This window comes from Crotalus tigris, unplaced genomic scaffold (assembly GCF_016545835.1).
Source record: "Crotalus tigris isolate CLP2741 ecotype Arizona unplaced genomic scaffold, ASM1654583v1 scf7180000022411.5474196:2289641, whole genome shotgun sequence".
NCBI classification, from domain to species: Eukaryota; Metazoa; Chordata; class Lepidosauria; order Squamata; family Viperidae; genus Crotalus; species Crotalus tigris.
In genome coordinates, this window is record NW_024099112.1 from 645241 (window position 1) to 1074022 (window position 428782).

The following is a 428782-nucleotide window of genomic DNA, read 5'->3' on the forward strand; positions in this document are numbered from 1 at the left end:
AATGGAAAAAAAAGAAGTGTACCTTCTTATCTATACATAGATTTCATTTGATTCTTTTACTTCACTGTTGTTTTCCTCAATTATCTTTTCATACTAATCTTGTCTGTCTTTGCATTAGAGAATTTGTATTTAGGAATCTAGTTTCACCAACTTGCTAATGTAACTTCTGCAATGTTGGGCCAAAATAATTCTTCAAAATACTTCTGCATAATTACAAAAGTGTATTTTTCTTTAAAGCTTGCATAACAAGCAAAAGATCAGTGGAAGAATATTTCTAGGTACGATGAAAAAAGTTGAATTTCTTTAATGAGCGAAATGTTCTATCCAGATACAACCTTATATAAAGTAAATCATGACGTTTGCAGATGTTTTCTCTGTTCCAATTATTTGCTAATACCATGCTTAATAAAATGAAGTTTTTTGTTTCCTCTAAGCAATTTATCTTTACAATGGAAGTGTCATCTTGATTAGTTTAAACTATAGAGATGGAGTACTTTATTTCTATTTATTACTCCTTTTCAGAGATAATCATCTTAAATTCAAGTACCTTTCCTTTTTGATAAATATGGTTCAGTCCAGTGCAGATTTAAGTAGAAGCAAATTGTATTGAATTCTACTTTACCCACTTTAGACTGTAATCTACTTTTGTACAGTAGACTGTAATCTAAATTAAAAGAAGAAATGAAAAACCTATTTTTAAAAAATTAATACCTTTTTAAGCAGACATCTAAACATTTTCTAGAAAGTAATATAATTTTCAGTTATAATTCAATTATAATTTGAATTTGAATTTATTTTAATAAAAAATCCTAAACACATTTTCTTGCAGTATAAATCTGTTACTCCAGGATGCTTCTTTTTTTAATAACCCACAATTTTGAGAAGCCACCAAAGCAGGGCTGATGGTGATATGTCTGTCCCATGACTGCCTCTTCATATGGAGCTTCTGCATGGCTGTGTACCACTGATAACATTAATTTGATCAGGTATTTAATTGCTTGGAATATTTCTACTCTACATTGGATACAGGATTTGAGTTTACAACTGCACTGCAATATTTAGGAGAATTTTAGTTTATGTTTAGTTTTCAGAAAAACACATTGGCTGAGTTGCATTAATATGTAAACCAACTAATTCCTCATTTGTCATGGCATAAAGCAATTCACTGTTCTTTTCCCATTAGATTTCATTGTTTAACTTTTCTCAGAGTACAGTTTGAAGCTGTTACTATTACTCTTTTCTTACATTATCCTTTATATTTACATTTGTATGTTTATTCAGGAAAGAGAAATAAAGTATATATAGGCAGGACTCACATGACAATATTAATTTTATTTTTAAAAGTAAGGAAATACAAAAGCATTCTTCTAAGAAATGTGTTCTTGTGGCTACTCTTTCTATTATGGCTGGAAATAATAGGAAATGTAATACAAAATAGCTGGATATCACAGAATTGGAAAAGACTGACAAACATAAACAATAGAACTGTAAAAACAAATAAATGGTGTACTATTCTGTATCTTATTTTCTAAATAAAAAAGTAATTAAGCTTGAAGTTATTTAATGCAGTGTTTTGAAGATTTATTATAACCAGACTGATTTATGCAATTAACTGTTTTTTTAAGACAGGGGATTCTAGTTCTTGTAGTTGTCTTTGAAGTACAAAGCTACATGCATATTGTGACATTTCTCAAATAGCCAACAATAGCAGCTGCCTCTCAATCTTCTCTGCCAGACTGAAGAATTTGATGAAAAGTAGGAGGGAAGAGAAAAAAAGAAAACTCCCATTTTTATTCTCTGCTGATTTCAGAATCCAGATGTTCCTTTGTTAAAAACAGGCAGGAACCTTTATACCCCAAGAATTCATTAAGCAATTTTGGCTAAAAAGGATAAAACCAAAGTCACTAAGGTATCAATTAGTACCTGTTTGTTGCTGAACTCAGGGCTAATATAGAGAAAGCAAACTTGTCTTGTTCACCTTCTGATTAGGTTCCAAAAGGAGACCCTTAGACTGAAAGATAAAACTGAAATTAGGTTTCTCACCTTGAATTAGATCAGATATATCAAACACAAGGCCTGCGAGCCAGATCCAGCCTGCGAAAGGCCCAGATTTGGCTCTCATGGCTGTCCCAGAAATGGCAAGGGACCAGCCCCCACGGCCTCAGCCCTGGCGCACCCAGTCCGGCTGGGCACACCCCCAGCGCATGCATAGGAAACGGCGAGCGCTTGGGGGCTGGTGGTGCGCAGCAGCAGCTGCAGTTCATTTGCCTCACCCTGCCCCTCCCCTCCCAGCCTCACTCCATCACGCCCTGCTTTGCCAGGTCTCTCCTCCCAGCCATGCCTCACCACGCCTGGCCCCACTTTGCAGGGCCTCACCTCTCCTCGCTTGGGCTGTGGAGTTCTGTAAGCTTAGCATCCCAGGGCATGCCCAGCCTGTGGGACAAAAGGCAGGGAGATGGGAGCACGCAGTGGCACAAGCCGAACTTCGGCCGGCTCCTGATCGCCCTCTCTGCCACATAGTAGGGCCGGAGTGTTTGCCACATTCCCCTCTCCAGCCCTACCACATGGTGGAGAGGGTGCCCCTGGAGCCAGCCGACTAGAAGACCTCTAAGGCCTCTTCCCACTCTGTTATTCTTTGAGAGAAGCGATGCCAACCTTTCCCCCTCCCCTCGTCCCTTCCTGGGCACAGAGAGAGGGAGGGAGGGAAACAGGAAGAAAGGGAAGGAAAGAAAGATGGGAATGAAAAGGACAGAGGCAGGGAAGCAAGAAGGGGAAGGAGGGAGGAAGGAAGGAAGGAAGGAAGGAAGGAAGGAAGGAAGGAAGGAAGGAAGGAGATTTGAATGAGAGGGAGAGAGGGTCTGAAGAAAGTCCTGCCTTAGCACTTGGCCAGCAGCAGCCCTGTTGCCCTTTCATCATCCCCTGGTGGTCTCCTATCCTATTGCTGAAGATGCTTTGTTTACAAAGCCAGGTCTCCTCGCATGGAGAGGGAGTGGGGTTCCCTCTGACCCGTGCACTTTGCCCTCCTGCACCCACCATGAGCAACCTGGCCAAGGAGAGCAAGCACAGCAGCAGTAGCCTCAAGGAGGAGGTAAACGCAGCTGGGTGCCTCCTTGGGGAAGTGGGGCTGGGCTAGGCTGGGCTGCAGGGTCCCAGTGCCATGGGAGCTTGAGGGCCAGGCTGGGCTTTTGACTTCCGCTGCCCAGGACTCCCCCTGCATGGCCTGAGAGGGATGATAAGGCTCCTCCAGTGGACCGTACCCAGCGCTCATCCTGGTCCCACCCCCCCTGCTGCAGACCTTCGGATCTGCCGCAGTCCTGCCCAGGCCCCCACAAGTGCCCCTGATGTGAGTGACGTCAAGCTGGCCACGCCTACCCAGTAGGCAATGGCCACACCAGCCACACCCGCCACACTCATCCAGTAGGCTGCACCCACCCCAGTCACACTCACCTGGCCCCCTAAGGGCAACCGCAATGCTGATGTGGCCCTCAATGAAATTGAGTTTGATATCCCTGAATTAGATGGAGCCTCTTTTAGAGATTAGGATGAAAAAACAGAATCAAATGCATGCATAGATACAGAATTTTCAGATTATTTTTAGGCAAACCAGCAATATTATTTAGAGTAATGAAAGGGCAATAAAGCCACTATGGCCAGCAATATGTGTGACATCAGTAAAGGCACAGAGTCACTTAGAAGAAGAATATAGAGTTAGGGTATTTTGCTATTGAATTAAATAAGAATTTGTGCCAGGGCTTTTTTTGTTAATATTTTTTAACTGGAACATAAAAGAAGGATGTAATGGGATGGGCTGAGTACACATAGCTGGAAAGTGGAAGATTGGTCCCTCTGACTCTCACCAAGGGTGTCTGAATTCTCCACCCCCAATCTCTACTGCATTCTTCCCGCCACTCCTGGGAAGAACCTATTTGGTAAAGATGTCACTACTTGTATCCAAAGAAATATTCTCTGAGGCTGGAGAAGCTAGAGTGAGTGCCTTTTCATCTGATTTCCTTCTTTAGCTTAACCAAGAAGGAAGAGTCTTAAATTTGTTTCTGAATGAGAGTCACCAATACATAAGAATTCAAGACTTTATTAAATAAAGAATTAGGAGGAGCTGTATAAACAAAACAAAACAAGTGAAAGAAAAAGACAAATTTCAGTCATCTTCTGTCCCACACATATATCTGCACCCACCTAACAAAATCTGAACAGCTCAGATCAATCTAAGATATAAGAACTAAACAAAATCTATATCCCATCTAGCTCCATTGGCTCATAACTTTTCCAACTCAAATTTCAAGGGTACAGATTTCTTTTTATATCCGGCATTTAGCCAGTCCCAAGAAGAAATGCTTTTATTGCTTCTGAAAAAGCAAAATGAAATTAGCCTTCTGTTCTTTTAAGGATCATTTTTGATTTTGATCGATTTTTCTGGGCTTTGGATATCTTTATCCATTTACCTGATTGATAATTCAGATTTGATTGACAGTTCCAGTATAAATTTCTTTTAACTCTTTTGTGCACAAACTCCTCGGGATAGGCTTACTTGCTAATCACAGGATACTTATAAGGCAGACTTCTTAAAAATTGTGCTTTTTATCCCTGAACTATTTCCAAGTAAAATAGTTATTTGCTGTGCTGACTGCATCATTTAGGGCAGCGGTTCTCAACCTATGGGTCGCAACCCCATTTGGGGTTGATCGACCATTTCACAGGGGTCACCAAGCAAGGCTGTCCGCCATTTTTTTTCCCCTTTTCCGGCGGGTGCCTTACCTCCCTTGGGCTGGGCCAGCTGGTGGCCCAGCCGGTGGTCGGCCTGCTCCATCTCTGCCGCTTGCCAGCTACGCCTCGGCTGGCACAGGGGGCGGCACCACACATGCGCAGCGCTCCCGGGCAGGGAAAGTCCTCGACTTACGACCGGTTGGGTAGTCCTTGACTTACAACCTGTTTAGTCCTCGACTTACGACCGGTTAGGGGTCGCGGCATTAAAAAGGTTGAGAACCACTGATTTAGGGAAACCTCTTTTTTTCTGAATAAACCTGTACTTCTAGCTGCAATATTTTAATTTATATCCTTAAGTGTAGATAAAAAAAAATCCCACTTATTTTGTATCAATTTAAATGTTAACCTTCAAAAATGTGAATTTTGTTCCAGACTAATTTGCTCTCTTCATGCCTGAACTTCACCAACATATTATGTGGAAAAGACATTACAATTGTAGTTCAGTTGCCCAAGGATACTTGTCCAAGACTAGTGAACAGAGACCATTATTTAGAGTAGATTAGCAAGGCTGTGATTTAATGAATATAAATCCTAGATTAGTTCCATATTTCAGGCATGCTAACAAGGCACCAATGTACAGCTATTACTCCAGACAGGTGTGCAATAAGTGTACATCTGCACAATGTTGAGAATGATGCTAACACTGGATTTTCTTATGTCATATTTCTTTCTAAATAAAGAAGTTCAGCCTGTGTTTCTTCCTATTCCTAGCTTGCGAGTGCCAAAAATGAAAGATGATAATAGACTGTGCTAATTGTATGGAAGTTGAAGACCAATACTTCTGGGCAGTGCTTTTTTTCTAAAAAAAAAAAAAAGATGCCAGAACTCACACACGTCATACAACCCAGCTTGCCTACCCTACAAGGTTCCATCCAAAAAAGGTGCCGGAACTCCGTTCTGGGCGTTCTATAAGAAAAAAAGCCCTGCTTCTGGGGGGTACTAACAAGCCATGAAAAGTGGCTTTGGCTTTTACAAAACAAACTGTTCAGTGTATTTATTATTGTAATAATTGGACTTCCTCCTGATGAAAAGCAAGAACAGAAACTGAGGAATTATTAATTAAATAATCTAGAAGTACAGAGTTGAAGCCTTCACAGGTTGATGCATTACAACTCTTATTACTTTGGGCTATTGGCCATTTTGCTTAAGTCTAATGAACATTGCAGACCTGCAACCTTTGAAGGACCATAGGTTCCTTAGTAACAGATCCTTGAAACTGATCCTATCTGAGATGCAATACTGAATCTCAGCACAGTTAAATATTAGAAAACAGGTCTAAATCATGTATGTTCTAATATAACACATTGGGATATGGCTTGTTGTCATTCAGAAATATGTTTCTGATAGGATGACTGCACATTTTGACGCTCTTCTTCTTCCAGTAGAGATTGTTTAAAACAGTGTTTCTGAATCTCAGGAATTTTAAGATGTGGACTTCAACTCCCAGAATTCCCCGGTCAGAGTTATGTTGAAGTCCATACATCCCCAAGTTGCTGAACTTGAGAAACAGTGGTCTAAGAGATTTCAGCAAGTTTTCTGAGTGTGTAATAAGGCAAATTGCCTAAAAAGTAAGCCTATTTAGTTATAAGGGAATCTATGGTCTAGATTTGTATGAAGTATTATTTCAGTTTTCCAAAACATCTGATATAACATTTCTGATAATAACATTGATGTTCTGATTCAAACTGAAAGCTGATTTATCTGAGAATATCTGGAATGTATACCAGCCACAAGGTGTTGGTTGTGATACAGACATGATTTCATTGTTGATGGGAAAAAAAAAATACCTGGCAGTGAAACTGATTGAAGATGCTTGGAGCTGAATACGAGAAGCAGGTGCTGGAACAAGGAGACCTACTGTTCTGTCATTTACATTTAATTGGCTGCCTAGATGCTGTATCAACCTGGTGATGAGCCTGATTGGATAAACTACCATACTGGTTTCAACCAGCAGGTGTTGAAGCAAAAACTTTCCTGATGGCCACCTGGATTATAAATTGTTTGCTGAACATAGTGTATCATAAAATGTTGAGGTTTTAAAAAACTGCTTTCAAAGATACAGGCTTTATAGGAAGTGTTTCATTTCTATATTAGAATTTGTTGTAATTTATTGAGGTTGCTTTTTTCTTATTAGAGAAAGGCAAAAGAGAGGAAAAACATTTGTTGATGGATATTCTGAGATACTTGAAAAGATTAATTAAAAATGAATGTGTATTAGGGTTAGTATTATACTTATATCAACTTTGAACATTAACTTATTTATTTTTCCATTTTTCATTAAACCAACATACAAATCTCAGTGAGATGAAATAAAAATGTGAGATTTCTGAGCAACAGCTGAATTGGGCCAACTTTAAACAAATTCTAAAGTTCAACTTTATTGAATGCTGCATATAAATACTGTATTTTCCCACAGTATTCTAATTACACAGTGAGACAATGTAAGTACATTTTCTAAACTTTAAATAGCAGCCAACACTGCTAATCAGAGAATCGGTAGGGCCACTATTGCTGTGAAAACAATTGGAAGGAGCCTCTATTGGAATGGGAAAGGGTCCATTTTATCACTATGGCTACAACCTCTTCAGGCTTTGAATTAGTCCTGATTGAATACAGAGAAAGAATGGGTTGGATTCCAGAATCCATAAATGAAGAAAAACAGCTACTAGTAAAGTTCTGTACATGTAAAACAGCATACGGTATATCCTGCACTTCTTGTGCTTCTGTTTCCTCTTGTACTAATCTAATGAGAGACTATTTTTAAACTGAATTTTATCTTTCATGTCCAATGGCCTAATGTATATTGTATATAGATATAATCTTTCTGAAAGAAAAACCTTTCATATTCAGGAGGAAACTTTTGGATCCAATGCACAGATTTTAAAATATACTGCATATTCTTTTAAATCAAGAAACCAAATTTCATTAAAAAGCTACAACCTATCAGAAAGTACAGTTGTTTGGAACAGGGGACAAGTAGGAGTAAAATCTACCGGGAATGTAATGGTCATCTCCTCAAAGTCTTTTCATGTTGCCATCAAATGATGAAAATAAATGGCGTTTATTCAGGCTTCTCTGAGGAGAGGTTTCGGTAGACATGGTGCCATGACAATGGAGTTTTCTCTTAGTATTTATTACGACCATGTGGCATTTTATATTGGAACAGATTATGTCTTTCAATTGTTATACAGATCCTAGGCTGGCTTGCCCAATAATCATGGAGGGTATCAAATCAATGGCAGACTGATTTTTTTCATGGGTCATTGCAGTCCTATCTTTTCTTTTTCTTTTTACCATTCTTCGATTGCAGTTTGCTAGTAATACTGTATGCACACATACCAAAGGGGGGGAAACATTGTATTTATCAATTATTAAATGTGAGCCCCATCTTTTCTATAATGAGATCATCTGCTCATTTTAGCCTCACAACAAAATTGAGGGTTGAAGTAAAAGAAAGTGACCAGCCAAAGTCACTCCAAGAAATCAAGGGTCAAATGGGGTTTTACATTAAATCTGAATCATTTTCACTATAATTATCACCCCCAAATGGCAATCTTACCCTCAGGGTTTGATCCCTATAATTTGTGAAATTTAAAAGTCTAACATTTCTTTTAACAGCATGTGATTTCTGAATCTTAAGAATAGTTAGTTGACAAAGCAAGTTTCTTTTTCTCTTTCATTTTCTCAAAAACTTATTCACAAAAACCGTGGTGCTATCTACTGGCAATGCTCAATACTGCATTAAGTAGAGATTTTGCACTCTGATTATGGTGTTGCCACCAGTATTGTCTCTCAGTACACTAAGAAAGATATGCAGTACATCAGGACACTTCCACCTAATGTAAAAAAATATTAATTGGCAAAGTCATATTATGATGCATCTTTCAGACTGACTGCGTTTGAGAAGACATTTCCAGCTCTATCAGATGCAAATCTTCCTTCATGTTTCACCACAATGCATTTGTAGTGACTGAAAGACCCACTGATTTCCTCTGAAGGAAGAGAAAGATGATGGGAATCACATTTCTTCCTGAATATTTTGGGGCAACCAAGTCAGTTTTAATAGTCCAAGAGATCCAAATCTGAAAACTTTATTTTAGCCCCTCTTCTCTATCGTATCTGTGAAGGTTTTTCTTTTCTTTCTTTTTTCTTTCTTTTCTTTTTATCTAGAATTAGCAGTCCAGGAAATGGGAATGTCCAGAGAACTCCTAAACTGAGGTAATTATATTTTTAATGTATTAATTTAATTGAAAAACATTGATCCATCTAATCTGATTATTTTAAGATATCTATCTATCTGGGAAGGGGAAAATGCTTTTTAAACCCCCCCCCCCACATGACAGGACCTTGATTTGCTAAAATGGTACCATCAGATAAGAATACAGAAGCATAAACATTAAGTTGCCTAAGACTCCTTAAATATAACTCAAGTCTACTGGGAAACTCAAAGGAATGCCCAGCCTCTTATATCTGCATATAAGAGAATAAGAGATGTTAGGCATTGTGATGCGCTATTTCATCATACTATTTATAGAAGCAGTCATCACTAGCATACACATGTTGATTCATTGGAGCTCCAGCTATTTCAGCATATCTGCCTCCAGGATGTGCTTATTTATTTCTTTTACTTTGCTTCTGCACCCAGCTTACCTGATTAAATCAAGAATAATTCTTACTAAGTAAACATCTGACACATGGACTTGTGCAGGTAACATTGTCATTTTGTCCCAATCTTCTCTTTTTGACAACTTCTCCAAAGCAGAGCTTTGGTGCTTAGGTGCTTTAGTGACAGCTTAGAGGAAACAGCACTTTGTGTCCTGGAGATAAGATCTTTCCTTCTGGATTTCAGCAAGTTTATCATTTTGTTTTTCTAAACAATTGCAAGATCCAATGTTTGTATCAGAGCTCAGAAAATGCAGTCATTCATTTTAGACAGATCCATTCAAAGTAATATAAATTCCCTTCTTCCTTGGTTTAAGCACGTTCTTTTTGTTTTGGACTGGAACTGTCCAAATTAGGATACCGTAAAAAGATATTGCTGCAAGGATCATGACTAGATTTTTTTTCTCAAAAATAGTATTGTGGCACTGCAACATTCTTTTGTTAAGTACTATTTTATTAATGTGTTAACCTTTTTTGCAAAATAATTGCCAGAATAATATTTTAAGGGGTTATTAAAAGTGCAGTGAAAAGAGATTTAAAAAATTGCTTTGAAAAGATTAGAACTGCTGAATGCTGACCTGGGACAGACCCATTTATCCTGCCAATATGTTATTGCTTCATCAAAATCATACTTAAAAAAATAGAACTAATTGCATATGCAGTATACCTCTGGAGGTATTCTTCTGTACTTCAAACAAAAATATACACTTCTCAGAAAAGTTTGCAGAAAAAAGAAGAGAGACACCAACTTTGGGTTACAAACAATGATGAGGTCTGAGGGATCAAGTCACTCGGGAATTCACACTTATTTATCAGTGTTGAACCAGTTTTAGACTGAAAAAGCTACATATTAATAATGTGATTCTTCATAACTTCATTGATATATCTGTGTGGCTTTCTTGGCAACAATATATGTAAAAGTGACTTTCTTTTTTTTAATTTTTATTTATTCTTTTTTCACTATACAACAAAAAGAATGAAAAAAATACATTTTTTCCTTTAACAAAACTGTGTTATACATCTCATATATATTATTTACAATTTATTTATATCCGTAATCGTATCTTTTTCTTTCTCTGTTCTAGCCAATTATAACATTTGTTCCATATTTCATAAAATTCTGTGACTTTCTATTGCTTTCTTCATGTTGCTGGGCCAACTACCAGTTTAACCTTTCATTCTGATATTCTATGTAACTTCCTAAGACCTAACTTGCTGAGCATCTAGCTCTCTTGGTGTAGCCGCCTATGCTAGGTTCGTTTGTTATATTCAGACAGGTGCTGCATACTAGAAGAAAGTACTGTAATAATTGTCTTCATTCTTACACTGGGACAAAGAGACAGTCTTTGCAGGGGGAAAAAAAAAAGAGATGTGCTTCCCAGTCCCCTAATCCTAGGCAACAACTCTAGGAATGAATCAGAGTCTCAGCTGCTACTACTTTCAAAGATGAACAAGAGCAGCAAGGAATGTCCCATGGTTCTGCTCACTGAAATCCTCATGTATACGTTGGTTCATGTATGTGTTGGTTCATTGTGCTGTATTGTTTTTGTATAACTATATTTTGATTGAATTAATGTTATAGCAACTTAGTATAACAACTGAAGATGCACTACAATGTATGCAAGTATTTTGAAGAAACCAAGAAAGCCATCAAAAACCCTCACCATCTTTTGAGGTAGCAAAAGTATTAATTGCAATTTTAGAGGAAGACCTTTCCATTCTTTACAACACAACAGACTGTTAGAAAGGAATTTTGTAAAGCTACTCAGGATGGACTGTCTGTCAGCAAGATAACTCTTTCCAAATTAGCAGAAGAAGACCAATGAGTAAAGCATCTCTTGAAGGAGAAACGTGGTTTACAAAAATGAAATACAAATAAATAAAATAAATGAATTAGCTGCTATTTGAAGAAGCAGTGGCTTTCTGCTGACTGTTGCATTTTTAAACCCCCACCCCCATGGTCCTGTGATCCAGGCCAAAGCTGCTATTAAGGTGCTGGGAGTAAAAATCCAGCAGCCCTGAGTGTTTTCAGAAATTTGCTGCCACTCAGTTCCAATTGCTCTATTAATGGTATTTGGAAGAAAGGGGAAAATACTTGCTAAACATTATATAATACATAATATTGCAAGCTCTAGCATTTTCTTTTTTTCCCAGTATTCTTCTTTTTATATATTTGTATCACATGGCTGGCAAATTGAGTGTAGTTGAGTACCAGACCATCTTATTTGTCTCTTGAGAAACCTATATGTGGGTCAAGAAGCAACAGTGAGAACTGGACACGGAACCACTGATTGGTTCAAAATTGGGAAAGGAGTCCGGCAAGGCTGCATACTGTTGCCCTGCCTATTTAACTTATATGCAGAGCACATCATGAGAAAGGCAGGGCTAGATGAAACAAAAGTTGGAATTAAGATTGCCGGGAGAAATATCAACAACCTATGGTATGCAGATGATACCACTCTAATAGCAGAAAGTGAAGAGGAACTAAAGAGCCTCTTGATGCGGGTGAAGAAGGAGAGTGCAAAAGTTGGCTTGAAATTCAACATTAAGAAAACCAAAATCATGGCATACGGCTCTCTCAATTCCTGGCAAATAGATGGGGAAGAAATGGAGGTAGTGACAGATTTTATTTTTCTGAGCTCCAAGAACATCTCAGATGGGGACTGCAGCCAAGAAATTAAAAGACGCTTGCTCCTGGGGAGGAAAGCTATGGCAAATCTAGACAGCATACTAAAAAGAAGAGACATCACCCTGCCAACAAAAGTGCGTATAGTCCAGGCCATGGTTTTCCCAGTTGCAATGTATGGATGTGAAAGTTGGACCATAAGAAAGGCTGAGCGACAAAGAATTGAGGCCTTTGAACTATGGTGCTGGAGAAGACTCCTGCGAGTCCCTTCGACTGCAAAGTGTTCAAACCGGTCAGTCCTAGAAGAAGTCAACCCTGACTGCTCTTTAGAAGGCCAGATCCTGAAGTTGAAACTCAAATACTTTGGCCACCTAATGAGAAGGAAGGACTCACTGGAGAAGAGCCTAATGCTGGGAAAGATTGAGGGTAATAGAAGAAGGGGACCACAGAGAATGAGGTGGCTGGATGGAGTCACTGAAGCAGTAGGCGTGAACTTAAATGGACTCCAGAAGATGGTGGAGGACAGGAAGGCCTGGAGGAACGTTGTCTATGGGGTCGCAATGGGTCGGACACAACTTCGCAATTAACAACAACAACATCACATGGCGAGGTTTTGGAGAGGAAGTGCTTTAAATACCCATAATATCATTTTTCAGGTGGGATAGTCAGAACTTGTTTTTCTATACTATAGATGTGTAGAAAAGCATCTGGATAACGTCCATTTTATATTCACTTGTTTTTCTTATTATTCCTAATTTTAAATCAATGAAAAGAACTTCAACATTCATCTAGGGCAAACCTTGCAAGCTTTTTATACCTGGAGTCTGAATGTAACAATCCCCTGGGGAAATGAGAGACGAGATTGTGAAGACAGTGATGGAAAGGGATGCAAAAAAAAAAAAAAATTATTTTTCTGAGATTTTGGCTTTTCCTATCTTAAAAACAAGAAAGAAAAAAAATCAGTGGAAAAAAAAACAAATGGTGGCCCCTTCTTGATCTGCTGAGACAACCCCCCCTCACTATTTTATTGCTAATTGGTGATCATTCAACCTCTATTTCATAATAAAAGGGCCATCATTTTCTAAAGCAGTCTTTCCCACTGTTAAACAGTTTCTGCTTTCTGAAACCTGTCATTTCTGCAGCAGAAAATAAATGTTTTCTTCTGTGTTTGTGGCAGTTTTTCTAATATTTAAAAATGACAACATGGCAATGTGTTTACAATTTGACTTATTTTCTTATATCTGTGGGGGGGGGAGTGCATATTTATATCCACCCTGTTTGATTGGTTTTTCTTATCCTTTGGTTTTCTTTTTTTCTTTATGCATGTTATAACCAATAAAACTATCATTAAAAAAGGAATGGTTATATTTCAATCAAAATATACAGCAGTAAGGAAAGCTTAATGATATAGGAGAGGTTTCTAAATATAATTTCCTTGTCAAGGAAAACTGGGTTAAAATGAACAAGCTGTGAATGACTGAATTGGTATTATTTATATGGCATAATTGGACTACTACTTAATTATAAGGAATTAAATTACTGAGCAGGAACAAGTCCAGCTATTAAATATGGATTGAAGACATGGATAAAATTATTCTCACAGCAAACTAAATAGCTAACACCACGCAAATAAGTGGCTTTGTTAAGGGATGTTTTGTAATACAATTAGATCATTAATGATTGGCTGAAAGACCACCCATTCAAATAGTTTTAACAGAGTGCTTTGAGAACAAAGAAAGTATTTCATGTATGAATGGATATTTTTTTAGAAAATAAACCTTGCTGGTCAAATGTCACTAGGCAAATATAGCCTCCTTTTATATTATACCATATCATTTTAATTCAGCTGAAGTGTGAGTTCTAATCCACATTTTTTGTTCACCTTTTTCTTCTGCCCTTCCTTTCATGATGCTCAGGGCAAAGGGTAATTTTGGGATGAAAAACTCAAGTTGTAAATCTGAAGCCCATTGAGAGGAAGGTAGACAGGCATGAATTAGCATCTGGCCTGCTTAGGCATTTGCTGACATATTAAGTAGCTGCCTCTGCAAGTCTCTGTTTCAGTTCTTGTCTAACTCCAGGATTGGAATTTCAGGGACTTATGGGAAATTAAAATGGCAGCTCCAGCCACAACTGGTATGTTCCTGCTATTTAAAGGATACAGTCAACCAGCCACCTCAGCATCCTCATCTCCAGTCAGTTTAGCAGAAATCCAAATCACCCAGTTGTAATTAGCAGAAAATATGTTTGCCTAAATTTCACTAGCGAAGCTGTCAAGCCTTTATTTCACATGGTTTTCTTTCCTTTCTCACTGGGCATCATCTCTTGGTGAGTGAAACAAATAGCAGTTGCTCTCCTTAATATGTGATGTGGAAGGTAAGGTGAGTGTGCTTGGAAAAGAAAATATGTTTACCCAGGCAGGAATATCTATGGGGAAAGGTACAAAAAAAAATGAACAAGGCAAAAATAATTGAACTTTCTTACTGGCCTGCTCACAGGCTGCTGCAATCTGCATGAATTGCAGATTCTGAACGGTCTTCAAAGGCTTCATTGTAGTACTCCTGTCTAGTAGTGATGAGGTTATGTTTTAACATTGCCAGGGTCTCCTGCTTCAGGTAGAGGACCAAATCATATTATGAGCAGGGAAAGTTTATTGTTCTTTTTGTCCAGAGTCATGATAAATTAGGGCAGTCTATAATGTAATTAATATATTAATATATAAATAAATAGCATTATCTTTTTCAGAGGAGATTGATTAAAAATTATAAAACTATCCCTGATTATCAAAATTATTTAAGCATACTAAAGAGAAAAAGGAAATGTGATACAAAGTGTGCATCTGACTTCAAAACATCTAAAACAGTGGTTCTCAACCTGTGGGTCGGGACCCTATTTGGGGTCGAACGGCCATTTCACGGGGGTCGCCAAACAAGGCTGTCCGCCATTTTTCCCCCTTTTGTTTGGCCACGCCCCTGGCATCCGGTGATGTATAAGTGGTTGGGGGTCACCACAACATGGGGAACTGTATTATGGGGTCGCGGCATTAGAAAGGTTGAGAACCACTGATCTAAAAGTACGAGGAGAACCATGAATGTAGCATCAGCTAATATGAGTATGAACCTGTCCATCAATTAATATTAGCACCCTGCCATGAAAGATTCATACTTAATTAAAATTTTGGATTTCTTCCTCCCTGCACATCTTTGTGTCTGTTTGCAAGATATTGTTCTTTGAAATTCACCAATAAGAGTTACATATCTTCTGAAACCTGCAAAGCACTGCTTTAGTCTAGAAATACTGTATCTTCCATATGGAAGATGAGACCATAGATAGTTTTCTTGGAACAAGAAACTAGTTTTCTTGGAACAATTTCAGTTCTTAGTTGATCTAAAGAAGTGGTGATGTTCAGAGAGGGTAGGGGATGGCAGAATGAGCATTTCAGATTGAAAGCAGTCCCATATGCAAGCAGCTTCTTGATAGGAAGAGCTTATAGATTGTGATGCAGGTTTTTTCTCCAAAGGTTTGTCTAATCCAGAATGATCAGCTGGCAAAATTGAACACTGCATTTTAAATAGTGATGGTTTCAGTGGGAAGGGTACTGATGCAGAACAGATATTGGTGTGTCAACAAGTAGATGGACTCTGATTGAGGTGTCTCTTATTTAAGATATCTTTGTCTTTTGAATGGTGTTCCCAATCCCTGTTACTAAAAAGACTGAGATCACAAAAATAATAATAAAGCAACAAGTAACAGCTATAACAAGAAGATTAGCAGATGCAAGGCACATATTATACATTATAGGCAGAACATTCAAGTTCAGTTGAATCAGCAGCAGAGAGCAAATGCTACTTCTGCAAAAAAGCTGAAGAGACAGTAGACCACCTTGTGGTTACTGCACAGTGGTGGGATTCAAATATGCGAACAACCGGTTCTCTGTGTGGATGCCGCTTCCAGAAGTCTGTTCTGGGCCTGGGCAACAAAAAATTAGCTACCGGTTCTGCTGAACTGGTGCGAACTGGCTGAAACCCACCACTGTTACTGCAACAAATTCACACAGAATGACACAAATAATGATGTGACAAAGTAGCATATATGATGCATTGGAATACCTGCAAGAAGTTCCATTTGCCTGAAAACAAGAACTGGTGGGACCACAAAAGAGAGAAAGTCAGAGAAAATGAAGAAATTGAAATGCTCTGGGACTTTTAAATTCAAACAGGCAAACATCAGGTTCACAGCACACCAGACTTCATGTTTGTAAATAAGAAAAACAAAAAAAGTTTAGATAGTGGATATTGCAGTACCTGGAGACAGAAGTAAAGAGTAGGAACCTTGGGTCCCTATCACTATTGGTGATAGTGCTCCATTTGGACCTTTGGAGCACTATTTGAACATCATCAGCATTAACAAAATTATCATCAGCATTAACAAATTTACCATCAGTTAATTGCAAAAGGCAGCTTTATTTGGGACAGTTTATACCATGTGATGATACTTTTAACACTATTAAACAACAACATCTGCCTATCCCAAGGTCCTTTGAAATGGCTCAATAGTGGATAAAAATGCCAGAGCCAGTCTAAAAATCTGGCTGATTGTTATGATGAACCTAATAATATAATTTGCCAAAACCAAAAATTAGGTTAAATCAGTAAGAATTATAATCAAAACAAAGAAGCACAAAGGGGAAGAGGAATATATACACAGAAAGAAATGCAATCAAATTGTATCTAGGCTATGTTAACAGCCCTTCTAAAAAGCCAACTGTAGGTCTTATCAATAAAAAGCTTTTATTAGATAATAATTCATGGTTATGAAAATACAGATATATAATATAAATAATATAATATAATATAATATAATATATATAATATAATATAAAATATATATAAATATATATACAAAAATACATGATTTTTGCTGCAGGTTGAGAACAGATTCATGTAGTTAGAGTTAACTGTTCTTTCTTCCAAATATTTATGAAAAAGACCTAAACCCATGTGTTGTGTTCTCCGTTCGCATACGAATGATGAAGACACATGGTGACAACTAACAATGCTTTATTCTCCTTCTCCAAGCAAAAAGCAAAAGGCACGCAGGCCTTTTTATAGGGCTTGAACCCCGGACAGAGTGAACCAATAAGAGTTCTTCTTCGTTCGCGCCTTGCGCATGTGCACAAGGCTGGCGCCACTTTGTCTGGTCCCGGGCAGCTTTTAGAAAAACCAGGACCATTTGCAACAATTCTGGGTCTGCTGAGTTTCCTCATCAGGCCCAGGACACAATACCTCTCCCCCCTGGATAGAACACACACAATTCCAATTTCTTTACAATCATAATAAAATAAATTAAAAGAAAATAATAGTCTGCTCATATGCAGATACCCTTCTTCTACTAACAGAGTTAGCCAACCAACCCACTCTCTAATGTGGACCGTGTGTCTATCTTCTACCCCACAAAGGTCCCATCTCCTCAATCTAGACCTGTAAAGTCCCTTGTACTGACAAGAACCTCACATATTCGCTTAGATGCTTAGGAAGGGCCTTAGCCCATTGTGACCTACGCAAGATTAGGGAGGGTGCCTGGCCTGTCAGCTCACCTGCCCAGCTAGGCAGACCAGGACTTGTTCTTAAAGGCGCCTTGCCTACCGGCCCATCTGTTGGGCTCGCTAGACCAGGACTTTCATGCACAAGTTTTGCAGGTGACCCTGGTAGAATTGCCAGAGCTCTCCCCAGGCTCCGTGAGAGCAGCTGAAATTCCCCAACCCTCTGAATTGGCTGAGGATTCCCCAACTACCCTGGATGGCTCCAGGGAACTTAGTCCCTCGAGCCCGCGACCAGTCTCGGACGTGACCTGCATTGCAGATGTGCCCCAATACTCCCAGTCCCCTGTGGCCAAGATGCTAGAGTCAGGAGCCGCCTCAATGGCAAACCCCGCCTGAGGTGAATTCCTGTTTGGAGCTCTTGCAGATACGCATGACTCCCTGTTCGGCGCAATAGATGAGCTCTGAGGATGTCCTTGCACCTCCCCTGGGAAATCCTTAGCGACCTGCGGTATGTCCCAGGAACAGTGAGATTGTGTCTCATAAGGTTGACCTGAAGTGTGAGATTGTGTCTCAGGAGGTTGACCTGAAGTGCGACTTAATTCCTGGGCCCCCTTCCCCCCAAGAGCGGAGGCAGGGGCAGAATCCACAGAGGACAACCGCCAACGCAGTTGATCAATGTGATGCTGCAGGACGTGGCCATCTCCCAAGGTCACTTCATATGATAGAGGTCCAGAGATCTTACAGATGACAGCAGGAACTCACAGATGACCAGGAGCATAGTTCCTAGCCAAGATTGGATCACCCAACTGTAGTCTCCGTGGTGCCCGTGGATGCAACACCTGTGAAGCTACCCGGTCTGGGTGCAACCTGTCCAATTTAGTAATTATTCTGCGACCCTAGCAGAGTTCAGCTGGGCTCTTCCCTGTGGTTGTGCAAGGTGTGGTGCAGTGTGCAAGAAGAAAGTCAGCTAACCTGTGATGCCAGTTACCATAAGTCAGTTTCTTGAGGGCATCTTTGGTGGTGCGCACCATTCCCTCTGCCAGTCCATTGGAAGATGGGTGGAAGGGAGCTGATGCTGCATGCCGGATCAGGTTGGCCTGAAGAAAAGCCTGGAACTCAGAAGACGTTAATTGAGGGCCATTATCAGAAACCAGTATATCTGGAAGACCGTGTGATGCAAAAATTCCTCTCAACACCTGGATGGTCCTGGCAGTAGTAGTGGAGGAAACAGGAACAACCTCTAGCCACTTAGAATGGCTATCAACGTCAACCAGGAAGAATTGCCCCTGAAAGAGCCCAGCATAATCTATATGCACCCTAGACCATGGGGTTTGAGTTTCCTCCCACCTATGAACTGGGGCCTGAGACATTTCAGGCCGAGACTGTTGGCACACTTGGCACCCGTGCACCTGGGCCTCGATGGCTTTATCGAGCCCAGGCCACCAAAGATGGCTGCACGCAACCGCTTTCATCCTGACTATCCCAGGATGTCCCTCATGCAGAGAGATCAAGATTCTAGACCTCAATGAGGCTGGGATGACTACCCTTCTACCCCATAAAAGGCACCCATTAAAGGTAGACAGTGCATGTCTCCTTTGCCAAAAACTTTGAAATGTTGCATCTGGACACGAGTCAGGCCATCCTGACAACACCCATGTCAGCACGTGTGTAAGCGTGTGATCAGTGGCAGTTTCAGCAGTCATGTCCCTAGCATTGAGGGAAGATTCAGGCAACTCCTGAATGGAAAGAATATTTATGGCAGGAGCAGGGTCTGCTTCTACCTGAGTTAAAGGCAATCTGCTTAGGCCATCTGCATGGCCCATTTCTTTTCCAGGTTTGTGAACTAGAGTGTAGTCATATGCTGACAGGAAAATAGACCATCTCAGCATACGAGGAGAAATGATATGTGGTGTCTGTTGTTAGTAGTAAACAACCCTAACAGAGGCTTATGGTCTGTATAGACCGTGAAATGGTGGCCATATAAGAAATCATGAAATTTCTTTATGCCAGCCACTATGGCCAAGGTTTCTCTGTCAATCTGAGCATAATTCCGCTCTACAGATGACAGAGTCCTTGAATAATAGGCCACAGGGATTTGTGTCCCATCAGCCTTCAGATGGCTAAGTACTGCTCCCACCCCATAAGGAGATGCATCACATGCGATGCAAACAGGCAGTTGCTCATTGAAATGCACTAAAACAGCATTAGAAGTGAGCAAGGACTTAACCTCATTGAAACTCTTGTCATGGACTTTAGTCCACTGCCAAGGAGCCTGCTTGTCTAAGAGCCTATGTAACGGCTCTGCCACTGCAGCTTTGTGTGGGAGAAATGCATGGTAAAAATTTAAGAGCCCCAAGAAGGCTTGCAGCTCACTCTTGGACTTGGGGCTTGGGGGCCTGTTGAATAGCTTGTAGTTTAGCTTCAGCAGGGTGAATGCCTTGGGCATCAATCCTGAAACCTAAGAAGTCAGTGGAAGTGACTCCTATCTTGCATTTATCCTGCTTTAGCTTAAGGCTTGCTTTTCGAAAACGAAGCAAGACAGCCCTTAATCTTTCTGCTAAATTTTGAGATGACTCCCCAGCAATGAGGACGTCATCGAAGTAGGGACAGATCCCAGGAATACCTCGAAGTGTGCTCTCCATGACACTTTGGAATATGCCAGGGGCTTCATTGACCCCAAATTGCAGTCTCTTGACCTTGAAGGCCCCCGTGTGAGTTACAATAGTCTGGGCCTCTGCAGCTGCCTCATCAATAGGTAGCTGTTGATAGGCCTGTGCCAGGTCAAGTTTCACAAAAATGCGCCCCCCTCTTGAGGGAGGCCAGGATGTGGCTTACAACAGGGACTGGATAAGTGTGCTGTTGCAATGTCTTATTCGATGTACACTTGTAGTCTGCACATATACATATTTCCCCATTAGCCTTTAGAGGCATTACTATGGGAGTTTCCCATGGACTAGAATCCACAGGTTCTAAAATGCCCTGCTGGAGCAATTTGTCCAGGTCAGCATCTATCTTACCTTTGAGGGCAAAAGGTACCCTTCTAGGCATAACCCTGATGAGCGTGATGGTTGGGTCTAATCATAGCGAAATGGGAGACCCCTTGTAGGATCCTAGCTCTGAACTAAACATATCTGCAAAATTTTTGCAAACCTCTGCAAGTCCCAGCGTTTGCAAGCTGTGCAGCCCAGTTACCTGGATTCCCACAGCCTCGAACCAATTGTGTCCAATAAGACTTGTACGATCACTCCCAACAACCACCACATCTAGGGAACCTTCAAAATCCTTATACTGTACTCTAAGGGTGGCCTCCCCCTTAACACACACCATAGAATTTTGAAAGTCAGTGAGTATTAGATTCGATGGCCTGAGTTTAACTCGAAGGCCACTACTGCTGCAAATCCTTTTAAAGGTATTAATTGAAATAATGGAAAGAGCAGACCCTGTGTCCTACTCCATTAGTAAGGGAACCCCTTGCAACCTTATGTTAAGGGAAAGTTTCTTCTTAAGGGGCTTGTGTGTCCCTGTTTTTAGAATGCTCCTGTGTGATGCGCAGAAACCCACCCTGTTTTGGCTGGGGACCCTGGTACCTTTCTGAAGCAATTCTTCCCGAGGTTAAACTTCTGGCGACCCAAACAGATGGATGCAATGTGGCCCTGCCTGCCACACACCCTGCAGATGGTGGAGCGAAACCTGCAGTCAGCTCGCTTGTGGCGTCCTCCACACCCAAAGTATTGAAGAGATGCTGGGGCCTTGACCGGACATCTCTTCTGCCTCCTCTCAGCTGGCTGGTGAAGTCTGTCAACCTCCTCTTCAGGATCCACTTCTGATCCTTCTCGAGCGTCCTCTTGATGGACGGTAGCTGTTTCTGGAGGATTCCTGGCGAGGCGCAAGGCCTTCACAGCCCTGCCTGCTGCTTCCTCAGCTGCCACCTCTCGCAACGCATCTTGGAAGGAGACATCTTCTTTTGCAAAAATCTTTTTTTGTAAGTCTCTGCTCCTTAAGCTGCAGACAAAGCGATCTCGCAGCCTCTCTTCCATATCCTTGAACTCACAAGGTCTGGCTGCTTGCCTTAAGGCCGTAATAAAGTCTGCAGCAGATTCACCCGGCCTCTGGTCTCTCTGCTCGAATGTGTGCCTCCAAGCAATGACGGATAACTTCGGCTGGAAGTGTTCCTTCAACATTTTCTTCAAGTCAGCATATGTTACTGACTCCAGAGGTGCAGGGGCCACCAGATTTTCTGCGATGTCAAAAGCTTCTTGTCCACAGGCATACAAAAGAGTTGCTGCCTTCAGGCCATCTTCTCTAATCTGATTTACTCTGAAGTAATTCTCCACCTGTGCTACGTAGGAATTCCATCTCTCTGGGTGGGAGACATCGAAATCAGTCAAGCGGCCAATCTTCGACATCGTAACTTTACGACCTTCACCACTCACTTTCTCTACAAGCTGCTGTTTGGGGAAAGGGTCCTTTAGCCGAGCTCACCCTTCAGCGACGCTATACTGGCAGGCTGGGACGCTGATTAAGACGCCATCTTCCCCTCTTCAGGACTTCCTGGGTAAGTCCTTAAATCTTTTTCTTCAGCTTGCAAAGGATCCCACCTTCATCGCCAGTATTGTGTTCTCCATTCGCATGCGAATTATGAAAACACATGGTGACAACTAACAATGCTTTATTCTCCTACTCCAACTCCAAGCAAAAGGCATGCAGGCCTTTTTATAGGGCTTGAACCCTGGACAGAGTGAACCAATAAGAGTTCTTCTTCCTTCGCGCCTTGCGCATGTGCACAAGGCTGGCGCTGCTCTGTCTGGTCCCGGGCAGCTTTTAGAATGCCCGGGACCATTTGCAACAATTCTAGGCCTACTGAGTTTCCTCATCACGCCCAGGACACAACACCATGTATCTTCAGCAAACTGTGCTGTCAAAATAAACAAAAACAGATAAATGCAGAGCAAACAGAATAATAGAAAGGGTAAATACAATTTTTCTGTGCCATGACAAATGTATTAATTACTTTATCTTTCATGTTAGCGATGTATCCAGCTGAGTTATATATTTTCAGTTTTGTAAAGCAAGTTAATTAGGATTAATCATCATTTATTAATAAATAAACAAGATTTTCAAAAGCCCGTTTTTCAAAAGAAAGAAAGATGTTTAACGGGAACATACACTAATAAAAACCATATTTAAAGCTATCATAATATTTCTTTATTTGCACAGAAAAAAAATAACATAATAAAAGATAATTAGCAGCATGTGCACCAGCTCTACTACTCAACTTCCTAAGCTTAGATAATTAATTATTGTAGTGAAATGCATCATTATAGCTAATTTTAGAATATCCAACAGCTGCGAGGTCATAGTGGTAACAATCTGAATGTATAATTGGAAAAAAACATGAAAGCCAGTCATATAATTTTTATTAGATAATAATATTGAATCAGGCTCACATATATAGTAAGCACTTTAGATAAAATTAACTGCATGATTTAAAAATATTACCAAATAAATGTCAGCCATGAAAATTAAGTTTCTTTTCTGTGGTACTCTTGGCAATGGATCTAGGAAGCATTGTACTACCCTTACCTAAACATTGTGGGAATTTAGAACTATTCATAGGGGTGGTATATGAGACAAATGCAATATCGTAAAAAGTAGTACTGTTTCCAATAGAAGAAATCAGTGGTCATCATTTCATATTGTTCCCAAGAAAATTCCATGGTAATCCATGTTATTAAGATTTGAACTTGACTCAGAGAATACTTTATTTAAACTTTTATAAATGTTTTAAATAGTAAATGCATAGGGCAATACTTGGCTATTTAAAAATGCACTTTGTTCCTTCTGTATTCCCCCCCCCTATTTTCCCCCCTGAGATAACTGGATGCTTCCTAACTTAATTGACATATTCCTTTTATGATTCTTGCGGTAGACACGGAATTGCAAACTTTTCTTCCAGTGATGGAAGGATAAGAAGTTATTACTTTATACTGTACCCTGATGCTGAGACTCATGGATACAGGCAAAGATACAAACAAGTTCTGTCTATTAAACTTAAAGATAATGAGTGTAGGCAAAATCTCTAGGGTTATAAATAGAATTATACCAACATGAATCAGATCAAAATCCATTATATATATATATTTTCTAAAATTGTGCACTTACATGCTTCTATTGCTTTTTTACACAATAGGTAGTCTGAGCTATGTTTGCCTCCAAATGTTATTGATTTACTTCATTATAATTGTTGATAAAACAAATTTCCATGAAGATATTTTTTAAAAGAAAGGAACTGTTATTCCTGTTGATAAATTTAACAGATTGCTTTGAAAACCACTAAGAAAGGATAAACCTTGTTAATATTAGAGTTCTAATATCCTTATCATTACAGAACAGTCGATGGATATTTTCTTGCAGAATTGGCCATGTGGAAGACATTTGTTTATCTGCCATTTATGAATGCCATTTTCTAGACAACCTGATATCCTTTTTCCTAGTCATTGTTTAGATAGCCAAAATAAAATAAAAACACGTTTCATTTTGCATTTGCTCCAAGGAAAAACATTTTTCTAATCCATTTGTCAATCTGCTGTCATCCAAAGGTGTTGGACTTCAGGTCCTATAAACATCCAATTAATACGCTAACAGCTGACAGGAGATTGTGGAAGTTCAGTTTATTCCATTTGTTTCAAGTCATCCAAATGATTTGTTTCTCCATTATCATAAAAATATTTGTTTCTTAGATACCCCCACTTTTTAGCCCATTTTACACATTTGGTTTTACAGCATTTATTTGTATAGAAATATGCTTGGTTTATGAACTTAATATAAATATTTACCCGGCACAAAATTTATCTCTGATGCTGACTACACAAACTATCTTATATAACAGAGTTTATTATATATCACATGATGTACAACATTTTACCCAGAAATATGTTGGAATAGATTTATTTTGGGAAAAGGTTTATATCCCATTTTTTTCCTTTTTGGGAGTAGTACAATTACTTATAGATCTATATAATGTTTGGACTATGGTTGCTCTTGGGTTAACACAGTCTGAAAAAGCACAGATAAAAGTTGGGTCTAAGAATCTCTACTATCAGTTGTAACTGGTGTATTAAATGCAGCATCAGGATCTAATTTCAGTTATCCATGCTTTCACTTTTTTCATACTACATTATTTTGATATATGATAAGTGGTTCTGTCCTAAAGATGATTCATAAAGTTCCATTCATCCAAAATGTATTAATTTTATTTTTATGCTCAGTTACATTAATTAAAACATTTGTAACTAAATAGCAAGCTATTAATTTTCTGGGATATTGAAAGGGAATATTTTTTTAGTAAAATAAATATATATATGGGCAAAAATATTGACACTACAAGAGATTGCAGATTGAAAGAATTTCCTACTGAACAATATAGAATCTTCATAGATCTACTGGAACCTATATTATTGGAGATTTACATCAATAATTTAGCCTTTCTATATGTCTTTTATCCTTCTATTAAGTTCATATTAAAGTAATATTAAGGCCTCAGAAAGATCCTACAAGTTATGCAAACTATAGAGTTAGAATTAGGGCTGGGTTTGTGTACTGAATATGCACACTAAAATATTAATGGCACTACACTACACTAAATGTTAACACTAAGACACTACAGGAAGTTATACCATCTAAAATACACCCATCTCAGTCTGGGTTTATTAAAAATGACAAGAGTTTGAAAATATTTGCTTGTTGATTAATATTATGGCTATGGCTGCAATTAAACTGGAATCAGCCATTCTAATTTCATCAGGTGTTGGAAAGGCTTCCAATTCAAACTGAATTTATGAAGTGGATTTTTAAAAGATACCAGTTTCTGTTATCTTTGTTTACTGGATTACAATTTGATTATCTTCACCCCATGGCTAGAATGATCACCAGTAGATTTGTCTTTCAAACTACTGTATTAACTTACATTATGGCACTTGACAAGGAAGTCCCTAGTTCCCCCTAATCTTCAATATATTCTTTGAACTATTGCCTTTTTCTTTTAGCTAGTCTCAGAATATTAAAGATATACTGATACTCAATACTGAATACTGAATATATATTCATACAGTAGTTCTTATATGCCCTGATATTCTATTTATTGGAATAAATATAATGTGTTGCCTTCAGGATATACAATATCTACCTTTATTTTTTTAAAACAATTCTCTTTTCTATTGGTTATTTGGAATAATGACCAATAGCAATGATGTCAATATTAATGTTAGAGCTTTAGTTTTTTAGTTTTTCTTAAGATATAATTTGATGTACTAGTTCTATATATTTAATTAATACATTATTAAATTTTAAATGTTATGATACTTGTAAATCCTTTGTGTATTAATATTTTACACTTCATTCACTATATCTTTTTTCAGATTTTTCTCTGAAAAATTGTTCTTTAAATGTTTTTAAACACATTTTAATATGATTTTATTAAATTTCAAAACATGAAAAAGTAAACAAGCAAGAAAAAATAAAGTAGAGAAGAAAGAAAGTTATTACGTGAACACACTTGGCCTGGATGCTTTAGTTCCCTTTGTGTTATCTGCAATTCCAGCCTTTGTCTAAGATATTGTATATTAGATTTAAAGAGAAACTATCCATTGAATTTTATAAAGTATTAAAATACGAATTGCAAGTTAGTCTCAATTATACATTTGACATGTAGAAGCAAAAATTGAAAAAGCAATAGATCTAGGTGTTTAAAAATGTGAAATATATTTTGTATCATTTAAAAATTAAATTAAATAAACAGAAATTGTTAAATTGGATCTATTGAACCCCTCAAAGAATATTTTGAAAGGAATGACCATAAATTTCCTTGTGGCGATGTAATATTTTTGATGGTTCTTTAACTCACATGATTTGCTCTTGTTCTGTTATAGCTTTGTTTTGGTTTTCAATCAATACTTAAGTTAATTTAATTTTGGGAAAGAGAAATTATCATTATGGATCTCAACATAATGTTGAACTATATTTCTAAAACATGGAATTTGTTGTTAACGAAAAGCTTTGGCTATATTGAGCTTGGGGCATGGGAAAGAAGATAATTCTATGTAACTGGACAGAAAGTCATTATCCAGATTTTAAGAAATGAATCCAAGATATGAGTTTGTTGTTTAATTTTTAAAAGCCTCTCTGTTATAAACATGAGATGACATAAAATTGTCTAGATTTAATTAATAATCTAACAGTTAAATTAAGCTTACATTGCTATGCATAGTTACTATCTGGATCTTGATTTTTGATAATTGAGGTGAAGGTACAGTTTAGTTATGTTTAGTTCATTTTAATTACCATATTTAGAATTTTTTTTCTTAGTATAGCCATTATTTAACATAGACTTTTCTTTTATATTTCACCATTTTAGCAAGCAAAGCTAATTTTAAAAAATGGCAGTGATCAATAGAATATACCACCAAATTCCACTGATGCAAATGTCCTGTACATGTTGCTAATCTAAGGCTGAACATCTGCCTAATTTCTTCTTTCATTTCCTTGATATACATTTGAGTAACAAAAGATCCTCCTATACTGGGCTTTTGTCAGCTAGATTTTGATGAGGCTAATCGGACAGGGCTGAGCAACGCCTTCAGAAGAAATGCTTGGAAACGAGCAGTTCAGACAAAGCATCTCTTTTCAAATAATCAAACTAGTGGCAGATTTTTCCAGGTTGTGTGGCAGCTCTGGATACTCCTCCTGGCAGTCCCCACATATCTCAGCACAGCTGTTCTGTGGTGAAGAATGTAGAGTCAGCCAGGAGCAGAGCCGCATGAGCCTGGGAAAAGATGCAGCTGTCTTGGGGATCTGAAAAGTGATCTTTCATATGGGTACTCTGAAGCCATTTTTAAAGGACATGCACAGTAAATGGTGTAGTCTACATTTACAGTAACTATTGGTATGTTTGCTTGGATAGAAAGGCTGAGTCAGTAATCCATGTACTGTTATACTGTACCATTCATGGTATCCGATAAACCTGATTGTCAGGATTGTGAGGTCTCTCTGATCAAGAGAGTATTACCTTCTTTCTGCAACAACTAACTTTGTTAACCACTATAAAAATTGCCAAGTTTGTAGCAATAACCATGACCAGGCAGTTAATACCTTCTTCTCATTATTAATGATTTCAGCTTTGGTTTTTCTGTATGTTAAATTCTGAACCTGTGTTTTATTGTGGTCTGGAACTGTAAATAAATGATTTGATTTAATTTAATTTGATTGATTTGATTTACTGAGCAGGGCTTCAGTCACATTCTTGTGGCTACTTTCATGGCTTTTTTTTTTACACTCCCCCCCCCCCTACAGATGTCTTTCTTAATGTCCTTAGTTCATGCCAATTTATTCTAACCTTCACTTAATAAAGTGAATCAATTCAGTGATTAATTTGAGTGTATTTTATTTTAGCTTGTGTAAATCACATTTAATAAGCCTAAATTTGATTATGGGGGTCCTCATCACAATGGGAGCATGTTGTATTATGCTATAACAAAATGGATGTTCAATGACAGCATAAATGTAGAAAACACATGGAATTCCTATACTCTAAGATATGATGTAGGGAAGCTTGGTACAAATAATCCTCATTTAGCAACTGCCTCATTTAGTAACTTTACAACAAATCCTTGAATTTATGACCTTCAGAGGTTTGTAAAGCAAAGCAAAGCTGAAGTAAAATCTTATAAGCACAGTTGCAATTCCACTTAGGGACTGCTTTGCATAACAGTCCTTTCTCAGGTGTGCTGCATTAAGTGGGAATGAAAAGTACTTGAGATTAAAAGAGGGCAGTCATTCAGAATGATACCATCTGCTTTATCATGCAGTTATATGTTTATTGCTTTATAAAAAATTAATCCACAGAAAAAAATAAAATCCCAAAGCAGGTTCTTTCTTACATTATCAGTTCTATTTGTTCATAGTTTCATACTGGGCACCTTTCATCCTTTTAGGAAAAGAACAGCCCATTGTGCAGTACATCCATTACTAATAAATGCATAAATACATTTATCTCATGATAGGATGCCATTTAGAGGATTTGTCAAAAAATATTATTTCTTCTTTCTTAGGCACATACACCTGCCCCCTGGAGGGCTCATCTTACATTAGTCATGCTGACTTTGATTTCTAAGAACTATATTTCTGATCCATAAAACAGTTTGTTCTATTTTGTATTAGTCTTGATATGCAAATATACAAATATCAAAGAGCAACTTTAATCTACTGGTTAAGGCACCAGACTAGAAAGAGGAGACAATGAGTTCAAGTCCATCTTAGCCACAAAGGGCTACTGGGCCAGGCACTCTCTCTCAACTCAACCCACCTCACAGGGTTTTGTTATAAAGAAAATAGGGGAAAAGAGTATTAGGTATGTTCACTGCCTTGAATTATTTGTAAAATATAAAAATAATAAAGGCGTGATACAAATAAATAAATAAAATATATGAATTAAATGGAATATTAAAACTTCTCTCCACAGTTATTAAAATCCTTCCTATCAAATGGTATCTAAAAAGCCAGTTCTAATTCTAACAATTTCAAATTGTGGAAACTTTAATACTCTCTGAGCTTGGTCGGTTGTTTGCAGATGTTTCATTACCTGACATCATCAATGCTAGTTAGTGTTTCTTCCTGTTTATATAGGGCTTGCCCTGTCAGTGTTGGGGGGGATGTGGTTTTCCCTTTGGTTGTTCCCTCAGTAGGACATTATGTTATGCCTGCTTGTTTATCTGATATTAATCCCTCCTTATCTGAGGGTTAGTTACTGAAGAGGATGTTTTCTGGTCTTTTTGTTTCTTTTTTAGTTTTTTATTGTCTCTTTTGAATAACGTATAAATGTGGTTTATCTCTATGTGTCTATGGATGGCTAACTTGTCTGAACGCCAAGTTTCCAGGATATAGCTTGGTCTAGGTTGCTGACAGTTGAAACTATGGTGGAGTCTGTCCATGTGTGGCTGTCATCCTGTCTTCTGATTAGTTGGTGTTCATGGATGGGCTTTTCTAGTCTTTTACCTGTCTGTCCTACATAGTGGATATTATAGTCCTTATACCGTATGTTATTGATTGTTCTTGTTTTTTCCTCTTGTGCTGTGGAGTCTTTTACTTCTAAAATTCTGTTTCAAAATAATTGCCTAATATTTTTTTATCAGCTATTAATACATTCTTGCAAAATAGAAATGGAGTTTTTTAAAACCTTCACCTGATATTTCAACCTGGCTAGGAAATATTGTAACAGGAAGACTGCTCTGGTTCCAAACAGCGCCAAAGCCTCATGCCTGACTCCATTAGATAAGCCTTCAAGGCAAAAGTCTTGCCATTCCAATCCTGTTTCCATTCAACAAGAAATAATGCAGACCATAATGTTGAGGGTAGTCTCTTTTTTAAAGACTAAATCAACAACTCAGCTGGAAAAAAAAGGATTTCCTTCTAAAGTATCATCAGTATTTTTAAAAAACAGAACAGCAACACAAACACAAACAAGCAGGAGAAGTTCAGAGATCTTTTTATCTGATTAAGGTTGCTAAGCGACAGCTTTCTCGGGTCTCTATGTGTTCCTGTCACATGATTTCTATTGCCATGGAAACGACTCCCTTGATATCCATGTGCTCAGCATGTGTATTCTACTTTGCCGCTGGCTCTCTGAGAAAAAAAGGCAGTGATGCGGCATGCAATGAACGCAAAAACAAAAAAAAAAACAAAAAAAAAATAAATCAGGAGAACAGGAACAGAATCATTTCTTTAAAAACTGGCTATCTTCATATTTAAATTAGCTCTACATAGAAAAGAAATTGTTGGTGACTGATTCTGGTTTCTGCACACTTGAACCATGATGATGTAGGATCCAGAAAAAAGGTTGTAATGTTTTTAAAATGAAAACTGCTGGTTCTTCTTTCTCCCACCCCTGATTCAGTTACCAGACCAGGAAAAGGGAAAGAAAGAATAAATGACCTCAAAAATAACTTATATATCTAGATTAATGCTCAAACTGTTTCAAGATTGTGAACCAAATGAACATTTCTGTCATGAAATGTATACTTTTGCAGATAGATTCAACTTAGTTAACTAAGAGAGCTTCCATTAAACCTTCTACATGTGATGACATTAGAGGACCTTCAAATTCTGTAATGTAGTATGCTTAGCCAAAGTGATGTTCCCTTCCAATAATTAATTCTACCTACCAGTAACCCATCAGTAAAGAGAAGCCAAACATTAAAAGTGATATATTTCTTTCTTTCATGGCAGAAGAGAGTCTTATTGAACAAAGGCCATTATGCACAAGGATATTTTAGAACATTTTCATTAATTACATTCTAAGAGAAATCTGATGCCACAGGCTGGAAAGTAGTTCTTGACTTTTTAACAATTCTAAAGATGAGATTTGATGGTTGTGAAGACATAATAACACTGAGAATTAGTTCAGAAGCTCATTTTACAGTTAAGCTATTTTTCTGATAAACATAGATGTTCCTTCTGCTCTATCAAGTTACACATATGTTTCCCCTTGCAGCAAAAGGAGAAAGGCTAGCAATGGCTAAATGATGATTTTATATTTACTAGTATCAAATTTAGAAACCTCAAATTACATGTATTTTTTTTAGTACAATCTATATTTGTGGTATTATAGAATATTTGCGGGATATAAATTGATCAGCTGGAAAATTCATAGAGAGTTTTATTTTCAACATTTTGGCAGATTATCTGAAACCGTTAGTAAATTATCATGTCACTTTTACAAATATGCAGTAATTAAATTCTGCAAGGCTTTTACTGATGGCATTGGCTTGCCTTACACTATGATCAGATGTTTATTCCAGACACAACTAAGAATACCACAGCTGCCCCAAACCGACCTAATTCCATGGGGACAAACAACTTATGTGAAGGGGATTAGATGCCAAACTACAAAAGCAAGCCATTTGAGCCCTCTATGAACTAAATTTCTATTATGGAAAGCAAGCAGCCTTCGGTTCCTAAAGACACATAGGGAATTGGTAGAACTCCAACTCTTGGCACTTAGATTAATGTTACTTTGTGCATCACTGGATACAAGCAAAGGAAAAAATGGGAGTTGGCTACATGGAAGTATTTCTCCCCCTTTGATTTGTCAAGACAAACTGTGTGCTTCCTACAGCACTGCAGAGATCTCTTCTCAGTGTCTTTCTCTGTGCAAATTAATTTGGGAAAAAATGGCTCCATACAAAAAAGTTTGTCCCTGGTGATCCTTTCATGTGCTATTAACTAATCTGATTTCTAAACATTCCTAGAATTTAATTGTGTGTGCCTCTTACACAGCAGAATAACTATTTAAATCATCTGCAGTTGGAATGGTAGTCAGAAAGAGATAAATATTACCTATAGCCACTGGTAGTCAGGATACTGCAGAGCTGCACATTACATGATTTGCAACATGAGATGCAAGCCAAACTGGGTTAAATCCATGGTCGAGAAGAAACTAAAGTAGACTCCTGTCTCAAAAGAAGCTAACATTGCATTTGCACTCAACAGAGCGTTAGTGAGAAAAAAAAGCATCCTTTCTCAAGTGAAGCAGGACAGACAAATCTGCAAAAGATTTAAATAAAAAAAAAAGTCAGTTAAAGTAATCTTATGGAATGTTTGGTTTCTGACATAATAATGTAAGGGAGATTGAATAAAACCCGGTAGCAAGGAGATATTCTGCTTTGCTACAGAATCATAATCTGTGTAAAAAATCCTAGTATAAAGTGCATTACATATAGCTTAATTGAAAAAAATATAGTATATATGACAAAAGGATTGAAGGAAGCATTCATACCCTGCAAGTACTATAGTCTGTTATCAATATTTAATAGCTATATGTAAAGCTTCTAGCTTTGGGGACAAAAAGGAGTACTAAAAATTGGAGATTCACAGAGCAGAGCTCTTTTCTTTGATTGCTTGTTCTTGCCTTCAAAATTCATGATTTCAAGTTAGTCCACGTGCAGTATGAACTATATAATGGCTCAGAAACAAAGGAAGGAACATGACAGCCATCTGCCACACCAGCAGACGCAAGATATACCTAGTAGCTAAAGCCTACCTCCTGCTTGTAGCTTTTCTGGTAATGAGTTGGTAAATGGTTATGGTTGAGTTAATTAAACATTAACTGTTGAGTCTGGCTGAGATGATGTCAAGTTGCTTTCTAACAATGAACATAAATAATTTAGAAGAGTGGGAGATCAGTAGCTAAGGTTTGCATATTAGAGCTTTGTACAATGTCTGGAATCAGCCACACAACTACACAACATTAAAAAAGCAGCTGTAAAAAGTACACTTAGAAGGTTGGATTTATCTTCTATTAGATGGGTATGCACAGTAACTTCCAACAGGCTTGAGTCAGACTGAGAAAGAAATCCAAGGCATGGGTCATGCAGATATATGGACCATATAGGTAGCAGCAGTTTTAATTTCAGTGCTTTCTATTAAGATATAGAGAATAAAGCAAGCAGATTGAATCCTAGACCTCTGGATCCTCCTAGAACAGGGTTGTTAAACTCAATTTCATTGAGGGCAGCATCAGCATTATGATTGCCCTCAAAGAGCCAGTTGCTGTTCCCTTTTCTCCCATAGGCTTGCTCCACTGACAACTCTCATCTCCTCCCTATTGCTTTCTCTCCCCCCCCCACACTCCTCCTCCTTCCTGCCAAAACCTCTCCTTTTTTATCCTCTCCTCTCCTCCCCCATACTTCCACTCACTACCCAGCTGGCCTTTTCACACAGCACTTATCAGCTGGAGCTGTGTGCTGATTCTGGGGTCCCCGCCAATCCCTGGCAGCCCCACAGCTTCAGCTCTGCATGTGGTTGCCAACCACCTCCCGAGGCCGCCAGAAGCCCCGATCAGCTGGAGCCCTATGCGCCAATCCCAGAGCCTCAGCAGAGCACAGCAACATCACAGCTCCAGCTGACTCTCCCCCAGACCTCTCTGGCATTGCCACTGCTTCAGCTCACCTCTCCCCACTACATACTTAATCACCTCCTCCTACTAGTCTGCTTGCAGGCCATGTCTGTCCTAGAGGGATAGGTGTACCCTATGTCTCAGTGGGAAAGATATAATGCCTATGTTGAGCTGGTTTGCTAATTGTGTCCTTTTCTGGAATGTGTGGCCTTGCAGTATTTATCCATGCCTTCCTCACATCACAGACTGACTACTGTAGTTTATTTTTTGCAAGCCTGCCTTTGAAGACTATATTTAAAGATTATCTGAAAGAAGCAGTACCGAATCCAGCCTGCTTATTAGTGGGCAAGTGTCATATAACACTATTATTGCTAGTTCCAAAGTGCAATTGCAAAATGTTGCTTTTAACCTAATAAAAAGTCCTTTCTACCTTAGAGCCTAGGTTACCTGCTTCAAGAAGAATCAACCCACCCAGAAAATTCCCTCCTGCAAGAAGATCAAAGGGAAATTTCGAGCAATTGATTGTTTGGTTGTACCTTATCTCCTCTCTGCTTTGCTTTTGGAGTTCAGATGGCTCTCCCTCCCCTTTATAGTGTTTTAAAGAATAACCAAGACAGAGTTCTTCCATGGAGCATTATTAATTAATTTAATTAAATTATACAATTTTTGTCCTGCTGCAATCTGTTTCACAGATTTCAGCCTCTTCAAATTTATGATTACTCTAGTCCAGGGGTGTCAAACTGCCGGCCATGGGCCAGTTGAATCATACAGAGGCCATGTCCACCCCAGCTCCAGCAATGCAAAAAAAGTCACAATATGTCGCAACACATCACGTGACGCAGGGAGTTTGACACCTATGCTCTAGTCTGTAGATTGCACGATTCATCATATATTTCTGTAAAAATTTTGAAAGCACATTGTTATATTTTTTATTTTTATTTTATATTTTTATTTATTATTTATTAAATCTATATTTAATTATTTATTAAACCACAAACTAGAGTGGGCAAAAGATGGAATAAAAATCAATGGCACTTATTTAAATCACTTAAGATTTGCAGATGATGTTTTCTTCCCACAAGACCCAGAAAAGCTACAAAGATACATACAAGAGCTGCACGAAGCAGGAGAATCATTTGGCTTAAAAAAACAAATTGAAAAAGACTCAGGTTATGTTTAATAAAAAAAGAATTTTTTTTATATCTGGAGAAGAAGTAGACATAGTAGACCATTACATATACCTTGCCCAACAGATCTCAATGGAAGGTGATACAATAAAGGAAATTGAACGGCGGGCTAAATGTGGTTGACAGGCATTCGGCAAGCTAAGCATAATTTTCAAGAAAATGTCTGAAGAAAAAACTTTTTGATCAGTCTATGGTACCTGCTCTAACATATGCCAGTGAAACATGGACACTAACCTCACAATCGATACAAAAGCTACTAGTGGCGCAAAGAGCCATGGAAAGATACATGCTTGGCATTACAAGACAAGACAGAAAGACCTGCACAAGGATTAGAGAACAAACAAAGTATACGATATAATCAAGAAAATAAAAGAATTGCAATGGAAATGGGCTAGTCACATAGCAAGAACTGTTGGCAGGTGGACCATGGCAATCATAGAATGGATTCCACTTGACAAAAAGCGTCAACGAAAGAGACCTAAAACAAGATGGATAGATGACAACAGCAAATATTGTGAGCCCAACTGGCAAAAGACAGGTCAGTACCATGTGGGTTGGAAATATGCGGAAGAGGCCTCCATCCTGCAGTGGATAGACAATGACTAAAATGATGGTGAAATCTATATGCCACCTATCTCACTGTATTATCACTAGCATACGTTCTTGAAAATAATATTTTCTTTAAAAGATATTGCAATAAGAAAACTGAATTTTTCAGTTCAAAATGCACCTTAGATAACTTGATTTAAATAGGGACTGAAACATGAGGAAAGCATGTCTGGGCTTCAGACCATGGTATAATGTGGAGAGAATGTTGATTGCAGTTGTCAAATGACTTGTAGCAGAGTCAGAATAGGGGTGGCACATTCATCCTTACATTCCTTGATTTCTTTCAGTTCTGCCAACAAGTTTCCTTCTGGGGGTTGGGGGTGGGAGGCACTATGCTGCAGTGATTCAATTCCTCAGTGCTCAATTCCAGGCTGTGTTGATGGGAGAGATTATGCTCAAGGCTGCACACTTGTGGGGTGCCCCAGGGTTTAACATATAGATGAAACCACTGGGTGAAGTTCATGATTCAGTACCAACAGCATGCTGATAATACCCAGATTGATATCTGTGCCAGCTTTGCAAGGAAAGCTGTTGAGCTAATGACCCAGTGTTTGGAGGTCTGGATACGGAGGAACAAACTTTAACCTGAGTGGCTGTTGTGACCATAGCCTGAGAGATCTCCATCATTGGTCTTGAACAGAGTTGTACTTCCCCCATTTGAGAAGAGCAGATAGCAGCTGTGGCCAGGAGGGCCTTTGCACAAGTATATCGTATATGTTAGTTTGGTCCCAGGCCTGGAGTTACTTTGATGGGAGAGAAGGTTGTAGTGCTTTTTAATGTTTTTGTCTGGGGTGTTTTGTTTTAAATTTTTAATTGTTTTAATTTAGTATTATAGAGTGGATGGCTGTATTAAATGTAACAGCACTTAACACATCTTGGCTTACATGTACAGGTCCTTGCTGAATGACCAGGGGTTTTATTTGAAGTTACAACAGCCATGGAAAGGGTATTTTATGGCCTGTAAAATAACCTTTGGCTGCCATAAATGGTTGCACTGACTCCTGACTCAGCTTTACAACCACTTGTGACATTCTGCTGTTATGTAACCACAATGTGTTTTGCTAGTTTCTGGAATTTTTTGGTGGTTTCATTTAAATAAATGGGTTTGCTTAACTATCACGGCATTCACTTAATGGCCCCAGCATTTGCTTAACAATTGCTTCAAAAAAGACTGAAAATGTACTTTTATTCACATGGTCATAATTATGACCATAATTCCAGGCTCTATTATAAGTTGAGGACTACCTAAAAACCTCCTTGGACAAGAAAGATGCTTGAAATCCAGAAGGAATCAAATTTAAGACTGCAACACTGAGCTTTTAGACTGCTGTTACCTGTAATGTCTTAAAGCACCACCATTCTACACCATTTCTATGGGAAAGATAATTTTTCCCCATGGGAAAAAGAGCACATAAACTAAAGACTGCCAGTTGAATACATAAGAATATCTTTAAAATTTATTTGACTAATTGTGTTACATTCAGTATCTGATGTGTTTCTTCTGGACAAGGAGTTGGCATAAATACAAACAAGCCTTTGTGCCTTCTCTAAACAAGAGATAAAATACTAGAGACAGAGGAGCACAGCTTCACATCTTTGTATTTACAGTCTACCTTTACAACTTAGTGCTAGGATTATTTACAGAAAATACAGCAAGAACAAAAAATCATGTCTTGGCAACATATAGAACTTTATACATAATTGTACATGATTTTAAGCATATGGTATCTAGGCCATCTCTTTCAAAGCACTTTGTCAAAGATACCCTCTTATGATTGTGAACTCACAGTTATTTTTGTTCCCTGTTCATCTTAAGTTGTAGTCCTATAATCCTCCTGTGCCAAATATTCAGCTGCATGACAATTGTATGCTTCCTGACTGGGAAGCCATTTCACATATTGGACAGTCCAATTCTCAAGACATTCCTATCTGTTCACGACCCATTGAAGCAAATAAGGTTCTGAGGATTGGAAACAAGCTTTCTTTCCTACAGATGTGTCCCAGCTGCTCTGCATATAGATTAGCTACTTAGTTCAAACATGATTCCCTTCAGTTCCCTCCTTATGCTGTACATTAATAAACACTTGAAAATCTGCTGAAGAAAAGAGCTTTATATTTCTTTAAGTGAAAACTTTTTGTTGAAGGTAGTAAAACAGACAGCTTTTATATGGAAGTGCTATGAAGATTGCATTTTTTTTTCTTGCTCAACTTATACCAATAATAATGTATCGAAAGGATGGTAAGCACAACATTTTACGACAGAAGTAGACAGGATAAATATGTGTAGCCCTAATATTGTATCTCATAAAGAGACTGGAATGAAAGTATACAAAATGAAATGATAATAGGAAACAAGCAGCGGTAATGGTAGGAAAGCCATCTGCTTTATAAACTTACATTCTTTTTAATTACCTAGTGTAATGGTATTCAAAATAAAATTTTGAAATGTAATGGCTACCCTGAATGTATTTATATTAAACAACTTTCTTCAAATTAATGCCCTCCAGAAGTGTCGGGATTCCCAGAATGGGATGTCCAGCAATATCTGGAAGTACCTTCTATCAGCTTGAAGAAGGTTAATGTAGGATGTCTGAAATCTCAATTGATCCCAAAATTAAATTTTCAAATGCAACTATTTTTGAGAGGTCTAGACAAAACATTTTATTGCAATCAACAGCTCTGCACAGAAAATAGAAAGTTACCAGTGCATTTGGAAGCCTTCTCAACTATACATGGAAAACAGACAACCAGCATCTGTACAAGAGGACCACATCATATGCATTATCTGAGAGAATGCAGTGAAAGTAAGCCCTTATACATTTCTTTTAAATACTCAGTGCTGTTTGATGAGATTTCCGTTGCATATTCTGCCTTACCATTTTTATCAGCAGTATCACACATAGGCCTTAACACCAAGACCTTTTGTATATGATAACAGATTTAAATAAGATTTATGCATGTAGATTCAGGGCAGTTTGCCTACTTGAGAGCTTTCTGAAGTCTAAGTCAAATCAAGCCAGGGGATAAATTCAGACATGCAGAAGAAAAAGAAACTTGGGGGGGGGGGGGAGGAACCCCTTTATAAGCAAAATGTTTCTTGTGGTTTCATAGACGAGTCTAACAGACTAACATTTATTTTACTGAGCTATAGATCTTTAAATCTGAATGAATAGTTTAAGGCAACTTATTTTAAATCACACCCTGTTTCTAATTAGTTTAAAAGTCATTGTAGATTTCTTTTACCTGTTTAATTCAAGATGATTTAACAGGTCATTAGTAATCATATTAACTAATCGGTTTGTCCAGAATACACATATGATTCAAGCAATTATAGCTATGTCAGCAATTGATGTGTATATGCAGACATTCAATTGTTCAACGCTTGTTATAGGTTTTGTGGTAGCCATGCATTGGTCATGCCATTTAATCTAGGAAATAAATGTGACTGGTCAATTTATAGAGATAAACAGTATCTAAGCAAGTCTACAATTAAGTTTAGTGCTCATGCACTGCATTAATATTGGCAAGTCTTCAGTATCAAATATGCTATATAAAAGCCTATATATTTCAGGATCCTCACTAGCCTTGCTATTTGCTGTTCTAGTCCTGCCTTAGAACCACAAAACTTGCCAAAATTTGCAATTCATTTTATTGAATGTCCTTATTTTCCAATAGATGCTCCTGGACCTACCAAACAAAAAATAATCACCCTGTTAATTCAATGCAGCCATCTTGTCCATTACTCAATCTTGTTCAAAAACTATTATTTAGGATTACTTTTCTCTTCAAAAATGCCACAATTTGTAACATTAAAGGACAAATTATCCCTCTTAAAAGAATATTGAAAAGTGAACAATTCTCATTACCAAGTTTGTATACCAGCTGCAAAGTAGGTATTACGCACACAAATACACAGTCATCATAGCTAGAAACTTTTTCATATTCTCTTTTTGCAAATTGGTCCACTCTTGGATGTTATTCATTCTTTGGCATAACCTTACTATAAAGAAAATAAAAGAAGAAATAAAAGACTCCCACTATTATTTTTGTCCCAAAATGCTTTTCCTTGGAAATTTAGTAGTTAAAAAAATAACTTTTGCAGGCAAACTGGACGAGTACAGCTTTGCTGCACACCTCCTCCTCCAGAAAGTATCTCTTTACATATCAATATTTAGAATGATATGGATCAAAAAAGGAATCTTCATATGTAACTTCATTATACACATGTTTCCTTTTAAGTCTATGCCATGCACCCTGGTATAACTGGATATAAAAAAAGGAAAGGCACAACTTATGAAGTGTTTTGCAAGAGGTTTAGCTGTTGCCAGCAAGAGTAAGAAAATCAATATTCATATTTTGTTTACTTTGTTGTAGGAAAGGAATTTACCATAATTAATTTTAGAATGGAAAGTGTCTAATGATATAACACATAAAGATTCACTTCCTAGAGATGATTACTGGCCATTTGTTCATCAAAGTAAATCAGCAGACTATTATGTTTAAAACCAAAATATTGCATGAGCTCCACATTAAGTTTCCAAGGCATATTACGGTTCTTTATTTAGATTTATTCTCTAAATCAAATTTGTTCAATACAGAGAAAGAGTTACTAGACTGTTAATCACCTTTATATATAAGTGACTAGTCCTAAATATTCTGGGATAATTATGAAGTTAATCCAGTGACTTTGTGGCAAAGTGTTTAATTTTCAGCTTCTGGTTCTATATAATTAACCACAAATATTCTGATTTATACTCTATTATGATGGTTGAAAAAAAAAGGAACAAAACAAAAAGCTCAAAGCACCAAATTATTTTGGAAAATCAGGAAGCGAATTCTTGCTGGCCTAAATATCTCCTGATATATTTATTAAGAGTTACATTCTATTGAACCAATCGAAAATATTTTTAAATCCAAGTTCATAGAATCTTTTTGATTGCTTACCCATACTCCCAAAAAGATTTGTCCCTGAAGTATTCTGGATATTCTCTGGGGAAAAATATTTCTATTTACAACATGTGTAGGCTAATTTTTAGATATGTCAACAAAAGTTATGTAAAAGCATTTCTATTCTACCCTATGTCTACTTCAGTCATTTATCATCGTCAGAATTATGCAAAGATTTTCAAGGCTTATAGACATTATAAGAAATTCATTCTGATATCCACCAAAAATTGTAGGTCCTGTTAACATCTAGAGTAGTATCAACACAACAGTCAATGCAAGTGAAGGAAAATAATCTTTCAACCATCATGCAAATGTATTCTGTACAAATAGGTGTTATGAGGTTACTAGGCCGGGGTAGGAGAATATGTTAGCATGAATGCTCAGTTTCTGACAGAATCATCTCTTCTAATGTCAATTTTTTTAAAGAGTTGTAACTCTTCTGAAATACGTAGATAGCCTAATTATTTCAACAATTTTATGACTTCATATTAAACATGTTTTTTATTTCTGTTGTCATTAGATAGGGAATGCCTGCCAAGTCCTGAATTCAATTGAAATGAGTGAAAGCATAATTGTAAAATTTTTAATTTAGGTTTCAAGTACCAGCTTGTTTTCGTGTGAGTGTATGTATGTTTACACACATAACATACATCCAACTGTACCAAATTCTATAACAAGGGTTTTACTTGTGTCTCAAACATTGTAGTGGATAGCTCAGATGTCACCAACACATACACCAAGGCATATATTTCAAAACCAACCACTGAGCAAAATGTGCCATTTTACTCCAAAGAGTATTTTTGCTTCTCCCCTCTCTTAAACCAAAAGTTTAAGGGTTTTTTTTTCTGGACAGATCAGCAGAAGACATAGACATTAACAATTTACAAAGATAAAACATTTAGCAACCAGTCCATGGCTCTGAAAGTAGAGGTCAAGATCCAAATATAATTTTCTGGTTAGATGCTCATAAAGGAAAAGCAAACCGAGCAGACAAATGCACAAATAGTTTATCTGAAATAATTTGCCCATACGTCTAATCTGCTAGAGAAACCAATATGAAACCATGTGTTAATTCTATGCTCAGAATCCGGCTTTTTTTTTTTTCCCAAACATGGGAAATCATGAGAAGTGTAGTTAACCTTCTATTTGCTATATATCCATTATATTGTCTATTAATAAATAATACTTCATTATCAAAGGTTCTCCCACTGTAGCATCTGAAGGTGTGGCGATGTGCTCAGAAGGACTGCAGGACTGGAGCCAAAAGCAAGTCCTCTTTATTTTCTTGCAGTAGAAGCAGAAGTCATGCTGAGAATGTGGTTTGTTTACACAAGAAGTCCACAAGTGGGAAGATTTTATTTCATTGTTGCAGATACCAAGCTGCAATTTAATTGTTCAAAAAGGGTCCTGGTTTAAGGATTACAGTTTTTTAGTACAACCTCTTGAAAAAGAGAGGTATAAAACTCTGGTTCCAGCTGTTTGTTCCTGTATTTATTGACAATATCAGCTATTTTCTGTTTTCGACGGACATGAGGGGGATTGTATGAGTCACTTTCCAACCTTTTTCTTCGACAAATATTTATTACTGTCTGTCTCACTAAAAATCCTTAAATAAAAAAGGAACAAAGTTAATATTTCACTCAGGAAATATATATATTCTTCCATTTTTATTCTAACAATTTGAATGTCTAGCCAAAACATCAACAATAAATAACAGACATCATTTTGTTTGCTAGAAACAATGATACGTGTAGGAGGCTTAAGATGCAGTATGTAACTGTTTCTTTCCATTACAAAATTAACAATTTCAATGTCTAATTATTTCATTCTCAATACAGATTTATCTTAGTTTAAAGGGGCTGAAAATAAGGAACCTGTTGCCCTCTTAATATTGCTGACCATCAATATCCAGCAATCATGGCTACCATGACAAGAGGTAAAATCCAGCCCTGGATTCTGTTTCCATATCATCCAATTCTGCCACAGTAGGTTGTATTATTATGATTTAATATTTATTTATTAAACCCATATATTGATGGGATTATGCTCCCATACTTGGCTAATTTTTTTCCAAGATTAGGAATCTCCAATACTGCAAAAACCTAAGGAGTAATGAGGATTAAGAGGACCAGGATGGGAAGGATGAAAGATCTGAATCCTCACTGCTCCCAATTCTGTTTACATTTAGATTGCCTTGCACATCTGACTTGAGGTTGTACTTTGGACAGAAAGTTGAGTTTATTGGAATACTCCAGTAGATATCTTACTATCAGAAGATCTTATCACCTTTTTTAGGAACATTATTAGTATATATACCTGTAAGCAATAGATCTGAAAAGTATTAGTACAAGTCCAACTTGATTGTCTTTTATCACTTTACTCCACATCCCCTTGGTAAATATTTCCCAAATACTAGGAGAAAGGATATCCAACGTGATATGAAAGTATACCCCCAATATGTTGTTCTTCCAACTAATCCCCCATAAACAATGAAAACCTGGCTTTGTTGCTGGAATATTGCCTAAAAAAGAGGCTTGAACACAAGAAGGAAGAATTGATTTTTTTTCAAATCAGGTAGCCTAATGCTAATGTAACAGGAAGCTTTAGTAATAATGCTGCATTCAAAGCTAGTAAATTAATAGTCAAATATTAATAGAAGACGTACCTAGAGCTCTTCTGCTAACTATCATGCCATCCACTAGAGGGATAACCATATTGAATTTTCCAGTAGCTCCTTGTACTTTTACCCTGAATAATCCAGTGTTGAGGGGATGGATGAAAATCACTGGCACTTCTTTTTCAGGAATAGCAGACCTTAAAAATCACATAAGTAGCTAAAACCAATGAACATTTAAATGTATAAACAAAGCAATTGTGTGTTGATGCCAAATTTTGAAGGATTCAATTTTTAAATAATAAAAAAATAAAACATTTAACAAAGATGTCAGATGTCTTTTATTTCTCTAAGCTCAGCTGGAGACCAAATGTAGACAGTATTCTAAAACGATGCCAGCTATACAGCAAATGGATTGGCTGGCTTAATATACACAAATATCAACAGGAAAGTTGGAGTCAACAGAAGCAAGCTGCAAATCTAAGAACCAGAACTCATGTGTGGCCAAGGCACAAAATTATTAGGAAGAGGTGTTAACTACAACAACTTTAAATGTCATTAGGGAATAGTATTTTGCTCACACCATGAAAAATATAGTTGGAAATGAAGTAAACATGCTTCCTTCCATACAGGCTTGACTTATGCCTGTTTATCACAATTTATTTATTTATTTATTTATGAGGCTTATATACCGCTTTAAGTGCAAGCACTCTCTGAGCGGTGTACACCAGTAAGCAGTGTGTGTGTGTGTGTGTGTGTGTGTGTGTGTGTGTGTATATATATATATATATATATTTACATTGCCCCCAACAATCTGGGTCCTCATTTTACCTACCCCAGAAGGATGGAAGGCTGAGTCAACTTTGAGCCGGTAAGATTTGAACCGCTGACCTGCTGAACACAGTCAGCTAAAGTGGCCTGCAGTACTGCACTCTAACTGCTGCGCCACCTCGGCTCATTGGTTGGGACTTATTGGTTGGGACTTAGATGTGGTAATGCCTAGCTCACAAGTTGCATATGAACAGATGTGAACTATGTCCACATAGAAACAGTGTCACCAAAAAGGTAGAGAAATTAAGTCATACCTCAGCGAAGTGCTGCTATTTGTTGTAGTTTCTACTCCAGTGCTAGTCTCTGAAACAAAGTCAGAGAGAGGGAAATTCTCTGCAAGACAAGGATAATCGAAGGTTAAATAACAACAATAAATACATTTTAAAATTCATAAAAAGTTTCAAGAGAACACAAAAATAATAACTGGAAACTACATCAAATTTGTAATTGCAAATAATGGTAGCTAGTTAATTCTAATTTCAGAAAAAATTAAGAGGACTGGACCTGATGAGAATTTGGATGGGAAATTACCAGAAAAGCGGAAGGAAGGAAGGAAGGAAGGAAGGAAGGAAAGAAGGAAGGAAGGAAGGAAGGAAGGAAGGAAGGAAGGAAGGAAGGAAGGAAGGAAGGAAGTTCTCCTTCCATATTTGTAATAAAATTCTGAGATTCACATACCTATGTCATCATAGCGTTCAACCCAAACCACATACACCTTGGTTTCAGGTCCCATTGGGGGAATAGCCCGACCTTGTGGAAATTTCTTTGATCTGGAAGTTGGACTGAGCTATTGCATGTATAAAAACAAAAACAAATGTTTGCCTATTAATTAAAATTAGCAGCATGTATTCAGCTCTAAGACTCTGAGGGAAATTAACACATTTCAGCAACATATAACTTATTATGAATCAATTTACTAGCAATAAACATCTCTGTGAAACTAAGTTCTTCCCAAGACTAATTTATGTTATATCCAATTGGCTACAAAATATTGCACAAGATATTTTCTTATGATAAATAAAGTGTTTGGAAGAAGATAAAACCTTGGTGCCATTATTATGATAAAATTACAGTGGAAACTTGTATCTATTAAATTCTGTGGGAGACTGTGGGGGTCTGGATGGAGAACCACAAACTTCAGTTGACCCCTGGCAAGACTGAGTGGCTTTAGTTTGGAGGCTTTCTGGTTCTAGGACATTATTATCTTTTGGGTTGCAAACAGATCCTGTGCACAATCTGGGGAACTTCCTGGACTCGTGACTCTTTCCTAAGGAGCAGATGACAGTTGGAGGGCCTTTGCATAACTGCACATCATGTACCAGTAGTGCCAGTTCCTGGATCAAGGGAACTTACTCACAGTCAATCATGCCCTGGGTCATCTCCCAGTGGGGGGGAGAGGGGATGGTTTTACACAAGCAGGGGGCACAAATGGAACGTGCACACACTCACACGCTGCTTTCACAAGTGCACGTGCATGCGCTCATACACCACTTCCATGACCAGGTTCCAAACATGGCTGGGTAGTAGGCCATGGTTTGGGAACCCGTCTCACCAGATCCAACAGAATGGGTGTAATATTGGTTCTATCATCAAGGGAGCTACACTTGGCAGGCCCTAAGTGGTGGGCCCTTTTTGCTGTGGCACTTCATTGTGGTATCTTCTCCCCAACAGAAATGAACAGTCTCATTACTCCTGACCTTCTGAAGGTCCCTCAAGTCCTGGATATGCCAGCAAGCTTGGGTGCCCCAGGTGATAGATGAATTTGTGAGTTGGCTCTAATATTATTTAACATCCCTCCATCTATTATTTTCTTTTCTTATTTTATAGTTTTTAAGATTCTTTTAATAATTATTATACAATAGTTTGAAGTAATGGTTGTTTCATTTATTACTGTTTTATTGGATTTTTGTATGCCACCCAAAGACACTTCTCCAGGCTAGAAACCAGGAGATGGTTAATTCTACTACTGCCTTAGATATAAAAACCTTGGGCCAGGCACTCTTTCTCACCCAGAACATCAGGCTTTGGCAAAAAGCTGGTCAGTCAATTCCTAAAACAACCAACTGATCATCATTTGATTGATATGGGGAGAAAAACAGACCTTGCACCTGCAAGAAAAAATGCTAGGAAAAAGAAATATATAAAAGCTATAACATATTTAAAGTTCACAGAATAAACTTGCCCTTTGTGAAGTACTGAGATTGTCTGTATGATTGGGAAAGAGCTCAAGTGTCAGTGCTTGCTGCTTTAGTATCCCAGGAAGGAGATCCATGTTAGAATCACTTTCTTGGTCTGAGGCATTGCTTTCCAATGAATCTGCTGAAATCCAAAAGAAAGAAGTTTCTTAAAACAAGAAGGTCATTAACTCCAAATCCATTCTGAATGTTAACAGTGGTTTTCCAGGTAGCTCATTCATTCAAGTGCAGAAAGAATCCACAATTTTGGAGCTCTACAATTTCCCTAGTCTCCAACCAATAGCGATTTCTGATTCAGTTATAATTGTGCAAATAAAATGTGAATAGAAGAGAATGAGAAACTTTTAATGATCCAGTTCAGTTGTCTCAATTTTGACTGGAAACAACTTGACAGAATTTTAGGTAGAAGACGTTCCTGTAACTATCTGGAAACATTTCTGCATATATGCTAACTCTATGTGTTCCCTAAAAGAGACTTTGTATATTACTGACATGCCACAGAACTTTAAAATAAAGTAGCCTAAACATTTCTATTCCATATTTGAATATTTTATGAATTCCCTTAAAATATATTTAATATTTCACACGAGAAGTGGGTACATATTAAAATCATATGAGATAATGACAAAAGGTGGCAAAAGAAATGGATGTTGAACACAGGAAAATGTATCAGTATGCTAAAAGCACTATGGCTTTCTGCAGCAGGGAGGAAAATAAATTAATTCTGTTCCAGTTTAAGAGTGACAAAGTAAAATGAATTTATCACATATTTTTCATATGTGTCAAGTTCTTCTGCAGTGCAGTAGGCAGTTCTAATCAAATGCTGAAATATTTCTCAATCACTTATAAGAACACAGACATAAGTAGTATACTTACTTAAGGACTCCACAGGCGAAGGAACAACAAAAGCTATTTCTGTAAGAGCATCTGCGTAATACAACACTTTTCTTTGCCCATTGAAAATATTTGCTCCCATGTCTTCTGAACAGATTACTTCATCTGAGAAGAGGAAAAAAATTAAAATCAAGACCTGTTCTGTGCTTTATTAAAAGAACTATGTCCTCTTAATATTTTGAAGATTAACTTGTTTTTTGAGTAACTAAAAATAATTTATATGCTGTATATGCTGCACGTAAAGTTCTATGGACGATGTACCTATCTCAACATAAGCACGAGAAGAGCAATTGTCTCAGGACACTCCAACTGCTTAAATCCATGTGCGAGGAAATGGAGTAATTCTGAGCTTCCCAGGTCACTGCAAAATGATTACTTTTGCCCTCCACAAAGAATTCTCTGCTAAGATTATTCAGTCCACCTAGACCTTGCTAAAATGGAGATGATGGGGGAAGGAAAATTGATCTATTTCAGTAAGTCACTCTGTCCTGGTCCTAAGAAAACACCTCACCTTGCTCTGATCCCTCCTCATCGCAGAAGCTATTAATGGACCAGCTAGTTGAAACATGTCCTGTCCATCCAGGGTGCTTGCCCACATCAACAGACCATCCAAGAGATAGCAAGAACTCTAGGAAGTGTGGTTGAACATTTCTGGAAGACTCTACGTTCTTCAAAATCTGGGGAAGAAAAGACCAGTATAGCAGAAAAAACCCCAAAAGATATAGAGGCAATTTCTTACTAACACTATTGTGGAAATCAGCACTTTCTTTTGCATTTTTAAGATATCCAGGATAACTGCCTTGAAGAATCAAGCAATGTGGCTGGTACAATAAATAAGACAATTAAGACTAGCTGTATATGTGTACTTTGTATCATCCAGAGATATAGACTGGAATGATTTATGCCATCTATTGAAACTACAAAATGTCTAGAGCAGATATAATTATGCCCATGGAAGCCCCTTCATATGCCCAGTCTCAGCACTCATATCAGTTAATTAAACCATATTTCTCATATCCTGGTTTGATATGATTTCCAAAGGTTTGATGTTTCTCAGGACCCTGAAAGAAATATTGGTTTAATGAAACCACTGAAGCTAGAAATATTATGGGAATGCAGAGACCCAAGGCTTGTTTTGGCCTAATAAATCACAACTTGTTCAACTATTATAATATTGATAATATTATACAGAATTTAGCTTCCTGAAAACAGTTTTGCTTTTTAAAGGAGTTTCTGTATCTTACAGTAGTTAAGAATTGTCAAAGAAGTTCTAAAACACCATTTCCAATGTCCCACATAACCTCTTTCCCTGAATAAGTAAAATTAGGGTAGGTTAAGAAAGAAAGTTTAAAAATTGTGGAAATAAAATAAGGGTTATGTATAATTTTTACAGTCTGTAAAATAAACTTAAATTATTGTGGAATAAAATCTTGAATGATTTCATTTCCAACTGAATTCCAATTATTGTTGAACTCTTCAGCACATTCTTATACTTTGTAGCTGGTGACAAGCTATAAGAAATCAGCCTATTACTTACTTCTTGGCTTGTTTTTTGGCCTGCTTTCATGTAGAAAATGAAAACAGTATCAAAAGGACGACAGGGCAGCAAGTCCAGGTAACCAACATCATCAAAAAACCCGGGCAGAGAAGAATCAAGTGCAATCAAGTGAGGAGGTAGTCTGCTATTAGCAGGTTCCTAAGCAAAAAAGTACAGATGTTAATGCTAAATAACCCCTCCAAATACTTATGAAGTAAGATAAACTATTTTAGCTTGTTAATGAATAACTGCTTTGATAGTATATGAAAACAAAATCCAAAATTGTACAATGTCCATCAACCAAAACGGCACAAAAAGTTTACTGTGTGGTGGCACAGTGGTTAGAATGCAGTACTGCAGGCTATTTCTGCTGACTGCCGGCTGCAAGCAGTTCAGCAGTTCGATTCTCACCGGCTCAAGATTGATCCAGCCTTCCATCCTTCGGTAAAATGAGGTTGGTAAAATGAGGACCAAGATCGTTGGGGGGCAATGTGTTGACTCTGTAAATCACTTAGAGAGGGCTGTAAAGCCCTATAAAGTGGTATATAAGTCTAAATGCTATTGCTATTACTATTAAGTTCTTCAGAATTTTTTATTAGCAATATTTTACAAAACAAGCAGGGAAATGGGAGGAAAAAAAATGCAGATCAACCTACATCAATCAAGAGACTCTTTGCTTCTGTTCTGGAATTCCCAGAGACACCTACTGTAAAATTCTGCTAATCACTAATTTCACCAGTATGTTGTTTTTTTTTTTTTTTTTTGGAAAAATAAATCCTAAAAAAGTGTTTTAAACTTAGAACAGGCTTAACATATTATTTTGCTTAATCTATCAACTCCCTCCAAAGAACAAAACTTCACAGTTCTTCCCATCTGCTCATCACATTACTGTCAGGATCTTTCCAACTTGTAAAGTTCAACATTTTTTAATGTCTGGCTGCTCAATTCAATTGGAGTAATAAAAATCAATTGCATTAACATAATAGGTAGCAATATCTCCCACACAGACAATATAGAGCAAGACCTTAATATACATTATGAAATATGACATACGTTTCTACTCAATAGTACAGTTTTCAAGGTAGGAGTCTTACACTTATAGATTTTTTTTTTCAATAATACACATGAAACAGTTAAAAAAAATTACTATTCTATTCCACTTTATAAAGTTCTACCTATTTTATTTTATGCCTTATTTTAAAGCACAAATCATTAAAATCAATGGCTTTATTCTAATGATTGTGCTTGAAGCAAACTAGATAATAATCAAGTTTTCAGTCACCTTCAATGCTTCTAGAGATAGAAATCCAAAGTGAGAAAGGAAGAGGCGGGCTGTTTGAAACTCCTGTGCAGGAGGTGATGGTTTACACTCTGTGACTGGATCAGGGAAGTTTTTCTTCCTCCATTCTTCTTCCATTTTCTGATCTATAGATTTCTCATAAAGCACTTGCTGATCCATTCCACTTCTCAGCTTCTCATGACGTTCTTCCAGCTGAAACATATTTAGCAACTTCATCAGACCTCCAAAATTGCCAAAAGTAGGATCAAGGTGTAGTGCAGAGTTTCTCATGATTTAAAGAGCAGGTGGCTAAAAAAGCTGCTGCAATTTGCTATAGCTTTCTATTCTATCTAATAAAATTCTGATTACTGATGCTCATCAGTTGCCGCATTACAAAAATTCACCTGCTACTCAGCCCCTGCATGCCGTTAAAGAATAATTACAACCAATGTTAACAGAAACAACATCTGTCCTGACTTCATATTTTCACAGGATACGGAAAGAATAAGGACAACAGGATATTCCATTCCAATGGCTTCCTGAAAAATGATGACTGACTTACTTTATATGTCTAGTAAGCAGAGAAAGTTCTAATAGATGCAAAGATGTACAAATACATTATTTTGTCCCAGAAAGACTGATATGAATACACGCAAGAGAGTAAAAAGTAACTGCGAAGAATTTAAAAAGTTTTTTTGTGCAACATGAAATAAATCAGAAATTATAAATTTCATACTTCCTCAGTAACTATCTCATGCAAGTCTGGAATGCTCAGGTCTGCTTTCACGAAAGGAATTTTGTCCACTTCCTCAGGAAATGGGCGATGTTTCACACTATATTTTAATCCAACATCATTTTTAGGTGCAGGTCGGGGTTCTGGAACAAATAGCTGTTGAAAAGAGAACAATCAATCTTAACATTTACTTTAAAAGGTTTAATATTTTGTTATTGTAAAAGCACTGAAACAGATTGAAATAAATTTGGGACTGGCAGCACTCATAATTCATTAGAAAAGTAACATTTAAATAATTATTTATTATGCCTTCCCAACTATTTTTTACTTGAAATGAGAGAGATCGCTTTAATTTAGTAGTCTACTGAATTTAGCTGTAATCTAAACAAGGTGAAACGTTACAGTCTGATAGTCAGTTTTGCTTTTAACTTTTTTGTGTATGTTATCAATGGTCATGCTGGAAGTTAACTGCATTTATATAATTGTGTTAACATGTTTTCTTAGATTACATTGGGTACACAGGTAGATGTTATAATCTAAGCAGTTATATGACAGAATAAAACCTCAGATAACAAAGTTGTGGTTAGTGAAAACCTGAATCTTCAGAGAATTAGGTTCAGAAGAGAACTGAAGAAAACTGAAAAATCATTCTCTGGTGTGTGTTTGCAATTTTCACTATGGAGGAAACAACATGCTAAAAAACTGTGACCACGTTACGTTAAACTTAGACTCTTAGAATCAGGAGAACTTGGAAATTCATATTGATGTGGATGTAGTAAAATGATTGTTGAGTAAAAACTGTGTGCCAAAAATCAGAGTTTTGCAAAACTGTTTACTACAAATATGAGCAAGACTGGAGACAGTAAGATTTATCTGTATCTTTGGATATGGACATACGTTCATATGGATGTAAATATTATTTCTAAATAATATAATGATAATTTAAACAATAATCTGTCAGCTATTATTTCTGGTACATAATTTTGATTTGTGATAATTGAGAATATCTATAGTTCGGGTGTAGGATGAGGGTGGAGGTTCGCTCTCCACCCTCATAATTTTGATTTATTAGAATATGATTAGTTCAGAGAAAAAACAAAGTACCAGAACAAATACTGAATCTTCTGGAATGATGAACACGGATACCATAGTTATTTTAGTATTAGTAAATAAATAACTTTGTGATATCTTTAAATGGAATTTTTAATATTAATTGATATATCACTAAAGAAAACAGTATTTGTGCTAAAAAGATTCTAAGACGTATTTATAACTACCGCTAGATTAGTAAAGGACAGACCATAACTATTGCCCTATTATAAAATGTTGCAATTGTTAAATGGAAGATATGAACCACACATACTATATATATGGATGAACATGATTCATTATCTCTTCATTTCCCAAATTTGGATGGTAATAGAAATAGTCTCTAAGTCAATAATCAGTTATTTTAATTTTTAAAAATGTAATCCTTGATAGATCTCTACAATAAATAGGAGAGGAAATAATCCATGGTTAGTTTGGAAGTGAAACTGAAAGGGGCATTAAAATCAGTAATTCATTGCACTAAGGGGTAGTGTAACATTAGCACGGTTTACTGAACATTTTTCAGTGCTCCTTGGTTTTTATAAGAAAGCAAATTAGTTCTACCCAGAACTCTGACAAAAACCTTTTGATTTGATTTGGCTCCTTTTGGCAAAAGACAAAGTTGTTGTGCCCACGCATGTCTTCCAGACATCCCACGGATTAGAATGGTGAGTGAAGGAAAAAAGTCATCTGGGGAAGAGAAAGACTAGCATGAATAACCTCTTAAAATAATAATGCTGAAAAAGATTACATTGGGCATATGTAAACAAATTAAGGAACGAAAAATTTCAGTAACACAATTGGCAGAGCTAGAAATTCAATAGACAGATTTGAAGATAGAAGCATAAGCTTGCTCCACGTGCAGGAGCTACATACAATTACTGGAAATAAACTAATTGCCTCCCCCATTATGTCTGTAAATAAACTTGGACAATCTTAATTTACCAGAGGAATGAAAGCAAGAGGAAAGAATAAAATCAAATGGGTTATAGCATACCCATTACTGAGTGACTCAAAACAAAAAATATTCCTCTGAAGTGCTATATTTTTATAGATAATCTGCAAGACTTATTAAAATAGAAACAGACTTAATTTGTATTTAACTGGCTTCTGTTTGAATTCCTATACTACAACTCAGTTTTATCATGTGTTCTGGAGGCTCCAAGATCACAAAAAATGAGCCTTAAGAATCCAGTTGAAATGTCCTAATAATGTAACAGCCTGCTGGATTAGACCAAGGATTCTGGATTCTGTACCTGAATGGTACTTGAATGTCTATAGAAAACCTATAAATCAAACATAAATGGCACAATGTTTTCTACACATTCCCCAGTAATTAGTATTAAAAGATTACTTTAATAATAAATGTTCTATGATGATTACAGCTTTATTTTCATTTTTATAACGTAATTCAGTTTGCAAACTTCTTCATAATATGTCCCTTTGAAATACCTTTTTATAAGGGTATGGTACCTAAAAGCCAATCTAAAAAGAAAATTTCAATTTTTTTACAACTTATTCTAATAAAATCTTGCTCCAAAAATAAGCTAGTAAATGAAGAATACAACAAATAAAACAGGCAAAGTCCTAGTCATCAGTTTTGAAACAAACCAGGATGAATCATCTTGAAACTGAATTATCATCTCCTTAAGTTGAGCTGCATATCACATATACTTCCCAAATTTAATATGGCACAATTTTACAATATTCTACAGTTCAGCACAATACTCTATAATGCAGGAGACCAGTTTAATTAACTGCAAACACATATACACATACATACACGAAAAGATACACAATATATTTACTCACTTTGTTCATTCCCCAAGGGCTGCTCTAACATTGCAAGGATGACACTGTTATCCAGGACAAAATAGCGGAAGCTGTATTTGTTTATAGAAGGCAGCCGAGCATATTTAATTAAGGTGATCTCATTTACTAAGCTACAAGGAGAAGCAGGACCACTGGGTGAAGGAAAAGCTCCAAGAACTTGCATGATGCTGTAAACCAAAAAAATGATTTAGTCAAGACATATTTAGTAGAAATGCTGGAAGAATGCTGTAGAATGCTGGAAGCAGCATAAATTGTATCTATGACATTTTTTCTAGTGTCTTGCTGTCAAAAAGCATCAAACAGCCTACAATTTTAAGTAACATAATCAAGCATATTTTAGAGGAAAATGCTGACACTGAAAATGTATTTTTTAATTAAATACTGTATGTATTTCTAAGATTCTTCATTTTTAAGCAAAACACTGTTTTGAGCAAATTCTCTGTGGAAACATTAATCAAGCTAAGAAAAATATACTGTGATTAACAGGATTACTTTCAATAATCTTTCATACCATGTGAGGGTAGCTTCAGCTGCATCCTTCACTCTCATGGAAGCAGGATTTGGCTCCTTATCTCCTTTGTACTTAACTTCTTGTTCACTACTTCTGGATTTACTTCCTGAGATTCCCAGTTCCACAATCTCCAATACTTCTTTTAAACAATCCTAAAAAAGGAATGCTGTACCATTCAGCTATTTAACAAAAAAACACTTTAATAAAGAATTAAAATAACTAAGTTAATTAAGACCTTAAACTACTCTATAAATATTTAGAAAAATATGAGGATGAATGTAGAATAAAAATGAATAAATGGAACAAAACAACAATAAGATAATGAGATTTTCAATAGAACAAGGAACCAAAAGAAGAATTCTCCATCTTTGGATTGGTCCAAAACAATTCAAAGGATTAAGCAGAAGCTATATTTACACTTGTGGTATGTACTGTGCAGGGCTCCTGTCACATTCCTGTAAACTCTGAAAGAGTCTCAGAGGGATTCTGAATAAGTAGATAACCCATATGTGTGAATCACAGAAATTTTAATGAAAACCTTTTACAGTGTTTCAACTTGCTACAGATTACGTTTTTACTAATTAGCTTCTTACATACTTTGCACTATTAGTTTATTAGGGCAGTCACTGTATAGTTAAAAGATCACTTTCCTGGCATTGGTTTCATTTGGATAGTTTCAAGAAAGTTTGTAATTTAACAGATCTTTTAGGAGCTAGGAGTCCAAAACAACCTACTACTATGAAATCTATAATGATAAAAACTCTAAGATGCTTTTTGCTTGCTGTTTTTAAAACTCAGCAGTACTGGATTTAAAATGATATATAGTCATTTTGATAACTAGATTTTGGAGGGGGAGGATATATGATGCATATATGTGCATCATATCTTTTGTGATTATATTAAAAACATTCAAGAAAGAACATGCAAGCTCCTTTTACTTTACCCTATCTCCTGTAGTTTAACTGAGGCAAATGTCATCATTTGTTGTGGACTGTATATTTTGAAAACAAACTACAGGATAATTCCTGGGGCAATTGTTAAAGGGTGGAATGTGATTTTCCATTGAAAACTTTACACTCCTATTTGTACTGCTTTTACAAACAAAACATGCAGACACAGTTTAGATATATAAGTAGTCCTCAACTTATGACCATAATTATGCTCAAAATTTCTGTTGCTAAGCAAGACATTTGTTAAGTGAATTTTGCCCATTTTAGGACATTTCTTGCTACAATTATTAAGTGAATCACCACAGCTGTTAAGTTAGTAACATGGGTGTTAAGTGAATCTAGCTTCCCCATTGACTTTGCTTGTGAGAAGGTCACAAAAGGTGGTCACATGACCCCGGGATACTGCAACAGTCATAAACATGAACCAGTTGCCAAGCATCTGAAATTTGATCATGTGACCCACAGGGCTGCTGCAATAGTTATACTGTATATGTGAAAAATGGTCATAAATCACTTTTTTCAATGCTGTTGCAACTTCAAATGTTCAATAAAGGAATGGTTGTAAGTTGAGGACTACTTGTAGTTGTTATCACAAATAATTATGCTTATATAGAGTGGCATTTTCACTCACCTTTTCATCAAGGATGTCTGGATGTTCGGTGAGCCAGACACAGAGACACTGAAATGCTGCGACTATCATGGAATGGAGATCTCTAGAATGGAAAGGAGCTGGACGACTACACTGATACACAATGTAACAGCACACAGAGCTAATTGCTCTCTTCCTATCAGAAGAGTCAACGCCAACCTTCACCTGATATGAGAAATACAAAAAGTTGCTTAGCTTTAGGAAATCACATTAAGTTAAAACCCCATAAAAAGACAAGTGAACTTAATATACCCAACTATAGAATGTAATGCAAAAGCCCCATGGATAGTGGAGTTTTATACTTACCTTTTTGACTTACTTTGTTTTTAATTAGTTTTATTTCATGTAATTGCTATTCAGTTCAGCTTTTTTGTAGCATTTTTTTCCAAGTGGAAAAAAATATTAGATCCTAGTATAGAACAAGTTACATTGCCGGCTCTGCCATTGCCAGGAAAGAGATTTTGGTAAAGAAGTAAAGGAAGATGAGTACAAATCCTCCAGCCTAACAGAAACAATTCTCAGAAGACTCCCTAAAGCTCACCTTTGCCAAACCAGAGAGAAGCTCTAATGCAGCTAGCGAGATGCTCATTTCCTGTCTCCACTGTGTGTTGAGCCTCTGTGTTACCAAATGAATGCTGCGGATCAGGAGTCCAGCTGCAGTATCTGTATGAAGAGCTAGGATATAAACCCCAATACCACACACCACAGGGAGGGAAAACAACTAAGCATTAGTGACAATCAGCAAAGCAGTCCATCAGACAGAAGCTAAAGCAGCCACAATACACTCAGGAAACAAAGTACACACTCCTCTGGGGAAGTAAAACATTCAACAGGAAGTAACTTAGTCTCTTAATGTTAATTAAGGTAGCTAGGTACTGATCTAAAACATTGGTTGATGCTGCTAATGAAATCTTGGTAAATTTGGCTAACTTAAATTTTCTCTGTGTTTCCAACCTTTTCCATTATATTTTTGTGATAAATTTTGAAATGCCTCTTTTTAGCAGGAAATAAAACTTGAACAAAATATACAAATTGCTGTTAACAAAAAAGGATATGTTACGTGTGTATATGTGTAATGTTTGGTGTGCTTTGTTTTGTTTTGTTGGTCTAAAAAAAAGAGAGAGAGAAAAAAAACTTGAACAAAATAAATATAACATTATTACAGTAGTGGCCAAAATTGTGGAAACCTTTTGGGAAAAGTGTACAGGAGAAATGCCACCTTTGGTTAAGTTTCCACCAATTTTTCCTAATTTCTTTATAACTGTAGCCTTGTTCACTTAATAATATTATTTTACATCGCTTTCTGGGCAACCAGTCAGCTCTTTGCACCATTACTTTAATTTTATTATGTTTTACAAGCTCACTAAATGAAAGGAAAAAAAAACTCCAACCAACTTGATAGCGATCACATATCACACTGACAAATGTCCTCCTCTCAGCTTCAATACATGACATCAATAACTGAATCCTACTGTGTTCTGATTGGCTTGTTGCCAAAACAAGATGACACTTGATTGGCTCTCTAAACACTCATGCTCATTGGCTACAATCAGAAGAAGGAAATTTATCTAATAACAACCTAAGCAAGTTGTGCTTCCTTTTTCTGGTTATTTGGCTATAACTTTTCATAGACTACAGTACAGATAATTGAACAAATTATGTTGCATTACATTCTTGATTAAATTATCTTTCCATTGATATATAATTTTATGGTATTATTAGCCATCAAACCTCAAAAATACACTTTTCCCAAAAGGTTTTCACAATTTTTGGCCACTACTGTATGTAGCTAACAATATCCTATTTTTAGTATTCTATACCTAAATATTATCCTTTTCCAGAAATGGAAAATTTTCTGCATTTGAGAAATGAATAGTTCAGGATGACAAGTTAAAAAACTCACCTTTCCCCAACCAACCTTCTCTGTTGCAAAATCTGGTTTTTAGTTGGCAACATTATTGTTCTGATAAAAACAGAAAACTTTTCCATGCCTGAGGCTTACTACTTTCACAATTCAATATTTTCGAAGTCTATTACCTTACTGCAGTGTTTCCCAAACTTGACAATTTTAAGGCATGAGTTGAAGTCCACATGCCTTACAATTGTCAAGTTTGGGAAACACTGCCTTACTGAAAGCATAAACTATTTCTAAAGCACAAAGTAAAATATAATCTGGAAGTAGATGTCTTTTCAAAAAATATAACTGATTTATCCAGGTTTACCATGAATGAGAATTTTGGAATGCTGAATAATAATTTTTATTCCAATTGGAAGAAAGTCTTAAGACTGGAAAATCACAGTGTGGCCTATCCTAGTTATTAATTTATGTATATTAAAGTAGAGGTTCCCAACCTTTTGGACACTAGGGACCAGTTACACAGAGAGAGATTTTTCCATGGACCAAAGGGGGTGCGGTTTTGTGTGCTGCCTGCATCCTGCAGATGGGCCTTTGCTTGTTTATGCGGCCTGGTTGCTGGCATGCCACGGCCTGATACCAGTTCACAGACTGGGGGTTGGGGATCCCTGTATAAAGGGATAAGGCTAAGTAATCGATTACACAACACCTCCTGGATCTAGAATTGAAGTTTAGTCCTCTGCTCCACTTTGATGGGAGAATCACTGCATCTTATCTTTCTACACTGGTCTATCCTACGTATAATTGGGCTTTTCAATGCCCTTCCCTCTGCGTTCCTGGAAGGGGAATACTACAATATTTCTTTATGTTGCCCAGTTGGCCTTTGTGGTATGGAGAAACTATCACATGTACACTATTACAGTGCCATTTGGGAGGGGGGTTTACATTAAAAAATGATGATTTCTTTTCTAACAATGGCTCCAGGGGAGGCAGATGATTACTTAGCTTTTGTACCAGCTGCCAAAAATGTCCAGGTCATTTATAATGCCGCTAAATTTTGCCACTTAGCTTCAAGAAGCTTCCTAGAGCTCAACTTCCACTCACATAAATCTGGCTTGTTCTTTGTATTTTTTTCTATACATTTCTTTGTTAAGGTTAGTCATAACAGAGTTCTGCTGATTAAGCTGGGAAGTAAAATTCTGCAACCTCCTATCCAATCAATAACATCCATTATGTAGTCTTGTTTAAGTACATTACATAAGCCCCCACTCACAAATCACTAATTAAACAAGACTGGTTAATGTTATAATAAGCTGAAAAGTTAATTTCACTTAACTTAGCTACCCTGAGGCTATGAAATGCGCTCCTTACTATGCAAGTATATCATGACTACTAATTTCAGGAAGGGAAAGCAAGAGACAGGAGGCAGAGTCCACAGGGAAGACTTCTCAATGATTGTTCTGTACATGTTGTATTATTAAGGCTTTATGCTACTTTTTATTATTATTCTCAAAATAGTTTTTAGTCACTGGTGTGAGCCATCTTAAACAAGATAAAAGTTGCTCCAAGCATGACAACAGCACTACATATGTATGAAGAAAATTAAGAATTTTAAGTTTCACAATCTTTTAGGTATTACAAGTCTTGCTATCATATGATTTTTGTAAAAAAAAAAATCTTTCACTTTGATCTCTGGGCAGTAATCTGTATCACATTTCTCTACAGAATGAAATGTTCTAATAAAAAAAACTACTACTGGCATAGTTAACATTACGTGACTCCTCTGATATCTTGGGAGGGATCTGGTTTCACTTTTCCTAACAGTTCCATTGTATTAGCTTCATCATAGAGCACAAAGCATATTTAAAAGCAACTGAGACCAAAATATAATTTAAAACTTATGCTCATAAAATATTTATATTTTGAGATAATTCCAGATCAAAAATATTTGTTTTGGTCATTGGAAAAATCATTTTATTTTAAACTACTGAGTTGTTGAAAGAAGGGTTGCCTAAAATTGCTAAATGCAGCACATTTAATTAAAACATATTTAACACCAATAGCATCATTGCTAGGTGAACCAGGTGGTTGTCAAGTGAATTCAGCATATCCAATAGGTGTTTTTGCCATTTTCTGCCTAAAAACAACATAAAATGTTGTAAATCAGTCACATGACCACAGGACGCTGCAACTAGTCGTAAATGTGAGCCTGTTACCAAGGGCCTAAAATATAACTATGGGATGGAGGGCGGGGCAGGATAACTTCAAGGGTAGGTCATAAGTAGCTTTTTAAGTATCTTTTGTAACTTCAGAGTTGTTAAGCTCTGAGAACTATCTGTAATGGAAAGAATATTATTTCATATACTTTTTATAATGATTTTTTATATAATTTTTTATTATCCTTTTTCTTTTTAGTTATTTTCCTCCTCCTCATTCATACATTAAAGTAATGGAAAAATCACTTTAAAAAGTATACACGACTTCAAAGTTTAATCTGATAACATCCTGCATTTCTCCATAAAAACATGGAACACTAGTCTACCTCTGTGAAATAATTAACTGTCTTTCATAAGTCATGTAGTAAGAGTAACTTATCTGATGCTTTACTTAAAAGTGATGGTTTTATGCTGTCATTAATGGTAGAAAGGGATTCAGATGGCTAATTAGATATACAAATAGTTGCCTGCCTGGTGAATTTATTTGGAAATTCATTACAAGTGCCTTCTGGGTCCTTAGGAAGGATGACTGGGATTTCTAATTTTATCAAAGAAGCTGATCTTCAACTGGTATTGGTTTATCAGATTCAGAAATCTGTAACCTCAGATAACAATTGCTTCTTAATGCCTATGAAAACAAGCTTTTCTAGTCAAAAGAGTCATTCCGGCTTTCAGTTGCCACAGAAAAGTATGACAGAATGTTCTAAATGAGACAAATATGTACTATTCTGACGGGTCCTGAAGTGAATTCTACAAGGAAAAGAGTTAGGTAGAACGATGATTTTTAAATGTAATGGACACATACATAATAACACACATATTTGCGCACATATAATATTTTATATACATCTGATTAATATTGATTAATGAATCTTGGGTTTCTCTGACTTGTTTAAGAACACAGTATACATTTAGTGTGATAAATACAAACAGAGGGAGTCAAAAAGCTGAAATCAAAGCAACATCTAGTGAAGTTATTTACATTTTCTCCCCCAATTTCAACGACATCAGATCATTCTGACACAATATATAAGGCCACAAAAATTTCTCCATTCTGAAAATCAGACTCAATATTATATATACATTTAGTAGCATTTGGAAGGCTGTAATTAATAATTAGAATAAAAAAAGTAGCAATAGTGAAAAGATGGGGAGGGGAGAAGCTACAACAAGGGAACAGATAGAAAAACTATTATAAAACAAAAAAGCTCCCAAATCACCTCACAGGTGGTTTATTATATAGTTTATAACACAGATTTATATACTGCACAAAGACACCAATTGTTACCCAATATCTTTTCCCCTCTGTCTCTTTATCATAACAACATTTATTAGCTTCATGTATATCTATATCTACCCTCTTCCAAGACTCAAGTTATTTACAGAGTCATAAACTAAAAACATATATTAAAAAGTTATCTGTATAATCACAAAACAAAATAAAGTAAAACAGATCTGCTGAAAAGCAATCATTACCTCTTTCATCACCCAAACGCTTGCTGGAATACACACACACACACACACACACACACACACACACACACACACACAGAGTGCTTTTTTTCTAAAAAAAAAAAAAAAAAGGTGCCAGAACTCACACACGTCACACAACCCACCTTGCCTATCCTACAAGGTTCCATCCAAAAAACGTGCCGGAACTCTGTTCTGGGCATTCTATGAGAAAAAAAGCCCTACACACACACACACACACACACACACACACACACACACACACACATCTTTTTTTCCAATTAAAAAGTGTAAATTATTCAAAAACTTTCAGATGCCACTTTAAATAAAATGGGATTTGCAGACTAGGTTTTTTTTTTTTTGCAAGTATTAAGGTAGACAATCATACCATAATCTCTCAGCAGAGCTTGTGCAGGTCTCTCACTGTCAGGAGTTGTTGGTTCTGTGCTTCCTCCACTTGCCGTGCTAATGCCACTATTAGTGCGACTGTGACTTTTCAGGACAATATTCTCACCATCATTCTATTAATTCAGAAATCTTTGATGAGAAGAGGAAGGCTATTTTCAGAAAACTTTTGTGCTTATACGATAATCTGCTTTGACTCACCAAAGCATCTCTTCTTAAAAATGAGAGAATCTTACCGTTTCCATCTGGCAACCAATGGCCTCTAGAAGTGCTGAATCTTGCACAATGTTCAGCATCGCAGCTGTAGAAGAAGATTTAAGATATGACAACATTTTTTCAGTTAAAGTCTCTGTCTGTGTGACATTATATCTAATAATGTTTTTTGCACTGGAAGGCATTGCTCCCAATTTTTGAAAATTAGAAATTTCTTTTCAGATCCACATTTACCAATTTCAGGTCAATTCTACTACATTCATACTTTTTTTTGGGGGGGGGGAATTATCCATCATTATTTTTCCTTTGAAAAAGGAACTAGAACTATAGATAGTTTAATGGGAGTTAAACATCTGGAGAGCATAATTTGTCCATCCAGAATCGCACCAACATATGCAATGGAGAATTTTTTGCACTTTAGAGTTTCAAGCATATTTTGGACATGTGAATATATAAAGTCAACGCAGATATTAATTTTTAAATTATGAAAACAAAAATAAAATAAATTTTATCAATGTCAAAGCTTTGCAATGTCTTTGTACTGCCTTAAATTCCTTCGACAAAGGAATTTCTAAAGCACACTAGCCTTTCCCATGGTAAATTTTTTTTATACTGCTACTTGAAAGATTCTCCCCCCTTTTTTTGTGTTTTCAGAGACTGCCCTTTATTTCCTACTAAGTATATGGTAAAAAAAAAGAAAAAAATGTATTTTGGGGGAGGGGATCGTTTAAACAAATAAATAAAAAGATGTGTTATAAAACAACTGAATATATACATCTGTCAAAAAAAATTGTAACAGTTTTGGAAAAAAATAGTTTTTTCTGTATGCTATCAGAGGAAAGTATATTTTGAGTTGTTTGTCCAGAAATTATACCCTCTTCCAATGAGCCCCCCCAATATTATTCATCTGTAAGTGCAAATAAAGTATAGAACAGCCTGTGGTTTTTGCTTACCATCACAGTAATATGTATCAATCACTTAGAAAGTCATTTTTCTTTCTACTTGAACATCATTTCATTTTTAATTTCCTTAATTAATAAGATCAAATTGAAGTCATCAGAACAATACAAATATTATAAAAACACATTCACAAATTTTGAAGAACAGTTATTTATCACTCTGGCTCCTAATACCAGATACCAAGGAAACAAAAAAGTTAACTGTTCATAATCTCCAGTAACTGGAATCTGATCTTATGATAACTCAGGTAACATGCACAAAACTTTTTTTCAAAAGCAAACATCTCATGGATCAAGTAGAAAAGCAACCTAGTATCATCTGTGTATTGTTAGGGTCTGTTTCTGTCTGCAGGGCTCCAATCAATATGTTCACAAGTCTCAGTTTCAAAGAAAGAAAGGTTACTGGTTTATCATAGGATGAACTTTCATCATTGCTGAATTTTCCTTCCAGAACAATCTGAAAAACAAATTTGAATATAATCTTTATTCTCTTTCATGCGTTTAGCACGTATCTAATCAAAAAGGATGTTATCTTACTTTCCCAATATGTTATACTCCTACTCTGAACTAAAGAATGCAACACAAAAATATTGCTCAATAGAGCTATTAAATGAACTATAAAGCTGTAAATGATACGAATTAGCAAAACTTTAAAAAATTCAGTCTATGCAGATTGAGGAAATATAATTGAAGTTTCAGTTATATGCAGAAACTTGTATTTATAGAACTATGAATCATTAAGTATGAAACTCCAAAGGAATGGAGTGGTAAGAATACCAAGGAGATGTCAAGAATCTGTCTGTATAGTAAAGGCCAGGACTGACATTCACTTAACAATCACATTGTATTACCAGCTCAAGATGCAAAATATGTATATGATCCTGTCTATTTGAAATTACAGTGTGGTATATGAATGTCAAAAGTCTTAAAATATTTTATCTTAATGAAGTATTAATTGATACAAGAATATTTATAATAAATTCATGCATTCTTATTCATTTTCTGAATTTATTTCTTTTTTATGTAATAATAACATTTTTTGCAACTTGGAAGTATCCTATACTAATTGCTATTTGGTTATGTTTAGACTATTTTTTTTTTTAAAAAAAAATCACTGAAAACCCCTAAAATCCATTACCTCTGATTTGATTGTTCCAAAGTGATGAGGAAGAGGCAACAAGGACAGTAAAATATTGATAGAGGCCCTTCTTAGTTCTGTGGGATTCACATATGTTTTAAATTTTGAGAGTTCCCTGGATAAAAAACAACAACAAAATAAGGTTTTTTTTAAATCTACAACTTCTATTTCAAAGCAAAAATATCCTATTTAAGTGTGCAAGTGTAGCATTAAATGTTTGCTCAAGATTCACCAAAATGTCATGGTTTGACGGTAGAAGACCCCAATGGAAAAATTGTAGGGAGAAAATATTGGAATTCTTATTCAGCTTGAATACAGGTGATTTCATGTCCTTTATACCTGAAGCTAAGGGCAGGATGTTCAACTCTGTTGAAATACTCAGTGTTCTACCTCTGAGTATTTTAGATGGGTGGCTGCACAAGATCTTTTGGAGAACTTAGCATCTTAGTCAAATATAAGTTAGTACATTGTTAAGCAGAAGGTCCTGGTTTCAATCTCTAGCATCTCTAAGTAGGACAGGAAAAATCCCTATCTGATACTTGCCACAAGTTAGTGTTCACAGAACTGAGATAGATGAACCAACACTTATTGCTATGCTTCTGTATATGATGTAAAAATAATTTGACTCTCAAAACAATCAGATTTATTTTTTAAACTTTAAAACATGAATAAAGAAGCCATATACATAAGACAATCCTTTCTTTAATAAGTCTGCTTTAAAATCAGTGCAACTCTGTTTGCCGGATGTAGCTAATAATGAAAGCTACTTTCTCAAAAATTAGTTATTTACGCGGTCTCTCTATCAATAGTAAAAATCAATAATAATTAAAACAGAAAAATATTATCTAGTATTCCCAACTCTATCAATTTCCCTTATCCATTTTTAATGGGATCAAAAGGCATAACACAGAAGAGCATATATTTTTGTAAACATTCATATAGTATTATATATGTATGCTACAAGTCATTCAGAACATAACAAACCACATCAATAATCTTTCCCTTCCATTTTGCCCTTTGATCTGTTTTCTGGGTTAATACAGGTAGTCCTCAAATTATGTCCATAACTAAGCCCAAAATTTTTGTTGCTAAGCGAAACATTAAGTCAATTTTGACCCATTTTACAACCTTTTCTTAACATAATTGTTAAGTGAATCACTGCAGTTGTTAAGTTAGTAACACGGTTATTAAGTGAATCTGACTTTTCCATTGACTTTGCTTGCCAGGACACAAAAGGCAATAACATGACCCTGGGACACTGCAACCATAATAAATATGAGTCAGTTGCTAAGCATTCAACTTTGATTCATGTGGTGGTGGGAATGCTGCAAAGGTTGTAAATGTGAAAAACGGTCATAAATTATTTTTTTTCAGTGCCATTGTAATTTTGAACGGTCATTAAATGAACTGTTGTACCTGTATTCTTTAAAATACAGAAAAACCTTACTCAACCAGATACTTTTCATATTTGCAGTTTGTAGAATTCTTTGACAACACGGTAATTCCATTTATGAAGTTTTGAAAATATTCAGCAGTTTAAAAAGTAGTATGAATGTTATCAATTTACCTGTCAGGTAAGATAGTTTCAAGTGCTGAAATGAAGTAAGGAACCAAGACATCAATCCCCTTCAGGTCACAGCAGAACAAGGCAGGGGAGTTTAAGATGACACTAGCCAGAACTGGGTGGCAAACAGAATCAGATATCTGCAGTCCCTGAATTAAAAGCATGTAAAACCTGGCAGAAAAAGAAAAATATAAACAGTTATAGCGGGGGTCCCCAACCCCTGGTCTGTGGACCAGTACTGGGACATAGCATGCCAGCAACCAGTCCGCACATACAAGCAAAGCCCCGTCCGCGAGATGCAGGCAGCACACAAAACCACGGACCCTCTGGTCTGCGGAAAAACCTCTCTCCACAGAACCAATCCCTGGTGCCCAAAAGATTGGGGACCTCTGAGTTATAGGAAAGAAGCATTAGCAAACCAAGATTATTTTAGATGGTCAACAGCAAAGAGAAATTTGGCATTTATGGTGAGGCCTCATGAGCATCTAAAGCATCTGCTACATTTTTCTGTTTCAAATTAGCAGTTGAAAATTATCATGCTGTTCAGTCTCGCAGATGTTTTAATTAGTTATGCTGAATTAAAATATCAGTTATTTATTGCATTTATTTATTTTTCTTTCCATTCAATCGTGTGCAATTCTCAGTGACTTCCCTGCAGTTTTCTTGGCAAGATTTTTCAGAATTGGTTTGCCATTCCCTCCTTCCTAGGGCTGCAAGAAAATGACTTGCCCAACGTTGTCTGGCCGGCTTTGTGCCTAAGACAGGGCAAGAACTCATGGTCTCCAGGTTTCTAGCCTGGGGCCTTAACAACTACACTGAACTGCTTCTTATATTTATATACCACTTTTATTTATATCCCACATTTATTCTGAGACCTCAAGACAGTTTACATCTTCCTAACAACTATGAGATGTTGGGCTGAAAGAGAATGATTAACCAAATCATCCAGGATGACCAAATCATTCTTCTCCTAGCTAAAAATGTAACCACCAGGGCTTACTATGCTGAGATGGCATGGAAATCTTTTAAATACAATGAGTAAATGACAATTTATTTATTTATTTATTTATTTATGAGACTTATATACCGCTTTAAGTGCAAGCACTCTCTAAGCGGTGTACACCAGTAAGCAATCTGGGTCCTCATTTTACCTACCCCAGAAGGATGGAAGGCTGAGTCAACCTTGAGCCGGTGAGATTTGAACCGCTGACCTGCTGAACACAGTCAGCTAAAGTGGCCTGCAGTACTGCACTCTAACTGCTGTGCCACCTCGGCTCATATTTAAACCCAAAGGAATATGTCTTATTTAGCACATCATGACCTACTTTTAGAATACTAAAACTAAAATATAAGTGTAGGTTCATCTGATCTGAAGTCGTTTACTAATCAGCAACATGAAGGAGTAATTTAAAGTATAATATTTTCTTCACACAAAAAGACTATTTGATTTAGGGACTGACTTCTTATACTTCTGTCCTCCCTGTAAAATAAGACTCTCCACATTAAGCTATGTGCAGAATTACATATCACAATTAAAGCAAAAGCACCATTACAATTGGAACCCTGTGAATGAGAGCTTTTCATCTCTCCTAGTAGTTACATATATTGTGTTATCTGTTTCTCACCTATTATAATCAATGATGCCAATTGCATAAACATGTCAGTAATCACAATATGCCACCATGTATTACAAAAGGACAATGGGAAAAAATGAGTATTCATTTGCTTTTCATAGACACAACCATGACATCTGAAATATGCAGTCTGGATTAACAGTTTCACAATTCAAATAAACATTTTTTCTTATAAATGATATTAGAAGAGTTTCTGCCAAACAACTGAAGAATTGCTACTTGCCTTGAAGCATTCTTAAGTAATGGCAAAAAGTTATTTGCAAATTTGTATGGCAGGATTAAAAAAAAAACAAGAATTAAATATAAATTGTTGCAAGATGCTAAAGAAAGAGGTGGGCTAGGATTATCTGACTTAAATCTGTATCTTGCCTATTGTATGGATGAAAGACTGGATGACTTTGAGAAGTGGAAGGTTATTGGAGTTGGAACAAAATGATTTGACATTTGGGCAGCACAGCTATTTCTGTTATGACAAGTTAAGGTCAATATAGATTTTAAAAATCATTTTATTAGATGAGCCATATAAGGGTTTGGAAGAAGTATAAAACAAGATTGTCTCCCAAAATCCACACCAAGAAGTTTTTTTTTAGAAGAGAAATGATAGTTACACCTAATAGACCTATGCTGGTCAATTTAACTTTTCTTGAAGGAAAACCTAAATTAAAAACAAGAGAAAGATTGGAAACAGGTCACCCTTGTCAATGGTTTGCTTATGCTCAATTGACAGAAAGATTTAAACTGGGCAAGAATTACGATTTTATAAATGAGTAAACTGATTTTGAATTGGTTTGTGTTCTAATGATGAGCATGTTATTGATAAGATGTATAAACCTTTATTGAAATTGAATATGGAAGATGTTAAAGACTGTATGATTAAATGGGCAATTTTTTTGGATACGATATAATGCTTATGCAATGGTAGAGTATGAGGATTAAAGGATTGAAATTTACACTGAATTATAATTTGAAAGAGAATTTTTATAAGATGACGTACTTTTGGTATTTAATACCTGATAAATTGTAAAATATGTATAAGGTAGTGTCAAATATACGTTGGAAATGTAATCAATGTGAAGATACTTTTTATTATCCTTGGTAGACATATAAGAAAACTAAGAAATATTGAGATCAGATACATAGTTTAATTCAGAGAATTCTTAAAATGAATTACAATTATAACCAGAGGTTTTTTTTTAGGCCCTGATGGATAAACAAATTGAAAAATATCTCGTTTTCATATATCACAACAGGTAAGGAGATTTCTCTATGCAAAGGTGGAAGGACTTACAAATTCCTACAATGTAAGAATGAAGAGTAAACTTAATGGCAAATGGTTGAGATGGCAAAATTGATCCAACAAAAGTCTTCTCTAGCATTGTTTCTACTTGGAAACCACTTGTGGACTTTTTGTTGAAACTGAATTAAATGAAACTTTAATTTTGGAATTTGACAATTAGAATTGCTTATGATTAAATAAATAGTATGGTTAATTTCAGAGTAAGAGGTTAATATATTTTACATTTGTATCTGTATCAAAGAAAATTGGAAGTCATTCTTTTTCTAATTCTTTTTTCTTTTCTGCACTTCTGTTTTGTTCTCAATCTTTCCTTTTTCCAATCCTTTCTTTTCCATTTCCTTACATTGCATATTTTGTTGAAGCCTAATAAGGTTTATGGGAAAAAGAGAAAAGAAAAAATTTGCTACTTTCCTTATTGTTATCATTATTACACCCTCTTCCTATTAACATTTTCCTAAAGTGGTGTGGGAAGCATATAATGAAGAAAACTGTATTTTATTTGCTTAAAAAATGGAATCCAGAATATTGTGTTTTTACATACCCAAATGTCAAAGATATTATTCTTGAAATCTCAATTGATAGAATGTGTATTAATTTAAAATTATTTAATTTAAAATCCAATATCTGAAGTGGCCAAACATTAAGAAGTTGGAAAAAACCCTTCATGGGTAACAAAGGTATATAACAATATATTTGAACAATTCAAAATGTAAATCAGTACCGAGATAAGTAGGCTGGCAGTATATCTTCTCCAGTTTTCTTGCTACAAAATATTCTACAGAGTGTTCCACATGCCTCTGCTCTGCCAGATTCATAGTTGTCAGAAAACTCCCCTGCATCAAACATAGGATTGGAAGCCACCGTCTCTGCAGACATTTGTGAACCTTTCCTGCGAAACTCCATATTTGCTTGTGTTGCTATAGCTAAAACAAAAACAAGAAGTACAGAGTTTCATTACATTTGCAAGCATATCCAACAGGCTCATGGGATCCTGGACACAAAGATCATGTCAAATTTAGTAATCATAAAAAAACATTAGTTTGCTGTATTTACGTTAATGCCTCTGTTTATAAAGCATTTAGGGACTATGACTTTTATAAGAAAATTATTTTCCTTTCACCTTCACACACAAGTAAATCATCTCCTCCTTCAACAATCCATGCTACCCAAGCACAGAAGACTCTGCTCCATTCACATTCTCAGCCAGATGCATCAACAAAATCCCCTGAAACTTGTTTTACAGCGATGTCATTAATTTTCCTTATCCGCTATATAACTCTTTTACGTCCTCAAAAACTTGACTTGGCCTTTTAACTATCCAGCAAGCTCTTGGGTTCCCAATTACTTCTCCTTTACCTTTTGCCACTATTGTGAACCTACACTGGAACTAGAAATAAGGGTGCAGGCAGATGGCAAATTCCAAATCATGTCTATGGAAAATTTTGCTTCAAAAAAGCGAAGAGATATATTTCTATAGCACCAGAGAAAATGCTCAGAAGGAAATGCCTTCCATACACTTCTCAATTTTTTTCTTCTACTGTTGTTTCATCTTCATCAAGCCTGCTTTCCAGAACTATGAGTCGCTTTTATGAGATACACAAGGGATGGTATGGCAAAGGTGGCCTGAGTGCTGAGATGGAAATTCGTGCATGCCTATAAAACTTTTGGTGGCATGGATCAAGGGGGAAAAAAATCAATATAGTTTAAAGTGCATCAGGAAGCTACAAGGAGTTCACTCTTCTCTTCCTGTGGCTATATTTTTCCCAACAGGCATCAAGCATATTTTATTCACAAATTTCTACGGTCATTAATGCTCTATGGAAACATGTAACTGTTCAGTTTTTTCTAGCTCTCAATCAGATGTTCCCTACCCAATTCCTTTTTTCCAGATATGTTAGATGGATTCTAGCAAATATGAACAGTTTAAAATCATGCAAATGGATGCTCACAAAAAAGAATAATTCCAGTTCTAAAAAAGCAACTGTTAGTCCAACTCTACCTTATTAGGGAAATGGAGAAAGATATTTTACAGCATAATCCTATGCAGGCTTCCTCAAAAGTCTCACTGAATTCAAAATTCAGAGTTACTTCAAAGAAAGCTACGTAGGATGCAGCCTATGTCAACTACAGTCTTACAAACAGAAGCTCTGCCCATGCACTGAATGTTTATTACTAATAGATTGGTAATTTAGAAGAAACAGGTTAAGATAAATTTTATTGTTTTTTTTTTTTAAAAAAAACAATTTCTTCACTAATTTTATTTTGGTAACTAAATCCAAATCTTTATGCGTCTTCCCATGAGCCATTTTTTATCCTGAATAAGCTAGCCAGCAAAATGTTATATTGGGGCGGGGGGGGGAGGAGGAGGGAGGAAAAAACTACATGCAGAATGCATACAAATCAAAACACTAGATCTGTGTAAAAGAAGCTTTATGGGAAAAAAACATGGTTAGTGCAAAGTCCTATAATTCATGACATGAACACAGACTAGAGTACGGAAAATGATGGGACTGATTTCAGGCAGATTTGCTTTTGCCAACAATCTTCCCCACTTAAAAAAGCACACACAGCTACTTGTCTTTCCCATGTAAAGAGCAAAAGCTACATGACAATGATACAAATTTTAAAAAATGGGATTATGAAAAAAAAAAGAAAAAGAAAAAAAACATGACTGCAATTAAAGAGAAGCTACTAGTTCCTACTTACAAGATTTATAAGAAAGAAGAATTTGGATAAAAGATGCTGCAAGATAATAGAAATAAAATGGAAATAAATCAAAGGACAGCAATAGTTATAAAATACTTTAAAATGATGAAACTGTAATAACAAGTTAAATAGTGTTTAGGGTTTTGAAACATATATTAAAAACTTATGATCTAAGCAGGCTGGTTAAACACATAGGAAATTAGCATTACGGTTCAAAATTATGATTTCATGCAGAATTTTGAAAGATTTAAAATACTGTCATGGGTTTCATATATTGTACATTTAGTTTTACAGTATTATTCAGAAAGCAATTTGCTTTTATTCATATATCAGCAAATGAAGATCTACACTATAAGGAAATCATAAAGAGACGGAAAGAAAGAAAATTTATTATCTGTTTATCTCACATCAGATCAGTTTATTTGCAGTTTCCATAGGGATGGCAAAACATTTTAGTGATCACTCAAACCCTTTCTTCAAAAAAAAAAAAAAAAAAAAAAGCAACAGAAGAAACTTTAATTCAAGGTTACCTGCACTTGGTGGAAAAGTGGAAGGGGAAAGAATTACAAATCATCTGGGAAAAAAACAGACCAGGAAGGGGTTCATAAGAAATCCCTTTTAATGTAAATGGTAGTTAAGAATCTTATTTCACTCTGAGGATCACACTGGAATTAATTAATTTTGTAACTATGAAGATTTGTGTGGGAATAGTAATGTATTGTTTAAATTAAAGCTGAAACAAATCCAATCATTACTTATGTGCTGTGAAGGTATATTTGCATAAAGTAGTGCCTGCATAAATCAAAGCAGAATTAATTATGCCATCATATCCACTGATAAAACAAAAATGTCTCCAACCTTAGAAAGCCATTTCCCATATGGCTTATTACTACCACAGCAATCTCTCATTTTAGATAAAATGTGAGGCAACACATCTAATTTCTCTGCATTGTACTGAGGGCTGCTTGAAGCCCTGAGTAATGACTTAATAAAGAAGAACTGAGGCAAGAAAAGAAAACTGTTCAAGCTTTCTCTTCAAGGGTTCTGCAATCTGTAGCTGCTATCAACAAGCATGCCTTCTGCACATTTGTTCTCTTACTTCCAGGGCATTTTTAAAGTAACCCTTTATCCATGTTCACGTTGGCATTTTTTGCAACAGCTATATATATGTTCAGATTCAAGACTATATAAAAATAAGAATTTCCAGCAACCTATTTGCTTTTCTAATATAGAAAAGTTTTAAATGACAAAAGACTTGAAGCAAAGAATGTTCCTTCCACAAAGTACATGTTTATGCAAAGGACTACTTTCAGCAATGCTTCAAAGTAAAGAAATACTGTACTGTAATTCCAATATTGGCTATGCAAATTATCCAGAGTAACTACAACATAGAAACAATCTTTCACCAAGTCAAAAGATTAAAATAACATAATGTTTCTATTTTAAGAGAAACAGGAATAGTAAAACATAACACACAACCAAATGTAGCAAGCAAGGCTAGGAAAAAAAAAGAATAGAACAGGGGAAAATGGTTCTAAATCAGACTCAAAAATTTATTTGAATCTTTATTAGTTTATACTGCATAACATGTAGTTAAGCCTACACAAACAGGCACATGACACTTGAACGTTGAGAAATTACAAAAAGGACAGACACGCCTTCATTTCTTTACAGTACCTCCTTGAGTGGCCAGCAATTCCTCTTGTTCAACTACAATTAATTATTCACTCAGTTAGTGCAACTCTTCTGAGTTTGTCTATCACTTCATAAAACAAACAAATTACACTATCCACTGATCCAGTTTTGTGTATTTGAATTTAGCAGCAGCTCTGTAGAGCTTTAAACAAAGTTCTTTCTCATTCATCTGAAATACACAGATTGCCCACTCCCACGCCTTGAAGGGCTTTAAAGATTAAAAGCAGCACCTTGAAGTAGACCCAGAAGCAAACTGGCAACCAATGCAGCTCACAGAACAGAGGTGTAACATGCACTGCTGTAGGAGCACATGTAACTGCCTGCACCACTGCGTTCTGTACCAACTGAAGTTTCTGGATATTCTTCAAGGGCAGCCCCACGTAGAGCACATTGCAGTAGTCGAATCTGGACTTGATTAGGGCATGAGTGATTATAAGCATGACCTGCCTCCTCATCATCAGGAGCAAGAAGATAGTGGAGAAAGTCAACTGGGGTGGTGGAGTGCAGGGAGGCAGGAATCTTGGGAGTGCAGGGTAGCAAGGGACTGGGATGGCTGTGGCTCCTTGGGGAGTGGCAAGCAGCCCCAAAGTCGTCCAGTTCTGTGCCGTTTGCCATTCCACAAAGGCCACGCAAGGTGAAGAGTGGCCAAAAGAGCAGAGATGGGGGCAAGATAGGGAGATGGGGAATTTGGAGGCAATTTCTTACTATGGCTCAGGGCAGGGATAGACCAAGCTGGGAATGGCTTGGCTTGGGATGGATACTCAGCCAACAACCATTACATTCACTTAAGGACAGTATTGCTGGGATTGCAGTGGCTAATCAATTGGTCCCCAATGGAAGAGAATATATGTAGCTCAGGGCTGAACTGTGAAGTCCTGGGTGCTCTCTAAGCTTTGTTGCTTACTAGGTAATATCTTCAGTGCTATAAGGGAACAGGGTTTGCTTTCTGTTTATATACAGTAGTTTGCTGTATCAGCCCTCCCAGAGAAACCAGACAGGAGATACAATTAGATGACCTAATGTTATTTTATTGTAAATAATAGAATCTTGCAAGTCTGAAAGTAGAAACTTTCTGCCACTTTTAACTGCTTGATTCATTAGGGTGGGTCCTTCCTAAATTTCTTTCTCTGACTGTTAAGCCACTGGGAGCTCCTGCCTCTCTTGTCTGATTATTTCCTAGACAGCATCTCTACACCCTGTCAGTGGGAATACTGTTTTCTTTTGGGTACTTTCTGGATTATGCTATTGTTTATTGCTTGTTTACTGCTAAAAGGAAGCAAAAATACCAGAAGACTTCTTTGCCAGCAGTCAACAGCCAGATAAGCAAGGATATATACTAAAATTAACACCAAACAATTAAGCACTAAACAATACTCTAATCAAGGAGCTATTACCCAAGACAAACAATCATATGTATATGTATATTTTGTGGCTAAGATAGGAATAGAAATAATGGTCTCTTGGTTTTTAGCGGGGAGGGAGGGAAGGAAGGAAGGAAGGAAGGAAGGAAGGGAGTGAAGGAAGGAAGGAAGGAAGGAAGGAAGGAAGGAAGGAAGGAAGGAAGGAAGGAAGGAAGGAAGGAAGGAAGGAAGGAAGGATACTACAGGTAGGAAGACTAAAATAAGTAAAATGAAGGCCTTGGGATAAAATGATACAGAGCAGCAATATGAGGTGCTGAATGCAAGCTTTAAAAAAGTATTAAAAGAAAAATGAAGAAATAAATTTGCATTCAAACTCTGTATGATACAGTTGCATCCAAAAATGAAAGGCAGCTACAGAATCTCAATGGTTGCTCTATAAGAAGTGAAATTATATGAGAATTGATAAGGCATACATGGAAACAACTTAGTTCAAAAAGACAAGTAGGAAAATCTTAGCTTAAAACAGGAAAGAAAGATGGCAAGATATGAACACAATAATTGGGGTGATCAGTGAGTGCTTGAACCATTGGAAATTTTGAGAAAAGTCCCAATAATTTTGAGAGAATTGATAATGAAATTCTGATCAAACACCTAAACCTGAAAAATGAAGGGTTCTAATGACAGTGTGCCAAGTATTATAAAACCTATACTCCAAAAGACATGAGGGAGAGGGCAGACACAAAACAAAGGTATCAGGAGGAATTAATGTTGCCCTTTTTGAAGGGTAATTTACTTCAAGACAATATATTTCCTAAAAAAAATCTAGATAAATAAAAATATGTCTGAGATTGTCTTATTGATAGGACAAATTGGTAGCTATAGGTAGTTCTCAAATTTTGCATGTTGCAGGGCAGAAGCCCTTCACGTATAGATGTTATATAGCACATTTTAAAATTTTTAGTGGTCCCTAAATTCTTGTTCCTGTTGCCTATATCAGAATACAGAAAAATTTCCTCCCATTTGAGCTCCTATTGATTTACACTAACATATACATGGAATTTTATTGTCCTGATATAGAAATTATTTGTTATTGCCTTTTTCTAAAACACTTTTTTCAACCTCCCAGTCTAGCCTATAGCCCTGGACGTCTTAGATAGCTTTCCCATGCAAGTACTTACCAGTTTTGCTTTCTAGATCAGCCAAAGTCAGCTAAATATTGCACAATGCAAATTAGACTAAGTGCTAGGATACCAGCAATATGAAACATATGAAAAAACAAACCTTTTTCACTTACAAATTCTTAGCATCTTAGTATTATATGTTTAAATATCAATAAATGCTATGTTTAAAGATCAATAAATACTAATTAAATTTACTACTACTAGTAAGGGCTTGAGAATTTTACAGTGAGGGTGGAGTCAGTGGCTATATTTTTCACAGAATACATAATAACAAGCTACTACAAAATATTATGCAATGTGATTCTGAGTTATATCAACATGATGTATTCTTACTGAGCTAGGAAAAAACAATGAGCCAAAAGTTTCATTCTATTACTGTCTGGAACATTATTATACATTATTTCTCTTATGTCCAATTTTATATGTAAATTTAAAAAATGAGGAAGTCAGATAAAAAATTTGAAGATTAAAGATTGAAAACTACAGCTTTACAGAACCCTTGAAGCTAAAGAATTTAACTAATCATTGAAATAGCAATTCTGGGGAAAAAAACAAACAATAATGAAATAATGCAGGCACATCCTATTATAGGGCTTGCAGCCCATCCTAATTAACTGCTTGAAATAATTCAGTTAGGAAATTTAGTTTTGAAGTAATGCTACAAAACTTTCTCTTAGCCAATATGTTGCAGAAGACATCTTTATTAGTGTCAGTGAAAATAAGTGACCTAGTTACAAAATTTTACTTTTAACTGTTACAGTCCCTTAAGTTGCCAATAAAATCAAGATGTTATTTATAATAAATTAATATAATATTTCACACTGACGTAAGTTAATATTATTTTTCAGATTTTAATTTTGGTTAGCCAAACCTGTTAATGGCAACAAAGAGGATGAAGTGTACAAAAAGGGTGAAAATATTTACCAGTCATACTGCTGTCCCTGTTTATTCCATTATGAAGCTTACAATGAACAAAGGCTGCATCAAACAGCCATGATCCAAAGAGGTTCAAGATACTATTAACTTTTGGCCTGTGAGGAGCAGGTAGTGGTCGAGGCTCACAACTAGTCTGGTTTGGGCTAGACAGCGGAGAAGTAGAAGATGGCTGGTGTTTGGAAGCATGAGCAGTGTTAGCCTATTTGAATGAAAGAAAAAGAAAAGCAATTATCATCTGCATTATAAGAAATATCAACACAACATAGCTGTTGCTAAGGGTAAAGACTTACTGTGCTGTTTTTCATTGTTGGCTTATTCACAGTTACAGCACGATGTCTTCGATTATGAGGTGGGGTTGTATTAACAGCTGCAGTTTGGGGCATGCTCAATCTATTTACTGGTGTAGGTGGAGCACTATCAGCCCGGGGTCTTGAAATACCTAAAAAATATAACATCAATTTCAACCTGAAGTTCTTCCTAAAATCAATGGTAATTTTTTAGAAATTAGTTTTTTTTACTAAGACTAGAAAGAAGTGAAAGTTTTAAAATTATATATTATTGCTTCTTAAAACATAACCAGAGCTGAATGTATACCATGAAAACAGAAATAGAAGAAAAAAGAAAGTTATTTTTTACCAAATTGGTTAATAGTCATCTTCAAAATTTTAAGAGAACTATTAATCTCTAACATAAGTAATAAAGTTAAATGCACAGCTTTCTTATATCTAGTTGAACATTCTTCAGAGTGATAAGCTAGAGAAAATCAGTGGGGGTGAACTGATTAGTTCCGTACATGACAAGAGGCTCAATGAAACAAATCTACATAAGCGTTTGCAGTGATATGATGCTCTACTTTTGAAAAGTGTGTAGCATGCTTTTGCAAACATTTCACTTATGTTTGTATTATGATATTAAGAGGCATTTCCCCCCCCCCTCAAATAATTAACTGTAACTTGAGAGAGTCAATTTTACAATACTGGTCAGAACAGAAAAAGCTGTAATAGTTTAGAAGCATTTATAAAGGGCATTTCATTATAGGCCAACCAAGCACCCTTTTTGATGCATTAAATCAATGATGTGTTCTGATAGGCTGAAAAGGTGCACCAGTTGCTTCAAAGGGTTTTCTTAGTATCTTGAACAGGTAGCATTTCCACTGGAACTACCAGCAGAGTTGAGACTATGGTTGGTTTAAATGCTTCAGTGAGTGTTTTGACCCCTTTGAATACTTTGGACAGCCCTAGAAGTTGTTAAAAATAAAGACATGTACAAGAGATCAGTGATGAGTTGTCAGGACACCACTAACAATTAGTCATTATTGAAGAAATAATGAGTAGCTTTCTATTAGGTTTTTTCCCCTATCCTGCTCTTTTTCTTCCTTCTCTTTTACATGCAGTTACCCCTTTGTTGTATTCCATTTCCCTGCTTGTTTTGCTATTTCTATAAGAAATAATTAACATAACAGAGCTCCCTATTTTACAAAAAAATAAATTTCAACTGTAGCTATTAATACAACTAATAAGATGTTTTTGTCTTACTCTGCGTACATTTGGGATTGTGGCTTTGTGGAGGTATATAAACAGATGTACACATACCCACATATATATACTAGTGTGCCACAGGCACACGATTACTGGGAAATAAAAACTTCTCTAATAAAGGTTTCAGCCGGAGTTGGCAGCTGAAGCTCAAATGTAGCTTCCAATGACACTACTGAAAAGAAAGGTCAAAATTTCATGTTGTTTTCCTACTTGTGGGAATACAACTTTCTGTTAAGGGATGGGTTTAGGAATCAGAATAAAAGCATTTTATCTCATGCAGATATTACTGTCTCATTCCTCCTCCACAACACTGCCCTTACACTACAAAATTAATTAGTTAGTTAATTAATTAAAAAATAGCCCTTCGAAAATCATCTTGTTGCGGAACTTTGGCAGTTGGATTTCAAGATATCCTGGGGAGCACAAATGGTATGCCAGGAGCTGCAGGCAGCCATTTGCCCCACTTGCCCACTCTAAATATACAGCTTACAAAATATCAATCTAACTTAAGGCTTGAAAATGCAATGTTTAAATTTATTTTTAAAATACCACAGAATTCAACTTTATTGTAGCAAATATTAAAAATTATTAACATTGGAGCCAAAGTTTCACTCTTCCCATTTTAGAAACAATATGTTGTTTGTTTTGTAGCAAAGGTCTCTTGTATCAAAATATAAATTGCTCATGAACATTTGCCAAACTATTTTAAGGGAATCTCATTTTATATTCATAATCTTCAGAAATCAATCTTGCCACAATTTAGAATAGAATAGAGCTGGAAGGTACCTTGGAGGTCTTCTAGTCCAGCCCCCTGCTCAAGCAGAAAAATCTATATCATCTCAGACAGGTAATTGTCCAGTCCCTTCTTAAAAATTTCCAGTGATGGAGCGCCCACGATTTCTGGGGGTAAGCTATTCCACTGGTTGATTGTCCTCACTGTCAAGAAGTTTCTCCTTAATTCCAGATTCCTTTTCTCTTTGATCAGTTTCCAACCATTGTTTCTCATCCTTCCCTCTGGTGCTCTGGTGAACAACCTGAGCCCCTCTGCCTTGTGGCAGCCCCTCAGACACTGGAATATTGCTATCATGTCTCCCCTATTTCTTCTTTTCTTTAGAGTAGCCAAACTCAAGTTCCACAGCCATTTTTTCTGTTTTGTCTCCACACCTTTGATCATCTTAGTTGCTCTTCTCTGAATTTTTTCCAAATTCTCAACATCTTTTTTGTGTTATGGTGACCAAAATGGGCTGCAGTATTCGAGGTGTGGCCTTACTAGGGCTTTATAAAGCGATACTAATACTTCACGTGATCTTGATTCTATGCCTCTGTTTATATAACCCAGGATTGTATTAGCTTTTAAAGAATAAGGATAGGAAAGCTCCTCAGCTTTTCTCATAAAATTATGTCCTTGTTTTTTTCTGTTTTAGCTATGGTGTTGGAGGATTTAAAAAATGAAGAAGAAAAGAGGCCCTCAATAATTTTCTGAACCTTTGATAAAACTCTTGATGGCTGAGGAATATGGTTGCCTCAAAGTGATATATGAGCAGTCAAATTACATGGAAGTCTAATCTATAAGTATAGAACAGCTGCTTCCAACAAAACTAAACTCCATGTTTCTCTAGATCAGAGGTCCCCAACCTTTTGAGCACCAGGGACCAGATCTGTGGAGAGAGATTTTTTCACAGACTGGAGGGTGCATGGTTTTCTGTGCTGCCTACATCTCATGGAAGGGGCTTTGCTTGTTTGTGCATGCCATGGCCCTGTACTGGTCCATGGACTGGGGGCTGGGGACCCATGCTCTAGATCTAGGGTATAGTACAGATGTTCCCAAGCTTTGTCAGTTCATGGCACCCTAAATAGCTCTGTAATTTTTTCATGTTGGACCTAAGCCAAAACTGTGAACTTTTTTGATCTGGTAGTTCACAATATCATAGCATCTCTGTAAGTTCGTTGTGGCAGCCCAGGGAAACCAAGAGTATAATGTATTTTTTCTGTATCAATGTGATCGTGACTACTACATTTCTGGAGCTTACTATTTTGGTGTCATTTTCAAATCTCAAATGCAGGACAGAATTCTTCATTTACAATTAAGGGAAGACTTTAATCCACAGATAAAAGCATAAACAATTTGCAAGTGAGTGATTGACAGCTCTCTTCCACATGCCTTGGTACCACAATCAGCACAATTGAAACAGATCTGTTTGTCGTAGTTTAACAAAGAGAAAGAAGCAGTATTCTGTTATTAAACAGCTTTTTATGAGTTAAATTAACAAATAATTCTAAGATTGATTTTAATGCAAATTCTGCATTTGACTCATGATTAAGTGTAGCTCTCTCACGCTGCAATAAATTTTAAATAAAATAGCATTCTGCAAAAAAAGTCCACATAATTTAATTATATTCTTTCGTAGTCTATTTTAATTTATTGAAAGATGTGACAGTGAAGTAATTCATTAAAAGATAAATACTAAAATGGAATGACTATAGTTGATCTGCTTATTTTCAAACTGTGTTATGTTACCTATTAGTACACATCATGTTTTTTTCCACTAATAGGCATAACAGACTTGCTGGGTTAGCTAGACTAGGAATCTATATGCACAGCAGCCAAGCAGATGCCAACAGGAAACCCATAAATTAGACATGAGTACAATATCATCATCCGGCTTGTACTCCCTATCAGCTCCTATTCAACAGTATTGAATATTTATCTATTCAACCTCTAACATTGCAGTTATGATACATAGCCATCATAACCAATTATTTGAATGCCTTAGACTCTGTGTATTTATCTTCTTTTAAATATAACTAAGATTTATATTTGGCATATTCTGTAGCGGCAAATTCCAGAGCTCATTGCAAAGTAATCTAATTTTATTTGTCCTGAAATTCCCATTCTTCTTTTTCATTCAATGAGTACTTCCCAGATTTTTATAATTTATAAGCCATCAATAATTTTATCAAAGAGTACAGATCCCATCATGATGGAAAACCACTTCTTAAAAATATATTTGAAGTTATTCTGTTATAATATTTATAATTTTGGGTAAGTTTTAAGTTTTCACTCTATACTTAACCTCACTAGTCCTATGCATCAACAGCTGAAAATTATTGCAATAGATGATTTCATATGCTGGTATTATCACAATATTTTTATCTCCAAGAATAACTTGATATACCTCCATTACACCTGTTTTTGAAGCTACAGATATCTTTTTCTCAAGAAAACTGGGATTAGGCAAACCATCTTTTCTATATTTTTTGTTACACAGTATCATAGTGCAAACACTAGAGGTATACATCATACAAAGTTAGCAGCAGCTTTAAACTACTTCAAAGTATTTTACTAGTAGTAAACTTTATAGTTATCCTAACATGGGAGCTGCATTCTCTGGGTTTTTTTTTACAGCAGACACACATTGAATTCATATCATAACCTTATGACTTTCACATTCAGTTCCCATTACCTCAATGGCTATCAGCAAATATCTGAAGTTAGGGATTTTGCCTAATATGAATCATTCTATATTTATCTGTTTTGAACTTCAGTTGGTATTTTAATATTAATTTCTGCCACCAATCTCAAGTTTGGCAACATACACTGCACTTTTGAAATTATTAAAGCATTCTATTTAATGCCCCATAGAAAGAATCCTTCCCCTTTATTCAAGCAATCCCTTCATGAATTTTTCAAAAAAATTAATTTATGAGATATTTTCCCTATTTCTCAATAATTAGAAATTTTAAACATGTCTTAATATATTCCAGCATGTATGTAAATGTTATTTGAATAAATTAGGACTATAGAAAAATTATACAAAGAACTAAATACACATCTGTGGAATTGTTAACAGTACAGCTGGGTTTTAATAGCAGGGGCAGACCAATGTCATAAACAACAAGACCTAATTAAGATTCCATTTAACTTTTTCATTTATAAAATGGTTAAAATTATACAATTTTGGGACATCACATTAATTTTGTTGCAGAGTGAGAGAGAAACTTAATAACATGACCGAAAGATCTTAAGGAATGGTAGTTGTGTATATGTCTGTGTGTGTGTGTGTGTGTGTGTGTGTGTGTGTGTCTGTGTCTGTGTATACACATAGACACAATTTCTGGAAATACACAATCCACAGCAATGAAGAAAAGCCCAATTTTATAGCAAAAAGGAAATCTATGTAACAATTTTAAAAATTAAGCACAATACTATATTTTAAGTATTTTATTACAATGTTAATATATCAATTTATACTAAGAAACCATCATAACAGAATACTGCAGCTTTCTAAAATTTGATTCAAATCCCAACTACTGTTAAATCACCACCCATCGGCTGAGATTCTTGTCACCCAACAGAGTGCAACAAGTTTTAATACCATATCTGGGTAATCTTTCGCACACACTGGTTGTAAATGCAGCAACTCCTAAAGAAGAGAGAGAGTATATTTCTGATACATTATGTGCCATAATGGAAACATTTCCAAAAAGCAGTTCCTGAGAAAAATGACATATTGTATTCAATTTTTACTGAAAGTTATGGTTTCATACAAAAACAGACAATTGTTTTAGCTAACAGCAAAACCAAAATCCTAAAAATTCTTGAAATTATTCAAGTAGAAACCAAGAAATATTTCAAGCATTTTGCTAAATATGTTAATAATCTATTTTTCAGTACCTATTAGCAAGACTACAAAAATCTGAACAGAAAAAGACTTGACTGGTTTCCTGAAAGACATTATGATCACCCAAGGTTTTGCAATGTACCTTCTAACTTTATATTTTAGAAATAGTTTGTCTACCTTAAATTTTGTCTTTAGAAAATGTACGTAGGAGAGGCATATCGGAATCAGAGGTGGAAGATGAAGCTCATAAGACTAACAATTGCCAATTATTTGAAATAAAATATATTTCAAATGTGCTGATAATATCATCGACACATGTGCAATTATAGTCCTGCAGCACATAACTGTAGTGTTAAATAAATGAATATAAAATGTTGATGAATGTTAACTATAGCACAAAAAGAGGAAAGCAACATCTTATCAGTTAAAATACTTTACCTAGAAATGCATCCACTAAGCAACTAATCCCACGCATAGCACGAAAGAATATTTGAGGCAGATGTTTAAGGCAGGGATACTGATTCAATTCCTGAGCCATTCCACTCACATTTAGGAACTGTTCCTGAAATTTGGGGGTAGAACTTATTATCGCTGGATTACTCAAATCCACAGGATTGCTACAAAGAAAAAGAATATTATTTAATCAGAATAAACTGACCTGATGAAGAAAAAACCCTAGAATACACTGAGTATTTTTATTCTTTAAAAAAGATTATTTTAAAGAAATTAAAAGATTCCATCATTCTTGAAAGTCTGGAAACATACATCATTCCTTAAGTTTCTAATACCAGTGGACAAATGTATCACAAAGCTTGTCATCTATAAAGTGCTGCATGAAGAACTGATTTCTGTTTAAATATGTTGTGAAGATGAAATGTTTAAAACTTAATAGACCAAGAAGTAACAAACAACTCATCCAATACTTAGCTAATAAAGATGACAAGGAGTTTGGGGATTTAGGTTTAAAAGAATATTAATTATGATCATCTAGGGGCACATAACCTTTGTATGCTGACGTAAATGCAACAGTGTTATAAGAAAATGGTACAGCTATATGAATGTTTGGTATAAATGCATTAAAATCGTAGAGGAAGTGGAGGATTATTAGTTTAGTATGTAGGGCAGTGTTTCTCAGCCTCAGCTGCTTGAAGAGGTGTAGACCTTAACTCTCAGAATTCCTCAGCTATGTGAAAGGAATACAATTAGCAAAACACTGAAAAGGTAGGAAGAATTTCAGAAAAACTTTTTTCTACAGCAGCTAGAAAAAGTTTTGAGTCAGAACTGTACAAAAGCTGTTCTGAGGACAACTCCAAAATACCAAATGCTCAGATTAAGTCAGATGTTTCCACAGGTTAATTTATTTCCTGAATGAAATATATCCATTCAGTAAGTAAACAGGATTGGGTTTTTATTTTATTTAATTACTAGGTTTGAATATCTGGATTCTAAACTATTACAAAGCCACTTCACAACAAGGCCAACATATTTCAATAAACTTTGACTCAAAAAGACTCATACATAACAGATCCAAGTAAACTCGCTAGTAACATGACATGATTTCTCTTCTGTACAATACCTCAGCATATGTAAAAAGCGAAACCAAGTTTGGGCAACACATTCGTTATCCATTTCAGGAGGTATCAAGTTTGCATCTTCATCAGGAATTTTAAAAGGTGGAAATGAAGGTCCATATGTAAAACGCAACAATCTAGGAACAAAAATAGGCTTTTTAATGGTTTCAGAGTTCTGATTGATTTCAGTACATATATTAGTATCCATATTTCAATGGAGGCATTTGCTGAACAAAATCCTTATAAATATCATGTAAACATCCAAACTCTAATCAACGTAATTATATTTTAACACTTAAACATTTCATGAAGTACTTCTTTTAGACCAAGCAAAATTACAGTTAACAGTTGATTTGTACTCCAATGAAAAGGAAATTTAAACAAAGAATTAACTGATTATATAGTGACATGAAACATCCTTGCTCAAATGGTAATACTCATACAGTGCAGAGTTATTTTTTTTATTGAAAAGTTTTACAAAAAATTATAAAATATACCCCAAACCCACCCACCCTACCCCCCTACCCCACTTCCCAGAGCTGAATACAGGGTAATAAATATAATAATCATAATCTAACTAACATTAACCAACTATATAGGTAAACAAATATAATGCGCTTTAACTCTCTTTTAACACAAAGTAAACAATTTAAGAATAAACTTAATCATATAAACAAATTAAATTCCTAATTTCTAAACAACACAATATTATAAAATTTCCACTATACTAAACTATTAATAATAATAACAATAATAATATTCTAAAATTTATTCATAAAATAAATGGAACTTTTTAGTCCCATATTTATTCTGAATATAATCTATCCATTTTCTCCAAACCGAAATGTATCTTTCTTGTGAATAATCCTTCAAATAGGCAGAAATCTTAGCCATTTCTGCTAAATTTGACACTTTAAGTGTCCATTCTTCTATAGTAGGCAAACAATTCTTCTTCCAATATTGCCCTACCAGCAGCCTTGCTGCTGTTATTAAATTCAACATCAAATTAATTTCCTTAGCATCAAAATCTACTATAATACCCAACAAAAATAGTTGAGGAGTAAACTTTATCTTTCTTTTAAAAATATTCTGAATGTTCCACTAAATTTTAATCCAAAAAGCTTTTACATTTCTACAAGTCCACCAAATATGAAAATAAGTTGCATCCAAACTACCACATCTGCAACATTTGTGCTGTAAGTTAGGATACATACAAGACAACTTTTGGGGATCCAAATGCCACCTGTAAAACATTTTATAAAAATTTTCTCTCAAACTTTGAGCTTGAGTAAATTTTACATTTCTAACCCAAATTATCTCCCATGTGTCCAATAGAATCGGCTCTTGAATATTTTGTGCCCATTTTACCATACAATCTTTAACTAATTCCGTTTCAGAATCCAATTCTATTAAGACATTATAAATTCTCTTTATATGAGCTCGAGTTTGATCTTTAATCTGTTTTATCAAATTCGCATCCTCTAAAGTAATACCAACCTTTTGATCTAAACTCCACCTAACTAACAATTGATTATATTGAAACCAAGAGGGTACAATATTTTCTTGCTTCAACTCAGCTAAAGATTTTAGTTGCCAGTCCTTCCCTTCCAAACTAAGTAATTCCTTATAAGAAATCCTATCCAAATTCACTCCTCTAGATACCCCCTCTATCACGTGTCCAGGAATCCCCCAAATTGGAATTTTATAATTTGACCTATAATAATACTTCTTCCAGACACGTAATAAAGCATTTCTTAAAATATGAGATTTAAAAACCTGATCTACTTTTTTATTATAAATTAAATATGCATGCCATCCATATAATAAATCCCATCCCTCAAGAAGAAGTATATTTTTATTTGTTAATTTAAGCCAATCACTAATCAGAGTTAAAGCCACCGCATCATAATACAATTTTAAATTAGGCGCCTTTCCCGTGCATCTTGTATAATCTTAAACTTAACTCTTAGTTTTTTCCCTGCCCAAATAAACTTATTAATACCCTTCTGCCATTCCTCCAAGTTGGCATCTTTTTTCAAAATAGGTATCATTTGGAACAAAAAAAGAAACTTTGGAAGAACATTCATTTTAACCGCTGAAATTCTCCCCAACGAAGATAATTGTAATTTTTTTCCAATCATTTAAATCCTTTTGCACTTTTACCCATAATGTCTCATAATTATTTTTGTATAATTTAACATCAGAAGCTGTAATATATACTCCCAGATATTTAACCTTTTTCACTATTTCAAAACCTGTTAATTTAGCTAACATATCCTTTTCCTTCATAGACATATTTTTCGGTAATATTTTAGTCTTATTGTTATTAACCTTAAAACGTGAAACTTTCCCATATTGGGTTATAATTTCCGTTAAATCCCTTACCGAATCTGTCAGTTGAGATAATGTCACAACCAGATCATCAGCAAAAGCTCTCAACCTGTAATCATTGTTTTATTTTTATTCCCTTTATTGTAGTTGATTCACGAATTTTAATTAATAAGATCTCCATTGTTAAAACAAATAACAATGGGGATAATGGACATCCTTGTCTAGTATCCTTTTCAATTTTAAATGCTTCTGTTAATCCTCCATTAATTATAATTTGTGCCGATTGCTGTTGGTATATAGCCTTAAGAGCATCCAAAATTTATCCCCAAAATTCATTTTCTCTACAACTTTCAATAAGAATCGCCAATTTAACTGATCAAAAGCAGAATTATTCTTAATATTGCAGTGATTATGAAAAACAAAGAAGATCTTACAATAATAACATATACAGCCTCTCCATACACATAAAAAGTCTTTAAGATCTATCCATATATTTTTTGCAAAGTTTTTGTGGTATGATAGTTGACAAAGGCAGAAGAATATGCCTAGCACCCATTCAGAATCCTAGCAATAGGTTTCTTTTTAGAATAATAACAATAAAAATGCTGCATTACCTAATTATTTTGCATGACTCTTCATGACAGGACAATTTTCTATTTCAAAAAAAATATATACAAAATAACAAATAATGGGAGTTCTGATCTGCATTCTGCTTTGTGACCACCCAGAACCCAGTTTACTCAGAGAAATTAAATTTAAGAACAAATTCAAAAGTTTACATATACTAATAATTCAGATGTAATAATTCAGATGTGGTAAAAGTCAATTTGAATAGAAAGAGCAATGCCCAAGGGAATCTCCTGAAATATTAATATCAACTGCATCATTTAGTAATGTCAAACTGAATAATGAAAAAAGAGGTAGCCTACCTAGCAGTAAGTGCACAGATGACTTTACTCCACTGCTCTACCACTGCAGAATGGTGCCTCCAATTTGCTACCATCTCTTTGGCAGTTTTCCAATAAGGTGGTGTAGGAAAACATCGAGAACAGGCTAGCAACCAGACTTCAAACAATACACCAATCAGTTTTTCAGCTAGATTTTCAGCAATACCACCTAACAAAGCAAAAGCTATTTTAAAAATCTTTCTTGGAAGGAATCCTCTACTATTTTTAATTTAAGAGATAATTGTGATCCATCTAGGTACTAATTATTCGCATTGTATACTGCCCTATGACATAGTCTTATGATCATATACTAGAATAGTCAGCTTTATTTAGAACTATATGCAAACTTCATGTATATATTAAATACTTGAATAGGTTATTTCCAACAATACTAATATGGAAATAAAAATACTGAAACTTTTAGTATAGATTGATTTGGATGTTAATGGATATATTAAAATGTTATTAAATTTGTAGGATATAATTAATACTATTAAAATGAATACATTCCCTCTTCTGAATAATGTCTTGAGAGGTATCCCATTGTTAATTCCAGATAAATATATTTGTAAAAATGATATGTTATTCAAAAAACAGATATCCATGAATCTCATTAGCTAAATTGAGATTAACATTTATGGATGACTGTTTTAATTTACCGGACTTTCAAAAATATAATTGGGCTAATATTTCATCAGCCATAAATATGCACAATAAAAAATACTCCAGTGTACATGAAATACATTTATGGGCCTTACTGGAAAGTTATTATTTGTCTCCATTAAGGTTAGGACAAGTTCTTGGAATTAACACATACAAAAAACAATGTTTTATTTCCAGGATTGTGGATATGAGAAATCTTTGGGTCTACTGCAATGTAAATTAGATTTTGATCTGAGACTCAGGCATAACATCGTGAGTCCTTCAAAACATTATATTGATATCAACAAATTAGTGATAAATATTAATTCATCAAAAAAATACTTTCAGTTTTCTGAATATTAGACAAGTCTAATATTTCAACATCATTTTAGGATAATGATGCTTTAAAATATTAAAATAGTAAGAAAAACAGGATGATGTTCTTAATTATATAATCTCTAGCTAAAAAATTATTTGGAAGTAATAAATAAGAAAAGCTGTGTCTAACCTTGTACTGTTGGAGGTGCCAGTAGAGTATCATTAATCTGCAGTAGAAACAATAATAAAACTTCCCATGTTTCTCTAGCCATAATGGTTGATTCATGAGCCAATTTCTGGACAGCTTTCAAAACTTGCAAACACAATTTAATCTGACTGGAACCTTGATCCTGCCTATAAGGAAGAAAACATACCTTAACAACACAAACTGCAAATAGTATCTGCAAAGACTGAAGTTGGGAAACAAGAGGGAGTATTTCAACAGCAAATTGATATTACAATATTGGGGAAAGGATACATAAAACTTCAGATTTGTATTTGAGGAAAAACAGATTCACTTAACAAATTATTTCTTAAATGAGACTGGGAGTTCTGTTGAATTGATTTCTAAACTTGCATTTCCAAAATTCTCTATTCTAATATCTTATTTCTTGACATTAAACCTGATTAATGAAACTCCATATGAGTCTTGTTCCCTAGTTGTAATATACTGTCAAGGGTCTGCCAGCAGGATTAAGAGAGGTTACTCATAAAAACGGTTTTCAAAGTATCTAAAGCAGCGGTTCTCAACCTATGGGTCGCGACCCCATTTGGGGTCGATCGACCATTTTTCGGGGGTCGCCAAAGAAGGCGATCTGCCATTTTCTCCGCCGCATGGGGGCGCGGCGCCGCGCATGGGGCAGCGCCGCGCATGGGGGCGCAGCGCCACGCATGCACAGAACGTTTGTGTGACAGGGGTCGCCGTCACACAAACATTGAGAACCGCTGATCTAAAGTCAGCAGTCAATAGAGTAATTTGAAATCTCTAAGCCACCTAGTTGAATTCAAAATACCTGTTAGTTCTTCTAAAAATATACCATTTTCTGAGATGCTGATTATGGAAGAAGAGCTTGAAACACATAGGGCATTATATTTTTACCTTAAATATTTTACTTCAACTGCTGGCAAATTTGTTGCAGAGTTTAAGATATTGCAAACAAATGTTAAAGAATAATTTTTTTATTGACTCAAAAACATAAATACTAATTAAAACACTTTTCTAAAACAGACGTTACCAAGATTTTTCTACAATTAATGAGTAATCTAAAACAGGGATTAGCTATAGTTTTAAGATAAATGATGGCTGATTGTATGGACTATTATATTGTATTGATTAATAATTATAGAGGCATAAAATTATGTGGTCTACATTACTTACCTAGGTACAAAGAGGTTCTGTAGATGTTTGAGAATGCTCTGAACATAAAGATTTGGTTCTTTAATAACAGGTGGAGGAATTGTATCTTTCGGTATAACCAGAGCCATAATCCAATCTGTATATACATCAACACAGTATTTCACTGTCTCACCATCCAAAGGGAGAGTCAGCCCATAGCAAACCACCTCCATTGTCCATTTTACCTAAGGAAATAAAAATACAGCAGTATTAATATTAGCAGTAGCAAAAATATACGTAATCAAGTCTGAAAAACAAAATCCAGTTCTTTTTCAGCTATATTCAAAATACGTGGGTCTAGAAATATTATGTATAGCAGTGGACTACAAACTATATTGTTTGTATGTTTCAGTGAATAGAACTTAATATGCCTGTACATGGTACAAAGTTAAACATGACATGGTTTTGCAGATTTAAATATATACTTATTATTTACATCCATGTATTTACAGATTCAAAATAGTGGTGATATGTGATGTGCAGAACTTTGAAAAGGCTTCTAGTTGATTTAGTACTTTTTTGTTCTTTTACTTCTATTTCACTGTAAAGTTATTAATAGAGACCAAAAGGTGATTGATTCACTAGGTCTACAATTAATCAGGTGAATAAAAAACTATTGTTACTTTAACTCTTGAGTTCTGATTGTTGCTATGTTTTCAACAATCACGAGCTTTTCTAGGAAGCTGTCTGAATATTTGAAAGACAATAATTCATTGTTTTAAAGGAGTGTAAGACTATAAAAATATCTCTAAATATTTCCATCTAGTTAATTTCAGGTATCAGAAATATTGTAAATGAAACAGAATTACATGGAATAGTTGAAGGGAAGTTCTGGAAGACCAAGAAAAATCTCTACTAGGACAGTTCAAAAATGGGACAGAACTGTGAAACAGAACCCACGGAACTCTGCAAAAGATCTCCTGTATAGTTTTGTGCAGTTTTCCACAAATCCTCATACAAAATTTGTTTACACAAAGATACGCAAGGGAGAGTTGTCAGAGAGAAATATTTTCTGAACTCATTACAAAAATCAATTGTTTCAAGTATATAAAAGAAAACTTTGATGAACCTCTTTTTTTTGGAAGAAAGTGCTCCGGACTGATGAAACAAAAACTGAACTTTACAGACACAACAACACAAGATGTTGATGAAGATTCTCAGTTGTTCCGGTACAGTTGTCTGGAAGTTCAGTCATGGAAATTGGACTCTTTGTTGATTTGAAACATTTTGCTATTTATCAAAGTAGCTTCCTCAATCTGAGGAAACTGGCTAGGGGGACCCTATATATGTCCCCCCATGTCTGAATGGGCTCTTTAGGTGAGTAGTGTGTAAGTATACCCATCAATTTCACAATGTAATTCCTTTAGACATATGGCTTTTGAATAGAGGAAAGGGGAATGGAAAAAAAGGGGGGAATTCTCCAAAACTGAACAAATTCCATCTCACTGTTAGTTAACTATAATTTAAGCTGAAATTATCAATAATCATATCAATTGCTGCATGACATGTGAGGTATATGATTTGAACACAGAGCACTAATATGAACACAGTAATCATGTTCTAATGGCAAACTATAGTTAGAATTCACTAAAATTGTTTGAACCTCACCAGTGTGGTTTGCCCACTTAGCAGTTTGAAAGCATGCAAATGCAAGTAGATTAATGGGTACCATTTCAGTAGGAAGATAACAGTGTTCTGTGTGCCTTTAGCATATAGCTATGCTGGCCACATGACCATGAAAAATATATTTGGACAACTCTGGCTCACTGAGCCAAGAAATGGAAATGAGCACTCTGCCCTAGAATCGGACAGAGAAACCTTTACCTTTTTTTAGTGTGGCTTGTACACTATAGTATATGGCTTTAGATATGAACCAGACCAGTAAGCTTCTTCATTAAAGCTAAATTAAATATGGCTTGGCAAATATGTAAATTTAACCAGGTGCACTTGCGGGAGCAAAAATGATGGAAGTCAGCTGAGAGTAGTAGAACACAAGGCTGTGAAGGACAGGGGGTCAAAAAGGCAGGGATGATGGCAGATAGGCATGTGGGCAGAGCTGAAGAATCCCTGCAGTCATACGCCATAGTGGACTGCTGGGTGGACCAATTTTGATTATGAGGGGCATTGCAACATCCTTACATTCAGGGACTTGGTAGTAAGAACTATTTGTTCAGCACTGTTGTAACTTCAGATGACCGCTGAACAAATGTTCATAATTTGAGGACTGCCTGTAATATGTTATTGGGCACAGATCCCGTCAAGATAATAGAACAAGAGATTTAGTTACAAATCTACATCACATTAGGGACAATATCTATTTCACTGTCTCACCATCCAAATGATACTTTGCTGCTGCTATAGATTCATTGTGGAATACATTCTGTCAGAATGCATAACAATGTCTGTTTCTCAGCACTGTTATTTTTGAATTCGAGAAACAACGTTACTGACATACACAGAAAGTGGAATTGAAACTTGGGCAGATGGATACTTACTTCTTTGTCAGTTTTTAGTAAGCTTTCATTTCCAGACAAATTCAAGATTTGGCCAAGAGGACGGACAACAGCATTTGCCACCTCCCTTCCCACATTTTCAGGATAACTGTGAAGTACGCTGGTGTGACCTTTATCATTTTGAATTACAAGATGTAGAGACCTCCACTCTGAGTACATAATGCCTTTATACTGCAGAGTATACTGTACCTAAAATGAAAGAAAACAGAATTAATATTATTTATTATTGTATACGATTGTGAATAAAAAGGATTGGTGCAACCCATAAAATTACTCAAAAAGGAATTAGAACCAATATTAATAAAATAGCATGGACTATTCAGTTGATATTTTTTTATCCATTCCTCCTATTTATTTTATTATTGAAACAACAGCAAACTTTTGAGACTAAAGAACATTCTTTTAGATCAGAGGTGTCAAACTGGCGGCCTGCGAGCTGGATGCATCATGCGCAGGTCACGCCCACCCTGGCTCCACAAAGGCAAAAAACACCATAAAATATTCGGCACAGCTCTAATGTTCTTTGCTCTTCTTTTTTGTTAAAAACCCACAATGGCCCTGGAGAATAAATTCTTCAATCTACCAACTAGAAATGTTGTGAAAAACTTAATCAATACCAATATTGGCCCATAGCTTTTGTAAAGACTTTAGGTACTAAAGCTTCTTCCCAAATCCTGACATCTTATAGGATAGAATTCATCATCTTTTGTAGAAGTTGTAAAAGTTCATGCTCAAAACATTTATAATAAAGACACAATAAAATCCATCTGGTCCAGGCACTTTTCCTGGTTTAATCTTTCTTTTATAGCTTCAGAGATTTCCCTTATAGTTATAGGTCCATTCATAATTTGTCTTTGTTTGTAATCCTTTTTTAGATATTCATTCATTTTTTCTACATAAATGTCATGTCCTTTATACAAATTAGGGTAATACTGATAAAATCCTTTTTGCATAGCCATTATCCATCTTCTATTGAGATTTCAATATCATTTTTTTTAGTTTATATGACAACCATTTGCCTGGTTTATTTGGAATTTCAAGGTTTATTTGCTTTACATAATATTATCATTTCTCTTACAGTTAACATATTTTTCAAATTTTTAAAGCACACAGACAGCTCTTTTAGCTTGTTTATGCCCACACATATTACTTTATTACTCTTGAGACAAACAATTACAAAATGAAGGGGAAAGATGCACAGACACATCCTGTGATTTTCAACTCTAAGTGGATACAGTGGGTGGAGGATTTATAAAAATTATTCAAATACAGTATTGAGATCTGCAGAGCATATATTACAGGAATATCAATCCCAAAAGAGCACTTTTATTCAAAAGCTGGTGCAGGTAGAGCAAAACTTAGAATAAGGTTTATGCTATGATCAGCATAAATAAGTAAGTTTATTACAGCAGGAATAATGCCTGCATTTTATTATTCAGGATTCAGATGAAAATATCCACTGAAGACATGTAATCCATTTACAACTATATTTAAGTATTTATGCAAATACAGTAGAACTTACGCAGTTCTGATGGCTGAAGAGCATCTCTCTCTATGTATGTATGTATGTATGTATGTATGTATGTATGTATATACACATACACACACACACACACACACACACACACACAGAGTTCTCCCTTAGCAACTGCTCTTTCAGCAACCATTCAAAGCTATAATGTTGCCAAAACTAACTTTATGACAAATGCCTGCATTTAAAACTTTTGCAGTGTCCTTCAGTCACGTTATAACCATTATAGTCAATGGAATGGATACTCATGATAAAAAGAATCTGTGGCCTAGTTTATTCAGTGAGTTAAAACACTGCAAAGCTACCCCGTGTGATTTATTCAATAAACTATGTTTAAGCATGCTGTGTAAACCAAGTTTATACCTTACCTTCCATGTCTTACATTTCTATGAATCACTCTCACAGATGACAATTCCCCATATTCAAGAAACATCAAGAAAAACATACTTCGGGATATATTGTAAATTAAGCATAGTTATGTTTAATATATATCAGGATTATAACTATATTTCCAATTTAAATATGAAAATGCAACTAATATATTACACAAATAATATAGTTTATGGATGTGCCTTCTTTGGTAAATTCTAAGACTTGCATATGGAAAAAATGTAAGTGTAGAATTTCATCAAAATATTTGAAAAAGGGAAGCATGAAGCTAAACATATTATTTTTAAAAATCTTATGTATTATGAAGTCCAATCTCCTGTGTAATGCTTTTGTTTTTTTAAAAAAAACAGAGCACTGAACACAAACAAATAAAGATATAAATATAGAGATAGACATAGATATACATATAAGCATTTTAATTCAAGAAAAATTTCTTCTGTTCAGTATGAATACGTAGCTTACTAGACATGGTCAAACAGCCTATAATAGAGATCATTAAGCTTATTCATTCAAATTTTTCCTCTGGAATATATTTATATAAGAGAATGTCTAGCTCAGCACAAAAGGAAAAGTTGCAAAGAACAATTGCAATAAGATTATGTAAGTGATATGCAAATGAAGGAAAGTCACACTAAACAGGAAACTGATATATTCAAAAGGATTTCCTTCTCTCCTATTAACTTCCTAAAGAGTCAATTTTTATTTCCTGGAGAAGAAAATGGAATAAAATTTCTGCCACTGCTTAAAAGATCAAGAAGCAATTACACATCTGTAGTATGTGAACCCATCCCAGCTATGTTTCTGACACCTTAATCTTCATGAATCAACATTTTTTCCTTGGTAATTCAAATCCAGATCACGGGGACTAACAAAGATACCTTTTGTTGGTGCAGTCCTTGGTCACATTATAAAACATCTGTGCTTTTAAGACAGAATTGTATATACATCATTATCATCATAAGATCCATTTGCATTTCTCATTCCTGGCTCTGCAGAGCTTGAGCCAATGAGAAATAGTTATAATTATAATCTCAAGTCAGCAGTTTTGGAGTTTTAAAATCATTGCATCCATTTTAACTCACTTTCTAGAACTAGTTTATCTCTCCCATCCAAGATTTGGTTTAGCTTTCTCTTCCTCATACAATTCCATTTATACAACTTCATTCTGCCTGTCACACTTTAAAACTTTGCAAAAGAATTCAAGATTTCAAATCTTTTTTTTTAAAAGACTGTATGCTATATCTTTCTGCATCCTACTTAACATTACTATATAGTAGTATATCAAATTAAATCAGGTACTTTAAGGAAAAAACCCCAAAGTTTTCATATTTATAAGATATATTTTTTGATATGGTATATGATATACGTTACGTGTACAGCATTTAGTTGAAGGAATGTCTTTGGTAATTTGGTATTTGATATTGTGATTTGGTTCATACAATGGTAAGTTATAATATATTGTACTTCCATGTTTCAGTATTTTGTGGAAACCAAACCACTACAATATTTTTCCTCAACTAGATTTTATCTGGGTTAACACTGTTCCTAACACAGACCAGTGATTCATAAAGAATATTCAGATGTGAATTTAAACCAAGTGGCTGCTAATTGAAGCTAAGGTTCAGCACCAGACAATAGAGAATGCTATGGCAGTTGATCAACAATTTGCCTGATTTGTGCCACTTCTGCACTGTTTGCCAATCATTCCTTGTTTGTTTTTAAACACACTGCACTGAGTTGCACACTGTGGTGTAGTTTGTTGAGTTTTAGTTTAGCATAATATGTGATCACCTAAACTGCTGCAGTTTCTTTCAGCAAAACATGGTTTATAGCTTAATGACCATAATGGTGATTTATTTATTATTATTCAGCAAGCTATAGCTTTGTCTATTGCATAAATTTAGTAACTTGGTCTTCTGAAAGATAAAGAAAAGATATTTTATATTCTACCACAAAGTGCACCTCACTCATTATCCTCACACCTCTATCCAGTTTCTACCACAATCCTGCTCCATCTTACTGAAACTAAAATGATCAAGGCTTGGAACTGGAGTGGCAATTCAGTTGGAGGAAGCAGGAGCAGCGGCTGATTGTTCATGTAGCTTTCAGAAGCAATAGAACTGACCCTAGTCAGCCAATGTCTTTTGGAAAGATTCCAGGCACCTGCTGCCTCCTGATTTCTGTGTGAATGGAGAGAGGGAATGGCCAGCAACGTAAAAGTAAAGAGGCTGCTGCCCACTACACACCAGAAAGCACAACCCAGAGTTTGGGGAGTTTATAGTTAGAGTACTCTTTACCTATCTGAAGAGTGCTTCTAAATTTTGGTTTATTCCATACAGCAAATACTGGTTTAAATACCAGGAACTTAAACTCTCCACAAATACTAGATAATCTCACTGTTTATCTTTTTGTATCATAACTGAAGTAGCAAGGAGTTGTACCTGCTAACACAAACACTGAAAACTTGGGATTTCATACCATAAATACTGGATTAAAAAACAAACCTGCCTGGGTATGCTCTTTTGCAAAGATGTGTTATTGGTAATCACAAAATAGGCCATTTATTATATAATCTGTCCAATAAACAGAGTTCCCTAGGCCATATACTGCACTCCAAAAATTAAAAACGCAATGCACAATCATTATTGGTTTAAAAAAAATACCCAAGGAACAAAAATGAAATGAAGAAAAATGAGCCCCAAAGAAATTAAAGAAATAAAAGTGCTAAATGGTCTTTAAACTTGAGAGAATTAATATAATAATAATAATAGTAGTAGTAGTAAAGTTGGAAGGGACCTTGGAGGTCATCTAATCCAACCCCCTGCTCAGGCAGGAAACCCTACACCATGTCGGAAAAATGGCTGTCCAGTCTCTTCTTAAAAACTTCCAGTATGATTTCACTTCATGTCAAAAAGATAATACCACTGCAACACAGAAGAATCTATGTATAGATATTTAGTTTTTGTTATTTAGTTTACAAAAAGTCAGTTTCTAAATATAATATTAAACTTTGGCCACATAACATTGATCAAGTTTTCAATTACATAGATAAAGGTCCAGTTAATAAGTAGAAAGTAAATATATATCATCCATGTAAGGTTTTAAACCTTTGAACTATGGTGCTAGAGAAGACTCCTGCAAGTCCCTTGGACTGCAAGGCGTTCAAACCAGTCAGTCTTAGAAGAGATCAACCCTGACTGCTCTTTAGAAGGCCAGATCCTGAAGTTGAAACTCAAATACTTTGGCCACCTAATGAGAAGGAAGGACTCACTGGAGAAGAGCCTGATGCTGGGAAAGATTGAGGGCAATAGAAGAAGGGGACGACAGAGAATGAGGTAGCTGGATGGAGTCACTGAAGCAGTAGGCGTGAACTTATATGGACTCTAGAAGATGGTAGAGGACAGGAAGACCTGGAGGAACGTTGTCCATGGGGTCGCGATGGGTCGGACATGACTTTGCAATTAACAACAACAACAAAGGTTTTAAACGGGGATGGCACTGTCTTTCCATTTTAAAAGAGTAATTTAAAAACTCATGCTCATAGTTCTTCACATGATAAATTCCAAATGTTTGGTATATAATACAAAATCACATTGTCTTTAATCATGTTACTGTTCCTAATTCAGTTTTTTTCTTCCATTTAATCATGTCCAATTCTCAAAGACTAACTGAACAAGTTACTGAAGTTTTCTTGGCAAGGTTTTTCAAAAGTGTTTGCCATAACACCCTTCCTATGGCTGAAAGAAAGTGACTCGCCCAAGGTCACCCAGCTGGCTTTGTACCTAAGGTAAGACAAGAACCCCCAGTTTCCCAGTTTCTAGCCTGATGCCTTAACCACTCTCTAAATAAATAACAAACCTTCAATAATCAAATTAACAAACATATAAATACTAAACCAAAACAGAATAGGGCAAGACTATATTATATAAATGCCTCCCTCCATAATTTTATGCTTCCACACAATAAATTTGAGATCACATTTTTAAAAAACTGTGAAGTATTAATAAGCATTAAAAACTTAATTGAAACAGCCAGATCATAATAGTCCTTAAGTTTCTAAATAACTCATCTGTAATTGCGGGTTAAATGTACTATTTATTTTAATGTCCTTGCACATAGCAAATGTGCATCTTTGGTTGCCTATAAAGTATATATTACACACTTTAAAATGACATTTTAATGCCAATAATATTGTAATGCACAACTTTCAGTGGCTGCTAAAGCAACTGGGGCACACCATTAAATCAATAGTTTGTTTATAAGATTTATAGTATATAGCCCATCTCACAAATGGTGGCCTACAATAAAACCAATTAAAATAATTAAAACAAACCCAAATATAAATAATACAACAGGAGCATACATTAGCATCCTGCATATAGTGTAATCATCTTATAGACTTCCATTTCCCTGGGATCTCCAAAGCTTTTGAAAAAAAAGAAACCAATATTTTTAGGTATTTCTTAAATGCCATTAGGATTAGGGCTAATCTCACCTCAGGGGGAAATAGTGATCCAGAGGGTTGGTACTTTGATAGAAAAGGCCTGGGTCATATCAGATGGAACCCTTTAGCACAGTGGTTCTCAACCTTTTTAATGCCGCGACCCCCCAACCGGTCATAAGTCGAGGACAACCGGTCGTAAGTCGAGGACTAGTCAACTGGTGCAGCACCGTTTGCAGAATGGAACTTTTGGTGGGCTCAGCAGGGCAGAGACAGCCTGGACAATTCCTATTGGCTTTTGAAAGCCAATAGAATTAGACTCTATTCAAGAGAGTCTATTCTATTGGCTTTCAAAAGCCAATAGAATAAAAGGGAGTAGCACAGCTAAGGAAAAGGGAAAAAAATGGCGGCCTCCGTTGTTCGGCGACCCTCGTGAAATGGTTGTTTGACCCCAAATGGAGTCCCGACCCACAGGTTGAGAACCACTGCTTTAGCAGATAGGACCCATGACATTCCCTTTCTTCAAGATCTGATGAGATGTGTAAATATTATCAGGGAAAAGCAGTAATTCAAATAACTGGGCCTCATGCCATGTAGGGCTTTAAAGGTCAGAACCAGAGCCTTGAATTGCACCCAAAAGCAAAGTGGCAATGAATGTAGCTCACATAACCCTCCATGCCACTGCATTTTGTACCAGTTGAAGTTTCTGATGCTTTTCAAAGGCAGCTCCATGTAGAGCATATTAAAATAGTCTATTCAGGAAGTAAGCATAACATGAGTAATGATGAACAGAGCCTCACAATACAGGACTGGCCCAACTGATGCACCACACAAAGATATGCAAAGGGCATACTCTGGTTTCTCTTCAGATCGTATAAATATTTTGTCTTTTACTAAAGATGTGCAAAGGCCCTCCTAGTCATAACTGCCACTTATTTCTGAGCAGGAGTTGTGAGTCCAGAAGGACCCCCAGATTGCACATTGGGTCTCCTTCGGCAGTACAATCCCGTCCATTACCAAAGATAATAAAGTCTGGGATTCAGAAGGCTCCAAAACCTCAAACCACTCAATGTTGCTAGGATTTAGTTAAAGCCTACTGTTCCCCATTCAAAATGCACAGACTCCAGGTACCAAGACAGGATATCATTAGCCTTGTTTACTTTGCCAGACTGATGACACTTCACCCCATAGTGATGGATTATCTTACCCACCAGCTTCATGCAAATATTAAACAGAAGCAGAGAGAGTATGACCCCTGCAGCAGCCTCATAAGAGAGGCCAAGGGTGGAATGTCTCATTACCAATCAACTCCAATTTGCATCTGCCCCACAGAAAGGAAAAATAGCAGTAGCAGCACAATACAGTGTCACATGCGCCTACTCTATGGAGTTGATCCAGAAAGTTACCATGGTCAATAGCATTGAAGACCTCCAAGAGGTCTAGTACAGCCAAGATGGATGCACTACCCCCATCCCACCCCTGCCAGAAGTCATCCAAAAGTGCAACTAAATGTTTATTTAATTGTATATTTTGACATTTTAGTGTTATACAAGGACCTTATAGAAAACAAAACCAACTGGCTTACAAAACCAAAATATCGTACATTATAACAATAATTAATATCATTACCTTCTTTCTTCTTACTTATCCTTTCAAGTGCATCTAATGATTATAAAGTTGTAAATAAAGCAGGCAGTTTCACAGGTAATAGGTTTAATTATTTAAATTAGCTTTATAGGTTTTAGGAGCTCTGTGTCTACAATTTTATGTTGTTGTTGTTGTTGTTAATTGCGAAGTCGTGTCCGACCCATCGTGACCCCATGGACAACATTCCTCCAGGTCTTCCTGTCCTCTACCATCTTCTGGAGTCCATTTAAGTTCACACCTACTGCTTCAGTGACTCCATCCAGCCATCTCATTCTCTGTCGTCCCATTCTTCTATTGCCCTCAATCTTTCCAAGCATTAGGCCCTTCTCCAGTGAGTCCTTCCTTCTCATTAGGTGGCCAAAGTATTTGAGTTTCAACTTCAGGATCTGGCCTTCTAAAGAGCAGTCGGGGTTGATCTCTTCTAGGACTGACCGGTTTGAACGCCTTGCAGTCCAAGGGACTCACAGGAGTCTTCTCCAGCACCATAGTTCAAAGGCCTCAATTCTTTTGCGCTCAGCCTTTCTTATGGTCAAACTTTCACAGCCATACATTGCAACTGGGAAAACCATGGCCTGGACTATACGCACTTTTGTTGGCAGGGTGATGTCTCTTCTTTTTAGTATGCTGTCTAGATTTGCCATAGCTTTCCTCCCCAGGAGCAAGCGTCTTTTAATTTCTTGGCTGCAGTCCCCATCTGAGGTGTTCTTGGAGCCCAGAAAAATAAAATCTGTCACTACCTCCATTTCTTCCCCATCTATTTGCCAGGAATTGAGAGGGCCGGATGCCATGATTTTGGTTTTCTTAATGTTGAGTTTAAAGCCAACTTTTGCACTCTCCTTCTTCACCCACATCAAGAGGCTCTTTAGTTCCTCTTCACTTTCTGCCATTAGAGTGGTATCATCTGCATATCTTAGGTTGTTGATATTTCTCCCGGCAATCTTAATTCCAACTTTTGATTCATCTAGCCCTGCCTTTCTCATGATGTGCTCTGCATATAAGTTAAATAGGCAGGGTGACAGTATACAGCCTTGCGGGACTCCTTTTCCAATTTTGAACCAATCAGTGGTTCCGTGTTCGGTTCTCACTGTTGCTTCTTGACCCGCATATAGGTTTCTCAGGAGACAAATGAGATGGTCTGGTACTCCCATCTCTTTAAGAACTTGCCACAATTTGTTGTGATCCACACAATCAAAGGCTTTTGCATAGTCAATGAAGCAGAAGTAGATGTTTTTATGGAACTCCCTAGCTTTCTCCATGATCCAGCGTATGTTGGCAATTTGATCTCTAGTTCCTCTGCCTCTTCGAAATCCTGCCTGTACTTCTGGTAGTTCTCGATCCACATACTGCTGGAGTCTAGCTTGTAGGATTTTAAACACAACTTTACTAGCATGTGAAATGAGTGCAATGGTGCGATAGTTTGAACATTCTTTGACATTGCCTTTCTTTGGAATTGGAATGTAAACTGACCTTTTCCAATCCTGTGGCCACTGTTGAGTTTTCCAAATTTGCTGGCAAATTGAGTGTAGCACTTTTACTGCATCGTCTTTTAAGATGTTGAATAGCTCAGCTGGAATACTGTCACCTCCACTAGCTTTGTTGTTGCTCAGATTTTCTAAGGCCCATTTCACTTCACATTCTAGGATGTCTGGTTCAAGGTCAGTGACCATCTCATTGTGGTTATCTGGGACGTTAAGCTCATTCTTGTTTTTATGTTATGTTATGTTACATTTATTCACTTAATTCACTTGCCTAAATGCATACAGCTTAGAGTAAGGTTATAAACATATGGATATATATTACCTTTTACCCATCTTTACTTTCTTTACTAGTTATCATAATCAGGTTTCATTTATTCATTCATTCACTAATACCAACATTTTCCAAGTATAATTTGCAGCTTTCAGTGATGAAAAATAAAATTGAAATTTGACTAAAAAAGAATTACATCTTGAAAAGATATCAGAGGAATCACATAAAAACTTCCAAATTGTGCACAGAGTGGTTTTTCAACTTGATCTCTTGGATGCCATTGAAATAGAGGTCAAAATATATGCTCAATGTTAAAACTAAAAAATAGGAAATGTAAAGTCCCATTTGAGTTTATATGATAGATCTAGTTTGGATAAAGAAAATCTAGGGGTTTGTGCTTCCCGTAAAAACTTTAATAACTTATCAATCTTCTTAAAAAGCCTTAGGTAGTAACATGGGAATCTCTATATATATCAGTCTTGAAGTGATATTTTCCCTATAAACTGACTAGAATTTTAACTACTGTATTTATTTAAATCAATATGAGATAAGAATTTAGATATATTTATGTTTGCAAACCAAATTATTTGAGATAATTATTCCAAGGTATTTAAATGAATCGAAACATCAAGTAAAATAGTATTTGTAAATTTCCATTGATATATCTGAGCTTGCAGGATAAATGAGACTTCCTCTAGTTAATTCGGTAATCTGATGATGTAAGCAAACCAACCATTAATATATTATTAATGTATTTGGATATATAATTTTCATAATTAAAAAAGTTTGCTCTCGACTCCAACCACTTTTATGCCCAATATAGCTTATCAGTACCTAATTATACAAGAAGATAATTGTCATTCTTGAAGATTCAAAGAAGTATCTTGATGAGGAAATAATTCCTTTTGTACTGACCCTGACCAAATAATTAAAATATCACATTTTAATCCAATTAATAAGGAAGAAAAACCATGTTTGGCCAAGATATAATCCAAAAATTTTCACTGAAATATGTACAAGGCTTTGTTTACATCCAACAAGACCTGATTATTTCAATTTTCTATAAAGAAAAACTAGTGCCAATATATCAAAGGTTTGTTGCTCTTTTTCAAAACCAGGCTGTTTAGAATCAACAATGAAATGTAATGGTGTCTGTAATCTATGTGACAAGATTCACTGCCAAATTTTGGCATTAATATTTAAAAAGGAAATTGGACAATAGTTTGCCTGGACAGCAGAATGTTTGTGGCCTTCAAAATTACAGCTATATAAGCTTCATAAAAGGAAATTTTTAAAAAAGCTAATGCAACTCAGAGAGGTTAGGCAGCTGGTGGAATTACAGAAGGATATGAAGATTAAGGATAAGACATGGTTACTGAAAAAATACAAGTGTATCTGGAGTCTAGAGACTGCTGGACAAAGGCTCATAGCACTGGCTATCAGGCTAAGGAGATATATTAAAGAAGCAGAGGTCAAGAAGATAAATGCTCTGTTCTCCAAAGAACCATCCAAGATGTACTCCCAACTGCAGTGCAAAAACACAGTAGCCACAGAGGTACCAACAGCAGAATAGTACTGGAAGAACATATGGGAGAAAGAGAAGACACATAACACCAGTATAAAGTGGCTGTAGGACTTCAGAGCAGAGCACAGTAATTTTCCAGAACAGAAACCAATCACCATCACAGTAACAGACTTCTAACAGCAGATCAAGAACATGAAGAGCTAGATAGCACCTGGTGTGATGGACTGTGCACCTGGAGGAGCAGTGAAGAGTTTTGGTAGACAGAGCTTTCCCAGGGAGTACATTCCATCAGGGAGAAGTCAAATCAAGAGACTGCACAATCTCAAGCTAGATGGGGGAGGGGAAAGAGTTCAGGGTGCCACCCCCCACATTCTCCTAGGATATATCTACTAGGTTAGGTTATATATTTAACCATGAAAAGATTCTACCCATTAGGTAGAAGAAAATAAAGATAGGACTCGACTGGATTTTATCGTGTCACCTTTTTTCTTTTAAAATGTGATTAGCCCATACTGTACACAATGCACAGTTTTATGCAAGGGAATAAGTACTTATGGTCATCCAAATATTGCTGCACCGCTAGCATCCTTCATCACTCAGTAATATTTGGTGACCCACAGATCTTAACTCCTGCTATATATTTACCAAAAACCAATCATCTCCCCAAGATAAAAGGGAGCATGCATAGTCACAACCCAAGAGGGTATCTGGGGATATATACATAATTCAGTGGGGGGGACAGATCATTTCACAGATTATGTGCTATCAAGTTTTTGACTCCTAGCGATCATATAATTTTTCTCCTTCTCCATCTCATAAATGGAAGACCAATATAGCAATAGCACTTAGACTTATATCAGGGGTCCCCAACCCCCGTCCATGGACCAGTACCGGACCGCAGGATGCCAGCAATCGGTCCACACAAACAAGCAAAGCTTCATCCATGGGATGCAAGCAGCACACAAAACTACACATTCTTCGGTCCGTGGAAAAACCTTTCTCCATAGAACCGGTCCCTGGTGCCCAAAAGGTTGGGGACCTCTGACTTATATACTGCTTCACAGTGTTTTGTAAGCTGCTTACAGAATCAGCATATTGCCCCCAACAATTTGAGTCCTCATTTTACCAACCTCAGAAGAATGGAAGGCTGAGTCAACCTTGAATGGTTCAGAATTGAACTCCTGGAGTGAGCAGTGAGTTAGTCTGCAGTACTGCATTCTAACCACTGTGCCACCACGACTCTTCCACATATACACCTTGCTTCTTACTGCTTTTTATTCTAATGATAGTGAACAAAATTTCAGTACTGCCAAATCCAGAAACTGCACAGATGCTTTTATCAATAGAGAAATATTTTCAAGTATTAAATCTCTAGGCTCAAAAGAAAATATTGCAGGTTGAACTACAACAAACAATGCTTCTATGTACTATAAGAATCCAGTTTTAATGTTAGATTAGTTCCGGAAAAAACAATATCCAATCTCTATTTAGTACTATGAGCCATGGCACAGTCAACCCTCAGCCCAAATTTTCATCAAAACCTTGTTGCAAAACCAATAGGGAAACAGAAAAAATTTGCAAATCACTTTGAAATCTTAAAAGATTAAATATATATTTAAAAATTTAAAAAAGAAACATACATCAACTTATCCAAGGATTATTAAGTTCTGGATAAAAAAATTCAGATGGCGTTAAGTTTATAACTACACTGTTTGACCCATACATGCAAAAAAGCCTCTTTTATCACCATTCATTCGGGATTCGCATATTTTTTTTCTCTGCAAGTTGGTCCATGAAATGAAATAGTATGATGTTCAATTATATATTCTTATATGGCAAATTTTTATATAATCTTCAATAAGCTTATTTTTGGGTTAATTCATATATGTATCAGAAATCCATATAATTACATTGCTTTAACACAGAAATACAGTTGTATATTCTTAAACTATAGTTGCCTACAAGTTTTCAGCAAAATAGGCTGCACTTCAGAAAATACTAAATTATAGCTAGAAAGCCAGTAAACAAATCTAGCTACAAAGATTTAAGAATCAGTATAAGAGGAACATGACATCAGTGACTGTGTAAGACAGGCATGTCAAACTCACGATGTCACGTGATGTCGCGCAACGTATCGGAACTTTTTCCCTATTGCTGGCAATGGGGCGGGCGTGGTTTTGGCGTGACACATCCGGCCCACGGGCAGACAGTTTGACATGTCTGGTTTAAGATGTTCATCATATAATTCTAGGGCCTTTTGTGTTAAGTATAAAATATCAGTCAGTACTATGGTAGAGATGCTGAGAAGACACACTCTCTAAATAATAGATGCAGCAAATAGAAGCCCCAAGATTCTAAATCAGGAAATAGTGATAAATACTTCTGAAAGTTTTTAAAAAGATATAAGGAATACGTTAGACATCATCCTTTTGAATTAATGGAATTTGGAGACTTTACAGAGTACAAATATCAGATCAATACCTGAATAGAATACATGATGTTCACAGAGGACAAGAATGGAGCACTCTCACTGAAACAGTTCAAACCAACTTATAGGGAAAATCAGGAATTCAGTGAATTCATGCCTGCTTACCCTTAGACAGGATATAAAATAAGAAACAGCAACAAAAAGAGACTTCCTCGGGTTAAGTTTGACTTGTGATGCTATGGGAATATGTTCATGTGGCTTTCTTTACAACAGAATAAAAGGGGATTTCCATTATCATCTTTAAGGATGATTTTTTTTAAATTCCCTAGTCTACTCTATAGCCCTGGAGTTTCCTAGTGGTCTCTTATCCAAGTACTAATCAAGTCCAATTGGTTTTTTTGAGATCAGCTAAGATCAGCTAGGTGCTGCCACCTGCTGTGGGCAAAACATAGAAGCCTTTTCATATAAGTTCTATGGTTAACTTCAGAATGACTTAAATTTTTACAAGATTTGGAGGAAAGTAACACAAGTAGATCTAATGATAAACTAAAGCTGTTCCAGTAAGCTAAGTACGGTAGTGCACTAGGGAAGGATATGTTTTCCCCCATACTTATCATTTCCTCTTATCATTTACAGTGTTTTGCAGAACTTCTTGCACCCTGTATTTAATATAATCCTAAACTAAAACTGTATATTTTTTTTATAAACTTTGGAAAAATATTAAAATAGCAACTAATATATTCAGGGCAGAGAGTAAATAAGAACATCATTCTTAATGCTATTTCAATTAGCCAATACATTGTGTTGTGTTGGAAATATCCTTAAAAAAATACATTAGCAACAGCCCCACCTATAAACGAGGGAAAGCGAAAGACATGCCTGATTAAAAACCGCTTACCCCAAATGCAGGAACCTGGTTCCTCCGGATAGTTTGAACAACTCCCACAATCCTTTGCTATTCGCTAGGCTAAGCGGGACTGATGGGAGGTGAAGTCCAAACCATCTGGAGGGCATTTGATTATCTTTCTCATCTTACGTATGCTTGGGCTGAGTACCGAGCCCATAGTTCGCTCCTCGTCGCTCAGCCTGCTCTACAGGTTGCTTGCTCCGAGTAGCTGCAACCAACCCGAGTGCAATCGTTTACTGAAATCGCTGAGGTGGGAATGATTCGGAATGGAAAGTGCTCGGCTCAGACACGGCCTAGCTCCAGCTTCCCGCGCCCTAAGTTCATGAGAAGACTGGCTCATTTCCCGCAGGGAGCACTTTTCCCGAGTAGCGGCCCCACCCGTGCACGCCAGGAGTCGCCGCTTCCCCATCTCAAGCACATCCCGGAGCCTCAGCGCCATGAAGCGGCAGCCCCGGGGAAGTGAAGGGACGCCCAGGCCAGGAGTCTTTCGCCAGGATTCATCTTCCAGAAAAGGCATTCGACCTCAAGGCCTCCAATCCCAGAAGAAAAGAAAAGGCCAGAATGCGGCGCAGAGGTCAGAGCCCGGCGATGCAGGGCCCGACAAAGCAAAGACGGCCCACGGCTTCTGGGGTGTAGTCAGCGGGCAGAGGACCCCTCGGCGCTTACCTGCATCGAGATGACCGGCTGACATGTCTGGGGTAAAGGCAGCCGCTCCGCCCTCAAGCGCCCGGTTCCATAGCGCTCGCCGGGAGTGAGGGGAGAGAGAAATCGAACGCTCCGCTCAAGTCTCTCTGGACACTTCCGGCCGTGTTAAAAAACTCACGCCCGAAAACCCGACATTCATCCCATCCAACACGCACGCGCCTTGACAACATTCCCCGCTGCCGTGCTAAAGAAGTTCTTTCTACCCTCGACGCTCGCTCTCAACCGGAAGTACGTATGAGCGTGACATTTCCTTTGGAAGGCGGGGGGGAGGGGAGGGGACGGAGGGAGGGAGGGATTTTGAAAGTTTTGCGCTGTTCGCGTTACGCCGCTCGCTTTGCTCGGCCCTCTTCCTTATCCTCAGGATGTCGCATTTAAAGGAGCTGGATTTATTTTGATGACTCGGGATGCCTACGGCTGCCGCTCCTAACTCTTCCCGCAGTCATGGACCTTAAATTCCCAACCATGGAACCGTGTCATCCCGAGCAGGTTCCAGTGCTGACTATGGATAATGTAGACTTGCTGCCCTAAACAACTGGAGAGGGATAGGTTGGGGGGGGGGGAAACGGACTGCATTACAACCGACGGTGTAACTCCATTGTCACTCTTGTCATAGTTTACTGCAGTGTTGTTCAATCCCAGCAACGTTACGATATGTGGGCTTCAATTCCCAGAATTCCCTAACCTGCCATGGGAAATGACTCCTACTTACACAGAGAGGATTTTTATTGGAGGAAGAGAATGAGGTGATTGTCCAAGCTTCCTCATGTCAATAAGAGGTTATGTTATCTGCTTTATTAAGGCAGGAAGTAACATGAGCTTGTTTCTCTACTCGTGAGGAACTGCAAGATGGCACCTCAAGCAGTTGATTTAAAATATTTTAAAAGAATAGCCAACACGAGTTGTTTTCATTCCCATGGATCTTTTTTCTAGAACTAGCCCTGCCTTTGAGTTAATACATATATACTAACAGCTATTGAGATTATTTCAGATGGACACCTGGACAACAGTTTAAAACAGTAAGACTTATTTAGATCTGCACCCTTGTTATTTACAAATTTCTTAAAGAGGAAATTGCCATCAGAGTGCATCAAGGATTAATTTCAGTAGCATCTGCCAATAAAGCTAGCTAGCATTGACTCTGATCTCCACGTGCTTAGGCAAAAATGTTAACAAAGAGTGATTCTTCCAGTTTAGGCCAGAAACCAAGAGATTGTGAATTCCAATCTTGTCTTGGATGAAAGCCAGCTGGATGTCTTTGGGCCAATCACTCTCTTTCAGCCCATGATGTCAGGCTCAGGCAACAAGCCAGTCAATTCCTGTTACAACCAAATGGATCAACAATGGATTGAACCTAAAAAAATGGATTTGCATGAAAATGCTAGGAAGAAAAAAGTTCTTCAAGATGCTCAAAATATTTGGAGTATTGAAACTATTTTTTGAAATCAGTAAATCAGTTTTCAAACTCATATATCAGATGGAAATGAAGACATTAAATTTTAGCAATAGCTTGGCTGCTTTCATTGAGTACTCTTTTCCACTAGGACAGTGTTTCTCAGCCTCAGTAAGTTTAAGATATGTGGACTTTTAACTCCCAGATTAAATTTTCCCAAGCTGGCAGGGCAATTCTGGAAGTCTGCACATTTTAAAGTTGTTGAGGTTGAGAAACGCTGGATTAGTGATTACAAAGTGAAATATTAGGCTGGATAATATTCTGGGGCTACACTAATGAGTTGGATTTCCTTGGGGAAATGTAAAAAAATTGACACAAAATCCTATAAAATGTTTTTTACTATTTATTCTTCTAGCATGGTGCTTTTTCATTGTGCAGAAATTTAACTTTATGTGTAAAAAATGGAAATATATTGAGGTACCCAAAATAAAAGACAATAAGTATTTTTGTGGAATATCGAATACTTTATGGACATTTTGCTGAAAATGGAAAGAGCTAAGATAATGGTTTTTAAACTGGGCAATTGGAAAAGTATTGAATAAGAAGATGAATTGATTATTGTTATGTTTAAGAGAGAGGAGGGACAATAATTTTGAAGGTAACTGCTGTAATGAAATCAGAAGTCACTCCTTTAATTATCTTTGTTTCTTTTCCTTTATTGTTTCCTGCACTACTTCTTTCTTTCTTTTTATATTTCTTATTTTTCTCTTATTCAAGTAAAAATTCACAATGCAACAATTGAAAACCTCCTTGCAGCCAGGATCCAATGGCACTGGAGGAACAATCTCTGAAGGTACTTTCCATCCACCCACCAGTTCTGAGCATATGGTAGAGCTCAGATGATCTGCCCTTTGGATTGCATTATCCTTATGTGTTATAGCATCATGACATAATGGAAACTGATCCTGGCACATGAAAGCAGACTTCAAAGACCACTGTCAAAAAAGCATGAATAGAATAGAATAGAATAGAATAGAATAGAATAGAATAGGAAGGGACCTTGGAGGTCTTCTAATCCAGCCTCCTGCTTAAGAAGGAGGACCTATACCAGTGATGGAGAACCTTTTAGAGACCGAGTGCCCAAACTGCAACCCAAAACTCACTTATGTATCATCAGGTGACGGGTGGGCATGGCCCATTGGGTGGGCGTGGCCCATTGGGTGAGCATGGCCCATTGGGTGGGCAAGGCTGCAGTGGTAGCGGCAGACTTGGTGGGACTAAAAATTTCAATCAATTCCAACTTTGCGAGATTTTTTTTCCGTGAGAAGTTGAAATTGATTGATAGAACCTTTTTTTTTTGCACATAGCGGCAGAGGCCTAAAGAGAAAAAGTTTTATAAAACCCAGCTGAAGGCCTAGGACTGGGGCGATGACGCACATGCCCACAGAGAGGAGTCTGTGTGCCACCTGTGGCACGCATGCCATAGGTTCGCCACCATGGACCTATACCATCTCAGACAAGTGACTGTCTAGCCTCTTCTTAAAAATCTCCAGTGATGGAGCACCCACAATTTCTGGAGGCAAGCTATTCCACTGGTTAATTGTCCTCACTATCAGGAAGTTTCTCCTTAATTCCAGGTTGCTTCTCTCTGATCAGTTTCCAACCATTGTTTTTTGTCTTGCCCTCTGGTGCTTTGGTGAATAATGTGATCCCCTCTTCTTTGTGGTATCCTCTCAAATACTGGAATACTGCTATCATTTCTCCCCTATTTCTTCTTTTCTTTAAACTAGCCAAATCCAAGTCCTGCAATCGTTCTTCGTATGTTTTAGTCTCCAGGCCTTTAATCAGTGGTGGAATTCAGCCGATTCGCACCAGTTTGGCAGAACCGGTAGCTAATTTTTTGTTGCCCAGCCCCAGAATGGACTTCTGGAAATGGCATCTATACAGAGAACCAGCTGTTCACATATTTGAATTCCACCACTGCTTTTAATCATCTTAGTTGCTCTTCTCTGAATTTTTTTCAAACTCTCAACATCTTTTTTGTAGTATGGTGACCAAAATTGGTTGCAGTATTCCAGGTGTGGTCTTATTAGGGTTTTATAAAGTGGTACTAATACTTCACATGATCTTGATTCTATGCCTCTGTTTTTTTTTTGTTTTAAACAAATTTTATTGTTTTTTTAAATTCTTAAAGCAACATATTCAGGACACACCGTGGTGTTGGGGTAATCAAACATCTTGAAAAAAGACATATTTACATAATATAATCAATACGTCAAATATTCCCTCTCTTTTTCCCTCAAATAGCATAATATATTTAAAATATCCAATTCTAGCTTAAATTTATTCAACCTGAACCTGTTTTTAAGCTTCATCAATTTCTACCATAATCAAATTAACTTTAAATAAAAACATTTTCAATTCAAATATCCCTTCCACATATGTTCTACTTTCTTAATTTTATCAAAATCTTATTTGTTTCTTCTTCCATTACTCTCCCTTATTTAGAGTAAAATATTAATCTATCCTGTACTTATCAGATCTATCAATTGATCTATCTCTTCAAGCTAAAAAATATACCTTAAATCATGTCATTTTATTAAACAAAATTAAAATCTCCAATTAATTATCATGACTAATGTCCATATCATCAGAAAATCACATCATCTTATTAAATTTCAGTTAACTATTAATTCACTTCAAATCTGAAACATCTCTTCAATTTTCATCATTCCATTACATCATAATTTTCATAGAAATAAACCTAACATTCTAAAAGGAACATTCCTAGTATTCTAAATTGTCTTTAATCCCTTATATAGAAAGATATCTCGTTTTTAAACAAAAATATTAATCTATCCTAGACACATCAAAATGTATGTATTTATCAAACTATTCTATAGATATCTAATCCTTCACTTAATCAATCTCTTTGAATTAAATTAATATCAAACCTTAAATCATTTCAATCCTTTAAGTAAAGATTAAATTTTACATGTTATAGGACAAACAAGTCATCTTATTTAATTAACATTCAATTAATTATTGATTCACTCCAACTCTAAGACATCTTTTTACTTCAAACTCAAAATCTCAGTCCTTACATCAGTCCATAGTTCTAGGTTGCCTTTAATCCAATTTAAGAAATTTTAAATTTTATTTTTCAATCTTATTCTAGCTTTCCTCTTTTGCCAGGTAGGTTTCCATAACAGGGCTTCCCTTCCAGATAATAGGTCTCTTTTTGTTGCTTGTAGTGTCACTTGATTCAATACCGACCGTCTTGATCTCTGATTTAATCCTCTGTTTCTCTTGTCCATAAAGCCTCGTTGCTTCAGAAGTCCGAAGTTCAGTCTTTGCTTTTCCTGGTCTTGCTTGTAAGGCAAAATAAGATTACCCTTATCCTCAGTTAAAACCTCTTCTTGTATAATCTGTTTTGCAGAGTAGTCAAGTGTAGTCTGGGAGTCAGTTTTATGTTTTAAAGCAGAGATTCTAGCTCTTAGTTCTGTAGTAGCCTCTTTTATTGTAGTACATATTTCTTCTTTAGCCTTATAGATCTTTTCCAATGTAAGTTTACAGTTTAAGTGTGATTGAGGCTTCTCCATTTTAGCAATAGTTGGAGAAGAGTCCTTTTCCTTTTTAGTGAAGGTTACAGTTGAACATTATCCACCCCCACAGATCACACAGCTAGCTCAAATTATCTTTTTTCTTGAAAAACAGTTTGAAGGCCAAAGCTCTCTCATCTCCAAATAACCAACAATCCAATATTAACTTTTGACCAGTAGGTGTCCTCAGTGAGCTAAATAAAACTTCTTCAAACGCCAGTTTTTTTTTCCTTTTATCTATCTTTTAAAGGGAGGATAGAAAAAAAATACTTTGCCGATATAATACCGCTCCAAAAAACACAAAAAACAGGATTTTCTACAGCACAATGTAAGTAAGAATAGAGTATAGTCTTTAAATGAATATTTATTTGTTTTTTTCTTTTCTTTTTGTAAAACACGCTTGTTCCCACGATTACTAAAGCCACTTTCTCCAGACGGGGAAATGATAGCACAAACAGCTTCTACAGGCAAAAACAGCAGGGGTATGGAGAGGAACAAAAGGGATCTCACCCGGATCATCCGCGGTGGGTCGTTACCGCTTAGATGACGATGTGACTTTCAGCTGGTGCAGCAGGGTGATCGGCCATCTTACAGGCCGATCTTTGCTCCGTCGGCTCTAAGGAGAAGCTGGAGATTCGGGGGAAGCTGCCGCCCTCACCTATCTACCAGCTGGCCTCCTCCTCAGTGGTCGCCCCTATAGGGCGACTTTTGACCCCCTAGGGGGTCTACCGGCGAAGGAAACTCCAGACGTCCTGGAAAGAAGTTTCCAGGAGTGACCGGCATTGCCGCGTTCCGGAACCGGAAATCAATTCTATGCCTCTGTTTATACAACCCAAAATTGTATTAGCTTTTTTGGCTGCTGGTGCACACTGCTGGCTCATAGTCAAGTGATTGTCCACCAGGACTCCAAGATCCTTCTCACAGTTACTGTTTTTAAACCAGGCCTCGCCCAATCTGTACTTGTATCTTTGATTTTTCCTCCCTCAATCTAAGACTTTGCTTTTCTCCACATTGAAACTCATTTTGTTGGATAGGGCCCATTGTTCAAGTTCAAGTTTGTCAAGATCTTTTTGGATCCTGAGTTTGTTTTCTGATGTCGGCTACTCCTGCCAGTTAGGTATCATCTGCAAATTTGATGAGTTCCCCTTCAATTCCCTCATTTAAGTCATTAATGAAGATATTGAAGAGTACTGGGCCTAAGACGGAACCTTATGGTACCCCACTGCTTACTTCTCTCCATGTAGATGTTGTGCCATTGAGGACTACTTGTTGAGTGTGGTTTGCCAGCCAGCTACAGATCTTGTTTGTTGTCTAGTCCATCTTTTTCTAGCTTACCAAGGAGTAGGTTGTGGTCTACTTTATCAAATGCCTTACTGAAATCTAATATACTCCTCCACAGCATTTCGTTGATCTACTAGTTTAGTCACTTTATCAAAAAATGAAATAAGATTGGTTTGGCACAATCTGTTTTTAATAAGCCTATGCTGGCTACTAGTTATAATTTTGTTTGCTTCTAGTTGTTCGCAGATCTGTTTTTTAATTATCTTTTCTAGGATCTTCCCAGGTATTGATATTAAACTGATTGGTCTGTAGTTTCCTGGGTCTGTTTTTTTCCCTTTCTTGAAGATGGAAACCACATCAGCCCTTTTCCAATCCTCAGGTACTTCCCTGGTGCTCCAGGATTTATGAAAGATGTGGTACAATGGTTCTGAGATAACATCTGCCAGCTCCTTCAGAACCTTGGGATGTAATCTGTCGGGTCCCAGTGATTTATATTCGTCAAGGTCGGATAGGTGTTCTCTTACCATTTTCTTGCTTATTTTAATTTTTGTTTCTAGTTTGTCTTTTGCAGTGTTTTTTTTTGGGAATGTTGGGGTATAGTTTCTTTTTGTGTGAAGACTGATGCAAAGTATGAGTTAAGCAGCTCTGCTTTCTCCCTGTTGTCTGTTATTTCCTTGCCATCTTCTCTCTTTAGTGGACCTACAGTTTCCTTGACTTTTTTCTTGTTAATATGTTGGAAGAAACTTTTTTTATTATCCTTGATTTCTATTACAAGTTTTTGTTCGTTCTGAGCCATGCTTGTGCTACAGTTTTGCTGAGCCATGTGAGACTGATGGCCATCCAGTGTTGTCCTATGTCCTGTGGTAAGATGGGCAGCTAACAAATGTAATAAATAAAAAATGATAAACATCCTAGGAAAGCCCCATAAAAATGGGACCTCTCTAGGAAGCTATCATGCAGTCTCCTTCTGCATGATAGCTTCAGCACCCATGGCTACATAGGTTAAGGGGCAAAAGATAAGATAAAATAAGATAAGATAAGATAAGATAACCTTTATTGTCATTTTTATACTGTGGTCACAATGGCACACATCAAAAATTAAATTTAGTTTCTCAAAGTGAAACACATCCATGACACACACCTAAACAAACTATGAACAACATATGTATAGACCCACATCCCTACATATACGTAGCAATAAATATTAAATATTAAATTAATAATTAGAAAGATGAGCCACCAGCATTTAACCATGCTTATTGAAATTACCAATAATTCATTCAATCAGTTATGGTTTCTTTGAATCTCATCAGCACTAACTAACTGGAAAGTTGTGTTTCAAAGAAGTATCCCTTTTTACACTCTATGATTTTTTCTAGATTTCTGAATGATTGTCTTAACTTCAAATATTAAAAGTAAACTCTGCATGCCTGAGTATATGTGAATGTAACACTGATTCTACCAATTAGAGAGGGATATATTAGTCTTGTAAGACTTCCCCTTAATTCCTGGTTCATACGGTTTTATTCTCAAGGATTAATGGTAAGCCTTTGCTGTCTTATTTTCCAATAAGCCCTTGATGAGCTCTCTCCTTTCATATATCTAAGATTATAAATCAATAGTATTTTTATTTGTAACAAATAAGTATGCATCAGATCTTCATAAGCAAGTACTTTACTTCCCATTTTTCTTGATCATTTCTTGGATATAGTTTTTAATTCTGCAGTGAATTTTCCCTTTCATTTTTGTATTAATCAGTTTAGAATTTTTTGACAGGAAATTACAAATCTGGGTCAGTTTAAAACACTGTCAGTCTAGAAATTTCAAATCTCTGCCAGCTAAACCAAGCAAAGTTGGTTTAGTTTCATAAATCTTAAGCTAATTGTTACCTATTACTAAGGTGACCAACTTTTTTACAATGAAAAGGAGGACACAAATAAATTGAAGAAAAAAATATCGTAAATAAAAGAAACATTTTATTCCCTGCAACAATAATACAGACAACTTGCATGTGCAAAGTTTGCCAGCCGGGTATTTTGGCACGCTCAGCAGCAATTCCTATTAGCTTTCAAAAGCCAATAGCAGGAGTAGCACAGCACATGCAAAAGCTGAAAAAAAAAACATCCAAAAAAGGTGCCGGAATGCCATTCTAAGTGTTCTATGAGAAAAAAAAGCCCTGCAGATTAGTCTTCAAATATCAAAAAGGAGGACATGTAGGAGGACACTTTTCAAGGGAGGACAGAACTTACAAAAGAAGGACTGTCCTCCCTAAAGGAGGGCGGTTGGTCACCTTACTATTACAGCAATGTTTTAATATAAAATCATAAATCTTTTATGAACTAAAGTATAATTTATAAAAAGCACTTATCTATCAGTGTTTGTAGCATAAAATTTGAAGATTGGGATACTTTAATAGCTAAGTAATGAGCTTGCAGAGGCTCATTACTTAGAATTATGAGCCTCTGCAAGATTTTAACCAATGTTTGTTGTGCAAAATCAGAAGCCAGTATTTGTAGTATGAAAGCAAAAAATCGCTTTGACCTAAACCCGTGTTTGCAGTATTAAATTCATTAGTACAAATTATATGACTTTTCTCTCTCCCCCTTTCCAGCAAAGATACAAATCAGTCATTCAAACCAGTGGTGTCATTTTCTGGCCATTTTCAGTAGGCAGAAAGGGCAAGGAAGCATTGTTCCCAGAGCCTAACTTTATAAAGCACTGCCCATTTCTCCAAATTTGAACCATTGCCAAACCTTGGTGCTACTTAAACCCATTTAATTTTAAAAAAATTATACACATTTTTAAGAATATAATAAGCTATATATTGTGGCCTGTCTACTATGAAAGTCAACCAAAGTGGTGAAGTCAGCATTGCCTAATTTGATTCCTTCCAGATATGTTGGGATGGCAGTTTCAAGAATTCCAGGCTTTGTGACTGTTCAAAGCATTTGGGGGAAGCTAAGCTAGAAAAGCTGTATTAGCTAAAAGAAAACATCTTAAGATACCGGGGAAACATGAGTATATTGGTATACTCCTGTGAGTCAAGCTCAGCTCTTGGTGACACATTCCTTCCTGTGGTAACAGTATGGAATTTGTTTACTGTTGCTTTCTTCTGATATGTTGCAGGTAGTGAATAATTCCTAATTAGAAAGATGGGGTGTTAAACTAATTTAGATACCCATATTAAGGCCTCTGAAAACCAACATGAAAAAAAATGATCAATTTTCTGTTCATAAATGTTATACAGGTAGTCCTCAACTTACAACTGTTCATTTAGTGACCATTCAAAGTTACAATGAGAAAAATGACTTATGACTGTTTTTCAGACTTAAGATTGTTGAAGCATCCCCACAGTCATGTGATCAAAACTTAGACACTTGGCAACTGACTCATATTTATGATGGTTGCAATGTCCCAGGGACATGTGATCACCGGTTGTGATCTTCTGACAAAGTCAATAGGGAAGCCAGATTCACTTAACAACTATGTTAACTAACTTAACAACAGCAGTGATTCATTTAACAACCATGGCAAGAAAGGTCATAACATGGGGTAAAATTCACTTAACAAATGTTTTGCTTAGCAACAGAAATTTTGGACTCAGTTGTGGTCAAGGACTACCTGAATAACAAAAGTGCACCTGTGTTTTATAACTGTGAAACTTGATTATGCCTAGTAACCTCTGATGTACACTAAGATACAACTTTCACCTCACCCAGTATCTTCCTTATGCTGTGATTTTATAATTTGCATCTTACTATTTAATTCAGAAGTAGACAATTTAATAATTAAGGATACTGAAGGCTGAAAAAATAGAAGTGGTGTTTTTGACTTCTAGCAATCACATAGACTTTCTTCATGAAAAAAAACCTCTGTAGAATCCTATACAATCTAAAATCTCTATAAAACTTTGATGGAAAAATACCATATTCAATTTGGGTAGGTTACAGCTGTATATTAGAACAATTACCAGGCACTAGATGGCACTGAGTACTTGATCACAGAATAATGCTAGACTCCAAGTTTAAAAAAAAATCCTGGGAAAAAGTGATAAATTTAAACAAGATCATAAAAGGATAAGGATATTTCTGTGACAAAAATGCTCAGAATATCTAAGCAATAGCCTTTTAAGCAATAATGTTTGAAAATATTGAGAATAATAGAAGGAAGGGAAACCCTTTCAAATTTAGAGACAGATACCAAGAATACCATGGATTAGAAAAAGAATAATTTGTTTGGAGGAAATTAAAATTGACTGCTTATTTGATGTGAACAGTAAGCAGACATTTGGATATATAATCAAAGAAGATAAGTCTAGAAAGTAGTAATAGTATTTACATATTTGGTCAATAACTAGCAAAACATTGGCCTAGAAAAAGATTGGCAAATTTGAAAGAAGTAAATGAACAGGTGAAACACAGGAAAGGTCAGAGAGATTACTAGATTATCCTTTAAAGAACTGAAGATTTTCCTGGGAAACTGGTTGATGAAAGCATTTATCTGACAGAGATTGGTCTAACTTGATGGCTGCATGGATATTTGCTTAAAACATAAATGTAGAACAATATAGAAGTGCTGAATTTATAATAAATGTATAATGATAATTTTGCAAAAGAAAAATTATGGCATTGCTTGTCAAATTACCACCCTCTCCATGCTTTCTCAAGTGCTAGACTATTTTAGATTTTTCCTGAATCAGTATATTTTTGAAGGAATTTATACTGAAATTCACTTTCCCCCACATAGCATTCATTTATCTACAAATCTATAGATTATGTGTGAGAAAACAAGCAAGCACTTAGCACTGCTAATCTCTCTAAGACCATTAATTTCCAAAACAGGAGCTTGCTGAAATCTAATCTGTCATCATAGCCACAATAAAACCACACAAACTGTTTATTTCCAGCTGACATGTAATTGGTAATGATTTCAGTCATCAAAAACCTTTGAAGCATAGTACGTGGGCAGGATTTTTCAAACTTTTTCAGGTCATTCAAATCAAAAGTGCCTTAAAACTTATTTTGTTGAAATATGACAAATGTCAGATTTGTTATGTGTAGATTGAATAACAAGTACAGTCATGCTTCCAAAGTTATAGACTGCCAGCAGATGGAAATAGTGATGCATTAAAAAAACTGGTGTGTTCCTTAGCATCTTTCTGTCACTTTAGTTGGGAATAAACTATTGTAGAAAAAGATTGCATTATTTGTAAAATGGAAGCCTGCAGTAAATTTTGAGCAATGTGCTTTAAGCATTGTGCCATGATTGAATTTTGATTGTCGAAAGAGTCCCTCCAATTGAAATTTGCTGCTGAATCATGTTGTTTCTCTAATTACTACTTTGATGTTAAGAACTGTGTACTCCTTGGTCAAAAAATGGAAAGATGGTGGACCTGGAAGAGCTTGTTGTGTGATCAAGAATGAAGTGAACAACCTGTGACAGTAACTGACAAGTTTCATGTCAGAAAGGTTGATGAACAGATTAAGTGACAGATAACTTCAAGAGAAACTGCTGTCAAGCTTGGCATTTCACTGGAAGATAGGAGTTACATTACTGATATTCAATATTGAAAAATTTATGCAAAATACGTTCTTTGCATGCCAGCACCAGATGTAGCAAATGGTATTAATTACGTAAAGAAGAAAATTCAGATAACAAAAGAAATCATTTCAAGAATTATTGTCTTTTTAAAAATTTATTATAATATCATTTAAACTAAAGTTATAGAGATAGAGGATTATTTTTAATTGAACCCTAATAAATTTGACCCTGTTTAGCATTTTGGAATCATCCAAGGTGCGTCTGATGCAATACTGTAAATAATTTTAAAGTAATTTATCCACATAGATTTGTACATATTTACATAGATTTAAAGAACACCCAATTCTGGACTTTTTACATAAAGTCAGAAAAATAAAAGACCAGACTATATGGACCTTTGGGGGATATTATTTCAGGGTGTAGGAACTATGTCCAAGAAGAAGCTACACTAAATATGTTGATTAAAAAAAAGCACGATCGATGCCAGCTCAGTACTGTGTCCTGGCTTGAAACCCAACAAGAATAGATCCAGATCATCTATTTCCTTCAGGATACTCTGGAACTGTTACATCACAAATTTTTCAACAATCATCCCTAAAAAGAAAGATTGGAAACTGGACAACAAGTGTTCAGAATGATGGCTTCTTAAGGAGGGAACATGCTATTATGTCCTTCAGAGTCACAGGAACCACCCCATTTCTCAAAGAAGCTAATGGATTCAACCACGTCACCTCCCTAGTAGTTTTAACCACCCAGGAAGGGCCTAGCTTTAACAGTTTCCCAGCTTGCAATCTGAAAGACCTGTCCAGTTAATCAGCATAAAAATTAAAAAGAGCAGCAAGCATAAATATTCCTTATTCTACTTAAAATAAATTATATACCTCTTTCAACTGATATTTTATTAGTTTTACCAGTTTTAGTAGTAATCCATAACATACATAATATAGTTTTTATAATTGTTTCCCATTACCTATATGTTATCTTTCTCTTTTCCAATGGCAATTAGATTAATTATGTTGGATTAGTAAACTGGGTTAAAGTAATGTAGATAACAGAAGTACTCTGCACTTTGGCCATATTTGAGAAAGTTTGTTTTCAGGAAGACTGAAATTGATATTAAAAAATTCATAGTTGTTTAAATTTAGTTTAACCGTACAGAAAAAAAAAAACAATTATAAAACTTGTACAAAATTAATTCAGTTCTAATCTTATTTTCTTTATAAGCATCTTTATAAGATGCTAAGACAAAGACTGTAGAGAAATATGTCTGACCTGGGGACTTGATGGCACAGGGGCTTAATGATGCTGAAATTGCCTGCTAGAAATGATCTGCACTCCAGCAGTTCGAGCCTAGCTCCAGAGACAGCGGGAGCTCCTGTCACTCATTCCCTAGCTCCTACCCACCCAGCAGTTTCAAAGCAAGCAATACCGCAAATAGATAAATGGGTACCGCTTTGGTGGGGAAAATCTTGCTGCGTTCATGCGTGTGCAGAGAGGCGAAGCTGGTGCTGGGCTTGGCCAAACACAAGGTAACATAACACATGAGGTGAGGTGAGACTGGTGGAGGAGCCAGCAAGCTGAGCTCTGTTAGTCAGCTGGTGTAAGCTAGTTTGCTCCCTTTGGTGCATCAAGGATAGGCATGCAAGTGCTGAACAGAATAAACTAGCAATTAAGGTTGTCAGGACTGCATTGTGTCTAGCATTTATAGATTTCCCTGACATTGTATACCATACAATAAATAAATAAATGTCTGACCTTTCTGCTATTACTTTGCAGACATGAAGCATCCTACAATTTAACATACCTCCAGCTCTCTGATTGTGTATTTAGAATGCATTTAAATAAACTGCCGCACAAGAGTTAATTACTAGTTAGCAGTCAGGCAGATCTATTATGATTGTAAAAAAAGTAAATTACAACTGAAAACGACCTGTACTATCTAAGAGTGGTCTCCTTTAAATTAAATTACTGTTTCTTAAGTCTACAGATCTACAGATTCCCATATTATCATTTAAAAATAAATTTATAATTTCAGAAGTCAATTTTAAACATTTGTTAAAATGTACAGTGTACATAATGCTCTTAATGAGAGTAGTACAATGCATTTCTTACCAAGTTACAATTTATTAGTCAACTGAATTCACAACTGGCTTCAAAACCATAATATTTACTCAGTGTATATATTTATCTTCTAGGGCTATTTGACTTTTTAGTGGGCTTTCCCATCCTTGTCAATTATTGCAAGCAAATGTGGTCAGAAGCTTCAATTTGCTCAGCATGTGGACAGGTTAATATGGTATTTGGCTATGAATTAAATGAAGACTCTCTTAAGTTTCACTGTAGTTAATTTATTAGGTTAATTTAATAGAAAGTATTTGGATCTGGGAGGGGCCAGTTTGTTTCGTTACTATTAGAACAGCATAAAATGAAAACAAAAGCCTCTTCCTGTCCTTTTCCGAGGACCAATTCTCCTTCCTCCCAAGCCTGCCCTTTCTTCTATAGTCTTAAAGACTGACCAAGGCCTGCGGTTGCGCGTCAACAGGGAGACGCGCAGTGGGGCGCAGGGCGCTTGCGCAGTTCTCTTCCTCCCCCCCCCCACACACATGCTGTTGCTGCTGGTGGAGGCTGAACTTCATCTGCGTGGTGTCTCCCTGAACCACGTTCCGGGTTGCGTCGTAAGAGTCGCTGTGAGGTGGGAGCTCTTGTTCCCTTTCTTCGGGCTGACCTGTCCGTCCTTCCTCGCCCTGCGTGGCTTGTGTTTGAACTCCTTCGGGGAAGACGAGAGGTAAAAACATCTTCTCGCCATGGAGGACTTCCGCGCGAGTGCTGGGAATATTCCAGTATACTAGCTCTCCCCAATAGAGCCCTTAATCCGTAATAATCAGGGCGGCCATCTGGAAGACACCTCGATTGGGGAGGCTACTGCCGCCCCTTCGCGTGGCCTGGATGTTTCCGCCTCTCCCCCCTTTCCTCCTGTTAGGTACTTCCAGGCCCCCTCGGAGGGAAATACTTAATACCTTGCAGGTATATGCTTCTCTGGAATCCTTGGGGCACTCTGAGCTTGGTTGTTTACCGATGTTTTATTACCCGACCAGATAAAGATAGTCTGTTCTAGCGGTACAGGCTTCTCTGCCCTTCGGTGGGATGGAGAAGGGGGTGGGGATTCAATGCAGAAGGAAAGGAGACAGGACACCTAACGATTGTCGTTATCTGGCCATTGAATGAAGCACAGGGCAAATGCCGCCGTAGCCAACGCTCTCTTTGTAAAAGATTTGGAAAGAAGGAGTACAGGCTACCCTCTTCTGCCGCTTTACCTTGTGCATACAAAGGGAGTCCGACTGAAGACTGTTTTGGAAAAAAGCGGGATTTTAACATTGAGAGAAAAATGGTTGAACTCGCATCAAAACGTTTCAGACAATCGCAGAAGGTCTCAGTAAACTATAGGTTTTAACGCGTTACAGTTCTTAATTGATATATTTGTAATCTCTCACAACCTACCTGCATCCTGTCTTCCTTTGCCTAGCCACTCCACATCTGATGAAGTGTGCTGCAGTTTACAAAAGCTTGTGCCTTTTAATCAAATGCGTTAATGGGGAAAGCTTCTGTTGTTTTTTGCCACCGTAGACTAACGCTGCTCTCCTTTTGCAGTGGAGGCCATGACTGAGGGTAGTAAATCTTTTCAAGGCTGTAAAGTCCTAAAACTGGTGGGATATCTGTGTAAATATGTATTAAAAGAGATTTCAAATTCTTCTAGCATGACATTCTTGTAACAAAACATTGCGCTATAAAGATCTTCCACTCTTCATCTTTTCTAATGTTTAATGTTTCATGCCTTTGCTGAGAAAGAAATGTAGGTAAAGCTACTAATAAAAATAAGAATTATTGTGTTTGCAGGCACTGGATGGAGAGTTAATGAATAGCCACATTAGGTTTTTCTCTTGGGAGTCAGCTCTTAGTCTCAAGTGTTTTACAGCTCAAATATAGTTGCATCTCCTATTTGACTTGGATTTACCTGGTTTGTTTCAAAAACAATTCTTGTGATCATTTGTTTGTGATTGGAAGCTCTGTTTCCAGTTACTATTTTACAGTGGGGTTGTCATCTGAATCATCCCTCCTTGCCCCTCCCCCCAAATGTTAGTGGGATTTGCCTTCTTTGCTTTTTATGTTAGCCTCTTTTTTTCTTATGTGTTTTAATAAAGGGACAAATATTCTGTTCTTTTTCTAAAATGTGGAAGGGGATTCTTGTCAGTGTTTATAGAAGGCCTATTACTTTTCCTCATAATCTGTTGACCAGCAACATTGAATGTAGTATGTTTTCATAGTATAGCCAATATTTTTGAAATTGTTTACTGAGGACTTTTTTATACAACAGAAGAAATTGCTGGAAGGTTAAAATTAAATGCACAGTTTGTTTATGATATTGCACCAATTAACACTCTTATAAGGTAGTTTGGTAAATTAATATTCAGATCACAGAAGATTAAAAGTCTTTACCCTGTGCTGATTAGGCCACTTTTGGAGGGCTGTGTCTAATAATGGATGTAACATTGTAGATACCCTTGTACTATGTCATTCATTGTGGATGACATACTGGAGCACATCCAGATGAAAGTAATCATGATTAAGAGTTTTGAGAAGTAACTCATATAAGAGTCTGTTGAAAGAGTATGTGTTTAGTTTGATAACGATCAAATGAAAAAATGTCTCTACATGTGAAATTATGATGCAGAAATGGCCTGACATTTGTTATATGGGGTATTAAATGGTAGGATTAGAGGCAGTCCACTGAAGCATCCAGATTTCAGCTAAATATTAGAAAATTCTGAAGGAGGTTTTGGAAGAGATGCAGACAACCCTCCCGACTTTTAAGATCATGACTGCAGTCAAAGAGTATTTATTAAATTTGCTTGCTGCCCATCTCACTGCAAGGCGACTCTGGATAAAAAGTGTCCTGAATCTACAACCCAGGATAATTTTCCTCCATCCAACCTAATTCTAGACAAGTGGTATAGAAATCACCTGAAACACATGACATCCATATCACTGATTGGTCAATTTAAATTTTGTTTCTTGTAAACTACTTCTACCTCCCAAGGAAACTCTGAATTGGATTATAGCAGGGGTGTCAAACTGCCGGCCCATGGGCCGGTTTCATCATGCTGAAGCCACGCCCACCCCATTGCCAGCATTGCAAAAAGAGTTGCAATATGTTGTGACACATCACATGATGTGGCAAGTTTGACACTCATGGATTAGGGTATCTTCAGGAGGCTAGCACAGAGTGAAAGCTAAATGTAGTCCTAGGGCAGGACTTTTCAACCAGTGGTACGGGTACCAACTGTGGTACATTGGCACCTGACAGGTGGTACGCGACCCACCCTAGAAAAGTAGCGGGGGAGGGGAATGAGCCAAACCGGCGCAGCACCGCACAAGCCTGAGTGAGAGACGGCTGGAGCTGCAGGGCTGTCAGGGCTCAGTGGAAGCGCCAGGATCAGAGCCAGGCTCCAGCTGGTGATCGGCGCTGAGCCCAGAAGAAGCACCGATCAGCTGGAATGTTGCAGCCTCTCCAGGGTCTTGTGATTTACATTCAGATGCTTGACAACCGATTCATATTTATGACGGTCACAGTGTACCAGTGTCATGTGAAGTGACCAAAACCTGCTGTAACCACCCACCAGACGGGGGGGGGGGAATAAAAACCAAACACCCCCCCACCTCACCCCCGCTGCCAATCCTCAACAGAAATGCTCACAACAATGGAGACCTCGGGCAGGAGGAAGAGCGCCACTGGGTGGGCAGGCAAGCATCTTGCTCGGCTGTGGCTTGGGGGACACTTTTTTCAGTGCCATTGTAACTTTGAACAGTCACTAAGTGAACTGTTGTAAGTCAAGGACTACCTGTACTTCATCACTTTTTTCTTTTTCTTTTTTTGTCATCAAGTTTTTGACCCCTTGCTAGGCGACTCGTGGTCCTCGGATATTGCCATACCCTAAAAGTGGTACAATGGGTGAAAAGGTTGAAAAGCTCTGTCCTAGGGTATTCTCAAATGTCAAGATTCCTAATAAGTAAATCAGTATTAATTAGTAAAGTTTTATTTTAAATGATAGCTGAACATTTTGGACCTTTTTCTTCTGGAATTTTTAATGTTCTATAATTGGCATTGAAGCTAATTTCACTATTCTGTATACGTGTGTGTGTGCGCGCGCTTAACCTTTGGAGGTGAAGTTGCTTGCATTCCCCCTCCTTCCAGGTTTTTACAGCTAGATTGTTTTGGAAGATGATTGCTTCCATTTCAGCAGAGATTTGAATAATTGGGGAGGTTGCCCTATGCGTTGCAGATTTTTCAATTGAGGAATGGGTTGGAATAGACGATCTCCAATATATGTTTTGTTTTATGATTTTATTTTGTTTTATGTTTTATTTATTGTTAACATATGTATTACAAATACTATAATTGACTATAATTGACCTAAACAAATATGCTTGTGCTGTTTTATTATGCTATCATGAGGCTGTAATCTGAGGCATAGGTACAATATAAATCCCACTGTAATGTACTATAATATTTTTCATAAATAGGATTTCAGATTGGATCACAGCCATATATTAATAAACATCGCTCATTAGTTTGATATTTGCAAAAACATGGATATTTGTGAGAGACTATTGGACATGTTCCTAAAATGTTTAGTGGCATACATGGATGGGGAAAAGCTTCCTTACCTACTGAAATGTAAAGATATGATTACTAGAGCCTACAGTCTGATATGGAAAAGAAGAATGAAATATGTATATTTATAAAATGTCATTTTCTGGCATGACATAGGTGCACCTTTATTTCTGAGTAGTTCGTAGGCTGAAATAATTTAATTTTTAGACAAAGGGAATCGTCTCTTTTTTGAGTTAAAATAGCTTAATTCCACCATGACAATTGCAATGTGGTCTTCATGGAGCTGCCCATAATGAGTGTCTTGAATTTCAATCCAAAAATCAGCGGGCAACCTTCTACATAGTGCACACTGCCAGGTGATATTAAAAGTCTTGCACAGATAGCAAGTTATTTTCTGGGCATAATTTAAGGGATTGTTTTTACTGCAAAACCTTAAATAGCTTGAAGTCTTGACTCTCTGAGGTATATTTTGCTATGAATGTGCTCGGTCATTAAAGACCATCCTCAAGTTGCCTCCAGTTTTTAAGTTTTTTTCTGTGATACATGGGAGGGGGGATGGCTTTTTCTGTGTTATTCCACCTCTTTGCAGTTGTACTCAGCTCCCGTATTTTTTACTTTTAGGAAAGAAATGCCAACTTTTCTCTTTATCAGCCTTTTTAATATTTAACTGATATTTATCAGTTTTTTCTTTGTTATTGTTAGTTATTTTGAGTGGGGCTATCATAGGCCTCAGATTTCATATAGGAAGTTCCAGTTCAAAGCACTGTCTTTGGATTTGTGTCAATACCTAGAGCAGGCATGTCAAACTCGCAATGTCAAGTGACATTGTGTGACATACCACGACTTTTTCCCCATTGCCGGCAATGGGTTGGGCGCGGTTTTATTGTGGTGCATCCGGCCCATGGGCCGGCAGTTATGCCCGACCTAGAAAATTCATCAAAGTAATCCACATTCCTTGTGGAATGCTCTGGGTCCCAATGTGTCAACTTTTATGTTTGCTTATATGTTCTGCTTATCTTATCAGAATTCTCTCTGTGGAGAAAGCAGTGAGAGGCTTCAACTGAGTGGCGTGGTTAAAAAAACAGGGCTACTTAAGGTAATGTATCTCAGGATTCTATCCCTCAAACTTCAAGGATCTGTAAGAGCTTCTCTAGAATCCAGGAAGCCAATCCTCGTGAAGCTGACAAGATTATATGAATTAATGATCATGACTGTAGCCTTAATACAGTCAACCATTTCCACTTCAAATGGCTCCAGGGGCTTCTTCAGTCAGTCTGGAATACTGTACCTTCCAGATATTTTGAATTACAACTCCAACAAATGCTTATCATTGGCCAATTCTACTAAGGAAGAACATTATCTTAAGTAGTCCTGTAATCTTCCCAATAGGCTTATCTGATTACAACTAGTATTGTATTAGGTAATTTCTTATTTATGTGTAATGGCCTATATTATGCCATTATGTCTACAAGCCAACTTTTTAAAAAAATATATTTTATTGATTTTTTTAACATAAACACCTTGATATTTGGTAAACATTGTGTTGTCTGGGTTTATGTTTACAAAGTAATCACTAACAGTTTATGTAAACAAAGTAATCACTAAGAGTCAGTTTCTGTATTCCAAAATCCACATAATAGCTTTGCTTGATTTTCTCTTCTTCCAATAATATTCTCTTTGCAACCTTAAATTAATACAATTCTTATTAATTTGATAGGTAACAAATACAAAGATTTTTCTAAAATTTCTACCAATAATAATCACATCAATATCATGCTTCTTTTCTATCTGGTCATCTTGGTTGCTTCGTCATGAATCCTCTTTACAATTCTTATTTAAATTTATTTTCCCTACAATGTTCAAAACATTCTTACTGGTTAAAATTTTCCCAGAGTTAATTACCTTAAAGTATTTAAATCTATTTTTGTGTCTTAAAAAGTAGGTAAGTAAAAGACACAAAAGAAAAACAGAAAAAGAAAAGACAAAAGAGAGAAAAAGAAAAAAAGGGGAGAGAAAAATAAGAAAATAATATACTACTTAGAATACATATCCCTCTTGAACTAGTATACACTTATTTCCAATTTCTTCTGTTCTTTTTACCTATAATTAAACATGTTTAATCTTTAAATGTTCCATTTAATAAATCCAATCATCTAATCAAGACATGTCAAACTCGCGATGTCACGTGACGTCATGCAATATATCGGAGCTTTTTCCCCATTGCCGGCAATGGGGTGGGCGCAATTTCCTCATGACGTGCCCGGCCCACGGGCCGGCTGTTTGACACCCCTGATCTAATCTTTTAACTCTATTCAAAACATTTTTTTCCTTTTTAGTTATCCATTGGAATTTTCTTAAAATCAATTACATTTAAATATGTAAAACATTTCCTTTATATTAATCATCCCAAACATTTTTGTATTTCTCATATCAAAAAACAAAATAAAAAAGAGAAAAGAAAAAATACTATCTTACTTGGAGGGTTCATCCCTCTTAATCTAAAATCTTTCTTTTCTTCAACCATATTGAAACAAGTGTTTAATTTTTAAATATTCCCTCTGATACACCCCATCATCTAATTCCTCAATTCTCACTTTAGCCCTCTTCTTTTGCCAAGCATCTTTCCCAATCAATATATTCCGTTGAATCAAAGAGTCTTTCCATAATCTTGTAAATGTTATAGATAATAGTAGGCAAATCAAACATCATGTCTTTGTAAAAAGATTTTGCCCCTTCATATTCATTGAAGATTTCTCTCATCATCCCTTGTCTCCCGATTTCTTGTGGTACTCCCAACAGCTCAGCAATCCATTTTGTCAAATCTTTTCCCTTATCCTCAAATTTACTTTCTGGTCTTAGAGTACAAGTTATCTTTTCCATGTTCAATATTTCTTGTAAGTCCTTCTCCACCTGAGTCTCCACTAGTTTATATTCAGTTGTCTGCTTTACATGATCTCTCTTTTTTTGTTTTCTATTCTATTCTATTCTATTCTATTCTATTCTATTCTATTCTATTCTATTCTATTCTATTCTATTCTATTCTATTCTATTATATTCTATTCTGTATTTAATCTTTTTTATAGAAATATATTCACATAATCATGAAATTCACATTGTCTTTCTACAAAACCCACCACTATTTCTAAAGATCATTTTGTTATTATTTCATTACTCTTTCCTCTGGAAGCTCAAGAAAGCATACCAGTGTTGTCCCTTATTTTATCTTTAGAGTTATTAGTCTTAGGCATGTTAAGGGTGAGACAGCAGTGATTGATCTAAAACTATGTTTTTCAAACTTGGCAACTTTAATTGTGTGGACAATTTCCTTCTCCTTATTTTTTCAGTTTAATATCTGACTGCATCAATTAACCAGTGGAACAGCTTGCCATCGGAAGTTGTGGGTGCTTCATCACTGGAAGTCTTTAAGAAGAGATTGGACAGCCACTTGTCTGAAATAATATAAGGTCTCCTGCTTAAGCAGGCAGTTTGACTAGAAGACCTTTAAGGTCCCTTCCAGCTGTATTCAAAAGTTTAAGTATTTATTGAGGAGAGAATGTAAGCATTTATTGAGGAAAGAACAGTCCATCCAATTGATGTTTGGTTATGAACATTCAGACAGAATAAACTACTGGACAAAAGTCATTTTTAAACTCTGCTCACATGTCACTTCCTATCAATCTCTTCCAAACTAGCCCTCCAGGACAATTTTATTTATGTATGTGGGAAGTGGTAGAATCAATTAAAAATCCACTCTGCTAATGAACAACATCTGGTGGCAGGCTTATGTTATTGAATTCAAATCTTAGGTAATCAAAATTGAATTAAACATCTTTTTTCATTTTTAATTTGTGGCTGATTAAGTATGCATAAATATATTTCCCCATTTCAACATTGAGCTTCCTTCCCATTTGAAATACATAATTTTAATTTAAAAATTCTTTGTATAAATATAACTTAGATTTTTGAAAGCCATTAAACTCCCTTTTTATGATCCTCTAATCCCTTAATTTGGGATAGAGTCAGGGCAACTGGATAGAGCTGAGCGTTTACTGGCCAGATGCCAAAAGTCATTCAATTTCATTTATGGATTTTCTCCAACTATTCCTAGGGTTAGGAAAAAGAACAATATGCTGAGAGTTCCCAACATGCTATTCTCCAGCACTGGAGACGTAAAATCCACCAATGGGTTAACTCTGCCTTTCTGCCCATTAGACCAGGTCAGCCAATTTGTCACGCCCATCCTGGGGTAGCTCCTCCCCATTCTTGACTCGGTCTTCAGCCCAGGTGGGCGTGATAGATTGACTCCCGGTCTAAGGAAGGTAATAGAATTAAATATTGGTGGATTCTTGTCTCACTCCACAACTATTCCAGCAGAGCTGAGTCCAGCATAGCTCTGTGAGAGTCAGTCTGTGGACAGGCCTGGAGAAGGGGGTTTCTTCCCTCCCCAGTCCTGGGTGTTCAGCTGGTTAATGACTTTTAGGGAAATCCTCGGACGTTCAGCATTGGGACCAACGCTGAGTTCCACTCCAAGCTAAACTCCCTCCAAAGGGAAAATCCAGATAGCTGCTCAGCGTTACGCACAACGCTGCAGCCGGATTCCCCCATGTTCCGGAGGGGTGGGGATTCCCCGTTGGCTCTCATAAGGAGAGTCAGCTGAATGGCGGCCGCGTTTTTTTCCGGGAACCGAATTCAAACTACAGCCGGATTTCCCCATGCTCCGGAAGGGGGTGGGGATTCCCCGTCAGCTCCCTTCACAGGAAAGCCAGCTGAGTTACATGGTTGAAGTTAGAATATAACACATCTGAAGAAATATGAGTTATGAAGAACTGAAGTTGGTTGAATTTCTGTTTTAAAAAGTCAAATCAAAAAAGGTAGAAACCTTGAAACCACAGGTTTATAGAAAATATTTAATGTGATCTTATAAATATTGACTGAAAGAGATATATTCATCTTAGGTTTTTTTTATATAATGTATTTGACAGCGTACACTACTTTAGGCTGTTTGGGTGCCAGGCAGAGACACAGATCCAGATTTAAAAAAAAATTAAAAAAATTCTTCTAAAATACCGCTATCCTTATATAAAGTGGAGGGAAAACTATCTGAGTTCATAGCTTATTTGGCAACTGAAGAAATAAGGCAATGAATTGAAAAAAATAAGGTCATGCTTGCTCAAATATCTTATTTGTTACATGCCCAAATTATATTTGTGACAAATCTTTTTTAATAGCAGCCAACAGGGACAGATCCCCTACATTTGTTCTATATGTATATTGGAATGTGTGGATGACTTTGTGGATGAGGCAAAAAGATAACCAGGAAATAATCAGACAAAAGAGGCAGGAACCCTAATGGATTAACAGTGGTGGCAAACCTGTGGCACGAGTGCCAGTGACGGCACTCAGAACCCTCTCTGTGGGCACACGCACCATCACCCCAGCCCCGCCTCCCCCTGGAACCCCCTCCCCAGCAGCCTCCCTGGAGAGTTGACCCCCAGCGCAGCCAAGCACATGGCAGCCGGCAGCAGGGACAAGATTCCGCCCTTGCGTCCCATTGCGTGCAGATGATGCTGTTGGGCATGGGTGGAGGGCATGGCCGCCATGACGCTGCAGGGCTGCCTGGGTGATCTGCGGCAGGCTGTGGAGGTGGTGGGTGGCCCTGCGGGTGGGCGGAGTGGTAGCAGAAGGGGCAGAGAGGGGCAGGGTGGTTTTTGGGCACTCAGTCTCTAAAAAGTTCGCCATCACTGACTTAGCTGTTTAGTTCAAGTATATTGATAAATGGAATTTCACATCAACTACGTTCTGTTCCCTTGTGAGAATCCTAGTGTCTATATAATGATTTTGTATAACAATAAGTAAAAGTGTATTTATGGCTAAACATTCCATGTAATGTCTGTGTGATGTAAATGAGAGAAATTCTTCCCATGAATTGTATGGTGTAGTACTTAATAGTTATAATAATGAATGCTCCATTTTAAATACCTGACTAAATCAACGTGATCATTATTTTTAAATGAGCCCCTGCTAGAATTTTATAAGTTGGCAGAAGCAAGCTTCTAAATTTGTATCTAAATTTTGATGTAATACCTTATTTATTTCTGTACTTCCCTTTTATTTGAAAAAAGGGTGCCTTGCAAGCATGTGAAAAAAATCAAAATTTCTACACAAAATTAATTTAAACTTCTTGCTATTTTAAAATATGTATTTAATAACCTAAACATTTTCTGAATAATGCCCCTTTTGGATATCAGGCATAAAACTTAATTTTTCTGAAATTGGAAAATAATTCAAATATAAAATAAATAAAAGACCTGCAGATTTAAAGAAGGAAAAGCTTACCAAAAAATCCAAACTTTTCACCACAATTCAGTGTATTTTTTTTTTTTGCTATCTAAAGTTCTATCATTCCTGAGTTACAAAAATTTAATTCTTATATTTCCCTTCAATACAGTATTTCAATTCAAATCAAATACTTTAATACAATGATTCATATTGCATTTTAGGTAAGCAGTTAATTCCGATTTACCAATTCTTGGGGCTATTTTATTTTTTACTTAAACTTTCAATTTTTAAAACTGCCTGAAGACTCTAGTGTCAAAATAATGCATTCAATATTTTTAAATAAATGTGATCAAAGTTTTCTTTTTCAGAATTTGCAGTATCTAATTGATCAGGTATGTCAAACTCACGACATCATGTGATGTCGTACGAAGTATCACGACTTTTTCCCCCCATTGCTGGCAATGGAGTGGGCGTGGTTTTGTTGTGATGCATCTGGCCCGTGGGCCAGCAGTTTGAGATGCCTGTAATAGATTGATTAATGAGTAAGTGGAGTTCTTGTTCCTCTCTGGTCTAGGTTGTTTGTTTGTGACATGATGTTGCCCAGTTAGGTAATATTCTTGCACTATTTGGAAAACAAAACAATTGCAGGCAAGCAACCAAACTCAGGAGCATCGAGAACTCCACAGTTCAACCCTGAGCAACAGACATTCCCTTCTATTGAAATAAATGAGTTACATGTCTATTTCACTTTTATTATACTTTAAATAAGCTTTTATTTTAACTAATAAAAGCATATTACAGGTAAATATGGCCAATTACTATGATGGAAAGATTTAAGAAAATTCTTTAAACATGCAATTTTATTTTTCATAAAGGAAAGAGCTGTTTAATTTCTTCTAGAAGTAGTTTTCTCATATGACTAACTTGTCATTTGGTTCTATTTTTTATTCAGTTCCAACTGTTTACTCTTTTTGTAGACCTCATAATCTTAACCTCGGAACCCTGTTTGGGTTCAATTTTCTTATGTAGTCTGTGCTGAATTGTGAATATGTTTCCATCTTCCTGATTAAAGGTTTAAAATGCTACATTGTTTTTAGTCTCATTTTTTTGTCCTATATTTCTTTATCCAAAAACTTAAGTGATGAGGCCCTCAGTCTAGTTTAGTACCAGTTTGGTTGGGAGAGAGAATAAAGTTCTTAATTCATATTGTTAGAAGTAAAGTCTACATCCTGGTTCATCCAAGCCGGGAATAAATAAGCAAACATGGTGACTGCTTTGGGAAGAAGGTTACAGTTTATTGCAGAAAGATGGTTCTTCAGGAAAGTGCAGAGGAGAGAAGAAGGAGAGGGGGATTGAGCACATGGGCAGTAGGTTTTATACCCCCCCCCCTAGCCTTTTGTTTGGAATAGTTTCCTGTTCCTGTGGCATGAACCTTGAGGCTGTTTCTGAGTGTTTGTCTAGGCCTTGATATCTGTGGTTTAATTCTATTATCATATCCTGCTTCCCAGGTGATGGGGCTGATTCCTAGAGTTTGGGTGGGGTATGCAGATCTTCTCTTTTGTCTTCTTGATTGCTCTGGCTTCAACTTTCTGATGGTTTTACATCTGCATTTGTATAGGGCTAAAGTCTTGCTTGGGGCAGAGAGATAGATTTGGGGCCAGGTTTGGTTTTAAAAAGTCCTTTTGAGGAAAAATATATTTTTCTGCCCTTTCTAATATTTCTTTCTCTGGGCTAACTTCTATCAATATCATTAAAGGTAGATCAAATTATTACTTCTGCATCCTTAAATTCATGTTTATTGGTTTTTTAAAAAATGCCAGACTACATTTTCTTAAAAATATGAAATGGAAAACAGAAATAAATCTACTAATAATGTGGTATTAACCTTTCCAAAATTTCAGTTCTTATTTACATGGGAGATGACTGAGAGTGTCAGTTGTGACACCATGAATATATAATGTTTTGAATATGTTAGATTCAAGCTATACTAGTCTTAATTGCTACGTATGTGCTATAATGCTATTTCACAGAAAAGGATGACAATTCTAGTTCTTAGTTACCTATATTTTAAATACAAAACCTTCAGGCTACAACTTTAAAGTTTTGTTCAGTGATTTCATTAGCATATAGTGTAAAACCTCTTTTTAGCAAAAATAAGAATATTGATCATTATGTTTTACTTACAGCAACAGAAACTATGAATCATGGACATTACATAACTTTGCAAAGGTGTACCCAAGAGCACCGTTCTGATGCAATCAAAGCTTTCTATCCTATCTAGCCCTAATTTTGTTCATTTAACCCCTGCTCATCTTGCTTCATAAGAATTAGTGACTGGCAGTTCCAGAAATGGTGAACCTTAGCATCAGGGTGGTGCTGCAGCCTTGAAGGAAGTTGGCCCACCAGCTCCTGAAAAAAACCTCTTGAATCCAGAGGATTTTATCAACTATTATCTAATTACAAACTTTCCTTTTATGCATGAAGTGTTTGAAAGGGTGGCAGCTCTGCAGCTGCAAACATTAATGGAAAGCACTGATTATCTTGTCCCTTTCAGTATGAGTTCAGACCTGATTTGAGGATAGAATCAGCCATAGCCAAATTGATCTCTTGCAGGAGTGAGACAGAAGCAATGTGATTATCAGTCCTGTTTGATCTCTCAGCAGACAATCTCAAAGAATAGTACTATTGATTCTGAACTCTGGCAGCTATTCTGTGAGATACCATAATGCATTAATTTATGTCCAGTGGTATTTAACATCTGTAGAAAATTGCCAGAGACATCACCAGGACTTTTGAAGCTGGGTGTCATCAATGTATACATGACACTTGGCTCTGCTTCTCCATAACAACTTAATCAGATAAGCTGTATATGTTCTGAACCAGAATACTGCCTACCACAATAGGTAGATGAAGGCCAGTACCGTGAAGTAAGACTAAATTTCAGCAAAACATTGTGGGTGAGTTCCCAGGTTTGAGAACTAGAGAATCAGTGGATAAGAGTTTTGGCAACACAGAGTTTCCTAGAGAGAGGCCCAGATTAAGAGACTGAGCAGTCCTAAACTGGAGAGGAGAGTGAATTCAGGGTAGCCACACTGTAGAATCTCTCAGGATATATCTAGTAGGTTAGAATAGCTTTAGTTTAAGATTTTATCCACTAGATATAAGCAAATAAATGCTTAGACTCAATTGGATTTTGCTGTGTCATCTTTGGATTGGGCCTGACAACAGTAGTCCATTTGCTGGTAACTTCATATGGAGATTATGCAGTATATTCTGTTTGTGACTATTCTTGAAAATGCAAGGTGGTACAGAATGTAGAAACCAGGTTATTGAGTGAGCTACTCAGTCATGTTACCCATTTGTTGAAGGAACTGCACTGGATATCAATTTGTTATGAAGCCAGATTCAGAATTTTGGCTATAAAGCTCTAAATGTCTGAAAACCAGGATAACTGTCTTTGTATTATTGACCTGATTACTTATTGAAATATCAACTTAGGTGCTACAATATGTACTGAATGCTGCTGAATCCTGGTGGCTGTTTGCAGGTGGCTTTTCCCTCTGGCAGCATCCATATTTTGGAATGTGTTCCCCTGTACTTTGAGAAAGACCTACTTTTAGGTGCCTGTTGAAAACTTGCTTCTTTACCCTTCCCAGCATGGAAGAATTAATTAAATATAATGATTGATTGAAAAAGCTGGCATGCTGCAAAACAATGCCTTTCATTGTTAAAAACACCTCTAGGCTATATACAGGCCCATTGGCATTCCAAGAGGATAAAATGGTTAGTGCTGTGACCTACTATATCCATCTGTTAAGCAAAAAGGGCAGGCAAATAAAACTTCTATGTCTGAGTTGCAAAACCCAGATGCTCATTAGATAGCAGCAACAGGCTAAAGTTTATTGAATCTCTTTGCAACTATTTAGTGTCATCTTGACCTTAGGAGCCAAGGCATGGTAACCTTTTAGAAAGCAATATGGGTAGAATGCAATAGCTTCACCAATTCACCTCCTGAAAATGTTTTTTTTTTAATAGCTCATTTTGGCAACCATTTTATGAATAAGTAAACTCCCCACATGGTGAAGTAACCATTTTCTGAGAACGCCTACAACTCTATGTCATATTTCAGATAAATTCACCAGCTCAGGAAAAAATATTATGATCCAGACTTACTGGGCTAGATGGGTAAAATATAACTTGAAAGCCCCACACTAAAGACTTCCTCCAGTCTCATTCTATTTTTAATACTTTTTATTTGCCTGCTCAGTGTTGGAGATTTAAGATGCCAAATATCAGTCCTAGAAAAAGGAATAGTTGGGCAAGAGACCTTGTCAGTCAGCCTGATGCTGGACTTCTCCTGCATTTGCAAAGTTGCTTTGGAAACAACAGTCAACTATATTTACCAGTTATGGTGAACAAAACCTGAAGCTCTCTGGATACTGCTCTTTTTAGCATCATATGGTAACTTACTTCTTGAATTATCCCAGCTGTTAGCTTTGTGATATTAAAATCATAAAGAAATGAGTTAGAGACAAGGGAATCTAATTAACACAAACATTTAAAAATAGGATGGGGAGGGGAAAAGTATATACAGAAGGGTTCATTTCCGAAATAGGGCTCTCCTGGGCATTTATTACCAAGAGATAGAGCTGTAAAAAGTGCCCTCACAAAAAATAGTGATAGATAATACTTTAGATAAATCAGGCAATAGTGAGTTTTAATGAGTAAAGCTGGATACTGCCCCAATTCCTGCTGTGCTGTTTCATTGTGGTGGGGGGAGCAGTGTTCCTGGGAGGGATAAGCAAAGAAGTCAAATGTATACATTTCCAGCCAGATCACTCAAGGCATGGAGGTCAAACCAGCTGCCCAGCTAAAGCAAGCAAGCAAACACCTACATGGGACAGCAGAGATAGGAAACATACTTTAGAAAAAATTCCTTTTTTACCAAAATCTCTAGCACTAGAAGATGAAATTAGATCAGCACTCCAGTCATTACTTGGAAGTCTACAGGAACTGATGGAATACCCCCCCAAGATGTGGCAAGTAACAGAAGAATCAATAAAGGTTCTAACCAAGCTGTGCCAGGAAATCTAGAGAACATCACAGTGGCCAACAGATTTGAAAGTCTGCATTCTAATTTCAAAAAATAAGAGTATGCAAACTACTGTACAATATCTTTAATTTCACCTGCTAGCAAAATCATGATTACAATCATCCAACACAGATTAGAGCCTTATATGAAAAAAGAGATATCAGACATTCTTTTTTCAATAAATTTATTAAGAATTATATTAAACAGATAAAATGAATACAAAAACCTAATACAAAATATATTTTAAAGAAGGGAAAATAATTATTAAAAGGTGTAGAAATAAATCCCCTGCAAAAAAAAAAGGGAACTTGTAAGCAAAACTTCCCCCTTCCCTATTTCCCCCTTCAACCCAACAAGTATATTCCAACATTAACAACTTATCACTGCCTCTTAAAATACAAACAAATACATCTTCATCCCATACCTCACCGGATTTTCTATCCTCTCTAAATGTTTATCTCTCCTTATTAATCAGCAAAAGTTCAGTAAAAACTAACAAAAATCCCATAAACACCGCTGAAGAAGTTACCTAGCCTGGTAACAAAATGTTCGGAAACTAACCCACAAGCTCAAGAGAACGAACCTTCACCCTTACTAACAAAAATACCTAACAATGTAAGTGTATAATCTCCCTTTCCATTTAATCTAAATCTGCTTCATTCCTCTTTTTAATAATCAAAATTAATCCCATTAACAAACATTATAAAAATATAAACATTATCAGAAATAATAGCCCCTTATTTACATGTCAAAAATAGCCCCTTATTTACATGTCAAATATTGCAGACTAAAATAGCCTGTTTGGTATAATGGATTAAGACACCAAGCTAAAAACTTAGGAACTCTTGAGTTTTAGTCACCATGAAAAACCAGGTGAGTGACCTTGGGCCAGTCACTCGCTCAGTCCAACCCACCTCACAAGATTGTTGTTATGGGGAAAATAGGAGGAAGATGTGTTATGTTATTTGTAAAAATAATAAAGGTGGACAAAAATAATAGATAAATAAAAATCCATTAACCCAGCTCATTTCCGCAACAAAAATATTTATCCTGCCAAAATAACCATTAAGCACCATCAGAAATACCAACTTATTTAACCATAATAAAATATGTGTTGTTTTTTTTCTTCAGAGGGACTTGTTCCCCTCTCATAATAACTTTTGGTTCCAAAATGCTCAAGCATTTCTTGAATCACAGATTAGTTTTCTTTAAAGTAGCCATCGGGTCTCTTCTTAATGATCAACCTTCACCCTCTGCTCTTGCGCCAGCGCTAGCCAAGTTGTGAGCCTCTTGCCAGTACTAGCCGAGCTGTCAGCCTCTTGCCCGTGCTAGATGAACTGTGAGCCTCTCGCCGGCGCTAGCCAAGCCGCAAGCCTCTCACCGGTGCTAGCCAAGCCATGAAGCTCTCACTGGTGCTAGGTGAGCCGCAAACCTCTTGCCAGCACTAGGCATGCTGCGAGCCTCTTGCAGCGCTAGCAGCCCCATATGCAGAGCGTGCATGCTCACGGCCCCTTTCACATGCACACAGCCACATTTGTATGTGGGTGCATGCGCACATAAAGGTGCTTGTCCTTCCCTTTCCCACTGGACTGCCAACTCAGAAAGGTTGGTTACCCCTGATCTAGAGTACATAAGAGTAATCTCAAAATCTTTGTTCTACATAGAATTTTGGCAAAAACCAAGAAGAAAAAGCATTAAATATAAGTTATTGCAAGATGCTAAGGAAAGAGGAGGTTTGGGTTTACCAGATTTAAAATTGTATTTTGATGCATGTTGCCTGGCCTGGTTAAAAGAGTGGATGAACCTCCAGAATAAAAGGCTACTTGATTTGGAAGTTCATGAATTAAGGTTTGGATAGCATGTTTATTTTTGGTATGATAATGTTGATTCTAATAATCACTTTGTTAGACATGCCATACTAAAAAGTATGGAATAAATATAAAACAAGATTCTCCACAAAGTTGCCTCTTAGGGTGTCCCCACAGGAAGCTTTTTTTTTTTAAAGAAAAGAAATTGTTGCAAAGCCGGACTAGTGGACTAATGCTAAAATACCGTAAATGCCGGCGTATAAGACGACTTCCGCGAGCGCTGAAATCGGCGCCAAAGACGGGGGTCGTCTTATACGCCGAGTCGTCTTATACACCGGAAATACTGGTAGTTTCCGGCATATAAGACGACGTTCTAGGAATGCGGCCCGGCTATAAAGACGGGGGGTCGTCTTATACGCCGGGTCGCCTAATACGCCGGCATATACGGTAATACTCTTCAACTCGGGTGACTCTACTCTTAAATCAAGGAAAGATTTAGAATCAGAGGGTTATGCCTGTCATTGGTTTACATATCAACAACTGAAAGAAATATTCAAACTAGATAAAAAGTTATAGGTTTGATTTTGTTAAAAATGAATTTGAAACATTATTTGTGGTAATGATGAACATATTGCTAAGGCTTATAAAATGCTATTGAAATTGAATTTGGAAAATGAACATGTAAAACATTGTATGATACAATGGGCATGGAACTTGTATATAATGTGATGCTGGAACAATGGGAGAATATGTGGATGAAAAGCTTAAAAATTATACTGAGTTACAATTTAAAAGAAAACTTTTATTAGATAATGTATCACTGGTATTTAACATCAGACAAGCTACCTAGAATGTTGCCTATTTCTAATTTAAAACTTTCTAAAAGAATCAACAACATATTTGTGTCTAGCAAAAATTGATTTACTAATTTTACTACTGTAGTTTTAAAACTGAATAATAATTTTAAAAATGTGAATTTAATTTGTCAATAATAAATTAACTTTATTAAAATATATTGAAGATGTTTTGGGGGCTTTTATTTTATGTTCCTGCTGTAATCCTAAATTTATATAAATTAGACCTAGTTCAAAGGATGAAATCCAGTAGAGGAAAAACTAACAATGCAAAATTTTTAATATCTCAGCTTTGTTGGCCTTAAATCAATTTGTAAACATTTTCACAGCAATAAAATAAGTGAATGCATATATAATTATTCTTTTTATCTCCCTTAGCTGTTACTAAATACATAATATTTAACCTTGAATAATAAGAAAGTTAAATTGCATTACACTACTGCTATTTTTGTATAATGCTGTCTTACAGAAAATATGAGGCATGGAATATCTTAAGTATTTGTCTGATTTAAATGTTTAGCATCTTCTTCCAGAAATATCATTTGATGTTTATGATTCAGCCAGACATACATTCATCTTTGTGAAAAGAAGAAAAGGTTACTATTTCTAGAGGCTTCAACATAGCCTCTAACTATTTGAGAATCCATAGTCTATAGTTTATAATATTTTTTTTTGATCTTGGATGATTTCCTGCATTGTAAACCTTTTGTTTGTTTTGCTTTTAGGAGGAGTACTTTGCTATTCAACAGTGAATCTCATTGATTTCAGTAAACATGGATGAATTGCAAGATGTGCAGTTAACAGAAATTAAACCTCTCTTAAATAATAAGGTAAAGAAAGTTGTGTTTGAGCATGAGAAAAATTAACAATTTTGTATTATATGCTAACTTTGTGTAGGAGGAATATATATTACAGTTTCCTCCTGTTGGATGTAGAATTTAATTCACTGAAAAGGTCCATTTAAAAGTCTTGAAAGTTTCAATATTTAATGCAGAAAGACAGTTCTTCTCCCAACCCTTTCTCTTTTGCTCCCCTGAAACAAATTCTAGGTTTCGGGTTTCATGGAGCAAGCTCTTAATCTTTGCTGTTGCTCATTGAAGTGCCATATATATTGATTTCAAATAGTCTTGTGGCATTTCAAAGCAAACAGATCTATTATGGTTAAGCTTTTGTTGATTGAAGTCTACTTGAAACATCAAAGGCATAATAATTGTTATAAAAATATTTATAAATGTTCGGGCATATTTTTAGTGAAATCTTCAAAGCTAAAGGGAAAAACTCAAGTGGACAGGAGGCTGCAGGGCTTTATTGCCCAAATAATTATCTTTTTAAATGTATTTGTATCCCACCATTATTTCACAAATATCTCAAGACAGTGAACATATGCAACACATCTTCCTCCTGTTTTCCCCACAAAAGCAACCCTGTGTGGTGGGTTGGAGTGAGAGAGAATGACTGTCTCAAAGTCATCCAGATGATTTTTCATGCCTAGAGGGGCTCCCGCATTCTAGTCCAGTGTCTTAACCACTTGATTAACTGGCTCTCATGACCTTCCAGTTGGTAAGGTTAAACAGAGTATATTGTGCAATAATCTTGGAATATATTTATACAAAATGTTGATTTCTACTTTACATTATGCAGAATTACAGATACATAGATACCCCAAAACAAAGGCCTTTATTTTCTTTTGTTTTTAAGCTGTTGATTAAATTAACTGTTCTCTATAGACAGCATAGAAGGAATGTTTCTAAGTAAACAAATTAGAAGGCTAAATTAACTTCAACAGTACTGTTTTATCTTTAACTTCGATGAAGTTTTTTTAGCTAAAAATTTAAAATTAGTACACCTTCAAGGGGTATGTCCATGTATATTAAGTTTTGTGTTTGTGAATAATTGATTTTTTTTAAAAAAAAAAATCTGGAGTGAAATGTAGTGTATCTGCCAAAAGGGAGGAGATGGTTTCGCATGCACAACCTAATCCCACACACGCTCATCTGCCATTTGCGTGGCCCGTTCCCAATGGGCCACAGATCAGTACTGGTTTGGGGGGGGGGCTGCCTTATATCATTGGAATGTGGCCCATTCCAATGATAATTCTTGGAAACATTTTGCATGCAAAGCAGCCATCATTCAGCAGTAGTTCCATTGTTGTAGTGTATGCATACTTTTAGCCTATATAATTTTGATGAGTCTTTCAAAATACAATAGAAAATAAAAACTTGAATTTATAGCCAAGAGATTATCTTAAAATTTGGAAGCATTTGTTCCTTGAGAATCTGCATTTTGATGTTAGAAATCCTGGCATTTCCATCATGATATGGAATAGATTGATTTCTAGGATAGAAGGCTGGTGGGGTAGGGGTGGGGGAATTGTTATTATTCTGCATTTTTTATTGCAATTTAATACAGGAAGCTTCAGCTCTGTACGTAACTGAGGTGTTGGAATAAGCTTTTCAAACAGGTGAAAAGCAAAGTTTATGGTTTGTTGATCAATGGCCATTCTTATATTGACAGAATTCAGCTCGAAACTTCCAGGACTTTGACTGTCAAGTAAGTACTCAGACTGGAATGTTTCTGCTTTGTCAGTCTTTTTTATTTTTAAGATAAATTTTTGAGAAGGAATTGAGAAAGCTGTAGGCCATTGCTTCCCATATATTCATTTTTAGTTATCTGCATGTTGAAAAAAAAAATGTATCTGGCTACCACTAAGCTACAAGGGTCTGGTTTGGAGATGATTGTTTCCCATCAACCCATGAACCAAAATGGTTACATTGCTACAGTTGTATAAAGTCTTTCTCAGATGCAAATATACATTTCTATTAAGGCTGTGTTTTCCCTCAGTATGGCCATATCACATTTTGGACTTTTTTCCTATCTAACTCCTAATCTTTGAAATCAAATTCCCCCTCAGATCACATTTGGAGTCTGATTTTATTAGTTTTAAAAAGCTTGAAAACTGCCTTTTATAAAAGTGGAAGAACCATTCTTTTTAATTATAATACCTGTTACCAGTTTGGATAGTGCTATGATTTAGGAAAGAAGAAAGGACACTTATTTATGCCACAAGTAGTCATCGACTTACAATTGGGACCAGAATTTCTGTTGCTATGGTTTTTAAATGAGTTGTATCCAATGTTATGACCGTTTTGCAGTGGTCATGTGACTCTCCAGTTGACTTAGCTTTTAGAAACCCCCTAGGAAGGTTTTATTTAACACCTTTATGGATTTTGGAGAAAAGTAAATTCAACAAATAAATATTGTTGATTTGGATCTTAAAGAATTGTGTTTTGTGATGTTTCTGTTATGATTATTTTAAAGTGTGTTTTCAGTTACTTTTTGGATAACACTTTTTGATATTCTTTTTCTCTATTTTATACAACTGCTTACCTCAAAAGATAATGATATGAAGGGCGTGTCCATAGGTAGTTTTTGACAAAGGTATACAGAATAAAGAAATGTATTTCCTTGCACGATGTCAAACTTTACTAAAGAGTGAATCTTCATAATTACATGGTAAACAAGGCACACTGAAATGTATATGACTATAATGCATAAATTTGTTCAGGCTTGATGACCTAATTAAGAAATATAAAATAGTTTACAGTAGTTGGGAACAATCACCTCTTCACCTTATTTTGTAATCCTAGTATTACTAGTTGTTGTTTTGGAATCTGAGGGGCTTGTCCTGCTTTTGACATCTTTTCTGCTAATACACTTAGTAGTTTTTTTGAAGCTATAGAATAGAGATTGTCCTATGGGTCTTGTCAAGATGAATGAGCATTACGATATTCTGCCCTTCTTCAGTCAGAAAGAAAAATCTTTATTCACAAAGACCAGTGAATAATAAAACTCAGTGGTGTAAAACAGATATAAATATAAAAAGAGAATGATAAAATTAACAGGGCTTATCATTTAGTTGGCTATGACGAAGGTATGTCGATTGTCAAGAAGGTACATGGGGATTCACAAGTGTATGTAAGGAAAGATCTCTATTACATAAGAAAATCATGACCTAATAGTCATGGGTTGTCCAGTAATCCATCTAAAAATGGATGTAAAAAATATGGAGCCTAAGCAAAGTCATTCTGTTGGTTGAACAACATTCTGTATTCACATGCTAGAATAAGTTCAGACAAAAATCCTGATTGGATTCTGCTCTTTGGCACATCTTGAGTTGTTGGAGTCATTGTGTACATAATTGGCTTACATTTCACAAAGTAATCACTCTAGATTTACACTTTCATCTATTTATATAGAATACCATAGAAACCAGCATTGCCTGCATAGACTCTCTTGCTGTCCTATTAATAGTTTTGTTCTGTGTGAGTTTGAATAATTTAATTTACTGTGCTGGTTTATATTTGAGCAATTAGCTTACCATGATTTTTACTTCACAACATAGTTTTGCATTTGGACTATTTATTCAGAATCTAAGGAAAATGTACATCTATAAAAGACTAAAGCCACATTTAGATTTCTTGTGATTGTAGCATATAGGCTAGATCTAAGTTGGACAAAACAGAGTTAATGAGATTCAGTATAATCAATTTGTCTGGCATAATCTATTTTTTATAATACAAGCACAAACTCTTTGTGAAGATTCTTTAGCATGTTAGAGTTGTAATATACTCTAGAGAACATCAAACATGCCCATTACAGTAATATTTTCTCTCTCCTTTTTTTAACAGCTTAATGTTTAAAGTGAGCTCTACAACATTTGAAAGCATTTTGAATTTCAGTTGTTTTCAGTTTTTCAGATTCAGATTCAACCTAAAAACTTCAATGTATAGCCGTTTCCTCCCCCCCAAATATAACTCCTATAAGAAAGCCCAAACTGAAAACCTATATATTTTCATGTAAGATGTGTTAGTATCTTCTTCTTCTCAATCAATAAATGGATCCCATGAAAGAACTAAATCTATAGAAAAAATGTGTGAATCCTGCTGGGTATATGTATTACACTTGAATACATTAGGAAAGAGCATATGCACTATTCTTGTCACATTTCTTTAATGAAAACTGAAAGAATACAAAAATGAACCTTTCCTGTTTTAACATCTTCTATATAAAATTCCTTTCTCTGAGCAGTTCTTAAAATGTAAAATTCACAATTTGATGAGAACTTTGTAAAAAGATGATTTCTAGGATCATTGTTTTCTGATTAGGAGGCTTTTCCTGCAGATTAATAATATCCTTTTTATTCCCAGGTGTTTTCAGTTTTTGAGTTATTTACTGGGGACTATGTCATGTTTTCTCTGTAGAGGTTATTCCTCTTTAATCTCAAAATTGACATTTTGTTCTGTAGGAGCATGATATAGAGACAGCTTATGGAGTTGTCCATGTCACTATGCGGGGCACTTCAAAAGGCAATCGTCCTGTCATCCTAACGTATCATGATATTGGCCTCAACCGTGAGTCCTTTTTTTCATGGTATTTTCATCTGCTGACTCACTGACTGTATTGTATTCATATTTTCAGAATAGAAGTGTTCGATGCAGAAACTGTTCTTTTAATTTACCATAACTAGAAAACAAACATGAACCTTACCATTTAACTTGTAGTTACTTTTTATCGAACCAGGAACTGGAGTGGTGCTTTTCATGGTCATTTTGTGGGTTTGTCCTACAGATAAGTCCTGCTTCAACACTTTCTTCAATTTTGAAGACATGCAGGAAATCACACAACACTTTGCTGTATGCCATGTTGATGCACCTGGACAACAAGAGGGGGCTCCTCCTTTCCCTTCTGGGTAAGTATAATATTCCTTTAATCCAGAATGTTTAAAATTGAAATAGATGGGGGAATAGCCAGATTTCCAGTATTGGCTTAATGCAGTGATGGCGAGCCTTTTAGAGACCAAGTGCCCAAACTGCAACCCAAAACTCACTTATGCATCCTTGGATGCCGGGTGGGTGTTGTCAGAATATCCGATGTCGTCCGTAGCGCGAAGGCAAAGAAGACCGGCACACACTGACACCCAACAAGCACTTTATTATGCAAGTGAGACAAAGTCAGCACTGGTGTTAGTTACCTCCCACCGCCATATATCGGCGTGCTCCACCCTGTGGGTCCGCCCCCGGTTCCAAACCACCATCCGTTCCAAATGAATAAATGCCCCACCCTTTCCCTGTACTTTCCCTTTCCCCGACGGAACTCCGCCCCCACCCCCCGTTGTCCGTGCGCCCGAACCGCGCGCCAGTTGCCCGCCGCCAAACTTGCCCTGCCTACCGTCCTGGTTGCTAAAGGATAACCCCCCACCCCCCTTTGCTGGGTCCGGCCGCCGGAGTGCAGTCCTCTCGGCCCTAGATGGCCCGCCTTCCGCAAACTGCAGCTGGCATTCGTGGTCCTCCGACCCTGCCGGTAACGGGCCTCCCTTGGGTTTCGCTGGCGTCTGTGGCGTAGCCCACGGAGATGTCTGTTCAGTTGAGGTTCGGCGGGTGCAGCCATGGGGCGTGGCGGGGCAGTGCTCAGCTGTTTCCCGGGCTGGTAGGTCGTTATCCACGCTCCCCCGTCCCCGTTCGTATGGCAAGCCTTTAGGGGCTTGACATGCGGCCCCCTTTACCACGTGTCCCCCTGGAAAAGAAAGGGAAGGGGTTGAATATACCACGTTGCATCTGTCTCGCCCTGGCTTCCCCGGGCACTTACGGTGAAACGTTCGGATTAGGTTAGGTGCGTTTATATCCTCCTCTCCCACCCAGGTTGCGTCCGACAACGGGTATCCTTTCCATCGAAGGAGGTATTGGGTCTTACCATAGCGCCTACGTGAGTCTAAGACTTCCTGCACTTCATAATGAGACCCCGAGACCGGCCCGGGTGCCCCGTCAGCGTAGGGACTTTTATGTGCAGGTTTGAGCAGGCTACTATGGAACACGGGATGAACTTTGCCTAGAGAGGCGGGTAGCCGTAATTGAACCGTCACCGGGTTGACCACTTTGAGGATCTGGAAGGGGCCCACATATTTCGGGCCCAGTTTTTTGCATGGCACCTGCAAGCGTAAATACTTGGTGGCTAAATATACCCAGTCTCCCACCTGGAACGGTTTGTGCTCTGCTCGTCTTTTGTCGGCTTGGAGTTTGGCAGCAGCCTCGGCCTTCCTCCGTGCTTCCTTCACCCGGTCCCACAACCCTGTGATCTGGGAGTACCATGTTTGAGGGGTCTGGCCGCTAGCTACCTCTGGTGACAGATCGGGAATGGGGTTAAACTCCATCCCATACACTATCTTAAACGGGGTATACCCCGTACTGTTGTGGACAGTGTTATTATATGCCACTTCAGCAAACGGCAAGAGGTCCACCCAGTCCGTTTGCTGAAATGACACATAACTCCGGAGGTATCTTTCCACCATGGCATTTGCCCTTTCTGCCGCCCCGTTGGTGCTCGGGTGATACGCTGAACTCAACGCCTACGAGGACCCTAGTGTACGAACGAACTCCCTCCAGAACTTCGCGGTGAATTGCACCCCTCTATCCGATACAATTCTTCTGGGTATGCCATGGAGTCGGTAAACGTGTTGAATAAACAACCGTGACAACCCCCGCGCTGATGGCAGGCCCTTGCTTGGAATAAAATGCGCCTGTTTGGAGAAGAGATCTATCACGGTCCATATTACGTTGTATCCCCGGTTGTCAGGCAGTTCCACAATAAAATCCATGGCGATCTCTTCCCACGGCCGGGATGGATCAGCCACTGGTTGTAACAACCCTATGGGCTTCCCTACTCGGGGTTTGGCACTGGCGCATACGTGGCATCCTCTGACATACCGTTCCACATCTACCTTCAGTTTGGGCCACCAGAATTGTCGTCGTAATAGATGTAGGGTCTTTACAAACCCAAAATGGCCCGCTTGTTTTGCGTCATGGCACTGTTGGAGCACGGCTAGGCGTAGGCTCTCGGGCACATATATCCTACCGCCTTTCCATGCCACACCGTCCCGAGTAGTTAAGCACCCTGAATGTTCATTCGCCCATGTATCCGTCAGCAGGGCAGCTCTAATAGCCTCTAGGTCACTTACCTGAGACCTGTGACTTACAGTCTTAGCGGTATCATGCCGCGGAGGCGGCATTAGTGCCTGTATGACCTCCTCCCGTTTGCTATGGTACTGCGGCATCCGCGACAATGCGTCGGCCAGAAAGTTTTTCCCTCCCGGCACATACCTCAGAGTGAACCGAAACCGGTTGAAATATTGGGCCCACCGGACATGTTTGGGGGCTAAGCGCCTCGGGGTCTGTAGCGCCTCCAAATTCTTATGGTCTGTCCACACCTCAAACGGCTGCTTGGCCCCTTCTAACAAATGCCTCCATGTTGCTAGAGCCCAGCGGATCGCGAAGGCCTCCTTCTCCCAGACGGTCCAGCTACGCTCGGCCGTCGTGAACTTCCGCGAGGTATAGGCACATGGCTGCAACGCTCCCCCACTGTTCTTCTGCAACAGCACCGCCCCCACTGCCACATCACTTGCGTCCACCTGTACCACGAATGGGGCACTCTGGTCTGGGTGGCGCAATACGGGCTCTTTGGCAAATAACGTTTTCAGTGTCTCAAATGCCTTTTGGCAACTCATATCCACTCTATTCGGTGGCTCGGGCGAGGTCTCGCCGCCAGGTGTCTTGTCCGCAGCAGTTCCGTGAGGGGATGCACCACGTTGGGAAATAACAGAATGAACTGGCGATAAAAATTCGCGAATCCGAGAAAACTTTGCAGTTGGCGTCTCGTCTGGGGCGCTTGCCATTCCTGTACTGCTTGCACCTTGCTCGGGTCCATTTCCACCCCGCTCCCCGATATACGGTAGCCCAGGTAATCTAGTCGCTCCCGGTGGAACTCGCACTTAGACAACTTTACATAAAGTTGTGCCTCCAATAACTTCCGCAGCACCTGCCTCACCAGACTGACATGCTCCTCCCTTGTTGCGGTGTATATTAGAATATCATCGAGGTACACGAGTACCCCGCGGTATAGGTGTTCATGCAATACCTGATTGATCAACTGCATGAACACTGCCGGGGCCCCCCGTAACCCGAACGGCATGACGCGAAACTGGAAGCTACCCAACGGACAGTTAAATGCCGTTTTCCACTCGTCGCCAGCCTTGATTCGTACTTTATAGTAAGCCTCCCGTAGGTCCAATTTGGTAAATATACGTCCCGTTCCCAGATGCGCTAACAAGTCCTTCATTAGGGGGAGGGGGTATACATGCTCAACACATACTGCGTTTAACCCTCGGAAATCAACACATAAGCGTAACGACCCATCCTTCTTTTCCTTGAAAAGTACGGGAGCCGCTATCCGTGACCTAGCAGGCTGAATGAACCCCCGCGCCAAATTCTGGTCAATGTATCTACGGAGTTCCTGCACCTCTGGTGATGTCATGGCGTACATCCGTGGTTTCGGGAGTTTAACCCCCGGCAATAACTCTATGGCGCAATCCGTTGACCAGTGAGGGGGTAGGTGATTACACTCCTCCTCGCTGAAGACCATTGCTAAATCTCTGTATTCCTCAGGGTACGTCGCTTCCCCCCCCCTCCTCCTGGAGTCGCGCCGTCACCTCCGGGGCCTCAGGAACCTGGTCTCCATTATTGCCAGTCTCTGGCATCGGGCCCTTTCCCAAACGCACCTTACGGTACCCTCCCTCCCACCAAATGGTTGGGGTCCATTTGTCCAGCCAGGACAACCCTAATATGACAGTCTCAGTCAACGTGGGCACCACAATGAACCGCAACACCTCCCAATGATCTCCTAGGTCCATGCGTACCTGTTCCGTTACGTGGGTTGCGGGGACTCCTCCCAACAGGGACCCATCCACTTGTTCGAACCGTATTGGTTGCGGCAATGGATATATCCGGAACCCACTATCCACCGCCACCTTCCTGCTCATCAGACACCGCGTGCACCCCGTATCGATCAAGGCCTGACACGCCTTCTGTACCCCTGTTACCGGACTCGTGAGAACTATAGGGAGGATAAACGGATTAATAGGGTCACTCACCATTGGATCGCCCAATACGTCGTCAGGGTTGTCCTCCTCGTCTCCCAGCTGGTACCGTGCCATAGCTGTAGACTCCGCCATGACCGGAGACCCCTTGTTCGGCCCTGGGGTTGGCTGTTGAATAGTCGCCCTCGAACTCTCCGTCGGTTTCTTTACGGGCATGGCTCTACCACTTGTTGCGCCCTTACGGGGGCTGGGTGCTGGGCAGTCGGCTGCTCGATGGCCCGGTTGGTCGCAGCGGAAACATCGGAAACCGGCTTCTTTTGACGCCCCGGGTGGTTTTGGCGGTATCCGCTGTTGGTCCTGGCTTCCCTCACGAGGCTTCTCTCCGAGACGCCGCGGCCGCGGAACGTCCCCGATCCCTCGATATACAGCCTTAAGGCCTGCCTCGAGTTCGACCACCACCCTAAACCAGTCTCTCAATCTGTTGGGCACACCCCGGTACACGCAGGCTTGCCGTAGGTCATAGTCTAGGCCTGCTCTGAATTGGTGTACCAACATCCGCTCCGGCCATGAAGACTGCAACCGGCCGGCTAACTTCCGGAACTCCCGCACGTATTCGACGACTGGGCGGTTCCCCTGGTGAAGCGCCAGCAGGTCTGCCTCGGCCCTCTGCGCCCGGGTGGGATCCTCAAACCTCCCATGCAGAGCATCCAAGAACAGCCCCGCATTCCCCAACTCTCGGGCATGGTCGCTGTACAGGTCGGCTGCCCATGCAGCCGCCTCCCCGCATAAGGCGGCGGTAATGGCGCCGACCATAGCCCACTGGGAGACGTACAGCTGTGCAAACTGGTCCAGGTGGCTTATGGCCTGGCCTAAGAACATTGCCAGGTGGTCGGGGTTCCCATCAAAGGTGACCGGGATAGGAGGCACCCCCCATGGATAGGCCGGCCCCCACGGTCCCTGGGGTTGGCCTGGCCCAAGGTTCGGATACCCAGCCGTGAAGCCCTGCTGCTCCACACCCCCTGGCCTCGCTGAACCTTTTGCCACATCCGTGGGGCCGCCCGGCTGAGCTGAGTGTGCCTGACCCGGTGGCCTGCTCGAAAGGAGGCCCAGGGTTCCCAACCCACCCGTGGGATTAGGCAACCGCAGCCGCGGACTACTCAGGCGGAACCTAGATGAGGGGGTGCGGCCCGCAGCTTCCCCTTCCGATTGCCACGTATCGGCGGCGTCCCTATAGCTTGCTTCGCCAAACCGATGGCGCAATATATCCATGGTCTCCTGCCCCGGGGCCGTAGAGTAGCTCCAGTCTTCATCATCCTCCATGGTGGCACGTCTCTCCCTCCACCCCGAAAGACTGGGCTTCGGCTTCGGTGTTTTTAGCTGTTCGGGTTGCAATCCCGTTACCGCCGGGCTTTGCCACCACTCCTCCTGTGGCTTAGCGGCCTCTACCTCCCCCACGTCGAGTGCTGGGACCGTAGACAGTAGCAGTTTCGGCCACACCACCGGCTGGGCTGGCGCCGCCTCCGCCGCCGGGACCGCGTCCGCAGCCCCGTCGGTCGCCACCTCTCCCTCAGCCAGGGCGGGGCCCTGCGTTCCCTCCGCCATACCTGAGCCTTCCACCGCACGTGGGAGCGGGCGGCTGGAGAAACGTTAGAGGTGTGAGTGCTGACTTTATGTCAGAATATCCGATGTCGTCCGTAGCGCGAAGGCAAAGAAGACCGGCACACACTGACACCCAACAAGCACTTTATTATGCAAGTGAGACAAAGTCAGCACTGGTGTTAGTTATCTCCCACCGCCATATATCGGCGTGCTCCACCCTGTGGGTCCGCCCCCGGTTCCAAACCACCATCCGTTCCAAATGAATAAATGCCCCACCCTTTCCCTGTTACTTTCCCTTTCCCCGACGGAACTCCGCCCCCACCCCCCGTTGTCCGTGCGCCCGAACCGCGCGCCAGTTGCCCGCCGCCAAACTTGCCCTGCCTACCGTCCTGGTTGCTAAAGGATAACCCCCCACCCCCCTTTGCTGGGTCCGGCCGCCGGAGTGCAGTCCTCTCGGCCCTAGATGGCCCGCCTTCCGCAAACTGCAGCTGGCATTCGTGGTCCTCCGACCCTGCCGGTAACGGGCCTCCCTTGGGTTTCGCTGGCGTCTGTGGCGTAGCCCACGGAGATGTCTGTTCAGTTGAGGTTCGGCGGGTGCAGCCATGGGGCGTGGCGGGGCAGTGCTCAGCTGTTTCCCGGGCTGGTAGGTCGTTATCCACGCTCCCCCGTCCCCGTTCGTATGGCAAGCCTTTAGGGGCTTGACAGGTGTTGCCCATTGGCTGGGTGTGGCCAATTGGGTGGGTGTGACCCATTGAGTGGTCATGGCTGCGATGGTAACGGTAGACTGGGTAGGACTAAAAAGTTCAATCAATCAATTCTAGCTTTGCAAAATCTTTTTTTTTCCCACAAAAAGTTAAAATTGACTGATTGATTGAACCTTTTTTTTTTTTTGCACATGGCGGCGGATGCCTAAAGCAAAAAGGTTTTATAAAACTCAGCTGAGAGCCTAGGACTGGGGCAACGGCACACATACCCACAGAGAGGGCTCTGAGTGCCGCCTCTGGCACCCATGCCATAGGTTCGCCACCACTGGTTTAATGTATGTAAAGAGATACAGTACTGATTTGGAAGATATAGAAATACAATTAGGAATGATGCCGTGGGTAATGTATGTAGATATATTACCTGGAAGGACAAGCCTTTTGTGACTCCCTTAGGCCCCTGTGTTGAAAGTGTTTTGATCACTACAAATCCGTGCTCTGATTAAGCATGTCCTAGACTCTGTTACTATGGAATTGTTGGATCTCCTTGCAAAATGGCATATATTGATGAGCTAGCCTTGGAATAAAGTCCTTTTATGTCAACTTCATCTTTTCTGATTTCAGATACCAGTATCCTAGTACTGATGAACTCGCTGAAATGCTTCCCGCTGTTCTTATGCACCTGAGGCAAGTATGCAGAATAACCCAATCACAGATGCTAAATAGCCTTTCTTTGATGTTTGTCCAGAGGAGAAATAACAGCTGTTATCATATTGCAATAAAGACAATGGTTGTAAAGTTTATTCAGATGCCATTTGTAGAATCTTATTTCTTAACATAAATCATATAAAGGAAAATGGTATAAGTAGTATGATATTAAGGTTCCATAAATTGGAGGGTCCTGCTAATAAAAAGTATACTAAGGGATTCTCTTCATTTTCAACTTTTTTTCAGCCTAAAAAGTGTAATTGGAATAGGAGTTGGAGCTGGTGCCTATATTCTCAGCAAGTTTGCGGTAAATAGCATTTGTTTGTGCTCATTTCTTTGTTTCAGCTAATTAAGTCTATTTAGGCTCTAGATGTCCATGTAGAATTCAAACATAGGAGTGATACATGTAGTAGTGAGCAGAACGTTTTGCCAATAGTGGCAAAAACAGACTCATTCTTTAGAGGTATAAATGCCCTAAAATGATGACTAAATTTGAGGCAGTTTATTCAAGATTATGGTTATCATGCTATTGTAAAAAACAATTAGTGCATCATCATCTTCTCATAAAAAAGAGTACATTTACTTTTGAAAACTACTATAAATTTGCCAGCACTTCCTTGTGTTCTAAGTTATATTCCCTAACACTATGGCCACCTTAAAATTATGTTTTAGTCATTCCTTCTTATTCATAATTTATACTTCATTATTAGATTATTTTGTACAACTCAAGGTGGCAAACATAATGATTGCCACAATAAACTGTTTATTTCCTATGTTTATATATTCATTTGATATATTTATTATACTGTCATAATAAAAATAAACCAGAATGCAGCATAAATAATCAGAAAAATAAAACTTTAATATTTTCCATTCTGTTTTTAGTTGAATCATCCAGACTTGGTAGAAGGCTTATTGCTAATTAATATTGATCCATGCGCAAAAGGTTGGATAGATTGGGCAGCATCCAAGGTAGGATGGAACTCTCTGTTTTGTGACCAAGGTGATAATATTGTCCTGCAAGACTAGAAATTCAAAAAATAACTGAATAAGTATTTGTTATGGACTATCACTTTTTTTCTTTTTCAAACCCAAAGAAAGATGAAAGAATAGAGAAGTAGCTTTATTTATTTAACATACTGAAATGTATTTTGATACATTTTATGTAGCTGTATTCTAGAGTTTCTCTCAGCCATAAACCTGGCCTTGGGTCAAATAATGCATGATTTAGAGAGAATATCTGCATGTATTTCTAATACTAGAATTACAGATGGGTGAAACAAGCATGTGAAAAGGCAGGATGTGTTAATATAGAACTGAGCAGTGCCAATATGTAATTTTGTTTTGGTTTGTTTATTTTTTTAGCTTTCTGGATGGACAACTAACCTTGTGGATATTGTTTTAGCTCACCATTTTGGCCATGTAAGTTAATTACAAATTTTAATATTGAAAATGCCAGTATATATAAAATCAGCCTTACATATACTAATAAACTGTTCTTGTTCCTAGCTCAGGAATTGTTTATAAAAATGCTTATGGTTTCATAACTTTAAGTTTTATTCCTGAGATAGGTGTGACAGAAGACTGATAGATAGTAAGTATAAACTGGAACTCAGGACTTCTGCTGTTATATAGTTTTTACCTGCTTGTAGTCTGCAGCGTACATTACCTTCTTAGTTTTTACAAGATGACTGAAGTGTGCTTACTTTTTTATAGTACAATTAACCAGGCAAATAATTATAATATTTGTCATTCCTCAGGAAGAACTGCAGGCTAATCTGGAGCTAATTCAGACATACAGACTTCACATTGCACAAGATATCAATCAGGAAAACCTTCAGCTCTTTGTTACCTCCTATAACAGGTAATGTGTCTATTTTGGATCCACACTGAAAAAAACTGTTTCATTTTTTCCAGTCTAGTTTTGAAAGTATAAATAATGCTTTAAGCAGTAGATAAAGAACATTCTCAAATCAGTATATTTAAAGTGTTCCATAATATTTAGCTTTAATTTCAATTGTAGAGAGCCTGCAAGATAGTTTAGGGCAGGGGCTCCCAAACTTTTCTATACCCCACAACCCTAGAGCGCTTCTGATATATTCTTGCACCTCTTACAAAAGTTCGAAATAACAGCAACAAATTATGCATATACACTATAATTTTGAAAACCCAAGTTTTTGCACCCCTGAAATATCATCTCACACCCCCAAGAAGTGCGAGCACCCCTGGTTGGGAAACCCTGGTTTAGGGGAAGAAATCTTACTCTTTTTTTTTTTTGTCTTAGTTTTTCATTTTTATTATCATTATAGTCAGTAATGTTGTAGATTTTTTTTCCCACAACAAAACCTCTTCTAATTATTTCTTCATAATTTTCTACTTTTTTGTTTAAGAAAGAAGCAGTACATGAATATCGCTTTAGAAACAGGATATTTAGAAAGGGCCCCCTCATCAAGCTAAACATGTGTTCCAAATCAGATGCAATGCGAGAGATGCATGTTCTGTTCTCTCAATAGTTTCTCTTTATTTCAAAAGTGTGTGTGTGTATTTGAAATATCTGTTATTTTAACATACGTGGTCCAGTGGTTTTTAAGAACTAGCTTAAAAAAAATTAGAAATTATTGGGACATCTGATTCTGTGTCGCCCACGTTATATATTATTTAACAAGGGTAATAAGCATATATCAATCCATTCTTAGAACATTCATAGCCATAGTTTGAGACTAGATCCATTTAACTAACCAGTTCTGACAAAACTAATACTGAGATTAGATGGTTTTAGCCCCATATTTTTATTACCAAGGTTCAGTACTTCAGTAGTTTCATATTTTTGCCCATGATAAGTAGTCATAATCTAATGACACAAGATCTCTGTCTTATCCAGTACTTCCCAGACTACAAATGCTTACTTGCTTATTTATTTATTTATAAAGCTTCTGTATCACTTCAATCACAATAGACTAAACAAGTCTGTCTTTACCTTCAAGTCGCAGAGATCTGGATATTGAAAGACCAATCTTGGGTATGAATGAAGAAGCAGCAAAAACACTCAAGTAAGATGTTTTGGCTGTCTTTCAAGCATATTGCTTGAAACTGAGTGGATTTTCTTTTCTTTTTTCTTTTTCTTTTTCTTTTTTTTTTTTGCCCTGTATTTCCTTTGGTTGGAAAAGTTATCTCCCTTCCCTCACTTTTTCTAGTGCTTCTGATAGATGTAGTAGCAAGCTTTTATGTATATTTTATATATTGCATATAAAATTATTTATATTACATATGCACGTATGTGTGCACTATAGACACATGCAAAATATTTCAACACTCCTTTTTGCGGGCTGAGTTTTTAGCTTTCATAAGCCTTCAGCTGAATGGTGTATTGTAGGGTTAATCTTTGCCCTGAAGCAATGTCTGTATAAATTCATCATGCTGAGTATATTCCTGCAGCATGGCAGAGACTCTTGTAACAGAGAGGTGGGAAACGGACTAGAAAGTAACAGAAACATTGAGCTCTCCAAGAACCTACTGAAGTTTATTATTCCTAGTCCCTTGAACATTCAGAGAAAAGGACTGAAAACAAAACAGACTCTTTGGGGCCTCAGCAGTCCAAATTTAGAAATCAGAGTAATGCTCAAAACACGGTATCTAACCAGGAAAGTAAATGGATCTGGTGGCAGCAGCGGTTTGAAGCTTGTTCTGCTTTCACACCAGTAGTCTAAGTAAGTGTTCCAGCTTCGTCTGTGAGCCTGTAGACTTGAATAGGGCCCCATCCTTTACTCTTAAGTAAGACTTTCCAGCATGAGGAACCTGCTCTTTTCTGTGTCAGGGTAATGAGCTGAATCCCAGCCAGGCAGCATGGGGGGGGGGGGCAGTTTGTTTTCCTGATGAGGTAATCCAGCAGGTGTTTTCTCTGTAGACTTCTCTTTGTTGTCTTTGTTATCATCCAACTCACACACCTGCCTTTTATTCAGAGCAGCCTTTATGTTTAGCAGGCACCGAGCTGTCAGGCATTCAGACTGTGGTACACTGGTTTACTTATAGGAAAGCTTGTATTTTCCTTTCATTATACCCAGTGCTGCTACCCCTCAAACATTCTGACAGCTAGAAGTGGTATTCTGATATATGGCAAAGTATTTAAGGACTTTATGCCCAATATATATTAATTTATGTATTGTAATCAAATGCTGAGTAAGATTGGAAAACTTGTTACACAAAGCTCTGTCCCCATTGAAATGGAGTTTGAACATGTTCTGATGCCCTATATGTTCTACTTTAATGTTGCATTATTAAAACATGATCCAGATATGAGCATGATCAAAAAATTAAAAAGCAGGATTTTGACAACAGAAGATGGTATTAATACAGGTATATCCATGGGGAACATCACAGAGCAGCAAGTGATGAAAGCATTGCAGCACATCCCCACACATTTTGTACATAATCATTTTGCACACACATAAGGGATGGGATTTGCATTATGATAGCACACAATTTCAGCATTTTGACAAAGCTTTGGAACCTGCAGAAAACTCATCTGATGATTGTATAGATTATAATGCTAAACTGTGGCTTCTTTACAGGTGCCCTGTCTTATTGGTAGTTGGAGACAGCTCTCCTGCAGTTGAGGCTGTGGTAAGTAACCTAATCATTAGTTATTTCCTCAATGCGATCTTGCTGTAATTTCATTTATGTTTTTTCAAATTTTCCTTTACTGGAGGAAGTAGAATTTTCTACATTTGGAATTTGCTTTATTTGAAGCATGTACAATGAGGGAAGAATTTATTTGATCCCCTGCTGATTTTGTATATTTGTCCACTGACAAAAAAATGATCAGTCTATAATTTTAATGATAGGTTTATTTTAACAGTGAGAGATAGAATAAACAAAAATTTTCAAAAAAATTATAAGTTGATTGCATTTTAATGAGTGAAAGAAGTATTTGATCCCCTATCAATCAGCAAGATTTCTGGCTCCAAGATGTCTTTTATACAGGTAACGAGCTGAGATTAGGAGCACTCTCTTAAAGGGAGTGCTCCCAATCTTAGCTTGTTACCTGTATAAAAGACATCTGTCCACAGAAGCAATCAATCAGATTCCAAAGTCTCCACCATGGCCAAGACCAAAGAGCTGTCCAAGGATGACATGGACAAGATTGTAGACCTACACAAGGCTGGAATGGGCTACAAGACTATCACCAAGCAGCTTGGTGAGAAGGTGACAACAGTTGGTGCGATTATTCGCAAATGGAAGAAACACAAAATAACTGTCATTTTCCCTTGGTCTGGGGCTCCATGCAAGATCTCAACTCGTAGAGTTTCAGTGATCATGAGAATAGTGAGGAATCAGCCCAGAACTACACAGGAGGATCTTGTCAATGATTTCAAGGCAGCTAAGATCATAGTCACCAAGAAAACAATTGGTAATACACTATGCCATGAAGGACTGAAATCCTACACAGCCTGCAAGGTCCCCCTGCCCAGAGCACATGTACAGACCCGTCTGAAATTTGCCAATGAACATCTGAATGATTCAGAGGAGAACTGGGCAAAAGTGTTGTGGTCAGATGAGACCAAAATCAAGCTCTTTGGCATCAATTCAACTCACCATGTTTGGAGGAGGAGGAATGCTGAGAACACCATCCCCACCGTCAAACATGAAGATGGAAACATTATGCTTTGGGGATGTTTTTCTGTTGAGGAGACAGGACAACTTCATTGCATCAAAGGGACAATGGACAGGGCGATGTACTATCAAATCTTGGGTGAGAACCTCCTTCCCTCAGCCAGGGCATTGAAAATGGGTTGTGGATGGGTATTCCAGCAACCAATGACCCAAAACACATAGCCAAAGCAACAAAGTAGTGGCACAAGAAGAAGCACATTAAGGTCCTGGAGTGGCCTAGCCAGTCTCCAGACCTTAATCCCATAGAAAATCTGTGGGGGGAGCTGAAAGTTCGAGCTGCCAAACATCAGCCTCGAAACTTTAATGACTTGGAAATGATTTGGAAAGAGGAGTGGGACAAAATCCCTCCTGAGATGTGTGCAAACCTGGTCGCCGACTACAAGAAATGTCTGACTTCTGTGATTGCCAGCAAGGGTTTTACCACCAAGTACTAAGTCGCGTTTTGCAAAGGGGCAAAATATTTCTTTCACTCATTAAAATCAATTTATAACTTTTTTGAAATGCGTTTTTCTGGATTTTTTTGTTATTCTGTCTCTCACTGTTAAAATAAACCTACCATTAAAATTATAGACTGATCATTTCTTTGTCAGTGGGCAAACATACAAATCAGCAGGGGATCAAATAATTTTTCCCTTCACTGTAAATAATTTATCTGCATTTTAATAATATATTATTATTTTTAATATAGGCAGTTTTCTGATTTTAAGATATAAGATACAAGCAAAGATTCCTAAGTGGGGGATCTCAACAGTCGTTAATATAAGTAACTAAAGAAGTTTGAATTTTCCTTTCAAAATGGAATATTTGTATATTCAGAACTACATAGCACTTTGTGATTTCAATGGAGACGATCTAAATTGCATGATTTCCTGTATTCCTCTGAGTTGGTTTAGTCTGCAGATTGTATACAGACAAAGCAAACGCCAAAAGCATCTCTGAAGGAGTTGGTTATATGAATTGGATTTGTCACTTCCTAAAAGTTTAGGATTCTTAATCCCATCCACATTTGACTCTTTATATTGCAGACTACATGGGATTTTCCTTTTTTTCTTGATAACAATCTTGATAATTTTGTAAAAATTAGTTTGTGAAACAGAGACATGCCCAGTGAATTTTTTGACTGGGTGGTTATTGAACATACATCTGAGTCCAACATGCTATTCGCTACTACAGCTGTTGATGTTGAAGCCTTCTTGAAAGCTGACAGAGTGGTGATGTGATCAGGTTTGTTCTAGCAGTCAGATGCTGAAATGCAACAGTTATTACAGGAAATATAGGATTATTGTCTTTAAAATTAGTGACTGTAACTATAGTATTTTAGTTTTAAGTCTTTTGCTTCTAATATATAGATACTGTTGTTGCTGAGGCATTGGCTTCCTAGGGAGGGCTTTGAATTACACATACATACACACATTATTTTATGTTTCATAGGTTGAATGCAATTCACGCCTAGATCCAATTAATACCACACTCCTGAAGGTAACCAAAAATTAAAGATTTCTGTAATGAAAGGTGATCCCCTACTGTGGGCTTTCTATGAAACTTGTAGTAGGGGATTGTGGGAAGAATGATTTCTTAACAACAATTCATTCAGCAACTGTCTAAAATTACGCTAGAAGTTATGATAGCACTGAACGAAACAACTTATCACCCATGCCCACCCAAAGTTATAGCCATTGCAGTACCCCCAGGGTCACGAGATAAAAATTAGGGTGCTTGGCAGTCTGCTCTTACTTACTTACAACCACAGGGGTGCTACAACTGTCCCACTCACCTATTTCCCTCCACATCTGTGCCCTTTTGGTCCTCTGCAACCCCGCGCTGTACTGGCCTGACTGCTGAACCATATGAGCTGGCTTTGCATGATGGAAAGGGGGGGGGGGAGACACAAAGTAGCCTCTTCCAGAGGAAGAATATGCCAAAATACTACTTTTTACCACACTCTTGGACTGTTTGAGGGTGGTTTTGCATTGTGAAAAAGGAACAAAGGGCTAGGAGCAAGAAAATGGCAGTGTGAAGGTGAGCTTGGGTGGCAGAGCGCATGGCAGCAGGGATCTCAGTGTGCAGTTTAGCAAGGGCGATTAGGACTGGACTGGGATGCTTGCAGCTTTCTGGAGCATGGCGGATCTGGGACTACTTGCTGCCCAGCAAGGCAGAGTGCTGGGCAATTGAAAGGGTAGAGATAGTGCAAGAGATGGGGAGGGGGCATTAGAAACCTCACTAAAGTTTGGAGCTGGGTGGTATCAAGCCCAGAATGGCTTGGATTGTGATGGGTTCTCAGCTAACAACTGGTGAAATACACATAACAGTGGCAATAGGGATTGCCAGGCTGGTGGTTGCTAAGGACTATAATCACATGATGGCTCACTTTACAACTATATTGCTTAGCGAAATTCAAGTCCCAATTGTTGTAAGGCAAGAACTTCCTGTAGAGATATTTAGGGATTTATATATGTTTATAGCCCCCCAGTATTAATTTTACAAATCTCCAACCGACATGGTTCACGAATCTCTTCCAGTTTAAAAGAACAAGTCCTGATGTGTTATTTATTCCATCCTAGTAGCTAGGTGAGAGTGCATTTATTACATGTTTTATATATCTATTTTGTCTTTTCCTGTTTTGCCAATGTTATGTTTTATTGTCTCCCTTTTGCAGTATATCAGGGACTTGTATTTACCTAGAAAAAAGTTCAGTTTTAAAATGTGTTTTGCCTCTCTACGTATAGTACTCTGATGGAATCACTTAATAGATTTATAGCTTTTTTTTTTTTTTTTGACCATCCATTTTTCTCTTCCAGATGGCAGATTGTGGGGGATTGCCCCAAGTTGTTCAGGTATACTTTTATTCTAGGAATTGTGATACTTACTGCATCTAAAGGATATCCATCTAATCATTTATTGCAGTTTTTTAAAAAATACCAAAAGAATTTGTAACATCTAACAAATTAATTAATTAATTATGAAATAACAAAAGGAACAACAAAAGGAAAAACTAAAAAATTAGACTGGAAAATATCCTGAAAATCAACAAATATATATATATATAAACCACCCAAATATAATTATTTAAATATGTAATAATGCCTCAAATTGTATATAGCAATACTTGCATCTACTTCTTGATTATTATTTTTCTCTTGCAGCCTGGGAAGCTAACTGAAGCTTTCAAATACTTTGTTCAAGGAATGGGTTACAGTAAGTGATAATATATTGCCTTTGCATTAATTTCCATTTGGAACCTACTAAGTGACTGAGATTATTTATTTCTCAATCATAGATCCTATTCTGTACTTTGGCCATCGTAAATTCATACACATTATTGTACTGGAAGATAGTTTTGTCTACCACAGTAGGACATTTGTAAAGCAGCATTAATCATCAGTCCTTGAATTACAATTCTGCCTTTTAATGATTTGTTGTCCAGTTTCCAAAAGGCTGTTTTAGAGAGACAAATATCTAACCTGTGCTTAAAAGATTACATCATTACAGTTTTCCCTACCAATAACTTTATTGGCAAAAGTGATGCATAGGCTATTCTTAAAATGTTTATCTGTAAAGGAAATACGCATGAGCGTTTTTCCAATGTGGAAATTAATATCAGATTCAGTAAAAGCCAAAACAACTGAAACCATGTTGTAAATTGCCCAAAATATTCTTTATTGTTTTACTAAACAATTCATAAAGTTTATAGAATTCAAAATAGGGAAACGCTTATGGTCAGGCAAGGCTTACATTGTCTCAAGTTTGTTATAACTACCCTAACTTTGTTTCCCATTCCCTCTCTTATCTCTGCTTCCAGTCCCTTACATGCAACTCAGTCACCTGAACACTGAGTCAGGTATCTACAAGTATATGTCTGGTTTGGCCGAGTTCCATTTTTCTTATGCATTATGCCGCTTACAGCATGGCCTGGTGATCTTTGGCACTCCAAGCCATCTCATTGTATACTTTTTGTGCTACAATCTTTTTTAGTGGTTTAATTTGCATTGGTTTGACTATTGCATGGTTTGCAGCTAGATATGGTGCAGGAATCAAATAAACGAATTCCAGCTTTCTGAGAAAGCTTCATGGGCTATCCATGTGTATAGAGGGGAGAGGACATGACTGCTTTGCACAGAATGTTGCTGATTGACTGTATCAGGGTGTTCCCTGATCAAAGGCTTGTACAACCATTTCACTTCTTAGAGTGAAATGTTATGTAGGAGAAACATTATTCCTAACTCTTCTTCAGCAAAATATATAGGTAGTTGGAGGGTATTTTAAAGAAGCAGTTACAAGTAAAAGTACAAAGTGAAAATTAAGCTCAACTGGGAGGGAGAAGTGAAAAGGAATTTTATTTGCAAGCAAGATCTGAAGATGAGAAAGGATTTAAGCTGTTCCTGCATTTTACTCCAGCAAGTACAGATTAATGAACTGTGAACAGAGTGATGCCCGATTTGCTTTTCAGCAGCAGCTCTCCTTTTCTTTCTGCCTTCTCCATTATAAGACCTCTGAGGCAGTTAAAAAAACATTTGTTATTTCTGGCATTCACTGCCTCTCTCCTTACAGTGCCATCTGCAAGTATGACCAGATTGATCCGTTCCCGGACCCAGTCATCTTCAAGTGTAGGTTCTGGAGAAAGCACTCAATCACGGTTTCAAGCTAACCACCTAAGGGAGGTGAACATGGGAATACCTGAAACTACTGAAGTCCACGGCAATCCTCAGACTATGGAAGTATCCTGCTAAGCAAGCATGAGAATCCAGACCATTCCTTTTCTCTCTTCTGCACCCATCCAACAAATGGCATTAAAAAATTTTCCCCCTCATTATGCCTGCTAGCTTTTCACCTGTCTCTTTGGTGTTATATTTAGTTATCTTTGTACAGAAACTTTAGCTGCCTACAGATGTACTGAACAATAGCTGCTGGAGGTACAGGAGTGATTTTTGAGCTCTGATACTTTTTTGCAGGCTCTAGATCAAAAGCTGGGTCTCTCTTTTTGCCTTTTTCCCCTCCCTCCAGGGAAACTGCACATTTTGTTTTAATTCCTTCCACCTCTCCATCACACCTTCATATTTATCTGCTTGAAATACTTGGTGCTCTTTAAAAGATGTTCCCTGGTGTGGTGGTGGTGGTTTTGATTTCTTGAAAATGGCTGTTTGGTTCAGCCAGTTGATTCTATGTGCAGAACCTTGCTTTGTAACATGCAAGGGAAAGAAATACTTTCATGGATGATGCAAGGGCTTGCTAATTAACGCTGTATAAATCCAAATCTAGCTTGTTCTCAGTTAAATATGACAAAATAATGTGTGTGTCATAAATGTGGTAAATGCGCTTCCACAGTGGGCTTGCCACTGAAATTGTATACATCTGTATGCGTCCATTAACTACTAACTTCCATTGGTGCTAGGCAAGATGAAGATGTCTTCATTTCCCCTGGCCTCCTATGCTATCCGATCATTTGAAAACAGTGAGTCTCTCCTGTCTTCTTGAAATCCAGATGATCATTTTTGTGGTTTTTTGACTTGGAATTGCTTTCTAGTGTGCTTCTGCTAAAAGGCGTTAAAGCTTTTGACTGTGGTCCTAACAATATCTTTGGAGTTCTGATTGGAGAGGACATCTTTGATTCAGAACTCCAACAGTGGATCTATTTATGGTCTAACTCTTGAGATCATAACATAATATATGAGTTGTACAAGAGTTCTATATTTCCTAACTGAGCAGGAGAAAGTAAGCTGTTTCCTGTTGGTTATTCAGAAGCACTTCTCACTAGAACAATTAGGTTACAAGAAGAATGAGATATTTAGCCCAGTTTAATTTCCAACAAAGAGGGCATATTATTCAACTGTGTGTATAAAATAGGCAAAGTTACATTATAGTAGATTTAGAAATAGAACCAGATGATATTTAGTATAATTCCCAACATCCTATACAATGAGTTTCTGAAGCTGAAAACAAACAAAAAAAATCCAAAGTTGAAAAAAGATACTAAACCAAATATCTTAATTTTCACAAGTGATTAGAAACTTTGATAATAAATTATGCACCCTTAATTTCTAAAGGGAATTAAATGTATTAATTCAGAGATATATTTATAATTATTGAAATAAGATAAATTATATTAAATTGAACAACATAATTCTAAATTCTGCTTTTGAATAGTTGAGTAAGAAGACAATGCTATTCATATTGACCCTAAAAATAAATCTCATTGAATTTAATGGGTTTCCTTCCCATCTAAGTGTATGTGGGGACTGGACTAAGCTTGAATGAATGAATGAATATATATATATATATATATATATATATATATATATATATATATATATATATATATATATATATATATATATATATATATATGGAAATTATTCATTCTGTATTTGAAAGACTAGTTCAGCATTTATTATAATGCTAATTCTGTATCTGTGAAAGAACATTTGGTTCTTTATGTAGATTTTCCCTCCACTATTTTCATTAAAACAAATATTTTATTATGGACTATTACTGAAAAAAAAAATTCTCTTAACTTAGAAGGAAAATATGTACACACACACAAACACGTACATAAATATATATAATTTATATTCTGATGGAAATAGATTAAAATTAATGATTAAGTGCACTAAGAATCAGGCAGTTTGGGAAATAAAATATCTGCTTCACTGGGATTTCAGAATATAATTCTAAACAGACTGTAGAATTGAACTAACTCAGGATTTCTGAACTCATAGCTAGTTTTGTAGCGTTTCTCCCAAGCAGATGCATTACTAAAAATACAAAAGGGAAATATCTAAACTGAAATATTTGTTCTTCTTGGGTTATATAAAACTATTATTTCATTTAAATACTAGTTAAAGGAATGCTTTGATGTACTTTATATTGTAAAAGTATGCTCTGCTTATGGCCTGTATATTATATATGTGTTTATAAAGGCTATCTATAGTGTGTGTGCGCGCACATGTGCATGTGCGCACACACACACATTCATTCCATGTAGTGCTATTAAATTTAATTCTCTGCTCCTGGTAGATATTTTTACCATGAGAATTAGAAAGTTCCTAAATCATATTATTTTCTTGAATTCAAAATAATTTTGTGTTTTCTGATTTTAGCTGGGAGAGAGAAAATATAAATCATCTTTAGACAGTGAGATTGCTGCTATTGGGAAGAGAAATGAAGCAGCATTTTTCATGAAACTATGGCAAAATATCAACTTTTTACTGTTGTGTATTGTTTATAAGGCCAAGATCTTCAGGAAATGTCAGATTCAATTCTGTTTCAGGTAGAGGAAAGGGACTGGAAGATTTTGCCAGGGGGGAAATTTAAAGCAGTTAAATAAAGTATAATCAATTTTAATTGTTAAGGTGATTGTCTCTGTGTCCTTTGTTCCTCCCTTTTGGCTTGATATATAATCACTTGAATTCCAAAATGATCAAATTAGTTTCCCCAAGCTTAGAGATAGTACAAAAATTTAGAAGCTTTCCTCCTTTTTCTGATGACCTAATTGCCAATCAAATAGAAATGTTGGACAGGAAGCAAGAAGGAGAGAAAGCAAGATGGCTGCCTGGGAGCTCAGCCACCACAGTTCTTGTGAAAAAGAAGCTGAATAAATAGAACAAAGTCTGGAAATCAAATAAAGAAGCATTTTTTTTAAATAAACATGAAAAATAGACGTGATGAGAGGCAATAGGAAAGGAAGCAGCAAATGAGAAAACTGAGAGGACAGAGACATTTATTTCCTCCCTTCAGAAAAACGTTTTTCTTCCCTCAGATGGAATGCAAATTTAGAAGCTGAGAAGACTGAAGAAGGCCAGTCAAGAACAAACAGAAAATTAGAAATGTACATTTTTCTTTCATCCTAGGAAGTAAACATTTTTTTAACAAAAACAAAAGCACTTTTTAAATAAAAAAACTCCTAATTTAATAAAACCTTCAAGAGAGATAATACATGCGATAGTAGGATCTAAGAAATTAGAGACAGTCTTCTTTCTGGTATCTTTTTTTTTAATCACGTGTGAATCAACTTCTAATTTTGTATTAATATCCAGTGTACATAGATTTCTCCCCCTGCCTATTCTCACATAGCCTTTCATTGTGCCAGATTAAAAAGCCAAGATTGTTCAAATGTGACTTGTGAGTTCTCCTTTGCATAAACTCTAGATATGTTTAATTATGCTGTCAAAAAGCTCCACTTCACCCTGGTGGAATTTTTGTTTACTCTTTAAAGCTCTGGTGTTAGTACTCTGAGGCACTATAACTGATTTTTCAGTTTTTCAGAGTACTTCATTTGGAATCCCATATGCTCTAAAAAGTTTGCTTGCAGCATGTATGTTCAAAGAGTTTGGTTTGGTATTTTGGTAAAAATTATTAAGCTATTTTTTTGGGGAACAGCAATGCAGAGTAAATGACCTATCTGAAAATAATTAGGCAAGATACTATTACTCCACAAGCTTAACTGGCTTTAGATGTTCGAAAAATGTACAAAATACAAGAAAACTGACCGAGCAAGAACACAAATATGTTAATGTCACTGATCTCTGGCTCCACCTTTTTTTCCAACCATTGTTGCTCTGGTTTTATCAGAAGCTTGGTTATGTAGTTTGTATTTGTGCACACAGAAATGTGCAGGGTTATAGTTTAGCTAGATATGATAATTTATGCTACTTTTAGCCTACTGGAACAGATAAGATTTCATAAATTACCAGCAGGGAATAAATAATCCCAAAGCTTCCAGCTGCCAGTCAGAAGGTGGCATGATGGTGACAGATATTTAAACTTGACTATGCTTCATGTGCAAAGAGTTCAAGTCCACTTTAAGAATAAATTAAGTCTAAGGTAAGCATGTATAGCCTTCAAGAGAACTTCCATTTTCTCCTGTGTAAGAATATTTTATTCACTAATATGCACTAATCCACACTTTTTGGAATCTGAAGACACTTTTGAAATTATTGAGAGTAAACAGCCAAATGGTTGCCATGGTAAACAAGCTGCAAATCATCCTTTTACCACAGTTTTTATCCCTGTAAAATTGTTATCCCTTCCACCTTTTATGTTCTGAGGGGAAGATTTGCAAAACAACATCGACCAAGAAGTTGTTTTTATAACTGGGTGGTTATGTCCTAACAACCTTAGAATTAAAGATTATTTTGGAGATATACTTTGCAATGCTCATTTTATCATTTAATTTCTTTAAAAAATAAAATAAAAACAGGACAAAGATGACTATTGTATAAAGTGCACTTTCTACCCTTGTGCACTATTTTGAGAGTGCTGAACACTTATAGCAATATCTTTGGGAACTAATTTATCACACAGTGGTTTTCTGTGGAGAAAAATGAAACAGTCATCAACCACCTTTCCATTACGTCAAAGGAAACTGAGCTATTTGTGAGTTCTTAGAATTTAACACTTCTTAATAACATGCACTCAAACTATAAAAGTTATACCAGTGTGCTGTGTATCATGCATGGGCGCACTTGGCATTAAGAAGGATCAAGATAGCATTATTGCTTTGATATTATTTGCACCTCTATACTGCATGACAACAGTTGCCTGAAAGACAGCAGCAAAAGATCCAAACCTATAGAAAAATAGTTTGCAGGCAACTCATGACATTTGTATTCCAAGAAACTTCCACTAAAGAAAAAGTCTTTCTTTGGAGCACCCATATGAATTGTGCTCTAGTTAGAATTGGATGTTGTCATCAGTTTCCAGAGCTCCTACAACCTACATTGAAAGAAAAATTCCCTACATTGAAAGAAAAAAGATCATCTATCTGAAGACCTGGCTATTGTATAATGAAAGGTGAGTACAAACTATTTTGAGTTAAAAGAAAAATATGAGATACTATACTCTAGCTAAAATGCTTTTAAAATGGGGGAAGTTAAGAACAACTTCATGAGCCATCAACTGATACAATTTTAGCTTATTATTGTGTAGCAAAATATAAAAGATGATTGCTAGGAATAGTGCAATGGAAGCCAGAGAAGTAGGATAAAGAAGAAGAGCATGGAACTCCATACTTTTTTCAGGAAAGAGCCATTAACTTTTAACAAATTGCAATAGGACACTTATTAGAATTTATTCATAGTGATGTAAGACTGGCTTCCTGAGCAATATTCATCCATCCATGCTCTCCCCTGCTTTCAGAGGGTGTTCCTTCTTTGTGGTATGCTTTAATACTTTCTCGTTCAACACTAATAAAACATCCATCTTAGAAGAAACTAGCAGTTGATTAATTGTAACAGTTGGTTTGTTTTGTATTTTCCTAACAGTCTTCAAGGACAATAATGTGACTTTTTATGTTTCTTTTCTGCCTTTTGTTGATAGGCCTCTCTGAGTGGTATACTAGAAGATTGCTGTTAGCAACAAATTGTGATGGGAAGCTTGCCCAGTAAGAGGAAACAGATTGCTAACCAGACAAGCCCACAACTGAACACATGGTACAGCCAGAGCAATAGCGTAAACCTGCCAGGTAGGGCTGTGCTACCATCAGTCTGAGTCTTAAAACAACAACACATACATACATACATACATATTTTGCCTGTATGCCTATGCCTGTGCCAGACTAAATTCATAATCTCTCAATTTCTAGTCTAGTGACTTAAGCACCACACCAAAGTAGCTCTCTATAACAGCAAAAGAGGGATTTAATCGTATATCTCCTTAGTCTATGCTTCGCGATATTGATTTTGGGGGAAAGAGAAAGAAAACACCTCCAAGCAGAAAAACAGGGGAAAACATTTATAGGCTTCTGGACATCTCATTTTTGTATGCAATGATTTATTTTCATGCATAACAAAACAAGTCATGTGATTTATTACTCGAAAGGTTACAGTCACATGATATACATACATATGAAGTATTGTTTGTGAAATTTATGTCATGTACTGTGATCTGGTTCTGTGTGCCAGTGGAAATGGAAGTCTTTAGCACTTCCATGCTAGTTATCTAGCAGCTTTTATTAATTTTGGTTGAGAAATTCTAAATCCTTGATTGAACATGAAGCTAATTAACATAGCAGCTATAACTATTTAATCTGCCTCACAATGCGGCGGTGAGGAACAATGTGGGACAGATGGTTCCACTGCCAGATGGATTTTCAGTTGGCCAATTTGGAATCCTTGATGGGTCTATATCCACATGGAGGAAGTTATCTCAGGCTTCTATCCTGGCCCTAGGAAAAACTAGATGCACAGGTATGAGACAGATGATACCAGCCTTAGAAGTAGGAACTGTGAGAAGAATCTGGTAGATCATAGACTAAACATGAACCCCTAAAAGAGACTGCAGGTTTCGGCTTCATCACAGAGGTATAGTGTCAAGTTCACAGGAAGTAATAGTACTGATCTATGCTGTATTGGTCAGACTAGAATGTTGTGTGCATTTCTAGTTGCCATAATACTGTATAAAAAGGATGCTAAGGAACTAGAAATAGCTCAGAGAAAAGGAACAATGATGGTAAAGAGTTTGAAAATTAAAATCTACAAACAGCAGTTAAAGGAATTTGGTATTATTAAAGGTATTATTAGCCTAAAGAAGAGGCTAAGGGGAGATATGACAGCTGACTTCCAATATATGAAGGAATGTCTTAAGGTAGAGGCTATGGATTTATTTTCCATAGCACCCAAAGATAAAAGGAGAACCAATGGGGGAGGGGGTTATCTTAACACTAAGAAATAACAGATTTGAAATAAGGAAGTACAGTATTTGCTGATTGTGAGAGCTATTGAGCAGCAGAAAAGCCTGCCTTCTGAATTTGTGGATGTTCCATCGTAATTTTTTTTTTTTTGACAACCCTTTGTCTAGGATAGTATGGTGATCCTGCATCGGGCAAAGATTGGACTAGATTCTACAAAGATCAATTGGTTCTCTGATTTTTTTTTTTTTTACCTTCCTTGGAATAAGGAATGTTGCAAGGGTAAAAATAATCCTGTTCCTAATACCCAGTAAATAATGACCTGATCAAGAGATGGTGTTTTGATAGCTTCCCCTGAATTTGTGAGGGTTGAATAAGAATGAGAATTGAATAAAAGACCTTGTAACACTTTGAGTTTACAGATAGTTTTCTTCACATCTCTAGAATTCCATCAACCCCTCCTGAACTGGGAAATGTGTGAGAAAGGCAGATTAGAGTTCTCCTTAGTTCAATGCTCTTTCTTTACTACCTTACATTTAATCTTCCCCTCATTTTTTAATTTATTGACTGATCTCTAACAGTTTCTAATTAATCTTTGTACTTTACAAGAGAGACTCAGTTTGGTTTAGTAGAAGAAAATCCTGGACTAGGTCGTACATAGAGAAGCCAGCTGGGTGACTCTGGGTCATTTTCTGTGACTCTAGATTGGACAATCGGAAAACATCCTGGAAGAATGTAGTTATACCAGCATTGAAAACTGCATGGATCTGTCCATATAGTTACCAGAAGACTGACTTGAAGAACCATAATCATAAAATTTTAAAATAATGTTTTATTCAGTAGCATTGGTAGTGACCACTTTTAAAAACAAAAGAGCCAGTTTTAGTATCATTCTTAGAGAATTAAATAATAAAATAAGTTGCAAAAATATTAATTACTGTAATTATAGCTATTAGGATAAGTATTCATCATTAGTTGTGGTAAAATAGATGCAAAAAAACAGGTAATTAGTTTTAAAATGTTTTAACTAACAAGTAAACAGCCGAAACTGAAAGGTTGAAGTAGACAAGGTGAAGTGCCCTAGCAAGGGAATTCCACTGGTGGTGTCTGGGTATAGAGAGTACTATCTGGCATTCTCAGTTGAGTGCTTCAGCCTGGGGGGAGGGCAGTAAGGGAAAAACCTTTCTGAGTACATTTGTATAAAAAAGGTGGCTGTATATAATCCTGGATTTGAATTATGTAGTGCTATGATGAAATGTTTTGTCTTGACCACAAATGAATGGGAAACAATTTGTTGTTGTAATAAAGTTATTCAATATTGTTGGGAACTAGCTTCTATCAACACATCATTCACACTTCTACATTCTCATCTAGAGGAAGCTGTGAGATAATCTTCGAATGAGACATACAGTATGTAAAGCACTTTGCAAGAATTCTTCAAATATTGAGAGGTTAAAATCACACATTGACCTGGTCAGTGTTTATTTTTTCTTTTAATCTGCAGTTGTCAATTCGCCCATAGTTGTTGCAGTCAGTGATTTTCCTTCTAGAGACACAGAGCCAGTACTAAGGATGGGGGAACAGCTGAGTTTGGTATCTGAGTGAGTATTAACAGACAAGATAATGGACAAAACACATGAAGTATTTGCATCAAGCAGTGCAGTTAACATGATGGTAGTCATCAAGAGGGATATGTCCTGGAGAGGCTAGGGAGATCCTCATTGCAGGATAATTCCATATCTTCAAAACATCCATGGTGAGACCTTATTTGTTTTTCATATCTACTTTGTATTAGCTGTCCAAATTAGTTTATTAGTTGCCGATTTTCCATTTTTCCTCTTTACATTTTACAGTATTGTATTTATGTTTAATGTTATTGATATTTAAAATTAAAAATGGCACAGTACAAGATAAAAACACTCCAGCCTCAACTTTTTGTTTTTACACATTAATATATAACTAGCCACTTCTATAGTGACAAATCTATCTAATCGACAAAACCAAAATCAAAGTTTCATTATTTGAGATGTCCTCTGAACAGTTAGAAGGGCTAGTTCAGGCTTTCTCAACTTGATGTTCTTCATTTGCATTAATACAATTCCCAAAATTTCCAGTTGCCCTTGTGGCTGGTCAGTCTGGGGACTGTAGACTCAACACATCAAGATTAAATTAACCCTCCATCCTTCATGCTTAAAGTCTGGATACTTTGGGCGTTAGTGTAGTCCCAAGAAAGGGATAATTGTAGAGCATTTTTCTGAGAACAAAGCCTGCTCCTTGACTAGAATTTTAGAAAAAAAGGAAATTTCTTCAAGAAGTACAACAGCAGAATTTTACTTGAGGTCATGGCTTTAAGTTACATTTCTTCTCCTACAGAGAGGGTGAATGGTGTCAAGTCAAGTCAGTAGCAACTGGACAAGAATGCTGTGTACCTAGCAACAGCATAGTTAAAATTTCACACAGGTAAACATTGTGATTTTTCTCTATCAGAAGTAACATCACAGAACATTAGGGGGGGGGGATGTTTCTCTATATTCCAAGAGATCCTCAATCCTATAAGGAAAGTAGTTTCCCCCTTAACTTTCACACAATCTTTTTCATAGGCAACTGACCCTTGCAGTGTTCTTGTCTTCAGGTGGCTCTATGATGGCATTGATCGAGCCAAAGCTGAGGAGTTGTTACTGTTGCCTGCAAACCAGGAAGGTTCTTTCATCATAAGAAAGAGACAAGCGAAGAAAGGTATGGATTCTACATAATATCCAAAGGAATCTTCCAATTCTGTAAGTGGGAGAAAATATAAGGTACACCAAGTCTGTGAGCTTGGCATAGCCTACCAAGGATTAAATGTGATAATATATAATTAAGCTTTGGAATTAATAGTTAAGTTTTCTTCCTCAATTAAGACATAATGCAAGTTTTAAAGACAGTAGCACAACTCTAAACATCAGAGAAAAGATCTCATTGCTTTCAAGAGAATTTAATGAAACATAAACATTTCACAAATCTCTCTGAGCAGTAGGATTGAGTGGACCTTTTTCCTGTCTAAATATGTTACAGATTGTTTTATTCTGATAAACAGGTTGCTACTCTTTATCAATCAGATGCACAAATCATGAATCTTGGAATTGTGTAAAACACTACCGCATTAACTGTTTGGAGAACAGCTGGCTTTATATCTCCCCGAGCCTTACCTTCCCAAGCTTGCACGAACTGGTAGACTATTATTCTGGTAATTATTTTTTAAAATTAATTAAAGGAAATTATGCATTCTTTTCAGTTTCTGATTGTGTCAATCTTTCTCTCTCTCTGTATATGTGCGTGTTAAAAAAAAAAAAGAGACAGAATTGCTTTACAGCATGTTGGCCACTAGGCAAAAACTTCACCCCTCTGGAAATGGCCAAAGATCTGTATTACAAAGATCACACATTCCCGTTGGTGACCAACATTTGGGAAAATCTGTTATGTCCTGTTACAATACCAACTTTTCAGAAACCTACTGTCAGAGGAAATTTTGAAGTTCATGGAGGAAGGTTGTTTTTCAGCTCTTCCCATGTGATCTCTTATTAATTTGACCTTTGCTTGTCAATAGGTTATTCAGTTCTACCATTTGTTGTGTTATGTGTGCCCAGCCTGAGCCTCAGAATGTGTTAAGGGCCGTTTCTTGGCTATATTGTTCATTGGTTAACTCACTTGGCTGTATTTTTTGGATGTTTTAAATGTTTTTATAGTTTTAGAATTTTAAGCCACCCAGAGTCACTTGTCTGAGATAGTTATAGAAATTTAATAAATAACTAAGATTTGTAAGAGTGTAGTGAAAAGTCTTGGTCTGGATTCTGTTCTGTGATCATGCTGTAAGATTTTTTTTTAAAGTTGGGTATTTTCATCAAGAAAATAAAGTGCATTTTTACCCAAAAGCTGGAGAAACAACATAGTGACTGTTGCACTTGGATTTCTTTCACTATAATAATAGTAACAATAATAGAGTTGGAAGGGACTTTGGAGGTCATCTAGTCCAACCCCCTGCTCAGGCAGGAAACCCTATACCATTTCAGACAAATGGCTATCCAGACTCTTCTTAAAAACTTCCAGTGTTGGAGCATTCACTACTTCTGGAGGCAGGTTGTTCCACTGATTAATTGTTCTAATTGTCAGGAAATTTCTCCTTAGTTGTAGGTTGCTTCTCTCTTTGGTTAGTTTCCATCCATTACTTCTTGTCTTGCCTTTGGGTGCTTTGGAGAATAGCTTGACTCCCTCTTCTTTGTGGCAACCCGAGATATTGGAACACTGCTATCATGTCACCCCTCGTCCTTCTCTTCATTAAACTAGACATACCCAATTCGAGTAACTGTTCTTTATGTTTTAACCTCCAGTCCCCTAATCATCTTTGTTCCTCTTCTCTGTACTTTCTAGAGGCTCAACATCTTTTTTACATCATGGTGACCAAAACTGGATGCAGTATTCCAAGTGTGGCCTTACCACACTTACCTTACACTGCTGGCTCATATTAAGTGATTGTCCACTAGGATTCTGAGATCCCTCTCACACTTACTACTATTGAACAAGGTACCACCTATACTATACTACTGAGCAAGGTACCATCTATACTACACCTGTATATTTGGTTTTTCTTGCCTAAATGTAGAACCTTTTCACCATTGGATTTAGTTTTGTTAGATAGTGCTCAATATTCAAGTCTGTCAAGATCCTCCTGTATCTTAAGCCTATCTTCTGGAGTGTTGGCTACTCCTGCCAGCTTGGTGTCGTCTGCAAATTTGATGAGTTCCCCATCTATCCTCTCATCCAAATTATTGATGAAGATGGTGAAGAGCCCTGGGCCTAGAACAGAGCCCTGGAGCACCCCACTACACACTTCCCTCCATGTAGATGCAGTTCCATTGAGGACCACACGTGGAGTACGGCCAGTCAGCCACTACGAATCCATCTGGTGGTGATGCTGTCTAACCCACATTTTTCTGTCTTACCAAATGCCCTTACTTAAGTCCAAATTATATCCATAGCATTCCTCTGATCCACTAATTTTGTCACCTGGTCAAAGAATGCAGTAAAATTTGTCTAGCATGATCTGTTTTTTGACAAACCCATGTTGGCTTTTGGTTATGACTTTGTTTGCCTCTAGGTGTCCGCTGATTTGTTGCTTGATTATCTTTTCCAGAATCTTCCCAGGTATTGATAGGTCTGTAGTTTCCTGGATCCATTTTTCCCCTTTTTGAAGATACAATACAGTAGAAAATCTTATATATGAAAACCTATCATGTTTATTTTCTTTAATAGAAACTAGTGATGGCTTATGTTGCTGCTTGAAGAAACCGTGCTTCATCCAAGGAACTAATTCCAGCTTGTTTCATCATCTTTCCAAACCTGTGGCAGTAAAAAAATCTGTTCTCAACTGGCAACAGATCAAGAGGTTATTTTATTTTTTATATTCAACTTATACTCAACCTTTATCAACAACTCAAATAATATGGCTGGCTGGATTGTTCAAATTATGCTAAAAAAAAGTGTTTTGCAAAACCATGTTTGCACAATTTAGGGATATTTGTTTTATTAGGCTAATATGCTCCTCCAATTGTGCCTGATTCTGAGCAGTTTAAATAGTAATCGTATTAAAAACTAAATACAATTTGAAAATATGAGCAACCAAATAATTTCCTAAATGCTGAATAGCAACCTTAGTATATGTATCTCATTATTTTATACATGAGACAAAACAATTCCTCAGTCCCCCTAAAGCCCATGGAAGTAAACAATCAATAGTTTTATAAAAAATTGACAGGTATTATATAGGTAAAGAAAATGAAACTCAAAACTGCTTGTTCTGGACCAGTTACAGCTTCCAATAGTCTTCAAAGGCAATCTCATGTTGTATGCATTGCAATAATCCATACAAGTACTAAGGCATGAGTGATTACAGGTAGTCCTTGGGAAACAATAGGCCATTTAGAAAAGTGACACCAACCCCCAAGTAATATACGCCCATTTCAAAGTTGTGACAGCTGCAGTGCCATTAAAGTCATTCACCCTTATGACAAACCATGGGAATGCTATAGTGCCTCCCCTTTCCCGCATCCCGCCCCAGTGGGACCCGGAATGCTCAGGACTGCTTTCCATGCAGCCTGGAAGCCGCAGCCATTTTCAAGTCTCTTGCTGAAATGATAGCTGCTTTCAGAGCTTTCTGTGCCAATCAGCTATCTGCTTATTGGATAGCCATCAAGAGGCTCTTCTATCTCTCTAGGTTTTGGGAAGACAATTCTTGCATAATAAAAGGTAGCTTCAGGACAAGCTTTCCAAGTTTTCTTTTGCTTAACCCCTCCCTCCCTTGCCTCTCCCCCCAAAAGCCACATTGCTTCAATTAAAAAAACAAAAAAACCTGAGGGACAGATTTGTTGATAAACCCCTCATCCCCATTAAGTTTATAGAAACGTTGATAGAGGTCAGACAAATTGTGTAATTTGGATTCACACTGGAACTTCCCAAGATGACCAGGACAGGGTTAAAGAGGTGCTTTCAAAAAGAAAAATGTTTTCCCCTCTATAGTGAGCTGGAGCTGTAGTTTGATGGTCCTGCAGCAGTAAATATATGGAACACAATTGGACTAAGTACTATATACTATTCTGAAGAAATTGTATTCAGCAGGATGTGAGATTTTTGAAGATGGGATCAAATTACTTCACCATGGCTGAATTCTCATCACTTTCTCAAATGAAAAATTTATATCTCAAGCAGAGATATTTTTTTTAAAAAAAAATGTATGACTTGTCAGTTTTAACATTTCACATTGCCAACAAAAGCAAATAAGGATAGAATATCCCCAACAATCTCCAAACTATTTCAAATGCCTTGATTCTGGAAATACAGTCTGATAATTTTATGATACTAAATCATTGTTACTGATAAAATATATAAAGCTATTTTTTTAGCTTTTAAGAGCCATGGTGGCAAAGTGATTGGAATGCAGTACTGCAGGCTAACTCACTGCTAACTCCAGGAGTTCGATTCTCACCGGCTCAAGGTTGACTCAGCCTTCCATCTTTCCGAGGTCAATAAAATGAGGACTCAGATTGTTGGGGACCATATGCTGACTCTGTAACCCACTTACAGAGGGCTGTAAAGCACTATGAAGCAGTATATAAATTTAAGTGCTATTGCTATCTTGCTTTCTAATATACTGAATCTTTCATTTAGACCAGTGGTTCTCAACCTTTTTAATGCCGCGACCTCCAACCGGTCGTAAGTCGAGGACTACTCAACTGGTCGTAAGTCGAGGACTACTCAACTGGTGCAGCACCGTTTGCAGAATAGGACTTTTGGCGGGCTCAGCAGGACAGAGACAGCCTGGACAATTCCTATTGGCTTTTGAAAGCAATAGAATTAGACTCTATTCAAGAAAGTCTATTCTATTGGCTTTTAAAAAGCCAATAGAATAAAAGGGAGTAGTAGCACAGCTAAGAAAAAGGGGAAAAAATGGCGGACTGCGTTGTTTGGCGACCCCCGTGAAATGGTCATTCGACCCCAAATGGGGTCCTGACCCACAGGTTGAGAACCACTGATTTAGCCCTTAACTCAGCAGATGCAAGTTTTATGTTTTAGCACTCCTTCAATTATTGCCTGGCACTGGCAAACTGAGAGACTATGATTGACTCAATCTCTCAAGGAGCTTTTGCAGCTGAAGGTGGCTTGAAGTCAAATCTCCTGGGTTCTATGTGTTCTATCTAATTCTACAATTTACCAGTACTCCACACTGGTTCTATACTGTTTTAAAAATAATCCATGAGACAAATTGTTTCTTTGCAACTCCAGAATCCTCAGCTGTAACAAGCATAAACCACTGCAGCAAGGAATATTGCCTCTGTTGCTACAAGGAAGAATCCATGCCATTAGCAAAATCCAGTACATTAGCCATGTACTGAAGCAGAATATGCTGATAGTATTTGCGTGTTCTTATGACAAGCATCATACATTATTATTTGAAACAAAATAAAAACAAAGCCATTATTATTTTAGCAATGTTGTTCAGAAATGTTTTCTTCTATCTAGCTCAGACTTGTTGTCAGAAGAACCACTAACAGAAGACTCACCCATCAGTCTTGGCTTGCGAGAAGCAGTTACTACTTACCTGTTTATGACTGATGACGTGTCATTACAGGGCTCACCAAACAGAAAAGGAAAGCAAACCAAAGATGTATAAAGCTAATATTGGAAGTATTTCTGGAATATTAAACTTGAACACAAGATCTGTATTTTTATCAGTTTGATTCAAGGTGGTTATCCTTAAAACAGTGTTATCATAGTTAACTTTTCATCTTTTTCAAGAAGCTTGGCTCATTCAAATGTGTGTGTGTGTGTGTGTGTGTGTGTGTGTGTGTGTGTGTGTGTGTAGTATATTTATATATATTTTCCCTACAGGTTTTGCACTTGGTAATTCATAATTGCTTAGTAATGCAAAAGCTGAATAAACCAAATAGTTGTTTCACCAGGCTGCAATGGATATTAATGTCAACAGTTCAAGAAACAAAGGAAAGCAAGGAAAAATGTTTTCTCTGATCTGAGAGAAAGAATCGTAGGAATGGAGCTACCAAAAGTAGAATGGAAATGCAAGTGTGCTATATACAGTATCCACAAATGGCATATAAAAGGCACATACAAACCTATGGCAGTTTCTGGCCGCATGCATAAACTGCATGGTTTGCTTAATGAAGCCACAATACATTGATTTTATGTTAAAACTAAACAAGCCAAACATGTTCACCATCTTGAGTTATTTCTAAAAATAATAAAGGAGGAATACAAGTAAAATTTAAAAAATAAATTATAATGGAGCCAGCTTGGTTGTTTGCAAATGTTTCATTACCTGATTAGTACTGACCTTAGTTGGGTAATGAAATGTCTACAAGCAAACAACAGAGAGCACCAAGAAATATATGAGTTACATATATTCTTTTATATTGTAAGTCATTATAGCCTGAACAATCAGGAAATCAGTCCAAAGCCCACAAGAGTAAAGTAGTTACTCTTAGTATTGAACTTGTCTAGCTCCTAGTTTCCTACACAGATTTCAGGAATATGCAACCTCTGATCTTCCAGATGTTAAATGATAAACTTTTCAGTATCTCTAAGCACTGGCCATGCTAATTAGATTTTTTATCAGTTACAATTTGTAAGACTTTGAAAGTTACGTATGTCTAACCCCTGCCCTATAGCTTTAGGATTATCTTCAACATTAAAGGGATATAGCTAGAAATATATTATTCAAGTCTTAACAAATTGCACTTGTTTACAGTTAAAAGATAGAGAAATATTTTTTTCAGGGGTATCTTATTATTTAGAAAACTCCCCATAATGTTATTGTGAGACAATTGGATGTCATTTAACAATCACAAACTTTATTCCAATTTATTACAGCAAAATAATTTTTATCTGCTGTACAGTTGCTATACTTATAAACTATAAGAGCTAAATAATTGGAGACAAATTATTCCCTGAAATTAGTCTTGGCATAAAGTCTCTGTCAGAATGCAAAATAGTGGACTGTTTTTAAATGAGATAAGCTGGTCAGAAAACTGTTATTTCTATGACAAACATTAGATAACTGAAATCTACATAATTCTGAAGCATATAAACATTACGGATTTTATTCATAATTACCAATTTGTACACTAAACAGGTCTTCAACTCACAAATGTGCTTTAATTTAAACTTTGGTGGTGTCAAAAACAACTCCAATATCAAGGTAGGAAAAGTCCAACATTCAGAACACCCAATGCAAAAATACCCTATTCTGTCCACCTCAAAGTAATCTCTTGTCCCAGATGTTATCTAACAAAAAGGAAGTAGTGATGGAAATATGATATTCTTAAACATATAAAAGTTACAACACACCAATGTTCAAAAAACTACTATATAACGTAGCTTCGATGTAAGCAGCATTTCTTCACTTTGATCTCACAAATAATGCTAGTAAGGAAACTAAAAATAAAAGTACAAAAAGGGGTTTCAAAAACATTGTTTAACATAATGTCCCATTGCCTTTGGGAACAGTACCTCATGCATAGACCTTGACGCTTTGTTATACACAAATATAAAATTAACTGATTCCCAAAACCACACTTTACAAGTATCTACAATGAAACATTTATAATATTGAAAAGATTATGTTTCAAACTATAACCGGAATGGCAATTATTAACAGTAGGGAAGAAAACAATACCATGACCATGACTGGCCGTGGTTAGATCTGAATCTACAGCACGCCCTTTCTTGTGTAGACACTTTTATACCCTGCACTCAGGATATGTCATCAGTACTAGGTCATGGGAGGCACAGCATGGCCAGATTTAGAAATTCAAGAATGCACAGAAGCTCAACATAAATGGGTGTCCCAGTACCATGAGAATCATGGTACAATGACATGATAAATATGGAAAATGATAATTTACTAAGAAAAGAAGTGCAACCAAAGTGGGACCTTCTACTACATCTATTTAAAATAGTAGATTAGTTTCAGGTCATATATGCAAACCTCTTGTAACAGTTTACTATAAAAGTAGACATTCATACTTGCTAGGCTTGAAAATAGTATCTTCTATTGATTAAATACTGTAGTTATGCATAAACTATTAGGATAAAGTATGAGTTTCTGACACATTAAGTCACTTAAATAAACTAGGTAGAATGTTAACTACAGCCTTGGATTGCTAATTATTTTTTGGCTCTTAAAACTTTGTTCTCCAGTGGCACAATTTTGTCAGTATATATATGCAAAGAACATCAATGGTTATTTCAACTTGATACAAGGAATGAAAAAAATCCTTTGCCAACTTGCTCCTACCTTTTGAAGACAAGAATAAATCCCTTTCCATAATGTTAAAAAATGCCTAGCAAAGACCAACTGAACAAAAGATATGGGCAATCTCTTTACTTTTATGAAGAGTAACCCTTGCCCCTAAATAATTCCCTGAAGTCAGTTTTGTGTCCCATGCAACAAGCATGCTATTCCATTAAAATAGAGAGAGCTCAACATACAACAGGCTCCAGCCATCCAGCAGAAATTTCATATCATGTTGAACAGCAAAGTGCTATTTGTTGTACTTTGCCCAAGTCTGTGAGAAGTTGTTTTATACAATGCTTCAGTTGAGGAAGTCTTGCTAACGGTTCGGGTGGCTCCAGCTCCCCAGTATAATCCAACCAACTCTCTAAAACTGTAAAAGAGAAGATACATAACAATTACAAAGGCCTAAGGTACTGATGGCTAAATTTAAGTAGATCTGTATTAGCTATAAAGAATTTCAGTAGGATAGTGTAATCTTTCCTTTAAAGGAATCAATTTTTCAAATGCTTTTTAATAAAATATATGAACTATCAAGCAATTCAAAATAGCAAGAAGTTCCTCCCTTAAAGGTTTGCTTCTTGATTTTCTAGCTATAACTAGGTAAACAAAGGCATATAGTTGAAAGAAGACAGATGTGGTTTAACAGTTATTACTTATTTTGTTGTTTTTCATTTCAAGTATTCAGTGGCATATAGTTTTCAAGCTATACTTGGAACTACATCAATTTACTTTAACTGTATTTTCAGATACACCAAGCCTCTGTTTAGCAGAAATACCATAATCAATCAGTCTATCAATCAATCAGAGAAACCAACTGAGAAATCACAAGAAAAGTACTGCCAGTAAAGGATATGAAATCAAAGATATCCCACATTGTTAATAATAATAAGGTTGGAAGGGACCTTGGAGGTCATCCATCAAAAGCTACTATAAAATCCAAATCATGTCATTGCCACGTATCTTTGGTATGCATTGAGACACTGTAGTGCTTTAAGATAGCAATCTTGAAATCAGGGAATTGAGAGAATGAAGCTATCTGGGTGGCTTTGGGCCAATTACTTTATTTCAGACCTAGTGATGTTATGACTGACGATAAAGCACATAAGCATCAGTTACAGGTAGTCCTCTATCTATGACCAGATTAGCTCAAAAATTCTGTTGTTAAATGAGGCAGTTGTTAAGTGCATTTTGCCCCATTTTATGGCCTTTCATGCAACAGTTAAGTGAATCCATGCAGTTGTTAAGTTTAATAACATGGCTATTAAGTGAATCTGATTTCCCCACTGACTTTCCTTGTCCGAAAGTCACAAAGGGTGATTGTATGATGATCCCAGGACACTGCAACCGTCATACATATGAGTCAGTTGCCAAACGTCTGAATTTTGATCACATGACCACGGGGATACTGCAATGGGGGTACCTGTGAAAAATGATCATGTCATTTTTTTCAGTGCTGTTGTAACTTTGAACAGTCACTAAGTGAAAGGTTGTAAGTTGAGGACTACCTGTAATGATCACAGCAGTTCTACAATCTGTGAATAGTTCCTATTAAACTTAAGGCTTAAATTTTCTTTGAAGCACTACAAATTCAATTCACATCCTCATGTAAAGCAGACAGCTGTATTTCAGAGAGGTTTAGTTGCTATTCAATATAAGTAACTTTCTTCAATACCTATCATCAATTTTATTTGGCAGCTCATAGTCAATGTGTCTTTTCTGCTGTACCCCCACTTCCTGGAACATCCTCCCTCCCCCACACAGAGGCTGGCCTTCTCTGTTTTAGCTTTCTGGAAGTCCTTCAAGACCTGTTTCTTAGCAAGCTTCAGAACTGGCAAAATAGTGGGATGGCTCCTGAGTAATTAACAACTCCTTTTTGCCTTATTTCTTTTTATTCTGGGTTGCTTTTTATATTAACAATATTAATTCACTTGATTGTTAGATGGCCAGCTATATAAATATGATGAATATGAATGAGAATGCCTCTTTTAGTTACAAAAGCTAGAGAGCTATTTCAGTATGAAAAACTGCAGTTAAATTTAAGGGAATATTATATATGATAGAAGTCTACCTGGAATCAGCTCCATTTTAAAAGATTTAACCTGATGTACTTTAGAGGACTTGCAGCAGCCTGCATACTAATAGTTTCGTCCAACCTACTGTAATATTTGAAAAGCATCCTATGATGACCAATGAGGAACTTTTTTTAAAATTTTAAGCAATTTTGAATACACAAAAGACTAGATAATGAACTCTGGATAGATCACCAGAAAGACATAAGAGAAAACACTGGCCCTTTCAGGAAGATTCTAAACTCAGTTTGCCAACCAATATAATTATGAACCTATATTAAACAGATTTAATGTAAGAAATAGAACACAAGAAAAAAATAATTGAACAGACCTTACAAACTCTTAACATTTGTAGCAGAAAAAAACCATTACCATCTAGTTCCTTTTCAATTAAATCCATCCTGTGAGTAACTTCATCTTGCAGGGACTCAACGTGGGTTAAAAGGTTAAACTGCCACTGCAGCTGGGAATTCATAATTCCATCTTTGTCTTTTTCAAGCAATTTTACTTCAGTATCTTCTTCTGATGTAATTTTTTCTCTTACCTAGAAAAATGCACATGTTAACATTTCTTATAAACACTGAATAATTTTAAAGAAAAACTGTTCAAGAGATTATATATGAGGAGCTGTGGTGGCGCAGTGGTTAGAAGGCAGTATTGCAGGCAGCCAGGATCTTCCATCCTTCCAAGGTCGATAAAATAAGGACCCAGATTGTTGGGGACAATATGCTGACATTGTAAACTGCTCAGAGGGCTATAAAGCAATGTGAAGCGGTATATAAGTCTAAGTGATATCGATATATATGCTTAATGCCTAATATTTTTGGTTCAAAAGATTAAATGATAATGCCTGCCTGTGAATGAAGTACAAATTAGTAAGTCTAATATATTATAGTTAAGTTATAAATATACACTTGCATGTACTATACACATGCAAACATAGTTATACTAGACACATGCATCACAGACATTCTCTGAAAGTCAGCAAGTAAGTTGCAAAGAATAGCTAGTTATAATGCCTTGGTAAGGCCACACTTGGAATACTGCATCCAGTTTTGGTCACCATGATGTAAAAGAGATGTTGAGACTCTAGAAAGAGTACTGAGAAGAGCAGCAAAGATGATTAGGGGACTGGGGGATAAAACATACAAGGAACGGTTGCTGGAATTGGGTATCTAGTTTAATGCAGAGAAGGACTAGAGTGACATGATAGCAGTGTTCCAATATCTCAGGGGTTGCCACAAAGAAGGAGTCAAGCTATTCTCCAAAGCAACTGAAGGCAGGACAAGAAGCAACGGATGGAAACTAATCAAGGAGAGAAGCAACCTAGAACTAAGGAGAAATTTCCTGACAGAACAATTAATCAGTGGAACAACCTGCCTCCAGAAGCTGTGAATGCTCCAACACTGGAAGTTTTTAAGAAGAGACTGGACAGACATTTGTCTGAAATGGTATAAGGTTTCTTGCCTGAGCAGGGGGTTGGATTAGATGACCTCCAAAGTCCCTTCCAACATCATCATCATTATTATTATGGATCATCACACAGTCGGCCAGATATTCAGACTGGATTTGGCATTTTGTCTACCTATCGATTCCTTACCCAGGACCTGGGATAGGCAGATGTGGATGTTTGATGGTATTACAGGTATCGTCGCAGGATGGAAGCAGTTCCTAGTAAGGCCGCCTTTTGCAACTGACTAATAGCGAATATGTCAATGCCAATGGTGTTCAAGTGGTGCTCCAGTTGTTTTGGGATTGCACCCAAGGAGCCTATTACTATTGGTACTACCCTTGCTTGCTTTTGCCACAGTCTTTCTATTTCTATTTGTAGGTCTTTGTATTTTGTTATCTTCTCCAATTCTTTCTCGTCTATTCTGCTGTCTCCAGGCACTGCCACGTCCACTATCCAGACTTTTTTGTCTTTCTTATCAACAATTGTTAAGTCTGGGGTGTTATGTTGTTGTTGTTACTACTACTACTACTACTACTACTACTACTACTACTACTACTACTACTACTACTACTACTACTACTACTACTACTACTGTGTTTTCCCGAAAATAAGTCCGGGTCTTATTTTTTGCTTCCAAGAGGCACCAGATCTTATTTTCGGGGTGGTGGTAATCTTTTATATTCACCTCCAACAACGACAGCCCTGCCCAGCTGGTCCACTTCTTCTGGCCGAAGGAGCAGCTTCGTTCTGTAGCTGCATTCTGCCCTGCATTTTGCAGTCAGGCCTTTCGGAAAGACCTCTGCAGCCAATCCATAGCTCGGTTCTCGGCTGCAGGGGCCTTCTGGAAAGGCCTGTGACTGAGAAATGCAAACTTGGCTACAGAAGAAGTGGGCCCGTGAAGAGAAGCCTAGCTGCCAGGTAAGTGGTTGTGGGGCATGTGGGGCAGCTCCATACCTCCACTACTGCCCTAGCTTGATTTTTAGGTGTGTACCCTGCCCCAAAACTAGGGCTTATTTTCGGCCTACCCCCAAAAAAATAAAGCTAGGGGCTTACTTTCGGGGTAGGCCTTACTTTCGGGAAAACAAGGTATGGGATGTTTTGTTTTTGTATTTATGATTGACATTGTTTTTGTGTGCTGCCTGGAGTCACATATTCAGATGTGGGGTCATACAAATTGAATAAATGAATGAATAAACATAATATGTGTGTTTTGCTAATTCTTCAGCTTAACTTAATACAAAGGATTTTTTCTTGCATCTTATTATTTGACTTGCTAGGGTTGATTAGCAATGTATTTTTCATTTTTTTTCTCTCTGTGTCTCTCTCTCTCTCCTCAACTTTCCTTAGCTACATAAACCCAACTAATGTAATCATCATCACAACAGCATAGGAATTCTAACTTTCCATCTGTAGTGTAAAAAACTAGAAAGGGTCCAGTAAAACATACCTTAGAGTAGTTATGTTTTGATTCATTTTCCAACTTGCATATTTCTCTATCCAGTTCCCATCCTAATCTCTCCACTACGGCATCATCTCCATTTTCTCTTATCCTATTAACACCATCATCAATGTCCGAATTTCTGGTTTCTACAACAAGTCTCTGTTCTATAGCAGGATAGTAAGCTCGAGGTTTTTGGTAACAATGCTCACTAGTGATATAAGATTCCTCTACAAAAGGAATGGTTGGAGGTTTCTCAACTGTTCCATTAAAAGTTCTATAACTTGTGGTCTCCTCTTTGCAACTGTTTTCTTCAATGTGAATGAGTCTAGTGGTATGAGATTTTTCTTCTATTTTGAGATGCTTCCAAGGCTGACACCAAAGTTTCAAGTCAGGATGTTCCTTGCTTCTGTTAAAAAGATAAATACATGGAAGTTACACTGAAAACTTTTATTAGAATTCAGCTTATAACTTTTATCTTCTAAACTCATCTGAAATAGCTGGAAATGAGCCAACATGAACTTTCTATCAGATTTCAGAAAAGTCAGGATATGTGCATATTACAAATGTCTTACTATTTATCAGCTTAAACTTAACTTAACCAGAATAAGTAAAACAAGTAAAGACATCATCTGACATAAATGAGCCTATCTGAATTTAATGTCAACCCTTAACATAGTTCTTCAGTGATTCCATTGATACGTTCAATAAAAGCAGATTCTTAAAAATCATACAGTAAGTGTTTAGAACACTGTAAAATGGAAGACAAATCTTCGTACTGGCTTCAAAGAAAAGATGTACAAGTTCAAGCATGTGTTGCAGTTATTTCCAAATTAAGTGCCGTAGAACATTCCTCAAAGGGTCCCTATACATGGTAAGAAGAAAAGCTACCCTATGAATTTCGAGACAGTACCAAATTATTTTAAACATCCCTTCAATGATTAGTGACTCCTACTTCAGTTATTTCACATAAATACAGCCATTTTCAAATGTTGCAAATGAAGTTTCATTCGGCAGTGGTAAAGAGGAGGAGCAGATGGGGTGAGCAGACATTTTAAAATGTAGGGAACTGTACTAGCTTGCTATTTCTTATCAGTATTACTTGATATAACAACAAATCATTATCCATTATCCATCTAAAGTTTGGTTAATCAGAACTATTGCTGATTCTACTTATGGCCTTGTTCCAACTATTTGGGTTTGGGTATAGATGGTATATTTTTCTACTGATATGCTAAATGAAAACAAAAGGTATTCAAGATCAAGTTGGACCACAAGAGGGGAAGTGCTGTAAAAATGGTTTAATATTATCCTGAACCAACTTAATAAGCATACCAATATGTTAAGGTATACAATAGCTTTATGAAATTCAATTATATTTAATTCTTTGAACTGTATCACTATAACTTAAGCAAATACATCCAAATATAGCTTACTGCAAGATGCTCATCTTCAACTGAAGTCCATGTAGCACTTCTATCACTTTTTGTACATCGCCAAGAAGCTGGTGCGTAGCTACTATTTTCTTAGCATTTTGATGGGAATAGTTTTCGCCCAAAAATGCTAAACCATGCATGTGGCCTTTGCATAACCATTCCTTTTCATACCAATACTTCAAACTGGATCGCTTGCCTAAAGCAACAACGGGGAAGTAAATTAAAAATAATAAAAGCAAGTAAATGCTCATTATTAGCCAAATACTAATCTGCCATTATTTTCACTTTTAAAATAAACAGCAAAAATTTGGCATATTGATTTGGCATAGAAATTCAACCTTCAAATCTGAAAAAACTTTCAATAATAATAAAAGCTACAACAAACTACATTTTAATAATAATCTTTTGAGTAAATTAGTAAAAAAAATAGTAAAATTATGAGTTTAAAATTTCAATTAAAAAAAGCACAATAACATAAATACTATTATTCCTTCTCTCCCAGACCATGATTCCTAATTCTGTCATCTCTAACTTAGAGAACTGAAGATACTTTTAATCAAGTTTCAGGCACAAACAGGAAATAATACACAAATCCTTTAAAATAGAGTTTCTTTTTATACTACTATACAGTGGTGTGTAAAAATTTGTGAAGACTTTTGAATTTTCAATATTTTTGCATAAATATTGATCTGTTCTTCATACAAATCCAAAACTAGTTAAAGAGAATCTTACATCAATGAGTCAAAAAACTATATTGAATTATTGAAGAAAATGTATGGAGAACAGATCACATTTTAGATCACTTTTATGCAGAAATATTAAAAATTCAACAAGGATGAGCCCATAGTAGCAGTTTCCTCTTTGCCAGGACCATAATAGGGGACTTGGCAGCTATCTAAATTCAATTTTTACTAATTAAACAAGAAAATTCACTTTTTCGACTTAAAGAAAAATATTAATGCTATGTAGACTCAAAATCAGTAAATTTCATAAATTATTTAATATATTAGCAGTTTAGCATATTCACTATAATGGTCATTACAGTAAATTAAACAACTTGCTATCAAATACTTGAAAAATTAAGGTATGCTGACAAAGTATAATACAATACAATAATACATACAATAATACATAAAATAATATAATTATTACATACTATTAGAAGATTCTGCAACTTTAGAAATCTTTGTACCTGGAGGATCTTGACAAACATAACATGTATATTTCTCAGGTACATTTTCTTCTAATAATCCCATACAAACTCCATGCTGCCAACAGAGACATTCTTCACACTGTTAAATATTAGACAGAATTAGATTCAACAGATAAGCACAACTATCTGGCTGTTTCATAAGCTAAGCAAGAGATTTAAACTCTCTCTATAACATTGGGGCAAATCAAGGTATGGTCATTTTGGGTATATCTGCAACATGTTCCATCCTATTGTTACCATCTCTGAAGCAAAACAAACAGGTACATTTAGGTTGTAGACAGTAAAGGGCTTGACTGCTTCTTCAACGTGGGAAAATCTGAGTTGGAAAACAAATTTAAATCTTGTAAATCATTACTGTTTTAAAATTGTGATAATTTTGATTATTTCTTCAGCTTGCTGGGTGACCAGTTCCCTTCTTTTTTTGTAGGAAAGTAGTACAGTCATTATTCATAAATAGAAACATAAGAAACTAGCAGAATCTTCCAAGTCTGAATGTGTTTCCCCCTTCTTTCCCTTTATAGTCCTGAGAACCCTGGGAGGAACATTTTCTCAGGTTACAGTTCCAACTCAAACCATTGCTTTAATACAGGTAATCCTCAATTTACAACATCTGACCATGTAAAGTTACAACGGCACTGGAAAAAAATGACTTATGACCATTTTTCACACGACTGTTGCAGCTTCCCCATGGTCCCGTGATCAAAATTCAGACACTTGGCAACTCACTCATAGTTATGAGACGGTTGCAGTGTCCCGGGGTCATGTGATCACCTTTTGCCACCTTCTGACAAGCAAAGTCAATGAGCAAGCCAGATTCAAATAATAATGTTGTTACTAACTTAACTACTGTTACGTGAATCACTGCAGTGATTCACGTAACAACTGGGCAAGAAAGTTCATAAAATTCATTTAACAACTGTCTCGCTTAGCAAAAAAATTGGGCTCAATTGTGGTCATAAGTCAAGGGCTACCTGTAACAGCTTTTCCTCTTGTCTCTCAACTTCATTCTGTCTAGCCATTACAAAACTGTACTTATTGAGAAGTCTTCCCAATTAGTTATCCAGGATGAAGTTGCAGTAATCCTATGATTCCTATTTCTTTGGGGACTGGCAATTTCTTTTATTATACTCTCCATCTTCTACAATGTACCTGAATCATAAAGTCATTTTCTTCCTCTACTTCACAAATGCAGCGAACGATTTCAAAGTCATTGTCATCATCTTCAAGATCTTCATCAGGATTGGTTGTTACATCAATATCTCTACTGCAGTCATCATCACTCCAAAACAAACTTTCTGCAGATGATTCACTCAGCGTATCATCTTCTGTGTGCAAACATTGAATTTGAATTAATCCAACAGATTGTGGATGGTTTATAAATTATTGCCTGCTACTCAATAGGTATTAGCAATATTTTCATACATTTTGATTTGTATACATGTGGAGAGCTGATGAATTGATAATTAACGACAGAAAGACATTGGTGCAACACAATCACAGATAAAGAACCATTCATTTCAGCAAAGGAATCCAATATAAACATATATAGACAATATAAACAGGGGCCCAAGCTCGGGCACACAACCACATTTGGGGCCTTAGTAAGGCCAACAGCGACACTATCAATCTAATTGCAGGGAGCATTATATTCCATGATAGAAAAGGGTCCCCTGGACCTGCCAGTCAACAACTGAAGAGTACCTAAATAATTTGGCCTTAACCCATAAAGGACTTTAAAAGTGGCCAGCTGCAGCTTGAATTAATAATAGTAATAGAATTTAGACTTATATATCACTCCATAGTGCTTTACAGCACTCTATGAGCAGTTTACAAATGTCAGCATTTTGAGTCCTTATTTTACCAACCTCGGAAGGATGAATCAACCTTGAACACATCAGGATCGAACTCCTGGCTGTGGAAGAGTTAGCCTGCAAAATTGCATTGTAATCACTGCACTATCACGGCTGCTTGAATCCAGAAGCACACTGGGAGCCGATGCATTCTGCAATGCAGTGGTGTCACAAGTCCCTAAAAATAGACACCACTAGCTGCCTGCAATTTTGCACCAGCTGCAGTTTCCAAATTATCTTCATGGACAGCCCCAGGCAATGTGCAGCAATCCAATCTAGAGGTCACATAGTCATGTTTGGTAGAGAGGAGTAACAGTTGGAAGGAGGAGGAAGAACCCTACTTCTACTGAGTAGTCTTACATAAGAGCGTAAACTACTTCGCAATGTGGTTTTGTTACATTAGATATTTTACCATTTTAAAAAGCTGTTACATTAGGTAAAACATGAACAGTTATCTGCTAACATTATCTTGGTACATTTTAATCGGAGTCCCATTAATTCCCATGCACTGCAGTAGATTTAGGGATTTTATGCAGATCTTAGCCCATGTATTTCATTAATAGAAATTAAAATTCATAACTAGATTGGAATACAAAGATAGCATGGGAGAGCATAATTTTCAGCTTATTTCATAGTGCTTTTTGGTATAAAATGAGTTTGGCTAAAACACAGTACAATGTTCTCAGTACAATGAACTCCTAGCTCTCAAGGATTACCAGTTCCTTTGAAAACAAAGTAGCTGAGTCAACATGCTTAAAATCAGTAAAGTATATAGGATGTGATAAGTTTCAACCCATTTCAATGATACATTCCTTGCTCTAGGCACATATGTGAGATTTGGAGGATCATATTATTTCAAAGATGAAGAGTGTACTCTTGTAGGAAGATTCAACACTCAGATGGTAAATTCCCATTCTTTTATAGTAGTATTTCTTTTAGGGAGCATACAAGGGTTTTGGCTGCAGGTTATTGACTCACTGGCATTATAAGAGGTGACAAGAAATGAAAAGAAAAACTAAAGGAGAAGGATGGAGGCTGTTTAATGAATATGAATGAGTTGAGCGTTTTTCCAAAAATACTTCAATCAAATTCTCTTCCTCATTCCAAACAATATATACAAAAACAGAGGAAGAATTACTTGATGATTCAAATGCACTGACTTGGAAAGTTACTTGGCAAAGGCAGAAAGCTAAAAAGTAAGACTGAAGAAAACAGAGGTTTTGACCTATTAGATGGAATATTATACTATTAAACAGATGTTTGAATATGGTTAAGAAAATAGATAACTGTTAGAAATAAAAGTATTATTATAATTAGAAGGATAGGATTTGTAACTAGAATATTCTACTTTGTTACGAGATGGGAAATATGAAAATTTTAAAAGGTTTGAATAAGAAAAGCTTTTGGTTACCCAAATATAATTTATTATGAGAAAATTATAAGTGATAGAGATATTTTGAACATTGATGGGAAATTAAAATTTTTTAAAAAGTGGGGGAAAAAGATATTGATTGAACAAATGGATTTTAAGTGCAAATGCAATTAAGATATGTTCTCGCTAGAAAAGATATTATAAACTGACACTATCGACATTATGTATAATACCAGAAAAATGTAATGAAGATGTCTATATTTAATTGTATATGTATTAACAGTAACAAGAATTGTATTTGCCCAGTTTGGAAAAATGCATACCATCAGAAGAAGAGAGGATTCAAGGAAGCACTGGATGGTGTAGTATTAGAACTAGACTGAGAAAGTTAATATGTACCACTGAATTACCAATGGACCCAAACAACATGTTGTTTATTAAGTACTCATGATTGTAAAATTAGAAAATTAATAAAATATGTATGGACCATCTACCGTATTTTCTGGCGTATAAGATGATTTTCTAAAGCGCGGAAATCGGCGCCGAAGTCAGGGGTCGTCTTATATGCCGGAAATTACGGTAGTTTCCGGCGGATAAGACGACTTTCTAGGCATGGAAATCTGCGCCGAAGTCAGGGGTCGTCTTATACGCTGGGTCACCTTATACGCCGGAAAATACGGTAAATTAATTGCTGGGGGAAAAACAGCAGTCATGAGCCACTCTGGCTGCAATAATGTTGAGAAATATAGCTAGGAAGTCCTGGGTGTCAAATTTAGGCTACTAGGTAGCAAGCTAAAGTCTAGGACTGTCTATCAAATATTCTTACAATGCTCCCTGTGCAAAACTAGGCAGGCAGAGCTTAATGTTTATGTCATGAAAACATTGGGTTAAAGGCAACCCTCCAAACATGAACTGCAAGAGAACAATGGTGGGCAGAACATGTCTTCATCTCCTGTTTGTGAACAGCAAAAAAGCATCAATTATCCATTGTGAGAAACAAACTGCCAGGCTAAGATGGGCCTTGGCCTGAGACAGCAAGGCTATTCTTACCTTCTTAAGTTTTGCAAGGAATGCCTGTTGCTGAATAACAGGCAATGCCCTGTCACTTTTTATATATTTTTTTTCTTAAGTGCAGCCTTCAAGCTTAATAAATTTGCATATCCCTGATTTAAATAATTCAAAATTACGCAAAAGAAAGTAATAACTAAAAAAAGATATATGTATTAGATATCCGAGATATACTAATCTGCAATTCAAATGTCATGATTTAAAAGCTATCAATACTCAATCATAAACAGCAAGCCTGTGAAAATAATTTCCAATTATCATTAACATTTAGAATTATTTTTAATTTAATTAAAACCATCAAAGAAAATGCAAAAGTAGTCTTACCAGTGATTTTTAATTTCTGTTTACGATGCCCAGAATCAGAACTATGTATTTGCGTACTTAAATGCACACAAGATCGATCTGTTGAATTATATCTTGTTGTAATGGCAGACCTTGGAGGAGAAACATCTTGGGAAAAGTCAACATTTTCTTCACTTCCTGAATGTTCTGGAAAATTTAGTTAAGTTTATTATCCAGAACTTCATATTACAGAAAATGAATGCACAGAAACTCTAATATTAAGATTTATTGATTTAAACAATACATTTTTATTTATTATTAAATTTATATTCTGCCCATTTTGCCTAGAGGAGACTCTAAGTGTCTTACAACCAAGTAAAAGTAACAAGATAGAACATTAAAATAAATATTAACATTAAAACTAACTTAAAATTAAGAAAGATGGGAAGGAAGGAAACAAGATGCACATGGGAGAGAGATGGAGTTTTATCTTAGTCCATTAATTACATAATACATAACCCACATACTACCAGAAACAGCTGTAAAATAGGCAGACTATATCTAGTGTTTCATGCTTATATCTCTAATGAGCAGGTGATGACAACTACTGTAAATAACTGTATTTAAAAGCTTTATACCATTCCACATTTGTGTTCAATTTTCAATATTATTAATAATAATCTCCTTCAGTTACCACAGGTATGGAGAATAACTATACCCTCTAATCTTCCCAGAGGTAACCCACTTGAATCCATTTGGGAGGTAGAGTGGGAATTATGCTTTCAAAATCAAAATTATATGGAGGCTGTTAATTGCCCACTCCTGCATTAAAGAGGCAAGCTCCTCTTACAGAAGAAAAATTTGATCACCGGGTAAACCAGGAGACATCTTCAGATTCTTTTCCATAATTAATTGCTTCACACTTCTATGGCTCTCAAGAAGTTTTTTGATGGAAAGACAACTGCATGTAGGTATCTCTTTTTACTGGCTTTAACCTGTTAGGTTTTAGATATATTCTCTCTCAAATGATACAAACTGCTTAAGTAAATTAAAAGGCATCCCCCCATTAGTAATTTTCTGTTAAAAATATTCCATTAATATATTACCTGATTTTATTTTCTTTTTTTTCTTTTTCTTTTTCTTTGATTTTGATCTTCCAAAGTTTCTGGGTTTCTTTTCTTTGTTTTTATCCTTTTCTTTAGCAGCTTTTTAAAAAATAGATACATCATTATGTCTTATTCTTTATAGTTTAGATAGAACCTGGGTCCCCAACCTGTGGGCCACAGCCCACGACCGGGCTATGGTCTATTTGCAACCGGGCCCCAAAGGCTTCTCTCTTGCGTGAATGGAGCTGCACATGAACACATGCCAGCCCGCTGCTCTTATGGCCCAGTCTCTCCTCCCCCCCAGCCAGGCCAAGTCGCCTGCTCTAGATTCTCCAAAAATGGAGCAGTGAGAACAGAGGCTGAGTGGGACGAGCATGCCATGCTCAGCTTTGCTGACTCACCAAGGCTGCCTGCATCGGATTCCTGATCCTCTTTTGAAGCATCGGGCAGCCTCGGTGAGTCTGAAGCACAAGACTGCGTCCCCAAAGATTTCTCTTCTCTGTGCCAAAAGCTTCTACAAATGGACAAAAGGCTTTGTGGGAGCGATCTTGTGCTGCTTCAGGCCTTCTGTCTCTTTGTACACTTTTGGCATGGAGAAGCCTGAAGGAGTCAAGACTGTGCCCAAAGGCTTCTCTTCTCTCGTGTTAGTGGAGCTGTGTGCGTGCATGTGCCAGCCCACTGCTTACACAACCTGGTTCCCCTCTCCTCCCCCCCAAAGCCAGGCTGCCAAGCTGCAAAGGTTGGGGACTGCTGGTTTAGAAGCATTAGGTTTTTTACTCAGGTATACTTTAGATATGATGAAACATCAAATAATTTCAAAAATAAACAGTGATCATCCTCATTTCATATATGTTAATATTTTTGCATAACACATTAATTATGTGAAATTGATAGCTTGTGTCGTTTAAGTACTAAATTGAAGAAAAGCAGGAAGAATTTTAAAAACACTGGCCTTTAAAGCAACCCAAGTGATCTGATTCAAAATAATTAAACGTATTTTTTTAAAAAGAAAAAAATACCACTTACATAAGCAACCAGATGTGGTCCGCCTTCTGTTACAACCTTCCTGACTAGCCTTTTCAGAAGCCAAGGAACCTCTTGTCTGGATATTTCTTGTTGCAGGATTCTGTTGTGGTTCTGGTGATTTTTCAATTCCATGGAAATACTTCATATGATAATGTAGCAATTTAGCTTTTCGAAAGGATTTGGAACAGTCTAAGAACTTGCATCTAAATTTAGGCTCATGTTCAATTGCAGCTTTGGAAGCAGTAAAATCATCAATTCTCTTAGAAGAACAGCTTACTACAAAAACAACATATATTAACAGTTTTAAAATCCTACATTTTAATTATAAGATGCAACAGATATTAAAAGCATGCAGGATAAGAGACTGGCATTACACAACCCTAGCCCCATCAAAATTCAGGGTGTACTTTCTCCTCAAAGACCACCCCCCTCAAATTAACCTGTAACAGATGTGACAGAAGTCTCTTGCAAATGGGATGAGGAGGAAGACTCTGCTACGTTCTCTTCCTTTAATCGGCTATCATTTATTGAAGCCTGAGATACTTCTGAAGGTGGAGACGACTCTTTAGTAATCTTTTGGTCAGATTTAGCACAAGCCTCTAAGAGATCTAAAAGATAAAACAGAAGAATAAGCTTAATCTAGAGGATTCCACCATGTTATAGAAGGAATTTTTGAGCAACTGTCAAAATGTATCTTAATTACATGTTTGCACTGAGTATGCAGTTTTAAAATTAGAATTTCAGAAATAGAATTGTTTCAAACTAAGAAACAATAAAATCCAAGCTAGCATGAAGAGAATTTTTATCCGCCAAGTATTTTAGTTTCAAAAAGTTTTCCTCAAACATTTACATTTTCCCTCCCATAGCCCTTCATTCTATCAGGTATCTTTTCAATGCTACAATCTGTATTAAAAATTTTTAAAGTGTTTGGAACAGCTTTTAAATTGTACTTTGTGGGGCAAGCAGAGTTAAACTGACCATGATCCTACTATTATTTCAGGAAGCCCTATAAATCAGGCTCTTCTCCCAGGCAGGGTGAGTTAACCTTGCAAAGTATTATTAATTTATAATGGATTTTTTCCTTGATTGTAATTCTATTTTGCTTTCATGTTGGTTATATATTTTGTTGTTATATTGATATTTTTAATTGTGTTTGCCACGCAGAATTAATTTATTGGTGAAATAAATAAATTTAGAAAGCTATGTGGTCAAGAAGTTACTTGAATTTATCCCAATCCAAATCTATTACCTTAACCATCATTCCACTTAGCAGCTGCAAGTGAAAAAGCTCTTTGGAAGACTAATATTAATATTGTCCTAAGTTTCATTTTTAAAAACTATTTTTCTTGACATTAAGTACTTTTGGCAACTATCTTGAATCCTTCCCTTCCACTTCCATTTCTTGAAAAATAATGTAAAATTACTTTTAGGTCACTGGACACAATTCCTAGGTGATAGCCAGGATCTACAAGGAGGAGCAAAACACCTCTTTAAGATCTTTAAAAAAGATAAAAAATGGTTCTGGGCAAACTGCCACATGGTTCCACAACATTAGAACTGGGCTTTGATCCCAAAAGTTACTGACAACACATATAAAAGAAGCTTTTTACCTTCACTAATTTCTTTTGGAGTAGTTTCTTCAAAGGGCCCAATTTCATCCAGAAGTGTTGTGGTAATGCTATTATCTAAAGTGTCATGGCTACTGGTAGTAGAATGTCTTGATTGCCTCTTTATGGAATCTTTTTCACTGTCTGGAGCACTTTTCAACTTCTCTTGTGCTAAAAATAATTGTTAAATAACAATTGGTACACTAGTATCATACATATATTGCTATACATACACAAAATAAATAAAAACCAGTTATCTGATAAAGGTACTTTCTCTCTTGAGTTAAGCTTGACATCTGGTGTCTACATAGATAGCTCTATATAAATTTCTCATAACTACATGGAAGTGATTTCCCATTGTTCTGTGGTAGTGCTTTTTGTGTATGTGATGTTCCAAACTAATCTTCAGTATTTCCTGGCAGTTTCGCATCCACTTTTTCTAGCTCTTTCAAGGTGAACCAAGGTTAGATAATATTGGCACCTACCGTGACATTTATGTATACATACTTATTTAAAAATACTGCCCCACTAAATTCCTAAATGAAATGTAGTTATACTATACTTGTTTTTTTCTAACATTTTCTATTCTAGTTAAATAAATAGGCTTGACTCACACATATTCTTCTGAAGCCGGGGACGTTTTGAAGGGACTTCTCCTCCTTTAGGAATTTTTCGTCTTCTCAGTTCTAAAGTTATTGGCTGCAGCGTTTGAGAACCTTGTTCTAAATATATAAATAGAATAAAAATATTTCAATACATATGAAAGAGTTCATTCTTGTAAGAGAAAGTAATTTTATATAAGGCTTTTGCAGGATTTAGGATTTGAATCTTGTAGTTTTTTTAGTTTAAATTATTCATTATATTCTGTAATTATAACAAGTCAAAAGGAAATCTCCATGTCATCACTGTCTTCAGTTCCTTATAAACTATGCAGTACTTTTAACGAGATTGCTATTATATTGCTGATTCCAACAAACTAGTCCTATCCAAATACATTATGTATGATTTAAAACAAATGGAATAATCATAGTCTGTAACACTTTAAACATTTTTAACACAGAAAGACAGCCAGTTTCTATAATGATTGTGTGCAAATATAGAGCACTGAGTATTATTTTCAGACTAACTAATGTATTATGAGCTGCATTCCCAGAAGTAGGTAGGCTCAAGGTTAATAAAATTAGAAACCCAGAATTAAATGAAAATGTTATTTCATTTCAATAAAAGCTAATTCATGCCAGTGTGCATAGGGAATATGATTAGTTCCCATATATTTAACAATTTTCTCTCTCTAGCATATGAAAAAATATAGTTTCTTCACACTTTTTGAAGAAGCTGCATATGACCCTGGGACCTTATGTTGTATACCTTTGTCCCAACACTTAGTTTTGACTGACCTGCTGGAGGCACCACAGGTGGTCTACCACGTCGTCGCTTAGTTTCTTTGATGTTTTCTGATGGGGCCTTCACACTATCATTTTCTGGTTTTTTTTCAATCTGGGTATCTATTGAGAATTCTCTATCATTTTCAGATATATTCTCCTTGTCTTCTTTCCCATCTTTAGATAGGGCTTTTTCAGAAACTTTATTTTTATCTGAAGAACCAATTAGTTTTCCTTCTTTATCAGTTTTAGACCTTCGTTCAATCTTTAATAGCTTTTCATCCTTGTCTTTCTTATTATTTTCAGCTGTTTTCCTTTGCTCTTTAAATTTTTCCCATCTTTCAGGAGATGAAGGAATTTCATTACATCTCTCCTTAGGTTTTGAATTATTCACAACAGACTAAAAACAAAGAAGTTGGTGATTTATTTTTTATTACAAATTAATTTATTAATTTATTTATAGGGTGGGAGGGAGATTAGATATACAATTAAACTAAGGAAAAAGCTAGAAAAACAAAATCATTTAATGCTAGAGCATAAATGATCAATACTGAAAACTGTTAAATTCTACAAAAGAAATATACCTGACAGAAGAAACAGATGGCAATCAAGTTTTAAAAAGCAAATACCTTCTTTTTAAAATGTTACATGCCACACACTAGAAATATATGAATCAAAATTAAGATTGATAGAAAATTTGGATTCTGTGACTATGTTTGCACATCATGCTAAAACTATGTTTCTAGTGCAATATACATATATGGAAATAATTAAAATTCATCTTATGTTCATGTCCTAGATACTTTTGGAAGCTTTTGTTTCCCTTTTCAATAGTTTCTCATGTTGACAAAAACAAAAAAACATATTAAATAAACTGTGGATTTAGACATGTTCTTTAATCACATAGTTCCATTTGTTTTAACAACACAGTAATAAATGAAATTACTGCGCCTTATAAATATGTGTATGGTTAGTGATGTTACATTGTAACAAACTGATTCAAGCAATCACAGCTTCATATGTTATTAAAGACAGATTTACTTCAAGGTATGATGTTTAAAATTTTTAAATAATTATTTTTTTCTCATATATGGACAACATGCTAAAACCCTGATTAAATAGAAGCAAAAAATATATATTTCCTATTATGCAAGTAGAGAATTAATGTGTAAACCTAGATTTGCTAGATATGCATTTTATATTCACAATGATGTTGCATGACATGCAAATGTAGTACATACCTTAAACTGCAAATCAGCTTTGTAGCATTGTCTACATACAAGATGAATTTAACATACATAAAATTTCAAAACATGTTTCCTACCTGATCTTTGGAAAAAGCTTTGACATGTATATTTTTGACTGTCTGAATCACACCATCATAAAATTTCACAGTGTAAGTTCCTGAAATTTAAAAGAAAAAAAAAATAGTGTGACAGCCTCCATTCAGTCATGGCTTTCCACTTGTTGCTCTCATGTACACACAAAACTCCAAACAACTGATGTGCATATTAAGCTGGAAGTATAACATTTTTTACTTTCTCTGTCAAACTCGCCATGTCACATGATGTGTCATGGCGTATCGTGATTCTTTTTGCATTGCCGGCAATGGGGTGGGCGTGGCTTTGGTATGATGAAACTGGCCTGTGGGCCGGCAGTTTGACACCCGTCTTAGGGCATCTTCCCAAAGGGGAGAGGGGAAGAGGCCATAGATACTGGGTTGTCCTTAGGGGTAACCTAAAACTACGAGAGGAATTCTAGGAAGAACTCTGAGAATGGAGGTAATGGCTGGGAACTAATATGAACTTAAACAGCTCTGGCTGATGAAGATCTATGGTTTTAATGAAGAATAAGGTAGAGTGGGCAAACTGAGTTGGACTGAGCTGAAGGCCAAAAAAGTTTAACGAAGAAAAGGACGAGGGGGGACATGATAGCAGTGTTCCAATATCTCAGGGGCTGCCACAAAGAAGAGGGAGTCAAGCTATTCTCCAAAGCACCCGAAGGCAAGACAAGAAGTAATGGATGGAAACTAACCAAAGAGAAGCAACCTAGAACTAAGGAGAAACTTTCTGACAGTTAGAACAATTAACCAGTGGAACAACCTGCCTCCAGAAGTGGTGAATTCTCCAACATTGGAAGTTTTTAAGAAGAGACTGGACAGCCATTTGTCCGAAAAGTTGTAGGGTTTCCTGCCTGAGCAGGGGGTTGGACTCGATGACCTCCAAGGTCCCTTCCAACTTTATTATTATTATTATTATTATTATTATTATTATTATTATTATTATTATTATAAATGTCACTGATGGTGGTCAAAGATAAATGGGAAATCAATATTTTTATCAGGAAAAGAAACATGTTACACAATAATATTCAGGAAAGAAAGAAAAAAGTTTAGTCACTCTGCAATTTAGCATTATAAATGGCTGTGCTCCTTGAAACAAAAGGAGAGGTTGGCACGTCCAGCTGTAAATATCATGCCTGTTCTGCTAAGGAATGTGGCTAGCTAGTTAAAAGCAAATACTGAATAAACACTTGTTTTGTTGTGGTTATTTAATAAATATGAAAAATTCTGCAATTGTGTTTTGCATTTAGTTTCTTTCAAAAGTACAATTGTTCTAATCCATGAAAAATCCCAGTTTCTACTATATTTTAAAATCCTTTCTTGTTATTACCTCCCATGCACCTTATAGTTTTCATAAATAATGCTGGTAATAAAGCATAATGATAACAATGAAGCCATATGTTACAATGTAATCAAGGAAATGTCATTATTACAGGTAGACCTCATCTTATACCATAATTGATCCCAAAATTCCCATTGCTAAGCAAGGCAGTTATTAAGTGAGTTTTGTCCCATTTTACCATGATTATTTTTTTGCCACAGTTAGGCAGTGAGATGGCTCAGTGGTTAAGACACTGGGCTTGGCAACTGGAAAGCCGGCAGCCCAGGTCCAAGACCTGAGAGGTGAGCGACAGAGTGAGCTCCTGTCTTAACCCTAGCTCCTGCCAACCTATCAGTCTGAAAGCATGCAAAGTAGATATATAGGTACCATTTCAGTGGGAAGGTAACAGTGCTCCATGACATCATGCTGGCTACATGACCATGGAAACATCTTCGGACAGGGCTGGCTCAATGGCTCTTGAAACAGAGATGAGCACCACTCCTATAGTAAGCAGCAACTAGCAGAGTAAAATCCACAGGGAGTCCTTTCTTAACCCTTTGTCAGAGTTGCAAATCATTGCAATTGTTAAATGAATCACATGGTCATTATGTGAATCCAGCTTCCACCATTGACTTTACTTGTTGGAAGCCAGCTGGGTAAGTTACAAATGGGGATCACATGATCCTGGAACAGTTCAAATGTTATAAATGTCAAGTGCTTAAATTTTGATCATGTGACCCTGAAGATGCTACAACACTTGTGTGAAAAACGGTCATAAGTCACTTTTTTTGATGCCATTGTAACTTTGAATGGTTACTAAATGAATGGTTGTAAGTCAAGGACTACCTACATACGTCTTTGTTCCAAATCTCTAACATAAACATGTAAACTATTGCATTTGCACAATTATCACATACACCTCTCCACCTGCCCTTCTTTTTGCCACCTGCACTGATGCCTATGATTCTCTGCTCTGATTCATAACAGACAACCTCTAAAGCAGGGCTTTTAATCCTTTTCACAGATTGTACCATTTTTAGGATATGACAATATTCAAGTACCACCAGTGCTTAGTAAGATGTCAAAAACTTGATGACTAAAAAAAGGGGCGTGGCTTTACTGGTTAGATTCATTTGTTGTTATAGAAATGGCTAGTTTATAATATTATGGAAAAGTAAAAAGTTGAGGTTCAATGTTAATGCTTCCTTCCTATTGCAATAGTGGAAGTCAGAAGTCAATGCCTTTTCTTTTCCCCTTCTCCCTTTTTCTCTTACCCTTTGCTTGCAAAAGCCGCTGTCTCTCTTTCTCTCTCATTCACTCACACTCTGCTCACAAAAGCTTCTCGCTCTCATTCACTTTGCTCATAAAAGCTTCTCTCTTCTCTCACTCACTTTGCTCGCAAAAGCTTTTCTCTTGCTCTCTCATTCACTCACACTTTGCTCGCAAAAGCTTCTCTCTTGCTCTCACTCACTCACACTTCACTCGCAAAGGCCACTCGCTCATTATCTCCTGCTCCTTTTATATCTTCTCCTTCTCCTTTGTCTTCCAGGTGCGACAGAAGCCCCAACCAGAAAGCAGCTGCGCACGCAGATTCTGGGACTTCTGCCGAGCCCTGAAGCTCCATCTATTCTCCTCCAGGTCTGCACGCCGCTGCTTTAGCTCGTTCCCTCCCCCACTACAGTTGGCTAGGAGTTGTGAACCACCTGCCAGGTGCTAAAGTACCACCGGTGGTACGCCCTGCTCTAAAGAGCTAAAGATGATCTCCAAAAATGACCCACGCGTGGATCAGAAGCTTTCTTAGACTCTATGCCAGTAACTTAAGAAGTTAATCTCCCTAAAATCATCATTGAGATATATCTCAAAGAAACAATACAACGAATATTTTATGTTCATAAAAATCAGGAACAATATATGAAACAGAATGATACTGTTTTCTGTGGTACTCCTGAATGCTGTAATGGAGAATACTTCCAGATATTAAAAAGTTACATATTATATCTTACCATCTTTGTTAACAGAGGTAACCTTTGCTGGATAAAAACGACAATCAGACCAGCAAGCTAACACCTGATCATTTATGTGAAATTCCTAGAAAAACAGGAAGCATTTATCATTCTAAGGTGTATAAAAATATGCTACTGCATTGTAATTTTAAAAAGTCTATTGTTACAAACTAATATTGCCAACAACAAATATCATTAACTACTTTCTATTGCACTATAAACATATTATTCAGCTTATTAGGAAAATCACCATCATACCATAATAGCATCTCATAACAAAGATTGTGCTTCATATAATTAAAATCATCAAAATTAATGAACTGCTATGAAATGGCACAAATATTTTAAAACTGAATAGTGCTACCTTCTTTTCAGTTAACCAGAGGCTAATCTAAATAAAATTTTATCAGAGTAACTATCTATACAGTTTTACAAAAAAATAACTTTGAGCAGCAAAATGTTCTGTGATGAAGGAAGCCCTAAATGAAAGTCAATACATTTTATTCATCAGCTTTTCATTAGAAACTAGCCTTATTAATAGAAAGCAAGTTATCATTCTTTATTACACTATCTATAGTTATAATTAAGCAAAATAAATCTGTGTTTAAAGTTAACAACTTTTCATTTTATTCTGGTTTATTTTTCTTTGCAGGTAGTCCTCGACTTATAACTATTTGTTCAGTGACTGTTCATTTAGAACTGTGCTGAATAAAGAGACTTATGACAGGTCCCCAAAATTATGCAGCTGCAGCATCCCTGCAGTGGCATGATTGCAATCTGGGAACCTGGGAACCCATTTGCATTTAAGACTGTTTACCAAGCCCCCAGCAATCATTTGTCATTTGAAATTTTCCCTGCTGGCTTTCCCAAAATGTCAATGGGAAAGCTGGCAGGAAAGGTTGCAAGTGGATGTGCTAAGTTTTCCACACTGATGCACCCACCCCAGTCTCTTGAGCTCATGCCAGTCACTTGCACAACTCCTCTCCATGTGGCACTTCTCACACACATCACGCACCCTAACTAGCACCTTTCACACTTCATCTACCCTCCCTAACCCACATACTTCTCGTACATCCTCCTTCACCTACATAGTACCCTTGCACCTCCTTCCAAATGCACATGGCTCCCCTCAGGCATTCCCAGTCTTCCCAACCTGCACCTCCCCCCCATGCATCCTCTTTAATCTAAGTGATCCCTTTTCTGACCTATCTGCACACTTGCGTATCCTCAACATGCATGATGCCTCTCGTACATCTCCTCACATCTTTCCCACATCCCATAATCCTTAAATTCCATTTCACATAGCAGCAGCCACTTATCTGCTTGCTGATCTGGGACTTGCAAATTCCTGCTGGCTTTTCCATTTGTTTTGGTTGTGGGAAGCTGGAAAGAAGCTGCCTCACCCAACAACTGCAACAAATTCAGTTAACGACAGTAACCAGTACTGTAGAATTACCAGTACTAAGTGATGCAGCCACACTTTAGACCAGTGGTTCTCAACCTGTGGGTCGGGACCCCATTTGGGGTCGAACGACCATTTCACGGGGGTCGCCAAACAAGGCTGTCCGCCATTTTCCCCCCCTTTTCTTTGGCCACGCCCTGGCACCCGGTGATATATAAGTGGTTGGGGGTCACCACAACATGGGGAACTGTATTATGGGGTCATGGCATTAGAAAGGTTGAGAACCACTGCTTTAGACTATATTGCTTAGCAATATACAAAAATTCTGATTCCACTGTCATCATAAGCCGAGGACTATCTATACATTTTTATCTCATTTGTTCAATAAAAGAAGGAATTGTGTTAAGTTCCTCTAATTTCTAAATTATATAATTTATGTGGACATATAATTGTTACTAGACCAATGTTTTTACTTACTGAAGATCCTTCTTCCTCATGCAAGCCTTCTTTTCTTAATTGTATTTTTTCTAAAGGACGTAAATAAGGACTGTCCCAGCAAAACCATTCATCGTAGCGGTGATTCCAACGTTTAAAATGGATAAGCACCTTTCCTTCTTCATAATCTATTTCTTCAATGTGAGCTGGATACCTATATATAAACAAAGTTAATGTAAAGTATTTTTTGCCAAATATATTTGAGTAAAACTGAAAATATACATTAAATAGTGTATCCTTACACATTGATTTATTTAATCATTTTTATATAACCGCTCATCTCATAGACAAGTGGGGGCTTCAATAAAAAAAAAGGCCTGTTGATTAGGACCCACCAAGTGAAGCTCCCTAGCCAATGGGACCTGCAATATCTTATTAACTGTAAGAGGTTTATGAATCTGTGAATAATTTTTTTTATCTTACTCATGACAATTTCTTCAAATTATTCTGAAAAAATAAGTAATTGTTTTTCGTTTTCCAGCTCAAATCCTAGCAGGTGTGGCAAAACATATAAAATACAAATACAAACACAAACACTGAGGCAATAGTGATTGTTATTCGTGCTTTTGCTCAACAGACCTTGAAAGTTTTACAATTAACCTTTTCATAAATATCGTGGTAATAACATCAGCCAAGTTTGCAGCAGTTAAGAAGCACCTAAACCTCAAGAATTGTCTGGACAACCTTTGGATGGCCAAGAAATAATTCAGGCATTTGGCAGTCTGCCTGCTCTTATGACCAATCACACAGGGGAACTCCAGTTGTCCTTACCCTTCTCTCTCCCTCCCATCTTAGCTGCCCACCTGGACCAGCAGTGTACACAAAGCCTCAGAATCTTGGAGCCTAGTTCTAGTCCCCCTCCCACACTTGGGAAGCCCGGGCTGGCCACTAAAGAGTCCATCAGTGCATGAAAGTCTGCTGCGTGCAGGAGACCCAGATTGGCTACTATAATGCCCATTGGCTGTGGAAATAAGCCATGGTCTGGGAGCCTGGGCTTGTATTACAAGGCACACCAGCGCATGGAAACTAGTGCCACTCTTACGATCATTTGGGAAGCTCCTTCTCCAAACTGCAATTTGGAAAAGGAGCCCTCTGAACAATTGCAAGATTGACACCAGACTGCAAAATGGTACGAGGCAGCCTCTGTAAAAAGTTTGTGCTTCACGTTGGCTCGAAGCAACTGTAAACAACTGCAGAAAAACGCAAAGGTAAATGGAGCAATTTACACATGCTGCATGATTAATATAATGTGCAAATCCAGAATTCTAATTAGTAATCCTGATATATGTAATGCTTATCAGTTTCTCTTTAGTTTAGATATCCTGAAATCTATGTTTTATTAAATCCCAAAGCCTCTTAAACCAGATGTGCCATGGAAGAGAAGTACTGAATATTGAAGGCCACTGCTGATTTTCATTGCAAGGCGTCATTACAAGTAAAGCAAACCATTTTTTTAAAAAATACTCTCTTTATATAATTTATTGTAAATACCAATATAAATTTAGCTATTTTTGGTCAGTACATTATATTAAAGCTAGGACATATGTCACTATGACATTTTATTATTAAATCAGCAAAATAATGTAAAAGTTTTTCCACACGAATACAGCCTGCAAGTTCAGGTAAATTACTTCCTTAAATGTTACTGGAATAAAACCAAAGAAGCTAAATAATTAAATACATAGCTAAATCACAAAGAGATCTGAATTGGAACACTTGTTGGTTTGACTCCTTGTTTGCAACACAATGTGACAACATAACAAAAAATGTTATCCAGATTTTATCATGAAATAAGAAATACCAGTTTTTTAATCTGTCTCGGGCTTCCAACTGGGCTCCCACTTCAAAGCTGATACCTCTTCTGTTTGGTGGATGTTTTCTCATTTTGTTATAAGCCGTTTCTTTTATTCCCCTGAAAAATGCAATTAAACATCAATCACCAGAACTAAGAGTTATGTTATTTTTGATAAAACTGTCTAATTAAAATAATTCACATCCATGTTTCAAGTAAAAACAATCTGTAGCATTATGCTGAAGAAAGCATATGTTAATACCGTATATGCCGCCGTATTAGGCGACCCAGCGTATAAGACGACCCCCGTCTTTATAGCCGGGCCGCATTCCTAGAATGTCGTCTTATACGCCGGAAACTACCAGTATTTCCGGCGTATAAGACGACCCCCGTCTTTGGCGCCGATTTCAGCGCTCGCGGAAGTTGTCTTATACGCCGGCATTTCCGGTATATGGTCTTCTCAAGGCAAAGACTATATTTGTATAGTCTTCATCTCAAATCTTATTAAAACTGAACTGTGACAGTTCATGTCAAACATATTATACAAGAAGTTCCATCTCAAGAGTTGTGTCTCCTATCTGTATGAAATGAGTTAAAATGCAGACTGTATGGAATTAGATTATCTTGCATACGTAATTTTAGGTCATTCCTTGTTATCAGCATTTAATGTCTGAGAAGACAATTTAATATAGTGCTGGTACAAAATGATCTACTCTATGTATCTTTACTTGCTCCATCTATTATCTTTCTGAATGTTTTACCTCTGCATAGCTGCAGGAACTAAGCACAATTAAATAGTACAGATAAAGAATATCTGCCACATGGAATAGCTATTATAGGTAATAGGTAACTATTTCAAATGGCTTCATTCAGTAGTTGCATATAATATTGCTATACTTTGCAATAATATATACATGATATAGTGAATTATAATTTACAAAGTACAACATAACTTCTCAATACTATGTGATGTTCTAGGAGAAAAATGTAATATCCTAAACCTTATTACTCAGTTTTAAGGTGCTAGGACGTATACATTACATGTAACAATGATATGTGTTTGCATTTAAAATTACAGTGATGATGAGTAAGATCTGCAGGACCAGGTTGGGAACAGATTGTCCTTAAAAGTATCTTTATGATCAATACTGACTTGATGGTATATAATTAATCAATAATCAATGTGTTTTTGCCACTGCGTTTTTGCCACTGGTTTCATAATTCTACTGTATTTAAATCATCTAATGGTCAACAAACTATCTGAGCAACAGATTTCAACTTTCAATTTTCACCAAACTTCCTCTAAACATTTACGATATTCATATTGTTATTTTATTGGGCATAAAATGGTTTACTAAATGTAAGACTGCAAACATTGTAACCCCAGTGCGCTATATTTAATGGAACTCGCTTGTTTAAAAGTTTGCAAGTTTTTCTCAAGGAATATGTAATTTTCTCTACAGTTTCATCAGCTTTACAGTTCTTTATAGTTGTATAGCTTATGTACAACTCAAATTATAAAATAGCTTTAAAATGCTATTCTAAATACCATAAACTAAGCTCCTGATCAGAATTTGATTATTTCTAATTTGAACTAATAAAACTACACATTGAAACAGCATCACATCAGTACAAATTCTTTTATGAGATTATACAACAGCTTTAACTGGCATAATTTTTGTATATTGTACAGTACTGCTAGTTTTAATATAGCCACAAATATACTGTATAGCTTGATTAAAACTTGCAATTCTATAAAGGGCATAATAATTCTATTGCTGCTATAGATTAGCAGCTAAAGTGTAAAGCCCATAGGGTCTCCTGTATGGACTAGAACAGTGGTTCTCAACCTGTGGGTCGCGACCCCATTTGGGACAATCGACCATTTCACGGGGGTCGCCAAGCAAGGCTGTCTGCCATTTTTCCCCCTTTTCTTTGGCCATGCCCTTGGCACCCGGTGATATATAAGTGGTTGGGGGTCACCACAACATGGAGAACTGTATTATGGGGTCGCAGCATTAGAAAGGTTGAGAACCACTGGACTAGAAGATCTTCAGATCCCTTCCAACTCAATTATTCTATGTTCTATTCTGTATTCTCCAATTTGAAGTTGTAGGGCAGAGATATTCTCTAAAATAATGCTTTAGGTCCTTCTGAGATTCCATGGAAAAGTCAGAGGCCTTGTTATTATGTTTATTAGGTAAGACTTTTACCATATAGATTAAAATTATCCCTTCCAGTACAGACAATCTAATGAAAACAGAGCACATAATTATCTCCTTTTTGAACACACTGTACATATTACTCTTACTATTCTTTATAGATGTAGAAAACAAATTTACCTAGGGGATTAAAAGCTAAAATACATCTTGAAGTAATCCTTGCTATCTCCTTAAGAAAATTGCCTTCTATTTCTAAACAATTGTACAAGTAGAGCTTGACTTCTATAAACCTTTCTTTTTCCAAATGGTTTTATTTCCATCAAATACTAAGCTACACCAAGGTTAACTTTAACATGCTGTTCAACCCAATCCAGGCTGAAATTAGTGTTAAATCGCTCTATCTTAATCATAAACTGGTACCATGGCTTGCAGTAAGCTCACTTACCTCAGCCATGGCTCTGAGTGCCACTGCAGAAATAGCTGCCAGGGAGACAGTGTCACCTCACCAGAGGAGCGTAACAGACCATAGGTCCATATAAGCATTCAAACTGAATGGATGAAAAAACATGAAAGAGCATCTGTACAAACTGTTATAAATAAAGGACAAGTAAATACATGGGGCAGTGTTTACTGCTGATAGCATGTACAGAATATGCTATGCTAAAAACCGTAATTTTTTTAACTCTGCAATGCCAAGAATTGCTTTTGGGGAGATGGGCAGCTATACAAACTTGATAAATAAAACTATTCTCCCTGATACTGCCACAAAAGTAATTTTTCTCAGATGAGTGAGAAAATAAGTTAGCAAGTACATTAAAAAGAGAAAACTACATAAATATTCAGGTCATATATTCCTAATAAATATGCATACTATGAACAATTTACTCCTACACATTGTATCATCATTTAGCACAAACACTTCTCTACCAAACATATCTCAAAAACTATTAACAACCAATGAATATATCTTTTCTCTACCCAATACTTTTTCATAACATTGAAAATGTTATAATAGTCAAGAACATCTTATTTTCTTGATTTTATCAGAGGGAAGAAGTGTGAATTTTAGTCACTGAAGCCAAGGACCAGTAGTCCTTGACCTATTACCACAATTGGGCCAGAATCTTGGTCATTAGGTTATTAAGTGAGACATCATGTGACTGCTTCATTCAATGACTGGAACCTTGGAACTCTTGGTTGCAGGTGTTAAGTGATTACATGGGTCATTAAGTGAAGTCCCAGATTAAAGAGTGCAGGGTGCCTCGGGGTTGGAGGAGACTCTAGGAGACTAGACACAAAACCCAAGCAAAATTTTCAGCCCCTGAATGGGAGATATTCTCACAATCTGGCTGGGCTTTCCAGGACCTTACCTCACCTCTAAGGCATCCTGTTCTTCATACCTTAGTACTGCCTCTCCACTCAAGAGCATAAAATCCTGCTTGGATTTTCATTCCCTCACATCTCTAGGGGCTGGTTGAAAGAGCTCCTGCCAAAGGATTTCAGGCATGGAGCTGAAATCCTTCAACAGGGTGCTCTTTCAACCAGCCCCCAGAGGGAGTCCTCTTGGCAGGTGGCATAGCTTGCAACCTCCCCTCTTGAATTTCTGGGGAAGCTGACAGAGAAGCTGGCAAATGGTTAACACATGATCAAGAGGCGCCTGGCAAACAGTTGTAACAATAAACAGGTTACCAAGCACCCAGACTGAGATCACAAGTTGGAGTGGGAGACATTTTGTGATGGTTGGAAATGCTATAAAGCATTTAGAAGTCATAAATCACCTTTTCTGAGGCCATTATCAATGAGAATGTTAAAATTACGGACTATCTGTAGTTATTCTGGGAACTTTTAAAAATTTCGATTAGCACTTTTGGCCAGCACGTGTCTTAATACTCTCCTGAAATTCATCTCACCAAACAATAAATATTTCCAAATCACCTTTCAATCTTCAGGAAAAAGATTTAACACATATATTTATAGCTCTTCAATGCCTACTACACACCTTGCTGAAGTCTAAAAATGAAACCAGCACACATTGTCTGAATTCTACATTAAATACTATCTTCATAAATCTGCATTTCAAATTGGAAGATGAGTTCATAAAATAAATTTATTATTAGCGATGATTTCAGTTTCTTACAAAGATAAGGAAGGTGAAGGAAAGGAAGAAAAGAAGGAAGGGACAATGGGAGAGGGAGGGAAGGAGAAAGAGACTAAGAGGGAGGTGAAGGAAATGAAGAAAAGAAGGAAGGGACAATGGGAGAGGGAGGGAAGGAGGAAGAGACTAAGAGGGAAGTGAAGGAAAGGAAGAAAAGAAGGTAGGAAGGGACAAGGGGAGAGAAGGGAGGGAAGGAAGGCAGGCACCCACCCCAGTCCCATCCCAGAAAAACACAGATTCTTCCTCCCCCCAACAGGCACTCTGCAACCTGAGTGATCAGCTGGCCACATCCCCTGGCCATTGATCATGTGACCCTGGGACACTGTGAACGTCTTAAGTATGAATCAGTTGTCAAGCATCCGAATGTAAATCACATGACCCGGGGGATGCTGCAACAATCATAAGTGTGAAAAATGATCGTAATTCGCTTTTTCAGTACTGCTGTAACTTCAAACAGTCACTAAGCGAATTGTTGTAAGTCGAGGACTACCTATACTTTCCCATTTTTTTCTTCTTTTTTGGGGGTCAAGTTTTTGATACCCCCTGGCCAGCTGGATGGGGGGTTGGGGGTCACCACAACATGAGGAACTGTATTAAAGGGTCGCGGCATTAGGAAAGTTGAGAACCACTGCTCTAGACCTTAAAAGATCAAATGGTGCAGGGAATGGCTTTTTCTTGTGATTCTCTATGGAAGTGAGTTAGGCTTTCAAGAAGGACAAGAAGGATACTGAAGCTTTTGAAATATTACTGTTGCAGAAGATTCCTGAGAATAGCATGAATAGCTAAGAAAATGTACAAATGGATTACAGAACAAATCAATCCACAGTTCTCACTTGTACAAATGACCTATCTCAAATTATCATATACTGAACAATTTGTGAAGACTTAGCTCTCAAGAAGTTTGTAATAGTGAGAAGGGTAGAAGAAGGAAGAAAATGTCCAACAAGGTGGTTGAACTCAGTTATAGCACCAAAGGGTGCATCTGAAGTTGGGGACAGATCATCCTGGAGAAAAACTATCTATATGATCACTAAGAGCTGAAAACAACTGGATGGCATATAATCATAGGCACGATCAAAATGAACAGAAGGCTTTGTTTATTGTTCTAAAATACATGTTCTGCAGTTAAATACAGTATCTTTATATATTATTCTAAATATATATTGCATTTTTTATTTCTACATTGCTAATCCTCAGAAAAAAACTTATTCAATTGCTATTTCAAAATTAGTTTCATTAATATGGAAGCAAGACTGAACTAAATTTTTTTCAAGAGATTATTTTCAGGCTAAAATAATGTACAATTCTACATGTTTTCTTTTTTTTTTATTGAAAATTTTTATTTTTTAAAACATACAATCATTTATAAAAATACAATAAAATTTTAAAATAGAGAACCCCCCCTTACCCTCCCTCCCACCCCCACCCCCCCCTCCCTTCACTTCCCAGAGCAGAATACAGGGTTAAGAAAAAAAAAGAAAAAGAAAATTATAATAATTAAGAAAAAAGAAAAAAAAAGAGAAAGAAAAAAAAATCATAATTAACCTTTAACTCCATAACTTATAAAACAATTCTCTATAATATTTGATATTCATTCATAAAATAAATAAAACTTTTTAATTCCATATTTTTTCTGAATATAATCTATCCACCTTCCCCATACAGTAATATATCTTTCTTGTGTATGATCCTTTAAATAAGCAGAAATTTTTGCCATTTCTGCAAAACTAGATACTTTAAATATCCATTCTTCTAAAGTAGGCAAAGAATCTTTCTTCCAATATAGACCTACTAGTAACCTTGCTGCAGTTAATAAATTCAACATCAAAGTAGTTTCTTTTTCATTTAAGTCAACAAAAATACCAAGTAAAAATAGTTGAGGAGTAAACTTTATCTTCTTTCTAAAAATCTTTTGAATGTTCCACCAAATCATAATCCAAAAAGCCTTTACTTTTTTACAATTCCACCAAATATGAAAGTATGTCGCATCATTATTGCCACATCTCCAACATTTGGGCTGTATGTTGGAATACATACAAGATAATTTTTTAGGATCTAAATGCCATCTATAAAACATTTTATAAAAATTTTCTCTCAAATTTTGAGCTTGTGTAAATTTAACATTTCTTATCCAAATTATCTCCCATAAATCCAATGAGATCGGCTCCTGTATATTCTGAGCCCATTTAATCATACAATCTTTAACCAATTCTGTTTCCGAATCTAACTCTAATAAAACATTATATATTCTTTTTATATGAGCCGGACCTTGGTTTTTAATCTGAATAACCAATTGTCTATCTTCTAGTGTTATTCCCTCTTTCTTGTCTACAGTCCATCTATCCATTATTTGTAAATATTGAAACCATGACTGTAGAATATTTTGCTGCCTTAATACATCTAGGGATTTCAAATGCCAATTCGAACCAGAACAAATTAACAATTCTTTATATGAAATTTTATCAAAATTTGTCCCCTTAGAGGTTCCCTCAATTGCATGTCTGGGAATCCCCCAGATAGGTATTTTATAATTTAATCTATAATAATACTTCTTCCAAACACGAAGTAAGGCATTCCTCAAAATATGTGATTTAAAAGTCCGATCAACTTTCTTATTAAAAATTAAATATGCATGCCAACCATATATTAAATCCCAACCTTCCAAAAAAAGAATATCCATATTTGTTAAATTAAGCCAATCACTTAACCAAGTTAGGGCGGCTGCATCATAATATAATTTCAAATTGGGTGCCTTAAGTCCCCCTCTTTCTCGAGCATCCTGTAATATCTTAAATTTAACCCTTGGTTTCTTCCCGGCCCATATAAAATTATTGATACCCTTTTGCCATTCCTCCAAATTTGCCTCTTTTTTAAGAATAGGTATCATCTGAAACAAAAAAAGAAACTTTGGTAGAACATTCATTTTTACAGCTGAAATTCTCCCCAACAATGACAATTGCAATTTTTTCCAATCTATTAAATCCTTTTGGACTTTTGCCCATAGTGGTTCATAATTGTTCTTGTACAATTTTCCATTTGAAGCAGTTAGATATACTCCCAAGTATTTAACCTTTTTTACCATCTGAAAACCTGTGGCTTTAATCAAACTTTCCCTTTCTTTAACTGACATATTCTTAGATAATATCTTAGTCTTATAATTATTAACTTTAAAACCAGAAACATTCCCATACTGTGTTATAAGTTCTAATAAACCATCAATCGCCTGATTCGGCTGTTCCAAAATTAAAACCAAATCATCCGCAAATGCCCGCAATTTATACTCATTCTTCCTTATCTTTACACCCTTAATTAACTTCGATTCCCGAATCTGAATCAATAAAATTTCCAATGTTAAAACAAATAACAATGGGGATAATGGACATCCTTGTCTTGTCCCTTTTTGAATATTAAAATTCTCAGTCAATCCCCCATTTACAACAATTTGTGCAGATTGCTGCTGATATATAGCTTTAAGTGCATGTAAAAAATTATCCCCAAAATTCATTTTCTCTACCAAAGAAAATAAAAATTGCCAGTCCAATTGATCAAAAGCTTTTTCAGCGTCCAAAAAGATAAAAGCCACAGGAATCTGATTATTCTTATCCAAGTACTCAATTAAGTTAATAATTTGTCTAACATTATGTTTCATATATCTCCCTGTTATAAATCCTGCTTGATCACTATGAATCAAGTCTTTCATAACCTGCATTAATCTATTTGCCAAAATTTTTGTAAAGATCTTATAATCAACATTCAATAATGAAATTGGCCTATAATTCTTAGGCTCTGTAAGATCCTGATCTTCCTTCGGAATCAGTGATATAAAAGCTCTTTTCCAAGAAGGAGGAACTTGCATACCCAACAAAATACTATTAAAGAGTTCCTTTAGTGGCTCTATCATTTCTTCAGATAAAATCTTATAATACCTAGAAGTCAGTCCATCTGTTCCAGGAGACTTTCCAACCTTTAACTGCTTAATAGCTAAGCCAATTTCCTCCACAGTAATTAAACTATCCATCCCATTTTGTTGTTCCTCTGAAAGTCTAGGAAAATGTACTGATTGTAAATATTTATCTATATCCAAACCCCTTATATTATCACTTGAATATAATTTTGTGTAAAAGTCCAAAAAGCTTTTTTTAATCAAATCTTGCTGAAAAACCTCAGTACCTTTATATTTTACTTTCTCTATAATTCTAGCTTTCTGTTTCTTTCGTAACTGATAAGCCAACCACCTCCCAGGCTTATTCGCATTGCAAAAAGTATTATGTCTCATATACGACAGATTGGTAGCCACCTGATCTGCCATCAACATGTTAAATTGTTCCTTAAGCATCTTTATAGATACCTTTAAATTATTATCAGTAGTGTTAAGAACCAACTCTTGTTCTTTTGATCTGATCTCTTCTTCTATTTCTCTACGTCTTTGTGACCCTTTTTCCCTAAAAACTTTATTCAATTGAATCAAAATTCCCCTCATATATGCTTTACTAACGTCCCACACCATAGACATCGATGTTCCCTTATTCATATTTATAGTAAAAAAGTCCTTTAAATGTTCTTTACACTTTTGTATGAACTCCTCCCGATTAAATAAGTTCTCATTCAATCTCTAGGATCTTCTATTCCCGTCTTCCGAATATAACTCCATCCACACCGGACTATGATCTGACAATGTTCTAGGAAAAATTTTCACCTTCCTCACTCTAGGGAGGAAGTCACTAGTAATCAAAAAAAAATCAATCCTTGAAAATGACTGGTGTCTATCAGAATAAAAGGTAAAGTCTCTATCACTTGTATTCCTTTCTCGCCAAATATCAATAAGCTCCAATTCTTCCTTCAAATCAAAGAAAGTCATAGGTAATTTAGTTTGAATAAAAGTTTTAGAGGAACTTCTTTTGTCTATAGTTGGGTCTAAAACCCCATTCCAGTCACCCATCAAAATTACCGATTTATAATCCAACTGAGATATCTTGCCATGCAGCAACTTATAAAATTGTTTCTGTTGTTGATTGGGAGCATATAGTCCAACAATAAGAACCTTTCGGCCTTGTAATAATAATTCCACAAAAAGATATCTTCCTTCAGAATCAGCCTCAATTAGTTTAGCTGAAAAAATTTTCTTCACATAAATTACCACTCCCCCTTTTTTCCCAGGGGCTGGAGCAGTAAAATGTGTGCCCAGACGGGAATTCATCAAGAATTTAGAATCCTTTAAGGTTATATGAGTCTCCTGCAAACATATCAAATCATTATTATGTTGTTTCAAATAATGGAAAATCTTCCTTCGTTTCTGGGGCACGTTTAAGCTATTAACATTCCAGATCAGGAACCTGACCGGCCTGGAGCCTCTGGAGCATGGCCTGCAGATCTGCTGTCGAAGATCTTTTTGGTCTTGCCCTCCCACAGGCTCTGTAACAACCAAACTTTCACCACTCTTCTGCAACTGCTCTTTTTCTTTACGTTTATGGGCAGCTCGTGTCATCCTTTGCTCTTTTATGTCAGAATTCGGTGCAGCTTGTTCCATAACCATCATTGATGAGGCTCCTGCCATAAGAGACTCTTCCGTCATCCTTATTTGTGAGGTGGTGACAATCTTGCTTTTAAGATAGACTGATAAAAATCTCTTGCTTTGGAAACAGTAGTTAATCTGTGACGTATCCCTTCATAATTTACTATTATTCCTCTTGGAATCTCCCATCTGAACTGAATTTGACGATGTTTCAACTCATCAGACAAGAAAGTAAAATCTTTTCTGGCTCTTAAAATTTTTGGAGGTATCTCTTTTAAAATTATCACATCTTGATCAGCAATTTGAAACTTTTGTTTGTAAAAAGCCTGTATAATTTCATTACGGATAGATCTTCTAGAAAAATAAATAACCACATCTCTTGGTAGATTTCTCTGTCTAGCAACCCGTGAATTAACTCTAAAAATTTTTTCTATCTCATTCTCAATTATTTCAGGCCGCCAACCAATATTAGGAGCAATATCTTTCACAATAAGCATCTTTAAGTCTTCCTGAGGGTTCTCCCTCAGGCCTCTGATACGCAATGCGTGTTCCATCTCCCTATATTGTGAAATGATTTGTTCATCCTGTGTAATTTCTATCTTGTTCTCTACCTCCTGCATTCTAAATTCCATCCTTGATGCATTTTCAGTAATCTTTTCCATCTGGTCATCAATCCTTTCTATGTGCAGGGCTAGGCCCTGAAAGGCCAGAAGGATATGGTCTCTTACTTGTTTGTTCTTTTTCTCCAATAATTCTTCTGTATTAGCCCTCTCTGCAATTATAAGATCTTTTACCTCCTCCTTAATATCCAAGGCATGCTGTTTTAAAGCATCTTGTAAATCATTAAGAGAAATTGCAGGAGGAGGAGGAGAAGGTGGAGGTGATTTTGGTTTCTGAGATGCAGGCTGAGGCATTGGAGAAGAAATAGGAACCTTAGGGGCGGGAGGCAGACATTTTGAAGCCATTTTCTTAAGTTCCAAGAAGAAAGATTCTTATTGAAAAAAAAGAGAAAAAGAAAAAAAAGGGCACAGTTCTTTTAAGTATTCTTAGAAAAAAAAATAGAGAAAAAAAAGGAGGAAAGAATAAAAGCCAAATTCTTACTTCTGTATTTAAAGAGTTAATCTGTATCCAGGTTTTACTCTGTAATGCAAATCAGGCAAGAAAGACGATCGCCATTTTAGTTTTCACTTTCCCTTTCTTCTAAAGGGAAAGTGAACAAAAGAAAAGGAAGAGGAAACTTGCTGAAGTTAAAGGCACCATCAAACTTAAGCACAGTCTCTCCTGGTCTGCTCCGTCTGCTTTCAAATACTCACAAGCAGCTGGAAAAAAAAGCAGATGTGGAAGCGGCAACTTGCTTCATCCCAAAAACTTCGGAATGAAGTCTCCCTGGAACGCGGAGTTGCTCAGGCTCCGAGGGAGCTCTACCCTCCGATCCCCAAAATAACAGGAATCCAGGGGAGCTCTTACCTCTACCTGAGAGCTCTCCTCCTCCCTTTTTCCCAGGGAGGAGATTCAAGCCGCGGGACAGCTGATTGTCAAAGTCCCGCGGCTTTTACACGCACCAGGAACGGGCGGCTTTGTAAAACGCCGCCATTCGTCGTCGCTGGAACCACCGGAAGTCCCAATTCTACATGTTTTCCACTGGCAAGATGTTTATATAAAACTAGGTTTCCTGTGCTTTTGTGTAGGTGAGTGAATGACTGACTCCACTACAGGAATAAATATGGTTTACTGTATATTCCGGCGTATAAGATGACTGGGCGTATAAGACGACCCCCGACTTTTGAGAAGATTTTCAGGGTTTAGAAAGTCATCTTATACGCCGGAAAATACGGTACAATATTGAATTTCTGTTTATAGATGAGCACAATAGGAGCTCCATTCCTTTGCTTCTAGAAAGCGAGTGTTGCCCACCACTGCTTCCCTAATGCTTCCTGAACTCAGCTGGTATTTTTTCCCCATATATTTTATTGATTTTTTAAAACATAAATCACTTAATACTTGGTAAACAACGTGTTTGCTGGGTTTACATTTGTAAAGAAAAATCATTAACAATTGGTTTCTATAATCTATAATCCACATAGTACATTTAGTTGATTTCCCCTTTTCCCCAAAATGTCTTCTTTGCAAACCTTGAAATAATATAGTTCTTATTATTTTGATAAAATATATTTAATATTTAAATATTCCATTTAATGTGCCTAGTCATCTAATCCTTTAGGTCTTATTCAAAACATTTTTTTTCTTTTTTATACATTATAATTTTCCTAAATTCAGACACATTTAATTATCTAAAACATTTCCTTCATCTAGGCCATTTCAGCAGTATTATATTACTTATATCAAGAAATAAAATAAAAGGGTGGGAAAGCATACAGTATTATTTAAGGAATTCATCTCTCTTAGAATGACATATGTATTCAGAATCTTTTCTGTTTCTTTAACCATATTCAAACAAATGTTTCTTTTTAAAATATTCTCTTTGGTAGATCCCATCATCTATTTTCTTAATTTTCACTTTGATCTTTTTCCTTTGACCAGTATCTTTCTTAATCAATGTGATTTGCTGAATAAAAAAGTTTTTCCATATATTCATTACTGCTGCTATAGGTATAAGAAGTAAATCGAATGTTTCTTTTTTTGTAGATGTAATGTCCTTAATTTATATAGCTTACTGTTTTCTACTATTTAATTGCTTTTCCTGAAAAAGAATAAAGTGATGGGTGATGTGGAAAAATGGGATTTTTGTATGCTTTGTCCTGTAGTGCAGTGGTTCTCTTGAAAGCCAATAGAAATAGACTCTCTTGAATAGAGTCTAATTCTATTGGCTTTCAAAAGCCAATAGGAATTCTCCAGGCTGTCTCTGCCCTGCTGAGCCCGCCAAAAGTCCCATTCTGCAAACGGTGCTGCACCAGTTGAGTAGTCCTCGACTTACGACCAGTTGAGTAGTCCTCGACTTACAACCGGTTGGGGGGGGGTCGCGGCATTAAAAAGGTTGAGAACCACTGTGTTAGTGCTTATTTCTGTAAAAAAAAATAGGGCTGGCCACTAGGGCAGATTGGTTTTAAATTCAGAGAACAGCTACCCGTATATTCCGGCGTATAAGACGGCTGGATGTATAAGACGACCCCCTACTTTTGAGAAGATTTTCAGGGTTTAGAAAGTCGTCTTATACACCGGAAAATACGGTACTTCTGGTAACAAATTGCATCAAATTGTTAAATATTAAGTGAGCTAACAACTTATGCGTTATTTTAAAATGAGCTTTAGCTTATTTTTTCTCTCTTCAAAATATCCTTGTTAATCTCCTGTACAACCAAGAGATACTTTTTCTTAGGTTAAAATCTATTTTCATTCTTTTCCTCCCTAACTTCTCATTTATCCTGGCAACACTTTTCTGAAAATTGTTTCCATTTTTTCAAACTTCCAAAATTTTGAAAAATGGATTTGAGATAGCAGATATGCATTTTTAATGATACCGCTTAAATTGCCCTGACAGGTAATCCAATAATATATGAATTAGTATGCCCCAAATTTCTCTGAATTTTTAAAATTCAAATAATAATTTTAATTCCCTTATAACTGTAAGATATCAATGTTTCAAATAAAATACATATAAATCTCCATCATGTTTTTGCTTACCGTGTGGTTTGCTAAGCCCTCTTTATTTATTGTCATGTGAAAATTTAAAGGAAATTATTTGCATATAAGTAGTTTTGCTTAATAATCATTTGTTCAGTGATTGAACTTACTTACGACAGTGTTGAATGAGTGATACTTATAACTGGTTGTGTTCCTGCAGTCACAGGATCGCATCCAGACACACAATGATTGGCTCACAACTATGATGTTGCAGCGTTTTGTCATCATGTAATCATAATTTGCAACCTTCACTGCCATCTTCAGGGCAGAGGGATTCACTTAACAATGGCAACCGAAGGTGTTGGAACTGACATAGCTAAATGGCACCGTTGCATGACATCACCATTTTGATAATGTTGTTTAACAAAGGAAATTTAGGTCTCAAGACCACGTTAAGTGAGGATTACCTGTATTATGAAACCAAGTAACAGGCAATGAAACTTGAAGCAGAGGTTTTGGAACAATTATTTTAAATGCAAGTATTTTAGTGGCAACAGTAATTGGTTTAATCATGTGCAGAAGATCATCCTCAATACATTTATTTAGCAGCTCATACCAATCCTTTGTAGGAACTGTTCCTAAATCTTTAAATTAGCTTGACAGATACTTAAGGAATGGTATAAATTTTCCTTACAAAAAATCAACAAATCTATTCAATATTACATAAAATTCTTTAACGATGATGAAAATATCTGTTCAGTTGTGTCAGAGTCTTGGCGATTTCATAGGTCAAATCTCTCTACATTTTCTGATCTTACATTGTTTCTTTGAGATTTTCTATATTATGGCTAACATCAGCTTTGATGCATCGTATTCTTTGGCAGACTGGTTTCCTTTTAGCGCTAACTCTTCCCAACATAAATTGCTTTCTCCAGTGAATTTCCCCGCATGGCCATTAAATAAGAGACAAAACTCTTTAAAGAATCCCATTGTGCATAATATAAAAGAATCAATCCTGGGAGGATTTGTTTGGGATTGGAATTTAAAGGATTTTAGGAAAAATTTGTGACATAAAAGTTGTTTTAAATGTATAAAATCATCAAATATTGTTCTTGAAAATCATCCAAAACTGCATTTCATACCATTAAAATTACATGATATAAATTTTAACTCACAAGATTGGGTTGGTGGGATTATAAGATACTTAGAATCAGTTCTGATAGAAATGCTCATTATCCATTCCTTTTGATCAAAGGTGTTGAAGATATTGGTGAAATCACCCAAAAAATGTTCATAGGACTCCTACCACTGACAATATTTCTTAAGGCACTTGAAGTGTTACAAGTAAGAAATATATTCAAATTCTTATCTCAACAAACGTGAATGCTGAAGTACTTTCTTTGGTCCAGTGTATTTAAAAATTTGGGAAATAGCTTTTAGTTCAAACATTAAAGGCAAGCTTTGAAAAATCCTTCAATTACTGATCAGTTTATTTAAATTTGATTACTATTTTTATCTATAGTAACAATGTTGTTCCAATAGTTTATTTCAGGTTGTATAAATGTACTTGATAAAAATATTGAGAAAGTAAGATGAAATGCAAAGATTTTAAACATATGTATTCATATATATGTTTATTTCCATTTTTAATCTAAGTTTTTTAATTGCTTGCTATTGTTTAATTTGCTTGCTATTGTTTAATTTTTTAAAATATAGAAAATGTATACCCAGAAAGGCATTATTTTGAATGTGGGGTTTCTGGTTGATTTCTCACATTCAACAGTCAAACCAGAAATGTGTATTTTTTAAAAAATAATAGTTTCCCTTATATTCTATACTTAAGGACTTTAGTTTAGACAAGTATATGCCAAACTAAATCCAAAAGTAGATGAAGCTAAGACAAAAGCTAAACTATATTTAAATTACATTTTTATATTTTTTTTATTTATATGACTGCCCATCTCAAATTTATAACTCTGAAAAGTTATCAGTTAAAAACACTGTAACAATAAAAATACACCTACATAAACAGCAGTCAAGATTAAAAACAGAACAAGCATAGTAGTAAGAATTGTATTTGTTTAATGTTGAGAAAATGGAAACATCAAGGGAAGAAAAGGGGATAAATAAAAAAAAAACCCACTGGATTGTGTAGCATTGAATAGATTTATACTGAAGTTAAGATGCAACATTGAGTAACAAATGTACCTGGACATCACATTCGTTTACTAAGCATTTATGATTTGTAATAATAGAAAATCAATAAAATATTTATTAAAAAAAACAGAACAAGCAAAAGAACAACAAAAGTCAATGATGTTCAATAATTTTGCCTTGTCTTAAGAACTGGGAAATAGGCAGGACTAGTTTTCAAAGCCATATGTAGCCTGTGCAGTTCTAACTTAGACCATCAGAGGTCAGTCTACAAACAATCATGACACCTGTACTTATAAGTGGTTGATACACAGCACATCAGGAAGGCAGTAAAAAATTGTACAGTATGGCAAACTGTGCCACAACCATCATCTTGGGCAAGCAGATTACAATAAAGCCACACTTTGAGGAGAATGATTTTTCTAAGTGGCATATGCTGCAGGGAAAATATTATACTTTGGAATGAACCAGCACAGTGATGGCGAACCTTTTAGAGACCTAGTGCCCAAACTGCAACCCAAAACCTACTTATTTATCGCCGGGTGCCAGGTGGGTGTGGCCCACTGGATGGGCGTGGCTGTGGTCATGGCAGATTGGGTGGGTGTGGTCACCTCGATGTTGCTTGTGGGGAAGGATGCCTGTGGGGGCCGGGCAGGCTTGGGGGAGATCCAGGGGGTCTCTGGCAGGTGGGTGGTGGGAGGAGGCTCATCCTAAGGGATGAGGCGAGGCAAGGCGGGGGTACCATTGTTGCAGGGCAAGGCGAGGCAGGGGCCGGGGCGCCTGCTGCCTCACACCATCGGCCCCCATACACAGAGGGGGGCCGATGGTGTCCATCAACAGCGACAGCACATGGGGGCCGACAATGTCGGTCAATAGCCACAGCCTGCCGGCCCGTCAACCAGCACACTATGGGACTCTGCAGCTTGCCACCAGAAGTTCAGAGAAGCCGTCTCTGAGTTGGACAGCCGGCCACAGCTGAGGAGGTGATGCAGTGGGTTGTGCCCAGGAAAAGGAGAGCATGTGAGGCCAGGAGGGATGGGAGGGGGGAGGGAAACCAGCCATGCTGGGATGCATCTGGCCACGTGGGAGCTCGGCAAAGTTAGCAGGCGGCTGGTTGAAGAGGACAGTTGCCATCTCCAGGACATGGTGCGCGTGCCCACAGAGAGGGCTCTGAGTGCCGCCTCTGGCATGCGTGCCATAGGTTTGCCACCACTGAATTAGCAGAACATTTTCAAAAGTTTCATTAATTTCATTCATTATGCTGAATTAGACAAAGTGATGAAGAAACATCATTATAAGAATTTATTATTTAAATAAAATTTTCAGAAAAACAAAGGCAAAATTTCCAAAAATACTGTATTAATATCCATTACCCCCAAATTTGATTTAAAGTATTTCAGACTCCACTGTTGCCATGCCATTACTCTATGTTGAAATATGAAAAGATCTAGTTATAAAGAATCACTCTTAATAAAGACAGAAAAGTAAACATAGTTCAACTATTTTGTTCTACCAACATCCAACAAAAACTTGACAAATGCATTATTCTGATCCCATTTTCCAAAGTGCCTGAAGGCAGGACAAGAAGCAACAAGGAGAGAAGTAACCTAGAACTAAGGAGAAACTTCCTGACAGTTAGAACAATTAACCCTGCCTCCAGAAGGGTGAATGCTCCAACACTGGAAGTTTTTAAGAAGAGACTGGACAACCATTTGTCCGAAATGGTATAGGGATTCCTGCCTGAGCAGGGGGTTGGACTAGATGACCTCCAAGATCCTTTCCAACTATTATTATTATTATTATTATTATTATTATTATGGATCATCGCACAGTCAGCCAGCTGTTCAGACTGGATTTGGTATTTTGTCTATCTGTTGAGTCCTTATCCAGGACCTGGGATAGGCAGATGTGGATGATGATGATGATTAATATGTTTAGTTGATTTCTTTGGCAGACCAATTAAGCCCAATTCAATAAAAAACAAATAAGAACTCTAGGTAAAAGCAGAAAAATAATTTATTCCAGGTTGTTCTCCCATAAAGGTTTTTTTTAAAAAAACCCATAGAATAGCATGCAGACATTCGGTAAATTGAAAAAAAGCTTGCAATATCTATGGTCTATAGTATACAACCATTAAGAGGACTGACCTTTTCAAACAACAAGAACCCTGAGGGTAAGCAATTAGCAAAAAAGTAATGCTATATAACTGCAACATCCCTTATGTCTGTCAAGTTAATAATACGCGCTCCCAAGTCCCAGCGATTCGTCAGCATTATTCATTATTCTAACAATTTCAGAAAAGCGATTTTGAAAACATATCACAGCACAGCGATGACAATTATTGCCACCACTAAAAGGCTATTTTTGAAAAACGTTATCTGGAGGCGGTCCCTGAAATCAGGAGACTGAATGAAAAAGCAACCACGCGCGCCAAGGCTTGTCATGCGTAAGTACAACTTCATGCCGTTTAGAAATCGAAGCGGCTTTGCGGCCCAATTGAAACCAGACATTCAGATGTAAAAGACGAAAGCGGCACCTCCGGCGATCAAGGTCACAAGTACTGGCATCCCAGAAAAACAGCACTTCTTTAGCCAGGAAGAAGCGCGCTCATGCCCTGGCATTCTGCCGCGGACAGGGGGGCGGGCAGCATTACCGGCCTTCGACTCAAGAGAGGAAAAGCGGAAAGCAACACCTACCTCCTCCCAGCAGTGGAGTCAAGAACTCGCGAGGCCTCCCGCTCGTCAAGCCCACGCGGGCGCTACGAGCCGGAGGGGCCGGCACGCCAGGCCCACGGCCAGCCCCCTAAGAAAGCCTTCAGAGAACCCGGGAGCTCAGGAGCCATTCGCCTCCATGGTGCGTCGCTGGGCTCCGCGCTGGGCTCCGCGCTGAGCTAAAATCCCAAACCCCGGGAATCTCCCTCAGACCCCGCCGGTTCCCGCCCCTCTCCGCCTTTGTGAGGCCGTGGCGGGAGCCCTTGGTGTTTCCCGCCGGCTTTTCCCCGGCTGCTTTCTCCTGGGAGTTACCCAAGAAGTGTCGTGTTCTTACCGGGTTCTTCGCACGGAAAAAGGTGAGAGCGTGGAATTGAGTCTTCCCGCTAGGTCCTGTTATCGAACCCAAACAACCGACGACGACGACGCAGCAGTGCCACAAAATGGCCGCCACGGCTGCAGTGCCGCTAGTCCGATCGCCGTGAGGGGAAGGAGGGAGGGCCTTCAGTGGGAGGAGCGGGTGGGGGCGTGGCTTTTGCTCTCGAGCGGGAGCTTGGAGAAGCGCTGTTTGTGAGGCAGCTTTGCTCATAATCTCTCCCGGTCGGAACCTTTGCGTTGGACAAATGAGATTGCCGATCCCGCGCGGTCGCTGTCACCGGATCCCGAGTGTGTTGTAGATGTTTTAGAAACTGAAACCCCCGGCTGTCTAGTCTTTATCGACAAGTATCCCCAACAGCATCACGCTGCTGTTGAGTAGTATACAAAGTACTACGTTATCGGACGGAGCAGAGACCGTTTTCTTCCCAAAATTACGCGCTTTAAGCTTGCAAAGAAAAAAGGATATTGCTGTGTAATATGAAATCACGTGTTCGGAGTGCAGATTTAGCTCTTCGTATCTTTAGCTGCTGCAAAAATCTTCGGTAACCAGGTTCAGAATGACTTCGACCTGAGACGTTATAGTCTTATCACTGGAGGAAATCCTGGGCTGCAAATTAACCCCACGCATGGCAGCTTCATAGAACCACGTTTATCCCCATAGCAAAAGATCGTCAAGAGATCAGTGGGTGGATTAAGCCTTACATATACTCCCGTATATTTCATTAAAATCGAAAGCTCACAAACTAGAAGAAATCCGAAATACTGGAAAATTCTTTCGATACTCTTGATTATGCTCGATATAACACAATCACGAACTAATCAACATACTTACTGAAGACATTGCTGCTATTCGTCACGTGGGAAGCTCGACGCAGCTGCCCCTCCCACTATAATTAATAGTTAATGTAACTAGGTATTCCCATAAGGTCGCCCACTTATTACATTTATTCTTGCTCAGAAATCTGCAAGGATTTAAAAACAGGGTATTAAACGACAATTTTGAGATACATACTTCTTTGAAATTTGCCTTACACAGACTTTTTAAAGAATACAATTTTACATACCTAGCCTACTAACCAGAAAAATCCCAAATCATACATTAATCAAAGCTGGTATCAAAATCTGAAGCCGAAGATCTTGTCTTTTAAGTCCTGGATCAGTTCCAGGAGGCTCTAAGGAGCCTGGTGGGGCAAAAGCTCAGAATAAACCCTTCCAAGCTGGAACTGCTTGTCAGTAAACATCTGAGAAGTCCTGTATTGTATTTACTGTAGTCCTGTCATACACCCCTGAAAAAGTTGGTTTGTGACTTGGGGTCCTCCTGGATTGTCAGCTTCTATTAAAACAGAAGGAAGGCATAGCCAGGGGGCTGTCTGTCCAGCTTTGATTAGTTACCACTCTACCTTGATCAGAATGTACTGGCATTCATAAATCATCATCATAAAGCGATTAGATGATCTGTGTGTGTGGGGGGGTGCCTTTGAAGATGACCTGGAAATTCCAATTGGTACGGAAAGCAGTGTCATAATTGCTGATAGAGCTAAACCCTACCCAGTTTTGGAGTTGCTGAATTGATTCCAGCAAGCTTCCAGGACCAATTCAAAGTTGTAGTCATTACTTTTAAAACCATTCAGAATACAAGACTGACCATTAATCTGTGGAAAGTCTGACTCCTTGGAAGGTTTGTGAGGCATAGACCAAAGCAACAGATATTCTCAGGAATTATTTCCATTATGAAATACGTACTACCCCAGTATGGGTGGCCCAATAGTCCTTGCCTTAAAAGAAGAAATTTACAGTAAAGTACTGTCCCAGTTAGCTGTTGGCTCATTATTCTCTTTGAGTGGCCATCATAGTGAGTTGTTATAATTTTAATTGTATTTTATTCTAAGCTGTTGTACTCTGCCAAGAGTCTGTATAAATCAGGGCTTTTCAACCTTTTCACCCATTGTACCACTTTTAGGATATGGCAATATCCGAGTACCACCAGTTGCCTAGCAAGGTGTCAAAAACTTCCTCCTGTCCAAGGTTGCCATTGTTGTGAACATTTATGTTGAGGATTGGCAATGGGGGGGTGGGTTGGGAGGTGTTTGGTTTTTATTATCCCCGTCTGCTGGTGGTTGCAGCAGGTTTTGGTCACTTCACATGACCCTGGGACACTGTGACCGTCATAAATATGAATCAGTTGCCAAGCATCTGAATGTAAATCACAAGACCCTGGAGATGCTGCAACATTCCAGCTGATCGGTGCTTCTTCTGGGCTCAGCAGAAGCACCAGGATCAGTGCTGTTTTTCAGCTGATTGGTGCTTCTTCAGGGCTCAGCAGCGCCGAGCTCCAGCTGGAGCCTGGCACTGATCCTGGCACTTCCACTGAGCCCTGACAGTCCCGAAGAAGCGCCAATCAGCTGGAAAGCGGCACTGATCCTGGCGCTTCCGCTGAGCCCTGCAGCTCCAGCCATTTCTCACTCAGGCTTGTGCGGTGCTGCCACCGGTTCAGCTCATTCCCCTCCCCAGCTACCACTTTTTTAGGATGGTCGCGTACCACCTACCAGGTGCCAATGTACCAGAGGTGTTACCCGTACCACTGGTTGAAAAGCCCTGGTATAGATAGTCTGTATAGATTAGGGTATTTTATAATTACTGTATTAAAGGATATGATGATGCCGATGTTCTGATCTGCAACTTTTGGAATTGCTTCCCTTCTAAATGCGAGGACACATTTAAATCTTTCAGGGATGTCACGTGGCCTTGGGACTTCAAGTTATGCATCTCTTTTTTTTATTGAAAAGTTTTATACAATGCATCTCTTGAGTTAATTTGATATGCTTAACACAATAAATGTTTGTGCTACATTATGTGATTAAGGTTAGATATCACCATTATAACTCTTTCCACCCACACCTACTAGCATATGATCTTGTCAATTAAATTTGGAGTCTTACCAGTTGCTATGTCATGCAAATTTGTAACACTATTGTTTTGCAGATAATAGAATTTGAAATCATAACTAAGACATAGTATTGAATAGCTAATTTATACTACAATTACATTACTTCCATTATACAGCCTAATAATGGAAACAGACTATTGTAACCCATGCAATTTTCTTGGCAAGGCTTTTCAGAAGTGGCTTTCCATTGCCTCCTTCCTAGAGCTGAGAGTGACCCAACATCACTCAACTGGTTTTGTGCCTAAGGCAGGATTAGAACTCAGTCTCCAATTTCTATTCTGGCAGCTTAACCACTACATCAAACTGTCTATCCTATACACTTGTCATATGTACTTGACCATTATGTTTTCTAATAAGCCACAGTTAAGCAAAACCATGGCATACTGTGCTGCATGTATATTGTTGTTTAATATCTGTCATTTCACAGCATATCATAAAATAATTAGCAAATTTTAAAGGGGAATGAAGAAAAATCCTTTGATTGTTATAAGTAATCCTCAACTTACAACCACAATTGGGACCAGAAAATTTATTAAGCAGTGCAGTTATTAACTGAGACATCATGTAACCACACCTGATTTTAATTTTTTGCTGGGGTTATTAAGCAAATCACTGCTGTCATTGAGTAAGACAGCACACAACGACTTGAGACCTTCCCTGTTGGCTTCCCCATTGACTTTGCTTGGTTACAGCCAGCTGGAAAGGTTGCAAATGGTGATCATGTGGCCCCAGAATGCTGCAAGCATCATAAATGCAAACTGGTTGCCAACCATTTATATCATGGGTGTCAAACTCGCCACATCAAGTGACGTGTTGCAATGTATTGCAAATTTTTGCATTGTTGGCAATGGGGTGGGCGCAGTTTCAGTATGATGAAACCGGTCCGCAGCCGGCAGTTTGACACCCCTGATCTAGATTGTAATAGTGTGACCACGGGACACTTTGACAATTGTAAGTACAAGGACCTGTTGTAAGACATTTTTTCAGCACCATTGTAACTTCAAACAGTAATTAAATAAATGGTTCTAAGTTGATACTACCTGTATTGAAGGATGTCATATTTATGACAGGATGTCAAAAATGCCAAATATACATATAATTCAGGGCTAGTGAGATTTTTCTTTTTTTTAAAGGATGGCACTATAAGCTTTAATCGTAATTTCAATCTGTCTCAAACAGATTTGTCCCTTGGGTGGCATAGAACAAAAATTGCAGTATGAGAATATTTATATAATTAATGCTTCAATTCAATAATCAGGCATGCCATGTAACAATATTAGCGACACTAAATAAAATGTCAATACAATAGAAGCCATACTAAGTGAAATCCTTTGTTAAAGGATCTATCTAGGTAATGCAAATATAAAATGTAAATAGTTTTGCATTGTAGATTTAATTGACTACTTTTCATCAAAATTATAGTAGACTTTTGAAATTTTCTTCATCAATGGAATTTCTAGTCTGCATGAAATTGGTTTTTGCATTGGGAAAATATAATTTCAGCAATTAAGGAAAAAAAGCTTTATCAAGTAACACATTAATTCATTTATACTTGTAACAAAGTAGTTTAGTGGATTCGATTTTGATTGGTAACAAAATGACTACATCAAAATGGGGAACTCTGAATTATGAAAATATGAACAAAATATGAAAGATTATTGTCAGGGTCCACTTCAAAACCTCATCCTAAGAAAGCAGAACTCATGGAAGCAGTTTCTTCCAAAAGGAACTTTTATTAGGAGAAGCTGACAGCAGGCATAATAGACTGGATCTGAGAGTTTCCCGCTCAGATCAATAGGTTAAAAGTGTCCCAAGCAAAATCCCACTGCATAGTTCATCTGGTCAGTTCAAATGGGCCAATCTCCAGGTGTTAAGTCCATTTTGGGAAAGAGTAGATAACGCCATGCTTTCTCAGGGTTGCAGTGATGTTATGTCGGCTCTTCACACCTTCACTTCCGAGCATAAAGATAAACCATTTGCCCGAGGCACATTCCTTTCTCCTCCTCCCTTCTCTAGCTGACTTCAAGGGGAGAGATAGTTCACAGAGGAAGTATGCAGAAATAGCAAAATGTTACAATGTAGCGACAGGAAAATAAAGCAATAGCCTGCAGTGCTTCCCCCCCTTTCCTCCAGAAGCATGGCAGAACCCAGAAGTATAGAGAGAACAGAGTTTGAGTTTAAAGCAAGAAATGGGTCCCCTTGGGTTCTGACAATTATACAATCTCTAATTTTTGGCTATTAAAATTTCCTTCACATCAGATATGCGCACTCCTTTGAATAAAAGCTCGTGGTGTACTCTCTTTTTGTAACAATTGTATTGAAACATGGAATCCTGATATTATCTGTAATGGAGCTAAATATCAAGGAAGTGGAGAGGGACATTATCTGTGAATGATAACTTGTTCTGTTTTCTTCCTTTCACATTCTCACACCAGCCTTAGTGATTTCCAGGATAGATTATTACAAGGTATTTTGTATGGATCTGTCTCTGGAAAACAAGAATCCCAACTAGTGGCGAGATTTGATTTTATGACTGCATTTTCTTTTGCTTTATCTTTCTAATAGGGATGAAATTGACGTATCCAAACCTGTACAAGTATCCTCGACTTAGAACCACAATTGAGCCCAACATTTCTGTTGCTAAGAGACAGTTAAGTGAGTTTTGCCCCATTTTATGACCTTTCTTGCCACAATTGTTAAGTGAATCACCACAGTTGTTAAGTTAGTAACATAGTTGTTAAGTGAATTTGGCTTCCCCGACTTTGCTTGTCAGAAGGTGGCAAACAGTAATCACATACCTCAGGATGCAGCAACCATCATACATATGAGTCAGTTGCCCAGTGTCTGGATTTTGATCACATGACCATGGTCATAAGTCACTTTTTTCAGTGCTACTGTAACTTCAAATGGTCACTAAATGAACTGTTGTAAATCGAGGACTCCATGGACTGCCAGAGATTTTGTCATTTATACTTGGATCACATTCTTGTTGGTTGATTACAGATAAGCTACTGGATCAGTTTCAGTGATATATATTTAAGTAAAAATTAGTATAAACATGATTGAAAGCAAAAAATAACAGTTCTATATATTTCTATTCTATAAGGATTACTTTGCATATGGCAGCAAATGAGCTCCTATTATGAGTCGAAACAAATGAATACAGCACTAAAAAGAACCTGAAAATACTTTTAATAATCATGGTAAAATGTTCAGATGACTGACCTGATACACTTGGATCCAACCTTACAGGTAAGATTATACTAATCCAAAATAATACGAATACTGGTCTAGTCATAGCGTAGTGAGCTTAACTTTATCTGATTTTGTGCCCTTCAGAAGCGTAGGATGATAACGTACAGATTTTCAAACTATTATGGCCAAGGCAGATTGGGAATACTAAGAGTTGTAGTTCAACATTATCTAAAAGGGTATCCGTTTGGGGAAAATGGATCTATAGCTACAAATAAATGAACACGTTTTCAAAATACCAGGTGTAATGACTCAAATGTTTATTCTTTAACAACAACAGACATACATTTTGCAGATTCACATTTATAAGTATGTTGGGAAAATCCAGTGTAATTTTTAACCTATTTTGCTGCCCAGAAGGGGTGGAGCAAAACATTATTATAGAATAGTCAGTTTATGTTTGGATTATAGTGTAGTGCTGAGGAGAAAGGATTGTAACAATTACTCATAATATTTTAGTTGTCAACAGTGTTTAAACCTGGAATCACGTGCATCACAGAACATCTTAACACAATAAATACAAAATTTAAAAAAGTAAGGTAGGTATACGATACCTTGCATATTGGTTAATATTTCCCAATGTACAAAGATGCATTATAGAAAACGTACAGCACAAACAGAACCAGTCTAAGGAAATTCAGAGTCTCCTACATAGTCATAGAAATAGATTCAAGAAATTCTTGTTTTGGCAAGTCTGAGAAATATGAAAATTATGATGGATTACATCTGTTATGTGTGAATGTATTTCTCCTCAAACAGCAATCACTTCTATTCTTCTCCTTGTCCTATGGAACAGATCTGGAGGACACCCAGAAGATGCAAAAATAATTCTGAATTTGATCTGTCAGTAGTGTACAGTAGTGAAAGGATTATTAGATACAACCCAATATTTAACAGTCACATGCATGTTTACTCAGAAATCAATTCCACTGAGTTTAATGGGGCTTTCTCCAAATACAAATGAATAGGAGTCTAATCCTTATTACTTAGAATTAAGACCCCATTTCAGATTTTATCAAGAGTACTGGCCAAATTTTGGTAGAGAAGCCTATTTGAATAGCACTTAACTCCTCAGAAATCTCAGGCTAATCGACTACATCAAATGAAACTTTCAGTGAGATAAGAAGATGTATCATAATCAATGCCTGGATTTTGGGTTTAGGTTCAAAGTATCAATTATGTACAGATACATGGGCATCACTTATGTCTGCCTGATAATATAGTTGAAATAGATATGTGACATTTTGCCATACTCCAGTTTCTCCCCTCCCAAACAGAAATGTGACAATTCAACTCTCAGAAGTTTCAGTCACAGTTGTACTATTTAGATAATTCTGCGAAATAAAATCTACCTATTTGGAGGAAACTGGAGTGAGAAATGCTGCATTACTTTTTCTGTAAGAGTCCGCAAATAGTATACCCTTTACCCTAGGATAATCCACACACTGCTGCATAGATGTATATATACTCATAACAGACTCTCAGAAGATGGCTTTATTTGGAATATAAAAATTAATATTTCCAGATACTTTGAATTGTCCCCTGAAAAGAAGCCAAATTTCAAAAAACACTATGAGATGAAGAGTGAACAAATACTTAGGCATTACAACATAGATCATCTTAAAGGAACTAATTTTACAGCAGAACTTACTCAAACAGGAAATAGTAGTAAATGTTAATTCCATTAATAACATGTGAGAACCTTGTAACAAGTATCATAATTTATGGCAATAGAAGGAAAATATATATTTCTTTACCCAGTTAGATCATACTAACAGTGACTTGGAAATACTAATACGTCTAGGACAAATCCCATTCTTACTGGCACAGGAATTGCTCTTAGCACCAACTTGTAAAAATTAACAAAGTTGATTTTTGTTTTTCCATAACATTATTTCCTTGACCATTCCCACTTTCTTTCCAAAAAATTCAAGTCTGTTATTCTGTCCAGAAGATTGATGAAAGAATTACGCTCACTTCCAAAATGACATAAAGGAACACTGAAGGCTTTGGATTCTGGGATGTGTTTGCAGTATAAGAACAAAACAAAGAAGCAGAACTGAAGCACCAGTCCTCCTCCTATTCATCATGTGTTCCAGGGACTGAAAGAACAAAGAGAACAGCAGTCTTTCTGAGATGTTTAGGCAAGAATAGAATGAAATCCAGAGTAAGACAGCGTTATACCATTTAATTGTTATAATGCATGATGTGAGAAATTTGTATTTGGAGCTCTCAATTTTTTTTATTTAATATGCAGTTGTGGGAGGTAGTAGGGATTAGATTTTGACTGGAGAACTGGGTAACATATATTTTCCTCTTATGTACTGTAGTCTCAACTCAAATTATATTTTTGAAATTGCTACTGGTCAGAGAGAAAACAAAACAGATATAATTTGGCTTTCCCTTTTTCATTCTGCATCTAACAGCACACTGGGGATATTTAGAAAGTGATAAAGGGAAGAACAGCTAATTTTCTCCAATCCTGCACTTTTTATTCACTTAAATCTCTCCACCTTACAGCTTCCTTTAATCCAATGTTTTAAAAGATAATTGATGCTTCTAGTTGTCTGTTTAGATTAGGCTGAATGGGAAATAGAACACAAAATCTTGACATTGACAGGAACCTTTAAGTAGTTATTCATGTTTCCTCTAAAAGGCTTTATAGCATCTCAGTACCTGATTTTAGTTTATGCTGAAGAGGCCATAATCACTGCACCTTATCCTACTGGATAAATCTCTATTCTGGAGAAATCCCAACCACAAGTTACTTTGATTGCGGTGATTCTGAATTAAAGAAATTCAAGGATTTCTTGAGTTTGAATCATCTAATCCAAACAATATAGGAGTAAACTTAAGCTAAAAGTGACTTAACGATTTAAACAGTCTCTTCCCAAATCACTATAGGCAAAACAAGGGAAATATACAGTTTCACTTTCTTGCTGTTTTGTTATGTACCAAAATTCAATTCAAGATTTCATTTCTGCACAGTATTGATGCTTGGAATTTTAGTAGTAGATATCCTCAGGCATAGCAAGAGTCATCCTTTTTCACAAGCTACAACTTATGTACTGCTTCAAAACTTCTTTTTTGCAAGAGAATTGTCCTTGAAAAGCAGAAAACATACTAGAGAAGCTGTTGAGAAGAAAGCAGTCAGCGATCTGAATGGCAGAACCAAGCAGAATATGTACTTTAGCAGCCTGAAGTAACAATCTTACCTGAGACATGAGACATGTCTAGTGAAGTATTGAATCTTCAGGTGACAGAAGTAAACCCAGTATCTGCAAACAATTTGCTTCCAACAGACAATTCCACTTTTAATTTCATTAAGATTCCTCAGTGAAGTGCAAGCAATATAACATTTGGGCTTTGCATACACAGACAGAGCTGCTGGAAACAACTAATGCAGGTCTTAGGATTGGCCCAGAGCATGATCTAACATTATTGCTCTCTGGTTTCTCAAAACTCTTTCTAGTATGGTCTCTGATTTGAATCATTTGGGGATTGTTGAAGATTCATCAAACTTACTATCAGCATAAGTAAATAAAAGCATCACAAAGCACTGTAGAATCATGGAAACTCTAGAGGAAACAATGTGAGGCTCCAAAAAAGAAATGCTGGAGCCAACTAATTGCTCTTTTTGCACTGTCTTGCCAGAAACTAATCCTTCACATAACTCCTTTGATAAAACTGGTGTCCAAGTGCACAATCAGCATGCGCAGGAAAGACATCTCTTTGCGGGTATTTTCAAAGATGATTCTGGGGTCATCAGACTGGCATCGTAGACAATTTGGAGCCATCACCATAGCCAAGTTGTTTACATCCATCTTGGTTTTCCCTACATTGATTGGCTGGGCAAAAATCTGCAAAATAAATGAAACACAGCTCAAATAAAGAAGAAAAATAAAAGGTCTGATCACAGGCAAGGTGACTTAGCTTCTCTAGCTCCTCAAAGGAAAACGTTCAGAGAGACAATGGAATCACTGTAGATAGCCTTGCACTGAAAGCTGATGATAGAAGAAATTTAGATTGGTGTTTCATAAAATCTGCAAATGTAATGTGAAATGATGCATCTAGAACAACCATATAGATCAGTGGTTTTCAACCTGTGGGTCGGGACCCCATTTGGGGTTGAATGACCATTTCACGGGGATCGCCAAACAACGCAGTCCGCCATTTTTTCCCTATTTTCTTTAGCTGTGCTACTCCCTTTTATTCTATTGGCTTTTGAAAGCCAATAGAATAGACTCTCTTGAATAGAGTCTAATTCTATTGGCTTTCGAAAGCCAATAGGAATTGTCCAGGCTGTCTCTGCCCTGCTGATCCCGCCAAAAGTCCCATTCTGCAAATGGTGCTGCACCAGTTGAGTAGTCCTCAACTTACGACCGGTTGAGTAGTCCTCGACTTACGACTGGTTGGGGGTCGCGGCATTGAAAAAGTTGAGAACCACTGATATAGATTCTGCTTTTTTAGAATGATTCCTGCTAAGACATTCTATATCTATGTACCTGTAAAAAGTGGATGAGGTAACATAAGACCAATTTATTGAGCTCTGGCAGAAGTTCAACTACAGCCACTGCAGCATCAGGATTCTCATAGTTGCTGACACATTCCTTGTAGAATTGTTGTGGGATGACAGGCTCTTCCAGTTCCCGGTACCACAGCTTTAGCAAAGAAGCTTCAAGGACAAGAAACAACCCAGAGACAATTATAGCATGCTGTCTGTTTTACCAACTTTATGTATCTGTGTTTGTGTACCATGCTTATACTATCTTGAAATTGCTAATGTGGTTATTATATTTTTGTGATTTAATATAAACTGCTTTGATGTGCTAGCACTAAAATAAGTACATAAATGTATAAATAATATGTGGTGCTTACTGTTCCAAAGTGGATCTCTGAGTAATCACAATGCACTTTCCTCCTCTTTCTAGATAAATAAAACAACTGACTCTATCCTTTCTAAAATGAAAAACAGCACCATATACTGAGCTCCACTGGTTCAGGCTTTTGACAATCACAGGACACAAATCATGAACAGAAAGGCTTAGGGTAGCAAATATTCTCTTCGGAAGCAATTATTAAAAGTTTTGTAGAAACTGAAATAGACAGGAGACATATAGGAGATATATATTTACAACTTAAAACTATTAACCAAACTGAGATGTCCAACTACATTTTCAATAGTTTTGCTGTTCTCTTATTTCTCCATACCTGGTATATTGGGGTCACTAAGGTTGTTAGGAATCTTCCACTGATCCACCTGTAACTTTAGAGCATTGACTTCATCAATATCACCAGGAATTCTGAAAGCATAGACAGACAACAATGAAGCTGAATTTCAGAGGCAGAAAATCATACACACACAGAAGAAAGTGCGATTAGTATCACAAATAAAAAATATCTGCAGCAATTCTAAGAGGTAGATACATATTTAATAATAAGTAGACAACCCATGATCTGTTGGGTCATTGTTTCACAGATATTTTCTTACCTAAACAGAGAAACTGAATGACTAATAGCAGCCTAAAATGTATCTTGAGTGATTTCCAATTTCCTGCCAGCTTCCTTGTAGTCTGACAAGGAGCATTGGAAACCTTCCTTCCTTCCTTCCTTCCTTCCTTCCTTCCTTCCTTCCTTCCTTCCTTCCTTCCTTCCTTCCCTCCCTCCTTCCCTCCCTCCCAAGTACTAGTATAAACGCACTTGTTTGGAAGAAGAAGCTTGTATGATGCTTGCATTTCCTATAAGTATATATTATTCTAAAACTCTAATGAAATTTTAGACACCTACTCTCAAGAAGAAGAAATATGATATGTGATCAAATATAGATGAATGATCTAGTGTTGCTGGCTGTCACTAGTGCATCATTTAAACAGCTGAGTTAGACATTCACCTAAATATTCCCTCAGTCTGTTCTCCCCCGAGTCGCAGTACTTGCTGAGACAGCTGTGTTTGTACCCAGGGCAGCTTGTTATCTGGATACATGTCCTGCTGCCTTGACATGATTTCTTCAAGTGAGCTGCCAAACAATGAAGGTGTCACAATAGCATTCTTGGCATGAATTATCTCCTCAACTGTAGGCTTCCGAAGACCCTGTAAGAACAAAATTTAAAAAACCTTAAATAAACTTTCAGTGGGTTAGAAGGATGTTGTACTTCAGTTTCCATTTAGATGGAATGGTCAGACAAAAAAAGCATTTTTATAACCTTTAAAATATATTATCAGAAGAAGAAAGATGGGGATTTCAAAAGAAAGGTTATTTGATTTAAAAAAAAACAACAGATACAAAATTGGATACTAAATATACCCATGATTTTTCTTTTTAGGAATATACCAATTGACAACTTTTGAAGGAATATATGTATTAACTGATCACTTTTAAGCGTATGTGTATGTGTGTATGTCTCTCTCTCTCTCTCTCTCTCTCTGTGTGTGTGTGTGTGTGTGTGTGTGTGTGTGTGTATCTCTCCATCTCCATCACAAAATTTCTCTTTGGAATATGCAATGTTATGCAGAAATAAAAAAGCTCAAGTCAAAGAATTAAAAGAATGAAATAATAATAAATATAGCTAAAAAGGAATTTATGAAAAAAAAACCACTATACTTTTTCCATAGCTTTCTAACTTTGTGAAGGCTATTGGCTTCCACTATACCCGTGCTACACTTTATACATATTATTTCATCTTTAAACTTTTGTTTATAGAAGATCTTATTAACTTTACCCAGTCATAAATTTCTTGGTCTTCCCTTTCTTGACCGATTCACTCTTGCTTTGTATACATCCTTGACTCATTTTCTTTAAATGAGCAAATCACCTCACTGTATTTTTCATACCACTATTTTGAAAGTTGTACTAACTCTCAGTTAACTTCTAGTGCAATTCAAGGTGCTGATTGTCACTTTTAAAGTTCTATGTGGCTCAGGGCCTAATCAGAGCTGCTGGGATGTGCTATACTGCATTCAGCTGCTGCTAGAATTGTAAGTCTTGGGAGACTCCACCAGGAAAGTAGCAGCCCGTGCGCCATTATTATATAACTAAAAATAAAAAACAGCAGCAGTATATTCAGGGCAAGTGCATCTGAGATTCCCTGTATCTAAGAATGTCTGGCTTAGTTCAGTGCAACACTTGCTTTGCAGTTGTCTTTCGCAGTACCCTTTTCAAACTTGGAAACTGTCTTTTTTCCAGCATGAGGATGGAGACTCCACAAATGGGTTTTGACTGTCTTCCTGCCCAATTAGACTAAGTCTGACAAAATAGCCACGCCTCCTGATGTGCCCTCTATTTCCCAGACATGACTTAGTCTTCAGCCCATCAGGACATGATGGTGTTGGCTCCTTTATCAGACTTCTGGGCAGGTTGTATAATTTTCCTTCTTTCCCCTTCGTAGATTATTCATCTTATTTTCAGCGCTGGGATCAGCGCTGATTCAATTGCCCACCAATTAGATCCCTTATCCAGATTAAAATAAATCCCAGCTAATTAGATCTAGATTTCAAAATAAATTCCAGCTAGTTACAGAACTTCCCAAGCTGGGCTCAGCGTTCCAGGAGGGAACCAAGAGCCCTCTGCAATTCAGCTGAGAAACAGCCAAACAAATGCCGGCCGCAGATCAGCTGAGAGTTGGCTGGCGGAGCACCAGTCAAAGGCTGCCTTGCTAGTTCATCCTGGCACCGTTCGCAGCCTCCCAAGATTTTCGGGCGTTCAGCCTTATAGCCGGCACCGTCTCAGCCTCTCAAAAATTTTGAGCGTTTAGTCTCGTAACCAGCGCATGTAGGAGAGCAGGAGGAGAACAGATGAGGCTCCCCAGCCGAGCCGCGGACCCAGGGATTCCTCTGCGCTCCCAGTTTCGACACATGGTTGCCATTTTGGACCACGCGGCCGGTGCAGCAGGGCGAGTTTAAAACTACCGCCTTAGGTGAGCACCAGCTGATAAGCAGATCAACAGTAGGAAACCAGTCCGGAGGCTCTCCAGCTGAGCCTCGGACATAAGGCATCCTTTGTTTGGGGTCAGCCTGTGGCCGCCATATTAAACACACAGCAACACAGACTCATCCCTTTTCAAATCTCCCGCCTCAGCTGGAAGCCAGCTGATCGCCCAGCCCCGCACAGAGGCAGTGTTCTCCTAAATTGAATCAATTTAAACATCCAGCACCATCAATTGATTAAGGAGAAATCATTGAGCAATTTATTCTAATTCTAATCATAATCAGATGATTGGCCCTTAAAAATTAATTAAATTAAATTAGCTAATTCAGCAATAATCAATGTAATCAATTTTAAATAAGTTAATTACTGAATTAATTAATTAATTAAAAGTTAATCAGGCAAACAAGTTAGATAATCCGCTGCCAATAACAGAGACGAGATGTCGGTGCTCGCCAAATTTGTGGTTTTGGCCGCCCCATCCGCCTGATCACCGCGCTATCAGTGCGCCCTCAGGCAACTTATAAAGCCATCAGGAGCAATTGGTGTGAGAGAGGCCCACTGGTCCAGTGTCCACCATTGTGTAGAGCAATACTGGCCCAGCCAGTACCTGGGATCAAGACCATACCCAGCACTCAGCTCCCAGTCCTCAGGAATGATGGCAGACAATGCGGTACCTCAGGCTGCACAGCAGGCACCCTGCACCCCGGTGCCACGGAACAGCAAGTCCTCCAAATTGAAGGCTGCAGGGAAGCTTAAGACCAAAGCCAAGGCTGTTCCTGGCAAGAAGCCTTCTAAGGCAGCAGAGAAGGAAGCCAGCAGGATACATCTGGCATTGGAGAAGCAATTCTCCAAGGTCCAACAACTGGACACCAGTGAAACAGCCCAGGTCGCCCTGGTCCCACATGATGGCTCACTATTCAACCCACAACAAGCCCCATCTGGATCACCAGCTCAACAGGCTTGGTCCCCGGCAGGCGAGGATAGACAGGGTGAAGGACCGCCTCTCAGGTGGAAAGACCCCAAAGGGTGGCCCCTTCGCCCAGGTCTCACATGACACCAAAGGCCACACGCACAGTCATAACGGCCAGCCCCTGTGCCGCTGAGCCCCAGGGGATACGGCCAGAACAGTTGCAGGTGTTACTGGCTCAAGCGTTCGCCCAGGGAATGGCGTCTTCACTCAGCCAGGGAGCCAGACCAGAGTTTTCCTCTACTAGGGCCCCTCAACATTACCAGGCTGAGACCCCGGGGTACCCTGAATCTATCTCTTCCGATCACTCCTCACAGGAGGGAGATTCTAGCTCAGAGGAGAGCAGGTCAATGGACATTCTTTTATCAGAGGATGAGGAGACCATCTCAGATCCCTCACCTTTCATGGGTCTTTTCGACCTGGCCCTGTTCAAATCACTTCTCCTGAAGGCAATCACTGCGGCCAAAATTTCCCCCAATCCAGAACCTCAACAGGTGCCTTCTCCCAGTCAGAGCTCAAAGCCTTTTTTCTGTGAGCCGACGGTCACGGAAAGACATATTCCTTGTCTCCCATTCTTCCTAAATACCATCCAGAAGCAATGGGGGACCCTGGGCACCTTTCCATCTATGGGGGGGACGGACAAGAGGTTGTTCAATGTCGCTCCAGCATTATCAGAACTCCTGGAGGTCCCGTCCGTTTAAAATTCTCTAACTCCAATTCTTTCTTCTTCCACGGTGTCAGGAGACATGGCTGAGGACAGGAAATCTGAGTTTTCCTTACGCAGGTCTCATCAAGCAGCAGCATGGTTGGTCAAGGCATCCACCTCCACCTCCTTCTTTGCCAGAATTTCCATCATATGGCTTCATGAATTCCAGGCCTTGATTCCCCCAGACCAGGTTTGTGCTCATCAGAATCTGGATAAGTTAGTGGCCACATCTGAATACATGGTGGACGCATCACTACATGCTGCAAGATTCTCCTCCTGAGCAATAGTCTCCAATGTCACGGCTTCTGGATGTCAGGCTTCTATGGCTCAAACACTGGCAAGCGGACCTAAAGTCAAAGTGGCACCTGCCTTCCGCCCACTATACCGGCAGAAAGCTGTTTGGAGAGGCGCTCAACCCTTAGTTGAAAACGGACAAGCGCAAAGTACTGGCCACCTCAATAGAAGGGCAGACAGGCAGGCCAACCCATACCTGCGTAAGACGCCTTTTAGATCAGACTCTGAATCGGAGTGGATCCCAAATAACCACCCTTTCCACTCAAGCTCCAACCGCCTGGCCGAGCGCCCCGTACCGAGGTCGCAACAACAATTCCAGGCCAAGCGGCCTTTTCGAGGCAGGGGTGGCTGCCCCTTCTGAAGAAACAAGTGACTCCAGGGTGGCCCTCCCCTTAGGAGGCAAACTCTCCCTATTCACTCGCGAATGGGAGGCCACCACCACAGACACATGGGTGGTCAATACAATCAGGTATGGTCTTTCCCTTGAGTTTGCTTCCTATCCCGCAGAACGGTTTATTTCTTGCCCAGTTCCCAGAAACCCCACCAGGATAGGCTTCATGAGCGAGGCCATCCATCATCTTCTGAGCCATAGAACCAGTCCCGGAGGGGCAACAAGGAAGGGGGTTCTATTCCATCCTCTTCGTGGTCCCAAAAGCTTCGGGAGGATGGAGAGCCATCCTAGACCTGAAAGGACTAAACTCACATCTGGTCTACAAGAGGTTCAAGATGCAAACACTCAAATCCATTCTGGCCAGCATCATAAAGGATGATCTCCTGACATCTATCGACCTCACGGAGGCTTACCTTCATATCCCCATACTCCCCAGCCATCGAAGATTCCTCAGGTTCTGCTACGCGAACCATCATTACCAATACAGGACCTTGCCATTTGGCCTCGCCTCTGCCCCAAGGGTGTTCACAAAGATATTGGCAGTCCTGACCGCCCACTTAAGACTGGTTCCAATAAGGATTCAATGCTACCTGGACGATATCCTCATCCAGTCCACATCCTTACAGAGGGCGCGTTCAGACCTGGCCTTGTCAATCAGGACACTCCAAGACCACGGGTTCTCAATGAACTTCCAAAAGAGCCAGACGGAACCCTCAACCCATCTTCTACACCTAGGGGCGATCATAGACACAGGGTCTATGCAGGGTCTATCTTTCACCAGAATGTCGAGGATGTCACATGTTCCGACTAATGAAGCACTTCAAAGAACTTTCAGGCATGTTTCCTAAAGTCTTTATTTGCAGAGCTACAAATTTTGCCGGTCACCATGTTGGACTGGTTAATGCCAGAATCTGAACTTCCGGTCGCTGGCATCAAGCTTTCCTTGCTCAACCCCTCCCTTCTCATGCAGTCACAGGTCACATTATCCAATTAGTGAGAAGGTCAAACGTTTACTTCCTCTTTCTTTCCCGGGCTTTTTTCCCCCGCCCAGTCTAAGCTAAGTATTAACCCAATAAATGCCAGACAGTTTTGCATATTGTCAAAGCAAGAATATACAGTATTTGCAGCATTGACATCCGGCCCCCCTTACAAGAAGGACAGAACCTGTAAAGTAAACAAAAGCATATGTTAAGGGTTATCTTTCGGTTTGTTGGGGTGTTTCACATGAAACCTTTTGATCAATCTGTCAGCGTTCACTTCACTAGATTTCACCCATGTGGCTTCAGACAATGGGTCTCCCTTCCATTGTACCAAGTACTGCAATTTCCCCTACTTTCAGGTAGGTCCACTATAAGGTCCATAGCTATTTCTTCCCAGGGTTGAGAAGGGTCTGCCACGGGTTGCAGTAACCCAGGAGTTTTCCCCGGGATTCTTTTCATTGTAGCACATACAGTACAACTTTTTACAAAGTTTTCCACGTCCTTTTTCAGCCCCGGCCACCAAAATTGCCGGCGGGTGAGGTGTAGGGTTTTCAAATATCCAAAGTGTCCAGCCTGCTTTACATTGTGGCTGTGTTTGAGAACATTTAGACGGAGCGCTTCTGGCAAATATAACTTCCCCCCTTTGTAAGTCAAGCCATCCCTGCATGTTAGGGACGCTTGATTATCTTTGAACCATTGGTCAGTGAGGAGCTCTCGTTTTATTTTCTTCACTCCAGGGTCATCCGGATTGGGGACCCTGCGAGGTGTAAGTTGAGTGACAGTTTGTGGATTGGGAATAATTGCCTCGTTAACCTGCTCTCGTTCACTTTTGTACTGGGGTAACCGGGATAGCGCATCAGCTAGAAAGTTCTTTCCTCCTGGTATGTACTTTAGAGTGAAGTTGAAGCGGTTAAAGTACTGTGCCCACCGTACTTGCTTTGGTGACAATTTGCGAGGAGTTTTCAGTGCCTCTAGGTTCTTGTGATCAGTCCATACCTCAAATGGCACCTTGCTCCCTTCTAGATAGTGTCGCCAGTTCAATAGCGCCCACCTAATTGCGAAGGCCTCTTTTTCCCAGATTGCCCATCTTCGCTCGCTCTCAGTGAATTTCTTAGAGGTGTAGGCACAGGGTTGCAGGATCCCATTTTTGTTCTTTTGAAGTAACACTGCTCCAACCGCCACATCGCTGGCGTCGGCTTGAATCACAAAGGGTTCCCCTGGGCAGGGGTGCTTTAGAACCGGTTCAGCGGCAAATAGTCTCTTTAAATTCTCAAAAGCTGTTTGACAGCTCATTGTCCATGCTAGTGGTTGGCCCGGTCGTGGCTTCCCTCCTCCTTTGCCTGTTTTGAGTAGTTCTGTAAGAGGAAGGGCAATCTCGGCAAAAGAAGGGATGAATTGACGATAAAAGTTGGCAAAACCCAGAAAGCTTTGGAGCTGTTTGCGAGTCCTTGGGGGTTGCCATTCGATTATAGTTTTTACCTTGGCCGGATCCATTTCAATACCCTCATTGGAAATTCGGTAGCCAAGATAGTCTAATTGGGTTCGGTGAAATTCACATTTTGACAATTTGACATAAAGCTTGGCATTCAATAGTTTCTTTAACACTTCTCTCACTAGCTTTATGTGATCATTCATGTTTGTGCTGTATATCAGGATATCATCAAGATACACCAAAACCCCTTTGTACAAGTGATCATGTAGAACCTCATTAATCAACTGCATAAATACAGCTGGGGCCCCCTGTAGTCCAAATGGCATGACTTTGAACTGATAGCTCCCCGTAGGGCAGTTGAAGGCAGTTTTCCACTCGTCTCCCTCTTTTATTCTCACCCGGTAGTATGCCTCTCTTAGGTTTAACTTAGTGAAGACACTCCCCTTAGCCAGGTGGGTCAATAAATCCTTTAGGAGGGGGAGGGGGTATTTATTTTCCACACTTACAGCATTGAGTCCCTTGTAGTCTACGCAGAGACGAAGAGACCCATCTTTTTTCTCTTTGAACAACACAGGGGCTCCCACGGAAGATTTGGCCCGTTCAATAAACCCCCTCGCTAGGTTCTTGTTCACATATCGCTGCATCTCCTCCATTTCGAGGGGGGACATAGCATACATCCTCGGACGTGGGAGTTTGGCTCCGGGCACCAGTTCGATGGAGCAGTCATTGGGTCTGTGAGGGGGTAGGGCATCACATTCTTTTTCACTGAACACCTCCGCCAGGTCCAAGTATTCTTTGGGGATGACTGGTTCACCTGGGGTCAGTGAGACGGCCATGTGCGCTCGCTCATTGGGTGGCCTAAGATGCCCGGTAATATCTGTTGAATCAATGGGGGGATCAGGCCCTATAGGTAGTCTCACAATTCTCATTCCTTTCTCCCACTAGATAAAAGGCTTCCATTTGTCCAACCAGGCTAGTCCCAGGATCACTGCCTCGGTCATCTTTGGAGCCACCAGGAAACGAATAAACTCCCAGTGGGCACCTATTTCTAGGCGTAAGGGCTCCGTTAATTGTGTAATAAGAGTCCCTCCCATCAGGGAGCCATCGGCTTGCTCAAATCTCATCGGTTTGGAAAGCTGTTTTGCCCTTATGCCCATTTTCATGGCAAACGCCAGACTAATAATGCAGCGGGTACATCCCGAATCAATTAGTACGTTTAAGTCTATTTGTGCCCCAGACGTAGGGATTACAAGTTTGGCGGGCAGTGAAAAAGGCAGGATTTGTTGACTCACCATTGGGTCGTTTTCTCCTTCATCGTCGCTATCAAAGAAGGGAAGAGCAGGGGCAGGTCCACCTGGAGTCTTGGCATCCTCCTGTGTGTGGGGTGTAACCTGGGCGACTGGTTCTTGCGTGAGTCGATTAGATTTTTCTCTTGGTAGCCGCTGAGCAGGTTTCTTTTGTATCGCCGGTCCTGGCTTGCTCTGCAGTCGAGGGTAGGGGACTGGACAGGTGGCCGCTCGGTGTCCTCCTTGTCCACACCGGAAACACTCGAAGGAAGGGCGTGCAGGTGGCCTGGGTCTCTCAGCCCTTGCAGTGGTTGAAGGCTTTCGTGGGGGTGATTGCTGTTCAGGTAGCTCTGGTTGCTGTTCGGGTTCCTGTGGGGGAGGCTTTTTATAGCGAGAGAGCTTAACATCCAGCTTCACGGCCGTCTGGTACCACTCCTGCAGCCGATCAGGTACTTCTCGATAGATGCAAGCCTGGGAGAGGTGATCATCTAATCCCTCGATGAAGTGATGGATGAGGGACTGCTCAGGCCACCCCTCTATTCGACCTGCCATCTTGCGGAACTCTCGCACGTACTCTAGGGCAGGCCTCCCTGCTTGTTTTATCTTGTGAATTTGTCCTGCTGCTTTGAGGCCGATGGATGGGTCTTCAAATCGTTCTCTCAGTCCTAAGAGAAAGAGATGGGGATCCTCCAATTCGAGGGCTTGCTCGCTATATAGATTGTTCAGCCATTCAGATGCTTCTCCCTCCAGGTTGGCCCCAATGACGTCAACCATGGCCCCTGGTTCCGGATAGAGATAGGCCCAGCGATTTAGATGAGAACGCACTTGGTTGAGGAAAAAAATCAGCTTCTCTGGGTCCCCATCAAACGTTGCATTGAAGGGTGGTGCAAACATAGGCTGCTGTGGCCCCCACTGGGGCTGGTTCCATGGCTGCTGGCCAGCGGGGTTGGATGGTACCCCCTGCTGCTGTAGGCCTCCCAATGGTGGCTGCGCAAGTGGGGGTTGTAGTGGTCTTCTCTGTTGTTGGACTGCAGGGGGTGGTGGTGCCCTCTGCTGCTGCTGATCATCCATCTGCTGGGGAAACCCATCTACCCATTGCTGCAGATGCCTCAGACTGGAACTCACCCTCTCTTCAGGGTTGGGGTCTCTGGCTGGCAAAGGCAGGGTCTGACAGGCTTCCTGCTGGGCTCCCCATCGCTCTTGTGGCCACCCCAGTTGCTGTAGGCCCCAACCTGGCTGCAGATTTATGCCCAGGGGTTGCACGTTTGGGGGCTGTGGCCAACCTCCTTGCTGTGGCTGTTCTCCCCCCAGCTGCTGATTTCCTGGCTTCTGTACCACCCCAAGACATTGCAAGGCCTCTATTGGCTGTGGTAAGTTCAGAGGACATGGATCAGCCACTTGCTGGGGAACCCAATTTCCCCTTTGCTGCAGAGGATTCAAACTGGGATTCTCTCTCTTAGGGATGAAGGTTTCACTTTGTAGGGACTGTTTTCTGTTTCTCATTTCTAAGTTTTGAAATCTTTCCAATGACTCACCCATAACTGTGTTATCTGTCCATGCTGCTTTTGAAGTCTTAGCTCTCAGCTGGGAAATCTGCCAAATTTCTCTCTCCCCCGACTTGCTGGCTGTCGCTTTCCCCCCCGGGGAAACTGTTGCAGCTACGGGGCTGGTTTCAGGCAATTTTTTTTTTCTCCATAATGAGATCTCCCCCGAGGCTGCTGTTGATAAATCGGGACGTAGATCGTTTGAAAAGAGTGTGGATTCTGGCATGATGTCACATGTTCCGACTAATGAAGCACTTCAAAGAACTTTCAGGCATGTTTCCTAAAGTCTTTATTTGCAGAGCTACAAATTTTGCCGGTCACCATGTTGGACTGGTTAATGCCAGAATCTGAACTTCCGGTCGCTGGCATCAAGCTTTCCTTGCTCAACCCCTCCCTTCTCATGCAGTCACAGGTCACATTATCCAATTAGTGAGAAGGTCAAAAGTTTACTTCCTCTTTCTTTCCCGGGCTTTTTCCCCCGCCCAGTCTAAGCTAAGTATTAACCCAATAAATGCCAAACAGTTTTGCATATTGTCAAAGCAAGAATATACAGTATTTGCAGCATTGACAGAGACAGTATTTGAACTCTGGTCAGACGGATACGCAGGGAGCAGAGAGTCACACTCGTCGCGCTGTCCCAACTGCTGGGGAAAATGGTATCCTGCATGAGGATTGTGCCATGGGCCAGGTCACACTCCAGACCTCTCCAGTGGTTTCTACTCCCCTTTCAGAGACAGGGTACCAGTTCCTCCAACAGGAAGGTAACCGTCCCGGCCTCAACCGTGGAGTCCCTTCAGTGGTGGACCTCCCCGGCAGTGACCAAGGGTTCATTGTTCAAGGAACCAGACAGACTTATCCTAATGACAGACGCCAGTCTGTTTGGCTGGGGGGGCCACCTAAGGTCACAGTTAGCTCAGGGCTGATGGTCTCAAACGGACCTCAAGCACAACATAAACTGGCTAGAGCTCAGAGCCATACACCTAGCACTACGCAATTTCGGCAACAGGGTGAGGGGACAACATGTCCTGATACTCACATACAATGTAGCAGCAAAGGCCCATGTGAATCGACAGTGAGGCACTCGGTCCAGAGCCCTCATGTCCGAGGCCCAACAACTGATTTCCTGGGCAGAGTCCAACCTCTCCTCCATCAAGGCAAAACACATTTTGGGGGAGGCAAATCAGCAGGCGGATAACCTGAGCAGAGCGACAGTGGACCACTCAGAGTGGTGCCTGCATCCCAACCTGTTCAGGGAGATTTCAGAGAAGTTCGGTCCCCCAGTGTTGGACCTATTTGCCTCCCCTTTGAATGCACAACTCCCAAGCTTCTTCTCCAGGTTCCGTTCCCCAGGGGCAGAACAAGCGGATGCCCTACACAGCCCATGGCCTGAGAGCCTATTCTATGCCTTTCCTCCTCTCCCTCTGCTCCCGGCGACCATCCAGAAAATAATACAGGAACAGGTGGTTTGCCGACCTTGTGAGCCTTTCGGTCTCTCCACAATGGAGGATCCCCTCAGATCGCGTAGCATTCAGCCAGGGGGTCCTTCAGCACCCGGACCCTCAATGGCTCCAGTTAGCCGCCTGGCACTTGAATGGCGGCTCCTGACAGGAGAATCCTATTCGGCGGGCATTATCTCCATGATCCAAGCCGCTAGACGCCCCTCAAACAACAGAATCTACGACTCCTCGTGGAAGAACTTCTGCAATTGGTGCACAAGGAACCACCTTGAGCTTTCAACCATCACCATACCCAGAATCCTTCAGTATTTACTGGAAGGACTAAACAAGGGCTTGACTCCCAACACTATCCAAAGGCAGGTGGCAGCTCTCTCCACGGTACTCACGTGACAATTCGGCACCATTGGCTCAGCACCCTATGATGCGATTCTTCATCAAGGGTGCAAACAACACCAGGCCACCTGTGGTTCATTGTTATCCCTCGTGGAAGCTCTCACGGGTCCTGCAAGCCCTAACCTCACCAACGTTCGAGCCCATTAAGTCATGCTCAATTCAGTTCTTAACAATGAAGGTAGCCTTCCTCATAGCCAACACATCGGCCAGACGCATGTCAGAGCTGGCCGCTCTCTCTGCCAGAGAGGACCTATGCGTTTTTCGCAGTGACGGGGTAGTCCTTCGACTGGACCCTCCTTTGTATCAAAGGTAAATTCCTTGTTCCACAGATCACAGGAGGTGATTCTTCCAAACTTTTGTCCTTATCCAGCCCACGGGCTAGAATGCCAATGGCACACCTTGGACATTTGAAGAGCATTGCGACAGTACCTCTAACGGACTTCAGTCTACTGTAAGTCAGAGGCACTCTTTATCTCCTTTCAGCCTTCTTCCATAGGGGAGAAAGTCTCAACGATTGGCAGGTGGATCAGGGCCTGCATTGCAAGAGCGTACCAGGCACACTACCTGTCAACCTCAGATCATATCACTGCTCACTCCACCCATAGCGCGGCAACATCAGCAGCATGGGCATCACAGGCATCCATTGGGGATATTTGTAGAGCGGTGACCTGGTCTTCGCCTTCCCCATTCGTGAGACATTACAAACTGGACAAATGTGCCCCCATGGAGGCATTTGGCCTGAGGGTACTCCAACAAGTGGTGCCATCAAGTGGAACACAGGCCCAGACCAACTCCCTCCCATAGGGACAGAGTAGCTTTGGATGTCCCATTCGTGGAATCTCCATCCTCATCCTGGAGAAGGGGCGTTGTCTTACCTGAATGCCTTTTCTCAGCATGAGGATGGAGACTCCACTCCCACCCCTTTTAGGTCCATCAGGGCCAGTGCTAGGGGTAGGGGAGCTAATACATTGGACTATCGTCATAGCTTCACCTTCGTCATGTCTGGGAAATGGAGGGCACATCAGGAGGCGTGGGTACTTTGTCAGACTTAGTCTAATTGGGCAGGAAGACAGTCAAAACCCATTCGTGGAGTCTCCATCATCATGCTGAGAAAGGCGTTCAGGTAAGACAACGCCCCATCTGTAAACAAATCACTAGTCTACAAGGACAGATTATTTATTTAGGATCTGTAATCTCTGCTCTTCAGGCAGAAATTAGGTGTCCAGTTCAGCCCCTCTACTCTAGTAAGCCTCTGTGCTATCAGCCTCTTCTACTACAAAGATCCTGCAGGCGAAGGGCAATGTGGACAACTGTGGGATCTGGCAGGGTGAGAGCTGTGAACCATAAACACAAAGCTTGCGCTGTGTCCCTGCGCAACAGTTACAGTGCCCTTGCTGACCTTAATAGGAACATTAAGGAGACAGGTAAAGGTATTTGTGAAGATAACTCAAATAAGCAGGGAATTGTGGTCTGAGATGAAAAACTAGATTTCGACAGGGAGAAGTGTGAATCAGGTATTACACATCAATCATGCAAGAACAGAAAGGCATCCAAAAAGAGAAGCTACCTTTTGGTAGGTGATTCAATTATAAGGGATGTAAATTTAGGAAAGGACACAGAGGCTTCGAAAGAGGTCAGGTGTCTTCCAGATGCTACTGCCAGTAGGGACAAGAAGCGTATTTCTAAAATAATCAAGAATGGCAGCAAGGACTGTGATGTGGAGGCTATTGTACATTTTGGCACTAACAATCTGTTCCAAAAAGATGTATTCTCTGTGCAGAACGATTTCCAGAGCTTGGGGAAGGAACTTAGCAGAATAGGCTGTAGGCTTACTTTCTCAGAGGTTTTACCAGTGTATAAGGAGCAAAATGGAAAAGGCCAGTGCATAGCACAATTCAATATGTGGCTAAAGGAGTGGTGTAAAGGGGAAGGCTTTGGATATATTAGTCACAATGTCTGTAGCTGGTCCAATAAAAAGATGTACAAAAGAGATGGTTTGCATCCATCAAAGAAAGGGACTGAGTTACTCAGCTATAAATTCACAGATTTTCTGGAGGGAAATTTAAACTAAACAGCGGGGACAGTGAGTTAACTGATACAGAACAACCCTGTCCCCGGCAATCTAAAAATTATAGGGCTATCAGTGCATGAAACATAGATGTGTGTGTGGACAAGAATACCAACCTTGCTGTCAAGCAAAATCAAACTCTAATAGCGAGTGCCGCACAAAGTGCACTAACCAAATAGGTGGTAAGACAATAGGGGAACTCAGGCACCACATAAGTTATGTAGAAAGTAAACACAGGGCCGGTCATAAAAGACTCAAATATCTATACACCAACGCACAGAGTATGAACAGCAAACAGGGTGAACTAGAAATTCAGGTTAATGAGGGCAGATATGATATTGTTACCATTACGGAAACATGGTGGGATGAAACCCACACATGGAACACACAGCTAGAGGGATTTAAATTATTTAAAAGAAACAGACCAAATAAAAGAGGAGGTGGAGTTGCTCTCTATATAAGAAATAACTACATCTCTACAGAAATAGAGCACAACGATGATAAAAACTGTCTTGAATGCATTTGGGTCAATATAAAAAGGGGGGGGGGGAATGACATTGCCATAGGTTATACTACAGGCCACCCAACCAGAGGAAATAGATGAACTTTTTGCTAGTCGGCTAACTAAGATATGTAGGAAGCACATCACAATAGTAATGGGGAACTTTAACTACCCTGACATCAACTGGGAGACAAACTCTGCACCAAGTGGAAGATTAAACAGGTTCCTGGCAAACCTAGCAGACAACTTTGTCTCCCAAAAAGTAGAGAAGGGAACTAGGGGATTAGCCATTTTGGATCTAATTCTCACTAACAGAGATGAAATGATAGAAGGTGTTGAAGACATAGGAACCCTGGGAGGAAGTGATCATGCAATATTAGAATTCAACATTATGGAAGCACAAGCAATAGAACACAGTCAAACTAGAGTCTTGGGCTTCAAGAGAGCTAATTTCAATAAACTTAAGAGAGGGCTTGGGAAGGATTCCATGGATGAGAATCCTCAAGGGGAAAACAACTCAAGAAGCTTGGGAAATTTTGAAAAATGAGATAATAAAAGCCCAGTCTAGAACAATACCAACAAAGAGGAAAAATAACAGTTCTCAAAAGAAACCAGCATGGCTGCATAAAGAACTCTCTGACAAATTGAAACATTAAAAGGACAAGTATAGAAAATGGAAAGAGGGGCACATATCTAAGTCAGAATATCAGCAAATAGCCCGAGCCTCCAAAGATGAAGTGAGGAAAGCCAAGGCTCAACATGAACTAAGGCTTGTGACCAAAGTCAAAAATAACAAAAAAAAAGCTTTTTTCAACATGTAAAAAACAAGAAAAAGTTTAAAGAAATGATTGGTCCATTAGTAGGAGAAAATGGCAAGAAGGTGACAAGCAACAGGGAGAAAGCAGAACTACTTAACTCGTTTTTTTTGCATCTGTCTTTATGCAAAGGGAAAAAACAGTCCAACCTATCAAAAACAGTCCTGTAAAAAACAGATTAGAAACACAAGTTAAGGTAGGCAAGAAAATGGTAAGTGAGCATCTGTCCACCCTAGATGAGTTTAAATCACCAGGACCAGATGGATTACACCCCAAGGTTCTCAAGGAACTGGCAGATGTGATCTCAGAACCATTGAACTATATTTTTCAAAGATCCTGGAGCACAGGGGAACTACCAGAGAACTGGAAAAGAGCTGATGTAGTTCCCATCTATAAAAAAGGAGAAAAATGGACCCAGGAAATTACAGACTTATCAGCCTGACCTCAATACCTGGGAAGATCCTGGAAAAGATAATCAAACAACGAATCAGCGAACACTTAGAGGCAAACAAAGTCATTACTAAAAGCCAACATGGGTTTGTCAAAAATAGATCACACCAGACAAATCTTATTGCATTCTTTGCCCAAGTGACAAAATTAATGGATCACAGGATGCTGTGGACATAATTTACTTGGACTTCAGTAAGGCATTTGATAAAGTAGATCACAACCTACTACTTGACAAGATAGAAAAATGTTGGGTAGACAGCATCACCACCAGATGGATCCGTGGCTGGCTGACCGGCCGTACTCAGCGTGTGGTCCTCAATGGAACCGCATCTACATGGAGGGAAGTGTGTAGTGGGGTGCCCCAGGGCTCTGTTCTGGGCCCAGTGCTCTTCAACATCTTCATCAATGATTTGGACGAGGAGATAGATGGGGAACTTATCAAATTTGCAGATGACACCAAGCTGGCAGGAATAGCCAATACTCCAGAAGACAGGCTTAAGATACAGAAGGATCTGGACAGACTTGAATACTGGGCACTATCTAACAAAATGAAATTCAATGGTGAAAAAAGCAAGGTTTTACATTTAGGCAAGAAAAACCAAATACACAAGTACAGTATAGGGGTTACCTTGCTCAATAGTAGTAACTATGAGAGGGACCTCGGAGTCCTAGTGGACAATCACCTAAATATGAGCCAGCAGAGTGCTGCAGCTGCCAAAAAGGCCAACACAGTGCTAGGCTGCATTAACAGAGGGATAGAATCAAGATCACATGAAGTATTAATACCACTTTACAATGCCTTGGTAAGGCCACACCTGGAACACTGCATCCAGTTTTGGTCACCGCGATGTAAAAAAGATGTTGAGACTCTAGAAAAGAGTACAGAGAAGAGCAACAAAGATGATTAGGGGACTGGAGGCTAAAGATATAAGGAATGGCTGCTGGAATTGGGTATGTCTGGTTTAATGAAGAGAAGGACGAGGGGGGACATGATAGCAGTGTTCCAATATCTCAGGGACTGCCATAAAGAAGAGGGAGTCAAGCTATTTTCCAAGGCATCTGAAGGCAGGACAAGACGCAACGGGTGGAAACTAAGCAAGGAGAGAAGCAACCTAGAACTAAGGAGAAACTTCCTGACAGTAAGAACAATTAACCAGTGGAACAACCTGCCTCCAGAAGCGGTGAATGCTCCAACACTGGAAGTTTTTAAGAAGAGACTGGACAGCCATTTGTCCGAAATGGTATAGGGTTTCCTGCCTGAGCAGAAGGTTGGACTAGATGACCTCCAAGGTCCCTTCCAACTTTACTACTACTACTACTACTACTACTACTGAGTTGGATCTGCTTGTCTAGTAATATCTGGGGAGAGGGTTTGCTCAGTCTCATTACCAGAGGAATGCCATCTTTGGAATGCCAAGCTTAGCTCCTTCAGTTATGCACCATCTACAACAGAACGCTTAACCCTATTTCAACCATTCTCAGTTTATTGCCTTTTTAGACAATGTAGAGACAAGTAAGTTCATGATACCCACAAATAGGGAATTGGACCAACTGAGTATTACTGTACTGATTCTTTTTTTGTTTTAATTTTATTCTACGGATGCTGTAAACTGGTCAGAGTCTCTGGAAATAAAGTGGTAAATAAGCTATCATAACAAATAAAATCAGTGCACTTTCATACAGATCTTCTGTTTCTCTTAGTTTCCTAGATAAGCATAGGTCTTTTTTTTTGTTATAATTAATTCTTACTCTTTATCATTTATTATTCTTACATTTCAAGTCAGTCTTCCACTCGACATGATGGGGCCATATAAATTGATCTTTACTGTCTAACATTGCTAATGTTTTTCAGTAAGGAGGAGAAAGTATAGACTAATTGTTGTGGTCGTAATTCGAGGCACCACATGACTGGACTCAATTTTTGAGCATTTTTATGACAGATGCAAAGACAATCACTGCAACTATTAGGGCAGGGGTGTCAAACTGCTGGCCCGGGGGCTGGATATGTCATGCTAAAACCACGCCCACCCCCTTGCCAGCAATCGGAAAAAAGTCGCAATATGTCACAAGTCACATGACTTTGCAAGTTTGACACCCGTGTATTAGGCAAATCACATAGTTGTTAAAATAATCCATTTTTCCGAATGGGTGAGTGGGGTTGGGTTTTTTTTTGCCGGAAATCAGCAACAAACATTGCAAATCATGGTCACATGACCATGGGATGTTCAAGTTGCTAAGTGCCTGCAAGGAGATCAGATGACTGCAGGGGATATGTGGCAGTCATAACTTCAAGGTTGAGCTATAAGTAGCTTTTTTGACATCATTCATAAATTCAAACAGTTGTTAAATGACCGATGATGAGGACTATATGTAATTAGTTTGGGCAAATCTTAATCAGTATGTCACAAGTTCAACCAGTCCAATTTTAGCCGAAGTATCTTATTATATGCAAGTGCAGATCTCTAATCTAAACTCTACTTTGTAACCCAACACATTGCTGCTTTTATATCATTAACCAGGGAACTTAATTAACTTTAGCTAGCATGGAAATATATATAAATGCTCTTTCAAAGTTCTCATGTTACATCAAGACTGGTTTTATGCCTTTCTTTTCCTCTTAAAAGCTGAAAGGAAATTAGATGTTTTGTTCATTCTGTTTTGTTCAACTAGTGCTTTTTTGCCTTTTTGAACTTGACAAATTAACTTTAACTCAAAGAGCTCTTTTTGACATATATTGTTTATCTTTACTGTATTTCCAAAAATACAATATCATGTTGAGTTCAATTATTCCATCAAAACATTAAGATATTCTGAAAATAAGAGTTATCATAGATTGTGTCAGAGGCAATTTGCATGCATTTATGCATACTCCAAGCTTGATGGCAGCATCCACAGAATTAGCTGCAACATACTGATTCTGATTCAAAACACTGCTCTCCCTGACTCAATACTTTCAACACTAATTGCTAGTAGTTACCAATACAAAATCTTATACAAAGTTAATTCTGACTGCTAAAGTATTTTAGCATGTCTATTCAACATATTTAAAAGAATCCCAAACCTGATTTTATTTAATAGTCCTTCTCAGATTTACTTTTCTTTCCTTCCATATTTTTTCCATAAAGAAGATCCAGTAAAATGTTTCAGATTTTGTTTTCAGTCCCTTAATAGTAGTACAATAAGAATGTACATCTGTACTTTTTAGTCTATTTATTCTCATTGCTGATAAAAGCAATCTCAATAGTTATAGTGACAAAAAAGGAAAAAGAAAAAAAGTATTCATTTAAATTAAATTAGGATATTTCAAATTACTCACTTTTTTGCCTCCAGTGATTGCTACTTTTTGCAGCTTTCGGTAACAATACCTGGCATAAGTACTGATTGGTAGACCTAGCAGATAAAATGAACAAATTAGAGTGGACTTGGAAAACTCCTTTAAAAAGAAAATGATCCAAGAGCATGAATATCTGTACATTTTCTCTAACCCTCAACCTTACCTTTATCATCAAATATTAAGAATTCTACATACATTCATAGAAACATTGTTGTTGAAATTTGGACAGATTTCTCCAAGAAAATAGTTTTGCAATTGTTTTGTTTTCTCAAAGTATTTTCTCCCTATACTTAATTCAGTTTTGGCAGTTTGACCTAGGAGAAAATCTTACATTTTTCGGTGAAGAGTGCTATAAAAACACCATATACTTTACACTGCTAATAACTGGACCATTTATTCGCCCAACTCTAAGCTATTTCTAAAGTTTGTTTTATTCTTAAATCTGTATTATTAACTCATCCAAAAATCATAACATATAAAAGACAAACTTTCCCCCGAAAGATTCATTGTTTATTCAAATTCCATTGCTTTTCTAAAAAAACTGACTATATCTTCCTGCGTTTTGGACTAGGAAATACCTATTTGTTTTACCCATTAAAACAAAACAAAATTATACCGGTAATTGTTTTTTCCACTATGTTTCGGGGAGATAGTTGCCATTATTAGCACTACTCTCAGACTAGCTTTAATATCAAATTCATTTTTGCTATTGTCTAGAACAGTGATGGCAAACCTTTTAGAGACCGAGTGCCCCAAAACTGCCCCACCCCCGCTCTGCCCACCCGCCCTGCTCCACCCTCATCCTGCCCACCCTCAGGGCCATCCATAGCCCACCGCAGATCGCCCAGGAGGCCCGGCAGCACCATGGTGTCCACACCCTCTGCCCGTGCCCCTCAGCATCATCTGCTGCCCAGCTGACATGTGCTTGGCTATGCTGCTCCGCGCAGGCCACACCCAGGGATGACTCTCCTCCAGGGGGGGCTGCTGGTGAGGACGGGGCTGTGATGGGAGGCAGGGCTGGGATGATGGTGTGCGTGCCCACAGAGAGGGCTCCAAGTGCCGCCTCTGGCACTCGTGCCATAGGTTCGCTACCACTGGTTTAGAAAGTTTATCTTGAAATTATTACATAAGGTTGTCTGAGGAAACGTTGATAGTTTTAGCATGCTCCCAAACTGCCATTTATATATGTATACATTTATTTAAAATGTATCTTATCTTATGTACCATAAATGGGCAGCCCATAACACATTAAACAAACAAATTCATACATATACATACATACATACATACATAAATCTACCATCAAAGCATCCCAGCACCCAACACTCCTCAACATTTAGATTTTGAACTCCACCCTCACCCTAAAACAATACTTGGATTTTGTCATAATGTGCTATACTTAGAAATGATATCTGTTACACATCTTTGGACTATTAGTTTCAGCTAGTATAATGTGCCTGCTGCTATCTGCAATATTGATAAGGCCTTCTAATGCTGTAAACTTGCTAATACCCTACTGTTAAATTAAAGCTATTGCCTGAGTCACAAGGCTTAAGCTTACTTCTTGGATAAAATTAACACAGAGCAAGTAATGAAGGAAAAAAATGCCATTTTTGTGTTGCAGATAGTTTATCTTATTTAAAGCGTTTATAATGGTCACCCAATTCAAACAATTTTACTCTGGATAACATAATTGACCAACGACAAAAACCTCTGAAATAAAATAAAAAGAACCAATTTAAAGCAAGTATTTTTTTTTTTAAAATCTGATGATATGGAGCTCAAATGTATTGCAGAAGTGCTGATCATCCTAACCTCAAATTCTCAAGAAAAGTGCCAGACTTTTACTGCCTTTCTAAAGACTTGCAGTTGTTTTAGCAATACAGAGTGACATGCACTTTGGGAATAGTATTGAGGTAATAGGGAAAAAAAATTCTGAAACAGATAGAAAGTTCTTGTTAAAAGAATTATTTAAAAAATAAGGAAAAAAACATAATACAAAAGACATGAATCAAGGGAAAATAAGTAAGAATCAGCTGAGGAATATTTGGTAAGGAATCCTACATTAAGGTGCTTTTGTGTAAAAAGTGTAAAAAGAAAATATCTCTAAATCAAATGCAACTGTGCTATTGCATGTAAATGTTTGGGTACCTCTTATCAGAAGCTTCAGTGAACCTCTATATAGTCTCCGTTGTTTCAATGAATCTCTAACTAGTAAGTATGCACTTAATTATGCAGAAAGAAGTCATATTCATTTAGGGGCTCCTGAAAACATACAGTTTGAGCAGAACTGCCTACATTTTTGCATACAACTGCACAGATATAGAGAGAATTACACTTGAAATGCTACATGCACTTTTGTTTGCTGCATCTACTAAAGGATATCATACACTGGAAAAACTACAGTAGATTTGAAGAAATTTCCTATATGGGAAGTCCCAAACATTTAGGGAATTTTAGTTTAAAAACATTTATAAAACTATACATAATGTAGGGGAAAATGAGACATCCAAGGATTATCCAACAAATCTCAATTATATAATGAATCTGATAGACTGAAGACTCAGGAAAAACAAAATAAAGCACTTTTAATAAGCCAAATAAGAAATTTCATAAATTAACCAGCATAAAACTTGGAGAGGATTACTAATACGAAAGAATTCAAAAAGGAATTAAACTGATTTATGAAGATAAAAGTATCAATGACTGCATACTATCTCCAATATCAGAAACCTCCTCCCTCAAAAATCTGCTGTTGTTTGATATCATATTGGGGGCTTCCAAAAATTATGTATATTATTTAATGTGAGGAATATGGTGATAAAAAGGCCTTTAATCTTATATAATATGAAGGTGCCAATATTGCGCCAGTCAAAAGGAGCACTGAGAAAGTATCTACAGACGCTTCACCACCTGGACATAAACTATTTCAACTCCTCTCCTCAGGATGCAGCTATAGGGCACTGCATGCCACAACAACTAGACACAGGGACAGTTTCTTCCCTTGGGCCATCACTCTGCTGAACACTTAATTCTCATAGTATTGACTAATACTACATATGATGCAAGACAATACATTAAAATAATCGGAAATTGCTTGAAGAGTAAAACAGATACCAACACTCTTAAGAGCAGGTGAAACACTTTTCTAAATAAGAATAATGAAAATTATCTAGGTAGAATATAGGGGTATGTGCGTGTGAGACTGAGTGTGTGTGTGTGTGTGTATGTGTGTGTGTGTGTGTGTGAGAGAGAGAGAGAGAGAGAGAGAGAGAGAGAGAGAGATTGACTCTCAAAGGAAAAAAATATTTTAGTAGATGAGACTGTGACATAGCAGAAGCTGCCTGAACTTATTTTTTATTAGGATTTTTAAAAGTAGGCATTAGCTATCGGACTGAATTTATGTTCCAAGACTATAAGGAAATGGAAAAAGACGACCATCTGCATAGAAGAGAAGTATGACCAAGTTAGCATTTTTGCTGGACTTTTTTGAGGCTTGGGGCCAATGATTATAACTGATCCCATCTGTATGGAAAGATCCCAACTGCTTTATGAAAGTAAGGTTGCAACCCAACGTGTGTTTATTTGGCTACACATTCTGTTGAAATAAATGAGACCCTAGATTGAAGTAGTATTTATTTATAGTTAATCTCAGAGTTGTGAGATTGGGACACTACAGATGCTATGTTACTATATTAGACTACTATATAAAATATTCCACAGAATAATGAATAAAATAACAAAATAAATTCTATAGTAGTTCATTTTGCATTTGTTTCTATTTCTGTATTGCTGATTCTTGCATATGCTCCAGACTGAACTTACCTATATTAAAGTACAGACAACCGTAATAATGTGTGCCAGAAATCTGTGATACTCAAACAAAGATATATGTTGATTTTTATTTTCTTATGTTTTACCTTCATCCTCTGTGCTTTGTTTTCTCTTTTTCCTGGATTTTGAGCTCTTTTTGTTTTTCAGATCCAGAAGTTCCTTAATGCGTTGAGTGACTGAAAATATAAAGTATTTTTAATTGAGTGATGGCAAGATAGTCAAATATTCACTGTCCTCTTCACAGCATCGCTTCCCTGAATAAATCCAAAGTGCACCTTCCTGTGAAATATGTTTTGCCCATCTCTATCTATTGTTTTTCTTTACGCTTATCACAATCAGAAGCATGAGTCTAAGGACCAAAACTTAATGTCTCACAAATTATTTGAACAATGTATACAATCGGAATGACTTTTGAATTTAAAATGTTTTCTCAAATTATTATTTTGTCTAAGAATATCTGAAATATTTGTTTCCCCAAACTTTTCAAACCAGTATGAATTGTGTTCTATCTGGGCTTTATGCTATCAGAATCCAGGGATATAAAAAGAGACTTCTAATTATTTGCTTTCTGTAAACCTCAGAATACCAAAGAATGAAAAAAACTTCCTTGTATGAACATCCATTTTTTCCAGCATTCAGCCTAAAACTTTAAACATATGACAATTAATTATATTTGCCTAGATGGGTAAACAATTTTGTCTGATCTCAAAAACTAAACAAGATTAGGCCTCTTAGGTCTTGGGTGGGAGATTACCAAGCAGTTCCAGGGACTGTAAACTAGATTAGGCAGTAGAAAAAACTTCCTGGAAGAAGGCAAGGGCAATTAACTTCCATACTGTTGTCAAGAAAACTTTCCTATGGTTACTAGCAATTAAATTTGATCCAAGTGCACTTTTATATATGCCATAATTTAATGTTAATAAATAGTTTTAATAGTTGAATTATGTTGATTTACTTTTTGTTTTAATTGTGTACGCTGCCTAGTCATATGCGAGTGTGACTATATTAATTAATTACATCAATCAATCAATCAAGGATTTTCGTGGGAGCTTTATAATTTCTTGGAACATTATCAAAAATGTTATTCTTTTATAGATTAAACATTTTTTGTTTTAATGAAACTGAATCTCTACAATTAAATCTAAACAGCAATAAGCTCACTGAACATTACAAGGAATTTTCTTTTCATTTTGCCTAGGCCAAAGAAGCCAGGTTCTTGGGCAACAAATACTGCATTTCATTTTATAGGAAAGAAAGCAAGCTTTGGTCCTGAGTACCTTTACTAATATGCTCTGCATTGTATTATGGTAACTTACCCCTATTATAATTTACTTTATTTTATCTATAGGGGTTTAAAACACTGTAATTTACTTTATTAAATAAAGCACTTACTATTTTCATCTGCAATTTGGCTGAGGTGACGATAGATGTAACCTTCCAAGTAAGATTGAAATTTGGGTGATGGGGAGAAAAAGGCGAGACTAATTGCCATAAGTTCCCAGCCCCGTGCCAGACTTTGGTAGCACATATTGTCTGTTGTTTGTCTGATTAGCTGAATGTATAGTTCATCCCGTAAACCTTGAATACTCCAGCATTTGGTGATGGTTATCAAAGCCACATTATTGCGGTCCATTCTGGCTTGCCGGTCACCCATATAGATTTGTATCAGTTTAAATATTTCACAAGCTTCCTTTTTGATGGTGTCATTACTGGTGATAAGCATTGGCTTTTTGATGGAGCCACCATTCCAAGACAACATGTTGGCAATGGAGAGCCTCCGCCGAAAGATACCCTGAGTATGCATATTAAGATTTTTGGAAGCCCAGTCAGTCATGCTGCTTTGGGAGATGGGCTTTCGTATGGTGTGGAAGGGAAACTGATATCCAACGTTGGTTCCAGATTGAACGTTGTTCTCTTCATGAGAATGAGACCCTATTGTTCCGCACTGTAAAAACAACAGATAAAAAAATCATGGAAAAGGTGTCTGAGCTAATAATTTTCTTTGAACAAAAATTGCTGAATTTGGTCATTTTCTTCATCTGGTACCTCTAGTATCTGATTCTAGAAAACTATAAGGCTAACATTAGACTATTCTATTTTATTCATTCTAAGAATGCAACTCAATTCCCGTATTACTGCTTGTAGAATTTATTTATTTGAACTGACAAAAAGAGAACTGTGGAATTCTGGGTGCTGATAAATGAGCAATAGGATGGATCCTGATATTGCTATAAGGCAAAAACCTCCTCATATTGTTGTAGGTTGGCTCAAATTAGTTATTGCAAAAATGATGAGACACAGGACTTGGCCATAAGGAATTCCTCTGTTGTAGTTTTTCAGTACTATCTCTTCATATTAAGTTGCCTTAGCAACATTTATATTGTTTAATTACTTTATTTGATTTTTAGCTCTCAACCTTAAAATGGAGTCACCTTAAAAATGGAGCCTCTTTAAAAACAGAGTTTCCAAAATATCACAAGAATCACACCTGCTTGCAGAATAGCATGAGGCTATCATGAGGAGGAAAGCTGAGCCTTGCATCAGCAGGGTGCTTCTTCCAAAAGCTGCAAAAAACAGAATGGTAAGTTGGGTGCTACTGGGCCCTGAGCAGGCTGAGAAGCAAACTGAGTCCCACAAGTCCCAGAGTGGCTGGGTGGGAAGCAAGCTTAAGTTCTGCAAGTTGCAGCACCTTTGCACAAATTTGTAGCATCTGCGCCTGGCCTGAGGCTCCCCAGGTGGCTGAGGGGGAAGTAAGTCAAGGTCTGAGTAACTCGGTGATATAGAGTGGTTTTGGGAGATAGGTGGGGGACGAGGGTGCTGAACATCCCTGCCATTGGTCATAAGGACAAATAACTGTGAGGTTGCTGGGTTGTAAGTAGCTTTTTTTGGGGAGGGGGGGAGGTCCTACTGTAACTTCAAATGCTTGCTAAGTAACCAGTCATAAGTCAAGGATTATCTTTATCTGACAGCACTACTGTATGAACAATCCCATATATGCAACCAATACCAATTTTGAGTACGGGCATTTTTCAATAAGATTATTAGAAACCTCATTTAATTTATTTAATAATATTTAATGTATTATGCCTAGAAAAATATAAGAAAATTGTCATTCTTGCAAAAATATACCAAAATTAATAATATTCTATGTAGGGCAATAATTTGGCATAAAATGTTTACAATTACAGCATAAACATTTTTCTTATGCTCTCTCTCTCTCTCTTGTAGAGAAAAATGCTAGTTTTGTCTTGACCATCTACATTTTCAAGTGAAACCTTGACTTAATTGTGGTATATTGTATTTAACCCAGGAATATTATTATTGAATAAAACTTAGCAATTTTAGTAAAACTTCACATTAATAGTTAACTATTAAACAAAAGAAGCAATGCTTTTAACCATAGCATTAAACCCATATAACTTGTATAATGACCTAGTGGTACAGATTAATTTTTGACTCCCAGCATAGTATAAAGCATGCAAACGTGTTTTAATTATAAATTAAGTTAAAAGTTATAATTTTAAGTGTATACCTGAAGATTTCAAAATCTCCAGGGCTAGAAAATGCCTGACCTCCTGACAATAAATAAATACTCTATCATGATTATGATTAAAATTGTGTCATATTAATAAATACCTGTGTTGATAATTGTGCTGTGTCTGATGATGATGGGTTTATCAGGCTGGACACATTCTTTTCTAAAGAATCTATTTTTTCATAAGTTCTCTTCTGTCTCACCACATCTTGCTGTATTGCTGGATCATTTGAGAGGCTGCCTTTACCCTCCATTGTAGGCCTATATAATGACCTGTTACTAGATGTAAGATCATCTCTTGAGTTCCTGCTGTTACACTTTTTAAAATAGTCTGATTGAAACTTAATTTTATTACCCTCTGGCATACTTGTGTTGTCTAGCATTTCTGCATCTAAACTACCTTTGCTCCCCCTGTAGGCAGCAGATCTATTCACCACTTCACGCATTTCTGCAATAAGCTTGTCATTCAGCACAGTAAGTTCGCTATTGCTGCCTACAGAACCAGGTCTTCCCAGGCCTGGAGCATGTCGTCTTCCTTTTCTCTTTCTTAAACTTGGAGAAGGACCTGTTGAATAGCCAGAGTCTTGCTGACTTATCACTGTGGGATATTCTTGAGCCTGAAGACTGCTCTGCCGGCTATTATGGACTTCCATATTTTTAAGAACATTAGCTTCTACGACTTTCCAAGACTGCTTGAAGCTCTCCCTAGAGCTAAGCTGACCCAATTGGGATTTATCGATGCCATCAATTATCATGGTGGTAGAATGAGTTTTTTTGGATGACTGGTCAATGTTGACCATGTGTTTAATGTATTCTTTTCCCACAGGGCTATATTCTGTTGCAGAAGGGTTTCTCAAATGCTTTTTTCCACCCTGGTGTTGCTGTATACTTGGAGGCTGTAATAATTTAATTGGCTGCATCTTCTTATTCAAGCTATTGCTTGGAGACAATTGTGGAGTTGTCCCATTCATATTTGTGACTCTAATGTCCATATCTATAGGAGGTTCATCATAAATTGGGGAGTCAATTGATGGTTCATCATATACTGGAGGCGGAGAAGCATATTTGGGACATGCAGGCAATTTTTGTAACTGATTTCCTGAGGGAGGCTGAGGAGTATGCCCATTAGTTAATACCAGACAAAATCCTCCGTTCTCTGTCTTTTTAATTTTCATGGAACGCTTCATCTCTACTGGAGCTGTAGATTTCGGAGTTAATGAGTTTGGGACCATAGACTGAGACTGAGCATATACAACTGTTTTGGGATTCATTGATTCCTGGCTGTTGATTTCTGAATTGTTTTGCATCTGAAAAGAATTGCTTGAGGAAGAATTTACTTGTCTTAGGCTATTAACTTTGACCAGCATGGCTGCTTTAGTCCCTGGCAAAGGCTGCCAACCTGTAAGGGTATCTCTGAGGAAAAAAATATAATGTTAAAAAATAAAATACACACACACACACACACACACACACACAAAATATTGCTTTTGTCAGCCTATAAAATGCTCAAAAGTTTGAAGCTATTTATATCTTGGGACAAAGGCAGGGAATTTCACTATTTACATTGCAAAAATATTTTCTATTTTCTGTCACAGCTATCACAAAAATATGAGAAATTTGAGAAATAATACCTGTTCAGAATATTTTACATTGGCTAGATTTTTCCATGTGCATATTTCTTTTCTGGGTAAATGAAATTACAGCACTGAGTGAGTTTATTCAATCTTTAGTGAAATAAATTTTAAATACAAATTTAAGTAGTTTTAAAAATTATTTTGGAATAAATAGCACAAGGGTGATAAGAACCTTAATGTTGGAAAGTTACAAGCAGACATGTCCAGATGGATTTGAAATAAGATTTTGGAATTAATTATAAAAATGCTTTTCATGGGAAAATGCTTTTGTTTTGAATTCTCTTAAAAAACATGATACAATGAGACTGAAGGATTGACACTAGAAGGAATAAAAAAAAACAACCCCTGAAGATTACAAGTAAAGAACACTTTATTTACTAATACAGGGCAAAATATCTTAACAATGGACATACTGAATGATATTTTTGAACAATAGACTCAGACGTTAATTTAACAGTGCCTGCCTCTTTAGAGAGACTGTGTTTAAAAACTATTGTGGAAGAGGAATAATTTTTACTGGAATAAGTCTGAAACTGATCTGAAAATAGATTTAAAAATGACAAGCTGCAAGAATGACATGGTAAAAGATACTATACTGCACATACAAAGGAAACTGGCTGATATCTTTTTTTAAAAAAATATATTTTATTGGTTTTTTAATTTTAACAAAAAGTACTTAAGACACACTGTGGTGTTTGGGTAAACAAACATTCCAAAGTAAAAAAACATAGATAAACCGCTCCACTTAATACACTGTCATCTCTCTATTTCCCACAGATAACATAATAAATTTAATATATTCCATTTCTAACTTAGATTTCTATTACTACTCAACCTGTTTTGAAAACTTTATCAATTTACAATTACCATAATCAAATATTGTTTTACATCAACAAATTACTACTTTGAATATCTCTACCAGATATATTAAAGTTCTTAATTTCTCTCATCCCTCTTTTTTATCACCAATCTCATTCATTTCTTCTTCCAATAATAACTAACTTAATTAAGAAAAGAGAAAAAAATATGTTAAACCTTAATTCCTTTCAATTCATTACACAAACTTCAAATTCCATCCAGTTAATTATCATACCTTATCAGATCATATTGTTATACACAAAAATCACCTAATCAATTTAAGCACTTCAAAGTTCCATTCTCATAACTAAACGTTTTTTCAATTCCAGAATATATATATATATGTATGTATGTATGTATGTATATATATGTATGTATGTATATGATTATATATTTTTATCCTTAATACAATCCATAAAGCCAAAGTTCTTTTTTGTTTTTGTTTTCTCCATTCCAATTTAAACTTTCATATTTCTATACCAAACAAATTTCCATAAAGCAAAAAAAAAAAAAAATCATCTAACTAATTTAAACACACATGTATATAATGGAGTTTTTCTTACTTCTAACTCTAGATCATTATCCTTAAAACAATCCATAAAACCAGCATTGCCTTTTAATCCATTAAACAGTTTTAGATTTCTTTTTCAGTCTAATTCTGGGTTTTTTTCTATGAAACTGGCTGATATCTTAATAATTAAAAGGGAAATACAAATATCAGACCAAAAGATCGACCTGGATAACTTTCCTGTATTGGATTTACAAAAGAGACTTGTTGAAGCTTTGAAGAATTTTGTGAGAAGGAACAAAGAAAAAAATGAAAGGGACTCAAGCTCTAGGACATTATTTGAACAAATTAAAGATCAAGATTTTAAAAATAAAAGGAAGGTATATAGGTCGTCCTTGACTTAGGACCACAATTGAGCCCAAAATTTTTGTTGCTGAGAATTTGTTAAGTGAGTTTTGCACCATTTTACGATCTTTCTTGCCACGGTTGTTAAGTGAACCAGTGCAGTTAAGTTAGTAACAGAGAAGGACGAGGGGAGACATGATAGCAGTGTTCCAATATCTCAGGGGCTGCCACAAAGTAGAGGGAGTCAAGCTATTCTCCAAGGCGCCTGAAGGCAGGACGAGAAGCAACAGATGGAAGCTAATCAAGGAGAGAAGCAACCTAGAACTAAGGAGAAACTTCCTGACAGTTAGAACAATTAACCAATGGAACAATCTGCCTCCAGAAGCAGTGAATGCTCCAACACTGGAAGTTTTTAAGAATAAACTGGACAGCCATTTGTCCGAATTGGTACAGGGTTTCCTGCCTGAGCAGGGGGTTGGACTCGATGACCTCCAAGGTCCCTTCCAACTTTATTATTATTATTATAATAAAAAATCTGGCTTCCCCGTTGACTTTGCTTGTCAGAAGGTCACAAAAGGTGATCACATGTTCCCAGGACACTGCAATTGATGAGTCAGTTGCCAAGTGTCTGGATTTTGATCACATGACCATGGAGGTGCTCATTAAATGTGAAAAACAGTCATAACTCACTTTTTTTCAGTGCCTTTGTAATTTCAAATGGTCATTAAATGAACTGTTGTTAAGTCATGGACTACCTGTATAAAGTTGCTTTCTTTGATCAAGGTTCTAAAGTTACTAAAATTATTTATATTTGTTGTGATAAAGAGGAAGTCATTTCTTTTTATATTTCTTTTCCTTTTCTTTTAGTATATTTTTATTTTTTTATATTTTTCTATGCACTATTTTTTCTTTTTTCTTTAGTTTCTATTAATTTTTATCTTTTTAACTGTAACTTTAAAAATCATTTCTTTTTGTTGATCCTGACTGTATCTGTTATCTTCTATTCCCTTTTTATTATTTTATGTTGCTGGTCAAATAAGTATATAGTAAGATATTGATAAAGCACAATGATATAGAAATACAGACAAAATACTAGAAAGTATTACATCTTTAAGCCACTTTAAGATAAATCTTAAGCTATAAAAAGTATATTTGAGAAAAGGAAAAAAAATAGAAATAAGACAGAAAGTTAACCACCACACACACACAAAATTCAAATAAAATCCATCCATTTGGAGTAATTATCTACTGTATGTACTTAAGATGAAGGATTTCAGAAGAAAGTCTTCCTTTTTTCTTTCTCCAAGTAGTATCTTCGGTGCCATTAGAATATGAAGGATAACTGCAAGTCCTCTTCTTTCTAGAAAATGACTGCTACTTTGCCCAATCAAGCAAAATGCTCTGTCTCTGATTTACCATCATTTCAGAAAATTATCTAGTGGCTGAACAATCCTATGGTTAAATGATAAGCATGACTAGTATAAGAAGGAATTGTATGGGAGAAGCTTTGGGGAAAAATAAAAAAATGAATTCCCTCTATTTGAGCTTTTCAGCATGAGATGATTTATCAGATACTTTAGATGGCACTGTTGTGCCTCATTACGAATTAGGCATGTGTTACAAATATCATCTTGAATTTTGGACAAAACTCCACTAGGTTTTGTGCTGAGAAAAAGAAAATATAAAAGGTAGGTGGGAAATATTTTGAGGTTAAAAAGGATTCTGCAGCATTTCTACAAACTGTCACCCAATTATCCAAATGCTTGCAATTTTTGGCTTGCAGTTGTACTTTAATCTCTACAATCCATTTCATGCTACTGATTCTTTAACCGGCTGTGTGATAGATGTTCTTAATAAACACATATAAAAATAAATTATAAAGTACACAGGAGGCAGTGTATTGGTTATCTTATATGGGGGAGCTTCTATATTAGAGTTTCCATCTCTCAAAAATCTTGGGATAAAGGCAATTTTCAAGCTTTACTTGCACAACATTGTCAGCCTGCTTATCTTTCTATTTTAAGCACTACTTTCCCCCTCCTCTATTGAAGTTGCTCTCTACTAGCTTTTTGAACCTATCATGTTGTTGTAATTGGAGAGTTATTCATGTAACAAATTGACAGGTTAAAACAGATGCATCCCAATACTAACAGCAGAAAGTAGTGCTGCCAGCATCTGCATTCTATTAGGCCTTGCCAGCTTTCTGTTCGAAAAACAGTGTCATAGGTGCCAACCCGAGACATACTGCAAAAGAGCTTGTGTTATGCATGATTATTAGACAGGTGCTCTATCAGTTTTGAATAGCTGCCTTTGTTCATTATCAGAGGATAGTTAAAATGTTACAGACAGCTGTTCAAATGGATTATATGAACCTTCCATATTAAGGCTTTCTAGTATTTTTGTTTGTACTTCTATCTCAGTTGTGCTTTATCAATATCTTAATACATAGTTCTGTTTATTTTTCTTTAAGCAATAGATCATGCAGTTCCAGGCTCAACATTATAACCGGGAAATCCAATCAGGAGTACTTGCTACATGCTGCAAATATTATCAGTGTAATGACAATGGATATATTCTACTGTTTTCCTAGAAACAATATGGAAGCAGTTTGCCACTGTTTTCTTCTGATCTGTTATTTCAACTTCCCAATCTAATTCCAATAGCTTTGAAATTTCCTGATGCTGCCTATATTAACTCTGACCTTATTTAGCTTTTTCAGGAGTCCCAAATAAAGAGTGACATTTGAGCATTATGGAATTTTAACATGGGCTTGATATAAAATCATATATGAATATACAATATACATAGCCACGTGACATACAGGTAGTCCTTGATTTATGACCACAATCAAGCCCCACAATTATGGTTATAAGTTACGGTTGACATAAACATCTGATTTTACAACCTTTTTGTGGCAGTTATTAAATGAATATGGTGTCGTTAAGCAAATCTAGTATTTGTTATGGGGTAATTTTTTCCAGAAACCGTAAGTAAATGTGGGCTGGTTGCTAAACACACAAAATACAGTCACATGATCACAGAGGGAAGGCAACACTGGAACATTGAATGCGGTTGTAAGCAATTTTTATTATAATTTCAAACAGTCAGTAAATGACCAATCATAAGTACATGCATGCTACTAAATGTTTTGATGAAATGTAACAACATGCCCCTGTACAATTCTGTGTAGTTTCCAGGATTTTTTTTTTCCAGATATGTCATACACTAGCACACTAAAAATTTTCCTTTTACTTTGCAAACTATTGATTAATGATTAAGATTTTGGAACCAAGGACTGATCTTATGCTGATTTTCAATGAGATGACAGTGTTTTCTGTTTCTGTGAACTATCAAAGGGAAGAGATCAATCCTTCCTTTTCAGCAATGTGGAAATATATTATTTTAACTTCATTATTATCCATCTTTATTTTAATCTATCTCCAGATGCAACAGAGCTATAAACATATATTTCAAGTCAACATGGTAATTATATATGCTTGACAAAACTGTTCTATGCAATATTGGCCAACAATATCAACAATTATAATGGTTATTTAGCTCCTGTACTTTATCTCTGAAAAAGGTTTACTTCCTCATTCAAGGAAGGCTAGTTCCCAAACAAGAAAATATAAATTACTTTTACAGAATACAGTATGTCTTATAATCACGTACAGGGAATGGCAATAAAAAAGCTGATTGTAAGTAAGCTATCATTATCTTTGGTCTTGGCAATGCAGCCATTTAGCTTTCTTAAAAGTTCAGCCTTAGGAAAAATACAATTCGTCCATAGCAGCTGCGTTCAAGAATTTTTAATTTATTAGAAAGAATTAGCATTGTAGATTTTAATCAATGCCTGAAATAACCAAATTAAAAAATGTAAATATGGGTTAAAAGGTGATTTATCTCATGAACATTTTGCAAGTAGTCTAATGGTATCAGGAAAATAGATTTCAGGAAAAGCTTATTTTATTTAGTGCCCTTCAAATTCATTGGACTATATCAGCGGTTCTCAACCTATGGGTCGCGACCCCATTTGGGGTTGATCGACCATTTTACGGGGGTCGCGAAACAACGCGATCCGCCATTTCCCCCCGGGGCACCGCCGCGCATGCGCACCATGCATGGGGCGGTGCTGCGCATGCGTGCCGCGCATGGGGGCGCCGCCGCGCATGCGCGCCGCGTCTGTGTGACGGGGTCGCCGTCACACGAAGATTGAGAATCGCTGGACTGTATCTTTATTCACTGCTAGCCAATGAAGTCATTTCTATTTTCCTGGCATTAATATTATTTATTAGAAACTTACTGAATTTGTAAGATGACAGTATTGCAACTTTTAAAAGCTTTTGAAAATCTTATGTTAGAACCTTCAAAGTCCTCTAAACATCTAATATTCAAAACATACAATAACTCTGAAAGAAATACAGGAATCAGATTGAAGACACACAATGGAAGAAGCCAGCATTATGATCAAGCAGCAGGGGAAATTACTAAGCCAGGAAAATTATTCAGAGGTAGTACTATGCCCCTGTAAGTAAGTAAAATTACTGGGAAAGGCTCAAATAAATGTTGAAAGTGTGGTGAAGCAAAGGGCACCTATATGCACACACAGTGGTCCTGTGAAGTTGTACAAAGATTGTGATCAGAAATGATTAGAGAGATTACTAGTATGGATATAGAAAAATTTACTTACGTTTACTGCCATTATTTAGTGAGGTAAGATAACTGTTCAATTCATAGGGATTTGGGCAAGGCTAGCTATAGTACAATATTGGAAAAACACACTGTAGAGCAGAGGTCCCCAACCTTTTGAGCACCAGGGATGGGTTCTGTGGAGAAAGATTTTTCCGTGGACCAAAGAGGGTATGGTTTCGTGTGCTGCCTGCATCCCGCTTTGCTTGTTTTTTTGAGGCCCAGTTGCTGGCATGCTGTGGCCTGGTACTGGTCCACAGACCAGGGGTTGGGGACTACTACCATAAAGGCATTTATTTTACATCTTCAGTATTAAAAAAATAAATAGTTGTGGAGGAAAAAAATAACATGAGATGTGTTAAAAATTAAGATGAGAGGATTAGGATATATCAGAAAGGTTATTTTGGTTTTGATTTGTGAAAAAGTAATTTTTTCTGCAAAGCATAATAGGCCAAATTCCTCTTTTTGTTTTTCCCAATGTGTCCAAAAGCTGCTACTGGAATCTTGGCATGTTTTTAGATCTTTTTAACATATCTGCTGACTTTTAATTCAGTAAAGCCAAAAACATTTTTTGAAAAAGAAATTACCAATGTTTCAGACCGCAATTTTATTATGCTTCTCTGTTTGAGAATAGAGACATCTAAGAGCTAGCTATAACATTCTTTTCTTGGGAAAAAAGAGTGACTCGTGGTTTTGTTTCTATGTACCTACACTCCTATGACAAGCAGCAACTCTGAGAAGTTTGGGTGATTTCAATTACAAATACTGTTTTAATCAAGAAGAGTAAGTTATTTGCTAAAAAAATTTTTTTGTCAGGTGGCCAATTTTTAAAAACCAGATACTCATTAACCCTTCCATTGATATTTCTGCTGACTGGCTTGTAGCCTCAGCCTGGTATCATGGGTTGAGAGAGAATGACTGGCCCAAAGTCATTCAACTGGGTTTCATGGATGAGGTGGGACTTGAACTTCCTCTTTGTAGCCTGCTGCCTTAACCACTAAACCAAACTGGCTCTCTACTTATCTATTTGTTTTTTACACTAAGTAGCCAAAAGTATTTTTCATCTTATGAGTGTCATTTTAAAACAAGGATGTGCTTCCCTCTTCCCTCTATAGCTATAAAAAAGAGAAAAACGAAACAGAGAAATTAAAAAATGATTTACCTTTCAGTTTCTGGCCTCTTCTCGAGACCGATGTTGTCTTTACTCTTCTCCATATCCTGTAGAAGAGTTATCTGGATAGGAGTATTTTGTCCCTCACTACTTGTACTGTTCCTGTGCTGTGATGTCCCGAACTCAGACTGGGAATTACGTTTCATGGCTTGGAGCCGAGCTAGTGGCACAATGTCACAGCCCTGGGGCCTGTGCCACACAGTCTGCTGAGTGATGGCATTGTAATAATAGAAGCGATTGTTGTTTTGATCAAAGAGTTCCCACCACTGGTTTTCATCAGATTGCCGAACTCTGAGATTGGGTGGTGGATCCCAACCACATTCTCCAGTTGTCAAATTAACATACATTCGTTCTCTAGAACGGGGTTCAATAATTTCCACCCAATCTGAGCTGAAATAAAAAGGAAATACATAGTTAGTTCCATCAGAACCACAATACCTTATCCTGACTAGAGAAAAGGTTACACATAGGACCTGTGGCTACCTATTCTGGTAAATTATATATCAATAAGTATTTAGATTAAGTTTTTAAGATTAAAAGTGCTCTAAACTTGGGTAATAAATAAATGTTTATTTACATCAACTTTCTATTATAATATTTGGTAAGACCCCAGTTCTATCCTAGGAACCTCAGAGTTATAAACCACATAGAATGTAACAGAGGAAATTCCACACTATTTTTTTGTAGTGACTCCCCACAAAATTTAGAAAATTTTCACCATGCTGCAATCTTGTGAAACCAATTCAGAAAAGTTGTTTGCAAGGTAGAACTTCTACCATGTGGGTATATTTTTAAAAAGCTACATCTATATACGGGTATTGGCTACTCAATTCAAGATTATACCTGCAAAATAGAAAATAATATTTGTGGTTTTTATAACAAGAAGTAATGCTTTAAATGTAAGTAGGGTAAACTGAATATTTATTGAGGACTAGAGAAGAGTTATCAGTAAACCATACTAGCAAACTGGGAGAAGGGGCAATGGTTCAGAATTAATGCCCGAGAAATTTTAAATGCAAAAAGCATTATTGTCACACATCTAAACAATCAAGAATCCACTTTTATCTGAATGCCATGGCTTTTTCATGGTAATTCTCAATATACTCAAAAAAGGCTTTTTACAGTATTAACCAAGTCTCAGAAAAGAATACAAAATTCCCTTCTGAAGTTTTGTAAACTATTTTTTTTAAAAAAGAAGTATTTGCTATAAAACATACTGCATTTTCTACCTCCAATAAACTTCCTTCCTTCCTTCCTTCCTTCCTTCCTTCCTTCCTTCCTTCCTGTCTTCAAATTAGTGCTGATCTCTGATGAATAGTTGGACAAGTCTCCTGCATTTACTATTTACTCCTGCATTGACTATTTCACTTTTGTACATTTCTCATCCTGAAAGAGCCCAATGAAGAAAAAGTTTAATAATGATTCAACAAAACTATTATCACTAAAACCGTAATAAAACATGACAGTAGAAACAATTTTATGTCTCCAACACCTATAGTCCTTATTTACTGACCACAATTGGAAATTTGATTGTTAAGTGAAATGGTCATTAAGTGAAACTGCAACTGTGCTTATTATCTTATTTCAGTTTTCCTTTGCTTTATAGACTTGTGAAGATCATAAATGCAAGGATGGTCACAAATGTATTTTTTCATAACTCAGTTGCTCTCTCAGTTGCTAAACAATGACTTCCCATATTTTAGTTTTCAAAAAGCTATACGATTTAACTTGAGAACATCTATCTGCTTTTAACTGTCTCGACCAGGAGTAGGCAACCTTGGTTCTTTTATGACTCGTGGACTTCAACTCCCAGAATTCCTGAGTTAGCTATGCTCAGGAATTCTGGGAGTTGAAGTCCATGAGTCATAAAAGAGCCAAGGTTACCTAGCCCTGGTCTAGACCAACATTTTTAACCTTGGATTGTTAAGGTGTGATTTTAAAACACATACTTAGACATAAAAATATATAATTAGATTTTCTGATGAGTTTAGGAAGGAAGTCTAAGATTCACATTTCAACATGGGTTTTGACTGGGCTTCTCTTAACTTGATATCCTCCAAAATGTTTATTTTGACATGTCCACTAGTTGCCTGAATTTTGGAAATGAATATAAATATGATTTTGCTGACACAATAACTAACTGAAGATCTTAGCTTATGGCAAAGACTCATGTGTACTAAAACATGATTTTTGTTACATGAGTCTACACATATGCTGAAATCTTGGTTGGTTATACTGGTTTGGAATGCCAAGGCAATGAATATGTAGGAAAGTTCTTTCTTTAAAAAATATTAACTTTCTTTAAAATATTAACTAGAGTGTTGCACAACAATATGTGCATTCCATCTATGATATTTATAGTCTTAAACTTTTGATCAAGCACAGCACTCATAAAAATAACTTTCTATATTGCCCCTGCGGCCCTGCCTCACTCACAGTTAAGAAACTGGTGTATTATTTTCTTTTGTGTACAATGGAAAGCATGAACCCTAAAACCAAATTATTGAATGTATTTAAACAGAAGCAATGATCTATCCAACTCTCCTTAGTTTGCCTGAAGCTTGAACACAAAGGAAACAATTTCAAATGCTTTGGGGAGCCGGAAGCACTGGGAATTTTTGACACCAAAAGTAAACTTACTTACTAGACTTTAGGTCACTCTGACCTTTAGTGTAGTCTGGAACAACAAGAAGATATGCATCAACAGTACTTTCCCTTTCTTGAGAAGCATTTGCAGGCAAGAGGGTTTTCAGCTATCCCTGTGAAGCAGTTTGCCCAATTTAGGATCATTCTCCCTAAATCTAATGGAGGATAGTAACAGAATAACAGAGTTGGAAGGGACCTTGAAGGTCTTCTAGTCCAACCCACTGCTCAAGCAGGAAACCCTATACGATTTCAGACAAACAGTTGTCCAATCTCTTCTTAAAAACCTCCAATGTTGGAGTACCCAAAACTTCTGGAGGCAAGTAGTTCCACTGATTAATTGTTCTAACTGTCAGGAAATTTCTCATTAGTTCTAGGTTGTTTTTAGCTTAGTTCTACGATCTAAGTTTAACTTAGTTCTAGATTGGTTTAGATTAGTTCTAGTTTGGTTCTAGATTAGTGTTTAAAAAGCAACTATATCAGTTAAAAATAGGAGGAAGGCAGAAAATGAATGTCCAATCCTCATTCAGTATCAAGTTTTTAAGAAGAGACTGGACAGCCATTTGTCTGAAATGGTATACAGTTTTCTGCCTGAGCAGGGGGTTGGAATAGATGACTTCCAAGGTCCCTTCCAACATTATTATTATTGTTGTTGTTGTTGTTATTTTGAAGCAAGGATGTTTTTGTAATAGAGGGAGTAGGACTTAGCCAAAATTATTGTCAGCTTTCTAATAGCAGTCTGAATTGGAAGTTGTTAAACTCAGGAACTAGCAAGATTTAACTCAGAAACATGTTCTGATTAGATTAAGGTTAGGATAGCCCTAACAGCGCAGTGGTTAAAGTGCAGTATTGCAGGCAAACTATGCTCATAGCCTTGAGTTTGATCCTAATGGGTCTCATGGATGACTCAGCCTTCCATCCTTCTGAGTTGGTAAAATGAGGACCCAGATTCCTGGGGGCAATATATAAATAATACTTATATTGTAAATTGCCCAGAGCTCTGTAAATCACTATGGAGGTGGTATGTATCTAAATGCTATTGCTATTGCTATTAGAAAAATGTATTAAGAAGGTTAAAGTAGCAAGACAAAAAAATCCACTGAGTACTCTACTTTCAAACAGAATATTTATATATAGCCAAATTAGAATGTGAAGCTTCTAGTTTTCTTTTCAGCATAAAGGAGAAGAGTTTGTCTCTTTGGGAAAGAATGGTAGACTATATCTTTTGATTGTTTGACTGCTACATTTCTTATCAATCTGAAAGCTGACTCAACATGAAAGTACATTCAGATCTAAGAATGTTCACTGTTGATTTAAAAAAACACCTTTTTGTTCATTCTTCTAATACACATTTCCCTCATATACCTAGCTCATTTGCAAAAGCATTAGATATCTTTATTTTACTTTTTTAATTTCTAAAACCAAAGTAAAAACCTTGTGTTCTGGAGAACTTTCCTTTCATTGGTTTATTTTTTTTCTAAAAATGTTATCATGCAACGAATAAGCTAGAATATATTTTACCTCTTAAATATTGCGAACAATTTCTTTATACATACATGAATATACAAAAACTCCATCTTGGGACGTGTGTCTCTATTTTTGAAACATATAAGCCAAAAGTCCTGATTGGATAATACACTTAAGTTATTAAGTACTGGCTGACTTGTATCCATTTGTAGCCCTGAACTATTGCATAAGCCTTGATACAAAAGAATAGGGCTTATTCACAGGGAGATTGATGATTACTAGAGTCGATTCAAATGGGTCAGCTTAGGCATTTTATCAATCCCAATGGACTCCAGGACTATTTTAGGAGTTCCCCCAGTCCAGGATGTGATTCATTTCAGAGCCTTGTTGACTTCTGCAAAAGGGAGGCACAAAAAACTTTAACAAAATTGCCTCTGAGTGACCTCTTTTGTGGAAGATTGTTAAGTGACAGGGTGCAATTACAAAGAGCTCTGGAAGAAACATATTACCTAAATCCTTTTCAGTAAGGTGGGGGATGGGGATAGAAACTGCACTGATCAATCTTATTTATGACCATATTTCACATTGCTCTATTATGCCTAGTATCATCTAACAGATTACACTATAACTGCTAATGTGGCATACAATGACAAACAGCATGTACAAATGCTTGTATGTACTGATTTGTAGCAAGCATCTTTCCATCATTCACTTGGAGAATTGACGGTAGAAGAAAGAGTGGAGTAATCAATAATTTTGATTCCCCCTTTGCTTTAGTCTTCCCCCAAAGGGTAGCAAAAGTAGCTTTGCCTGAACAACCAATTCCGATCAATGATTTACAGCTCTTAATGAAACATCTAATAAAAGTTATGGCCATGACTGCCTTTATCCAGTTCTGGCTGATGTACCAGTTGCAGCTGTTCTCAGAATAGAAGTCACTGACAACAGTTATTCATCTTTTTGTCATTTTGTGATGGCACTACTGTAATTTATTTTATACAAATTGATATACTCTTGAAAATCACCCAGAAACTACTGTGGGTTCAGAATGTAGTTGAACACATGCATTTTCAATTTTAACTAAGAGGTAGCTGTTTTGAGAGATTTGGAGGGACTGATGAGTCAAAGGGAGATTATACCAAGGATGGAAATGGAACGGACTATCACTACTACCAAAAGATGGATTCTTAACTACAGGTAGTCCTCAACTTGCGACTGTTTGAAGTTATTTAAGACTTCCCTGGGGGTGTTTATGACCCATTCTGAAGTTTCTGTGCCTGAGCATATACACACACCCTGCAGTGATATGTTCACATGTCAGATGACTGATAACTGGTCCACAGTTATAGGCATTTGTAGCATCCCTCAGTCATGTGACCATGGTTTATGACCATTTTGCTGAAAAACTGACATTTACTTCTGGTTTTTGGCAAAACTTACCCACAAACCACTGGCTTATTTATTGACCACAGTACAGTATTTACTTAACAACTGCAGCAGTCACTTTATGATAGTGGTCTTAATGACTGCTTCAAAAAAGGTCGTAAAATTGGGTTGTCATGCAGGTGACACATTTCACAACCATATGACTTATGACCATGATGAGCAGATTTCATTATGGTTGTAAGACAAGGACTACCTGTATTTATTTTTTAGATGCTTATACTGTCACAATCATATTTTGCTATTTATTGGTATTGTTTTATTCATTAGTTATGTAAACTATTTAAATTCTATTGATTGAAGCAACATAAAAGCACCTTTAATAAATACAATACAATACACTTCTCAATCCTTCTCTTTTACAAAATGCATCAGCAAAATCTAACAAAATTAAATTCAATGGTGAAAAAAGTACGATTCTACATTTAGGCAAGAAAAACCAAATGTACAGGCATAGTATAGGGGGTATCTTGCTCAATAGTATTAACTGTGAGAGGGATCTCGGAGTCCTAGTGGACAATCACTTAAATATGAGCCAGCAGTGTACTGCAGCTGTCAAAAAAGCCAACACAGTGCTGGGCTGCATTAACAGAGGGACAGAATCAAGATCATATGAAGTATTAATTCCACTTTATAATGCCTTGGTAAGGCCACACCTGAAATACTGCATCCAGTTTTGGTCACCACGATGTGGTGCAGAGAAGAGCAACAAAGATGATTAGGGGACTGGAGGCTAAAACATATAAGGAACGGTTGCTGGAATTGGGTATGTCTAGTTTAACGAAGAGAAGGATGAGGGGGGACATGATAGCAGTGTTCCAATATCTCAGGGGCTGCCACAAACAAGAGGGAGTCAAGCTATTCTCCAAAGCACCTGAAGGCAGGACAAGAAGCAACGGATGGAAACTAACCAAAGAGAGAAGCAACCTAGAACTAAGGAGAAACTTCCTGACAGTTAGAACAATTAACCAGTGGAACAACCTGCCTCCAGAAGTGGTGAATGCTCCAACACTGGAAGTTTTTAAGAAGGGACTGGACAGCCATTTGTCCGAAATGGTGTAGGGTTTCCTACCTGAGCAGGGGGTTGGACTCGATGACCTCCAAGGTCCCTTCCAACTATTATTATTATTATTATTACTACTACTACTACTACTACTACTACTACTACTACTACTACTACTACTACTACTATTTCCCCAGTTCCATAATAAACTGTGACAGAACATGGTAACCTTGCTACTATGGTAAGCAGTTGTACTTTAAGGTAACATTTATGCAACACTTCAAACACCAGTACCACCAGCTGTGCAAAGCATTCAAAACAGAGGTTACGTTTGATATTACATAGGAAAGCAAACAAAGCACATCACCTTGAATTGTTAAAGCAGCCATGTCTTTGTACAATTGCTTTAAATATGTTTCACAAATATCTACAAACAGAAGTATTTCATTTCTACTTTCACACACTATGAAAAAAATGTACGTTATTGAATATTTATGGGCTGCAGGCCACTAAAATAAATAAGTTTGTCGAGCACTACAATTCATCTCCCTAATTCTTATCAATATTAGCAGCTTTCCTGAGAGAGGTTATATACTCTTTTCAGATTTTGCAGCCTGGTGGGTAAAAAAAAAATAGAGCTGAGAACCTTATTCTACCCCATTATGTCTCTCTTACCACGCTTCCCTTTTAGAAAATGAACTTGGAACCTACTAGTTACTTTCAAACTGTTTAGGGCCACTCTCAGAACTATTTCCGTTTCCATCTGTTCCAGCTTCTTTTTCCAGTAGAAGGGGCGTTGTCTTACCTGAACGCCTTTTCTCAGCAGGATGATGTAGAGTCCAAATGGATGGGTTCTATGACGGCCTTCCTGCCTGGCAGACTGGGTAAAAACTTCGGCCACACCCCTTCCTTTGGGCGTGACCCCAGTTTTGACTTAGGCGAGAAACTTTGTTGGAATTAACCTTGCAGCTCTTTATTATATCTTTATTATATCCCTGCCTAGACCTATCCTCTGGGTGGGCTTGGACTCTACATCATCCTGCTGAGAAAAGGCGTTCAGGTAAGACAACGCCCCTTCTCCAGCAGGATGACTGTAGAGTCCAAATGGATGGGACATACCAAAGCCCTCATGTCCCCCTGGGAGGGAATGTCTAGGCTACCGAACTCTGAGCAGATACGACCTGTTGAAGAACTCTTCTGCCAAAAGCCGCGTCTGCTGCTGCTAGGGAGTCTAAACGGTAGTGTCGAATGAAAACCGAAGGTGAGGACCAGGTTGCGGCCCTGCAAATCTCTTCCACCGGAGCTTGCGTTAGCCACGCCGCAGATGTGGCTGCGCTCCGAGTTGAGTGGGCAGTCACCTGAGTGGGTGCTGGCAAATCCTGTGAGACGTAGGCCTGCGCTATGCAGGCTCTGATCCACCTGCCTATGGTGGAAGAAGATACCTTCTTTCCCATAGTTGATGGTTGAAAGGACACAAATAATGCTTCAGTCTTTCGGAAAGCCGAGGTGCGTTTCACGTAGAAACACAGTGCTCTCCGTACGTCTAGCTTGTGCCATCTGTGTTCTAGCTTATGTTTGGGTCTTGGACAGAAATCAGGAAGCGTAAGTTCCTGAGATCTGTGAAAGGTGCTATTTACCTTCGGGATGAAGGTCGGGTCTGGTCTAAGAACGACCCTGTCTTTGAAAAAGGTACACAGATCCTTCCTTACTGACAGAGCTGCTAGTTCTGAAATTCTCCTTGCCGAAGTAATTGCCACAAGGAAAGCTACCTTCAGTGATAGGTGATGGAGTGAGCATGTTTCAAGAGGTTCGAAGGGTGCAGATGTCAAGGCTAGAAGGACCCTAGGCAGGTTCCAGGACGGGTACCTGTGTATGACTGGGGGCTTTGTGTTAGACGCCCCTTTTAAAAAGGCATTAATCGCTGGATGTTGTGCTAGGGAAGTTAAGTTGTCGCAGGAGAGTACGGTTGAGAGGGCCGATATCTGTCTGCGGATGGTATTGACTGACAGGCCCCTATTAAGACCCTCCAATAGGTAGTCTAGGATATTGGGGATAGATACTGCGGTCGGGTCTAGGTGAAGCGAAGCGCACCACCTGCAGAATCCCTTCCATGTAGCGTCGTAAATCCTATTGGTGGACGCCCTTCGTGATGCCTGTATGATCGATATCACCCCTGCAGAATAAGATTGTTTAGTTAAGCTTTGCCGCTCAAATGCCAAGCGGCTAGTTGTAGCCACTGGGGATCTGGGTGTACAAGCTTGCCCTGACTGAGTTTTACCCTGTCCGGGGGAATCCTCCACGGAGGTGATATCGAAAGGTCCACGAGGTCGGCAAACCACGGGCGCCGTGGCCAGTGAGGGGCAATGCAGACCATTTCTGCGCCCTCCAGGATCATCTTGCGTATGGTTGCCGGTATTAGTGGCAGCGGTGGGAAGGCGTACAGGAGTTGCGCCGGCCACCGGCACCTGAGAGCATCCGTTCCCTCCGATCCCGGGGACGGGAATCTGGAGAAGAACCTGGGGAGTTGTGTATTCTTGTGGTTGGCAAATAGATCTAGGTGCGGTTGTCCGAACCTCCGGGAGATCTCCTCGAAGAGAGCCGGGTCCAGACGCCATTCCGACTGGTCCACCTTGGCTCTGATCAGGGAGTCCGCCTGGGTGTTTGTTTCCCCTGAGATGTGTTCCGCTCTGATGGAACTCACATTGGCTTCTGCCCACCGAGCCAGAACCAATGCTTCTTTCATTAGTTCCACTGATCTCGTTCCTCCCTCCTTGTTTACATGTGCCTTGGCTGCTACATTGTCTGTAAGCACGAGGACGTGTCTCCTCGTTACTAGGTGTGAGAAATGACGGAGGGCCAGGTGTATGGCCCGGAGCTCTAGCCAGTTGATGCTGTGTGACAGGTCCTTTTGACCCCACTGGCCCTGTGCTATCTGGGTCCCCAGATGGGCTCCCCATCCGAACAGGCTCGCATCTGTCGTGAGCGTGACCCTGTTCGGTTCCCTGAATATGCTCCCCTTGAGTGTCATGGGGGATAGCCACCATTTTAGTGATTTCATCACCTGTGCTGGTACCAGCACACTCCTGTTTGAGGTGCTGAGGTTCCTCCTCTGGTAGGGTAGGAGGAACCACTGCAACTCCCTCGAGTGGAGCCTTGCCCATGGGATGATGCCCATGCAAGATATCATCTTTCCCAGGAGCTTCGAGAGTTGTAGCAAGGGCACTCTCCTGATCTTTTGAATTTGGTGGATTAGCTTGGATATGCTGATCAGTCGCTCCTGGGAAAGGAATACCCTGCACTGTGACGTGTCTATCACCGCGCCCAGGTGTTGCAGTCTCCTTGAGGGAATGAGGTGGCTCTTGTTTAGATTGACCGAAAATCCGTGCCCCTGTAGGGTTCGGATTGTGGTCTTGAGATCTGTCCTTGCTTGTTCCCGAGATCTGGACTGAATCAAGATGTCGTCCAGATAAAACTGGACGCGAACCGGAATCAACCTGAGATGGGCCGCTAGTACAGCTAAGATCTTTGTGAATACCCTTGGTGCTGACGACAGTCCGAAGGGTAATGCCCTGTATTGGTAATGTCGCCCCGCGTAGGTAAATCTGAGGAATTTCCGGTAGCTGGGGTGGATGGGGATGTGTAGGTACGCCTCTGTGAGATCTATTGAGGATAGTAGATCGTCTTCCCTGACGCTGGCTAGTATGGACTTTAAGGAGTGCATCTTGAACCTCCTGTACTTTATGAAATAGTTCAGGCCCTTCAGGTCCAAGATTGCTCTCCACCCTCCTGATGTCTTTGGGATGACGAAGAGGATAGAGTAAAATCCTCTTCCCTCCTCCTCCTTTGGTACCTTCTCTATGGCCTGAATTGACAGGAGGTGGACTATAGCCGAAGTTATCAGCCTCGTCTTGTGTGCTCTTCTGGAGATGGGACATCTGATGAACCGGTTTGGTGGGGGAGAGCAGAAGTCTAAGGTCAGGCCATGTCTGATCGTTTCCAGGACCCAGGAGTCGGTCGTGGTCTGCTCCCAGACCCTGATGAAATTTCCTAACCGACCCCCAATGGGAGTATCCTGTTTGGCGTCACTTGGTGCGTTTAAAGGATCTGCCTCCCGCTCCCCTATATGGGCGTCTGGACTGGAACTGGCCCCTGGCTCCCGGGCTCTGGCGATCCTGGGTTCGATCCTGTCTGGGGTAGAAGGATCGTGAGCCTCTGGGCCAGTCCCAGGATTGCCCTGATCGAAAGGGCTGCCTCCATTCCCAGGGGCTTCCTGGGCGGGAACCCTGTCTCCGGAAGTCCTGACTGCCTCTCCTGTCTAACTTCTTTGATGGGTGTACTAGGATTTTTTTCTTGTCTCTGCCTTCGCTGACATGTGGGTCCAGAATGGAACCAAATAGGTCTACTCCACTGTATTTGGACGTCGAAAGACGCCATTTGGACCTCAGGTCTGTCTTCCATTTTTTGAGCCATAGTAGCCTACGTGAGGCCACTGTGGCCGCAATGGATCTAGCCGCATACTTTGTTGCGTACAGTGAAGCGTCTGAGACAAATTGCGAGGACGCGAGGAGCTTGGCCAATGTTTGGTGTATTCTGACCTGGTCTGGAGGCACCGTGCCTTGCAGTTCCCTCAGCCACATGATGCTGGCCCTCGCGAAGAAAGATGAGGAAGTGGCTGCTCTGGCCGCCCAGGCTGCAGCCATATGGGAACGCCGGAGTGAGTGTTCAAATTTCTTCTCCTCAGGCCTCAAGACCTCCGCCATGTCTCCTGGAATCGCGGAGGTAGAAAATAATGAGATTAATGGGTTATCGACAGTGGGAACCTCTAACATGTTAGAGAAGGAGGGAGATAGGTTGAAAAGCTTTCTTTCCGCGCTGTTTGGTGCCGGTGGGCTTGCAAGTGAGGACCATTGTTCCTCCAGCGTGGTCATGAAGACCTCCGCACATGGGATGTACTTATCTTGTGGAACCTTTTTGGCAAACAGAGGATTGGCCTCCTTGCTTGTTGAGGGCTTCTCATCCTGTACTGATGTTAGGTTGACTGTGGAAACAGCCTTTACCAGGAGTGATTTTAGGAGCGCTGGGTTAAAGAGTCCAGAGCTCGTTGCCTGCTCAGGTGCCGTCTCCTCGTCCTCCGAGAGGGGCATGTCTGACATGTCGAGGTCCACTGAGTCACCCTCTCCCAGTTGAGAGGAAGTTTCAGAGGTGCTGGTAGGGGGTGGCCTAGCCCGACCCTTACGGGGTGTGTGAAAGGCCACTTGTCCCTTAGAAGCCATGAACTGGGAGAATGCATCCTGCATGAATGCATGGAATTGTGCCGACCAAATGCCCTCCTGCGCTTTGTCGTTAGAGTGAGGCGCTGGGGTGCGGTCGGGTGAAGAAGCTGGTGAGGAGGGGTTGGAGGAGTCTAACTGTTCAGTTTCCCCAGGAGGAGACCAAGTCTTAAGCACTTCCTCGGCAGTAGGGTCTGTGCTGGGTGCCACCGCTGGGACAGGGGAAACCGAATTTGTCCCATTGGCATTGGTTCTCTGTGCCCTGCTAATTTGTCTTTCTAAAGCCAAATGTCTCCTCAAAGCCTCTCGCTCAGCCGTTTTAGACTGTCCCTTCTGAGAAAGGTGTTTTGTTTTAGCTTTCTTCTTCCCCCCCACCTCAGATTCAGAAGATCTGCGTTTTTGTTGTTGCTGTGGGGGGGACAATTGAGGGACCTGTGTGACTGAATACGAGACATTGTCTGCCATTGTGCCAGACACCCCGAGTAGGTAGTGCCTGGAGTGGGGGACAGGATACGCAGATCAGATGCAGATGTTTGGGGCTGAGCCCTCCTCTGCCTATACAAACAATGGCCGGACAGACAGGAGTCTTTGGACAGAAGATCCTGCAAGGCAGTGACTAAAGGTCACTATAGGAACAGTCAGAGAAAAATACTCCTCCTCACCTCCTCACTTAGTCCAGAGAAAGTGCAGTTTATACCTCTCTCTCCCCCTGTCTGTGGCTGTGGTAGCAGACCACGATCAGAAAGGTTCTCTTCCTTTTCCTTCTTCCTTCCTCCTGTCTCAGTTTCTTGCGATAATCCCGGATTTTAGCTTAAGGGCTGCCCCTTTGTCTGCAAGGGAATGGAGTCCGGATGGCCCCGCCCCCAAGGGAAAACGGCGGGAAGGTCCGTTCGCTCAAAATGGCGAATGGGGAAGAAACCACGCCTCCTAATGTTAGCCCGGGAATCCACGAGGTTCAAACAATGGCGGATCTTTGACTCTGAGGGACCGCGCCTCTCCTCTAAGGAGAAGGCACTTCTAGCGCTGGTTCTGCCTCTCGCGCCGCTCCGCTGGTCTATGCCGAGCGGCGCCGCGGTTTAGCCGCTTTCCGCGCGGCTCAGCTGTTTCGCGCTGAGCGGCGCCTCGTTCTATCGGCCCCAATCACGCTTTCCGCGCGGCTCAGCTGTTTGGCGCTGAGCGGCGCCTCGTTCTATCGCCCGAACCGCTCAGCTGTTTGGCGGCCCCGGAGAGCGGCGAGCAATCCGGTAGTGAAACCCCCGCCCCAACAGCTGCTCGGTGGGCCGGTTATCGGCGGGCGAGCGATCCGGTCCGGCTCCAAGCCTCCCGTTAGTCCCTGACGCCCCACTCACGAATCCGCCGATCCCGGCTGCCTCTCTCGAGTCCTATCCGCTGCCAGACAAATTTTCGTTCAACTGGAGGAAGAGGGGATTCCCTTTTTTTTTTTTTTTTTTTTTTTAAGTTAAGTTAGTTTTGTTCTGAGAGCTGCTTCTCGCACTTCTACCAGGCTTCGAGACTGAGTCAAAACTGGGGTCACGCCCAAAGGAAGGGGTGTGGCCGAAGTTTTTACCCAGTCTGCCAGGCAGGAAGGCCGTCATAGAACCCATCCATTTGGACTCTACAGTCATCCTGCTGGAGAAATAAAATATTCCCTTTTTTGGTCGGAGGAGTCTAGGTCAGAGATTAATTACAAGTCTACCTTATGTTGTAATTAAGTAAATGCAATTAGACTGTATGGTTGAGAGACAATGTATTGCTGAGTATTAGGATGAAATTACACATATAAAGATTCAAAATTATTTAATTTAGGAAAATACCTTACTTGCAACAAAAATGATTCTAAAACATTTGCAATAAAGGGAATTCAGGACAAACTTTGAAAAGTAAAGCCAGAAACAATAGTTTAAACAAGGGCAGAAAACTTGATTTCCTCCAGAAATTCTGGTCCACAAATTCCTTGTAATCTATTCAAGCTGACACTGAGTTTGTCTAAAAATGTAAGCCTAACCTGTAAAGCATTAGGTTGCATGCTGCATGTTTCATTTTTTCCAAGAATTTTTATTAAAGTTTATTATAATATAAATTACAAATGAAAATAACAATCAGAAAAAGAGGAAAGGAGGGTTCATGAAGCTAACCCATGGGTGGATTCTCCACTCGTCATGCTGGAGAAGAAAGTGATTTCTGACTATACTCTATGCAGTAAAATATTAAACATAGTTACTTCACTTTTTTTACATTAGATTTCTAATAACTTCGAGCCATTTCCATAACTACAAAATTATCCAATCCTTAAACTAAAGTCAGAGTTTCATTTTTTATTCTATTTCAAGCATGAAATCCAGAAATGATTTCTAAATGGAAACAAAACTGAATAAAACTTTCTAAATGGAAACAAAACTTATCTTTGTTTAAAACAGTTAGCTTTGCCATTTCCAACAAATTCATTATATATCTTTCCATCTGCACATACTGAATTTTCAGCACTATCAGCATGTATGATAACAATAACCCAAGTTTTGTTTCAAGCTCTTTGACAACAACCTAACAGAAACATGTCTAGTTTCAATTTTATATTCATTTTAAAAGTTCAGAGTATTTCTTAAAGATTACCATCCTTAAAATTAGTTATTTTTAAGTTAACTTTTTATAAAGGGTTTCTTTCAACGTTATATTATATTAAGACAGTACAAAATCCATTTTTCTGACTCCGAACGTCCTTTCATGTCAACTCACCCCCTCCAACTTGTCACAGCAAAATAAAATCTTTCTCTTCTTCAGAATATCTGTTGAACAGCAGAAACATTTCTTTTTCTCAAAATCTTCAGATATTTCTTTCAGGACAGTTGGATCCATGTGGTCAATCTTTAATGCAATTTTGAAATGAAGATCCAGAAATTTTTCTTCTATGGCTTGAGGTTTTATCAGCAGTTCTTCTTTTTTTAATTTCATTAGAACAATTTTGTTTATATCACCCTCATAATGAACACTGTTACTATCCATTCAATATTTCAAAAAAATTTAACTTTGTCACTGATTTCTGTCATTGTGGAACATTTCCAGTGGTTTGATAAGTTTCTGCACTTGGTTGTATCTCTAGCATAACACTCTTTATTCTGATTGCTTGGATTGCTTGAATTATTTTGTTTGAGCATTCCTACAAAATGATTCTCATGAGATCCAGTTGGCTTAGCTCCCTCCTCTGGGCTGTTCTGGTTTGATGTTCATCTTGTTTGTCCTAAAATTTAATAAAGTCAGAGGTGGTTTTTCCCTATTTTGTGATCTTTGACTCCCTCTTGTGGGCAAAGAACAAATCTTTTAAATAACATGCACGTCTGAAGTTGTATCTTAGCAAATCAGGTTCAGTTAAAATCTGAAGACTTCACTCTCCCACAAGAACCTCAGAGTCATGACTTATAAATTCCATTATCAAATGAGCATGGCAGAAAAAAGGCTAAATTATGCCGCCAAATTTTAAGTCCTTATGTTTCTCAAAAACAGGGTAAGGAAACAAAAAATTCCAAGCTTTCTTATTTTAACTCACCATGGCACTTCCCCTCGTTATTTAGTAGTACTAACAATGTTTCTAAAAGACCACAATTCTTCAGAAGAGTAACACATTTTGACCGAAAGAGTATTTTTAAAATCAGTAAAGAAAAATAGTTAAAATAAAGTGTTTAAGAAATAGAAAGCATGACTTATTGTCCATTTGAAAAAAGAGTTTTAAACAATGGCTGTTTTTCCACTGTCATCGGGCTGCTATCTCTGCCTCTCGCTAACTTAGAAGGAATGGCAGAACCTGGGGGCTGAATTAAAAGAGGGATCAGCCTAGAATCCCTGTGTAGTCATAGAAGGACTAAGACCAACTCTTCTTGAATTCCATGGACCCTGATCTAATTTCAAACAGGTGCTAACCATTAGTTGAGAAGATTCCTGTTTACAGGCTGTTTACAATAAATCAATTTAATTAAACTTTCAGTGGTATCTGACAGCTAATGATTCACCAGTAAACTCTGGAGCACCTCTCCAGAATCCTCTTGCAAATCATCACTGTCTGGATGGTCTTGGAGGGTAATTTCTGGGACTCTCTCTGTCTTGGAAAAATTTTTCAGACTTGGGGGTACTGCCCAAACCCTCAGCTGGAAAAACCAACCCCAAAGTTTTTTGCTTGGGTATTGTCAATCAGCCATTTTCTACCAGACGTCACAGAATACTGCATTTTTCAGTAGGATACAGGTTCTCTGCATACGTTCAATCACCAATGTTGTTGCAAACAATTAGATGTCTAAGGGAAGAGTGTCTACTTTCCAAAATGAAAAGCTTTGATGCCATTTAGTTTTATTAATAGTTATGAAATATTAATAAGCATTAGTTTAACAAAAGATTTGTCCCACTCACTACTGTCAGACATACTTGGTTAAATAACTTTTGATTTCTGTTCTCCTTTATTGTATATCATTGTACAGTATTGTACTTATTTTTTTTATTGTAATCAACTTTTGAAAAATGCTCTTTAAAATGAGGATAGACATATTTCAATAGTACAATTCAACTAATTAATAGTTTGGTATTATGTACACATTCATTTAAAATCATTTTTAAAATGGTTTTGTTTATACCAAACCACATTGGTGAAATCATAAAACATACAAGCAACCTTGAGAAGGAATCAATTTGCCAAGGGGAAGTATAAGCATTTGGGAGAGTACAATGACTCAGAGGGAATCCTTAATGTAGAAGATAATCCAGATAAAGGAGTACAATGATCAAAAGACTATTAATATCCCTGCAATGAGCTTTTCTCATCACCCTGCAAAGCCTAATGCTTGCCCAAACAAGAAATGGTATGCTAGGTAAACACATGATAAACTACGGACTTGGCACCAGGATATTATATGATTGATGCTTGCTATCTAAAGAGTTGATAGGTTTGTGATTACATTCTCATGTTCTAATACAGGTAGTTCTTGAGTTACAACAGGCCACTTAGTGATGATCCAAAATTATAACAGACTTCCCAAAGGTACTTATGATCCTGTCCTGAAGTTACATCTGTTACAGCACCTCTGTGGTTGTTCACTGTTACAACTGACCACAGAGACACTGAAGCATGCCTCCCCGCCTATTGCCCCATCCTGCCCTACCAGGTCACCAAAAGCACTGGGCCTGCTTTGTAACCCAACAGGTTCCACACACGCTTCTCTACTTCCCCACCCACCCTGCATCACAGATAGCTCACTTACTCACAGCAATTATATTATTCCAGCACAAATGTCCAGATAAGCAGGAGGTATAACAGGAGACAAAGAATCAAGCAGATAGCAATACTCTAACAAAGGAATTATTAAGGGGAAAACCACATCCTGACCAATACTGTAAGGACAAGCTACTATATATAAACAGGGGTAAAATCTAACACTCACTAGTACTGATAATGTTACCATGTCAAGTAATGAAACATCTGCAAGCAAACAGCCAAGCTCAGAGAGGACCAAGGACTCCACAGTTCAACCCTGAACTAATATACACTTCTATTGAGAGGTGAAATGACCCATGGTAGAATATTTTGAATACCTCAATTCCTTTATATCAGCAAATCATGAGCGTTAATTTTGTGGCTGAGATTCAGCACTATAAATGCTTTTTTGTCAATCAATCTAGTTTGGTGACATGTGGAATAAGTATACTCCATGGTCTAAGTATGAGGGCAGCAGCTGTCAGTACAAGGGGAGGTATATGTGGATGGTAACAGATTGAATATTGCATAGCGAACAGCATTTGATATTGTAATTCATCTATGTCCTTCATAGTTGTGGGATAGGGAACAGATGGCTGTGGAAAATTCCACACGCAGACTAGAGTCCAAAGAACTGTAGAACTATGCAAGTAGGGTGAGTAGATCAGAAATGATCTTGGTCTTCTGTTCCCAGTCCCTCATGGAAACTCACGAAGAGTTTAAAAGGAAATTTAAGAAGAGGTCTGGATGGCACTGAACTTACTTATTCAAATAAAAAAGGATAATAACAACAACAAAAAAAACAAGAATAATTCTCCAAACCCTGCATAATCCTAAACTGACATTGATCACTGTAATTTGTATCCTTATCAAGAATTTTTACTGTTGGACTTCTGGTGGTTCCAGTGACGACGAATGGCGGCGTTTTACAAAGCCGCCCGTTCCTGGTGCGTATAAAAGCCGCGGGACTTTGACAATCAGCTGTCCCGCGGCTTGAATCTCCTCCCTGGGAAAAAGGGAGGAGGAGAGCTCTCAGGTAGAGGTAAGAGCTCCCCTGGATTCCTGTTATTTTGGGATCGGAGGGTAGAGCTCCCTCGGAGCCTGAGCAACTCCGCGTTCCAGGGAGACTTCATTCCGAAGTTTTTGGGATGAAGCAAGTTGCCGCTTCCACATCTGCTTTTTTTTTCCAGCTGCTTGTGAGTATTTGAAAGCAGATGGAGCAGACCAGGAGAGACTGTGCTCAAGTTTGATGGTGCCTTTAACTTCAGCAAGTTTCCTCTTCCTCTTCTTTTGTTCACTTTCCCTTTAGAAGAAAGGGAAAGTGAAAAGTAAAATGGCGTCGTCTTTCTTGCCTGATTTGCATTACAAAGTAAAACCTGGATACAGATTAACTCTTTAAATACAGAAGTAAGAATTTGGCTTTTATTCTTTCCTCCTTTTTTTTCTCTATTTTTTTTTTCTAAGAATACTTAAAAGAACTGTGCCCTTTTTTTCTCTTTTTCTCTTTTTTTTTCAATAAGAATCTTTCTTCTTGGAACTTAAGAAAATGGCTTCAAAACGTCTGCCTCCCGCCCCTAAGGTTCCTATTTCTTCTCCAATGCCTCAGCCTGCATCTCAGAAACCAAAATCACCTCCACCTTCTCCTCCTCCTCCTGCAATTTCTCTTAATGATTTACAAGATGCTTTAAAACAGCATGCCTTGGATATTAAGGAGGAGGTAAAAGATCTTATAATTGCAGAGAGGGCTAATACAGAAGAATTATTGGAGAAAAAGAACAAACAAGTAAGAGACCATATCCTTCTGGCCTTTCAGGGCTTAGCCCTGCACATAGAGAGGATTGATAACCAGATGGAAAAGATTACTGAAAATGCATCAAGGATGGAATTTAGAATGCAGGAGGTAGAGAACAAGATAGAAATTACACAGGATGAACAAATCATTTCACAATATAGGGAGATGGAACATGCATTGCATATCAGGGGCCTGAGGGAGAACCCTCAGGAAGACTTAAAGATGCTTATTGTGAAAGATATTGCTCCTAATATTGGCTGGCGGCCTGAAATAATTGAGAATGAGATAGAAAATTTTTTTAGAGTTAATTCACGGGTTGCTAGACAGAGAAATCTACCAAGAGATGTGGTTATTTATTTTTCTATAAGATCTATCCGTAATGAAATTATACAGGCTTTTTACAAACAAAAGTTTCAAATTGCTGATCAAGATGTGATAATTTTAAAAGAGATACCTCCAAAAATTTTAAGAGCCAGAAAAGATTTTACTTTCTTGTCTGATGAGCTGAAACATCGTCAAATTCAGTTCAGATGGGAGATTCCAAGAGGAATAATAGTAAATTATGAAGGGATACGTCACAGATTAACTACTGTTTCCAAAGCAAGAGATTTTTATCAGTCTATCTTAAAAGCAAGATTGTCACCACCTCACAAATAAGGATGACGGAAGAGTCTCTTATGGCAGGAGCCTCATCAATGATGGTTATGGAACAAGCTGCACCGAATTCTGACATAAAAGAGCAAAGGATGACACGAGCTGCCCATAAACGTACAGAAAAAGAGCAGTTGCAGAAGAGTGGTGAAAGTTTGGTTGTTACAGAGCCTGTGGGAGGGGCAAGACCAAAAAGATCTTCAACAGCAGATCTGCAGGCCATGCTCCAGAGGCTCCAGGCCGGTGGAGATGGTCAGGTTCCTGACCTGGAATGTTAATGGCTTAAACGTGCCACAGAAACGAAGAAAGATTTTCCATTATTTGAAACAACATAATAATGATTTGATATGTTTGCATGAGACTCATATAACTTTAAAGGATTCTAAATTTTTGATGAATTCCCGTCTGGGCACACATTTTACTGCTCCAGCCCCTGGGAAAAAAGGGGGAGTGGTAATTTATGTGAAGAAAACTTTTTCAGCTAAACTAATTGAGGCTGATTCTGAAGGAAGATATCTTTTTGTGGAATTATTATTAAAAGGCCGAAAGGTTCTTATTGTTGGACTATATGCTCCCAATCAACAACAGAAACAATTTTATAAGTTGCTGCATGGCAAGATATCTCAGTTGGATTATAAATCGGTACTTTTGATGGGTGACTGGAATGGGGTTTTAGACCCAACTATAGACAAAAGAAGTTCCTCTAAAACTTTTATTCAAACTAAACTACCTATGACTTTCTTTGATTTGAAGGAAGAACTGGAGCTTATTGATATTTGGCGAGAAAGGAACACAAGTGATAGGGACTTTACTTTTTATTCTGATAGACACCAGTCATTTTCAAGGATTGATTTCTTTTTGATTACTAGTGACTTCCTCCCTAGAGTGAGGAAGGTGAAAATTTTTCCCAGAACATTGTCAGATCATAGTCCGGTGTGGATGGAGTTATATTCGGAAGACGGGAATAGAAGATCCTGGAGACTGAATGAGAACTTATTTAATCGGGAGGAGTTCGTACAAAAGTGTAAAGAACATTTAAAGGACTTTTTTACTATAAATATGAATAAGGGAACATCGATGTCTATGGTTTGGGACGCTAGTAAAGCATATATGAGGGGAATTTTGATTCAATTGAATAAAGTTTTTAGGGAAAAAGGGTCACAAAGACGTAGAGAAATAGAAGAAGAGATCAAATAAAAAGAACAAGAGTTGGTTCTTAACCCTACTGATAATAATTTAAAGGTATCTATAAAGATGCTTAAGGAACAATTTAACATGTTGATGGCAGATCAGGTGGCTACCAATCTGTCGTATATGAGACATAATACTTTTTGTAATGCGAATAAGTATATATGTAAGCCTGAAGAATTCCACCATCAACTCAGAGATGAAATCAAAGGGCTCAGGCAGGCAGGTTGCTTTGCAGCAGGCAGATTGGTACAAAGTGGTGAGGATGGCTGAAAAGATCATTGGCAATTCCCTCTCTTCCATCCAGGACATAGCACATAACCGTTGCTTGAACAGGGTCCGCAAGATTGTCTGGGACACTACACATCCACTTCATGACCTGTTTTCCTTGTATCCTTCTGGGAGGAGGCTTTATGGTATCCAAAGCAAAACATCCAGATTCAGTCATAGCTTTGTTCCATATAGTATTAACCTTGTGAACTCTAAAGCACCCTCCTTCCATTATGTATTCAAGATGGACAGTGAATAATATTTACATGTTACTTATATGTAAGGGTGTAGGTCTAAACATATTTTGTATATGGTATGTTTTAAATGTGTAATGTATGTGTACACTTTGAGAGGAAGCAACTAAATTTCATTTTTAATGTGTGCCATTGTGCCCACAGGAAAAAATGACAATAAAGGGTATTTATCTAATAGCAATAATCCCAATCGATTCCTAGAGCTAAACTTAATTAACAGAGTCTCACATCCAGTAACCTACAGAACACTTCCCTGAAAGATGTAAACAATTCTCAGATGACAATTGCTATACCACCATCCCTGCCCTAGCTTCTGGACTGTTGCTACATTTCAAGCCAAGCACACCCTCCCTTCAAGGACTAGCCTCAATAATATATGCCATGTTGACCCTCTCATCCACAAGCAAATCACAAATGAGGAAGACCTTATTACAAACTGACATTTAAGAGAAACATCTAGAAGCCAAGGCCTCTGACAGTTTGGGGTTGAGATCAAGGAGTTAAAATGCAAAACAGATATAAAACATTGGTCCTGGGTTCCCTGGAGTAGCCCACTCTTTTCCCACCAGATCTTCCCATGTCTTCAAAGGAAGAAACAGGCTTTTTACAATAGCATCTTATTTGAAATGTTTATTACTTCTTAGCCCAGCTGAGGAACTAAAAAATATTTATTAAAGCAAGGTACTTATAAGATCAACAGGCTGTCTCAGGACCTTGGAGAGCTCATTGCACTTAAGTAAAGCCTGAATTAACTTTCAGAAAAAGAGCTGGTGTTCCAGCAGTGGTGTAAACCAGGGGTATCAAATTCGCAACGTCACATGACATGTCACAACATATTGCGACTTTTTTTCCATTGCAGGCACTGGAGTGGGCGCGGTTTTGCCATGACGCATCCAGCCCATGGGCCAGCAGTTTGACATCCCTGATGTAGACCAACAGTTGCCAATGTGGTCTGGAAATCCATGGGAGTTCCTGGACTTTCACAGGTCCATAAAGTCAAATAAAGAAATATTTTAAGAATACTCCATTTTAATTTATAATACAGTAAATATCAAAAGATATAAGAAATAAACTATAGCTCTTTTGTGCTGCAAAGAGCCCTGAGATCAAAATGTTTGAGTAACAGTAGTTTGGCAAAATATGAGGCCTTGTGAATGTTGAAAGGCAAGTAAAGTTATCCCTTAAAATACTTTTGGGGGAAAATTTTATTCATAAGGGTATAAAAAGAATTTCCCAGCATGAAAATTTTATTTAATATGAAAAATATTAAATCATGTATTCTCTTTCACATCCTTTGTTCCCACGAGTGTTGGCAGTTATTTCTGATGCATCACAAGTACTCCTGACTGCTACAAAATTATATTTTAAGTGTTCTGCTCAAGAAAAGGGACCCATTCAGAAAAAAACACACCAAAAAGACTAGCAATAAACAACAATCCAGCTAAGAACTGAACATGAAGAAATTAAATTCAATGAACTTTTGCAAGCTGCATTTCATAGGATGGCCCTTGAAAATTGAAGGAAATGGCAAATGTCACTTGGGGGCTGCTTGCTATATTTTGTCTGTGTATGTAGTTATTTGGAATAAGAATTTAGCTTGAAGTTAACTGTACTATAATAATCTTTTCAAACTGGAATTGCATTTACTCTCTAGGTTGTATTTTTCTTACAGCTGAGAATTCTAGTTTTTTTGCCAATTTGTTACTATATGCTTATAGAATTTATGACAAGAATACAGGCAGTAGATTCCAGAATACATTGTTGTGTTCTTGTCTTTCTCTCTCCTTTTGCAGTAAAATACAGGGTCAGCTTGCCAGAATAATGATTAGAGCAATGACATTTCCAGTATATAAAAGTTGTGCTGCTGCATTCCAAATAATACTTTCACACCATGACCAATACCTATTTCCCCTCAGAATTATCTTTTTTCCCCTTATATATTATAAACCAATTATTTCTATTGGGGGTTTCCAATTAGTATATAAATTCAGTCAGTATACATGTATTCAAATTTTCTTTGATCAACATTTTACATAAGACCTATGTAATCTTGGGTTGTTATTGGTTTGTCTGTACAATAGTGACTCCCTGTAACCTGCTAGCTCTGGAAGTAATAAAACAATTGTTTGAATTCTCTCAAGTAGGCAGTTTCTTTCTTTTTTTAAAAAAAAATAAGTTTTATTAATTTTCCATTTTTACAAGACTTCAGGTATTTAAGGAAGCAACATAGTGCTTAGTCCAATAACATGCTTATCCATACATACATCAGTTTACATCAGTGGTTCTCAACCTGTGGGTCGGGACCCCATTTGGGGTCGAACGACCATTTCACGGGGTCGCCAAACAATGCAGTCCGCCATTTTTTTCCCCTTTTCCTTAGCTGTGCTACTCCCTTTTATTCTATTGGCTTTTGAAAGCCAATAGAATAGACTCTCTTGAATAGAGTCTAATTCTATTGGCTTTCAAAAGCCAATAGGAATTGTCCAGGCTGTCCCAGTCTACAAACGGTGCTGCACCAGTTGAGTAGTCCTCGACTTACGACTGGTTGAGTAGTCCTCGACTTACGATCGATTGGGGGTCGCGGCATTAAAAAGGTTGAGAACCACTGGTTTACATCATCAACAATTTTTTCTCTATTTCCCTTAGTTATTATACCAAATTAAAATTAATAGATTGCTAGTTATAACTCAATCATTTAAAACATTTATAAACAACTTTTGAATTATATGTCTCCAAATCCTGTTTTTGACTTTTGTCTGGTCAATTACAATATTCCAGTTGGCTTAGTGCCCAACAACATTTAAGTTTTGGATAACCCACGGTTCCCTTATTTCGGCAGTGTTTCTTTATGTGAATTTTCCACCTCACTATATTACTAGGTAGTTGTTTTTTACGCCCAACTTTAGTATACAAAGCTTTGTACAGCTTAGGACCAAGTAATCTAAAGATTACCTGAATCTACCGCTATACAGTACAGCTTTACACTTTGCATGTTCAGCAAGATGCCTTTTGCAAGCTCTATCCCAGATACACTTAATATAAATAATATTTTTCAATAGTGGGGAGAGAGAGAGAGAGAGAGAGAGAGAGAGAGATTGCAAGTTGCTCAGAATCATTGGGGGGGAGAAGATTGTAAAATAAATAAAACATATAAAACCTCAAGTTATCTGTACAGGAGCTTTTCCTTAATATGTCAGGTATAGTCTCCCCCAAAGTAACAATACATAGTTTAATATGCATTTGATTATTTTCATTCTCTGTCATATTAAGAAATGCATTTTGATAACATATCAAATTGTTCTCCACTGATTTAGCAACAGATGTTTTCTAAGATAACTGCCTAATTATTCTCCTTACCCAAATATGTAACTACTTTAGTTTAGAAGTGGTTAATTTGATACAAACTTCACTAGCATAAACATAAACCGAAAATGTATAGTTAAATACATAATCAGTGTTTAACACACATTTGCTCAAGTCTTGAGCTTTCTTGTGAGATGAAAATACAGAGAAATTATTTTTTATCTAACATTTAATATTTCAGTTAATCTAATTTGTTCTAATAACTGGTAACACATTTATCTACTAGAGAAACCAGAGATTTTAATTATTAACTGGATTTCTGAACAAAACTTCAGTTACTTCAAACACCAAATAGTTATTTGCACATTCCTGTCTGTACTCTTTTATAGGTCACAGGCATTTCCTCAGCATTCATAAATAAAAAAAAAATCTTTCAAACATGCTTCAGCCTGTAAAAATAAACCATAATTCTGAACTATGTGCTACTGTGGGACTTCCTGAAAAAGAATACATTTTCCAACTTATTTTTTAAAAAATATTTTATTAATTTTAAGTTTTACAATCTTAAGTATTTAATAAACAACTTAGTGTCTGGGTTCCTTTATCATTCAGTAGTATATATTAACTTTCATTCAAAATATCCAATACTACACCATCCAATATTTCTCTGATCCTCTCTTCTTTCAATAATAATCATTTTCTCCCACTATGCAAGTATAATTTTTACTGCTATTAATACCTATACAATTAAATATAAACATCCTCATCACATGTTTCTAATGTTATACTGTGTCAATATCAGTTTATAATATCTTCTCTAACCAAAACATATCTCAAATGTATTTGCAATCAGAGTTCCCTTATTCAATCTGTATTGGTTTTTCTCGTTTTTTTTTCAATTTTAATTTCCCATCATATTCAAAATAACAATTATCATTTTTCTCATAATTAATTACATTTGGGTAACTAAAAGCTTCCCTTATACCGACCCTCTTAGTATTTTCATATTTCTTATAGAAAATTATGTTATCCTAGTTACAAATCACATCCTTCTATTTTATAATGGTCCTTTTATTTGTAACAATTGTCTATTCTTTTGATCATATTCAAACATCCATTAGATGGTATAATACCTCATCTAATTAGTAAGAATCTCTATTTTCTTCAGTCTTACTCTAGCTTTCTTCCTTTGCCAAATAATTTTGCAAGTCAGTACATTTAAGTCACTAAATATTTCTTCCTGTTTCTGTATATATTATTTGGAATAAAAAAGACAATTTAATTAAAGTGTTTTTAAAAAGCGCTTACTCCATTTATATTCATTAAACAGCCTCCATTTTCTTTCTCCTTCAGTTTCTCTTTTAGTTTCTTGTTCCCCAGTTTTCAGCATTTTTTTCTAACAGCTCTGTCATCCATTCTATCAATTCTTCTTCCTTGTCCTCAAATATGATCTGAAGTCTTGAAAAGTAAAATGTCTTTCCCATTTCTGGTGTTATATCTGGGTCTTCCAAATTTTTATTTATCTGCGCCTGTCTGTTGGTTTCTTCTTTCGAATCCTCTATCTTTATGTCAGTTTCCCCTATTTTTTCCTCTGGTTTCTCAGTTTCTAGTTCATTCTTTATGATCATTTTCTGAACGTTTTTTGCTTGTAAGTTTAAGTTGGAGAGTTGCTCATTTATATTATTTAAATTATTTTTAGTCTCCTCATAATTTAAAACAATTGTTTCTTGAATTGATTTCAACATGGAATGAATTTCTTTCTGGAGCCCATTTACATTTTCTTGTTGATTATCCATGTTTCTTCCAAAGAGAAATAATCCAGAAGCAACTTTCCCACTGTTTAATATTTCTTGATAATTCTTGAAACGAAAAGTCAATCAATATTTGTAATCCAGGCTGTCCAATTCAGAATGTTTCCTTCATACAGATAAAACAGCCCAAGGATTTTTTTTCCCCCTTTTCCCAGCTGCAGTCTGCAAAAGTGAAAGTTTCTAGGAACAACAAATTGTTGGTGGCTTCTGGCTGGTCACATAAATGTGGCCAGTCTTTCTTCTGCCGGTTTGAAGGGCTTCCTTGGATCAAACGGAAGGGCTGCTGCTCCTCCATGATAGACAAGGGTCCCCTTGTCGCCTCTCCAGGGAGACTTTAGACCCTTTTTAGGGTCCCCAGCAGAGCGAAATTGGACCTGGAAAACGGAGTCCCATTTCCCTGCGCCCATTATGCCATGACATCTAACCTGGCACATTTTCCAACTTTGTATCACCCAGCTTTAATGAATGCTGAGGAAATATTAGAAGGGCCAATGATCAATTCAGATAATCCTTCTGAGTGATGTTTGAGAAATAATGGGAACTGATCTGGCATCTTAATTTGCAAAAATGGTATAATGTGAGATAAGTGCTATAGGCTGTGTTCATATTCTCAAATCACACAAAATATGGCTTGCTTAATACAATGTAGAAGGAATCACAATTGACTACATGAAAACAATACAACAAAAGCAATGGAAATATTTCTGAGATTTTGGTTCTTATTTAGGTGTTAATTTTGCTTTACGTTTTTAGCTTATATACTTATATTTTGTTTATGTCTTCTAAATTTTATCTCACTCTTGGCCAGTAGAAAGCTAAGGTATTAAACAAGCAAACAAATAAATAAATCTGTTGTAAGTAAAAAAGTAGATTTTTGAATCATAAGTTATGTTGTGGACTTTATTAAATTTCAGAAATGCTATATAAATAAATCTAAAACAATTTCTTGACAACTCTTTATTTCATTTACAAGTTATTTAAACAGAAATAGTATGAAAGGTACAAAAATGTAAGTTTCTCCTTAGTCATATTTCATGAAACTATATTTGTTCCATATTTACACTGGCCCACAAAGTAAAGCAGTTGGTCATTTATCTATTCATTATTGTCTGCTTATTATATACAACTGTTTTCTCCAAACAATACTATTATTAAGTAACAATATGATGGCTGTTTATTTTTAATATTTTTTTTTATTTGTTCTCTTTGATATATTAACATGTGCATAAATGTTCTTGCTTGCCTTTTAAGGGCCTACAAAACATACCAAGCCTATAATATAACTGACTAGGAATTGCTCTTGAGTCCATTAAGTCTTTTGGTGTGGTAATTCATCAAGTGTAGAATGCTTTTTTCTTTTACTTATTTAAATATACTCTTCACTGAGAACACTGGCTGACACCTGGAAAGCTAATTATAGTATGATGCCTTAGTGCAGAGGTCCTCAACCTTTTGGGCACCAGGGACCAGTTCCATGAAGAAAGGTTTTTCCGTGGACCAGAGAGTGCCTGGTTTTGTGTGCTGCCTGCATCCTATGGATGGGGCTTTGCTTGTTTGTGCGGACCAGTTGCTGGCATGCTGCGGCCCGGTACCAGTCCACGGACAGGGGGTTGGGGACCCCTGCCTTAGTGTATACGTAAGATTTTCTCCTTACTGAACATCACAGCAATAGTATTAGAACTAGAAGTAAATGTCTATTCAGTAGACATACTAACAGTAAAATGTTCCAGTTTTGTTATTTGTGTGTTTCAAAATATACAATAATGTTACTAGGCTTCACATTAAATCTGTATATGCACTGAGCCTTATCATTACCATAATAGGTAAAACTATGTAGGAATACTTTGAAGTGTTGTCTTGTAGCTCAGCAGCTGTCCACCATTTAAAAAAACTTGATAAGATGCATGTATTAATTAACTCAGAAGATATTTTTCAGGGGGGGGGGAATAAAAGAATTCTTAAAACCTGCTAAAATTCTCAATGGATTCCTATTATAGCTGCAAGCTAAAGGACATTAAGAGAAAACGAGATACAGTACTTCTCAGCACCAGAAATAGTATTAGAATCCTGCTAAATGAGAAATTGTCTCATCTTTCCCTATATTACAAACACATTTGTAGGCCTTAAATATGCTTACACATATATTGTTACAGATACTTTCGGAACAACAGTTGATTAAGGGCAGAAAATAATGTCCTGACGTTAGCAAACACTCAAATGATGTCTTTTATGTGCTAAAGGTTGTTAAACTGTAATTTGTGAACTGTTAATTGAGAGTTCAGGTAGAAAGTCCATACAGAGAATGGTAAGGACAGCCGAGAAGATCATAGGAAGCTCGCTCCCTGGTATTCAGGATGCTGCTTATAAGCACTATGTGCTTAGAACTCAAAGTGTTGTTAGAGACTCCATATATCCACTTTAAGGTCTATTTTTGTTGCTCCCCTCTCTAATCCTTCCCTACTTCCCTCCTCTTTCTCTCCTCCCCTCCTACTCTCTTCCCCTCTCCTTCTCCTCTAACCATCCTACTTCCTCCCTACTCCTTCCTCCCCTCTCATCCCTCTCACACACATGAACGCAGCATAGGGGAAATGCCCAAGCATTTACCATGACTATATTATCATTACACACCCACTCACTCACCAACCCACCCACCCTCAACCCTCCCCCCCTCGCTTCCCAGAGCAGAGTACAGGGTTATTAATAAGAAAGTTAACAATAATAAAAAAAGAAGAAGAAAGAAAAAAAGAAAAAAAACATCATACTTAACCTTTAACTCCTCTTAAATTAAGTCATATAAACAAATCTCTACAACAGTTACTATAAAATTTACTCATAAAATAAATGAAACTTTATAGTCCCATATTTTTTCTGAATATAATCTATCCATCTTCTCCATACAATAATATCTTTCTTGTGTATGATCCTTCAAATAAGCAGAAATTTTTGCCATTTCTGCAAAGTTAGAAACTTTAAATATCCATTCTTTTAAAGTAGGCAACGAGCCATGCATATTTAATTTTTAATAAGAAAGTGGACCGGGCTTTCAAATCACATATTTTGAGGAGTGCCTTACTTCGAGTTTGGAAAAAGTATTATTATAGGTTAAACTATAAAATACCTATCTGGGGGATTCCTAGACATGCAATTGAGGGGATTTCTAAGGGGATGAACTTTGATAAAATTTCGTATAAATAATTATTAACTTGGTCAGGTTCGGATTGGCATTTAAAATCTCTAGATGTATTAAGGCAAGAAAATATTCTACAGTCATGGTTTCAATATTTACAAATAGTGGACAGGTGGACTGTAGATAAGAAAGAAGGAGTAACACTAGAAGATGGAAATCTGGTTATTCAGATTAAACATCAGAGTCAGGCCCATATAAAAAGAATTTACAATGCTTTAATAGAATTAGACTCTGAAACAGAATTGGTTAAAGACTGTATGATTAAAAGGGCTCAGAATATCCAGGATCTGATCCCATTGGACTTATGGGAGACAATTTGGATTAGAAATGTTAAATTTACACAAGCTCAAAATTTGAGGGAAAATTTTTATAAAATGTTTTACAGATGGCATTTAGATCCTAAAAAATTATCTTGTATGTATCTAAATTTACAACCCAAATGTTGGAGATGTGGTAATATGGATACGACATATTTTCATGTTTGGTGGAATTGTAAAAAGGTAAAGGCTTTTTGGATTATGATTTGGTGGAACATTCAAAAGATTTTTAAAAGGAAGATAAAGTTCACCCCTCAATTATTCCTATTGGGTATCTTTGTGGATTTAAATGACAAAGAAACTACTTTAATGTTGAATTTATTAACTGCAGCAAGGTTATTAGTAGGCTCGTATTGGAAGAAGGACTCGAGGTGGTGACCTTTTGAGAGCTGAATGAAACGAAATTTCATTTTAATGTACATTCAAAGTGATAATAAAGTTATTATTCTATTCTATTCTATTCTATTCTATTCTATTCTATTCTATTCTATTCTATTCTATTTCTATTTCTATTTCTATTCTATTGTCTCAATATGAAAATGAAATGTGCCTGATTAGTAGATTCCTTTGATGTTTCCACAAGAGATACTGTTCTTCTGAATCAGCATGTATCTGTAATATCTACCCAGTAGCTTTTTCCTGACAATACAAACATTGTGCTATGTTCTCTCTTGCAGAAAAAAAAGTTGAAGGACTTACCAATTTTATCAGAAACGTGAGGGGGTTGTATCTTGCTTGCAAAATATTATACGCATTTGCATTTTTGAAACAAAATACAAAGTAGTGGAGCTTTGGTTAATTTAGCAAGACAATATCTATTCACATTTTTCCTGGCAAATATTTTAGTACCATGAAATATGTGAAAGGCTAGCTATACTTTTTATTCTCTTTTTATGTTTCTTTTGTGCTTTCATTGTACAGTAGTGCTACATGACTGACTAGATTCCTCTTATTCTCTCACATCTTCTTTTAAACCTCAAAGGATTAAAAACACGGTGCTTTTAAAATACTTTTTCTAAAATGCTTTCGAAAACTCCCTCAATAGGTGCTATGACTGTTCTGCATTACAACCAAGGTTATTTTTAAATCTGTTTGCATTAGAAAACATATTTATAATGTCTTATGTATGTTACAGTATATGTTATTTTTATATACACTAATTTATAATATACCTTTTTATGCTTTAAATAAGTATGATCTTTTTCACTTTTGAATTAAATTCTTGGATAGAGAAAAAACTTAAACCTTTACAACAATCTTCTAAAGTAAAAGAAATAATTAAGAAGATTGGCTTTAAATTGGAAACCAGTATTATTTCCATGGTCTCAGGATTATTACAAATATTATTTCCATGCTCTCAGGATTCCAGTAATCTTCTATACCTGTCATGGTTATAGACACATTCATATATTCCTTGATTTCTGACCACAATAGGGTCCACAAAATTTGTCATGAAATGCAGCAATTGTTAATTGAATCATTGCCATCACATGACCATGGGGACACTGAGTAGTTGTTATTTTTTTCACCACCTCCATAACTTTAAACAGTCATGAATGAATGGTTGCAAGATGAAGACTACCTACAAACATTTTTTGTAGTAAATATCAAATTCTCTGTGATTTATTATAAAGATCTAAAACAAGAGTTAAAATCAAAATTAAATCTGTTAAAAATTAGAAGCCTGTTCAAAATTATGTGTTATTTATCTATCTACATACTAAAAAATTCTTGTTTCTATAAACTGGGTGAAATGGTGCACCATAGGGTAAAAGCTTTTCAACCAAGGTACCCCAACTAGGCTAACTTAACAGAATGCATCTAAAATCCAGGTCCCATGACTTCCATGGCATTGAAATTTACCAATTTTATATTAAAAAATGACATAAAATTATCAGAAAACATTTTACGAATAATACAAAATGTTGTAAAACATTTCCTATGGTCAACTCCTAATGTTTGACTGTGCTATACAATGCAAAATGGATTACTTTCAAGGCAGATGTCTCTTTTAAAGTACATTAGAAGATCTGCCTTGTTGAAGGCATTGAGGAATCTGGTAAGGAAATCTCTGAAATGATGACTCAATGGGTCATGGATTGCTCATAATACATGAATCATATTGCAGAGATACTGCAGCTAAAGCAGTGAGAGTGAGTTTATGATTCCTTTAGAAAAATCCATAATACTTCAATAATGTGGAATACAATGTGATCTTTTATTCCCACTTTATTCCCACTTTTTTGAAAGTCAGCAAGCTTTGAATTTCAGAATCTGAAATTCAAGCTCCTTATGTTTCCATTGATTTTTAGTTTCTGATAGCTTTGAAGATACCAACATCTTCAAAGGCTACTTATTTTTCTGAGGGAGACTTGTAGGGATAAAATTATTTTTGGTTGTCAACCATTACTTTTGCCTTTGCAAAGTTATTTCCTCCAAGATGTGCTGTTTCTTAGCTTCTTTAACACATTTTCTCTGCTTCCCTATATGTTAAACTGGATTGTGAAAAATATACATGCATCTTAAACTGCAGTGTTAGTTAGCCTGATCAAGCTAGCTAAAATCATTCAGCTGAAAGCCTTACTGTATTGTGTGATAAATCTAAGGAATGTTGCTTAGACTATTCAAAGCAAATAAAATACTGGTACATCCGCATCAATGTTAAGAAAGGATCAGTATTTCATCTTCAAATAACCATAACTCAATCAAATGTCATGTGGAAAACAGTACTAAATGATAAATTACTCATTGCTAAAACTGAACTTTCAACTCCAAGAGATTGCAAGTAAAATGAAAATAACGCCTCATGTTTCTTATCTCTCAATAGGTTAACCTAAGGTACATTAATTTGTATTTGTGTTCTCCAGATATATATGAGATGGCTGAGATTTATTTATAATGCTAGCAAATAAGTTTCTTTTTCGAGATTTGTATTAAACACACAACTTTACTAGCACTTTTGGCCAGGTCCTAGTGGAAAACATTCTATTCCTACTGCCATGATATTGTCTGTCTGTGTTTTATGCCAGATATGGGGAAAGGTATAATTTGAAACATTAAAAGCAAGCAATTATATATCTCCATACTTATCCTGAATTTTGTGAGGAAAATTATAGAGAAGTTAAAGTAAATATAACTACACAGAATGGTCATTGCTTGTGTAAACATTCAACAAAAATATAGAAGAGTTGTTTAGTAAGACATTCATTTTCTTGCTTTGCATAAATGTAGACCAATATTAACTATGGAGAATCTCCAGTGTCTCTTAGAGCAGGGGTCCCCAACCCCCGGTCTGTGGACCAGTACTGGTCTGCTGCATGCCAGCAACTGGTCCGCACAAACAAGCAAAGCCCCATTCATGGGATGCAGGCAGCAAACAAAACAATGCACCCTCCGATCCGCAGAAAAGCTCTCTCCACGGAACCGGTCCCCGAGGCCTGAAAGGTTGGGGGGCTCTGTCTTACAGCAAACTCTTTTGGACATAATTCCTATGTGCAATTGGTTTTTATTCAATAAAGGAAAAATCATATTAAAGAGAATATGAAATAGAATCCATTATCAATGTCCAAAGTGAGGCAAATATACACTAATCCCAGATGTCAATATATTTGCACTTCACAGAATAAAGATACTCAGAACTGTCGTCTTGACACTGCAAATTAATGTGTAGCATTATCCATATAAAAGTATGTCTCTTTGAATAGCTGATGCAAGATGGCCCACCCAACAATAAAAAGCTGAGATTAACCTGCACATTTTCAAGGAATGTAATAATTTTCTGTAATACTTATTAATATTGATTCCAAAATGGAATTGATAGTTGAGATTCTAAAAGGCAGAAATTATCCACCACTTTGATATCTTCATTATCTGTGTTATGGCTAGCTCCTGGTCCTGTTAGTCTTTTTTAATATTTAATCTGAGCTCTGTTTTTTTTCCTCTGTACTTGATTTTAATTATCCAAGCTTGCAGACTATTTGCATTTTCAGCTACCAGTGCCATCATCATGATATGGGTTATTAATGGTTCTTCCTCCAATTTTACAACTATATTTATCTTCTCCAATACAGCTTCCTTCAATATATATTCCACACATAGGCTGAATAAAGTGAAACAGTGAAGGGGGGGACATAAATTTAATAAATACAGGTAGTCTTCGACTTATAATCAGTCACTTCACAGCCAAAGTTATGGTGGACCCCCCCAAAACATATAATCCACTTCTGAAGTTATCGCTGCTGCAGCATCCATTTTCATTCATCCTTAAGATAAGGGGCGTTGTCTTACCTGAACGCCTTTTCTCAGCATGACAATGGAAAATCCATTGTAGGTGAGAAGCAGTCTGGGCTTGTGTCCCACTCTCTGATACTATGCATTGGAGGACCCTCCTGCCAAATGAGGCCTCCGCCGACGCAAACTTATCTAGCTTAAAGTGTCTTACAAAAGGGGAAGGCGACGCCCACGTCGCTGCCCTGTATATTTCTTCAACTGGCACCTGAGTTGCCCACGCTGCTGATGTTGCAGTGCTGTGAGTGGAATGGGCGGTGATCTGATTAGGAACTGGGAATGATTGCCTCTGGTATGCTCCTGCGATGCAATTCCTGATACATCTGACGATTGTGGATGCCGTGACCCTTCAACCCTTTGAGTGAGACTGGAAGGATACGAACAGGGCCTCAGACTTGCAGAAAGGTACAGTTTGTTTTATGCAATGCCTTAAGGCCCTGTGAACATCTAAGGCAGGGGTGTCAAACTGCCGCCCAATGGGCCAGACGCGTCATCCCAAAACTGCGCCCACCCCATTACCGGCAATGGAGAAAAAGCTCCAATACGTCGCGCGATGTAACATGACATCGCGAGTTTGACATGTCCGATCTAAGGTATACCATTTGCATTCATGGGAAGGCTGAGGGCAAAAATCTGCTAGCACCACTTCCTGCGTCCTGTGGAACAAGGAATTGACCTTGGGAATGAAGGAGGGATCCAGTCGTAGGATCACCCTATCTGCGTGGAAGATGCAGAGGTCTTCCATAACTGATAGTGCTGTCAACTCTGAAATGCATCTAGCCGAAGTTACGGTGACCAGAAATGCGATCTTAAGTGTCAGGTGCTGTAAGGAGCAGGTCCGGATAGGCTCAAATGGAGATGAGGTGATGGCCTGTAGGACCTTGGATAGATCCCAGGAGGGATATCTGTGGACCACGGGTGGTCTGTTGTTCGTTGTGCCCTTAATGAAAGATCGCACCATAGGGTGTCTGGCCAGTAGTTAAAAGTTGCCATATGTTAGGATAGTGGACAGTGCGGCCACTAATCTGGGAATTGTGTTGGGTGCTAAACCTCTCTTAAGCCCCTCCCACAAGTAGTCTAAGATCCTTGGAATAGCATTTTAGAAGGATCTAACTGCTTGCGCATGAGCTACAGTAATTTCTCCACATGGAATCATAAATTCTGTTAGTTGTAGGCCTTCTTGAGGCCTGGATCGTGGTAATGATGTCTGACAAATAAGACTCCCCTGTCAGGAGGCTCTGTTCAAGTGCCATGCAGTCAGTTGAAGCCACTGTGGCTCTGAGTATTGTAGGGCCCCCTGGTTGTGGGAGATTCAGTTGTGTGGAATCCTCCTTAGAGGAGATACTGAAAGACTCACGAGGTCGGCAAACCATGGCCGTCTTGGCCAGTGTGGAGCAATAAGTATCACCTCTGCTTGTTCCTGCAGTATTTTTCTGATGGTTGCTTGCATCAGAGGAAGAGAGGGAAAGCATATAACCGTCCCCTGGGCCAAGGCCCCCAGAGCGCATCTGGTTCGATGCTCTCGAGATAGGTAGACCTCGTACTTCAGTGTGTCTATCACGGCTCTCAGATGAAGAAGGCAGGTTGACGGAACTGTCTGACTCTTCTGGAAATTTACTGAGAACCCGTGGTCTTGAAGAGTTCTTAGGGTCAATGACAGTTCTGACTGTGCCGCTTGTACTGATGAGGATTGTATGAGAATGTCATCTAGTTAGCACTGGATACACACGGGGATGGTTCGTAAATGCACGGCCAGTGCCACCAGTACCTTTGTGAACACTCTGGGGGCCGATGACAGTCCAAAGGGTAGAGCCCTGTATTGAAGATGTCGGCCTGCATAATAGAACCTGAGAAACGTCCGATGCTCGGGAAGTATGGGGATGTGAAGGTAAGCCTCCGTCAGATCTATGGATGTCACGAGGCCTCCCCTCCTGATGCCGGCTAATATGGACTGGAGAGTCTGCATTTTGAATTTTCTGTATGCCAAGTGATTGTTCAGACTTTTTAGGTCTAGAATTTCTCTCCATCCCCCCGAACTCTTTGGGACTATGAATAAGATGGAGTAGAATCCCTGTTCTTGTTGCCCCATTGGTACCGGTTCTATAGCCTGAATGTCCAGGAGATGCTGGATGGCCTCCTTGATGAGGCCCCTCTTGGTTGGATCCTTGGGTGATTCGGGGACTTGGAGGTGAATTCCAGTAAGAGGCCGAATCTGACAGTGTTTAGGACCCAAAGATCCGTGGTGGTGGCTTGCCATCTGTGTGCAAAAAGGGCCAGCCTGCCACCAATGGGGGAGCTTTCCCTGTCACTTGGATTTATGAAAGGGACGGCCCCCGTTCCTCAAAAGGGCCGCTTCGACTGGATTGCTGCCTATATCTGTCCCTGTTGCCGGATCTGTCGACCTGTTGGTCTGATCTGGGCTGATGGGGCAGGAAAAAGCAGGAGGCTCTGGACTTGCTTCAGATCTGAAGGGTTGTCTGCGAGCATAGGTAGAGACTCTCCTCTCAGACTTCTTTGAGAGGTGAGCCAGGACCTTGCGTTCGTTCTTGTTTTCTATTAGGTAATGGCTTAGGGCTTCATCGAAGAGTAGGCCACCCTTATAAGGCACAGCGGCCAACCAACACTTAGCCTTGATGTCAGCTCGCCATTGTCTGAGCCACAGTAATCTGCGTGCTATGATGTTGGACGCTATTACTCTGGCAGAGTAGTTTGCGGCGTGTAATGATGAATCTGCTATGAATTCAGCTGCTGCCACCAACCTCCTTAAATCATGGTGGGTTCCCTCCTCCTCTGGGGAAATCCTGGCCTGGAGTTGGCACAGCCAAAGCAACGAGGTCCTAGTGAAAAAAGAGTTAGATATGGCTGCCCTGATCGCCCATGCCAAGGCCTGATGTGTTCTGCGGAAAGTTCCGCCTTCCTGTCTTCTGACTTCAAGGTCTCCGCCGCGTCCCCAGATACCGTGGATGGTGAAAATAGAGCCGCCAGTGGCTCATCTACTGCAGGGACCTCTATTACCTCTGATAAAGCAGGATCAATGTTGAACAGCTTCTTTTCTGTCCCCCCCCCATTGAGGGGAAAGATCCTGGTGCCCCCCCAATTTTTCTGAATTGTATTTAAAAAGTGAGGACGGGATATATTGTTGTGTGTAGGTGGGTTCCGAAAACACCCTGCTGTTCGTGTCCTGACATGCAGAGGGTCCCTCCTGGGGGATCCTTGGCCTCTTAATCTTTGCCGTGATTCTGGCCTTGTGGAGCAAGGATTTAAAGAGGGTCGGATTGAAGAGGTCTACAAACGGTGGGGGATCTGAGGATATATCTTCATCCTCTGACAGCCCCTGATCCGTTTGCTCGTAGTCCCCTTGGGGGATCTTCTGCTTCTGGAGGAACAAGATGGTGAAATTGATCCCAGGTATGCCGTAGCTTCCTCTTGGGAAAGGTAGGATCGGCCTCTTGAAACAACTGACCCCGGTCTGGACCTATGATGCATTGTAGAGGCAATGCCCTGCGCGACGGCCTGAGATATCAGGGACTGTAAGTGTTCTGATGATAGGGCTCCCTGATTGTCGGTGGGGCGAGGCCCCTCTGCTGAGTGTGTACCGGGTGTCCCCGGACTCTCAGACCCCTCGCTTAGGGGGGGATCCTGTCTGTTCTGCCTCGGCCTCTGTTTCCAGAGGCTCCTGAATAGACTGCAATGGGCCAAAAATCTCATCTTCAGTGTAAGCAGGGGGAACTAATCCGTCTCCAGCTGTGTTTTGTCTCTTTTGGGCTCTAGAGAATTGTTTCTCCAAAGCCTGCTGTCTTCATTTTGCCTCCTTATCAGCGGCCTTGGAAGATCTTTTGCCAGATATTGCTTTGGCCTTGATCCTTCCCGCTGCTTCTTGATTGGATGATCTTGGTCTCTTACGTCCAGGAGGACTAATGGAGGAGTCCTGCGCTGCCTAAGGAGCAATGGTGTCTGCCACTGACACAAGAGATATCTCAGCGTAGGAACTGAGAGGGATCTTGAGGTGAGAGGTCAACCTGGTGATGACTGGAAACAGTCCAAAATGGCAAGGCCAATTAATGGTACAGCCACACCTCTGTGCTCTCTTAATCCAACACTCTGTTGTGCTGCTGGTAGCGGCAAAATCAAATTAATGATATGACCCGCACGCAAATGTTGGGGAGACAGCTCAGGAGGTCGTGACTCTTCCTCTTCTCTTTCTCTTCTTTTCCTTTTTTTAAAAGCGTCGTAATTGAATTTGTGCCGGATAGTGAGTAACTCAGCAGGTATGGGGGAATGGCATTATCCTGTACTGGGAAGGTTAGCTGAGGAAGGGCGACATGCGCTTCCCTTCCCTCCCCCCCATTCAAGACCTTTCTGGTCTGATCACGTTCCTGTCTCAATTGGAGGGAGAAATTGAAATTATTCACCTTGTGCCGGTCTGATCCAGCTGCGGCTTACCAGCGCTGTGCTTCAGACAGCAACTGATGTCCAGCCTGTTGGAATCTGAGCGGGAGCTGGCTAGCCGTTCGTTTTGAAATTTGCGGCTTGAAAATGGCGGCCATAAGTCTGTCCTATCAATGGTGGCCGCTCTGAAATCACTCCCTACAGCTGGGGTGAGATGAATTGATATCGAGCAGTCCGGCTGTTCCGCGGAGGCTGGGTATGGCTTCTCTCCACCCACAGGGGAAGATTCCTCCCTCCCGCTCTGAAGCCACATGGTGCCAAAATGGTGACCGGCTCTTTGTTACCCCTCCGATAATCCGCTGGGGTTTGAAGAAAGCCCCGCAGATCTGCTCCGATCAGCTGGGAATGGCAGCAAACAAACGGCTGCTCGTTTTCCACCCCCCCTTAAGTAAAAGGCAAGTAAAAAGGATAAAAATAACCTAATCTACTGATATGATCCTAGAGCCAAGTTTATGTGTGTCCTCTCGGGCGAAAGTCAAGACTGGGGTCCTGCTCCAGGGAGGGAGGCGTGGCAACTTGGCTGACTTAGTCTATCTGGGCAGAAGACAAAGCTAACCCATTGGTGGATTCTCCACTCGTCATGCTGGAGAAACTGCAGGAACACTGCAGTGTGCTTCATCTATCTTCCCTCCCATCAGGTTCCAGCAAGCATTTTCCTTCCCCAATGACTGCCTACTGGTCTTAGGCCTGATTCCGACTTTCTTCTTCTGCTTTATCTTAACTTAAAACTTGGGACATAAGCAGTTAATAATCTGCTCCACAGTCAAAACCTGAGCCAACCTGTACTGTTTACTGTTATAACTGTATTATTTTACCAACAATACAGTCAAACTGATTTCTGTGTACATCTTCTTGTGATATCCATGAATACAGTATTGTTTTAGTTGCTTGAAGATTGTTAGCAATGAAGAAATTGTTAACCTATTCTCCTGCTTCATTTCAGATTCCTAAAGAAGATAATACAATTAACAGTAGATTTTCTTTCTTATTTTCTGAGAGAACTGGGTGGATTAAGAAGTTTGAAATATAAACAATTTTTTCCAACTTTAGCATTCCAATCTTTAATCACAAATAGCACATCTTGCTTGAAAGTTCTGTCAGTTGTTAACTGACTTTGATAATTAAACTCATCAACCCTTCTTCTGTATCACTGGCTGGAATATATACTTGGGTGATCATCATATTAAATATGACAACAATGGAAACTAATCAAGGAGAGAAGCAACCTAGAACTAAGGAGAAACTTCCTGACAGTTAGAACAATTAACCAATGGAACAACCTGCCTCCAGAAGCGGTGAATGCTCCAACACTGGAAGTTTTTAAGAAGAGACTGGACAGGCATTTGTCCGAAATGGTGTAGGGTTTCCTGCCTGAGCAGGGGGTTGGACCTGATGACCTCCAAGGTCCGTTCCAGCTTAATAATAATAATAATAATAATAATAATAATAATAATAATAATAAAAAACATCCACATCTGTCTATCCCAGGTCCTGGGTAAGGACTCAATAGGTAGACAAAATGCCAAATCCAGTCTGAACATCTGGCTGACTGTGCGATGATCCATAATAATATTATTATTATTAATAATAATAATTATTATTTGATCACTGATTGCATTGTAGCCAAATATTGTTTTTGTCATTCCTGTCCTGACTATAAAAGCAACACAATTCATCTTTGTTTTTCATGTCCTGAGAAGTAAACATGGATTTTCCTAAATACTCTAATTTTAAAGTGTCCAGTTCCAATCCATCTCAATTTGCCGATGCTAAAGACATCAATATGCATAGATTCATTTCATCTTTCTGTACTGTTCATTCTTCTCATGTACCCAATCTAATTATTTTGCAGCTTTGGATTTTCGTTTCCTATATGGCAACATCAGCAAGAACACCTTCTGAAGGCTTTAATGTAGCCACATCATAAGTGCTATTAGTACCCTGAAAGATCTTCACCCTTCCTCAGTAGTGTGTTGAGTGCCATATGTCCTGAGAAGCTCATCATCCAGGACTACATCATGAATCATTTAATATTTTCTATCCATGTTACTTTCTTGGTAAAATACAGAACTGGTTTACCATTGCCTTCCCTCGCAAAGTCTGAAATTATGCCTTTGCTGTTATCATTAAAGTGATTATCCATTTCTAAAATCTTTCTGTATTGCTGCTGCCAAATGTAGGTGCCTGTCTGCTTTAGCTGGAGAGCTACCGGTAGATGACCTTCATGCTTAAAGTGATGCCTGCTGGGGTAATATACTTTTAGTATATACATCCATCGTTTTTTATTGAACCTCCCAAGTATATTCCACCACAGTAAAGTAGCACAGCAGAACTTGAAAGGGAATGAATCAAATATATTCATATATTTTATATTGCAACCATCTTGGAAATAGACAGATGTTACTTAGTAAAATATTAGCAAACATTAATAGCAAACATTAATCTTTATATACTACAAAATGGCCATACATTTTAAAGTATCCATTGCCATAAAAGATCCCAGCACATGTAAAAAGCTAGAGCAAAAAAGAGAGTTATAATCTTTCTTCATGATATACTAAAGAAAAAAAAGGTGAACATTGTTTGTGGTGAAGTTCATAGATTCCAAAGGACCTCAGAAATAATATGAGATATAGGGATTAGGAAAGCTGGGAGCAGAAAGAAGAGACTTAGGGGAGGGAGGGGGAGAGAAAGACATGGGAAAGTAAGCAAGAAAGGAGAAATTAAATAGTATGGGATAGGGAAAAAATAAAATAAATAAATTCAAAAATATTCATGTATGCAACTATGCATGGACACATAAGGGGGGGAGGGATTTGTGATATTTTGTATTTTGGGATTTAATCATTTTCTGGCGGAATCCAGCATATTTTCAAAATTTCAGTTATATACATGGCCTTTAAAAATGACACACTTATGGTCTATGTATTCTTATTCACAATCAGTACTGGCCACTGTATTCTAGAAGCAAGGAACAGCATATTGAATAATAACTGTACAGATATACACCAGATTGTATTTAATTCCTATTCTTACAAAATTATCTGCTTTTTTTCTTAAGCCAAGACTGAGGCTGGGAATTTCATAAAAATATTTTATGTAGTAATTATATTTACTGCTGATAACTTATCACATTTATATAAACTATTATATTTATCAATATTTTCAGAATCTCAAAATCTATTTTGTATTATCAATATAGGTCTACTAGATCGTTTAGAGAAAAAAGTATCTACATTGAAAGAATTCATGAGCATAAGCAGCCATTAATAGATGGGCTTATATTGGGAAATTTAATTTCTAAACAAATAAAATCTCAAGCATTCACTTCCTTTCATAAAAGGAAAAAAGCTTCATAAGCAATGGGCCATGGAAGGGGTGTTGTCTTACCTGAATGCCTTTTCTCAGCATGGAGATGGAGAATCCACCAATGGGTTAGCTCTGTCTTCCTGCTCATTAGACCAAGTCAGCCAAACTTGCCACACCTGTCCTGGGCTAGGACACACCCAGTCTTGACGAAGGCGAAAGCCACTGACTATGGTCAGACGTGTTGGCTCCCAGATCCCTAGCCCTGGCCCAGATGGACCTCAAGGGGTGGGAGGTGTAGAAGGTCGAGGGAACTGTCTGGCTCTTTTGTAAGTTCACCGAGAACCCGTGTTCCTGGAAGACGAGAGGTCCGACTGGGCCACCAGACAGGAGGATGACTGGATGAGAATGTCATCCAGGTAGCATTGGACGGGTACTGGCACCAGTCTCAGATGTGCGGCGAGTACTGCCAGGATTTTTGTAAACACCCTTGGAGCTGACGAGAGGCCGAAAGGCAGGGCTCTGTATTGGTAATGATGGCCCATATAACAGAACCTGAGGAATCGCCAGTGGTCGGGGAGGATGGGAATGTGGAGATACGCTTCCGTGAGATCTATGGACACTAGGAGGTCTCTGTTTCTTACGCTGCCCAGGATGGATTGGAACGTTTGCATCTTGGATTTTCGGTATGCAATATGGAAATTTAGACCTTTGAGATCTAGGATCATCCTCCATCCTCCTGAGGCCTTGGGAACCACAAAGAGGATGGAATAGAATCCCCAGCCCCATAGACAAGCTGGCACCGGTTCTATGGTTCTTATATCCAAGAGATGTTGGATGGCCTCTTGCATGAGGTCCTTTTTGACTAGGTTCTTTGATTGTGGGCAAGAAATGAAGCGTCCTGGTGGGCTGGACACGAATTCTAGAGCCAGACCATGTTGAATGGTTTGGAGGACCCAGGAGTCTGTGGCGGTGGCTTCCCACTGGTGGGGAAAGAGAGTCTGCCACCTATGGGGGGCAGCTCAAGAGTCACTTGGACCTTCTAAAGGGGCAGCCTGCCCCCCGAAAGGGCCGCTTGCCCTGGTACTGCTGCCTGGGTCTGGAACCCGATCTGTCAGATGGGTGATCCTGTCTAGCCGTGAAGGGGCAGGGGGGCTGAGCGGGACCTGGGCCTGTTCCTGACCAAAAGGACTGCCTGTGGGTGTATGGGCTGGCAGGCCTGTCTGCCCGCCTGCTGAGGTAGGACAGCACCTTCCGCTTATCCTTATTCTCGGTCAAATAAGGTGCTAGGGCCTCTCCAAACAGCTGACCCCCTTGATAGGGGGCCGCAGCCAGACGCCACTTAGATTTGGTGTCAGTTTGCCAATTCTTTAGCCATAGTAGTCATCGAGCTGTGACATTAGAGGCCATGGTTCTGGAGGAAAACCGGGCTGCATGCAGCATTGCATTGGAGACGTATTCCGATGCAGCAACTAGCTTGCTCAGGTCTTGCTAAGTGCGTACCTCCTCCGGAGGGAGTCTGGCCTGTAGTTGACGGAGCCAAAGGAGGGAAGTCCTAGCAAAGAAAGATGCGCAAGTAGCCGCCCTTATCGCCCACACCGCCGCCTGGTGAGTCCGGCGGAAGGTCAATTCCCATCTCCTGTCCTCAGTCTTCAATGCCTCGGCCATATCCCCTGACACTGTAGACAAGGTTCATCCACCTTTGGCACCTCCAGTGCATCAGTCAAGTTTGGTGCTGAGCTGAACAGTTTCCTGTCCGTTCCTCCTGGAGGAGGGAAGGTGCCAGGTGAGACCCATTGCTTCTGAACCACGATCAAGAAAAGAGATGGACAAGGGATATGGCATTGAGTCACGGGCTCAAAAAAGACCAGGTTTGGATCTGAGCTGGGCGAAGGGTCTGACTGGGAATCCTGATCAGGCCCTATATTGGCGATAGTGCTGGCCTTGCAAAGCAATGGGAAGAAAAAGGCCGGGTTAAAAAGACCTCCAAATGGTGGAGGGTCTGGGGGGTAGTCTTCCTCCTCTGCCCATGGTATGTCTGGTTGGTAGTACTCCGCAGGAGATGAGGCCCTGCTATAAGAGGATCGGTATGGAGAGGAAGGACAATGGTAGTTGGGTGCACCCGACTGGAAAAAGTAAGGTGGAGGGATAGATGTACCTGACTCGTTTCTAGGCGTGTGTTAAGACCTGGTGGCAAGAGAAATCATACCCTGTAGGCGATCATCAGAGGGGGCGCCCTCGGGTTCAGTCATCCTGAGCCCGGCAGCTGTGGGGGTAAAGGTGGTGTCAACAATCCTACCGGACCCCTGAGCCCGAATGTGGGACTCATGGTGTCAATGGTGGTTGGTGGATGGTTGGATCTCGATCTACCCCAGAAGAAGAGAGGTGTGTGGGAGTTCCCTCCAGGAACCAGACCCCTTGAGCGGACGTTGAGGGTCCCAGGGAGAGGTCAAAACTGGAGGCCTCCATCCGCTCCTCCTCTCCCTTGACCTGCCTCTACGCTTTGGAAAATTCCTTCTCCAAAACCTGGCGCCTCCTGTTAGCCTGTTTTTCTGCCAATCTGGAAGGCTTCCTTCCAGAAATGGTCTTTGCCTTGGCCTTGATCCTGCCTGCTGCCTCCTGCTTGGAGGATTTGTGCCTTTTATGGCTAGTGGATGGGGAGATGGGGTATCCTTGGCTTGGGACATCGTGGAATCCTCCATCCTGAGGTGAGCTATCTCAGGTAGTGCTGAGAAGGAACTCTGGCAGTGGTTCAATTGGGTTAGATTAGTGCAGTTGGAGTAGGGGAATGCTAAGGCAATGATGGGCTTGATTCATCCTACTCTCCTGGCTACCTGAACAAAAAGCCCATTAACAGTCCGATCACACCTACGGCCGCGGCAAAATCATGGTGTGATGACAGCCAGCTTGCTCGTAGGGCACTGGTGATGATGATGCCAAGGGTGCGAAGCGTCAGCACCTTTGCACAGCAGGTGGCTCTACATAGGCGGCAGAGACCCCAGCGTGATGAGAATCTGCACACACGTAGCCCACAAGGTGGTGCCAGGTACGTAGTGAGGCACCAGTTGAGGCCTGTGCTATCCGCACTGGAGCAACTGCTTTTAGATTAATGAGGCTAATTAATTAATTAATTAATAGATTAGGTTAATTTATTTGGGGGGTGATTATCCTGAGCCCCCCTGAAGATGAGTCCAGACGGACTCCTGTGACCCCTCCGCCCTTCGTGAAAAGTGGAGTAGGCCTTGTCTAGGCCCGTTGGCAATGGCGGCCCGTTAAAATGGCGGCTGCACCCGTCTGAATGCCCGAGCGCAAAAGGGGCGTTGTCTTACCTGAACGCCTTTTCTCAGCAGGATGATGTAGAGTCCAATGGATGGGTTCTATGACAGCCTTCCTGCCCTTTCATGTAGCGTCGTAAATCCTGTTAGTGGACGCTCTTCGTGATGCCTGTATGATTGATATCACCCCTGCCGAATAAGATTGTTTGGCTAAGCTCTGCCGCTCAAATGCCAAGCGGCTAGTTGTAACCACTGGGGATTTGGGTGCACAAGCTTGCCCTGGCTGAGTCTTACCCTGTCCGGGGGAATCCTCCACGGGGGTGATATCGAAAGGTCCACGAGGTCGGCAAACCACGGGTGCCGTGGCCAATGCAATGCAGACTATCTCTGCGCCTTCCAGGATCAACTTGCGTATGGTCGCCGGTATTAAGGGCAGCGGTGGGAAGGCGTACAGGAGTTGTGCCGGCCACCGACACCTGAGAGCATCCGTTCCCTCTGTTCCCGGAGACGAGAATCTGGAGAAGAACCTGGGGAGTTGTGTGTTCTTGTGATTGGCAAATAGATCTAGATGCGGTTGTCCGAATCTCCGGGAGATCTCCTCGAACAGAGCCGGATCCAGACGCCATTCCGACTGGTCCACCTTGGCTCTGCTCAGGGAGTCTGCCTGGGTATTCGTCTCCCCTGAGATGTGTTCCGCTCTGATGGAACTCACATTGGCTTCTGCCTATCGAGCCAGAGCCAATGCCTCCTTCATCAGTTCCACTGATCGTGTTCCTCCCTCCTTGTTTACATGTGCCTTGGCTGCTACGTTGTCTGTTAGTACGAGGATGTGCCTCCTTGTTACTAGGTGTGAGAAGTGGCGAAGAGCCAGGTGGATGGCCCGGAGCTCTAGCCAGTTGATGCTGCGTGACAGGTCCTTCTGTCCCCACTGGCCCTGTGCTATCTGGGTTCCCAGGTGAGCTCCCCATCCGACCAAGCTCGCGTCTGTCGTGAGTGTGACCCTGTTCGGTTCCCTGAATATGCTCCCCTTGAGTACCGTGGGGGATAGCCACCATTTTAGTGATCTCATCACCTGTACTGGTACCAACACTCTCCTGTTGGAGGTGCTGAGGTTCCTCCTCTGGTAGGGTAGAAGGAACCACTGCAACTCCCTCGAGTGGAGCCTTGCCCATGGGATGATGCCCATGCAAGATATCATCTTTCCCAGGAGTTTCGAGAGCTGTATCAAGGGCGCTCTCCTGATCTTTTGAATTTGGTGAATTAGCTTGGATATGCTGATCAATCGCTCCTGGGAAAGGTATACCCTGCACTGTGACGTGTCTATCACTGCGCCTAGGTGTTGCAGTCTCCTTGAGGGGGTGAGGTGGCTCTTGCTTAAATTGACCGAAAATCCATGCCCCTGTAGGGTTCGGATTGTGGTTCTGAGATCTGCCCTTGCTTGTTCCTGAGATCTGGACTGAATCAAGATGTCGTCCAGATAAAATTGTACCCGAACCGGCATCAACCTGAGATGGGCTGCTATTACAGCTAGGATTTTGGTAAATACCCTTGGTGCTGAGGATAGCCCGAAGGGTAGGGCCCTGTATTGGTAATGCCGGCCCGCGTAGGTAAATCTGAGGAATTTCCGGTAGCTGGGATGGATGGGAATGTGTAGGTACGCCTCTGTGAGATCTAATGAAGATAGTAGATCGTCTTCCCTGACGCTGGCTAGGATGGATTTCAAGGAGTGCATCTTGAACTTCAGGCCCTTTAGGTCCAATATTGCTCTCCACCCTCCTGATGTCTTTGGGATAACGAAGAGGATGGAATAGAATCCTCTTCCTTCCTCTTCCTTTGGTACCCTCTCTATGGCTTGAATTGACAGGAGGTGAGTTATGGCCGAAGTTATCAGCCTTGTCTTGTGTGCCTTTCTGGAGATGGGGCATCTGATGAACCGGTTTGGTGGGGGAGAGCAAAAGTCTAAGGTCAGGCCATGCCTGATCGTTTCCAGGACCCAGGCGTCGGTAGTGGTCTGCTCCCAGACCTCGATGAAGTTTTCTAACCGACCCCCGATGGGAGTGTCCTGTTTGGCGTCACTTGGTACGCTTAAAGGATCTGCCTCCCGCTCCCCTATATGGATGTCTGGACTGGAACTGGCCTCTGGCTCCCGGGCTTTGGCGATCCTGGGGTCGATCCTGCCTCGGGTAGAAGGATCGTGAGCCTCTGGGCCAGTCCCAGGATTGCCCTGATCGAAAGGGCTGTCTCCATTCCCAGGGGCTTCCTGAGCGGAAGCCCTGTCTCCGGAAATCTTGACTGCCTCTCCTGTCTAACTTTTTTGATGGATGTACTAGGATTTTCTTCTTGTCTCTGCCTTCGCTGACATGTGGGTCCAATATGGACCCAAATAGGGCTTCTCCACTGTATTTGGACGTCGAGAGGCGCCATTTGGACCTCAGGTCCGTCTTCCAATTTTTGAGCCACAGTAGCCTACGCGAGGCCACCGTGGCCGCAATGGATCTTGCCCCATACTTCGTTGCGTACAGTGAGGCATCAGACACGAATTGAGAGGCCGCAAGGAGCTTGGCCAATTTTGGTGTACTCTGACCTGGTCTGGAGGCACCGTGCACTGCAGTTCCCTCAGCCACATGATACAGGCCCTCGCGAAGAAAGAAGATGAAGTGGCTGCTCTGGCCGCCCAGGCTGCAGCCATGTGGGAACGACGGAGTGAGTGTTCAAATTTCTTCTCCTCAGGTTTCAAGACCTCCGCCATGTCTCCTGGAATCGCGGAGGTAGAAAATAATGAGATCAAGAGGTTATCTACAGCAGGAACCTCTAACATGTTCGAGAAGGAGGGAGATAGGTTGAAAAGCTTTCTTTCCGCGCTATTAGGTGCCGGTGGGCTTGCAAGTGAGGACCATTGTTCCTCCACCGTGGTCATGAAGACCTCCGGGCATGGAATGTACTTATCCTGTGGAACCTTTTTGGCAAATAGAGGATTGGCCTCCTTGCTTGTAGTGGGTTTCTCTTCCTGTACTGATGTCAGGCTGACCGTAGAGACTGCCTTTAACAGGAGTGATTTTAGAAGCGCTGGATTAAAGAGGCCAGAGCTCGTCGCCTGCTCAGCTGCGGTCTCCTCATCCTCCGAAAGGGGCATGTCTGACATATCGAGGTCTAATGAGTCACCCTCTCCTATCTGAGAGGAAGTCTCAGAAATGTTGGTAGGGGGCAGCCTAGCTCGTCCCTTATGGGGTGTGTGAAAGGCCACTTGCCCCTTGGAAGCCATGAACTGGGACAAGGCATCCTGCATGAATGCCTGAAATTGTGCCGACCATATGTTCTCCTGCGCTTTGTCACTGGGGTGACGCGCTGGAGTGTGGTCGGGTGAAGAAGCTGGTGAGGAGGGATTGGAGGAATCTAACTGTTTAGTTTCCCCAGGAGGAGACCAAGTCTTGAGCACTTCCTCGGCAGTAGGTTCTGTGCTGGGTGCCACCACTGGGACAGGGGAAACCATATTTGTCCCATTGGAATTGGTTCTCTGTGCTCTGCTAATTTGTCTTTCTAAAGCCAAATGTCTCCTCAAAGCCTCTCGCTCAGCCGTTTTAGCTTGTCCCTTCTGAGTGAGGTGCTTTGTTTTAGCCTTCTTCTTCCCCCCCACCTCTGATTCAGAAGATCTGCGTTTTTGTTGCTGCTGTGGGGGGGACAATTGAGGGACCTGTGTGACTGAATACGAGACATTGTCTGCCATTGTGCCAGACACCCCGAGTAGGCAATGCCTGGAGCAGGGGGATAAGATACGCAGATCAGATGCAGATACTTGGGGCTGTTGCCCTCTTCTGCCTATACAACAATGGCCGGACAGGCAGGGTCCTTTGGACAGAAGATCCTGCAAGGCAGTGACTAAAGGTCACTATAGGAACAGTCAGATAAAATATTCCTCCTCACCTCCTCACCTAGTCCAGACAAAGTGCAGTTTGTATCTCTCTCTCCCCCAGTCTGTGGCTGTGGCAGCAGACCACGATCAGAACGGGTAATAGTTCTCTTTCTTTTCCCTCTTCCTTCCTCTTGCCCCAATGTTTGAGGTAACCTCAGACCCTTATCTAAAAGATCCCTTCTTTATCTGCCGGGAAATGGAGCCCGGGTGGTAGCCCCACCCACAAGGGAAAGAAACGGCGGGTTGATCCGCTTGTTCAAAATGGCGAATGGGAGGAAGCCACGCCTCCCAATAGTAGCCTGGGGAGCCACGAGGTTCAAGCAATGGCGGATCTTTGAATTCAGCAGTAAGGTAACTCCTTTGGCCTTAAGGGGGCTGCGCCTCTCCTCTGAGGAGAAAGTAAACAGCGCTGGGCTCTGCTCTTGTCAGGGCTGCTTCTCGCGCCGCTCAGCTGATCGATGCCGAGCGGCGCCGCGGGTTGCCGCTTTCCTGCGCAGCTCAGCTGTTTCGCGCTGAGCGGCGCCTCGGTCCCGTCGGCCAAGCCGAGTCGGCCACTCAGCTGTTTGGCGGGCCGCAGGGCGACGAACAGCCCGGTGTGAGGTCCCCGCGCCAAACAGCTGCTCGGCGGGCCGGATATCGGCGAGCGATCCGGCCCCGTTCCGAGCTTCCCCAGCTAGCCGCCCTGACGCCCCACTCACAAATCCGCCGATCCTGGCTGCACCCTTCAAGTCCTATCAGCTGCCAGAAGGCTTTTCTTTCAAATGGAAGGAAGAGGGGATTCCTTTCTCTCTCTTTGAATTAAATTCCTTTTGTCCTGAGAGCTGCTTCTCGCTGCTTCTACCAGGCTTTGAGACTGAGTCAAAACTGGGGTCACGCCCACAGGAAGGGGTGTGGCCGAAGTTTTTACCCAGTCTGCCAGGCAGGAAGGCTGTCATAGAACCCATCCATTGGACTCTACAGCCATCCTGCTGGAGAATGAAGGAGACTGGGGTCAGCAGGCAAGTGCCTGCAGCGAAGCAAGAGGCTAGTCTTGAGACGGCAACTCACCGCGCGGTTGTGATGACAAAGAGGGCTGATTGTGGCCTATGCGGTCACCCAGCAGCTGCCAAAATGGCGGCCGCACGATCTGGCAGGAAAGGGAGTCGTCCGAGGCCTCCGCGATCCCAGGAGGCAACACAATGAAAATTGGGAAGGGAGGCCTCCGCAATCCCAAGCGGCAACGCAGTGAAAATCCGGAGGAAAGAGGAGCCTTCTGGGGCCTCCGCGATCCCAGGCGGTAACGAGGTGTAGTTCCAGAGGGAAAGAGAGCCGTTTGAGGTCTCCGTGATTCCAAAGCAGGAACCCTTGAAGTCGATTTTAAAGTGAGGCCAAATGGGGCCTCCGTGGCCTCATAGGAGAGCGGAGGGGAGAGGAGGGCCCGGGCCGTAGCGCTGATCTCAGCGCTACACAAAGGTAAGGGGCTCAACAAAGGAAGAACGGAAGCCTCCGCTCTTTCTAGGGTCCCTGGGGAGAACTCCTATCCTACAGCAGTCATTTGGAACAGTGCTGATCCCAGCACTGCTGAAATGACCCTGGATGCTAGAGAGAATCCACCAAAGTAAGCTCAATACAACCTGCTTGTTGGGAGCCAAGATTGCCACGTCTGTTAGAGCTGAAGACAAAGTCAAGATTGGGTGCGTCCTAGCCCAGGACGGGCGTGGCAAGTTTGGCTGGCTTGATCTAATGAGCAGGAAGACAGAGCTAGCCCATTGGTGGATTCTCCATCTCCGGAGCTGGAGAAGATCACAGTTTTCTGCCCAGGCCCTAAAGAATGTGACTGAATCTTGCTTCAACTGAAATAGAAGAGTTTGCTTAGTATGTTTTAAAATTTGATTGGAGGCAAACCAGGCTCAGCATTAAATGGAAAGATGGTGAGGTGGAGCATGATTGAAGCAAAGGAAGTTCCATCAGAACTCTTTCCGTGAATCATATCCTTATATTGAGACAAAGCTTCAGACAATTTTTAAAATAACATTTAGAAGTTTTTGATCAAGAAGCTCACTGCCCACTGAATTTTAAGAAGTTGTCTCTTCCATATAACTGGTATCTTTCCAGCATTAAGTATGATGGGCTGGCTGTATTAATGGCTGCTGCTTTGTAATTTTAGTCCAGCAGATTGGAAACTATTCAAAAAGGTTACATGCATAAGCTCAGAAAGTATTCAGGTGACTTGGCATTGGGCCCTGTCACTCATCTTGCAAGTTGCAATATGAATAAGGCAGTAAGAAAAACAACTGAGTTTATAAATAGATTTTTTTTTGCTGAACAAGCTGCTTGTGTAATTAAACCATCCAAGTCTTGGCACAGCTGCAAACTATTTAGACCATTATAGCTCATGTTACACATTATAGTTGTGTATTCTGCAAAAGACTGAGGGCAAATACAAGGCCCATCTGCTATCTCAATTAGGAATGAGAATTAGGTATTTATAGAAACAAACAGGTATTTGGGAGGAGGATGACATAGAGTAAATATCTTTCAGAATAGGAAGAAATACTGCAATTCGGAATTTTCTTTGATGCAATCAAACTTAATTGTGAAAATTGATTAATTGGAAGATAATTAACTTAAAAGGAAGACAGAAACAATGATACTCTGTTCAGCAATGTTAATGCAAGATGAAGCCCAAAGGGAAAATCTGCAGCCACCTTAGGGGGAAAAAATCAGCTCAGAGATATTGTTGATTTAAGAATTTTGTAGGAATTAAGGCTATAGCCAGGGCCATAGCATAGGTCTTTAAGTAGGGACTTTACTCAGTTCCGTGCTATTTCAGAATTAAAGCGAATAATGTTGTTTGGAGCATATGCAAACAGATACTACATGTGCGTGCAAGTAAAGGGGCGTTGTCTTACCTGAACGCCTTTTCTCAGCAGGATGATGTAGAGTCCAATGGATGGGTTCTATGACAGCCTTCCTGCCCGGCAGACTGGGTAAAAACTTTGGCCACACCCCTTCCTTTGGGCGTGACCCCAGTTTTGACTTAGGCGAGAAACTTTGTTGGAATTGATATTGCAGCTCTTTCTTATATACCTGCCTAGACCTAACCTCTGGGTGGGCTTGGACTCTACATCATCCTGCTGAGAAAAGGCGTTCAGGTAAGACAACGCCCCTTCTCAGCAGGATGGCTGTAGAGTCCAATGGATGGGACATACCAAAGCCCTCATGTCCCCTTGGGAGGGAATGTCTAGGCTACCGAATTCTGAGCAGACACGACTTGCTGTAGCACTCTTCTACCAAAAGCAGCATCTGCTGCGGCAAGGGAGTCTAAACGGTAATGCCGAATGAAGACGGACGGTGAAGACCAAGTTGCTGCCTTGCAAATTTCTTCTACCGGCGCTTGTGTTAGCCATGCCGCAGATGTGGCTGCGCTCCGTGTTGAATGCGCAGTCACATGTGCGGGTACTGGCAGTTCCTGCGAGACGTAGGCTTGGGCTATGCAGGCCCTGATCCACCTACCTATGGTGAAAGAAGACACCTTCTTTCCCATAGTTGATGGTTGAAAGGAAACAAATAATGCTTCCGTCTTGCGGAAGGCCAAAGTGCGTTTCACGTAGAAACACAGCGCTCTACGCACGTCCAGCTTGTGCCATCTATGCTCTAGCCTATGTTTGGGTTTTGGGCAGAAATCAGGAAGGGTCAGTTCCTGAGATCTGTGAAAGACGCTGTTTACTTTCGGAATGAAGGCCGGATCTGGCCTAAGAACGACCTTGTCCTTGAAGAAGGTACACAGATCCTTTCTTACTGACAGTGCCGCTAGTTCTGAAATTCTCCTTGCTGAAGTAATTGCCACAAGGAAGGCTACCTTCAGCGATAGGTGATGAAGGGAACATGATTCAAGAGGCTCAAAGGGGGCTGATGTCAAGGCTAGAAGGACTTTAGGCAAGTTCCAAGACGGGTACCTGTGTATGACTGGAGGCTTTGTGTTGGTCGCCCCTTTTAAAAAGGCGCTAATCGCTGGATGTTGCGCTAGGGATGTTAAGTTGTCGCAGGAGAGTACAGTTGAGAGAGCCGATATCTGTCTGCGAATAGTGTTGACTGATAGGCCCTTATTAAGGCCCTCCAGGAGATAATCTAGAATGTTGGGGATAGATGCTGCAGCTGGATCTAGGTGCAGAGAAACGCACCACCTACAAAAGCCTTTCCATGTAGCATCGTAAATCCTGTTCGTGGACGCTCGTCGTGAAGCTTGTATGATCGATATCACCCCTGCCGAGTAAGATTGCTTGGCTAAACTTTGCCGCTCAAGTGCCAGGCGGCTAGTTGTAGCCACCGGGGGTCTGGGTGTACGAACTTGCCCTGGCTGAGTGTTACTCTGTCCGGGGGAATCTTCCACGGGGGTGATATCGAAAGGTCCACGAGGTCGGCAAACCACGGGCGCCGTGGCCAATGCGGGGCAACGCAGACTATCTCTGCGCTTTCCAGGATCAGCTTGCGTATGGTCGCCGGTATCAAGGGCAACGGTGGAAAGGCGTACAGGAGATGCGCCGGCCACCGATACCTGAGGGCATCCGTTCCCTCCGACCCCGGAGACGGGAATCTGGAGAAGAACCTGGGAAGTTGAGTGTTCTTGTGATTGGCAAATAGGTCCAGATGCGGTTGTCCGAATAACAGAGCCGGATCCAGGCGCCATTCCGACTGATCCACCTTGGCTCTGCTCAGGGAGTCTGCCAGGGTGTTTGCCTCCCCCGAGATGTGTTCTGCTCTGATAGAATTCACATTGGTTTCTGCCCACCGAGCCAGAGCTAATGCCTCCTTCATTAGTTCCACTGATCGCGTTCCCCCTTCCTTGTTTACATGGGCCTTGGCTGCTACATTGTCTGTTAACACGAGGACGTGCCTCCTTGTTACTAGGTATGAGAAATGACGTAGAGCCAGGTGGATGGCCCGGAGCTCTAGCCAATTGATACTGTGTGAAAGGTCCTCCTGGTCCCACTGGCCCTGTGCTATCTGGGTTCCCAAGTGGGCTCCCCATCCGAACAGGCTCGCGTCTGTTGTGAGCGTGACCCTGTCCGGCTCTTTGAATACGCTCCCCTTGAGTATCTTGGGAGATATCCACCATTTCAGTGATCTCATCACCTGTACTGGTACCAAGACCTTCCTGTTGGAGGTGCTGAGATTCCTCCTCTGGTAGGGTAGGAGGAACCACTGCAACTCCCTCGAGTGGAGCCTTGCCCATGGTATAATGCCCATGCAAGATATCATCTTTCCCAGGAGTTTCGAGAGCTGTATCAAGGGCACTCTCCTGATTCTCTGAGTTTGGTGAATTAGCTTGGATATGCTGATTCGTCGTTCCTGGGAAAGGTATACCCTGCACTGTGACGAGTCTATTACTGCGCCTAGGTGTTGCAGTCTCCTTGAGGGAGTGAGATGACTCTTGGCCAGATTGACCGAGAATCCATGCCCCTGTAGGGTTCGGATTGTGGTCTTGAGATCTGCCTTTGCTTGTTCCTGAGATCTGGACTGGATCAAGATGTCGTCCAGATAAAACTGTACGCGAACCGGCATCATCCTGAGATGGGCCGCTATTACAGCTAGGATCTTGGTAAATACCCTTGGTGCTGAGGATAGCCCGAAGGGTAGGGCCCTGTATTGGTAATGTCGGCCCGCGTAGGTAAATCTGAGGAATTTCTGGTAACTGGGATGAACGGGAATGTGTAGGTACGCCTCTGTCAGGTCTATTGAGGATAATAGATCGTCTTCCCTGACGCTGGCTAGGATGGATTTCAAGGAGTGCATCTTGAACCTCCTGTATTTTATGTAATAATTCAGGCCCTTCAGGTCCAATATTGCTCTCCATCCTCCTGATGACTTCGGGATAACGAAGAGGATGGAATAAAATCCTCTTCCTTCCTCTCCCTTTGGTACCCTCTCTATGGCTTGAATTGACAGGAGGTGAGCTATGGCCAAAGTTAACAACCTTGCCTTGTGTACCTTTCTGGAGATGGGACATCTGATGAACCGGTTTGGTGGGGGAGAACAAAGTCTAAGGTCAGACCATGTCTGATCGTCTCCAAGACCCAGGCGTCGGTAGTGGTCTGCTCCCAGACCTCGATGAAATTTCCTATCCGACCCCCGATGGGAGTGTCCCGTTTGGCGTCACTTGGTGCGCTTAAAGGATCTGCCTCCCGATCCCCTATATGGATGTCTGGACTGGAACTGGCCTCTGGCTCCTGTGCTTTGGCGATCCTGGGGTCATCCTGTCTCGGGTAGAAGGATCGCGAGCCTCTGGGCCAGTCCCAGGATTGCCCTGACCGAAAGGGCTGCCTCCATTCCCAGGGGCTCCCTGGACGGGATCCCTGTCTCCGGAAGTCTTGGCTGCTTCTCCTATCAAACTTCTTTGATGGGTGCACTAAGATCTTCCTCTTGTCTCTGCCTTCACTGACATGCGGGTCCAGAATGGACCCAAATAGGGATGCCCCGCTGTATTTGGACGTCGAGAGACGCCACTTGGACCTCAGGTCTGTCTTCCAGTTTTTGAGCCACAGTAGTCTACGTGAGGCCACTGTGGCCGCAATGGATCTTGCCGCGTACTTTGTTGCGTACAGCGAAGCGTCAGCCATGAACTGAGAGGCCGCGAGGAGCTTGGCCAATGTCTGGTGTACTCTGACCTGATCTGGAGGCATCGTGCTTTGCAGTTCCCTCAACCACATGATGCAGGCCCTCGCGAAGAATGATGATGAAGTGGCTGCTTTGGCCGCCCAGGCTGCAGCCATGTGGGAACGACGGAGGGAGTGTTCAAATTTCTTTTCTTCAGGTTTCAAGGCCTCCGCCATGTCCCCTGGAATTGCGGAGGTAGAAAATAATGAGATCAAGGGGTTATCTACTGTGTCCCTTCTGAGTAAGGTGCTTTGTTTTAGCCTTCTTCTTCCCCCCCACCTCTGGTTCAGAAGATCTGCGTTTTTGTTGCTGCTGTGGGGGGGACAATTGAGGGACCTCAGTGATTGAATACGAGACATTGTCTGCCATTGCGCCAGGCACCCCGAGTAGGCAATGCCTGGAGTGGGGGAATAAGATACGCAGATCAGATGCAGATGCTTGGGGCTGTTGCCCTCTTCTGCCTATACAAACAATGGCCAGACAGACAGGATTCTTTGGACAGGAGATCCTGCAAGGCAGTGACTAAAGGTCACTATAGGAACAGTTAGAGAAATTATTCCTCCTCACCTCCTCACCTAAGTCCAGACACAATGCATTTGATATCTCCCTCTCCCCCAGTCTGTGGCTGTGGCAGCAGACCACGATCAGAACTGATGGTAGTTCTCTTTCTTTTTCCTCTTCCTTCCTCTTGCCCCAATGTGTTGAGGTAACCTCAGGCAATTGTATAAAGGATCCCTTCTTTATCTGCAGGGGAAAGGAGCCCGGATGGTAGCCCCACCCACAAAGGAAAACAGCGGGTTGATCCGCTCGTTCAAAATGGCGAATGGGAGGAAGCCACGCCTCCCAATAGTAGCCCGGGAAGCCACGAGGCTCAAACAATGGCGGATCTTTAAATTCAGCAATAAGGTAATTCCTTTGGCCTTAAGGGGGCTGCGCCTCTCCGCTGAGGAGAAAGAACGGCGCTAGAGCTCTGCTCTGTTCAGGGCGTGCTTCTCGCGCCGCTCAGCTGATCGATGCTGAGCGGCGCCGCGGTTTGCTGCTTCCCGCGCCGCTCAGCTGTTTAGCGCCGAGCGGCGCCTCTGCTCCGTCAGCCGAGCGGAGTCGGCCACTCAGCTGTTTGGCAGGCTGGAGAGCGGCGAGCAATCCGGTGTGAGGTCCCCGCGCCAAACAGCTGCTCGGCGGGCCGGATATCGGTGAGCGATCCGGCCCCGGTCCAAGCCTCCCCGGCAAGCCGCCCTGAAGCCCCTCTCACCACTCCGACGATCCTGGCTGCACCCGTCAAAGATTCTATCAGCTGCCAGGAAACCTTGCTTTCAAATTGGAGGGAAGAGGGGATGATTTCTCTTTTTTTGGAGTGAAATTCCTTTTTTGTTTTCTGAGAGCTGCTTCTCGCACTTCTACCAGGCTTCGAGACTGAGTCAAAACTGGGGTCACGCCCAAAGGAAGGGGTGTGGCCAAAGTTTTTACCCAGTCTGCCGGGCAGGAAGGCTGTCATAGAACCCATCCATTGGACTCTACAGCCATCCTGCTGGAGAACTTATCTTGTCATGGGATCATGTTGCACCTTTGGAGGGCATCCATCCGAGCAACAGACAAGTTGCTTTAAGGAGTTGCCAACAAGTATTATGTGATCAAAGCACATTTTTTCCTCAGTTCCAAAAGGTCGCAGCTTTCTAATCTTTATCACATTTAGAACTTTCAGAACTTTATCTTGCAAAGAGTTAAAGAAATACAGCATAAGCAATGAGCAAGTGTTAATATTAGCAGAGCAGAATCACCTATATGAGCCATCTCCAAGTTGGTACTCTTTAAATATAGTGGGATTACAATTTATCAGGGTACAATCTATTTGCTGATTATCAGAAATAGAGGTAGCATCACTGCATCCTCTCTGACTGAATTATACAAAGGATTCTCTACAGCAGTGGTTCTCAACCTGTGGGTCGGGACCCCATTTGGGGTCGAACGACCATTTCACGGGGGTCGCCAAACCATGCTGTCCGCCATTTTTTTCCCTTTTCCCTAGCTGTCCTACTCCCTCTTATTGGTGGCCACACCCACTTGGGGGTCACCACAACATGGGGAACTGTATTATGGGGTCACGGCATTAGAAAGGTTGAGAACCACTGCTCTACAGGACTAAGATGATAGAGAACAATTTCACCATTTTGCCTTCTGGTAAGTGTTTTATTGTAACAGTCATTTTAAGAAACTGTTCATAAAATGATGCTAGGATTCAAAATTAATCAGCCATAACTTTGTTTAGCTTCCAAACCTAGACTCAGCCAGGTACTGCCAGATAAAAAAAAATTACATTAGATTTAATTATGTTGAACAAGTGATGCTGTTTGTGCCATGGAGATTCTTACTGGTCTGCACCTAATTTCTTTCTGGAACTCCAGACTCTTTGTACATAAAGCAACAATAATTAAACAATATTCTCTAATCCTCTCTAATCTAGGATTTATCTTCCAAATATTTATTTTTCCTTCTAATTTCAGTCAAGAGGGGAAAAAAATCAAACTAAACAGCATCAGCTATAACATAAAGAATTGTTTGAGCACATTTTTCTTTATTGATTGATTATACTATGTTCAGGCATGGTTTGGGTTTACAGTATATCTGTTTCATATTCTCAAGATGGCACTTCCAATAAAACAAATCTTAAAATTTTCATTAACCTTAAATTTATTGTACCACAGAAAACCATGCCATCCAAACTTTATATCATGCTTTTCTAATTCTAAAAATTTCTTATTTCACAGCAAAATGGGCGTTGTCTTACCTGAACGCCTTTTCTCAGCATGATGATGTAGAATCCACCAGTGGGTAATCTCAGCCTTCCTGCTTAGATGAGACCAAGTCAGAACTTTAGCCACGCCTCCCTCTGGGAGTGTCTTCCCAATTATTGATGAGGCGAAGCACCATGACAAAGTCTGACGCAATGGCTCCACTAATATGACACCTGCCTAGACCGACCTTAAGGGTGGGTGTGGATTCTACATCATCATGCTGAGAAAAGGCGTTCAGGTAAGACAACGCCCCTTCTCCAGCATGATGAGTGTAGAATCCACCAGTGGGACATACCAAAGCCTCTCATGTCCCTACAGGTGGGAGACAGGTCTAGGCTTGTTGCAACACCCTTCTACTGAACATGGCTTCAGCTGCTGCAAACTTATCTAGTTTGTAGTGTCTAATAAATGAAGAGGGAGAGGACCAGGTTGCAGCCCTGCATATCTCCTCAACCGATGCCTGAGTATACCATACAGCTGACGTGGCCGCACTGCGCGTGGAATGTGTCGTGATGTATGCGGGCACCGGGAGAGACTGTGAAATATAGGCTCTAGCAATACATACCCTAATCCACCTTCCAATTATCGAAGATGAAACCTTTCGACCCATGGAAGAGGGTTGGAAGGACACAAACAGAGCCTCAGACTTAAAAGTCCGAAGTCCATTTGACATAATAGCGTAGGGCTCTGCAAACATCTAGTTTATGCCACTGTCTCTCCAAGTGGTGCGACGGGTTGGGGCAAAAATCCGGAAGGACCAGGTCCTGTGACCTATGGAACCAGGTATTTACCTTCGGGATAAATGAAGGGTCCAGCCGGAGGACCACCCTATCCTCGAAAAAAGTACATAACTCGCTCCTGACTGATAGTGCCACCAGCTCTGAAATTCGTCTGGCCGACGTGACGGCTACCAAAAAGGCAACCTTCAATGATAGGAATTGAAGCGAACAAGAGTGCATGGGTTCAAACAGAGGGGAAATAAGGGCGTGCAGCACCTTTGGCAAATCCCATGAGGGGTAACGGTATATTGTAGGTGGCCTAGAGCCAACCGCCCCTTTTAGAAAAGCACTCACCGCTGGGTGTTGCCACAATGGAACCATGTTCTTACAGATGAGGACCGTTGATAAAGCCGCTATCTGCCTGCGGATAGTGCTAGTTGATAATCCTTTATTCAGACCTTCCAAAAGAAAGTCCAAGATGTTAGGAATAGTGACCGACAACGGTTTGAGACGCTTATTAATGCACCACGTGCAGAAGTTCTTCCAAGTAGCATCGTAGATCCTATTAGTCGAGGGGCATCTAGATGCTTGGATCATTGAGACCACCCCAGACAAATAGGATTGTCTGGCTAAACTCTCCCGCTCAAGTGCCATGCGGCCACTGCAGATCCGGGTGTTGAAGGTTCCCTTGACTGAGGGAGACGCGATCTGGAGGAATCCTCCATGGCGGTGAGACCGACAGGTCCACAAGGTCGGCAAACAACAGTCGCTTTGGCCAGTGTGAAACAACTAATACGATCTCTGCCTGCTCCTGAAGCAGTTTGCGGATGGTTGCTGGTATCAAAGGAAGGGGGGAAAGCGTAGAGAAGTCCCTTGGGCCACTCGCTGCGGACAGCATCTGTCCCCTCCGCACCCGGGATGGAAACCTGGTGAAGTATCTGGGCAGTTGGGAGTTTAACGGGGAGGCAAAGAGATCCACTTGTGGACGGCCGAATCTCCCCGAGAGTTCCCTGAATATGGCGCCACTCCAAGTGGTCGATTGTAACCCTGCTCAGGGAATCTGCTTGCCGGTTTGCCTCCCCCAATATGTTTTCTGCTCTGAGGAAGTTGAGATTGGACTCTGCCCACAGACCCAGACTTAGGGCCTCTAGCATGAGAGACCATGATTGGGTTCCTCCCTGTCTGTGACGTGTGCCTTGGCTGCTACATTGTCTGTCAGAACCAGGATGTGTTGTCCTGACACCAAGGCGGAGAACTGACGGAGTGCCAAGTGAATGGCTCGCAATTTGAGCCAATTTATATTGTGGGTTAGGTCCAAAGGGGACCATTGACTCTCTGTCATATGGGTTTGAAGATGGGCACCCCAACTGAATAGACTTGCATCTGTGGTCAGAGTGAGTTTGGATGATTCCTTGAAAAGGGATCCCTTGGTCATGGCGGACGAAGCCCACCACAGGAGAGATGACAGTGTATGATGTGGAACCCTCACCCGCCTTGTGGAAGAGCTCTTGTTCCACTTCTGGAACAGAAGGAGAAACCACTGAAGGTCTCTGGAATGTAACCTGGACCACGGGACGATCCCCATACAGGAGACCATCTTTCCCAGCAACTGAGACAGCTGGACCAGAGGAACCACCTTTTCCCGCCAGATTCTGTGGACAAGTGATCGGATGTTGATCCATCGCTCCTAAGAAAGGTAAACTCTGCAGAGATTGGAATCTATTATCGCACTTAGGTGAAGGCTGGTCCCGATGCACGTCCAGTGTTACCTGGACAATATACTGATCCAATCCAGGTCTTTCAGGTCAGCTCAATCAGACCTGGATCTCATGATCAATACTCTTCAGGATCACGGGTTTTCTGTGAACTTCAAGAAGAGTCACATGATTCCAACAAATTGCCTCCTTCACCTATGTGCGATAATAGAGAAGTTCAGGGAAAACCCGTGATCCTGAAGAGTATTGATCGTGAATTTCAGGTCTGATTTAGCGGACCTGAAAGACCTGGATTGGATCAGTATATTGTCCAGGTAACACTGAACATGCATCGGGACCAGCCTGAGGTGGGCTGCCAGGACTGCTAGAATCTTTGTGAATACCCGTGGGGCAGAAGAAAGCCCAAAAGGGAGAGCCCTGTACGGTAATGCCGGTGCACGTAACAGAAACGGAGGAATTTGCAATGGTCTGATTGGAACGTGTAGGTACGCCTCTGTCAGATCTATGGAGGAGAGGAAATCCCCTTTCCTGATGGTGGCTAGAATGGACTTGAGGGTCTGTATCTTGAACCTCTTGTAGGTCAAGAAGTAGTTCAGACCCTTTAAGTCTAGTATCGCTCTCCATCCCCCCGAGGCTTTTGGTACCATGAACAGGATGGAGTAGAACCCCTTCCCTCTCTGTTCTGGCGGTACCGGCTCTATGGCTCTTAATTCTAACAGATGGGAAATGGCCGTGGCTACCAATTCTGCCTTGGTTGTGTTTCTTGAAGTGGGGCATGGTATGAAGCGGTCTGGAGGCATGGAAAAGAACTCCAGGGCAAGACCGTGTCGTACAGTATCTCTCACCCAGGAATCGGTGGTGGTAACCTCTCAAATGTCACTGAACAGAGACAAGCGACCGCCTATGGGAGAGTCCTCCTTGGTGTCACTTGGACTGCTTGTAAGGACGTCCCCCTGATCCTCTGAATGGGTGCTTGGATTGGAATTGGCCCTTGGGCCCAGGTTCTGGCGGTCCTGCTGGCGATCCTGTCTAAGGGGAAAGGATCTAGAACAGTGGTTCTCAACCTTTTTAATGCTGCGACCCCCAACCGGTCGTAAGTTGAGGACTACCCAACCAGTCGTAAGTCGAGGACTATCCAACCGGTCGTAAATCAAGGACTTTCCCTGCCTGGGAGTGCCGCGCATGCGTGGTGCTGCCCCCTGCGCTGGCCAAGACGTAGCTGGCAAGCGGTAGAGACGGAGGAGGCCGACCACCAGCTGGGCCACCAGCTGGCCCAGCCCAAGGGAGGTAAGGTACCCGCCGGGCCCCACGCGCGCCAGCAACCCTCCCTGCGCCCGCCAGCCTCCCATCTCCCACTCCTGGCCCTCTTTTACTTACATTTTTAGTAGTTGCTCAGCAGGAGGGGTGGAAACTTCCAGACAGCTCGCCTTCGCTGCAGACAACTTGCAGCACCATTTGCAGAATGGGACTTTTGGTGGGCTCAGCAGGGCAGAGACAGCCTGGACAATTTCTATTGGCTTTTGAAAGCCAGTAGAATTTTAGACTCTATTCAAGGGAGTCTATTCTATTGGCTTTGAAAAGCTAATAGAATAAAAGGGATAGCACAGCTAAGGAAAAGGGGGAAAAAATGGCGGACTGCGTTGTTTGCCGATCCCTGTGTAATGGTCGTTTGACCCCAAATGGGATTATGACCCACAGGTTGAGAACCGCTGATCTAGAGCCTCTGGGCCAATCCCAGGACTGCCCGGGCCAAAAGGGCTGTCTCCACTCCCAAGTACTGGGCGGACGAAACGGCTGTCTGCGGAAGTCCTGTTGAGTGCGCCTATCCGACCTCTTAGAGGGGTGTGCCAGAATTTTGCGCTTATCCTTCCCCTCTATGAGGTACGGTTCAAGCAGTGGACTGAATAGGTGTGTTCCACTGTATGTGGCTGTCGAGAGGCGCCAATTAGACTTCAAGTCGGTCCACCACTGTTTCAGCCACAGAAGCCTGTGGGAGGAAACTGTGGCCGCAATGGATCTGGCGGACTACCTTGCTGAGTGGAGGGAGGCGTCTGCCATATACTCAGACGCAGCAACCAACTTCCCTAACGTTTGAGGCACTCACACCTGGTCAGGCGGGACAAGGTCCTAAAGTTCGCGGAGCCACATGATGGACGCTCTGGCGAAAAAAGATGATGAAGTCGCCACCTTAATTGCCCATGCTGATGCCTGATGGGCTGTATGGAGAGAGAACTGAAATCTCTTGTCCTCCGCCTTCAAGTCCTCTGCCATGTCCCCTGGAATAGTGGAAGTGGAGAATAAAGAGGTTAGTGAGGTGTCCACAGCCGGCACCTCCAAGAAGGAAGCGAAAGAAGAAGAAACATTGAACAGTTTCTTTTCTGTGGAATTGGAGAAGGGAGAGTAGCCAATGAAGACCACTATTTCTCCACCGTGGTGCAAAAAACCTTTGGACAAGGGATCTGCTTCTCCTCCACCATGTGTTCAGAAAACAAGGGGTTGGATTCCTCCACATTGGAGGTAGAAGGTTTAGCTTCCTGTTCAGGGGTGAGATTGGCAGTGGTACATGCCTTCATAAGTAAGGATCTGAATAGGGAGGGATCAAAAAGTCCCGATGTTGGTGCCGGTTCCAGCCCTGCCTTGTCATCCTCCGACATAGACATGTCAGTTGCCTCCAGGTCTACAGACCCCTCCTCACCTAATTGAGAGGATGTCTCAGAAATAATTGAACCAGTAAGTGGGGCACGGACAGTGTGAGGTTGAGGCATGGTTGGAGGAGGCAGTACATGAGAAGGTCTTTGACCCATAGAGGAAGCCATGAATTGTGTGAATGCCTGCGGCATAAATGTCTGAAACTGCCTTGACCATATGTCATGTTGGTCAGGAGGACGAACACCAGCTGCAGTGAAAGTATATGTGGCCTCAGGGCCTTGATGTGTTGCAAAGGAAGAGAAGAGAGGGGGACCAACCTGTTCAGTTTCCCCCTGAGGAGATCATGCCCTAGGGGCATCATGTGAAGGCGCATATGGAGGCTCAAATGGGGAACGGTCCAGTGGAACGGGGGGAACCACTTCTGCTTCACTGGACAAAAGCCTCTGAGCTCTGGAGAACTCCTTCTCCAACGCCTGATGTCTCCTCGAGGCCTCTCGCTTGGCTGTTTTGGAGGGCTCTTTTAAGGATGAGGCCTTTGTCTTGGCCTTTTTCTTTCCCCCTGCATACAAATCAGAGGATCTGCATTTTCTTTGTCTGGGGGGAACATCAGAGCCCTGAGATGCCTGGGGCGATGCACTGTCTGCCATTGCACCTTGGATATTCCGGGCGGGAGATGTCCAGGAATGGGGGGAAATCAACACACAGATCTGGTTGTCAGAGAGGGAGACCCCGCGCTCTGAAACAACAGCAATGGCAAATAGCCAGACAGTAATCTAAAACTGCCTGTCTAGGCCTTGTGACACAGCGCCACAAACTAATTAGAACAGGTGGATTCTAATATAAATTCCCCCTCTCTGAGTCGATCTCAGAAGGCCTCTAATTAGAGTTGCAATGGAAATTTTAATCAAACAGGAAATTGCCAAGATGGCGGCGGCAGTCCCTTCTTTAATTGATATCTCACTGAAAATAAAATGAAATTGAGCTCTGAGAATGCTCTGAGTTCTGTCCCCCTGGCAGGAGCCTGCCACAGGCAGGCGATTAATCAGGGACAGGCCCAGTCGTGCTCTTAAAGTACACGAGGTTCCCTCAAAATGGTTGCCACGCCCTTACATGAGGTCAAAATAGCATCCTGCCAGTTTACACACCCCAAAATGGTGTCTGTGCTGAGGAAAAAGCAACCGGAAGATATTTAACAACCACCCCTGTGGCCAGAAAGCTGAGGGAACCCTTAGCCTGAAGCCCAGGAGGTCTCTTTCCCGGATATCCCTTAATAAACTTGCGATTAAGTTGCGCAGCCTCCGCTGCGATCCGAGAATGCTTCCTGTTCCAATGGGGCCTCGTGGTGTCGAAAGCAGTTGAAATGGGGCCATCCAGCCTTGCCGAGCTCCAAGGTGCTCCTTGAAATCTTAAACCGGCTGTTTTGCATCAATCAGCTGGAATGGATATGAAGCCGCTTGAAAACAGCCTGATTTCGACTCATCCAGAGCCTACGAGGCTTATTAAAGCCTGAGAGGCCTAATCCACAGCTATGAGGTCTTTTTTTATTAATCCTAAAAGTCAATCTAAACTAACAAACAATTTGGAATCAATTTAGAAGAGCTACAATGCTAAAGAAAACTCAATTACATTACAACCTTATCCAAAAAGAAATTAACTTAGACTAACTGAGGAGCCAATCTAAATTGCGTCCTACTGAGCTGAGACTAAGTCAATAACTGGGAAGACACTCCCAGAGGGAGGCGTGGCTAAAGTTCTGACTTAGTCTCATCTGAGCAGGAAGGCTGAGATTACCCACTGGTGGATTCTACACTCATCATGCTGGAGAACTCACTCTTTTACCTAGACTTAGCAGCAGGCTTTAACATACAATTTCAAATCAGTCAGTCTTAATTCTCCTCATTCCTTTGTATCTCGAAGTATTTTATATTTAACTCTTGAGAGTTTTTTTCTCTTCCCATACAAACGGGTATATATTTCTATCACTGATTAAATGATACATCGTTTGTCATAATAGGTATTGTTTGAAACCAAAACATCATTCTTGGGAAAATGTTCTTTTTAGTAAAAAATTCTCTCGAGCAATAACAATTGTGATTTGTCCCATCATAACATGTCCTTCTGGGTTCTATAACATATAATTTATGTTAGTCATGTTGATACCCAATATTTCATTTTTTTATTCAATCTTAAAATCAGTTTTTCCCATTAATTTCATTTGTTTTCCATTTCCATATTGTTAACATCTTCATCTTTTATTTATTAATTTCAAAACCAGCTAACATCCCAAAATTCTTTAGATTTTTTAAAATTAAAATTTAAAGGATCATCAGGACATCAGCAAATGCCTATAATTTTATCTTTTAATCTTCATTTCACTTCATTTTTCAATCTCATTTCTTCAATACTTCCAAAGATAAAATAAATATTAATGGTGATAAGGGGCATCCTTATCTGTATCTCAGAGACTTTCTGTATCTCAGAGACTTTTCTTAATTTTCCATTCACAATTATCTGTTACCTTTGTGAGATATAAACTGATTTTACCCATTTGATAAAATTGTCACCCAGTCCATATCTTCCAAAATTTTAAACAAAAAAAATCCATTTCAAATAATCAAAGGCCTTTTCTGCAACAGGAAAAATCAGTGCCACCTGTTTTTCATGTTGTTTCATATGTCCAATATATTTTTAATATAGTGTAATATTGTCCCTCAGCTACCTTTTAGTTTTAGGTAAAAACTCATACTGATCTTCATGAATAAAGTTCTGTAATATCATCTTCATTCTCTCAGCTAAAATTATTGTATATAACTTATACAATAATGAATAAACATTACTGTATAAGTCATATACTATCATTATTCAGTAATAATATTGGGCAATATTATTTTAATGAAGTCAAGTGTTGACTTTCTTTAGGTATTAATGCTATATTAGCCTCTATCCAACTATCCAGTCTTTCTTTCCAGTCTGTAAAATAGAATTCATCATGTTTTACAATGATTATAACTCATCTTCAAAATATTTATACTGTAATAAGATAACATTGATAATAAAATGATACTGAAAAAAACATCTGGTGCTTTCCCAATATTGACCTTTTTTATAGTTTCACAAACTTCCCTTATTGTAATTGGTCCATTCATTAATTGTTTCTGTTTTTCTATGAACTTCGGTAAATTTTGTTTCTTTAAATATTCATTGACCTTTCTTATCCTTTATATAATTTAGGGAAGATTGATGAAATATTTAAAAAATATTTTTAGATTATGTATTACAATTATTTCCATCTTGTAATTTTTATATCATTTTTGTCATTTTAATATCATTTTTATCACCTCCTACACACCCACTGTATCATCAGTCAATATCAGTTCTGATTGCAATTGAGGGTTTATATACAAATCAACTCCATTTCTCTTTGTAACTCCCAGTGAAATAAATTCACCTAAAATTTTTGCAGATCAAATATTTTATATTCTTTTTTCTAATGTATGTTTCTTGAAGATAAATTACATTGTTTCAATTATTTAAAATAATGAAATAATTTTCATCTTTTTTGAGTAGCATTTACTCCATCCACATTTATGTAGAAAAGTCAATATCTATAGCCCCAGCATGGTGGTTGCTTTCATTTTCTTGCAGCTATTTAGGATCCAAAGAGCTGGGGTCCTTTGTCACTTCCTCCAGTTCCCATTTAAACTTTCCTAAATATTTTCCTGCTTTTTGGACTGAATTCAATCTGAACCTTTGTTGTTTAAATATGAAAACCATGCTTTCAAATTTATCCCATCAAAATGGAATCTTTTTCTATTTGAAATCAGTTAAAAAGAAATACTTTTTGCTCACATGGTAGTCTTATCAGAATTTCTTTTAAGTACGATTATATCTGCATTATTAATCTTCAGTCTGGTAGTGAAATGCTGCTGCAGAATATCTCTTGGTACATTTCTTAATTTTGCAAACTGCAAATTAATTCTATAGATTTTGTCTACTTCTGCCTTCATGTTTATCTTCATCTCATTCCAAAAAATTAATACTTTTTTTGGTATCTTCTTCAGGATATTCTGGAAGTTCTCTAAACTTCAGACAGTATTCTTTTTTCTCAATTCTAGTAATGCCAAATTTTTAAGTCGTTTTCCAACTCTGTTTATTCTTTCTGTTTTATTTTTCATTAAATTGTTTAATATTCCCAGAAAAGTCTAATCTGTTTACTTAATTAATTCCAAGTAATGCCAAAAGCATTTTCACTAAAATATTTATCTTTCAGATTTATACTGTCCACTTCATCCATTTATAATTTTTAATGTAATTCTGAAAGAAGTATAATTCAGCCAGTGGCTATTTTCTTTGTCTCACTGTTTTCAAAGACCTATTTTCAACTATAAGCTCATTGTATCCAAAAGCATTAAGAAAGTGAAGGTTTGGTCGAATTTAGTGTCCTTTAAAAAGCTATGGATTATGAGTGTTAGTGTTTTCCCATGCCCTCTAAGTGCTCTACTCACAAGAAAACTGCAAGATATAATAATGATGATGATGATGATGATGATGTTCAACCCCCTGCTCAGGCAGGAAACCAACCCTATATCATTTCAGAAAAATGGCTGTCCAGTCTCTTTTTAAAAACTTCCAGTGTTGGAGCATTCACCGCTTCTGGAGGCAGGTTGTTCCACTGGTTAATTGTTCTAACTGTCAGGAAATTTCTTCTTAGTTCTAGGTTGCTTCTCTCTTTGGTTAGTTTCCATCCGTTGCTTCTTGTCCTGCCTTCAGGTGCTTTGGAAAATAGCTTGACTCCCTCTTCTTTGTGGCAGCCCCTGAGATATTGGAACATTGCTATCATGTCCCCCCTTATTCTTCTCTTCATTAAACTAGACATACCCAATTCCAGCAACTGTTCCTTATATGCTTTAGCCTCCAGTCCCCTAATCATCTTTGTTGCTCTTCTCTGTATCTTTCTAGAATCTCAACATCTTTTTTACATCGCGGTGACCAAAACCGAATGCAGTATTTCAAATGTGGCCTTACCAAGGCATTGTAAAGTGATATTAACACTTCACGTGATCTTCACAAGAAGCAACTATCTGGGCGGTGGACAATGTTTCAATCTCTCTTTTCTCTGGAAAGACTTATTGTCAAAAAATTGACAGTACTGGCCACCATTCACTACTGCAGAACCATCTCTATTGAGATGTCTGGTCTACCAAAAAATCTCACTTGTAAGTTCTCAATGATTCAGAAGGCTTCTAAGGTCTTCTGAAACCTTGTTAGGCCACACCTACTGTTCTCTAAATTGTGCCCACCTACTGTTCTCTAAATTGTGCACAAATTCTTGTATGCTTCAAACTTTATGAAGTCTTCCAAAGCATCATGAGAACATCAGTGTAGGGGGGTGGAATAATTGGGACTTTGCACTTTAGAACTGGAAGCCTGGCCTCAACGTGGGACTTGAGACAGCACTCCTCAACAGCAGCACTGGGACTGAAGTAGAGGCCTGGGAGAAGTGTTGGTTGCTGAGATTATTGAAGGCCTTGGGCTTCTACATCAGCCCCAACACTGCCCCCACCAAAGAGTGCTGCTGTGCAGGGTGACCAGAGGGCAGAGATGGAGGGGAGCTAGTTGTGGGGGGAATTGAAACACCCTTGCTGTTGTAAGTGGGGGGCTACTAAGCACCCAAATTTTGATAATGTGATGAATGGCTGTATCTTTGGAGACCAGGCATAAGCCAGTCATTCAGTATCACGTAAACTTCAAATTGTTGCCGAAGTAATGGTCATTCAGTGAGAATTACCTATAAATAATTTCATTTCACGGCATATCCACTTTATATTTTGCCAACAACCATTATTCTTTTTTTTGAGAAAAAAATCTATAAAGATTTGATAAAGAAGTGCAAATGTCAAGATGTATGCATATTCTAGAATGCTTAATTACTATAAGAGTTTGAGAAAGGATATGTTTGACAGCAGCAGGGATACTCACTATCTTTCCTTCTGTTAAAGAACACAGATGTTCTGAGTTAGCATGCAAATACAAACAATTCTTTTTTCAAGATTTCAAAATACTAGTTTCAGTTTTGAGACCAGCTTCATAATTAGTTTCATCTTTTCCTCTCTATTTACATAATCTTAGCTTCATATAACTTTTTATATCCAAACAAGACTTTTTATCCTTCAGCATGATGGTTGACTTTGTATCACAAGCAAAGGGAATACCAAAAGCAAAAGTTCATATACTTTTGATGCACAGAAAAATGTAGCTTTGGATAACTTTCCAATAAATAAATGAACAGATATACTATTTTTTACTTATTTATTTGGGTTCTTTTAACATTTCTAGAACTTGTGTGGAGAACAGATTCATATTTTATATCATATTTATTTGGAAATATTGAAAATTCAAAGAGTCCACTAACTTTTAAGCACCACCATACATAACCTTCACAGATTATCCACTAATACCCCATCTTGCAACATTCACACTGCTCACCAATTCACTTTTAAATCCAAAACAACTGGCAGATTTTACTAAAATATAAATATCAACCAATTTGTCTTAAATAGACTATTTTACATAACATTGTGTTGACATTCTCCAAAGCAGATCTTTTGAATTTCTGTGTCACAAGATCTGGATTTTATGTATATTAGAGTATACAATACAAAGGAAATACCTATAGTCATTATAGTTAGAAAAGAACAAAAGGTCAAGACTTCAGGAAACTGCAACCAATGTTTAAATATTGTGGAAACTTTCTACTTTAAAGAAGAGAAGGACAAAACAGGATTGTTTCACTGAAGCAAACAAACAGAACTCTTTGATTACACTAGACTGCACTTGATCAACCATGGTTTAATCTCAGCATAGAGAATGACACTAATGTGAAAATATTTTAATTTACCAAAAATCAATAGAAATAATGAGTCCCAACCATTGCTATTGCTATCTAAAGCCACTATTTTTATGGTGCACAATCCCATAATCCACAAGAATAGCCTGATAATCCATGAAGTACAAGCTACTCAAAAGAGTGTGAAACTACAAAGCTTCCAAAAAAGTGTTAAAAATAGCACATTAGTTATGAATCTACAGGTCTAAAATAGTGGGTTTTGGAGGCAATTATCTCTGAGGTGGAAGTAACCCAGGGGTAATGGAGCAATTTGTAATTGTGAGACAAAGTTCCAGTTTGGGACTGCATCACAGAGACACTTGTGGGATATTTTGTGGATATTATTTGAAATGAAGTGGCTGCTAGACAATTTGCAAGCGGTGGAAGCAGAGAATATTCCATTAATGACAGCCACAGTAATGCATGGGGCATTTTTGCATCTTAAACACGAACATTCATCCCACAACCATTTTACAGTTTAGACTGTCTTGCTCCCAATGAGGATCATAGCGGACTAAACATCTCTGAAGCAGTGGGGATATTATGCCAAGAACAGCAGCCAGAGAACAGTGTAGTGGCTGGTGAAATCTCTCCAGACAAAGGACAGATTGTGAGACACTTGTACTTTGGACAGCTGCTCCTCGTGAGTAACCTGGAGGAATAGAGGTTTTTGCAGTTGGCTCATGAATTGAGTGGCTGGGAGTTACAGGGTCCCATCTAAGTTCACAGACATAACATGGTCTACATATACATAAAATTCAGCCATCCTCATTACTTAATTATATTTGGATTTAGTTATTCCAAAGATATGCTATTTATTTTCTTTTGATGAAAGTGTCTTTCATACATTCGAATTAAATTAGACAAAACAGACTGAATTTTCATGGGAACGTTTTTTTGTTTACTATTTAAAAGTGCAAGCAATTGGAGGATTTTACAAAATATGAGTCAGACTGTGATGCTTCATTGCTCTGGAGAAGTGGATAGTGAAGTGGCTTGAAGTTATAGAGTACTATTAGAGATGAAAGTGTTAAAGGCACAAAAGTAGAAAAGAAAAAAATGGGGGAGAGATAGTTCACCTTTTCCTTTTCCTTGTTTGGCTAATTCACTTTTGGATCAGAATGGCATCTATTAGAAAAGCAACAATAATGGAAACGAGAAGGGGATCATTAGAGCTATTTGGAGAAAAATGAATGACATCAAATCCTCTCACCTTCCCTACTATCTTCTTCTATTGGTTTCTTATGATTTATCAATTATTGTTTGTAACTTATGATTAATGACTGTAACTATGATTTATGAACTATGACCTATTACTTGCTGTCTATACGTACACTGTGAATTTATGCACCAGAGACAAATTCCTTGTGCATCTAATCACACTTGGCCAATAAAGAATTGAATTATACTCTATTCTACTCTACTCCTAAGCTATGGGCACCTACTTTCATAGTTAGATGAAACCAATTCATACTTTCTGATATTCCTAACTAAACTTTAATTTCACTGCACATATTTATCAACTATATCCTACAAGATCAGATTACCTTCAGATTAATTTACATCCTTCCCCTTTCTCTTTGTTTCATGATTATATAGTTATACAGATAGATAAAATTATGTGCCATGAAGTCATTGTCAACTCTTAGTGACTACACAGATATTTTTCACAACTATCTATCCCTAACCTGTTCTTTCAAGTCTCCCTATGATGCACTCATTGCCACCATAACCAATTAATTTGGTCTTTTTTATATTTAATTTTAGTCCCACTTTTTCCACTGTGCTCTTTTAGTACTAGGCCTTGCAGATACCTTGCTTTTTCAGTCATCAGCATAGCTCAAGTTATTGATGTTTCTTCTTCCACTTTTAAAACCACACTCATCTTTTTCTAATCCAGTTTCACTTATTATATATTCAACATTTAGGTCAAATAAATAAGATGAAATACCACAGCCTTAATACCACAGTTTTGTCAATCTGGAGCCAGTCCATTTCACCATGTACTATATATTCTGTAGCTTCCTGACCTATATAGAAGTTTGTCATGAGGACAATGAGATATTATGGAATTCTTATTTTTCTGAGAACTTTCCACAACTAGATGTCATTAACACAAATAAAGGCCTTTATACAACCAAGGAAGCACATACTTTTTTTTGGCATTCATTCTTTGGCTTTTTCAATTATCTGTATCAGTAATGTCTTATATTCCTTAGGCTTTATGCGTTACCATTTGTAATACTCATATCCAGTTCACAATCTTTCATAAGGTATGGGTTCATAAGTACTGAGTTCTGCTGCTCATGATTTGTTCAATCAATCACTTCCACAGAAACCTTTTGAGTAAGATGGACAGGTTACATAAAGTTACCAGCCTTAGCTGTACGATGCCAAATTTGGTATTCTCTGTTACAGCTATTACTTGTTAGTGCTGATTTAACAGTAGATCATTACAACATTGTATGCAGGGAGGCATATACCATTAGGTGACTCTAGCCAGAACTCCACAAGCACAACTAATTCCAGATTTATCTCAAGCAAGGATGTTCATGGCTATTCTATGCAAACTAGGATCTCTAACTTAAAGATCACTTTGCAGGCTAAATTGCTATATCTCACATCTGTTTGAAAATAAAGAATACAATTGGAGTATATGTTGAGCTCCTAGAGCAGGGGTAGGCAACCCAAAACACTCAAAGAGCCACTTGGACCTGTTTCCCAACAAAAACAAAACACTGGGAGCCTTTTGATATCTAAGATGAAGATAACACTGCATATATCCTTTTTTACTTTTATTATATATATTATATACTATATTATTATATATATCATAAAGGTAAAAAAGGATATATGCAGTGTTATCTTCATTTTAGATGTCAAAAAGGTCTCTGTCTCTCTCTCCCTCGCTACCTCTCTCTTTCTCCCTCTCCCTCTCCCTCTCTCTTTCTGCCCTTGGTCTGCCAGTCCTCTTCCCCCATTCAGTGTGTGTGTGTGTGTGTGTGTGTGTGTGAGCGAGAGAGAGAGAGAGAGAGAGAGAGAGAGAGAGAAGCTCTTGTGCTCCCCCCTCTCCTCTCTTTCTCTCTTTCCTTCCTCCCTCCCTCCCTCTCTCTCTCTCTCTTTCTCTCTCTCTCCTCTCCCTCTTTCCTCTCCCTCTCTCCTCTCCCTCTCTCTCTTTCTCTTTTTCCCTTTGCTCTCTCTTTCTCTCTCCCTCTCTTCGATCTTCTGCTCACCTGGCAAGCTGGCTTCAAGCTGTTCTGCAACAGACTGGCTCTCTCCTCCCCTTCCTGCTTCCTGCTTAGACGCAGCAAAGGCAAGAGCCCTGTCCAATAAGCTTTTCAGCTCGTGGAACAGGGTGAGGCCACTCTCTTTTTCACGTACACAGAGAGAGGGGGGGGAGGAAGCGCAGGTGCCTCTCTCTGTGTCTGTTTCTGTCTCTCTCTGCAAATGGCAGAAGAGGCTGGGAGCTGCAGGAGAAGGCTCAAAGAGCCGCATGTGGCTCCGGAGCCGCACGTTGCTGACCTGTGTCCTAGAGTAAGAGGGACCTACAACTCAAATATATTTTGTTATTTTTAATTGTTTAATAAAATTAATTTTTCAGGTCATAGTCATCGACATTTAGGAATATAGATATCTCATATGCCATACCTCACCTATGTTACCAAATCTTATCACCATTTATGACTCCCAATCTTGCTAAAATATTTATAAGAGTTAATTGAGATGCGACCACATATATTTCTTGGTAAAAATCAATCTACTTTATCACCAGGTCCTGTCAAATCCTACACCTAAGACTACCTGGGGATCACAATAATTAGAACATTATAGGTAACCTCACCTAACTTCAGGTGGATTCCTCTGTAGAAGAAAAGGAATAAACATATTTAAGTATGTACTTTCGTTTTTTTTCCAAGCCAGATTATCTTTATTGAAAAGTTTTATAAAATATACATCCCAAGATCCACCCACCCCTACCCCCCCTCCCTCACTTCCCAGAGCTGAATACAGGGTTGCAAATAAACAATCAAACTCTTAAAAAAAATTACCCAACCATACAAGTAACCGAGTCCATAACGCACTTTAACTCCCTTATAATATAAATATAAACAAATTAAAAATAAACATAATATAAACAAATCAATATTGTTAAACCATACTAAAACTAATAAAAATAAAAAACTATTAATAATACTCTAAAGTTTACTCATAAGTAAATGAATCTTTTAAATCCCATATTTATTCTGAATATAATCTATCCATCTTTTCCAAACCGAAATATATCTTTCTTGTGAGTGATCCTTCAAGCAAGCAGAAATTTTTGCTATTTCTGCTAAATTTGACACCTTAAGCGTCCAATCTTCTATAGTAGGCAAAGAATCTTTCTTCCAATATTGCCCTACTAATAACCTTGCAGCTGTTATAAAATTCAACATCAAAATAGTTTCTTTAGCATCACAATCTACAATAACACCCACCAAAAATAGTTGTGGCGTGAACTTTATCTTTCTTTTAAAAATCTTTTGAATGTTCCACCAAATCTCAATCCAAAAAGCTTTTATATTTCTACAAGTCCACCAAATATGAAAATAGGTTGCATCCAAGCTACCAGATCTCCAGCATTTGGGCTGTAAATTGGGATACTTATAAGACAGCTTTTTGGGATCCAAATGCCACCTATAAAACATTTTATAAAAATTTTCTCTTAAATTTTGAGCCTGGGTAAATTTTACTTTTCTAACCCAAATTACCTCCCATATATCCAATGAAATCGGTTCTTGAATATTTTGAGCCCATTTTATCATACAATCTTTAACTAAATCCATTTTAGAGTTCAATTCTATTAAAACATTATAAATTCTCTTTATGTGGGCTCGATTTGAATCTTTAATCTGTTAAGTATGTACTTTCATATTGCATTTATTTTCAAACGGATGAGAGATCTAGCAAGAAGAGGGAGTCAAGCTATTCTCCAAAGCACCTGAAGGCAGGACAAGAAGCAATGGATGGAAACTAACCAAAGAGAGAAGCAACCTAGAACTAAGGAGAAATTTTCTGACAGTTAGAACAATTAATCAGTGGAATAACCTGCCTCCAGAAGCGGTGAATGCTCCAACACTGGAAGTTTTTAAGAAGAGACTGGACAGCCATTTGTCCGAAATGGTATAGGGTTTCCTGCCTGAGCAAGGGGTGGACTCGATGACCTCCAAGGTCCCTTCCAACTATTATTATTATTATATTATTGTTGTTGTTATTATTATTATCTGAGGAAACGGCTCATCCTAATGGGATTAGTCCACCCTGCCCATGCTGGGAGAAGAGGCGTGCCAGCCAAGGAATTTTGGTTGGTAGGGTCCAGAAGAAGACCCTCCTCTGACGACAGAGCCGCTCCCACTCTTTTGCACTTCTGAAAAGCGCTGAAGATGTTGCTGTTCCAACTAGCCTGGTGCCCCAGTGGGAGTGTGGCACACTGGAGGTGACTAATGGAATAGTAAAGAACATCCCACTCCTCCCTGTGCACACTTTGCTCCATCCTGCTTATTATTTTAATCAAAATTTTAAATTTAAGATCTTTATTGTATTAATGTTTTATACGTATTTTATTCAATGTCTGCAAACTACCTAAAGTCATCTCAGTGAGACTGGCAATATACAAGTTTGTTTGTTTGTTTGACTGATTTATTTATTTATTTATTTGTGAGACTTATATACCGCTTTAAGTGCAAGCACTCTCTAAGCGGTGTACACCAGTAAGCAATGTATATATATATTTACATTGCCCCCAACAATCTGGGTCCTCATTTTACCTACCCCGGATTGATAAATAACTAGCCTCCATACGGACTAGATTAAAAATCAAGCATTGTCTGTAACAATTAGTAATGTCAGTGATAAGGACCACTAACAGAAAGCCCATTTTTAATCTCAAACTTAATACCATTCAAATAGAAACATGATTGATATTTTCAAATTCCAATTATCTATTGCTACATCACAACATCATATACGGATTGCTTGATTCAATTTTATATGTGCTGCCGAAGCTGGCTCATATTCTAGATTTTAGGTTAATTTTAACTAGTAAAAATGAAGCTTTTAAACATATTTTTCTATGCATCACTTCTTCTTATTCATTTTTGGATGTTCTGAATATGTGAAAACTATTTTCTTCTTTTTTCTTTTTTTAATGACCGTAATAATTTGAATTCAGACTATAAACTAAAATACAAGAACAGTAAATATCCATGTGGGAAAATTTACTGGAACTTATAGTAGATGAATAGTAGAGTAAAGGAGTCTAAGGACTGGAAGTTGTAGGACCTTTGAGAGAGTAATCATTTCAAACTAGGACTCACAATAATGCAGAGAAGGGTAACTGTAAGAAGTCAGACTAGTATTATACATTTCAAGGCAGGTGATTTCAACAAATTAAGTGAAAGAATAAGAAGGATCCCATGGATAGAAATTCTTGAAGAAAATATAATTCAGGATGCTTGAGAAATTCTGAAAAAAAGATATAATAAAGGCCCAACCAAAAACAACATCATATAGAAAGAAAAACAAGAAACATCTGATGATACCAGCATAATTGCACAAAGAGCTCTCTAATAAACTAAGGGAGAAAAAGAATAAGCATTACAAAATAGAAAGAATAGCTTATATCTAGAGCAGATTACCAGCAAACAGCCTGAATCTTCAAGGACAAGTCAGGAAAGCTAAAGCTCAGAATAAGCTAAGAGTTGCAACATATGCCACAAATAACAAAAGAAGTTTATTTCAATATGTAAAGAAAAAGAGATAAGTCAAGGAAATGGTTGGTCCACTAGTAGGAGAAGATGGCAAGAAGATGAAAGGCAGCAGGGGAGGGCAGAATGCCTTAATCGCTTTTTATGCATTTGTCTTTATGCAAAAAAAAAAAAAAGAAAGAAAGAAAGAAAAAAGAAAGAAAGAAAGAAAAACAATCCAACCTGTCAAAAGTAGCAACACTGGAATGCTCCAACACTGTAAGTTTTTAAGAAGAGACTGGACAACCATTGTCTGAAATGATATGGGGTTTCCTGCCTGAGCAGAGGGTTGGACTAGAAGACTTCCAGGGTCCCTTCCAACTCTATTATTATTATTATTATTATTATTATTATTATTAGTAGTAGTAGTAGTAGTAGTAGTAGTAGTAGTACTAATAGTAGTAAAGTCGGAAGGGACCTTGGAGGTCATCTAGTCCAACCCCCTGCTCAGGCAGGAAACCCTACACCATTTCGGACAAATGGCTGTCCAGTCTCTTCTTAAAAACTTACAGTGTTGGAGAATTTACTGCCTCTAGAGGCAGACTGTTCCACTGATTAATTGTTCTCACTGTCAGGAAGTTTCTCCTTAGTTCTAGGTTGCTTCTCTCCTTGATTAGTTTCCACCCGTTGCTTCTTGTCCTGCCTTCAGGTGCTTTGGAAAATAGCTTAATTCCCTCTTCTTTATGGCAGCCCCTGAGATATTGGAATACTGCTATCATGTCCCCCCTTGTCCTTCTCTTCGTTAAACTAGACATACCCAATTCTAGCAACCGTTCCTTATATGTTTTAGCCTCCAGTCCCCTAATCATCTTTGTTGCTCTTCTCTGTACTCTTTCTAGAGTCTCAACATCTTTTTTACATCGTGGTGACCAAAACTGGATGCAGTATTCCAAGTGTGGCCTTACCAAGGCATTGAAGAGTGGTATTAATACTTCACGTGATCTTGATTCTATCCCTCTGTTAATGCAGCCTAGCACTGTGTTGGCCTTTTTGGCAGCTGCAGCACACTGCTGGCTCATATTTAGGTGATTGTCTACTAGGACTCCGAGGTCCCTCTCACAGTTACTACTATTGAGCATGGTGCCACCTATACTGTACTTGTGCATTTGGTTTTTCTTGCCTAAATGTAGAACCTTGCTTTTTTCACCATTGAATTTCATTTTGTTAGTTAGTGCCCAGTGTTCAAGTCTGTCCAGATCCTTCTGTATCTTAAGCCTGTCTTCTGGAGTGTTGGCTATTCCTGCCAGCTTGGTGTCGTCTGCAAATTTGATGAGTTCCCCATCTATCCCTTCATCCAAATCGTTGATGAAGATGTTGAAGAGCACTGGGCCCAGAACAGAGCCCTGGGGCACCCCACTACACACTTCCCTCCATATAGATGCAGTTCCATTGAGGACCACTCGCTGAGTACGGCCGGTCAGCCAGCTACGGATCCATCTGGTGGTGATTCTGTCTACCCCACATTTTTCTATCTTATCAAGTAGTAGGTTGTGATCTACTTTATCAAATGCCTTACTGAAGTCCAAGTAAATTATGTCCACAGCATTCCTCTGATCTACTAATTTTGTCACTTGGTCAAAGAATGCAATAAGATTTGTCTGGCATGATCTATTTTTGACAAACCCATGTTGGCTTTTAGTAATGACTTTGTTTGATTATCTTTTCCAGGATCTTCCCAGGTATTGAGGTCAGGCTGATAGGTCTGTAATTTCTTGGATCCATTTTTTTTTCCTTTTTTCAGGATGGGAACTACATCAGCTCTTTTCCAATCCTCTGGTAGTTCCCCTGTGTTCCAGGATCTTAAGTTCAGTGGCTCCGATATCACATCTGCCAGTTCCTTGAGAACTCTGGGGTGTAATCCATCTGGTCCTGGCGATTTGAACTCATCTAGGCTGGACAGGTGCTCACTTACCATTTTCTTGCCTATCTTAACTTGTGTTTCTATTTTTGTTTTTTATGGCACTATTTTTGATAGGTTGGTCTGTTTTTTCCCTTTGTGTAAAGACAGATGCAAAAAATGAGTTAAATAGTTCTGCTTTCTCCCTGTTGCTTGTCACCTTCTTGCCACTTCCACCCACTAATGGACCAATCATTTCCTTCACTTTTTTCTTGTTTTTTACATGTTGAAAGAAGCTTTTTTTGTTATTTTTGACTTTGGTCGCAAGCCTTAGTTCATTTTGAGCCTTGGCTTTCTTCACTTCATCTTTGCAGGCTCAGGCTATTTGCTGATATTCTGACTTAGTTATGTTCCCCTCTGTCCACTTTCTATACTTGTCCTTTTTATCTTTCAATTTGTCAGAGAGTTCTTTATGCAGCCATGCTGGTTTCTTTTGAGAGCTGTTGTTCTTCCTCTTTGTTGGTATTGTGCTAGACTGGGCTTTTATTATCTCATTTTTCAAAATTTCCCAAGCTTCTTGAGTTGTTTTCCCCTTGAGGATTCTCATCCATGGAATCCTTCCCAAGCTCTCTCTAAGTTTATTGAAATTAGCTCTCTTGAAGTCCAAGACTCTAGTTTGACTGTGTTCTATTGCTTGTGCTTCTATAATGTTGAATTCTAATATTGCATGATCACTTCCTCCCAGGGTTCCTATGGCTTCAACACCTTCTATCATTTCATCTCTGTTAGTGAGAATTAGATCCAAAATGGCTAATCCCCTAGTTCCCTTCTCTACTTTTTGGGAGACAAAGTTGTCTGCTAGGTTTGCCAGGAACCTGTTTGATCTTCCACTTGGTGCGGAGTTTGTCTCCCAGTTGATGTCAGGGTAGTTAAAGTCCCCCATTACTATTGTGATGTGCTTCCTACATACCTTAGTTAGCTGACTAGCAAAAAGTTCATCTATTTCCTCTGTTTGGTTGGGTGGTCTGTAGTATACACCTATGGCAGTAGTAGTAGTAGTAGTAGTAGTAGTAGTAGTAGTAGTAGTAGTAGTAGTAGTCTTGTTACATCTTCATAAATGACCTAAATAAGGGGGCTGGTGCTCATCAAATTTGTGGATATTACAAAGCTGGGAGACATCACTAAGACTTTAGAAGATGGACTCAAGATTCAGAAGAATTTTGACAGACTTGAGCAATTGGACCTAGTTACCAAGATGCAGTTTGATGGTAAGAAAAGTAAACCCCTGCAAGAAAAACAAGGTGCACAGGTACTGGATAGCCAGTATCTGGCTTAAGAGTAGAGTCTATAATAGGGATCTAAGTCTCCTCCACCACTTGTATGAGTCAGCAGTATACTGCTACCAAAAAAGCCAACACAGAGGGATAGTATCAAGATCAAGAGAAATGATAGTACTCTATAAGGCACTGGTGAGGCCAGATTTGGAATGCTGTGTCCAATTCTGGTCATAAGACAAATAAGATATTGAGGCCATAGAAAGAGAGAATAGCAACAAAGATGATAAAGGATCTGGAGATTAAGTTCTATGAAGAGCACCTAAAGCAATTAAGTATGCTTAGCTTAAGAAAAAAAAAGACTGAGAGGAGACATGACAGAAGACTGAGTGGAGACTGAGAGGAGACTTGAAGGTAGGACAAGAAGCAATGGCTAGAAGCTTGTCAGAGGGAGATCCAACCTGGAAATGAGGAGAAATTTCTTGAAGTGAAACAGCTTGCCCCAGAGTTGTTAATACTCAATCCTTGAAGATTTTTTCAAGAAACAATTGGACAACCATTTGTCCAAAATGCTATGAGGGAATCTGCCTTGCACAGGGATTGGACTAAAAGACCTCCATAGTTCCTTACAGTCCTATAATTCTATAATTTTCCCAGTTCACAAATATAATAGAATGTAAATGTTCAGATTAAAAATAAGATATATTTATATAGTTTCAAAATAATGTACTTACAAATTTAGGAGTTCAATATATGAAAAGTCTCAAATTATCTACATCATTTTTGGCCCCCAAAGTGACTTATATTTTATATAATGGACTTGAAATTATCTCAGCATCTGACAGTCCCTAATCTGAATAGTTAATGCTGCAGCCCTCCAGTTAGGTTCTCCCCCATTTTTCATGTTTCCTGAAATGTGAGGGCTAATCAAAGGCACAAAGAAATATGTTTTATGCCCTTAATAAGAGGATGGAATATGCAGTAGGCCAAAATCCAACTATAAACTAGAAATTCTCTTTCTCTGCTATGAAAGGGTCACTAATAATCATCAGTTTATTATAAATACAAACTATGCTCCAAAGAAATCTATGAAGATATTATACATATATTCTAAAATATTCATGGTATTAATCAAAAACAAATCATGAAAAAATTCCTATTATGTACTTTAAATTAGAAATGAAGTGCAAAAGAACATTAAAGTATTTCTTACTGAATATCTAAATCACAGCAATGCCTATGTAAATATTAATAGGAGTGACATTTAAAAATATATACTGTAGTCAATACCCTCTAGCTATCAAACTCACAACCAAAAGGATTAATTAGCAATGACAATAAGTAACTCTTCTTTAATATAGAAGGAAGAATTTTATCTCTGACACTAGGAGCAGAAATACTATTTATGGTTTGAACAAACTGTATTGACCCAATTCACAGTAAACTCTGTCATAACCCACTGATTGTAAACCACAATGGTTCAGTTCACACGTTAACAAGGTAATATACATCGCGGTTAAGAAGAATATATCTTTATACCAATTTCTATATATCCAGCATTATTTATTGAGGCCAAAGAGAAAACTTACATTATTGTTGTTCCACAAAGCTATATTCTCCAAACGCCACTTACTTTAAAAAAGTATCTTTCTCCAAAAACAAACGCGTGAGCATTAAGACCATTAGAAAAGGCAAAGGAAAGGGGTGAAGTAAACTACACCTCAGCTCGCACAGCTAAGCCCCTAACTCACTTCACAGTAACTTTCTCTTCCACCGCCATCTCACGTATTGTAGTTTGCCTCTTTAGCCTCGACTGAGCTCGGAGCCGAAAAACTCCTGGGAAACTCTCTGAGCCGTTTGTTAGTTGAAACCTTGCAAACGAAACGCCCAATGTTGCTTCGGTCTCTTTCCTTCCCCCTCCAAGGTTTTTCGACCGCGCGCTGCCTGGGAAGAGGAGCGCGGAATGGCGGCGTCGGCGTCTCGAGATACTTTGGCGGCGCCTGGGGCCAGCCCTGCGCCCCACCCAGCTCAACAGGTAAGAGGCAGACGGAGAGGGCACCCCCCTCCCCTCCCTTGGCCCGAAATTATCGCCTCTCTCCCCAAACTACACTCACTTTTCCGCCGCCATATCTCCACTCAGGCCGCACTACCCGGACTTTTCTCCCTGCGCCCCTCAGGGTGAGCGAAGGCTCTCGGTCCCAAGCCAGACACGATCAGGATGTGAAACCTGATCCTGCCTGCCTGCCTGCCGCCGCCGCCGCCGCCCCTCCCCGCTTCGGTATATTAAACCGGGCAGGACCCCTCTCTGCAGTCCCTCTGCTGGAGAGGGCCAGTTTGACTCGGGAGTATAATAGTATTAAACAATATCGTTTAATAAAAGCATTTTTGTGGTTTTTTTCCTATCTGATAACACCAAAATTTTTCTTTTCATTAATCACTCATCTTATTATATCGTGAGTCTCATACTGCATCTCGAAACTCATCTAAGCCAGAAAATAGATACCCTGTGATCTAGCTTACTTTTTCAAAATCTATTTTTCCAAAACCTATCAAGAATTTTAAAGCAATGGGATACTACTGCAAATCGATTCACATAGATGTATTTCCCTGCATGATGCAACATGACATAAAAGCATATATGAAGCTGGTCTTGGGTTTATTTAAATAAAAAAATCCATCATTTCCCACAGAATAATTCCCTGATCATTACATTTTAATTTGGAAACTAAATACAAGCATGCCTCAAAATTGATATTTTGTTAATAATAGCAAAGTGGACAAATTACAGCTTTATGTAGTTTTCTGAACAATAATGCATAGCATATGATACATGGCTTTTGAAAAAGAATATGGTCATTGTTTTTATTTATTTACTTTTTATTTATTTATATCCTCCCTTTATTATTTTTATAAATAACTTGAAATTACAAACATACTTAATACAGGTAGTCCTCAACTTATAATAATTGACCCCAAAATGTCATTCTATGACCTTTCTTGCCACAGTTATTAAGTGAATCACTGCAGTTATTAAGTTAGTAACATGGTTGTTAAGTTATTTCTGGTTTACCCATTGATTTTGCTTGTCAGAAGGTTGCAAAAGCTGATCACATGACCATAGGACACTGCAACTGTCATAAACACGACACAGTTGCCAAACATTCAAATTTTGATCATGTGACCATGGGGATGCTGCAATAGTCATAAGTGTGAAAAACGGTCATAAGTCACTTTTTTCAGTTCCGTTGTAAGTTCCAACAGTCACTAAACGAACTGTTATAAGTTGAAGAGTACCTGTACTATTTTATGGTTTTCCAGATCTTCAGCCACCGTAACTTTAGCTGTGATTTTATTGTACTATGGTAAAGTTCATTACTAATATAAAAATAATGTATGGAAGTCCTAAAGAAAAAAATGTATGGAAGCATAATCCATTCAAAACAGCATCCTCTTCTGACAAACAAGACAGAAATGGCCTTGAACAAGCAGTATTTACTATTGACTTCCTCTCTTTGGAAACTGTGCCCAAATTGCCTTATTTCAAATATAATACAATGGCAACCCCTAGTGGCAGCTTTTCCCAATGAAGAGAGAAATCTCACCTATCTTCCCTGACATTTTTTTCATGGTAATCTGTTTTCATAACAATCTATTTCAGGATATTCTGCCTGAAACAGATATACTTTCATCAACTGAAACCTTTATGCTTAGTCTTAGATTCAGCCTTTCTCGGAACCTGTTCCATTTTCTCTGAATTCTTCTTAAAGTATGGTATCCAGACTGAAGATATACTCCTCAAAATAAAATCTGACTAAAAGAGAATAATGTAAAAGAGTTACCTACAATATGTTTTGGTTGTCATAGTTTAAGGTTGTTAGTATTTTTTTCTTTTGCAACTATATTACATTCCCTATTATCATTCATTTTGCTTCCTCCTTCCGTTATGTATTCAAGATGGACAGTGAATAATATTTATATGTTACTTATATGTAAGGGTGTAGGTCTCTACATATGTTGTATATAGTATGTTTTAAATGTGTTATGTGTACACTTTGAGACGAAATTTCATTTTTAATGTGTGCCATTGTGCCCACAGGAAAAAAATGACAATAAAGGTTATCTATCTATCTATCTATTCCAAGGTATTAATAAAAGAGAATATTTGTAGCTCAAGGTTGACATGAGACTTGGTGCTCTTTGAGCCTGCTTGTTTTCTTGCAGATGTTTCATTACCCAAATGAAACATCTGTAATATCAGTGCTAGGTATTCCAAGGTATTTTGACAGGTATTATTATCAAGACAGATATCTTCCTCTATCATGCATGTGAATTTTGTTTCTTTAAGTGACAAATTATTTGTCTCTATTAACTTTTATTTTGTTAGTTTCAATCCAATTCTTTAACTTATGTTTAACCTGTGAAGCTATTTTGGGTTCCAAATTGTTAACTAGATGCCAGGCAGACTGCAGGTTTCCTATTATCAGTGAGGGAGAAGTACTTATGTAATAAAATAACTCTCCCTCTCCAGTTAGAACAGTGGTTCTCAACCTTTCTAATGCCGCGACCCCATAATACAGTTCCCCATGTTGTGGTGACCCCCAACCACTTATACATCACTGGGTGCCAAGGGCGTGGCCAAAGAAAAGGGGGAAAAAAATGATGGACAGCCTTGTTTGGCGACCCCCGTGACATGGTCATTCGACCCCAAATGGGGTACCGACCCACAGGTTGAGAACCACTGAGTTAGAATAACTTTGATTTTTTTGAAAATTTCAGGTAGTTCTTCAATAGATGGGAATCCAAGCAACTGATTACCAGGCTACCCAACAGCATTCCTGAATGTCTGAAAAAGAATGAAAAACTCCAAGAATATGGACTATAGCTTTAGAAATCTGGTCATCTTAGGAAATAATGGATCTAGCTAAAAAAAATTAATAATATTATTTTTATTTTGGCGATAAGTTTTTAGTCTACTTTACTATCTCTGGTATTTTTGCTCCTATGCAATTTTAGCAATTCAGCAACTTGGAGCCTCTTTGCAATAGAGCTACTTCTAAATAAATTCCTCTAATATACTGCTTGTGGTTATAACAGTTATTTTTATTTCCCCCACAACTGATTGTTTTGTAATGCACAATTCAAAGTAAAATGGAATGTTTATCTTTTCCTAATTTTAATAGTTTGATTTCATTTAACTCATGAGATCAGTATAGATTGGTCTCAAAAGTAGAAGGGGGAGAAAAGATTGATTTCTCTGGCCACATGCTTCAACATTTTAAGGACAAGGAATACAGCATTTAATATTATTTTACCTTTTCCTTTTAAATTGGTAGAAATTAACACACGGTGTGGGAATTCCTCTCTCTGTCTTACAAGAGAGTTAGAAGGGAGGACATCAAATGAGACAGTGCCTAGAAAATAGCTGGAGGCAGCAAGAATTACCAAACCCCACACCAAGGCAGGAGACAGAGCTACAGTATGTATATCCAGAAAGTATCTGGAAGAAGAGGTTTAAGATTTCCAAGTTTTCACCTGACAGGCTTAGCCCTGCCACTATTCTTATCAAGAATGTTTTAAATTTGTCTTCTTGTCTTGTAACTAATACCCTAAAAGACAAATTAAAATCCAAACTTTCTAATTTTGTGTCATTTACTGATATTGGAACCACCTATTTAACCTCTTCATCAAATCATGAATAAACATACTGAAGAGTAGAGGAGCTAAGACTGTTCCTTATGGCATTCCATTCATTATTTATCTGCAATACAGGTAGTCCTCAATTAGCAACCATAATTGGGCCTGGCAGTTCTGTCATTAAGCAAAGTGGTTGCTAAGTGAGAAATAATTTGGAATGCTTACCTTATAGCTGGGATAATTAACAAAAAGAAAATTAAAGTTTGTATTTACATTCATTAAAGAGGAAGGATTTAAAAGAAAGTAAGCAGGCATACAATGGAGAATGCATATTGAAAGCAATGCAGTGGCACCAGCAGCCCTGATTACAATCAGGGATAGGAACTGCAAATACCCTACACAAACAATCCTGAGTATCCTCCATTGTACACCTGGTTACTCTCTTGTAATCTCTTCTCCAATCCTCACCACTCTGCAAAGTGGGGAAAGAAAAACACAGGCACAAGACAACGCATAAAAACTGAAATGATGATCATGAGACAGGGATGCTGAAAAGGTCATAAATGTGGGACACTAGTCATTATTTTTTTAGCACCATTGCAACTCTAAATGGTTGCTGAATGAGCATTTGGTAGGCAAGGACTATTTGTAATATTAGTAGCCATCAACGAATTATCTTTGAAAATAATTAACAAGCTTCATACATATGTATTTATTTCTCATGCAATCTTGCCCATTCTCTCTCTCTCTCTCTTTCTCTCTCTCTCTCTCTCCCTCTCTCTCTCCCTCCCTCCCTCCTTCTTTGCAATCCCTTCAATGTTTTCATCAGTGTTCTGAGCAATAAATCTATTAAACAGACACTTTAAACTCTGTTAAGTTTTTTTTCTATGCTGGTTAAAAAATTAATTTTAATTCTGTCAGAGTAAAGAGGGAAGCATTGTAATAGGTGGTCTCATGAGTTGAAAAGCTAACATATATTTTAAAAAATAAATAAAAGTATACTGCAATAGTCTTAAGTAACTATTTCATATTTCCAGACTACATCGTTAAGAGACCAAAATAGTATTATAGTAGCATATTCATACAGAAGATTAAAATAAACTTAAATAATAGGATATAAATACCAAAGCTCTATTTTTCCCCATTGTCCTCTTGTGTCATAAATCTTAGTTTTAGATGATTTGTGTATATGCCATTATGCAATAGAACCAAAATAGTTAAATAAACTTTTTATAGAAGTAGCCAACTAATTTTACCAGTTCTGTATATATCTGTGCCTGAGCAAGCACATGTATTTTTGTCACAAAAGGGTGAGAACTTTAGCAACGAATGTTCTTGTGAGAAATTAAGTTAGTGTATACTTATTGGTTTAGAGAAAAATATGATAAAAGTGAACATGGAATGGTATGCAAGAATAAAAACTTGAAGTTTGGTTACTGAACATGGTAAAAGCAGTATATGATAGAAGTAAACCATGCAAAACAATAAAAGGAGTACTTAGCAAAGATTCTTCAGTGAGCAAGAATTAAGAAAAGGATGTATGATGACCCCTTGGATAAATGTATAAGGAATATTTGTGATAGTTTTATAAGCCCATTGGGCTTTAACACATTAATTTTCAGATTTTGCTGTATTGTTGAATTTTGGATAGGAAAAATAGTATTAATGGAAAAATTAGAGCAACCAGGTTATTTTTTGTGTCTGAATAGATAGAAAAAATGATGGATACATTTTAAGATGCGCAAATGTAGTAAAAAATATTGGGTATAGTATGTAATCTGTTAGAACGAGACAGATTACTGAAAATATTTGTATGTAAGAGCATTCTTCTGTGTACTTTTTTATATATGGAAGTGAGAATGGGTATGTCAAGAGGAACACAAAACAGGTTAAATGCAGCAGGAATGGCTTACTTAAAAAGGCTAGGATGGTAAAACAGAAAAAGTAAAGTCAGGAATGAATGGCTGCAGAAGGAATGTGCATTGAATGTAGAAATGAGTGACCAGTATGAAAAAAAAATACTTTAAGTGATTTGATTAGATTGGAGAATGAATGAAGCCCAAATTACAAAGTAATATTTGAAAGAAGATTGTAAGCATTGAAGAAACTAAGAAAGTCAATTGATAAGTTTCTGAAAAAGAGATAAGTTTAAAAAACAAGACAGTTTATAGAAAGGAATACAGACCATTTATTATTCAGTTTCTATATGCTGCCTGATGTTGTATGTCCAAAGATAATAGTATGATGGGTATGTATGTTCAAAAATAATGTACCATTTGAGCACATTAGGGATATATTTTAAAAACAATATCTGATAGTTTTTAAATAATTACTAATAATTTTATTGCTACTAAACTACCATAATTTGGTTTATAATTCTATTTCCACTTCAAATGATTACAGTAATAACCAAACCATGTTACTTGTGGACATAAAATATTGGATTGTGCTGGTATTTTCAAAGCAGTCTAGCATTTTAGGGTCAGTAACAGAATAAGACACAAAAAAATTAGTAAGCAATAATGTGGTCAAAGTCCAGTGCAGATTAAAAGTCACAACTGTGCTTCTTGGTGTCAAAGTTCAGTTTGGGCAGCAAAACATATTGAACCAGAATTCCTATAATCAAGGCACAGAGTATTCTGGGTTGGACTGCGACAATAATTGCTTATTATGAGGTTATTATGAGTTCCTGACTTCCGCTCTAGAACTTTGAGCAGAAACTTTTAGCAGAATGTATAATAGATACTAGTCTACTTTGGTTTAAAACAGCCTACTTCCAGATTTTTCTAACATACTTTCCTATGCAATCTGGCACTTCATTGCCTCTTAATCCAATAGCATCAATATTCCCATAGGTCTGAAAGCTGTGTTTCTATGGCAATGTCAAATCTAGGCTTGCAGAGCTGGGATCAATGGAGGATGCATTTGAAAAGATCATAGAGCAAATCAATGCAGAGTTCCCACTCAGTGCGCAAATAGCCAGTCTCTATGGAGATTCTCAGTCATCCAAGTCATGGTTGTCCCAAAAGTGCTTTTTCAAAAGGCAACTGGATTTTGTTTTCCTTGAAGATGTTTTACTTCTCATCAAAGAAGCTTCTTCAGTTCTGAACTTGAAGTTCTGAACTTAAGAGGCTTCTTGGATGAGAAGTGAAATGTCTTCAACGAAAAAAATAGCACCTTTAGGACAGCCAGTCTCAAAGTATAATATACAAACACATTAGACAAAGTAATATTGTAACTTATAAATCTAGGAAAAAGAGGATCATCAGTAACAAGGTGGATGGATTCAATTGCAACAATGATAGCTATATTGATGGAACACTTGAAGGGTCTGTCTCTAGGGAACAGATAGTCACGAGGAAAATGTATGTGGTTGTTGATAATGATTTGATGGATTATAAAAAATTATCATCTCAAACCAAATTTGTTCTTGTTCAATTTTGAGGTCGATGGATAGATTATTCAGGTAAACAACTTATTTTTAACATTTTATGCACTGTTTCCGTTTATTTAAATTGTATTTATATCTAATTATAGTGTTTACCTAAGGTAATTGAATGATGTGCAATCTCATGTCTCATTAATATGGGCAATTACTTATTTAGGATTTGCAATGTATTTACAGTATTTGCAATCACATTATTCTCCAAATAATAAACTGTTGAAAATCAACCCAGAACGTACAATTTTTAAAATACATATAACGTTTTTTAAACTGGCATTCGTAAAGTCAAGCAATTTCACCTCCTACGTAGAATCTAATATTTTTGCCTTCTTTTATGACGAGGAAAATTGCACAACTTCTCGCGAGATTCTTGACCACGTATGGGAAAGACATCGCTTTCGGATACCGTTTGATAAACGACCTACTGCTCTTGCGAGTTGTTGAATTGCTTGCTTCGAACACCTTTCTCGCGAGATACGCATTCTTCGCGAGAATTTCGTAGTACGCACAATCGATTTGTATGGAAATCTCGCGAGAGCCCGTGCAGCAAGGTCTGGGCATCCCCATAGCGGCAACACAGATCCTCCTACAACCATCCAAGACGCGGCGGGCGCCATTTCAGGGAGCAGTCGTCTTGCTAAAGCGGAATCTGTGTGTTCTTGTTGCGAAGCTTCCTTGGCTTTGCTCGTACTAATTTTTCGAGATCATTCTTAGTCTAGCTTTTTGCCTGCTGCTGTTGCTGAGATAATTTTTTTGTTTAAGGGCCAGCGCCCCTCCTCACGCGTATCCAGACCCAGGGAAACAAACGACGGCCGTGGCAGTATCCCTCCGCCTCATAAACACCTGGGCCAGAAGCGAGAGGCCGGCAACGCAGGTAATAGCTTTCATATTTTTGACGGCTCTCTTTTATGAACTATTCTGGAGAAATGATAGCGTGGGTTCTGCAAGGTTTAAGGCTGTCTGCGTTGGGCCTTCCCGGTGGCGGGCCCATTTCTTTTTGTCTTCGATTTAATTCTAGTCTGGTCAGCCGGACTGGAAATCCCAGTTCCTGTGGGGTGGTGCAGGCCTCTGCGGGGTGCCCGGGGGTGGCGGGAGAAAACGAGGGAAGTCGAATGATATGATTTAGTTTTGGAAATTGTGTGTTTATTTTCGCGCGGAAGGTTTCGTGGAGTAGAGCTCTTCTTTCATGGTTACGATCGGGATATATTTCGCCACAAGATTCCTAACTATTTCTTTATTGCTTTAGATATTTTCGCGGGAAGGGCCTTAAAACTTCGCAGTGTGTGCTGTTGTGTATTAACGAAAGGCTGATGACCCGAGAGAATAAGGGCGCTTAGTAAAGAGTCATCGTAATAACTACTGCAAGGAGAGTAGAAAGTTCTGTTTATTACTGTGGTATTTTTTTTTTTTTTGAATAGTTGTTGGGCCGAAGATGTTCAGGTGGGAGGGGAAAACGAACTTTCCATATATCTGCACAAGTGAAATCCGTACACGTGGTTTGTTTCCCAAAAATGTGTAGTTTGTAGGTATTTTTAAATGAACGCATTTTTTGCTTGACAATTTGAAAATATTTCACTCATGTAATTAGACAGTTTTTAATAAAAGAAATCCCAACGTTGCTTAAAAATCTGATCTTAATTTGTAGTTAGCTCACTCTCATGCTAAGTCACAAACTAATTTTGAAATGCGGAAAAGTTTCAAAAGTGGTTTGTTGCAACCTGGGTGTGGGAGCAGGGTCTCTTTAGAGAATTATACCTGAACTTTATTGTGTGAATTGTACATTGCTCTGCTATGTCTTAGGTGGATCATGATCCGTTGAACTGGATATTGCTTCTGAAAATGTATTATCTATATGGTTTTATTTTAATTGATTATTTGGACTAAATACCCAGATTGCCAAGAAGCAAAACTAGTATTTAACTGGTCAGATGAGTGTATCTTTAATAGATGGAAAATAAATATCTGTGCTCTGTATGTATATGTATGTGTGTGTATATCTATCTAGTACAAAAACTACAATCCATAACACTCTAATATACAAGTTATAATTTATATTTTAACCTAGGAAAGGCTTTTACGTGAATACCATCAGTTCTGACTTCCTTGTTAAGAGACTAAATATATATTTTAATATTCCTGTTTACTTGGGTAGTTTTAGTTATATAGCCTGGGATATTTGAATTACTCTATTTGGACTAGGTCATTTTTTAATCTACGAAAACAGATAAAGTATTCAATTTATAATACTTGCCTTCAAAACTTATGCATTCTATTGTTCAAATTATTTATAACTCATTTTGTAAAAAAACACTTGGATGATACTGTACTGAATAAAAGATACTATTCTCTATGAGCATATTATTTAATGCTGTCTTTTAAACTGCTATATTTTTCCTGCTGTGCTGTTTTTACTATGCTGAAAGCCAGCATTTTTAACAGTCCTCTTCCAATATTTCCATGAATAACTGATATTTCTCTTAAATGCTTGAGAAGTTTTTAAATTTATCTTTGAACTGCTCTGTAATATAGGGTAGTATTTATACTGTAATATAGTGTAGACCTATTTCAACAGCTCTAAAAATATAATTCATAATGTCTGTTAATCAGATTATCTTATGGAACTTTTATATGTTCAAGCAGAGAGAAATAGAATAAATCTTTAGAAGATACTTGGGGGGCCATTTAGTGAATTCTGTTCTTTCTATATATAAATTTGCAGATCTTCCAATAGTGTTTTGTTTGAGGATATGTTTCCTTTAATATAAGTTTGCTAAATTGTCCAATGTCAAACTCTGTAGCATTTGTTTAAAGTCACATTCCCCTATCTCATGCTTTTTATTCCCTATATTACTTAGGATAATGTTGAAAATATTTTAAAATGCAGGTGTACTTTATTTTAACCTAAAATGTAGCATGAGAAGATCACAATTTGCTACATATACAAATACTAAAACCTAAGCAATATTTTTCTGCAAATAGGTATATTTTCATCCAAATACCATGAGATGGGTTATTTGCTAGGTTTAGTTGTTAGTTTTCCAACAGGTTTATGACCTTTGGATTCTTAATATGTTGTGTTGCAACTTATTGATTTGTGTAGTTATAGTTATTCATACTATCATTTTAAAAATTATACCAATGTGAAATTATTTGCTACAGATTTAATCAATTTCTGGACATAATTTTAAAGTATATCCCTAATTTTATTTCTGTGACATGCTTAGAAATGTTTTCTACATAGTACTGCTTCTTTTCTCTTCCTATAGGGCTGAATGTTTAATGGGACATTCTGGATGATGATACTTAAATACAGGAATTTTGAAGATACTGCTTTCTACATAGCAGTAGCAGTTATATCTTTTGGTAGATATTTGTTTCAGAGGTAGATAATATATGAGCACAGTAGTTCTATAAATTGAGTATCATGACAGAAGTTGATTGAGGCAGCTTTAATATTATTTTCATTACATTGGAGTCTACATTAACTGAAAGTTTTCCTGAGAAATTCTCTGGACTTGACTTAAATAGCAAATTTATAGCAATGTGCAGCTATTTGAGTCCAAAGCAATTATGCATTTTCAAATGTAAAGACTGTATGGCTTATCAAAAATACATATTTGTTTACTCAAACATGTATTTTCCTGGGAGATGCCAATAAATGCATTTTGTATCCCCACATTTCTTTAAATATGTGACTCACTTTGGATCCAAATAACTTCACAAACTACAGATTTTATAATCACTTTGGAATATGTGTCATATGCATTTTTACTTTTTGAAAAAGTTGAAAAATTATTACAGCCATTTTTACTAATTGTTACAGAAGGTGTTACATCAGTTTGAAATGGTACATTATATAGGAGATCTGAATAGAAACATAATTGTTGCTGTAATGGAAGGCAGATCTCCTTTTCATATTTCCTGAATTCAGTAATGAGCATGCATCACATCACATAACATATTCCATTTTTACACTATTTTCTTAAAATGTAGTAAAAAAGATAATATGCACATCTGTATTTAGAAATTTCTGGTTTCATCTATGTACAGTAATTGCCACTTGTAAGCTTTTCCATTTCACTAAGTACTTGGTCATAATTGTTATGGCAGATTTGGCAGCTTACATTTGCCGCTATGGCATTGACCAGTTTGCATCTGAGAATCTATACTAGCTAATTCCATATAAGAGATTATTAAAATAGCTTGACTAATCTGTTTCGAATTTTTGACCCAAGGAGTCAATGATTCATGGCAGATTTCGGGGGATAGGAAATCATCTAATTCATGAGGAACTTCCAAACTGAAGCTCTAATGAGCTTTTTTCCATCATAGGGATGTTTCTCCCACATCTTGGAGGTAAGGCAATAATAGCACAACATGAGTTACATTTGAAATAATTTTTAAGGAAGTATTTTAGATGAATAGACTCTTGAAGTAAGGAACCAAAAATAATAATGAACATTCCATTTTGTTTACTTAGAAGAACATATACAACTGTCAAGAGCACAATTTCACAAATCCCAGTGGTTAAGGATAGTAACTTGATCAGACTTTAAAAATCATTATCTACTTCCATTACAGGATTTTTTACCGGTTGTTCATGATCTGTATCCCTTTCATTGCTTCCCCATGATTAAAATCCAGGTTTGGTATGGAACAAGGAAGCTGAAAAAAATATTTCTATACCACAGTGGCAATATGAGCTACATGTAGCAATGATTTTGTGAAATCTATATTGAGAAATTCAATAGTGGATTAAGATAATATATTGTGGTTTTTAAATAAATTGGTAATTATATTGAATAAACAATTTATTTTCTTAATCTACTTTTAGATTCTTTTTTCTAATCTTGTTGTGGTTCCTTAAACTCATAAATTCATTTCATTAAGAATAAGCTTACTTGGGTAGAATACATATTTATGAAGTACTTCTAAGATAAGAACAGATTTATTCTTTGAAAGAAAAGTACTAAACACAGGGATAAGTTCAGTTTAGCTGTACTTAGTGTATATTTCTAGAGCAACATCCTTTGGAAATGTGGTACCACAAAATCTTAAATTAATCACAAATATGGAAGTAGATTCTTAACTAAAGGATCTTGTTATTTTTTTCTAGGTGTCCTGAAAAATGGCTGATGATATTGATATTGAAGCAATGCTTGAAGCCCCCTTTAAGAAGGTGAGAAGATATGCTAACAAATTCTTTAGCAATATTCATTTAGCATTATTCATGAAACTACTGCTGAACTATAAACTAACATCCCAGGAGTCCTCATGATTTATCTTATTGGACATGCATTAAGTGTATCTTACCAGTAACTAAATGCTGTTAATGTAATTATATTGTGCAGTAGTTTCACTTCAGCGTGATGAATAAATGCCCATCTATCTCTCTTTGTAGACTTGCCTAACGATATCTCACCTCTACTCCCATGAATTCACCTTTGATTCCAGTGTGAACTGTCAATCATAAGGTAGTAATTGAGTGACGTATCGCTGTACCGTGGTCCCCCTAGGTAAAACAAACAAACAAAGAAACAAAAACACTCCTAAAAACTACCACCTCAATTTTGATAGACCGACAAGGTGAATGCAAAGGTTTGGGCAAACAGCAGGGTTCCAAGAATAACTTTTTCCCTAAGTTCATGACAAGCAAATCCTTATTAATGCAAGAGGAGTTACAGCTTTTTTTTTTAAAGGATGGGTTATTAATCTTTTAGAAATACCAGACGGTAATCAAAGTGTTATGTGAAAGTTGTTTCCAAAATTCTTGGATCCCTGAATACTTCACATAATAGTAGATATGAAAGATATTTTGAACTACATTCATTGTGACAGAGTACTCTTTTATCTATTAATTTCTTAGAAATCTTTAATGTACCTTTTCTGCGCTTCTGAATACTGAGTATCTAGCTTCAGAACTAAACAGGGAGCAAGTATATTTAGATTTCACCAGATCTTCATAAAACTGAAATTATGCATGCAGTAGCACTGGCTTCACAAATTTATATATACATATACATTTAAAACTTAATGTGCAGTTGAACTCATGGTGTAACTGGTGTGATAACTACAATAAACATAACAGCAACTGTTAGTTGATTTTGGAGTATATTTAGTGCAGCTCTTTGATATGAGATTTGGAAAAGTGTTGTAACCTTTTAAATGTTCATGTTTTAGTTTTATGTAATTAGTACTTAACGTAAAATTTTGAAATGAATATAAATTGTAATGTTAAGTATATTGTATGCTAGTTTAACATGGATATTTTCCATGTAAACAGGTTTGGAAATAGGAAATATTTAGGCTGGACTGGTTGGATTTTTGATGAATGACTTGGGAGTCGACATTACTAAAGCAGTGTGAATCCCTGTTTGCTTCAGGGCGAGATGTGTGACAGAGGTGGCATCAAGCTCTTACAGTCCCAACCCTCCAACGAAAATGGGCGAAGATCTCAGGAATGGCATCGGTCACAGGAAATCGATAGTGGCTGGCTGCTAGCTTGGTCACTTGGGGCTTAGGCAGAAATATAGCCTTGGTATTGGTCAAAAGGGATTATAGTATATGAATGTGCTTTTAAACTTGGTATTTCTTGTTATATTTTATCCTTTAACCACTTCAGTGCTGGAAACTGCAGGATGGCTTTATTTCATTATAAAGAAAGTTTGTACAATTTAAAACCTTTTTAAATAGTAAATTTTCTATTTATAGTTGTAGGACTTAAATGTAAACAGCAAAGTGGTTAAAAAGTCTACCTTAATTAGTAGCATCCCATATTAAATATAAAATTTAGTATTAAATTTTTGTTTTGTATTTTCTTATCCCTGCCCCCATTACCCTTTGACCACTTGAAATGTTTCCACTTCGTCCTCATGATGTTCTTCTATCAACCCTGCTTAGGATGAGAACAAATTGAGCAGTGCCAATGGACATGAAGAGCGAAGTAAGAAGTAAGTATTTGTTGGCTCTTTAAATATATACTTTTGCTTAATAAAGCATTTACATTTTAGATTCATAATTTGGATACTTAACCTCCCTTCTTCAGTTTTGGTAATGTACTTTTTAGATTGGTTAAAATAGTACAAAAATAGCAAATGGTTTTGTATACATTTGAATATTTTAACATAATTCTTCCCCCAGCATTTGTCCCCCTTTTTCTCCAAAACAAGAGTCCACCTTTTTAGGATAGAAAACATACAGTACAACATCATCTCAATTTCATGAACTAATTGAAGGGGAAGGATTGTCTCTTTAACTCCAACATTTTACATAGTTTAAATGCTTACAAAATTATGTAGATATGAACATTGTCTGAAAAAGTCCAAATTAACATTTTGCGCTTGCATATGAAGTTCACCAACTGAATGTCCATTTAGAAAACTGAGCTTTTACAGTAATATTTATTGCTTCTTGAGGTAATGGGATTATATTAATTACTCTTAACTTGAAATTATGATGGTCTTTTGACTTTCATAGTAGAAAGTCTAACTCTCTCATTCTTTCCTTAGGCTCCTTCAATTGTATATGTTTCTTGCAGGCCATATAACCATATTGGAATAAATGTTGCTTCTAGAAAAAAATTCTGTGCTTTAAAGATGAAGGGAAGCAATTTATTAAATTTTTGTAGGTGAATCTCCAGCTAAAGTAAACTGTTCTAATTGTAGAAATTCATAGGTTTTTACTCTTCAAAATATCATGGAATGGTTTTATTCCTATTGTAGGCTACTTTAGCTACTCTTTTTGGAAAACTTCACTTTGAGAAATATACATAAATTAGTTTAAACGGGACATTAATTATTTCATAATGTTGAAGTTATTACAGAAGGCATTAACTCAAATCCCAATATCTTGCCTATCTTCATTAGAGGATTTTTTTGGGGGGGGGGTTAGTCATAGGTTTTTTATTTGGAGCTTGGCAGCTAAGCTAGGTTGCTAATGCATTTCTAGCTGCTCAATCTGTACACCAGAAAAGTCAAGGACCCAGTTCAGAAAGATAAGTAGCTTTGTGGCAGAGAAAAAGTAATTGTAGTAATGATGAAATATTGCTTCTGTAGAGGCTAAAAATCTAACTACTGCTACATTATATTAGTAGAGTGTTCAAATGTGATCCCAGGTTCTTATACCTTGTGCTTTAAATTAAGATTATTCTGTATGTGAAAACAAAATACAATTAACAGTGATAAATTGTAAAATAGATTTGGCAATGCCATTATAGACTTTGACCTCTAATTGTTTGAATTCCTTTTATGTTGCAAATTTATTTAGAATATAACAAAAGCACGTTGCTTGAATTACAGCTAGAAGAGTAATTAATAAAGGGCCCTGATTTGACTTAGTCATGTGAAATCTGCCTAAATCTAAAGAGCAGCCAACATTATTTAGTTTTACTGTCTTTTCTAATGGATGGTAGCATTTCCTACTCCTATAATTTATAATTTTATTTGAAATGGGGCAACACGTGTAGATTTGTGTATATATTTTCCTCTGTAAAAATCAGTGTTTCTCAAGTTTGGCAGCTTAGCAGGTAGACTTCAACTCCCAGAATTCCTCAGCCAGAAGAAACCCTAACCATAATTGGGCTGTATGGGTAGTCCTCAACTTATGACCACAATCAAGTCCAGAATTTCTATTGATAAGACAGTTATTGAGTTTTGCCCCATTTTACAACTTTACTTGCCACAGTTGTTAAGTAAATCACTGCAGTTAAATTGGTAACACAGTTGTTAAGTAAATTTGACTTCCTCATTGACTTTATTTGTTAGAAAGTTGCAAAAGGTGATCACATGCCCCTGGGACACTGCAACCATCATAAATATGAACCGGTTGCCAAGCATCCAAATTTTGATCACGTAATCATGGGGATGCTGCAACGGTGGTATGTGTTTTTTCAGTGAGGTGGTAATTTCAAATGGTCATTGAATGATTGTAAGGTGAGGACTACTTGTATTTCTCTGCAGTTTTTCTACCAGCTCTGATTAATTAAAATTCTTCTATTAAATATCTTGGCAGGAAGATTTTATGCGACTTTGCTGCTTATTTTGAATGGAGGAAAGTTTTTTCTTTTCCTTCAGAAAAATCAAATGAGGCTTGAAATTGTAGGTCATTAATAAACTATCGATATTTCTGTCCATTAGTTATATAATTAGATCATAACAGTATTAGGCTAAAATTAAATGTTACTTTATCTTACTATTTTTACAATAGTTTAAAGATAGAGGTTTTGTAATGTGTTTGCTTGTTTGATTTACTTTATAAACATAAGGAGCTTTTTTCTGTTGATTTTTCAAATTAATTAAGTAAAATAATTATTTTAGTTGTATTTTGTTCTCAGGAGCTCCCATTAAGTTTTCCATTCAAGGGATAAACAATATCAATTTCAATTTCAGCAATTCTGTAGTATATTTGCAATCTGTAAAGTGATCAATAAAACTTTATCCTAACTTTCTTCCCCATATTTTAAATCCTCTTTTTAAAGAAAATTTTGTCTTAAATGTTTTATATTGAATTGTCTGGTAAGCTGTTTTTAATGTGATAAGACAGAACATGTATTTACATGAAGCAAAAGTTATCTATAACTTACATAGTGTGAATTCGTAGGCTTTGAAGGTATATTCACTAACTTATCTGTTCTTTTTAAATATTTTGGTATTTAGGAGTAGTTCCTGTAGATTTAATTAGACCTTTAAAAATATCTATATTATAGAAAATAGGAAATAGCTATATCAGCAGTTCTCAACCTATGGGTCGCGACCCCATTTGGGGTCGAACGACCATTTTACGGGGGTCACCAAACATCGCGATCCGCCATTTTTCCTCCTCAGGGCGGCGCCGCGTCCGTGTGACGGGAGTCGCCGTCACACAAAGGTTGAAAACCGCTGAGCTATATTGTAGGAAATAATTAAAGTAGCGATTTTTTTAATTCTGAAAAGAAAATTGAAGACAAGTGTTGCCAGAAAGTGTGAGACTGCTCCTAGAAAATGAAGAAGGAAGCTGGCATGCTAAAAAGCATCATCCTCCAAAATCTTTTTTGTTTCCAAGCTGACCTTGAATACTAAGTAGTCTCTACATGCTTTCTAGAAATGAAAAGGAATTGTAGTTGTAACCAATGCTTTGCCCTACCTACCCCAAAAAAGACAAAAAATATTATTAGAGTTAGCAGTATTTGCAAAGAACTAGAGAGAATGGTAGAAAGCAAAACACAGTTTGCTTCCCTGATAAAGGTTGTGGTTTGTGGCAAGTCACACCTATTGTAGCAGCCATCTCTGAACATCAAAATGACGTCTGCTCATTGGCCTCAAAAGACTAGGGAGCGTTGTTTTTGTAACCTTTTACACACACACACACACACACTTTCATATAGTCATGAAGCTGTTTCAGTAAGCTTCAGTTTTCTTAGGACCAATTATGAAAACAATAAATTACAACCTTGTTTGTATCATTCTGGTTTAAATTCCTCGTCATTGGGAAAAATATTCCTATAGAAACTTTCTGTTTAAGTAATGAATATACACATTATAGATTGTATAAAAGACCCAGAATCTTTGTTTGAGAATTTGCAAGCTACGTAAAGATTTTTGTTTAATTATCTGCCAGGATATTAGTTTTGCTTGGCTTCTCCTTTATAATTAATTATTTCACTTGCTGGAAGTCAGACACAGATATTTGGATCAAGGCTTTGTACTGCAAAGAAAAAGCTCTGATTACCTTTATATTAGGCTAAGCAACACAAAATTAAAGAATTAGTTTTTCATGTAAAATGGCAGCATCAGAGGGAAAGGGATGAATGAGCCACTTTCTATAAAATTAGTTTTGTAGTACAAGAATGCTTTCCATGCAATATGGAATGAAATGGCTATAGATAAATTCGGGCACAATGCACTTAATGACTGCATTGGTTAGTGATGGAAGTTCCAGTACTGATTATGGTTGTAAATCGAGGACTAAAGAGTGCTTATGGGTCCTGCATAGACGACATGAAGTAATGGATTAATACAAGTTGGTGCTTTATCATTTTTTATTATATGGGTTTGTGATGAATACACATTCTATGGCAACTGCAGTGTGAAAGTGCTTATATAATGTAATCTCAGAATTCCAAATATAATCCCCAAAGTTTGAACTATATCATTTTTTAAAAGAGTTGAGGACCATGGAGTAGCTATGATCCCATTACAACATGTAGTCATCAGGGATCTTGCACAGTGTTTTCATGATTTTTAGTTTTTACATTGTGATATATTTGTTTCACAAATATTTGAAAACACTGATGTTAGTTTTAATTAGTCACAGGGAACTTCAGGGACCTGGATTCCCCATGTCTTGTGTAGAAGCTTTTTCATGGGGTTAAATAATTTAGGTATAATAAATCTTGTGAAATATTTAGCACACTAGGTTATGTACAGTATATGTCAATATTGAAGAAATTGACTTAAACTACTATTTAGAAATTGGGTACAGGTAGTCTTTGAGTCATAACCACAATTGAGCCTAAAATTTATGTTGTTAAGTGAGACATTTGTTAAGTGAGTTTTGTCCCATTTTGCGCCCTTTTTAGCCACAGTTGTTAAGTGAATCATTGCAGTTAAGTTAGTAACACAGTTAGGGGAATCTGTCTTCCCCATTGACTTTGCTTGTCAGAAAGTTACAAAAGATGATCACATGACCTAAGGACACTGCAACTATCATAAATATGAGCCAAGTGTTGAATTTTAACCTTGTGACCATGGAGATACTGCAACAGTCATAAGTGTAAAAATGGTTATAAGTCACTTTTTTCAGAGCCATTGTAACTTTGAACAGTCACTAAATAAACTGTTGTAAGTCGATGGCTACTTGTATAGACATTTTAAAGTACTAAAATAAAATGAAGTGCTATTTTCTATTAGCACTTTTGCTTTAAATTGTTTGACCTAGAACAGAATACATAGTTTACCCCCCAGTTTGGGAGACTTTCTATCTTTTGTTCTGGATGGAATTGCACTACCTCAGGCAAAACCTATGCACAGTTGGGGGTATTCCTCCTGCAGCTCAAAGAAAAGGTGACAGCCATGGCTAGGAGAACCATTGCATAGCTATTATGCACCAGTTGACATCCACTGCTCAGCCAGGAGGCTGTACTCACAGTCCTTCATGTCTTGGTCACCTCCCAATTGGACCACTGCAAAAAAACTTTAAATGGGGCTGCATTTTGAAGGTTCAGCTCTGGGGTGTCAAACTGGCGGCCTGTGGGCTAGATGTGTCACGTGCAAGCCATGCCCACCCCACTCTGCAAAGACAAAAACAGTCATGATACGTCACACGATCGAGTTTGACGCCTGTGGTTCATCTGATGTAAAATATGGCAGCCTGGGCAATTAAAGGTCCTTATTCAGCATGTGCTCTGCAAGCTGCATTAATTGCCAGTACGCTTCTGGCTTCAATTGAAGGTTGTAGTAGTTACCTATAAAGGCTTGCAACTGGGTTATTTGCAGGAATGGCTCTTCCCTATTGTATTTACTTTTCTGTTAGATCTCACAGGATAGGGATGCTTTGGGTCCAGTTCATTAGGAAATGTCATCTGGCGAAATCCAGAAACAAAGCCATGCCCTGTAGAACAAGATTTCCCCAGAGCAGACCTGGGCATTTTATGGCTCCTGGGCCACATCCAGCCCTTTCACTGCCCCATTCAGCTGCATCAGTTGGAAATTAGAAAATAAGTGTAAACAGTCATGCCACAGAAGGCAGGGAAAAAAGCCAAGTGTGCTCCTTTAGTCAGCTGGTGAGAGAAAGAACTTCTCGACATCTGTGGCAGAGCAGTAGCCAAGATGAGGCAAGGCTTTGCGCTCCCTCTTTCAACATGTGAGTGCCTGCAGCAGAATTAAGTTCAGCCTATTGGTTTGACCCTCCACAACAATACAAATTTCTCATGTGGACTTTTGGGGGGAAATTAATTGCCAACCCCTGTCCCAGAGATTAGACTTGCCCTGGTTTTGCTGAGTGCTCATAAAACCTTGAAAACCTGCTTTGTTATTGACCCTTAGATCCTAGGTGTGTAGTTGAGCTTGTATCACAGTTGTATTAACTGTTGGTTATTTTTTAAACCTTGCCTGCTGTGCATATTGGAATTGGAAATGTACTTTTGTTTTCACTGGGAGCTTTATTTCTACTACTGAAAACAGAATATTTAGATTATAGGAACAATATTAAATTGCAGTAGTATTTCTAGATCTTAGAATTGTGTTGTTTTGCGTCTTGGTCAGACTTGTAGGAATTATGTAAAAAAATAAATTTGGTTTTGGCAGAATAACAGCATAACTGTTGGAAGAGATCTTGGACGTCTTCTAGTCCAACCCAATTTCTCCTGCATAAGTAGGAGACCCTATACCATTCCAGACAAGTGGCTGTCCAGTCTCTCTTAAAAACCTCCAGTGATGGAGCAGCCACAAGCTATTTCACTGGTATCTCTCTGTCGTTTCTATTGAGGTGTTTATAAAACATACAGTTTGCATTCATATTTGTATTCATGAAGTCAAATTTAGCAGTATTTGGAGGTTAAATAGTTAACCAATATTTGTTAGTAGAATGTTGCTAATAAGAATACTGCATTTATATAATACATACTTAACAGTAGGAGTTCAAAAACCTGATTTGGATCTAGATAATTATGAGCCAAAGAAACATTGGTTGTGTTTGATTAACTCTTCATGGAAAAAAATCCCAGTTCTTTAAAGCAAAATATATGGGGAGGTATTTCTAATGCGAGGACACTGAATATGGAAGCTAAGCTATAATGGATTTGTGGGCTATGAGGAAGTCTAAAGTAATTTATATAAATCATCTTACCTCAATTTTGGTTCACATTTCTCACGTAATGCTCTTCTGCTAGGTTGGAAACAGCCCTTCTGTGGAAGAGGCTTTTCTCTAGTGGAAGGGCTCCTTTGGATCCAAGCCACTGGCTCCAGTGGCCATTTGGAACATATCTAACAATACACAGGCAGTAGAGTGAAAAACCAGTGTCATTAAATGAACAATGCAGACACAGTTATGAAGCTGAATTTCCTAGAAAGGAACTTGGTAGGTATAATTATTTGCAATTTTTAAAACTTGTCTTTTGTGACTGAGAAAACCTTCTAGTAAGGAAATAGAAATGTAAAGATTAAAGCAGCAATATATTCACTTGATATGAAATATGTTTTTCACCTAAATGGCTTTGCTTTTATCATTAAATATGTTTCTTAATTGTGAGATTTACAGGTAGTTGTATAATTGATTGCTGTTATTTTCATTAAAATATCTAATATTTATTTAAAATTGACAAATATTTTTCAAGCCACCTAATCTTACTTCATATGGCCTAATGTTAATGTTTTTTCCTCTTTGAAAACATAACTGATTTTTTAAATTTGTTCTATTCAGGAGGAAAAAAAGCAAGAGCAGAAGTCGTAGTCATGATAGGAAGAGAAGCCGAAGCAAGGACCGCAAACGAAGCCGTGAACGTGAAAGAAAGAAAAGCAAGAGTCGAGAAAGAAAGCGCAGTAGAAGTAAAGAACGGAGACGCAGCCGTTCAAGAAGCAGAGAACGTCGATTCAGAGGCCGTTACAGAAGTCCCTAGTAAGTTGTGTGAAACTATTGTTTTAGGTTTCTTTAAGTGTAGGTAAATACTAAAACCTTTAGCTTGAATATTTTAGAAAGTTCAGTTATAATATAATTATATCAGTGTGATAGTTTTACAGTCATTCAGTTTAATGGTTATGATACTACTAAGAATATACCTCTTAATGTTAAATGTCAAACAGAATGATAATTGCTGTATGTAATACTGCTTTTTTCTTTAATCCTAGTTCTGGACCCAAGTTCAATAGTGCCATGAGAGGAAAAATTGGCTTGCCACACAGCATGAAAATAAGGTTTTGTTTTCTTTGTTTAATGAGGGATTTAATGGTTTATATTGATATTTATTCCCTTCATAATTCCGTATGTTTTTTTACAGCAGACGTCGATCTAGGAGCAAAAGTCCTTTCAGAAAAGACAAGAGTCCTGTAAGGTAGGCATTTGAATCTTGCTTAATGTTAAATTTCCATAGCATATTGAATGTTCTACACATTTGCATTCTACACTGATAGGTCATTTAAAAATTCTGTTCTCTGTAATTGTCTGCTCTTGAAATTTAAAAAGACTCAGACATACTGTGAATGTAGAGATAATTGGCAGTGGGATTCTTCTAGACTGGTGTTGCTAATATGCAGATATGTGAACATTTTGGAAAAGCAGTTTAGAAAAATGTTTTGCTGAGAATGGGAGATCTATTAGAAGTACATTGAAGTTAAAAGTACTTTTATAATGCTGTAAATAGGTGAGGTGCCTATACTTGAAATATATATCCACTGAAACTGCAAAGATTACTTTAGGCATAGGGTTAAAGAGAGTCAAAATTTCTTGTTATATCCAGTTCCTTGTCCCATGCTTGTATGTCATTTTATATGCACATTTTGCATGTTGAATATTTATTTATTAAATTTATAGGTCACTCATGTCAACTGAACAGCATATAAGTTTAAAGCATATCCAATACAATGAAAGCAAAAAGAGCTAATCAACCAGCATGTTAATACATTTCCCACATAGAGCATATAGTTCCATAAACTAGTACCTGGGAAAAGCTAGGGCTTCAGAGTCTTAAGATGGCAGGATCAGGGCAAGTCAAACCTTCAGGAAATTGCTATTCCAGGGGCAGGTCCTGCAATAGAGAAGGCATGAGAGCTTAGCGTTGGCTATAATCATATTCCAGTGCAAGAGTTAAAAGCATTCAACTGAAGCTAAAATAGGAAGATGTCCAGGAAAGCTCTTTTACTTCATTTGCAATATAGTCCATGTGAAAATACAAGGGAGATAGTTATGCAAACCTTTGGACAGAATTTATATATTGCTCAGGAAAAAAAACAGTGAAGACTGAAATGATGATCCTGATTCTGAAAGGAGGACGGTAGATCTTGTGCTTTTGAAACAGAGGGTACATTCCCCCTGTCTTATAAAAGCAATTTAATGAATCTTTATCTGTATTTGAATATAGGTGATCTTAATATAAAAATTAAATCTGGTCAAGTTATCTTGTTTAAATGTGTTTATATTGATAATAATATTAATAATTTCTTTTTTTCAGAGAGCCTATTGATAATCTTACTCCAGAGGAACGGGATGCTCGAACAGTATTCTGTATGCAGCTTGCTGCAAGAATTAGGCCAAGAGACCTGGAAGAATTTTTCTCTACTGTAGGAAAAGTATGATATGGAGAATTTTTGACACTTTTTTTAATACCTTCTGGATTGTTCTGAGATATTTTATTTTATTTATTAATATCTACGTGACCCATCTCATCTAAGTGACTCTGGGCACTTTACAACAGCATAATAAAGCCATATTAATATATGAATGAAAGCATAGTTTAAAAACATTTAAAATGGGTTAAAACCTGCAAGTGAAGATAAATCGGGTTTAAAAATTCAAAGATTAGGAGATTATCAAGACAGCAGAAGAGTCCTTGAACCACCAGCCATCACCAGGACTGCATCCTACATCTGTGTGTAGGAGAAGGAATGGCAGAAGTGGCAGAGTGAAAGAAGAATCCCCCTAAAGTGTGTATGTAGCCACATCCCGACTAAGTTCACCTTTTCCTAAATTCTAGGCCTTTATCTAGTACCAAGATAGTGCTAATCTTAGATTCCTGTCCATGGGCATCATTAGCAATAAATCAACTTAATTGGAACTTCATTTTTGGTCTTGATCTTTTGTGCCTCACACCATGCTAAGCCATGTCTTAACAATCTTCTAGAAAATTAGAAGAATAGCGGCTCACCTCATTTCTGGGGTAGGATGTTCCATTGGGTGGGAGCAGCAGCTGAGAAGGTCGTCCTGGATCCCATTAGTTGACTGACAGGACATGCAGCATGCCCTCCCTTGCTTAATCTGATGGCACAGGCTGATGTAATCAGGAGGAGACAGTTTCTCAGGTATTCTGGTCCCCATATCTTGAAGGGCTTTAAAGGTGATAACTAACACATTGAATTGAACCCAAAAGCAAACTAGCATCCAGTGCAGCTCGTTTGCATCTGTCATCCTAGAGGCACAAAAACTGCTCATACTGCTGTTTTCTGCATCAGTTGCAGCTTCTGAATAATCTTCAAGGATAGTCCCATATAGAGCACATTGTAGTTGTTCATCTGGGAACTGAGTAGGGGCATGAGTGACTGAAAGAACAGCTTTTCAGTCCAGGAAAGTGCATAGCCGTTGTACAACCTAAAGTTGAGCAAAGGCCCTCCTAGATATGATTGCCACCTGCTCTTTGAGCAGAAGTCATGAGTCCAGAAGACCCTCCAGATTACTTACTGGATTTTTCTAGAGCAGTGCCATCCTATGCAAAACCAAGGATGATAAACTCCCATAGCCACTCTGTTTTACCAGGTTCCGTTGAAGCCTGTTGTCCTCCCTCCAGGTTCACAAAGCCTTGCCACAAGCTGTGTTACTAGCTCCCAGCTCCGGAATCAACCCAAAAGGATACCATGGTTGATGGTATCAAAGGCAGCTAAGGGTCAAGAAGAGTTAGAATGGATGCACTGCCCCCATACTGCTCTTGCCAAAGCTCATCCAGAAGCTGCTATCCCATATCTGGGTCTGAATCCTTCCTTAAAACGACACAGTGGGAGACTGGGCGAAAGTTGTCCAGAACAGTGGGATCCAGTGCCAGCCTCTTGAGAAAATTAAGAATCTTCTATGTATCAATGTATTTATTTTATATATAAAGTAGCTTGTATAATGTAACTGTTACAATATTATTACTTTTACTACATGGACATGGTTCTTCCATTTTATGCATACAGTATATATTGTGTATTCTTGGAAGCTCCCTACTGTGCATATATAATGCAAAATAGATAAGTTATCTGGATGGATTCTCTTGTTAAAATCTCAGAAAACTAAGTAATTCTGTATCAGATATGAAAATTTCAGGTAGCAGTTTGATTTTATGTGTGTGTATGTATATGTATAATAGCAAATCCATTAAAGCCTTCACTATATAAAACAATACTTCACTTTTTTTCTAGGTCCGTGATGTACGCATGATATCAGATAGAAATTCAAGGCGTTCAAAAGGAATTGCTTATGTAGAATTTGTTGATGTCAGCTCAGTTCCTTTAGCCATTGGATTAACTGGACAGCGAGTTTTGGGAGTGCCAATTATTGTACAAGCATCTCAGGTAAGTTTGACTTGAATTATTTTCTTAGTGCTAATAAATAAGACTTGATTTGATAAGACTAAACGATTCCTCAGATGTTGACCATGTTGCTTAGTGTGTTGTTTCTTTATCTATAGTCAACATTATTAAAACTAGCTGTATTATTTTCACGATTATTCAACACCTTAATTGAAACCCCAGCTTCCTGTTATGACTGATAGGAATAGTTTGTCAGATCCTAGATTACATCATACATGCAAATTGGTGGAGATGTTTACTGCATCACTGATACTCTTAATCCTTTTCCACCTTGGCTGATGAAATCCAATATATCTGGCTTATGTGAGAAATAAGATTGTGAAAGGACAAGTGGTTTCCATTCTCTTTAGAAGAGACAAGGAGCTGGCTTATTTAGAAGATAACATGAAAAGATCAGTAACAATTGTTTTTATTTGGTAGAAGTAAGGAGTCAAAGGTTGCTGAAAAATTCTAGGAACTTTGGATTATCCTGAAATTGAGTTTAGTTTAATTTTGCAGTAGACACTACTCTGCCAACTTCTCAATATGAAAGACAGATAATCCTTTCCGGTTAGAGTTCATGATTTTCTTTAACTTTTGATGCCAAACAAATCATAAAAGACTGTTTATATGACAAAACGTTTAGCAGAAAATAGAACAAAATTTTGAAAGAAAAATAAAAGTATCAGCTGTGTTAATTCTCAGATAGCTCTCAAATATAAATGTTTTTATTCTCTAGTTTGTTCTCTAGCTTATATAACTGAGAAAGATTTGGATTTTGCATATATTTAAGAATGTTTCATGGTAGAATGCAGCATAGTTTATATTACTGTATATAGCAATCTGTAGTATTTCCTGTGTATATAATTTTTTTAGGCAGAGAAAAACAGAGCAGCAGCAATGGCTAATAATTTACAAAAGGGAAGTGCAGGCCCCATGAGACTCTATGTAGGCTCATTACATTTCAATATAACTGAAGATATGCTTCGTGGAATCTTTGAACCGTTTGGCCGGGTAAGATTTTTTTTTTTCAGTTCAATATCTGTGCTTTAATATTCAACACAAACAAGTATCTGTGCTTAAAAATCCTCTTATAGTATCATAATTTTTAATGTAATACAAACTCATTATAGAGCCAAGACAGTCTAAGCCCAAAGTTGAAATACAATAGGAGAGTAGGGAAGCAAATATTCCATGTGAGAAGGATGTTTATAAATCATGGGCTTTTCTCGTGGTCCAAGTACCATTAACCTCTAACATAGAGAACCTGTCTTCCCTTATTGTTTCAACTGAACAGGAACATGGAAAGGAATATAGCCTAGCAACTATGTAGGCTTCTGAAAGTGATTACAGGTACTTGAGGTTACGCCCAGAAGCCTATGTGGTTACCAGTTGAGCAACCACAGTGCTGGTGTTTTCCTACAGTACTGTGTCACCACCATTAGTAATCAGACTGCTACACTCTCTATCAGCTGCAGTTTCCGAAATATCTTCAAAACAGTCCCAAACAGAACACATTGTAAATATGGTTTTATATGATTAATAGAATTTTAACATCAGAACAATTCAGAGATATAAAGCTGAAATAGTAATAGGTCTAAGTTTAATAAGTGCATATTATTATTTTAACATTTCCCTATTAAATCTGGAGTTATACTGTACATGTAGGTGACTTTCTGAAAATTTAAATTGAGATCTTTAAAAATTGATCTTATAAGCTAATAAATTGAAGTAATTTTATAATGTTTGATTTAGGTGTTATTGGTCAAAATTAGCAATTGGGCATTTGTATGTACAATTAATGTAATTGGGCATTTGTATGTACAATTAATGTAATTAATGTAATGGGGTTGGGGACCCCTGCTATAGCTAAAATGGCTCCAAATAAAGTTTCTCCATCATATATATATTTATTTAATTTTATATATATATATATATATATATATATATATATATATATATATATATATATATATATATATATATATAACTAATAGGTAATCTTTATCTTTTTCAGATTGAAAGCATTCAGCTAATGATGGACAGTGAAACTGGGAGGTCCAAAGGATATGGATTTATTACTGTAAGTTTATATAGTTGACATATGATAGTGAATTTATTATCAATCGTAACTAGAAAATAATTTCAATGCATATAAGTAACTTTTATATTGCATAATATGTGTGTAGCTCATTATGTTTTAAATGGAGGTGGCATATGTTCTTGAACAGAAATCTTTCTTGTCACCCATCAATTTGTTTTAATTGATGATATTGAGATTAATCTGGGATGTTCTACAAGATCTCTCCCATGTTTTTTTTAATATTTTTTTCTGCATGCTGCTGTGAGCCTTTAGAAATACGACAGCATAAAAATGTTAGTATAAGAAGTCCTCACTTAATGACTATCCTATTTAGCTGCTGTTGAAAATTATGATGGCACCGAAAAATAAATTTTATGAATATTCCTTGCACTTAACTATTGCAGCATCCCCATGATCATGATCACCATTTGCATACTTTATAGCTGGTATCCAGCACACAGAATTAATGGAAAAACCGGCAGTGAAATCAAAAGCCACAGTCATGTAATGTCTCGCTTAACAATCTCATTGCTTAGTCCCAACTGTGGTCAAGCAAAGACTACATGTAATAAATGAATGAACAGACATAAATGTTTTTGTCGGTTTTCACCCTTTTTATACTCTTGTCTGTTGTTTAGGCCACCTCTATTAGTTTTGTATCTAAATTGAATGTAGATAATGTGCTGCAACGATTGCTTCAAATGATAATTATATATTTATTTCAGTTTTCAGACTCAGAATGTGCTAAAAAAGCCTTGGAACAATTAAATGGATTTGAACTGGCAGGTAGGCCAATGAAAGTAGGACATGTGACTGAACGTACCGATGCATCCAGTGCCAGTTCATTTTTGGACAGTGATGAATTGGAAAGGACTGGAATTGATTTGGGAACAACTGGTCGTCTTCAGTTGATGGCAAGGCTTGCTGAGGGTAAGTGAATTAATGTGTACTATATGCTTCTTTTTAACCCTAACCCTAACAGTTTACGAGTTTGCATGTCATCCTTGCTTCTTTCAGTATCTGACATTGTATCATATTTTTCAGTATTTCAATGAAATGAAGAGTTTATTAATACGATTTTCATAGTAGATTTAAACACGATCACATTTATTCTCAGAACTTTATAAAATGCATGTCCTAGTTAAAAGTAGATCCAAAAATAGATTCAATGTTTTTTTTATTCCAGGTACTGGTTTACAGATTCCTCCAGCTGCCCAGCAAGCGCTGCAAATGAGTGGATCATTAGCATTTAGTGCTGTAGCAGGTAAAATTAATTTTTAAATTATTATGTGGATGTTATTCTAGAAAAATATAACTTTAAATAACAGTTTTGTGTGCTTCTTACTTGGAAGCAGGCACTCCTTTTCTAAAGTGTTTTTGTTTTGCCAGGATATACATCATGAATTTATATAACCTTTGCCCAGGTTCGCCTGGTGCACCAGTTGCGGCCTTATCTGGACCGAGAGGCTTTACTCACAGTCACTCATGCCCTCGTCACCTCAAGACTGGATTACTGTAATGCGCTCTACATGGGGCTACCCTTGAAGAGCGTTCGGAGGCTGCAGTTGGTTCAGAATGCAGCCGCGAGAGCGATTGTGGGCGCGTCAAGGTACGCCCACGTGTCACCTATCCTCTGCGAGCTGCACTGGCTTCCTGTGGGTCTCCGGACGCAATTCAAGGTGTTGGTTATCACCTTTAAAGCCCTTCATGGCATAGGGCCAGGTTACTTACAGGACCGCATACTGCCGCACAGTTCCCAGAGACCAGTGAGGTCTCATAGATTGGGCCTCCTTCAGGTCCCGTCGGCCAGACAATGTCGGCTGGCGGGTCCTCGGGGAAGGGCCTTTTCTGTGGTGGCTCCGACCTGGTGGAATCAACTTCCCCCCGAGGTTCGAACAACTTCCACCCTGCCGGCCTTTAAGAAAGCCGTTAAAACTCTCCTGTTCCGGCAGGCCTGGGGCTGATGTCCCCGGGGGGGGGGCGGGACATGATCGGACTTGCGGTATGATTGAATTATTTTATTGTCTTATTCTTGATGATTGTTTTAATTTTGTACGCCGCCCTGAGTCCTTTGGGATTGGGCGGAATATAAATAAATAAATTAAATAAAAATAAATAAATAAATAATGAAAAAGTTACTTCAGGCTAGGACAGCAGGTGGGACTGGAATTGCTGTCGCTAAGTGATGCAGTTGTAAAGCGGGATGTCCTGTGACTGTATTGCTTAGCAACAGCAGTCCCATCATTAAATAAGGACTGCACAGTTATTAATTGAAGACCTCATGTGACCATGACTTCCTGCCCATTTCTTTCTGCCCACTTTCCCATTGATTTTGCTTGTGGGAAGATAGCAGGGGATGTCAGAAATTGTGATTGTGTGACACTGGCTCACTGGTAAATGCAAGCTGGCCACTCAATGCTTGGATCACAGTCACATGACCATAGGGATACTGGTCGTGACTACTACTTGTTCAGCACCATTTAAGTTTGAACGGTCACTGAATGGCCAATGGCCATAACCAGAAGACCACCTGTACTTATCATTTTCTATCGAGTGTGAAGCCTCTTCTCAAGATGCAAGAGTATTAAAATTTTCCAATGTTCTTTTTCAGATTTACAGACAAGACTGTCTCAGCAAAGTGAAGGTGAGTTTTAATTTGAATATTGTACATCATTTAGGAATTGGTCACCATTAGCTTGCTTGCCATTTATTAGAAGTAATCTCAGAATTTCAGACATTATCTTCTATTGGATAAGAAAAGGGAAAAGCATTTATTCTACCATTTTGCCAGTTAAAGGTTACAGATATGTGAGCCTTATTTATAATTATTTATTTGTGTCTTGCCTTCATAATTTTTACAAATAACTCAAAATGGCAAATATATGCAACATATCTTCCTCCTCCTATTGTCCCAGTCACTTTGGCATATTCAGGAAAAACAGTAATAACACAACCAAACATTTGTAAGACAGCCCGTGGACCTCCACAGTAACATTGCAATATGCAAGCAGCATATCAGAATATGCCAGAGCATTACTGCAATCACTTGACCCTGAAACCCATAAACTGAAACTTGTGTAAACTGAAATCTTTACATGTCATCAAGAATGAGCCATCAAAGGTAGAAGCAAATGTCTGGGTTATATATCTGGTAGTACATAATCAGACAGAATGCCAACTACATTAAAAAATGAAAACACACAACTGAAGCAAAAAGCCAGGATCAGAAATATCTGACTACTTGCTTATTACTTTTATTATTAATTAGTCAATTGAAAGCAGTTTAAATACAGTTAAATGTTAATGACAGCTTCATATTATCCTAGTTTGATCTATTAGAAGACTTCTCAGTTGGACGATCTTAACGGGGTTGGACTAGATGACCTCCAAGGTCCCTTCCAACTTTACTATTATTATTATTATTATTATTATTATTATTATTATTATTATTATTATTATTACTATTACTATTACTATTATTACTATAAACTTGATCCTGCTGGTAACAGACAAGCTTAATCCTTGGAGAAAATAACCCAATAGTTTCTTTGGAGGAAATAAAACAGTTGAATGCAAGATATTCAGTATTTGTTTCCAAGAGTTTGCTTAAACATTTTGTTTGCCTGATCTGAGGTTAAGTACTGAATTGGTAAGCCCTATTGTAAAATATTTTTGATATATGTGATATACTGATCTGTTGCTCTAAAGTATTATTTTGGATAATCTGCCAGATTAGAAAACATCCTCCACCAACAATTTCAATCTTTAATTATAGAACACTTTTGTATAGGATAGGCCTGTTTCAGGTCTAACTGACGAATCTTGAGTATACTTGTCCCATTCCCAGATTTGTGATTGAGTAAGGGGCTTTTAGTAGATTCTGTAATTCTGCAATTTACATTAATACTGGTGCTTTTTGCCTTATGAACCTTTAATATAATACTCAGTGAGTCTGCAGACTTATAATTCGTTAACTTAAATAAACATTTTGGATTGGCCTTGATCCACACTGAATTTTTGAAAAAAACTTGTCTATGTTACTAAAAGCCACCCCTAATTATGGGGAGGAATTTTATGGGCTACCCATCAGTCACCTATTCCCTCAAAATGAACCATATATATGTAAATGGGAAAATGTAGAAACAATTGACTACACAAAAACAGCAGAACGGCTAGAGCAGTGGTTCCCAACCTTTTTAATGCCGCGACCCCCCCCAACCGGTTGTAAGTCGAGGACTACTCAACCGGTCGTAAGTCGAGGACTACTCAACTGGTGCAGCACCGTTTGCAGAATGGGATTTTTGGCAGGCTCAGCAGGGCAGAGAGCCCGGACAATTCCTATTGGCTTTTGAAAGCCAATAGAATTAGACTCTATTCAAGAGAGTCTATTCTATTGACTTTCAAAAGCCAATAGAATAAAAGGGAGTAGCACAGCTAAGGAAAAGGGGGAAAAAATGGCGGACTGCGTTGTTTGGTGACCCCCGTGAAATGGCCGTTCGACCCCAAATGGGGTCCCAACCCACAGGTTGAGAACCACTGGGCTAGGGAATTCCTTTTGGGAGGCAGTGCCTTCACTGATACTATTTTTGCCTTTTGAGTTAATAGACTTCTTTCATGGTTAGCTTATGGATTCAGAATGAAAATCTTTGCTTATGAGGAATTGCATTTCATAACAGAATTATACTGTATATTATAATAATATATTTTTAAAGCTGATAGGTAAACCAAAATAAAAATAACTGAAAAGTCATGCTATGTTTTCTTCTTCAGTCTTAGCTGCAGCTGCTTCTGTACAACCACTTGCAACACAATGCTTTCAACTGTCCAATATGTTTAATCCCCAAACGTAAGTTAACCTGATGTAGTTTTCTAAAAATTTTCTCTATTTGGTATAAAGGCATAGGTTTATTGCCTTCTTAACTTATTCTGCAGTGAAGAAGAAGCTGGCTGGGATACAGAAATTAAAGATGATGTGATTGAAGAATGTAACAAGCATGGAGGTGTTGTCCACATTTATGTAGACAAAAATTCAACTCAGGTATGCTTTTAAAATCATATCTAATAGCATTATGCTCAGGCCCTTTAAAGTTTTATAAAAGTGTTCATACTATTAATATATCCAATATATAGATTCATTTTTCACTGTTATTTGACTAAAGTATTCTAACATGAAGTGACACAAACATTTGCTTGTGTTTTTTGCTACTTCAATATGAAACAATTCCCATTTCTAATAATTAAAAATTCAAGACACAAATATAAAATAGCATGCAACAAAATATCATTATGACTGCCACATCCTCTCAGGATTGGGAACAGTGAAAGCATACATTGATTACATCTACAAAAGCCTTCCAGATGGAGAGATAACAGAGTTATAAGCCCTGTATAGTTTTATAGTGATAACTAGCACCTTGAATTGCATCTGGAAGTTTACTTGACAACTAATTAGCTCTCCCAAGGGTAGCATAAGTACAGCCTGGGCCACACAGTATGTGTCTGCTGCATTTTGAATCATTTGTAGCTATTGAATAATCATCAATGGCAACCCATGTAGACTGAATTGCAAAAATCTAGATATGAAGAAGTCATGACTGTCAACAAACCTCTAATTTTAGGAAAAGCTGCCATAAATCCAGAGATTTGACCATGGCTTCCACCTAATCTGCCAGTAGGAGCTGTGAGTCCAGGAGAACATTGGATGACAAGTCTTCTTGTAATAACGGAGCATGACTCTATCTAGAAGTCAGAGTCAAAGCTTTTGAATCAACAGCCACTCTAAGCCTGTTTCTTCCCAACCAGTATCTAACTACTTTCAGGCACAAGATAGAATTTTATTCACATCTAATGTCTAGCTTGGAGCAGAGATGTATGTCTAGGGATCATCAATGTACTGACAGCATCTCATCCTGTACTGTTGGATATCCCAAAAGTCCTTTTTCAAAAAGCAGCTGGACTTCTTTGTGTTTTGTTGAAGATGTTTTGCTTCTCATCCAAGAAACTTCAGTTCTGAAGAATCTTGGATTAGAAGCGAAGCCTCTTCAAGGAAAAGTCCAATTGCCTATTGAAAAAGAACCTTTGGGACAACCATGATATGGATGACTGAGAATCTCCATAGGCACATACTGGTGGATAATTTTTCCCAACAGCTTCATGTAAATATTGAATAGTAAAGATAATTTACTATCAATAGTATATATTAAATAAAAAGCCACACTTCGTAATTCTTCATTTTGGAGTGCCCTGGGGGTATGATCTTTCCTTCCCTCACTGACTGGAACAACCCACTCAAGAGAAGAACCACTGCAACATATGCCTTAAAATCTAAGTGCTCACAGTTGATGGTACCAACAGCTGTTAAAAGGTTCAACAGAACCAGATCATACTTCCTCTATATAGGTCCTACCACTAGTCATTCAAAAGAGCAACTTATATCCAGACCTGAATCCTGATTGATAGGAGTCTACATAATCTCCTCATTGTAATTTATGTCCTTCCACCTTTTGTTGAAAATTTCCATATTAAGGAAGGGTTGAGCAGATCAGTATACCAAAAGAGTTTGGGTAAAGGAAAGAGATATTCAGGAAGATATCCACTAAACCGTGGCTTTGGGTTTTAGGGCCTTCTGTGTTTGGGGACTTACCATCATCAGTGCCAGAGGGTGTTGCCCTGTCCAAACAGACCTAGGGCACAATCTGGGAGTTCTACTGGTCTCACAATTCCTGTTTGAAGAATTGGGCATCAGTTGTGCCCATTCCTAGATCAGGAGGCTCTAGTCTCAAGCCTCACCATGTTTCCCTGAAAATAAGACCCGGTCTTATTCTTTTTTTGCCTCCAAAAGAAGCACCAGGTCTTATTTTGGGGGGATACCTTACCTGCTTAGGTCAGCTGTAGCCAGGCCTTCCACACCCTAACACCTGCCTTGCCGGCCCAGTTCTTCTGCGGCCGCTTGCCACCACTTGCATGCGTCCCCCCCCCCCGGCCTCCGTTTCGTCATCAGAGGCCTTCTGGAAAGGCTGGGGGGGGGGTCGTGGAGTTTGTCTATCTGGAGTTTGTTTCTTGGCTACAGAGACTCACCCTGGTCATCTCCTACAGCAGTGGTTCTCAACCTTTTTAATGCCGCGACCCCCAACCGGTCGTAAGTCGAGGACTTTCCCTGCCCGGGAGCGCTGCACATACGTGGTACCGCCCCCTGCGCTGGCCAAGGCCTAGCTGGCAAGGGGCAGCAACGGCGCAGGGCGACCACCGGCTGGGCCACCAGCTGGCCCAACCCAGGCAGGTAAGGCGCCCGCCAGGCCCCATGCGCACCAGAAACCCTTCCTGCACCCGCCGCTGCCCCGCTAGCCTTACCTTGGCCATTGCCCGTTCAGGGCAGCGGCAGGCAGGCCCAGGCACTCCTGGGCGGCCGCAGCAGCAACACCACAGGGTGACCACCAGCTGGCCCAGCGCAGGCAGGCAATGCACCCGCCAGGCCCCACGCGTGCCAGAAACCCTCCCTGCGCCCGCCGCTGCCCCGCTAGCCTTATCTTGGCTGCCGCCCATTTGGGGTGGCGGCAGGCAGGCCCAGGTGCTCCTGGGCAGCCATGGCAAGCGGCAGTGACGGCGCAGGGCGACCACCGGCTGGGCCACCAGCTGGCCCAGCCCAGGCAGGTAAGGCACCCGCCGGGCCCCATGTGCGCCCGAAACCCTCCCTGCACTCGCCCACCTCCCACCCCTGGCCCTCTTTTACTTACTTTTAGTAGTTGCTCAGCAGGGAAGGAAGCTTTCCTTGCAGCACCGTTTGCAGACTGGGGCTTTTGGCGGTCTCAGCAGGGCAGAGACAGCCTTGACAATTCCTATTGGCTTTTGAAAGCCAATAGAATTAGACTCTATTCAAGAGAGTCTATTCTATTGGCTTTCGAACGCCAATAGAATAGAGTCTCTTGAATAAAGTCTATTCTATTGGCTTTCAAAAGCCAATAGAATAAGAGGAAGTAGCACAGCTAAAGAAAAGTGGGAAAAAATGGGGGGGGGAATAGCGGACAGCCTTGTTTGGCGACCCCTGTGAAATGGTCGTTCGACCCCAAATGGGGTCACGACCCACAGGTTGAGAACCGCTGTCCTACAGATATACTCTTACATTTCTTTGCTTTCACCTTAGTCAAAAATTTTTGCCAATTGTTTTAACCTTTACTGATTTAACACATTTTTTTTAAATTAAGCAATTAGCAAAGTCAAAGTATTATAATAATAATAATAAAGTTGGAAGGGACCTTGGAGGTCCATCTAGTCTAACCCCCTGCTCAGACAGGAAACCCTATACCATTTCAGACAAATGGCTGTCCAGTCTCTTCTTAAAAACTTCCAGTGTTGGAGCATTCACCGCTTCTGGAGGCAGGTTGTTCCACTGGTTAATTGTTCTAACTGCCAGGAAGTTTCCCCTTAGTTCTAGGTTGCTTTTCTCTGGTTAGTTTCCATCCATTGCTTCTTGTCCTGCCTTCAGGCGCTTTGGAAAATAGCTTGACTCCCTCTTCTTTGTGGCAGCCCATGAGATATTGGAACACTGCTATCATGTCCCCCCTCGTCCTTCTCTTCATTAAACTAGACATACCCAATTCCAGCAACTGTTCCTTATATGTTTTAGCCTCCAGTCCTCTAATCATCTTTGTTGCTCTTCTCTGTACCCTTTCTAGAGTCTCAACATATTTTTACCAATTGATTTTTTTCTTAAAATTTCTATGCCAGTATCTGTTGGTTTGCAAATAAAAAGATCAATTAAATATGTTTGTCTAAGCATTTAGATAGAGAACAGCAACTAGTTGAAGAAAATAGATTACTAGGTAGAATGAATCTATATTGTACTAGGTTAAAGGCATTGTAGGGCAAAACATTTTGAACCAAGATACCTTACGTGGGCTAACTTACCTATGAAATCCAGAACCCATGATTCCCATGAAATTTAAATTTTATAAATTTTACATTGTTTTAAAGCATTTTATGACATAGTACAAAATGTCATAAAACGTTTCCTGTGATCAACTGCTGAAGCATGACTGCTATACAATTCAACATGGGCTACTTTCCAAGTGGAAGCCTATTGTCTGTCATCTAGATATGGAGAGAGGACATCAACAGCATTGCTTAGTTCACCAGGATGAAGATATATAACTGGATAACATGAGCATACTGATGTTAGTTCACTTCATGGTGGCATGATCTCACCAGGCTGAGATGATAGACTAGATTCTTGTGAACACTTCATCAGGACAAGGGGGATAGTATCTGCTGTGACATTACTGAAGGCATTGAGGAAATGGTTAATGGGCTGTCTAGTAAATACTGTTTTTTTTTTTAATACTTCAGGGCAACGTATATGTCAAATGCCCTTCAATAGCTGCAGCAATTGCAGCCGTCAATGCATTACATGGAAGATGGTTTGCAGGTAAGTCGATATTTACTATTTTGTTATAATATAACTAATAGATATGAATTAGGGATGGAAAATTGGCTCTTCCAGATGCATCTTCCATCCTCCCATCAGTATTTGCCCTACTATCACCAACTCATTTGGGCCGGGAGTGGGAGTCTATAGGAAAAGGTGCTCTTAACTGGTGAATGCTTCTTAAAATGATGTAAAAGTATATTCCTCAAATTTGGTTTTCAGTATTTTCAACTCTTAACCATATAGCAACTAACACATGTACTACTGTCAGGAGCCAATGGAAGTTGCATTTCAAAACAAAGGAAAACTTTTTTTAATAAACATAAAAGATTATTTGATGTGATTTCTGCTAGGGGTTAATTTAAGAGATGATAAGTTGAAAATTCCAAATTTAGGAGTTAACAAAAGTAATAAGGAATTGATTTGAAGAGTATCTTTGATTGTGCCTATTTTGTATAATGAAACCATTTCTTGTTTGTGACAAATTGCCCCAAGGAAATTTAGTCGATAAGGCAGATGTTTCTCATTTTACATTTGGCTGACACTTGGAGAAACACATGAAATCTGCTTGCTAATTCCAGAGTTCTGCACAAGGGCACAGCAACATTACCTACTGACCAGTGTGACCTACGTTATCTTTGCCATACTTAGTGCAAATTGATTTATCTTTATGGATGGGAATCAAATGTCCAATTGTTACAAGCATTATAAAATTCTTTAATTATCCTATGTGACATTTTATCTCCTGAGGGATTGCTTTTTAAATAAATGTTTCATATTGGGTCTTGTGACTGTAATAAACATATTGAATATGTTTTGGTTGTAGTTGAGTCATACTGAATGATGGATATTCATTGTAGGAATGAAATGTGAGTTATCTAAAATGAATTAAAGCTGGAAGCTATTTCCTATATTTTAACGGCATTGTACTTTGTCCTATTAGATGTGAAGACACTTTGTTTTCTTCTTTTACAGGTAAAATGATCACAGCAGCATACGTTCCTCTTCCGACGTACCATAATCTTTTCCCAGATTCTATGACCGCAACCCAGCTCTTGGTTCCAACTCGGCGATGAAGAAGGATTGAGTCAGTTTTGTACATAGCTATTTTTGAACGAAGACTTGAGTTACCTTTATTTAGATGAAAACAAAAGGAAAAAGATGTAAAGTCCTTTTGTGTACATTTCCTGTTACCTTAAAGAAATATATATAATAAGCAGGAATGCTGTAATTATTCTCATGATTAGCATTCCCACTGTAAACAAAGCTGACTACTTGTTCTGCCTTGTAATTCTTGTACATTTAGACTTTTGGCTAAAGTATGGTGTAGGAACAGACATAGGTTATAGAAAAGTTTTTTTTCTGTAAAAGATGGAGAAGACATTTTTAATGTTTTGCGAGCCTTTTAATGCAGAAATTGCATTTTACATTTATTAAAATGAATATGCTCTGCTAAAGGTTAAAATAGATTTAACTGGACATATTTGGTGTGTTTTGTATGGATTGAAATTTGAAGAGGCTACTGAATGATTTTCAGTCATCTGATCTGCCCAAGTAATGTTGAACAGCTGGAAAGATTGAGAAGATTAGAAGATTTTATTTCTAGATGGTAACTTTTGATTGTCTCTGTAAAAGTTTCTTGTAAATAAGGTGTAAGGTGTGTTTAGAATTCCAAACAAAGCTATCTCTGCATTTCCAGATTAAAGTTCCAATGATTGCAGGGAATGTACTTAATTAAAAGTTGAAGTAGGAAATGCAGGAATATATTTTGTCTGGTTGCATATAATCTCTGCTCTTTTTTAAGCTCTGTGAGCTCTGAAATATATTTTTGGGTTACTTCAGTGTGTTTGAAAAAAACAGCTTAATATTTCTATCAACAAACAACTTTCATATTGCAACAATCTTTGTAAGAACCACTCAAATAAAATTCTCTCAAAGGCCTCCAGAAGAATTATTTTTTATAAAACTGAAGATTAACTTTAATCAACATTAAATCTCTTTAGGTGAGCCACAAGCCTGATTTGTAATTTACGTTTACAGAATGAATCAGCAGCATAGTTAAATTTTAGAACAATCCTTATGCTTAACAGAAACATCTCCTACATATATTTCCTTATTAGTCTTTTCAAATATCTGTTTTAGGAAGTTGAACAATTACAGTTTTCAAGATATAGGGGGGGAAAACTTGCATATTTTTATGGCCGGTTGAATTTCCTTCTATAGCTGTTGGTCAGGTAAACTGATTTCATTTCCAAGTTGAATTTGATTTAGATGTTTTGAGTCTTAAAGAAGGAAGATTCTAGTGAATCTAAAAGTCAAAAGTTGAAAAATCCTGATTCAGAAGTTTTATTAAAAATGTTTAAAATAAGATATGCCCATGACAAAAATAATAAATTTCTGAGCTCTATTGCTATATTTTGTTTATTGCATAAGGAAGATTGCATATTTTAACTAATTACCCACTTGAATTTAAAAAAAATTATGGGGTGTCAGTATAAGAAAAATGAACATTTTGAAAAACATTTGAAACATACTTGAAATTGACAGATTTAAATTTCTGACATACTTCGCAGAATATGTCAATTATTTTTGGGGAACAACATGGAGTAAAGTGCATTATTTGTTCGAAGTTTGTTTTGGGACTGAAAATCATTTTCAGATCTCATTTTTATCCAAGAAAGTGCATATCTTACATATTTGGTGGGCAGTATTCTGTTGCTCAATTCTTGGTACAAGTTGATCATGAGCAATTGAAACTTTATATTATGTAAATAGATAGTATAGGACATGATAAAATTATTTAAACAGGTTTACCACCAAAATTACTGCTGTGCTAAATTACAAAAAAACTAAGTTTGTTGGAAAGACTACCCAGCTTGAAGATGTATAAGAAATGTATGCAGTTATATATCCAATATTCCTGCTAGAACAGTCTGTTTCCATCGCATACCGTTGACATCCTTGCCTTGAAAACCATTGAGGCACACTATGTAACGCAAAGCTTTCTAAGAGACAGAAGAATCAATAGCTATTTTAAGACATATACAGTACTAATTTGGCCTGAGCTCATAGATACCAGTACTGTTATGAACCCGTCTCATTTTCCTTACTACCCACCAGTCAGCTCATTGCAGATACTGTAACAGCTTTGTTTTTTATGGTATAAATATTAATAGTTGTAATGACACGGAGAGATAATAAGAATTTTATTCCAATTTTCATAACCCTTCTCCTTTAACAACATATTTCTTTTATCTAACATGATTCTCCTATGTTTTTCAAATTAAGATTGTTATTTTCTGGCTCACGCCCATAGTTTTGTAAATACTTCTCCTATTTGTATAGTTCAGTAATAAGTTTATTGAAAGTCACATGCTTGCCAGAAATGAAGAATAATTTTTAGATAGTGGGCCTGAATATCATAGTGTCTGAAAAGTTGATAGAATGAGGTCTAGAGTTCCCGTGCTTTGAGCTTTGTATATACAAGAATACTGTGAATGTTGAGTTTGCTGTAATCAACTTAATATTCCTACTCCCAACTCTTTGAAAGGGAAGTATTTTTCTAAAATTGTGATCACTTATCTTGCTTTCATTTAAAAAATATTTTCATTCAGTTACAAATGTTGCTTCCTTACATCTTACTGTCTTACGACAATTATTTAATAATAAATAATTAGTAAGTTACTTATGACAGATTCGTCATTCTGGTGACTTCAAAACTAGAATGAGAACACAACAACTGGAATGGAAGACATGTATTGGGAAAACTAAATAGCAGTGGCTGATTTTCAGCAAATGTGCTGAGGACAACCTGTGCATCACTAACACAATGTTCAGACTTGCAGACTATGACATACTTGATTAAGTCATAGTATGTCAGTGTGATCTTAAAAAACATCACCATCAATCATGCTGTGCAAGATGCTGAGTGCTGGGCAGGCTAATTTAGTCACTCTTCAATCTAAACATAGTCCCTTTGCATCATAAACAACCAAAGACTGACTCATGCCACATCAGAGACCATAAGACCTACACCAAGTTCAACATTTCCAAGATGTACTCTTCAGCAATTTACTACCAATTTACCTATTCTGAAAAGTGGATGCACTTTAAAGATGTCATCACACACTGCAACAAAAGTACTTGAACTGAAAATCTAGGTATATCAAGCATGATTTGATGAAAACTATAAGACCAAGAATGAGGCCTGTGCAGATTAGTAGAATGATCCATCATTTGTCTCAAAGACATACAAGTTTAAGCACCTTCAATCCAAAGTATATGTGCTGGCGCCATGCACATGCGCAAACAGCTATGCACCCCCGTGACAGGTAGCAGCCTGTTTGCGGATGTGCAAATGAACCACGGACACCTGACCCGCGCTAGTGCCGTTTGCGCCCACACATGGGCAAATGGCCACGGGGGGGGGGCGGGAATGCACACCCACACGTGCACGCACTGGCCAGTCATCTCCGTGGCCTGCTGGCCAAGAGCCCACAGCCAGTCCCGGGCGCAGCCCATAGGTTGGGGACTCCTGCCCTAGACCTCACTGTATTGATGAGATCAAGAAAGTGATCTTGCAGCTAAACAGGACAGGTTAGCATTCCTGCTGAGATCTACAAAGCACTAACCCCAAATGCTTTGTAGATGTTTCAAGACATGGAAGGAGATGCCTACAGATCTCTATGGAGGAGATGCCTGATGACTTCCGTGATGCCCTCATTAGGGGTTTCTAAAATCATTAACCTGACAAAGGCATTTGATATTGCAATGGAGGCTTAAGGATCATCCTGAAATGTTATGAATGCCCAAGAAATTTGTTAAATCGATTCAACTATTATTCCAACGGAATGATAGGATAGGTTCTTTACAATGGTAATTGATTGGCTGTATACACCATTTCCAATGAGCCAAAACAGGATTGCCTGCTATTTCCAGTACTATTCAATCTGTTCTTTGCATGTCAGATGCTGTGCAGGATTGGTCAGTTCTCTTACTCTCACCACTCAAACACATGGATTGCAGCCAAGGTAATTAGAAGCTACAGCTGTTGGTGACCACTGGCAAGTCCTGTGCTTTGAAGTCTCCACTGGCTTTGAAGATGGGTGGCACCAAAAACTGATTTAAAACTGAATGGTGTCAAAGAATAACATCCACAGCTACTATAATAATGGACTTTCAGTGCCCCCATTCTTATACTCGTGTTTCCAGACTGAGACTGCAGAGCCACCTTTGTGCCCACAGATGAACTACACAACAGCATGTCTTCATAACGGATCTCTAATGAATTTTAGAATATTTAAAGATATATATATATCTTTATAAATATTTTAAAATTCATTTTCCAAGCCCTAGATGATAAGATGCAGAGGTTCCAATCTGCAGAATTTAGTAACAATACTTTTCTACTGTTTTCCACTGAACAGGAATAATTCCTGAAAAATGTTAATTCCCTATTACATTTGCTGCTTGAAATGATTTTATATCTGCCACTATTAAACATAGGCAGCTATATTATCTTGCCAGCCATCACACACTATATGGACATGGAGCAAGATTACTGCATTTACTATCCGCAGTAATAAAAGGAATTAAAAACGCTAGGCAAGCAACCCAACTTTTGATTAAACCATAGTAGTTGTAAGACAAGCCATAAAAATACAATTTTTGTGCTATACCCGACGTGTTTCATTTTTTACATTGAAGAAAAGTTGTTAATATTAACTTTCAAATTTATAAGCGGTAAATAAAATCTAAATATTTGCAGCTTCTTCAGCAGTCTATGGTGCTACCTGCTGAATCACTATATTCACATCTTGTATTAAATTGCAAGCTAGCCAGTCAGCCATGTTCAGCCTTGCATGTTTTATAAATCTATCATGTGAAATTAGTTCAGTGTCATGCATACCCAGAAAATTGTGTTAAGTAAACCATTGTTAATGATATACCAAAAATCTTATCTGTTAGGAAGCTATGGTATTTAAATTGCTTACCATGTACTTTGGACTTGCATACAAACTTAGGGTGAAAATCCATGTCAATATTAACTTGAGCCCAACCCAACAAAAAAAGGGAAATTATTGGGACATGTAGTTCTTCTATACTACATAACTATGCTACTTATGCTCATATCCAGGGTTTCTTGTAGAGAATTCTTGCTCAGAGAAATAATAGCAAATCAATACAGCACGAAGGGTTGAGATACTTTTATCTTATTCCTGGTACAAAGTTTTATTTTACATAACAGGATCTGTACTAACGGGCATTAGTCTTCATGGTAAAAAAGAATAAAAGAAATTCAAGTTAACAGCGGATTCCCATGCCAATAGCCATAAAAGTCCCAAATGTTCCACCACTCTGCATCATGGTTTTACCAACACCACCCATCAGTTCTCGTCCTCTCATGCCAATCCTAAAAAAGAAACAATATTAAACAGAAAGTTATTTTTCAAAATAAGTAAAAGAAAATCATCAGTAGACGATTAAAAAGTGTCAGGATAAAGAACATCAAAGTTGCCTGCTGGATGTGGATGCCTGCTTCCTCCCTAATCAAAACATAGTTTCAAGGACAGACCACAGACCACCCAAGCTATACAAATTATGTTTTTCGTTATTTCTTTTAGTCATTATATTTAGTACTCCGTAAACATAATGAGACCTGTATTTAGGCATATTTAATAAGTCTTAAAAAGTACATCCAAATATTCTACCACCTTTAATGTCAAGTTTGAGATATTAAGTTATTAATATACTATTAATATACCTATTGTAGTAAGCTGGCATTGTTTGCCATAAAGAAGATTCAGTGTGTCATAATTATACTGCATAAAACTATGGAATTTGGTCTCCCAACATACCTGACACAAGAAAACGTGCCAAACAGTGCACCTGCTGCCATGCCAACAGCAAAGCCCATCATAAAGCCCATTTTTACTCTGTCAAAACAACTGGGCTGGGACTGGCCATATGATCCCACTGTCACAGGCATCTACGAAGAAAATTGAGCACAAGTGTAATAAGTATTGCTTCTAAAAACACCAAGAGGATACCATTTTCAATTTGAAGGTTTATTTGTATTGCTAACAATATTTGAAGCATGTTAAAATCATCAGTGATCTATTTAATGAGAATTTTAGCTAGATCTTTAAAATTTAAGCCTCCTATTTCTAATAAAAATACACAAGTATGCATGGCTATATCCATCAGACCTTCACAATAAATCATTGTGGATAAGCCACAATTTCTAATAAAATATTGTAAATGGTTGCCTAGAACCAGAAAGAAATAGCTATTCTTTTCCTGTGGTTTATAAAAGTGCACAAATATGTGCCAAAATAGATACAGATATAAAAATTAAGTTATCTGTCCCAATCATGATTAATGGAATTTGGAAGTTAACCTTTGGAAGTGTAGGAATGTCAATAATCAACTACACAATTTCTGCATGCTAATCAATCTTTTGCTGAACAGTTTATCCTTAATTTATTCAGCATGATTTTCAAGATGTATTTTAGATAAAGCCAATTTTGGCTTCTCTATGGACATTAGGGAGAATAACATGCATGGCTACTCTATGAATTTTTTTCAAAATATTGTTTAGAATTGTAAAACATTAAGATTGCAAGTGATCATTGAAAAAAACATTCTGAAATAATAACTTGGAGGACTAGTGCAGAGGGTAGTACTCAGTCAACCTTGGCCAATTTTATTGAAAGAATCTCATATGATTAAAAATAGTACAATAACAATAAGGAGAATCATAGAAACTGCAAATCACATTCATATTGTTGCCAAAATTGCATGAAGTCCTGAGAATCAAATTAAATTCAGGAAAGATTTTAAGAACATAAAAAATTGTTAAATTGGATCAACAGTTAATCAAAGCTAACATTCTATTTTCCCCACTAAACAATGAGATGCAGGAAGCTTAATAATAATGCTAGAACAAGCTAATCTTCATTTATCTCTCCCTAGCAGCTGGTAATCGAGATATATCTCAATCTAAGGTAAAGAGCCATTTTGGTATACTGGTAAAAACATCAAGCTGGTTGGGTGACTTTGGGACAATCATTCTCTTAGCCCTAGCAAATAAGTAATGGAAAACCATTTCCAAAATCTTGCCAAGAAAATTGCAGGTACTTGTTCAGGTAATCATTAGCAGTTAACATTGACTTGAAGGCAAAAAACAACAGACAGTAATAAGCAGCTATCAAAATTACAAAGTATAAGCTATTTACAGTCCATTCCTCCATGAATTTGTCCTATCCCATTAAAGCAGACTAAACCAGTGTTAAAATGATATTCCATATCAAGAAAATGTGGAACAGTTCGCAAAAAAAAAAAAAAAAAAATTCTCAGTCCTGGGAGAGTATGAGAAACAAACTCAAAATAACTGTTATTCATAGACTCTTCATAAACTCTTAGTGACTCCTGTTTCCTGATTATCTGTAGGATAATAAGTTTGATAATGAGATAAACAAGGATAATATAGAAACACACATATCCCAGTTATGCTGGATCTCTAGCAGCCTTTGATAGTATTGATTATGGTATCTTCTGCACCGACTGTGAAGATTGAGAATAAGAAACTCTTCAGTAGTCTGAAAGGTGCTTTTTCAAGAGGAATTGGACTTTCTTGTTTTTCTTTGAAGATGTTTTGCTTCTCGTCCAAGAAGCTTCTTCAGCTCTGAATGGAAAGGTTTACATTCCTTGCAGAAAGCTGGTCATTTGCATTCTTTTAGAGAGGCGTTGATGCCACTCGGGGGTTTGTCTGTGTCCTCAGAGTCACCTGAATAGTGCAAATGAGTGTGGAGCCCTCTTGGAGCTGCTGAAAGGACTGTGTTGTGGAACTGTGCTTTCTGCAGGTTGTTTTCTGCCCTGTGTCCCTTCACTGCTGAACACAGGCGCAGGCTGTTGGGGATGATTCTGTGTTGTCTGCATCTCAAACTTAAGTGCAAATGGTTTCGGTAGTCTGCAATTTTTCTGGAAATCAGTTCATACTCCCATACCATTCGAAGGGCATTTATCCCAAAGTGCATAGCTAAGTGTCTATGTAGATTCGCAGTCATCCAAGTCATGGCTGTCCCAAAAGTGCTTTTTCAAGAGGCAACTGGACTTTGTTTTTCTTTTAAGAAATTTCCCAAAAAATTGCAGACTACAGGATACGTTCAAACTATCCCAGTTTAAGAACCACTGCTTTAATGACTCACCTATAACACTTTGCAGTTGGATTATAGAAATAGGCTCTACATGGGGCTGCCCTTGAAATGGTGTAGTATGCAATTGGCATGGCTAGTAATTCTCATGTAATATCACTAGTATGGGAGTTACATTGCTGCCAATTAGCTCCTGAGTGAAATTCAAGCTGCTGTTTCTTTACATGGGTCAGGTCCAGGTATCTCTATGACTACATTCTCTGAGTGGAACCTGTTAATCAAGACTTGCTGAGAATCCCAGTACTGAGGGAATCCATGTTCAGAGACTCTGGGCTCAAGTCTTCTCAATGAATTCCCTTTGGAGCAGTTTTTTTGCATTGTACTTGTGTCAGAAGCTGTCAGCTGCCTATCTTCATCTTCTTTGAAGCTTGCTAGCAACTACCATAACAGGGGAGGGGCACTTGGGAGGAAAAGATTGCTGGAGGTGTGAAAGAATCTTGTGGGAAACTGGCGAGTATGGACACTGACAGGAATTAGAGGTGCTTAACTGAGTCATTTTCCTGCTTTCAAGGGCACTGGCCCTGGGAAAGGAATTTGTTGGGGGGAGGGTTTGGGATATTGGGGATTGCTTTCAATACATGCTTTTTCTTCAGAGCTTGCCTTGATCACGTTGCACTCAACATCTCTAGTAAAAGTACCTTTTTTCTAACACCTATGGTGTTAAGGGTTGTTCCTGGGGAGCAAGTCAGGGCCAGTCTGACAGGAGCACTGAGGCCCTTCGGGTTGAAAGGATTAGCTAGTGACATCTCCATTGCCCAGGGAGACACCCAGTTGGGGGCTTCTTTCACATCCTAGGCAGGAGCTGGAGTGGAGGACAGGAACTCAATCCCACCCCATGACAGTGCACTGGTCTCGAATGTAGGCTTGTTAACCTCCAACCCAGCATCCTAACCATGCAAGCTCCATGCTCCCTTTGGAGCAATTTACTCTCAGATATACAGACTATCCCCTTCTTACATTTTCAAAGAATCTTAAAAAACATGTTCCCTTTAGAAAAACAAACGTTTGGAAATGAATAAGATCATGCTGTCCCTGAGTAATGTTACATTAGATTGGCCCAAAGATGCTTTTTCATGAGGCAACTGGCTTTTCTTGTTTTCTCTTTGAAGATGTTTCACTTCTCATTCAAGAAACTTCTTCAGCTCTGCTTCTTGAATGAGAAGCAAAATGTCTTCAAAACAAAAACAAAAACAAAAAAAACCCAAGAAAGTCCAGTTACCTCATGATAAAGCATCTTTGGGACAATTATGACCTGAATGACTGAGAATCTCCATAGACAGTTACATTGGATTGATGTCTTATAATTGATTGTATTATATCTCATTATATTAAATACATTTTGGGGGAAAAGTAGCATTTATGTTATAGGAATGCATGAATTATCCTTCTGAAAGATTCCAAACATGAAATTTTCTTTTTTAAAAAAATTACAGCATCTAAGTAGCTAGTTAACATTTTCACTAATACGCCACCATGAGTCCCTGATTCAAGACTGCTTCCATTTTATCCAACAGAATGTGTTCCACTATAACAGGAGTCCCCAACCCCTGGTCTGTGGACCAGTACTGGGCCGCGGCATGCCAGCAACTGGTCTGCATAAAGAAGCAAAACCCCATCTATGGGATGCAGGCAGCACACAAAACCACGCACTCTCCTGTCCGTGGAAAAACCTTTCTCCACGGAACTGGTTCCTGGTGCCCAAAAGGTTGGGGACCTCTGCACTACAAGATTGTGAAGAATAGGATGAAGGGGTGGGACTGAAACTCGAGGCTGACAGAAATATGTTTAAGAGAAACATATTTAATTTCAATAATTTCCAAGACTTAATAAGAAATTGCTTCTTAAGAAAGAATTAATGAAAAAAATAGCCGTGCTCTGGCTGAATCATATATTATCTTTAAGAAATCCTACAGAACTGATTACCTAGATGACTGAAGAATGGCAATTGTTGTCCCTATCTTCAAAAAGGAGAAAAAGGAGGATCCAGGGATCACAGATTCAACACTGACATCAATAAAGGGGAAGACTCTCCTAGAGAATGGTTTTCAATTCTGGGAATCATGTTATAGGAAGGATTTATAAACTCAAAGAATGATTTGGGGATTAGAAATTAAAACCTATTTAGAAAGATTAAAGGAACAAAGTATATTTAGGTTTGGAGAAAACGCAATTGAAGGAAAGTAGATCAAGATCTATTCCCTTTTTTTCCAAGGCACAGAACTTGGAATAATCAATCTAAATTGCAGGAAAATTGTTTTCACTTCAACACTAATAGAAATTACCTAAAAGTAAAAACAGTTCAACAGTGAAACCAATTATCCAGAAAAATAGTATCTGCTTCACTAGGTATATATTCAAAAGGAGGACTAAAGATAATCTTTCAAAAATATTTTAATATGGATTTCTGAACTTGATGCTATAAATCAGTGGTTCTCAACCTGTGGGTCGGGACCCCATTTGGGATCGAACGACCATTTCATGGGGGTCGCCAAACCATGCTGTCCATCATTTTGTTCCCTTTTCCCTAGCTGTCCTACTCCCTCTTATTGGTGGCCACACCCACTTGGGGGTCACCACAACATGGGGAACTGTATTATGAGGTCACCGCATTAGAAAGGTTGAGAACCACTGCTATAAATGATCCCCTCCAGCAGATCTATTTAGCAAAAATAAATTAAAAACTTTAAGCAGCTTCTAAATAAAATGATTAACACATTTTTAATATTTGTTGGAATGCAAATAGTAATAAACTAATTCAGGGAGCCTAATTTAATTATTTTATGGTAATTTACTATCCCCAACGTTCAGATATGTATTTTAAATCTGCAGATGTGACACTGATATGCAGTATTAAACAATTTATAAGACAGTGATAGGAACCTACTGTATAATTACATTAATATTTGTACATATTATGAGCATCAAATTTGTTCTTAAGTTTATATTCAATCCATAAACTAGCAAATTTCTTTTCTCAGGAAAAATTATCAACTTCTTAAGCTCTACTTTTAAAAGGGACAGTGAATAATTGTTAGGGGAAAGAAAGCTAGATGCACTACAAGGCCCTACCACATTTCTGCAAACTAGCCATACATCTTGAGATTTTAAAATATTATGAACCTGTCTTTTTTCCGTATTCTTTCACTATGAATTCCTGAACTTCTATGTCTTAAAAGTGATTGGGTTACCTATAGTAAGCCACAACGACCATACATATATAAGTGACAAAATCGGGATGATCACTAGGTTACCGCGAAGACATATAGAAAACCAGGGTTTCTTTAACCATGTTTTATAGGCAAACGTTCAACTGCCTACCACACTAAGATATAACTATGGCTGAGTTCATAAAGCATTAAGTCCGAACTAAGTAAAGAAATTGACGCGTATTTAGGCCAACACAGATAAGGCACTGGTAGCTGTGACTTCACATTATTGTGTATAAATGTATATGCCGCCCGGCTCCTAGCGTTTTTGGTCGATTAGCTTTAATTAAGCTTGGTAAAATAAACAAATACATTTAAAAGGCCTCTCCTCAGAAACTGGGACAAAAAAATCAACCCGGAAGCGCTTCAAATGCTGAGCCGCCTGACATAAAATCTTCGGCCCAGTTATCGGCGAGGCCGTCTCTCACCTCGACCCCTGAGAAGTCTCTCCAACGACGATCTCTTACCGTTCGACCTGCTTCCGGCTCAGTCTGATGACGAAACAGGAAATAACCTCAGACTAGGGTGAAAGGTTAACTGTAGGCGCTGCTGAGCTTTGAAGCTGCGTTGTGTTATAGTTAAGGAGCGTATAGGAAAAAAAACTGAAAAGAAGGGATGATGCTGATATTACGGCCGACGGCATTGTGGGTCTCGAAAGGGCGGGTGGTTTTCCAAGGAAGGAGGTTTTCGGGGGCTGTGCGCCAACAAGGTAAACTCATTCTTTTGAAGGGCTGACCTGACTGGAATTCAGCAGATCTGAGTTTGAAGCAGCAATAATATACAGGCATCTTCTTTCTCAGATTTAATTATATCTGTCTGCTGCGCGGCGTTTTCCTAAGCGTATCCCCTGCAAGGATAAAGTAAAAAAAAGTAAAAAAGGGTGTGACGTTTGAGCAGCATTCTTGCATTTTGGAGGCAGGTTCTCATACAGTGAGAAGCTTAAGAAGTTGGAGTTCAGAGTCGTTTCCATTCCCATCCCCCCCCATTCCCCATTTCAAAGTGCATTTCTTAGAATTGTTTTGTTGTCTTTTGCTAGGTAAAGTCCATGTTGATGAATCTTTACTCCGACCACTATATATGGATGTCCAAGCAACTACCTCTCTGGTATGTCAACTAAATTCTGGTTTTGGATTTTGTTCTTTACTAACAGAAAAATAAAACTAAAAGGATGGTTTTATGCACACTTGTTTAGGGACCTCTCCCATTGCAGTCAAATGTTCTTTAGGAATAGATAACATTCTCATATTTTTCTCCAAGAGTTTAATGTGGAATATGTAAGAATCTCCCTTCATTCTTTTACACAATGACAACTCTGTGAGGTAGTTCTGATTTGGCTATCCCCAAATCAGCAAGAGTTTCCATTGCTATAAATGGCATTGAATCTGAAGGTTCTTGTACAGGATTTTTATCACTATATTGCACTGGCTATTTGGTGGCTTCCATATGTTTTATACAAAAATTAGCATCATAAATCAGGATGGTGAGGATAATAGTTGTAATCCAAAATATCTGGAGATCTCCAAGTAGCCTATTCTGATTTGTAATGTTTGATTCCTACACTTATCTATACATCTATGCTGTATTAAACCTAATTAATGAAAATATATATGTTAATTTTTTTTTAAAAAGTGCCTAAGGCTATCTCAATATTATATATCAAAGCTGAATTCAAAGGGGAAAAATGATTTGGAGAACAGAGACTACTAATATTACATCTGTCAGAAACTTCTTAAACAAGCTATATTCTCATAGGAGAGAGTCAGTTTGGTGTAATGATCAAGTTAGAAATCGGGAGGTCATGAATTCTAGTCTAACATGGGCACAATGCAAGCTGGATAATGTTGGGTCAGTCACTTTTTCTCAGTCATAGGAAGGAGACAATGAGAAATCACTTTTGAAAAACCTTGCAAAAAAACCTGCAGGGACTTGTCCAGGAAATTTCTGAGAATCAATGATTGAATGGAAGGAAAAAAAAACAATCCTATAAAAGGACACGCTTGATTTAATGAGAGACTGACAGGTGCAATGCCCGTATCCCATGCAGTTTCAAAATCTTTTCCTTTTTGAATTAGGATTACTACACTGCCCTTTTATATATGCATCTACATGCACTTACGTATTGCATCTCTGTTAAAAGATCTGGATATATTCCTGACATTCATGGGAATCAAATACGAGCACAAAGAAAATAAAATGGCTTGCTATATATCTTATGTTCTAGGACCCAAGGGTTTTGGATAGCATGCTGCCTTATCTTGTGCATTACTATGGCAACCCACACTCTAGAACTCATGCATATGGTTGGGAAAGTGAAACTGCAATGGAAAAAGCCAGACAGGTGAGAATATTATTTTGTTCTTAAAATTAAATAATACATCTGTTTCTGCTGTATTGTTAAGCAGTTTTGTTCTGAAAAATGTTACAGATTTTTTCCAAACAATTCTGCTCTAATTTACATTTGTGCATTCCTTTTTTTCCCCTCTAGCAAGTTGCATCATTAATAGGAGCAGATCCTCGAGAAATTATTTTTACCAGTGGGGCCACAGAATCAAACAATATAGCAATTAAGGTAAATTTATGTATGTGTCTATGTATGTAACTCTGGGTGGCTTACAGTTACACCTAAGTTAAAACATAAAAAGTTAAAATCAAACCTTAAAACCAAAGACCCATGGGGAGGATGGGGTGGAGTGTTATTACTCAATCAACCACCTCCATTGCTCTGGTTCCCCCCTGGGGCCCCAAGCCAACTGGCAAATCTAATATATTGCCGTATTAATTGAAAATGTTATAAAATAGTAATTTCTTAGTACTATGAGAATTAAACAATTGCTGTGTTTCCCTTTACTTCTAAGGAAGACATGTATTTGAATAAAGCAATAGCAACTAATGACATACCCATATTTTTTTTCTGGACTGTAAATAAATAGGTACTCTAGCTTGAACTGTATATATATAGAAAAGATGAGATAAAAGTCTAAAAAATATTTTTTTCTTTTTTCAGCAAAGTCTATAACAACAACTTCATCTTTCGGAATGGAAGCATACTTTATTGTTGATGTTGCTGACATTATATCTACTAATTCAAAAATTTCTTCTAGTATTTGAACTGTTATAGCATTTTGTGTCATTTTATAAATTCCTGTAATAACTAAAAACCGAAAGCAATTTTTCACTTTTTTTTCCTTTTCTGCCTCAAGTCTTTAGTTCCCTCTAGTGTCCAATTTCTGAAATCATAGTCTCAGATACACATTATGCCTTAGGATAGTAAATAAACAAGTGATTAGAAACTGAGGTTAGTAAACTCAGTGTTCAAAAGACTCAGCTGCAGCTGATGCCTTTATCTCCCAGAGTTCTAATCCACAGGAGACCACTTGTCTGCATCTTATCACAGGGAGCAGCCTTCCAGAGCACCTGTGGGCAATCTCCCCTCCTCTCCTTGTCTGGAGAGGTTCCAAAGAACTGGTCTAATTGCCAGTTCAGGTTTTGCCACAATTGTTGTTTCTGCTCTTTCCAAGATATATTTAGTTTGCCTGGAAGTTGTTTTTTCTGTAGATGAAATATTCTGTGATTCATTTAACTATTCCTCCTATGGCTTCATTTCCAGGCCTTTCATCATCTTGCTATCCTTCCTATGAATTTGTTTTAATTTGTCACTATCGTTTTTGAACTGTGAGGCCCAGAATGATCAGAGATAACTCTCTATCATCTGAATTCTGTGAGCTTGTTAATATATCCCAACATAGTATTTGTTTTATTAATGCTAGCTGATGTTTAACTTATGGTTAGCAAAAATACCCAGCATCCCTTTATATATATACTATCTAGCCAGTCTCATCCTGTACTTGTGCCTTATATTTTTCTTGCCCAGATACAATGTGTTACATATCTCCCTGTTAAATTTCATCCTTTTAATTCCACACGTTACTCAGATCTATATGTATCCTCTTTTAATCTTCTCTCTTTCATTTAAATTATTACCCATTCCTTTGATTCATCTACAAACTTTTTAAGTTTCCCCTTTATAAGTTCCTCTTCTCTCAACCAAATCATTGATAAATCATTGACACTAGAGACACTCAATGGCTGAATTGAAGCTATTAATGAACTCCATTAATAAGTACTCTCTGGGTGTGATCATTGCACTAACTGCAAATTCATCTAACAGTATTATCATCTTGCCTGTATTTTACCATTTTGTTAAGGATTATCATGAGGCACTATTTCAAAGACTTTACTAAGGTTCAGGTTTACTGTGTCTGTGGCATTCCCCTGATTTACTTAGCACGTACTTCTGTTAAAAAAGAATCGAAGTTAAACTGCATGATTTATTTGTAACAAACCTATGCTGAGGCTTAATCATAGTTTGCCTCTCCAAGTATTCATAGACTCATTATCTGTTCAAAAACCTTGCCCAATATAGATACATGCTAACAGACCTGTAATTTTCCTGGTGATCTTCCTTGTTGAAGATGAGGATAACATTTGCTCTCCTCCAATATTCTGCTTGACTAAATTAAAGCCAAAATCATAATTTTATACTTGAAATTATACTGAGTGTAATTACTTCCATATATGTGCAGAACTGCAGGATGCATTTTTCATTGGAAACAAACCTTATTAATGTTAATAGGATTTATTTCTGAATAGGCAATTTCAAATCTTTGGTGACAGTTGCCTGAAGCCTTAAGGAAAATGAAAATTTTATATTTCTAATTTAATATTCATGAAAATTATCATTTGTCATCACTTTTGATCAAAATCTTGTTTTTTTCTTGTGTCAATTTAAAAGGGTGTTGGAAGATTTTATAAATCCAGAAAGAAACATATAATTACAACACAAACAGAGCACAAATGTGTGCTAGATTCTTGTCGTGCCTTAGAAGCTGAGGGCTTTCGAGTCACCTACTTGCCTGTAAAGAAAAATGGTCTTATAGATATAAAGGTAAATGATTTACTTTCAAATATTTGTACATCTGAAGAATAGAGTGCTCTTTCAATTTTTTGCTGTCCTCATTAGCCTTAGTATAGGTTGCTGGAGAGAATTTCCTCAATAAAAACAAACAAAATGTTTGCAAGGTAGAAGGTTAGAACTAATGTTCACACTGTTAATAATTTCCAGTAGATCTAAATACATTAATAAATGCAATGTAAAATATAGTAAGCTTGTTGTTCTCACATTGAGGTAGTTTGATTAAATGGTAATAGTTTACTTGTTAAGGTGTAATTCTAAGAATACTAAGACCATACAGTACTCAATTTAATGGAACTATTGAATATGCATACATAGGATTGTATCAAATAACATTTATTAGTTTGTTTGTTAAAACTTGCTGCTTTTTTAACCTCAACAAGAATTTTGACCTGGGATTCCATTTAAAGATAGAAATTATAAAGTCACCATAATTTTAAAGAGAGTAGGGAAAGCTTGAAGAAAATAGCTTCTTGACTTGTTTCCATATCCTTACCAGGTAGCCCTAGGAGGCATATATATTTTATTTGTATAACAAATGTATCGGTATGTATATTTTTATTGTCTTGTGTTGTCTCTATATTTGTGTATTTGCACACTGGGAGGCATTGGGAAGGTTACATATGCTTTGTTTTAAGTCCTATGACTAGGAGGGAAGGGGGTTAGAATAGCAATCACCAACCTTCTGAGCCACTGCACAAATACCTCTCCCATAAGAATATATTGGAGTGTTTTTTTTTCCCCAAGCCTCCAACCTTTCAGATCTTGTCTACTATTTCCTACATACAAGTATTTACTCTATTTTGTTCAGCTTTCAGAGAGGTATCCTGATGAAAGGCAAATAAAGTCCATAGATCTTTTATGCAATTTCTTTCCAGCTTTAAAAATTAAAGTAATCAGGATTTGATGGGATATATGTGGTCTTATATATTAATACACAGATTTGTAGCCATCTTTTATCTTTTTTAATATAATTCTATGTAGTGTATGTTATGCTTCTAAAATAGTTGTTAACTAATTGAACAAAATCCATGGATGCAAAAGGTCTATCAAGCAGTAGAATATTGCAATGTGGGAAGAAATACTTTGTTTTCCTTGATTTTAGACATTACTTGACCACTCAGAGGCAATGTATAACTAATTTTGTCTATATTGGGATTCATCAGGTATACCAACCATTATAGTTACTTTCTCTCTTGTGGAGTGGTGGAATCGTGGGGCCTGTATTATGAGGACATGACATAAAATGATAGCTCTGTCTCTCTAGTCTGAGAATACAAATAAGAAAGATAAGATGTATACAATGCATAATTTGTTTTCCTTGGATTGCCCAAGGCTATGCAAGGCTATATCAAACTTGAACTGATAGAATGAACTTAGAATAAGCTATTTTAACATTTTAGTAGTCAGTTCTGATGATGATGGTGGTGGTGGTGGTGGTGGTGGAAGTGACCTTGGAGATCCATCTAATCTAGCCCCCTGTTCAGGCAGGAAACCCTATACCATTTCAGATAAATGGCTGTCCAGGCTCTTCTTAAAAACTTCCAGTGTTGGAGCATTCACTGCTTCTGGAGGCAGGTTGTTCCACTGGTTAATTGTTCTAACTGTCAGGAAGTTTCTCCTTAGTTCTAGGTTGCTTCTTTCCTTGATTAGTTTCCATCCGTTGCTTCTTGTCCTGCCTTCAGGTGCTTTGCAGAATAGTTTGACTCCTTCTTTGTGGCAAACCCTGAGATATTGGAATACTGCTATCATGTCACCCTATGTCATTAAACTAGACATACCCAATTCCAGCAGCCGTTCCTTATATGTTTTAGCCTCCAGTCCCCTAATCATCTTTGTTGCTCTTCTCTGTACTCTTTCTAGAGTCTCAACATCTTTTTTACATCGTGGTGACCAAAGCTGGATGCATATTCCAAGTGTGACCTTACCAAGGCATTGTAAAGTGGTATTAACACTTCACGTGATCTTGATTCTATCCTTCTGTTAATGCAGCCTAGCACTGTGTTGGCTTTTTTGGCAGCTGCAGCACACTGCTGGCTCATATTTAAGTGATTGTCCACTAGGACTCCAAGATCCATCTCACAGTTAACTACTATTGAGCAAGGTACCACCTATACTGTACCTGTGCATTTGGTTTTTCTTGTCTAAATATAGAACTTTACTTTTTTCACCATTGAATTTCATTTTGTTAGATTGCACCCAATGTTCAAGTCTGTCAAGATCTTCCTGTATCTAAAGGAGTGTTGGCTGTTCCTGCCAGCTTGGTGTCATCTGCAAATTTGATGAGTTCCCCATCTATTCCCTCATCCAAATCATTGATAAAGATGCTGAAGAGCACTGGGCCCATTACACACTTCCCTCCATATAGATGCAGTTCCATTGAGGACCACATGCTTACGGCCAGTCAGCCAGCTATCAATCCATCTGGTGGTGATGCTGTCTAACCCACATTTTTCTATCTTACAAAGTAGTAGGTTGTTATCTACTTTATCAAATGCCTTACTGAAGTCCAAGTAAATTCCTCTGGTCCACTAATTTTGTCACCTGGTCAGAGAATGCAATAAGATTTGTCTGACATGGTCTGTTTTTGACAAACCCATGTTGGCTTTTGGTAATGACTTTGTTTGCCTCTAGGTGTTCGCTGATTCGTATTGAGGTCAGACTGATAGGTCTGTAGTTTCGTGGATCCATTTTTTTTCCTTTTTTAAAGATGGAAACTATATCAGCTCTTTTCCAGTCCTCTGGTAGTTCCCCACTGCTCCAGGATCTTTGAAAGATATAGTTCAGTGGTTCTGAGATCACATCTGCCAGTTCCTTCAAAACCTTGGGATATAATCCATTTGGTCCTGGTGATTTAAACTCATCTAGGGTGGACAGGTGTTCACTTACCATTTTCTTGCCTACCTTAATTTCTGTTTCTAATCTGTTTTTTACAGGACTGTTTTTGATAGGTTGGACTGTTTTTTCCCTTTGTGTAAAGACAGATGCAAAAAAACAAAAAACAAAAAACGAGTTAAGTAGTTCTGCTTTCTCCCTGTTGCTTGTCACCTTCTTGCCATTTTCTCCTACTAATGGACCAATCATTTCCTTAAACTTTTTCTTGTTTTTTACTTGTTGAAAGAAGCTTTTTTGTGTTATTTTTGACTTTTGTCGCAAGCCTTAGTTCATTTTGAGCCTTAGCTTTCCTCACTTCATCTTTGCAGACTTGGGCTATTTGCTGATATTCTGACTTAGTTATGCGACCCTCTTTCCACTTTCTATACTTGTTCTTTTTGTCTTTCAGTTTATCAGAGAGTTCTTTATGCAGCCATGCTGGTTTCTTTTGAGAGCTCTTATTTTTCTTCTTAGTTGGTATTGTGCTAAATTGGGCTTTTATAATCTCACTTTTCAAAATTTGCCAAGCTTGAGTTGTTTTCCCCTTGAGGATTCTCATCCATGGAATCGTTCCCAAGCTCTCTCTAAGTTTATTGAAATTAGCTCTCTTAAAGTGCAAGACTCTAGATTGCTTGTGCTTGCATAATGTTGAATTCCAATATTCCATGATCACTTCCTCCCAAGATTCCTGTGACTTCAATACCTTCTATCATTTCATCTCTGTTAGTGAGAATTAAGTCCAATATGGCTGATCCCCTAGTTCCCTTCTCTACTTTTTGGGAGACAAAGTTGTCTGATAGGTTTGTCAGGAATCTGTTTGATCTTCCACTTGGTGCAGAGTTTGTCTTCCAGTTGATGTCAGGGTAATTAAAGTCCCCCATTACTATTGTGATGTGCTTCCTACCTACCTTAGTTAAATGACTAGCAAAAGATTCATCTATTTCCTCTGCTTGGTTGGATGGCCTGTAGTATACACCTATGTCATTTTCCCCCCTTTTATATTGACCCAAATGCATTCAAGACAGTTTTCATCATTGTTGTGCTCTATTTCTGTAGAGATGTAGTTATTTCTTATATAGAGAGCAACTCCACCTCCTTTTATTTGGTCTGTTTCTTTTAAATAATTTAAATCCCTGTAGCTGTGTGTTCCATTTGTAGGTTTTAACCCACCAAGTTTCCATAATGGCAACAATATCATATCTACCTGAATTTCTAATTCACCGTTTATTGCTCATACTCTGTGCATTGGTGTATCGACATTTGAGTCCTTTATATGACCGATCCTGTGTTTACTTTCTACATAAGCTGTATGGTGCACCTGTTTGATTAGTGCACTTTGTGTGACACTCACTATTAAAAGCTTGATTTTGCTTGATAGCAAGGCTGATATTCTTATCCACACACACATCTATGTTACATGCACTGATAACTCTATAATTTTTAGATTGCCGGGACAGGAATGCTCTGTATCAATTAACTCACTGTCCCCGTTGTTCAGTTTAAATATTTTTCCAGAAAATCTGTGAATTTATTGCCAAGTAACTCAGTCCCTTTCTTTGATGGATACAAACCATCTCTTTTGTACACTTTTTCATTGGACCAGCTGCAGACTTTGTGACTAATATAACCAAAGCCTTCCCCTTTACACTACACCTTTAACTACATATTGAATTCTGCTATATATTGGTCTTTTCCATTTTGTTCCTAATACACTGGTAAAACCTCTGAAAAATTAAGCCTACAGCCCATTATATTTCACCTTTTGAACTTGAACTGGTTTGTATATATGTAATTATTTTCCTCTTTTATGATTTTAACCAGGAACTGAAAAATGCAATACAACCTGATACAAGCCTAGTGTCAATAATGACTGTGAATAATGAAATAGGAGTGAAACAACCAATTAGAGATATAGGTACGTAGACATGAATTGTGATTGTGTTCCAAATAATGTCCTGTGTAAAACAATGGAGGACTAATCATATATCGGCTTACCTGGATTAATTGGATAAGACTAGTCACAGTTTTATTACACACGTACAGACACAATATAGGTAGTCATTGATTTACAATAGCAAAAGGGCTTGGAATTTTTGTCCTTAAATAATGCAGTCACGAAGCATGACCACATCACTTAGCAACAACAATCCATGCAGCCCTAGTTAATCCCATGGCCATTAGCTAAGGCAGCTTCTGGCCAACTTCTCACAACAAAGTCAGCAGGGAAACAGGCAGGAAATAGCAAGTTTAGGCAGCTTGCTGACTGGCAAGTAAGTGGGTACTGCTGGTAGGGAAGGAGATAGGGGAGGCTTGGCAAGGCTTGGGGAAGATACATAAAGGTGCAAGGGAAATGCAGTGAGGATTGGGGAGGATGCAAGGGAGATGCAACAAGAGTTGCAGAGAGTGCACGGGGATGCATGAGGTTTGAAGAAGGCACAAAGAGGCTCGTGAAGGATGCACAGGAGTATGCAAGTGGCTTGCACAGTACAAGCGCAGAGGAGTTAAGTGAGTGGCATGGTGGGGGAGATTTACCCTAACAACTTGCGATCTGCCTGGCTTCCCCATTTACTTTCTGGAAATGACTTTCTCCATAGAGAGGGAAAGGTTGCAAATGGGCATCACATTATGTAGTGGGGTGCCCCAGGGCTCTGTTCTGGGCCCAGTGCTCTTCAACATCTTCATCAAAGATTTGGACGAGGGGATAGATGGGGAACTCATCAAATTTGCAGACAACACCAAGTTGGCAGGAATAGCCAACACTCCAGAAGACAGGCTTAGGATACAGGAAGATCTGAACAGACTTGAACACTGGATGCTATCTAACAAAATGAAATTCAATGGTGAAAAACGTAAGGTTCTACATTTAGGCAATAAAAACCAATTGTACAGATATAGTATAGGGGGTACCTTGCTCAATAGTAGTAACTGTGAGAGGGATCTCGGAGTCCTAGTGGACAGTCATTTAAATATGAGCCAGCAGTGTGCTGCAGCTGCCAAAAAAGCCAATCCAGTGCTAGGCTGCATTAACAGAGGAATAGAATCAAGATCACGTGAAGTATTAATACCATTTTACACTGCCTTGGTAAGGCCACACTTGGAATACTGCATCCAGTTTTGGTCACCACAATGTAAAAAAGATGTTGAGACTCTAGAAAGAGTACAGAGAAGAGCAACAAAGATGATTAGGGGACTGGGCGCTAAAACATATAAGGAACAGTTGCTGGAATTGGGTATGTCTAGTTTAACGAAGAGAAGGACGAGGGGGGACATGATAGCAGTGTTCCAATATCTCATGGGCTGCCACAAAGAAGAGGGAGTCAAGCTATTTTCCAAAGCGCCTGAAGGCAGGACAAGAAGCAGTGGATGGAAACTAACCAAAGAGAGAAGCAACGTAGAACTAAGGAGAAACTTCCTGGCAGTTAGAACAATTAACCAGTGGAACAACCTGCCTCCAGAAGCGGTGAATACTCCAACACTGGAAGTTTTTAAGAAGAAACTGGACAGCCATTTGTCCAAAATGGTATAGGGTTACCTGCCTGAGCAGGGAGTTTGACTTGATGACCTACAAGGTCCCTTCCAACTTTATTATTACTATTATTATTATTATTATTATTATTATTATTATTATTATTATTATTATTATTATTATTATTACATGATAGCAGGACCCTGCAACTGGTCATAAGTACAAGCTAGTTGCCAAGCGTCCATATCACAATCGTGTCTGTGGGAATGCTGGAATGGCTGAAACTCTGCGGATCGATCATAACCACCATTGTAACTTTGAATGGTTGCTCAATGAATGGTGACAAGTTGACCATTAAACTGTATCAGTTTATTGCCTCCAGCTTCCGTCATGAATTCTGCCAATAAGTAAAATTTGTCTATAGCCTTACTGTCTAGTTTAGTGGCTGACTTCTCTATATAATACAAGAAAGAATTTGAGGTTTATGAACTCTAGGTAGGAGAAGTTAACTTAGAAACAACCAGGGGATATTTCTTTATTTTCTTTTTTGGTAGCCTTTCTTTTAGAGCTTCTCATTAGCTTCCAGGGGAGATACTAAACACAACATTGAAGAAAGTGAATTAGTTAATGAGCTGCCTACCTCTCTATATTAGAGACAAACACTTGTTATAAATCTGAATCAAGGAGTTATACATGAGGAAAAAACAATTATTTTGATTAATCCTCAAAATTATCCTTTGAAGATAAAATATTAGTTTGTATACTTAAAATACTTATTTTATGATGACAGAAATAACTATACTGTGGTGTCTTTTTTTTTTTTAATTCCAGGTGATATTTGCAGTTCCAATAAAGTATTTTTTCATACAGATGCTGCACAGGCAGTTGGAAAAATCCCTCTGGATGTCAGTGATATGAAAATTGATTTAATGAGCATAAGTGGCCATAAAATTTATGGACCCAAAGGTATTAATATTTTGTGGGTCACTGTATTTAAGCAAGAAAGAGTCATTATTGTATTAATGTTTTAATTGCTGAACTGTACTTCATTGTAGTTTCCCTAAGATTATGGAGTGATTAATACTGAAGTAAGAGCTTATTATTCTTTATTTACTTTTTTAGAAATATTTAAAGACTTCTTTTGAAAAAGACAATCACATATTGAGGCATTATTTTAATTGAATTATAGGATTTTCTTTGTTATAATTCTTAAGCTTTTTATGCAGGAAAAGTATGTAAATATTTTAAAATTATGTGGAAGCATTATTTATTTTAAGATAGCATTGATCCAATTATTCTGCATAATCTAGGAAGTATTTTGATTTTCAGCTCTTTTGGGTGCATCAATGCCTTAGTATTTAGCAATGACTGAAAGCTTAAAGGAAACAGAGAAAGAAGAATGTTTAAATAATTGAAACAGATTGCCACGTTATAAACATAACCTGTCCCTATGGTAATTAAATTGAAACTTCTAAAGATTCTTTGTCTCCTCTGTAATTTTAGGTGTTAATTTCCCCCACTGATTTGTAGCCATGAAATTCAGTGTGAAGTGATTATACAGTAAAGTCAGTTTGTTAGAAGTCCAATTTGCATTTGAATGTAACTGAATTTCTTCTAAGCAGTACAATATTTCTGCAACAAGCATAGCTTGATTTTCTGCATTATGGTTTTGTTATACAAGTAGTCCTCAACTGATAGCAGTTCATTTAGTGCAGTGGTTCTCAACCTTTTTAATGCCGCGACCCCCAACCGGTCGTAAGTCGAGGACTACTCAAATGGTGCAGCACCGATTGCAGAATGGGACTTTTGGTGGGCTCAGCAGGGCAGAGACAGCCTGGACAATTCCTATTGGTTTTCAAAAGCCAATAGAATAAAAGGGAGTAGCATAACTAAGGAAAAGGGGGGAAAAATGGCGGACTGCGTTGTTTGGTGACCCCCGTGAAATGGTCGTTCGATCCCAAATGGGGTCCCGACCCACAGGTTGAGAACCACTGATTTAGTGACTGTTCAAAGTTACAATGGCATTAAAAAAAGTGACATGACCGTTTTTCTCACGACCATTGCAGCATCCCTGAATGGTATAGGGTTTTCTGCCTAAGCAGGGGGTTGGACTAGAAGACCTCCAAGGTCTATTCTATTCTATTCCATTCCCGTGGTCACATGATCAAAATTCAAATGCTTGGCAACTAACTGATATTTATGACAGTTGCAGTGTCTCACAGTCATGTGATCACCTTTTGCGACCTTCTGACAAGCAAAGTCAATGGGGAAGCCAGATTCACTTAACAACTAGGTTACTAACTTAATTATTGCAGTGATTCACTTAACAACGGTGGTAGGAAAGGTTGTAAAATTGGGCAAAATTCACTTAAATATTTCCCTTAGCAACAGACATTGTAGGCTCAATTGTGGTTGTAAGTCAAGGACTGTATTAGGAGAATGAAGCTTTCTAAATCGGGGTAACAGTTTGAATTCAGAAGTTGTGTTAGTCTGCCTATTCACATATATTATATCAGATATTTATTTATTTATTTATGAGACTTATATACCGCTTTAAGTGCAAGCACTCTCTAAGCGGTGTACACCAGTAAGCAATGTATATATCCTCATTTTACCTACCCCAGAAGGATGGAAGGCTGAGTCAACCTTGAGCCGGTGAGATTTGAACCGCTGACCTGCTGAACACAGTCAGCTAAAGTGGCCTGCAGTACTGCACTCTAACTGCTGCGCCACCTCGGCTTTTCTTTTTCCAATCCTTTTTTTCTTTTCCTTTTTTTTTCTTTTCTTTCCAATCACAGAATTATAAGCACATCAGCCTTTGATTTCGCGTGGATTGATGGAGTAATACACTTGAATTTTAGATTTCTGACACTATGCGTAGAAAAAAGTCTGCTAGTTAGAAATGGAATTGCTAAGTAAAATTAAGAATCCTGATTAAAAATTATATTTTGCGCATTTATAAGCCTCTGAAATATATTGAACTGAAAAAAAATATTTGTGTGTTTAAGGGGTTGGTGCAATTTATGTCCGGCGGCGACCAAGAGTAAGAGTGGAACCTATACAGAGTGGAGGAGGTCAAGAGCGAGGATTACGTTCTGGAACTGTGCCAACTCCATTAGTAGTTGGCCTTGGGGCAGCTTGTGAATTGGCACAGCAAGAAATGGAGGTAAAAAATGTGATTCAATTTCTCTGTACAGATAGTCCTCAACTTACAACTAGTCACTTACTTACCATTTGAAGTTACAACCTGCCCAAAGAAAAGGACTTATGACCCATATCCAACATTCCAACGGTCTGCCCACCATGATCACATGACGACACTTTGGGCACTCAGCAACATGGCTTCATTTACAGCTATTTGCAGCATAGCCTGGTACTTCTGGCTTTCAGCAAAACTGTGTCCATAGCAAGCAATGGGTTCACACTTATGATTGTCACATTCACTTAATGACTGCTGCAAAAAAATTGTAAACTCAGGCCAGTCTTGTGACTGACCCATTTTATGACCATCATGACATACAATCATAATGGGCAAGTTCCACTATGGCCGTATGTTGAAGACTACCTGTGTAATCTACCCACAGCATATTTCTGTTTCTGTTTTTGACATATTCTTAGCATGATGATTTAAATTGAATGTCTACAATATTGATACCAGCATGTAGTGATCTAGAATTGGATTTAATATGTCTTTTACCTATTGAATTATTTTGATTATTTTTCATTCTTAACGTTTTTTCAAAAAAAATTGCAGTGCAATTTGTTTTAATAATAACTAAAATTCAATTATTTGTTGAACTGTCTTAATTTGTTTAATGTATCTATTATATGTCTTGTGACCCCTAGTTCACAGGCCTTTTCTTACGAGTCTCAGTCTTGGTACTGGTAAGAAAAGAGGTTTGGCAGGTTTTGTGATCACCAGTATTGAGGCAAATTCTATTGGATTTTTTCTTTTTCCTTTTTCCTTTTTTTATAAGTGTCTCTGTTTTGTTTACATAGCAACTCTAAATAAATCAACATGTATATTTACATTGCCCTTTGGGTAGTCTTTATTATGCAGAAGCAAATGGCATACAGGTAGTCCTCAATTAACAACCAATCAGTCAGCGACCATTGAAAGTTATGACACTGCTGAACGAGTGGTACTTACAACCAGTCCTTGAAGTTGTGGCCAGTGTGGCAACCCTGTGGTCACATGATCACGATTTGGATGCTTGATAATTGACTAGCCCTTACAACAACTGCAGCATCCCATAACGTCAAGGGGGAAACTGGCAGATAATATTGTAATTTGCTCCCACTCCTATCACATTTTCTCAAGGATTCCCACTTTGGAATATGAGATTTCCTGCCCTTGCTTGCATTCCATTGCTTATCCCCCACCCAGTGGGGTTAATGCTGGGCCATAGCACCCACCTGTGTACTTACCCACACTCTATAGCATGCACATCCCTGCCCAGCCACAATTGTGCCAGGCTACAACATCTACCTGCCTATCCATACTCCGTAGAACTTACCCACCCATCCATTGGTCTGCTTGCGAACCACCTAAGGAATGGCTTGTGACTGGGACCTGCAACTTTTTGTCAGCTTTTCCATTGCCTTTTCATGTTGGAAGCCAGCAGAAAGTCACAATTTGCGGTCATGTGAAATATTTAATTGATTGTTTGATTGTTTATATGCTGCCCATCTTACTATCAAGCAACTCTGGGGAGTATATACATTTAATAAAGAAAGAAATAATGACACATAATCCTTGTTTAACAATAGCAACTGAGAATTGTTGTCACTATGTGATGCAGTGACATACTTCATGCTTTATAACTGAATTGCTTAGTGAAAGAAATTCCAATCCCAATTATTGTCATTTAGCCAGGAGTATACTAAAGTAATATTACCATAATAACAAAACTTTTATGGTTAATGTGTATGAATTTGGATGAAGAAATGTGTGTGTTATTATTTCTAAGTTTTGATGGAGTCGGTGTGTTCTGTTTTCTACTCCTGTTTAATAATAAAATTAGAAATGATTGAGGCAATTAGAGTAAACTGGTCAAAGTTCAAATCCATTGTGATAAATTAATTAGTTTTTGTTTCTTTTCTAGTATGACCATAAACGAATTAGCTCATTAGCTGATAGGCTAATCACAAAAATAATGTCAGAAGTTCCTGATGTTGTAATGAATGGAGACCCAGTGCATCGTTATCCAGGTATCATTAGCAGAATGTTGACCTTTGTCATTATTCAGGTGTTGACTTTATATATAATTAGAAATTAGAATTAAATAACTCCAAGTGGTAATTTGTGGGATATTTGATATTGAAACAATTCTGTAGTGATATCTCCTTTAATACTAGCTAGCTGTTGCTCTGTAATGTCCAATGACTTATGGATTGCACATCGTTTTAATTATGTTTTATATCTCCAAAAATTACTTTTAAATAGGGTGCTAGAATAACTCCAGTTCCTTATAGTCAAGGAAAATCTTGTTTCTTTTTTCTGTGCCATCTTCATAACTGACTGACTCTGAGGGTCTTATAATGACAGCTGCAGCATAACAGATTGCTTGAGTATATAACCACATTAATTTTCATAGCTGCTGTATGGCACTTCAGAAGACATAAAAAATAAAATTCCTGTAAAGAAGAACAGTTCTAAATACTGGAAGTTTAAGATTATTAAATAATCTGACCTTGCTCTGTTAACAATGCAGGCTGCATCAATTTATCATTTGCGTATGTGGAAGGGGAAAGCTTGCTGATGGCCCTGAAAGATGTGGCACTCTCTTCTGGAAGGTATAACTTTATATGCAAAATGGCACATGATTCAGCTTAATCTGTTTCTAGAGAAAAGACTGCTTGGAATTTCCAAAGAAACTGGAATTTTGAAAGAAAATCAGAATAAAAGAGGCATATAACCTAAAAATCTAGGCTGCATCTGTATTCATTCTGTTCAGAATCGTCTTCTTAATTATGAATTGCATTGACTGGCTTCCACTCATTTCACTTAAAAAATGCTGTTAAGATTTCAGGTTCCTTTTTAAAAACTGTAGATATGTGCTAAACTGGAGAAACTAGCAATGAGGTTTTACTATTGAGAATGGAAACCATCAGCTAATTCTTTTTGTTTAATCTTTTCTCTTCTCAATTATTTTAATAATTTGAATGTGCCTATGAATTCATGAGATACTTCCAATGATCCAGTTCACGTGTAATCCTCTTGACTATATTGTCTTATATTTGGCTCTTTTTTCTTTTCTTTTTTCTTCCTTCTCCATTCCTTCATTGATTTTGCAAAATAAATCCTCTTTTCAGAGAAACATGCCACTTTCATTAGAACCAGGTTTCCAAAGTGATTAAAAGAAGGTTTTTTATTTATTAAAAGAAGGTATATTCAGAGTATACCGAACTGTAACCTGCTGCTTTCATGCCTACTCTTGCTTTGCATTAAAACAAGTATCATATTATTTTCTTGTTAGTGCTTGTACATCTGCATCTTTGGAACCGTCATACGTATTGCGTGCAATTGGAACAGATGAAGACTTGGCTCACTCATCCATAAGGTAAGAGTTATTTTGATAAAAGGAAAATTGCATGTCATCTTTGTATATATGTTTTGGGCTTGATTTGTATTTTACTTTACTTTATTTCAGATTTGGAATTGGACGTTTTACTACTGAAGAAGAAGTAGATTATACTGTAAATAAATGCATACAACATGTGAAAAGATTAAGAGAAATGAGGTAAATATTTTTTATTAAAAATAGCATTTTTATTTGTTTAAAATTAAATATAGATAAAGATTATGAAGAGAATTAGATTATTTGTTATCTCCTTCAGTTGTGTCTGCTGTGAAATTATCAGATCTATATAGCTAATTTAAATGGCTGTTACCTAGGGCCTGTGTGTATGCTTTGTCATTAGAATTATATTGATAGTATTATAAGTTATATGTTGTATTCAGATCTAACATGAGTAACAATGTTTTGGATGCATCACAGGTATCTTTGCTGTATCTGTCAGTAGCTGTCTGTAAAAAAAAAGTATTATTTGTCTTATAACAAATATAATTTATAGTTCTGAGGAACTGAAATTTAATTTTTCTTCTTATTTTACAGCCCACTGTGGGAGATGGTACAGGATGGAATTGATTTGAAAAGCATTAAATGGACACAGCATTAAAATACGTATATATCAGACTGCATGGTTGTAGATTAAATGTTTCTGTACATTCCTGAGAAAAAGTATATAGTTTCAAGTGTGCAATCCGTGGGTAACCAGTGAGAGGCTCTTTTTAAATACAGAACCTGAAAACTGATTCTAAGGGAGAGTTTTGTTTTGTGCATTAACTTTCACATAAAGAAGTATACATGGACATAAAATATGCTGACACCAAAGAAATTGCAGTACTTTTATTTTTAGGTGATTTTGTTGCAGCTTGGTATAATGAGACTTCAGAATCGTATCATTGTGGAAAAATGGTTGATTTTGTTTCTTCTGTAAGCATCATGAGGCTATTCTGAATGGATTTTATCAACATATTACTTTTCAGAAACATAAATTCAGGAATAATGTTTCTTATAGAAAGTTTACCTTACTAAATCCTACATTTTATGCTTACGCACTAGTGTTTGTTATATAGCAGTGAGCATGCTAAACTAAGTAAATCTATTGGTGGATTTTCCTATATAAAATTCAAGTGAAAGTGAAAGAATTAATGTTATGTATTTCATACAGTTATGTATTTCATAATTGCAGATGCAATTTTTGTGCTTAAACAACTAATAGAAAAAATATGGAATATAATAAGAATTTCTTTGTTGCATTTGTAGACCAAGAAAAAACATTTGGTAGAGTTCATAGGAAACTGTTATGGCAAACACTGACCCAATATGGAGAATGCAAAAGCTTATATAATGATTGTAGAACTGTAGTCAGAACAAATCAAGGAACATCAGAACCCTTCATATCAGGAGTAAAACAGGTATGTGTACTATCACTACTATTGTTTATCACCTACATTGACAGCATAAGCAAAGAAGACAAACCCAAGAATGGAAATAATATCAACAAACTACTCTGCAGACAATTAGGCATTGATAGCAAGTACATCTAAGAAATTGCAACAACATCTTATGGCCATGAACCAAGAATGCCAGACAAATAATACAAGAATCAGCAAAGAGAAAACAGAAGTAATGGCAGTTGGAAGAAAAAAGCATATCCTAAACATAGTAATAGAAGGAACAAGCATAAAACATGTATCAAAGTTCAAATATCTAGGAACAACATTCACTGAAGATGGTAAAATGGACAAAAAGATTAACATAGGATGCAGTAAGGCAAACCAAGTATTAGGACAGCTTGCTCCGGTCCTACAATATAAGGCAGTACTGATCAACACAAAGAAACATCTCATACAAAGCATATTCATCCTCACTCTATGTTACCAGTGCCAAACATGGACACTTCCAACAAAACAAACGAAAGTTAGTCACCATGGAAGAGAAGGAGGAGGAGGAATTCATGCAGTCAACATGTTGATTTTTAAAAGTAATATAAGAGGATGCTGGGTTAAAAGAACAAATTTGTTTGGAAATTGCTGCTTTTGTTTTCCCATATTCATTAAAAAATATTTGTTCCTTTTTGCTTGGCAAACTGATAAGGCTAGTACCTCTCACGTTCTGAGATTCTATTTGCCTTACACTGAATCTTCTATTATTTTTCCTCCAATAATGCTGCTCCACACTATCTCTGGAAGCTGAAATATTCTATCTACATGGATAGCAGTCATCCTGATTGGATTCCAGGATATTTTTATGGTGCCATTCAAGTTATTACATCCATGTTGTGACAGACAGGGAAAAAAAGAAGAAATAGTGGATTAGTTTTATGGTCATGTTCTATCTGAAATAAATTGAACAAATATGATGTATTGCTTATGGTTGGAAATCAGAATGTCAAAGATGAAATAGTAGGGAAGAAAAGCAATTGGACCGTATGGCCTAGCAAACAAAAATGAAGCAGAAAAATAACTTATCAGTTTCTGCTAATTGAATTATTCCTTCATTGCTAAGTTCTCAAGAGGAGGTGCTAACCTCGAATTGGTATGTTGAAGGACACTAATGAAGAGATAATAACTGATTTAAAGATCAAATAAAGATGGAAATAATAATGTAATTTTGTACAGTAGAAAAATCGATATCTAAAAAAAATCTTAGAAGATATTGCTTATATACAAGGACCTTTGGTGTTAGGATATGAAATTAGATTAATATACTATTCACAAATTTAAAAGACCACAGAATTTGATGGACTCTATAGAAATATGGCAAGAAAGAGGAGAAGAATCAGAAAAAGATTCCAACCAAATTATATACCAAATCTGGAGAAAGACACAGTGACCCACAGACTGAAGAAGTCAATCTACATACCAATACCCAAAAAATATTTAATGAAGTATTCAAAGTATTCTTAATTTCATACCCTAGGAAAACAATAGATGGAATCACCCAATGCAGATTAGAGGACTACATGGTAGAGATGCCAAATGTTCAAGATGGGTTTTGCAAATGTTGAGGGACAAGACTCATTATTGCAGATGCATGCTAGACAATTGAGAAAACCAAAGAATAGAGAAAAAAGACAAGGCCTTTGATTGTATTGACCATTTCAAGCTATAGATCATCATTAGGAAAATGAGAATTCCAAAATAGATCATTGTCCTCTTGTGAGATCTATACCCAGAATAGGAAGCTGCAGTCTGGATGAAATATGGCAAAACAGACTGGCTTCATAATGACAAAACAGTGAGACTATCTCATTAATTCAATCTGCATGCTGAATACATATTGAGATAGGATTGATTATTAGAAGAAGGTGCACATTTAAAATTGATGGAACAATGTAAATAACCAGCATTTGTAAGGTCTAATGAACTTAGGAAGCACAGAGAAAAAAAGGATATAAGATTAAATGAAGACAAAAATACCAAAGTGTTGACAATTTCTTCTTTTTAGGATCATCACTAAAGGAAGCAGCATATAACAAAATACACTTTGTATTAATACATAGGATATCTATGAGAGCCTTGAAAAAAACGTTCAGATGTTATGACATACCTGTATCTACAAAGATTAGCACTGCAGGCAGTACTTTTCTTGTGATGCTCTGTGGAAGAGACATCTTGGCTTTGAAGAAGCACGATAGAAAGTATTGCTGTTTTTGAATTTTGGTGTTGGAAACTTGTAAAAATACAATAGCCAAGAAAATAAACAAATGGATCACAAAAACAAAACCCAAAATTCTCACTCAAGCCTCAAATTGTATTTTGGGTACATTACATAAAGATCTAGTTTTCTTTAGAAGTCTATAATGCCTTACATCTTGTGTTGTATAACACATATAAACAAGATTATACTCCTAGTAATATAACTGCCTCCAGGCACTGAGTTATATCTTAATCCACATCTGCTGCTTGGCCAGATGTAATGGGATGTGAGAATAATTTTGAGGAGCAAAGGGCTACAACTAAGACAATAAAATAAAATAAATCTGAGGCCAAACAAATGTAATTTGAGGAAATATCTGACTTGACTCTGCCTAGTTCTGTTATAGTTAAAGGCAGGGAGGGGAAAGGCACTTTCAAACTTGAAAGATTCTGTTACTATAACTCCATAATAAGTAGTATTAGTTTTCATAACTTTAATTTTCTAGTCTGGTCTCTATCTCAAAGGACTGACATGCTAGCAGGGTACATATTGATGATATTTTATCCCATACTATTGGATGATCTCTCCCAATAGCTTCATGTAGATGTTAAATAATAGAGGCGGAAGGCCCAAGGGTTTGATCATTAGCACAGAAATCAGCTCTTCAGAAAGGATTTCCAGTGGGCAACAGCATATCCCATCTCCAGCCCAGTTAACACATTAGTAATAGTAGTAAAGTTGGAAGGGACCTTGGAGGTCATCTAGTCCAACCCCCTGCTCAGGCAGGAAACCCTACACCATTTCGGACAAATGGCTGTCCAGTCTCTTCTTAAAAACTTCCAGTGTTGGAGCATTTACTGCTTCTGGAGGCAAGCTGTTCCACTGATTAATTGTTCTCACTGTCAGGAAGTTTCTCCTTAGTTCTAGGTTGCTTCTCTCCTTGATTAGTTTCCACCCGTTGCTTCGTGTCCTGCCTTCAGGTGCTTTGGAAAATAGCTTAATTCCCTCTTCTTTATGGCAGCCCCTGAGATATTGGAATACTGCTATCATGTCCCCCCTTGTCCTTCTCTTCGTTAAACTAGACATACCCAATTCTCGCAACCGTTCCTTATATGTTTTAGCCTCCAGTCCCCTAATCATCTTTGTTGCTCTTCTCTGTACTCTTTCTAGAGTCTCAACATCTTTTTTACATCGTGGTGACCAAAACTGGATGCAGTATTCCAAGTGTGGCCTTACCAAGGCATTGTAGAGTGGTATTAATACTTCACGTGATCTTGATTCTATCCCTCTGTTAATGCAGCTTAGCACCGTGTTGGCCTTTTTGGCAGCTGCAGCACACTGCTGGCTCATATTTAGGTGATTGTCTACTAGGACTCCGAGGTCCCTCTCACATTTGATGGAATTGAAGACAGCAAGATCAGGACAGTCAGCATCTCCTTTATTCCAGACCTTATTACAGGTCATCCATTAACAGCAACTAATGTAAAGATAAAGAGTTCCTCTGTCCAGTCATGTTTGACTCTAAGGGGCGGTGCTGATCTCCTTAGCCGAGGAAACCAATGCTGTCTGAAGATATTTCCATGATCATGTGACAGCATGACTATACACCAAGGTACACAGAACACTTACCTTCCCACTGTAGTCGTACTTATTTATCTACTTGCATTTGCATACTTTGAATTGCTAGATGGGCAGGAGCTGGGTTAAATAACAGGAGCTCACCCCCTTGTGCAGCACTGGGATCTCAAAGGGCTGTCAGTTTTCCATCTGAGAAGCTCGGTGTCTTTAACTACTGAGCCACAGCAATTTATGTAGTTCTGTCCTATAGTCAACCCTGAATCCTGATTGAAAAATTCAAATTGTTTCATTCCAAGCTTTCTGTAATTGTAGACTTATCTTTCCAACAACTTTAAGGTTTTAAGGTAGAAGGCCATGTGAATGAAGTGCATATGGTTTCTAAAATCTGGAAATTTCTATTTAAAAAATGTGTACTGTCCTGGAGCTTGTCAAATATCATTAGTTTTGCAAGTTTTAACTTTTTTATATTTTAATCCTTAGAATTTGTGGACTCAGCATAAATACAACACTTGCAATAAAGCCCAAAGATTTAGCCCTATCTACTGGTGGAATTGCATAAAAAGCAATATTAACAAGTTCAACCATATATGTATCAGACCCCCCCAAAAAATCCAAAAGTAAAACCCCTAAGGATTTTTGGAATTAAAAAAGGATTTAAGAAAATAAGGATTGTTCCAATTAATGTGAGCTGCCTGGGATTATTAAAAAATAAAATTAATACACTGACACGGAATGCAAAAATTACCTAACTGTTCAGAGTCTAATACCCATCTTATTAGAAAATAACATTTGTGTATGATGTGTAATTATATATTACTGTTATCATGTAAAGGGGGTTTATATCCAAATGAACAAACCATTGGGGAATACCACTGGATCCATGAAATGCACAAATCCAGAAGGTGATCTGAAGGCAACAGAAGGCAGCACCCAACCAAGCTTGGCTGATCCAAAAAGCTAAAAAAGATGGCACCGTTACTGGGCTGAGAGATTGGCCCTAGATTTCAGAACTGAAAATGGACGGGGCACTCAGTCACAAAATCATTCTCAGGAAAGCACCTGCAAAGGATTTTTTTTCTTATGAAAAAAACATCATGTATGCGTTCATTTGCTTGGCAAAGAGTCAAGCTGGACTGAGGGAGGAGGATTTTATTTTCACCTGGTGCAATTAGTTTGCTTTTGGAGTAGCGTGAATTCCTCCACTAGTTTGAAACAGGTAGCTTACTACTGTTGAAGGAAAAGTCTTCATCATGGTTCAGTCCAAGCCGGGAATAAACAACATGGTAACTGCTTTAGAAAGAAGGTTGCAGATCATTGGAGAAGAGCCAGACAGAAAGCTGGCTCTAGAAGAAAAGACAGAGAGAGCACATGTAGGGAGTGAGTTTTAATACTCTCCGGAGCCTTTTGTTTGAAGCTGTTCCTGTGGCGTGAACTTTGACCTGAGTCTGAGTGTGCCCTTTGGCATCTGTGAGTTAATCCTATTATGTCCTGTCTTAAGAGTTTAGGTGGGGTATGTAGATTTTAGGTGTCTTTGTCTTAAGGTTCTAGCTGGGGGCCTCCAACCTTCCTGGATTATTTACATCTGCATTACTGCTTGCGGGAGGGAGACTTGGAGCTATTAAGAAAAACTGGGCATGCTTTTCTGCCTCT

The 428782-nt window shown here is 38.2% G+C and overlaps 8 protein-coding genes and 1 long non-coding RNA gene across 35 annotated transcripts; 5 read left to right on the top strand and 4 right to left on the bottom strand.

The window, feature by feature from the left end:
* Positions 1 to 36786: 36786 nt before the first annotated feature.
* Positions 36787 to 107333, bottom strand: RALGAPB (Ral GTPase activating protein non-catalytic subunit beta). 7 transcript variants are annotated; one of them, XM_039319142.1, is made up of 32 exons: positions 107203 to 107333; positions 91901 to 92107; positions 89388 to 89590; positions 88200 to 88363; positions 87032 to 87218; positions 83777 to 83908; positions 82639 to 82817; positions 81955 to 82002; positions 76331 to 76479; positions 76029 to 76239; positions 70868 to 70903; positions 68883 to 69084; positions 65234 to 65401; positions 63667 to 63781; positions 62838 to 62985; positions 61593 to 61657; positions 61340 to 61472; positions 55952 to 56073; positions 55393 to 55575; positions 53812 to 53963; positions 53280 to 53467; positions 52051 to 52157; positions 50382 to 50534; positions 49649 to 49858; positions 48367 to 48525; positions 47341 to 47506; positions 46812 to 46934; positions 45923 to 46059; positions 44419 to 44527; positions 43998 to 44076; positions 42964 to 43112; positions 36787 to 41904 (listed from the first exon to the last, which is right to left on the bottom strand). In XM_039319142.1, the coding sequence occupies exons 1-32, from the start codon at positions 107206 to 107208 to the stop codon at positions 41711 to 41713; spliced, it is 4584 nt and encodes a 1527-aa protein (XP_039175076.1). In that variant the 5' UTR covers positions 107209 to 107333; the 3' UTR covers positions 36787 to 41710. The 7 variants fall into 7 exon arrangements, with proteins under 7 accessions (XP_039175076.1, XP_039175075.1, XP_039175073.1 ...); XM_039319141.1 differs by having other exon boundaries at positions 45923 to 46056; positions 55952 to 56085; XM_039319139.1 differs by having other exon boundaries at positions 55952 to 56085.
* A 5-nt stretch (positions 107334 to 107338) lies between these two features.
* NDRG3 (NDRG family member 3) lies at positions 107339 to 164308 on the top strand. Of its 5 annotated transcripts, none has more exons than XM_039319148.1 (17): positions 107339 to 107469; positions 140484 to 140588; positions 142273 to 142308; positions 145064 to 145169; positions 145387 to 145507; positions 152608 to 152670; positions 152938 to 152998; positions 153577 to 153663; positions 154057 to 154113; positions 154452 to 154555; positions 155676 to 155741; positions 157260 to 157311; positions 159793 to 159840; positions 161160 to 161195; positions 161505 to 161556; positions 162161 to 162199; positions 162910 to 164308. In XM_039319148.1, exons 2-17 carry the CDS (start codon positions 140532 to 140534, stop codon positions 163086 to 163088), a joined length of 1164 nt encoding a protein of 387 aa, XP_039175082.1. In that variant the 5' UTR covers positions 107339 to 107469; positions 140484 to 140531; the 3' UTR covers positions 163089 to 164308. The 5 variants fall into 5 exon arrangements, with proteins under 5 accessions (XP_039175082.1, XP_039175083.1, XP_039175087.1 ...); XM_039319147.1 differs by lacking the exon at positions 107339 to 107469 and adding an exon at positions 121630 to 121840; XM_039319149.1 differs by lacking the exons at positions 107339 to 107469; positions 142273 to 142308 and adding an exon at positions 121628 to 121840.
* Positions 164309 to 164675: 367 nt separating this feature from the next.
* On the top strand, positions 164676 to 179963 carry SLA2 (Src like adaptor 2). Of its 4 annotated transcripts, none has more exons than XM_039319112.1 (8): positions 164676 to 168147; positions 168673 to 168817; positions 171486 to 171582; positions 172355 to 172441; positions 172614 to 172717; positions 173058 to 173207; positions 175271 to 175403; positions 178034 to 179963. In XM_039319112.1, exons 2-8 carry the CDS (start codon positions 168721 to 168723, stop codon positions 178182 to 178184), a joined length of 819 nt encoding a protein of 272 aa, XP_039175046.1. In that variant the 5' UTR covers positions 164676 to 168147; positions 168673 to 168720; the 3' UTR covers positions 178185 to 179963. The 4 variants fall into 4 exon arrangements, with proteins under 4 accessions (XP_039175046.1, XP_039175048.1, XP_039175044.1 ...); XM_039319114.1 differs by having other exon boundaries at positions 178039 to 179963; XM_039319110.1 differs by lacking the exons at positions 175271 to 175403; positions 178034 to 179963 and having other exon boundaries at positions 173058 to 174055.
* On the bottom strand, positions 179601 to 225247 carry PHF20 (PHD finger protein 20). 4 transcript variants are annotated; one of them, XM_039319094.1, is made up of 19 exons: positions 225092 to 225247; positions 209089 to 209191; positions 206491 to 206601; positions 204672 to 204843; positions 202793 to 202877; positions 199451 to 199530; positions 198142 to 198526; positions 197359 to 197466; positions 196748 to 196915; positions 195578 to 195745; positions 195138 to 195413; positions 194112 to 194210; positions 193048 to 193212; positions 189583 to 189755; positions 188377 to 188512; positions 187221 to 187416; positions 185794 to 186193; positions 183266 to 183437; positions 179601 to 181194 (listed from the first exon to the last, which is right to left on the bottom strand). In XM_039319094.1, the coding sequence occupies exons 2-19, from the start codon at positions 209184 to 209186 to the stop codon at positions 181052 to 181054; spliced, it is 3135 nt and encodes a 1044-aa protein (XP_039175028.1). In that variant the 5' UTR covers positions 209187 to 209191; positions 225092 to 225247; the 3' UTR covers positions 179601 to 181051. The 4 variants fall into 4 exon arrangements, with proteins under 4 accessions (XP_039175028.1, XP_039175029.1, XP_039175027.1 ...); XM_039319095.1 differs by having other exon boundaries at positions 188413 to 188512; positions 189583 to 189758; XM_039319093.1 differs by having other exon boundaries at positions 189583 to 189758.
* Positions 223904 to 233808, top strand: LOC120297005. The gene is made up of 4 exons (XR_005553653.1): positions 223904 to 225113; positions 230645 to 230734; positions 231186 to 231331; positions 233266 to 233808. It is a non-coding gene; the product is annotated as an uncharacterized LOC120297005 (long non-coding RNA).
* LOC120296999 (rho GTPase-activating protein 39-like) lies at positions 231570 to 362322 on the bottom strand. Of its 7 annotated transcripts, XR_005553652.1 has the most exons (11): positions 354552 to 354902; positions 272440 to 272838; positions 263345 to 264656; positions 261101 to 261653; positions 259795 to 259884; positions 255857 to 255930; positions 237222 to 237421; positions 236543 to 236634; positions 235837 to 236006; positions 234547 to 235191; positions 231570 to 233433 (listed from the first exon to the last, which is right to left on the bottom strand). XR_005553652.1 is itself a non-coding variant. In XM_039319102.1 (10 exons), the coding sequence occupies exons 2-10, from the start codon at positions 272793 to 272795 to the stop codon at positions 234997 to 234999; spliced, it is 3042 nt and encodes a 1013-aa protein (XP_039175036.1). In that variant the 5' UTR covers positions 272796 to 272838; positions 362179 to 362322; the 3' UTR covers positions 231570 to 234996. The 7 variants fall into 7 exon arrangements, 6 of the variants coding, with proteins under 6 accessions (XP_039175036.1, XP_039175032.1, XP_039175031.1 ...); XM_039319102.1 differs by lacking the exon at positions 354552 to 354902 and adding an exon at positions 362179 to 362322 and having other exon boundaries at positions 231570 to 235191; XM_039319098.1 differs by lacking the exon at positions 354552 to 354902 and adding an exon at positions 354915 to 355053 and having other exon boundaries at positions 231570 to 235191.
* A 154-nt stretch (positions 362323 to 362476) lies between these two features.
* RBM39 (RNA binding motif protein 39) lies at positions 362477 to 393551 on the top strand. Of its 5 annotated transcripts, XM_039319108.1 has the most exons (19): positions 362479 to 362753; positions 366996 to 367058; positions 367281 to 367353; positions 368780 to 368829; positions 375744 to 375931; positions 376274 to 376468; positions 376699 to 376764; positions 376848 to 376901; positions 378018 to 378135; positions 379957 to 380109; positions 380983 to 381120; positions 382124 to 382189; positions 382915 to 383119; positions 383376 to 383453; positions 384801 to 384833; positions 386960 to 387035; positions 387122 to 387227; positions 391532 to 391610; positions 392586 to 393551. In XM_039319108.1, exons 7-19 carry the CDS (start codon positions 376724 to 376726, stop codon positions 392684 to 392686), a joined length of 1248 nt encoding a protein of 415 aa, XP_039175042.1. In that variant the 5' UTR covers positions 362479 to 362753; positions 366996 to 367058; positions 367281 to 367353; positions 368780 to 368829; positions 375744 to 375931; positions 376274 to 376468; positions 376699 to 376723; the 3' UTR covers positions 392687 to 393551. The 5 variants fall into 5 exon arrangements, with proteins under 5 accessions (XP_039175038.1, XP_039175039.1, XP_039175042.1 ...); XM_039319107.1 differs by lacking the exon at positions 375744 to 375931 and having other exon boundaries at positions 368263 to 368829; XM_039319106.1 differs by lacking the exon at positions 375744 to 375931.
* Positions 393552 to 397801: 4250 nt separating this feature from the next.
* Positions 397802 to 404596, bottom strand: ROMO1 (reactive oxygen species modulator 1). The gene is made up of 3 exons (XM_039319115.1): positions 404460 to 404596; positions 398468 to 398598; positions 397802 to 398022 (listed from the first exon to the last, which is right to left on the bottom strand). Exons 2-3 carry the CDS (start codon positions 398596 to 398598, stop codon positions 397914 to 397916), a joined length of 240 nt encoding a protein of 79 aa, XP_039175049.1. The 5' UTR covers positions 404460 to 404596; the 3' UTR covers positions 397802 to 397913.
* Positions 404597 to 404600: 4 nt separating this feature from the next.
* Positions 404601 to 425647, top strand: NFS1 (NFS1 cysteine desulfurase). Its single transcript, XM_039319109.1, has 13 exons — positions 404601 to 404740; positions 405068 to 405135; positions 406253 to 406369; positions 406517 to 406600; positions 408824 to 408976; positions 413699 to 413792; positions 416175 to 416309; positions 418352 to 418509; positions 420449 to 420554; positions 421058 to 421139; positions 421823 to 421906; positions 421997 to 422086; positions 422462 to 425647. The coding sequence occupies exons 1-13, from the start codon at positions 404647 to 404649 to the stop codon at positions 422523 to 422525; spliced, it is 1329 nt and encodes a 442-aa protein (XP_039175043.1). The 5' UTR covers positions 404601 to 404646; the 3' UTR covers positions 422526 to 425647.
* Positions 425648 to 428782: the final 3135 nt, after the last annotated feature.

Bases quoted from the DNA above. Each gene is read 5' to 3' on its own strand.
- NFS1 (XM_039319109.1), top strand. From the start codon at position 404,647: ATGATGCTGATATTACGGCCGACGGCATTGTGGGTCTCGAAAGGGCGG. The intron at 413,793-416,174 runs GTACGTAGACAT...TTTTAATTCCAG, and splicing joins ACAACCAATTAGAGATATAG to GTGATATTTGCAGTTCCAAT. The intron at 422,087-422,461 runs GTAAATATTTTT...CTTATTTTACAG, and splicing joins AAAAGATTAAGAGAAATGAG to CCCACTGTGGGAGATGGTAC.
- PHF20 (XM_039319093.1), bottom strand. From the start codon at position 209,186: ATGCTTATATGGACCTATGGTCTGTTACGCTCCTCTGGTGAGGTGACA. The intron at 193,213-194,111 runs GTAATATATTAA...TAAATTTTCCAG, and splicing joins AAAAAAGAAAATAAAATCAG to AACATTCAGGAAGTGAAGAA. The intron at 186,194-187,220 runs GTAAGCTATATT...TCTTTTTAACAG, and splicing joins TTGAAGATGAGCATCTTGCA to AAGCAAGGAACATCCTGACT.
- ROMO1 (XM_039319115.1), bottom strand. From the start codon at position 398,598: ATGCCTGTGACAGTGGGATCATATGGCCAGTCCCAGCCCAGTTGTTTT. The intron at 398,023-398,467 runs GTATGTTGGGAG...TTTCTTTTTTAG, and splicing joins GGCACGTTTTCTTGTGTCAG to GATTGGCATGAGAGGACGAG.
- LOC120296999 (XM_039319097.1), bottom strand. From the start codon at position 354,580: ATGGCGGTGGAAGAGAAAGTTACTGTGAA. The intron at 264,657-272,439 runs GTAAATCATTTT...TTTTTTCCTCAG, and splicing joins AAGAGGCCAGAAACTGAAAG to AGATACCCTTACAGGTTGGC. The intron at 261,654-263,344 runs GTATTTATTAAT...TTGTTTTTACAG, and splicing joins CAGCACAATTATCAACACAG to TGCGGAACAATAGGGTCTCA.
- RBM39 (XM_039319104.1), top strand. From the start codon at position 367,008: ATGGCTGATGATATTGATATTGAAGCAATGCTTGAAGCCCCCTTTAAG. The intron at 368,830-376,273 runs GTAAGTATTTGT...TGTTCTATTCAG, and splicing joins CATGAAGAGCGAAGTAAGAA to GAGGAAAAAAAGCAAGAGCA. The intron at 378,136-379,956 runs GTATGATATGGA...CTTTTTTTCTAG, and splicing joins TTTTCTCTACTGTAGGAAAA to GTCCGTGATGTACGCATGAT.
- RALGAPB (XM_039319139.1), bottom strand. The intron at 76,480-81,954 runs GTATTAAAACTT...TATATTTTTTAG, and splicing joins CGAAAGATTACCCAGATATG to GTATTTCAAGACCCCGGGCT. The intron at 70,904-76,028 runs GTAAATATTTTC...ATTATCTTGCAG, and splicing joins CAGGGACAGCAGTATGACTG to CATCTTTTATCCAAATTCTT.
- NDRG3 (XM_039319148.1), top strand. From the start codon at position 140,532: ATGGATGAATTGCAAGATGTGCAGTTAACAGAAATTAAACCTCTCTTA. The intron at 140,589-142,272 runs GTAAAGAAAGTT...TTATATTGACAG, and splicing joins AACCTCTCTTAAATAATAAG to AATTCAGCTCGAAACTTCCA. The intron at 152,999-153,576 runs GTAAATAGCATT...TTCTGTTTTTAG, and splicing joins ATATTCTCAGCAAGTTTGCG to TTGAATCATCCAGACTTGGT.
- SLA2 (XM_039319111.1), top strand. From the start codon at position 168,721: ATGGGAAGCTTGCCCAGTAAGAGGAAACAGATTGCTAACCAGACAAGC. The intron at 171,583-172,354 runs GTGAGTATTAAC...CTTCTCCTACAG, and splicing joins CAGCTGAGTTTGGTATCTGA to AGAGGGTGAATGGTGTCAAG. The intron at 172,442-172,613 runs GTAAACATTGTG...TCTTGTCTTCAG, and splicing joins ATAGTTAAAATTTCACACAG to GTGGCTCTATGATGGCATTG.